This window comes from Enoplosus armatus, chromosome 12 (genome assembly GCF_043641665.1).
Source record: "Enoplosus armatus isolate fEnoArm2 chromosome 12, fEnoArm2.hap1, whole genome shotgun sequence".
Lineage (NCBI taxonomy): Eukaryota > Metazoa > Chordata > Actinopteri > Centrarchiformes > Enoplosidae > Enoplosus > Enoplosus armatus.
In genome coordinates, this window is record NC_092191.1 from 16,098,939 (window position 1) to 16,675,654 (window position 576,716).

General features: G+C 41.2%; 6 protein-coding genes across 13 annotated transcripts; 2 read left to right on the plus strand and 4 right to left on the minus strand.

Moving 5' to 3' along the window:
- Positions 1 to 8,425: 8,425 nt before the first annotated feature.
- On the minus strand, positions 8,426 to 380,282 carry macrod2 (mono-ADP ribosylhydrolase 2). 7 transcript variants are annotated; one of them, XM_070916224.1, is made up of 18 exons: positions 380,115 to 380,282; positions 376,420 to 376,521; positions 374,728 to 374,841; positions 269,856 to 269,885; positions 226,378 to 226,494; positions 121,770 to 121,891; positions 96,325 to 96,355; positions 85,829 to 85,902; positions 39,017 to 39,095; positions 33,036 to 33,074; positions 31,253 to 31,312; positions 26,408 to 26,446; positions 25,937 to 25,981; positions 24,340 to 24,498; positions 23,660 to 23,725; positions 11,595 to 11,633; positions 11,108 to 11,179; positions 8,426 to 9,773 (listed from the first exon to the last, which is right to left on the minus strand). In XM_070916224.1, exons 1-18 carry the CDS (start codon positions 380,149 to 380,151, stop codon positions 9,751 to 9,753), a joined length of 1,248 nt encoding a protein of 415 aa, XP_070772325.1. In that variant the 5' UTR covers positions 380,152 to 380,282; the 3' UTR covers positions 8,426 to 9,750. The 7 variants fall into 7 exon arrangements, with proteins under 7 accessions (XP_070772325.1, XP_070772324.1, XP_070772323.1 ...); XM_070916223.1 differs by having other exon boundaries at positions 11,108 to 11,176; positions 23,660 to 23,728; XM_070916222.1 differs by having other exon boundaries at positions 23,660 to 23,728.
- On the plus strand, positions 312,702 to 315,837 carry flrt3 (fibronectin leucine rich transmembrane 3). Its single transcript, XM_070915838.1, has one exon. It carries the CDS (start codon positions 312,702 to 312,704, stop codon positions 314,652 to 314,654), a length of 1,953 nt encoding a protein of 650 aa, XP_070771939.1. The 3' UTR covers positions 314,655 to 315,837.
- A 6,992-nt stretch (positions 380,283 to 387,274) lies between the features above and the next one.
- Positions 387,275 to 409,442, plus strand: tasp1 (taspase, threonine aspartase, 1). The gene is made up of 14 exons (XM_070916167.1): positions 387,275 to 387,342; positions 388,012 to 388,214; positions 388,447 to 388,514; positions 389,829 to 389,897; positions 390,657 to 390,777; positions 391,669 to 391,753; positions 391,826 to 391,905; positions 392,049 to 392,155; positions 394,182 to 394,301; positions 395,521 to 395,599; positions 399,587 to 399,697; positions 401,472 to 401,579; positions 402,726 to 402,799; positions 409,258 to 409,442. Exons 2-14 carry the CDS (start codon positions 388,082 to 388,084, stop codon positions 409,348 to 409,350), a joined length of 1,248 nt encoding a protein of 415 aa, XP_070772268.1. The 5' UTR covers positions 387,275 to 387,342; positions 388,012 to 388,081; the 3' UTR covers positions 409,351 to 409,442.
- Positions 409,443 to 415,399: 5,957 nt separating this feature from the next.
- Positions 415,400 to 425,896, minus strand: ism1 (isthmin 1). 2 transcript variants are annotated; one of them, XM_070915708.1, is made up of 6 exons: positions 425,744 to 425,896; positions 419,714 to 419,932; positions 418,629 to 418,884; positions 416,868 to 417,011; positions 416,632 to 416,721; positions 415,400 to 416,283 (listed from the first exon to the last, which is right to left on the minus strand). In XM_070915708.1, exons 1-6 carry the CDS (start codon positions 425,879 to 425,881, stop codon positions 415,766 to 415,768), a joined length of 1,365 nt encoding a protein of 454 aa, XP_070771809.1. In that variant the 5' UTR covers positions 425,882 to 425,896; the 3' UTR covers positions 415,400 to 415,765. The 2 variants fall into 2 exon arrangements, with proteins under 2 accessions (XP_070771809.1, XP_070771808.1); XM_070915707.1 differs by having other exon boundaries at positions 419,714 to 419,929; positions 425,744 to 425,881.
- Positions 425,897 to 430,378: 4,482 nt separating this feature from the next.
- sptlc3 (serine palmitoyltransferase, long chain base subunit 3) lies at positions 430,379 to 450,898 on the minus strand. The gene is made up of 12 exons (XM_070915706.1): positions 450,797 to 450,898; positions 449,013 to 449,204; positions 447,591 to 447,745; positions 446,470 to 446,618; positions 442,815 to 442,939; positions 441,220 to 441,313; positions 439,024 to 439,129; positions 437,310 to 437,529; positions 434,698 to 434,824; positions 432,674 to 432,809; positions 431,206 to 431,335; positions 430,379 to 431,088 (listed from the first exon to the last, which is right to left on the minus strand). Exons 1-12 carry the CDS (start codon positions 450,896 to 450,898, stop codon positions 430,963 to 430,965), a joined length of 1,662 nt encoding a protein of 553 aa, XP_070771807.1. The 3' UTR covers positions 430,379 to 430,962.
- A 48,947-nt stretch (positions 450,899 to 499,845) lies between these two features.
- On the minus strand, positions 499,846 to 504,986 carry btbd3b (BTB (POZ) domain containing 3b). The gene is made up of 4 exons (XM_070916078.1): positions 504,676 to 504,986; positions 503,570 to 503,660; positions 501,537 to 501,655; positions 499,846 to 500,878 (listed from the first exon to the last, which is right to left on the minus strand). The coding sequence occupies exons 1-4, from the start codon at positions 504,984 to 504,986 to the stop codon at positions 499,846 to 499,848; spliced, it is 1,554 nt and encodes a 517-aa protein (XP_070772179.1).
- Positions 504,987 to 576,716: the final 71,730 nt, after the last annotated feature.

A 576,716-nucleotide genomic window follows, 5' to 3' on the forward strand; every position in this document is an offset into this window, starting at 1 on the left:
GGCTTTGTAAAGGTTACCACTCAAAATGGTTTCACTTTTCTGCTACTTCTCTGCTGTCTTCCCTCATATTCTACTTTGTGGTCATCAATCACTGATGTAGGCCTGATTGCACATGAAGTGGCTGGATTCCATTTTGAGGTGTGACAGGGGCCTATTTTGCGCTGCTGGCAGTGATGGCTGCGTGTCAGAGCTTGTGACAGGATGCTCTCTGCCCCGTCTCCTGAGGTTTGGGAGTTTGAGGGGCCACCGGCCCCCTTTGTCCTCCTTTTTGTAGATGGTCTCCGACATGGCTTGTTTTAGGCAGAGGCAAAGGCAGTAATTGATTTCTCTCTCCTCTCTGATTCCGCCCCTGGCTCTCAGGCGCTGGCTGCATCTCTCCTCCGAGAAACAGATGAATAAAAAGACAGAGCGTGAAGTTTATAGCCAACAGTCACAGCGCTGACAGATGGTCAAACCTCAAGTTATCAGGGCCTGATAGAAGTCCGGAATGTGGTGGTTAGCTTCTGAATTGGCTTCTGAAAGGATCGGTCATATATATTAGAGCAGAGAGTATTGAGCCGTGAAGAGCTGGAGAGATGGGAGATATTGAGGCGCGCAGACGCTGAAGGTGAGAAGGACCCAAGCTCTGATCTGACAGGCTACATTAATAGATCGGTGAACTGATAGATGCACAGTGGAATGGTGCGATGAATAAACTAATTCAGCCCCAGAAATTGAATTTTCATTCCTTTTGCTACAGCCATTGGAAAGGTTGTTGCAATGTTCAGTGAAATTCATCCAAGTGAATGTCACAGAAATGAATTTGTGGATTTACTGTGATCGCTGACCAATCTAATTATTCTAAGCTCAGAAGAAAATTAAAGTCATTTCTTCACCAAAGTCTCCATAATATCAAAAGAATCAACAGAGCATTCATCATAATTGTGACCTTGTGTCTTCCTGTCAGCAAGACTGACTTAATCAATTGCAGAAGTTGTCAGTAGTGACAAGAGGCGTTTAGCCTGGAGACAACAGGGACGGGTGGCATGGACTGTCTGCAGACGCTCGAGCCTCTCTCCATTAATGTCAGCGTCTGTTCTGATCCAGACAGCTCGCCTCAGACATGCTCCAAAACTTTGTTAGGCAAGTTTGCTTTATCTCTGCTCTTTTTTTTTTATTTTCTTCACTGCACGCAGGAATAAATGAGCTAATTAACAGTGAATGAGAAACTCTCCCTGTATTTTGCAGTGTGAGGTGTTTTGTGAATTGTATCTTGCAGAGAAGCTGTTGCTTTCTGCGACAGGAACGTCTAAAAAGTGGTGTTTGGTGTCATTTTAATCATCTCTATCAGCTCGTTTGAATTGTTAGCACCTCTCCGCCAGGCTCAGCCAATTCGACAATGATGCTTAATAAGTCAGATTTATCAATGGAGTTCATACAGCCAAGCATCATCAACATAAATCAACACCGATGTTATGCATTCTGATCTGTTTTCCCATTACTGTCATAGTAAACAATAACTGAAAATCCTCTATTTTAATGAATTGTGAGGAATATATTGTAAGTTATTCAGCTTAATGAGATTGGAGGGTGTAGAGAGGACAAAGCAGAGGGACTGATCACAGTCAAACAACGGCAGGGACACTGACAAACCTCCTTACATGTTGTCCTCTATTCTCCACCTGCCCTGAAGTAGGTTGCAGAGATGACTAGCATGTCTATCTGTAACCATCCGCACTTCATCGCTGAATGATTGGTTGTGAAATGGCACATTTAAATTGCATGCTGTGTTGAAGTGATTTTCCTGCCTAACTTGATGCCTATTTTGTTATGGAAATCCATGATGCATTAACATAACCAGCAGGAGTTCAGAACAGAAAATAATGAATCCTGGTGGGAAGGAGCAGCACTTTCCACCCTTATTTGTGAATTAATAAATACACATACAGAATACACACCATATAACACTCCAACAAATGCTTACCGCACTTGATGGCCGTTCCTCATCGTTAACTGAAGGCTTTCCTTAGTGAAATGAATGTAATGGCCCCCATGTAATATGGAAAGGTGGTTTGCAGGCAGTGGATTCTGAAAGGAGCATATCACCTTAATCACCTAATGGTCTGATATCCCTACTCTGCTTTTCTCAGTGGGCAAATCAGCATAGTTAAGACAATAATAAGACCACCAACCAGCAGCTACCATTACTAGGATCAGTTGGAAGATGACTACACTGTAGCTCACCTGTGAAATGTGAAATGTTTGTAGTCCACCGTCACAGCTGCGATTTCTTTTTTATCTTATGCTGTAAAATATTTAAACAATTAAATCAACTAATTGTAACTTTACCTTTCATCCATTTTCTCAGCAAATGGGCCAAGCTTAATTGGACACAGTGGTTGGGATGGCCTCTGCTAAGTGGCTAAACTCCGTTCACCTGATTCTGAATGCATACAGGGCCTCACTTACCCCAGCTTGTTGCTACAGCAACAGTTCTTGGAAGCGCCGGAGGACCCCAAAGGCTCCGTCAGAGCTGACAGGCAAGATGCTTAAATGCAAAAGCAATCAAGCTTATCTGTTTTCACCTGAAGATGTGATCTCAAATTTGTGTGGGAAAATAATCAAGTAAATGTAATTCTTCACAGCATTGTCAACAATCAGCCACAACAACAAAGACAGCAAAACTAGCAGTGGATTTTATGTGACATGACATGCAGGAATCTGTGTTGAATTTCCACACATTTGTCACTGTAAGTTTGTGGCAACTTTTTTTTTTTGCAACAATGATTAGTGACAGTGGCCAAGAAGTTGCCTAGAGTGGGTAGGTTAATCACACAGGCAGAGGCTGCTGCCAGGATTCATTTGAATAGCTCCTAAGACAGTGAGTCATTTTGTTGATTAGTGCTGTGAGTTTGCCTATCTGCAACAAAATGCACAATATTAACACACACAAACAGTCAAACTGATGTTGCTTTTGTTTTCACCCTTTTGGACAAACCAATTCCACGTAGCCATTCTGCTGAGAACTAGTTTTTTTTATAAGGCTTTCATATGAATCTTTGCAACAGTTTAATGCAGTATATAAAATATGCTGATCATTCTGCAAAAACTAATTTAAATAAGAATACTCCAGATTCATTTTCATGGAGCTCAGAAAAAATATGAGCCATCCCCAGAAGGTTCCTGGCAAATTCTGGTGCTTTGGCAAATATATGACCCATTAAAACTTTTTTTTTTACTTCTGAGAGTTGAGAAACACTAAGTGGAATATAGTGTTGCCAATTTGATGGCATTAACTTCCCACGATGCCTGGGGTACGTCTTGTATTGACGTAGGTTACCAACAATGACAAACGCAGACTCAAATGACTGGATGTCTGTTCACACTGGATTATTCTTTTTACACACAAATGCACAGGTGGCCAAAAGTGCAGTGTTGAGATGGGAGAGTAAATTATGTTGTTGGTCAATTTGATTCAGGCCTGGAGCTTTGTTGTTGACTGATTCTGGGAGTCTAAAAGCCAGCACAGATGTGGTATCCCAGTGTTGAACTGTTGCTCTGAATTATGTAACTACAGTGTTGTGATGAAAAAGGATTTATGCATTTATCATTATTATGAATGTATTCCTCAGGAAGGAACTGAGAGCAAACAGAACAATTGACTGGCCAGAAATACTCCAAATTTTGTCGTGACATTTTTCTCTGTGATAGTAGAACAAGTTCAGCTAAAATTCAGGTATTAGTCATCTAGTGAGGTGAGCTTGTGCCACGTGGTTTGATTAGCTAGCATGTGGTATTGTGGCTGACACGGTGAAACTGAACATATTTTCAACATGCAAAGGAAAAGGGTCGAGAAGCTTCATCACAAACGGGCAAAAGGAGGCATTAAAGAAGAGTTGCCTCTCTTTGATAAGATAATTAATAACCGTGTTACTTTACTCAAGTGGTAACTTACCCAAACTGTTGGCAGGTCTTTCAGCAGTATATCATCATAGTGTGAGAGAGAGAGAGAGCCAGAGATCCACTGCTGACTCTATATACTGTTCAGGCTTAAACTGTAGGTTTGTAGCACGCAATTAAGCATCACTTGACAGCTAATGGTGATTTAGTTAGAATAGTACTTAGTACAAATACTTAACCTTTCTTAACATATACTGCTGTTAACCCTCTGGCAAGTTAAAATGTTGACACATAGTCCATTTCTATCTTTAACGATTTGCATACATTGTCATTTATTAAAAGTGAGTCTCCTACTGATTTTATAAAAAATTGAAAAGCATTTTCGCATTTGACCCCAGCTTCCCTGCTGCTCTGCTAGTCTTCTATGCTGTTCAGGATTTGCCTGTAAGTGCATCAGTAGATGGCTGGAGTGAAAAGCAGCAGGGCTTCAGGAGGAACCCTGCACTCCCCTCAGCTTGACTTGTAACTTCTTGATCTTTAAATGCATTGCTGATTCATTCCCTGGAAACTAAGATCCAGGTGACATTTTGCTTTAATGAGTTAGAGAACATCAGCATAACCAAACTGCTCACAAAGTTACAGCTAAATAAGGCTAATGCATTTATTAATGTCCAATTTAATTACTGGGGATTTTCGAGCTGTTGCTTTTCATTTTCTTTCATTAGGCTCTTCTGGGTGTGTTTTTTTTCCTGTTGGAAAAACAACACAGAACACTTCTGAAGTTAATTTGTTAAAAAGGGGAGCAACGTGAGTTGTCATTCTTTTTCCGACTGCACTCAGTTTATTAGTGTTCTAAGAAGAGGTGTTATTTAAATCTTGCTTCAATGTGTCTCTCCCAAAAAGGGGATTATAACACACAAACACATACATTTATTTAGATGTAATCCAAATGCAAGCTTGTTCACCGACATAAAAGCTTTGACCTAGTGGGTAATGGGGACAATTCAGAGTTAATGATGCCAATTTAACTGAGGTTTATCAGCAGATATTGTTGATGGGTCTCCAGTTAAATTAAATGCAGGACCTTATATTGGCCGCGACTGCTCTTTATCAGTCTTGATGGTAAACAGTTCAACCCATAAAGCGGCAAAATAAGTTTACTGCTACTCAGCCACTGCACACACATTAGTTTCATAAGCCACTGAAATGTCTCATTTTAAACTGAACCAAGCTGTGTTTTGTTCTGAAAACAGCAGGGAAATGAATTCAGGTGTGGATGTTGCTCTTATGAATTATCACTAAGTTGTTATTCTGAGCAAGCTGATGGGGAAAAAAACATCAGAGCACTGCTCTCCTTAACCCTAATTTACTTCTCAGTGATTAAAAAAGCAGACTTTAACTTGGAACAGATAACTTTATACTGTATGTTGGTAACACTAAACAGTTTCAGTATATGACACACTCTATACTATAGCCATGATGATCAGAATTTGCTATATTACCTGAATAAGCACATTATCAAGTTGATAATTAGAGCAACAACAAAGAGTGAGAGAGCTAGAATTAGTTTATTAATCCTCTTTCTCTTTTGTTCTCTTGTCATGAGGGGCCATCAGCATGAGACAAACGAGTTTTTCTAGTCAGACAACAAATGTAATCTGCATAACCGTCTTGTGCTGGTGGAGTTTAATTGACGTATTCTCACTTGTTCAAAGCAAACTAGCAGCGCTGCAAGTCAATTTCCTTTCAACATTTCTGTGGCTCTCGCTGCCTTTGAAGACAGGCATCCATAATGAATGGCGTCAATTTTCATCCCAATTAGAGTGTTTATCTCGGCTTAGTTCACCTATAGTGTTGCCTTTGCCTCTTGTGGGGGCGATGAATTTTCATGAAGGACAAACACTGTACTTCAGATAAAAACGGCTTATCTAGTGCTGGGATTTAAAGCTTCAGAGCTGGAATTATTTCTCTCCAATTTGTTTGAGCTGTGTTAACAGCCAGCGTGGCGCCGGGTCGCCGTAGTGTGGAAGAAAGTGGGAGGAGTTAGCAGCAGGAGAGTAGTGGGAAAGCTGAGGGAAGGAGAGAGAACATGATAATGCACGTTTATATAAGAAGAGGTCCACAGAGCTTTCATCTGGAAAATGGAATAAACGGAACACATCATATCATATCCGCCCGCAGCCTCTTGATGAGACCTGTCAGACAACTGACACAAACATGGCAACTTCACAGGTCGATCAACGCTGTTGTCACATGCATAAATACTTGTGTTTATGGTTTATTTAAATATATAGATAAAGATACAGTGTCCTCCCAACTCTGCCAGAAAATCCAACATTGTTTGGTGTAAACTAGGAGGGCAGGCTGTTTTTGTGGAATAGGAGGTTTGTTATTTCAGCCCTGAAGTGTTTTGTATGCCAAGGAGCCGGCGCGCAGCAGCAAGCCTGTGCGATGAAGCTGTTTCCCTTGACATTACCTACCGCTCAAGTTCAGGGAACCCTCTGCTCTGACATGCAACATTTAAATGAAGTCATTAAAATTTAAACCTTCTCCATTCCAGGGACAATCATTCCTGACATCCGCTTGGCATGCGACAAGTTAATGGAACATAAACATGGTAGCTGCTAAAGCGATGTGAAACTTGTTTTTCATTGGCCTCTCACTGCAACAGATGAGAAACTTGTTGAAGCTTTTTTTTTTGCCATTATGTTATCCAAAAATGATAACAATGGCTGAATATTGTTCTTTTTAACCCGATAATAAACAACTCTCTTGACGGGATAATGTTTAAAACACCATATTCCCATATTTGATTGACGCTTCTCTGGAGAAAAAGAAGGTTACTTGTTGCCAGTTTTATTTGCTCATGCCTCAAGCCTCATGGTCAAGTCACATACCATATAACCACAACTTCCCCAGATTCCATCTTTGTTGCTACCTCTCTCCCCATGTTATCTGTCCATCTCTCAAGTTAAGGCAAGAGTGTAGAAAAGAAAGGAAAAAAAACTGAAAAAGATCTTTATAGAGAACTCCACTGACTTTACAAATCAACATCTGTTTACAGGTGTTGGGGAGTACTACAGCTATGTGTACTATGTGTGGGGGAATAAAAGGTTGTATAAAGCCTTTTGTGGCTCCAGGGGGAGCTGGTAGTCTGATAAATTGCCTCAAGTGATGTCACTAGAACCAGCGTCGGTTGGGACTGAAGACTACAAGTTTGAAAATGAAAAACAAATCTGTTGGTGTGGAGTTAGAAAGAAGTGAGCTCACCAGCATCTGTATCTTGCCCCTCATCTCGGCTCGAGGCTAGCGGCTTGAGGCTATATTAGCTGCTGCTAGCGTAACACACTGGCCGAACTGTCGGCACTTGAGTTGTAGGTAATGTAGGCACAATGTTTTGACAAAGAAGAAGAATGTGTGACATAGATATATCTGTTTCTGCTGCATTTTGACGTCACATATTAAAGCAGGAGAAATAACTATATATAAACATAACTGGCTGAAAATGTTAAACAAACGGCGAACTAGTGAGATGTGCTGAGAGTGAAAGAGTAGCTATTATTTTATAATCCACTTTAAGTGCAGAGCTGCAGCTCACCTGAAGTTTTTACCTTCAGCTCTCTGTAGAGTTTACAGCCAGTGTTGTCCTCATCTCTCCATCCACCATCTCATCCAAACGTTAAGTTCTTCCTCAGTTTTGTTCCCTTTTCCACATGGATTGCAGTGTAAATTAGCAAGGCAAACTCTTTCTGATGAAAATCTGATGAAGATTGTGTTTGGTAAAAAAACACGCGAGCATTTGTTTCCTTGCGGGACTTCGACGGCTGCTGTAACGCTGTAATCATAGCCTACATATTGCCCAGTGGGTTGCCTCAATATTTACATCAGACGTTCAATATGTGCTCCTTTCTGATTGTGAAGACTAAAAGTATCTGTATGTTGGTGTTGTTACTGTATGTGTGGTTTGTCCAGCCTTTTATACCCTTTTGGGTCGTCCTCAGGTTTGTTTTCAGCTTGATTCTGATGGACACGTTTTTGTTTGTTGAATGATGATACAAACTTGGTGGAAACTGGTGCAGACCGTTAGGACTAAAGTGCAACTTTAGGAATGAACAACATAAGTAAACATTTACCAAAGATTTAAAAAGTTGCTAAGATAACATTTTGTTTACAGATAAGAGAGGTGAGTGATAAAGAGGCTCTGCTCTGGAGAACTGCTGAATCTTTGATAACAAACTCCTTGTGAGGTCTCTGGCCATTAGTGAGTTTCTCAGAGGGAGGACTCTGGGGTGAGAGGGTCTGCCAGATACCTCTTCTCATTTGATACAGGAGAGAGCCTGAGGGCCAGAGACGCAGCATGCCGGAGATCACAGGACACACTAATTGTTTCTGTCCCGGAGACACATGACTGATCGCTCTGTTGCAGTTGTTCAATTTCACACGAATGAACTGAGGGGAAATTAACTGTACCAGCTGCAAGTAGAATGAAATAAAATATTAGCTACTGTTAAGACAGAAGTAAAAACAAGACGCATGACGAGGCACATTAAAAGCTGAGACATGGCTTCCACCTTAAATTTTATTAGTTGTTTCTGTTATAGTTTAGCAAAGCAAAACATCAAAGTATGAAGGCATCATTTCATAGAACTGTAATTCATCCGATCTTTAATATGGCACCACTGAAAATGATTCATGAATCATACCAACATTTAAAAGAAACCCAAATCATTTTTTCTAAATCAACTGAGGAAAAACCGAGAAACCATTAACAGCAGGCATTAGCCATTACATGATGTACTTAAAATTACAAATCAATTGCAAGCAATACACAACCAAGAATTCATACTTGGACCACCTCCTCAGGTCTGTGATTGTGATTTTGTAGTTTGATATGAAATAAGGCAGATTCCTTCAATACAGTTAGAGACAATCTGGTAAGGAGACAAGCAAAAGCGAAGACGACTGTACTTCCTGTTTATGTTGGTGAAGTTCAAAGCAATTTTCTGGCATGCACTGGAAACGGCAAAGAAAAAAAGGGGGAAAAGAACTAATCAATTTATTAAAAGACACTCACATCCTCTTTAGTGTGCGTGGGTGTTGATGAACAGTTTCCTGGTTAAACGAGTTAAGCTGCAGTTACAGCAGTGGCGGAGATCAGACGTGATCAGTGATGTTCCTAGATAAAAGGCCGGGGAGTGACACACCGCCTTACAGACTGCGGTCTGAATCAAGGTATTGGCTGATTTGACTAAACAATGGAGCTCGAGCTGCAAGTAGTGTGTGAGGAGACATGGCAGGTGTCAGTGTGTTGCACGAGAAGAGGCCTACAAATGCAGGGTGTTGTCAGCTATTCCACTGGCGAATGTCATCACGACTGTGGCGACGGTATTTGGGTTGTAAGAACAAAAGGATTGCTGATGTTAAGCATCACCCAGCCTGGAGTGTCAACATGTCGGAGCTGTGGCTGTTGTCCTCTGACAGCTTCACCATGCTCTCACAGTGGGTATAGATCAAATAAAAGAGACTTGAACCTGGTTTATCTCATCGCACCCAGCTGGCAAAATGATGCATGACTCACACAACACACAGTGAGGTATGGCTCATCTTTTCTGGTTGATATGTTCAAGTCCTATAGTAAGGTTTTTGTACATACATATACATACAGTACATACATACTTCAGGGATGAGTAGTTTCTTAACAAAGAGGGAAAAGGCTAAATAAAGTAGGGAATGTGAGCATCTTGTGAATAACTGGTTGTCCTGGGCCAGTGTCAGAGCCCATACTGACATGGGCCAGTCTGACACCAGTGGGGTTGGCTTCGCACAGTTTGCTGGCTGTCAGATGAGGTTGATTGTCCTTCCCTCAGCTGGTCATTCTTTCTTCTCAACAGTGTCTGGATGGAAAACAAAGTAGTAGCCTGGATTTAGATTGCGCATTGCTGAATTACTGGAATATGCAACATTGTCCTTTTTGGTGGTAGTTCTAGTGCAGAAGTGGAAATATCCGCGTGATGCTGGCAGTAGAGGAAAGTTCAGGAAGACAATGAATATCTACAGCAAATTTCATGGAACTCCAGTGATTGATTTTCAGGATACTTTGGCATGGACCCAAAAGTTGGTGATGGTGAAAGTTTGACCTGATAGTGGCACCAAAGCTCACCCAAAATCACAAGGAGACATTCTCTGGGCACCAGGAATATCTTTACCAAATTTCATGGCAATCTAATTGAAAATTTGGTCCAGAACAATATCTTGCCCGGGCAATCACAACATGGCAGTCTGTTGTGTTTGTCCAGAGTCATGTGTTTTGAGACTGTACTCTGGCTAATTTTATCTGCACACTATGTGCTACCCAGCTCCCTTATACACCATCCCACCCTGATCCACACGCTTGTTCGACAACAAGCTTTTTCTTCTCTGGCACTTTGTCTGGCATTGTTTGAGCCCTCTCCTTTTTACACCAACCCGTTTGTCTCTGCCAAGTTATTTCATATGCTGCTAGCCTGTCCTATTTATTCAACCCTGACAATCTGTTCACAACAGTTGCTTAATGAATTTTTTCTACCTGGAAAGTGTACAATGCCCAAATCTGAATCCCATTCTTTGGCTCAACAACTCTGTGAGCCACACACAGAGCAAATGCAGACATAGAAGTCCATAGCACTCTCCACAGATGTCTACATTCAAATTACATGCAATCTTATTACCCTAAATCTCAACGGAGACCTGAGAATAACAACAGTATGGTATCCTTATCAAATATGATTTATTGGCATGATTATTGCCCCTACGGTCTGTGTTGGCTGCATGTTAAAATAATATGCATTGCACACTTGATTTATTAAACGTCTGGTAGAGGAGTTTGCTGGTAATTCATCACACTCAATCTCCAAAGACGCGCTGACACGTTTATACCTAAATATCAGGGTCATAGCTGCGGACCTGAAATAGGTAAGAGAGGATTTACAAATGCATTTGGCCCTGGAGGAGCACGTACAAACCGCCTGCCTGCTGCCTGCCCCTACACAAAGCAGGAGATGGAGACAGACGGGGGGAAGAAATGGAGACAAGGAGGGTGAAGCTGGGTAACATTCGGCTGCACAGCGCCGAGGATTCTCTGGATGAAGTGAATTTTAATTCAGCAGCTGTGGCCACTAATAGGAACTATAAATAAAGACGTGTGAGATAAGAGCATGCCAGTGAGCGAGTGCTTCCCCCGCGCCCTTACCTTTGGACTGAATGCTGTCAGTTAGAATTGAATCAGGTTCTTCTGAGCTCTCGACATGATCTTTCATCTCTTCTAGACGAGTGTAGGGCAGGGAAATGAGAAGAATAGAGAGGGAAAGAGGGTAAAAAATATGAGAGGCTGTGATAACCAAGCAATCTGTTGCCCCTCATCCTCTGCAGAAAAGCATCAATTTGCTGAAACAATTTCTCTGCCCTGCCAGGCTTGTGAATCAAGCTTAGTGGGTTTATAGCTGCAACAAAGCTAACAAGAACTTTCTGACATCAGGACTGAACTGGATGTGAACATCTGAGTATCGAATTATTTTCGAAACCTCAACAAGAATCTGCATTACAGCACTGAATTCTGATGCTGACCGACCCACCACTGACATTTAAGAGCAGGAACTCAAGAAGTGGAGGAAGGGTTAGTGATGCGTGGCAGTGCCCAGACTGGGTAGTTCAAGGGGAAAAACGTGATCTCTACTCACCTCCATTGCTGGTGCCAGTGTCGTTCTTCTCAGAGACATCTGTAATGTGGAGCACATATAGACATAGACATGTAACTCATCTTCAGTGTCAATTCATGCATGAAGACACAGTTTACAAAAGGCTTAGGCAGTCGAACAAGTAGTCAAGATTATTTTGCTTCTTTTCAAAGTCTACTCTTGGTAGTTTTTATCAAATAACATTCTGCTCAAGAAAAGTAACCCCAAAACCAGTCCAGGAATTTAAGAACAACGTCATACTCATGGCCTCACATTTACATTTGTTGGGATGTTCAACAGTCTCTCATGCCTGGAAATTCAGTGCCTTCCTAAAGAGTTATACTTCAAAAAAGAACAAAACAAATGCGAGATGGGAGAGAGATGCATGCAAAATTAATTACAGACTGCCATCCCTGTAAGGCAGCTTGAGACCCCCTCCCCCACACACATCCTTCTCCCCCCTCTATCCTCCCTGTTACCTCTGTAGTCACACAACTCCTTCCTCGTCACTCCCTGAGCAAACCTTGCTGCATCCGCCTTTGCAACAACAATCATCCGAACAAAGCACACCATAAAAATAACCACTCTCCCCAGGCAGTCCGGCGATGATGTAAACAAATACACTGCTTAGGCGCGATAGAGGAACGTGTGGAATCCAAAGTGGTTTCAATGTTCTGTATGATTACAGTAACAAGTCTGCCATCAAGGTCATTTAATCCCTTATAGACATGCAGGTTGGTTGTAATTGTAGTTTGGATACACGTACGCGGTTGCAGAGGTGCTTAAAGCATGCAGGCATGTAGACAGGATGCATTAGACACTACCTTTGCTTTGGACCTGTTGGCTGCCAGCTATGGAGAACACGCATTACACTGCTTCTTCAACATAAAACTGATTTAATCTGTTGCAACACTTTGGAATGAAATTTCTCCTCCCTGCGACACCACTGGGACTCGAGGACTGTTGAAAAGCAGGAAGGATGAAGCAACAACAATCTCACCCTCATTTCTATTTTTTATCTTTTTGATCTGAGGCGTGGAACTGTCCAGGGGGCAAAATAACATTGTGTTCTTTCATGCAAAACTATTGAGAGGATCATTTTAGTTATTTACAACTTGGATCTTATATTCATAGTTTTGGCTGTGATATCTATCATAACATTATAGTTGACAAGCTAATTGCTGAGATTTGGGAACATGGCAACATGTCTGTTCATCTGAACATTTGTTGTCGTGTTCCCAGATCTCAGCAATGACTTTGAAATGTTATTATAACCAATAGAAATGGCCAAAACCACGAGAAAAACCAAGTTGTAATAACCTGGATTTATCCTTTAACATATTCTGCTTTATTATACATTTATCAAAGAAGCAGATTTACCATCAGATTCAAATCTTCACTGTAATAGAATAAATTGACAAGAAACATGTGCACACACATTGCACCACATGTGTTTGAGAGCCAGGCATATGGCATCAGTAGTGATTATGTGTTAGTAGTGAAATTATGCATACACATGAAATGATATGCCATGCATTAACACTTTTCCACATGGTCACATTACGGATATTAAAGCTGATGGCGGGACATGTGGAATGTGCCTGATGTTGTGACTCGTGTTGGAACAGAGCCTCCATCATGTCTGCCTTTTTAATCCAGCTAGCACAGTATGCCCGTGTGCAGCAGCAGGAGCTCACTGAAGCACTGGCCTCGTTCCAGATGCTTCTTTCTTCCTCTGTCCCAGGTAATAACAACACAGTCTGGGTGCTAGGGTAGCACCCTCTTCCTCTAATATCCAGCGTTGATCAAGACAAAGCCAAAAGCTCAGAATTTCAATTGATTGCGTCCCCAGCGTCCCCTGCCGTCAACAAGCTCGGAGGGAACAGCAACGCTGTCTCGCTCTCTAATTTGACTCCTGTGTGCTGACAGTAGTGGGGCTATCATTTAGGGGAGGATGTGAGTGTGCTGTGGTAAACACATAAACAAGATGAGGGGAGAGAGAAAAACGGGCCTCTGTCAGGGTTCTGGTGAAGGAGAGGCACAGTCCACAGAGGGCTGATAAGGAAAAGAGAAAAACAGTAGACCGAATTGACTCCCTCAGCAGGAAACTAGACAGCTTACAACAGTGGTTCTTAAAGCTGGAACCGAGGGCCCTGAGGGGTCCTCGACAGTGTCTCCCACCCTCCATTTTGGTAGGTTAATTACCAGTACATATGGTAACAGAATCGGTATATTGTATGGGTTATTGTAGGGGTCTAGAGAAAGAGGGCATCAAATACTTTGGGGATCTCAAACGGTTTCTATATCACCTGACGTCCATGACATTTCTCCATGAAGATGGTAAACTTCAGCGAGGGTGGCTGATAATGAGGGTTTAAAAGGTGATCTGATCTGTATTTTTTTTACACATATTAGAGCTGTAATCTGTTTATCTTTTTGTTATCGGTCACGTTACGATGATGTTTAAGTGACGGTTTCACGACATGATTAATTTACAAGTGAACAGAGGTCATGCAGGAGATCAAAAACATTTGCCAAATGTTCTTTACATTCTTTAACTTTTCTTGTCACCTCACACTTTGAGAAGTTCAGCAAAACAAACCCCTCAGCTCAAGAGGGAGGATGAGAATATGTGTGTGTGTACTCACATCTGCACACATAAGGGAAGGGAGAGGAAGGATGAGAGTTGGGTATAAGTCACCCTCGTATGCAGACAAGCAGAAAATTACATCCCCCCACCTTCCATTCATTTATTAGACAAGAGGTAGTTAGCGTTTTGTTGGTCAGCATTAGTGTACTGCACCATAATATTCATCCATGATAGAAAATGTGTTTGAACTGAGCAGCAATGGCAAGTTAAGATTTTAAAGCATTGTGTAAATAAATGGAATAGATATAATAGATATTAGAATAGCTGTAGCTTTTGTATGATACGTTTTCTCATTATTTTGCATCACCCTCGAAGAGCATTTGTGGCGATCAGCAGCAGTTCTGCTTCCACAACACTTTTAATGTTCTTGTCATTCTAGCTCAGTCAGCCCACCGGGGAGGCAGTCCCTGTGGGTCACCCACATGGCAGCATGGGAACCGTCTCTGCTTAATGTTCCAGACAGGAGCCTTGGGCAGAACAGGAGGTTCCTTTCGTCCTCAGCCACAGGACATCTCCCCGTCCTTTATTCAACTCCTTCTTTCTTGAGCAGTGAAAGAATACAAATCAATCGAAGTGTGGATGTGTAGAAGTGTCTGTGCCCCACAGTGTCAGTTCCCCAGGAGAATTTCTTCTGTTCATTTGATCCCCAAACCATAGTGTGGCGGGCTGGTCTGCTGTGACTGAACAGGTCCTAAAGCTTTGATCCCAGCCAGCTTACACAGGTGTCCAGCTGCTCCCACTCAAACAATAGACATGACCCATCAAAACCTCAGTCTGGGCGCTACAGAAAACCATTAAAACCGTTCTGTCCCTTCCCAATAGTTGCTCAGTATCGTTTGCTAAAAGGCCCAAATGAAAGACACCACAACTGAAAAACACTGACGGACTGAATCTCTTTCACTGACTGCATCAAGTATTTCTATTTTGCAAATATCTGACAAAGCTCTTCGGTTCGGCTTTTATGAAGCAGGAGGGCGGCTGCTTGAAAGAATAAGATAGGAAAATGTTAAGGTCAATACCAGCATCTATTGAGAAGCTCCATTCCTTTCAGGAGATGAGAGCAGAATTAATTTCAGCATGTAAACTGGGTGGTCTATGAGGGACTTGGGTCTGGCCATGTACTGTATATTAAACAAGTATCAAAGAGCCCCTCATTGAACTTTGCATGGGCTAATAGCTTTGGGCCTGATACGCCTACTGCAAAGATAATTAAAGACATCTCCCTGCTCAAGCAAAACAAGAGTGGGTGGACCTCAACAAGTGCTCAACCAAAAGAACTAATGAGCTGGTAAATGTGGAAAGCAGCCCATTTTCATATGTTAATGTTAAGTTTGTAATGCAGGCCTGTGGAAATAACTTAGCTGCATGAGCTGCCACTCTAAAAACAGGAAAAAGGGGATTTTGTGAGGAAAGTTGGGGGGGGGGGGGTCATTGTTTGATAGCCTGAGTTTTCTTTGCGATGAGATGGAACACCGTCTGACAATCTGAGCCAATTAAAGAGCACTGAGCTGTGACCTGCAGGCTAGGGAGACGAAAACAAGCCTGCTCAATAAACACTGTGACCGCCCCTCTCTACTGCTATCCTCCTGAAAAGCCAAGAGTCTTTGTTAATATTCCGCCTTTCTTCTCCCTAAGAAAAGGCCGAAGGGTTGTGGACACTAAGTAGCATTGTGCTCCCCTGCGGGTTTGGGTCACCTTGCAGTGGTGGCTGTGGTGGGGTGGCTCCAAAGTTGGGTCAGGGTCCTCTAAACAGACTGAAAAGGCCCAAGCTCATTACACAGACCCGGGCCATGCTTGACAAGATGAGAAAACACAGAGTACTCTGAATGACTGAAAAGAGAACAGGACGCCATCTGCTTTGGGGTTAAGCTACAACTCAGAGAAAGTGAAGATGATTAGAAGGCAGAGAGAGATGGCAGGAGAAAAGAGGGGGCACAGTTGACAACATATGTTGCAAAAAATCAAGGGAAAATGACCACTGGCAAACCTTTGACAAGACACAACAAGGGTTGAAAGAAAACAGGAAAGTCAGAAAAAATGTCGTCTCCACGGGCAATCTCCCTCACTCTTGATCTCTCTTTTTACTTTTTTTCTACTCCCCACTTTGTCCAAGGTAGTGCGAGACACAGTGGTCTGTCAGAAGACAAAGAAAAAGAGCGAGTACTGAGATATCCTGAGATGAAAAGTGAATAACTGATTAAGTGAAGAGAGGGAGACAACACAAAAATAGACATGGGAGGGAAAAAATGCAAAAGAGGCCTCCCCCTTGTGTGACCTACATACCTGCTAAACCTGCTGTCAGTGGTGGCCTGCTCCTCTCTCATCACTCGCTGAATTACTTTACATAATCTTTAGACTCTCCCTGCACTAGCGGGCCTGCTGCGGAAAGCTGCTCACCTCTGTCTTCAGTACCTATTGTGGTTTACTACATCAAGGCACAGACAGACAGTCTTGCAGGGGACTGGTAAATCTGACACAGGGTGATCTGGCTAACCCCCCGCAATACATTAAATAGGGACGCACCAAAGCTCAGGGAGATGCAGCAGCATCATGTTTGTAGAGGAAGGCCTGGATGTTTGTGTGTCAGGGAGGACACACAGCTCAGGTCAGCTGACTGATTTGCAGTTATGAAGTGATGCCTCTTCTGGGCAGCTCAAGGTTTTCCACAGGAGATCATGGATCGGATTGGTCAATATAATCAAAGTGTTCGTCTAGACTGCAGTGAAAACCAGGAGCCCTGGCAGAGCAGCTGTCTATCATTGAAAGGTCAGCAAGAGAGCAGCTTGATTGGTAGACCTCAGTAGAAGCACCAAGTGTAGGCCTATGTGTCAGCAGCGTAATGAGGGACTGATAGAGATATAATTACAGCAAATGAAGATGTTGCATCAGATATTACCTCTGTGACAATTTGTTTGACATGATTTTACCTCCCTGCTGGTCGCTGTTTGTTTTGCCCAATGTTGTCCAATGCAGTGTTTTCTGTGATGAATTATTCTAATGCATCACCTCCTAATCACAGCATGACATACTGTACTCAGTTGTATCATATCATTAGGTTATCAACAAATTATCATTTTTGTTATTGATTAATTTGCCACTTTGTTTAATCTTTCGGTCTATGAAATGTCAGAAAATGGTAAAAAATGTCCATCACAGTTTCCTAAAGACATCAGCAACTTGCTTGTTTTGTACAACCAAATCTGCAAAATTTGGTTTAATAAAATGTTAAAACAAGGAAAAGCAGCAAATTCTCACATTTGATAGGATGGAACTATTATATTATATAATATTTTTTATCAATATTTAATCAATTAACAAAATAGTTGCCAATTAAATTTTTATCTATGTGTTGCAGCTCTAATGTCATATTGTATTGTATCTCATTGCATTGGACCCTTTGTGCATTCTGAGGGAACTTGGAGAGATGACGTCTGAAAAATACCAGCAGGTTAAGCGCACAATGACATTTGCAATCCAAATGGTTACAGACTTAAAACCTCAACTGTCATGTTTGAGTATGTGTAACTGTCAGTATCTCGTTTAGGTTTACTCGTGTTCCTCAGCGAAGTAGCTCCACCATTAAATCTTCCTCACTGCCTCCAGGAGACAGGCAACCCATACAGAGATCACTCATCGCCCAAACAGTGTCTTTATGTGTATGCGTGTGTTTTCAAAGGATGTGTGTGTGTGTAAGATGTGCTACCGATTTTTCAAACACACATTTGTTGCATCTCTGCTGGCTGACAAATTCTCACTCGGCTCAGAGTTGATTCATTTGCCATTTCTATGCACCAAACAGAGAGGTGGAGAGCTGATCAAAAGAGCAGCTTCAAAGGAGGACAGAAAAGGTGTGTCCCTGGTAGCATGTTGGATGAGGCCCCCTCTCTTTGAAGCAGGCTTCTGGGCCAGAGGTGACCAACATAATGGACATTGTGCACATTGTCCGTCTATTCTCCATCTCCAACTAAATGACCAGAGTCCTGTATTATTATTATTATATTATAAGACATTAGAAAATGATGGAGTGTGCTGTCGTGCCGAGGAATAATGGCAAAGAACCGAATTCACTCAGACTCCAAGGGATCAACAGACTGTGAAATAATTTCAGTATTTTGAAAAGTGAAACTTTTTCATATTGAATTCACCAGGAAACAGCCTCGATTTGATACCCAGCGACCTAAAATTAACAAAGCAAGTCCAAACAAGGAGTCAAATAGAGTTTAAGAATGAGAAGCAAAGCCAAATGGAATTCAACAATAAACGCTGCATTAATAGGATAAAGATAAGACTGTGGGTAGTCTCCTCATGGCACTCACACACAATGCCTCAGCAGGGCTGTGATTGGTGCGGCTGCTGTTCCTGGACTTTCACAGTCAGTGTGAAAAGCTATAAAACACAAGCATGGCCTAATGTCTTCAGCCAGTGGCAGCTTGCTCCCTCAGGAGCCACTCAGTGTTACAGTATACAATGTTACGCCAAAAGTTAATTGTGTGCTGACAACTCTTAGCCACAGGAAAGACCGCTTTGCTCTTCAGAATTAGATTTACATCACCAGTATCCCATTGTTCACAAAAGACCAAGACAAAAGGGCACAAAACAACCAATTAAGCAAAGCTTCAAATCCTTTTTGCTTTTGTAGATGAAGGAACGTAATTGCAAAGCACACCTAAGCAACAACAAATTCTGACAGGAATATACCAATAAATTCAGGGATAAATTATTCAAGCTGCTGAAAAGAAGGAAACTCTCTTTTGATTTGCAGTGGATTACTAAGAAATTCCGCTCTTTGTACTTGATGCTTTAACATAAGAGAGCGACCACACAGGGTCACTGTGCTGTGATAGTTTTGTGTGTATCTTCATATTGCCAATGGCAAGTCTGCTGGATTTCAGATGAATCATTTGTGTCAGCTTGTTGTTCTGTTACACTGAAGCTGTACCACTGGGAGAGTAAAATACATGGAAATCAATAACATCCCCCAAATAACACTGGCAAACAAGAGAATAAAACCAATTCTCATGACAGTTTTTAGAAGGGGATTTGTTGCACCTCCATTTTGATGCTTTTTTTATTACAAGGGGAGAGAGGTGGGAACATGATGTGCATGTGGTTTTTGGGCACCATATGGCACTTGGATGCTGCTGGGTTTTCTGCTCGGAGCCTCACATACAGTGGCAGAGGCACAACGCTAAATAAAGCAGTCACAGCCATCTATACTTAACACATCCTGGCCACCACGGGAAAAAACATTTGGAGATGGAGAGTCATGAAATCAAGACGATAAAGTCAGCACAAACAAGTGCAAACTTGTGGATAATGAGGATGAACTGGAGTTTAGTTGAGTTGCTGTGATGTGTTTTTTTTAAGCAACACAACAGGTCTAAGGAGAGAAGAAGAAACAAAGAGAAATGTAAGGGAGGGATGAGCAGTGGGGATGTCAGCTCCAACAGCCTCTGGGCCGATGTAATGGTGCCTCGTCTCTCTGCTGTGTTGAGACTGAGATTGTTGTGATGGCCTGCTGGGTCTGTCTGTCTCTCCATCCTCTTTCTCCCCAGGGTTTAGTATGCCATTACAGGTGGAGACCACCTCTCTAAAGTATTGTCTGTAGCGTCCTTCCATAGTCAAGCAGCTGCTTTCATCCCACAGTCAGCCTCTAGCAGAGGGCAGCTTTATCAAAGGCAGGAAAATATAAGGAACATTGATGTATTGAACATTCAGGCCCCCGAAATTGCAAGGTTGTCTGTGCTTTATATTCAGGCATATATTGAAGAGCAGGATTTTAGGAACAGCTCTTTCTTTTGTCCACATTTAAAGGCTGTATGGATAATAGGCACATACTAAACTGACTGGCAGTGTAATAGGAAATACTATCACAGTCTTGCACGCAATAAACCTTATTCAGGTTTGTGTTGGTGCACTGCATGACATGCAAATGCTTTACAGGCAAAACTTGCTCAGAGTTTGATTGGGGGATGAGCTGCTGTTTACTCAGTGGCATTGAATCTGTGCAGCCATTAAATCTTACCTTTGGAGCTAAGACAATAGCTATCGACTCCTGTAGGAGAATCACACTGCATGAAGGAAAAACAACTTCTGTTCACAACTCAGATTTATTTATTCCTAGCTTTAGGCAAAGACAGTCTTATTTTAATTTATGGGTGTTCCATGAGCTTACTGAAGCGGATGCCCACTCTCATAAGTCCACCAGAACAAGGCTTGCTGGATAGATATTTCAAACACAATAACAACATAGCCCCCATTTCCATTTTAAAATGTGTCATGAATATTCATATATAAAGGCTGCTTGGAATTCTGATTCAATTTGGGGAGCCTTTATAATGTCCCAAATATCAGACTGAGAATCTCTGCAGGGAGATATCTATTACATATGATTCATATAATGGAGCGTGCAGCCTGATTTAAAATACAAAATCTCTCCTCTGCCTACCTCCTTACATATCTCTACTCCACGAAGATATTCTAGAGAGCTAAATAAAATCCTCTGAATATAATATTTGCTATGTACTGTTTGGATTGTATGGCTCTTGGTTGCTTATAATATTGCATTGAATTGTTTAAAAAGTTAAAAGTTATTTGTAGAGCTATAACAACAGGATTAAATGCTTAAACATAACTGACCTGCGGTGTAAACAGCAGATGGCATACAGTAGTTTAGTAATATAAACTGATAAGACATCAGCAAATGACCTGTGCAGCGTTCTACATCCGTATCTAATATGTGTAGACTGAATAAATGATTACATTAACAAGTTATAATGACGATGAGAGGGAACATAAATAAAACGCAAAGCTGTTTTCTTTAGCTTTGTATTATTTAGTGTGACTGAGCTGGGACTGAGACGCTTAGCTGTGATACACACTTCCATATGTGCAATATTGAGCTATGTGAAAACAGCAGGGTGTCGACAGACATTGCCGACAACTGGGAGTACATGGATGTAAATGTGCAGATGCAAAGGATGGTATTTGAGAACACTGCAGCAACACGTCTGTCTGTGACACATCCTGCAATGTAGGATCACTGATATTTAGAGTGCGACCTGTTCATTATGACATTAATCAGAGAAGCCTCCTGCTATGACAATGTTCAAAGGACTAGAAGGTATCAAGTGGATAATTTAGGAATCAAACGCAGCCACAGCCACAGGTGCAGCAGAGCTGGTTTGATGTCAGCTACACTACTGTAGACAGTGCTCAGAGGCCTGTGAATCAATGTACACGTCTGGACAATTAACCTAACAACAGATTAGATAGTATTACTGCAACAGCATTTACTGGAGGATCAGAGAGAAAAGACTGCAAGAGGCAGAAAATGACTTCTTTCTAAATTGCTTTTCCTTGCTGTCGTGTTTAAGAGCATCAGATTTATCTTTTTTTAGCAAGTTGGCAATGATGGCTCATTTCTAAAATGGTGATGTCTGATGTAAAAAATAATTCAGTGTGTCAAAGATTTATAATTAAATAAGAGGTGTATCCTCACGGAGAAATTAAGCTCAGTAAATGTAAATAAGGCTGCTGCAAGATTAGATTTTGCTTAAATGTAGGAATTGGTTTCAGAAATGTCGAAATTTGCCACAAAGCTTAACAATTTCCTATCTTGCCTGCAATCGCGGTAAGCTCCTCTCCTGTTTCTCGCTCAACACATCACGACAGCCAACAGGGTATGTGAGAAGAAAACAAAATTGAAGAATGAGTTCAAAACATGTTACATTACCATTTCTGAAATATGTGTGGCTGCAAATTACTACTTGATAGTGAATATAAGACGGTATCAAAACCATCAAAAATAAGATAGGCTTGGTGCGAAAGACACCCACACATAACACATACATACTCTGAGTCACGAGTAGGTGTATGCAGCAACCTCATATTGTCCTCAAATTGTTTGATTCATTACTCATTCCTCCCATCATTATGAGCCATTTTATCACTCCTTTCAATGAAGCAGATTTAACCTCTATGGCCATGAGCAGGTAGCCTGATTACAGTTATTATTTTTAATAAAGGGTATTGGCTTGGGATTCATTTGGTCTTGTCCTGTGAATAGCTGGTTACGCATGGCTAAGCCGGACTGTGTTGGCCAGCATGAGATTCAATATCCGAGACAGTATGGGTCTGTCCAAGGCCCTGCTACTCTATACAAAAGGCAATCTGCCTGCAATCAGGAATGACACCACTGTTTACTGCCTGACGGTGCCACCACACGGCACACACCCCATGGTAACCCTAGACAGTGGCAGACACTGGCGGGCTCAGGCAAGACACAATCAACAGGCTGTGGAGTGAAGCTTTCCAGTGATGGAAAGCCTGTTTGTAGGACGTATTCCAATGGCTTTTCAAAGAGGATGGAGAAGGCTATCTCAGATAGATCTATCTGGAATGTTCCCTCTCAGCCTAAATTAATTGAATGTCAGTCAAAGAGAAAGTGAAATGGAGGTGAGAGAGTGACTCAGACCTTTGTGTTAGTGCAGTGGTGGGAGAGGGGTGGCTTGGGTTTACAAATCTAACCCTCAACTTCTCTAGAGAATACCTTTAATCAGTGACAATGTAAGCCAAACATGGGGATAAATAAAGACAGATTGTCCCATGTGGTTCACGAAAAAACATAAATGAGGGCTACGCAAATAGAGTAGAGGTTTGATCCAAGCAGAATGGCTGGCCTCATCATGGAGCTCCACTGGAGCTGCTGAATGCAAATAAAGGCTAAATATATGGCAACCTGGCTGAAACAGAGTGAGATAAACAGAGCTGTACAGTACAATTTTATTTTCTTTAGTCCAAATTATTCAATATCTTTCTTATTGTCAACAAGGCCAAAACCAACAATGTGTAAATACTTAATACTTTAACGTTACTCATACAGAAGAAAATAGTGCATTTGTTGGGAACTATTTTCCACTATGTGGATTAACACACCTTTGGATGGTGTATGTGGAAATGACTCTAAATAAACTACAGTGCCCATGTTCATGAACAGCAGTACAGTTGTGACCACACCCAAAAGTGCCCAAAAGAAGAACAATGCCTATTCCATATAGCTATGATAGTCAGTCTTAATTTTGGCTGTTCCCAGCAACTTCATCATGGCTTCCAGAGATGAGGTATGGCACCTGAAGCTCCCTGCACCACCTAGCACTTCCTGTATAAAGTGATTATACATGGGTGATACAGTAGATCTTAGATAGGCTGAGACGGATTCCAGGGGAAAACTAGTTTGACAAACAGCAGACAACAAAAACAACGCTGACCATAGTAATTCAATACAAAATACAATTTAAGTATACAAATACACCAGACTGGACGAGAAAATCACATTGATAAAAAGTCAGTCAGTCAGGACTCTCAATCAGGTCAAATCAAATCACATCAAATCAAATCTAAGCAAATCAGATCTTACCTTCCATCTCCACAGTGGACTTTGCTGTGTCGTCGTCTTCGGTCTTTGCGGCAGGCTGCTCTTCCTCTGCTGGAAAAAGGAAGCAAAGCTGTGATGTTTGTTACACTACACATTCACACGACACCAGTGTCTTTGCAGACAGGTGATTGCACCCACGTGTCTGCAAAAAGAGGCTTGAGCTGTCATGTCTTCAGTCAGACCAGCTTTGTTTGTGTGTGTACAGTATGTTCACGTGCTGTGGGCTGTGAGGCTCCAATCTGTGATACTGCACACAATCTGAGCCCGAATTCCTCCTCACTTGGTTGTGCTTATTCTGTGCTGAGATTCAAACACAGACAGGAGGAAATAAAAAAAGAACAGCAGCCATATCGTCCATTTTTAACATTCCATCTGCTAACAATGTGATTTTAGACTGCTGGTAAACCAAAAAAGTAAACATATATTCTTCCATTGTGTTATGCTGTCATTATGTCAGCCATCGGGGTTTCATGCATTGAACTTGCAACTGACTCATTCAGGTCTGTCTGCCTCAGTGCCCGTGGATATTTGGCTGCATACGGTGTCAGACGACCTCTTGAACCTTTTTCAATTGGGTATTAATATTTGTGACTGACAACTTGTGTACCTCAAATTTTTGATGTAAAGGACAAAAACAAATGCATGTACCCTTATGTACATACCTTTGTCTTCATCTTTGTCCTCATCTTTATCTTTATCGTTGTCGATGCCTTTGTCTTCATCTTTGTCGTCGTCAATACCAATATCTTCATCTTTGCCTTGGTTTTCATTTTTATCATTATCCTTTTCTTGATTTGGCTCCTCCTTTCCTAAATTTTCATCTGGAGGCAGAAAAACATTGAAACATAAAAGGAAGTAAGTTTCGAAGGATTCATCCAGGCATAGGGAGTCAAAGCCATCACATTAAATCCTGTAGCACATGGCAGTAAACAAGCCCATACTTCATTATTGCTGACAGAAATCTCTCATTTTCATTTTCACATCAACAGGTTGCTCTTTTCCAGTTTGAAATACATGGAGGTTGACAGGAAAGAAGGAGAAACTGTCAGAAACTAAAAAAAGCCATGTTTTCTGAAGAAAAAGTGCTTGCTGAACAGTTGATTTACAATACTTGTGTTTGAAGCAGTTCAGGGTAAAGCTTGTCGTAACGGTTGGTGCTGTAAAGTGTCACAAGGTGGTTGCTCAATTGCTAGCGTTTGCTGGGGTGTGGTTTCTAAAGTTTGAAGGGAAAATTCTGGTGCTAAAATATGTATTTGTGTGTAAAAGGAATAATACAAAGTACTCGCACAAGTAGATGTGCTAATAAAGGTCTGCGCACAAAGGTTACATTTTACAAAGTAACCGGGACCACATAATTGAACAACATATTGATCTGTGGTCTCTGGTTTTCACCTGCAACACACACACACACACACACACGCACACACACACACACACACACACACACACACACACACACACACACACACACAGAAAGAGACAAGAATGATGCCAACTGTGGCATTTCTGGCTAAATTAGCCTGCAGGTGTTGTTTTAAACTGCGTATTGTGGCTCCTCCCAGCTCCTGCCTCTTTGTTTGTGTCTCATGAGAAAATAATTCCATATCTCAGGTCTTGGATAGGATCCCAGGGCTGCACTGGCATAACTCTCTCATAGGATATCTACAAAATTCATGTTCAGAGAGGCTCTATCTGTCAAATCTTTGTCAATGGGATGGGATTTGAATAAAACAAAAACAAGAGAGGCGAGGCGCTGCTCACTGCCAGTATGCAAATGCAGAATCTTAATTATATACCAGCAGCACAGAGGATATTCAGAGAAAGAGAAATGGTTCTAGCTCAAACTTAATGGTTACCCCTTTGTAATACACACACACACACACACACACACTCAATTCACTTGAGGCTCTCGCTGTCAGCACAACAAAACACATCAGAGTCTCAGGGTCTATTCATGCAGCTTGTGCAGATGCATTCAGAGCTTTGTATACTAGTTATTCCTCTGCCGCTAACAGGACTGATCAGGTTAGATCTTTAATCAAACTTGGAGCGGAAGTGAAAACCAGAGCAATGAGCTGCACGCCGGTCAACTCGTACAATTCCCACCTCCTCTAGAGATAAGAGTCAGATCAATGTGTGCGCCTTCCTTCTCAGTGAGTGATGTGCGTAAGCGATGAGTAGTGGCAAACTGCACACTGACAATAACACGTAATCACACCCCCGTCCATGCTGGAGCCTGGACTTGTAACTGTACTGTACCTGGGTTTTGACTCGCCATCTCCACGTCTTCATTTCCCGCAGCATCTAGAAACAGAAGAGGAATTCAAAAGAGTGGAAAACATTTGAGTTCAGTTCTAGTGCCTGCAGTTGAATTGACTTGGCTTTCGATATCACCTCAAACAGCCTTTTCATTCCATCTCTTTGTGTAGCTTTGTCTTTGTACGGCAGTATGAGAGCAATAGAACCACAAAGACATGCATAAATTAAGTGACAAAAAAGAAGGGAAAAAGAATGTCGCTTCTAAAGCCATACATAATTGAGGGATTTCTTTGTTCCAAGCTTCTGTGATAAGAGAACTTTTTTTTTGTTAGAGTGGTGGCACACAGGATGGAAAGAAGACTGAACTGGAGCGAACAAAAAATTCAATTTTTGATGACAAATGACATCAAGAAGCGCTGGTAGAGCCAAGGGGCTCAGAACATGTGTTAATGGTCCGTAGAGCTACATTACCATTGTCACCCTCTTCTTCATCACCTGTTTCCTCTTTACCTGGAACGGGAGGGAAAGGAATCATCAGCCAAACACATGCATGAGTGGGAATAATGTCAGTCGTTCAATTTGAAAAACAAAGCTACCAGTCACACTAATGATCACAAACTGTTCATCTCTAGGCAAAGGATTCATCATCACTAGCCTTAATTTCACAATGTGTTGTTACATAGAGGGTTGATGATGGGGTGTCCATGTTCTAGGTTATTGGTAAGGAAACCAACTACTGCACTTGCTAAAAACATTTGACTCCTCATTTAGTTTGAAATATAACAGTTAATTTATTAGATATGCTAGCCTTTGACATAGCCAGCTTTGAGCTTCAGTGATTGAAGGCTTACAAACATATCATTGTTACTTTGTTTCAATGAAGAGCGTCTCAAATGTGGAACAGTAGGTTATTAGGCACAGCGGTGCTTTGAGCTGAATGCTAACATGCTGATTAACAGATTGACAGGTAACATTACAATGTTTGCCATGTTCACCATTGTAGTTAAGTGTGTTAGCATGCTAACAGCTAATTTGCATTGAACACAAAGTAACAACAGCTGAGGCTGAAGGGAATGTCATTAGTTTTGCAGTTGTCAGTCATTAACCAAAGTATTAAAGTAGTAAATTAAAACTGTTGCCAGCATGGCTAAAAATAGTATCACTATGATACTATAGTATAGTACTAAATAATAGTAAATAATACTAAAAAGTATCAGTTTCATCTTTCCAGAGGTCCATAAAAAAACTTTGGGGCTTCTGCTTTCTATACATATAAGTGGAGAATGACACTCATCACACTGTACATACAGACATCATACTTACTAATCAACCTCAATGAGAGCATCTGCCCAACTACAACTACCTACCGACTGTACAACACCATAACAACATTTTTTATGCACAAAGGGTTGATTTTAGTAGTAACATAAAGCAATACTAATCCCTGCATCGGTTACCCCCATCCTCCTCCTTACCCCTTTCCTCACTCTCACACATTCTCATACACACACTCACACACACAAACCAATGACATTTGGGACAAATTGAGTAAATGAAAGCCATGACACCAATAAGAGAACATGCTCTACAATGGCTATTGTGCAGCTTCTATAATTGCTTTTTTAACAAGCTGTAGAGAGAAACCATTTTTTCATATCTATGCAATTTTGCCCTGCACTCAGAACAATAAAAATGCCAGCCTCTATTAAATGGGGAAAAGGCCAGTTCTACCAGTGCTGCATGTTTGTCTCAAGTGCCCCTGTCCATCACGCAGAATGCTGGTGACACACACTAGATGGCAATCCTTTCTATTAATCATGACTGGCATTTTGAGATGGAGCCACAGACAGGGGGCTGAAAAGAATACTTCATTGGGAAAAGCAGGTTAAGATGAATGCTTCGCTGGCCATGAGGTCACCCCAAACCTTTCTTCTGCAGTTAAAAATTATGCATGGCTGTTGTATCTGTCTAAAGTGATCCCATACAACAATATATGAGATACGACAAAAGGCTGAATGTAATTTCCTCCCTGTTATTTGATCATTCATATTTGGCTTATTGAATGGAACAGTATTCAATTTGTGATAAAGGATGCTAGGGGACATATTGTGGATAAACACACATATACACACACAAACGAGAAAACAAAAGATTCTATGTAGGGCAGATGTGATTTATAATGGCTCCAAGTTAAGTTCAATTAGAACACTGTCTCTCCACAAAGTACAAACCCAACCAGCACCTCCACCAGGCCGCTCACTCATGTGCTCTAAACAGCAGGTGGCAGCATTGTCACAGCTTTCCTGCCCAACACTCACTGTGCGAAACTGTCTTCACTGTTAATCAGGGTCTGACATACTTCACATACAAGGGCTCAAGCCAAAGTCCACACCTCAAGACTTTTAGTGTCAGTGCTCTCATGAATTCCACTTTCAGAAATATAATGGCAATTTTAGGCCCTTGTGTTGAATGAGCGACAGCGCTGTAGTGTTCACACACACTTAAATGATTTATTTATGTCAACATCAGATTCAGGGGTACAGTAACACAAGGACATGAAGAATTTAGATGCTGATATGCAACCTTCCCTGTGTGTCCTATTTGCGTGACCGTTGAGTAAACATCAACTACAGATGATATTTCCTAGGACGTAAAAGCAGTATTTCGTATTCAGGAATGAATAGAAATGTGAACGAGTAAACGTGCATACACACACACACACACACACACACACACCCTAGCTATGCTCTATCTCCTTCCCCAGCCCCGTCTACTATTGCTTCCATTAAAGTCAACTGGAGCAAAAGACAAAAAAGATAAAAAAAAGGGTGAATTTGAAAAATTCATGAGACGTGTGTAAAGGAAAAAGGGATGACCAACAGCTATCATTCAAAGACCTTTTGCATGTGAAATGTGTGCGTGCAGGCAAAGTGCAAGTGTGTTTGTGAGCGATGCTTGACAGGGTGCCACGGTGTAAAAGACGGCACCCCATGGAGAGGCACACTGTCTGTCCGCACATAGTGTTATTAATCTGCATGTCCATCCACGCTCGGTGCCATCTCTCACCATCTCCCCCTCTCTTCCTCGGGTCTTTCTCAGAAAGCTCAAGCATGCCAGGCAAACAGACCCAGCCAGGCATTGATTTCTGGCTCAATGTTCACATTTTACTGTGCCCTGTGACATCCACTAATCTCACTAATACCAAACTGATATCAAATAATAGACACTGTGGGGCTGCTTGCCAACTCAGGTGTGCTCTAAAGAGGCTATACTCCGCCCTGGACCTCTGTGCCAGCGTTCCCCTCTGTGTCTCACCCACCCTTTCCCACTCTCTCTTTTTCTTTCTATAGCTCGAAGCATCTGCATGCTGTGCTTCTGTTTCATGTGGATTACATCACAACATAGATCATCACACACACATACACAGTTAATCTGTGACCCTTTTTTGCAAATACACTTCAGGGTTATTTGTAGTTGCGTGGTGGCTTCATTCTTGAACAAGAGTTGAAAATACTGTTCAAATCTGACCAACTCCTGTTGGTCTTAAAGTAAATAAAATTAGAACTACATTTATATAGCACTTAAAAGTCTTACGAAAGTAGGACATTCATCAGACATTTATGACACATTAAGTGCTTAGAAAGGACCCCAAGAAACACAGTGATAAAAGCAATAAATAGTGAATTAACATTTAAAAAGATCAAGATCAGATAAATCTAAAACGATAATACACAGTAACATACAACACAATGTGAGGTGTGTTTGGATGTTTAGAAGAAGATAGAGAAGGTGCTGTTCTATTTGAATTGCTAGTTGTACCACAGGTTATGTGCTCTTTTTTTATAGTTGGGAGTTTGTGTTCATTGTGTGCTTTTTACTGTTTTCTTCCTTCAGTCCGCGGGGCTAAAGAAGCATTTTGCCCGCGAACTGACAAAACTACTGTAAATGTAAACGTTTGTGGGACAGAGCAGCCCTATAATTACTGTCAGTCCACTAACCAGTGTATTTATCATGGAAAAACAGTGGCGAAAACCTTAATGTTTTCTGCTGTGGCTAAAAGCCCCTCATGCCTGACCCATGGCTTTTAGTGATGGATCACACTGAGGCATATTGACAGACACACTCCACCAACTCAGCTGCAGAATGTAATTTATTCTAAAAAGTGCTCCACATATTGACTACACCAAATAGGTGACCTGTTTTGCTGGCTCTACAGACACGATGGTGAAATATAGTGAGTTTTTATTGAAAGAAGATCCTACACGGGTCTACAGAAGTGGTGCGAGGCTCTCATCTTATAATGTCTATCTCACATAACTGACATATGACGTCGTTTTTTGCAGCTCGCGTTTCCTCTTCTCTTCTCTTCTCTTCTTCTGCTATCTTGACATCTGAGTGTTTTCTATGATTAATCCTTCCTATGTGCTACATCGAACCAGACCTAACCTTTACAGTGCAGGCAGTACAAAATCATTTCATTCCCCTCCTGTGAGAGAGGTTGTCTCAAGGACTGAGTGTTCCCATGCTAGCAAGCTGTGCCAAGGCCTTTTGTGAATGGATTAGTTACTATTAAGCTGCCGGGCCTGATAAATTAGGATTTATAAAGATTATTACAAAATACTTATGCCCTCCTAATGCTGGTGATTGAATTTGTGAATCATATTGAATTACTGCTGTGGATTACGGAAAGGTATGTTGAATAGGCGGGGAGAAATGACTTATTGTGCTTTGTTTAACAACACTGAATGTATTGACGCCCTTGAAGTGTCTGCGCTATCTAGTCCAGCCTTTCACAATCAGCGAGAGGAACCGTCTCCCCAAAGAAAACAACCAGGCCTGCTATCTTCAAAAATTCCCTGCAACCTTAAGGCTTGAAGACAAATGGATGGTGTACGATTTTAATTGCCTACTAACACCCTCCAGTGTAAGAATCTAATTATCTTTGGTCCATCGTATCGGAGAAGCCTATAACTGTTTCAATATTACACATCCAAAGGGGCTGAAACTGCAGAATAGCCAGATAATGGCTTCTTAAACAAGTTTGCCTCCAAGAAAACATTCTTTTAAAAAAGACCAAGCTTCATCTTGTATTCATTTCCCCAAAGAGGAACTTGGCACCAGAGAGCAGAAGATTACTGACCAAGAACACACTTCATTACTTTGTACACACAAAACAAATTATTATGTAAAAATATATCAATGCACAATGTTTCCTCTACCAGCATTGTTACTTGGCATGTCCAAAACATGCAGTCATCATTAATGCAATTAGATTACAAAACAAACAAACACACAGACAGTCACAAATAGGCATACCTTTCTTGCTGTCTTCACTTTCTTCCTTGGTTGTGGATTTAGTAGATGGTGGTGTGTTATCTGTAAATACACAAAAATAAATGGTGATTTACAGACTTGGGAGTGACACATTGTTATCCCCCAACACCATCAGGATGTGAATGGCGTGAGACCTTGTCAATTTGGACTGTTAGAAGAGAGATGGTGTGAGTAAGGATGACTTTTGGCAAGCCAAACTCATCGTAGCAGTGATTATTCTAACTTGGCCATTCCGTCTCGGCTGACCACACTACAAGAGCCTGTGGGAGAACTCAATGGCTGTTACACTGTTTTGTTTTATACCTGCCTGATAAAAAAAATGAGTCCTGTGGGAAGGAAGGGAAGAATGTGAGGCTTTGAGACCAACTCCAGAGCACAGTCTGGGACAAAAGCACCATTCCATGTGAGAATGGCAGTCATTTGAACCTTTGAATAGGCTCCAGGCTGCACTGATTCAAACTCTGGCTGATGGAGCAGAATAAAAGGCCAGTCCTTGGCACAGGCGCAGAGGCCTATCAAACAAGGCCAAACTGGACCAGGGCAGGGCTGGCATGATGATACAACAGAGCTAGGAATTATCAGGGGTTATTTCAGTTGGCTTGATATGGTCTGATGCTATGTTATTATACAGTATGTAGTGTAAAATAGCTGGTGAGGAACAACGCGACAGAAAACAACGCAGTCGCTCAGGCGCTAACCAAAGGACAAACTCTCAAATGCAGTTCCTCTCAGCCAAGTCTTTATGATTTAGCCATTACGTGCACATTGTTTCACTCTGGAATATCACATTTTACAGTGCACTTATAAAACAGCCCTTTTATGTTCACCCAAAATGGAATCTCATTGAAAACACAGATGCGTGTAATTGGCAAATCATGGGGGTGACTTTGGGAGGGAAAACATTTTGATAGCACCCTGGGTTCTACATCCACGGTAATCTGAACACTTCCTTCCACAGACAGTAAAACTAACATTGTTCTCTGCTTAGTTGGTTGCACGTGTACTATGACGTCTTTGAGGGACACAGCAGTTAGACCTGGCAAGCCCCTGCTCTGAATCCCCCTCCCACTTGTAAAGAAAACTTGCCATCAGGTGCTTTCTAAGACCTACTGTACCTTGGAGAAAAGTGCTAGAGGCAGTACATTTCATCAAACATTTCATAAAAATGACATTTTTTGTCTACCAAGGAGAGGAAAAAGCAACTGCTGTTAAACTCTATTGGATCCATTGTTCCTGCTATTCAAACAACATACACATTTCCACGAGGCTTCTGTTCGTGTTGCTTATTCAGGACATCAGTGCACAGACAAATGTCAATAGTTTATCCTGATAAGCAGTATCTGGGAGTTTCAGGCCGTATGCCAAGATGATGCTGTGATAAAAGCTTTATGTGCTGACAGTTGTGTTTGTGCTATCGCTTGGCGCATGCTGCGGAGGGATGTTGCTTTGCCGTTTCTTTGTCACTGCTGTTTCTTTCGGTGGTCTGAAGGCATTGTGCCCATAAGCTGGATGAAGAGAATGGTGTTGGGAATTAGTTGTGGATATAAGCTCTTGTAACGTAATGTACCTGACATGAAGTATTTATAACTACGATGTGTCAGACCCGGGATCCAACTTGTCACCGAATGAATAAACATTCAATTTCATCTGCTGCGTAAAACCAAGCAAATCACTGTCACTGAGCCGAAGCCACTCACTCAGCCTCTGTGTGCTTTAATGGAGGTGTTAAGGTGAAAAGGCAACCATGAAATATTCTGTCACTCACCTCCCTTCAGCTGCTCCTCTGTAACCTCCATGTCATTGTCTGGCAGAGGGGGAAAAAAGACAACGTGTCAAACCATGCTATTTTATAATGTACGATACAGTGTGTCATCACAACTGGTCTCCTTGATTATAATGTTAGAGCACAGTATTTTGATGCCATACTGCTGTATGCGCTATCTGCTTAAACCAGTCAACCAATGAAACCACAACCTGCAGTGTTTCCTCACAATGTGATTGAAATATGATTTTTATAGAGGTTTTCTTTTGGTATGAAAAGAATAACATGTCCCATTCACATGTCCAAAAGCCGGCTGTTGAAACTCTTTCCACACCAGCTGCCATGCTCCGAAACCTTACCAACAACCCTTCACAGCCTCCTTCAATTCCCTCACCAGACGGCCTTGGATCTAGTGAGTTATTACACCAAATGACTGTGTATGTGGGTGTGTGTTTTTGAGGGGGAGTCACATTCATGAGACATTCTTTTTCAATTAAATCTATAGGCTGGTAGGCTCAGCATAAATGACACAAAACCTCCCATTTCCTCAAATTACAAGGACTGCAGGCTGGGGCGGACAACTGCGCGTTAAAAAAACCCTTTGATTTTCTCTTCTTTTCTCTATACTTCTATTGTGTGAGACAGACTGTGTGAACTAGAGGTGTTTCTGGGTGGATGAGTTGAGTTGCACTGGGGGAGATGAGAAGGAGGCTTTGGATGCCGCTTCAGGAGGAACTGCAGAGTGAAAGACGGGGAGAGAGGAACTGTGGATGCCTGCTCACGGCTCCCAACACACACTCATACACACTCCAGCCTATATATATAGCATGTGTGTGCTTGTGTTTTAATGTGAACAGATCATATGAATGGAATACGCAGTATGTGTGAGGGCATATGTTTGACTACATAGAAATACAGTATATGTGTGTGTGCGGCTGTGCATGAGTCTGAGCAATGATTGCGTTGTGGTTAACAAGCAAAAGCAAGCGTTAGCTTTGATGAAAGGCTGTTGTCATCTGTTCTGTAGAAGTGTAACCATCATAGCTCCCTGTGGATCCAGCGACAGACTTTTCTTTTGTATAACACTGAATCTAAGGGTACAGTGCATTAATCTAAACCTGCTTGGGGAAACAAAGGAAGGCCCACTGATACAGTATAACAATAGTGCAAAAATGGAAACATGGGTTGTATCAGCTCCTGTCACATGCTATAACATTATTACCACTGCTCAACACTGCTGTCAATGCAAGAAATGTATGTGACTTAGTCTAGAATAACAATATATGACACCTTTGTTTCTTTCCCTCTTTCTTTCTAGGGGTTAAGTCAACACAATCGTACGGTTACACTCACTCAAGGGATTCTTACTAGATGGATTGCCTGATCTTTGGAAGAACAAAAACTGCTATGATATGAAACAGGTAAGAAACTATCAACTGTTCAATGGTTTCACATTTTAGAAAATATGCTGATTCGCTTTCTTTGCAAAAGGTTAGATGAGAGGATAATTCCTGCGCTAAAGATTAAACTAGAGCCAGGAGCTGGTTAGCTTAGTTTAAAGACTGCAGGCAGGGGGAGACGGCTGGCCTGCATCTGTCCAAAGGTTAAAAAAACAATCTTCCAGAAGCTCAAATTCTCATTAATTAACATGTTGCCTGGAAACCTCATGGTGATGAGAAAACTCCAACAAGTCACTGCACCTGGCCAAGAAATAGTCCAGCACATAACACCCTGTAAAACTACAACTTGTTTTTACACTTTGGTTTATAAATAGATTAAACAAATTAGATACAACATGCTAATTTGTGAACTGTAGAGGTACTTGTAGGTAGATTTTTTATAAACTTTGGACAGAGCCTGGCAGCTGTTTCCACTTGGTTCAAGTCTTTATGCTAAGTTAAGCTAACTGTCTCCTGGCTCCAGCTTCATTTTAATGTATAGGTATGTGAGTGGTATAGATCCTCTCATCTAACTCTTGGAAAGATATTGATCTTTTCACCAGATTCTTGACAAGAAAGTGAAAGAACTATTCCTCTAATTTACATTTTTCACTCACATGTTAGAATAGCTTGCCATTACATTACAGCCAAGCAGGTTTTTCACCTCTAAATTATCAAAAAGTAACAATGTCTAGCCAATAGTATTCAGGATATGTACTTGTACATTTTCTATATGCCTGTGATTTATGCACAAACATGAACATTTTCACATACGATGAGCTAAACTGAATCCTCATATCTGCCAAAGCTGACTGAGTGACTGTGAGCCACTGTGCTTTCTGGCAATCACATCACTAACACACCATGGTCTCCTCATTCCCCTGCCCCGAGGGATAGCCTCGTGAAACCAACACAGACTTAATTTTCAACCCTCACAGGGTTCCTGCAGCCCTTCATATCCTCTGTCCACAAATTACATGCGTGTAATAGAAGCGTGAGCATACCACAGCTTTACTTCTTCCAAAGCAGTGGGGGGGGGGGGGGGGGTTAAGGGGATGCTTCTACTGTGGACATTTTGGGGGTAGGTGTGTGGGTTGTGGGGTTGGGAGTATGCAGTGTATTAAGAGCCATGTAAATAAATGTCAATTGGAAAGTCAGTGAAACAGTTGGGGAGAATGCAGCAGCCCCTGCAGATCTGTGGGCTTTGTTAATATTGTCAGCACTGTGGCTGATTGAGGAGAAGAAGAGATGGAGCCCAGCTTGTGGGCAGCCACCCGGATCATATTAGTGGCGGAGTGTACCCAGAATCAATTTCAACATGCTTTTACTCTCTACAACCACAGCTGCCTGACTGCTTCCATGCTCGCAAATAATACCTGCCAAGGCAAGCATGTGGTCAATCACGAGCTATATGAACCAATCTGAATATTTAATAGAATCATGTCATATGATCAATTGCACTGATTAGGCTCTGTTTGTTAATGAATTAATGCCTATGCTTACTTTATATTCTATTTTTCTAAAAAATAAAACCATGGAAATTCCTTCAAATGTTCTGGTTGCTGTTTCTAGGTGTGTGTATTCCTTCAAACCATGCATACACTGATGGTCCTGTTAACCAGATAGCGAGACTGTCACAGCACCTTTGAGATGTGTGCAGTTCATGGCTTTTAAAAGTAATGAATAGGCCATTATATCACTGGTTATGAGCTCAGTTGTCGAGGTGGGTAATGGATGGTGAATGGTACTACAGAGGCAAAAGCTTTACGTGTAGTTGTTGTGTGTATTAGCTTGTTTGTCTATTTGCATATTTCAGTATTTGTACTTGTGTTTGAGAGGCCTCCTTTACAAGACATATGACTCCAAACAACTCAAGTGCTCTTTGAGTGGGGCTACATAAAAAGACCTTTGTCTCTTTGTCAAACAGCAGCTCCTCTGGTGAGTCTGTTTGAACACCGTGCACATACCACTGCAAAAACGAAGAATCTGCAGTCATTTGTTTTAATGTTTTGCTGGGATGTCAGTGTTCTAATATTCAATACTCAACTAGAGGCAACTTCCTGTTGTATTTGTGTGCGTTTGTGTGTCGTGGTTGATGTGCCTGCATGCAGGTGTGCATGAGTATTCTTGTCAGCACAGGCTATTTTTCAGTTTCCTCCTTCTGCAGAGATGTAACCATATTTTGGCTCTCTCATGGTGACAGCTTGTGGGAATGCACATTGTAATAAAGCAATTTCCTGTATGCAAATGTCCTGTTTACACGTTCCTGCTCCAGTCATTGTCACTTGACAGATTGCTTGAATATGAGGAAAGCAGCTATACGATGAAAAATGAGAATAGTGAGACTTCAATAAAAAAATCTATTGTGCCTGCTCTCAGCTCTAGACCTGCTTGAAACTGATGTCCCAGGGAAGACCCTGAGTTTCACACGACCACACACATATAGAAGTACAGAAAGATCTAGGCCACTATTCACAACAGCTCCATAACAGCTTGCTTGTAGAGGAGGAGGTGGAGAAGCTCCTCCTTGATATAATGAGGAGGAATAATGGAAAGTGGAGGGATGAGGTAATGGGCAAGTGGAAAGGGAACAAGGAGAGGTAAGTGAGAATTAGTGAGGAAGAGAGGGAGAGAGAATAAGGAAGGTTGACGTGACAGAGGGTTAATGAAAGCAAGAGGATGTTGCAGGAGACAGAATGGCCTCTGTGTGATGCTTTCAGTGCTGCCGCAAGATCTACCTCTAGCAGCGAGGATGATGAGATGTTCTGAAAGCGCTCGAGCACACCTGCAGAGCTAATTCACAGCCTCTGATTCACTACTGCCATTCTGCACAGACTAAATACAAGTCTTTTCACACTACAGGGTTATGCATTCCCTACATGGTGCAATCATACCAATCATCATTCCTTTCTTTAAAGCACACTTATCAGCTACTGTTAAACTCATCTACATGGTGCAGCCTGGCTGGATAAAACATTTGAATTCACTTCCTTACTCGAGTGTCTAGTCTACAATCACAGGACCAGTAATTATGTTATCTTTGAGTTCTTCCTTGTGGAACAGCTTAAAAAGAGCTGTTGTTTTCATAGAGAGTATGGTGCAGTAAAAGCTTTGAACAAGCACATGAGGTGAAATATTGGAGCAGGTGTAGGCAAGTGTGGTATTAAAAAAAACATGTTTGCCTCACTCCAGACAATGACCCTGTCTGTGTGACACGTATTGAGACACGTATTTAGCCACTTGGTCTATAATGGAATTAGTATCCTCTCCAGCCCACACATACACAGAGCAGTGATAAAGGTAGCTCTGACCCCAGAGGTCAAAGGGCACATGACAGACGAGACACAGTGATGAGGAAAAGCACTTGGGCTGTGGGTTGTTGTAGCCTTCTGGAATGATGGCATATTTAATCCAAGACTGACCTCTGCCTCCCTCATTAGCAACTCATTGCATGATGGTAAACAATAGTTTTTAAAGAGTTATCTTCTAGTAATGCAGCTCTCAAAACCTTTCTGATTTCCCTTTGCGATGCGCACAGAGCCTGTTGTTTTCCTTCCTCTCTGTTCCCAGTCATAGAGAGATATAGGACATTTATCCACTGACAGCACTTGTAAATGGCGAGAGTGATAACTGGAGAACAACAGCTCCAGATTCTCATCTCACAGCACTAATATGATGAGACGGGTGCTGGGTGCATGGGGGCAGACAATATAATTAAGGTCTCTCCCCAGAATGTAATCTTTCAGGAAAAAGCCTGGGCGGGGAGTGGGACAGATGACGGGAGCGCAGGGGGAACAAAACACTCTCCATCTGGGAGCAGCGAGATGAAGGCCTGAGAGCTGGTATTCCGTTGGGGAGTAGGGGAGGGAAAAGTGAGGTAAAAGGGAGGTAATGCTAGGCTGGTGAAGCCAGCCAGCCTCTTTCAGCTCCCCAGCTATTAAACTCAATTCTCCGTGGAGCCCCCATCAGAGCTGGTGACTGCTCCTGGCCCCCAAAAAAAAGACGATGGTGTGAAAAGGATTGAGAGAGAGGCAGAGACGACAGTGGGAGTAGAAGATAATGGATGTTTGTTTATTTCACATACAGAATTGAGGAGCAGTAACCAAGCAGGATCAGTGGTTGCTATACATCCCAGAATTTTTTTGTTCTTGCAGGAGACATTCACTGCCGAGGACCATTATTACAGTCAATCAAATGTGACAGAAGTCTCATCAGAATATTAACAATTATGTAAAATATCAGCTTGCTGGTTCACTGACAAGAAGTCTAACTATTCCAATCCTATTAAGGCAATCCATATAGAACCTGACACTTGTTGTACCAGCTGTCAGCATAAATTCTCACTTAATCTCCTAAATGGCTGTGCAGGTGGATTGAATTTGTTTACATTTGAAGGTGTCACCCAAGCCTGACAAGTCCTCATACTACTGCATCAATCACTCATCAATCCATTAGCTAGTTCAACTCAAAGCAGCAATGGGTAACAGATTAAATGTAATGATGTGGTATCAACATATGCAGTCAACTGGAAGTAAACATACATACCTTGGAAAATCACAGACATTTTCTTCTTGTAGATGGCAAAGTCGGTCTCAAGGAAGACACAGAAAATGACCCGTGTTATCTGCACATAAGGAAAAAGAGACAAGAGGAAGAGCAATAAGTGTACAAGCTCCTTGCAAAAAAGTCTCTCCGGTGAATTACATGGCAGAAAAAAGTTTAGATCTGACGATAGTAGTCTGCATCAGCAGGACACAATCATAGCCATTGAGAAATCTAAGTAGTTACCCTCCCAATCAAGACTGCCCAAACTAGACCCTCTGAGACAGCCGGTAGAGAACATTACAGCACATTACATCAGTATAAGCATTATTGAATGGGTGCATTGGTTGGAGCAGAGCAATACGCTTCAGTATCACACAAAGTGCAACAACATGAAATTGCAACATTAAGGATGAGCAATGGAGAATACTTATACCCAAATTGAAAATTACAAGAGAAAATGGATGGCAAATAAATTATTTCACTGTACTACTAAGGATCATAAAACTGTAATTAAATGTTGAAAAGAAAAACACCATAGGAATAAGTACATTTGATATTGAGACCCCAAACAAATGTCATGAAAAGACAATTTGTGAAATTGAAAACCTTTAATAGAAAACAATAAATAGACGTATTTTCTGTTTCAATGTCATAAAAAAAGTAATACAGAAAATGGCATTAAAATATGTTTCTGTTTCTGATTTCAGATAGCTATAAAAATGATGTGATTGAGGCTCACTAAATGCAAACAACCCAGAAATTACCATTAGCTAATTGTCCTTTTTCTCAGGATCTCTTTGGAGATCTTTGGAACAGTTAAGTGGTCAACACTAAACAACAAATGTAATGTGTTATATATGGAGGTTCACTTCTTAATCTATTGTAAATGATGGACGCTAAGACAACGTCTGCTATAGTATGTTTGTGAAAAAAGGTCTATAAAGTTCAATAAAGTTGAAATCAGAGATAACCCAGAAGCTCTTCGCACAACATAACCTCAATAGCTCAGTGGGGATCAATGCCAGTCACTCCTCTGTTTCCTCACTGCCAACCGAGATTTCAAACTTTCTAATCACTATGGATGACCTGGCTTTCTGTATTTGCTCCCGATACTCCCAGACCCCCTAAACTCCCAACTGTGCACTCGACACTTAGTTTCTTCAAAATCAGAGGATTATTGCGTGTATTATTTGTAAGATGTCGCTTCACACTCTGAAACACTGTTGCAGTGTTGGCATTGTGTTTTTGGAACATAACCATGCTTTGATGCGGCTAATGTTAATCACAGCGTTAGCTTAGGATTGTTGTTGATGCAGCACAGCAACTGCTGCCATAGGATGATGATGATAAAGAGCCGGATTTTATTATAACTTATTACTCCTCCCACCAGCACTGCCAACGGGAACAGATTAGAAAGCAGAGAGGTTCCCTTCTGTTTGATGAACAGAACAAACAGTAATGTAAAACAAGGCTCTGACTGAGCTCACTGGCTCTTAGACTTGGCAAGGAGTTTATAATGACAAATTATCACATGTTAATTAACTTCCAGCATATTTGAGCTATTTTACTTCTTTTTGTTGGCTCAGTAGAAATATGATAACCATTCTGTTTTTCACCCTCTGGGAAAATAAATCCAAGGATGATAAAGTTGGAGAGCATCGTGGTCTCTGGTACTTTCCGTTGCCCAGACATACGCCAAATAATTGTATATGTAAATAATGTATAAACATGTCACTTATTCAATCAACAACTTGACAGATTTAGCAAATCATACAGATAGCACTCATGAAACCATGATTTGAACTCTGTGTGTTTATAATTCATACTGTAAACAGGGGGACTACTTTTGGTTTATAAACACTGATATAAAGCTATCCACTGGCCGTGTACACTTTCCATAATGTGATAATGTGTCTGAAACAAGTCATACATGGAGCTGTTGGAGGACTGAAGAGAAAGAGGTCACGTCTTTCACTTTCACCCCTCTCCAGTGGGGTTTGAGATGTGCATGCATCAGTCACAGTCACAGAAATGCATTACACACCACGGCAGCAGATAATCGCTTGACTGAATAATGGCAATTTTACACAACAGCCATAATGGTGGCTATCCGTCCCCTGTCCTCCTCCATGCAGGATAGTGATGTTATGGGGGAATAAAGGGAGCTCACCAGCTTTAGCCCCATTCCTGACCCTGCCCAACACAAGGATCTGATTCAAAGAGGCACCCCTCTGGTGCTCATACAGACATATATCTATTAATAGTTTAGGATCTGTGCTTTGGAGTAAATGTTAGGAGCTGCATCCAGGATGGTAACATTTTATTTTGCTGGATGTCTTGGGGGGGCTTTGTTCATAAAATGTAGACTCACTCTTCCAACCCCTCAACCCTGACAGAAAATGAAAGAAAGCTTTAAGTCTCCTTTGAAGTCGCGGGCTCGCTGACAAACAGATGAGGAAAAGTGATAATACGCCAAGATAGTGCATACCACTGGGTGCTGGAAGGCCACAGGACGGCAGCTCCCCGGGAATTTCCATTACTCTTTTATGGAGCTCCATTCTAAAACGGACTGCCCACTGTGAAACAGGATGAATCATGAATTCATGCCTTCAATTGAAGCACACAGAAATGCCGGTGTGCACACATGTGCACACACACACCATTACATTTCTCTTAAGCTGCGTTTGATGTGATAAAGGAACATTTTTATTACTGTGAGTGAACTGACAACTTGTGCTAAAACAAAACCAAACAAAATGGAAAATCTTAGTATCCATGTCATGTAGACTCTTCTCTCTGCGTCCCTCTTCCTCTCAGTCTCTTTGTGTAGTCTCTGTAACGGCATGTGCACATTCTGCACAAGGCTTGGCCAAGTTCTTTTATTCTACAGATCAGAAACACATCGTATGGTCCTTGACAGATATCAGCCAGACCAGGATGCCGAATAAAAACCAGAAATGCCATTGTAGAACTTGACGCTCAGTCTGAATCCAAAGAAACACTGTTGGCTTCTGAATCAAATACAACAGAGAAGGTGATCTGTGACTTTCTATTTGTAAAAGTAAATTCTACCAGTCTTAACTTAAAACAGCTTGTTCTGTTGAAGTCAACCAGAGACGGCTTATCTCCTGCATGCACACATGCAGCACTGAATAGTCATACAAGAAGAATCCATGAATAGTTGCATTTTCCTGGATGGTATACTGAACCAGAATCATATGCTCCAGTTTCTAATGATATGCACCGTTTGTTATCATGTGGATTAAAGGTGACACACAAAATCAGTATCTTTCATGCCTGCTTCATATTGATTTCTTTTTGCATGATTACAGATACAATACAAGAGAAAAGATGATACGCTAAGTGGCATTGAGTGTGTATGAATGTAATTATATTTAAATGATTTATATAAATATATAAAAAGCTACCACAGGTAAAACAAAACAAAACCTACACTTTTGGCCAATTAGGATGAAAGTGAGCATGACTTCAATGAGCACTGCAGAGTAGAAAATGTTACTAAATACTTCATTTTAGATTTTCGATTTTGGACAAGAGGCCGAATACTTTGGTCTGAGGCTGTGAGGTGTGTGTATGTATGTGTATGTATGTGTGTCTAGAGTGCACCCTGCAGCCGCCAAGGTTGAAAAAGTTAATGGAAGACTAATTAGAAAGCTGGGATCACGGCATGCTACCCTGCCTAGTCATTACTCATCCCTGATTGGAGGGCCTTTGCCAAAGGGTGAGCAAAATATGATTGGGATGGGAGGGATGGTCGTCTTGACAGAAATGTGTTCTGCACAATACGGTGCAAGACTGTGTAGTTGGCTTGACCACTTGGTGAAGACCCAGCCAACGCAGAGAAAAGCTAAGAATTCTTAGACTCAAAGGTTTTTGACATTCTTTTAATAAAATCAAAGCGATATTTTGAAATATTTTCAATTAATTATTTCATCCCTGATGAGTCCTAAAAATACACGAGAAGGAGTTGAGCCACTCAGCTGAGTTTCAACAGATCAGTGAGGGCATACTATATTTTCTATTATGTCATAAACATTAATTTATGGGGCAGACATTATTTGTCAACACTAATGCTGTAGTGTAAAATATTTAATGATGCAGGTTAAAGATCTCATTTTGATTATTTCATTTAAATCCTCTGCAGAACCCTCTGTTCGGCTAGCCTAATCAATTAAAAACCAAAGCCTCTTAGTTGTAATTGAGTTCTGAATACATGATAAGATAGACTCATTAAAATGATAATGCCAGGGGTGCAACCTACGCCTTTGTAACTCATTTGCATGGCACATGAAATGCAGACATGTAGGATTTTGGAGTGGCTAGCTCTGTCTATTTGTGGCAGATGCATGTGCCTCAGTGTTAATGAGTAGCATGAATCAATATGAAAGTGTCCTTTACTCAAATCTCTTGTTTCATGAAATACTGTATGTGATTTCTAATTTGTGTGTATCTGTAGCCCATCATTCTGGCTCAGGGCTCACCAGGTGCCCCAGACTCCTACTGGCTGGCTAACAGATGAGCTGTCATAGCTGGTCACCCATGCCCATAATTACATTGGGGGCATTGCCAGCAGAATCTGACGAGCAGGCACAACACACGCACTTTTGCTACTTGCATTTCCTTCTTGATTCTGTCACAAACAATAATAGGGACAGGTTGCCCTAGCATGTCTGCTCCAGCTGGAGCCCAAACCCAAGGGAGGTCTGTGTCTATGTGTCCTGTGCTGCCTCGTTACCGAGGCACTGGCTCATGCAGAATCCTGAATGGTTGCATCCAGATGGACAACAGTGACAGGAGACTGATTTACAATATTAACACTGGATGAAATAATTCATTCATTTGCTTTATTTGCTTTTGTTCAAGGTCGTAGTGAGTAAACACCAGCCTGCACTGGATGGAAGGGAACCTGGGCAGGTCACCAATCCATCACAGTGTCTACACACAAAAAAACAAACTATATATATATCATACACACACACACACACACACACACACACACACACACACACACACACACACACACAGTCAATACATATTGTGTTTGATCTGACATGACATATGAGTGTTGTCCGTGTGATCATACAATGATAGTACATGTCATTGTTCGAGACAGATTGAATAATTCCAGCATATTATTCCTGAGCCAGAAATATCTCCCCATACAACGCAGCCTCCTAGCTTCATCATCAAAGCCATAATCAGCAGGCGCTAGTCTCCTTTGTTGTCAGCAGTGCTGGATTGGATAGAGGGTTCACTTTGAGGCAGGTGGACCATATCCAGGCCTTATTACGGATGTAATTACACACACCTGCGTCCCCCTCACCACCAGTACACAGAGCCTGCAGCTCAGAAAAGCATAGAAAAACTCAGCTTGGGTCTGACAGGCATCTATAGTCAGAGCTGTGTAAACACTCAAACACACATAAACATTCCTTGATCCTTCATGACCACGACAGCACAACTACTGAGTCCACGTTCTGCTGCTTAAAATCTGCTCTTCACTTCGGAGACATCCCTCGTGTCCACTGCCTTCACAAGCGGTAGGGATTATGTTGGTGGCAGGGCTGACAGCGGCAGCCAGGCACTGGCACCGGCTACTTGGGTGAAGCTGTGAGCGGCTCCCCCATTTGACTTTGATTGACCCTGTCTGCCGGGAGAGCTGCAGCTCCACCTGCAGCAAGCTGGTGAATTATCATTTCAAAGAAGTGCCCAGAAAAGGTTATCCCTTTGAACAAAACGCCTCCATCCATACATCAAAGGAGAAGCCTGACATTGGGCTTTGAGAAGGCATGGTTACGACCAAAGCCTGAAAGAAAGTGCTGAGCCCAAATTCTTACTTTCCAAAGCTGGTCGACATTAGACGCCCACTACATCATGATAAGGGCAATAAGATAGTCAATGGAGTCAGCTTAATATTGCTAAACAGACAACAGATTTTGGTAAATGCTTATGTACACAATTATGCATGAGTGCTCAGCACAGTGTGACTAAATAGAAGTGATAACATTCTGGTAAGCTGCCTGGTTATTTCATCAGTGTAAAACATCACCGTGCTGCTTCTAAGGCCATATGCAGCACAGAATATAAAACATTTTGACAGGAAAATGCTGTCTTGCTAGATTTGGAAAAATCCATGAGATAATATATCAGCAATTTGTATGTTAATTCAACAAATGCTGTGTGTGCCTCACATTTTTTTTACACATTAGAGCTGAACAAATAGTTCCCACTGTATTATTCAGGCTTCATTGCTACATGGCACTGTAGACAAAAATTGGAGTACAGCATGCTTGAGGCGTCTAGCATTTTAGCTCACATTTTCAAAAATTGTTCTCTCAAAGTGAAAGAGACAGCATTTGACTTTCACAGGCTTTGAGTCGTTGCTGCCAGCAGCTGAAGCACTGTGCTATCTGATTTCTCTTAAAAAAAGGCAGACACGATTTCAGCAGGAAAAACCTCACAATTCACCCCTTGTATTTCATTTTACATTATTTTCATATTTAATCTTTGTGAAAGAGGAGGGCAGGCTTTATGGATTTTAAATTCTCCCATAAATTGTGCCAATAAGAACACCAAACACACACACAGTGGCTGAAATCTATTCTGAGGTGACTGTTTTACCTCTGCGAGCTTGTTCCACCAGAGTAAAGGAAAATGTCAATAACCTCCCACAGGAACAGTAACCAACAAGAGGACTTGTAAGTACCATGGAGGAGATCTACGGGATATGTCCACCAGTGCCTCCAGAGATTTGAGGTTCACAGCACTACAGCATCTTTTTGGCACGTGACCAATGGTGTAATAGACTCCACTGACAAATTTGTCAATTAATATGGATGGTCGAATAATTATAATGATGGAATACTTGTGTGGAGTCTATGGGGAACAGTGTGAGTGTGAAGGAGAAGGATTGGGCCATTTTCTAATCATAAAGATGAGAGGTAGTGCAGCTGCGGACGAGGTCATAGGGGAATGATGAAGGAAGGACTAATATGAGGGCTGTATCTATGATCCATGGCTGCATTGGTAATGATCTGACCTCTGGACAGCCACTGGCCTATAACAACCTCTGCTGATAAGGCAGAGTATGTGTGTGTATATGAAGGTGGAGGGAGGGCTCCTGTGATAACTTGTTGAAATGTATAAGGTCAAAACTTAATGATGGCTTAAAAATAGAAATATAGTATTTTCCTTCTTGCTCAGTCAGAAAAACTCTCTCGCCTTTTTTAAGTCTCTGTGAGTATTTTAAAAGTATGTTGAATGCCGAGCTTAATTAACTCATCTTTCAACAGTTCAGTTAATGGATGTCTGCAGAACGACGAGCAAATCCACTAAAAAGTCCAGAAATCGAAGACCTCAATTTGTAGATGAATGTAATGGCACATTTCCTCACCTTTGAGAGAACTTGCAACATGATCAAATAGATTTTCAAGTACCTGAGCTGTGCTGTTGTCAAGACACCTACATTTATTGTGTATCTCCAAAATAAATCTTTATCATAGCAGAAGTGGTATATACCATTGTACCGCGATGTTTTCTCTTTGCTAGGATCTGGCAATCTTCCTCTGCATGAGTTCATCCCTCCTGTTGAGCTCCTTCAAAGCAATGACTGGCCTCTAACACCTTTGCATTCCAATATTGACCACCAATAGGCAGTATTACATGTCAAGTTGAAGGATTGGTTCTTTGTGCGGATGTGTCAGGCTCTGTGTCTCCTCATCTGCTCTCCAGGATCACACAGGGGCTATCCTGCTTGGTTGTCAAATCCACTAATATTTTCATTTTTCCTGTTTCTCTTTAGTCAATACCTGCTCAGTCTCTGGGAGGAGGCCAATATGAGTCAACTCATCCCTCTCTGAGGGAGGCTGGTGAGTGCAGTCAGGTATAGACATTGAAGCTGAACCTGTTACGCCCAGCTTGTGTTGATGAAGTCATTATACAATGTGTGTTTCTTCTCAGATGGAAACAGTTTTCAACAAGGGCAAACCCTTTTGGGTCCAGCAGGAGTGACTGTATAGGGAAAACACTGTCTCAGACAAATGAAATCCACTGATGTGCACTAAGGAAAATAAAACAATACAAATGTCTCTTTTCTGTTTCTCAGATAAATCATTTTTGATGTTTCCCTCTAGTGTATGCTGGATTTGGAGTAGTCAGTGTGTCTCTGTGTGCTTGTTTGGCAACTCCAGCTTGTCCTTTTCAGCTGTATGTTTGCCCTGTCTGGGCTTGACTGGTTCTGAGGGGGTTTCCTGGGAGGAAATATGTGGTGTGATCCAGCCAGGTCCTTTCCAGTTTGAGTATTACACAAAAGCTGTCAGACGAATGGGAATCCAATCACAGCTCCCCATGGCAAAATTGCCTGAACTGCATACAAGCCTGGATTTGGAGAGGCACAGAGGAGGCACCAGTGACCTGTAATTTATCTAACAAACATGTCTGCCTTTCTTCTGCAAAACGGATGTGCTATCCACCAGCAGTCAAGCCGTGTCTTAGTCCCGCACATTCTCATGATGCTCTCCAGCCTTGTAACCCAGTCAGTACTTGAACATGATAAAGCAGATGAGTGAGGGAGTGTGTGGGCTGAGCTATCCCTTGCTACACGAAAATGCTAATAACTTTAACACACATGGCGTTTTTTCCTGTCGAGGTTAATGCCATATGGTCAGGAGGAACACTCATTAGAAAGTACTCTGCTTCACATACACTTTCTCCTAGCAAGAGCTAATACCCCTTTGTTACTTTTATAACACAGCCAATACAAGATGCCAACACAATGTTCAGGGAGAGATATTAATATTTTTTCCTTTTCTTCCTGCTCATCCACCATCTGCATTAGAGCTGACTCCGAACCCTTGGAGAAAAGGTTCATTAAAGCCCTTTTTGCTCTCAAATCGACATAGCCACACGATCAGCTGAATGGTACTATTATTTCATCTCAAGTTTAGAGATGGACTTTTTTTTTCTGTCTGTACCATTTGCCACCCATATAGAGACACATTCAAAAACTAAGTCCTCTCATTATATTACTAAAACCCTCCTCTGCGTTGTACAAGGCAATAGAAAGGATAAAGAAATACCCCCCAAAAATTAAAAGTGAACATGTGTTGCAAAGAAAATGTGATCCCTCTTCACATTAAAATGCCACGATAGCCAGTGTGAGGTTATGACAGATTTACACACTGCTGAATAGAACACAGGATGAGTGTAATGGCAGGAAATAAAAAACAGAAAAACTGATCCTGAGAGCGATACCATATGGCTGTGTGGGCAACATCAAACAGGGAAGCAAGCCTTAAAGCAAAGGTGCTGTTTGACATAACTTACAAAGTGGAATGAAGATCTGATCTGGACTTTGTCAGATGCGTCAAGCTGATTTACAACCTCTCGTTCAATGTGAATTGTAGAGAGCGTCAGGGCTATTTATTTACAATGACAGAACGGCAGAAGGTAAAATGCTTTTCGACGGGCCAGCGGATTAGGATTACCATGAAAGTAGAGAAAACAGTTAAACATTACAAGACACATAAATCATTAATGAAAAGTGACAGCATAACAGAAGTGCTGGAAACTATTATGAGTTACAGTATCACTACATAGTTCTAATGTAAAGACGGGAAAACAGAATAAAACCAATGCCTTAAGCCAAAATAGACAGGCACTGATGCTGATGTTGTAACTGGGTTGTAAATAGAATACAGTTATCACAGAGAGCACCCAAATCAGAGTCTTTGAAAGCAGTGATTAAGATAAAATGGTCTGGTTTTGGTTTCCTCTGTGTTGCTGTAACTGGCAGCAACAGACTGATAGGGGGTGCCTGAAGGTGTTTTGTTTGCTCTGGAGACGGGAGACTGATTAGATATTGTACATGTAAGTGGATCACAAGGTTTATAGCAGGTTAATCAACCAAAGGAGAGTTAAACCATGGAGATTTGTGTAAATGAGTGTCACCCACTGCAGTCTTTACTTGATTTTTTTTTTATCACAAACAGATGTGTAATCGTTGATCTAGCCCCTCAAAGGCCCACTTACGGGCTGCTATATTATCGTGACACAATGGTTACCTTTACAGCTAACACGCACATCTCACATCTGGATATCTGGACACCAAAAAAATTTTGATTCCAGCATGCACACCAAAATCTGATATATCTTTCCTTTAACAAAACATAGATTGCTGAAGGCAGATTTTCTCTGATAATATTTATTCCTTATGTTCTTTGTGCTTCTTCCCTGTCTGTGTGTATCCCTAGGATGTTTCTATGACAACATTACTGACCACGCTACCTGCTTCCTGCTTGATTTACATGTTGAAAGCAACACATGTGCTGTTAAATGTAATTTGGAGATTCTTGTCATTTTTAGTCGAGCGTTAATGTAACCAAATGTGTCACTGGCAGCCTCTACATCAACCTTCATCTTGTTCACAATCGGATTTGCTGCGTCTGTGCTCTATCCAAAAATAATCTGATTACCTTTTTTGGCGTTGATGCTAGGTGCAACGAGGATCAAAAATCATGTATGGGGAAGATCATCTAAATCAGGATTAGGGTTTGTAGTGGGAGGAAGAAGACTTCTCATTAGCCAAGCCCTGCTAACAGTTTTATTATATCCTGAGAAAAGACCAGAGTGCTGTCAAGCTGAATTCGACCATAGAACTCAAAGAGCTATAGCTTTGATGGAACTAATGGGAACAAAACACATCTCACTGAACTACATTAATTTAGATTTGGAAGGGTTTAACAGTCAGTCAATGTAAAGAAAGTGTCTTAGAAATATTCTGTGAAGAAGCCAAATGATGGCAAGATTTTGTCATCATCCACAGTGTAGCACAGTCATATCAGTGCAGCAGGTGAAGGGGGAGAAAGGTAATTCTCACCAGTCTCCCTGATTTGCATGATTTCTCTCAGAGAGACTGTAATATATCTATATTAGTGTCAGTGTCCTTATGCATGTTTGCCGTGCTGCACCTCAGGGTATAGAGCCACATGCTGCTAAGCCATAGGCCACTCAAAAACAAGGAGGGATCCCTATAAGTGCCTTTCAGGCCATTGACGCTAGAGACACAATACAGTCTGACTGATCAGAGTGTTACTAAAATAGTAACACTCCACAACAAAAAAAAGCATTCAAATGATCCCCCCGAGTAATAATAAAATAGCTAAAGTGGGTCTAATTAGCATGATTAGTGAAAGAAAGCTCTGTGCTCGACTCTTGAATATGAATCAAACCGTTTCACTTGTTGGCAGATCAAATAAAAATATCTACATGAACCACAGTATAGCAAGGTGCTTTCATTGGAAGGAAAAGAGCCGTAGAGCAGAAGATGGTTTATTTATATGCAGCAACCACATTAGTTCAGGGTGCTGAGGTAGTCTGTGTCACGCATGATGGACGTTCATACCACTCCACAGACTTATGTTTCCCAGCCAACTCTCCTCCAGCTTTCTACAACTATCCCAAGGAAGTCTCCAGTCAATACAGTATCTGTTTCGGTCTAGCTGTTGCTTAGAAAATCAATGATCTCCCCATTTCTAGCACTGTTTCTCACACTGTCTCTTGTAAGCTTCCTTAAACCTGACTGGAACCAAGAGCTAGTCCTCTCCCTGCCTCTTACAGTACAGACTATCCACAAGAGAAGGGTGACACTTTGTTAATGCGACAACTGTGTAACACGGGCACAGAGGGCTGCTGTAATTAATAATGCTAACACTACATCCCTTTATATGTGCACTTAGAAAAAGACAAACAAGGATAAGTAGGAGAAGAAAACACACTGCAGAACGGGTATGATGAATGAGCAGGCTCACTAAGTGACTAATACCAGGGGATAAGAGAGAGTATTTCCCCCCTGTTGTTAATACTTTAATAAACAAGGACATCCACTATTTTCAAAGTAATATATCCAGTCTAGGTACTAATTAATGTTCCTGATAAATACGGACCGTTAAAGATGTGTCGAGGGACTAATTAGATCAGTGGAAGAAGAGTCGCTAAGCATGCAGTGATATCACATGGGACTGTGGAGTAAAGAGGGCGAGCACCCACTCTGTCATGTGGCGGAGACCCAGCCGGCTCAGTCTTAAGGAAATCCTCCCTGCTCCGTCAAGAGGAAACCACGGGCTAATATAATACCTCGAGATCCATAAGTAACAGTCAACGGATAGAGCAGAGGCAAAATAATGAAATGTGATTCGTCTTTACGTGGCAAACGACCACTTAAAACAGCATCTGAGCTGTAAAAAGGAGCAGGGACGGGGCCTTTGAGGGAGTGTAGAAAGACATCAGGGTGGTGTGTTGGGACAGACCAGCTCCCAGTAAGCCTGTCTTAACCACACCTCAAACCAGGTCCAGGTGGACACTCTCACTCTCCCTTTACTGCCAGATCCTCAGAAGTGGGTCAACCCAGCAACCAGAGAGGAAAAAAAAACCTCTCTAGGAGATACAGAATTTGATGCAATCAACAAAGACGCTGTTGTTTTTGTGACCATGTGACACAGCACCAGCAAACACTGCTGAAATTAATCTTTAAAGTCTTAACATACTCCATAAAGCCATCTCTCCAGGATGAGAGGAACATAGAGGAATAAAGCCCACATTGACCCTGTGACCTCTGGAAGCGCATACCTATATTGCCATTCTGCATGCCTGTGCTTTGACCTTTTCAAATCCCTCTTTAAAGGTTGCGTGTTCCCGTGTCTGCGCAGGCTCTGCAGGAGCAGCCGGCTGAGTGGGCACACCTCGCCTTTCCACAGAGTGACCTACAAAGCTATTGTATTAAAAGAACCGTATTTATCACCACTCTCCACGCCGATCTGTTCTACCTGCTGCACGGAGAACATAACCCTTCCTCAAACTCAAGTGCTCCTCCACTCAGCACCGAAAAGCTTTCTCGGCACGATTGGTAAGGGATCTCTGAAAAGGAAGCCCATCGCTTGGCTGCTTTGAGAGGTGAAAATGGTATTCAGTAACCACTGAAAGTTTAAACAGTCTGTGATATGCCTGTGCTGGGCCATTTGAAACACAGGGCTGAGCTTGTACAGGCCAAGACTGGTCACTGATTACAATGGGTCAGTTTTTTGGAATCGTCACTCTTCATTACAACTGCATTAGTAATTTCTCTCTAAAATTCATGAACATGAATGTAGAATCTCTAAAACTGATAGCTATTATTGACAGATTTCTGTGTGTGAAACCTGCATTAAAGATACTGACAGGGTGCTGATGCTACTCAAGCCAGGAGGAAAGCCTGAGAATGAAAGGCTAACCTGGGGGTCTACACTCTTTATTTTTCATCTTTTCAGATTACGACTGAAGCTGTCATGATGACAGATGGAAGTGAATAGCACTTTCATATAAATAAATAAAACAGTTGAAATAAAAAACGCTACGCTACAGTGGCCACATCATATCAGGCAGCTCTGATTTAGCAACAAAACAATTAGCTGGAAACACTCTGTAACCAAGAGTAAAGAAGCCCAGGGCAAACAGAGCCACAAGTTCCCCACAATTCCTCCAATAATCTAATTAAGATACTTACTGGAACCATGGCAAGCTAATGAGAGGGCTATGACACATTTGTACTCTAAACACTGTTGCGCTTTATCTTGCGCAGGGAAAATGGAATTATTGCCACAAATGCATCAAGTCTGATATCCTTTTGCTCCTGGAATGGTTTTGTTTTGCCTGCCCTATCTCATCTGCTCATCTCCACTCCAGTCTTATTGTTAATTCTTCCAAGACAGGGACGCCATGCAATTCCATTTTAATGATTAAAAACAGAGGTTTCTAGAAAACGTAAGTAGGTTATATAAACAGTGGAACTCCGACGGGCAGAAGAATGACAGCAGCACAGCTTTTTATCAGATATTTTTAACTCAGAGTAACGGAGGTGTGCTGTGATATGTCTCTCTCCACAGGGATGTGGCAGCGGCTCTGTTCTGACATACAGTGTATCAGTGTCCTACTGTCTTTTGCGACCTAAACATACAGAGGAACATGTTGACAGTAGTGCACACACAGTGGTATCATGCTGTCCTGTGTCCTGCGACTAAATCTTTAATTCATGTGCTGTGTCTGTGCTGGGTCCTTGCCTTGTTTCGGCCGATGGCTGCCTGTCTGACAGGGAGGAGGAGGGGGTGGGGGTGGTGTTGAAATGGAGGTGTAAGATGGTTGGATGGGGTTACGTGCATTTAAAAATCGAGGCAGATGGCAGGATGTGAGAATTCCAAATAGAGATTTCACTTCCTGCTTTGCGGTGCTCGCAGGGTGGCAGGGTCAACAGCCAGCTTTGCCGTCGTGGCCCACACTGTGCACACAGGAAGAGAACGGGTCACTCTTTTATCACCAAGACATATTGAGAAAGCAGCTGAGGAAAGATCACAGCAGCACAGGGGGAATGCTGACCCAAGAGGTATATCTCTCCTGCTTTCACTTAGCCTGATAAGACGCTGAGCCTGACAGCACTTTCATTTCTGTCACTTGCTTATTTCATATGATTGAGCTTTAATGGGTTTTTGCGGATAACATCCCTTTCTTTTTCGCTGATTTTTTTTCTAATTAAGATTCAGTATGACATGTTGAAGTCCTCTTGCTTTTGAAGCTCCAGTCGATTGCGAAATGAAACTGAGCTTTCGTGAACAGGAGGGTGACCATCAGAAAGGAATTTAGCTTCCCATTGATCTTTAAATCTACAAACACAATGTCTCACTTCTTTCTCGTTGTGGCCCAGCAGAGATTTTTAAAATCCTTGTTTTCCTTGGAATATTCACTTTGAAGAAGTACTGTAAAACATACATGAAACACACAAAGAAGTGGGTATGGTGGTATTTGTAAAACCAACAGGAAAAGGGTAAACGTGACCTCAGCCATGTTATATAGAGTAGGCACTGCGGGGGGGCTGTGTGTAGTCTGAACATTGAGGGAGGAAGAAACTTGACTGTGTCATTAATATGAAAATACATTAGCCCTGAAGCAGTACAAATTGTCACTACCTAGAATGATAACACAGATTTACATTTCTTTACTTATTGGAATTCATCTTTCCTCAATGGTATGCTATAATTGGCACAATTTAGTATCTGTGGCAACTGTATGAATATGAATGAACGAAGCTACCATAGAATATACTATATTTCAAATCAGCAAGCACATCTATCTTTCAGCAAGCCCCAATTAAATTTGACATTCTGTATGAGGCAGCTTTCAGCAGTCAGTGGTGTGTGTTTATGAATATGTATTCTTTTTACGGTGTCAATTAAGCATTGGATAAACGTCCATGATATGCTTTTGACGAGCTTAACTGTAGTCAAACTAATTCTAATTAGCTGGTTTATATGAAAGGCTCAGATTAAGTGTAAAGAGCTGTGGACGTCCCATCGGCACAAGGCTACGAGCTCATACACTGTGTGTGTTTTGTAGGAATAATAAATCGTCTCACATGTTTTACACTTCAGAGTTGTTCAGCCTTGGTGCTTAGTGGATTTGCTCGCCAACATTCCCAAGAAAAAGAATCACACATCTGTAAGACATTTCCAAAGTCGATGGTTGATGTGCTTTGGACAGTGTCATTAAAACATCCCAGGTTACGGCCTGTTATAAAAATGCCCAGCCATCCAGGTGTCAGGAGACATTTACTGGACTCCCAGAGGCTTTCTGAAGGAAAAGAGGATTTGGAAGTTTCATGAAAAGACAAGAAAACGTGCATGAAAACCTCTTCACCTAAAACTGCAGGAAAGCTTCCAGAATGAGGATTAAGGTTCAACTTCCATCTGTGTGACGGACAGACGAGTACTTAGCAGACAATTATAATCCGTTAAAAGCTAATAAAAGCACCATCATGCTGTTTCAGCGTGAGGTGAGCGAGGCTGGGGCTGATGCTGGCTCTTTCCCTCTGATTGGCTGTCTGCTGATGAGAGGTACACATCCTATCTACAGCTCCAGTCCACAACAGCCTCAGGCTTAGGGGGTCAGAGGTCAGACCTGGGATCACATCAATCACACGTTCACTGTGAACCCTACGTGGGTTAATTTAGTAACTAATTTATTTGAGACAGGCTCCTGCTTCATATCAGTTTATGTGCCTCATGGATGTAACACAGGTCTTTATTGCTCTGTTGAAGTGAGTGCAACTCCCATACGTGCCTGCCTCAACGACTCACTGCAGTAGGCATGAGATCAAAATGGAACTACTTTTTGGTGTTTCTCTACAATCTGAGAAAAATACTAATAAGCTGAACATCCCTCAATATGCAGAGCACTAAAAAAAATAACCACTTTCATCTGCTTGGACCTAAGTACATTACTGGACTCATTAGTATGGCAGTCTTTCAAACCAAAAACTCTGCATCCCTGTTATCCAGTCAGGGAAGCATCTGCGTGATACCCATCCCTCCTGCACCCCCATGCCCCGCCCCAGGTTACTAAGTTAATTGGTGTCCAGGAAACTTTAATCACATGTGGTAGTGACGTCATGATGTAATGAATTGATATATTGACTTAAGTGGTGTGTTTTGTAATATCCTGCTCATAATAATGTAAGTTAGCAGTTATAAATCAAATGTCTGTCCATATCAAAAGATAATAGCAAAAATATCCTGTATTTACTAGATAATGTTTATTTCCTAGATCAAGGCAGAGGATCCAAAGCTTTTGGCACAGACATATTGAGGACGCATTGGGGGAAAAAAAACTACGAAACACCTCTATAACCATGAATAATGCTGAAAGGTAAACAGAAATGAGACATCTTATCGCTACTCTCCAGTGAGGGAGGTAGGGAGAGGGCTACAATGAGTCAAAGGTTCAAGATGCATTGAGAACGTGCCAAATACAAGTTTGTGTTATTATCAGTTTTCGTCTGAAGCTATATAAACCTATCACAAATGTTATGGCATTATCTCTACTGTTTGTATATACACGTGAGCCCAGAGGATGAAAATATTTATTCTCTTGCTAGCGATGGATAATAGGTTTTACCTTTGAGCCAATGGGCTTTTCAGGAGGAGAACAAAGACACACATTGGAGATGAATCAGTGCTCATGATAACAAGACTGGATGCAGTGAATCAGCCTGGGCCCGGGCTTTGTGACCTGTCACACTCAGACATAAACCAGTGACTCCAAAGATTAAGGGGAAACTCTGGCTCTGCCTCTGTTCTCGGGCCTGTAACTGAAATCTTTTAGTCGTCCTTTAGATCCCTCCTGTATGCCACGAATCACAAACCGGTTCCTTGAGAGATGGCCGCGAGCACAGTCCTTAGAAGTGGATTGCGGGGGAAACCTGATGTAAATATGTGCAGCTGGCAGCTCATGTGGTTTTGTTCATTCGGCTCGGCTCGTGAGTCTTATGCTGAGAGGTACAGTATGGATTCCTATGAAAATAACCTTGTTCCAAAGTTAACCTCTTGAGGAGTGCATTCACCATCTGAAAAACATTCAAATAAGTGCTCTCTATATGAACTCTCACAAGTGCTCTTCGACAAAATGAAGTGACTGAAATGGTGCAGGGTGTCACCGCATAAGACTGGAATAATTACAACCTATGCTTGGTTTCTGAATGTAGCAGTTAATCCTGTGTGGCGGGTTGGACGCTTGAAGACTCTGATTGACATTCTTGACATCACACTGAATCTGCCAACATTTACAAATACTGCAGAGTACAAAATGAGGCTGCTGCAATAGAAAAGAATAAACGTCTTTTTTCGTGGAAGCTGAATCCGTGGTCTCTCCAGGTTGAAGCAACTGTGCCAATTTAAAAATAACAAATACAGACACAGAGTCTGCAGGGACCCAAAGCTTTTACTGTAAACTGTAACAGCCATAGCAGGGATATCACACCGTTGATAGATACTTCCAAATAAGATATGAGACATGGTTTCTCTTGTGTGCTACCTCATAACCTTTCAATTATATATCCTGATAACATCTCGACTTTTATTGTCAGATGTGATGTTGATAAATGTCACATAAACTGCAAAGAACATAAAGGCTGCAGTCGCTCAGGCTCCACTGAAACAACTGAACATCCTGAGAAGACGAGATGGTGCCAGAGCACGAGTTAACTGAAGTACTGCTACATGCATTCTTACAATCCACAGTTTAAATCCATATATTTTTAATGACCACATCATTGTTTCTCTGAATATAAATTATGCATAGAGCAAATGCTATCTAGTTCACACTAGTGTGACTCTTTCAATGCCTGTTTTCCATCAGATTCCAGCCTGGGATAGTCAGCGTGGAGGTGAATTCTAATGAGCAAGACACACTTACATCCAGGCTATTCCATCCACTTTATGCTTTTGAAATTGCATTAACCTTTTTAGACACAATTTTCAGAGGGTTTTGAAGGCAGCTAAGTATTGCATCACTAATTGACTGCTTAGTAGAGGAAATGTGGTGGAAAATGATTATTAGATACAAAGTGAGAATGTAATGGAGTGCCAAAGAAAGGGCTCACTGATAACACTTACAAAAATGCCAACATATAACAGGAAAGCTGTCGGAATGAGAGGAAAAAACAAACTTCGCTAACGTGTGTTCACACACATTCAGACAAGGGCAAAGTCATAAATGTACACCCACACAAGGTAAGTCATGTTTTTGCATGAAAATGTGAACAAAGATGACTATCTCAGTGGTTCGGCTACATCCACACTCGCACAGGCCGTTAATGTTGCCCCTACCATAAACATGTTAAATTCAATAAAAGCTTGATACTATTTTAATAAGAGGAAAGGCTGGCGGCTTAAATAACTTTGTTTTTCTTCCACAGAGCCCCCCATATCACATTTCTCAATTTCAGGCTTTTTCTAATATCCCCCATCCCCTGCAGGAACACTTGTATGTCAGTGTTCAGTAGCGTGCATGGGTTCACTCCTCTAACTCGTACCACATGTGCACCGACTGAGGCCGCACTGCACGCCAGATCAAGCCTCTGAAAAACACAGCCATTCTTATCTCCCCATTCAATTCTCCCAATTATTACTAAATAAAAGATCAGTCCAAAAAGTATTACTGACATGCTGTATGACAAGCTCGACACAGCACATTCTCACAACTTTAAAGCAAAATCTAAATCAATTTAGATGAAGTATTGATAAGCGTTGGGGGGGGGGGGCAGGTGACTGATATACAGAGTGCATATGAAAGTATTGCAGCAGATGATGAAGGAGAGATGTTTTTCTTCTGACACAAAGGAACCTATGAAAGTCTGCTGCGCCGCATGACTGCCAGCAGACAGACAGAAAGATCTAAATGCTGCATATGAATTCTTTATGAAGAAATTAATTGTTTTTGTCTATGGGATCTGGGTGTGCCAGATTGCCACACATTCATCTCTATACTTTACTATTAACATTCGCTATAAATCAGTGAAATTTAGTGGTCATGTTCTGACTTACAGGCTCTTTTGCTAATTTATACTTTGTTCTCATTAAGTTGAGGCACTTTCCCTCTCATAGAATATTACTGACGCTACCCAAATGTTACACAATAAAACGACAAGAAATGAGTGTAATTACAACTGCTCACAGCTCCAGACTTATTGTTTTACATGGTACGATGCACAAAAACAGAGGGGCAACGCTTATTACACAGTACAAACACTGCTGCAAGTGTAGATTGGCTTGAACATATAAAGATTCACTAATTCTGAAATGGGCCATGAAATACACAGGACTGCAGATTATTGCTGGTCACAGAGAGGAGCTAATCAGCCTGCCAAATGAATGATGAGGAGAGCTGAAGAGGGGGCTCTCTCTCGCTCTCCCCATTATCCGGCGGCGTGCAGAGAGACTACCTGGTGTGAACACACAGACTTCATGCCTGTGCAGTGGGCAGTGGCTCACGCTGGGCGTCCCGCGCGCATCAGATAATTGGTAGAGCACCGCCATGTGAAGCAGTGTGCCAAGGGGACGGCATGCAGAGAAAAACACACAACTTCAGCAGATGGTTTGTCTGATGAACAAACAGCATGCGGACAGAGACGGAGAGGTAGACAGAATCGAGAGCATTCTGAAAATATAAGGAAAGCGGTAGAGTCAGAGAGAGGAAGAGCAAATGTGCATTATGTGTATCTGTGTGTCTGCACACATCCTGACTGACATACAATACGACAAAAGTGGAAAGATCTAACGCTGACTGACAGCAGATTCGTTCATTATCACACAACATTGGTTTCTATCAGTACTTCCTAACAATCCCAGGTGTCAGAAAATCAAAAGGTAGTTGAGCAGCCATGCAGGGAGGGGAAAATCAAATATGTCACAGTAATAACAAAACACCATATATTGGGCGTTTGATGACACAATAAACAAACACACTGAGCAAAAGAGCATAGACACTGCAAGAATAGCAAAAAGGATATCATTACAGCCCCTCAGTCGCTTTATTGCACAGTATGGGTCAGAAGAAACAAGCTAACAGAGCTGAATCAATGTGACAGGGTTAATGACTGTTTCTCTCTTCTAAACTCCGGCTGTGGAGCAGCTGGGCCTCGGGGACCCCAGGTGACAGTTAGACTTTCTGTCATATCCACCCAGTCACACTCCATTTCTTCACCTCACTTCACCACCATGATGCCATGACGCTTCCTCCCCTGACACCAGCACTCAACCACAGCGTCTGGGCTCCTCACCTGCCGGCCGCACAGGACCTCAACATCCAAACAGGTTGATTATTTACACCCACGCCACTTTGTTGAGGGAGAGACAATCGGACTTTTTTTGTTTTTTTTTTGTTAATCCTAATTATGTGCCAGATGGGATGGGCACACAGCACGACAATACAAAAAGCTCAGAGAAACTTCTGACTCATAATTCACATGTGTATTCGAAAGATAATTTAGTATGCTTCATTGTGATTCACACATTATCTGTCACTGCCTGTCTCCACATCCTGTGGTACAGCTGTACTGCATACAGGTTAAAATAAATGATACAAACACTGTATTATTTGACTCTAGTTGTATTACATGGTTTGCCTACATTTTACATTCCTTCCTATAATGAAAATATGCACTTAACCATTGTAATACTTTTGTAATTCTTTCTTTTAAATTGTATGCTTATATTCCTTTTTCCCTAATTCTTATTTGAGTCTTATGAATATTCTTACTGATTTCAATGTAGTGCATAACCTACAATCATGTGTTTAAGTGTCTGACATGCATAAATTATTATTTGAGGTTTCCTGATTTTAATTTAATTTTAATCTTTTGAAATTAAATGGACACCACCATTATCTGTGGCCATAGCTGAAAAGAAATGAAGGATTTTAGTCAAATTCATCCCACAATATTTAAAACATGAACAATTCTGGCCTTCAACTAAAAGCAAATGTGACTTGTAATGTCAATATTAATTCATAATTAGTAAATCTTCTCTCAGCAATTTTTAAAGTACTAGTTATATTATTTTAAAATGAAACTCTTCAAACGTTGTCCAATAAAAACTGGATGATTGTGATTGTGATTATAAAGTCACGATCGGATTCAGAAAGCTAGAAAGGCTGTAATGTTGTTTTCATTGGTGTGTGTGTGTGTGTGTGTGTGTGTATGCGTTGTTCAGAGGCACTTGATGTATGTGTATTGCTGTACATGACGTTGGGGGAATACAGTGTAAGTGGGTTAGTGTGTGAATCAACTCCATGTGTGAGTGTTTGACCACACTTTGGAAAAGTTGCTGATTTAGTGCAAAAGGCCATCTGTGCCATTTTCCCTGACCTTCATGGGGCTGTGACTGTGACAACGAGCAATTCTCTCTCTGTAGGATGGCTGTGTTGTTTTATATATATATGTGTGTGTGTGTGTGTGTGTGTGTGTGTGTGTGTGTGTGTGTATTTGTCTGCAGAATGTGATCTTTACTCCACTTTGTACAAAAGGCCAAATACAACAGCTACCACAAATAAATTGACTATATCAAGAAAATTACCGTTGAACTGAACATGCCCAAAAAAGGCACGAGGCAACGGTCTAGTGTCCCCTCGTAGTGAGGGTGACCTCCTGATTTACTCCTTTTTGCCCTGGTCACAGCACTTTGTCAATACAGCGTCCACCATTCAGGAACACATCAACACCCAAGGACAGACCACAGGCCTGTCTGGTCAGCCTGAACAAAATCCAAACAAATAACCTTCCCTACTGTCACAGATTTACAACCCTCTGACAGGACTGCCCGCCAGAGGACGACAACAACACAGCACAACAGGGATGAATCATCCCTACCTTTTCCTCCGCACCTTTGAATCGCTGGTGATGAGAGCATTGTGATTTCGCAGAGCCGGAGCTAGAAGAGATCAGCCTGATGTCTCTGAATTTTCGTCACAAATTGGTATTGGATACCTGCCGTTTTATTCATTCGGCCTGAGTTATTGTCCTGATTCTGAGCTGCGATCAGCACTGCGAGAGAGGATAGACATTAGTAGGCACTTGCAGATGTGACCAAGTTGCCTCACTTTCTACTGCATGCTGCTCAGAGCTTATCCTGCCTGAAGAGCCTTTCTCTTTTCTCTCTCTTCTGAGGATGAGGGCAGTGCCAGCCACTAGTATGGGTTTATCCAGGGGATGGCGGGCAGACTGGTTCCCAGCTGGGCTGCTGCTGCTGAAGGGGCTGTCATCACTGCCATGTCGCCCTGGGCACCACAGCAGGACGGAGCTGCTGGTCCCTTGATCGCTGTGGTAAAAGCTCATCTGTAACTGTGCTGGGGCCAAAGAGGCTACTCATGCCTAACTGCTAACATGGAAGCAGGCCAGAGAAGATGGTTTAACTCTGACATTAGCCAGTAGAAAGAAGAAGAATATTTAAACATGTGTAGCTCATACCGTTTCACTTAGCTTTTCACAGTATATTAATTTAAACTGGTGCCTGTTTTATTCAAACAGTCAGCTTACTGCTGTAATCAGTATGAAGATTTGCACATTATTTGAAGGAAAAAACCTAAAATCTTTCTTTGCCGAGCATCCTGTTAGGACTGACAAACAGCTAAATAAACATTCAGACTAACTGACAACACTTACCAACATGCACACAGCTTTGCTCTGTGCTCACTAGAATATTAGGTTTGAACTGGAGACACTGTTTGCTTGTAAATGTCTTGTAGCTGTGGAGGTTGGAGAATTACTGCTCTGGGTCAGCTCTGATGATACTGAAATACTGAGTTACATAACCGTTCTCAGTTAAAAGCCTATTCTTCTTTTCATTGTTTTTAATATTTATATGCTTTATGTAACTAGAACAAACTCTCAACAATGAAAAAAAAAGATTACAAAGAACAATTACATTGTGCAGAAAAATGTACATTTGACATTTACTGTCTCTAGAGTAAAACTCATATAACAAGAACAACTCACAAAACAACTATCAAATTCAAAGACCTATGAAAAAACTACATATCCTCAGATGCCTCCTCCATTTAAATGTTCGGGTCAAGGTTAGCAGCATACCCCTATATTTTACCATGGCCATTTGAGCCAGACAACATACCTTAATGCTTTGTGTTTGCTTATAAATGGTGTTCTTCTAAAATGCCATCATGAGCCAAAGCCTTTCAGTGGAGGTTTTCGTCAGTAATAATTTCACGTCTATTGAGATGGAAAGGAAAAAACAACTGTATCCGGTCAGCTGCAGCAGATGAGACTCATCTACTCTGTATCAGACTTTCTGTGGCTGTAAAAGGGGGCAGTGAAAGATGTCGTCTGTCACTCTATCTCTGATATTGCCTTGATTAAGCAGTTCATGTGGCTCTGATACCGTTATCAGCAGTAATGTTGGAAGCTGCCTGAACAGACTCTCCAGCTCAGGGAGGAATGTACTGGCTGATGGAGTGGCTCAGCTCCCAAGGCAGCTGCACTGACATTACATTAACTCTCTGTGTCAGGACGCAGAGAGTGGCAGAGAGGAAAACAACAACAGCGCGAAATGTATCGCTTTGGTCAAGTCACACTGAGCAAAAGGCAAACTTTGGGAACAAAATGACATTCACAGGAAAAAGCATTTACTGGGATGAAAGCAGGAGATGATATTTAAATCACATTTGTCACTCTTGACATTCAACTCAATGACCGCCTTTTATATGCATTCCATTGTGCCCAATTTGCCCATTAAATGAAGTGAATGTGGAATGAAAATCAGGCTGGCTTTTTGTCAAAGCAGTTGTGTAAAATGACACCATTGTGAAGACATGTCTACAGGCATGTTCTGTTTATATTCAAAGAAGTGACTGGTAAACCAGTGCATAACAAAATGAACGCAAGAGATGCAGTAATGTAGTGTGTGCGATATTCTAAACAGCACTTAACACACACCACGCTTAGCAGGGAAACATGACTGTAAATCCAATTCATCATACAGTACATTGTCACATTCACCTCAAAATGATTTATTTTTAATCACTGCATAACTACTATTATGGGCTCTTACAACTATATTCACAAAAAACACTTTAAGAACTTTGTTGAATATGTATGAAATTGTTTTCTGAAATTGAAACTTAATTCAAAAAATGAAATATTGCCGGTATTTGTCAGCTTCTTCTTTTCTTGTAGACTTATATATAATATTCTGTGATTTTGTATTTCAAGTAGTAAAGCTAATTGCTTGTGTTCAATTTCCCATTAAGCTTAGCTTTAACTGCACCTCTACCTTGTAGATTCATAACAATCAGAATCTTTTTTTGGATACCATGTCTAGTATTTTCAAATCATTCTTTATCCTTAAGTGAACTGTGTATAGCATGCTAGTTGTTCATTTCTAGTCAATAAAAATAAGGTTGTGAGGCTGTTTTTGGATGAAGCACAAAGACTGTTTGGAAAGCTTTTACCAAACAGTTGGTTTTGGGAGAGATAAGTGTAGCCTGTATAGTTTCAGCTTGCTGTCCCAGGTGTATTCTACACATGGTGTAAACTAACAGCATTCAGGTAGCATTATTCTGTATTCTGGACTGGAGACAGTACGAGTAACAGTAAAGGACAAGACAAGAGCAGGCCTGCAGGTCCAGCTGTCATGGTAGCCATCCTCTCTTTATCTCAGTCTCACCTGTGTCCCGGACAATTTAATCCATCCAGCTCCTTGTGGCTTTCCAGAGTGACATTCGATTAGTGGCCCAATTAGAAACAGCATTGCTTCAAGGCCTCTTTTTTTCCCCCTTGTGTCAGAGTGAGAGACCAAGATGTAGTCTGAGGAAGTTCAAGGCTAGCGAAAAGGCAGCAAGTAACCATGAAGCCATTTGCCAGGTTGATAAAGTAAATTAATTCTACATATACATGCACACAAACATGCTCTCTACTGACTCTCTAATGACCTTGGTCAGCTCTTAATGTTCTGTCTGCATACACAAGAGACTGGATGTTCCTCACCAAACACTAGTTCAAAAGAATCATTGGTAAATGAGTCATTAGCAGCTGTTGTAAAGTCCTTGGAGAGTCTGTACACAGATGCTTCTGCTAAAACTCAGAGAAAAAAAGCTGATGCTGCACTATTGATGAAAGACATGTTTGCCTTAACCTATTTCCTCTGATAGTTGTATAGATTTTCTTCAAAGAGGGGTTAATGCTTATGTTGGCTGGATCCTCGCCTATTAACAATGCAATTAGCGAGGCAAAGGTAGCAACAAATCACTTTCATTTGCGTTAATTGATTTGTAGTTGTTGTAATTATGACTATCAATTGTGAGTCACATCAAGGCGGGCACTCCGCCCTGGCTCCAGTTTTAATTTAGTCACACTAAGTGGGTAAGCGTCACGGTGTAAAAAGGACCAACCCAAGATCTCTCTCACATTTACACACACACACACATACACCTCCTGATTGGTTCAGTTTCTCACCAAATTTGCAGGGATGTGATTTGGCATATGCTCCTGCTATGGCCAGGCGTGTGAACAGGTGGAGCAGAAGATGGTGTGAATGGGTAGATACGCAGCAAGGTGGAGACAGCCCCTTCTGTCACAATCTTGGAACTAACTGGGGTCTGATCGCCGTTGACTTCTGGGTCATACTGATGAGAAGCTGGGATTGGTTAATCACACAGCTTTCACTGGTGGCTTGAGCTCCACCGACTCTTTCTTCTGTCACAGCTTTGTCTTTGAGGAGGCGAATAGCTGAGCACTGAAGGCTGCTAATGCCATGTTAATGCAGTGATTCCATTGGAGAAGACAGACTGGTTGATGCCAACGCAGTGCCTTTCCCTTGACTTTCTTCTTTTGGAAGAAAGATTTAATTCTGAAGTGATGAAACAATTGCGCTCTGCAGTTATCATCACTTCTGATATTAAATAGACCCTAAAATGAGCAGGTGAAAATCACTTCTTATGATGAGGGAAAAATAAAAATGAAAGCAGCGCTGAGGGCAGGATTCACCCATGAGTATTCTCCTCCATCCAGCATTTCAGTGACATGGTGAAGGACCTGTAAGAAGCAGGGGGAATTGATCTTTTCCTTCCACGGGCAACAGTAGCCGTCTCTAATTGTCTAGCAGAGCGGAGTAGGCGTCGGTGGAGGCTCTGCATGGGGAGCCCCTTGTGCACTGTGGGAGAGCACCGTGGGCCCTCGTGGAGTGACAGGAGCTAACACACACTTATGCAGCATGCTCTGAATAATGCAAATCATGTCAGCCCTCACACAACTCTACCTAACAAGACTCTGGTGGTTTCACATAGCATCATCTGTAACGGTGACAAATCCCAGCATGATGCAAATTAAAACAGTGTATGAGATTATTTTCATTATAGTGAATCACCTCCACTGAATTATGAGCCAATAAATTTAGCTTAACAGAAATGGCTCCGAGCTACTGCACTGATAGATGCTTGGTGAGACGCCCGTTAATAGGATTGTTGGTCTAATAGCAAACATTACTACACATTTTCTGACACTCTATCACATGTAAGCGACATCCTGATTTGAGTGTACAAACATAGACACACTCTCACACACATGCATTTCATACATTTTTAAGCTGGTCCCAGAATCCCAGCAGCAGGTCCAGAGCAAAGTCTCTGGTCTTGGTCACTACTGAGGTCTGGGGCCCCCAGGCCTCATTCATCACAGCAGCTTCTGTCTGGAGCTCTGGATCACAGCGGGGCTTTTTTTCTGCAGACTCTGCATTTTAAGTTGCCCACGGGGAGGGGGGGGGGCGATGATGGACGCACCAGTCAGGGCATCTGCGGCAAACACACTGCGAGCCATCCAGTCAGGGTTAGTCTCCCACTCTGACACACAAACTCTGATGAACACATAGTGCCCATCTGGCTGCAGTCAGTGGCAAAGAGAGCAGTGCCAGAGGGGCCAGTCACACTCATATCCCGAGACTGATATATGTGTACCACTGGTATTGTTCCTGCTAGAGAAAAGATTGGCTTGGCCAAAGACTGTCAAATAAATAAAGAGGTGTAATTCCATCTCGCACAGCTACCTTTAAAAAGACTCCTTGCCATAAATTATTTGCAGTGACAGATATGTCCACGAATATCCCATTATACTCCTGAATGTGAGGCTGGCTTGTCCCTAAACCACACGCACTGGTTGTGGGTGATAGGTAAACATAACAAGATGATGTATTGTGTTGGACAGTAATTTCACTTCCTCTCCATCTCCCCTTGGGCATTTGGGAAGTCTCAGCCTCACTGCTGTGACTCACCCAAGGCCATTTTTACACCTCGACACCTTGGTCTGATGAGACAAACCATGCATGATAATTACGTGTGACTCAACAAGCTGCAGGGACACTGTTAAGTAAGCACGGTGCTTCTGCATGCATGTTGGTGCATCTGTGTTGATGTGTCATTACTCAATTCCCATTTAGCTGGCCGCTGACATCTTTGACCCCTGAAATAGGCATAGCAATGACAAACTGGGTGGCACTGGTATTAATAAAGTATGAAAAAGGCAGCGTTTGAATCTAATTATTAGTCTAATGCATTAGATGTGATCTAGGCTCTTCAGTGATGAGGAAATCATCTCCCGTAAGACTCCACACTGATAATTACAATAACATTAACCTTTGCCTTTTTAATTCAGGCCCTCATAGCAATTCATCTCAGGTCAGCGACTGTTTCTTCACACTAGTTTTACAGGGTGCTAAATACACTGATGTGGTGTGGACAGAAATCAAGCTGTAACAAGCACACACTGTTTCTTTAAAATGAATTAATGAATGGCGCTATATTTGCTGCCTGCTGGAGCATATTTTCTTGTTACCCTGAAAATGGGAAAAAGGACATGCAAATGTCAACAAATGCAATGGTTATTAATTGTAGTGAAGAAAATAAACTGAGAGGTACATTTGGATGTGAGGTGTGTTTGTCACGGAGATGTGGATGTGTGTGTATAATGTAGTGTATGGTGTTGTGCCAAGCAAAAGCAAAATGGGTTGCAGGCGCTGGCAGGGAATAGAGAGAGAGAACTGCTGGAAGCTGGGACTTTTATATTGTATGGAGCACTGAGCCCAGGTGCTCCAGATCTGGCTGGCCACTGCAATCAGGCTCCTCTGGAGTGACCAACGCTGCTCTCTCACACACACAAGCAGGCTAGCCAGCGGCCATCACACAAGTGAAAAGAGTTTTGAGTAAGGACAGGTTTCAAACCGACACTATAATTAGAATATCACAGTGGCAAGGAAAAATGACTCATTAATCCATTCATGTCTTGTACTTAATGACTGTCTTCTCTGCACTCATGTTGTGCTATTTGGATGCTTCTAATAATGTGTGTTACGAGCAGACAGAATGTGATATGAGAGCTACACACACAAACTGCCTCCTGCACCTTCTCTCCTGCCACACTCTCAATCTCAAATGAGCTGCAATAACAGCTACCAAAAATTAATATGGATACAGCAGACAGTAAACACTTGATAAGGCAGGCACACAAATAAAAACGTAAAAGATGCACACACGCGTACATGCACCAGGGAAGATACAGATCACACAATGAACTCTCATATTCAGGTAACACAGCAACTATATTGGACTGTGAACACTGGAGAGGTTTCAGAGGTTCCAGGTTTCTGTTCCCTAGACTGCATTATTAGATCATGAGCAGGAAAATCAATTACTTTTCTCTTCATTACAAGATTAGCTTTCATATAAAAATATGAAAGTATCAAATTAAACTTTTAAAATATCGTAAGAGGCCTCCTAACATTTCTATGATGTGAGTGCCGTAGGTTTGCGTTGTTCAATATTGCTATAAACAGTCTCCCATCAACAGGTAGGTCAGCATACATCGTTTTTCACCGGTGCGGAAGCTGAAAACGGGGCTGTCGCTTCACATGGCGTAATGTAACCGAAAAGGCATATGCTTTCATGTGAGAAAAATACATTGAAATCGAGCCAGTGTTTCAAAGCTGGAACATATAGCATGGCGAGTGTCTCATTATCCTTTTGACAGGCAGAACATTCTCAATATGAAACAGTGGGAAAAAGATGCACTTGTCAAAGTAATCATCACATTTGGGATTGACACAACTGCTTGATTTGGCACGGGGCGGTTATTACTTGCCAATCACACTTGGCTGCTTGGTGGGTTTTGTTCATTCAGTGCACTGCACAATCTTGCCTTTCGAAACCAATGATGTGAGCTCCACTGCCAGCAAGAATACATTTTAGGTCTTTTAGGGAAAACATAATCATTTTCATGACATCATGTTTATACATTGAATTTGCTATAGATTGTAAAACTGACAAATTCAATCCACAACTTTTGCCACTAGAGGAACCTGGGTTGATGAGATAAATTCATTGTCATTACCAGACACAGGAGAGGAACAAAAACACACTTAACACTATGGAGCTGTGGGTTGATAAATAGGGACACCTCTAGAAACACCTAGAAGATCACTGACAGAGTGTTTAAATGAACACTACTTAACATGGAAGTGGGCAAGAAAAATAGATCATTTGCATAAAAAAGTGATCACATTAACATTTGCATTAATTTACATTAAGTCTTAATCAGTGTTATGATTGTTTGATCCCTAGACAATAAGGTAAATGGGCTTTGAGTGCACATGTGTTTATGGATGTCTTATTGGTTTTTGTTTGCAACAAAAATTAAAAAGTGATGCATCCTCACATAGTAAGACTTGATATGCATATAGCACAATGTGCCCTCTGACTTTCCCTGATTTGCATGTAGATAGCTTTAATTATGAATAAAAGTCAAGTTACTCGATTGGATGGGATAGTGGAGAATCGATTGGGAAGCGTGGATAATGACAGAAGGCACAGCACCACGTCTTATCACAACTGGAAAACCATATCAATCTCAATATGTGGCACAGCAAATAACTGCTCCATTGCACCACATGCTGGAACACTGTACGCACGATTATTTTTAAACATTTGTAGCAATTTAATGGCCTTGTCGAATGCAGACAATCAGAGATAATTTTTGAATCCGAATTGTGGAAGATCACACAAAGACAAACGATGTATTGCTATAAAATCAGTTAATGAACAGTATCTGATTATTTGGTTTCCACCCACTCAGACAGAATCAATCTGAAAATCCAGTGAAAAAGCCAAAGGGGCTAAGGGTGACTCTACAGAACATATTATCACTTATATAAAATTGGAGTTTAGAGACTTTAACACAGTTGATGGGCCAGAGAAAATACATGGAAGTAAATTACAATGTTTCTTGACAGCCTTGAACAGAATTTTTGTCATCATCTACTTATTATTTGAAAATGTATGGAACAAGGGTCAGACTACTTCCTTTTAGTGTACTTTAGTTTGTGGTCACACCAGAAGTAAGCACACATACAATTAAAGGCATCTTTAGTAGAAGAGTTGCCATAAATTAATATGTTAGATTGTGCACACATGCATATACACACTCAGTTATTAAAATAGCTGCTGAGCGTTCATGAGGTGAAAACACTTGCTTTGAGTCATCATACAGACTGCTTTATCTTTTCCTGTGTGACCTGAATAAAACACAGCCTTTATTTTCATAAAACACCTCCTTAATTATTGAGCCCTAAAACCAAAAAGGAGAGCAGCGGTGTGTCCTCGCTCGTACTGGCAAGACAGTGTGCATCATCTAAAGCCTTTTGAAGTTTGCTATATCTATTGCAATCAGAGGTGGGAATCAAAGTTGAAATGCACATCCAAACCACAACATGCAACAAAGAAAACTCACACACAGGCTGTCTGCGGAGACAAGAGCTGCATGAATAAAACAAAGAACGTATTTAGCTGTTTACTGCAGGCGGTAAGGCTGAAGTGTGTGGCCAACAACAGAAGCACAGAGCTCCAGTTCAGAACAGGAGATCAGACCATGCACAGAGGTCTGAATGCTGGAAATGACTAGTACGGTAAAGAGACACAGGGTGAAGTCTGAATGTCAGTACTTGTAATCCCATAAACACATTTGTATACATCATCAACATTTACAGTACAGGACTCTTTTTTTCTTCATGAAGTATTATAAACACTTTCACCTGCCTGTCAAACAGTAACAGCAGCCACTCCTTTCCATTTCTATTATTTGAGTCTGTTCTGTACATATCTACAGTATATGACGTACTATTGACAAACTATTGTTATACAGTCAGGGGAGATGTTTCTCTTCTGAGCTACTGTCTTGCAGTCATGTCTTTTTGACTCAGACAGATGATTCACCAATGCCTCTCTAGCACTTACAATCTTCCAGTAACAACACTGTAATGATGCAAACAGCTTGACATAGACGACTCTGAGGCCATGCCTCTGCTCGCAGGCAGAGAAACTCTACAGACTTTTCTCAGCACAGTATTTGCTTTTCTGTCCTGTTTTCTGCAGGCTTTTTGACCTCTCAAAAGCCACATTGGCCATTTTGTGAGCAATTTCTCTCCGCGTCTAACCGGGCCGTAGCATCAACACGAGGGCCTGATTGTTGTTTGATTGTTTCCAGCCCACTTCATAAGCGTATGGTGAGCCTGCCAGTCCTGGTGGGCTGAAACAGGACATAATGGGTTCATTAAAAATGGCCAGGACTGCTGGCATTAGGAGGAATGATTAGTGAGATAAGCAGGGGATATGAGCTTAATGGAACAAGAGGTGGCTCACCAAGATTAAAAGCCTTTTCCACATCACTGCCATTTTCCCTCCAATTCAGCAATTCACTTAATTGAAATTCTTTCAATTTTCTTTTTAATTTTCTCCTCAAACCCCTCTTGGAATTGCAACCCCAAGATGAATGGTACACCGAGGTATGACTGTGAGACAAATTCAGTGGGTGTCATCTCAGAGCTCTTCTGTGACTACAACGCAGTTTTAACAAATCCAGTGTTTTGTATGAAATATTAGACTTCAATCCCCTTATCAGCCAATACTGACTGTACCTACAAACATAAAATCATACCTTGTGACAGTAACATACTCGGACGCAGCAAAAAATTGCAATGTTACTGATACTGTTTCTCTCTTTGCTGTAAATTCAACATTAGAAGAAAACTAAAATTAAAATCAAAGTCAAATTAGAGGCTGATCCATACAGCCATTACTAAATTCAAGGGCAGAGATTGAAACATTAGTCCCCACTAGTTACAGGCTCATAATAACCCATAAAATCCCTACATCAAACGTGTCAAGAACCTGCTAAGAGCCAGATTTCATGGCGGCAGAAACATGGAAATCGGAGGTTGGCTGCTGCCAGTCAAACATGAGTGTGAGGGCTTTGTAGTGTGATACCCTGTCAAGAGCTGTGCAGTCTCTGTGGTTTGTAGCATGGGCCTTCAGAGAAGCTGCACAGAGGATGTGAGACATAAATAAGTCTATTCTGTCAGAAGAAACCACAAAGCTGTCAGATGACGCAGCCCTCTCAGGCCTACAATACGAGGCTCAGCATGCACCCAGAAAAAAACAATTTGTTTGCATGACTCAAATTGACGCTATGCTAGCTTGAACCAATTTAGAATCGACTCCTATTGCAAATGGAGACTGATGAATGCCATGTAATGTAATACAGAAGCATCCTGCTGTGCTGTGCATAAACAACCATAGGCACACAAACATGCACATCCATACGCACTTACTGTACGTGCAGGTACAGGCCATACTTAAACCTACCCTTGAAAGACAACTTTGTTTGCTCCATTAAGCAATCATCTCCCTGCTGAAGCCAGACCACGAGCTGCCACTGAGCACTCTGTCAGCAGCATGCTTAGAGAATAGGATGTCTGCAGTCTCAGTGATGATGTGACAGGCTCAACTTGGTTATGGTCCAACCCCTGGCTGGCTGATGAAGGGAGACAGTATGAATGGGGTCTTATCAGGTCATGTTGAGAGAGCTCAAATGGCAAAAAAGCTCAAAGCCTTCCAGAGATCTCTCTCAATCTGTCTGTCAGACAAGGATGAAAAGTGCCTATGCTGAAGCTACCCAGTGCTCATACTTTAATATCATTCAGTTTGCCCTGACAGCGGCAGGCACAAAGTGGGTAATTATTTTGCATTGTAGTTTTTTAAACAAGGCTTGTGTAAATAGTTTCTCTACAGTCTGGAGCCAGAGTTACATAAACAGCGTGCTACAAAAACATCTGAGGATGCTAGACGCAAAGAGGATGTGTCAGAGACAGGGAGAAGAACTCTTCTAAACACAGTGTTTGGAGAGTGAAGCCGGCTCAAGTGTACTCTGCGTGCTCTGAAGGTCATGGCTCAGGCAGTCTGTCTGTCTTCATTACATCCCATCTTGTTTTATGATATACAGGACAGCATCTCAGACCAAGAGCTTGGCTGTAAGTGTGAGAGAGCCAAGCTGACAGCATATTTAATAATTGTTATGCTTTGAGCTACAGCACAGGCTGCATCCAACCTCCCTGCCAGAAGCCAGACTAAGCTAAACCTCCGACAGTATTTCACAAGTTTGCATTAAGAAGCCATTAGACTGGGGTGCTCACAGACAGCAGGTGTTGACAGGAATCTTCACTACACTTCAATAACAATATTTGACATGGCCATATGGCTGATTACACTTCTCTACATGGATATCAGTCACATTATAATGCAGCATTGATAACTACTGGTATTACTGTACCAGCTGGACAATAGGTTTTCACCGGCTGACTATGGGTGCTACAGCACAGGCACTTGTAATGAATTAATAATGTCAGTTCTCAGTATCAGTATGATTATCAGTATATCCAAGATTACTCATTATCCCATTTGGCTCAGTGGAGTCCATTTATTTCAACCGCCTTTGTTCGTCATGATGAACCCACTTTATCTAAAGCTTGTTATTCCATGTCCGCAGTGCAGCACAATCCTGTCTCCTAACAGGCCAACAATTTACTGCAAAACAATGATCAATGATGAATATGTAATCCTCACCTCACTCCTTTGATTACTCTTATCCTTCAGATTTTTCAAAACACTCTTTTAAGAAGCATTATTTATAGTTATGATCATAAATAAAAATAAAATCACAATGCACAATAGATGCAAAGTGTCTTCAGTAATTCTGATGGGACGTATGTAAATGAATACACATTCAAACATCATTAAAAGCTTCCCCAATGCAATTAATACAATGTATTTTCTTCAAAGGTTGCCATTTTCACAAAGGTTGTGATTTCTCGTATTTAAAGTGCCTTTTTATTCTCTTTAACACATCTGAGGGGAATTCATCTCATTTACATTTTATTTTTTGTGACACTTCTTAAATTCATGAGACAGTTGGATAAAAATATGACTATGTGCCATCTTGCATTAACGGCCTCCCGTAATAAGGACAAGGCAATCGACATTAAACTTACAACATGAACTTTCTGGGTTTTACGAGTAAGGACAAACATCTGACAGAAAAGTGAATGTGAATGGCACGAAAGTGCTTAAAACTCCCATAGCCAGACAGACATGTGAGATAATCAATAGTTCCCGTTGGAGAACGAATGTCTGCAGTATAACCTCATTCTTTGAGAAAATCTTGTCTGCTCAGTTTGAGGTTTGCCCTCTTCAGATGAGAAAGCAGAATTACTGTGCATCAAAGGCAGAAATCTGTACCAGATTTGCCAGAATACTTTGGCTCTGTATTCTTCAGATTAGATTTTATGTCCATCAAAGCTTTCATGAAAAACTCTATCTGTGGTGTTCACATTACAGAGTGAGAGTGCTTTTTATCCCATAACTGTGAACAAATCTAATCCAATGAATTCATGAAGGAGTACATTTTCATTTCAGCACTCAGGAGAGACTGTTAACAGTGATTAAAAAACAGGCACACATCCCGTTGATTTGTTCCACTTGAAGAAACAAGCTGGTACTGGACATTGGATTTAAAGATCTTCTAAGATTAGTAAAGGAATTGGTAGAAAGTTGAGGGGGTATCAAAAATAGATATTTCTTTTGCCTTTATAGTGCAGTTTTTTCAAGCCTCAGCCTCTTATATGCATACAGTTTTCATACACTTTACTCAACCCTACTCCACTCCAGTCCACCTTTTGCTCTGCCAAGAAGAAGTCATAAAAGCAGGAGACAAGTAAAACTTCATAGCAACACTACTTTAGCTATGCTGGTTGAGCAGGGACAGACTCTGGTGTACTGTCAAAGTTCAGCACATAAATAGTAATTCAGTGCTCCAGGCGAGGAGAACACAGGAGTGTACTAGGGACCACTCTACAGGACGACAGCTTCTTAACAGCTTCCACTGAATAAAAAAGTAGGAAATACAAAGAATACAGAGTGATAGGAACAGCTGGGCGCATCAGATGCTCTCTTTAATATGTCTGGGATAAGGAGGAAGAAACCTTTGTCAGCCTATTAAATGACAAAGAGGACTTTAGACAGTGACAGATCAAGAACCTTGAGTCCTGCACTGCAGTCTGCCTGTAATGAGAAAGCAGGTGAGTGTATGGATTTATGTGGGCCTGTTTATCGATTTAAAATTGAAATACAGTTTATTACCCTATTAAAATATTTCACACTGAAATATAGACTTAAAAATAAAATATGCAACATAGGTACGGCTCACAGTTATTTAGAAAAAATGAGGGGAGCAGCTAAAATGCATTACTGACATAGCAATGCCCAAATTCGGTTAGGTTCACACTGATTAAGGTCCAGAGAGGGAAGCCCAGCAATATGGAATACACCAGTGCAAACAACTGAAATAAACAGCATTACGGAGGAGCAGAGAGGCAATATCAGAGATTGCCCTGAGAGAGTGTAATGGAAAAGGACTTGTTCTGTCACAGCCTCTCATGGTGATAGAATGCCACATGCTCCCTTCTGACAGTGTGATATTGGCTTGGCACAAGCTTGATGAATGTATCAGCCATAAGTCAGACAAACCCCTGCCCTTCCTGGAACAGCACCTTCTAAGATGTTTATGCCGGGGTATAGAGACAGACATTGTGTAATAGGAATGGGACCATTGTATGAAATAGGTTTATGGAAAGTGGGCAGGCCCAATTCCAATGCCAGCTATTATTTCAAATGGAATGTTATTGCTCTTTGAGGTTAGATGCATTGCTGCTTGGAAAATAAGACGGGCATTTGGCTGGGGTGACTTTGCAGCACCCCTTGAGAGAATGCACCGTAACTTTCTGGTGCTTGGTTGTGGCAGAGGGTGACGGGAAAGAAAGGAGGGGAGGATGGACAATGAGAGGATGAGGGGTGACCTTTCCCCGGGCAGGTGATGACCCATCCCAGACCACCTGGCTTCCTGCCAGGGTCAAGCAATTAATGCTGCCCTCCTTTGATTACTTCAGACAGCCTGGGGATACAGCAGGCTAGCAGATAGCGTCCGGTCGGAGAACGTTGCACAAGGCAAAGAGGAGACAGCTCTGACGAAAGGTTCAAGCTGGGGTCACACTGTTAACACACACAGCCGTTATAAACATCAGAAAAAGTAAGCCGCTTTGCTTAATTATTTTTGCATTTGCATAGTAATGCGGCGTAAACACACTTGGTTGTCTCTAGGCCTTGTCACCCCTGCCTACAGCTTCACCACCCTGAGCTGATCTGTACAGTTAATATTACAATGCAGAGCGATGAAGGATCTAAAAAAGTTTTATGCAGCGGGTGATATGGTGACTTGGGCTGGAAGGATGGGGTTTTCTTTATTTCAATTACGTTTACGAAGAGCACATAAGTGAATAGTGAGTAAAGCATCTGCTATCCAAATTCTAGCCCTACAGCCTTCACACAGTGAGCGCCTCCTGTTCTATCCATCAACCTCCTCTACCACGTAGACCTGACCTCAGTGCCCAGACTTATCTCGGAAACCCTGTTGAGTTACAACATGTACCACTCCAACTGCGCTAGCCTTGCTGGCTATGTCCCACAGAGACAGACGCCCTTGTCAATCAGCCCTGTGAAGATCATTCGTCAGTAAAAGTAACAGGCAAACAATGACAATGGCTTGCTAGGGTGGTAAGGCAAAGGCTGTGAGAGATAATCTTGCTTCTAACTGGCCATAATCACAACTGGTAATGACGTGCACTGGCCTACAGCTTTAAACATCTCTCTTCCTGCAGCTCAATAAAAAACTCTCTTCGAAAAGGCAAACTGCATGGGGGATTAGCTCTTCAGAACTCAGCATGACTTGAACTGAACCACAGCTTCAACCTTTAACACATCTTTGAAGAGCATTTACACCCTTTTATGGTTCACTGAATCAATTGGGCATCACTGGAAATATGAGCATCTTCATCTCACCTTGAATAGCTTTCATATACAGCTGGTTTGTACGAAGACAAAGCCGCAGTTTAATAGCTTATGATTTAATTTAAAGTAGATTTATGAATGGAATTTCTAAGGAAAAGCAGGCTGCTAAGAGCACAGGCAAAATATTTGTGTGTCTGTAATTCTGGCCAATTTTTCAGATTCATGCAGAAATAAAACAACTTGATGGGGACATGTATGATATGACATATGCAAACACTGGAGGCTCTTTCACCCCTCTCACTTTGGTAACGCTTGCTTCTGAATACAACCTTGGAAAAAACAAAAACGGCCTGATCAAGTAATTTATGCTTAGAAATAAAACATTGACTTTCAAATGCACCACCGCCTGGAGCCAGGCTTTGAGGCTGATTTGATCCCCCTTTGAGATGGTGAGAGATACGGCCCATTCCCCCTAATCACATGCCAGAGACCGTGCAATCACACAGCAACAGCGAAAGTAATCACTGCGGTGGTCTCCACCCCTCCTCCCTGAACCGAACCTCAACCCTTCAACATCGGTTCCCATGCTCCCCATACAGAAACAGACGCACTGTAGCCTGTAGCACTGTCGGCCAATATTCACACTGTAAGCAAGTTTGTTGATGGGCTGGCTGATAATGACCAACTGTGAATATGAAAGAGGCTGCCACTGCATGAGTAGGGACCTCATGCAGCTGCAAATATTTGAACAGGATGCTCTGGCATATTGTTACTGCTTATTTTACTCTAGGTATTGCCCTTTTATTATATTAAAATACATTTGTTGCCCAAACAGTGGATGCAACCGATCTTCAGCTTTATTTTTGAGATATTTCTTCCCGTTACTTTTCAAATGAAACTTGCAGAGAATTAGAATGCTGGGACTGTATTCAAGCTCTCATTTATTTTGCAGGTGCCAGGCAGAGCGTTTGCAGGTGGAAAATAATACACTGGTCTGGAGACAAGAAAGCATGGGAATCTGATGACTGTTGAAATTGAGCTGCAGCAAACTTTTAAACTAACAGGCTTGTTGACTACCCATCAACCACCTTGGACTTGGTTTGTGTTTTCTGTGTTTATTTCTCGTTTTGATGTTTGATCCCTTTGTTTGTTCTTATGCATTCTCTCTTTTTTCTCTCTCGGCCTCATACAGCACTTTGGTTAGCGGCTGCTGTTGAACGTGCTTCATAAACAGAAATTATTGATTGATTGATTGATGTTGCTTACTGTGTGAATGCAAGGTAAATACCCGTGTCTTAACATAATTTTTATGTACTTGATCTGCAACCCAACTTTATATTATTTTTGAAGAGGTACTTAACTGTACATATTTACTTCACACACAACTGTGAACTTTTATTTTGCTGTACCCGTCAATAAGCAGTTCATTACGCTGGCAATGCTAACCAAGGTTATTTGCATGTCCCAGACTTTATGGCTTAATATCAGCACAAGTGGGTGACAGTGGAGTGGTCATAATATTTTTCATCCACTATCTGTTTCTGCAGGCCATAGATAGACTACATAATTAATGGCTGCAATGAGCGTTCTCGTGACACGGCAGAGTTTTTTTTGTGTGTGTGTTGTCTGAACTTGCAGCAGTCTTAAAATTAGCTTACTGGGTCATGTGCCGAACTTACAAGAGCATACACTAAACAGTCTGAACACACACATACACACACACAACACCTCCAGAGTTAAGGTCTCCATGCTTCAGCGTGGGGTACTGCAGTGTAAAATTGTGTTCAAATAGAGTGAATGAGCCAGTTGGAGTTTGATGAGTCTCCTGTCCTCTTCTGAACCAACAGCGCGACCCTCTCTTGCTTTATCACGGTGTGCCAGCCTACTGCTATCTGTGCTACACTAAATCAATTAGCATGTCATTAAGATAGCTTGTTCCAGCACAGTAAGCGTGGAGGTGGGACTACAGTATCTGCACAAACGGAGAGAGCTGAACTCAGAGGGCATCATATCTCAGTGTTCATGTGTTAGAGTGAAGTGGGCTGTGTTTATTGGTGGGCTCAGTGCATGTGTACAAGAGCACCTGGATATGGAGGAGATATCAGTCCCTAACAACCAAACACGGAGGTCTTTCTCACCACAAAAAAGCTGTTTTACTTGCCAATGTACGTGACATGTTCCAGCAATTTGTATTACCAATAAAGAGAGATGAATATTTCTTATGGTGTTTGTTACTTGTTAGTTGGCTCTGTAATCCTCAATAACAGCCATCGTGATTACATTCAAAGATTATTTTAGCACTCTACCTTGTTATCACAAACAGCTTTTAAATGATTTACTTATTTCTGAGAGAGAGATGTAATCAATCCTCAGAGTGGAGTTCTTTATTAATTCTTGTCATTCTAAGTAGGGACAGAGCATTAACAGAACATTCAATATTCATCCCCCTCAGAACAGAAGACCCAAAGTCACCTTACATCAGAGAATAAGGTGATCATTCTGCAATTACCAGGAGTAAAGCAACACCTTGGTCTTTGGACAAGATAGAGAGATGATAGGCTTAATCCCCTTTCGTGCAGAGAGGATTTCTCTCTGAAGGCAAGAGCTCAATCAAAGCCATTCAGATAAACACTGAAAATACTGTAGCATTTGCTGCTTGTGATAAACTTTTCTTTATCTTTGACAGCAGGAGCGCTTAATCAAAACTGCTTTTCCCTCCGCAGATAACACAAAGTGCTAAAAGTTAAACATTTAAGAAAAAACTTTCACCGGTGTCAAATCAGAAATTGGATCCATATCATCTTAAATCTATTTAAACACTGAAACTAGTAGTATTTAACTACACCAACCTGAGGTCAGGGGAATCAAAGAGCACACATCATATTATCCAGAGTGAGCCAGATAATAAAATCCTCAGATCATAAAAGCCATAAAATCCCCATTCTACTGCTTTGGGCCAAATGGCTGCCACTAATGTATTAGACTACATGGCATGCATTAGCACTGGTGCCAGAAAAGTAATTCTCTGACAGAGAAAACTAATAAGGCATTCACACACACTTTCTAAAGCATCTATAGTAAATCTGCAGAAGCTAAAGGGCGAACACAGCTCTTTCAGGTCAAACTGTGCATCTCCGTCCACACGAGACAGTACAGTATGTGGATGCAGAGTCGAGTGTTTAGTCATGCTCTCAGCTCCTGACCAGGCCATATCTCCCCGATGCTCTCAGTCACAGCAAACGATTCAAAGGGGCTAGACACTGACTTCAAAAGATCAGTGCTGGCTTTGAACACCATGCCAGTTTGCGCAAACCATCAGTGGCACATCAGGATCCTCGAGGCATGCGCCGAGCAAATTTGTGCCTCTCTCAGCTGCAGATGCGACATTTGGCAAAGTCTTTTCATACCAGACAATAAAACGAAGGGGTAACGCAGCAACTGAGAGCTAAAGTACCGCCGCACTTAGTGTTAGCTTCTGTTCCAGCAGCTTTCGGTTCTCTGTGTTTTCTAATAGAGGGCTTCTTTCATCACTCTACACTGAACTTACTGGGTTTTTCCGTCCATACTCTGATCTCAATGGGCATCTACCACTGTACAGGAGTGTAACATTTTGCACATTGTCATTTTAACTGAGATAAAGCCACAATTTTTTAGTTAGCTCTTTTTCATTACTATTTCTATTTAACTTTTTTGGCATAACAGAGGAAGGCAAGAGTAAATAAATACATGTATAGAAAAAAAACTATATAAATAAATTAAAGGAAGGAAGAAGCTTCTTGTCATAAATAGACTGAATAGCAGTCACAGTTACATGACCAATCAATCAATTGACAACTATTTTGATAATAAATTAATCAGTCAATTTGCCAAAAATTCACCCTTTCCTGCTTCTCAAATGTGAATTTTTGCTGTTTTTTTTGTCTTCTATATTCAAAATTAATATATTTGGCTTTGTGATGGGCATTTTCTATTTTACTATTTATTTATTTTTTTTACTTATCTTTCATTTTATGGAACAAACGATTAATCAAGAAAATAATTCACAGATGAATTGATGATGAAAATAATCCTTAGTTGCAGCCTTATGAGTCCCACAGTTTTGCCAAGGACATACACTAGGTACAATGGTTTTTATAGATAATTTTACCAGGTACATCCCTCAGACTGAAACTCAGTCTTTAGGCCTTCTCTGTGCACATGTAGTCCAAGTACTGGTCCCAGAAAAAAGCAGCCATTGATTCAAGGAAGGTGTTTAAGGCATTGAAGTGCAATAGAATATGCAGTAAATGTGCCCCTGGAAAAATGTGCTGTAACTCATCATTAATGCCCAGCACACGTCATAGCCCCCATCTGACAGGACCATTATAAGATTTTCTTTGTAAACTGTGTAAAACCTCGGACCAGAAATGCTATACACGAGGACATGCTGAAACATGGATGGGCTGTTCGCATACACCTTGACAGTCTGCTGTATCTACTGTAGTGCCCAACTTCCATGTTGCTATCAAAACCTTGTGAGAGACGTTGTTGAATATGAACAAAATAGCCATTTTTCATATTTTGGTTATAAAGAGTCCCTTACAGTAGAAGATACCACTTTAACATGCATTATCATGTCTCAGCCTTTTAGAAAGACTGATGAAAGAAACCCTCTTTTGAAAATACACTGTCTGAATGAGACTAATGGAACAGAGGCTAGCTTGAAAAAGGGAAGGGATATTGACTCTGTATTTCTCTTTGTGTTCTCCGAGGCAATTCATCATCATTTTAACCATCATGTATAGTAGATGATAAATAGGGAGCACATATGTGGTTTACCGTCTGCTTACCATGCCCGTTAGATAAAGCTGGTCACAATATTCAAAAATGTAATTCACATTTTCTAAAGGCGATCCGCACAATATAGCCATGATAACGGCAACCATCCATCTTATTCAGCTGAATGACAATGAATGCCTCAATGTTGTCATGTTATAGCTCCATCTGCCAAAACCCAGACAGCCTCCTAAACTGATATGCATTCACACAGAAAAACACAATCATATAAAACATACGCCATACTGTATTTATTCCTAATAGTCACTTGACATTTGTCACAAATCACTGTTAAGTCTCCAGCTCTGGCTTGGGTTGGAATTTGTTATCAGGTGTCTTAAATGACAAATGCTACTAAGGTAAACAGATCATTCACAGAATGTAAACACCTGTTTTGGGAGCGTCATCGGCACAGTGGAGTGCTTAATACTACAGCCCAAACCAGAGCGATGTTGAAAGGTGAAATCTCTACACATCAATTTTGTCCTGAGCAGCACAGCGCAGCAGAGCTTATTACGAACTACCAATCTGTCTCAAGTGTTCAGACTGTGTCAGTAATGCTGGGCTGCTGGGCCATCAAAAAGCTTCATTAAAAAGCTTGGCCATCCAGAGCACATCCGTGGCAGCCAAATAAAGTGTCAGACCACATTTTCATCTGCAGATTAAACCTATGTAAGCCTGAATTAAACCAAATTAGATCTGAAAATGAGAAATAAACCAAAGCCAGATGAGGGGAGGGGCGTGTGTGCAGTGAGCAGGAGGAAACTGCTCCAATACCATATGGAGAACTGGCTGTGTTGGGTTGTCACTGCTTCTACGTCTGCAGCCCCTTATGCATTTTTGAGGAGATTAGAGCCTTCTGGTCTGTTGTTTATACATACCCACATATTCTATTTCATTTATTTGTGCGGATACAGGGAGGCTGACCTCCCTTATTCTTTCATCTATTGTGATCTGAAGGATCATTCCTGCGCTCAAGTCTGTCTAGATTAAAGGATCTGCTCTCCCTGACCACAGCGAGGCTGTTTATTCTTCCACAATGGAAGTCTAGGTGCTTTTAAGAGTGAATTTCATGCTGGCATTGGGGCCCTTTGTGTGCTGGGGAGTCCATCAGGGCTTCAGTGTGCTGGCTTGGGAGATAAACTCACTGCTAATCAATCACGTAGTGTCCTCTTTTTTTTTATTCTATCCCCTCTCCCTGTCTTGCACACACACACACACACACACTGTTTGCACACACAGTCCTCTGCTATTTGATGTAACAGTGTCCTCAGACCCTCTTGTGTGCACATTTAAATTAGTGGACAATTACTGTCCAGTCGCTGTGTGTGTGACTTCAAGCTGACAGAAGTAAAAGTACAAAAGTATTAGCATCAACACATCATAATTTATTTGTTGATTATATTTTGTTTTTGTCTGATTCTGAAAAGTAACTCGTAACTACAGTCATCAAATAAATGGAGTAAAAAGTACAATATTTCCCCCTTAAGTAGAAGTATGAAGTAGAAGAAAAATGGGAATACTTAAGTACTTCAAAAGTGTACTTAAGTACAATACTTGAGTAAATGTACTTAGTTACTTACACTGTGTATAACACCGTTGCACACACATAAATAGCTGGACATACACAGACAATGATATGAAGTCACAGTATGTGTGTGTGTGTGTCCGTGGAGGGGGCTGTGGTGGGGGGGCCGTGTGTGTGTGTGTGTGTGTGTCCGTGGAGGGGGCTGCGGCCTGTACTCTGCCACCCCAGTGTGTTAGATCCTCAGCCAGCCCATTGTACTGAAATTCAGCCACAATAGCACAGTATCTTCCCCAAAGCAGAGCCCTTATCATGGCCCTGAAATGACTCGTCTCTGTGGACGCCCACAACACAGACTCCTCGGGGCCGAGAGCATAGAGCCGGAGGTGAGCGAGCGGAGCAATCTAGTCCCATTGTTCCATGCACGATAAACTGGGATTCATCCTTTCATTCTCGCTCTATCTTTGGAAAGCTGTGTACAATCTGTGATATGAGCCACTGTAGCAATGCTGAACTTTTGCCAGCCTTTTGATGGCAGAGCATTCAACAGCTCATCACTTTGTGACTGAAGAGAGATTGAGAAAATGAATAAAACAACGTCTACCGCAAACTGCAATACTGTACAGTACATTGAAGGCTTTTATTCGCAATGTCTTTATTGACTACAAGATCTATATAAAACATGCAGTAAACAACTGTCAGCTCATGGTTCTCTAATGTGTTGAGGCAAAGCCTGAAACAGAATCATGTCAGTTATCAATCAGGTTGACACTGGGTGTGTCTATCGAGCAAATGCTGCAGTGATAAATTGCATTTCTAAATATATCAGACAAAGCAGGGGGCATTCATCTTAACATTTAATGTGCAACAAAAGACTAACACATCTAACAGAAAAGATGATGCTGTTCCTTCAGGCATTAAGAAATTCTGTTTCTATTTATGAGAATTCTGCTTAAATTCTATATTTCTGTCTTGTACAAACTAAACTGACATAATTACTTAAAAAAAAACTAACTGAGCACCAAGCAACGGTGAATGAATTGAAAATTGGAAGGAAGACCTCCTGCTTCAGTGCATGTTGTTCGGCGGTTTGATTGGAAGACTTTCCAATGTAAGGGAAATACTGCTGTGCTTCTGGGTAAAATGTATCACTTTATTCTCTCTGATCTCGTTAAAAGCTTACTCACTCTTGGACTAGTTAGAGTTGAAGATCCATGGCTTGTGCTCGCGGAGCTTTGCCAAACAGTGTTCAGGGAAGCCTCCGTAGACGTCTACCCCACTCCGTGAATTGTAATATTTTCCACTTGATCTACCCACACTAGAGATAGCTATCAGTCAATGCATCACAAAATATGTGCGACTGTGCAGCCTCCGTACGGCAAGTAGCAATCCCAGATGTGGAACAACACCGCCACAAAAGTCAGCTTTGCACATTAGCTCCTTATTTACAGTCAGCAATAAGCTATATAAAACCTCCTTTACGCCGGAGTGTTGATGGATTCCCCAAGTACATGTTACAGCAATCATCAGGCGGAGAGTAAGTGCCGCAAACATAGCACATAAACTGCAAAGTAATCCAGCAGCTCGGAATCATTTGGCTGCCTGTTCACAACATCCATAACACCAGCTGAGGGATGTTGTAGCACATCAAGCTGCGAGCTTTATAAAACACCTCAATCCACAGTGACAGATATAAACAGTGCCACAGTAAACAGAGATGACCCCCGAAGGTTATCATCACTCACTGACTCACAAACTGACAAATGCTCTGTACAGCCTTAAACAGCCTCCTGAAAAAATCCCATCATCATGAACTTTTAATGAAAATATATCGAGGTGATGAATACCCTTTTGAATGCACATCACATATAACAATGCTGCTGTAAAAACCTTGCGACAACAAACTAATTTGCTTGTATTAAAATGAATCCTAGCTTTAATTTGTTCAATACAACAGCTTCACATGGAGGTTGACCTGGTTAATTGGTGTTGACACGTTACAAGACAGTCACATTTAACGGTATTGACACACTGGGTGAAGCACAAGAAAATCACATAATTTGAACAACTGATCTGATCTGATCTTGCTTTGTAAACGAGCACACCAGTTCTCACTGTCTGGATAATGAGACAGTAATGTTGACTTCTCTGTGGTAAAGATCCTTACAGCAGCATGCAGCTCAATATTCAGCAAAAGTGGCTTTGAAATGAAAATGTCCACATCTACTTCACTTTCCCACAGTGGAGACGGATATATATCTCTTTGTGAGGGGCATTTCAAATGATGGCTATGTTGCTTCTCCCCCTAATAACTAAAATTGAAGATGATCGCCTTGTCTGTCAGATTACACCATTCCTCGTGTTTTTCACTTAAGATGAATGTGTTTATTTACGTTTTCTACCAAATAAATTGTGGTGGTACAACGGATCAGAACATGAATAACTGGGTGTTTCCAGCCTATTTGAGCCTCTAGTCCTTGGCAGACATAATTATAATTAATCTAATACAAAAACCAATTTCAGATTATTTCATCTGATGTGTTTATGTTCTGGGTTTAATAGCTCTCCCCAGCATAGACCAATTAAACAGTCAACAGACCATTTAAGGCCTGATTAGTCTCAGACTGGCTTTTAATTTGATATGCATGCAGACCACAAACTAAATGGTTGATCAAGCGGAAAAGGTGGATAAGATGTCTGTCTGATACAGAGATGCAGGAGAATTTGTGTTCTGTGTTTCTGCTGTGGTCCAATCATCTCCACTCAGAGCAAATCAACAAAAGCATGAAATAGACAGTGCCTGCACAAATGGATAGTTGGCTTCACATTGACAGCTATTTGTTTTGAATATTCATTACCCTGGCATGTCCTACCTTATCAGGATTCTCTTCGATCCAGCTCTTTACTGTGTTCAGAGCGATGTCAGCTGCAGGCTCATTGGGAAAGCCTAGGAGAGAAAAAAAAACAGTGTCAATATCTGTTGTATCCAACATGCAGATGCAAGAGGGACACAAAAACAGACAGGTGAACAGACAGACAAACCGATATCTCCATAGGTAACAGCATTTCTCCTAAATCAATGGAAAGCACAAGCTGCTTGTCTCTGGTAGATGAGACCAGCTGTCTGATAAACTGCTGCAGACGTGTGTTGCCAGATGCACAGTGATGGGAAAGCACATACACATACAGATGTATTTTGGGGGAACAAAGGTCCAAACTAAATGTATATACATCTGTAATCACAACCTCACTCCTCGCCACCTCAAGTAGAATTGATGAATGGTTTGTCTTTACAGGGAAAATTACACCTAGATGTGTGATCATTCACACCACCTTATTTCTTATCAGTTTGCATGAACAAACATGTAGTAAAGCTGGTGTGGCTAATGTTAACACAACCTATCAATTGTGAACACACAGATTGCAGTTTGATTAATTTTTAATAAGGCCAGATAGGGGAAGACTCTGCTGGATGCTGATCTCAAGATCATTTGCTGCCACTGTAGAGAACTTCCCAAGACCAAACACTTAGAGTGAGCTATTGACTATAAAAGCCCTTGGGCCAGCCTTGCTACAGCTGGAGAGTATATATGCCATTACTAAAATCGCTGACAATCTGCTACTCTGTCACAGAGTAGTGTCTCAGTTGTCTTCATTTCAAAGTAATTATATTTGAGTTTTGTCTTCTGTGCCTTACACAAAACTCGACTAAAGCATTTTACTCTACAACGTCTGTACAAATCCAAGAGCTTGAAGTTTGAAGTTGCCTTGCAAGTACAACATTAACACTGTCTCCCTATGCAAAGTTAAGACCAGACGCCAACAAACAAACACAGTCCCGAGTGACGCTTTTCCGTATTATAAACCCTCACCTCCATAAGGGACCACAGGTTGCAGCAGGCACTGTCTTCCTCTAACGACAGAGGTCAAGACCTCAATTTCAACCCACATCAACTGATACAAGGTCCATGCCACAGTTGTAACCTGTTGATTATTGCATGGGTCACATTCTCAAATATTTTTCTTTTCCTGGGTTATTGCCACGACTATAACATTCTATAACCTATGAAACAGGCTTACAAGCACTGCAACAACCTCTACCCTTTAAGTCGGACGTAAAGAAAAATGAAAAGCCACAAAGATCTAGCCCTACATTTCCTGAATTCTGTCATCTCTCACTCAGACCATATGATGTCAAAGCAATAACTATTGTGTAAATGCTCTAAATCAACTGCCTTGACAGGCAAGATATACAGTACGAAGCTTTATCCCCACCACTCTCACCTATCTGACTGCTGTTGACGTCTCTCTCTTTCTTTCTGTTTTTCTTCTCCTCCCTCCTCTCAGCCTGACAGGAGTGGAGGAGTTACACTGAGGAGAGGAGAGGGGCTGAAGTGCTTGCCGAGCCCTTGCTGAGCAAGCCCTGGTTGGAGCTAGATGTGAGCTGCATACCAGCCAGCAGTAACAGCCAGTCTGCTCCTATGGCTCTGTTAGGCAGTGTCTGCAGACAGTGCATGGCCCGTTCACGGCTCCTGCCCTTCAAAAGCTGCCCCCAGAGCTGTGTGCTCAGAACCTAATCCAGCATGCCAAATCAGTCTGCAGGTCACCTGACTTCTCTTGTCTCCCAAACACACTTAACCTTTTCAGCGATATCACTTTGTCTGGTGATGTTTCCTTTTTTGAAATCCACTTCCACACATATGCGGGTGTACCGACACTCCAACTCACACATCAAGTAACAAAGGCAAACAGATGTGCGAGGACGGGAAAGCTGAGAAAAATAGATCCACGGAGATAGGACCAGCTGTTTAGGAAGAGCACGCACAGCGGGAGAGGTGTCAGAGAAGTAAGCACATAAACAAAATGAAATAAATGAGTACATTATTATAAGAAGTTAGGACCCGCCTTTGTGCTCTTACTATGTAACTTAAGAGGTGAAGAGAGTTTAATTTCATCAGGTCTTAATCATAATAATAGGACATTCTGGTCAGTGGGTGGATGGCATTGAGTACATTTAATCTATTCAGTGTGGAGTTTCTACAAATGCTCTATTGATTTGAAAGCTATATCTATTGATCATAGCAGAGCTGAAAAGGAGAGAGAGAGAGAGAGAGAGAGAGGTGAAAAGAGGTGAGCTATAGAACCAGTGGAAAAAGACAACAGGAAAGTAGAATGATGGATGTAAACAAACGTTGGAAAAGAGATGACAGAAAGAGAGTTAGATGGAGGGCTGGAAAAGGGGGTCAGTGCAGCTGGGGGCAGCCTGCCAGAAGAACTCTACTCGACAGCAACACCAACGGCCCAAGGTCAACAGCAGCAGTTCTTGTGTATCGGCAGCTCTCTCTCATCATTTGTCTCCTTCACAGTACCCACTACCTTTACCTCTCCTCACCTCTCCTCTCTTTTCCTCTCTGTCCCTGTCAGCTTGGCCAGATATGTTTATATGTGGAAAAAAACAGGTACAATAAAATATCCTCAATCATCACTTCCTTCACCCCTCTTGACCACACACAGGAGTCACAGCACTGTTGACGGTACAGTTGATGAAATCCACTGACAGGTGTTCAAAAAAAAGATCAGAAAAGGATTGAGTGAGCCATCTCTTTTATATGCTCAAGTGCACACAAAATGAAAAAGTTCAGTGTTTTACTCCTACTCCTTCTCCACTCAACACCTCCTTCTCATTCTCTTTTGCTCCATTTGCAGTGTGGAGGGTTCAGTGAAAGCTAATCTGTCAGGAGGTGGAGAGCTGGCGTCAGGAGCAGTGATGGTGGGCCCTCCAGGGTCCCTGCACTGCTTGGCTCGGCTCGTCTCTCTCCTATGCTGGGAATATGGCCGGCTCAGGGAGATTTGTCTTAGTGAGGCGCACTGATGGGATATGTGCAGCGCAGCGCCGCTGATGAGGACTCAGGTGGTGCAGTGTTATTTCTGCTGAAGGCTCCTCTACTTCATCACCAGGCAGAGCCCAGCATCCAGACAGGGGGTGGGGGTCGGGGGGGACTATGGCACGTGCCATGTGAACAAAGAGTTATGGTGGCACAGTGCACTTGCATAACATTTGCATAGTACATCCAGTGATGTTGACGGCAATGGTAGTTATGGGTTCAGTGACCACAACAAATTTGGACTTTTGACCAGGGAGAATTAAGTTAGATAAACAGTGAATCTGACCTGAGATGACTGCAAGGCAGGTCTTTTCAGTTAGTGTTCTTCCAATCATTTCATCCTTTTGACCAATTTTAAGCAACAATTAAAATACATGATCAAATAATATGAGAAAGATTACTTGGTTTAACTTCCTTTTAAATGAAAGGTACATCTTCATCCATGTCTCCACGTCAGCCCAGTGTGTTACGCCAAAGGGAAGATTCATCTTAAAACAGAATTCACATATTTTATTCTTATGATCTTGGGCATGTAGGACCTTTGTTAATATGAAGAAAAAGGGAGCCCACTCTAATCTCTGACGCAACCAAGAGACACAGTCTCTGGCCCCTCTCTTAGGCATATGTAAAACACCTTTATGAATACTTGTACAGGACCCTGGTTGACTTTTAAGCAATATGGTTTTATGTATTTTGTACAAAACTAGAAACCAGAGTAGAACCATTGCTTTGGATGTTGAAGATTAAAAATACACGTAGTTACTCAGCCCCTAATGAAACAGCTCTCAGTTTACATCACAGACAGCTCTATCTCGACTCTGTGAAAGTTGGAGAGAAAAGTTCATGTTCAAAAATATCCACTGAACTGGAACGTTGTATAAAAATAATATAAATGTGCACTCTGCCTTAGGGGGAATTTTTGCTTTGAGAACAAGTAAGCCCATTGCTCTCTCTTTTGCCAGCATGGCAACTCTTTCATATCCTAAATTTACAGAGTTAACTTTCACAACAAAACTTGTGTAGCTAAGGTGTTTTTCTATGGTGAGAAGGAGTGAGAAGTAGCTGCATCACCTGATAAAGCCAGTGGAGGTAAGTCAACAAGTTGAATACATGTCTGTGCTATGATATATTCCCATTCTTTGTTTGCAAATATATGGGCTGTAGGCACATACTGCAGACCACACCGGTTTTGTTTTTCCTGAGTGAGCTTATATTGTAATGAGGATACCACAACCTGCTGTTATTTTAGGGCGTTATAATTCCAAGTACTGTTTTTTTATTCTATCTTTTTTTGGAGAAAGGGTATGTGGCCTGGGTTTGATAAACATATGCCGACTGAATTCTTGAAAAAGACAAAGTGCAGCTTTTCTCCCCTTGAGGCAATAATCGTATAGTTGGTCCCACTCTGCTTCCCCTCAGTTGTAGTTGGTCAATTCATGTCTCAGCACTCGTCATTCATTTTGATGAGCTGTCTACCTTGATGCAGCATATAGCCTGAGGCTGAGGTATCTGGCACTCGTAGATTCACCACAGGTGTTGAAATAGCAAACGGTAAACATAGGATATCGACTACAGAAAAAAACACCAAAATGCCAATGTTTATCTGTTTTTGAAAGGTCTTTAACAAAGATTTAGCCTCAAATATCTTTAAATACATTCTGCTTTTTTTTTTTACAATTGTTACTTAGAAACATCTTTAAAATATTCCTATAAAGAAATGTTTCGTATGTAGTGTTTTTTTTTTAATAAAATGTAAAAGGCAGCAGGAGGAAATCATTAAGTGCAGCACAATGGGCTGCTCTAGTTGCTCTAGCAGAACTCCTGTGTGTTCATCTGGAAACGAGGGGGGGTGTCACCCCATAAGGGCCCAGAGGAGAGGTGAGGTGACCTGGGGTGGAGGACAGAGTTGCGCCCCAGGACTCTAGACGCCAAAGCGTGGGTGTCAAATGGCCCGGAGCTCCTCTCTACACCAACACTGGGACACGGCAGGGCTGTGACCATGACCGACTTTGCAGCCCACAGAAGGAGACAGAGACAAAGAGGGATGGGAGGGTGCTATGTGAGGAAGACAGGCAGAAAAAGAGGCAGGAAGAAAGAGAGCAGCCTCCGTGGCACAACAGATGATGACCTTCCTTGGAAGAATTCCATATAGGTGATGCCATGCTTTGTCCTACATGCTAAAATTAACACCTGACATTTCCCTTTTTACAAACATTCTGAAGAGAGTATGATATGCAAAAGTTTAATGCTCAACCAAGTTTCTCAAAGGCTTAAATCTATTGTCCTGTGGGTGGGAAGTATTTTTACATTTGGCTTATCATCCATGAAAATGGTAGAGCAAGGCTAGTGTTGAGTACAATGCACACTGTGTGAAATGGGCTACGAAGCTCCTGTTCCCTCTGAGCACACACTCTGCTACCCACTGATACAGCACGTTGCTCCTATGTACCTTGAAATTCCCAACCCAGCTGGGCTAAGCTCCCTGTCGTAAACCCTAGGTTTTAAGAGAAGGGGGAACTTGCCCGGGCCATCTCTGGCAAGCTAGCAGCAAGCCATCACTGCCGAGAGATAAGGTGCCATGAATGTCTCCAACCTTCCTAATCCTAGACAGGGATGAAGAGAGCCAGAGCATGATGCCGGCTGGAGGAAAAAATTCTTAGCTGCTTGACACCTTTGATCTGGACAGTACAGTAGAATGGCAGCATGGACATACCAGTAGAGCTTGGGTGGATTACATCCGCATATCTCCCACAGCCACCAGCCAGTGCTAAAACTCCTCTGTCAACAATCCTCAGATCAGTCACAGAGACAGATGAGCCAAAGGTGAAGGGTGAGCAGTAAACAGGGAGATATTTGTCCTAAGGAGAGCAGAGGCATTGCTGTGTTGAGGGCCTCTGATTGTTTTGATAGGGTTATAAATGCATGTGTGCGATGGCATCTGTCAGGTTAGTGGTGGACTTAATGTTCACGTCCTTGCTTTCGCATTGTGCCAGCGAGTCCTCTGCTCCATGCTAAGATTGATCAGAAACTGTACAGCTCATTGCAAGGCTGTTGGAAAGTGCTCTTTCAGCACCAGCTAAGATGTGATCTCCACAAGGCTAAATTGTCCACAATGCATCTTGAAATGGGATTTTTATGTACGTGGCTTTGCTTGAGCAAGTGTCTCTGTGCCTGAGTGTGAGCATACGTGTGTCTTTGTGTAAGAAAGACGTGTGAGGAAGAAAAAGGACTACAAGAGACAAGAGAATGTATGGGAGGGAAGACAGGAGCGAAAGGGATACAACAAGAGAAAATGACCTCTCTAAGTCTAGGTAGTTGGACTCTTGGCACTGATCTTGTGAGACATTGAGAGGTGTCTGCTTCTTGGAAGGAATAATCCATTTAATCCCAGGTCACATGGCTGTGATTGATGTGCAAACAGGAGCAACACTTAATAACCTCTATCATGCTGGGTGACCTCGTGGCCCACGGTGGGCACCAGTTTGTTTATGGGTGGTACCTCCGACACACTATCCGTGCAGAAATTCTGTTGTGGCTAATGGGCCGGACTGAGGGATTGGACTGTCAGCACAGTGTGAGCCCTCATTTTTCTTTCCAAGCGTCTAAGGTACCCCCTGTGCACCCCGCTACACCCAACCTCCCTGTTCTGCCATCATCTGTCAATGGTGACTGAGTCTGCTGGAATATGGAGGTGTGAGAGAGAGTGTCAATTAGCATTAGCTTTCCTGACAAATCTGTTTTTCTCACCACAAAGGCCTTGGATAACATGTTCCTGATTCCTCTCTGTCACAATGCTGGGAGCACAGGATTTGTTTTTCTACTACAATTCAAGTGTGAAAATGGGTCAAGCACATGTGCATGAGTATAGTACCTGGGTGCATGGCCGTGTACACATATATATAAAGCTATGGCTATATCTATGTGTATTCTACAGAGACAGGGAGAGATAGAAAGAGGCACACATAAAGACAGATAGAGAGAAAGAAAGAGACATCGGGAGGATGTGCCTTTCACACTAAAAAGCTTTTGTTTACATTGCTGAAATGGAAGTTGACCTTAAAGGTTATCTAAAATGTACATAAAATGTCAAAACGCCTGACAAGAGAGCAGGGCCTCTTTCAGAACATGGCAGTACTCAGGGGGCACAGGGAGGAGTTGTGGAGAATAACATCACAGCACTGTACTATACTGTAGTTCCTTTGAAAGTCCCTCCTCTATTTGCCCTCTGCTGTGTGAAGATCTTCTGTCTTAATCAGCTGTATTGTTCTGTGGAGATGCAGTTATGAGAAGCGCTAAGCTGTTTATTTATTGAACGGGCTGTTTAATTCCCCTCCCTCCACGGTATGCTTGGCGCTGTACAGCCTAACCCTTTGATGTGAGGGGCTGCTGATGGAGTGCTATGACAGGCTCCTACTGGCAATGCAGCACACGTCACCACAATAAACTGCAATAAGCAGTGCCCCCGTCAGCAGCGTACAGTGACCCTCTCCCTCCCTGCATGCATTTGGCCTGCCTTTGTGTCACTACAATAGAGCTGTTTTACTCCAAAATGCCACATATCCATTTTAAAAATAGACCTGCATGTAACATTCTTCATTTCATTTCTTAAATCCAACCTGTAAAAGTGTTGTTTGTAACAAGGTTACCCAAATAATTTTAGGATTTGCTATGGTTTTTAATTCAATAGCGAGTCAGACACTAACAAGTTTACTGAGGATTTGCGGCAGTTTTTTAAGCACTAACTAGTTACTAACACATTCTCATAATTGCTATACTAAACCACACCAAAGTTTTGTTCTGGCAAACTAACAGAAAAGTGGCGATGCAACATAATGCACGTTGAGATTAATGCAGAATGTGATGTCGGAATTTTCTATGCAAGATATGAGAAATAAATATGAGAAGAGGGAATGAATTCTGCAGAAATGACTGCTGAACTTATCATCACTGACTGAAACATTTGCAGTTAAATAACCAGCAAGGGAGGGAGAGAGAGACTGGGAGAAAAAGAGGGAGAAAGAAATTACAACTTTAGCCCTTCTTATCATTAACACTTCAGTAATAGCCATTTTGAGATGCAAGCATAGACAGGTGGTAGAAAACAGACAGTATTGCAGAGAGGGATGGTGAGAGGAAATCATGAGGAGTTGTTGTGCAGTTAACTGTGCAAATTGCAGAAGTGATGGGTGGAAAATGTTCAATATCCCAAGAGGGAACTGTTCCATCCAGCACAGACTATAATTATAAACATCTAGTGATTTACAAGCACAAAGGCTCTCTTTAGTGCACACACTGGACTTCACTAACAAGTGCATGTTATGCTGTATATCAGGATGTCTGACCACTTGCATTATCACGTACCCCTTCACCGTGCCGACTGGGCATTTACGCATAGACCTGCAGCTGTAGGGCCGTTGAATAAATGGACGGCTTGTTTAACTCCTAACAAGTGCACCATAATTAGCTGTATACATGTGGTAGATGCTTTTTGCCCAGAAACTGGAAAGAGGAAAGAAAAAAAACGAGTTTATGGGAAGTTACTGTTATTTATGGCTGGTTTAATGAGCACAGCAATAGTTTGTCAGGCTCTGTAATCAGTGATTTGATAATCAGTAAGTGTAGGTTGGGATGTTTAGTGTTTCAGGGTGCAACCTGACAGCTGCCTGTCATAATCATAATACCCGGTTGATAAAGGAGGATGAGTGATGGATTTGGATGGAAATTGCATCACTTTGTTATGACTTTTCAGAGAAAAACAGATGTAAGGTAGTCAGTGATTCACATGTCTGCAAAGCGGATTTTTCAGGCTTCTTAAATTCTGTATACACAGTTACAAATGAGTAAAGCTTATACCTATATACATGGTATCTAATATTATGGGTGTTTACACCAGACTTCTGGCATGTCTGTTATATGCTACCAGTACTGAGGTTTAGCGGCTTCTATGTTCCTAACTCCTAGCTCCCAGTTATGGTCTGGGATTGTGTTATTAGTCAATAACCTCGTTTAACTACCTTCTCGTGGGAAGAGGAGTGCATGATTGCATTTCCAAAATATGTTTATTGGTTTCTTCAACACTATATTATGTTCAGCAGTAGAACAGTTTCTAAGGAAGACACATCTTTCAGCCCTGTGGAGACCTTTGTGGATGAAATGCACAGCAAACCACAAGCCAGGTGTTCAACTGCCACTGATTTTCACCTGAAAAATAGATTGCAGTTTTGCTTCACGTTGGGCTGTGATTGGCTAGCTGCCTTTTGGCTTCAGAACAGCTTCAATCCTCCGTTGTTTTCTGTCCTGGCATGTTTTAGCGGTAGATTACATCATTCTTTCTGAGGGAAAGCCTCCAACTCTTTCAGTGATGATGGAGATATAAACCCATGACGGATTAATGTTTCGTTTTGACTGAAGAGGCCATGGACGGGTTATGAGTTCACTTTGATGTTTAAAAAACCATCTTTGAATTTGTCTTTACACTGGGCCCCGGGGCATCATCATCCTCATACATGTATATGAGAACATCTTGTGAGAACAGTGTTTGCACCATAGGGAGCACCTGGTCTTGTAAAATGGTCTTAATTTCCTTGGCTGTTATATGATCACAGAGAGTGATCAGAGCACCTAACGACTCTCACGAGATGACTGCTCGAACAATTACAGATCCCTGATCAGGTTTAACATTTACTGGCTCAAATGGGCCTTTATTTAAACAAAGGCAAAAGTGCTGTACCTCACAAAATAGGTATCTTGGTATTTTGAAATCCTTCATAAGTTACCAGAGTTGTGACTGCTTTAATAGAACCACATTGCTGCTGACTTGTTAGTGACAGCAAAAGGAAATTAGCATGTTAATTAATCCTTACATATTTGGCACACACTGTGATTATTACAGCCTTTGTGCAAATCCACTGGATGACATATACTGTATACAGCACTGTGTGCCAAAACAGTGAGAAAATAATCGGTTCTTCTCAGCAGAGGGAATGTACTATATTATATTAACTCCAGTAGTTTCCCTGCATCTAACATATTTTGCCATCAAAACTACAAAGCCTGTTTACCTCAGTCTGTTTGACATGTTTTCAATGTGACTTTGTTTAAGTCTAATGAGCACACCAGCTCTTTGCCAGCGATGCCTTGCTGCATATCAGGCCTGGTCCCATGAGGGAGCTCAAGCATTGTTCAGGGTCTACATTTTGTTCACCTTTTACTAGGTTGTGTCTTTGTGCAACATGGTCTAAGGTGAACTTGTTGGTATGTTTCAGCATAATGTATTCTTCTTCAAAGACAAAGCCCTTTAAAATTATTATTTTGTGTACCTCCTCCCCCTGATGCAGATTTTTGAATATACAGCCACTGAAATTATGTTTGCAACAAGATGCAGGTACAGTGTTGATGTGTGCAGATTGTTATGATAAAACATGTATGCAAAGCAAGAAAATAGGTCAAAGTCAATTAAACATTAAAAGGGAGATTAAGCTTACCATAGATGCCTGTGGATATACATGGGAAGGCCTGTGCAGAAAAAGACAGAAAAATTAAAGTCAAAACATGTTCACATAGATTGACTAAATGGGACAAAACAGCAGTAACTTTTATCAATGTCATTAAACACTAAATAAACTACATCTGAGGTAAAATCGCTCAAGACGCTGAAATCCAATTTGTCAGTCCTTTATTTAATATCCTTTCACAATAAAACGCACTCAACTTACGATTTCTATTTAACAAGCTATGATTCAAACTACAGCTGAGAAAATAAAACATCAACAACTTAAAGTAAATATTGCATGATCACATACATCTGCAAATAACTGTATCCATTGTAGAACACCTACTGTTTACTGTTTTATATGTTAGTTGTTTACCTATACTACTTCACTTGCCTCACTTGTTCATTCCCAAAAGGAGTAATTTACAGGACCATTTGCCCAAATCCCTGCAACACTAATGCAGAACTGGATTGTAAACCCTACTCCAGCTCCCATGCACAAACACACACACACATACACACACGTATACACTGTGGTTTTCTGTTGACTTCCAAAAACAGGCACATTAAATCCATCCTGGACTTGCACACCTCTATTCACACACATAGATGGATTATCAAACCCAACAGTTGTTGACTGCACATGTCGCCTACAGCAGATCTTCTCTTCCACCAGTGTTTGCTTAAGCTTACATAACATTCAGTTTCAGCCTATCACTATATGTCTTAAATGTAATGAATTTAGATAGCTATATAGCTAGATACACAGATTTCATTCTGTGTATAGTTGATACAAACTGCCAACAGTAACTCAGCTGTGTCTCAATAACAACAATGACATCACAGCAGGAGGCTTTTCAGTGCATTTGATTCAAAGATGAGAAAACTGAAGACAAAATCAAAGTCATTGTTGCCACATTTGGATCGATAGCAGGAATCAATAATATCCCGCCAAACACTAAGTGTAGAGACACATACTCAAAACAAAACAGACATGCAGAGAATCAGAATAAATACTCTAAATATAAATATTTTCAGAAGCTAAAGAGCAAAAACCTACATATATTTATGGCTGTCTTTTCCAAAAAGATTATAAAAAGTAACCACCTTGTAATAGTTCTTGCTTTGTAGCACTTTGCAGCAGACATATTATTCAAGCATGGCTTTATAGCTGAAAATAGTTTCATTATTCTTTACTTCTGTGAGCAAATATATTATGATACATAGGCCTCGCTGTAAGCTTCCCTATTTCACATTCATCTTTTTAAGTATATTAATAAACAGTAAAGAGAAAGGATTTTTTCAAAGGTCCCATTTGTCCTCAAAAGCAGCTGAATACGTGCTTTAGTTCCTGCATTCATCAAAAGGCGTGGCCACAACATTAATATAATAAGATGACAAACGGGGAAAAAAAGAGAAAAACGCTCACAACTGGATGAATATAGAACAACAGAAAACTACAGAGATTCATCAAAGAGTAGCACCCATATGTCAAATTCTCCCAGTGCCAAAACTAAGCCCAACAGTTTGTTTTGCCACATTGACCCTGTCAAGTTGTATTTAGAAACATGCTGTTGCTGGCAGCCGTTCCAAGATCACTTCATTTCAGAACTTAAAAACACTATAGTAGTCAGGGTTCTAAGCTTGTGAGTCTTTTCAACTGAGAGGAGAAATAATTCCCATTTTAAGAAAGTAAATAGCTGATTAAAAAGACAGATAAAATATGTTGACTTTTTTCTCTAAAGCATCACAACCTATGACAACCGCTTTGAAATGCAATGGTCCGTTTGTCCTTGCTTTAAGCGAAGAGCAATGAGTCTCTGTTTGTATTCTTATTTACCAGTTTTCAGGTTCCGCCTGTCAAGGTGAATCTTTCTTCTGTGGGATGATTTAAATCTTTTACTGAAGCATTGACCTTTCCAGATGACTGTCTGGGTCTGACACAAACCACAGATGATGAAGCGTGGAAAAGCATGGCCATTTTTAGTCCTGTGCCAAGCTCTGCCCATGGCACATACAGAGGCATATTGAGATTAAGGACACAAAATGGTCAAATATCCAAAACAGACTAATGGTATCAGAAAGAAATAATAACTTTAACTTTAATAAGTATAATAAGTAATTTGATGTCAGATTTAGACTAATTTGTATTTGAAAACTCCAAAGGATGTCTAAACAACTGCACAAATGAAATTCAGTGCTTCATATCGGTGTACTTATAATCCAAGTGGCAGCATCTTGGCATTTAGACCAGTGAAAATCTCAATTCTTTTAGCTATTTTAGCTATATCTAAATTATGCCAGTTTCACATTTGGCAAGTCAATACAAACAGGAAGCACGATTTAATTCAGTAGGAGGAATCTATTTGACGCAGTGTAATAATAAAGGAGAAAGTAGAATTAATTCAATCTTCAGACGAGATGATATTTCCTGTCAATGCCTCCAGCCATAGTCTCGGCTGCCAAACTGATCCTGAGCCAGAAGCCTTGTTATCCTTTCTCATCTGAAAGGCAGCGGTGTCAGTCTCTTCAACTTGAACTTCTGCTCTGATGGCAACTAAACCTTAACACGTCACAGGCTGGGGCAGTGACATACCATCAGCATAATCAATTAAAATCTTTTTTATTAGTTCCCTGGCTGATCCATTAAAGTGTATTGATCTATGCGGTGTGAAAAGGCAGTGGGTAATCACTTAACGGGATGCTGTAAAGATGTGACACCTTTGTGGCACATGCAGATGTCACTTACTTGTTTAAAGGACGGTTATTGCAAAAAGTGAAGTGAAGTATATATCCAATAAAACTGCAAAGCCTGGAGAGCATTTTGGCAGACGTATCTCCTTTTCATCCATAAATCAGCCTCACAGCCAACCATAAATCACACTAAGGTGCGCACAAATGATAAATCTTACTGATAATCAATATCCGTAAATACCAACATGCTCAGTATTATTCATACGCTTCAAGTTTTGTTAAAACCATTAAAAGTTTTAGCTGCTAAATAAAACTTTCCTAATGTAAACGTGAGCAAGGGGAGAGTATATGAGTGGTGGCGGTCAATCCTAATGGAACTGTTCATTATCACATAAAGCTTTAGCTCCTTGAGAGACAGAAAGCAAATGATTGCCAGCGTCCTATAATTTGTCAGAACAGCATGTAAGCCAAGAATACTACAACTGAATGCAATAAACAGCAACAGTAGATTTTAGGAGTTGCCACAGAGTGGCTACGCACTCTGCAAGCGTAGCAAAGTATAGCCTGTTTTTCTTGTTCTTTCCAATCAACACTGGCCCACCGTAGAAGCTATTTTGATCGTTGTTAGCGTACATACCTGTACTGTACATGTGCTTACATTGTACAAGGTCCTGTGTTAATTAGGACAGTCAGCGGTATATAAGTAGTCATGACCTATGATTCCTGGTTTAGGTTATTATTTCTATCTCTGGCTGCTCATTAGAAGTGAGTCAGCATGTTCGCCTGCACCCTGGTATGAGGCAGTGCCTGACATGTTGGCTTGTTGCTGATTTTCTTTGCTTAGAGAGTGTTCAGAAATTGGTCACCAGGGAAATTATTCTGTTGCTGGGGCTCCTCCCTAATCTATCACGTCACTGTAAACTGGAGCACCTTTCCTCTCAGCATCTCTGCACACTTATTCAGCTCACAGTGTATTAAGTTCAGCACAGAGTGTCTACAGTGATTATTGTTGGAAAAACTATACTTGCGGTACATTCATGTTAATTAAAATGTACATGCATATACTGTATTATTTACATAAGAAATGGTTTTGATTTTTTTTTTAATTGACACCACAGCTTATTAAAACAATGAGTCATTAACTTCAAAGTGTGACTAGAGTTTTGCAAAGACAGTGGTCATAAAACTAAGTCACTATTATTCCACTGAGAGCACGATAGCCTGCAGCTTTCAGTCATTTGTTAAGCAGCAGGAAATGACACAGTAAAGATGGCTCAACCTGTGGCAAAATGCGGCTGCCCTGCTGTAGCTGTCACCTTCCCATGCTGCAGGCACTGCAGAGTAGCTAGGAGCAGATAGGTAAAGGTAAGAAACCCATGCTTGGGCACAGTGACTGCAGGATCCTGCCGGGGGAGCACCTCGTCTCGGCTGGCTGAGTAAATAGCACTGGACCCAGGGTGCTGCCCCCATAGCTTGAAGCCTCCTAGCCTGTTTGCAGATGGAAGCTATGCTTATAAATCACAGCAGAAAGGGGAGACCTTGTGCAAATGTGACCACAAGTATGTTATTATTCACCACTGTTGCCACAGTGTGGGCTTACATCAGAGTATCAGAACATGAATACAAGAGAATCCTCTTTGTTGACTGCTGTAATTCTTTAAGCATGTAGGTCATGCCTGGTTTCTCTGTCTGAATCAGCTACCTGCTGCTGCTGCTGCTGCTGCTGGGAAGAGCATGTCACGGTTACAGATCAGGATATTCAAATACAACATATTAACACCCTTTTATTCTGCATAATACCACACTCCATATTCTAATGTCAGCGCTGATTGTTTGAGTGTCATTATGGTAAATGGAGGATGGAGAAATGCAGAGGGTGAGAAACCTGGAACCTAATGGCCCGAGACCCACCACCCGTTTTTATATCTGCCGTGATCAAGTATAACTATTATCACAATAATATCTGAGTGTCCATTAAGGACGTAGCATTACTGGCTGTGTTTACATGCAGGAGGTAACTTACTGGCCATGATCCTCTGGAAAACAACTTAGTAAGGATAAGTTGTTTGCATGCACCTTTGCTATCTTGTGATGGAGAATCCATGTTGTTATGAATAAACCAGAACAGAACATTCCTGTTCTCCTCTAGGGTCCTGCCAGCAATAAAGAATGAAAATGTGCAGCCACCAAGTAAATCCTTTCCCTAAGCAGCAGTAGGTGACGTCTGATACAGAGGAAAGAAATGACAATTCAGACTACAGAAACTGTAAATAGTGCGTACCACAATGGTTTTGTTGACATCAACATGTATCTATCGTGTGAGTCTGTAGCAGCAATGAAAACAAACACTGAAAGGGGTAAGATGTTCCCACCACACAATATTTAATACTGAAATATGCCAGCCATCGTAACCTGGTCTTTTATAACCACAGCGTGAGGTTTGTTGGGTTATTCTAATCCAAACATGAAATTGAAAAGGAATCATTTTAAAGCAAGATTGCTTAAGTAAGGATTATCTTTATCTCTGTGCATGTTAACAAATGTATTGGCAATATGCACAATTTGATATATAATAAGCATTTTCATTAAAAAAAAAAGTCTGATGGATGTGTTAAGATATATATTGTATAGTGATTTTTTCGGGGGCTGGTTCTGGGCTCCCTCTGTCCTACAGTATTTTCCACTTTTTGTTACAAGCAGTCTGTAGGACTCCAGACATGAGGAAGGTGTGCATAAAGGGCAAAGAGAGCTCTTAAGCACTCGCCACTTCTCTGGTGAAACAACCTTGTGACCTCGCTGAGTTATCAGAAAGGCAAATTTGTGAGTTCACAAGGGCAGACGCTAGGATTGAACCAGAGATATAGATATAGATAGACTCTCTTTGGCCATAATGAAGCTCAGGGTGTTCTATGATTGCGTTCATTGCACTCCACAGCACCAATCCCATCTGTACATGCAATGGATGCAGTGTTGCAGGCGAAGAAAGACAGGCTGCAATGTGTCCCTCAGCCAAATGTATGATAGAGGAGAGATGAATGGGCAGAAAAAAAGGTGTAAATGCTTCAGCCCCTGGATAGGGCTGAGCAGTGGAGCAAATACAAGCAGATACTGAACTGATGGCTGCTTGATTCATTGGTCCAAAACCAGCTGTATGGTTGATCAAGCACAGTTCAACCAGAAGCCCAAAGCTACAGTGCACAGTTACACAAAGAAACAGTTTTTAATACAATACGGTCATTACATTGGGAACTAGAAATCAACTTTAAACATAAAACTGAAATACCTGCGAAACTTTAGCATATATATTGCAAATCAGTACACTGAATATACAAATACTACCCAGTACTGGTAGGAAATTGTTCTCTGTTATTATTCATATCACCGCGATTTCTCACAGAGGTCCGATGGTGACACCGATTCCTTCAGTGTTAAAGACGGAGCATTTACAGCGGCATAAAGATGATACTACTCTGCACTGAGGGCACATGCAACCAGACGTCTGCTCATGTTTATGTATGAGGACTCCTGCTCAGAATCAGTTGAAATTATATCACTGACCACTGAGCAACAGAGAGGCAGAGACAAAAGAAAGGAATTCACATCGGTGAGACAAAGTGACTGACCTCTACTTGACCCGCTCATGATTGACAGAATTCAAATGGGTAGGCGAGGAACATGTTGGGTAAACTCAATAACAAAATGTATTCCTATTATTCCACTGTACCTCTACTCTGTACAGCTGCAGGCATACTTCTTGTCAGATATTTTCTGTTTTTTAAAATGTAACTTATTGATTAGATTAGCATGCTTGTAGTGGGTGAAATCAAGACTTCTCTGCAGGCTGATCTGAAACGCTGTGGAGTGGAGAGAGCCTCAGACTGACAGGTGGTGTAATAGACCTGTGGCTTTCTGTCTGATGAGGAATCAGAGTCAAATACAGTACAATCTCAAGTAGAGGCTGGGGCCTTTATTTACCTCAAATGCAGGGAGAACCACGACTTCATGTGAGACAGGTTGCTATTACAGACAGACCTTTATGTCTAATTTCCCCTGCTTTATATTCAATCATATTTGAGTAGGAAGCCTCCCTGTTTTTGATCTGTCTCCTGCTTTCTGCGGTAATTTGCTGTAAATGGAAATTCAACATTTTATCGATTGATTTCAAGAATATTTCTGCTAAAAAAGTAGTGGAGAGTATGGTATGACTACATTGTTGCACTGAAATAATGCTGCAAGATTTTATATTATCCGGAACTTACAATATGAGCCATTATATTATAGGTAATCTCTTTTTTGTTTTCCTTTATTGGCCAGGGATACAAACTCATCAGAGGTGAAAAAGGTGACAAAGATGCAAACTCCCTTGGGGGGGGGGTCCGTGGGCAGGAATTTGTATTAATATATTAGCTTTAAAATGTAGACAGTTGATTACAGTCGAATTGAGGATATGGGGAAAAGTCACTCTAGAATTAATGTAAGTTTACTGCTACAAAAGTAATGTAAGGGGGCATCAGTTTTGGTAAATTAACAACGACATAATTAGGCTACTATAACGTAAAGCGTTCTGTTTAACTACAACATAAGTAAAGTCGGCCCATTTTAGCTAAATGAGCTAACGTTAAATTCCATGGAAATAACATTAACACATACCGTTACATCCCAAATCGTGATGACTAGCGTTTGCTAAATCAAAACAACTCAACCTTATCAGGCTAATTAACTGTTCCAAGCTTGACATATCGTCATATAAAACAATTAAGGTTAGCAGGCAGTCAGAAACGGACCTCCCAGAGGCGGCCATATTCAGTCGAGCGCAGGAGCCAGGAGCTTTTTTTTTTGCTTTTTTTGGACAACTCAGAAGGCGTGGTTCTCATTTCATTCGCTGTGACCCTGTACTTGCAGCTCCCCCTATCCCCGAATTTCAAAAACTCATCGGTTCTACACGAATCACACAAATGACCTCCTTTGGATGCAGGTGACAAGTTTGCATCCCTGTTGGCAACCAGACTTTTTTGTTCCAACAGACCACAGCCTCAGCTTTTATTGAATATCTGCTTTTATTTCACAATTTATGGTATCTAACATCCGCTTCCTTTAAAGTCTTGAACTTCACTTTGATTAAGATCCTCACTCTGACATGATTAGAATGGTCTTGTGAAATTTTTATTATATTTATCACAAGAGCCATGACATTATAAAATGGAGGAGGCATTTTGATTGAATCCTGAGATGGAAGCAAAGAAAGCAGTAAAGGAAGGAAAAATGTAGCTGTGGTAATTCTGAGCAAAATGTTTGATTTGAATATCTGAACCTCAACGTTCGACAAGACACTATTCAATATGCAGTGTAGAAAGCATCATTCAATATGCCTCGGGGTCTCTAAAGCCTATGATTATTCCAATGAGTGCTTAAGAAATGTAGAGCATGGTGTGTAGCATTATAAATCATTTGCATTTTGGAAGCCTAAATTACAGGTGGGCATAAAGAAAATGATCAAAGCAGGGAATAGGAGGATTCTGTCTGAATCTATCAAACTGCTGTTTTATAAGGTATGTCAAAGTGAGAAAGCCTCTGAAATGTTGAAGATAAATTGGAGCACCTTCCATAACCCTCTATGGAAGGTAAAACCAAAGAATATGTGGATTCTCAAATATCCATTCCACATGTCAAACTGTCTCAGTAGAGATTAGCACCACATGGAGCTGGGAGGTTAGAATTATCAGTAATCCTAAAATATAGCTCATGATTTGTACCCCAAGAGTAGATGATTCCCAAGTGGTTGATCTAAATGAATAGTAAAATAAGAATTAGGGAGCATTTTTTATGAGACATTACTTTAATTTCCATTCATAAATCAACTTCAACAGCACATTGAATCAGAGAAAGGGGAAAAAAAAAAGGTTCTGGTCTTGCAATGTGAAAGCCAGCCTATGGTACCCTTCCAACATAAGGCTACTAATTAAACATTTTTTCCTTTCAAGGCGTCCTTCAACATTTCAAAAGCACCATATCAAAGGGGCTTCAAAGTCAAAACCCCACTCTGAATTTTGAGGTGACAGAACAGCATACATATGAAGACAAGTGACTTGATGCACGGCCCCTGTCTTTGGTGCAGGACCAATGTGAGACAAAAATCATGTCTGCTGCATGTTGCATACTAATGACTGTCACCGGAAAACCTAAAAAAAAACAAAGGCCTGGCTATACCCAGGCTGTATTCACTGACAAAAGCCTTTCCAGCATCCCCAAACTGACCAAAGTGGTTTGAACTGAGCTACTAAGCAACCACCACTGCCAGCTAAAGAGAACATGGATGATTGATGATTTAAATTGACCTTTATTTCGTTCCATGCATTATTTATAGCATTAAAGGTTTATTGATGAGCTACTGTGTGGTTAGAGGTGTGCTAGTATTTTGGCACTCAGTGTAGCGGGCTAAGAGCTATTGTGCAGGGGTTATAGAGGAGTCAGTGTAACAAGGTAAAACAGAGAAAGGGCAATAGAGTAGCATGTGTTCAGCAGGGTGCTGGAATTAATATGGTTGATGTGAAAGTAGAGATTATTCTTAGCTGCAGCCCAGTGGCCACCCAGAATAAAGGAGGGGCCGTCATTGAAGGATATCCCTCGCTGACATCAGGAGTGTGGATATGAACGCACAAATCCCAGTAGATTTTCACTCCCTACAGCCTCCAGGCCATTCCTACTGGTTCAACTGTATACAGCCTTCGACAGCCTGCACAGTGACAAAGTCATATTTTGTCAGCACAACAACCATACAACAAGACGGCAACATAGATTTCCTGCAGATAGTAATCATGTTTTTTTACATAAAAAAGAGTTACACAAAGTTGCTTACTTGACATTACAGCTAATTAAGAGATTCCATCACTTACTTTTGTTGGGCTTTTTTATTTAATGTCTAATTGTATGAAATGGAAAAGCTAAGTTATATGTTACCCAAATGAATGTAGATGGGAGGTCTGCACAGAATCATAACGGATGATAAAATAGGCCATAACCACATTTCCCAAAGCACTAAATACAAAATAAAACATTTGTTAAGAGACCCAACCTCATTAACTGCAAATAGAGTTGAGCTCTGTGTACTGGTGTAGCAGTGACCCCTTGGAAGCAAAGTAAGTACTTAATTATTATTGAATCATATGAACACATTTTCCAATTAGAAGAGTGAATGTTTGTCTTTTTCCTGTATACTGTAAAGCAAAACATACAGTAAACCACTGGGTGAGTCTGTTTCTTCCGATTTCTTCACCGGCCTTGTGCTTTAAGAATAATTACTCCAAGACTTGAAGCCTGGGATGTTTTTGTCAACTGGGAATTTAATGGACTTAATGAACTCTTTGTTAACGGAAGCTCAGGGTGCTCTGTGATTGCCTTCATCGCAGTCAGTTCTGCAACACTGATGATGGCTCATCCCAGTTGCACAACTCTAGTGATACATAGCCTGTGTGAACTCCTGTGATGCAATGTTGTGGGAGAATAAAAGGCAGACTGCAGCATGTTTATAAGCCAAGGTAGACTGGGGTGAGCTGAATGGGCATGAGGAAAAAAAGTTAGTGCAGCTACTGTAGGCAGACAGAGAACCCTGGACCCTTTTCTTTCTGTTGGAGGCTAGCTACTTCCCTCTGCTGCCTGTGTTTGTGCTAGGGTAGGCTAAACAGATAACTGATGTATCTCTGTACTGAATGTGCAGGGGTGAAATTGATATTGATCTTCTTATGTAATGCTCAGTAAGTCTCCCTTTAAATCCCTTTAAAGTTTGAATAAATGGTTCTATGGATTATACTGTATTAAAATATGTAGAGCCTTGGATTGCAAAGTTCAGCACAAAAAAAGTCAAACAATAGCAATAATACTACCTTATCTATAAAATCTATACTATACTACAATACACAGGACATAATCACATAGTTAATGTTAAAGTTCATGAGCTTATTTGAGATCTACTTGCTAAACTGTACGTACATTTCAGTATCACACATTATATGCAGTTAAGGAACCTACGTGCATACCAGAGCTTTGATTCAAAGTATGAAAGGCTGTTTATCCACGTAGTCCGTGGGCAGACCGGGCCCCAGCAGCACACTTTCACTTTAAAGCTCCCCACAACATAAAGCCATAAATCTGAGCTTGCCCAGAGGTAAGAGCAACCAACACTAATTAACAGTAGCCGGATAAGAGGTCAAGGCCTGTGTCGTATTAGCGTGAGAAAACACTATTTTTCAATTTACAGTATATACTGGTCTGGTGCGCTTTAAGCAATAAAGATTTAAGCTTGCAGTACCATGGGCATGAATACAACTATATTTACTGTGCACACAATAATGCATGTTTAAAACCATTATTCCAGTTGTATGAACATAAGGGCTTTCAAATGAGATGACTTAATTGTTTTTATACAACTGACACTTTGGATACGATGACTGCCTCGGGGAATGTCCACAAAGCAAGATCGCTGATCCAAAGAAAAGCTCTATATAGGCACACTGCAGAGAATCGGTTTTCAATGAATATGTCTATCCCTGAAAAGGACTTTGGTCCAAGGACATAGTAAGCTCTGAGGAGGTCAGCTCTCCCTCTGTGCAGACCTGTGGGCCATTCTCTCACACTTTGATCTGAGCTCTGATGATGGTGTGGCAGGCCCAGACTCAGGAGTGGAAGGATTAGAGGCAGGAGGGACACGGGCAGTGACAGCTTCCTTTGTATTCGTTTTATCCTCATTTTGGGCGTAACGGTAGACAGCATGCAAACCAGTGGCTTCTCTAAGGTGTTTCTTTTTTTGGGTGTAAAATCCTCAACTCTTAAAAGAGAGATCAAAGGCAAAGCAGGCTCATTGATAACTGTATAATGGCTCACTTAAAGAGAACAGGCATTTCGCTGAGATGGGCGCGTGGTTCAAACTGCAAGCTATTAGTCATGCTGTCGGCTCATTTCCATATGTGTTTTATTGTCTCATGGGCAAAGGCTACTGCACCTACTCGCATTTATTGCACTCATGGTAGATTTAATGATATTCACACCTACGGCAAAAACAAAGGGCCTTGTATCTCTTAGTCTCTGTATGAAAAGGCTCTTGAAAGGTGACAATGTGAATGCACATTTCAGTTTTTCATGAGCTTTTAGATTTGCTTGTCTGGAACCATGTGAAGCTACATAAAAGCACAGCTGTCTCAGAAATAAGGATTATTACAGACTGAATATGAATTCAATAATGCTGACATGTTTTATGTAAGGTGACAAGGGATGTCACATTCAAATTTCTGGAACTACAGTATCACTGTAGGTGTAAGGTGGCAGTGTTGCCCTGTTCATCCCTGATCCTCCTACCCTGTTTGAGACTCCCGGTGGTCACCAGGTGTAAACACTGCATACAGGCAACTACGATGGGATGAACTGCAGCGAGGATGCCCTAGGAGACCTAACATCATCCCCTCTTCCCACATTTTCACTCATCTGAAAATGTACACACACAAAGCCCAGCAGCTGCCATCTAAACCTCATGGTCTCTTCTTTCCAACCACAAGGGGAGAGCACATAATACACCTGCCTTGTCACGTAGCAAACTTCCGTTATTCATGGCAGGTACAGGGATATGGGGTATCAACAGATGTGAAAGCGGTGGCAGGAGTGCTCCCCAAGGCTTGTTGCCATCTTCAAGTAGTCCTGTCACTTTTACACTACAGTGCAGGGTATGGATATAAAGTATGAGGCTGTAAAAGCAGTGTTTTGAAACATTGGGGCGTTAGTGGATTTATTGAGTGTAAAAGCCTTCTGACGGATTGCCTGTTCAAAGTATCCACCTTTAAATCCCAAAGGAGATTTATTTCACCAAGTGTCCAAGCCTAATCAAATTCTCCCCTCAGACACTAGCTGTATACAAGTTAGACTCCTTTTGTATCCTCATACACTCACATACATATCATCAGCATTGAGAATATACACAGAGATATGAAGGAGTGAGGGTGTATTGTGTGAGTGCATGAGGATGTGGTCATCATTAAGGTGTTTAATAGACCATGACGCCTGTAGGACCTGACAGGCAAGCTGGGCAGAGTGGAGGACCCAGAGAGAGGGTCACCTTCATGTAGAGACAGCTCTGTCACACTGGGGCCATGAAGGGAGCCACTCTGCTACCCTGGCCTGGCCCAGACGATACATGTCTATGGCCAGCCAAGCAGAACAACAAATCGCCCACCTCCAGCAAACTTCAACAAAAAATAAAGACAAAAACAGACTCAGAGAGAATTTAGGCATTAGATAGAAATGGTACTTCCAAGCTGCTTCATAAGGTAACTGTATAGTTGCTTATCTAGATGCAAAATCATCCTTATTAATAGGAATATGAAGACTCATACTTACTTTTACACAATTATGTTTTTTTGATTTGTACACGTTCAGTACCCACGTGCTACAAAAAAGAACAGAAGAGTAACCAAAGCCAATACACGTGGGTGCTGTCTTTTTAATCTTTTACTTTGACTCATATAGAGAGACAATTTGAACAACACAGAAAATGGTTAAAAAAAAAAACCCACTGTAAATATATGCAAGGCAGAAGTAACAGAAAGAGCATGTAGGTCTTGCCTGCTACTATCTGTGTATATGAAATTTTTGTTAAATGCAGTCAAATCCCAGAGCCACATTACAAAGTGGTGCTATCTCGGTCTGAGCACAGGTGCATCTCTAAATGAGGAGGAATGAGGAGAGACCCAGAGCCCACCAACATCCCAAATGAAAGAGGGGGGACATGCCACTCAAGGTCATGGTGAATTGCAGGAGCATTGGCACTGCAGATTGATTGGGAGTACTGGGAGCAGCTGGCTGAGAGGAAACAGGAAGGTGACTGAGGGAATCACCAGGTGGCTGAATTATGACATCGTCCATCCAGCTCTTTGTATCTCCCATGCAGACTTAGTGCTGGTTTGAAGTGGTCCTGCCATGTGCCGCCTGCCTCTGGAATGATATCTGATTTCCATGTGAGGTAATATCTCATAGTAGAGTGTACCGCTTGGTCAGAAACTAGAGTTGTTGCTGGGGTTTGATTTGAGGTATATGGATAACTTTTCCACAAATGGCCAGAGGATAATACAGCTAATTACAGTTTTCTAAATGTGGAGTTCATCATGAATATTGATAAAGCATTAATTAGTTACTAAAACTGGAAAACCATTTTCTCTGCACCAAATACATCACATGTTTTTGGAGCAAAAATGTACTGCATCACTTTATAGGAATGAGGATTCATATTCTACTGCAATAAATAATGTAACCAAACAATCAGGTCACTCAGGAAATGTCTTTTCTTTGGAAACAACAGAAAACACTGGAGCAGGATATGGTATGTTTATCTATAACATCTCTTTATCAATAATGTAACACAAAACAACCCAGAGAAGCCTGATTCGTATTTAGTGTGGATCCTAATGATGCTTGGATAAGAGACCATCATGTAGGTCATCATCATTATGCCTGATGGAGCTCTATGCCAAACACATACGCATTTCCTTATGACTCAGCCTTCTTCTGGAAGAGCCAAGGACTCTTACAGAACCGGGCTCAGGTGGGGAGCCAATTATTCCTTGCATTAGGAATCTGGAGCCTTGATGGCCTTGATTAAGCCAAAGCAATCTGATGTGTGTGTGTGTATATATATAAATATATATATATAATCATCACTGATCACTGATTGGGAAACACTGCAGTGCGCTTGTTCTTTTAATTGCTCATTGCGAGTCCAGATAAAACGAATGCCCAAAGCAAATGTGCTGAAACCTTTGCTTGTGCCCCTCTACTAGACATATCTAAAAATGATTGTGCACACATTTATTTTGTTCCATGTTCTCCATCTAAAGCTCTTTGCTCTCCTGTAAGACCTTAACGATAAAGAGCCCCAGATTTGATTCCATGCATATTGTCATTATCAGGGGTTTATGGATGTGACATTAGATATTGAGCTGAGAGAGATTTGGAGGTTATCTGGCATTCCAAGCTGTGTGCAAAAAAGTCAAACCATGAAACGAGATTCACCCGTGTGTTTGCTCCGGCAGGCACTTCAGTCAGTGTGTGGCATGGTGACTAAATCTTTGGGCTTTCTAGATGCATCTGTATGTGAAATGAAAAAGGTGGATATAGGTACAGTAATAGCTGTTTTAAATTTAAATCTGTTCTATGGTCCTGACAGTTGTGGCATCATTCATAAAAGGCAAGTGTGACATTTACGATATCAAGGTCACTGGTTGACAATGAAAGAAATGTTTAATGTGCTAAATTACCCAATGAAATGATTACTTCAGTAGGCCTACTTCATAATGATTTAATGCTAACATGTCGTATAATTTTTTAATTAACTTGGAACAGCAGAGAAAGTGGAAGGTGGGGGTGTAACTCAAGGACTAGCTGCACATTCAAAATCTGGTGTCCGGTATTCAGCTGCTAAATGCTTTCTCTATCACAAATTAAATCAATAATAAACTACATGCCCGTTGAGAAATGGCCTGTTTCTTGCACACTGCAGACCATTCAGGAAAATGTTAAATGCAGGGTCAACAACAAGGCCAGCCCCCCCCCCCCCCCCCCCCCCTCAAAATATTATGAACCAGAAAAATAATCGTGATAAGTAAATTTGAATTCTCAGTCAGAACACAAATGTCACTGCCAGTAGAGGGGATAAAACATTTGGTGGGGCAGAAATAAGTATCTTACACCTCTGTGGCAATCTCCAGCGTCAAAGCATGACAATCCTGCAGTGTTAGAGCTAATATATTTCTCTCATAAACCTGTGCAAGGTGCTGCATTACCTCCTGAATTGCTGAGTAGGCCTAGATTGTGAGAAGATAAAATTGGGAGTCAATCAGCTCAGGCCAGGCACAGTGCGTCAGCCCTCGTTAGCTGTGACCTTGGGAGATAATAATGGCACTAAACTGGGTGTATGTGTGGGGTAATAGCGCCGTGATTAAAGAATTATGTAGGAGAGCATAAACATTGGCGTGTCTGCCAATGCACACAATCATCACCTGAGCCCGCGGGAAGACTGCTGTGGTTTTGATAACAAAATGATGAGGGGGCAAGACTTGGAACTTGAGTCTTAAGAATTTGGTATTGAATCTGTATTGAGTCTGTCCTGGTGTTCTCATAAATATGCATAAATATGAACTGGCCAATTGGTCAACACAGCATGCACTGTTCCCAGTTTGCTGTCATCAAACCAAACAATGCTGATCATAAATATGTGCCAAGCAGATGGGGACTACAATAAATATTCATTTCTGACTTTATACATATCGTGGATGTAGACATGCAGTTGTGCACTTCTGAACCACACAAAGAACTACAAACACTCCCAAGGCTCCCAATAGCTGTCAGCTCTCTGCCTTATGCATTCTCTTTGATAAAACACACAGGAACCAATGCATTAACAAAACACAGGAAAGAGTTATGCTCAGTGTTTTTTAAGGTTAGGAAAAGGCTTGCTATGACAAATTAGAAGAAAACCTGCAGTGAATAACTGTAAATAATCTCAGAGCCGAGACAAGAACTAGCTTCATGGCATTATTCAAGTCCCAGTTTGTGCACAACAAAAAAAGTAAAAAACAAAAGGTCAACTACAAGATGAAGTTTAAGAAGATTAAAACTTATTTAAGGTGATATGATTAAACTGTTACCTTCTCTTTTTCCAAAGAGGAACACTTTTTAAATCAAGTCATTCTCTCATCACACAACACTAACAAAATATCATTAATAGACCAAAGATTTCAGTCTGTATATCGTTCACCATTTCCTTCTTCTGCAGAGAATTCTTATTTTAATTGTACAGAAGCAATAACTACCTAGCATTAATTAGAAGGGGTAGCTTTTAATATCAGTGCATATGGGAGTCTAATAAAGAGCTGATTTTGCAGTTTTTATTTCCTTGTATGTCTGTTGTGTATAAACAAAACATTAGGCGAAAAGAGCAACTTGATAAACAGTTAGAAAGCCCTTTAGCAGCCTGCCAGACTACTAATTTGTATGTCTGAATGTGTTAATGTAATGTACTCTCCTCTAACTTCATGTTTGGTGTCATGCTCATAATTAGCACTTATTCAGTGTAAAAGCTACAAATAACCACATTAATAATTACTTGGGTATCATTCATCTTTATCTGAGATGCCATCTGATTTCTCCCCGTGAAAACATTTCATGTGTACAGCCAGAGCGAGAGAGAATGTCCCCAGTGTGTCAAACCACGACAGAGAGACCTTGTACTTCAACCAAACACATCTGTAAGAACGGGGACTGTGATTGAAGGATAATTGGGTGTGAGCTTGTTGAAATGGAACCCTGTGATAGACCAGGAAATTCCAGTTTCATGGACACGGCCCTGGCAAGGTCGACATTGGGTTCAACACCTGGCTTCATAAAAGCCACAAATGAAAGACTGCGAGAAAGAGCTTTGAAGCCAAGGAACTAGATTCAACATTGGAGTAAAACTAAGACTCACATCTGTGGCGGAGATACTAACCCGATTAATACATCACATGTTCACAATGGCGGTTTGCTTCATCATGTTGTTTCTTTCTTAATACATAACCGTCCAAGAGAAGCTTATTCTCTGATGAAGAGTCATGTTAAACGTCTCGCCTTGTAACTTTAATTAAGTGCATTAAAAAGGAACGCACAGATTCAGCTTTCTCATTACTATTCACTCAATAATAATTAAAATATCCATCTGTGAGTGTTAAATTGAAAATGTTGTCAGGCGTATCACATAATGTGCCACCAAGATTTGTGGACCAGTTGGAGGTAGAAGATGACTGTGATGATTTGTACATGACTATGATATAAAAAGCTTTCCCTGGTTATTCACTTTTATACGCTGTTTGGATAGTCCCACCCACTCCAAGGGACTACGAGGATGACCAAACACACCAGAGCAGCATGAGCCATTACCTTGGGGATAGTGCTGCATTAGTAATGAGATGACAGAGTGTGACAGCTCTGTCCGGCTTCACTGACACACACACACACACACACACACACACACTTTTGGCTGGACTGATTCTGCATGGTAATTAACCATAATGATGTAAACAAGAACTCATTCCACCAAGGTCTGCTGCCGATGAACAGCAATCTGTTACAGTATCTGTGAGATTGCTGAGATTTACTCTGTTGAGGAGCAACTGTCAGGCTACGATAGAGGCCTGCTTTGCATATAATGTATTTCACATCCTCCTTTCCCGCTCAGCTCCTTTGATCAAAGGAAAAGCATTTATCAAGTTGTGGAGGAAATGTTTGAGGACACTAGTGTCTCAGACTCAAGCACAACTCTAAACAGATGTGAGCCCACTAGAGGACAAAAGCAGGCTTTCAGGTGTACAGCAAGGACAAGGTTATTTTTGTTGAAACGTTGTATGTGTTGGTTTAGCTGAGGAGGCTTCAAAGCAAACAAGATGTCCATGTTCTGTCTCTACTCAAGTTTTTCTCTTGTCGGAAATAATGTGATTCAAAAGTAGCCTCCCTCAGGCAAATGACTTGAGAAAATCAGCATTGTTGCAAATGACTCCCAATGCTGCACTTTATGTGAGATGTTGCTCATCAGAACGAATTGTCAATAACTATTCTTTCCTGAGGTGGATCCCTAAGCTTTTCAAACCAGGGGTAAGAGATGAGTCTTTCCTGTTGTAAAGCAGAGACAAAGACAGAAATGCCTTTTAATCTCCTGGATTGCCCACATTCTTCAGGTATGTTTAATTAATGCATGCTTATTGTCGTGTTCTTGTCTGATGGCGTATGGCAGGAACGACATCTGTTTAATCAACAACTTCCTCCGACAGTCCCTCAGTTGGGTGCGAGCTGTCGTTTCTATTCTCAGATGGTACCACAGAGGGATATGAGCCTCATAGAAATTCAGGAGACCGTCTCCAGGAGCTCCTCACAGCCAGATACAGCGGCAGAGAAAAACAGTGCTGAGCCCGAGTCTTATACTGCTTGACTGTGCTATAGTACTTAACTTATTTGAAGAGCCTTTATTATTGTCAGAGCATATTAATCTAGAATAGAACCGCTGCCATTTCCCTCACAGAACATCTAGGTGGAGTAGCCTTTGTAGGAGACAGGGTTCCATCTTTGCTGTGATTGCTATGGGGTTCCTGTGCTTGTAATCAAGACACTAGCATGCTCACATCAGCCCACTACACGTAGACACACTGGAGATCACCTCTTCAATCCCCATCAACTGTGATTACCCCTCTCGAGGTGTGTGGAAATGTCACATTTTACATATCCTAATATTTCACCTCACATAAAGTTTCTACAGTCTTCCCTGGAGTGAAGGGAATGTCAAGGGAAGGTGATGTGGCAGGGCTGCCCCCCTTTCCATTTCCCAGACCTGATCTCCTCCTGCTGTGGTTGCCTCCGTTTGAATGAGGGCACTGGGGTAATTGGGGCTCCAATGGCCATTAACTTAGACTAGGTGGCAGACCACCACAACCACTATCAATATAATTGGATCTAATTGGCCCAGTGTTGCCAATGATTCGGATCAGACAAATAGCAATGCTAATTTAAATGGCGGTGTGACCTTTTGAAAGCTTCAGTCTAATTAACCTTTGGAGATGCATGCAGGTACTGTATGTGGAAGTGGGGTACGAGTAACTACTGGCTGACTGGCCACAGAGAGGACTGGGTTATAATCACATATTGTAGCTAATCGCTGATTAGGGGACACCCTGAAGTCCTCTGCAGCACATACTGTACTCAATTTTTTTTCTTATTCGAGCTAGACAACTGGTTCTACAATAGACCCTCAATTGGATTAACACTGTGATAAACAATGTTCCAATGCTTACTCCTTGACAAAGGGAACCAAAACAAACCTAAGTAGTAAAGCATGATATCCAGGTAAAACAGAATAAATTTAAATTTAAATAAACAAATAAACTAAATCTGTAGTTGATATATTGCCAATATTCTTACTTTTACTGTACATGCGAGACAAAAAAATGGGGAAAATAGTGTTAGCATTGTCTCTGTCTTTCACAGCATTTAGCCTTCATACTCTTCTGTGACATGTGGGGCTTTATCTTCATAAAGCACAGGTGCATGCTGCACAGTGCAGCAGTCAAATGTGCACAACTCTACTAAAAACTGATATTTGGTAAAAATCTTGGTAATACGTGAACAATAGGCATGGTCTGTGGGTCACCCTTTTTCCTTCACTTTGACAACTGTGCGACATAATTGCAGCTGGCTGTGAAGGTCCGTTTAGGGTCCACAGTTCATCTGCAAATTAAGTTCTCCAAATATTGTCATAAAGAAAATGAGCTTGGATTCTTCTGTGGAGGAATTTAATGTAATACTGTGTGATATACACACAAAGACCAACTGCGTTGTGTAAGCAGATCAGCAGTAAAGCTCTCATTCTTCTATCCCAATTAATGGCACAGTTTACTTTGCTATGATCAGAAGCCAAGTATGTGCACAATCAAGCCTCTATACTTCTCTCAGCCATTATATAATTAAATCTGGAGTCGCTTGCACTCGTGGACAAGAATTTACGAGAAAGGGTAGAGAAGCGGATAGAGGAAAAGTTTGTCCACGATCTGTTCAGTGCATAAATGAAAATTAATTAATCACTTGGGGAGTCGGCACACCAAAATGGAATAGGGTGGAGTGCAAAGTCGTTAAGTTTGATATGGTAGTATTTGGAAACATAAATAATGACAAAGACCCTCCAGTGCACTTAAACACAGCAGTAAAAAACACGTTTTTAAATATCACCACTGACTTACATTAATAAAGGTGGAACAGTTAAAGTTATTTACAGCATATTCCGTAATATTCCTGAGAACAGAACAGAGATGCTTTTAAAACTGGTCAGCCAAAAGAGAATCTAAGACGAAGTCAACTTGCCCTCCAAACCCCTGTGTGTTGTCCATCTCGAAGACACATTGGGGGCATGGTCACTTATTCCATTGATACAGTGTTTGTTTGTTCTTCACTTGCTGTGCCTGTCATGTGAAACAGATTATCTAGTAGGGACTATCAACTGTCATCTTCAAGCAGGGTGCACATGCTGATGTGTCACTATAAGATATTGTTGGCAGGAATGCGTTTTGGGAACACTGTCGGGCAAAATGAATGGAAGCTAATGCTCCTAGCAGCCTTGGAATGAGCCCACAGAGAAGGGTGGCTAATCCTATCATTCTACACCATTCATCTCCAATCCACTTGGCTTTCGGCATTTTTCTCAACGGGCAATTTGTGGCTTCCCTGCTGGATCTCCTCGAAGCCAGTGTGTTATGACTACAAAACACTTCCAGGGCCGCCTGGGAGTCAGAGAGGAGGCCACTAAATGCAGTCTGCGACCCTGTCACTGTCCACACTGACAGCTGCCAGCCCACTGCGAGCTGCCAGAAATAGCTTAATGACAGATACTTTCGGAAAGCATCAAATTGTGGCCTGTCAACGTCAAATTAGGAACAAAAAGGAGGCTCAGTTGCTTACAAGATTATTAGTCAACAACTAAAATGCTTGCTGCCACATACCCTCGAGACTAAAATCCTACTTATTTTGTCTCAACAGAACACTCCCCAAAGACTCAAAAGGAAGGATAAATTTGATGAAACAATAATGATGTTTTGGGTAAACATGGCTATTCTTTTTTTCTAAAGGTCACAGTCTAAGGGGTGTTTAATATGGTCTCTAAAACGAAACAAAGTCTAAGGCTGAATGGCTTCCAGATGGTGGCGTCCCCCTCCACACAGTCTGTCTGTTTCTGCCTGACAGATGCTACGCTTGCTTCCAGGGAAGAATCTGAGCAGCCTTCCATGACTAACCAAGACAGGGGACTTGAATTAACCATCTCCTCAGTTCCATGTACTGTATGGCTCTTTGGAGAGGAAGCCCCCCAGGGTCTGACAGCACACAGATACAGTACACACATACCCACAAGTGCATCATTAAAACACGCAAACACACAGGTGAATAATTCTTCTTTCAGAAGACACAAAAACCTAATCTTGATTGCAAGAAATTATTCTTTCAGTTTGAACGATAATGTGATTGGCAGGTCTCAGTCAGCATGTCGAGCACTGCATGGTACCTTAACTCACAAACAAATTACAGAAAACCTTTTTTCCCCTCTGTTGTCTTCTGAAAATTATGTCAATGCAATAGTGTGCTGCGTATAGAGTACTGCTGAGTATAGCGAGTTTCCCCAACAATCTCAGCTGTTTCCAAATAGACCATAATAACATGGCATGCTCCGTATATCAGAGCAACCATGATGAGATCTATTTAATATGTTCTGGCTCAAGCAAATATTGATAGCCTGCTAGAGCATCTTCACCCTTATCGACCAGCAAGGCAGTGTTATTATCACAATTACTGTCTGGAATCAATCCACCATAAATCCATATTTCTAGCTATATTTCCTCTTTGGCTCTTCACCTGCGCCAAACAACATACTGTAGTGTAACCAGCATTGAGCAGAGGAGGGGGCTGTTTGACAATGCTCTGCTCATCAGTCCAGAGCAGCAACTCACAGGCTGCACAGCTCCCACGGCTCCCTTGTGTGATGTTGCAGAGCCCAGCCGGCAACACTGGCATTCGGGCTGTGGTCAGTCAGAGCCCAGGGAGCTGTGACAGCCTGCTGCTCTTTCAGCCGCAGCAAAAAAGCAAAAAAAAAAAAAAAAAAGCATTGAAGCGTAAGAGTCTTCTAGGCAGAGAAGAAATAAGCAAAGGACATTTCAATAACACAGGCACATTCACATATGCACATGGGCACAAAAACTCACTTAAACATGCGCTGCAGCCAAATGATTTGGAAGACACAACTGAATAGGTCACCCAGCCATCGGATATTTATCCAGAGACTAAGACAGAGTGAGGTGTTGAAGCCTGAACCGTTCCAGATAGCTTTCAACTTCCGTGTGGGGGTTAAACGGCAGGTTTCTTGGCCCAGGTTGATCATAATTTTTCATCAGAATGCCATCAGTAAGGCTTAGAAATGCTTCCTATAGTTGCAGTTTTCCCTGCAGGCCAAAGGTAGTCATATAAACACATCTGCCTTTACATTTCAGCCAATATGGGCCTGGCAAAGTATCCAGCATGAGTTTTAAGGTCTTTAGATAAAAAGCTACTACAATTTTGTGTAGAGATTGTGTAGCTATGCAACACTTAATGCCAATAAAAAAAAATGAAATTAGAAATGTATTTCTCTGGCCTGGGACAGTTTACATAACTTTGCAAATTTACTCAATTATCTTTAAAAACTAAAACAAAGAAACAAGGGTCTAATTTTAATGCCCTCACGATCCACTGTCTGAGCTGCCCCACAAGGAAAACTTTATGACTTTATGGAGTCCAGGATATTCATTGAAGCTGTAATAGTAAGAATACAACCTAGAAACTCAGAAACAGCCAATTGCCTTAGGTTGCCTAAAAGTCACATTTTCCATCTTCCTCAATTCCGTCCCAGTAGAGCTGTAAATCAGTGCAACACTGATCACTTAGGGACAGGAAGAGCTCTTCTATCTAATTTCTGACCTCTGGGGATACTAGTAAATGTTCAGTCATACACACTGAGCTGCCCTAACGTAAAGGAAGTGCATTTTCAGTCCAGAAATTCAATTGTATTCCCTGTAAAGTCTTGACATGCTTCAGTCACAGAAAGATTTTGATGAGACTGTGGTAGCTGTACTGTTTCATAGCCTAAAGGGTGGCTTTGAGGTCTAAGAGACAGGGATTAACTACCAAGCTCTGCTTCTTTTTAATCTTTCATGCTCAAGTTTATTTTGTGTTAGGCTTTGTTTTGACTCCTATTCCTTTGTAATGCCCTAGAATCCCCATTAGGGAGCCAGCCGTCTAGGATTCCCAAATGTAGCCCCCCCCCCCTTTGCACTTGGTAGACCCACTTGGCGGGGTGCCCGTCTTCAGTGGGATCTCTTGTTTCTCTCACACAGCAAACCTCATAGTGAGACCCTTTCAGATCAAACTTGGACTCATTGTGCTCTGCACCAAAAGACTGCAAGTCTGTCTGTTAACAAAGAATTTGGACTAGAGAACCCTTAGAGCCTCTCTTCAACTAAGTCTCGCATATCAAGACAGGCTAGAGTAAAACTAAATCAAGGCCACATCCTTGCTTGAAGAAAGTGCTATTTCCCTTTTGCTTTTGGTAAAAATGCTTTCTGTTGTCCTTGCAGCAAGGAGAGATGAAATGGACTGTGGCTAAGATAATAATGTAATGACTAGGCTCATCCTACAAGGCCAGTCAATCACAGAACACCACTGTTTTCACTGAAGGCCTGTTCAACACGGAGCAGCTGTATAAATACATTAGACAGGATCCAGGCAGCTCCCAGTAAAAACAGAAACTCTGTTTCTTATAAATATATGGATTATTGGATAAATAAATCAAGAGATAGGCCTAAACTAAATAAATCTTTGGAATGTGCCAGACACAAAGCAAGGACTGGAACATTTGTGGACGAAAACAGACAAGCTGGTGGTTCCTGCATGAGGCCTGAGGGACCTGGTGCTGTAGAGGAGGCTCCCCTTCTGCCCATGAGCCCACCAGAGTAAATTATTCTGTTGTGTAAATGACATTCTAATTTAATGTAATGCTTATCGCTCATCATATCTTAGTGGATGCAACTGTTATTAGGTAAGTTTAAAGATCAGCAGGCATGCTGCTGATTTTGATACTCATCACTATACTATACTTATCAAACTTATCAACACATAACGACTTCAGTCATTTGGCTTCACAATCCATTTAATTGCTACCTGGAGGTGTCTGTCGCACTCACAATAAGTCATCAACAGAGCAGGAATTTGTCACAATCATCTTTAATGAAACTGGCACTCATCTATGTCTCCCCTCTCTGTTGGTAAGTACTTCCATTGATTGGCCTCTGATGAGGCTGCAGGGCAGTAGGTTGGTGCAGAAAATGTGATTTGTGGCTATTTGGTGTGATACTGATTTGTTTACCCTCTGTGGGCAGGGCAAATCCATGTATCACGTGGACCAGACTGACACATAGGGCCCAGAACAGGGTAGAAGCTGGGACAGTGTGTGAAGGATCGGCTGCTGCCAGCTGTGGATTGTGTGGGCATTGTCTCATCTAAAGCCCCTATGATTCAGCCACATTCACTAAACCTGGCGCTTTTCTGGTATTTTAAAGAAGATAATGCTTCTTGGAGAGGTGGCACAGACAAACGCAAGAATCAAAACATCTGAAATGACTCTTTGGGTGCTAGACATTTCATTTCTTGGAAACAAAAAACAATAAATCACAAATCTACGTCAAAAGCCTTTGGAGAATTTAAGAAAGGTCACAGTTTTCTAAATTAAAAGTGGCTTCCCAAATAATGACAAAAGAAAAACTGGCCTGCAAAAGCCTGCCTTTCATTTAATCACCAGCCAAAGTAGTCTACATGAAAAGCCTTCATTTGACGAACATGAAACATTACCATTTTGTTGTGTTCTCTGTTGCTTTTGTTTAAATAAAGAAGATTAAGGCTTTTCAGAACTGTATCTAAAGTGAAAGATGCTAAATCCTTTTGTTCTTGTACCTTTTCCAAATTTCCTAAAATTTTCAAACACGGCTTTTTTCAGTGAAGGCTTACTTACTGTCAAACAAAAACACAGAAGCATATTATTTCTTTCTTTCAAGCTGCACAGAACAGAGACACATTTCTCCTCAGATGAGTGTGAGCGTGGTAGCGTACTGTACTCACCACAGTGCTTAAGCCATGCTCCTTCATCAGCCTGAGGGAGTTCTGGTAGCAGGAGGTGAGGTCATTGGTCTCGGTAGGGCCCACATGACCTCTGGCCACCGGGCCCACGGTGTGGATCACATCTGTTGGAAGGGGACAACACACAAAGCTCATTTCAGGACAACCTACTTCTAGCAAGGTTACGTGGCTAGCAGTATTTCCAGTGATGCCATGTAGTATAAGGAAGTACAATACTGTAAAACCTTTTAGCTGTCTGCCCTGCGACTGCGCGGGTGAGCAAAAGTTTGTAGAATCTGCAAAATCATCATCAAATACAAAATACGACAAAGTTTATCTTCACAATGAGACAATGGGGACGGCAGGAACAACCCACTGCCTGGAATTAATGCATTTATTCAGTAAATGAAACGGCAGCTTAGATAGAAAATCAATTACAAGATTCTTTTATGCCATCTACTCAAATATTCATATCTCTCCCTGTACTCTCTTTCCCTTCGCATAGTAATGTCTTTACCTGTCAATCCCTGGCCTACTTGTCTGGCCTGGCCAGACTAGGGAATGCAGCTTCTTAATTGAATCATAGGAGTGATGACAGGAAAATAAGAGAATCTAAGCAGTGACTTGACAGAAACATAATCTTCTGCATTCTGCGCGACTACCCTTGGCGTTCTCAATGTTGGAGAGGACAGGTCAACATCATTATACTCTGCATCACCCACAGAGCATTCCAGAGAGGTTCACCACAGGTATGCAGACTAACTGCAAGGATTTCAGTGGCACAGTAAAAAGTAATTTTGCTTAACATGACTTGTGTGCGTAAAAAAATGCTATAAAACAGATAATTCCTCAAAAAGGTCATCAAGGTCTGGGTGACAAATCATGTCCTTGTGAACTATAATTCATGAATTGATGAATGTTTTTCTGTTTATTCAAAATCCGACCGCGAAATAGCAGCCTTCGACTTCATTCAGCAGTATTGGTAATCTCAATTCATGGCCCATTAAATATAGATCAGCTATGACTCACACATTTGCAATTTAACGCATCAAGTCCCCATTTCTGTGCGCTAAAATATTAAACCCTGTTGAAGTATGAATACTGAGAATTCAGACCTGGTTCAGGTGAGGGCATGCAAGGTAAACACAGCAGCCCGTGTTTTCTTACACCTAACCTCACCGTTTACTTATAATATAAAACACTTAGCCTCATTTTCCCCCTGAATAAATGTTAGCTATATTACTACTCTTCTTGACCATAAATCATTTATAGATTAAATTTAGTTCTCAGTTGTATGTCTGGTTGCTTAATAGGTCAGGATGATAAAATGCATGGGGAACCGCTATAATCAAGTGGCTTTCGCTGGTTTGCTTAAGGAGTGAGCTTTTGTGTGTGGGAGAGGTAAGAGCGAAGGGTTTGGGTGATCCCCAGCTTAGCCGAGGTTGGGCTGTAATGAGAATGGAGCTGTCTGACATATTGTCTTTTTCCAGAATAGCAGGCCGAAAATTGCATAGCACAATGTGGTTATAATGGGACACGTGGTAAGTTGTTTTTCGTGCATAATTCATGATTATTCACTACAAGAACGGCAACATGCCAATTAGGATGTGGGTAAGCGCCAAAACCCAGACTACTGGTGAATTCATGAAAATTTAAACAGTTCTTATCTCACCAGTACCGATGTCTCTGCTCGTGTCCTCAACACTTCCACATCAAATAAATATTTATACAGCTGTGTTTCTGTAAGGTGACAGACGTATTTCACTTTGTAACGAAGAAGGGATATTACAGGAAGGACAGTTAGTAGCTGTGGAGCTCCAGTATCAGTATCTCTGCAAACTCAAACACAAATGACGCTTGGTCTTGGATGACCTGAGGTTATTTGTTTCATTTAAAGGAAAAGGCAGTCATTCTCTAAATCTAAAAAAATCCAATGATTATTTGCAATGAGGTGTTACAGGCCATTAAGCTGCTGTAAAATTAGAGGGACTTCATAGAATCATCACTTTCTGAAGACTTGTACTGAGCATGTACTGAAAACAGTCCAGTCTTCTGCTTGGAAACTGATATACAAATAATAATTATAATTAGTTAAGTGAATAAATAGAGGCATGTCAGTGCAGTGCATTAGCTATGGGTAATTTCACCTTGAAGATACTCTTGCCTAAAGGTTAGGACTCCCTCTAAACATACTGTATTTTTCCAATGTGAAGACTCAGGAAAAAGTTATTTATGACCACAGTGTTTTTCAATACATAAATTATACAAAGATGGTCTTTGCAATAAGCTCTGGCAGATAATCCATCCAACACGGGTCTTTATCATCATTGTTCCTTTTGTCCTGGTAGAACCCTCAGCTTTTATCATTACTTGCATCCATTAGCTGACAGACACATTTCAGTGTATCAGTGTTTCTGTGTTGCTCAGAAGCACATGGCAACACATGTTTACCATTATCTCTGTGCAACCTTCGTACAAGAGGCACATAAATCTCTATCTTAGCCGGGCTAAAAAGATTACTAGTGGTCCTCTTGCACTTTGGGGGGGGGGGGGGGGGGGGGTTTCCTGATGAAACACATTGAAGGGATACTCTTGTTTAGTATGTTGAAGGGAAATGAATCAGTCAATATCACAAAATTTAAAATATTCTCAACAAAGTAGTCTGCGGCCCTGACCTGTTAAAAAGATGAATTCGCTTGTGAAAAATAAAGAAATATTCCAATGACAGCCACTCATTTCAAAATGTATCTGTAAAGAAACAGAACAGAACTACAGAGGCTAAATCACTAGACACAGCCGAGCATAGTTTGCTCTGAGCACACACAATAAGTCATTAAGGAATTTAACATAACTCTTCTTTATCACACATACCACGGAATCCCCACTGCACACACCTCCTTCAAGACCCTCGCCTTGTAGTAGTTAATGAGCTTCCATTCCCAGCAATGTTTTCAAGCAGTTTTTCCTCCCAATATCTCCACTAGATTTGTTCACTGTGGTCTCTTGCTTGGGGCTACAAGGTCAGTAACACAATTGAACCAGCAAAAGCTGATGATTGCCATTCAAACTGTGCTTTCTTTCCACATGAGCCCATAGGCTCTGCAAAGAAAAACAAAACAAAAACAATCCCGCAGGTTTATTCTTTTCAAAAGAGTATAAGTATAAGAGTTTTTAAAAGGATAATTATGTGTTAAACTCCAGATGTAAGGATCAAATTAAATACAATAACGAGACTGATACTGACTGATATCATCTATTGTGCTACATGCTTCGCATTGTATTCTGCATCCTACAACATCAAACACAAACAATCTATTTTCCTCAGCATATGTCTGAATGGTTATCGTCTCTGTTACTGTGACCGCTCAGCATGGACAGGGATGCAGCGGAGTCTTTAAAATGATTGACAATCCAGTTCATTCTAAATGGAGGAAATGTGCATTATGCCTGCCTCTTCTAGACTTCCAAGGTGCCATGGTTAGAACGCATTTCTCCCATCAATACTTCATACTTCAAAAATCAATAAAAAAGGACTGAAATGGGACACACGTAGCAAGCTGCAGCCTTTTTTGTTCAGGACTATTTGTGCCAACAAATGATTTGGTCACATTTACTCAAATCCAAATTCAAGCAAAAACCAGCATTATACATGTGTATGGGAGTTACTTATAGAGACCACTGTTGGTGTTGCTTCTGTTCAGAAATCAAAGTAAAAGTGCTTTACTGGGTACAATTATACAGAAGAGAATTATGAATTTAGAAGGCACATAGCTTTTGTCGAAGTACCCTTAGAATCAGAGTCTGTGACTTATCTTTTCCTTTAGTTTGTTGGGGAGAGTATCATGTTTCTGTAACAGCAGGGACTCTGGAGATTAATGGGGCAAGTAAAAAGGCAAAAATGCTCTTAAATGTTCATTCATCAGGTACAACACAGAAGTGCAAGGGCTAGACATAATTCCCATGTGTACTTCTCAAATCAGTCTGAACACAACCTTTATTTGAATTCAAGAAGTGATAGAAAACAAATTACTGTACCACTGTTGTATGTTAACCAGCACTTATGGACATTGGTGACAGTAAGAAAGAGTTAAATTTTAAACAATGACATTTCACATCATTGCACAACGTTAACATATTACTCATTACATTGCGAAAAAACATTTGGCTTAGTCCACATTCATTGATTATATCGGGGCTGATCAAGGCATATTTAAACAGATTGTAATTGGTTCATATAAAGCCTTATCCATTTGGAAAGAGCAGCCATCAGTTTCAGTGAAGATGCACCAGCAAGCAAAGTAAGCAGATCCGTTTTTGGTTGAAAAAACAAAAGGCTGTATTGCCTCTATTTCAGTGACTTCGCAGGTGCACCACACCTCAAGGTGTCGCTGTTGGTTTAAAACTGCACTTAAACGTAACTATTTTGTTCGAGCTGGAGATGAAGAGAGGTTGTCAAATTCCTGTTCAAACCAGCTCCAGACTGACGCAGATATTATAGAAAATACTAAAGAACACTATATAAAACACTATGACACCATTAGAAGAAAATTGTGATGTAGAATATATTTTCTTGATGCAGACCTATTCAGATGTCAAACATATCTTGACACATTGCATGTGCCTTACTGTGCACTGTGCAGCTGCATCATGTAGGGAAATACAAATATCAGATGACTCAATATCGGCACATTCTTGATAGCAAGACGCTCAGATCAGGAGCAGAAAAATAAAAAATGTAACCCTGATCGAGATACTGCTAGTGGCAAGTGATTTTCTGTAAGCCTGATCTGCTCACGAAGGTCTGGACACAAAATGACCCCTGAACACACCAACTGTGGAGCATGTGTGTGAACATCTTAGACAAGCCTACTAAAATATTCCTCAGCTGAATAACTACCAAGGGGACACACTCACTTCAAAGACACCACTTTCTTAGCAACTAAAAATCTTTTGAAATATCTAGACTTCATTTAGAAGTGCTGTGGTATTTCAGAGAGGGACCAGCACTTCACAGCCTAATCAATCTTTCATTTTTACTTGCCTGTGCTGACTTTGAGGCTGCTTTACTATTCCACATAATAGCAATTCCAAAAGGCTGAAAATACTTGAACGCGTTTACTGTAGTGTGACTGCTCCTGAATGGTCCCATTTTTGCCAACAACCGTTACCACTGTTAGTATCAAAGAACCATGTGGATATGGGAGCCTCATTTAGATCTATTATAATTCACTAGAGCCAGCAGACAATAATCAAACCACTTTGGTGCTGCCCATGGCAATTATCTTCCACACTTAAGAATCAACAAAGCACATAATGACTTATAGTCCATTAAGAAGTTCCACCAAAATTGAATTTAAATGCAGTCACTATTTTTATGGGTAAAGCCAGATTTTGTATGGAGAGTGGACGGTTGGCTTATTAGTTCGTGAGGGTCTTACTAATAGAATTAAGTGTCTCTATAAAGTTCTATGACTGACACTGAAAATCAGCGACTGCATTTTATGTACTGCACTCCTCATTTCACTGTGGTGGCTGAGCTGTCAAATTATTTTAAAGTCAAGAGGTATCTAAGTCTCATTGTTAAGGGCGGATCAGCACAATGAAAACGCTGAAGTAATTGAAATGAATTGTTATATATAGTTTCCTAATCAAGAAAAAAAAAAGTTCTTTGCATAATCATATCAGTAAATGCACCACCACAAAGAATGCTGGGTCTATTATGAAAATTGTCCCTGAGAAGAGAGAATCACAGCTGGCTTTGGCCTTAAACCCTGTGATTTCTTAAATCTAGGGGCAGATGCTCGGTTGTGCAACGACTGCCTGTCTCGTGTTATAAGACTTCATTTAGAAAGACTTTACAGTGTAATGCATCAGAGCAAATTGAAGAAAGAAGAAAATCAATAACGTAACACAGCTCTCACTAAGATCCCTCGTCTGTGTGCCATTAATATTGAATATCTTTGTTGTTTTTTCCCCCAAAAACATAAACAAAACAAAACAAAACACAGGAGAGCAGACGAGGGAGTATCATTTGAAGGGTAATTCAACAATGAAGCACATGTGGTAGAAATCTATTACTATGCTATACTGTCACTTCCAGCCACACCTTAATCTGTGATGTTGAAGCAGCTATTTTCTTTTTGAACAGTTGATGAACACAAGCTGTGACATCTGAGTTTCATAAGTAGTCGTGCAGCTGCAGTTTACGTAAAAAAATTCAAAAAGTACATTTATTTTAACTGCTAAGAGCACAAAGACAGTTTAAGACAAATCTATTATTATCACCATTAGTAGTAGTAGTAATAGCAGCAGTAGTAGTAGCAGTATGGTATAAAGCAAACTTTCATTAATGCCATACACAAGAGTAAACGCAGTGCTCCATAATTTCACGCTCTTGTTAAACATTGTTTAGCATTACCAACCAGTCAAAATGAAGCATCATCCTTTGACTTTTCTATACATGCCAGTTGGAATTAATGACTGCTTCCACACATCTTAACATGACAGCATATAAGTGCCAGTCATTGTGAACTGAGAGGACAAGTCTATCCTTTGTCAATCATGAAGCTGTCTCTTCAAAGTGTTCAATGGCCCATGGAAAAAAAAAAAAAAAATGAGAGATGGCATCTCGCTTGAAAGGGCTCTCCAGCGTTTCCCATTCCTTCATCTCTACATGTAACTCACTGTCAGAGTGTCAGAGCGCTACACGGCATGTTACCGACTTTGGCAGGTGAGGATCCACCTGCGTAAACACGGGTGCTACAACCCTGGTGTGGATTTACAGAGAAATTCTGCACCCAGTTTAGGTTTCACTTCACCTACTGTGCAGCAAAAAAATACGAGGCACTATGAATAGTCAGAGAGAGAAAGGGGGTATGTGGTTGGGCAGGGCTAATGAGTGGTCACATATTGTTTTACTACATGACGTGACTTAGCTGTGCACTGAAACAATAGAGCCAGGTTTATGAAGATAAATGTGACATTGGCAAACACACAAATGTTAACAAAAAAGAAAAAGTGAAAGAAGTGCTTAGGTTGAGAGTTACACATTAAACTAAACTGTAAGACTGGTTGGGTCTTAGCTTAAAGAGTGTGTATGTGTACTGTATGTGTGTTTCGGCGGGTTGCATGGGTGACGGAGTTGAAGTCTCAGCACTTAAGGCAGGTAAACAGTGTTCCCTAATGGTTCTTTGATGGCTCACTGGTAATAGATTTCAACATTAATCAGGTGAGTGTATTTGAATTTCTCATCTCCAACATACCTCAGTGAACATACTGTCCTTTGCACGAACAATAACCAGTACGACTGTACCAGCTCAGATAAATCCCAATAAAACAGTGTGTACTGTGTACTGTATACAGTAGATGCCAGCTGCTGCCACTCAAATTCTGATTCCATAATACCCACAAGAGTGACCACATTTCCAGTAATTAAGTGTATTTTGGCATGATTGCTAGCCTGGACCCTCTCAGCATGCACACAGCTGTTCCCATGTTGGTCGCTGAGGATTACTAAATGAAGTGTGTACACCCACTCGGACATGGAACTGGTGTTGTCATGGTGACAGAGAGTGCAGAGTGATCCCCTAACGCTCGCGGAAGCTCCAGTCTGAAAGACGGGGGCTTTTTGCAGACCTGGAATCATCTTCCGCATGCCAAGCAGATACAGTTGTTAGTGCATTAATATTCCCTTCTTTAAAAATGGATTAGGGGTGTCTTAGCGATTATTCATACACTTGGCTCTCAAAGAGCTTTTCCATCGTGAGTGTCACCGAGATTCTGTCACACTTAAACAGACAAAGGGGTAAAGAGCAAGAGACAAGCAGCTACAAAGGATGATGACAGAGCGTCATGCACACGTGCAATATCACAGGAATGTTTTTGCTGTTTGTGAACAATTATTATTTAATACAAGAGTTCATACTAATAGCTAAAAAAGTCACTGATATGTTTTATGCATAGAGCTTAATGTACGTTACATAAATAAATCACTTGTGAAGCACCGAGGCCCCCGTCAGCATAATTTTTTTCACTGTGAGGGCAGGTGACCCTTTGACTGACATTTTCATGAAGCACTGATCAGCGCTTCTCCATACTGTCAATCATTACACCCGCCAGTAAGTTACAATGAAATGTTTCAATCTTCCAGAGTCACACTACAGACATGCACATGTGGCACGCACACACACATCCACACAAGCATAAAGTACAGTGCAATACAGTCCACGCCGCCTTCAAATGTCAAGAAGCTCTTTGAGTGAAAGAAAAGGCCACTTAATAGGAAAGCCATCTCTCAGCCTGCTGGCACACAGTTTTACTGCTTTACTGTACTGAACAGAAGGTGAGGGGTGTGTGTGTGTGTGTGTGTGTGAGTGTGAGTGAGTATGCATTGGCCCCACACTGAAGGACAAGAACATTTGGGGTGTGATGATTGTTTTGCGGTACACATGCTGTAAGAATGGCCCTGGTAGTGTCTACAGGGACGACGGGCCCAGAGTGAAGACAGAGGGAGAAAGTCACAGAGCAGCACTGCCAGCTGTTTCCACTGCTCTGGGCTTTCTGTAACATTCCTCTAAGCTTGAATGAGCTTCCAGGTGACACTGCTCTCAACAGCGCTCGCTGCTACTTGCCCTTTTTACAGTTTTTCAAAGCATTGAATTTGAATGTTTTGAATAAAATATGAATATGACAGTAGTTTTGCCACGCATGAGGCAAGACTGGGTCACGCACCCACAATTTGTAGACTTAAAAGTATGATATGGTTAAAAATATGAATGTGAAAAATAAGTATAGAGATGCATGCTGTGTTTTAAAGGAAGAATCAGCACAAAACACTTGCAACACACCAATCAGCTGACCTATATATGTTTCATTATAAGAGAATGGGAGGATGTTTATTTTAATAACTGACACATAGCCTTTGCTGAGCAAATTGTGAGCGAGCAAAGGGAAATGTAGTCCATTTGAGCTGTGCTGCCACATCAACTACAACCACAGCGTCTCACTTTACTCTGCATACACAGGTCTCAGTTTGTTTGTAGTGTCTCTGCAGGTATGACATGGCTATGTGGTGATGTAGCTCAGAACCAGCATGCACTGACACTGTTGTCTGTAAGAGGAAACAGCCCTGCTGGGCAACATCAACCACATTCATGTTGTGAGGAAAATACAATTTTGATTTTGCTGTACAACTTGGACCCCCTCAGGAACTCCTTTGAGAGATGCTGTTGATGAATCTGATGGGGCTGGCAAACTACTGGCAGGTCGCCTAAATTTGAATTCAACAGGCAGATGTAATGTATACAATCACACACACCGGGGATCTACAATATTTATTGTTCACTTGCCGGTTCTCCTGCAGCAAGGTGCCCTGTTATGGCAGAGCTTTAAAAGCAACCTGCTTTTAAATCTCTGTTTGTTTTGTATCAAATGTACAAAACAAACCACATACAGCTTCAGTCTTTCATCTCTGCCTCAGAACATTAGACTGGGATGTTGTTACCTGACTTCAACTGCATCTCATCATTTCTCTGATTAGGGCACCAAACAGCCGGGGCAGTACATCATAATTCTACGGGGGTCTGTGCAAGCAGGTCCTTGAGCTGGTGAGTTGAGCTTCATGAATCTTTCAAAATGTCAGTAAGGTTTACACACACATACATACAGTTGTACACACACATACACACAGTTTTGGAGGCACAGCTGCAGGGAGACTGAAAGTGATGTGGCCTTCACAGATGCCATTACCCGTCTTTTCAATTAAGACATATGCGCCTGACGTGGATTTGATGGAGAAAGACACTGCGGGTGGAGAGATTAAGCACGCTCTCTTTCCAGCAACATGTGCCACACGCTCTCCAAATTATCCTAATGACATTAATTACAAGGGCGCAGTCAAGTCTGTGTTTTGGTAAGTAAGGGTTGGGAAAATGGGAATAAATAGTATTGTGTGGTACTACTGTATTTCATCCTGACCAGTAAACATGGGGCCAATGAACAATCAAGCTGTGAGTTTTGCAGTTTGTACTGTGCAAAATGAATTAATACACTTTTCAAAAGGTATAGAAATTTGCCGAAACGAAACAAGAATGTGTATCCAGACGGTTTAATAACTGGAAATGACCTTGTGTATTTTTCTAATGACAAATTTGTAATAAATATAAAATGGAGCTGGAAAATTATCAAAATGATCCACTAGCTTTTGCTGTCTTATTGTCCTTTCATCTTTGTCTGCTTTTATGCTCTGAAAGACTTGATAAAGTGAGTTGCTTTATATTATACCCAGAAGCAAATAAATATTTTTGTTAATCAGATAATAACTTTTGGCCTTCTGCTCTCTCAAATGAATGATAAATTCTACAATATTGGCAAGTGTAGACATAAGTGTGGCCCTGAAACACTGAGAGAGAGGACTTTTTTTTTTTGCTCTCTTTTATTTTTGGAGTTCAAAGTAATATGATAATGCCACGAGGCCTTTGAAAATCTTGTTACTACATATCAAAAAAATAGTCAGACAGTTGCTAACATGCTGACATTCACAAGGCTGCAATAAGAAAAAACTGCAGGGGGCTGCATCATCTCATGCTGAAAGAGCTGCTTTCTCCCTGGGGCTGGTCTGAAGCCTGTCTTCATGCGAATGTGAAATGGTTATTTAATCTGTCCATGTCCCGGAAAGTACTTGTGCGTCTTCTCTGTATTAATGACAACACTGTTTATACTTATTAGTTTTGTGTGAATCAGCAGAGGAAGGAGAGGTGTACATTGCAAATATGTTTGCTCTCTTTTAGAAGATATCATATTAATTTATTGATAGATTCATTTTTTCATGGAACCATAAAAAAACTATTAATCAATTGGCAATATCAATGTATCTGTCACTGGTGCTGTGGACTAACACACACAGCTCCCTGCATTTTGAAAAACGTGTCCTTTGAGTAAGTGTGGATAAAATGGAAGTGGTCGGCAGTGACCTTTGGGAGCAACTTTTGAGTCAAAACGAGATGGGTCAGCCTTTTTCCTATATCCTGCACTCGGTCTGGCAGGAATGGGTGACACTTAGGTTCCTCTCAGCCCAAACCTCCACCAAATAGACAGCCCACTTATCAACTCCTTTCACATCCAGGGTGCCACTCATTACTCATGTATTCATAGCCTCTGCAGTTTAATTACAAGACTAATCACAACAAACTATCTCCTTCACGACTGAACCAGCTGCCTGGGTAATGTGGGCCTGAGGGATTCAATGCAGCTAATCAGTTCAATGCTTGCTGTTTTCTTCAAGATTACCACTGCAGCTACATAGTACTTTGTACGTATTATCTAATTTTGACAAACAATTCCATAACACATTAAGATAAACTTTTTGAAATATCTACAGGTTAGAGATTTTATTAGAGTACAGATTATTAGAGGATTTCCAGATAGATGTTATGATACAAGAAAAACATGATTCCAACGGTTTTCTATCCTTTGCCTTTAACAGACTCATGAACCTTACAGAAAGTAATGGTTAAATGGGAAATGACTCTGAATGGAAATTGATTTGTAATAACTCTAAATCATTCGAATATTGTCCCAGATATAGGACTGAAACAAGGAGTTTGCATACGTTCTGGACATGTAGATGTCTGGAGCAATACTGGAGATCTAGCTTGGATATCATAAAATGGAGATAGAGATGGATGGAGATCCCAATCAACCCGAGACTGACACTAATGGTGGACTAATAAATGTATAGCCATTCGTCGGAAAAATTAGCAGCCCCCTGGTGTATCATTGTGGGTTAAAGAGCTTTCATAATACCTACCTTCAAAGAAGATTATGTTTAATCAAAGAAAAAAAACATCTGATGAATGTGGGGGAGGCTTTGTAACCTTTTTACAAAATAGAACTTCTCTTAATTGTGATGTTCATGGTCAGACTTGAAGCTGCACTGCAGTGCTCTGCGGGGGTCTTGGGTGGTTGTGGGGGTGGGGGATGCGGCTGTTCATTGGGTCCCGGTTTTGGGGGCATCTGTGGGGATGCACTGGGATCGTCCCTATGGGGGTCTCTGGGGTTGGAATTTGGGGGGTGGTCACGTTCTGTGCCTCCTTCTGTCTGGGTGGTCCTGGGCGTTCACTGGCCCTGGAGGGTGCCTATGGCCTTTGTATGGTTCTATAAACCACTCATAGTTTGGGTAAACCACCAAAAAGGCTGAGTGCACTGCAACATTAGGTAAGAGAATAATACACTGCATGCATCACCCTGTTAGTATGTCTATCTCTTGTGCCTAATGCCTCACTGGTTTAATAATAAACATTCATTTTCACATTGGTCCATTTATGGAGAAACAGCAAAAGCCAGAAGAAACCTATGCAAACACAGGTACGACAACATCGCAAACTCCACACTGATAGACCTGGGAGTCAAGTCTGGGCTCTTCTTGAAGGAAGGTGACATAGGAATCCATCAAGCCACCATGCCAGCCCAGCACAATACCAGCATTCAGAAAAATATATCTTATATCTTTTTCTGCATCACCTGTGGGCACTTTGCTAGTTCAGAGTGTGACCTCCCTGAAATGACAGAAGAATGACTATGGCAGTCCTATTTTTCCCAGAGACTTCAGCCAGCGGAACTGGGGTATGGCCCCATTACTGCTCCATCTGTGAGGGCCACCAGAGTAGGCTCTTATCTGTGCCGGTTTCAGGTACCTCCACTGAAAAAGCTGTGACAAGGACCCATCCAGCCAGTGCAGTCTCACAGGACCTGGGTCCTATAAGATACACTCCTCCATGCACTCACAAACATACAAAGATGGATTATCTACAACGGTGTCAAAACTTGCCCATCAGTGTGAGGCAGCACTGACAACTTCTGTAAAATGGCCTCATCTTAATAAATAGAGGTCATTCTCACACTCGTCTCCCCTCTCAACCCTCCTCACCCCTCCCTCCAAACACCCACAGAGACAGTTTCAGGGCCCCATGTGAATGAAGAAGAACAATGACCAAACTCCTCCAGGGAGGGAGACTCGACAAAAAGAATGCACCTACCTAGCAGTGGTACACCTGCCACAAAACACTTCAAAGGACAGGGAACACACATACACAGTGTGCTGAACGCCTGCTTGTGCAACGTCACCGAAAGCTATAAGAAACATGCTCTCATGGGAATACATTACTCATAGTATAACACATGGCCACATGGCGCAGCACAGATCAAACATGTTGGAATAGAGTTGAAGCTACCACACAGTGAGTACGCGTGCACTGGGTGCAAATGCTTTGGATTGATGGTATAGTAAAATCTCATTAGGTGCTGTGTTGGAACCTGGCCCAGTGCTGTCTCTTATTTTTTAATTCTCCTTCCTTTTTGTCTTTTGCTCTTTGCCTCTGTCAATCTCTCTTACTCTCTTTCTCTCCAATTCTCCCTGTATCTCTCTGTCTATCTGTCTCTCAGCGGCGTTGTAAATTAAATCTGTTGAACTCCTGAATTTAGCGAAGGTTTTTGTCTAGAAAAACGCAAGGTCATGCGTAACATCGGTCTGCTCCCCACCTGCCTTACTGCAATTTGTTTGCCGTGTGTATTTATCACAGATGCAGCCATTTCTGCACTGAAGGCTGTGCCACGTTGTGCATACACTCGCTTTGTTACCCCCGACAGAAATGCCTCACCAGGGAGAAGCCTTTAGTAGAGCACATATAAACTCTTGCCTTTTAGTGGCATGGGAAATGCTGAAATATATACATTTATGGGGTCTGTTTCTGAGCGCTACACTAAACTCCGAGTTTGACCTTGCCACTGCTTTGCACAGGCTTTTCAAAAATGCTGACGTGACTGTTTTAAACAATGGATAATTAATGCTCTTTTCCCCACTCCTAGGAGTGTTTTAGATATCTGGTCATGTCATCAGACAGCATACATTAACAAATGTAAAATATTTTACTTCTCCATACTACAAAAAGGGAGTTTGGGTGGGAAGTTTAGATGTAAAATGGAAACATTTGCTGGAGTGGTCTCATCTCTGGTTAAGAGAAGTGGAGCAGCAACTTGTTGGCTTTCCAGCTGCACCGGTCGGCCATCAGATAATGAAAGCAAACAGGAGATAACAGGGAGCCGCTAGATCTCTCAGCGGGCCTGCATTAATGCTACTAATGGCACAGTGCACTTTAGGGTGAGCTTTTGATGACACAGACTGATGTTTCCATATGTTCAACAAACACGGGAGGCCTCGTATAGCTGGGTCAAACACAAGTACTGTGAGCAGCGTTGGCCCGAGTGCAGCAGCATGATGGACGGGAGGCTATCCCTGTTCCCTCCCCCAGCCCCCATAATTCATAGCAGTCCAGCCTTTTGCACAACAGTCTCTTGTTCTTCAGAGTATTTTGGCAATCAGAGCCACATGCAGCAGGGACATTTATCTTACTTTCACAAAAATGTGGGCTTAATGAGATAATTTGGGGTACTATGCTAGATTGACGTGGAAGAAGCGCTTCAATGTGTGGTCTCTACACAAGCAGAGTACAGGTCAGGGGTATGAGAACTTGTTCGTTGTGCGCAATAAATGGCACAGGCAGGCTCTTTTAGCTGACGCATACACTGGAGAGCAAGAGAAATTACCGTGGGACCTTTGTGCTGGATGGAAGACACAGTAGGACTAAGGGGAAATGTTTCTTACCTCCGAGTAGCACAAGGTGAGCTGAGCAATCAGCCATCAGTTTCACCCAAGCTAAGAGAAATCATTTAGCCTGCAAGCACACAAGAACGCCTCCCTTCCTGCCAGATCCAGCAGATGCCTACTACTACCATAGTAACCTTTAGAATATGTCTCACCATCTGATTTCAGTTTTAAGCCTGACGTAAGAAGCCCCGAATAGAGAGAAGTACAGAGAAATGAGAAGAGAGAAAAAAATGAGAGATGTATAAAACTTACAAAATAATCCAGGTTATACATAGCAGTCACTGCTTTTCTTATCCAAGGAGAATCAATTGAGATTCATGTTATCAAAAACTTTTCCTTCCAAACAGTGCCATTGAAGTTTATAAAAAACGTTATTTTTCCAGGTATCAGAGAACAGTCGAACAAACACTGTTTTCCATTCAGGTACGTCTGGGCAGTCAGACCGTGTGGAACAGAAGGCTCGTAAAGCCGAGAGGATTCTCTTTTAACAGAGAGACAAAAAATAAAAACAACCTTTTAAATCCACCCCAAAGCAGCCAAAAAACACACAGACACATCAGCCAGATAGCACTTCTTCAAAGTAAACCCGCTCAGGATATGAAATGAAATGATGAAGAGCAGGTGAAAAACATTGCACACATCAGTGCTGCCGCTCAGACAGTGCTGAAAATAGTTCTCCACACCTGACTGGAGAGACAGAGAGAATCTAAAGGATGGACAGCAATTCGCCGGTGCTGTCGGTCTGCCTGTACACTTCAGGATAAATGATAGAAGCATATGAGTTTCACACTCCAAAGCCCCACAGCTGACAATTATATAACTCGGTAAGGTGAGGTAAAGATGATGCAAGTAGTAAGATATGGATGCATTTAGAACTTCATTAAACTCTAAGAGTTACTGGCAGTGTAAATTGTCTGTGGGATATCTGAAGCATGTCCCAAAGCTCAGGCATCTGTCGCCCTATGAGGAATATTTGGGGTTTTCTATAGTCGGCCACATGTTTTACTCACTGTCTTTGGTTCATCATGTTTTATTGCTCTGTGTATGGAACAGCACAAATTGCACTTGTTGTCATGAGTGAGCTCAATGTTTGTCTATATAATAATAATAATAATAATAATAATAATAATAATCTAAAAAGACTAGAATAGACTAAAGACTAAAAGTAAAGAAAATCCAAAACATTGAATATAAATCAAGATCAAATCATCTAAACAATCACAACAAATACAATCAGTTAAGAAAAGGCCATAGGACAAGAGTGTGTGTTAATAAGAGATTTAAAAGCTGACACTGAGTTTGCCTGTCTGAGATCCCCAGGCAGGGAGTTCCACAGCTGCGAGGACCGGACAGCAAAGGTCACCCTAACGCCAGGTTCAGACAAGAGGCGGATGTGTTGTGGTATGTCAGTTCTTGCGTGAGCAGTAGCCTGGCGGTTCACACCACGCACCACACGCCGGTCAACAAGCAATTCTGCTTCTCTGCTCTTTTCTAATCACACGTAGAGCTGAGTCTGCTGGTCTCTATGTGGAATAAGTAGACTACGTTATCTAAAAAAAAGCACTGATACTATTTCTGATAAATATAGTGTATGACAGATGAGAAATTGAAATTTCATCGTGTGTGGGGGGAAAAGAAATTGAGGGAATTGAACAGCAGGGGGAGGGGCAGGAAAATCAAAAGGGTTGGTCAACAAGGCATATTTTATAATTTATCAGAATCAGATTATTTATATCATATATATCATTTATATAATTTATAATAGATAATCAGTGTATTTTCTTGCCAGATTCGCTCACAGCGCGCAGAGAAAATAGATCAGATGCTGAAACTATCGCTGCAGAGAAGCACTTCCTGCGTTAGGCAGCTATCAGGCTCATAAGGACTAAATGACTAAAGGCATCAGAATCAGAATCAGAAATACTTAATTGATCCCCGGGGGAAATTCCACAATTTTGTATAAGTTGCAGCCTTTGAATGTTTCACCTGCTTAGTCCAGAATATAGTGTGTTGCAATAGTCAAGTCTGGCGAGATAAAAGCATGGATGACCTTTTCTAGATCTGCAAATATAGCAGACCTCCAAAGGGATATGCAGATGCTGTTAAAAAGGTCCTATACCACATGCTTCACTGGTATACTGTGGAAGTTGGCCTAAGGCACTTTGATAGTAACACGGAATATGTGTGACACTGAATTGCCATTAAGACAATGCAACAATCAAACAATGATGACAAATCCGCAGCCTTCATAGTTAGAGTATTATATAGTATAGTAGAGTTAAAGGAAAGAAGCAGGAGGACACAGTAGCTGTTTCCTGTTTCCTTGGCTGCCACTACTTATTTCAACCATCACACCAATCACAGTTAATAATGCGGATATGTACATCAAGAAAAATAGTACCTGTCAATGTATACCTGCTTACAGCAGGATCTATCTCGCACTGATTACCATGTTGTCATAGAAACAGTGGCCACAAAAATCACAATCTGCCAACATACGACTAAGAATGGGACTCATACCTCATGTGGGTTGCTGTACAATACAGCATAGGCATTAATTTGGAGCTGTATGTAGCTGCAAAGATGCAAATGTACACATGTAATCATGTATATTGTCTATTAATACTGTATGAGTTGTACTGAATGGTATAGTATAAAAATAATTTCTATTATTATGCCACGCCTGATAAAGTATACAATAACAAATGAGGAATTACGGCCCTATGTAGATCTAATCTTATTGGTTGTTTACAAAGTACCGTTCCTCTGAGACACTTGATCAAAGACTACTTCTTCTGCTCTGGCAGTGACATCATGTGTAAACAATGAGTGCTGCAGTGGGTGCATTTGGGTGTTTGTGTCTGTGCGTGCATGAGTTTCTGGAAAAGAAAAGACTAGAGGCAGGGGCCTTCTCCCATGTTGAGACTTGGATGAAAATTTTGTGCAAATACAGCAAAAAGCCTGTGACAGCGTGCTTAATTATTTTTGGCTATAGCAGGCCCTGCCACTGCCTGGTTTTGCCCAGCAGTGCCTGCCTCTCAGGGGGGCAGAGACATGCCGCCATCTGGGGGGGTGTCTACCCCGGCCTTGTTAGCATAAACCTAACTACAGATTCATGAAATTACCTCTGAGACGTCTTCAAAATACACACAGATCTGTGGCTATGGTAAATACACTGCCCTCACTGCAGTTCTCATAAATAAACAGATAACACACCATTTTCACCTTGCAGTATCTGCAGTGGAGAAGAAAATGGAAAGGTAACCTCAGTGGACGTGAAAATGAAATATGAGAGTGTAAAATGGGGGTAAATGCGCTTGCTGGTGTTTTCTTTAAGCATCTGCTAAGGTGGGGTGTGACATTGCTGAGGTAGGCTACTGGAAGGGCACAATGTCTCCCAGATGACTGGAAGAGGAAGTTTCCCTCACTTGCACATTGCTCTCCACACACTCGGAAAAGAGCAGGGGGAAACGATATATTTCCTAGAACTTTCAACACCTCTCAAAATGTATCTCAAGAAAAATTGTTTGTTTTCCTAAGTCTGGCCTTACTGGAAGTTGCAGCCCCAAATGAGAAAAGGGGGAAAACAAAGGTTATTGCTTTAGGTTTTCTTGCCATACAGTAAGTACCTCCTTTCCTCCCACTCTCTTCTGCTGGCCTCCCACTGTGCCAAGAGAAGAAGCAGGTTGCCTGATGATGGCAGGCACCCACCACTGATCTGGGAAATAAATCCTTTAACAGGTGGCCAGCATGGAGGGGAAGGGCTAAACCAGCAGCACACCTTCCTGCTGCCGGTGTAGGCTGGCTGTTTATGTGCCTTAATTACACAGTACTTCAAAACCTTCACCCCCAACCTGTCTTCCCCAGCACCCACTGCCCTTGATTCACCCTCTGACTCCAAGGAGCCACACACACATACACAAATACAATCAGGCCCATGCTAGCTTTCCATCGTCTAATCATTTTGATTCAAATGTCAGGTGTTGTGTTAATACAGTGGAACATGGAGATGGAGAGAGTTGGTGGCATTCCATCCAACATGATGTTTGTAATATCCACACTGAAATCCACAGACAGCTAGAGACTGGTGTGTTGGGACATCTATTCCTGTGTGCTTCTATTCATTGATCCAGTTTCTGAATGATACCACCGGTTTTTGGCCCTTGACTCTATGGGGAGATCAGCCATGTGTAGTTTTGTCAGTCTCTGTAGCTAAGCAACTGAGCATTACAGTGAAAGAGACCAGCGCTTGCGGCGGTTGCTAGGGAACTGCTAGAGAGTGTTACCACTTGTGAGCGGCGCTTCGATAGATCAGCCTCTAATGGTTCAGGTCTGATGGAGCTTCGCCTAGAAGGAGATGAGGGATCGGCAGGCAGGCAGGCAGCATGCTCCATCTCACCAGCCATACCATATGTCACAGCCGACAAGTCTCCGGAGTCCCACGCATCAGCACACATAACAACCAGATGAAAATGATGGCAGGTTTTTCCTCAATAGGAAACCATTTGCATAGAAGTGGAGACTGAATAATTGAGAGGTGTGGGAGAGAGCAGGGTGGCTGAATTGGGATGAAGGGATGTATGCCTGCCAGCCAAATCCATTAGCCAGGCCTTGCTTGGCTGAGGCAGGCAGCTGATGGGAAGGCTCTGTTATCGGACACTAAAGGACACTAGGGCTGGCCATCACCACGCCTGCCCTCTCTACTCTTTGCCGCAGGGGGAGAGAAAGAAAGACAGAGAGGGGAAGGATACGAGGCAAAATGACAGAGACAAAAAGAGAAACGGAGGGAGAGACCAGAGAGGTTCAATAACAGAGAGACTGAGGAGGTGTTGCCCTGTTACAGCTTTATAATTGGCCTGCAAGGGCGGTCAAATGAGAGGCTACTTATCGCACATAGCAGTTCTACAAGAATACTTGTCCATCTCTATAGCAGGAGCCCATTTAAAAGAGCATTAGGACAAATGGAGCGTTGAAAAAGAGGACACCATCTCTCTATTTAAGCCAGGATAAAAAAAAAGTGTTAGACAATTGTATCCCATGCAAAAAAGTAGCTATGTTGGGTTCTATTGGGAGCCTAATTGCCCAGGAGAATATCTCTAGTGGACAAGCCCAGAGTAGCCTGCACAGAGGACATCTCTGTAAGACAAAATCTGCTTTAGTCACTATAGCACACACTATTAAGGGTCTAAAGATAGAGGCTGTCATATGTGGTGCAGATTGTAAAGTCCATTTATGGCAAATTTACTGGACTTGGCATGACTGTAGTGATTTTTTTTTGTCTGAGGCGGTGTAGGTCAATACAGTACAGAGTAAGACATAGTAAATAAAGGACCTATTACCTAACCATTTTTACTTTTGTGGTGACAACATTGAAAGTTTGCTTAAAACTCATGTTAAAAATATATATAAAATGAATTGAAAGGGTCCCCTCTCAACATGAGAGCCCCAGCGTTATTTGGGATTTTAAGTTTGAATCAAATGACTCTGATGTGAAAGGATTGTTTCTCAAGATGTGTCACAGAAATACCCAGACCAGAAAGTTAATACTTGACTTACATCCATCAGGGGACAAGACAGTGGGCTAAAACAAAACTGCTGGATGTGAAAGTAGGCAGTTTTTGATAATAAAAGTTCTGCAGCGAGAGCCTTTCACTTTGTAATTGCTTAATACAGCTTTAAAAAGGACTACAAGCTATTAAGATTTGTGACACTGCAGCACAGTGGAAACAGTGCTTACAGTTCTGACCGTTGTGGTCTTTGAGCTGCCAAATAAATCTTGTGTTGGTCTAGTGTCATGGAAAAAGCTTGGAAAACAGTGAATGGAGCAACTGTTTTCAAAGAATCGCCACTTATTCTAACATCTCTTTCCATCTCTTTCCGCACATTTGCCATTTCAATGTGTCTCTGTTAGCAGTTTACACTTAGTATCTCTGCGAGAAAGAAAAACACATTGCCGGGAAGTGATGCATTGCCAATCAGATTTATGCTGCACAGTCTGCTGATCCTGGAGAGGGACACGTCCAAACAAAGGGAAAGAGATAGAGACGAGCGCTACCCTAAGGCCGAGGCTGTTTTGTACAGAATCCAGTACAGCATGACAAAGTCCTGGCTTTGAATAAACATGCGGAGACACAACTCAAAATAATGAGCATCAAACAATAACCATTGACTTGGCATTTCAATATAAGACATTGATTTGTGGATCCTGGTCTTTTCTTTGTTCCCTCAGCACAAGGGATTTAAGGGGAAACAAAATATACTTAAGAAAAACAAAAAACAAAACGGAAACCAATCATATTCCGCACCAACCACAATGATGTATAAAAGATGTTTTCCCCTCAACCAAATAAAATACAGTAAATAGGGAACAGTCAGCGAAAGAGAGGGCAAGAGAGAGAGAGGAAACTGTGGAACATAACTAATAATTTCTGTTTGAGCCCTGAGTTTCATTGCCCCCTATCATGACAGCAGTACATGATAGCTTACACACAGAGAAGAAGAGGGGACAGCCACAGGGCCTGCTTTAAGAGGATGCAGCTGTATGTGTTTACAAAGCTTGCATCTCCTAAAGCTCTCTCTCCCACTTCTTCTCTACTTCTCTCAAACACACATTGAAAATCAAGCATGAACAGATATGCACAATTAAATTAGCTCCGAGCTCTGTTTTACCGCATCTGCCAAATAAAGGACGTTACAAAACACAACCCGTAAAAATTTCAACTTTACATCTTCCTGTCCCTATAAGATCACTGAATAGAAAATTTGATTCAGGGACATGCTGCTCTTTAATGTTAAGATAGTGCTATTTGAGTGATCATATTGGGTATTCATCTGTGGGAAAGCCTACACTATGAATACTCACATAATCTCATATGAAATTTGGTGGATGGACTCACCTTATGTGCTTTATTAAACTGAGTTCAAAAATACTTAACATGCATGGATACAGCAGGAATGACAGGGCTAATAATAATACTGTGCTCTACCCATTCAGCTACAATACGAGACACATGCTGCCACTCTCACCACAGCAAACTTGCAATGAAAAACTCTAACAAACCACAGAGATTTCAAATAATCACTGCAATTTAAGCCTTTCAATGCTTTAAAACCATTTTGTTAGGGTTAGGGTTGCCTCAGAATAAGCAGGTCTGGAAATCTCAGCACAGGCATTTTTGCAACAATAAATAGCAGCTACATACTAGTGGCACTGCATCTCAATGAGCTTGTTATTACAGTGCTACAGGAAGTGCATCCCTACAAAGCGTTGAAGCCTCATTTGCATGTTTTCATACTTAATTCTGGACAGCAGAGACAGGTCTTGATGTGGCCTAATGTGACGCCTGACATTGCCTAAGCCCTGTAATTATTTTCCTGACCTGCCCAGCAATCATCTTTCCTCAAGTTAATTGCGAACATAAACAAATCCTCAGGTGGTCCGAGTTCGTACGAGTGTTTTGCATGCATAACAGCTCATAGCAAAGACTATACTACAGCAAATTCTCCAAAGACTCATCACAACTCGCTCCATTGCTGCTTTATGAAGTGCTAAATTACAGTTTCTCTGAAACAGCATGATTGAAAGACTGATTGATAATGATAATTGTTGGCAGATGTACGATCCTCCCCAAGTAGAAACTTTGAATGCATTTTGAAAGAAAAATTAACCAATAAGTTCAGAATGAATAATTAATATAATTCTGACTCGTATTATCAAGCTTACTGAGCTATGGAAGCCATTGTTGCTGACTGTTCAATTTTTCAAAAGGCATGGGAATGAGGTAAATGTCTTTTTCCTTGGATATGGCTCTCTGTTCTGTTTAGATATCTGCACAGTGGCACTTTCATTGTGGTTCTTTTGTGTCTTGTCTGTGTGTGCTTAATGTTTGGTGTGTTGTCGCTGTGAGTGAATATTTAATGAAGCCATGGCAAGCTCTCCACTGCTGTTCATCTGGGCATCGAGTCAGCGGAAAAACTCTCTCTCTGGTTCTGCCATCTGTTGGAATCAATAAGGGGGGCTCGAAACCCCCAGCCACCGTTCAGGGCTCCAGCATGTTGACGATTAAAGCTAACCCCTCTCTCTGTTCCTGCAAGTCCTACTCACCACCAGCAAGGTTAAATGGCAGGTGCTGAAAGAAGTATATTATACCCTGCACAGTAATGCTAATCCCCCAATTAAATTATAGCCCCTAAGCAGACAGGCCTTTCCTGGCACTGTAGCTCCGAAAGCAAAGCTCTGCGACATGTTTGCGGACTACAGTCCGCACTTCATGCTGGGGCTTTGGGTGGATTTATGGAGGGAATGATACTCTGCAGAAAGACAACAGTACACAATGTGTTTGCGCAGCGTAACTAGACATTAAAAGCTTTGGGATGTGTTTGTTTAGCATGGCAGAAGCATTATGAAGCCCTTAAACAACAGGAACACTCAAAAATCCTCTTTGTCCTGTTTGTCTGCGACTGATGTTTACAGTACGCGGCTGTCATGAGTGCACAGTAATAATGTCTGTCTGCAGCAGATGGGAAAAGACTGAAGCAATGTCCTTCTTCTTCAGCCCAGAGGGGTGTTCCTCCTCTAATGGGGAAAAATAAGGTTGTTTAATTGTAGTTTATTTCAGAGCCTGATTGCTTTTATTGAGCTCCATTATTCTTGTTAATGAGCCTGTAATGTGAATGCTGATAATGTGAGAGCAAGTCTTTCCCTCACAATGTGAGATCCTCGCGCTTTCTGGCCACTAAATCCTTGGCTACTCTTCTCGACCAAGCATGTGTTTGCTGCTCCCTGCATCGCTGTCATTGACCTAGCAATCAGTCAGGAGTGAAACATTATGTCCAATGGTTAACATTTCTTACTTGGAAACTGCCCCTGATGGAATTAAAAGCACTGGCGTCGGTAGTCTGACTCACATCAAGGAATGCGTAAAAGATAAATTACACTTGACACTCTCAAAAGAAGTGTCACAGAAATTCACATGAAGATAGTGTTCTTCTTCTCTCGTACTTCTGGAGAAGAATTTATGGTGTTTTTCTCCCAGATACACAGAAAAAGAGCACGCACACACACACACACACATATGAACAACAATCTCTTTGCCACTGAGTGTTGGGCAAAGTAGACTGTCATTAAATTGGGTTATGCAGTGACAAGTGTGCTAAAATGTCATTGGCATTTGGAACAGGGAGAAGGCATTAGCATTACACAAAGAGTGCATCATGAGTGAATAATGCACAGTGCTACCAGTTTGGACATGCAGCAAAGTGAATGTCAAAACTCATTCAAACACACATTCTTCAGGCCGTGCAGCCCCATATCATGCTTAAACAAGGATACAAGGAATCCTATCTTCTGCTCATTCCTTCATTATGAAACAGCACCAGAGGAGGGAGACGCCAATGCCAGAAATGCAGATATAGATGATGGCAGGCAGTCAGCATGGCCGCGACTCGCTCATCACTGGAGCCTACCTCAATATGCTCAATATGGATTAGGTAAAGGGCAGGAAAACACCCTGTCCATCACATGGCAAGCACACAGACAAAGAAACGTACGGCGAACATTCAACTCTGGATACTTTCGAGTCTTCAAATTCACCTGATCCAGATGACCACGACCAAAATCCGAAACCAAATCAAGAACTTTCTTGCTGCGATCACCAACATTCACAAAAACCCAGATACACACCACGCAAGTCTTTCTGTTTACGCATGATGTCACTACTTCCAGTATGCAGAGGCATTCACTGATCTAGTTACTGCAAAGGGAAAAGTGCTCTGAGGATAACTAATGATCATCAAATCCTTACAACATTAATTGCTGCTGACACTTGATCCTTGTAACACTGGTTTGACGAGAATGCACCACTCTATACAGTTCAGTGATGTAATGTTTGCCACACTTTATTTCACTAAGCACCAGTGTTGTGCTTGGTGAAATACAAGGCAACATAGTGGATCATATCATTGGACAGTTGCTTAGGAAACCTGCCAACTGATAATGGCTTCGTAATGTAATTACAGTCCTATCAGGGCAGTTATTTCACAGACTCATGAGAACACATTTTGCTTCAAAAAGGATCCTGTTCCATTCTCTGAATTAGCCATTAAACAGGCTTCAGACTGTCAGACCCATCAAGCTTAAATCTTCAAAATTATAATGATTAACTTGTCCTTGCAATCAGAGAACACATAACATTAATGCTACACTGATACATTTAGAGTGAAGGAGGATAAATGAAAGACACAGAAAATGACTATTAACAGACTAAAAGAATTACTAAACTATTTTAAATCTTGTCACTTCCATATAAACCAAATCTTTTTATGTAGCTTCCCCATTTGCTATTACTACTGCTGTGAAGACCCAGTCTGCACAATAACGCCCTTACGGACACACACAGCCTGCAAAAAGGAGGCGCTTTTCTTTGTGCAGAGGCCTCTATGACTTCTGAGAAAATGTAATAGCTGATATTATCTCACATTGCCTCTGTAGCAAGAAATAATGGGGTCCTCTCCATTAAATACCACATCCACATGCTTCAGCATTTCTTGTTAATGTATGTTTTAGAAACACATGAGAGGAGAAAAGTAATCAGTGCCACCACATGAAAACGCTCTAAATCTGAGCCTTTTCTTCTCTGATCTTGCCTCCACCACATTATCTGTTTTTCCTGTGAACTAGACTGTATTCGTTTTCACAGAGGGTTTATCAGTGATGACATGCTGTGTACTCCTGTTGACAGAACGGAGAATTGTTGCTCTGCATGAGGCCAACAGAGTACGGCCATGCCCAGGCTGGCTGCTTCTAAGCCCAGGAGAGTGAAACTTTTCTTTCCCTTTTTCTTATCCCTTTCTTCACTTCCTGTCTCTCAACTGTACATGTTTAATGAGCTGGCATCTTTTCTTTCACTTTTTATATCCTCCCCCTCCACTCCATCACTTTCCCTCCGTGCCCGCACACACATTTTCTTGTTTCTCCTTTTCTTCTTCATCCAATGTTCTTGCTGCTGGCATTCACAATGCTCCAGAAGGGACTGAGGAAAAGTACCACCCTTTGCTATCAAGAAACATTTTCACATTCTTGGTACTAACATTCACTGTCCCATATTCCATGCCAAGGGTTTGAGGTATGCAAGAAAAAAAATGTTTTTACATTGTAGTGGGAGTAACAATGGAGTGAATAAAATAACTTAGCCGAAGTTGGGGTTCACAGACCTGTGCGCATGTAAAAATGGTAATCGCATAAAATGGCATATCTTGCATTTCAATTTAAGTACAAGAATAGGTTTAATCAGGACCCATCATCGTTTAAAATTAATTCTTTGTGTTGGGCAAGTTGTAAGGCAGATGGATAGAAAGGCATTAATAAAAAAAAGCCTATCTTTGCTGGACGATTGGGCTTTTCCATTTTGCTACTTCATGTCAAAAGCATCACTCCATAAAACAGGACAAATGACTTTCCATGAATAGATGAATGGTTTCTTCATACATGTTCAATCTAAATCAATCATTAATGAGTTAATTTGTCGAGGGGATAGGATAAAGCTTCATCACGCAGACCACAACGACTCCATTTCTTTGACAGGGAGAGCAGACTTCAGGAAACGGCTGGCCGACTGCCTCTTCATGAGTGTAAGAGGGTTCGGCAGCTTCAGCATCTGAGAACCGCATGTGTAGCACTTCAAGAGACATGCTGACACCAGGACTGTGAACCTCCTGCAGTAATTAACTTCTTCCTGCTTTCCTTGAACAGGCCAAAGCAAGAGATGCTAGAGTCACTTCAAATTTCTGACCTCATTGGGATGATGGTCTGCGTGCAACAATAAGCCAATGATGCTGATTATCTCCACACTTGTTGTAGCAAACCATGTACAAATGTTCAAATTCAGAATGACTTGATTAAGGCCAACGACTAATGAATGAGTTTCCTCATTTCCTCAAGGACCAGCCATGGCCTTTGACTCTCCCGACACAATATCTTATGTTATTATCTGTAAGCCAAACAGAGTGCAAAGCAAAAACATAAAAATAAACTTTGTCGTAGACTTTAATTATGTAGGGTGGGAAAATGAAAATCTACCAGTCAGAAGAAATGAGGAGAGGAGAGAAATAAGGGGAGAGGAAAAAGAATGAAAGTTGTTGAAGAGAAGGATCTGATTTATCTGCAGTGCTTCATACGTGAATAGTGGAGGAGGCCAGAATGTTCCAACAGGCTGGTGCTGTCTGAGGAGGCCTTGGACAGTGATTTATGGGTCAGTGGTGGATGTGTTAATGGACTGGGCCTATGGAGCATATCCATCCCAGGTATGGAGCCCCACACCTAGGATGGATATGCTCCACAGCCACCTCTCAGAGCAGCACAACACATCATCGCACTGACTGACAGCGTTTTGGATGTATATAAACACAGGGCCTAATGTCAGCTTCTGTTAAAGGATGAATAGGCCACTGGTGACGCACGTCACAAACAGATACATTAATACAGCACAACAGGGATCAAGACAGGTGAGAAAGGTTAAGAACAGCGAGTGTATTTTTACCATTTTACTCCAAAAACAGACACAGCAACCCTGACAAAAGGATTAAGAGTGCAGCATTTCACTTACTGAAGCTAGTAGGTGGCCAAGGCTTGATAAATAATAATATAATTTAGATTCTTCAAATATAGAAGGTGTGTATTGATTTCTTCATGTGATACTACAACCTTGCTAACCCCTAACCACCAGAATAAATCAGGAGAGAATATCCTGAAATAGTAAAGGCCAGGATAATTGACAGTCATTGGTGTGTGGATGTGGAAATGCTTATCCATAGGTGTCATTAAGGCAAAACAGACACTGGGACAATATGAGCAGCTGGACACAGAGGAAGTTACATTAAACAAAGTCTGAAGGCATAAAGAGTTTTTAGGCATAAACATTTTTAATGTGCTTGCCACTCGAGGAGTGACTGCGGCAACTTCCATGACATCATATGCAGAGCCAATAAGTGATTAATTTGGCCCGAAAAAGAATATAAAAATGAAAAATGTCATGAGCAACATGAATAGGGATAACCTATGATGATAATCACAATTATTTTGCTCAAGAGAGATTCATGTTTAGTCATTCGTCTTTGACAAACAAATTGTACAGCGCTTTTCAAACTGACAGAAACACTGCTTTAACACTTTTATGCTGTGTATGATAAACTCGAGTTCACTCTTATTCACATTAAATCAGTGCATTTCCTTGGAGCTAAACAAAACTTACTTGGACTCAGTAATAGTAATGCCACTACAGCATATCATGCATGCGAGTTGTTGGTAGGCATTGCTTAGACAAAAGGCGCTTAACAAACGAGGCAAAATAGCAAGGACCTTCTGGCATGGTGTAAGTGAGCTAACCAATACCTGAAGCTACGGCAGCGTTATATGTGTGCTCCCGCTGCAACACATGAAGCAAGCACAAAGCAGCTACATCTCTGTGGTCACCCTACTGGGCTCTTTTTTGACTGGTGACCTTTGTTACATAATTATCACTTTCATCGTCAATAATGTTAAAAGAAAAGCCTGCACACAATTACAGTAACTGTGCAGCTCTAGTAAATTGTTAAATGCATGTATTACATGCAAAGTTAAGATTTGTTGTGTAACAAAAACAACTTAATTACTAATAATTCCTATCTTACAAATACAACACACATTACGCAGAGTGGAATTCCAAGGGAAACCTTTTTGCTGTCAGTTTAACAAGCAAATAACACGCCTCCATGGAACACAAATGAGAATGGATCGTGGAAGAACATATTTGAATTCATCACACCCCCACCATTCCATATTGCAGCTTTCTCACTGCTCCGTCTTGGCAGCAAACTCTCTTAAACTGCGCAATATGTCAATAATTGCTATATTTTATCAAGGCATAAAACAGGTTGGAAGAAAGTTGAGTGCCAGACTGCAAAATGTTCAGCAGCACCAGTCATGTGTTTCTGACAGAATGCTTGCATTAATCCAAACCTTGTAAACATCATTAAAACATCAGGGCCTATAAAACACTTTTATGAAGTAAAGAGGCAACTTTACACGACTTTGCACTACGACTCCTAAAATGTATGCTGTTCCTACTGCTGCCGCCTGCATGAGACCAGCTTGAAGAAAAGACTGGGACAACCTTCAGTCACAGTTTAAATATAGTGTACACCACAGTAGAAGTCTGTTTGCAGTGGAGCATGGTTATGAAAATGAGTGAGGATATCTTGAATGATCACATGGCTTCATCTGTGTGTAGTAATGTCTCTGCCTGTGAGCAAAAAGAGCCTCTCTGCATTCAGTTATCATTCTGTTCACTGTGAGCCGGAGCAGTTTAACACTGTGTCTCCATACTCTACATTTTCCATGTAATAACTCTGGAGGAGTTTGCCAGGTGGCGCAGAGGGTCACTGTTTACACTTTACCAGTGCTGTTAGAGGCACTCTGATGGAAGCCAATATCCATTTGTAAAAGACCTATCACATGGAGTGCTCCTTCGCTGCAGCTTTCTTTTCTCCTCTCCTCTCCCCATACGGTAGCCTCCTAATCAGATTGGTCAGAAACGGCCCCAATTTCAGTGAATATATAAATAAATAAAGCGGAGGAAATCACTTATACTGTATTTTGGAGCCAACATTCATCATTGTCAGCAGGCATATACAGTTCATATGCCCCTAACACGTCCCATTTCCCCACTAGTAGCCATCCCGCCGTTTGATAGGACAGCATATTCGCTCATTTATAGAAGCGCCTGTCAGTTTTGTGCTATTTACTAATGTAAATGTCCCCTGGATGAAGCCATCGTAAGGCATACCCTTGCTATGACAGGAAAACAGGCGAGTATAGCCATTTTTGTCACCATATTTGTGGCCATGCTGCATAGATTTGAATACCATCTAAGCAAAAGTAGTTGAAGGTCATGGCGACCTCCAGACAATATGTATTGCAGTGCTTACTTTACCTCCTGAGAAAAACACTATCACAAAGTTCAGGAGGAGCAGCACAAAGATTACGCTTAATGGCAGATAAGTTGACACAAGTCCAGGAGCACCGAAGCCTCTTTACAGACTATGGAAACAGTCAGTCCAACATTTCCTTCATGCATAATCTAATAAACTGAGTTAGGGGAAATATTTTTGCCCTGCCTTACAAGTTTGAGACTCCACAGACTGGAAACTTAACTGTATACACAAGCTATAAAAACATTAGCTCAGTAACAACAATGTAATGGTTTACATACATAAACACAAAACCTATCCAGTAGTATAAAGCATGCAGAAGAAAAACTGACTGTTGATACAAGCAGCTGAGGTTACCACCCAAATCTCCACAGAGAGGGGACTTTCCTTTTGTTTACAATGAGAATTCTCTAAAAGCCATCCTATGTGCTGCTTTCCTATTGAGTTACAGGACAAATGAATTACTGGGCATTTAGTGTGGCAAACAGCAGCGTCTTTTAAAGCCGGGGGGATCTCAGGCCTGAGCCGGAGAGAAATGCCACTGCTGAGATCCATTTCCAACTACGTAGGAGGGGAACTAAACAGTCCTCTTCCCCTCTCTACTGCTCTTTCAATTTATTCTCTGTTTGAATGTTTCGCTGTGGTCTGCCCACTTGCTTCTGAAGCTGATAATCGGCTCAGGAAAATTGGCTTATCTGCATTTAGCATTCAGGAAGACAGAGGAGTCTCATAAACATAAATAAATAAAATACTGCACTGTACAATACTCTGTGTGTGTTTGTATGTGTTGGTGTGTCATATAAAGACACAGATAGCGTGCTCTAGTGTGCTACAGCAAGCAGGAAGGGGGGACTCCAAAGGCATTTTTTAATACTGGGGATTTTTAAATTGCATGATTGACATTCAGTTGTCTGTATGTGGAAACAGCCATTTCCCAAGGGCAGGGAAGCCCTGTATGGTTTCAAGTGTGCAGTGAGCTGTGCCTGTTTTTTCTGGCTATACCTCCACATCAGTACATCTCCCTGTCAGTCAGTTCTGACGCCATGAAGGATAGAGTCAGCTCTCTGCTGGGCCTCTGCAGATGAATTACAGGGAGGGCAGGGCGCTACCTGGCCCTGCACCCACTCATAAAAGCCTGTTATTAGTGACCCATGCAGTTGAAGCACCAAACACTATTTAGGAACACGTTTCCTTCAGTTTGATTGGCAGGGTGTGAAACCTATTTCAGTGTTACAGCCTTCGACAGCATCTGACTTCTACCTGTGGCGGAAAACTGTTTGAGCCACACTTGCAGATCTCTTTTGCAAGAGTACAGCAGATAGAAAGAAAAACAAACATAGCCAGACATAACAAAAGGAAAGTATCAGAGAAAGTCACAGACATCACTAAATAGATTTTAAGATAAAAGTTTATATTATATAATGTGTTATAGAGATGGTGGTGGAGAGCATTGTCTTAAATGTTGGTCCAAAATGTGTGTGAAAAAAAAGTGTTCAACTGAGTTGTGATCTGGTGACTGTAAAGGCCATAGCATTTTATTCACATCGTTTTCATATTCACCAAACCATTCAGTTAGCCTGGGTGCACGAAAGCATCTGCATTTGATATGTTTTCTCCACTCTTACTTGTATCATATCTAACTTATGTGAATTAGGTATGATTGGACTATGATTGTCTGTGAATGTTGTATTTGTCCACAAATTAACAAATTAAGTTCTTCACCGAAAATAAAGTAATTTGAAGTTTGAACTTTTATTCAGGGTTTTCCTTTAATTTGTCCGCCGCTGGGTTCCTCACTAGACAGCGATTGTCACATCACATTTAGGATGGACGGACATCCAACAAAGAGGCCGGTGGTGCTACAATAAGGAAAGGCATGGACAGTGAGCAGATGCTGTAACCTCCCCGGGCCAAATCACCATCCCATACATAGACAGACCCAAGCTGTCACAACTAATACGATGCTTTCGTGACAACAAACAGTATCTGTCTGCAAAATGGCAACAAGATTTCTTAGACACAAATAAAGTAAGATAGATAGGGGAGCATTGACAAGTGAGGGATTTCCATGTTAACTGTTATCTGAACTCTTGCAGGCGGCTCTCTTATAAGACAGAATAACCCTTTGGTTAAAATGATGTTGACCATACCTATCAAATATCAACTACATAAATCCCTCATGATGGCTAATGCACAAAATCCATTTAGGCAATTTCCACACCAGGCTGATGATTTCCACTGACATAATAACAGCCAATAATCCCTGATGAGCTCTTAAACAAACACAGTTTTATGTTGCCAGGCAAACTGCCACCTCTGCAAAGGGCTAACTGACATCACTGAGTTTAGTCATTGTACTCAGAGTATGACTGAAATTAATTATGCCTTGGTAGGTACAGGAGGAGTCATTAATGCACTTAATTTTTACCACCTCATACCTGCACTGTCCACCTCAAAAGGACAAGCACAGTGAGGTCAAGACACCACAAAATAATGGCTCCAATGAAAAGAACTTCATAGGTGTTTTATGAATCTTGTCGAGAAGTGCTATTAAAGCCATGGGCTTGACAGCAGGAAGGTTTAAGAGGGGAGCCTTGAGGGGCTATTACCTCACCTGTGGGTGATATCTCAATAAGAAGCATGTCCTACACAATAGAGAAGGGTACATCAGTGTCTTGACCTATACAGCTTCTTGACATGGATTAGGACCTGTGCGGTGAATCAAAACAGCCACTCTGGGTCATTTTCCCCCTAAAAGAGATCAAGGAAAGGACATCCTGTACTTTATCCCAAATGCCTCAGATAGGGTTCGGTGTAAATACAAAGCACCATTCTTATTTTCATGCCATGCTGTGGGTACAAGGGCTACTTTTTTGGTGAATGCCTTCAATTATAATGACATAGTGGCATAGTGAATTCCTTATGAAATGGAAATATAATCAGCAAAACATTACATATGATGTAACAGGGTTTTAAAAAGTTTGACAATCACAGTTATAAGCAGAAGTGCTGCACATGAAAAACCCTCAGCTACAGCTGAGACTGAAATATGATAATGGTAAATATTGTTATCTACAGCAGGTGAGTAGCACACTGATTGTCTCAGTTTACGGAGTTGATTGAAATGACATACTGTTAGCCATCCAAGACCTCCAGATTAAACAAATTCAAAATCACACCCTCTGGACACAACTATATCTCCAGCTGATACTTTAGCACCTTTACAGGTGATGGATATTTGTGAGAAAAACTTCCCTTCAGAATTTGTTCATTAAAAAGGTTTTCTCCAGATAATGATTAACTAAGTTTGCAACAGTGACTTCACATTTTGTCAAAAGTCAAGCTTTAATAAAAATGCACTTTACTCGCTTTAGCCACAGTATGTTAAAAAGGAATGTGCCATCTGTGGTTTTTGATTGAAAAATATTCTCCATTAGCAGTAACTGTGCATATCTCCTTCTGATTAAAATGCCTTATTTTACATTGTGTGCTAATGATGAGTTGGTCACCTCCTGACGGAAAATTCAAGCTTAATTTTTCTCTACTTAGTCATGATGGGATTTTGTTTGGTGATTCACATTATAATACCACTTGAAATAAAAGTGAGATTTTTTTAGATGTAAAAAAAATGTAACAACTACATTTTTAATGGCACCTTGTGAAATAACAATAGCCACAGTCATGGTACCACTCTGATACAAGAACACAGAAAATCAACGATTATATGTTTGAATTTTGTGTGTATATATAATGGAAATGGTTTTCCACTGCATTGGTTTAAAATAGAGGCAGTTGTAAAAACAACATGAAGGAAGGGGAAGGTGTATTGACAGGGTTAAGGCGAGGTTAAGACAGACATGAGGTGCACAAGCTCCACACTTGGCAGTTCTGATCCTTCACCTTGGACCAAGGCTTGAGACCCATAGTCTGGTCAGAATGATTCTGACTCAGCTTACTGTTTCAGTGTTTTTTCACTGCAGGACACAAGCGTGCCCAAATGCCTGCGTAACCAGTCCTTTGACTGGGATTCAAGAATGATGACAACAAGAGCATCCCCGCACATTCAGCAGATGGCAGGTTCATTCACACAAGCCAAAACTACCACTGCAAGTGAGTCAAGAAAAGTCATTGCAAATGGTTTAAATTTAAGTCACCATAGCAATAAAAGCAATGTAACACTACCGTGATAGTGTGGACAACATGTGCAGAGCAAAAGTCGTGAGTGTATCTGTACAGTGAGGGAAACAGAACACTAAGACATTTTGTGTTCGAGGATAGACACGTCAAGTAATTTCCTGCCTTATATGGAAGCAAACATTTAAATTCTCTTAAGCAAGAATCATGCTGATAACTTTTGTAAATGGACATGTCTCCTGCTGAACAGTTTTTGTGGAAGTCACGTAACTTCTTCCATAGCAGAGTGGGAAATTGTGGTAAAAATGAAAGCAAAAGTCCATTTAAATAAACAGGCAGAGTGAGAGCAATTTATGCAATCTTTGGTGGTTTGTCTGCACAACCCAATTATAGCAAGATGTGTGTTACAGTCATGAAATAAAAACTCCTTACTGGTATCAGAATAAATTGCAGTTCAAAATAGACCCACTTAAACCTAGTAAAACATTGATTTCCTTGTTTCAGAGAACACTTGGCGTTACTAGGAAGCATCTGGCAATCAACTGTTACCTCCGCAGTTACCAAGCAGACAATAAAAACAACCGCATGCGGTGTTGGCTGGTGATGTGCTATAGAGACGTACTGGTGCCTAGGGGCCAGGAGTTTTTTTATCCATTGCATTTTATCACCTTCTCATGTATACAGAGATCTGGAAACTGATGTCAAACCTTGCAAGAAGGGATAGCAATGCTTGAAATGTTGGAGAGAACATATGATATAGATACTGTATAATATATGCAGCAAAGACAGCTGGGGCACATTTTGGCCAGAAAAAACACATCAAAGTCATCCTCCAGTGTGCATGCCATACAAGAATAACAGTGGGAACCACATGAGTCCCAAAAGGAAAAGAAATCCTGTCCCTTGCTGGATTCTTAACGTCCCAGAAACTGTCTCTAATCAGTGACAAGGCTGCTCCCAGGGAGCTGATGAGAAATATTTGCTTTTGATTATTTTGGCATGAAAATTAATGGTAGGAAAAAGAAAAGGAAGAAGAGAGATTAAATATGGTTCCACTTGGACAAGTTGGGGAGAGTTTTTGAGGGCACCACTAAGGGTCCTCTCAATCTTTCAGTCATGTTTTTGTTGCTTTTGGAATGAATCCTTGTTTCTCAGGCCAAACTAGTAGAACACCTACCAGTGAAGGCAATAAACAGATGCTAGTCCTGACTAAGCAATTCTTCACACCCTTGCCTCCAAATCCAAAAGTTATGGGAAGAAAAAAACAAGATTATATTCTTTGCATCCCTTTAAAACCATTCTAAGGCGCTGTCAGATTGAATATCATTAAACCTCTTTATTTCCTTTCATTTCTCTTTTCTTCTGTCGACAGCTAGTTGTCATAAACCGCCACCAAACCCCCATGAGGCCCCCTAGTGCAGTCAGACGGAGTACAAAGCAATCATATCTGCTGATTAAAGCTCTAATGCATTCTGCTGCGTGGGGCTGGGCCCTGCATCATTAATGAAGAGCAGATATTATATCCTGTTTACAGGGAGAAGGGAGGCAGCTCATATTAAGCATTAGCGCTCCCCTTACACTCCTTCCACCCACACGCTGAGAGGGCAGCATGCCCCTGGCTCAGCCTCGACCTGCAGACTTTGGCTAACAGTAGGCTGTGGTAGGTGAAACAGGAATGACGCATACTAAGAAGGCTGTATATCAGAGGCTGCATCATGACATCAGTGAGTAAATGCTGCTGGGCAAAATCTGAAGCTTGCTTGACTGAGTGTGTGTATGTCTGTGTGTGGAAACGTCTGCATATTTCTGCAGGTACAGACAGTTAGAGAGGTCACCCACAAGGTTATACGACTTATCTGAGGTTCCCCTCTCATCTTACATCCCCATAATTTGCCCCTTACTCCTTCTTTCTCCGTCTCTCCTGGCATCTGCCCAGTGGATGTAGGGCCAAGTGGTCAGTCTCTGAGGAGGGACACCCGCTCGGCATGGCGTTCGGGACAAACACTGCAGCAGCGTTTCCTCTGCTCTACCCATCTGTTGGTTTTGGCCCACTCCTCTGGACCACAGCACAGATCTGGCCAGGCTTTAGCAAACACGCTTGTACAGCAGCCAGACCACTTTACACAGGACTTTTCTGTAAGTACTGTCTGCAGCAATTAAATGTGGGAATGGGACCGGAATTTGGGCTTTGGACAGTGGGATGGTTAAAACATTGAGAAAAGATCATTCCCACGATATTTAAATCCCATTAATTCTATTTATGACCTTCCCCTGGGGAACTGTGCTTCTGATGCTCCTCTAACATAATATGACATGAGCACAGATGCACAAGTAGAAGAAAAGTTGACTCACAAAATGATAGTTGCACAATCCCTCATATCACTCAGATATGTTAGAATCCCACCGGCAATCAGTTTAACAATTGGAGTGCCATTCTGTCAGCAACTGATTAATATACAGTGAGTTAATCACTATTGGATACTCTAATTGGATTATCTTCCAAGAACACAAAAAGGACTAATTATTCATCTGGAGCACTCTTGTGTAAACACTGTTTATTTTTCTCTGATTTGCACTTCCCCTAAGCCTTTCTTACCTCCTGAGCCACAACACTGTCACATCAACATAGTCAAAGTCAAGTAAACAGTGACAATGAAATCATGAGACAAATCATTTGAGTCATCTGAATATAAAACAGTAGCAAGCCCAAGAGCAGTCTGTGCAATGACAATCTAATTACAAAACTTCACTGGAGCAGAAAAGAGGAGAGGAGAGGAGAGAGGAGGGAAGAGAAGAGAAGAGACTCTTTCAGATTCCGAGCAGCTCTTTTTCTCCTGCAATTGCATTACTTTAAAAAGCCTGGCCTTTAATTTATCTGTATCTTCTAGCACAGGTAATTTCTGAGTGCAGAGCAGGGAATCATACAGACACTCAATCGATAAAAAGGAGCCACAAGGAGGCAACAGAAGTGATTGCTTCAACCGGCTAAAGACAGCTAGAGGATATGAGCTGTTCCTCAGATAATTTTCATGTGAAATTAAAAACACAGCAACGGTAGAAACACTGCAGCTAGTGTATGACTTACCTGTACGGTGTTATACCAGACGCAGTTGATTGGGCCAAATGGATGACAGCATGAAAAATAAGAGAGAAAAACAGACATTAGTGACACTGAAGAAGAATGTGGAGGAGAGTGTTTTTCTCCTGATATGGTCCAATATGGTCTCTGTGTTTTCTATAAAACAAGGAAAGGTGGGCTGTAAGTGTCAACCGTACTGATATTTTTAAACAAGCTCAGGAGGAAAATATTTCAGTATTTACTGTACAGGTTGTTTTTTTAAGGACACGACCGGCTAGATAAGTGCGCTGAATGATGATCCGCATTCCAGCCACAATTTGGTCCAAACCCTTCTGAAAATTGGCACCAGATGCCCGAGGGAGGAAAAACAAATCCCAAAATGAGCCTATCTGATTGAGTACCATCTATCCCTCAATGTCTGGCCTGCGCAGACACTGAGATCAACGTCCACTGTGATAAGCGTTAAATTCAACACAGATGGACGAATAATCAGACTTTTTGCCCTTAAATCCCAATAGTTTCCTGTCACCTGAAACCAGCCTTGGTTTTAAATAGGGACTGGAGGACTGCACACTGATTTCTGGGTTACACTGGTGAGCACATTCAATAGCAAAAGTCAGTAAGTTGAACTGTGATCAATGAGAATGTAACAAACTGTTCAGAAATAGAAGACCAATGGTATTATGATAGTTATACAAGACAGTAAGTACTAAATATTTACTCTCTATTTTGTGAGGTCTGGTTTGGGGCAATGTTAATATATGAAAGGTAATATATATATATATATATATATATATAGAACCATTGCTGAGGTCATGAATCACATCAGCTTTGAAGACATACACCCACACTGGTGGTCAGCCACACCAGCTTTATTGTAGTAGCAGATTCATCTGACAAGCTCTCTCATTTACTATTACATGTACTGTATGTTCAACACATATCAGATTTTTTTATTACCTGTTATGGCAAAAATCACTGAGTGGCAGACAACATTCATTTATAAAAGCCTTCCTAAAATAATCAACATTTGTTTCTGTGGTTCTCACAGGAACAAGAAAGATGAGTTCTGCAGGCAGACTGGGAAACTCAAGGATATTTAGTTCTCCCTTCTGTAAACATGCCAGCACAGAGACCATACCAAGCAGACAGGTGCGAGCTTCCCCTCAGCTCTGGCCAAGGGCAAGTTTTGTTTTCCGAGGATGTAGTGGTTACGCTTTGGAATGGATTAGGACGACGTGCTCCAAGACTACAGTAGGGCTCGAAGGTATCTTTTCTCAAGAGTGTGGTCTCACAGCCTGAGGAGAGCTAGATACTGTTGCCTGTGATAAAGTACGGTTGGTGCACACATTGTAACTGGATTAGGCCCTCTGGCCACACGGTATTCTCTGGAGGTCAGCATGCAGAGAATTCATTGCCACAGAAATATGAGTCAAAGCTGTGAAACACTGCCATGGTACTGCTAAGGATGTTTTGCACCTTTTAAAGAAAACTTCTGAAGGTGGCGATTACAAAGTTTTGCACTAATTATTTGAAGTCAGATGCTCTTGTTCTTGGCACAACAGATGAAACAGATATGCAAATGCCTCAACCACCAATTAGCACAGGCACTCTATTTTAAAGTCTTAACTTTGTCAAACAATATGGTGGCTATTAACAACTGGCAATTTGCATCCAGTTGATGGCAACATGTGCAAAAAGAGATACAAACTGGAGCACATTTGTGTCCATATTATTGTCATACTGTCATGGAGAAACTTTCTCCAGGAATGTTTTTTTGTTGATCTATATAAGCAGTTGTCTGTTGCCTTTGGAGATAGCAGTGCTGTTGTTTAGGGAAGATGGAGGAAATGCTGGTTCCATTTGGTCAAACAGCAGGAGAGAAGAAGTAGCATTACAGCCTCTAACATAGCAGAAGAACTGCATAACAGGACTTAACTCAGCCCTGCTGGACAATACAAAAGTCTGCTGCTGCTGTGTCCACTTATTGTGCAGTGGAAAGGCTGACTTCTTAACGCTATTCATCTGATAAGTCCCATGCAATTGCTATCTTAATTGGATATCAAGCGCTTGATAGATCATCCATTTAATAAATGTGAGGGACGTTGATAAGAGACGGACTAATTGTCATGCCTGGCACTAAAATAGTGAAGTCGAGAATAATGGACATGTGGAGATATTCTCTGTCAAAATGACTTGCAAGTGTATTATTAACACGATTCAAAAAATCTGAAATGTGAAAGAAATCACATAAAAAAAAGAAATAATCATTCGGGATGTCTTTTTTTTCACTTTCAAACAGTTCACCATAGGACTGACACTTGCCTTAATCCTGACAGCCAACAGGAAAAACAGCACGTGTTACCAGTTGGTTGAGCTAAATCTATTATTTCTAATGACCATGCAGGCAGCAGCTCAAGAGATGCAAGCCCTGTCCATTCCTGGGAGAGATAGTGAAACGCCAGAGGTAATTAACAGCAGCTGAGGTGCTGAAGGTCTGCATGACATCCAGCACCAGATAGTATGTTCCTCTCCTCTGTCTTTTGTTAATTAGTAGCATTAAACTAATCCTAGCTTCATCCTTTCTTTTCCACCATCAAAGTCCACCAGGGTAATGCAATGGCACAGAGAAGCAGAGCAGACTAAAATGAGGAACTGTAACAATACCAATTTGCCACAGCTCCGAACACTGCAGCATTTCCTAAATATATGTGCTTGCGCTAGTCTCCTTTTTTGTGGCTGATGCTTTGATAGTGTCCTCTGTGTAAGCCTGAGTGCTGCAGGGTAGAGGTTTGGAATGAAATGAAAGAGATCATAGGGAGCTGGGGCTTGCTACATAGGTGTGTCTGTATCAACACTGGTGTTGTTATACTCCGCCTGTGGCACGATGCTGTAGACTGCTATGTGATTTAATAGCCTGCATAGATAGTAGCAAGAGAGCATGGGAATAGCAGATGCCACTAATGTAGACTATAGCTGTCTAATAATAGCTTTCAAAAGGCTTTCTGCAACACTCTAACAAACTAGCAGTATGTTTATTGAATCTGTATATATAAAGTAATTACTCAGATAATGGAGACATCAGAGCTTTTGCATCATTAGGAAATTGGATGCAGCATACAAAATGCTGAACATCAGTTAGTTTGTAAGAGCTTTTCTCTCATAATGACACTTTCGTGCCACATCAGTGTGCTTGACAGTACAAACTTCAATGTGAATATGTGAAATTTAAATCTTACTTCAACCTGCCAGTTATGCCAAAACGATCGATCAATTCAGTCATGAATCTAATAGAGTTTCTGTTAAGATGATGAGAAAACAAATACACAAATCTCTGTGTGAGTTTGTACTAGTTGTCACGGACATGTGTAGAAGTATACAGCCCCAACAGTGCCTTCAGAATCTTCCAATGTATGCAGGACCCATGACCCTTTCCTCCCTGACTAGTTAAATTATTTACAGGTGCTCTCCTCCTGACAAACCTCTTACTGTCCTCACCTCCTGACACAGAGGCACTCAGCCACACGGCTGAATATAAACCACCACCATAGGAGTGCTAGATGGTCAGACAGAATTCAAGCTGGACAATGGACAATTTATATCACTGTGTTCAGAAAAAGTAAGCCATCCGTTCTATTCAAGTAGGCACAATTTTATTAACATCTACCAAATCCTAAATGAAAACGCATACTATGCCGCTGGTACAAATCCATATTTTTTTACACTGGCAGATGAGAGAGTATAGAGGGGCTTTGTGATGAAAAGTGAACTTGCGCTGACCACAAAGAGAGAGGATGGTTGAAAAAATAGGGGAAATCACTCCCTTATCTTTTCCCAACCTCTGTGTTTTATGCTTTGAATCCAACTTCAAAGCAAGGTGGGGCTGAAAGTCACCCTGTTGTGTGGGTGGGAAGCTTTTACTTTCTTTGTTGGTAACACTGCAGTACACTGCACACCTGTTAGAACAAGAGAAAAATGCTAATCAGTCAGAGCGTTTTGGTTCTCGGTGTGTAATTTAACAACCTGGCAGACACACAAACATCTGTAAATACAGATAAACATTGTGGGCCTAAATGGTACGGATGGTATAACATGGCCTGGATGTTGACAGCAGCATGTAAGTAAAGATAATGTAATTGTCAAGGTGTCATTGTTCTTGTCATGCATGGTATTTGCAGTATTGTAATACTCTTAAAGCACTGAAATATAATCAGTGCCTATTTGACACAAACGTCATTGATTATCTGTGACTCATCCAGCCACTGTGATTGGCCAAACATGACTTGTTCTTTCAAAAAGCAAATAAAAAACAGCTACTTTATCAACTGAAGCTCTTCTGACAACTGGCACTTTTACAGACGTGCATGAGTTTGGGTGTTTCATGTCACTGTCAAACCACAATGTTTTCTTTATTGATTTTCCTGTCTGATCTCATCACAGCCAGAGAGGCAGGGAGGCAGAGCGGACACATTAGAAAGAAAACATCAGAAAAAGTAATGTAATACTGGAAGTGTTGAGGCTCAACAGAAGCTATTCTGTTAGTGTCTAGAGTAGGATGATTGCTTTATAAAGCTCTCTTATCCTTGTCAGGTCTGTCAGTATGTTAATGAAGGTGCTGCAGCAGTAGGAGGCAGCGTTGGCTGGCATCTGGCTGGGAAGGAGCCTCCCTTGGGGACTCATCCCTCTACCAGGACATGTGGTGGAGGGAAGGGAGGGGGGCCTGTTTGTGAGCCCCAGTGGGTGCCAGAAAGATCACAGTGACCTGCTCCAGGAGCGTGCGTCTCACTGACAGAACTCCTGAAGCCAAAATAGACTCTTCAATCAGCATCTGCAGCGGACTGCGGGCGATGTCATTACTATCACCAGTCTTGTATTTTTCTCAAAAGAAAACCACATCAAAAGTGCACCTTGTATGTGCCTTGCAGGAAGCGCAGGAGTCCTGTGATGAAACATACCTCTATTAGGCAGACTCTGACTGCAGATTGCTACAGATACTGACCTTCAGAAGATATAAAGGTTGGCTACATGATCCTTCATGATTAAAGAAAAAAACAAGGTGAATGCTAAACAAAAGCATCTGTAAAGTTGTAATGAGAAATATAGCAATCGAGTTGGATTAGAAATCAAAATTTCCCTGCTTGTGTTGCATCTGTTTACTCTGATATGATGACATGTGAATAATATTGTGCGTTCTGCCAAAATTAAAAAGGTTTATAAAACATAGTAACATTTATTCAGTACCTTTTAAACCACTGTGCAGTGTATTGAACACTGTCTTACATCAATTTCTGCCACATTTAGTATGTAAATGGTGCAATTAGACAAAATTGCTTCGTATTAAATGAAAAAAAAAAAAAACATCTGAACAAGCCACTTAATGCAATATTCTTCCACTAAACTAAATTCTTCTCAAGATAAGAGAAACATTTGCCAGTGGGGCGAGTTATTCCACTTGTTCCCAGTTTTGCCGGTTTGTCAGGATTTTTAAAAAACAAATGAGAGCCAATATCTTGAACCAAGACAGGATAAAGTACGTTGCTGCACTCGCATCATTCTGCCGAATTCTCAAAACAGCTTGATTTGTATTGAAAGCAGAACAAAATTGTTTCACCCCATTAGCAGAGATTTATCTTGGTGGAAGAAAATATATTTTCGGAAGTCAAAAGTAGTCTAACTGTAAATGTTAAAAAAAGAGATTTTTTTGCAGTTGTCTACAATGACTGCATCCCCTGGTATTTAGCACAGAACAAATGTCACCATTTAGTCTGTCTGAGCAAGTGCAATTTAAGCTTGCTTTGAAAAGCAGTGCATCCTTATTCTCTGACTCTTTTCAAAGCACAACTTTAACGTGAATCAACAATATGAGGAGCCTCAGGACAGTTTAGTGATTTGAATATTAAAATGTAACTTTATATCTGGACCTTCCGGCTCAATTAGTTCACAAAGGTTTTTCAGAAGACTTACAATAATTGAAAGCTTTTGATCCTAGAGCCTAAACTGCAAAGGACAAGAGTGAAGAACTAATGAATGACAGCATGTATGCAACATTGTAAGCAAGATTTTTTGCATTGAGGAAAATATTCTAAATACAGTAATGAGGAAAAAGAAAGTAAAGTTTTTCTTCTCTACCATATATTCTTCCCTGCACAGTTGCTCCTTTTTCTGTGGATATGAGCTTCTTTTCCACCTTACTGCAACTCTATCAAGAAATATGATTAATATGTTGGGCTAGAACCTGGGTCCATGGCACAGGCAGATAATTGAGTTCTAATCTTCACACTGTGGTGATATCATTAACTAACTCACCCCTACAGCTCCATAAAGAGGCAGAAACCAATTGACAGTTTGGTGGGCATAGGTGCAAAAGCCACATTAAAATGAGACCTGGGGAAAGCAGGCTTTCATATGGCTATTGCCTGAATCGATAAAGGCTATTAGGTCCAAGTCCCTAAGGCACATCTGACAGAACTCAGGCCCAGGAAAGACTAAAGAGGCCGAAAAAATGTCCAGGTAATTCATTCAGAGTCAACACTGGATAAATAATAGACACATATTAATCGTCTTGGTTCTGTCGTAGTGCTACCAATTTCATAGCAACAGGGTCTGTTTCTCTTTGTTCTTTTTTTTTTACAACTGAACAATCTGCCAAAAATGTAAATGTGTGCATGGTGTCTTGAAATATTTATATTTATTTTGCAATGAATTGGAACAAAGAAAGAGAAAAAGATGTTATGGTATATAAACAATAGTTGATTTTAAAAGGCCCATTTCCATGTTTATGTTTATAGTAAGACCTTAAAAGCTTTACTGGTTTTTCCCCATCACTTCATTTTAGACACAGTACTGTACCACTACTCATCTACTACAACTACACTATTTATACATCATGTCAAATTATACATTCTGATCACAGGTGTTCCTATAATCACCTGTCTCATCTGCACCTCACTCCTTCGCTGTCTCACCATCACAAGGTGATTTGTTTCGCAGTGGCTTGAGATTGACAACTTCCTAATGTTGACAGTTTATGCAAACAGCATTGGCAGGCTGTGAAACAAGGCAGTCAGGCAGTCACTGAAATATCTTCAATGACAATCCCTAAGCCTATCTACTTCATGGTCTTTATTCATGCATGTTTATATTCTAAAGCAGAGAAAAAACATTCAGATAGTCAAGACAAACACAATACATGACTAGACATACATGATGCAATGGTATTAAGCAGTGAATACAGCACCCAGGCTAATTTTACATGACTTGCAAGTTCATGAAAAAAGATTAAATGTCTCTAAATGTTTTTGGTTTCAAATCTAATCTGCAATCCCAGTCAGTCTTCAAGCAACTCATTGTGCCTTAGGCTACTTAAAGAATACTTAGGATGAAACAACACATTAAAGCATAGTGTGAACACACACACTGTTGAACTCTATATAAAAAAATACTATAATATTACAAAATACGTTTTATATTCAGCTTAAACACTTTACCTTGGTTCAAGCAGATTAAGTTTGACACATGGTGCTCATAAACATTCATCCGTTATGTCTGCTCTAAATGGGGCCAGGTGTTCACTTGTGCAACTTGTCAAACTACCTTTTAAACAGAACAGGAACTTCAATTTAGTGTCCAACACCACTTAATGAAGTGCTGATTGTGAGAATAGAACAGTGTCCAGAAACATAATGAAGTCATTAATGCTAATTTATACAAAGTCTAACATTTGAGCCCTTTGTTTATTTGTGAGAAGCCAGAAAACATCCTATGGGTTCATTATGATCTGGAGAGCTTCCGCTAGTTGTGTGTTGGACATGGGGGTCAGGATAGGCATGTAATCAGCCAAGTGCCTCATCTAGCGAATGCAGAGCCATTCCTGTTCTATGCTAATGTCATCTCGGTGGGCAGAAATGAGAAAGTAGTGATGCAAGATAATTACCAGGGCACACCAGAGACAGGTGGTGCCCTAACTGTGGTGATTTAGCATTTTGAATTCCTCATTCTCATTAGGCCTGTACTATTCCTCAGTCAGGAAGTAAACTTTGTGGCACTAGGCAGTAAATCTTCACATAGAGCCTCTGAGGAATGGCAGATCCCAAATGCCTTCAGAACACGCTAATGGACGTGACTATTACAAAGAGTCACAAACAAACCTGGTGTTTACCTGCAGTCAAGGTCAGCTTGCAGGTTATCTGTGGTTCTGGATGGCAGACTCATTTCTCAGGGCTATCCCTGTACACAGTTTCAAAAGGTCAGTCATTAACCATGCCATAAGAACAGAACACCGCCTAAGTGCCCCTTCTTCACTGTTGGGTAAAGACCTATTTATGTCACTTCCAGTGGTGAAGCTCCTTAAAAGCTAAAGCACACAAAGGAAGCAATGCTATTAAACTGGCATCTTAAGGGGTTAAATTTGTACTGTCCAGGTTGAACCAGGTTGACATGATGCTACTTCATGATTCATGACCCCTGCTGATGCCTAGTCGAAGCACTAATTGTGTCCTTATCACCTGAACAACGTGGAACAATGGGTGGCCGTTGCACCAAGGCAGAAACACTCGCTTTGGCTTCAGGTTGAAGTTTCTCTAATGACTAACTATTAGCCGCCTGACTTATACCGTTGAGTTATACCTGTTTAGCTCAATAGGAACTGTCTGGAGCTGCAGACAAAATGGTCTGTCACGGGGCAGAGAGTGCTTTGATTCCTACCTTGAAACAAATGGATTTCACACTCCACCTGCAGGGATACTGGGGAAAGGTGTGAATGGGCACTGAAGAATAGCCACAGGACAGGACTCGACAAACTATGGTGCAAGCCAATTAGACGTGGATCTGCAGGGAAGCTTGCACTCTCTCCTCTGCACCAGAAAAGCGATATTGACACCACATAACATTCCATTTTGTAGGCTATTTTCAAAATACTATTCCTACCATCAATTTATATTATGCACCTGCAGAGCCAGAGAAAGAAAGCTTTTAACGAGGGACAGGAAAGTGTTAGCGGGTGAAACAAGCTGAGGTGGAAAGAGGGAGAATATCTTCCCACCATTACATATTACCAGCAGTGGCCATTTGTGTCTGGTGCCAAGCGAGTCCTTTTGTGCGGACACAATACTAACAGCCACAGCCTATATTATGACTGTAGTGCACAGATAGGCAGGGCAGCTTCTCTAGACACTTTAATCATAATAATGCCTCCATGCCTGCCATCATCCAAATCCCGCCTTGACCCTTCTTGGTGACGGTAGAAACTTGAACTCTTTCCAGTTTGTAGTGGGCATTAAATAAAAAGACATTAAAAACTGGAAGTGACTCAACATTTTCTGACATGCCTCATTTTGCCCATCAAATGACATTAAAGATAATTGATTGCGGAATACAGAAAGGCCTAACCATGTAAGAGAAGAAAAGGAAAGGAAAGTGAAGAGTGACGGGGTAGGCAGGAGAAAATTCTGTTGTCACATGGCAATGGAATGGAGGAATTTAAGCTGTCAAGAAATGGCGGTATTGTCAGCTAAGATGGTTAAAAGCTAGGGACTCTCGAAATCCTGACACTAAGACGCTGTCAAGCTGCCCGGAGGAATAAGAGTGACAGTGATGTGAAACAAAGAATTCTCGCCTGGTCTTGCCTAACGTACAAACCCACTGCAGAAGAAAAGCAGTTCTTCATTCAATCATGGGAATATTAGAATAATTGCTGAACATCAGGAATACTTTAGTTTACACAACATGGATAATGTCATTCTAATTTTTGAACATAAAAGCTTAGTCAAAAGACAGAAAAACCTACACATCCAGCCCACATATGCCAAGTAGGTAATATCTAAAGCCTGAGAGGGTTCGTGAAATGCCCTGTAAAATGTTATCATACAGCATATGAATAGACTTAGATTAACATATGAATTACTCATGTTGCTGTGTCTGTTTTATTACTCTGGTATTCTAACATGAAACCATATCCAGCCTGAATAAATTAGACATGAAGATTTTTTTTTGTGTTTATTGCTACGCTAAATCTAGATAAACAAAAACATATTTTGGGGGGTAATATACCCGTCATATCCTCCTTGGGACAAAAAACATGGCAGTTTGAGATTTCTGTGATGTGATTAACCTCATTTTGAGTTATTGTGTCATGAAATATGTAATCTTAAAGTTTTAAGAAACAGACACAAACATACAGTATACTTGATGGGTAGATCTGTCTTTTGTAGATAGTTCAGACTGGCCAGGCAAAGGAAACAAGCAACCATCATTATAACCACAAATATGACCATAAGCTGCAGCCATGGAACTGTGTGTTGTTTGGCTGGTAAATCCAATGCAAATTTTTGACTACTGTATGTCGAGAATGGTGAATGCTTTTGGATGCAGCTCCTGTCTTGTAGTCTAATCACCGTCTTCTACTCAGATTCAGTTTTGCTTGATGAAGAGCATGCATCATGAGTGAGACTGCAGGCGCCATGTTGACCCGTATACAGTATCCATGGCTCTGTAGACAGACTTCAGAGACAACTGGGTTGACACTCCAGGGCCTTCCCACTGTCACCGTGCTGCTACACAGAGATGCGTATATGTGTGTGTTATGGGGGGGTAGGGGTTGATAATGCTGGCCACAAATCCCCTCCTCTCATCATTAGGGCTCGATGCCTTCTTCCCCTGCGGGCCCCAGGTTCCTGACCAGAGTCCTTTGTGGCAAAATCAAATCTAAGGGACAGCCTGGTATCGCTTCAGGCTACAGAAAACAGGGTCACTGGAAGAGGCAAACGAGAATGCAGTTGTATACCTGACACATTGCTGTCTGAGCACTAAAAGCTACTCAAACTTCCCTCAAACAAAAGTGTGATTTGCACTAAATGAAGCAGAACCCAGTCAACATGCTGTACATACAGCATATCAAATCCCCTCTCCAGCATACAGCTGGAAGCATCACAGAGTGACGAGCGCATACGGCAGTGATTCAGCCAGAAGGAAAGTCCTCTTTCAGGGCACATTGAGTCTACTTGTTGTGTTGAATTAGGAAATTAAGAAATAACTGTGCTGTTCCGTGCAGATGTGAAGAGTCTATGTTGTTTCTTTCTTCTGGTAATTGCACAGCTTGAGTCCTCTTGCCCTCCCCCTCTCCAGGATTATTACTGAATACACACTCAATCCCCTCTCTGCCCATGTATCTTGTTGCAAAGTGTTACGTCCAATTGCAAATGGAATTACCCGACTCTTTCATTGTGTGCACAGCTTTTCTTTTCTCCACATGCCTAAACCATATGCTGGTCCAACAGTGAGCTTTAGAAAGTGTACCCCTTGGTCCAATGAAGTCCTTGGCCCAGGGGGCATTTAAGTATATTTACCTTTAATCATGCCTCTGTGGAGAGAAGGCCCACATGTGAATTGCTGATAACTGAGCTTCTCTGGTAAATAAGAGGTATACTCCACAAGTATATTAGGGACTTCAAAGAAACTGGTTTAGCTGCACTGATATCTACACTTCAGAACAGCAGCATTACTTTAATTTGTTTTCGCTAGGTAACTTACATTACCTTCTTCTCTTGTGTCTAACAGAATCCCTTTAGGAAAGATAGCAGAAATACTGCAGTGCCACTCAGTCTTACTCAGTTTCCCCATATTGAACATTTGGGTTCTCTGACTTCTTCGTAACATGAGGGAGCAAGGATTCAGGTCCCAGAAGATGTTCAGCCACAGTGAAATAGTTGCCCCAGAGGAGGAATCCAAGAGGAAAATTGCAAGGGGGGACACATTCAAATTATTTCTGTGCAAAACCAACTTTATACGGCCGGTGCATGACATCACTGTTGATGTGATTTAGCTCAGCCATGTCCAAATGTGCTCTATGGCTATGACTCTTGAAGGACCTCTAGCAATACATTCAAGGTCCACCGTGTTTTCATTAACATGTGACTGAGGCCTCTGTGTGTGATTTCCTTATGGAATCCAATGGTCAATAAAACAAAATGAATGACTTTAAGCCAGCACCCCTCTACTCATTACAGAGGCCGCCAAGATGGATTTGACATTTCCAATACGCTGAGTGAGTCCAGAAAAAGACCTCATTGATTGAGGCCAGAACACTGCACTGAGACAAAATATTAATTTTTCTAATAGCATTGTTTTTTCAAGAGCAGATGCAAGCAGGATGAAACAAAAAGCCCACATATATGAATAAGCTAATAAGCTTTTTTTCCTAGTATAAAGATGATATAGTCGATATAGACAAATATTGAAAATGAACACCTTATTCAATGGAGACAGGCCTAATAATACATTTCATCAGATGTCAGCTACTACAAATTATTTACAAAATGACAGCCCTCTCAAGCTGCAGTCCAAAAGCCCCAGACGCTCTGCTGGCACTCTGTTGGCACTGAGAGTCAATATCTACTCATGATGAACAAGATTCGTGAGAGACCTCATAAATCTTAAACAGCCACCTGCAAAAGGCAAGAAGGTTCTCATTCAAAGGTTATACATAATATTGCAGTTTCTCAGAGTCCCTCCCTTTGCTCTGAAGCACATAAAAATGTCATTGATACACAAGTGTAATCACAGTTAAAAAAACAGATATTTGTATGGTTACCCTGACTAGGAGATAAAAAAAAAAACAATCAAGCTTTTCCATTAAAGCCAGATCCATAAATTGACAGAGCATTAGATCATACTGCCACTCTATCACCCTTTCTCTGACAGCATTCAATCTCTCCCATTCATCCCTTTCACTTTCAGCATTTCCGGCTTGCCACAAGGGCCTCTGCAACTGTCACATGACTACAATGTTCAAAGGTGCTCTCTGTTGTTCGTGTTGATGTTTCTTTTGAGCAAAGGCAGTTGGTCTCCATCAGTCACACATATGTTGTTTGTAATTATGCCTTTGTAATGCTGGTTAGTGCTGGGTGCTGTGGTCAGCAGTGTCCCACAGGGTTAGCAATAGGAGGCCGATCATTTCCTGTTCCTGCTAAACTGAGCCAGAGGTAAGTGGGATGTACAAATTAGCGCATGAATAGGAAACACGACCACAGCAGAGCTGATCAAACAATAGGTTGTCCTTCATCTTCATTGTTTAGAAGGGTTTCAAGTGAAATTAATGTTAACTGTGAACTTTTTAACTTCCACCTGCTGTTCTCTTTCTTCCCATTTTGCCATTCTGTCATGTGTCCTATTCAGCATGAAACCAAATAGATTTAAACTCACCATGTAGAGGAGGGACATAGGATTTATGTGGAAGACCACATACAGTGTAATGTGGTACAGTTGGAGACACCATGGGAGGTATGGCTAAGGCTATGTAGCATGACCAAATGGCCTGACTGTGTGGTGATTGATACAGGGAAGGAGAGGATGATAAGCCCCTGGGAGAGAGCAGCTGAGGAAGATGTCTTCCGTCATCAGTTACACTAGATTAGGAAGTTCCACACCAATGTAGCAACAAAGAGCAATCCGTGGATCTCCACCCCACTGGCCCACTATACTGTGCTGAAAGACCATCTGTTCCAGCAGCCTCAATAATGCCATACATCACCACCCTCCTGGCTCATCACACCAGGATCCAGCACCAGAGTTAAATGAGGAACAAGAATAGAACGTCTCTGGTCCAGCTGCATTTACAGCACAAATAAGTTAATATTCACTGAACACAAAAATCTGAAAAATATATTTTCCCTCTCAGAAATAAGGGACTGTAGCTATTAAATAAATGTTAACATCTAAGCTTGTACTATATCTCCTTCCACATCTCAGCCAATTTCCAGTGGCTGTGGGTGTACTGATACACCTGTGCAGTAACAACTACAACATTTTAAACTATCAGTGTGCCTAGATGTACATTTTTACAAAAGAATTCAACAACAACATGATGCTGCAAATGACTGCAAAATGATGTAATATTGTTTACAGTTGTATAAGAAAGTCAGCCAAATGTTGTCTAAAAATGTTCCCATAAACCTTTTTATCAGAATGATAATTTTGAATCATGACCTAAACAACATAAACAATACAGATACTGTATACAAGTCTACAAGTGCAGTTCAAATCACGAGGAACAAAAAGACGACATAAATATAATGTCACAGACATAACTCAAAAGAGATTCATTACAATTTTTGAAGATTATGTTTGTGGCATTTTGCCTCGGCTAGCTGACAGCGGCGAGAGACAAGAAATATGGAGAGAGTGAGATGACATATGCCAAAGGTCCGTGGCCTGATTCAAACTCTCCACCTCACAGTGACATGGACTGCACCTCAGACCATGATGCAAGCAGTATGTCCCAGATTCATACCATCTGACAGATGGAGTAAACCATCCTCTCTGAAAAACAAACATATTGCAACTGGCTTCACTCCATAATGAGGGTATTTCCAACCATGTACACCATGTGCATACTTGTGTCGAGTTATTATCAGCCAAAGTCAAATAACCCTGGAAAACGGCTCCATCAAATCCCAGCATGAAAAGTGTTAGGAGTTGTTTGCTGTTTTCTTACCTACAGTGAGTCAGCCACAATAAAACAAACATACAGTACCTATCAAATTATCTACCAGGAGCAGCCATAAAAGCACTTTAAAATCACAGCTTATTAGTGTAATAAATTGTAGTGATTTGTCCTGAATGCAACAATTAAGCAGATACATAATGTAGTTAAAGATACTTTACTGCTCATTTTCATTTACAATCGCAATTAAGCCCATAGATGCATTCCTTTATGATAACAATTTAGATTTCAAGCATTGCAAAATTGTTCTTTATGAAGCAAGCTAAACTCAAAATGCCACATATTGTCTGTCAATGGCACATGTGCAACAACTGACAAAGAGGCCATGGTCATCAGCTACAAAAGCTGAATCTGGATGTTTACAGTGTGTGCAGAGTAAAAACTGTCTGTGGGAGGTTAACAGAAGTGCATCCTGAGGCTGATGTAATATGGCTGTAATGACGTTTTCATGGATGACAGAACAATATTCCTACTGGCAATGTGTGCATTATACAGGTGAGTCAGTGTGAACAGAGCACATGTACACAGCTCTGTGAGGCAGACTTGGCAAAGTATTGATTGGCTCACCTTGGTAATGTTTTCAAATGTGATTTTGAAGGGGAAGAAAAAGGAGAAGGAAAACACGCAGGATGTGGGTATTTCGGTTCAAAGCCTCATGCGTCTGTGCTATGTTTATAACATAAGAGGAGACAACCCTGTTAAGCTTGCCAAGACTGTGAATTAGCTGTCCACTACATTCCTGTGTAGACATTCGATAGCAGCAGAAGCTGAATATTGTTTAGGAGCTTATAACGAGCCAGTCACAACAAAGAAGAGATGTGGGTTCCAAAGGCTTATCCTATTCAGAATACATGAGGATACATTATTCATTGATACTAACACTTTTAAAATTATATGTGCAATATTCTTACTATAGGGCTATTCATGCCATTGAACGAGAAACTTTTAATTGCAATTGGAAACGATTCTAAGAGCAATTTTAGCTTTTACCTGCATAATCATTTATATTTCATGAGCTACTAATTGACTCCTTCATATTATCTGTGTCTTCCGGCATGTTAATCCTTAGGAGAGATCAGCACAGATGCATAGGGGTGGGTATGCATGAATCACCACGGTCTGCTATTGATCTCTGCTTCTCTTTGAAAAACAACTTAATGAACATTCGCCAAGGCGTCACACAATGCATCAGCGTGTTCCAGCAGATAAGTGTTCTCGTGGATTGACAAGAGGAAAAAAATAGGAGGCCAGTGGACACCAGAGTCCAGTCAGGGCAGGATCCATAGATTTATTGATCCCATCTCTAGATAAGAGTTGTGAGAATAATGATGCTCTGAACGCTTGAGCTGGGATGGCCCAAATCCTGGGAGATTGGGCAAGGACAGCATTGCAAGAAGGGGAGTTCAGGACTGGGTTAGAAGTTGAAAAGCCAATTTGCAGACACCTCTCCTGATGCTAGCATGTCATTAGTATTGAACACTGTTGACATTAAGCGAGACTCACTACACTACACAGCCTCTCAAGAAGGTGTCTCCGCATCTTGACTAGATATACGAAAAAGTTACAGCTCTTGTCACAGTGCAAGCATTCATTAACAAGTGGAAGGGAGACTTAAATTGATGACCTTTGCAACCACACAAATGCAACTTCCCCGAGGAATATCTAAAAATAAAAAAAATAAGCATCTTTACCTAACTATATCAGAGCACTTGGCTCTCCCCAGCTCCAGCCCTAAAGGCCAGGAGAGTTATCCTCTGTTCCCTCTAAAGTACACTTTGTCCCAGTTTCCTCACCAGATGGGCACACTTTTTAACTACTGAGGCTTCTTTGCAATGATTATCACGGGCACAGCAAAAATGAGCGCAAAGGAAGTTGGCTGCATCCTCTCTCTCACTTTATCCGTAAAACTCAAAGGGCAGGAAAATAGAGTATCTAACATGGGGAGTAAGACTTCCACCGCTAATTGTTGACAGTAGTTAAAGGGTCAAGGTGGAAGATGGTGGCTACAACATGTCATACATTATTTACTTGTTGGTAAGTTCAAAGGGACCTTGACATGACTGTAATGAGAGCTTTTCAGATATCCACATATCTCGCTGTCGGCACAAGGCTATATTAATCATGATAAGCCAACTGACTTGTCAAACTGTTGGAATTGATCCCCTCATTCTGTAATCCTTGTGAAGGTCACATTCACTGGTGGTCAGAAATCTTTCCACAAAAAATGGACATGAGAACTATAACAATATGACTCACAACACTGCAATAATCCATGCTATGCTCTGCACATTTGCAAATAATCTATATCTCATTTGCTGTGACGTGCCCTTTGTCTTTGTGTGTGTCTGAGTTGTCCAAAGGTCACATGGTGCAAAAAGCAGAGGGAACACACGGAAATCATCAATGGAGATCAATACAGTATAACCCCTGTGAGTAACTGGTTGAAATGGTTGTCATATTTAAATAGCAGTAGACAGTAGACAGAAATCAAATCAAACAGCCAGGAATTCATCCCCTTAAGCCTCCACAATGGTTTTTGTGAGTTGCTATTGTTCTTGTCAATGTGTCTCTGTATGCCCACTAAGAAGGATTCTTGTACATTCACTGGCATATCAAATGACTTTTACTCAGAACCATTCACTTACACCTCAGTTTACTTTTGTTGCTTGCTTTTGTCAGTCAAGAATGTGAAGCTAAATAAAACAACAAACAAATTTCTTCCTAAATGATTATGTAAAACAATGTATAAATAGATATTAATTAAAATGTGTGAAATTAGGAATGTGTGAATTCTGTGTGTGTGTGTGTGTGTCTGCTTTCAAAGTTCACTGACCGGCATCCTTGCAGAGCCCGCTGGTAAGGGCTCATCACTTTTCAATTACCAAGGGGTATTACTTTGCATTGAATCATTTTATTCTAGTGATGTGCCTGCCTGTGTTTAAAGCCTTCTCTTTAAAGAGAACAAGCTAGTCGACAGAATTTGGAGACATGCTTGAAAAGGGCTAACCACAGTACAGCAACACACAGAGGCGCTCAATGTGGAGTACGCAGGGGGGCGATATCTAAGCTCAACAGTAAACACCGGCATCTCCCCGCTAAACCGTCAACATCTTCTCCGGTAGGGCAGATCAAAGACGCATGCACTCACAAACTCTTATCGACACACAAAAGCACTAGTGCTGCACTGTGGAGAACTAGGCTGTAAAGGGGATTGCTGCTTTTCAGAAGCAAGTGTTTTGAGAGACGAAAAAAAAAAATTCAGAATAATTTTCAATACAAACATGTGGCTGTTAGAGATATCAGAAGACGAGAAAAGGCTTGCATTACGTTTGCCTTCCCTCTCCTCAGAAATCCACAAGGGTGAAAGGATACTTTGCTTTCTCCACCGAACTCCACTGCTGAGCACTTTAACTGCGTGAATGTTGACAGTTGGTGTTAGCATATAAACAACCTGCCGCACACACAGCTCTGTCTTTCTATAAAACTGCAAAACACTCCTGAAAACTGGGTAATTCTTCCCTCCTAACAGCTTTGATTTATGTTTGACCTAATATTATAGTGCACAATCAGTATCAGCCCTGATCTATGTCTGTCTAAATCTAAACCTCAGCTTGAGCACAGAGTGCAATAATATAATACTGAGACTAATCAGCGTTTACCATGATATAAATAATAAGAGAAAAATTACAATATCATGAAACAAGTGTTTCATCACAATCCTCCAGTGCAAAATTAGTCTGGGCATAGGCATTAGTGTAATACAAAATTATAAGAACAAACATATAAATTTCCCATATTTCAGCAGCTGAGGAATTCAGCTCTTTTCAGTTTTAGAGAAGGTCCAAATATCCGTTTTGTTGTTAACTCTGGAGACTGCTGCTCTTGGCACACAGAGCCTTCATCTGGATAGTGTCGCTCCAAGGATCCCGTTCCTATTTTAATTGACTGTCACTCATAGCATGCGGTCAACAATAACACAGGGATTTTGCAGATTCCTTTATAATATTCTTGACAACAAATCAATAAACAAGAGCTTGAGCAGTAGGAGAGATTTCCTGTCATTAACTATAGCTGTCAATCCGCCTCTTCTTAGAAGGAGCCCTGTTCATGATTCCTCCTGCTGGCAGTGGCAACAAGATGCATTTTGTTGTAGCATCTTCAGCCTTTTAACTTGCTGCTTAAACTTCATAATAAATAACAATGACGTCTTGGACTACTTAAAGTAGTTAGAAGTTAGTATATATATTATACTAAATATATTCTTATTCTTATGAACAGACTGTGTTTAATATAAGCATCACAAGGCCAAATCAGAATGGAAGTCATGTGCACTTTCTGCATAGCGTTGCATCAGGTTAGATGCCAAGAAGCATGCCAATACACAGACACACAGTACACAGCACACTTTCACAGATTCAGAGCATTGTCTTAATATCCACTTTATTCCACAATGTGATGGACATGAACCACTCAGATGATCAAATAAATACCTTCAGGCTATTTTCCTCTAATGACAAGCTGTTATCAATGATAACTATGGTTCCTTCCTCTCTGTGTAAAGCTGCTGTGTGCAAAGCAGTAGCAGCATAAAGAACATGTCCACAGGCACCCTATGTCAGCCGGCTGACCTACTTTATTCTCTGTAAGGTCTCGCAGCTCCCACAAGAACCCCTCCACAACAAAGACACCATTTTGTCTTCATTAGATCCAGAAAATGTCATTGCATGCAGTTTGCCTCCAAATGATATTAGCTTTGTTTACAATTGTTTACCACCTTAATTCCAAATTGGCTACACAAATAAACAAACGAGGAGTGATGAAACAAGCTTCAGCTAATGAGTATCGTCGTCTCTGAAACAGAGGTAATGCCATGTGCAGGACTACCTGCACCTGTAATTGGAATAGTCTGCTGGTAACAGAGAGGGTGAGCCCTATGAGATGCTTCCACTGACACTTTGTGTCCCTCTGTTGGTCCCCATCTCCATTAACATGCACACCATGCAGCTGCAGCTTTTAATCATTAATACATTTCAAATTAAATACAATTACAAACCATGATCAATGATGGAGTTTTAATCACTGCTAATAACTGACCATCTGTCTGGTGACCGAGGGGTAAGGAAGAGGCACCAAGATGCACCCTGAGCAGTGCACCCGAAATGTTACACAGAGGCATGAAAAGCCCGTGTTAATTAGAAAGTCACATTAAACTGGCCCACCCACGCCAAGGGGCTAGAGGAGAGTTAGAATGGTAATTGTGACCCATAGACAGAAGAATATCTTAGTCAAGCCCTGAGTGAGATGTTAGGATCTGTTGCACGTGCCTCATCTTTCTTTAATTAATTACAACAGCGTAGAACAGCGGTGAAATTGCATTTCTTGAAGACAATATCAGGTCAACGATAGTGTAGCAATCTATAATATTTATTTTATTTGGTTATTTCTCATGGTTGCTTTGAGAGTCCATATCTGTGAAATAACTTCTGACAAAGACACCAAAGACTTGTCTTGCTGCGAGGGCATTGCTCCTCACTGCCTCTGCACTCTAACCTCTCTGAGGATTGTTGTCATTTTTGTGTAAAGTTAGCATTTTCTCTAGCCCCACTTCTGTCTGGGAAATTTAAAAGCATGCGTCTCTCTGTGGCTGAAAGCTGTGTAGACACAGCCCTTGGTATTCGTCAGTGAGTCAATGTATATGTTTCCCCCGACTTGTGTTGATGATGAAACACAGATAAAGATACTGTAAAAATCGGAGCAGCAGAAGAAGAAATCGACTTGTTTCAGCGCACAACCATCAACAATATTGATGATGATGGCTGTACGCTGAAACATGATCATTTGTACCATCATGCTGCTCAGGCAGTAAACATGATTGTAAACTGTGAATGCTGGTGTCTCCTTCCACTTCTGTCTCCATCAGGGCTGCAGACTAGGTGGGGGACGGCTCAACTTAGCTGTGCGCCATAATTACCTTGTCTAAACACTACAGCAGCAACCATAACAACCATCTGCACAAACGCTTTGGACCAGTTCACAAGGCCAGAGCCCACAGAGTCATAATGATGTTGTTTACTTCGACTCCCTCTCCGTCTCTGACTGTTGCTCATTTTATGTTTCTTTTCCAGTCCTTCTTGCGTACGATGTCATCCCCTTTGCATTTTCCGCCCTTATTTTCAAACATTCAAGTGGAAGACAGCGACTACAGCTCCATCAAGATAGCAGGGGGCTGAAGCAGCAGGGGACATGCCAGAGGGTACTGTGCTGAAACATGTCTTGACGACTAAGGCCAGATTGGGCTCAGGGGGGGAAAGGAGATGGTTGCTCTTTGAAAGCCTCCACAGTGTCTGGAGACGTGGTCCTCACGGCTGTAGAGCTTGTTATCTGTGGTAAAAACACAACTCAGATGGGGCTATATGCCTCTTTCTAAACCCACGCACACTTCTGCTTGAATGGGCTCTGTTCATCCTCCCATGTCACTTAAACTGGAAACTTGGGAAGAAATTCACATGGAAAATGTGGTCGCCATTCATTAGTTCAACCTCTTTTAAATATTTTGTATAATTTGAAGAGCCTTTGATGACCAAAGTTTTATTTCAGAAAGTAACTAATTAATATATCTGCCTTGAAAAAGACGCATTCTTTTTCTAAGTAAATAATTTGAATGGCTGACAGGGAGAATGCATAAAAATGCAGAAATTTTTCATTTTGTGTGAAAACTGGAACTTTTTTGTTGATACATGATATTAGCAGCTATTCATTTGAACTCATCCAGCTCAAACAGCTTTAATTCCTGAGGGGTTTGGATTAGAGCATTTCTATGTTAATGAATTACAGATGACACTGGGAAGCATCATGAATTTTGGTCGACTTGTGCGACTTACCCTGCCAAGTTATTAGTACGCGCGACACAAGTGCATTCAAATATGCCAGGAAAATGGTTTTGTGATGATGATGCTGATGAGGATAATAAATTCTTGAGTGAATACACAGCCCCTGACATTTAGCTGTGGTGCATACTTTTCCCAAAATTATCTTGCACTTACATATTTAGGGCGCTGTTTTTCAGCTTCATTCTACATTACAAAAGACTGATAGTGAATGACGGTGACGATCGTATGATAATGCTGACCTGGCACAAATGATTCCATCTATCAGCATCAGCGATTTTGACAATTCTTTCAGGGATAATTGTCTGTCTGTCCATCAAACAAATGACTGCAGTAGAGTGGGGAATCTAGGGCACCTCCTGAGGAAACCTACAGCACGAATCCTCTTGCACACAACACACACAGACATTTATCCCTTTGCCACCTTCACATTGAAATATGGCTTCAGAGACAAATGCACATACTTGGAGGTCCCATTGATATGACACAGAAAATCACACATTGCTGAGGTGATATTTTTAGACCCTCTGCTGGGCCAAACACAGAGGGATTTCTGAGTGATTGCCCATCTAAATAATGCAAAGTGTGTTCTCCTGCGCACCCGAGAGGCCCCAGATGCAAAATGACTTGGATGACAGGGAACAGCTGATGAGATGCTTTGCCACAAAAGTCTTTCCATGTTTCCTTTTCCACATTGTGTCTTAGTGGTCTCTGACTGAGGTGTTGAGGAGGTCTCTGCTTTCCATAGAAACAAAGACAAGAGCTGCTGAATGTATAGCCATCAGAAAACAAATACATCTAATAAAATTAAATAAAACTGCAAGATGTGCAGCTGTTAGTCAGCTCTAATTTATTTGTATATTCTTTCAGCTTTTTCATTCCCTGAGACAGACAAATGTCTGGGAAAGGAAATGAGAATCCCAAAGAATGGAATGGGGATTTCTTGTGAACATGGACTTGAATCTAAACTGCATCCATTTCAAGTAAATTTTAATTAATTGCCCGATAGAAAAAAAGCAGATTCTGATTTACAACACAACTACAAAAAATAAAAGCTTCATTCATTACCCATGTAAGGGACAAAATCAGAAGAAAAGGCAAGTTAAGGCTTTGAAAAAGAGGATCAAAAAGCTGGAGATTGGTAACTCTGCCAGTAAAATAAAAAATCCTCTCTGAATCCAAATCCTCATTTGTCTGAATAATGAGAAGACCCTGACTGTAGCTGGTTGCATGAATCAAAAAGAAAGTTCTCATCTTTGATTAAAAACAGGGGCTTATGCATGCTTCGATTTCTAAATAAGTTTTGAAGGACATGAGATTATGGAGATGCAACATAAGTGTTTCTCTTATCTAAATGCATAGGTATTTGACTGCTCTAGTGCAGTTAGCCAGTAGATTTATACTATCACAAGAATGAATAATAAAACACAGAATAATCATTGATTTTAACATTTATATAGTATATTAAATTGCAAGCCATCTGTATGTACAGTGCAAATGGACTTGGTGTACAGATTACATTTTGGTTGATTTATCACATTGCTGAGTGCAGTGTATGTGGTTCTCAGTATGATACTGTACAATATATATTTCAGTCCATGATACTGACGAACAAAGGATAATATGAATTCATTTCAGGATGAAGCTGTATTGAGAGACATCAGAGTGCCACTCTAAAATAAGCCGCAAGTTGACAGTAGTTAATGAATCTTTAATGTTTCTGCTTAAGTTGTCAGGGAAAGAGAAAATGGCTTCACTTATACTCCTGATGCTGAAGCAGTAATACAGAGTGCTCCTCTCTTCAGGAAGGGTGCCAAATGATGACCAAGGTGGCCATTTTGTTCCCCTTACCTTGAGCCCAGCTATCAAGCAGAAACTTGCTGAATATTCCTCCTGAATTGATCTCCTCTGCTGCTGTAATCCTTATTAATCATGACCTGATGACAGGGTTGTGCAGAAAACCAACGTTTGCCGGATAGAATTCCAGTTTAAACAACACTATGTTAAATAAAACAAAACAGAAAATACTTCCATGGGAAAACCTCTATTAGCATTTACATAATTTCACAGGTCACATGAAGTAGAAGCAGGTATAGTAACACAATCAGGACTGCAGATTGCCTGCATTCAACAAAAGATGCAGGTCCATGGAAAACCCCAACAGTCTCCTGATAGCTTTCCCACGGGAGGCAGCCTGAGCTTGCAGGAGGAACATTTCACCGGGGACTGAGGAAAGGATTGAGTTCGGCCATGAGGGGAAGTGTAGTGAGAGTCTGTCTCTGAGCTGCCACAAACAATGTACTCTGACATGACAGACCTGATACTATGCACGCCTAACCTGAGTGCACATTACGTCCACCCACAAGGTTGTCAGGAAATTTAGTATCTAAAAACAAACCATCACATCATGACTGACCGACAGACTTCTCATATTTCTAAACGATGTATATGATTAGATAAATACTGTTTTAAACGCTTTAACAGCTCAAACCACATGATTTATCACATAGAGACATAAAAAGAAAACATTCTTCTTTTTCTATCTTTACACTTTATAATAGACATTTTGAAATACAAGCAAATGTGTTCAAATGTCACCACTCACACACAATTTCCACTCATAATTATTTAATGTTGTCTGTTTTACATTCAGTAAAGCAGAGAAAGACAGCATTTATGTTAAAGTGAAAATATAGTGTATGATTATGTTAGAAAATTGTAGACTAAATTTCAACCAATTGACATGTACAAACAATAAAAGCCAGGTGACAAAAAGTGGTTTCTCATGAGACTGCTTTGTAGAGGTACGTCGCTGGGACTGACGTGCTCCTAAAGTGTTTGTTCAATTATGTTTGGTTCATTAGTAAAGTGTAAAGATCGATCACACCAGCAAACAGGCAGCCGACAAATATCAAAAATTGGCTTGTTGTGATTACAGTTTGCTGCAATTATTGAAAACACAGAGCTGAATTCAACAAACTGTAAAGTGCGTATCAACAGTTACGTGAAGCAATCAAAACAAACCTGAAATTAAAGACTCTTTTTCATATCTTGCCAGTTTATTACTTTATTACACAGTATTATTTGGATACATACCTACAATGTGCGTGTGTGTGTGTGTTTGTTACAATTTTGTATGCATTGTTTACCTATTGACTGTTAAAACTGTATCTTGATTTCAACCAACTCAAAATACCTTTTCTATATTTTACCAACAATTCCTCTGAAGGGACCAAAACCAATAAATTGATTGTCTCCATTGTCACTGCCTGATATACTGAAACGTGTACATTTGTGTCTAACTCTACTGACTTCTACTGTCATACAAAAAAACGATTAAAAACCACTACTACAAACACTACTTCACACACTGTATCAGTGAGCGACATCTGGCTGAGAAAAGCTTTTGGCAGGCTGAGTTGGCCAAGGCAAAAAATGTATATTCGTTTAAGATTGGCTGGAGAGTGGGACCACTTTACACTGTAGTAAGTTTAATCACTCTTTTTAATGCATACATCGGCCATGAAGCTACTAATCATCATGCGTTACCATAGCAACATGATAAAACATTAGGTGTCCTGACGTAACACATATCAGAAGTGGATTTGCCTTTTCAGAAAAGTAACTGAGGGATATTTAGTGTAAATGTGAGTTAAATGTGTAAGTTCTTTGCATTGTAAAGAACAATGTTAGCATTTCATACATTTTGTATTTATTTTTGTTGTTAGTTTCTTTCCTTCATCTTCAGCTCCATCCTATGATCAACACTGTGATAGTGTTGTGTGCATAGTTGTGATGCAAATAAAAATGCAATTCTGAGAGCAGTAGCAAAGTAGCAAACAAACCTTCATAGTCTAAAATATTATGTTCTAACATAAGTGAAAGTGCTTATTTTTGGCCAAATGACCAGGGTGTAAGCAGGATAATCCATTCTGAGACATATGTTAAAGGATTAAATAATGCACTCAAAGATGAAATACTGTATAGCACACTGAACGAAGCACTCTGCTTCACACTGGTATGTTTAGCCTCTTTGTGGATTATCCCTTTCTTAAAGCAGTAATGCATATCCAAAGTTATAAGCCTGATCCTGACCAAAAAAAAAGAAAATTGAGTAAATAAATAAAATTTGATGTAAAGTCAGATGTACTGCTGCTCCAAACAGTGTCTGCACTTCACCTGCAGTGGCAGCAGCCTCTGCATGCATGCAAGCTGGAGAGACAGGAAATGAAATAAAAACAGAAAATGTCAAAGTGCAAGCTGTGTGTGTTATGCGTGTGGTACACCATGCATCGCTCTGTTAGCCAGGTGAACACAACATGCTGATGCCCTGATGATAACACTTAGAGAGGGATGCATGTATCAAAGAATGAAGAAGTTCATATCTAGGAGCCACATTGTAAAACAACACAACTGCAAGTGGCCATGGGCACGCTAACAATGGAGAGACATGAAAGCTGAAGCACAAAGTAATTAAAATTCTGTGGAAATATAAATATCAAAAGCGGAGCTGTCAGAACAGACTCTGATGGCTGCCTGCTGAGGAAAAAAGTAGGGCCATGTTGGCAATAGTTGACAACCCTGGTAGAGCTTCACATTTGGACGTGTGGAAAAAGAGGTGGTAGTGTGTATGTGTGTGTTTTTGTGTGGAGCGGAGAGGCTTTGTGCTGTCAAAGCTGTGGAAGCTTGGGATGAAAAAAGCATATAACCACTGCCAGCAGATAATGTCACTCAGTCTTTGTATTTAGGAACCGGTGTTTCAGAGCAGGCTAAAATATATGAATATAGTGCATAAAAGCACTGCAGTGTAGAGCGTAGGCATAATGTCCATGAGTTGTCCATTATGTGTCCTTTCCATAATAAGCACCGCTGTGCACTGAAAAGACACTGTCCATTAGACACATATAGATGTGTGTTTTCTGTACCAGACAAAGATTTTGATTCACTGATCATTCCTTTGATCTAAGTCAAAGATCTAGATGAAGGACAGAAGACAATACCTCAAAACCCATGATGACCGTGACCACCTATATTAAACAGACATGAAGCATATTACTGTGATGACAGCGTCAGGAGAGGTGACGGTCAGAACCCGAGTCTTATCTCACAGACCAAATTCCACCGAGAATTTATAATCTAAGATGCAATTTCACAACATGACCTGGGTCAATCCATGTTCCTTAGTTTTGATTCAGCCTCTGTTTGGTATTTGACACGGAGGGAAATACAATACCAAACAAAGTGCCAAAGTTTAGAGAACAATAAAATACAGGAAGAATTCATTTCTAGTAGTTTACTCTCTGGCCACTAAACAAACGCGTGGCACAAACTGTATTGTCTTGAATGTGACAACCATCTGAGACAATGGATGAATGGCATTACAATTAGACACAGTCTGTGCACGACAACACTTACATGTAATACAAAGCAGGTAAGATGCAGAAATCCCCAAGCAGATGTCCAGAAGGTTTAAGGATTTTCTCTTTGTTTCAGCACCCAAGCAGTGGTTAAAGATGTTGATAAAGATAAGAAATATGATCTGCCTTATTTTCACCTGTGACTGAGATCACAGACTGAGAAGAACACATCTTCCAATAACTGACACAACAGTTAATCTTCCTCTTAATAATCAGCAGTTGAGGTCACTGCAACAAACAAGAGGAGCACAGCTCTTGGTTTAAAGTCTCTGCTGCTCATTTCAGTGACCAAATAAGCAACGACAGTACGAACTTAAGCTTTTAGAAGAGGAGGGTCTTTGAACAAGTCATGCAGCAACTACAGATATATCCCATGTAACAGGAATACACACTTTATAGTCAAAAGTCTCATGTTTAAAGGACTAAAGGTGTTAATAAATGAAAACCAAATAACTCCTGCAAAAGGTTTTCTTTTGAAAGTGAAGTTGCCTTGAAGAGTATCTGATGCTATGGATGATAAAATAAAAGTGTTTGTTGATTATAATGTTTGTCTTAATTAATGTAATTGTCTCTAAAAACAATTAACTGACTGAAATAAGAAATCCATTCCACAAAAAGTTTGATGCTCTACAACAGCATAACTATTTTAATTATATTATATTATATTATTATAATTATATTAATAATTATTGGATTATTAATTGTTTCCCAGAGTGTACCTATTTTATGTTGATGTATTTTTTTAATTTCTAACTTTTGTCCTGGAGTCTTGATTCTGCCAGCTCCTCTGTGCCATGGCAACTACATAAACAGACACACACGACAGCACATCTGCATTAGGCATCCTGCAGTGCAGTGTGCGCCTTCCATTTATTATATATGTTCTTTATGTATGTGGGCAAACACCACAGGGTCATGTGACACACTAGGGTGTCAAATGAAAAAAAAAAGCAATAGCACAGGTGCTACCATAAATGCATCTTTCCATGTATTTAACCACAAGGGTCACTCACAGAGAGGATTCCCATCACCTAAATAAAACAGAAAACCAGTGTTGAGAACGTAATTGAGCTGCCATGTACGCTTATCATCACTGTCAAAACACAGCCAGGTGCCCCGAGTACCTAAGAGATGGCCATTTCTTCCCTTCTTTATGAAAATTAATCGTCTCGCAGCCACAGTAAATGACATGCCACATTTGTTTATGGGCTTGGAGTGAATTGATAGTGAAGAAAACATGTATTGGGAGGAGGGAGTGTGGCTACTGACCCATGCTGTCTCGCACTGCATTTGCATTCATTAGCTCAATCAGGGAGCCTTCCTAACTCTCTCCATCATAAATGATAGATGACTGAGGAGGCTGAATAGCCACTGAGATCACTGAGACCCACAGAATAGATATATTTTACTGATATAAATTATTCATGTGACTTTCATGCTGAAAAACAACATCTGATTGGTTCTTAAGGAGTAGCTGGGATAAAGATTATGCAAATGTTGATCACCCATAATTGAGCATAATTGCATTGCATATGTTTGTGAAGCTCTTAACAGCCATTACCCCCCCCCCCTCAAAATTTGTTCTACCACACAAGACGGGTGACTCACTCTCAGGCACCTGTTCGAGGGACAAGAGCGAGGAGCAGTATAAATGCAGAGGATGAGATCTTTGCCCAGGCCTCTCCTGGAAGCAGCAGCCAGATTAAACTTGGGAAAGACAAAATACAGTGGAGAGGATGTGAAGTGTTTGTTGTGGAGCTTTCCCGGAAAACAATAGGGATCATAAATGTTTCAGAAGAGCCTAATTGGGGCCTTTTGATGTGCCACTGTCAGCTGTGACCTCTCTGCCTAAGGCCCTCTGACAGAGGCAGGCTCCAGCCAGGCCGTGAAGTTCAGTTCAGGCACAACAGTGTGACAGCAACTCAATTACTATGATACCAGTCATAATCAGCGGGGCTGCAGGGAATATCGGCATCTGTTCAGCACAGGCGGACGAGGCATCGCTGTCAATGCACAATATTCCATTCAGGTTACAGCAATTACACCAAATGTTTGAGTTATTTGGCTCATTCATGGAGGTTTGAGAGGGAAAGACTGCAGACAACTGGGCAACATTACCGTGTATTTATATACAATATTGTCACAAAATGTCATTTATGGAAAACTGGAGTTCTATGGAGGGTTGTTACTTGCTCATCCACCAGTCTTGTATAACAAGTGTGCCTGACCGAAAAAAAACAAAACAATAATACCACCAGCCTGTCATTTGCTTCAGCCTCACTGCCTCAGTTACAGTGTAATCAATAGTCTTAATATAGAACTAAATAATGATACTAAGCCCGGGCTGCTGAATCCCACAGCATACAGGGAGAGACATGGCCCGAGGTGCAAAAACACTGAATAAAATACAACACCAATCAATCTCTGTGCTTCCCTATCAGACATGGCAGATTATCCCTACTGCACTAATGCTTGTGCATGAGCAACAGAGTGAGATAAGACTTAATAAGATCATATATTTAACATTCAACAAAGTCACATACTGTATGTCTCTGCCAGATCCACAAGCAAAATGTTAACACACACTTCATACGGTTAATTCTAACATATAAAAAAAAGAAGAAAAAATCGAATCATCGAATTTTCCACACAATGGAACACTTCTCCCATTGAAAATGCTAATAAGCCATTCTTTGAAGTGTCCTTATTTGCATTACAAACGTTGCTCCCAAACTCTCGGAAAAACAGTGAGGAAGCAAGAGAGAAACCCAACCTTCTGTTCTCCATCCATCAGAGGTGTTCAGCAGCTGAAACCGTGTATGCCGAGAACTACAATGCAAGGCACCTGCTACAAAAATGCTGCACTACAGTCAGACTTCACCTTTCCATTCAGTGTCACATTCAGATGCTGGTTCTGATCATGAAAAGCCCGATCCCCTGAGGAATATGTTTTCTGTGGTTCTACAAAGATAAGAGTAATCCCAACAGAACAGCCATACATATTCAAAAAAAAAGTCCTTGTTCTACTGGCTTTGTTGAGCAGTGTAGTATACACAGGAGATCTCTCAACCTCACAGAATCACCAGGAGTTCACAAAATAATCACTGTTTTACAATATGTTTAACTCACTGTGAACAAGGAACAAGTCTTTAGCATAATAGAGACACGGAAAGGTAGGTTGAAGAGGGATGGGTCCCAAGACAAAATGAATTCAAACTGCTGCCTAACTAGGCTATCTACAAGCCTGAGGAGATTTATGATTTTATCATTAGGGTATGCTGGATACATTTGATATACATAGCCTGTCTGCTGTGATTTTGATGGAGCAGTGCTTTTGCAGTGAGAGGTACAAGAGATAAAAATGCAGGCTTCATGTCACAGTGGATAGCTGTGGTGAAATGTTTTTCAAATGCATGTTCATTCTTTGCTTCTCCAAAAGAACAAGACGCCTGATAATCACAAGAAGAAGAACACTCTTTGCAAACAAACTTTCAAGACTTGTATATGCACTCTTGCTATACTAAGTTTCGATCAACAAATTTAAATCATCTACAATAAATGGAAAATATATGACAAAACAGCAAAACAAGGGCATAAAATTCATGCAAATGGATTATGAGATGTCTGATCAGAAAAAATAAAGCATGATGTAGCATGACATTCACAGCCCATTGTCGACTCAAATAAATGATGGAAAATCTGAGTAATAGTGTGATTTTTTGTGACATTGTGTGGATTTTAGTAACAGTGTGTAATGATGTTAAGGGGAAGCAGCGCATTCAAAATATAATGTCTCCGCTGTGCCAAAATATTCTTGCCAAAATTAATATGAGAGATTTGAACGCAAGCCTGCATTTTTAACATTCTTCCTTTCAACATCAATCCTTTGTACCACAGACAACCTGTTTAGTATTTACAATGGACCAGCTGCTTTTGTTGAATGGGGAAAAAAAGATTTGGAGTTATCATGTCCATATGAAAGAGTATTACTCACTTTCTAGAGTGCCAAGCCATAAACCTGAAAAATGATCTATCTGAAGGGGCTCACATTCTCTTTCAATCAGAGATGAAGACACAACATCTTCTAGGTAGCGCAGAGAGGTCAAGTCTGACCACCTGTTGCAGCCAAACAAGCAGCTAATGAAAGTTCAAGCCAGTTCGCCTCGTCTGTCACATTATCACCAAAGAGAATGAGCTAAACAAACCAACGATTGTAACAACAACATTTAAAGAATACCCAAGGACAAATACAATAAAGAGGCACTCCCAAGCAATGACATTGGAATAATATCTGTGTGCAGTGGACTTCACAGTGACAGGAGCTGTCAGATCACTGTGACACAGAAGCCCCCTTAAAGCTCACAGAAGTACACTCGTATTCTTGGAGACACATTCAGTGGAGTCGTACTTGTTTGGATGTTGAATGGTTTTTTTTAAAGGCTTTCTCTAAAGTGCTGGTACTGAGGACTTTCTCATGCATTGATAATCCAATGGCCCTTCAATGATTCAGCAAGCAGTGTGGGGAGAGGCAGCCAAGAGCTCAAGCTCTTTGGGCCTTTTTAAAATTTCAGTAAACTAAAGCAGGATTGGAAGCAGCGGGGCCTTTGCAGATACTCATAGTCTCCACCTCTTCAACCTGATCTCCTGAAACAAGTCGCTGTACCGGATCATTCAAATTACTGATAAGGGAGCAAGACACGGAGGTCTGGCTGGAATATGTGAGTTTACCAACTGATGAGTATGTGTTCACGGCCAGGCATGTAGCCACTACAAGGAAAAAGTCTGGATTCTTTTTGGCAAAAAGATGGTTACATAACATTTTTTTATAAGAGGAAAATCAAAAGATAATTTAATAAACCATGATCCACAGAGTCTTCTGACAGCCAAAGACATCCAATGTGGTTCATCTTTTGATCACTCTGTCAACTGTTTCAAAGTTGCTGTGCTTGACTGATATACTAAATAATTGCGGTGGACATTTCAGGGTTCAAATATTTCTTCATTCCTTAATTTAGTAACAAGTGCTGCCTTTGAAAAAAAGGCTGGCACTGATTAAAGGACTCCTGATAAATAAACTACAATCAATTGGCTGTTTTCTGAGATTGCCTGTTTTCTAAATGGGCTAAGTTTCATACAGTTTAAAATGCCAAGGCTGTTCTTGTAATGTAACTGAGTGGCACTAGTTACCGTGTATTTTCCACATCTTTGAGTGGGAGCGCACTGGGACATACTATACTCTCACAGAGAGGCCACCCTCATTTCCAGCGGGGAACAGCAGATATAGTGTATAACAAAAAATGAAAACTGATCAGAAACATTCCATAGCAGGACATTTTGTATTCCACTGCTAAAATAATGGAAGCAGAGGGCCAATTAATCAGGCACTTGTTTACCATTCTCAAAGCTCGCCGTGTTCATTAGTCTGCTGAAGCTGCGCTCTATGGGGCTGGAGACAACCACAGGAGAGGAGATCCATCTACACGCCGCGGGTGACATCCAGAGATTTACGAGCCAGCGCGTGCCCCACGCCACATTTCCCATCCCCATAAGACAATAAACGCTTCATTATCATTTTAAATTGCTCCTTTTGTTTCTGGTAACGAACAGAAGTAGCAGCATAACTGAAAACTAAACTGTGGTTCCATATTGCCCTCAACACCAATGTCCAATCACCAGCTATGGGATCTGGCTCTAAATATGACGGACAGGATGTATATTCATGTGGAATTTCTCATAAAGAGCTGGAGGGGAAAAGTCCAGCTGAGCAACAGAATGCATGATTTATATGGCAGAGCAGCTAAACAATTAGTATTTCTGCCATGATTCATGAAACTATTAATGCATTGTACATTTTTTTGGAATAAGACACGATAAAACAAGATAACTGGATAGCCTGGCGAACGAATAAAATGAACATGCAGAAAGTGACCAAAAACGCAGATAAAAAACATGAAATCTGTCGAAATCTAAACAATTGTAGAGAGAAGCATGTAATGAATAAAGAGCGCAATGAATCGTGTAGGACTTGAATGGATGTTCCTTTTCTTGAGAGGAGGAGAGAAAATGCTCCTGTCTTGTCAGCAGGCCAGCTGCATTGATGATCATTTTCCACAGCCCATTTCCTCACTTAGTCATCTGAACAGCACAAAGGAGCAGCAGAAGGTGTGAATTACCAAAGAGAAGTAAAGAAGTGCAGTGAGACAGGGACAGCCAAAACGGCTACCTCATGCTTAAGTAAGCCTTCCTGTTTGTCTTGCAGAACAGGACATTTTCCTCTGACTAAATAGAGTTCAGTGTGGGCTAAAGTCTGTGTGTGAATAATGAATAATTCAGGTTGGAGGTGAGTGGGATCAGTTCCTAGTATGCGGGGGAGATTAGCCACTGGTGGCCCCTGACAGATGGAGGCCTTACAGCCCAATGCAACACAGACCCAAGAGAATATCAGGTGTCACCTCATTACACACTTCATAGACTTTTTCTACTTCCAATGTTACCTTCTCTGATTGGGATAACTGGGGCAACTCCAAAACAACCAAAAAACATTGCTGTTGTGGAATACAAATTTAATCAGAAAGCTTTTAATTTGACTTTTCTGCCAATACATTTGCAGTTATTGTTGCATCAACTTTCTTTTCTGTGGTTTGGTAAGTCTAGCAAAAAAAAAAAAAAAAAAATAAATAAATATGTGTTTTATTTTTTTGTTCATTTATTTTTGGATATTGTCAAAAGGACTTCGCTCAGTTTTCACAGGGCTGCAGTGAATACAGAATCAGTTTCAAGGGGTTTGGCTTTATCTGCTATTAAATGGGTTGCCTTTTCCACTAAAAACACTTGTTGGAATTGTCTAGTTTTAAAAGGGAGTCATTTATTCAATATGAAATGTGAAGGGGGTTTTATTCAGAGAGAAAAATGAGATTCTCTCTTTTCATCAGGCTCAACTGACATATCATGGACAATTGGAGCCAATGAATGGGGTAAGCTTCATATTTTCTTCATTGCCACATTGATGTTACTTACAGGCTGCACTTCTGACTCCTCTGACTCCTCATTGCCACAATCAATACGTTTTTGTATAAACTCTAAGCTGGATATTTTTCTCACCAAATATGCACTGGTTGAATTGTTACTACTAAAAGTAGTGATGAGTTTGCAAACTCTCCCTCCCTCTCTCATGCCTATCTCTGCCTATCATTATCTCCATCCACATCCTCCTCCTTGCAGAGCTTCAGGCTAGATTTACTATGGCCTGCTAACCCAGAAAGAAAAAATCTGGATGTAAAGGATTGATAGTGTTTCACAGTTTATTTTGTCACTAGTGACTTAAAAATTACAGAGGTTACTTTCCTAATTCTTACAATAAAACTTCTTAGTATTCCCAATCTAAGAATTTCATAAATGTTGCCATTATCATGTTAACTGCATTCAGAGTTCTGCCGCTGACTTCACTGTGGAGCTAACTGGTGTGATGTACATTGACACAGTGTGTGTGTGTGTGTGTGTGTGTGTGTGTGTGTGTGTGTGTGTGTGTGTGTGTGTGTGTGTGTGTGAGCTGCAGCTCAGATAACTAACTGACTACATTTTCAACACTATTATCATGACTACAAAAAATAGAACAATAAAGCCCAGACTGAAAACACCAAGATTTATTCTTCTAATTTTGCCTGTATGACAGCTACTTGTCCTTAAGTATTGCAATCTGCAATATATTCTTTCACAAAAAACTTTTGTACATGTTTTGTTTGGATGTCTACTGGACTGGGCTAATATTCCTCAGAAATCTAATCTAATAAGAATCTAATAAAAAGACAAATGTAGCAGCCACTGGCTGTTTCACTTTTATGTCAGATTTTGCTAAATTGAAGACAGCACCAGTCAGTCTTGATTCTTGCCTGGTAATTGACGCTGACTGCCATAAATTGGTAACAGACCAGTTAAGTGTCACGTTAACTTCCACATTAATTGTTTCAGTGGGATAAGAAGTCCTGAGTGATCAACAGTCAATGTGACAGGCTGCCTGTATTAAACCAAGAGACTTGATGTGCTACAAGTGAGAATTACCTCGCCACGGCAGAATAACATCTCCTGGTGAGACATCCTGGGGTGCTGCAGCTAAAGTGAAAAGGACATTCTGCTTTATGCTACCATCTTATCACTATAAATGGGACACATCTCAAGTGCGTATAAGATGCATTAAGACTAAAATGTCTGATCTGACAGGAGATTGAGCCTGATCCTTTAATTGTAGTTTAGTATATATCACCTAAACACCCAGTGGTCATTACAGGGCTGAGTTTAGCTAAATTGATGGCCAGAAGACTGGAAACCTACCCATTAATTTCCAAGGTCATGTGGTATGACTACGACAAAACAGAGAGCACATCCCCATGTGAAACACAGTCATACATTCACATACAAAACATGCACACACCCACACATACATGTACATACTGTTGAGAGGTTTTCTCTCACAGCAAAACCTGCATCTCTTCTGTGGGGATCAAAACAGGACTAGTTTAAATTCTATTTCAGGTTTCCATCAAATGCTGGCAGGTCTACAGTCTGGCTGTGGCACCGAAAGACTCGTGTAAAATCAGGTCACGTGCACAGCCTCACCTGTTCACATGAACAGCTGCGATACACATCAAGTAATACTAATACTCTCTGAATCCAATGGTAGGAAACAATTCAAGAACACACTTTAAAATGTAACATAAGGCATTGGAGGAGACTTGAAATAACATGGTGGGTGCTGCCAGGTGTCACAATGTGATTAAAATGAAGTAGTATGGTCTGGTATACTTTATAATTGATATTTACATAGATACATGCATGCACATGTGGGAGGAAAACAACATAGAGAGGAAACAGCGACCTATGCCTCTCATGTTCACAAGTGTTATGTAATGAAGATTACAATGACAAAACAGGCTAAAAGAGACCTGCTATCAAAGTTCCTCTTAGCAACATCCTATGGGGGAAAACACACAAATTATCTACGTAGTTGTTACAAACATGATGATAGCTGCTGGTCCTTTCCAATTCCAATGGAAATCAGCCACTTCAACAAGCTTATCAGGCCACCGGCAGCACTTAATTGCTCCAGGTTTGTTTCATCCAGGCCTCTCTTTTTGTTTTGCCTATTCCGACTTTCCTGATGAAAACTGAAGCAACCCACATCAATTTACCATCTGGCATGGTTTCAAGTCAGTGGACAAAACGCAAAACAAAAAAATCCAGAGTGTTTGATGTGTTGCTGGGTGGGTTGAGGTTAGAAAGAAAGAGACATTGAAGAAAAAAGCTTGGTCCTAACAGGACTGATGTTAGCACTGAGCTGCATTTAAATAATTAAGGGCACCACAAGGGAAAAAGACCTCAGATGCACTATGAAATTCATTAAGCCTTCTGCTATCTAAACATGGCATTAATCAGAGCTATATTATAAAACTAATAGAAGACTCCTTTCAAGAGTCTTATCTTTAGAAAGTTAATGAAAGATATGCTTTAAAAAAAACAGAAGGGAAAAACTGCATCCATCACCAGGCAATCCTCTCCATGAACCTGCTGGTAAACTGTAAATGACCTCCAAATGATGACAGCGGATAAGCCCAGAACAATATGACTGCCATGTTTACCTGCCTGTCTTTTTCTGCCGTGTCAAGCCGTGAGCTGCCACCGGAGGCCTGACTGACAAAGGCCCTGCAGGGTGGGGAGGGGGCTGAATAGGCTGAGCGATGGATGCCCTATCCATCATGGCGGCCCTTGCTGGTGGGCTAAGGAGCCGACATGTGGTGGTGAGGGAGAGGTGGTCAGTAAGGAGTCAGCACTCTTTGACTACTCCAGATCCATCATCCAGACAAGAGCAGCACAGCATCTGTCTGTGTGGTGACAGCCAGCAGAATGGCTTCTTCCACTCTGGGCAAAGAGCAATGTGCTGACCAGGAAAAGAAGGTTGTGAAAGGGCCGGTCAGGATGATATCGTTTAGAGGATTTGGGGAATCAACACTATCAAAGAGAACGTTATGGAGTAGGACCCTGTGTTGCCAGATAGAAGGAAGAAGCCATCTTAGGAGATACAAGATTATTTTTTGCTTGGGGAGGGCGGACTATAAAACTATAAATTGTATCTCAGAAATGGGAAAAAGCTCAAGTGAAAATTTGAAGGTTTAAACTTACCTAATAAAATGATTAAGACGGTACCAATAACAGTGTTAATTCAGTTTAAGCACCTATTCATGCATATACAGGCAAGAAATTGATGACTCAGCGATGATTATGACCACATAAAGCAACGCATCAATAGACCAGCATGACAGAGCAAGAGAAAGATGGTGCCACATACAGGTTAAGAGAAAAGGATCAATCTAGAGAGATGGATAGAGAAAAGAGAGGGAGGCAGAGGACACATGTGAGAGAAAGTTCACATGCATGAGAGTTCACAGTGGGTACCAACCTCCTGTAGTTCTGAAGAATTAGAGTCATAGGGAAAAATCAGCAGGGGCACAAATGCTGGTCTTGTTATATAATATATCAACACTAAAAGGAAAAAAAAAAGAAAATGTTTGTTCTTGCCAGTTCAGGTGGAGTGTGACAACTCAAGTCATTTTATTGTTGTGCAACCGATCAGAACAATGCTTTACTTCAACAGCCGAAGCTGGCATTTCACAAAACCACAGAGCTGGTGAACTCAAAACCTCTGAAGACACTTAAAAACAATTGTGTTTCAGTCTTTATGTCATTGCTTGTCAGGAGTAATGCCTTGTCATCAGCTATTTTCAGAGTAATCTGCAAGCGTCTAATCTGTGCACACTGATGTAGTTTGTGACCCTGCAGCGCTCCGACAGAGCACTCTGTCTTTTTAACTGCACTGCCTTGTTGGCTTGGGAGGTGGATTTGTTCACCAACATGCAGGGAATGCTAAACACACCAAAACTCTAAGGTCAAGTCGCAGAGAAGACCTATTAGGACATGAGCTAGTTAAACTCTGACACTCTGCCCCTCAGCCCTGACCCTCACCGGCAGGATGCTTCTGATAAGACTAGTTTAGGAGCACTCCACACATTGTTAGGGAAAGGAGCAGGGAAGGGAAACAGAGCTACATTGAGACTTTAGTGGCTTTGAGTTTTATAGGAGCAGCTGCATAAAGCCAAAGTATTTGTGGTCTTGTTATTATCTGTTATCCATCCAACTCAAACCAAACATTCATGCACTGTTTAACTCTACATTTTTACTAAAAGAGAAGTAAATAATCTGTTACTGAGATGTCTGCTTTGCTAAAAACCTCACCTATCTAAGACCAACACAGGTGTCAGCTCATTAGACGGAGCGAGCGGCTTGCACAGAAAGGTATTTTATAGGCAATCCTCTCCTGCAAAAGAACAAAGACCACAGAGAATACAAACCTAATTGCATCACTCTAACATGACAAGAGGCAGATATAGAAGCCTGCAGTCATACAACTCAGAGGAGAAAGAGAGAGGAAAAAGGGAGAATGAAATCATTTTCATGCACATGACGCAAGGGGATCTAGTATTCATGAACAGGGATTACCTTGTGCTCTGTCATTGTGGAGTGATAGCAGGAGAGATGCGTTTTCGTTTTTCAGTGCAGAAAGCGGGCAGAGATGAGACAACCACTGGGATGCAGCTTGTGTTTTGCAGACACAGATACAGGTCGTACACTGCACCCTTTGACAAAATGAATCACTGAAAAACACCCCCAAAAGCACCTGAATCCAATACAGAGAAACATGGCTGGATGCCAGGCTCACAAATCCAGTGTAAATAACGCACGTTGTTTCTCTCACACACACACACACACACACACACACACACACACACACACACATACAACTCATGCAAAGAGCCTGAATAAAAAAAATGCAAAGAAGAGGAATCTTCTGGAAAAGCTAACAGGGAATGACGGCATGAAAATGTCCGTCACATTCGCAGGAACACACAGGGTGGAGCTGGGTGTATGTGCTTGAATGTGTCTGACAAGTGTGTGTGTGCAATCTGAACCATAGTATTAGTCTAACCTAAATCAACAGATCCAGTCATGCTGCAGGTATCATTTAGCAGTGAGGGCACTGTGCCTTTGAGATTTGCAATCTTCTGTTGATTGGAGCACTATGAAAAGTTGCTCACATAAGCTTCAAACCAAACTCCCAACACTGCCTAAACTGAGAAGGCACAGATATGCTGCTATTGTCAGTGTTTCCACTTCTGAACAAAAGATTAGTTGCTTTGCGGAACAGAAAATGAGTCACATCAGACTGTGACGATTACTAACTGAGTGACAATTAAGGGAGAGACAGTTATATCTCACAGTACAATCGAGAATCAGAATCTTTTTTACTCCATGTTAGCACGTCATGCACTGCACAGTGACTGGCAGCTGTGGTGTATTTGAAGCAAAGAGTTTCACTGCATCCCAGTTTTTTCCCCATATACTAATATTAACCATGTTTTGAAAATGTATTTATGCACCAGAAAAAGGAAAAATAAGTAAATGATAAAGTGCCAACATTCCTACTTAAATTGCCAGATTTATGATTGAAGTGTTAATGAACACTGTCCCACACTGTAACACAATCAAAAGGGAGGAAAAGTAAGAGAAATTACTGCCAATTTCAACTTGGCTGCTAACTTAGCTAGTATATCAGCAATTAAATTTAATTACTTAGTTAAATCCACCAATTGCTGCAGGACAGATAATCATATTGTGGTAGTGTTTCATGAGAATCTGTGTTTTGTTAGGTACTGAGTTCGACAGTATATCATTGCATCATTTCCTGTTGGCAGGTTATAGGTTAATTTCTGGAATAACTGCCAAAATGGAGATAAGCACAAAGTATGATGACACTTTATAGTATTAGTTGGGACACACTCATTGTCTTCTTAAGCTAGAGTTGTAACCTTTTGTTCTCTTTTTTTATTAAGCGACTTAGACGACGAAAAGAACCTCAGGCGCAACCTGAAAATAAATGAGTTGGCTCCCACTAATTGAGCAGTAATCGTAAAGTGCCGTTTGTTTCTGTTGAAGAAACATCATTTGCTGATAAACATTTTTCTAATCACAGCTGCTGCAGGCGCTGCTTCCCTGTTTAGTGCCAAGGTGACCCGAACAAAGAACGAAATAATGTGACATGAAATAGGGACGCTGCCAGGAGCAAAATGGCCTGTCACGCTTCCTCAATATGAGGAAATGATGAGTGCTATTTTGCAAATAAATCTGGCGCCACTACTATTAAAAAGGTGGAAAACAATCGATAGCTTTTGCACAATGCATTTGTGTCATTGCTAACTAGCAACTGGTATATATATGTATATGAGCGAGCAGACGCAAGCAGTTTCCCGTCGTGGTGATTATGAGGTGAGCATATCTCATAAAACTTGTCTTGACAAACTAATTGATCACAGCAGGGGGTATAATAAATGCTTTACACAAACTTAGAAGAAGTATAGCAAGGGACCTTTGCATTGTAGCTTAATTTAATTACAAAGGATAATCAAATTAGACCTGAAAAAGTAACCCATCTTATTATAATCGCTCCCTTCTTACTTTTGGCCTTGCAACTTGGCTAATGAAGTTACACTTCTCAAAGTGTCCCTGTGGGTCAAAATAAACGTACCTGTCAGAAAGCAAGTTGACTTACTTATTAAGCGGAAAACGGAGTGCTAGCACGATAAAGGCAACAACATGTAAAGACAGCTTTATCTGCCCCCGCTGTTGCTACTTCACAATACCCTTCATGCGATCTGCGGTTCATTTTTTCAGCACATCCAGCACACGGACCCAGTCCCCACCCATCCACCTGCTGTGTATACAATTTTGATTAATGGTTTTATTCAATGAGTGAAGGGGAGATTATTTGTCAGATTTCTGTCTATATAAGCGAGAGGAAAAGCTAGTCAGAACTTAGCCATCAGGCGCCTCATTTGCAGAAGTGATCTGGGCCTCCAGATCCCCAGGCTCTGAGTAGTCGTGGCTTTGGTAGAAGCCAAATGAGAAATGTCATTAAGTGGGTCTCATCATCAAGTGATGCCATTCTCTCTCCTTTACACACAAGCGTGACACATACACACGCACGCCCACCGACAGACACCCACAGACTTTACTGCCCCTAACAGGATGCACTTCGACAGACAGTAATGAAAGTGTCTCATTCACGATTCCAATCAAAAGCTCATCAATCACAACTTGCATCTAAAAAAGCCTCACACACTCCCTGCTCTTGGTGAAAAAAGGTGAAAGGAGGGAGCCTTAGTGCAAACCTGAGCTAAATTTAATCATGTGCTATCAAAAACAAACAGGCTGCCAGGATAAAGGCAGAGCCCCACAGAACAACTACAGTTTACTAAACCTCATTATTGCAGTCATTGGAATGAAGCTGTTTTGGTGATAGCAGACTATTGGATGTGGAGAGGATAAAGGGAATGAGCATATGAATCACACATTCCTAGATTTCTAATCCACTTTCAGTTCTAGTATATTTGAAAATATATACATATTTAAAAATATGTTAAACTAGCCCTATTAAAGGTGAAAATAAAGGCAATATTAAATATGTGTGTGCATCTGTGTGTTTGTGTGTTGATAGTCACACCAAATGACTGTACGAAAAGCACATATGCTGCCACATACAGTATAACTTTGTGCATAGACAGCAGCTTTGTTTTGTTTATTTCTTCACACCTCACACCAGTGGGGGTGCAATATGAAGGAGGCAACTGTAACCAACTAGAAATGCCATTGACTAAAGCAAACAACAATATTGGCTACAATGAATAAGAAACAGAAATAGCTGAAGGCAATTCAGGATTTAGAAGCCACTTTACAGATTTGAAAAAAGGCAATGAATCACAATATGATAGAAGCTTCTGGGTGGTCAGCGAGGACAGAGTCACGAGGAATGAAATGAAAACCCCGCCTTCTGAGTTGTTAAAAAAAAGTGCAAAAAAGTGCCTGGATTGTGTGCTTGGCTCGTGAAAGGCACCTGAGAAGAGTGAAGACTGAATATATCTGTCTCTGGAAGTTCAGGTTTTGACTGTCCACATGCCTTAATGACAATATGTCAAGCTTGGGATTGCTTCGATTTAGCGAACGCTAGCTATTACAATTTGAATGTAACATTATGTGTTAACGCTATTTTCCATGGAGTCTAACATTAGCTAGCGTTTTTGTTATTCCTAATTCCACTTGTATAATGTTGCTGATGTCAGGGCTCTGGGACTACTCATTGCAGACGATTATAACATAAGTTGAAATCCTCAGCCAAAGTGCCAACTCAACGTTAACATTAGCCTCTGATGGTTCCATTTTCTTTATGCTAAGATAATATCATAAAGGCAACAATTTGCTTTTGGATACATTTTTACTAGCTACCCCCAGAGCCCCCTAAGGGGTTCACATCTTTGTCACCTATTGCAGCCTTGATGAGTTTACATCCCTGATTCTATACACTCAGTGTCCACTTCATTAGGTACACTTGTACAGTCTAATGCAATCCAATACAATAGTCTACCATCATGATGCCTATAATGTTTTGCTGGCACTGTCATAGAGGTGTTAAATTATATGTTTCAGAATTGAGGACATAGCTAGTGGAGTTGTACTGGACTGCATTAAACTGAGGTGCATTCAATTGTTTGTCCTCCCTTTTACATTCATGAGGAGGGCAGAGTATTAGAAACACCTCTAAATATAATACAGTCCATTAAACTGGTTTTTTTTTTTTAAATCAATAATCAACATATAGTTGAATTAAGCTGTTGTATTAGATTACATTAGATTGTACAGGTGTGACTAATAAAGGGGCCACTACGTGTACAGTCTGTATGGATAGTGAATTCAGTCAAAAGTTAATTTGACAGAGGGATTCCAGACGATTTTCTGCATGTATGATTTTCCATTTTCCATTTATATAGAAGAAGGCAGAATATTTAGTTAATGAGAAAGTAATTCAGTACTACTGTTGCTCAAAGTGGCTATTATAACAATTACCATCTCTAAAGCTCCAATCTGAAGGAGATTGGAGGCAAGCCCAGGCAAAGGTCTGCAATAATGGTTTAGACAAGAGCACTGTATGACTGTCTTTCTGCCCCTCTTACTCCCAGCATGTGAAAACACATATTGTGGGCAGCACTTTCTCTATTTTGACTTCTGTTCTTTTATAATGGAAGTAAAAAATACAAAAAAAACAGTGGACAATAAAAAAGGAATTGAAAAGTCCACTCACCCACTTACATTGGGCGATAGAGAAATGATCATTTATTTTGCTATGAAACCTCGGGAGTTAGAAACAAACATTATCCATAAGTAACACCATTATTCCTTGCTGCACCCCAGAACTCTAAAGCCAAGAAAACTCTTCACCGATAATTCCCTTGGTGAAGAAATCTGGCATGAGAACAACCTGTGATGGGAAGGGCCAAAGTTTGTCTAATACATCATGGGCAGTGTTGGACACATCAGGCCTTATTGTTAATCACACCATTAAATCAGGAGGCATGGCTTATCCCTTTCAGTGTGAAAAGGTACTTTGGTAGTTTTAGAGTGCTTGTTTGATGACAATGCAATCACGGATGAAATGCCACGATAAAGAACAACACTGTGCAGGTGAGAAACTATACAGCGCAGGTGCACAGGAAAGGTAGCAAAAATCTTATTATTACTATTATTTAAAATACTTTTACAGCTGTTACTAAATCCCATTAGAACATTGTAAAAACACACTTAAAATCAATGGATAAACACCAATTGTACATACAGGTTACAATAAATACATAGGCTACAGCATGTCCTTTATAAACCTGGGTATTGAGCTTCAGTGATGTTTTGAGCAATTAATGAATTGTGATCATTGCACAAAATATTAAAAACTGTCATGTATCGCTTTTGGCACCAAATGCTTGCTTTGTCTTTTTTACTTATTCTTTGATCAGATATTGGCTGCTTTAATGCCATTAATTTCTCATTTCACAGTGTACAATGCTAACCAGCCCTAATCCTGTAATAAACTAGAAACTCAAACATCATATGTATGATAACTGTCTGATATAATATGTATAATATATGTCTAGTCACAGTACAGACATTTTATTTATTTATTTATTTATTTATTTTACCACACCTTGCCTTTCAGGGCTTCCATAATGCAGGCCTATAAAGACTGAAAGGTTAAGGGCATGAAAGTCTTACTTTTTCAGCACAGGAAGAAAGAAAATGCATTGCGGAAGATGCAAAAGGGGGAGGATCGGGGGAGAACTGGGGGAGGACTGGGGGAGGAGGGGAATGGCAGCTGGTACTACACTTGTGAGCGATAAGGTCAGTGGCAGAAATACCCACACTGAGACTCTAGGGACAAACGCAGAAACATTCAAATCCTCAAATCTCAAATAAACACCTCTCTAGGGGAGTGGGGTTTTCTTTTTTTTTCCTTTTTTCCATCTCATTGCATTCAGTAGGCCTCCACCCATGGTTATTATTCACTGCTCATTATCACTGCTCTGATTAATAAGAGCAATTTCAGGGTCCCCTGGTATTAGAGTAAAAAAAAGGAGTGGTGTGTTTTCTGTTATAAACACAGTGAGTGTGCTACTTAGAATAGAACGAAGGAGGGAAAGCAGCAGGTGATATTTGCCTAAGCTCCTTATCCGAGCGCCTACAGCTTAAGGGGGCAAGGATTTCCCAATAATTTCTCAATAAATACGAAAACATATCTCAGTGGTCAAGAACTGGTCAAGACCAACCTGTACTTGACAATACATTCAACCCGGTATGTGATCTTTCCCTCCGGTGTGAGAAGCTTCACAAAACGGCTACATTTCTTCACATAGAGTATGACAATTTATTCACATTTTGAGACTATTTTTGGAGATGGTGCATAGACTTACCAGTGCAACTCTCAAATATGTCCCCATTTTTATATATCCCTTTAATTTCTCAATTATTAAGTACCAGAAGGGAAAGAACCAGCTTGCCTGTTAATGAGGAAGACAGTGAGAGAGCGGAGCTACAGTATCACAGCGATCAGGTGCATAACAGCACCTACTACACTGTGCAGACAGCCTTCTACCTGTTACCTGTGACGGTCAGTGTGGTCAGTGCTCTCCCACACTCTCTCCCTCAGATAGTCCTGTGGTGACAATAAAATGAACTGTCGACTCTCTCACAAAAAACAACTCTCCTGTGCCAAAGCAATACCAAAATTCTGATCAGCGGGCCAGTTCAGGGCAGCAGTCGGCAGCAGATGATGCAATGAAAAAGGCAAAGACCAAACGTTATCCTTCCCAACAGGAATGGCTCACACAGTTTATGTAGCTGTAGGTTATATACTGCTCTAAGTGTGGTCAAACAGTCATGTGGGAAATGAGGTTTTCTCATTTGACCAAACATTGTACACACAAAGCACCCTTTCACACAATAATCACAGGAAGTATACAATATGCAGAATGGATCATGACACAGCACCAGCTCTGGTCAGCAGAGGAGACAACAACAATAAAACTTAGAAAGTGAGTCTAATTTACAGCAATAACTAATATTTTTGTGCTTAATGCCAAGTCACTGATGAGTAACACAGTTAAGAAGTAAAAAATATGGTGCACTGAAGCCTTGTTTAGCTTTAAGTGCTGTCTTGTACTAGCCCCAAATTAAAAAAACGATCCACAGATAACCAAAGCCAAAGCACATGTACTTTTAAAACTGTGCATCTCTGGATCTTTTCCTGAACCTTAATATTGTGTGAGTTGAAGATGCTGAATCACACAGGATACTGGGAGACAAAGATCAAGTGTAATAGTGATGAAAGCATCACAGAGATGCAGAACTCCTCTACATGCCCCCCACTGACCTCTGTGTTTCAAAGACATCGATGCAATTCGTTTTCTCCACAGCCTCATTTTCATAGCTTGATGTAGCGACAAAAGCAGCAATGCTCACAGTGCCCTTGTTTAAGGGAGCATTTGATTTTTCTTATAGGCATTTGTGAGGTGTAAAAAGAAAACTTGCTGTGAAGTCACCTTCAAAGAAATGCCCTGGTGCCAAGGAATTACAAAGCTAAAATAGTTTCTCTGGGAGGAGGCAGCGATTCTATTATTCTTTAAAATGCAGCGCAATGGCTTTTATGAGAGTGTGGAAAAGCCATCTGAGAAGCAGGTCAGGAGAGTGAGCGGCTTGGCCCTGAGCACATTGTGTCTTATCCCTCTCCATTTCCACCACCTTGTCCCTGAATAATGGGCAGACCTCGTCGCTGCCCCCGGAGGCTAATGGCTTCTCATGGAGGAGAAATCAACACAGAAATACCTCCACGGGTAATCCGCCTCTTTAACCAGCAACATGCCACGCGTCGTCCAATCCTACTGTGTTCAAAATAGCATCAGAGAAATAAGCGATTCCACCTCCCTGGGATACTGCCTTAATATGCTACATGAGAGCCGCTGATGAAAAATATATAATCTTCACGGCAATCTACCGGAAATATGGCTAGCTGGATACCTTTTGCTGTTGGTGATGAAACCATGTGCCTGACAATGATCCACTGTTACGTAACTTCAAAAGTGAAAAGAGTTGGAAAATAATATGTAGAGCAGTTAAGAGACACACTCAAACTCAGAGAGACAGCTAACTTAAAACTCCCTAGAGTGATGCAAACAAAGTCAAGGCAAAGGCCAAATGGGTTGTTTTCATGTTTGTTCACGCTGCCAGGAAAGGCAATGAAAGAAATTCAATGTAATCAGTATTGTAAAAAAAAAGCTTGTCAACTCAGAGTAGCTACCAAACTGTACTGGGTGAAAAATGTGCAATATGGAACGGAGAGTATCCCCACATCTGGACCACTTATGCATAAATATATGAATACATAAATCATATGAAACTAAATGGAAATGCAATAGAATTTTTAACACATGGGCCCTACATCTGTATTGTGCAGTTAATATATGAGCATGTACACACGTACGTATGCAGATACACACAAATAAATATAAAGCGAACATGAATCCTCTCTAAACGAAAATATCACCCTCCTTCAGGCATATTGCAGATGATGAATCACTCACTAGAACTGTTGGTGAAACTCTCTCTCACATAAAAAAAAGTTGTGTGTGTGTGTTTGTTATATATACCCAACTCAACGCAGCTTCCCTTTAAAGTAATACATTAACATTAAAACTACAATGATTTGGTTAAAGCCACACCAACCACTTGAGGTGAAATGTCTAATTTCAGGGATTACTGAAAGGTCAACACCATCTCATTATCGGTTGATAAATATCACATGCAATCAACACAGAGGAAACAGCTACACACCTCAAGTGCACTCCTGTGACTGAACACACTGACTTTGCTGCACAAACGTCACACTAATCCACACATAATGGATGCTTCAATTTAAAGAGCTACTAGTATCATTGAAAAGAGAGAGAGAGAGAGAGAGAGAGAGAGAGAGAGAGAGAGAGAGAGAGAGAGAGCATGTACGACATCAATACATGTCAACAACAATAATTAATAACAACAGGGATATTTGACTGCAGTGCATTGACCATTCTGACCAGCTTCAAAGGCCTCTAAACTGGAGACCTTTTGCGTTGCAGATGAGAGAGTATTCCTTTAATTCCATTTAGAGAACGCTTCAAACGTGTAATCAAGTAATCCACCATCTGTCAATCCAGATTGAGGTTGTCTGCTCATACATGTAAGAAATCCATTTGATGTCAGTTTTGTCTGCGACAGATAAAGCAGTTCTACCTTGAGGCAGTGCAACAAAACGGTGAGAAAACAAAGGCTACCAGGCCAGGGTCAATAAGCATCTGTTTCTCTTGCATGTCTGGTGAGGCATGGACAGCCATTTTTTACAAGAGCATTTCTGCCTCGACATGCTCGTTTCTTTATGCATCTATATGGGATTGGTTATGAATTGCTTTATGAATAAGCATATATGGGTGTGAGTGACTGGGCAAATGAATTATTATTCGCACTTCAAACTCTCTTCTCCTGCTCTTTTTTGAGGCAATTTTAGCAGCTTACAATTGTCTCATTAATGGAGGTAATTGAACAACAATGCATCAAAGATGAGCCTGTGAAAGAGGAGCAGTGGAAAAAAATACAAGCCAAAAATAAAAACTATGAAAAAAAAAAAAGAAAAAAGTCTAAACAAATAAACCCTTCTAACAATAGCAATCCCAAAACAATGATAAGGTAAGGGAAAAAGGATGTGTTGAGTCTAATTTTGTTGTCAACTAAATACACTCGCTGAAGTTGGCGGATATGTGGGTGGCCATTCGATCTCTCTAGGGGCAAATAATCCACACTGAGCTCCCTGTGGCTGAGGTCAATTTCACACTCATGCCTGCTCTACTAACACATACAAATATATATACGAAAGCATGTGGGTACAAAGAGAGAGCACACACCCCCTGACTTGGGGCAAAACAGGTGGGTTTAATACCATAATCTCATCTTTCACAAAGACCGCACAAGGAGTCGGGGAGAGATATTGCTTTCATATAATTCCATCGATAACACAATAAAACTGAAATGAAATAAAAGTCCTTGAAAAGTGCTTTGACCAGCAATAATGTTGATCTCCATCCACCCGGTTTACTAAAGAGGGTAATGTTGTCACTGCTAAATACGTGACAAGCTGAGGGCCACCAGGAGTATTTCACTTTGGAACAATTCCTCCTTCCGGACAGTTTAAAGGCACAACATACCCACTTGGGTGATATTACAAGTAAAATTAAAAAAAAATCCATACCGAGTATAACTTTGCTTTTTTATCATCTTTCTTTTAAATAAGACACTTAAATATGGAGCTCATTGAAAACATGCCTGGAATGACTCTGGAAAAATATTTATGTGCTCTCAACAGGCACTCTGCTGGCACAATATTGTTTATACACCATACACTAAAATAACTGATTCATATAGTACATCATGATCTTTTTATTTGCACATTTTTTCATATCACTGTGTTCTTTGTGGTTTAAATGACTTTTCCTGTAAAACCAGGATCATCATAATGCATCACAGAGTCATCATAACTGTAGAACTACAACTGCAACATTTATGACCTGATTTGTTTTATTCATTTCATTGTCAGGTGCCTGGAAGTGAGGAATCCTGGCTGTAAATACACACTAATACTGTAAGACTAATTGTGTGCAGTGTGCACATCTACTTTCCGGCTATGAGTTACTTCTTCTCCCAGTCAAAAAGAAGGTACAATTCGTCTGGATGAGGTAGTTAAGGGGGCCATGGTGCATTTCATATCAGTAGATTCACTGAAATGACATAGCTAGTCAGAGACCAGACATCATCTAACATCAAAGTGTCTGGTTGCTAAGGGACCATCTGTTTCATAATGTACTCCACTGAATTGGAAATCTGTTGCATATGCAACAGAATTATAAAGCTGCCCGAATCTGGGCGCTCGGTTTTAAATATTTCAAGTGTTAATCAAAAATAATGCACTGGGGTTTTGTCAGATGCAAAAAAGAAACAAAAATAAGCAAATAGACTGTGAATGTGACGAACCTCCTTCCAACTAGGATGATTATTTTTCTTGTCTGGTACTTTTCCTACAGCAGATGGTTCACATACAATGGTTTACAGAGAGGAGCTAGTGTGTTACTGCCTTTAACACATAACAGAACAAGCTCAGCTGCTGGTGTTCATCCAGCTGAGGCACATTTCTTTGATTGCGCTTTGCATGCATGCTATTGTATATGCATATGGGTTCTTTGGTATGTACAGTGCAAACAAGCATCTTACATGTTACAAAAGGTGACTGAGTAAAGTGAAGTGTCTTTATATACTGTAATTTCCTGGAGCAGTGAAATGGCAGAAAGGCTGACAAACAAATAAAAACCCAGAGTCCAGTTCTTATTAAAGTTCTCCTTTTGATCAACAAAAACAAAGAAACATTGCCCATCCTAAATTCCCTTCACTGTCTCGCAATCAGTCAAAGCAGCCACGCACAATGAGACAGCTCGTTTTAGTTTGAAAAATCAATATAAATACCTCTAGGAACTTCTTCAAGTATCCGTGTCTGACAATACCCTCAGATCTTCTCATTTAATCTCCTGCTCATCCCCCACATCACAATCAGAACCGTGGGCACTCGTCTCACCAGCTGCTGCTTCAGTCTTTCCCAATATGCATTTGTTATAGTCATTTTATATTAGTATTGAGTATAGAGTATAGAGTATTGACATTTCTTGACTGTATCTTTAATCCCATTACTTGTCCTAACTCTGGGCTTTCACATTTCCCATGCTGGGTGACTTAGCAGTGATGAAAACAAATATTATTATATTTTCAAAGGCTATAAATATAAAATTCAAAATGCTGATTTCATCTTGGGGTAGAAACTGTTTGAGGATGAGACAACATTTACCTTGGACTTGAGACAACATGAGGCAATCTATAAAGAATAATTACGACAGGCACCAATCATGACGTAGGACTGACTACATGAAGTCACTGAGACCAACAAACATATTTCCTGCAGCATTTTCTCAGGACATTTTTCTCCTATATGGTTTTAAATGAGGCTCCACAGGATTTAAAAGTGAAAGTTCAGTCTGTAAAATAAACATCTATCATATATGGACTTCTGTGGTGCATAATCTGTATTAATCGTACTGTTCAATCTGGATGTCTACAATGTTACACATGATAGTTAGTCCCAATTTATTTCAATCCCCTTGACTTTTTCGTTGTTGCTCATAATGACTGTTTCTACCTTCTTACATGCTGTTTTATAGACTCAATAATTACTGTGTATCGTTTTGTGGAATCTCAGTTTTATGCATTTGGTCCCAGGTTGTATCCACTGCTCTGCTGAAAATGCTAATGGAGTCATTACTTGCAGTCTGACAGAAACAATGTTCCAGGGATGATGAATTAAACTATGTCTTCTTGTGTAGCGGGACTTGAGATGACCTCTGAAGCATTAGAAACACAGCCAGGGGTCAAGTGTTCATCTAAGTTAAGATTTACCATTTTATTTCACAGAGCAGGGAGTGAGAGCAGTTTAAAAGTCCTGTGTCTCAATCTGAATTAAAAAGGGGGTGGTTAGTGTAGCTTTGTAAAAGTCTTTGTGGTTGGTTTTAATTGCAGCTTTTGAAAGACAACCTGGTCATTACAGCCTTACATTAATTTCCTATAAAAGTTAAAAGAAGTATAAAATATTTTTTGTATTGAGTTGATCTTTGAATATCATTCAATTCAATTATATCTCATTCCGTGATGGGATTTAAACATTATTCCTCTCATTCTAAATCAATATTATTATATATCAACCCACACATCATCACATTCAAAACATAGTGTATACTTTCTATGAAAGTGCCCTCATGTCATTGACATTTTCAAATTCTATACGCTTCATATTCTGTAGTGTGTAAGTGGAGTTGCAAACAATCATATACATGGAGCTAGGAAATGCAGTTAATCGCTAAAACTAATTATGTAGAATGACATAACCCTAATCTCGCCAAATGACGTTATTTTGTCTGTGGCCTACTGCACTATGAGGTCAAAGCCACTAGATATTTAGATAATTCTGAAATCATTGTTCTTGTGTAATATAACTATAAAATTTCACATATTTCTGTTTCTGTTTTTTTCACGATTCTAAAGATGAATAAATAACTAACTGTGGATGTCATTATGAGATTGGCAGAAGTGGTAACTAGAGATGAAAAGGTGGCATCAAATCCTCAGCATGACATCCTGCTATGATCAGTGTGTTATTGAATCAAAATGAATACTTAAGGAGCCACCGCTTTGCCGAATAACTGAAATCCCTGCACTGCTTGCATTTAACCCCTTAAGTCTTAAACCCTGTTTATTATAAACAGTTTTATCTCCCCACTGCCTACTCTCCATCACCGCCAACATGTAGAGTCATATGAGTTATTCAGTGTGTGTGTGTGTATGTGTGCTGGATTTTTTTCTGTGATGAGCTATGGGGGCTGGGAAGGAGTATCCGATGACAGATAGGAGGATTTGTGACCCTGCTGCAGCTGTTCAACCCCGTCACCATCAGGTGAGCACACCAACAGGACTCCAGACACATGCATGAAAGGCAAAATACACAGATCTTAAACAAACAAAAGGCCTGTCTGTGCACATTTCACTGCACATCCAAAACTATCCACTTATCCTATTTAAAAAGGTTCCAACAGTTCTATGAATACTCTACTTTTCTCTGTGCAGCTCTTTTTTATGGAAGATGGAAAAAATCAATCCAACATACTCCAGCAAACAGTGTGTAAAAAAAAATTGTGTTTATTTCTTTGCAATGACAATAGTGAGAAAATAAGAGATAGTAGCACTATGGTGGCTGTGTCTCAGGTCTTTGGATCTCAGCTTGGAGAACCATTACCCATTCCTTGTCCATTCTCTGAGGCTCAGAGGGCCGACCAGGCACACCGGGGTGACAGAATCAGGAGTAAAATGAGAAAAATAATTGGAAGGTCAGATTTGATAATGGCCACTCCAGTGAAAAACAAGCTCTTAATTGGTATAAGGGCCGTTTGGTGAGTTTTAAAGGTAAAATGTGAAAGCACTCATTATCCTTTCCATCTCGCAGAAGCTGCCGCTGCCTTGCAGGCCATGGCAGAGATAGCTTCTGCCTTCGTTCAGTGTTGAGCCATGACACGAGGCTTCCTGGCTTTTTGTTGGACCCAGGCTCCACTCTAATGAGCTATTGAAAAATCATTACAGTATGTTGGAGGGAAATATTTTAGGTAAGAAGTAAAGATGTGCTTAAGAATAGCAGGTGTCAATGTAATTGCATCCCTTTTTCCCCCACATTCTTTTTTTTGCTTTTCAACTTACAAGTTGAAAGGTCACCCTCTTGAGTTAACTTTTCTTTTCTACTCTGTATCGCTCTGTTAAACTCATCAGGTTGCAGCATGGGTACATGGCTGTACAGCGGGATTGAGAACATGAAGCTCTCTTTCTCTCTGACTGTGAATCCCACTAAAGCCCTCGTATCACCTGTGAGAGCTGGGAACTTGGCTTTAGAAGCCGTAGTGGGTGTTGCATGGCAGAATGAGTGTCACCCTGCAGGACGAGTCCTTTCATCAAGCTTCCCTCTTACTCTGACCCTGCCATCTGGGAAAACAGATGATACTAATGAGGGATGGCTCCTTGTCTCCTGGCACCACACACACACACTGCTCCCATTGTGCTACACTGTCCCTGCTGCCCCCGGAGAGTCAAAGACACCACTCATTACGCAAACTTACACACACTGATGGATAAACACAGGTATGCAATGACATGGGACGGTATAACAGCATGATAAAGTGTTTTTGATGCTTCATCATCCAACAGGAGACATCCAAAAACCTTTATCTTTCAACAAGTTGTAATGCAGCAGACAATGGTGGGGTAGACCTTTCTGAAGACCGACAGTGACGGTGAATGGGTAGGCGACGGGGGGTTACTTGGCTTTGGATTGCTTCTGCAGGAATTGGAAAGGAGCGACCTCTCTGAGATGCGAGGGTCAGACAGGGCTAATTAGTCTGCAGCGGCCCCTCAAATTTCTGCCCTGGGATATTAATGAAGTGATCCATAGGAAAGCAGCTGCTCGCCACACAAACCCCCCACCTCCGCCCCACTCCCCTTCCCACCCCAACAACCCACTGCAACCTCCATACCCCTAGCCCCCCCGCTGCTCTGCGACTCTACCTGGGAAGGGCAGCGCTGTGCCAGGGAAGAAGCCCATACAACTCCCCCTGAGAGCGTGACAGCTCCGGATCGATGGCCCCCAGAGCAGGAGGCGGATGAGCCGAGGGGTGAGGTGTGCAGCTGTGTATGTGTCGCCATGCCAGGAGAGGGTGACAACAGCCTGGCTTTGTGTCCTACATCAACAGAAAAATAATGTTTCCACAGGAGTGAGCACAATGGTTTGAGGAATGGTTGTCTTGTCTCCATATTTTAGCTTTTTTCTATTTGTGCCTTCCTGTGGTGTGTCTGAGCCTCGCTGTCATGAGTAACTACTGAGGTAAAGCTTATTAGAGTCTTCACTGGTAGATCTACTCAGAAGCTTCCGTCACAGGCAAGATGTTTTCCTGTCATTGCTTCCATGTACACACAGTCCACGCAGAAAATGTCACGCCGACTAAAGTATCATCTTTCACATATCTGTGAAAATGCCGGCTGGAGAGACTCCAAATATCACAGAGAAATTTTCAGACACACAGGGAAAAATAAAAATATGCCTCCCTTGTTACAATTTAGACAACATGCCGCCTCAAATTCAAACTGAACAAACCTTTTGAGACAGAGAATACACAGACTGACCAAAGACTTCCATACTGAAGTGAGTACAAATCAAAAGACAAAGCCCTGATCTTAACATCGCACAGAACAATGTCAAAACAGGAGAAAGGGACTCGTTGGGTTAACAGGTGTTAAAAGAGTCAAAGATTCCATCCAGTGATTTTTTTATTATGACATATGTGTAAGTAATTTTTTTGGCTTTTTGAGTCTGACTAGCTAAGAACACAAATCTAAGGAAACCACACTTTTCAGCTTTTTTTCAAAATTATAAAAAAAAAAAAAAAAAAAAAAAAGGTTTTGGTCCAGCTGTTGACATGGTTCACATGACGGATGTCACCTGCCTACAAACACACTCTTCTGTTCTGTTAACGCAAAGCAACATGACAAATATTGTAATAACCCATCTCCTTGTTGTGCACTATTGCAGTCTAGGTCCTGCTTCTTGGACAATACACTACACAGAACACTTTTGCCCAGAGTTGTACCTCTCAACAAGCCAACAGCTTGGGAGTAAGGGCTGCAGGAGGGGTTTAATTCAAGGCAACAAGGTCCCTGACATGCCTGTAGAATGGTAGCCACAAGGCCCAATAAGCAAGATGGGCAGCTAGCAAGACAAACAGCAAAACAACTGATTAAAAATAATCTACACATCATCCATTTTAAATTAACACACTGCATTAGTACAATTTGTTAGCCTTATTAATCATATAATGGGTGTCAACTAGGATCTGCTGTTACAGAAAATAAAAACTGGCTATTTTTTCAAAATCTCACAGCAATTGCTGCATCTTTCATAACAGCAGGGGCCTTTTAATATAAGATGAAATACATTCATTTGCATTCCTCATTTCCATTATCGTTGATACCGATGTTTGTTGATGTCAGACGAATTTTTCACTTAAAACAAATGTCCTTGAATGAGGTGCGGGGGGTTAATTTTCTCAGTTTGGAGTTTTCCCCTAAAGGCAGACGAATCATTCAGCTCTTGCAGGCTGAGGTCTTCAGAGATGCATTTAGCAAGGTGAAATCTCTGTCTTGTTACAGCTCTGACAGCTTATTCTGTGCACATCCAGTGTGACTGCAGGGGGACCAGAGACAGAGCTGAAGGCCAGTAGGCCAGTGTGAATGAGAGCACCTCTGCAATTGAAGGTGAGTGGCTGTGAGAGGTCACTGTATGAATACTGAATGAGTCACATAGGTCCACAAGTATTGAATCAATGAGTCTTTCACCCCCATGATGATGGAAATTAAAAATGGATATGCAAAGAAACCTAAAATTCAATTGGGAAAAAAATAAAATAACAAGCTTAAAATTCTAAGCTGGTAAATAATGTTAAAAGCAATACAGATGGCGTTGGTACTCTTGAGCACTCATGCAGGCTGCATTCATGAATATTTCCTACGTTTCATGTGTCATAACGAAATGTCTTGTCAGAAGACAGTGGTGGATAAGCCTGCTACTGTGAACAATATGAGTTTCTTTTGATCATCTGCTCAGTTCCAATCTGTGGGTAAACAATGCCAGTGGCATCTAGTAATGACACATTTTACAATTACAGATGTCATGTTCTGCCTTCCCAGGAGCACCTCCATTACAGCAGGGTGTCAAAAATGTGACCCCTTCTCTCTTTCATCTTCACGTCTTTAATGAACAGTCACTCTCCCTGAACTATTTCCTCTTGACTGACTTTTACCTTTTGTCAGCCTCTGTACGGTACCGTGATGGAAGCGGTGGTTTCGCTGAAGTCAAATCCCTGATGAGCGAGTTAACCCTCAGTTGGCTCTGATTTCCTAGTAAACAGTGCTGTGTCGTGGTTCATGAGTAATTGAACACTATTGATTCTAAGGTCTGGGGGTGACAATAATGAGGTCACATATCAGGCGACAGCAAACACAAGCTGTGAGGACAAGCTTAGTTCTCGATGACACACACACACACACACACGAAGAAATTCTTTTCACCTATACGCTTCATGATAGCATCACTATCCACTGTCTTTGGCAGCACTTGCTTTTGCTCTCCTTATCTGCCTTGCTGTCAATACAGACAACCCTCTGCTCCACTGGGGGCATGAGGCGGTATTGACATTCAGCTCAAACCCACAGCTCTGAGTGGAGTCCAGGGTGTTGCACATAAATTATGCATGCCTTGACGCCAGGGTGCTGAGCAACACCAGTGCCATCATAATTGAAACAATTGAAAAGACAATACCAGATGGGTCAATAATTAGACAGCAGGAGGGGGAAACTTGATCCGGACGCTCCCCTGCATGCCCTGCCAACCTAACCACCACGCACATGGAGGGGACCTTTACCGACATGTCCTGGTCCCCTACGGTGCACAGCCACATGCTGCATAACATGCTGAATAGTGTGTGTATGTGTGCCTGTATGTGCAATTATTTGGAAAGGGAGATTACAAACTTCCATAGAGAGATCACGTCTCAGACAATGCTGCAGTAGCAGTGGCTTGTTTCCAATTAAAAATGCAGTATCTTATTTGGACTTTTAAAAGTTCCTAGAAGTGCTGGATAAGTAAACTTTGTAGATCAGTAACAACTGCCAAAAACAGTCGCTATGTATTGTTTGTCAAAACCTTGTCGCCTTGGATTAGCTCTCTGACGTTATTCATTGGTGTCTCTTGGTCTGTGGAAAACAGAGGCAGGTGACTGATCCTTCCCTCCAGCCCTGCACTTTCATAAATCCATACTGAGGGCTCCCAGCAGATCCATTACACTCACTGGTCTTCTGGCCAGAGCAACGACTCAAGGTGATCACCATAAAACTACTTGCCACAGAGCCATTTCTCACCTCGCAATGCCTTTAAAACAACCTGGGAAACAGAGGCAGCACGACTGCAAGAACACCAGGACCTCGGGCCAACATATGTCATAAAAACTTATAAGCAAACATGTCCTGGTTCATAGCGGTCAATAGTCAGTTTAAAGTCATTGCAATAAAAATCTTTGATATATGTGATCTCATAAAGAAATTATTACATGTTTAATTGCTGTAGTCATAGAAGCTATTTCAAAATGTCACTATTTTCTCTATTTCCCCTTGATTGTCGTTAAGTGTGATTAAATAGCCTACATACACAGTCTTTCTGAAGATCAGTTAATATTGCTGGATATCAAATCTAATTTATTTAAAATCTAATACAAACAGGAAAGTATGATATTACACATTTACACTATACAGTCCTACAGTAAAACCTCCTCATCATGTCTGATTAGTTTCCCCATGCTGTGTTTTGTTGTTTAGGTCCAGCACTAAATTATCATGAAGGGGAATTGCTTAATTACTCTGAAACCAAACTGCTTCAAGACATAAAGGTGCACAGATGTAAAACTGTGTTTTATTCAGTGTGGTGTGAACAATATAGGGTCACAGCAAAAATAAATGTATTAAAGGTTAGAAATTCCAACAGCCTCGGGCCATAAAATCTACACACAGGTATACAAACTTTAATTTCCTGGGAACATATTGATCAAGACAGCACTTAAACCAAAGCACTCGCAAATCTGGGAACCCCCCCATCACCATAATATTATCAAAAATACGTTTTATTTGCTTTTTTATAGAGTCTCATTTCCGTATTTCTCAAAAGTGGTGCCCCTGAAAGAACACATAAGCTCCTGTGTATTGGTCCCATTCCCCATTAGGGTTTATAGAGAGCCATATGCACTTTTATGGGAAGGTTAATGGTTTTTAAAGGGCCGCAGCGTAGGTCTAAATCAACAGCATTAAAGCCACGAATGGCAACCTGGGATATACGCACAGGTCACATGACTATATTTAAGAATGAAGTAGCATATACTTTACTAACTGGCTACCAATGTCTCAATCTCTCTTTAGCAGAGGGATTCTGGGATGTGAAGTGAAAGCAAAAGAAGACAAAACCTGTCAACGTTTACAATCTTAAAAGCCTAATGAGCGGAAGTAACCATAGCAATTTAGTGAAAAGAACATCAAAGACTAGGGAGCAACTATTTAGGCAGGCTGTATTCATGCATAATTAGCTGTGAAAATGGCACTACAGGAGTCTGTTACTCCCTGTTCTTAATTAGTTTTTATCCTTAGTCTTGGATGAGAGGTAAACAAAGCCATCAGATTAAAACTTTGCTTTTCTTTCCGAGACAACAATACTGTCAACAGTGCAGACATGCGAGCATTACCCATAAACTGTGCACTATTATCCAGGGGAATGAGTGGCAGTGTTCTGTATTGGTCTTAGTCACAGTGTCAGGAAGCCTGAGGCCCTGCTTAACACCACAATGCTGTTGTTGTAGCAAGACAGTCAATCTCTAAAATAGAGCATATAATTAAATTTGAATAAAGGCAGCTAGATGTTAAAAGGGATCAGTGAAATTGTTCCACAAAACAAAATAACAACAAAAAAAGCTCCTCACCTAACAAGAAAAATAAATCCTCTGTTCAGGCACTGTGTAGACTCACTCTGCATTCACCTATAGTGAATATACTGTGCAACCACATTAGTTTGAAGGCCGACTTTTGGTGTAACGTCACATCATGTTTCCTTACTCAGCAATCATTTTTGAAAGACTTCACTATTTATTGATTTAAGATCAAACTGCTCAAGAAATCCTATGAGGCTGTAAATAGCAGCGAAAATGTCAAATAAAACTGAAATATTTCTTTAAGGTCAAAGTGCACACACGATTTTCTTTTGTCTTATTTGATATAATAAAGACAGTCGGGACTACTAGACTCGACTCACAATAGTAAACAGACCAAATACAATGTTTTGGTGAATTTGGATGGATTTTGGGGAGCTTAGATAGTAAGTATTTTCATATCCGTTTCGAATGGCAATTAGTAGTTAGATTAGAACCCCAAACACATCAAAAAAATTATGGGTCAATGTTTGAACAAATCAAATAAAAAATATTTCAATTCTAAAATCATATGAAGTCATATATAGGAGTTTTGCATGACGATTCTACCTTACTTTGCTGAGTATAAGCATGTTATCTTTATGAAACTTTATTTTTTTTCACATAAACAAACATTTGACTTGGGTAAATTTTTCAGCCTCATCTCAACCTACTTGTCATATATTGACATGCTTAGAAAAAGCATTGCACTTGTCAATACTCTGCATTTTCTATGAAGGCTCCATTCAGAACTGATATCCCCAAATCCTTCACCTGATGATGCAAGCATAGGCAGTCGACAGAAAGACCCATTTCAGTCATTCACTTTACAAAAATAAAACTGTGAAACTTTGAAACATTGAAGACTAAAGTTAGTTAGTTATCTACAAAAAAGATCCTTAGTATCTCAGCCACTCCAGCCAAGTATGGAATCACTACATTATTGTTTCTGTTTGTATCTCTACTTGTTTTTTTACTAGATTCTCTATCTGGATGACAAATTCTTATTAGACTATGACGACACCATCAGTTGTAGAATTTAGGAAAAGTAAAGTTGAAAATCTAGTAAAAATGAATGAAGTGGCCTTTAATCTGATGATGTAACATTACACACAAATATAGGTAATATAGGTAAAATAGCTGGATTTTGAGATTTTGTGATCTCCAACCATGGTGTAATTACAATGTGTCTGTTACTGTGTCATGAAAAACTATTGTTCAACATTAAATCAAAATTTAAAATAATGCAATAGACTTTGGCAGCCGCAACACTTCAGTAGTGATGGTTCTGTGTGCGTAAATGTGCCACCACTGGGTGATGAACCCCTTCTAGCGGCAGCCGTCATTAGGCCAGGCTTACTCATGGACAGATGGGAAGGCAGGGCTGCATTAGAGGTGCTGCCATATTCCACTTCAAACCTGACCTTCCAGTGGTCCCACTTCATCTGCCACCCACAAGCCCCCCCTCCAGATGCATCACTGTCATTCTGGGGCTCAGACATGCCTTGCTACCCCCCTGTCTCAGCCAAACAATCAGACCACCACACAGGCCGTAGCTGCTCCTGCACCCCATTACTCCAAAAGGCCTCTCACCTCCTATTTTAAGCCATTTTTTGGGTGAGACCACCACACTTTCTTTCTGTTAGTGTTTATCCGATCAGTCAAGATGCCAACCCCCCCTTTCTAGTTTCCTGGTGATGAATGACCGTTGGCTGTCTCACTGACAGCTAGGCAGCTGATGCCACATAATTACAGTATCACCGTTTAGGCAAAATTACCAAATTACTCCAGTCCTCAAGAGGCCTGGAAGACTGACAGGCCAGCCAACAAAGGAAACACAAATATCTGAAAAGAGAGGGACATAGAGGACTACTTGGGTCTTTACAGACGAGCAGTGAAATTAGGTTTGTTCTGTTCCTTGAGAGTGCGCCCATTACACCCAATGAGAAGCCAGAGAGCGAGATGATTAGTCTGGAGAAGCAGAGGCACTTTTTCTCTCATAAATAATGCTGAAAAACATCTGGCCTCTCCTTGATATCCGATCTTGCTTTTCATACTCAATTTATTCAATCATTAATTCATTTTGGAATTTTGGAGATTATAATCACAAACAGCTTAAAATTTCACCCTAACAGCAAGGTCTAACTATTATCTTTTATGCATCAAAGATTTACTACTTTTCTATAAAAAAAAGTTTATTTTGAGAAATGTTGCCCACCTTTCCTTGATTTAATACTTTGTTTGATTTGATTTGCAATTTCAATAATGCAGATGGGTGATTATCATTAAAATGGTACTTCTGCTAGTATCACAAACAAAAAGTACAACTTTTATATTTAAAACTATTACTACTACTTGATATCATGACATGTGACAGACACACTGAGTGACTGAGGTCCCAGACAAAAACACTAAAACAATCACAACTGTCTGAGAAAGTCCAAAGTAGACCCGTCTGGTAAATGGAGTGTGCATGAAGTGATAAAGTGACATTTATGATGTGAGTGCTAACAGTGAGCAGTAGAGAAGATGTTGACTTAGCACTGTGTCTGGTTGGGAATGTGATGGCCACCAGGGTTGAGTTAAGCCCTACTAATTCATCTGCTGCAACAAAGGATTTCTTTCACGATAGCCTTGAATCCAAAATGAGAAAAAAAAAACACCTTGAAACAGTCACACTGCGTCTATTTGATGCATTATGTAGAGATAAAGTACAGTCTGTTCAGCCGTCTGCCATATTAGCCATTTCATTTGTGAAAAGCAAGGCTAAAAATGTTAACAATGAACTGCTGTTGCATGAAAATCTCATAAAATGTGTTATTTTCATATTTCAGCTTTGAAGAATTACAGCCCGTCTGTGGCCTGAGAAAATTCAATGAACCCCTGGGATTATGGGCCAGTTTAAAAACCCAGTGGATAAAGTAAAAAATATATGGTGGTCAATCTAAAATCAAGGTGTTCTGATAGTTCCTAAAATAGTGAAGAGGGAAGTATGAGAATAAACAGTCACAGGCAGAAGACATTCAACTACCATGACTTTTAACTCTTGGATGACATCTGTTGCTAATGCTGTAGAACACGTTAAAATGCATTAACACAATGAAGTCCATACTTGAAGCAAAACAGTGAAACATGTTGTTCAAAGCTGCTCCTCAACAAGACCAAATCCATCCTTGTAAACAACAAGTTGTACCCAAATTCTCAAATTATGGGCTGTCCGATGGCCCTCTGAGAGCGTCAGCCCTGCTGTATGTGATGGGGCAGAGACTGCTTCAATAAACAAGCTCCGCAGAATGATAATGTTCTAGGGGGTAATTTAATCAGAATGGGCTCTATGTCACTTACTAATAGTGGGTACTTTGCTGTGATTTATCTGTGTTTGCTGAGTGGAGAGAGACGGAACAGACGGCCTGGTCTCCCAGATTAAATAGGGCATGGGAAAGATTCCTCACGCTATCAAGGAGAAAAATGTATCACAGGCTGATGATTAGTATTATTAGCACAGGTGCAGTTACAGTAAACACCAGAGACTCTCATTTTGTACTGAAAGGGAGCAGTAGATAAAGAAGGAGGTGAACTGAACTGGGGTGCATCTCCCAAAGGTGTTTTGTCTATCTATGGTCCTATAAGTTCCTCTGAAGCTCACAACCAAAAATACAATTTCTGCAACAATTCATGAAAGGAAAATCGGGAATAGGAATATCAAAAAGAAAATGACTCAAGAGTCATTAAACAGTTATGATGTGTCTCAAGAATCATATGGAAATGTCCTCAGAAATCATGATATGATATCATGCCTCATGATACTCATTCCTTAATACATCACGTGCTATGAGTGGATTTGCATGACCTTGATTGATTACACTGATAACCTTAATTTGAGTTTAGCAAGACGTGCAAATATTGTAGTCATAAGCAGATGACAGCAGCTTATGCAAAATATCTCAAGAAAACTAAGGCTATAGTCTATAACAATGTCACATACTGTCACTTAAAATATACATAACATACACTTAGTATATACAGCATATGTTGTTGTCTCTCCAGAGGAGATAAGTATACAATAAACGTGGCAAGAAACAGCTAAATATCTATCAATCTATAATGTAGTCTTTCTGCCTATGTGATGACAGAATATGAGTTCAGGGATCTCTCATTGAAACTGCATTGCTGCAAGCTACGATAGTGCTGACTCACAATGTCTTGTGCACAAGGTTAAGCAGAGACCTCCGATGTTATTAAAGGGAACACACCCCTGGTTGTATTAGTAGTTACAGACGGCTAGTGGATTCACTGGATAAGGGAGGCCAGCAGCCGCATGTGGCAGTAGCAACCAAAAAATAAATAAATGGCAGAGCTGTGTGATTTCAGACTGAAGCTTGAGTGCACATTGAAGAAGTGCGGAGAAGTACCTGGTCATTGTAGAGACACAGAGCAGGCTGAGTGTGCTCAAAACAGTTAGCATCCAGTTAGAGATTAAAGAGTAATCAAAGGTCTGCCAGCGTCTAGATGCTGCATGGATAAGGTTGTGTCTCTACAACATCAGAGTGGGCTGGGTGGAGGCATTACTCCAAAGGCTGAAATCTATAACCTTACAACTGATAAGTCTGAGTAGAAAGCAGTTGCATATGAATCCCACTGAGCACTATTTATCTGGAGGTACCAGTCAGCAAAATAGCAGACTCATTTTAGAGATAAAAATTAATTCAGTAATCATACAGTGTATGCTGAGGAAATTGTTCCATACACGTGAAAGTAGAGCTGATTCTTCCTCAAGTGTAGGGTTGAAGTTTTTTTACATATAATTAACAAAGATTAAAATAGAAAGAAGCCACTGTTATGACAGGGACATGATAAAACAAAATGTTGGCCCTTCTTTCTTGTATCCAAATACAATTCATTATTTAAAGCATACACTTACAGCTCGGAGAATAATGGGTAGGGGGAGAGAAGCAAAACAATAAACAGTACAAACGTTTTGAACTGTCAATCTAAAGTAGCCCTAGGGAGGAAAATAAAACTGGGTAAAAAGATTTCAGATGAAATTGGAGAGTGAAAACACCAGACATCGCTCTAAAAGTTCCTTTGGGACATTAACTTTCTCAAGCAGACCTCTAGTTTGAACTCTAAATACCTCCTAGGTCTACTGTGACAGCGAGGGCTGAAATGTGCAAGTGCAGATTAACCGGCGAGGTCTTTGCTAAACGTTATTAGTGTGAACCTGTGGACCAGCATAATAACGCATTAGATTCAGACAACTCTATTGTAGAGTTCAGTCACTGCAGATCATCTTCAGTTGTGTCACACATTTAAATTACAATAACACCTTGTCACACACAGTAAATAGGGGGTTTTACTATGTACAGTGATCATTATTGTGCAGTCATCTTATTTATAGGAGAAGAGATAGAGTTATTAGGGTATTGTTAATTTACTGCTTAATTTACTGGTCAAATGCACCACATTGGACAGTTCTTCACTGCATCTCATCAGGTGAGAGTTATACATATGCTCTTCTTATCAGACACAGCACTACCTATGTTCTTTATAACTCTATAACACTTAAAGCAAATGTTCATAGGTGACTTAATGATGTCTGTCTCACTGTGCATGTTTGGTGGGCAAAGCCCATCTAAACTTATAGTTTGGTCACTATTTAGGCATAGTGCATACTTAATATTAAATGCCAATAATGGAACACATCCTCCAGTAGTATAGTCATAAATATGTGACTTAGCTTGTTACACTTGACATAGTGTTTTTATCTGATCATTAATCTATGAACAGATGAGTAACTTGTCTAACATGAGGGCAAACAGACAATTTCCTTGTCACATTGATGTACTAGAAGGTTTTTTGGAGTCTTTCTGCTATGGAAGGTGGGTAATTACTGTCATTGATTAATAATCCTGGGCCAGCCCCATAATAATCAGTCCCACATGTGCTTGGCCCTCTAAAAGGACAGGCTCATTTGCCACTGGGATTCACAGCCTAAACTGCTTAGTGGGATGCAATGGAGAGCAATTTTCTTGTCTTGAGCAAGAAGAAAAAAAGGCTGGGTTAGCCCGGTCGTTTCCATTGCCTCAGCACATCAAATCTCCAAACAAGGACAACTCTGATTTCAGATCAACTGCTCTTCTGCCTGTGGGCAGTGAGTAGTTTTTCCGGACACAAGGAAGCATTTTATTGCTTTACCAGTTATTTTGAGCATTATGCTCGATTGCAATTTCTCCATGTCTTACAAAAATAACAAAATTGACCAGCGTAATCCTTTGTTGAATGAAATACAATACACTGTGGGTGATATCTTTAAATAACACTTGCAACTCCAAAAACGCTGTGAGATCAAGAGAAATTGCTAAATTCATAGTATGATGGATAGCCTATTTCCACGCATTGTTGGCAAAGTCATGAGAAGACTGCTGGGGGTTCAGTACGAAGCCAAGCCTAAATCCCTAAAAATTTAATTAAAAGCAAAGTGATTTACAGTTTGTTCTGCATTATTCAGGGTTTAGATTTACTTATTTCCAATTATATGCAGAGGAATGGATTTCAGAGAGGGGTTCCCCAAAGAAGAGTGCAATCCTCCGAGAGAATTATGTGTTTATAGAAAATTGTGAAAAGCAGTCTAATGTTCAGGCAAAACTGGGACGAGAGTGCCCAAGTTGGAAATACTGGGCTTTGCCAAGATGTAAACGATAAATGGTCCATCTGTCTGTGTTCTTCTCACTCTTGGAAGAGTAGACGTGCCACCATCTGCAGATATGCGTCAGCAGAAGCAATTTTGCATGCAATGAAAATGTGAATCTATATGTGTACACAGAGGCCTGCAGACACGCATGCATTATATTTTGTAGATATGAAGTTAAGGTAACAGTAGCACTAGCTGGTCCACATGTGTTATTTGTCTCACCAATTAAATCCCGACACACACTGTCTGATGGTATTGTTTAACGATTTAAAAGTCTTTGCATTTGATGCCTGACAGCCTACAAAAATCAATCTGTGAAAGCACAAACAACATCGCCAAAGCTATGGCCCCGATGACCATAATAATATTTCAGGTGTCTAACACTTTTGACAGACAAAGCAATGAGATGTGAAAACTAGCTCCACAAACAACTCTCAATGTAGCTCTCATTTAGGCAGATTTTCTCTCAAAAACAAACAAAAGCTGGTATGTAGCTTTTTAATTTCTCATTATAAATACAACACTACTCACATAGTTTCAATAGTCACCTCAGTCAATTATCCTGATGATCCATCAACTCCTAATAATGACATGAGGCTGTTTGCTGAAGTTAATCATTTGATTATACAAATATCAAAATTAATTTTATGTCAATTTCAATAATTTTATGCATTTAGTTTTAGCCACAGCAGCAGTCCATTAACATAACATTAACTTTCAATTAATCTAATATTCACAGCCATTTCACTGCAGGCTTTTACCCTTTCTTGCTACACCTACATGAGACATCACAAAATTTAGGGAAATTCAAAAATGTGAAAAGTTGTGTGTTGTCTTGTTTGTTTACTTTGTTCAGTGGTGAGGGGGTGGACAGACTATTATTTGAGATTTCATAAACCGAAGAGATTGTTCTTCGCAGTCACGGCAGCTTTATAATGTGTGTGTAGGTGGAACAAATAAGTCAGAGATGGAAATTAATGGAAAAAGAACAAAATCCAAACAGTGGATAGACTTTGGAAACGAGTGAGATCTCTTGTCAGAGCTGAGCGCTCACAAAGAAAAGTCAAGCGGCTGTCAGTTTCCAAGAGTAGACAAGAGAGACAACGCTGATGATGACAGTGATCAGAGTTGGAAGATAAGAAGATGATACTCGCTGTGAGTAAAGATAGCTCTAATATGAAACAACATCAGGTTAAAAAAAAAGAACTGACTGTTCCCGGTAAAGAACTACACAATCTATTGAAAGTTATCAGCGCAGAGAAGGTGTTGTGCCCGGAGATAATTACAATAACAGTACCCAGAGGCAGTGTGATTGCTCCCAGGTGACATTGCGGGTTATTAAATTGTCATGGTGCACCCTGTTTTGGCGGTGCAGACACTTGAACTGGCTGCCCACAAGACTGACTCGCAGTTTATCTGCTCCATTTGTTTGACATCTTTACGACATACCGTATTAACACAACCTAATTTCATCTGGGCCTCAATGTCTTCTCTTGGCTGTCTCATGGAAATCCTTCAGGGTTAGGTTAGGACTGCTGGGACGTTTGTCTCGACCGAATTACACCAAGTGACATTTCTTCCATCATTCTATCATGTTTTCCATTTCAAGTTTGCAAGGAAAGAAGCTTGTGACAAACTTTGGAAAGTGACACATGTATTGCTGACAATTACTGAAAGAAATTAGCTTGGAAATTTGTATTATAAAAGTTGTTCAATCCTGAGAGGAGTTGACACACGTACACACACACCACAAACTTTCTTGACTTGATTACAAAACATTACATCAGTGATAGAGATAAAAACAAAGAAAACAGTGCAGTCCCTCTTCTGATCATTTATGGCAGTGACAGTAAGAGTTATGTGATCCGTTAACAGAATAAATCAGGGATGAAAAATCAATCAAATTAAGCAACTAATAGCTCCCTTAATGTCTTTGTTTGTGTGCAGATGACACTCCCATCCAGCCATACAACAAGCACTGATCATATTAATTATCCTCCAAATAACAACTCCCCATTTATTACAAATGGCTTTTCAAAACTAATAAATTATGATTAAAATGTTTTTATTTTGGACATTAAAAGTATCCCACTCTGTTTTTGGATTGGACACTAATGACCCAAGTCGTTAAATGCAGGTATGGAAGTTTGTATATATGTGTGGGCATGTATGTGTGTGTGTGTGTGTGTGTACTGTCATTTGTAATACGATCATGTCTGTCCAAACTTCATCATGATGCATGTGCACACTTGAATTGCAAAAATCCAACAGCTATGTAAAAAGCAAAATATTTTTATCAGTACCAGTGATTTTATGCACCAATGCAATGTCAGTGTAGTCCACCAGCTGGCTCAGGAGCCTTAGGTTTGAATAAATGAGGCCATTTTATAAAAACAATATAGATTAATGCTGGATTGTACAATGTTCCACAGCACTAATGTTTACCACTGAATCTTAATGTTCACTAACTGTCAGGTGATGTAGCCCTCAATGGCAGCCGTTTTGATTAGAAAATATACCTGCAAGGCACCGGTGCACACATTACGGAACAAACCAAAAGACATATTAATTACTGATACTCACATCTTGCAGGGAGATCATATCCGCAGGTGATCTTGGCTTTCCCGGTATCACAGCCATTTAGTGAATGGCACTCATCATACAGACAGGACCCTGCCGCCTTGTGTATGCAGCCATCGACTGAAACACAAACAGACATGCAAAGAGAGTTAAGACCTGAGGAGAAACATACAAAAAGCAGGCACACAACATATCTCAAACCAGCTGGTCTAATTAGCAGTTTGTGTGCTTTATCATGTTAAAACAAACAACCGTGTACAGGAACAGGAGCTGAAAATTCATCAATCATGAGCTTGATTCTGGTTACTAAATCTCTACATCTCCCTAGCTCTGTATCTCCTCTCTGTAGGGAGATTGGGTCTGCCGTAGTGTGCTGCGCCTGTTGCTGGTAAATATTGACGAGCTTAGGAATGAAATTAGCTGGGCTAGGATCTAATAACGCCTCCACACACAGTGAAAATGAGACTGTTCTTCCTGTAATCCCTCTCCACTGTCAACAGCGATATACAGTCAGATCGTTAACTGTATTTTTTGCCCTGTGGTGGGAATCTTATATCTGTCCTGTTCTCTGTGGTGAGCCTGTTATGATGTGGATCTGTGTTCTGATTCTGTCGCGCTCCCTGTTGATGTGTGTGTGTCCTGGTTCTACGGAGACCCCGGGCCCCCGCCCCCCTAAGGTTTTAATTTTACCGGGTTAAGGCCGCGATACACTTGATTGATGGCACGTCTTACACAAGGAGGCAGAGAGATAGAAATCCACATTATCCGTCTCTGAAAGCCTGACATCCCTCCAAGAGCATGTTATCAATCACACTGAAACATCATAAAATCCTCTTCAAGTTGTCCTGTAAAAATCCTCACAAGCCATTAGAGGATAACAGAGCCAGGAGGAGAAACAGTAGCAGTTGGACAAACAGACGTGTCTTTTCTTTGGTTTCTCTTTGTAAAGACTGGGCCGATGGAGAGAACAAGTCTCTCAGACTAGCTTTATCCATCAAAGCTAAGTTAAGAGTTAAGATGGCCTGCAGGATAACCAATGTTTACATATTCTGAACTGATGAAGAAAGAAGAACTGAGGCACGGATGAAAAAGAAAATCTGAATTTATATTCCTGATAAAAGACAAAATGTGACTCTAATCACTATCTTCATCTGTAATGTAATAATTATTCACGTACAGTTCCAGGAAAATATGAAGATTAGTTATACACTATCTTCAAAAATGTACTTCGCTTCACATCGTCAACACAGACAAAAGGTCTTTTGATGAGGGATGGTTCTTTTTTAAGCTCCTTTCAATTTCTCAGGGATGAGTCAACGACAACAGCTGGGCGGAAGATTTTCTAGCTCTATCAATCATCTTTAATGGACTGAGGGACAGGCACTTGACAGAGACGAATCCTGATGGCTTTTGGAAAAAGTAACATGAGTCTGACAGTGATGTGGATATGAGGAGGTATCGCTCTGGTGACAATGAAAGCTACTTAACACAACACAGAGCAGATGTAGTGCTGGCTGTAGGCTTGGCATTTTTATAATATCCACTGCGCAAACAAGATTGCCCATGATCATCAGCCACACTTATTTGCATCATAATTGCTTCTTCACATCTCGCAAACATGAATTGTTAAATGCGCAGGCTGAACTGAAAGCTCTGGGACTGCAAGCATGCTTCTCATTTATGTACACATAGAGTCGCTCCTGCCATATAACAAAACATTGCCTTTTTCTGTTGTATTGAAAAAAAAAAGAGGCAATGAGTTAATAAGATTAAAGCACCTGATGTGTTCACCTGATGTTGCATCTGCATCACAGCAGTGACAGGCCGGTCAATACTTTCTAATATCTCCATTCCTGCAGACAGGCTTCATCTACAGTGTTTGCCTATTAAGGAGAATTGATCAAACTTTCCCCAGGCTTCAGTGTTATTAAAGTTTTATAACCCTTCATGTGAAGTTCTAATATGGCTGAAATGTTTTAATTAAAATCTGAAATACTTCCTTTTCCTGCTGCCTTGTTTTATATATAGTCTTTGCATAATATATGCATAAAATATATTTGTTATAATATAATCTATGCATTAAAAGCATTTCAAGTTTAGTTTTTTGTGGATCTGGATACATCATCCAAATGCAGTTCTCCCTTTTCCAATGTGATATGAAACATAAAAAAGAGTCCCAAGGCACGAACAGAAAGTTCACATAGGGGCTATGATGAAGCCATAACGTGTACTGTGGATTTTAGCAGTTTTTTTCTTGCAGCAGTTTCTTTCTATGAGTCTGTTGCACATCTTGTATTTATTCTATGACATTTTGACCACTCAATTGAAGCAAAACGGTCAGAAAGACACTGACGGACACTGAAGAAGTCAAATGACTGGCTGATCTAGCTGACTCATCTGCTTGTTAAACTTGCCAGCTGGATTCAGTCTTTCAACAAGACTGGAAACTTGTCATTTAGGTGCACTAAGGCAAAAACAAGAGTATACATAGAGTAAATGTGCTGCACTATATTGGTCAAGAAAAAGATATAGAAATAGGATCTTTGAAGACCAATGCAAAGGATATTTCTGTTTGTATTTTATTCATTAAAATGTAGTAAGTAATTGGGCTGTTCCTTTGAAAAATACCTTGTTGTCTGAAATCAGGTAAAGACAGTTCAAGACCAGGAAGTATCCTCAATGCTTCCCCAGAACAGGTGTGAAGTACACTATGATCCTTTCATGGTCATGTAGAGCCAGCCAGGTTAGGAAAATGTAATAATGCCCTCCTCCAGTGTGCAGTGTTCCCGCGGGAGTCCATCATCCCCAGAAACTTCTTCTCATCACTACCAGGCAGGGCTGATCTCTTACCTATGAGCACCTTGGGAGCCCAGCGAGCAAAAGCATACAGGGTTCTGTGTTTCATCTCAGTAGCTGAAGAATAAGATTGTAGATAATAGTTTCAGCTTCCATTTCGCTGCTCCTCCTGTTCATGGTTGCATAAGCTATAGTGAGTGTGAAACTCTTTTTCTGAGTGTGTCACTGTGCATCTAGTGTCAGCGAGTCCCTACAAGCCTGGAGATTTGTTCACAGTGCCTGTGAATAGAGAAGAAGATGCTGAACTGATCTGGCTGATTGCCAGAGTCTTGGATGCTATCGCTACAGATTTAATTTACCTGCCTTTACTCAGACCGCTTCAAGGAATGAGTACCACAGATGCATCGTGGGTAGAATGTGTGTGTATTTCTATGTGTCTGAGAAAGATATATAGAGAGGGTTATGGAAGCATAGAGAGAGGTTTCAAAATGTACTTTGTGCGTTCAAATTCAATTGCAGAGTGGGCTGTGCGGCAATCAAACCTTGATTGCGAACACAATTTTGCGTGTCCATTATTTAGGCGACTAAAAGCAGATCTGAGTTTCCGTAAGTGGAGATATGACCCACATGCAATTTGGCCATCAATTTATTTTCTCATTACAACGACAACCTCAGATACTCATTAACTAAGAATGGCATTTACATTCATACAGAAAGGAGGACATGTCATCTCACTCTCCTGTTGTTCACAATGAAACACCAAAGCTTCGACAGTCACAAACAATGCTGTATTTTGCACATTTTGTCGGCAAATTTTATTCAATTATTAGGCGAGCTTTATTCTACTGACATTTTCTCATAGTAAGTAAATATCGTGTCTAATGAAGTTTTGTTATCTGCCATAGCCCCATGTGTTTGAGTTTTCAACAGGACTCCTGAACGCCATTATGTCTGTGTCCCTATTCCATTCTAAACAGACGCAAATCATATTCAAATGCAGAGAAAAAAACAATCAGTGTGCCCATCCTGATGATGCACCTGCAACACAGCACTCAAAGGTGATCAAAGCGACCTCTCCCTCTCATCTCCCAGCTTTCAGTATGAATCACGTGTCCAGCAGAAGCCCTAAGATAACGTATATATGCCCGGCTATGTGATGCACAATCAGTGGTGCCCAAAGCAATATTTCAATTGCTGTTAAGGCTTCTTTATGGAGGACATTTCATTTAACACGCTTAATATCAGGCAGCAGCATCTGCTTCTGTCCACCCCACAACTGGGCTTCCTCAGCCCCCGTTGAAAAATATAACAGTTAATACCTCATCTATCTCTCCTTGCAGCCTGCCACTGCTTTAGGCTGGGCCTATGTGGGACAAAACATTTATTCATCTTCTCTGAGTGCCTTGCTCAGAGAAAGCTTCCCCGAGCAGCCACTCCAGCAAGTCCGCACAGCTAATGAAGATAACTTTGAGCGGTGGCTGGACGGCATCCCTCTGAACTCATAATGGGAACAAGGAGAGAGCAAGAGACAGAGGGAGAACCATATTGAGAGAGACAAAGGAGACGAGTGAGTGTGCGTGTTAGTGTGTGTGTCAGTCTAGAGCAGTTTGAATTAGTTACTCAGATGTAACCTTGGCTCCTGCCATTGTTGAAGACACCTCTGCCTCGTCCTCTCAAGGCTCCGTTCCCACATGCATTAAGGGACTCGGCAAAGCTCTGCTTACTCTCTCTGGGCTTCTCCCAGGCAGCCCGAAAACCAAGGGCTTTCAATCGCTCCCTCAGACACAATGAATACCTGCTCTGCTCTCATTACAATACCCTGCTTTTCAGAAATAGTGTCAGCTGCAATTTTCTCTCCTAATTATTTTCCGCTCCTCTGAGGGTTAGGTTCAGGACTGGAGCCAGAGGAGGCAGCACGGGGTGGGCAGGAGGGAGGGGGTGGGTGAGCTGGATTCTACCTGGCAGGATATGGAGAAGTCTGAATATCAGTCCATAATCTAACAGAGGGGAATAGATAGTCATTCATATCGAAGTAGGCCTAAACTTCAACCGCTTACCTATGTGCATTACCTGCTGATCCACTGAGATCTCAAACGCCAACACTTCCTGTGGGCGGGTTGAGCGATAGCAACTAAAACCTTTATCAACACTGCAGTTTCCACACATAACCAAACATATTCCTGAAACTATTAAGCCCTATATTCCCTCTCACCTATTTTTTGTAGTATCCATGGCAACAACATGTTTCCTCTCTCCTCACAGCACTTTTCAGAGCTGTACACTGATCAAAACCCCTCCACAATTCCACCCGTGTGATTTACGACACCATTTACTACTCAACTAATTTCACTGAAGGAGATAATGACATGGATTAGTTGCTAATCAAGTGCCAATCAGAGATCTGGCTGAACTAAATGTCAGGTGGAATATGTTCAAGCCATTGTGGTTACTCCCTTGTGATACTGGATTATGTGTCCTAATCACAGCAATTTTGGATGCAACAGGAGCCAGAGCTCGCTCTCTACTGTAACCAAGTTCCCAGGAAAGGGATAATAATCGCCATTTTACCTATTATACCCAGGTAAACAAGGGATTTGGACTAATAGAATGCCAGGCAGATAGTCACAGATGTTACTCTCCAAAGCGACATAAAATACCTCAGGCTTACATGACTCATAATTCCCCTGATACTGCTATGCAAGCAGGAACCAGAATAAATGACACAACAATCACAGGTTCCACTACAACACAATGGAAACCCTGTTGTTATTATTGTTACAGTTCAGCCCAAGTTGACAAATATGTCAGCAAAGATTGGAAGTGTTTTTTCTGAAATGGCATAAAGAAACGTAGCAGGTTAACTTAACTATTAGTAAATACTGTGGGTCCCATCTAACAGAGCACTTTGAGGCTTCACATGTCAATCTGCACATGTCGTTGCTCAGTGAAGAAGCATAGCAGCCCACTATAGAGGATTGTACTGCACGCCTTCCAGCTAAAATGTACATTTTCATTTGGACTTTTAATTTGAATTATGACCAAAAATATCCTCCAAACCCAGCTGTCAACGTGTCTAAGTTTATGAGTGACAAGCAGGTCCCTGCTGAAGAAAGAACGTGTTAAAAAATACAGAACTATTTAACAACCGAAACATAGATTTCAATTAGGTTGCTAGATTTCACCACTTGCAAAGTAAAAAAAAAAAAAAGCAAAACAACATGTTGAGACTATGGATATATCAGACTAACATGGCCAGGATTGTTGCAGTTGGTTAAAAACAGAGCGCCTGGCAACATTCACAGCACCTTTCCACCTCCTGCTGACACTGTAATTCTTGGATCATGTGTTAGTCAGAATTTATCTCAGTCTACCATAACACACACACTTCTGTTAGTTTCCAACAATTTAAAAAGGTAGGGCTAATGTTACCATAGTACCCATTTAACCTTTCTACACTGCATTTATGCCATATGTAGATCTGTTGATCATGCTGAGAGTAAGCCAGCGAACATTCAGCTCAGCGTAGACAGATGTATTTAAGAAAATGAATTATTTTACCAAACATAAGAATATTGGACAGTGAAGCTCAAAATACATATGGAGTATATTTATGACTATAGCTGCATTAAAAACTAGAGTTGGATTTGTGGAGCAGGGGCTGAAGTTAGACATTAGGAGTACACACTCTTCATGCTGTTGTTCCCAGGGCCATAAAGGAATGCCAGGTTAGGTTACCACAGCCCATGTGACTCATGTGTCAGTGGAAACCTGGAGTCCGACAGCTGCGGACGGCTCGGTGCCAAACCCCAGCCGTGCTGAACTCCCTGGGACAATAGTGACGGCCCCGACCCTCATATTTAAAGGTGTTGTTTTAACTGCTCCGTCTTGTTGTTGCAGCATTCCCTGTCTGAGGTAGAGGAGTCACTCTGCCCTAAACAACCTGAAGTACACCGATCTGCATTCTTTACGTGACAGGGGTACTGCTCATTCTTCTTCACAGCAACTCTAGGTTGGCAACATTTTTTTGTCTCCTGTACTGTGGCTATCAAATAAATGCTTAAACGTGATTTTTTCTTTCCCCCCCCTGGCGTAACTAATAAACTTGACCCCATTTTGACTCCTAAATCCAGCCCTAAAATGAGCAGAGACATTGACTATCTACGGACACAAGTTTCACTTTAAGCTGTCTTACTGACAAATTGTACTGAGTTGATAGGACATGGAGTATCAACAAAGGATTATCCAAATTAGGTGTGACAAGCTGCCCAGTGTGGTTTCCAGGTCTCTTTTGTAGTTTGCACGCCTTAGCTATAATGATTTGTATTTCCTCAAAGCACGGGGAAACTGTTCAAACCCAAATGGACATGCATGCTTTAAACTAAGCTGTGTTGTGGTTATAGTGAAATGACTGGCTCAGTATCTGTGGACATGCAGGTGTCCAGCAACAGGGTGCCAGGATATCATCAAGGTACCACTGTAAGCAACGTCGTTCATCATACCACTCCACCATTTGTGTCTACTACTGCTCTATCTAGGTCTTAAAACCTTCTTTCATTTCTGGGTGTGAGGTGCCCTAATAATTGCAGATAAACACAAACCTCCTCTTACAGCTTCTTCTCCCTCCTTCAATATCACACTCATTTTTCACCTTTGACTCCTCATCCAGTCTCTTATTACAAACAAGCACTCTGTCAATGTGGCTATTATCGCCTCGTCTCCTAGGTTAGGTTACCTTTGGCATCTCAGCTTTGCTATTACTGCCACAGGAGAGAGAGGGAGTGAAGGAGAATGTCAGTAGACAGTATGGCATGAGAGACACTCAGATCTTTCTCTTCCAGCAAAACCAATCTGAAGTGCTATGTGTGTGTATGAGTTGGTGTACACACACATACACACACACGTGTGTCTGTGTATAGGCTTTTTTAATTTTTCCTTGCAGAGTAACCTTAGTCATTAGAGCTCCTCTAAATGCAGCTTCACTCCACAATTTAAATAATAATGTACAGTTCTCATTCGTGTCTTTTTAAGTCATAATTTTCTATGAGTGAAATTAATTAATTTCCATTGGTTCTTTGGGTTCGTGAAAGGAATCAAAGCATTTGTGAACAACTTGAAACATTATTAACAAGAACAACATGTAGTTAATTCCTCTCTGTAAAGGATTCTGACATCAAAGAGCTCTCGTAGCGGGGGTTTACCAGAGCCATACGTCTCTGGTACAAAGGTAGTCAACATGTAACCCACCACCACTGGGAGGCATCTCCTATCAGTACGCTTGCCACCTATCTCAGCGGGTGACGAGCAAATCAGCTGCCAGAGAAGATAACATGAAATATACTTTTTCCTCATTTCAAAGTATAATCCCGCTGCTGACCAGTAAGGGCTCCCCTTGGACTAGATCAAACCAGATGTGAATTATTGATTAGATACATCCTGTTTTTACTTAACATTAACTGAGACCTACCACTCTACTCGACTCTACACTATTGCCTCATGGAGTCGTTTGTGTTTTTAGTGTGTTTTAGCATTACATTAACGATAGGAAGCTGTATCAGTCAGACACATCTTTTTGTTCCTAAACAAAATACAGCCGGCTCTCCTCAGATGAGGGACTATTTGGAATCAATAGGACACACATTTTCATCCAGACATAATTAAATGTCGCCTCCTGAAGAAATTGCCCTCTTTGAGAAGTTAGGCTAATAAGGGACACACTAGTGTTGAGAAAACACAGCTAGAAAACACAACCCCCAGAGCGGATCCTGGACAATTTCATCATAAATTACTTCCCCGCACAAAGTTCATCTTTGAGTCACCCAAGAGAGCCTGCTGCATGATGGTAAAGGATGGCTTTTCTAAGAACAAACTGGCTAGAGGTGAAAGTTGGAACAGAAGCACTTTGTTCAATGCATACACTGCTCGAAGAAGCAACAACAGTAGACAGGACTAGACAAATGCATGCAATTATTGAGCAATCTGAATAGCGAGCTTATAGGCTGGTGAGGAGAGAAAGCAAGCATGGCTGCTGCTTCAGACTCTTGGATCTTCAGGCCAAACTCTCTGGCAAGTCCGTAATTGCAGAAATGAAGAAAGATGGAGCCACTCAATGAAAGGCCACTGCTTTGGATTAAAATGCATGAACAGCTGTTGCTATTATGCATGGTTCTTTGGGTTTGTTGGTGCAAGGCGCTTCTTCAGCAAAGCCTACAGCCTTGTACAATACATTAAGATTTGCAAAGGAGCACACAACACATTTCAAAACCTCAGAAGGTCATCATAGTTTTGTATTTATTGATCATTAACTTTATTTTACCTGTGAAAGCAGAGGCTGTGGATGTTTGAATTCCTGTTCAAGTGAAGGACTCTGAAAATATGACAGGCTACAGGACAGTGATTTATAAAAAGAGCTGGGATTCTAGGCATTTTAGAGAAATTTATATTGCTGTTAAACCAGGAGCAATAAACACTTGGGCAACAGTAAAACCAAATAGCATTTTAATAACAATGCTATTTGCTCTTGACTTGTTGGCACTGAAACTAAGTATAGAGCAGCCTACAGCATTAATATCCAAGCTTATACTCCAGTTACTCTCCTCACTCCTGTGTACTAACAATTTACTCCCGTATCATGAACGAATGTATAACATGCATATGTAATTCTGACCCCATGTTATATGCATCACAAAAACAGAAGGGTAGGACAAGCTAAACTAACATGGTGATACAGTGCAGCCTCGTCCCACAGCTTTTACATTTCATATGTTATCAGTATAGATTACTGTATATTGTCAGACCTACCAGGTCTTACCAGATTGTGGTGAGATTCATTTGGCTCTTGCTGAGCTGCGCATGTTTGAAATGCTTATAGATTTTTCAAAAATGTACTTCTGTTGTACTTCTGGACAAAGGGTCAGTTGGCTGCCTTTATTGAATTCCTAAATTGATGAGATACCTGCAGCTCAAGAGTTTATTGTAACAAGACCCAGCAAAGTCAGGCTGATATACCTGTATGTGATAAGAGCATATGCCACTACTACTATCTTAATTGGAGACTAGTGCAATTTGGCATGTCAGCAATGCCAGTGTTATGTATTAAGATATGAAGACAGAAACATATGCATTATAATACAATAAATATTAAAAGAAAGAGAAGTGCATTCGGTCCCACCACAGATTATAAATCCTGTCATGTACTGATGGCTAAAAAAATAAAAGTATCACACTAAATAGACATGTAGTGTGTTCACCAATGGCAATCTAACATTAGAATATGCAAGATATACATCAGTGTGTTCTCTGCATGCCTTTATCTAGTTGTTCCATGTAGCTCTAGCCTTAAACACATTTTATCTGGATAGCTAGTGGGGATAGAAGCTGAATTTGAAGACGCGCAAAACTTAAATTAATGTAAGTCTTTCATCATAAACATTACTGTGATGTCTGCCTGGAAAATGAAGACGCTTGAAGAATTCGGGTTAAGCCTCAAAATCAATACAATCGTGTTTTTCTTTTCTTTCAGAGGAGATTACCAGAGTTCTTCAGATGATTATCCATTTTCCATTAAGGTGAAACTAAACAAGATGATTAAAAGGAGTGAAAACTAAATAAAATCAGTGAAAACTGCTGGTGGGTACAAAATTATTATTTGTATTTTATGATCCTCAAGTAAAGGTGTTTTAAGAGGGTTAGGTTTAGGTAGATTTTGTGATCTCCACAGATTTATATGTTGACTTCAGAGGTATGAAAGTCGAAAACGACTGTATTAAAGTTCAAAAAAGTAAAATTCAAAAAGTATTAAGTTCTCGAATGTTACTCAACAATTATACTGATTGCTTTTGCACCAAAAACAAATACATAATTATGGAGATTCCCTTAACTGTAACCCATAATTCAGGGTAATGAAAGCACTTGTCAAAACAAGCCCCAGTGTGCCTCGCTGCTATAAAATCATTACCTTCTGTAACTCAAAGTAAGCAAACAAAGAGAAACAGGCCACTGGGGCCAGAGCTTGCGATAGCCAGCGTGGAATCCTCTCCAGTGATTTATCTGACGGCGCCCTGACAACTTTCTTGCAGAATCCCAAAGTGTGCTATCTACTAATTGAGCCTGTGTCAGCGCAGGGGAGATTAAGCGTTCGCAGCTGCCCACTGAAACGTCTTCCCCAGGCCCAGCTGTGAGACACAAATCAAAGGCCTCGGCACTGAGACGAACCGGCACAACACAGAGCCCACCTCCATACAAACACAAAGCTCAGCACTAATGTCCTGCTATGATCACTTGTTTGGTAAATATCTCCAGTGTAATGCCTGATCATGACTGTTAACCTAATCCAATCTGATTCAGATGAATGCTATTGTGCTGGGTGATATAAAGGAATAATTGCTTTGCTTTAAAGATCTACAACAACTACAACGGCAGTACTACAGCTCTGTTCCCCTATGGGTCAAACAATGCATCAACGCTTGGCCCACTATTCATAGACTTGACTAATAAACATGCCTATGATTTGCCTCTTGACTCCCTGTCCTTCATAAATGATCTTGCTGTGCTTTTCTCCCTAGGCTCCATTGCAGTAAAAAGCCTCTAGTAGACCTCTGGGCTCGCTCTCATCTCCCCACATCCTCAGTTAAAGGCCTGTCGTCCTCCCACTGTCTCTACTTGTAAAAGCCCTGTGTGGTCTCAGTGCTTAACTAGTGGCCATGGCCTGGCTCCACCATGTGAGGCTCCTTGCTGCAGAGCCAAGGATTAACAGAAATGGGTCTTTTATAATTATACCGTCATGATTCCAGGCCTTTCCTGCTGGTCCTTTTAATTAAGTAGATAATTTTTCTCTGGGGAAGACCAGCTTTAACATACTTACCGGCTATTTTCAAAGCGGACTTTTCTCAGAACTGTGGCAAAGATCTTAATCTTAATCAAAACTATTGTTTTGTTCTGAATTAATACGCGAATTTACATGTGTGGGCATGCTAGAACTGCATGTGATAGGAACAAACATTCATTGGTGGGGGTATGTTAATATGACCGTTGAAGCGTTTTCTTGTCTCCCCCCACCTCAGTGATGCTGTTAAAGTTGCCCTATCTCCGAAGGATGGAGGTGAATCTCAGAGGGTAATAGGGTCTTCTGTCACTCACGCCTGTCTAATAATGAGATAGATGCCTGGTCACCCTCCCATTCAACCATTTCACTGAAGGGACCTATCTCTGCTATCCGGTGGGCAGTCACGCACCCATGCAGCACCCACCTTGCTCTGGGGAGGTTTTATAATTCAAATGGAACGCTATAATGGCCTCTACAGTGACAGCTTTCAGATAACTGCTTGTTCACAGCTTGGCTTACTGCCCATTAGTTTTAAACCCCCCACAAATGCAGCCCAAAACAGTTTTATGATGTCCATCACAAAAAACAGAAAAAGGCCAAACATTTTGTTTAAAAAACCCAAAAAATAGCATGACGAGTCGACATACAGTCATTTCTGATTTTTCACTCAACTTGAGTACAAATATTTACTATCAATCTAGAGAAAGCTAAATAATAAAATGCATAACATTTCAGAGTCAAAACTCTATGATTTTGGGTTTATAGAAGAGTTATTGCTGCATTTAAACTTTTCACACTCTGCTGAAAAAATGCCATCATACACCAGCTTCTGTATCAGACTGGCAGAGCTGGATATCAGTTATTAAGGCAATGATGGAAGCCACTGACCTTCCAGAGATGATATGTGGACTTACAATACAGTGCACTGTCAACTCTGAGAATATTAGTTATCAATTCTGACTTTAAATCTCTCAGGTCAGCATATATGTCTTCTAAGCAGTGGAGCAGCAGTGATGGATGGTAAAAGAACAGCGGGCTACGTTCTTTTGTTTTGGAGCTAATCTGATGATTTCCTTACAGCCTCTTAAGCAGGTTATGATCCATTTTTCATGTCTTATACTAAGACAGGATACACTAAATCCATTTATGGCATAATTGCTGATGCCATTAAAGAGGAGATTACGATATTATTAAAATCAGATTATTTTCACATCAAGGCTGACTGTACATCAAAAATCAGACACACACAAGATGGAAAAAAGGGAAACACTGAGAACACTGATGAGCTGCTTTACCTCAGTGTGGGCATACACACACATATTTAAGTGTTGTTGCACTGCATCTTTTTTTGTTTTGCAGTAAACTGAATAATTCTATAAGTCATATGTTTGGTTGGAAAGTTGCCTGAGTGAAGTGGTCGGTGTGGTGTAATCCAACCAAAATGTATTTACTCAACATATGTGTGAAGATGGGTTTGGGGCCGTTTCAATTTGGCATTGTAATACGTGTCCAAATGCACTGTTTGGCCAATGATCAACTCATGATAATCTCTGTGCATTACCAGTTGATATTTTACATTTGCTGGTGTGGCAATGTGATCTGATGCCCAAATGGGGTCATGCTTAACTAAAACTTAGGCAAGTAAGTGGTGAGGAGGAACAGGCAACATTGACAGATGAGGTAAACAGCAGGACACATGGCGATATAATGTGCAGCCTGTACTTACTTTGAAAACAGTCATTACTTCCATTTTCCATTGGCGGAAACATACGCTCAACAACAACAAGAGCTGGTGGGAGAAAATAGTGCTGGATTTCATCTGTATACAGACGCCGAGTGGATGGCAAACTTTGTATTTTAGTATTTTCACTTCTTGCATGATATTTTCTGCACAAAGACAAACACCCTGCAGGGATCCTAGTACAATGTAAATCAGACAACCTCTGGAAGTAATCTAGCAGACTGAATAATATTGAGATCGCACAGGTTTACACCTTGCATTAACACTAATATTTCCTTTCACAGATATAATATGCATGCACCGGTTGTATTTTATCACCAAAATCACACCAGTGTTCAATCTGGAATCCACCATACAAACAATATGTAATACTGAACAAAGATGTGAAATTGCTACCAATCTCCATTGGCAACCTGTCAAATTTGGTAATGTGGTCCTGCTGTAGTATGTAAATTCTTGGATTCTTAACACAGTTTGACTGCAGTGAAATTCATGTAGTACTCTGTAGCATAGTGCATTAGCTTTAAAACTGGGGATTCAGTCAACAGAGAAAGGCGCAAACACAAAGCTGGCCGGCACAACGACCTGGTGCAGCCTTGGTAAACACCAAACTGACTGAAATGCCAGTGCAGCTCACAGACAGAAACCAGAGGTTTGACTCTTTTCTGTCTCTCTCTCTGGGGATGCTAGTTTGAGTATGCGTTCTCTCACAAAATAGTAAAGTATTCCAGGAAAATATTGCAAATTGTAAACTGAACACCTTTGGTTTATAAAACAGTATTTCAGACACAATAAGCCATGGCTGAAAATAGGTGGTGAATGTAGCTGAGGGGAGTGTTGTTATAAATTAGGCAGTATGGAGGTGAGTTACTTGCTTTTGAAAGAAATGGCAGAATGTCATTTGATTAGTCATAATTGATGCCAGGAAAAATGACACCAAGTGATATTTTACTCTTGCTTATACAACCTCTCCTTCAACAGCACTGCAGGTGAACCTTGGCTATACAAACACCTCTGATCACAAAATCACAGAAATGATGCACAGAAATTATGAAACACAATGAGGTGTTGGCCAAAACAAACCATCTATGAAGTACAACATGAACAAAACACTGAGCAGAGAAATGGTAGTAGTTAACAAAGCTGGATGAGCACAGATTCAGATAAACTTTGATCCCCTGCAAGGACATTAAAAGGTGGAACTACTTGCACTTTTCCACACATCATGAGAGCGTCTCACTCAATTCACCATGGCACAGACTCCAGAAATGTCAGCTGTAAAGTTAATTAGTCAGTGTGAACGAGAGCCCAACAATAGCACTTTGCGGTAGCACCAGAATGCTGATATTAAGCTTCTCTGCTGTTATGTTAGGACGTGCCTTCTGGTAATCACAACCCATTCAAGCCAATGTGCATACCAAAGCAAGACACTTCGGCCGGCTTTAGTCCGTGAAATTAGACAGGAAACAAAACCTCAATTTTACACAGTTATGGCCCAAAATGTGTGCAGTTCTTGTTACTGGGAGCGATTTCCAGTATTTGTACAGTGACCCATTTCAAAACATTTACTCTTTAAAACAACAAAGAAGAGTAGCAAATAGTAAAAATCTCTACTACAGTGACTACAGTGATCACTAACCAGTAAAACAGTAATGAAACTCAAGCTCAAACTGTCCTTTAATCTGCAAGTGCTATATTGAAAATCATATTAAGAATTGAAATATGCATAAATACACCCCTGCAGTTTCAACATCTCTGCAGTAAACCTTTGCAGCTGTTGGTAGAATTTATCAATACATCTGTTATGTTGTTTTCTAGCTTATCCGATCTGTACATACATTAGGTTACATATCACTGCCTGAGATAGGGATATCTATGCAGCCAAAAATATCACTACAGGCTGTCTTTCCATACAGCTCTTTTTATGGCTACACCACAGTGTACCAGGTCATGCAGTAAGAACAGCCAGACCTGGACATCAGTTGAGCACATGTGGAGTGAGTGGACTGTCTTTTTGGCATTAAATCTGGTGTCAAAGTCAGTACCATGTAGGAGTATATACCCTGTATGCTCAACAGCTGCTGACGACCAGCACTGCCACATATGCATATTTAAGTTTTGCAAAAAACAAGCATTTAACCACCCGGACAAGTCATCCACAGTATATCCAGACTGAATAAGAATGGATATAATATCTCACAATGCCTACCCCATTTCTGATATGAAAAGAACAAGGCACAGAACTACTCATTATATGAAAATGTTTTTAATGATTTATTTGATGGAGAGCCTCAGAGATATCGAAGAAATGTAACAGGTGCTATGTTCAATGAAGATCTCCACTCATTGGCCTTTTTCTTTTAGTGCTGTGACCATCAGATATGTCTGAGCTGTTTTCTTGTTAGTATCTGCTTTATATTTTCCTGTAATAGGAAATGTCAACCATTTCAACCATATTTTCTTTCTTTCTCTCACAAAACACAATACAACAAATGAGGCCCTGGCAATGCTTATTATTACAAATACATACTAATAATATGTCTATTGGAGCTGGTTAAAAAATCTCTATACCCATACATCCACATTTCTTTTCAAGGTTCGAATTGGTTTAATTTAAATCCCAATATAAATGTTTGTGGTCAGCTGTATTTTACTGTTGTAAAACTAGGGCAGATGTTATTTCTTCCCGTTATCCAGAACTTACCTCCTGTAGGGAGCAAAGTGGGAAGTTTTTTCAGAACATTGTTTATACTTTAGAGCAGGTTCTCTTTAAGTATGCATGTCAAAAGCGGCAAATAAATTGTATAATTACATTCCTTTGAATTAAGTGGGAAACACTAACACAATAATTCCCATTACATAGATCCACTGCTCCACAGCAGAAGACAGAGGATCCAATGTGAAGGTTGCTGCAACATACTGTATAATGGCCAGTATCCACATGACCACTTCATTCCTGTTCTTATTCTTACACTGACTATGGATAATGTATCATGCATTCTTAGGGGTACATCCCTACCTGCCCTCTACGCTCCTCCTCAGCTGGCCTCCTGCATCCCTGTGACCCATCTCAGTGCAATGAGTACGTCATACTGTGTTATGTCTTATGTTGTTCTTGTGTTCACCTTGTTACTGCTTTTGATCCAACTATGTAAGCTGATCTTGTGTGAGTGTAGAATCGTTTTAAATTTTTGTGAATGCCTTTTATAAGTAGTAGCAGTACCAGTAGGAGTAGCAGTGGTCGCAGTAGTATATCAAAACAAGTTGTCTTGAAAGCTCATAACCAATACTAATGCTATCCTCCATATAAGTTTGTATTTACGCAAGGAAAGCTCTGGGCAAATTACAACAAAACGGTTACTTTGGAGACAAAAAGCCAATCAGAAGAGAACAAATGTCACTGGCTGGTCAGCAGTCCATTTACCAGTGAGGTGAGACTGATGTACTTCATTAGAGGCTACATAAAATGTTTGTCTGGTGGCCAGGTGTGCTGGCACTCCCATATTAATGAAAGGGTGAGCAACATACTGGGCCTCTAGCCAGGGATTATGCAGGGTTTAAGACAGCGACAGCCTGGAAAGCTAGCCAGGTCCTCTCCAAGTCTATGCAATCTGCAATGCAAATCAATCAAAAGTGTGTGGCCAGTGCAGCCGCACTGCAGAACAGCCTGACTGTGAGCAGTCAGTGTTGAAATTATCTCTTTTTTCCTGAGTAGCCATCCCTCTCTGTCAGGTGCCATGGCCATCTCATCGCCATCGCTCTAATTAGACGGGGATCCCCAGAGCAGGCAGTGTGATGGAAGAAAGGAACACCAACATACCAGTTCATCTCAATCAGAGAAAAGGAGGAAGTTGTAAATATGATTTCATTTTGGTACGTTTTACGCTTCAACAGACAGAACAATCAATACTGAATATGGTATAGACAGCACTGCCAGTATCACTGAAGGTGATGCCTACATACATTTAATGATGACTACTTTCCTCCGAACAGGTAAAAACATTTATGTCTATTACATTCAGGTATGTCTATAATGGAGCAAGGTGACATGATAATTTTGCAACAAACATAAGCAGTATTTTTTTGGTTTTGTGAATTTACTGTAAGGAGTCGAACCAACAAATGATCAAATCCAGCTTTTGGCTCTTCATGTCTAAACAATGTTGATATTTCAATGCTTCCAAAAGATTAAATAAATAACTGTATATGCTCATTTAACGTTGTGTTATTTGGAAGATTTTGCCTCTCATGAACATCTCTTTCAGGTTTCGTGTGTCTGCCACTCAAACAATTTGCACAGCATCACAACAAAGTTCAACACCTCCCACTGAACCCCACTGTAGTATTTTTATGCTGACAAATGATGTGCATATCCTTCTCCATTTCAGCAGAGCAAAAGATGAGCCAGGCATCCTTGTTACAGGCTAAATGGTAATCATTCCTATTCCCATTCACATTGCCTTTACTAAAACCAGGTATGAGGCAAGCGATTCATTTCTCTTTTTCTCTCCATCTGCCTCTCAGATCATTTCTGCTGAAGCTTGGCAGAGGGGAAATGGAGGAATGGAGCAAAGCAGATGATCAAATCCAAGGGTGATTCTTGTGTCGTTTCACTAAGTAGTAGATTTATCCTGGTCCTGTTGCTATGGTTGCAGTGCAGCGGGAAAAAATGGGAGGCAAAGTGTAAATCCCTTCATTGATCACTTGGTTATACATTAATCATATATGGTGGTTAAGGTGAATGTGTTATTGGACTGGTGGCCTCACAACAAGCTAGATTAAATGGTTCAATAAAAATGGTGACATCAAGGGTGAGAGGCTCCGCTTCACATGTGCTTATAAGGGCTGAAATATGTTATTCTGTGCAATAAACCATACACAAGAGAAGACAACAAAAATAGGGGGGAAAAACATTTAGTAACCTATTTATTAAATAAATGTAATATTGGAGTATATTTGTGACAGGACTGGAGGGCAGGCGTAATGAATGGGTTCTCTGAAGTCATTTAGAACAGATAAAAACTAGTTTAGTTTAATTAGATTTTCAAACGGGTGGGGGTGTTGTCCCAGTTCTGAAACAGAACAGTCTTGTGAAGTTGCATTTAAAAGCTTGGGTGCATAGGCTACTCTAAAATACATGTTAATTGTGCATTTTAATAAGCTTGAGAGGTGGAAGCCAAAACAAGCCGAAACCCATCTGCATGAACAATGAGATACACCATTGATATCCTTTGTAATGTCATGCCGCAGCTCATGATATAATGGCATGCAGTTGAGAACTGACAAAAATTCAATTGGGGGTGTTGGTAGGAACATACTTGGGCTCCAAATTCAGGGGTATAAAATACATACAAATCCATAAATCAGTCAACATATTTGTATTGTTGTTTTTCAAAAAGGATTGAGTGCATAAAATACATAATACATAAAATACAGACTATGCTTCCTGTTTTTTGTTTTTTGTAAGTCTCAAAATGTGATCCAGTGAAGGGTACAATAACAGCTTGTGCCTCCCCATGGCCTGTAAATCGAGTGGATGATTGGAAATCACTCCAAAGTGATGCCAGACAACCCCTCACCTGCAATGAAGAAAGTATCGCAGCCAGGATATGGGATCTAATAGTAGGCTAAAGGCACACAGAAAAAATGAGTGTGTCCTCATATTTTGCAGTCAGCGACGCCCACCTGATTTAGAGCGCACGTTTTTTAAGTACCAATGTTTACAAGCCTTTACATCAGAGTCGACAACAGAATGACTGCTGGTCGGGATTAGAAAACAACCCCGTCATTGTGTGGCGCTCAGTGGATGCTTACTTGAACGACATGCCAATCAATGAGCACAATTAATGTTCCGATGAACACCAGGCACTGATTCAGCTGCTGATGCTTTAATTGGATAGAACCAAAGAGGGAAAGAGGATGACCCTTTCAATGACCCATATCAATGGAGCCGTGCCTGGGGCATAACCTTATGAATGACCCTGGTGTCAGAGGTTGATCAGGACAACCCTGCTTGACCCCTGGACACATCAGCCCATGAGGCCCTTTAGCATCACTTGAAATCATGTGTCAAAAGGCTGCTAGCATCTGGCAAGCATTTTTTCAATAAGATTACAATGAAAGAAAAATTAGCCAAGACGAATAGATTGGTGGTTCCCTCAGCCACAAGGGTATTCTGTAAAACCCAAGGCCTGGTAGCCTAAAACTTGCACAATCAGGAGAGGTTGAGTGAAAAATAAAAAGGTTCTTCATTCAAATAAGCTGAGCAGTCTAATGAATTGCATTTTATGATTATTTAAACAGTGCGGTTTGGACAACACTTAACTACGTGTCTATTATTATTTAATGAGGGCAAGTTACCTTACAAACTGGGTTTTCATCAAACACTAACTTATCATTTCATGTAGCTCAAGAGCTAAAGCATGACAATAAAATACAACTTCTGATTCTACATATAGGCAGTATAAATGGCTACTATCACAGCATTGTGAGGTGTCAAAAAAGCATAGCTTATCCTTCCTCAATTGATGGAGAGGATGATCTGACAAGTAAAAATCCCTAGGGTCTGCAGACAGCAAGATGTTCCACTACAGTATTGCAAAGGAGTTATGCAACTTAAATATAACAGTGAACAAGTCTACACAACATCTTAGGTATCCCATTCAGTGTTTACATTCAAACATATACAAGCTGTAAAAGCAGTACCATAGAGAATATGCTAACACTGAATGTAATTGTTATATATGGAGTGACCAGGAAAACAAAATCAGAAGTAGTGTTGGCTTTAACTCTAAGGCATTTGAATGACTTTGCTAATGAACGAGAGAGAAAGTTAAGTCAGTAATCTTCTATGACCTAGCCAATTGCCTTTACGGGGAATAAGAGGTCTTTGGGTTTAAACAGCAAGAGAGAGAGTAATTACATGCACAAAGTCAGACTGGCCTCAAAAAGTTTCGGGTTGACTTAGCAGGTGCTAATGGGATGTTTGAGAGCTTAGGCTTTGTGGAGTGGAAGCAACCATCTCAGGCAGTGAGCTGACTGGAGCACGAAAAGACACCCAGCCACTCACCGATGCTGTGACTGACACGAGCTGACAGTCAGCTACAGACTGGTCACTCGGCCTGCTGAACAAAACACTGCTCTAGTGCTGCAAGTAAAATGGGAAACACACACGACCGGCTAGAAAGACAGCAAATGTTTTAAACGACAGAGAGACAAGGCTTGTCTAGCATGTGTCATCCTCCTCTGGAAGAGACAGAAGAAAGCTGTGCTTCTTTTGTGCTACAGTTGTAATTTCAGAGTTGTTAATTACTATCTAGAGAACTGAAATCGATGCCAGCATGCTGGTATTATCCGTTGATTTCTTAGAGGATATGTTGATGGCACAAGTAATTCTCAAAGTGCCATTGTAGGATTTTGACAGGATAAGATGGAAAAAAAAAAAAAAAAAAGTGTTGTACATCACACTGTGCACATCACTATCAAAGGAAATGAATCATTTCTGACGTCGAGGACCTCTACCCTGTTTCTGGTGTGCCTCTGTTGATATGTCCAGATATGGCATTCTTTGTAGTGTTTTGATTATTCAACCAGCCATGAGCGGCTGTGACTCATGATGCCTCTCTGTATAAAATCATCAAAGTCATCCTGTGGTCGATCCACATCAATACTGTTAGTACAAAGCTAGTCCAGATACAGTGAAAAATGTTATTTCTTTTTTATTACACTTATATTTATTGATGTTCCATGGTCAACAGACTTATTTTACCAATATTGTAGACACACCGTTATCCCTTTACCCTCCCCATTAACAACAAAACACAGACCGTTTGCAAAAGTCTCATATAAGAAAACAAGGGAAAAGAACGGGTTCTGTAGCTACCCTAACAAGCTGTTGCTGTGGCCATTATGCATTGAGTATGCCATGTGTTCTTGTAACAGAGGAAACCTGAGTGCTTAGATGAAGGAACAAATTGCCTGTATCAATATGCATAAAGCACAAGGAAAGGGAGAATGGCGATGTTAATTATTTACTGAGGAAAATGTTGCCCTGTTGCTTTCACTGACAGGTCAGACTTCAAATGCTGAGACACTTAACGTATGCTGCTGAAAAAACGATTAGCGCTTCATCCCTGCTTCGCAATTAAAAACTCAGTATAACAACATCCTTACAAAAAAAAGAAGACACCTTACTTTTTGACAGTAGATGTTGAAAACCATTTTTTGGAACACACATCATGACTTGGCTAAACAGGTAAAGCCAGCTGCTGCTAATTTTCAGTAAAACGTGTACTCATGCTGGCATTATAATAGTGAGCTCATAAAAACTAGTCCTCGGATGGGCTTAAAAGCACTGGAAAGCACCTTATGTAGCATGGCAGGCAGCAGTCTCAAGGTGAGAGGAGCAGCATTGTGACTGGAAGGTCACCAATTCACATTCACAGATTGGCTGGAAAAATATGCCGACATGAAAGACTAATGGTCGGCCCTCTGTCAACAATTACTGTGAGGTTACCTTTGAGCACGGCATTTAATCCAAATGGATTTGTAGAGCTGTTCTGAAGCCAGCAGTCGAAGAATGGCATTTTAATGGTTTGTTACAGGTATGCTGTTGGGTGGATGCTTAATTACATTTCTATTAGTTCATACTGTACATTTATTTAGCATAGTGCCTAAAGTGGGAATCAAAAACCAAATCATGGATATGAAGCTAGTTTTGCTTTTCTCCATAGTCCTCAACAGCAAAATATATGGATGAAGAAAGCTTTAAACCTGCAAAAGCTTGGGGGCAGCAGAAACAACTCTTGAACACAACATTGACATACCATCACCTTTTAGTTGATATGGCTTGTTGATATACTTGTTAGCAAGCAGTTGCTTACTTACACATCCAGCAACATTATCATTCCTTGGGAGTCGTGTTTCTGGCCTCCTAATGAATCCAAAGTCCAATCATTTTTAAATTGATGCTGCTTTTACGCTGAAACTAATTAACTGAAAATAAACTGAGGATTTTTGTTCTCGCTAGAAAACATTAATTTATTAATTTACAAAAACTGGCTGGAATTCAAGTTTCAAGATCATGTTCAATGATTTCTTTCAGAAATAGAAAAATCTTTTCATGGTGATACTTCTGTTTGGTGAAAAGCAACTAAGCGGACATATAGCTTGAAATTGTTACCTCTGGAATCACAGTCTCCTACACCAAACCACCCCAGCCACCCTCCCTCCAGTTTCAACTATCTGACTATCTTATGGTGGCTGTTGGAACTTTTGAGAAGGATTTAGAAAGACATGGTGTAATGTTTTTTGTATTGCTTCCTGCGAATTGCCATGTGTTCAGGTTGAACTGCATAGTTTTTGTCCATTTCTTTTTTACTTTGGTGTAACCCGGTGTATGTGCCAAAACTTGCTCCAATAAATAGCCCCCTCCGCCCTGCAGGAGTGGAGAAATCATTTATTTTATAGATTTCCTGCTTTACCATCAAGGATTACCCTCTTAACCTTAGCCTCTTGCTTCCTTATTGGCTTAGCTATTGATTGCCCTCCATCCACTCTTCTGCCTTCAAGGTGACCCATAACTAATAAACACTCCTGGAAAAAGTGTGCCATGGAGCAACCTAAAAATACGCCTGTGTTTGCTGCTGTCCAGGTCTATGGCTGTTTACGTTTATGTTTATGTTATTGAACATTCATCGAGCTGTGCAGATACCTTTCATTTACTGTGGCAAACAAAGGTTGATTGATTTATGCAAATGAGTGTGGTCGACATGAGCAACCATGCCACCAACCCTGCCATTTTTAAGGTCCTGTGGTCCTTCAGAAAATGTAAACAACTATGTCAGATTAGTGGTTCCACATGTAAACAGCTAATTTTAGTACAAAATGATTGAGGACAGCCTAGTTGGTTAAGGTGATTTTGCGCTCTGTGTCTCCCTTTGCTTCCTAAGAGGGTCACACTGAGGAGTGTGATGAAGAGGGAACATCTGTGTCTAAAGTGTTCCTCCATTATCCGCCCATTGTGAAGGATTGGCACCTGAGCAAACAAAGAGCTTCCATTAAGCCATATTCACCAAAATCTCGACAGCACCTTTACACGCTGAGAGTGTGAGACTGAGAGAAGGGAAGGGCGTGAAAGAAGAAAGGGAAATATTGTATAGGAGTTCCAAATGTTTCAGTCTAGTGTGCTTCTTAAACAAAACTAACAATGACAATTAGTTACAACAAACCTTTGCTCAACATCATTCCAGCAAAAATGCCTCCCTCTTAAATGGCTCTTAAAGCTGAGAATAAGGAAGACATGGCTGTTTGTTTTGTTTTGTACAACTCCAGAAATTCCCCCCTTTTAAAATGAGCACTTGACCTGCTTCCACACATTGGAGTGTCCTTTCCAGGGTAATGGTATTTTGCATAATGCCATTACTAAGCTGAAAGCATGAAATCGCTCTGCTTCAGTCCAGTTTTGTAAAGGAAGATAAAATGTGTGTATGTGTATAAGAGCACACGTGGGGGATGGGTGTGGGGTGGGCATGAAAGATGGCCTAGCAAAAACAGATTCTCCAATTTCATCTCCTCTGACTACACAGATTAGTTAATGAGAAGGGGAGGGGAACGTCAAAGTGTTTGGGAATTACCTCCCCCAAAACAAACCTTTTCAAAGAAAATATATTAGACGTCACCCGAGTTATTCATGAGCCAACGTTTATAGCTAACAGTTGATAGCTAGAAGGATCTAAGAATATCAACAGGGTAGTCGGCCTTATCAGGTCCTGGTTGAAGACTAAACCTCAGCTGTCAGTGAAAAGAGTGATACCAGAGTGTCCGATCTTTCCCTAAACACACCACAGGGAGCCTGGGAGAGGACCCTGACCTCAACCCCTTCTGGCCCTTTGTGCCCTGAACTGGGATCTCTCAGGCCAGCTGCAACATTGATCTTCCAGGCTACAATTTCAAGGGCTGAAAAACAATCTCCCTGTTGGCAAATTGATGGCATAGCACCCCAGCTCGGGAGTCGTCAGTCCAGGGGAGTCTGGAGGATGTGTGGACAGGTGATGAGGGCCAGGAATGCTAGATAGGCAGATGAGATAGAGATGTTTCCAGCAGGCCTTCCCAGAGAGATCTGATGGCTCTGTCTCTGACCAGGTGAAGAGGTCATCGTCACTCTCACGCCCTCTAACACTCCCTCACGTTGTACACTCTATATACAGTAACTTGGGACAAGTGGGATCGTCAAAAGTTACTGTACATATCAGTATGCTATGTTAATACATAGCACAGCATACTGATATGTTCTGACATACATTGCAAAGACATTAGACTAAGGGCCCAAGACCTCTTTGTCTCTAGAGATTTATAACTGTGCACACAACACTCTGCTGACCAGAAGGTGAGAAAGGGGGAAAAGGACTGCACATAAAGCATGATACATCAAAACTCAAACTCATCAGCTGCTGCACTGAAATTCCCATTTTAGTTTTAGGATAGCTTGTTTAACAACACTGAATTTTAAATAATTCCTTTTAGATGCATTCTATATATATACATATAGATTTCATCGAGGCTAAAACCCGCAAGACTTCGTTTGGCAACTACAGGTCTGAGATTCAGGAAGAAATTAAAATGGTGGCTTTGTAAAGCTGATTTCTTCCATTTGCTGGTCACCTCTCTCAACTTTGTACCTCTCTTTCTCTTCCTGCTCTGTCTGACAGTCCTGTCGAAATTATTGTCCTGTCAATAACTGAGCAGTCCGAATTTGTTACATGACATCTCTGCTGCAGCAAACTTTTCACCAACCGGTACAAAGTTTCGATTTTAAAAATCACAGTCCTTTCCATTTTTTCACCCAGATTCATGTTATTCAAGTGCTTTCCAACATTTTAATAGCCTTGCGGCCCACCTATTAATCGTCCTTCTATTAGATATTCCAAGGATCACATTCAAACTAGTTAAATAGAAACCTCAGTGAGAGGTGCACTTATTTAATGGAAGTATGTTTGATGATGGCAACTCCTCAGCTTTGTGTGTGCCTCTGTATATATTAGTGAAGTTTCAAAATAATGTAGCAGATAATATCTGTCCAATACATAAGGAGATGCTGGTTTACTGTATATTTTGTTATTTGTAATCTTGCAATCCCCAGGCACATTTACTATTCAGAATATTGTGCTAACTCCTTCTAACAATCAAATTAGGGACAGCTATTTGACAATGATTTACAGCACCAATACACGAGGGTGTGTTCTTTTTCTACAACTCTTTTGTACCTTTTGGTACAATGGTGATGCTTTGTGAGAGACTGCACATTTCACACAACAGCCTATTGCGTTATCAAACCATCCAGACCAAAGACTACTGTAAATGATATAACTGGTTAAAAGGATAGTTTAAAAGTCTGACTTTATTTACTATAAGAAGGTATAAGTTACTGACCATTAATCATTATTAACAGAACACAGATGGGCAGTCCTGTGTTAAGTAATCTTCAAATGAGCAACAGCACACAGGGACAAACAGATAAAAACATTTTGAGCTACAAAATGTTTTAACCATCCACAAGAGAATAGAACGTCTTTGTTGTGTTTCCAGTGCTTTAGTTTCCTGTCAGGGCTCACTGTCAAGCATACAAGGGAGGGGTTGCAGTATGTGGTAATAAACAAGCATGCTCAAAAATAACAATGTTTCAAGATACAGTGAAGTTTGAGAGGGGAATAAAGAATCAGGGGTTAAAACTTTGTGTTTGTTGCCTCTGGCTTGGCTGGGTGCTCCGTTGAACACAGTTGGCAGTATTTGTGGGTGGGAAGCCAACAAGGGATCATGTCCTTGGCACTGCACTGCATCTCTCACTGGTTGGTCAGGGCTCCTGTGCAGAGTGCAGTGGGATCTTGAGAGGATAGCGTGAACCTCTGAACGCAATACGCCCTCCTGGTGAAGCTAAAGCAGCTGGCGGCTCCATGTGTACCAGAGGAAGCATGTGGTGGTCTCCATACTGCACAGGTCAACAGTGGGAGTTAGTAGACACACCTCTTTGTGTATGTGTGCGTGTTGCAAGTTTTGTGGCTGTTTTTTGTTACTTGTCCCTGTGTGCTGCTGTTTATTCCTGCCTGAAAAGCCCCTAGCTGCCTGCAAGATTACCTGCACCACAGGACTGCCTGCATGAGCTCATCTTCAAGCACTAATATATCTAACAGGCAGCTACCCATCACCTTATATCGAAAATCCCTTTATGCCCTAAATAAAAATGAAGCAGAGCATGCAGGTGATGTGAAACATTGAGATGTTTCCCATTGTTTGATTCAAATAATATAAGAGTAGGCTAGACTGGTACTTGAGATTGAAGAGCACTAAAATCTCATTTGAGGTGTCTGTCAATACAACTGAAGTGCCAGCTGCAGTGGTTCTGAGCTGTGGGTGAACCTTGGGTTAACTCATATGTATAGCGGGGCTTTGTGTGTGTTGGGAGGATGTACTATGCAAAACAAAAATCCATTATTCAAAAATGAAAAGTGTTTTATAACTCTCACTTATCTTACATAGTGTTGCGATTTTGAAAGCCACTCACTGACCACAGCCGAGCGCAGAGAAAAAAAAACAGATCACCGGGTCAGCATTCCAATCACAGCGCGGAGAATCAACAATGCAAAAAACAGGCCAAGAAGGTTCATTATTTTGGGCTACTGAGAGTATTTCAAGAGGTCTTTTTTCAGATAATTCTTTAACATTTTTCACAGCTAACCTTCTCTAAGTCCTTTTCTCTAATGCTTTCTCACAATCATCTTTCATTCTATTTCTCTTTGCTCTTCCTGAAAGACAGATCTATGGAGCGAGAGAGTTCTTGTCTGAAGCTGTCTTATCGCCTGTCTCGACCCTGCAGAGAGAAATTCCTTGCCATTTGTTGAATACAAGTGAGATGGTGTGCGTTACTGGCTCATCTGTGGCTGCACTTCTTCACCTGGCACTCGTGATTAGACTTCATATCCCGGCCTGCAACAGATAAACTCTATCTCCATCAGCCAGGCCCCTCAACATCAATCTGCCTTGCTGATGGCTTGTGTTGTGGCGGCAGTCTCATAAAACATTCCTACCACTCTGCTTATGCATAATAATAAAAACATCAACGTTCTATGCAGCATGCCATTTTAGATTTAAAAAAACATTTTATTGTAATATGATGTGTGTATGTTTGTGAGCACCCTGCTGTGTTATCTGAAAGCTAACACTTTCAGACCAAATCAGGCGTTCCAGCAAAAACACCACTCCTCCCATTCATTTGAATGTGGGTAGTGAGTTTAGGCTGCAGCGGAAGGGACCGCAAGGGGTGCCGAAAAAATAACACAGTGATGCTACAGCAAAAAGTTGAAACGGATTCAACTTTTAGATAAGCGCAACCTGACGACGGAGCTCCGGAGCTCCAGAGCTCTCACACCGCCGCACAACCCTGCGCTACTTGCCACAACGCCTGATTTGGTCTGAATGCAGCCTGAAGGGTTCAGTGCCTGCCTCCAGCTGTAAGCTAGACATGAGATGCTGGACTCTCTGCATGGAGTGGTTGGATGGAGGTGCGGTGGAGAAGGAAGTGGGAGGAAGGAATAGAGCAGGACAGAGCAGGTCTGTTTATTTATTGTTCTCCTCTGCTTTAACGGCTTGTGACCGGCTAGCTTTATTAAACTGGGCTTTGAGCACACACATAGCAGCACTAAAACTTCCCGATGGCTGAAAGGGGATCAATTCGAGCTGCTGCCTGCAGGAATTACTGCAAAGTAATGGTACTATCACACAGGTAGGCCTCGCCTGCGTTAGGGGTTAAATGGACCATTTAAATTCTTTAATCAACTTCAGTATTAGCTGCATGAGGGGAGTGCTGCTTCTAACAGATATATGCAGGTGCAGACATTTCCATGAATATCAAATAAGGAGTTAACACAAAGCCCTCACCAAAGTGGTTACTATGAAAAAGACAAAACAGGCATGGTCAGAATTTAACTAACTGATGTTATTTATCTGTTACTATTGCACCACAATAGTAAAACCTAGAACATGAACATTTTTATCTTTAATTAATCCTTCTCCAAACATGTAATAGTTTGCAATTAAATGATGCATTTTATAAAAGTTATATTTATTACCCAAATTAACAGATATTTAGAAAGAAAATAGTCCCTCTGGACTGTTTTCGGAAACATAACTGACTCACTTTTGCAGTGACACTATCTGGTCCATCTCTTTCTGATTCTATATTAATTTGCTTTGACAATGGTATAAGAAAATCCATGTACAACACATATATATATATATATATATATATATATATACACCACTCACACTGCACATGAGGATACAATCTATACAAAAGACCTACCATAAATACTACATTTGTGAAGCTTATAATATCATGGGGCTGTATGGAATTGCATTTTATTGTAAAGTTTTTTTCAAGGTATTTCTAATTTTGTCTCCCCTCATTTGCATATGCAGAGGCAGACAATATTAGAAATGTACAATATATATGTACAATGTAATGCAATGCAATACAGAACCAACACAAGCCTCAAAAATTACCACAGATATGAATCAACATCTTTACGACAGTTTAGAAACAACTGGACAAACTAAATTAGATCAGATTTACAAATAGGTATTTATTGCAGGGCTTCTCTATTGGGCTGCATGAGATTGTACACATTTTTCTGTTACCTGTTATTCTCTGTAATGACTTTATTTTAGTCTTCTTATCAGCAACTACTTTTGCAAATGACTGATAACTGCTAAATGATTATTTCCATCAAGATACAATAAGGGTATCGACAACAAAGCTACATTCCAACACCACAGCACTTTCCATATCAGGGATCTTTTACATGGAAATGTGAACAGTTAAGAGTTTATGGCCAAATAAACAGGTTTCTCCAACAATAATCTATTCATGGTATACCCAAGTTACTCCCTAATACCTAACCTGGAAAAAGGTCTGTCATTTACGTCGACATTTTTTAAATCCAATTACCGTTGAAATCAGATTGTAACAGTGTATGTAAATGCTCTGACTGTGTGTTGTGTACGCTCTGAAACCCCTCCCCCATTAGCTTGTTGACATCATTGTCCACTCGGACCCCTGCCACCTCTGTAAATTGTGTTTCACAGCTTGAAGGTTACAGAGAGAGGCCTGTGTTTGCTGAGGAGGCCAGATTAGTGCTCATCAGTCGTGGTGTTTGAGATCCCCACACTGACCCTAGGGGCAAAAAGCCAAGCCGCTTTCACACTGCGGTACACAGGGACCCGAATGAGCCTACAGCGGCCTATTGTCACCACTCACCCAAAAGAAAAGACAGCAAATTGCCATGTCAGGAACTTTGGCCCCAATGCCAATATAATACACAGCCTTTGTCCCTCATCTAGCCTGTTAATATGAAAGGAGTCGCAAAGGGTATATAGTGCAGCTCAATTCTCGCTACAAAATAACATTGTGATTTGATGTAGGAGTTTATGTGGGTGTTTGCTTCGGAACATTTTATTTGCAGCAGTTTGAACAGCAATAAAGATTTACATTTGATGCAAATTAATGCATATTCCAACTGAAGCGGGTTAAATGAAGGCACATATGTATATGTATTTAGATAAACAAGAATATAACATGAACCATGGTTACAAACAGCCCATGCAAAATATTTTAAAACCTGAATAGATGTCTGAAAAAGAGAGCCAACAATTCTGCTTTGCCATGACACTCAGGAGCAGATGAAAACAAATCTTTGAATATATATGCTGAGATAAACAGCTTTGTTGAAGAAACCTATTGGAAATACCAAGTTTGATTCTATAAGCAGTGAAATCCCTTTCAACCAAAAACCCACTGGCTCAGTTTGCAGATAGTACAAAAATGATTACGTCTGTATCAAAAAAATTTTCATTAACTCCTATAATTGTCCGTCTAGTTCTCTCAAGCTTTCCACTTCTGTGCCTACAGACCCAAACCATAATTGACTTGAGGAGATTTGATCATTTGTTTCTTACCTTACTGAGGTAGCTGGTGGAGGTCAGCGATTTAAATGCCTACCAGATGACATATATCATTAGGGTGGATTTCCTATTGTGCTCAGAAGCCAATCATGCAAAGGTAATTAGGCATTTCTTTCTCCATGACACTGACTGACAATAAGATTAACAAGCTTTTGGAGCACAGCTGACTTGAGGTGAGAAATCTGCCATTATTGCCCAGATGATGAACTAGGTTCTGGTTCGACTGCCTTGAAACTGTGGCGCTCCTCCTGCAAGCAGACCACACTACCCTTCACACTACTTACATTAAGTGCACACGTTAAACACAATTCCAGGCGTACTGAAGAAGAAAATTGTGAAGAAGTCATACTAAAGTACTAAGAGCACCTCCGGTAATCAATAAAAATTCACAGGCTAATCCTGTCTAACACCTACGCCTCTGTGTGCTCTGAGAGTAAAATAAACCCTGCAAAGGGGAGAGAGTGTTGAGTTAGAATTAATGCAATGTTAGTATGCACATTGTTTTTCCATCAGGTCTATTGGCATACTCACAAAAACCCTCTGCATGTTTCTAATCAGCATGGTAGCCATCCTAAATGGCAGCAATAAAAGCGCACAGATCTTGCAGGAATGTAAAAAGCTCCAGTAAAATAAAACGCATGATTTAATGACCATCTGTTGGGTGCCGGTGCAGACCTTGCTGCGACATGCTTTGTGAATGATCAAAGGCAGCGTCCGCATCGAGAGCGATTCACCTCAGGAGGCACGCCAGGGAATTAACAAGCCACCCAGCACAGATCCATTTTCCATGCAGTTTGGCCCTTTTGATTCCTCAACAGGTCTGCCTCAGTCTCACATGGAGGAAGAGAGGGAGTAAAACAATGTAATATACACAACAGTCCAGACCTACAAAATGTGAAGCTGCTAGCTAAACAGCAACACACTTAAAAGTTTGAAAATCCATTTGTAGAATAGCCCAGTGGAACAGTTCAAGAGAGTTGTGTATTATTAGGATTTTTTCTTTTCCTTTCAGACTAGCCCTGCCATCGGCTGCTTATGTTTATGGCCTTCACGAGTTGCTCCAAGAGTCCATTTAGGTGTTGGGGAACGGATGCCAAATGACCAATCAGCACTTAAAAGAAGCATACACACACGGAGAGGCATGCTGATGTCCTCAGACAGACATTCCAAAACACTCGGCTCTTATCTCATCAACGCTCAGTAAATAAAACATTTAACAGCTGCGCCAGACTCAGGATTGCAGAGACAGTGTCGGCATCCTGCCTGGTCCAGGAATAACACGTAGGGTACATAGAAACAGAGACACCCAAAGACAAGTCAGACGCAAACTTATATTAATACTCATGAGTTAATATGAAGTTGTAAATAGACCAAAAAAGACTGATTCTCAAGGGGACAACAAAACAGAACTACCAATCCACAAAATGCGCTTCAAAAATGTACCATAAGGCATGACAAATCTCAGGTGGGCTCCAGACAAATAGCATACCCACACAAGCACTTTCAAACACTGGAGCGATTAACATACACACCCTTGGGCTGACATCGTCATTAATGTTTTGTTTAGCTCTCTTTACCTTCTGTCTTTCTGTCTTGTCTTTTATCTCTCCTTAATTATTCTTCCTTTCTCACTGCCTGCCTGTCTGTCAGTAAGACCGTGTGCAGTATTTAACATGCTGAGGGGACACATGTCCACCCCAAATGCCACAGAACAAATTCGCTACTTTGTTTGCGTTCACAGCTCATTTGGCCCAATCCATGTTTTGGCATTCTGTTATTGTCACGCTTGGTGAGGTTTTCTCCGCTGCCCACCGAGGGGGAGGAACACGTTCCAGGGGCTGTCAGCTGAGGCTCACATTCACACTCGATCCTGCAGTATTTCCTTCAGGCTTACTTTTTTATGTAGTGCAAAGAACACTGTGTCTGAAGACAGCTACTGTGGAGTACCATGTGCGCCTAATCTTTGGGGCATTGTGGGCAAATTTTGAAGAAGTTAATGAAAAATTTCAAACAATTGACAAGGGAGGAAGTAAACTTGGAAGGTGAAGGTAAAGTTGTTGGAGAAATGGCATCAAGGTCAACTGCTTCCTCTGCTTTACCCCTAACCCACCCACATCTTGACCTTTTAAGGGGGGTCAAACACACACACTTTAGATACAATCAGAGATCAGCACTACAGCTGTGTGTGCCTTGTTGTACCTCCACCACCAACATAGTCACACTCCCACATGTATACAGGCTCTCTATATTATTTGAACCACTAACCCCCCCAATTCTCTGGTGATTGAAGAGCCTTGGGAAAGTGTCAGTGTGGTGTTGATCACTCCAACGGTCGTGGAGGTTGAGGGGAAGGGACAGGGTCTTGTTTGCAATTTCACACATGGAGCTGGTTGGTGGTGGGAATGTCCCAGCTGGTCTCAAAGGTCTAATCTCCCCTAGCTAGCAGCAGTCCATCCACCCACTGACTGTAAACACAATGGCTCCCTATGGTACTGAGCTGATTGCCGTTTCATCAGGGCCAGGACTAGAGTCAGTCGAGAAGAGGGCCGTCTCACACTGTTTGATGAACTTGTTTATTTTTCCTGCACATGGGAGGCCCAGAACAAACTGATTGGCAAGCAGTGTGTTTATCAGAAGCTTAGAAATCATTCCCGATGATACTGGACAGTCAGTGCTACGCCAAAACCACAGCAGAAAGCTTAATTAGAGCTTTCTGAAAAAAATGTCTTGCTACCACCCCCTATAATGCCCATTATTACTGCTAAGTATGCTCCTCCATCAATTATGGCATGTGCTAATGCGAGTCTCACAGTAGAGAGCCAACATGTTTCAGTGGGCTCAAATAGCTTTGCTGCACTCTCCCACTCAGAAATAAATCTTCTTCCCAGCAGACACTTCTACACATGCCCAACACAGAAAGGAATGCATATACCAATATTAATTGGTCTGTGTAAACCGAAAAACATTTCTATCTGAAACCTCTCAAATACACAGGATTCTACACACAGATGGCATGTTTAGTATAATTGTAATACTAAAATTGAGCTTATCTTACACCCTACTAAAAAAGCTCATTATTTAACTATTAAGCTGGTCACTCAACAAAACAGTCTGCGTACTATATTCGTTAAAGTGTGTTGTTTGATGAAGAAAGGACCTGTTTTCCCATGACTCCTTTTCAGTTTTGCCTGCTACTTGCTGCTGTAGTGAAAATACATGAATATGCAAAGGAAAATGAGAAGACATTACGCAAACTGTTTTCCTCTCACTACCACCCACTACGTCTGACATCTGTTCTCCACCTCCACCACACTTTTTACTCTGCGTATCCCTCTGTCATTCTTCATACCACCTTCCCTCATTTTTCCTCACCTTTTTCCCTCTTCTCCAATACTCCTTCCTCTCTTTCCCCACCTTTACATGAGAGTCTGTGACTATCCTCAGAGATCTGTCTGCACAAACATACTGTGGTGGCAGTGTGCGGGTGATAATGAAGTGTCTGGGAAAAGAGGATTAGGTGGAGTGGTGGGCAGCATCCCTGAGGTATAAACGCTCATCTCTCCCTAAGGAAGGACACATAGAGCGTCTTTCACCTCAGTCCAGCTGGCTGTCTCTGTGCCACTCTCAGCTAGCATACTGGGATGGCTGCTGTGGCCCTCAGGAGGCAACAGTGAGAGGGTTAACGCAACGACGGGCCCAGCTCCTAGGGGACTCTTGCCGTTTCATCCTCTGACACCCGCCTGTTTATTCTGCACAGCCAGGCTGAGAGGAGCATAACAGGCAATGGGAAAGTGAAGATCTGCACCAGGGGAACAGGCTGACACAGAGAGAAAGATAGATAGTGGGTGAGAGAGAGACAGAGGGAGAGAGGGAGAGACAAACTCCTCCTCTTCCCTGTGGTCTGACAAAAAGATGACAGCTTTCCTCTGGAGCTTGCTCTGCCCTCCCTGGGCTGAAACCTCACTTGTAGGCAAGCGGCCTGTCAGACACAGCTAACTAGGTTGCCCCATGAGAGATGCAGAAAGCATGACAGTTTGTTACTAGTTGGCAAAAGGCCACCGTAGCAGGTCAGTCTCTTCGCAGAAAGTGTCAAAGAAGTGCCACTAATCACCACCAACCAGCTCTTTAGAGATGCTCATGTGAATATTGTCCTTCCTCCACACCCACAGCTAGTTCAAAGACCCATTATTATCAGTGCACTGTCACATACTCAAACCTCAGATCTATATACTGCCCCAACGCTACTGTAAACACTGGGTACTTGAGAGCAATCAGCGCTCTGTGTGTTTGTTCCTTTATGCCTTTGTGATGCAAAGTGGTTACTGGAATTTTGGCATCTACTCTTTAGACAGCACCAAACCCCGAGAGCCCTGCAGTGCAAAGCAGGCGGTACGGTTAAGATCCACGAGCCAGCTATAGTTAACATACCAGAATGGCATATGGTACATTTATGTCTCAAAATCATTTAGTAACTATTGTTATTAAACAAAACATGTCCTACCACACCTACTTGGTGTTAACAGTCACTGTAGCGTCCCTTCAGCCAGTTGTGTGCGGTCTCATATGTTCAAAATTGCAGCTGGACAACAAAAAACAACAATCCTGTGCCACAAACCACAGTGGCCAACTCTTGCACACTTAATTTAATAAAATACCGCTAATGTGTGTGTGTGTGTGTGTGTGTATTGCATACAGTACTGATATAAAAAAAACAAACAGTAAAACCATTAGTTAGTCCAAACTAAATGGCTATTAGGACAAGGTTATTCTGCCTGGCTTGGTGGCTGTTTATTGATTTATTGGCTCTACTTCATGACTATGTCCTGCTAACTTCTTCCATTGATCTCCACTGGCTCCTCAATTACCTTCACCACTGATAGATATAATGAGTAGATAACATGGAGGGAACCCCTTTGTTAAGTAATTAAATTGTATTAAACTTCAAAGCAAAGCAAAGAGAACCAGTAATGATACTAAACTTCTCAGTCTTGGTGTTCAGTTCAGTAAATCAGAAAACCTGATTTTGATGAATGATGGCATGTGTATTTCTCAATTTCTATTTACCTTTTGTCCCACCTGTCTGTTATTGGCATGTCAACCATCTCTGTATCATTTGTGAGCATGTGGCTAAGCTCTCGGAGCCTCTTGTGATGTCCTTGTAGAAGCCTTGTCATGATTGGTGAGACTTCGGGATGGGGTAGTGCCCTGCTAAGAACTGTCCCCGTCTGTCAGATCTCATCAGTCCATCCAGCATCGCTGGGGGCAGCGGGACCAAAACTGACCACTGAGTCAACTGACAAGACAGTTCAGCATCCAGTTATCCCAGAATAAGAATCAGACACACACACAAGCACACTCGCAAATTCAGACAGACACACAGACATGCCATCACGCAGGCAAGTGCGTTCACAGTCACGTTCACACTCCCACACACACTGGCATGCAAACACGCAGTCACATGGACACATAACACACACAGACACATGCATGCAAAAGAAAATAGACAGACCGCGTGCAGGATCTACCCCCAAAACAGCTACAATAAAGCCTGCGCAGGACACAAATGTGCTCTGACATTGGGGTTGGTAATGCTTTGAGTTGTCAAAAATCTCAACAACTGACCCAGAAATGCTGGTGCACAGAGGGGAGTTTGGGGTGGGGAGGGGGGTTGTGTGTGAGGCAGTGTGGAAGAGAACAAAATTGACACTTTCTTGCCCACTTCTCGAGCCCTGTTACGTGGTGGTATTCTCACGTGATGTAAAATAAGGGGAGACAGAATTCCTCCAAAGTCCTCCATGTGAATTACTAAGTGGTTGAAATATACATAAGGGGTTACAATATGCTGTGGGATTGCAGAATATCACTCTTCCTGTCCCCTGATTGAAGTCAAAGGCCACCTTTATTTTGTCTCAAAGAGAACGAGAGAGAGAGCACAAAAAAGGGAGAGAGAGAGAGGCTGCAGAGGTCAAACACACAGGAAAACAAGCAGCTGCAATATGTTTACAGCAGCAACCCTGAGGGAAGGAGAAGACCTGACTACAATACTCACATATATTTATTTTCCAACTAAATTATTTTGATGAAGTCAAGATGGCCTACTGTATGCTTGCCTCCTTGTTTCCTTGCAGGCGAAAACATGTGCAAAAGCAGAAAAATGCATGCAAAAGTGTATATACCAAAACTTTAAAAACTTTAAGAATTTTTTTATACAGTAGCGTTATGATAATTTGAAAGACTTTGTACTTTACCAGGACTGTAAGCCAAAGTGTAACAGCACTCATAGAGACTCCCTAGCCTCAACTGCCTCAAGGCTTGGCTACTGCCCCGAGGTTTTGAGCTGCATCTGGCAGAGCTGGCATTTCAAACTGATAAGGCTCCACACTTTCGCAGTCCTCTTGTTCAATATACGATGGGAGGGATTCTAAAGGAGTGAATTGCTCCACCTCAAATGACCCCTCAGTAGCAAAAGGCAGTGAGAGTCAGTCTGAAAATTATGCTGAAAACAGGTGAGTAGGGTACTGCGAATCTCTGGTGCAATTCTGCATCACAGAGATACAACCCTATTTTCCCCTTAGTCTCTCAAATATTTCAATGCATTGCTTGCTGAAAACTGCATGTTTTAATACTCTTTAAGGCTTAAGAAAAAAAATGCATTCATCCTGTCAACAAATCCTTGAAGCCAACTTATGAAAAATCAGAGGCACTTGGAATATGCTTTATCACTAATTCAATCAAATGATAGTGTTGAAAAAACATCTGTTTTACAAATGCAGGAAAATCCAGCTGTCAAGTACAATCAACAACAAACTAAAATACAATGTACATTGTACAGACACTTTCTGAAGTCTCTTCATACATACATGCTCTAGAGTGGCTTCCAGGAAACTGTCAATTTGATAGCAAAGTGCAACTGTGAGTGTGAGAGGAGAAACATGTGAGCCAGTGTGTCTCTGTGTGTCTCAGCGTGTCTCTGTGTGGCCCTGGTTAGCTCCACAAAGCTTGCTACACCACAGCCAGACACAGAAAGCTCCATATAGTTTGATATGCAGATAAGTGTGCTGTTTAAAGTTAGGCCCTTTCCCTCGCCCGCACTGCAGTAGCAGAGATCAAGTGATGCCGTCAACTAGCTAATGACATGACTGCCGCAGGCGACGGCCGGCAGCTTGATTTATACATGGGGACAGAGATGAATGATTCATAGGCTAAGAGAGGGATAGCAGGACATGTGGCAGCTATATGCCCCTCTTGCTTGCTCTTATTCGCAGATACACACCTCTCCATAAATCCCTTGGAACACTTTCTGATGTCTCATAAGCTTAGCATTACACAACTGACCAGTCCTGTTACCACCACTCTCGTCGTATATGTTTTTTTCTCTCCCTCATTTTGTCTCTACATTTTTTATAACTCTTCTGAACACTGTCTGTCTTTTCCTCTAGTGTTCATTGACTCCCTGGCCATTTCTTCTTCCCTTCCCATTATAATGCAATGCTAATCCTAAATATGGAACCCACTGTTGTAGGCTAAAATGAATGGCCCAATCATTCTGCATCAATTAGTCCATCCATCATTGCTGATTGGAGGAGGAGGAGAGGGTGTTCATGGTGACTGGTCTCTGTGGTGGCAGGAGGGAGCCAGAGATGGCATTAGAGAGAGCTTTCACGCTGAAATGTAATTTCCATCAGTATTTGGGTACCGCAAACTGCAGTCCGCACAATGACCTTGTCCTGCTAATTTCAAGGGAATGCCCTCTAAATTATGTCAGCTCAGTAATAACTGGATGAAATCATCTGACAGCATGGGGGTAGTTCACATCACATGATAATTTTTCAATATAATGACTGATGTTTCCACTGAGACATCACTGTACTTGACATAATTGTATATAAAGTAATGGTCTGTTTTCACCACCTTCCATTGAAAATACTTAAAAGGAAGAGACAACTACACAGATATTATAGAGCAAACTCTTACTCTTATCAACTTTGTAGATACAAACAATAAATAGATCTACTTGCCAATGGGGTTAAGTGGAGTGTTTTTTGCATATTATGCAGTAAGTATGCTGGGTTACAATTTTAATAAAGGCAAGGCAACATTTGAGTGGTAGCATGCAGTACAGCGTTAATGCATAAACTCACTTATAAGTGCATTACACTTGGGATGTGTAGCGTAACGTTGTTCTATAATTTTACTAAGTAAGTGCAATTTACAAAATGACTTCTCTGCTTATGCAACAACCAGGCCAATTCAAATGAGGATTTTTTTTTTTAATTATTCAAATGAATATCACTGGTTCAAGACGGCACTCCCATATTTGGATGGCGCTATGAAAAGCAAACAAGAAAAGTATGAATGCAAAACGCTGTCCTGAACACAACCGATTGAAATGAGAGGCGCATATATACATATACTTACTTTAAACCACACAAAGAACAAGAATACAAATGCCTTTATGCTGTGAGTTTACCTCATAAATAGTTGCAACAGGGATAATCTCGAAGAGGAGGACAGACACACATGTATATCAGCGCTGTCTCAAACACACATGTAACTTTACTGCACAAATACAAGGTGGACCTAGTGTAACTAACTGCCCACTAAATATGAGGGGAAAGTAAATCCTGAGGGTACCGCGCTGACTGAGGAATCTTTGCATTCAATTTATCATTTTACATTATTTAGGCTACTCCACTGGGAAATACGCTATCTCTGTCATAAGTTATGCTAATGGCTGTTACTACCATCTGTGAACTGGGGACCATCAGTCAAGCATAGTGCACAATCTATGAGTTATGAGAATAATATGTCATCTTTGAATGATTAATCATATAGGGGAGTTCTGGGGCTTCCAGAGAGCTCAGATGGTTGTGACAGGGACATAAGGCCATCTAGTCTAAACCGTCACACAACACCATTCTATATCTTGACCTAACCCCCACCCCCTGTGCAGAGCACCATGCCCCAGTCCCCTCCAATCTACTCAATAAACAACCCTCGGGCAGGACCCAGACAGAGGATAATGGTTCACCTGGAGGTGACAGGAAAAGAAAACAGAGCTCTTTGCATAACGCATGGAGATAGAGATAAGCACGGTGAAGCACTTAGGAATCTTGATAAAGGATTATCCAAACATGTCCGAAACTGGATACAGTTTCTTTCTTAAGCATGCTGGGGCACTCTGTTGTAAGAGCCAGTCCTGCAGTTACTGCGTAGTTCTGCTGAAATTTCAATGCTGATGTTTGTGCTTCTGTGGTTTACTATAAACAGATGTTCTCACATTTCACCCAAAGGTCAGAGCTAAGACAGTATACTGCTTCTGTTAATTAGATTTGTAATTTACAGGCCTTTGTATGCACATTTTCTCAGCAGAGCCACTAAGCAGTGCCTTGTCAAGTCATTGTGAGTCTATACCCGATGACATCTTTAGTTGCAGAGAAGGGCAAAGAACCACATGAGCGCCACCACAGCCTGGCATAATCACAGCAAGCATAATTAGTCCCATATATTAGAATGTGTTGGTACTTGCCATGACTGATACCACTGTTTAGGAAACTTATGAGGGAGGAGAGCTGGGAGCACACAGCACTACAGCCTATGTTATGTAAGCAATGACAAAGGCTGGTGAGTTCAGTGAGCGTTAGCAGCCCGTGGCCAAATTAGCCCGAGTCAGGACGTACAAAATAACCATGCATGTGCCCCGCTGCTTGACTGGAGCAGAGAAAGGAGGCCTAACCTGAGAAGAACGATTTGTTTGGGTGGTCTAGTTAAAGCCTAGTGCTAAATGGGCAACGGTTCTGGTTAGAATGCTAATGAGCCAATTCCCCTCCTGGATGGAGACATCAAAGGCAAGTGGAGCTCCCTCTCTCTGGCTACACAGGGCTTCATGGTATCATTACATGGCTCAGTGTGCGCTTGCATCCTTGTGTTTGCGTGTGCGCCCGTGTCAGTGGGTGTGTGACAATGTGACAAATAGGGGGAAAAGGAGAGATAGACAACATGATGTTTACATTAGGTCTATTCTTTTGGGATTGTGCCAGCTTCCAGCCATGCTGTGACACACATCACACGAGCAACCTGGTACCATTCATAATTACCCTCTATTCACGGAGGCCTCATTTAGCGTGCTATTATCAGAGATCATTGTTATTCCCCTCTATGTATGTATGGAATCCCAGTGAGACCAACATGTCTAACGTAGATAACAGTGCTATTTTGGTTAACCCCATTGTGTACATAATACTGAAGACATACAACCCACAGAGAATTCCCATCAGTGATTTCTAAGGATTTAATAGAGCATCAGGGCATAAGAATCTTTTCTAGAGTTTTTTGCCTCCATAACTAATGCTAGGAATATAATAATGTGTGTTTTTGGGTACAGGACAAATCTCACCCAGGGCTTTATTTCCACTTGTTTCCACCCTATTAACACTGCTCTGGCTGCAAGCCAACAAAACAATCACCAACATAAGGCTTCACTTGTGACCACATATCGCACCTGAATTAATGATGAGATATACAGAGAGGTGAAACCTTTCTCTCAAAAGATACCTACACATTTAGGGGAATAACAGAAATTCTACAAAACCATGTAAAGCCAGGGGAACTTCCAAAAGTGTGTAGGTGGTAAACTGACTTTTCATAAATAAAGTAAAGACTCTGTCCAGTTTGCACATTCTGGCGGGAGGCCCACCTCCAGAGCTGTGAGAGCTAAACATGGCTCAGGTGTGTGAGGCCAGCATGATGGATCATCCTGTTGTGAAGCTGCCCCTCTGCAGAGCCCTGAGAAGACAGCTGGGAGATAAGGCCCTATATGAGAGCACATCTCCTCTTCACATCGATCCTCGCCACCACCAAGGCAGGAGGTCTTCACATGCCAAACCACAGATAGGGGTAGAGGGAGGGCCAGGGTGAACAGTTTTGCAGGTTTAGCAGCCACCTTCGAGTGATAAAGACACTGGAAGATAAAACCCCTCTTGGCCTCAAACAGATAAAAGACAAATGGTGTAGAGCTTTGTTTTGGGGGAAAAATAACATTTCCAGCTCTGTGGTAGATAATGGTAAACTCTCCCTGGTTATAATCATCTCCTCATTCTTTAGCATGGCCAAAAAAAAAACAAGCTTCACAAGGATGCACACATGAGAAATAATAAAATAACAGACTTGTTGTGGTCATTAATTACACGACAAAATGTGAGTCTTAGCATTTTACAGTTAATTGACCTTGTATCTTGTGCCAGTAACTTGGCAGGAATAGCATTGCTGGAAGTCAATTAAGAATGAAAGGAGGCTTCGCACTCAAAAAAATGGCACTAGCTACAATTAGAATTCCTCTGGAGTTAATAAGCACAGCTGCAGGTCACAATCAACTGAAATGTTTTCTCGCAAAGTATGACATTAATTGACACATAAGATCTCACGTTTCAGTGTTGACAGCCTCAAATTCGACTTCATTTTTGTTGTTGCTGTGTTGAAACTGAGCAATCTGTAATACCCTAACGCCTATTATCAGTTGAAGATGAACCTGGATCAATCAACATGGCTGCGTGTTCTGAGATTCGGAGAACTGTGAAAAGGTGATTTGCCACAAAATAACAATAATGAAAACATAATAGCAAAGAAAATTGCTTCTATTGTTTCTCTGTAAGGGCAAATGAATACTGAGAGTCGACTGCAGCAGAGACAGACACCAATCAGGAGGACAGTATACGCTGCTTTACAGGGCTTGGCTTGGTTATGGAGACGCATGTTCATGACCTCTGATCTCAATCACAGACGTTCTTTAGACGGTTGTGTGCTGAGGGCCTCTCCATGTCATTGATACAGATTGGGATGCAGCACTGCTATGCAACAATGGCTGGAAAGTTTGCAGTCTTAACCATGTATCAGATAAGATAAGGGCCACTCCAGGCTGCATGATTAGATGTGAATAAGATTTCAACAGCTCTGTGTACACTCTAATAGACACCATGTGCACTGAGCAGCTAACTATGCTGTGGCTTTGATGTTGCTTCATGCACATCCCTTGCCTCTGATGACTCATATTTCATGCCAGGTGTTCAAATCTTAATAAATAAATACAGGAAAAAGTGCCATCCTACAAAGTTCAGAATTCTGTCTTTTTGTTTAACTACTTTACAGAAGGACTGTCATTTGGAGCTAGATTTTGACAAATAAAATTACAACAGTATAACATTTTAACAAGTCTCCCACATCATTATCTATTTTTAGCTCTATAATTACAAAAAAACACAACTATGGCTAAATGAATACATGACATATACACAGTGTAAATGTCAGTAAAGGTCTTGATTATTAATTGCATTAAAGAAAGCTAAAAAATGTCTCTTAAGATGAATAAAATGGAGACCTACAATAAACACACAATATATGACCATTTTTATAGATATATAGATTAGATATATTATATTAGATATATTAGACAGATAAGATGGTCTAATGACTAATGTCCTGGTTGCGAGCACCCTGTCCAACTGAAGGCTGTCAGGAGACGGTGACACATTCAAAGTGACAACCAACACAGACGGATAAACAGATAAGGCTGACGCAGTGACCTTATTTCATTGTCATACCCATTCCAACATATCATTAAAAATCCCCCTTCGGACTAAAAATTAACATTCCACATCTAACTGGGTGCATTTTACCCCAACCTCATCGTACTGTGGTGATTATTTCAATCATGTCACTGTTAAAGTCAAATTTCAGAAAAGAGGAACAGTTGGATTGGGCAGTAGCATTCTACTGGAGTTCCCAACCCATTATTCCCACACCACGGTCGGCTGCCTCAGATTTCCTCTGTTGCTTTGATGGTAATGTTCTTCGGCAGGCCGCTAAAGTAATGACCATCTCTCAGTGTGGCACGGTGCAAGGTTGCACTGCACTACGCTCCAATGTTTTGGCCTTACATTCAGCCACATTTAACACAGACACTTGGAGCGAAATAGACACTAAAGTCTGCCATGAACCTACAGAAGTATGTAGATGTGCCAATATGCTGGATCTGATGAGTGCAACTTTAATTGCTTTAAAACCATAGGAACAAACAAAGAGATAATATAATAAAAAACAAAGGTGTTCGCTCACCTCCTCCTCCTCCCAGGAGCCTGGAGTTTGCTGAAAAGAGAAAAGAATGAGTTAGTAAAGCAAATATGGATCATTCAATAGAGTCAGCAATATTTGGACATTAAAGTTTGGATTCTTTAGTAAGATCTTCCATAAATACACCTACTCCATAATGTTGACTCATATAATTAGCAAATGCATCATGTATATCATCTAAAGAACAGAACTACTACTGAACAACTTCACTAAGACTGAGAACAGAGCTGAATGATTCATGAAAACAGTCAGTATATTTTCATAGCAATAGAAACCAGTTGATATAGTCTGCCAAGAGGAGCCTTAAATTGGCTTGAATGGTTATGCAGTTATGTTGCATATTTCTTGTATCACATTCTCAGTTAAACCTGTAATCACACATTTGAATAGCTGTACCTAGCAATACAAGATTTTGCATTTTTATGGCAGCTTCAAACAACACCACAGTCATCCAAAGGGAACAAGTAACAAGAATGTCATCCAATAGCTTGTTTATCACATCTCCAATAGACAAAAGTGATCACTGTGTGTGGCAGTGTTTTAAATTAGCAACAACAAACGTGATTCAGTCAGCAGCTAATTTGATGTACACTTCTTGGCAGATTTCTTCCTTGGCAACATGACAGTTATGCTCAATAAAACATGTGCTTCATTAAAAGCAATTAACAGTGGCCTAAAGTTTGAGACAGTTGTATCTACTGCTGTACAACAGGGAAATCCAGATGTCACCGTGGCCTTGTGGGGTCTGGTTGTTTCTTTATGGAAACATGTCACACAGATCGATTGGATATGAGCTGAGTGGAGCTCTTCAGTGCAAGACTTGCAATCTTAAAGAGCGAGCTTCTTTCTCACGTGTGACATAAATATGTAGAAGAGCCTCAGAGTAAAGCTTAGCTCACTGTTAAGACAGTTAAGTTCTCAAACACTCACAGCATGACCATGCCCTGTGTTGTTCACGTGAATCTCCAACATTAACTGTGGTTCAGTTCAACAGAAGGTAACGTCAGAGAGCTATCTAAGTGGAGAGTGTATCAATAAAAGTGAACCTATTTTCATTTTGCTCTGTCAGTTGGAGACATCCGTTGCACATGAGAGGAGAAAGATTACAGGAGATTTAAAGCACATCTGTTAATTTGGGTGTTACTGAAAGTAGGTAGCCTATGCGTTTGAAGTGTAGTTCATACAGCGGGCATTGGAAGAATCATACGCTGCAACATGCCTTTAATGATCTTCAGTTCCAGCTATAGCGTTGGCTATCATTAGCAGTGAACACCAGCTTATTAGTTCTCGAAAAACGTTTTGGTGCACAAGCAATAGATAATGAACATGTGGTATGAGGGAGCGCTCTCCAATCACAGCACAGTCCTGTGGCTGTATTTATTATCATTTTTGTCTGATTATGTGTAGAAGGGGACTTCTGGAGTTCACTCAGTTTCCACACCGTTCTGTGGCACCATTATGGCTTTGCATTGTTCTCATTTGAGCACCACACATATGAGTGGGCACAGGGACAAAGAAAGCTCTCCCACTGCACAATTTGTTTCATCAAAGGGCTTTTGTTGTGTGTGTGTGTGCACATACAGTATAAGCATAACATACACACACACACACACAAGAAACAGCAACTCAAACAGGGATGTACTGACAATCCACTGTCATGTTTACAATAGCACCTCTCCAGGTTTTTCTGTGATGAAAAAGAAGCTTGCGCTCTCCCAGCCTTTGTTTAGCTCTGGAATCTGTCAGTTATCAACAACAGCCACACAACTCAAACGTGCATTTCCACAACAGGAAATTTCCCATTCATATCTCAAAACCATGGATAAATGCAGTAAAAAAGAAAAAGGTTTTATTACCAGAGATACCTTTAATTTTGGAGAAAATGCTACTTTATCTATTATCAGTATAATGAAAGCAATAGTTTCAGTGCCAGTTAGCACTGCAAAGCAAGTTAATAGTATGCTAGTTTTCAGCAAAGTCTATCATCATTGTCTAGTCTCCTGGGGAGTCTTCCTATTCCTGAGCTATTAAAACACTGGGGTTTAATTACCTGACATTATGGAAATGCATACCTGAGGGGGGTGCTTCATTTACTCCACACCTAATCAGAGATTGGAGATGTGGTTCCTAATCAGTCTGACACAACTCTCCTGTGTGTGTGTATGTGTGTGAGATGGGATAGTGGTAGTAGTGAACGGGGTAGTCTGGGGGTTGACATGTTAGATGCTTTCTAACCTCATGTGACTTGGTGTGATCACGACCATAGCCCACTGGAAGCGAGAGCGTTCGACAGCCATCTCATCTCTGCGGTAGGTTTGATAAATATGGGAGTAGGGAGGGGGAAAAGCACTGCTTTATGTCCTTTCATTTCTCCTCTCTCTGCATCCTCTCCTTTAATGATCAGAATGTCATGAAACATGTTTCAGCAGTTTATCTTAAAGCACACTGTGCCACTTATGCACACAAAATATCTGAAACCTACAGAGTCAGTGAGCTCAGCCCACTGCGATACATATCAAGGGAGACGTTAAAATCCCAAAATGGATGGGGACTCACTTTAACAATCCGTCTTCAAGCATGAGACAAATAAGAAACAGCTGGTGGAGAAGCAAATCTACAGCAGCACACAGAGCCACCCTACACTCTTGGCACTAAAGGCTGCAAGCTTGTCTCTTATTCAGTATGACTTGCCTGAGAAGTGCTTCAATTATCCTGAGTGAAAATCAAAACAGAAATCCATATTTGGCCACATCCACCCCATAATGCATATTTTATAGTGTGTGTATTAATTATAAACTAGCTCTCCTTGCTGTTTGTGCCGGCCCTGGGCTCAGTCTGGCTATCTTGTGGTGGATCAACACATTTCTGCCTTCAGGGAAGCAGTGGGAGAGCCAACAATTAGTATTATCAGAAGATCATTATGTGTTTCTTCTATAGTGGCTGAGCGTGTACACGTGGAGTTGTGTCTTTGAATGTATGTTTAATGGGTTTTTGACTTTGCTGTTCTCTCTTTAGTGTCCACCAATGTGTGCCCCCTAGAGAATTTCATGAATCAATTTTTCTTCAAGGACAGAACAGACCACATCTCCATAACCAAAACAACAACATGGATCCCATCACATTAGAGAGAAATAGTGCAGTGATCTTTGAGCTTTAATGTTTCAGAGAACCTGAATATTTCTTGTAGTAGTAAAGATAAGCCTTGAAGGTTTGCAATGACCCAGTTAATGAGAATAAAGAGTGAAGCCAAAAGAGTGGGCTATGACTTGGAGTTTGTCAGGAGTGCTGCTGAGAGTCGTCCTAGTAGTAACCACAACATGGGTCATAAATCTCAGTGGAAGGGCTCCCCAGACTGCCTGGAGATGGCAGGTCATTAGGAACTGCTGGTCCACGGCATTAGGCTGGCCCATCAAACACATGTCTGAATTGTCACTGTGGGAGCACCCACTTCCTGTCTGCCCTTTGAACTCTTAACCCCCATAACAACCTAATTTTTCCCTCAGCCAATGACAATGCAGTGAGGCCGCTGCTGTGTATTTTCACAGCAAGAAAATATTGATAACAGAACCCTAGCCAGAGAGTGTGACAGGCAGTTTATGGATCATGGCAAGCCAGCACAGACACAAACCCAGTGAAAAGGAATGGTGAAACCACCCTCTTGTCTCAGTGTGTCCATATATTTGCAGAGCATTCATAAAAATGGCTTGTGTGAACTTCAGTGTGTGTGCAGAGGGCAGTGAGGCGCAGATCTGGGTTGCGTGTGTGGTGTCGTCAGCAGAGCCCTAGATCATGCAGTTAAATGGGAAGTGCTAGTGCATAACCACAAAACCTCAAGGCAGTAAACAGATCCACCGTCTAGCTTCTGGTCTCTGCCACCTTAACTGAACTCTTTAAATATGCTCCATCGAATACACTCTCACCTTATCCTTAGCAGCCTCTCGCACGCTTCTCAATAAGCTCAGAGGTTAATAGTGTACTCTGCTGTGACTCTGGGATAAAAGGTGGGGTACAGAAACTAATAAAAAAAGTTTTATGGTTCCGGTTGCCTGTTTTGTTGCAAATAGATAGGTTGCTGAGTCAAAAAAATTCTTAGTGCAATTTTTCAGCCACTGCAATATAATGCTACCGGCCTATCTGTGTCTGCAAATCTTACAGGCATTTTAGCAGGATTTTCACTAAATATATCTGAGCCAAATTAACTGTGATAGCAACGATCTTTGCTATTTTATATATCAGCAGATTTCAATATCCCTCACTGCTGCCTTCGAAGTGTGTCTTACATGTCCACAAAGAAGGAAATCTGATATGCGCAAATATGACTCCAAACACATAAACTGTCCCAGATAAAAGTAAACTGGGTCAATAGAGCTGCTCTTTGTAACCGGGAGTCACATCATTTTTTTTCTCCATTCTTCTGCTTTAATTATAAATCATATTCACAGCTAATTTGACGGGCACAAATTAGCATCTACTACACAGTGAACTGCAAATGGATGGCCTGGAATAATGAAGAAAATAGTTCAGAGAAACAAAAAGCCGATCATTTGTAGCCTTGGTTGACACTTAGATGGTCATTAACTGTTCCTCTTCATAGTGTTCTGATGTCTAACGTGTCAGCTGAGAGTGTCGATGTTCAAAGAGTCAGTGGAGTGAAGGACTTTGGCAAATTCTTTTTGAGTGGAATAATGTGCTGCTCCACACACAGACACTTTTCCACTCCAACAGCCTCCCTAACAGGCGCTGATACTGAGCCTGTACACACACAGACACACACGCAATCACATGCACAAGTACACACATTCATGGGCATGCACTTACAAACACAATCCAACTAAACTGGAAATATTCAGGGTTTAATATCTAGAGCAACCCATGCCATGTCTGCGGAGCTGTGTGTTAAATTGAGGCAGTTCTAACCTTTAATGATGGGGGTTCTTTTTTCTTTTAGTAGCTGCCGAAATTTGCACAAATAGAAATAAAACTTAAACGAGCTACCAGTTGTGGGATGAGAGAGGAGAGGCAACAGTGGTACTTCTTATTTGTGGCACATTAAAAACGCATGCTACACCACACATGCTGCCTCGTCTGATAATACTGGTTGGCATTTTTGTTCTTTATAGCTTCTAGTGGTCCCTGAGGAGCCTGATTGAGCCAGACAAACTTGTGGTAGAGGTGGCAAGATCCCAGCAGTACACACACAAAAAAAAAGCCTGAAGCCTGGCTCATGCTTCATGTGCAATGAAATGCAGGGGAGTCACAATTATGCAACTGTGACTGACACAAGTAAGCAAGATTCTACTCATATGTGTGCAATATGGATAAGTTAATATCACAATACCTATCAGAGCATTATCTCAATATTGACGCGTCAAAGTATTTACTGAAACATTAATCACATGCCATTGACATGACTAAAATTCTGGTTTCATTGGCGAGGGGAATGCTAAAACAATGAGATAAAGAAAAAGCATTGCATGCGCACCTCAATTCAGACAAAGTGTGAAAGGATAATCTTAAAGCCTACTCCAGACATTTACCTGGCATTTCAGCACAGGTAAAAGGGTGGGTTTGCAGCCCAAAAGAAGTGCTGCATAGTATCTGCAGTCTATGCAGGTTGGATAGGCGGCATCTGCCACTGTTCAACTCTGACATGTGATTGGTTTGGGTTTGCATATTTTGGTTTAACTGCAAAGAATTATGCTCATTTTAATCTACTCGTGCAGTGCCCGTTTGGGGCGTAGCCGTTCGAAGCGGGCCCCCGGAAGTGCTGCTTGCAGAGTTCTCGAGTACCCTTCATCCAATCGAATTCACACTCGACACTGCAATCCCTTGGGTCCTCAGCAATACACGCGCCAATTGTGAAGTTGATCAGATGAATGGTTGTTGAGATAATCGAACTGACACACAGAGATTCCTGATCGTTAACTTCTTGCTTTGAAAGACATGCAAGTTGTGACTGCCTCTGCTGTGACAAACAAACCTTTCCATAAAAAGCATCAAATGAAATTTAATATAGAGTATACTGCCGGCCTTACATCCCGTCTTCCACACCAGCTTACTGTAAGTTACAGGGTTTTCTGCTTTGTAAAATTTTAGTAGGACTTGCAGACCTTGTTTGCCATTCATTGGGTTGTTATATGAAATTGATTTGGTGCAGGTAAAATAAAGCAGGTCTCATTTCTCATGTGTATTGATACTCTGTCAGTGTTCAGCACAAACAAAATTTCCATCAAGTTAGATGATGGCTTGAACTTTCTGCTGCTCTGTAGTATTTTCAGTTCAAGTTATTAAAGCCCGTCTGGCTCAAACAAGCAGTCTACGGCTGCAGGATTCCTTGGTTACCTTCACTGCTGCATACAATGGTTCATGTGTTACCATACAGACCTCAGCCATGTGGATTTGTTGTTGTGTGAAGTAGCATTTGACTTGTGGCAGCGTCATTAGTTTTAGAAGAGACTTGTTCATGTGTCAAAAACCAAGGCTTAACTTCAAAATCACTGTAATAACAATGTGGATTCTATTTTAGGTTGGATTTTACTATGAAATACTCATTGCAATATGAGGTGACCGCAGGTCTTCTTCTTAAACCTATTCATATTCTTGACAGTACTTGTCATATACTGTTGATGGTTGAAATTATGTTGTTTTTGCAGCTTCCTTTTGGAACTACAGCAGTAGTGTTATGATGTCTGAATGTATCAATGTGACAACAGGCTGGTGTCACAGTGATTAATCCCTTTCCTCCGCAGGCTTGTCACCTTCATAACAAAGCAACAATACCAGATGCCAAAGCCAGCCCACACGTCTATTGTTATAATTACCTGACCTTCAAATCCACATTAATGAGCCCAGGATGATCCCATTCTCTTTCATCATTTGGCTTCCGAGCCCTCCTTTTATCTAACAAGGTCACCTTTCACAACACTGCTTCTCCCTGAAATACACATCCCCCTCATAAATATACATCTACCTGCATCTGCTCAACCCCCAATCCTAAGAAGGGAGCTTGGAGAAATTACAAGAAAATAAAGCTGTAGGTGGGCTCTGCAAAGCACGAGTTTGTATGTCTTCTGAAGTTGACACCAAGGGAAAGTCAATGCCACCAAAGTTAGACACAGAAAACAACTTTCTAACGATTGAAGTGTTACTTAATAATTGTTTTCCACACTAAAGACGCAGCTTATTGACATGAATGAGAAAGACTCAATGTAAAGGCTCTGAAAGCACAATACAGAGGGGCAGCGAAGAGACCAGGTTCATTAAATGAAGCTGTTTTGATACGTTCCATGCTATTTTAATCACAAATGCAATGTGGTTGTCACAACAACAGAAAAATGTCTGAAGTTTGTGAGAAACCACAAGCACAATCTCAGAAAAACAACTAATTCAATTAGTCGTTTGCTTTATCATAGTTGAATTTAGAACATTTGGAAAAGGTGAAACTGAGTTCCACATGATATTAAAGAGGAGGGGCTGGTGAAAGCCCTGCAAGTAAATCTCTAACAACTTAAAACCTAATATTAAATAATGTCCAGTGGAGATAGCCCCACAAAAATCCACATAAACAAATTAAAGTACACTCATCAAACCAGTTAATGACACGTGTAAATGTTTACAGTAGCATATTCTCACATATTTTAATGTAAGTCTTGACATCTCAGCACACCTCATTGCTCACAGGCCTTAGGCAATCCTACAGAACACCAACAACACATGAGACATATACAGTATATAAGTGCAGATGACTAATGCATACTGACAAAATCCATCATGAAATTAAGGCAGGCTAGGTGTTCAACATTAAACTATGTTCACTGGACAAAAATGTAGTTTTAATATGCAAAATGTTATATAACACAGAGAGATATTTCAACTGATATTCACCAACCCTGTGCATGTGTGCCAACTTTGAAGAGGCACCATCATTTTCTGGTTGAGATGAAATAGGTTATCTGCAAACTTCACAGGGCCCAGTGTCACTGCGGCGCTCTGGCAGGATTTGGGCCAGCAGCTGCATATTATGGATTTATCCAGTCATGTTTCTGGATTTATCAGCCTCGCATTAATGCAGGCTCTTCCTTACTGGTGATCAGGTCTGCTGGTATGGTAAAGACCCGCATGGCTCCTCAGGGCCTTCACAGTCCACTACCCCCAGCTAGGTACCCGCCAGGCAACCAGACAGTTCCCCTCACTATATCCAAAATAACATGGCTGGGATTTCTCCAGACGGAAGAGCCAGGACAGCATTAAATTGGAGATCCTCAGCCACTGAAGTGTGGTTTCTGAATCGACTTCCTTATATATCACTGCTTTCTCTTTGCAGAAAATAGAAGTCTGGAAATGAGGGCCTTGCCCTTGATAGCCAGGTCATGGTATATACACTTAAGAGTTAGACTCCGTATAGCTTAAGTGCAGAACATTGCATTAAGGAAGAGTGCATTGTCTTTTTTAACACTAAATGTATTTTAACTTCTCTTACTTCCTTAGCAAAATGCACTTAACCGGCACTTAAGAGAATCCATTCCCACCGGCGTCTATTTGATCACAGCGGTGTGAGAGTTGAGGTGATGTGTGAAGTGAGCCCTGGCTCCAGAAGTACTATGTTTATGTCACAGAGACTCATCTCCCTGGAGCGCCAACGGCAATCACACTGGAGCAACCCAATCATAAGTCCAGAAGAGATTCACCATATTCTTCATGTTACCACAGTGAGAACAAACATTTCCATGAAATATCCTTTTCTGCTTATTGAGCGTGGAGGCCAAAATGGGTTGTGTGTTAATTAAAGAAAGCAGTTTATCAAAAAAATGAAAATTGTTATACTTCTACAGCTCTTTTTGTAGAACACAGGGTTATTAATGGATGTAATTAGAGGAGAGCCGCTGATTCAGTAATGCACAATGACAGACAACAATTCTATATTTAACAGAGAACAGACTATATACTAAATTATAAAATGATATAGTGCTGAATATAGCATGGTTTTACATCTTAAAGCAACTGCAAACATATCAGACATTCCTTTTGCGTAAATACACAGCACTTGTAGAAACTGATGCTCCTAAATTAAGTGTAACCGAGTCTAAATGAAGACACATCAGTTCAGTCTACTGATGTACATGATGAAAGCTATTACAAAGATAAGCCAATCCTTCTTGGATGAGAGATGATCTCATAAATAACCATACCTGTATTAACATTAATAGCGACAGTTGTAAAGGTTTGATCATAATGGGAGGTATTTACTTTGAGAAGGTTATTTATTTCCCATACTTTGTAATGGAAATAAAACAGTTTTGCACCTCAAAGACAATGTCTTCCATTGTGCCAGCTCAACACACAGTTGTTCCAATCAGAGGCAACATTTTTAGGCAAGAAGACTGCAACAGGAACAGTTCAGTTCTACAAACAGGCTTTTGAATGCAAGTTGAAGCTGTTAGGGTCATTACTTTCCTGCCCTACAATCATTATAGCTCATAAAAGACGACACTGGACTGACAACTTTGCATTGATATCACACTCTGTTATCTCCCTGTTAGATATTGTAGCTTGTAAATACTATAGCACTAACAGCAAAAGAGGGATTTCACATACATAAATACCTCACAGTTCCTGCCTTTTGAACAACGGTGGAATTAGCTTAGATACAGAAATGTCACAGACTGCAACAATAATAGCGTAATATTGTTTTGAGCTTCTTTCTTTTGTAGCGCCTATGGATCACACAATGTTCACTTCAGTGCATCTTCAAACAACTGTGTTCTTTTTTTTCCACAAACAGATTCACACAGAATCCCAATGGATGATTTCCTGCTCATTGGTATCTGCAGCCTTTTGTTAAAACAGAACAAAAAGACAACCTGTTTCAATTGCTTATTCAAGGAGGTTTAAAAAGCAACCCAATGAAATAGTAAAACACAGTGCAGACACTGTGAGAATTATACAGTCAGACAGGCAAAGCGTTTTCCTCTTGGCAGTGTCACCAAATAAATCTAAGCTTAAATAAAACAGTGAAATGGCAACATGAAGAGCATAAAAAGAGTTAAAGATTCCAAGTGTATCTTGTGTTTTTTTTCCACTATCTTGCCCAGTCGTGAGCACTGTGATTCTTGGTGTTCTGTGAAGATAATCATTTGTTTGTGTCAGCTGAATTGATACAATCCATCAGTCTGTACAAATCTTTTGTCTGTACAAAAATCTTTGAATCTCTTGCTTCACCGTCCAGTCTGAAGCAGACTAACTTCAACAGAGGACACAGTTTGCCTCTTTAACTCACCTACCCATGACCCCTTTATACACATATTACATTTTGCTTCAGAACACAATGCTTGTATCTGTTTTTGTATCAGATAGTGTTCCTCTTAGATACATAGGAGAATGGGACACGTAATCAACCACATCACACTAAATAATTGACAGACATGTTGCAGGCTGAGAGACTGAAATAGTTATCTTGGGGATACTCAACTAGGAGAATAGATTGACAATGGTTATATCTCTCTAAATGATATTGCCGTCCTCCTGCTGAACTTTGCAGAGCAGCTTAATTGCAGCTGTTAATTGGCTTGCCTCCAAGCTCTTTATTTCATTGCTGAACTCCAACACACATGCACTGTAGCCATCTTAATGTTGGGTTATGTGCTAAAGCCAAGATTTACACAAGATTTTCTCCCACTCACGTACTGATGAAAAGGATGTACATTAACTATTGTATGGAAAATAAATGAACTAGCATTAGTGTGGCTTTAGGCTTTCCTTCTGGTTTATAAAACCCCTGTGAGAGCTACTGGCTTTCCCACCAGGAGCGTTTAAGTGAGGGTGCCAGCACCAGCAGATGACAGGAGTTTTCTCAGGAAAGTGCAGTGCAGGACTCCAAAGCGTCCTTCTCAAATAGCACTAACTCCACAGTTCACAATATTAGAGGCGAGCAGGCAAAGAATGTGGGTAATAACGAGAAACAAACCCTGTGGTACTTCTAGCCAAACCAGGCCAGTTTAACACGAGACTGTCAGCTTTAGTGTTCCTGTGTTGGAGCCTCTACAATAGGAGGTGGGGCAGTGAACAGAGAGCTGCTTCACTTTGGCAGCTCTAAAACACCAACCAAACACTAAATCACGCTAACACACTAGTTACATTGTAAGGGGCCTGTCATTTCTGCAGAGCCAATTTATGTGGCTTTTACACATACTGAAGAAAATGAAGGGTTTTTTTGAGGCACACATACAGAAACTAACTGTGAGGCTGACTGTAGAGCTGAATGTTAAAGCAGGAGAGAACATGGGGGGGGGCACCCCTGGAAGATTTATTTAAGTCACTACTCTTTTTCCTTGCACTTAGTGTAATAGATGGAAAGGTGCCACAGTATGCAACGTGAAATCAGCATGAATAAACCAACATTAACACTGAATTTCAATGGCCTTGACTGGACATTTCCTGATGACACAGATCCCAATGTAAAATGATATAAATCCACCCTCTCCCTCACACTAGGCTAACAAAAATCTCTTTCAGGTGGGAGCCTGGAAATGAAGAAAAGCCTGAAACTGGGCCTAAAAAGCTGCAGATACGGGAAAGGATGAAATGAAAGCTCCAGACAGCCTGTAAAGGAATTCTGCATAAAATCAAACAAGATGTGATAAAATAAAAGCTGAGACAGGATTTGTTTGTAATTCAGATTGGGAGGCCAAAAATGGAAGGAGAGAAACTGACGGAGGAAGAGGATTAATTCTCCTGTTTTGCTGAGAATAAAACACACTGTGCCAAGTATTTTTCTCTCTAACAAAAAAAAACACTGTAAGACACATAATTTTGTTATCCAATGTATCACACCACACAGTTTTTTAATACTCCAGGATCAAAAAAGGCAGTGACATTTCACAGGCAGGTAAAAGCTTTAAGACAGCTCGAGTGAAATCAAAAAAAGGAGGGGGAAAAAGAGGGCTTGAAACAGAGTAGCTGAAGGTCATTATTATGTAATCTGGAAACTAACTTTTTGGTGGGCTATGAGAAACGTCAGGTACATACAGGTATATAATATTGCCACAATCATAATATCATAGATCAATCATGCTAGTAGTTACTGCACCACTCCACTCAGTGTTGTCACTAATTCAACCAGCTGTCCCTGAGACTACTGCTCAGAATGCTGTTATAGGGAACACGAAAGATGTTGTAGTGGCAGTCTAAATAAGTTGAGACACTACAAAGAAATGAGCTTTGGAAAATTCATCCCAACAATAATGTCAGAGGGCAGACAGGCCTTCTGTGTAACCACACACTCTGCACAAGTCAACAAGACCTTTTTGTTGTTGGGACCATTCAATAATACCTATAGTTACACAGGCTCTTTCTAGCTAGAGGAGAAGGACTCAGCAGTAACCTTGCATCCCAAGGACACATCATTTGAAATGCATTGGGTGCCACAGCGCTGTGATATATCCTTTTTCCAGAATTAACCTCAGCTAGTCTTTCCTGTCACCAACCAATCAGGGAGTATGAGTAGGGACAGGTCCCAAGTCTCGACACACAACCACAGAGCACTTCCCGCTCCACCTTTTGTATGTTTACTGGCTCATAGGACAAGAAGCAAGCATGACAAATTGCCTGAAAGATCTCACAGGTCAGTCAGCCACATATTTGACAAATACAATCTAATTGTGAAACATTTGTTTGAAAAATCTTTTTGGGAAACGTGAAGGATGTAAATGTCTCTGTGACCTCTATTAGAGGCAGAGATCTATCTGTATTCCAAGGTTACCTCAAGCATGAAGCAGTCCAGTCTGTGAGCAAAAGGGCTCCTGTCTCTGTGTCTCCACATAGTAAATGTGAGTGCATTGTGGAGAAAACTGAAGCCACAGATGGCTAAAAGCACACATGAACAAAATGCAATTCAGTTAGCAGGGTAAGCTGAATGAATGACCCAAATAGAATCGGCAGCTGGACAGGTAGACTGACTCTGACTAAACTAGTGTCCATCAGTGGGTTTTCCATTTGTCTCACAGTCTCATAGTGGCCACCAGTTAAAAATCTGAAAAAAAATGATATGATATAAATGAATGATGATGATTAGACCAAAGATGCAATTACTGCGCATGGATTTCACATTGTACATGAAGAATTCGGTTCCAAATGGAAACCACAAAATATTAACAAACTCTGATAAGATTATTGAAAGCAGAGCCAAATTCTTTCAGTCTTTTTAATTAAATGCCAAGACGGAGGCATCTCTTTACGCCATAATCACCATCACACTGCTAAATTCAGATTTGGCATCAGATTACCGTCTTTGAGCTTTCTCCCTGAATACACTGAAAGAATGTGACACTGTCTGGATTAAGGCAACACTTCAAAGAAGAGGGACTTTGTGATCATTAATGGAAGTTCTAATTACTGAGGAGCCACCAGTAAAGGGCCAGTGCTAGCTCTCGCAGTGTTCATCATTTATGAAGCTGGACTACAGTTGTCTGTTCAAAGCGTTTAATTGGCTTATCTCTCCTTCTGCTACACAGAAACCCCAAAGAAGCACAACTTCAGACCCATTCAGAGTAACACTATCTGACAAACATTAATCAGCAAGACGGGATATTTGACGTCGTATGCATTTTGATTGAAAAAATCAAAATTTATAAAAGCAAAGCAACGAAAGCAAAAAATCTTAATTAGGCCCAGACCAGAATGATTCAGAGCGGTCATATAATTCCACCACAAGCAAGTATATCCCACTATAATTCATACTATGTATCTCTGCAAAATCTACTATATTCCTGGGCTGCTACAGTAAAGTCCTGATAATGGTGTCCAGAGCATCTGTCAGCCTCTCTGATGAAATACACTCATCATTGGTGTGGCAAACAAACATCATTTTTGCCACTGCAGGAACTGCCTGTATAATCTTATTTATGAGTAATACAAAGGAAGTGGATGCCTCCTGCCCAGTGCCGCAGTGTGCAAAAGAGGATGTGGTTTAATCTTCACTTCCATCTTTAATGAGATCTGATGCAGGATGAAGCAGGATCACTAAAACACAATGCAGGCTCGCCAAGCTGCACATGGTAACGCAATAGATGCTGTATGATAAAGTGATACACACAAGCCATTAGGATTGTAAAAAAAATATTTTTTATGGTTAGCTGTGCCAGTCCTTCAGACAAAGCAGAGGGGGGGGGGGGGCTCACTCTGTTTACCCTGGGCATTAACATGCATATTGAGTGTACAGGTGTGAATGCACCAAAGACGCATTGAGATCCCATCACTCAGACCACATTCAGAGGTGGTCTGGGCCGCATAGGGCCACATTCTTTTAGCAGTGTGTACGCAAATTTGTCCTGGGAAACATTAAAGGACCGTCTACTCAACTGACGTCCTCTGCATAAACGAAAGTACTTTTTTACTTACGTTTGCCAGCCAGCTGCGTCACATTAAAGTGTGAAACAAGAAGAAGCCACAACAATAAAATAATGAAATAGAATTTTAAATTTCCAGCGGACAAGGTACGGGAAGTGCATTGCTGCTTCCCGCCGGTTAAAAACAACAACGCATTTGGTCTTTGCAAACGGAAATTATGTATGTGTATATTTGCATATAGAGCGGGGAAGTGAGATCCGATCTCAAGTGGTCACTCGAGACGCATATGGAGACGCATTCTAATGCCAGGTGTGAACTGACGTACTTGGAGCTTTCCAGTTGTGATCGGATCACCCAAGATGCATGTTACTGCCAGAGAGAGAGAGAGCACTAACTCAAGTAGAACCAGACCACAGACAGGAGAGGTGGAAACTCAAGAGCAATACAAGTAGTGCAGGATTAACCTCTCCAAGCACCCTGTGCTTAAATGCAATGGATCGGCCCAAACTCACCGCCGTCTGGTCAGTGTTCCCTGTTGTATTAGCATGTCTGTTGGGTGGGGCAAGTGTGTGTGCAGCGATGTGATAGAGGACTGGGAAAGACAAACTCTTGATCGATAGGATTGGATATCCTGACATGTTTTGTTTTTCCTTTTTATCTAACAGAGAGTAAAAACATTTGCTCTACAACCTCAGTGGATATACTGTATGTTCTAGGTATAAAGTCTGATCCTTTTCCGTGAAGCCTTTGAGGTATAAAAACATACTCTTCAAGGTCTGTGGCCTGCTCAGGGAGCACTGATACTCTGTCAATACCTCTTTGCCTTTCCTCCCCCTCCTTGCTCAAAGAGAGGGAGCATTCATTCTTCAATTTGGCCTAATCAAGTTTGAATCGAGTTAACAGCCGTATGTCAATCTTTTCTAGCACTCCGGTTGCAGATATGTAATCTCCAGTGGTGTCTCCTGGGCATATTTAACTCATACATAAATACAAGGATTGTCTCCTGCTAATATATAATATGTCACTGCTGGCCAGACAGCAGGTATTGGTTACAGCCACCCAGTCTAGACAGACGGCATACTAGCTTTGAGAAAAAGGATATGTATTTATGTATTTTCCCTTTTAAGGTGACATTTTGTAACAGAAAAGAAGAACTGAATGATTCCAATACGTTTTTAAAACAAACACATATATTCACCTCTTGCCAATACACACACACACACATAAGGAGCTAATAGACAGGCTCTCCCTGCAAAACCTTCTTATACAGTTGTCTCTCGCACGCTAATAGTTGGGTTGGTCCGTGAGGGCCAATGCTCCGTATGGGAGGCTGATTAAGCAGGAGGCTACATTCAAGCTAGCAGCCCAGAGGACAAGAGAATAAGGGAGGGATCCCATTGTGGGAGCCCATTGGCCCGCAGTGTCTCCTGCTCAACTAATGTAATCTATGATCTCTCCCATCCCAATTAAAAGACGAAATGGCCTCAGAACAGCTGTAAAGGAGGCCTCACAGGAGCGCACTAACCGCTGTTAATGTCAGAAGTCTCATTTAAAGAGCAGCATCTGTTTAGGCTCCACGCAGGCCTCATGCCTCCGAGCTGGCTAACAGCAGACACAACCCTGCCCATCTGGAGCGTTGTAGCAACACTGTCCCCGAATCACACAACCGACTGACACTTGTATTGTGTGTGTTCAAGTCAGGAGGCGCCTTTGACTTTAAATGTTTAAAAAACTTTGTTTGAGGTCAACAAGACTATTAATCAGGTTACATTTTATTGATTTCACCGCTAAAAGTTCCTCATTGAAATGTATGCGATATATTAAGTAGCAAACTGAAATTGGAAATGCTTAACTCTCAAACCACAGGAGGTACAAAAGGCTCAGTAAACATCAATATCTGTGAAAAAAAAAACCCTGTTCTCAAAACATTAAATCAAAGCGCTGTTATTCAGCAGCAATAATAAACATGTCTAGCTTGAACCATTTTATTGTCCAAATCACAGTGATGGCCGATTGAATCAGATGATTACAGTATTTTTGAGAGCTTTGGTTGGTAATAACATACGGTATGGTCTATATAATTAATTGATTTCCACATGTAAATAATACCTACCTAGGGTAGACACTCTAACACAAAGAGATTAAATGTGCAGGAATGACCAAGCAGAAAGAAAGAAGTTAATTGTGTGTGTGAGTCTGTGTGATTCCCAAAGCTATCAAAATGAACACAGCTATGATTTCATTTTACTTGTTTAACTTCTCAGAACCGGTGGCCTGTAGCTTCCTTCAGATCTCTGTACAGTCGGTCCAAAAGAAACACCCCACTGTTCGTTCTGAGTCAAGGAACAGGAAACAGCAGTGCGTGCAGCCAGGAAATGGGCTGCCAACTGAGGGAACAGGAGGTCCAGTAAAAAAAAGAAATGACAGTTATTTGTTTAGGAAGACAGCGGAAGGATGTTCACTTCAGCAAATCTGATCAGATAGTTTCATAGTTCAGTGGCTTTCAACAGGAAGTATGCCCGTGCTTGTTCATCACTCCTGTCAAAATGAGCTGTAAACACTGATTATGTCATGTCTCCATAAGGTAATTTTCGAATCAAGTATCCGGCAATGTTGCCTTTGTTGCCCTCAGTTTTTTGGAATATGAGCATATTAGAATCCTGCAATTAAAGAAGACTTTATATAGGACCTCTATTCCTATGTATGAGGGCAATAAAAAAATTTCCCTGATGCACTTTACATCTGATAATATATTGAGGGACTTGATATTGTTGCTCAATACCAATGACAAGTGATTACTGTGCCAGCTGTAGAGACTATTGGCTTTTTAAAACTCACTTTCCAGCCCTTATTCTGTTTTGACACTCCAAATTCCACATCTACTTCCCAAAAAACTCCTTCCCAAAAACACCTCATCCCAACATCCCAACACACACAATGTCAACACAACTGAGAACACAATATGTTCTCAAGCCAACAATAAAAACAAATGCCACAGTAATATTATTATTGCAGTATTCTCCCAGGATCTGTCCTCTAATTAGCTAAAATACTAGTCTCTTGTAACTTCATTGTGCCAATTCAAGCCCACTTTAAAGTTACTGTAAATCGAAATCCAAACTGAAGTATTCTCACAGGTAAGATGGCAGATTTGTAATGGAAAAAAAGCTCTGCTACTGGCTTTATTATATTAATATTCACAGACCGCCACACTAACCGAACACTGAAGTGTTTGCATTGCCACCCACCGCCTCCCAATGCACCAATGCCTGCAATTGGTTAGCAATTTCATGTGATTGGTTGCACTTTTTTTGCATGTGGGTTTGGGCTGCATTCTTTCCATTCAACAGTTTTTATATTATTTCCACCCTGAATAGATGGAGCAGCTGTGACACCAAGATGAATCAATTTCAGTTGACTTGAAAAGAACCCCATTCTCTATCAGCTCCTTGAATGCATAAGGATCAACCAAGTCTGTTTTTTTTTTTTCACATTGTGCAGCTGAAGTTTCATTTAGAAGAAGCAAGAACATTATAACAGTGCATAATAGCAATTTGAGTGTGCTACACATGCTAAACTTAACTGCAAATAGTTTTCTTCACAGGTTCCTGTACTTCACGTAATTGGGTAAAGACGATAATCAAATCTATGGGCCTGATTTATCATGGCTGTACACATGCACTGACTCATCAAAAGACAATAGCAGCAAGCAGCTGGTTAATATGCATACTCAGCAGCTTTCAGGTAGCCCAGATTAGGGAGGAAGTATTGGTAATCAAGTTTATTATGTACACGAACCTGCGATTTCCATATGTTTGGGTCTGATTTGTGGCCTACATCTTAAACTTATAATACACCAAAGTATTGTATTTAAAATACATTCTGGATACAATAAAATAAATAATACCAAGTTAATAATTTTGGAGGTGGGTCTCTAATGTTGCACCCAACTCTTTCACTTCAGTGTTGTTGCAGCTTGTCCTGGTCACTTATATACCTCTAAAAACAGAAAGATGGCAATAAATTGCCCAACATGCATTGGCTTTTTTTTGATAGCCACTTACTCTTTGTACCTGAGACTCAACATCTCATAGATTTTGAACATGGGGGCGATGTACCACATACTGCATTTCGGTATTTGTTTAGAGAGGAGGGAAATAACTTGTAGCTCCTAGGAATGGGTGCAGCTGACAACATATCAATAATTATAGTGTACAGAAACACAAGAATCCTGAATGTCAGCAGATCATTATCTCTCTGCTAAACATTTTCCCAGATTGGTAAAATTGTGCTCATTAACAGGGGTAATAATTGGATAACTATTTACATGTAAACAAGGACCCTGTTGAGTTGGTATGATCACAGATGTACTCTGAAAAGCTCATTCCAGATTCTGAATGGTTTACAGGCTTACAATGTCAAAACATTTGGCAGAGAACCAACGGTCAGATCTATGTGGTTAAGACCACATCTCTGCACAGCATTTTACCGTTTCCAACAATTTCAGCAGGGCACAGGTTAACAGTATGCATTCGTTTCCCAACCAATGCATAGAAAACAGCCCTGAACCAACCATGTGATGCAGTGTAATTACATTTATGTAAGGCACTTTAGTAAAGGATATGGTTGTATCACACAACTAATGTTAAAAGAGTAACTTAACACTAAATCCACTTTTTTTAGTTAGTAAATTATGTGTGCAGTTGTTTTATTACACTATCAATTGGTCCCAATCTTTAACGTTACAACAGAAGCTTCTCCCTTTTCCTGAAGAAATCCAGTAATTTTGTCCTCTAAACCACCAAAATCTGCAAAAAAAAATTCAAATCAAGAGTTACATTTGTATGGTAACTATGGTTCAATTAATTCTGTGTGACCAGATGTAATATCTAGGCATTGAAACGGCTGAAAACAGCTGAAAAGCAGGGGCGTGCTCAAGCTAAAACAAATGTTACGTTTGCTCTTTGTCATTTGTTCATTTGTTTGTTTTTGTGCATTTGTTTGTTTATGTTCGATATGTTGAAATGTCTTGAGTTTAACTTAAAGTTAAACTTTACGTTAAAGAAATCAATGAGATGTCCTCAGTTTTTGAAAAATAACAATGCCCTGCCAAATTAATGACTGTTCAAGTCATCAGCTTCCATGTTTACCCTACTCTGTGGAACATTATCTCCAGCAATCTGTGTCATCTTTCAGGTCCTACTTGACTATTTGTGGCAAAACAAGCTCAATTATTTTCTGTGAGATTAATTGCCTCCTAAAATCATGATGGGATTTTGACAAAGTGGGGCAACATTGGAGGTATTTTCACTCTCCTTCTTGTTCCTTGAATGGCTGCATGGGGTTAAATGTTTTGAAATACACACTTGCTCAAGGTCTGTTTGCAGGGTTTGTGCTTGAAAGAGTCAGGGTAAAATCCAGCACATAAATTGTTTTCCATCACAAGCACAGAACTAAGATGGGTAAGGGCGGTGCCTGCCGTTACTCTACTCAGTGAGGAAAACTTTCCCACTGAATCATATTATTGGCCCTCTATGGAATTCTGTTCTACACATTTTGGAAATTGGACCTTACCGGATCCTCAATGCAAAGCAGGAAAGCAGGAAAATTTAATGTGGCGTGATTGTTTATTTTATGTCATGTTTTTTCTATAATGTTTATTATAGAAAGACAGAAGGGTGCTCTGGCAATAAGAAACCTCACAGCAGCTTTCTGCATGCATAAAAACATATTTGTTATGTAGTATGGAAAATTGTGGTAATGTACAATCTATCAACTTTGTTGTACCAGCGATAGTGTTGTTGTTAGCAGCATTTCTATATGCAGATGGTTCCATTTAGATGGAGCCAACATTTCTCATGTAGTGATAAACAGCTTAGTTCGATATAGGATGTGATGTGGCACAACACATGATTTAATATGATAGCAAACAGTACAATATGATACAAAACTATGCACATGTATTAATTGTGCTCGTGCAATAGGAAATAAAAAACATAAATGTTTTATAGTACAATAAGTAAGCAGTTTCACACTAAGTAACTGTATACATTACAAAACAGCTCTGCAGTCTCCCACCCTGCAGTCACCCATCTGCACGCCATGTCCTTGTTTCTCAAATGATTACATTACGTAAATAAGGCTTTGGGCCAGATTGCGAATTAGTACAACAGGACGTTTGTTCCACCTACAATATGAGCAGGCTATTTACAGCTCAGCTCACTGTAAGTGCATCACCTTCACTGTTAAAGTCCTTAACAGATGTGAAAATGTGACCAATACGTAGTGACACTCGCCACTTCATGAAAACTACTGGTGCCCCTAACCACAGTATTGAAATAAGAGCTCTTGGCACCAGTGGAAACTGTCGCAGTAAAGGTATATGACGCCGCAAAGATTTTACTGAAAAAAACTCCTTGAACAACCCAGAAGAAAAAAGAACACATCTGAACAAATTAAAGAGATAATAGTAACCATTAACAAATGAATAGCTACTTTGTTACATCAAACAAAAATATGAACCCCCTCAGTTGAACTTTTAAGAGTATCACTTTAGTGCCTAAATCTGTTAATTCAAGAGAAGCAACTTCAAATTTTGAGGAGCTATTGTGTGTTTGGTACTGCACTTTTCATTTCCACTCTCATTTGGATAGTAACATGCTCCTTAAGGACCCCGACCCTTAGTAAAGGAAAAAGAGGTATTCCAAAAACACTCTGGTGGAGGAAGAGAACGTGAATGTTCAGGTTCTGAGTGGCTTAATCTCACACTAAACAGGCAGGTGCAGAAGGACACCATGCCTGGCTGCAGCCCTAATCGTCCTGAAAGAACATCTATGTGTTGCTGTTAAATCCAATTTCTATTTAGCATTAATTCCCTCTGAGAGCTCCTGCCTTTCTGCTGTAGAGAGCATTATAGCCACAGAGACAAATACAGAACAGACCAAGAGCGTGTGAGATATTGTGTTTGTTTTTTTCTATCCAAACATTACATTTCAATTTCCTGGTAATCATTAGTATCATGCGACCTGATACATTGTATATACTAGTGATTAGTAGTATTTTTTGCCAAACATTTTTTAAAAACAAATACCCTCAAAAGTTGATTCATGATAACATTTCTTTCCTCAAAAGGTACGAACACAAGACTGTGCAAGACTGAAGTTAACTCTCCTACACATGTTCTCTTTCTGCATTCATGTTATCATAACTCATAAATCTTTGCTCAATGCTATAGAGCGTATAACAATAAGAAAACAACAACTTCCTACTGCCTTTTATTAAAAAAAACAATTTGACAGCAGTGTTAATGTATCCTGCCACATGTATTAAGTATACATAAGTATATAAGTAGACCTGACTTTGTCTTTTTAAAGTAGGCAACCTAGAGAAACAGGTTGGCCAATGTAATTCTTCTTTTAAACATGTAAAAGACATAAATATGAAGGTTTTTATTCCTTCTTAATAATGGTGGTGCTGCTACAGTAGTAGATTGTGGGCAATTGTGTGGGACACATGCACGGGCTGTCTCATCACCATGTTTTATGAGTCTTTGCTCAAGAGGATTAAAAACTCCTTAAGATGCTGGTATTACAGTTTTACAGTCCAACAGCCAAAGACTTAATGCTATTGGAAACGGTGACCATCCCTAAAAAGAGCAACAGGGACTTCATAGGGGGCTAAAGACGGGGTAGGACTGAGCCTCAGCTAATGATGCTAAGCAAGCCTGAGTGTCCACAGGAAAAAAGAGAAGGCCTGATGGCTGACTGAGCGAGAGCTAGACTGGGAAAAGGGGGATTAGTCCCTTGATTCAGGGAAATTCAACTTTGTGAGCTGAAGTGAAAGGAGTTAGAATAGTCACCCATGCCTGCTCCAACCCTGCTTTGTCCTTAGAGACAATAGGCTTAGCAACTCTGATCCACAGCTCTCTGGTTATGATCACAACCCATTACTAATGCACTACCATTTCACTTAAGATAGCAATTTACTGATTGCCACCAGTTTCAGATGTTGAGACAGCGCCTTGAGACGCCCATTCGTTGTCAGATTTGTTATGATGTGATTGGTGTGGGAGTCTCCACTTGCAAGCGCAGGCTGCTCCTGATCCACACAGATGAAAAACGCATACAGTAAGATGAAGTGAGGAGGGAAATAAATGAAGGTGGCTGAGGCCATTTCGTGTGAGGAATGAAGAGATATTGCACTGCATTCCAACTGCTTCGGCTGCTGCTTTAAATGAAACGCTTGGCTTACACGCTCTTTCTTGCATGGAACCTCATGCAAATCTCCAAGCTGCCCTCTGACCTGCAGGCAATTGTGGGGCAGTGCTTAGAGAGCGCTTCCAGAGATCCTCCCCTGGACTCCAATTAAGGGGGCTTCACATTACTATACACAACAGGCTAAATACGGGCCTAGGCATCTTAAGCTGCTCTGCATGTGCTGCATAGCCTGCTGGTGCCATGGCAAGTACAGTGAGAGAGGTGATTAAGTAATGCAAAATGTGCCTTCTGAAAGTGGTATTATTTGAAACACTTCACTATTACCACAAGCAGGGAAAGCACACAGATAAAAGGAAAAGTAATGGTCAAAGAAGACTGGGAGAGTATTGTTTATTAGACGTGTGGTTGCTTGAGTACATAGACTACAGCACATTACACTTCAAAGACTAAAGCGGGGTTGCCAATAAGTAAACGTGTATTGTGTTTTCCCAGAGAAAGTGTTATCTTAGCTGACCACTGTTCCATAAGAGGTGTAAAATTTGGCAGGTGCTCTGCATTCTAATAAAAAAGGATGCAGCAGTTACGATAAAATGCAGCCTGTTCCACCCATAATCCGGAGGCAGAGTGTGAAACATACTGTATCGTATATGCACAAGCAGTAAACCTGTACCACTGCAATGATAAAGGACTGCATTTACCCCTTATAGTAAATACAAGCCAAGGCACCTACAAATTAAGGTTGTCGGTTTCTGAGGAATAATGTGTGAACAGGGGGTAGGAAAAAAAGCTTAGTAGTTGCTACACAAGGACCAGTCCCATGAAGCCTTCTGATTGTTCAATTATAAGCTGAATAGTATCATCACCACATTGCCTCTTTAGCACAAACACAGTAACTTTGTATCCAAGTGTACTTTACTTTTTTCTTTACATCTGACAACAACTGCATGATTCGGGCTTTGATTGGAATTATTATCTTTGCCCGAAAAGTACAAATTAAAATCCATTTAAACAAGAAATTACCATAAGAGGCCAGGAGGGTCAGTACTGATGAAGTACCTGAGGTAGTGGAGTTGCTTATTTCATTTCTCTATATATCACCTTGTGAAGTAGATAGCTGTGAAGTAGTCACTTAAATAAACAGGACGCTTCATTTGAAAGGTCACAGGTGCTTATCATACTGTGAGGGCTGCTTGCTCTGTAGCTGAAGAAATGCTCTGAGAGGCACTGCAAATGAGAGGGACCAAATAAAAGATGGGCAGTGACAGCACGGCTACATACAGCAAGAAATGCATAAAGATTTCACTTAAAGCTTGCCAAAGCACTTATCACCTGTCACTTTGACCGAGCATCTGCTTGCCAATCCATTTGAGTGCTCAGGTAGTTGTCTTTTTTCCCTCCATCTCATCAGAGATGCATTGAAATTCAGTCGCTTGCATGGAATCAATGGGTTTGAGAAGAATTACCTGAGCAGATTAGAGCTGGAGGCAGCTGGAGAGAGCTATCGTCTGATCATTCCAGCTTTTCCTGCTCTGTTTGTTTTCCCCGCACTTTAGCTAAATTAGTAATTACAGTCACACAGCCAATCTCACCATGGCCACCGCGAAGCCAAAGACACACCTGCAAAAGCGCCACAAACAAACAGCTAGTTTAGTGATGCACAAACTCCGACAAGCTAATGAGAAAAAAAGTGTCTCTTTCAATTTCCATGTTAAACCTGGTGGAATTAAAGAGGACAACCAAAACAATCAAAGGTGTAAAACTGGAAAGACTGTTGAACGTTAAATGGTCTATCAGCGTAGTTAGACTGTATATCTCTGTATAACACATCATGCAAAATCAGTTTCTTATAGAAAAAGTCATCATATTGTCGATTGATTGCAGTGCATTTGAATGCAACAGAGGAAGTGCTAGGCTTGGGGTTCAATAGCATCTTATCAGATCTGAAAAAATCCTAATCAAAACATATTTTTAAAAATAGGTTCACCTGATGTTAGAAGAACCTCTCCTCTACAACTTTACATTGGATCATTGTCAGTATTCAATGGTTTATTTAACTGATTTAATTTCCAAATGATAACAAATGAGAACTTTATCACAGTGCTGTGTGTGTTTAACCTTGTACATGCTGCAGCCTTTCCATTAATGTGACTGCATTCAATTCAGGCTTGAGCTGCACTGAAGTGGAAAGGTCTTTGCTAGTCATAGTGTTGGCATGACTTTTACAAAAAACTGACTCAAAGTCTCTTTCAAACACGATGCAGACATATACTGCAAAATTGCCAGCGCATCTATGGAGTGAAGTGCATGTCTCAAAGGTGCATTAGGCTCAAAATATACTTTCCGTGTCTGCATAGTCGCAAGGGTATGTGTGACGTAACTTTTCTCATCTGCATATGCTCAGCAGCCCCAAATTTATGATTACACAAACTGTACTTGCCGACTGAACATGTGTGTTCATGTCTGTTTTGGGGTATATCAGGGCCTTTACTGCGACAGTGTGCTCCCCTGACGGGTCCTCAGTCTCAGATAACACCTCTTTTGGCAATGGGAAGTCCAGCTCAGGAGAAACCCAGACTGCTGTGTGTTTCAATATGACTGAAAGAGCCCACTGGCAATGGGTAAATAGATGAGCCAGTGGGACTCTAAATTCATAGTGTGACCTGTTTCATATTCCACGAGGCACCATTCAAATGACCAAAGAAATCCTGGCTTAGAAAGAAGTAGCCACATTTGTAAGCAAACAGCTTGACAATTGCTCACTGGGTGAACCATAAACACAACTGGCTTTTGCTATTCTTTCTCTCACAACATATTGGTCTCCAGAGAGCAATCAAAAGCACAAGGATATCTTAAAGAGTGCTTGCTATTGCTAGGCATTGATGTTTTTCATCCTCAGCACACTACCACACCGTGTCCCTAAGATATTGTGAAACCATGGACTTTTGCTAGGCCAGCTAGGCCTTCTGAGGCCCATGCTGTTTGGGGTGACACAGCCCAGTCACCATGAAAAGATGGCAGAAGGAACAAAGGCAGAGAGTTTGTTAAACATAGAGGGGGCAAGGTTAGCCGGCCATGTGATGTGGGTGGTGGTGGCAGCAATCAGAGGTAGAGGGTGGAGGGGCAGACCGGTTGCATGAAACTAATCAAAGAACATCTTTGACTTGATAACCTTATGTTGCTGTAATGGAAGTTCAGCTGGGGAGCCACTGCAAGAAAACTTTTCCTTTGTTGTAGTTAACTGACATCATGAGCAGAGCACCTAGCAGACCTTATGTGGCGTAAACTGATGCTTGACACTTGTATCCCCACAGTCATACACAAGTCTCACACTGACAAAAGCAGACATAAAGAGCGGCTCAGGTAAACTGACGGCTGGATATGTGAGAAGCTTCAAATGCTTGTCAAACTATGAGAAAAATCACACACAGAGTCTCTATAGAGGATCCAATGTCACTGCATTCAGACGAACCAGACAGAGGTTCAGCAGCCTTAACCCCAATTATAACCCAGCAGATGACTGCACATCATATAGAGCATTGTTACACTACAGTAAGGGGAAAAATAAAATACTCGTCTATTACTTCTGACACATTCAGCTTCAGATGTGACGAATGATGTGACTGATCCCTGCCAACCCGCTGACTTGAGCTTCTGCAGGAATAAGAATCTCCTGCTGGCATGACAAACGATAGTGAAAGCACTTGCTACTTGACTATGCAACTGTAACTCACTTATGCCAGGCATTAATTACTAACTCAATATAGTCTGAGATTACATAGGCGTTTTAACAAGTAAGAAGTAAGAGGAAATCTGCAGACATATTCACACAGAATCAATTTTAACAACAGATCAGGAGATCAGTAACAGGCTGTTTTCTCAGTACAGCCAACTCGGAAGCGAGTATGCTCTTGTGGATAAACAGAGAGGAGCTAAAAGAGGCTTTCTCCAGGGAATGCTAGATAATTCCCAATTGAGCCCATCGGCTCCCACCCACACGCACGTACACACACACAAACACTGGAGAGGCAAGAGCGAGAATATTCATTAGGAGGATACTGAACTCTAATTAAGCGAGGTGGAAGGAACAAACGCAGGTGTGGGTTGCACCTGGTTTCCGAAACACTCGCTGCTCTACGTCGCAGCCACATTGGGATGATAACACTCTCTCTGTCTGCGGCTGTGACGTCACACTCAGCCGACACCCCGACTGCTACTGACCCAACACCCTGCGTTCCTCTGCTCCTCCTACTGCACCTCTGAGGCGCCAGTGCAGGCGTGAAATTTGGCGGGCTGGGAAGCCATCCACACAAGTGAACAAACGGCAATTCACAACAGGAGAAGACACTCTTCCTGCTTGACTGGTAGATAAATTCTTGTTGGTTGGCTCCAACTCTCGACAGAAAAAATGTACAAGGCAGAGTAACGGGGCCATATGTAAAAACACAGCTGTTTTTTCCTCCTTGAGAATGAAAGACATAACCAGTCCTCTGATATTTTACTCCAGTACTCTTCAGACTTAACAAGCAGAAACATCTAGCTTCTGTATTCTGGCAGCAGGAGACGCTGCTGGAGATAGATATCATTCCACATTATGAACAGCTGTTAATGCACACAAGTACTCAATAAAAGTCCAATGTCATTTTTACAAGAACTGTCGTGGAAACACACAATACAGCTACTATGGCTTCGACTCCATTTTAGGGCATCACCTGTTGCTATGAAGTCTAATCGAAGTCTGTCCATGTGTCACTGTGTGTGTGTGTGTGTGTGTGTGTGTGTGTGTGTGCTTCACTGTGAGTAAGTGAGAGCATGTGTTTTATCAGTTGCTGGCGCTTGTTTGAACGGAGCCGTGATGAAAGCCTAGACAAACACAAGGGAATGTCAACTGAGGACTAAAGTCAACAGACAGAGCCTCGACTCTGCCAGGGACCCCTGTGAGAGAGGCCACGCCCTCCAACACGGCACCGGACTATCTCTCCACACCGCTCCTCTCCACCGACCTCCACCGGCAAGACAGAAAGAACAACAGCTCTGTTCTCTGATACAGTATAAAGACATGTGAGGAGAATGTGAATTATGAGACACAGAGGAGGAAAAAAAATAAGCTCATAAAGAAACACCACCAGGCTGTTTTTTTTTTTTGTCTTTTCCAAGCAGAGGCAAGTCAGCTCAGCATACAGAATGAAAGAAGGCTAGTGATAAACACTGTCCAAACACACCACTGAACAAGTACAACTAGAATATGTCCATGCCCTGCTGCAATGAAAAAATACAACACACAATTAGAAATCTTGCTTCCGTTTTAAGTGGACTAAATGATTGAGACAAAATATTCAAGGCAAGCTCCAGGTACTCGCTTTGAATATATCATTGAGATTACCGCCTCGTATTTTTGGTCTAGTAATGTACTGTGAAGGCAGCGGAAGGGCAAATGGTAAAGCAGGCTGGGCAAACATCTAGCCCTATTCAAGTCGGAGCTGAAGCTTCACTTTTTTTCTCCTTTGTCCGTTTTTGTGTGGGAAGGCAGCAGAGTGGGCCTGAATCCCCATTGACTCAATGTGCTGAGACGTTTTCCCTTTTACCAATGCTAAAGTAGGCATGAGCACTAATCCTTAGGGGTTAAACAGAGCCTCCTCTGGGGTTTCCCTATCTTGAGAGAGCTGGGGGCGGCTGCTGCTGCAGCGCATACAGAAGTTTAATGTATTTGGCAGAATTTTGGCTCAACTTTTAGAAACTATGCAAAGGAATTCCTGCTCAAAACTCAGTAATGCAACACTGAAACAGTGTTAAAGCAATTCATGTGGAGAACATATAAATAAATAAATTTAAGGCTTCTTATGGCCAAGTGATGGACATGACGAGAAATGCTGATGGTGATAATGATAATGAAATTTTAATGATTACAGTGGAGAATTGGGTCACTGGAGCAGAAGAGAGAAAGTTATAGATAAAAACAGTAATTCAGCATCTGTGTTGCAGGTTAGAAGCTATAACACAGACAAAGAATATAGCAAATACCTTTGTCTGTTCATATTGTTACAGTATATTGAAGAATATAAACAATTTTGAGCAGAACACTACCCTGTGCAAAAATGCATTGTAAGGCAGCACACACGGTCATAAAAAAGATGTGGAAATGTGGATTGTAAACTGCTTAAATTGGTATAGAAAGAATAGCTTTTGCAAATGATACAGCCACAGTGATGAATGTTTCCAAATAGGAAATGCTGGCATGTTCCGCATTAACAGTGACCTTTACAAAGAGCAGAATGCTTTTTTGAGAGCCTATTGCTATGTTATGCAGAAACTTGTTGCAAGCAGCTACAATTTATTCAACAGAAGGACTGTTCACCAATAACACCCGCCAGAGAAAGGGACCATTTCCATTTCAAATCGCAACCATTTTCACACCAACACTGAGACAGCATCAGCAGCTGCCAAAGTCTGGCAGCTCCTGCCCCCAGTGTTTTTCCCTATCGCTGTGTATAAATTCACATCCCTGTTATTGCTTGTGTGATTGATGTTAGTTATAATGGCACTACTTCTATTTACCCAACACATCTACCCATCTCCTCTATCAGCGATTTGCTGGTTGACCTCCTCGGCATTTTACTGGTTGTCTTTGATGGGTCAGCTTAAAGGAGTTCTTACTGGCCTGTGAAATGTCACAGCTTTGTCTTTATTGTTCGTTTGTGAAATTGGAGCGTGGAAAGGTATATTTTAAGGCTATGAACTATAAGAGTAAAAGTACTCCTGGGCCCAGAGCCCTTACCATAAAATACTCCAAAAATCTTTTTCTACTTCTGTCTTTCTGTTAGCAGAGACACACTTCAAAGACTGAGGAATTTCAACATGATCCTGTATTCACAAGAAATAAATGTTCTTATTAGTGACTATCACTAAATGATACATGTAAGCAGAAAAATACTATAACCATGTCTCTACAAGCACACTTTTTGTCATGTTTAATTTATATCAATGATCTGCTTTTTGTCATGCTGTGCAACAGACACCTATCAGCCCTGAAGGGAGGTAAGTCCTTGTGTGATCCTTTCCCAAGGTTTTCCTCCATTTCTCCTGTGAAAGAAGTTGTGGAGAATTTTTCTTTTCCATTTTAGAAGAACGGAGGAGGTGTTTTTGTCACTTTTGCCTTTAAACTTAATTCAATCATCGTATTTGTAATACTTTCAATGAACCCATTTGCATGGCAGTAAATAGGAGAAAACGCATGAGGTTTCTTTCTTTGTATGAAATTGACAAAAATAAGGATGTCCAAAGTTTTTATGCACATGTAGATGCAGAACATGTCAATGTCCAGGATAAATGTAAACACTCCCACTCTACCACAAACCACCCATCCCTTATCCCCATCGCCGCCAATGCAATACACACCGCCGCACACATACACCTCTTCCTGCAGAAGGTTAACCTCAGAAACACCCCAGCAACAGAGTGGGATAAAGAGGGTCTACTCCAGTTACTCCCAGTTTTACCTAAAACGTGTCATTCACAACTCCACCACAAGCACCTTACACTCTTGCGCTAATAGGTGGGTGGGCAGTCTACGAACACTTCTTTCAGGAAAGTCATAAACGTCCCCTCGACTCAACCGGTTCTTTTATTCCCCCATCATCACTTTCTATAGGCTTCCTTTGAAAGTGGCTCCTGGCTGCAGAGGAATAAGACATCGGATATTCAAGTCACTCAGGATGAGTGCCGAAGAACTGGTGTCAGACGCTGAAGCGTAGACACCTCCTTGTTGTTGGGATGGTTGGAGGTGTTACCTGAACACCTTCAGGTGGAGTTTAATGCCAATTAAGTGGCTCCGGTTGCTTTGGTTTTCTCAATAGCTTAAACTGAAGACGTTTCTCACCACCACAATGACAAAAAGTCAACATAACTCTACCCAGCTTCGAAGTGAATCATATCACTCTAGACAACCATATAGAGTGTGGAACTGGATAATGAGAATGTATTTTAAGCAAGTGATTGAAGCATCAGCTCAGAGTTGAGAGCACTGTTGTTAGTGAGTTTGCTCTAAAGCGCATGAACATGTAAAAATTTCTTATTGCTTTTGTACTTTCCCAGCAGTTCTGCATTGTGTTCAGCGGTGGAAAAACACAAACAGTTGAGAAATCATTAAAAAAGGGCATTTTTAGATATGACTCATGAGAGTAAACAAAGTCATCCAGATCATAGAGAAAACAAAGCCAGAGTTAGTGTTTGGCACAGATAAGTGAACACTTTGATCAGAATGATGGCAGCTCTGTGTGACGAGACGTCCCTTCTTTAGTACTCCCCCTTCTCTTAACCCAAAATGCTGTTGCCTAAGAACCGTACTTCCTGTACGTGTTCCAATCAACAGGGCCATTACAGACCTGGGGGTCTTGTATAATCTATCTTATCTTATCTAGAGCGGCAAAGACTTGGTTTGTTTCACTAGATAACATTAGCTCCGACTTCCTCTCCTTACAGCTCTAAACCCTGACTGACCCTTTCATAAGACACTCAAACTCCTAATCTCAAAGGACTAAAGCACTAAAGTCACCCGTATACTGAAGAAATGTGCTGCTGAGTTTAGGAATCAGAAAGCTGTTTGTCTTCAAGGTTCTGTCGGCGCTTACACAAGCATACAGAGTCCATTGTAAAGATAAATGCTACCATTTAACTAAGGCTGGAGAAAAGATGCTAAGTTGGCTAATTACAGATTTAGTGCAGGAATGGTAAACCAGTTACAAAGCAAGAGAGAAGAGCTTCAATTAGCTACATTAGAGATGTATGCTGGACTGTGAAAACACTGTATGGTAATTCTATCTTTTATCTCCTTTATTGTGCTGATTAGTGCAGTGGGGAGGGGGGTGCTCTATCTAATCTGATCACAGAGCATTGTGTTTGGGGTCATTAACCTATGGGAGGTCCTAAGGTTGACAAGTCAGCGCCTACCCCCCTCTACCTTTTTTTATGGAATTCGCTCATCCCTGAGTTCCTCTGTCTCTGCAGACAACACAACGGCAACCACAAAAACAACCAAAGAAAACAAAAGACGAGAGGAAAAACAGCCGACGGAGCTATTTGCATGGCTTGTGACTACTGACCGCGGATCCTGGACTTGCCTAAGCAGCAGGATGTCTGCCCCTTTAGTCTCTGTTGTTGTCGGCTATTTTCTTTCTCTGGGCTGCATCCTAGTCCCAAGAGATGAAGGGGTCAATCTATCCCTCAACATCTGGGATCTGCATTAGAAATGACTAGTACTTTACTGCATAGCCTACTAGCAATCATGACTGTGGTAAGGCCCTGCTTCATGTAACTGACATCTGCATTCATATGCATAAAGATCCAACAAGCTTCATCAGTCAAAGCCTTCTCCTACCAACCATTTTGGGCCTTGATGCCTACATTTACATCTATATAAACCCACAATAATGAAATCTAACATCTGTCTGCATATTTACCCATTCACTGATTTATGTTTTTTTCTCCATAAACCCTCTTTCTATCCCTGTCACACACATTACAGCCTCTGCAAATCAAAATTGTGAATAGTCTAGCATAACCAACAGCACCTCTCATCCACAAATCCTAGTTAAACTGTTGTGATACTGAAAAGCTGCCTGTCAGGATGGCAGAGCGGAGATGAAAGGCCCACAGCAAAGATCGCTGCTGATTGCCTGTAGAGGATGAATATGCAAATAAAGCAGAAGGTAAATGAAAAACAAAGCGGGGGGTTTTGGCAGCAGCCTTTTACATGTTCCCCTTTATTTGGCATTGGTTAAGAACACGGAAAGTCTTTCAATAATGAATTCCAGTCAGAGCAAGGAAGGAGACATAAGGGGAAATCAGTCTCAGTTTTTCCCCTGTGAGCCCTTGAGCAGTTTTGGGGCCTATTGTATTTCACACAAGCTTTTCAGTGAACACACACTACGCTTAAGTGACAGATAAACGGAAAATTGAGGGAGATAAAATAATATCCATAACACCTAGCTTACATTACACCAATCAGACTGGGTCTACACATTTTGGCAGACAGTCCAGAAAGTAGGGCACCACAGGCTGCCAACTGCAAGCCCTATCTATTGACCACAGCAACAGCAAAATAGTAAATCAATTATCTGGTCGAATGTCTGTCATGAGAGACAAAAACTGGGCTCAGGACAGTCTGATATAGACCAAGTGCACACTTAACAGTTGTTTTTTTTTCCACCAGAGCCAAAAGGCACTTTAGCCAGCACTTAACAAAATCAAGTGGCTTAATATATTTAGCTATCTTTGCAAACACACAAAACAGAGTAGGAAACAACCTGCCTGTTGTCTAACCATAGTGAATTGGCCAGACAAGACTAGAGTGCATCCATGGGAGAGGAGAGCACCCATCCCCTTGAACAAAAGATGAACAGGGCAACAGATTTTCCCTGGTCTTGAGATAACAGAAACCCAACACCCTCGTCCTCCAGTGGGGCTCTTTGTACGTCTGAGAGAGGGTCAATCAGCAGCCGCTGACAGATGCGTCTGCAGTCGATTTAGGAGAGGAAGCCACAGTGAGGTCAGGCACAGGTTTCTCTGCTCTGTCCCCCTGGAGGGAAGACAAGGATCAAGTCAGGATGTTCAAGACTGACCTTTTCTCACCTCTCAGTCTTTGGCAAAAACACCTGGACTAATATGATAAGATAGTTAAGTCTATTAACAAACTAGCAAAACATTAAGCCTCTGTGGAAACTTCACAGCACAATAGAAATTTTATTTCCTCCTGATTTGCCTCCAAATGAACAGCATACACGCAGACAATTTATATTTGTCTCGAAATCCCATTGTGTTTCGAACAAAAGTGAGAGCCACTCCAGCTGGAAAGCAAACAAATCTGAAAAACTCCAGTGGAGGTCTAAGTAGTTTTGGCAGATGCTCCAGGCTTAAGTGTCTGTTCAATTAGGCTCTCCAGTTAAGATGGCAATCATGGTTTAACCGTGAGCCGATGTGTTGAGGCTGGAGTTGGAACACGTTCTGCCCTGGCAAAATATCTGGCCATGAGATGTGAGCGGTGGTCAGGCACTAAGACAGTCACTCTTGTATAGTACGCACCATCCTAATGAGGCAATAACAATTGCCAGGAGTAGAGGTCCACAACAGCTCATGAGCAGACGATGGGAGAGCAGAGTACAGAAACAGAAATGGTCTGTAAATGGAGACATGAAATTAATTGAGCTGTTGTTTGTATGTCAGAAGGTTACAGCCATGAAAAGCATTTTCTTTAAGCATGCTACATGATATCACTTTGTGTAAACTGGGGTCATTTGCAGAATATTGCAAACTGTGGCTTTTCCAATCACTATTCACCTATTGGGTCTCTAATGCTAGTTTACAGACAAAATGTGTCCTTTTGCTTTTCTAACGGTCATTAATTATTACAAGGCAGCTGCTTTTTTTTTCACAAACAGAAAGCATGATAAATTTAAAGTATTTTAGTATCCCCAGGAAGAGTAAATAACACCCCCCTAACAAACCTGTTCGTTTACTGAAAATGAATGCCGACCCTTCAGGCATTCACAACTGAATAGCATAATAGGCTTGAGAAAATTAACAAAAACTAGTATTTAGTGAATGGCATGTCAGAGAGGAGTCTCCACATTAAACAGACAGCTGCATACGTCACACAGATCTGATCGCTGACCCACTGGCATCGACAGGGAGCTGATATTCAGCAACGATGAACAGAGCTGCTCCATTGCAGCTCAGTGCGCCGTGTTGTGATGTCTGCCTTGTCAGGTAGCTGGAGGGGGAGACACTGGAGATGACGCAGGGCAGGGGAGAGTGTTGGCTGGGTCAGCTCTGCTGTACAACCCTTTGACTAACAGGGTGACTCACTGCTGCTTTGGGCCTGGAAGGGAGTAAGCCCACTGTTTGGCTTCATTTAAACATGAAACCAAAGAGGGTCAAACTGAAAGCAGGAGGGGCAAACGTCAGAGTGGTTCAGGTATGTCAGAGAGACTCACATGTCACACAGACACATACGCATGCCGTATGAACACGTACACGGGCACAGCTACACACAAAGGAACATATATTAGGAAATTAGCACACTTCTAAATTCTTGTTATGAATTATGCTGGTTCACTGCGACAACATCATCAAATATTCATTACCTGTCAAAGTGAGAGAAAACGCCTGACTGGTACGTGCTTCACACATAGAAAAAGGCAAACATTTTATTAGCATTTTAGAATGGAATTTTTACACTTGCTTGGGCAAAATAATTTGGGTTTACAATTTCTCTCTTTCAGAAAAGAAAAAAAAAACATTTACACTGTCTAGATAGAAAAGCACACCTGCAACAGAGATAATTGACAAATCAAAACATCGGTAATGAAGCCCCTGATGCCAAAAAAAACCTAATCATAAATTATCCTGACACATCTCAAACAAATATGCAAATGATGATTTCACTAGAGCTAACAAAACCGCATGCCGCCTAAAACAAACCACTACAAGGTAAACAGCTCTTTTTAATCTCTCATTCTTACCAACATGCACACACATACTGTACATTTTTTCCCTCTTCCTCTTTTTCTGCCAGTGAGCACTGCTTTCCAACCAGTGACTACTCACTCCACTTTAAGTGCACACATCTGACAAGGATGTGAGTGCCTTTCCCCTTTCCTCCACTCCCCCTAGTGTATCCATCCAACACTGCATCTTTCCTATGCATCTTCCAAACAGAGAGAGAGAGAGGGAGAGAGAGGGAGAGAGAGGCCCCTCCTCCGGATGACATCAGTGCTCTATTGAAGCTAGAGGCAAACACAACTTCACATTAGTATTGAGATCTACCCGTGCACCTATTTCCTTGCACAGCCTACAGATTGTGTGCATGTGTGTGTGGGGGGCACCAGTAAACATAGCAGTGCTGCTTCAGATAAACTCCAAATAGCTCTAGCCCTGTGAGTGAGAGGAGCTTTTTTGGATCTGAATTGAAATCCTTATAACCTGGATTGGATTATTATTTTTTCCCCTGTTGTGAACCCCAATTTAAGAGGATACCTGTTACTTTCCATTTTTTGGTTGATTATAGAGGTAAGTGTGGTTTTGATGGTACAGTCCTGTTGGGAATGCATCCTTCTCATCTTTTTGGATCTTCTTTCTGGCAAAAGGAATTGAAAGTCATGCGGAATCCTCGGGAGTTGCTTGTATCTAATTAGTTGCCCTCTTTTTCCTCCCTTCCTTTATTTTTTTAATACTCGGCCCACGCGAAAAATATTGGGTTTCTCTCAGATGGTTGTCTCACAGACGTAGTGACGCTTTAAGCGACAGTAGAAAAAAATCGTGAGTGCACTTTCCTTCCAAATAACCAAATTAAGCTCTTAGATTAGTTTACGAACTAGCAGTCGTTCTGCTCAGCTTGGCAGATAAAACTTGGCAAACTAAAACAGATATTTCATCTATCTCGTCATCTCAAGCCCCTCTCATGCCTGCAACTTGCTGCTTCGATCCCGAGCTGCGTGCCTCTTTATTCTGCGTGTATCTCACACGGACCACAAACACCACGTCTTTTTTCTCGCGTTTTTCCACTCTGTCTGTGGATGAATTTCTTGTTGCGACACGCTACACATCTGCTTCTCGATCACATTCATATTCCGCCTCAGTGCATTGGAATAAAAACATGTGAACAGCACTTAAGAGAGCAACAGGGATGTCTAAAACCCATCCGTTCCTTATTTCAGCGTCTGATTTTCCTAAAGCTGTGGGAAAATAATCAGTGGTGAATACGCAAACTTGATAGGATTAGGGGACTGTGTGATTTAGTCTCGGTGTCGCAGCCCGAGAAGACACCCCGGAGTGCAGCTGGAATTGCAGTGCAGATCCCGCGGAGTTGGACATGAAGGGGCAGCTGGAGAAACTCCGCTAAATGTGTCTCCAGCGTCACTGTCTGGACGACTCAGACCAGCTCCTATTCATGTCCTACTCCATTGAGATTTACTGTTTGCATCTGTAAGCTTGTCTGCATATAATATGGACGCTCCCCCCCTCCCTAAAAAACATCATACGTTGTGAGAGCTTTATGTTGGCGGGTGCAGCCATGAACGTCCCCTGAAAATGCACAAAATAAAAATCCATTGAAGTTTCATACGCACCAGTTCGCACATAAGCAGCGGCTCATTTAACGCAGAAAACCTGCTGTAATGTTACATTAACAATGCCGATATTGGTAAGCATTCAGAAATAAACGCGGGTGGATAGTACCTTGTGCTGATATGGCCGACTGACAGCAGATTTTCCACTCTAATGTCAATCTAATGAATCAAAGTCCGCTGTGCGTCTCTCCCGCCATACAAACCTGATATTTATCCCATTAGATCAATGCAATAAAGTGGGCGCCTTCAGCTCTCATGCCCTGTATTTAAGCTGATGTGTTATTGGCAACAGCAGGACATGGACAGTTGTTAATCCAATTTAACATAGCCTTTTATCTTCATGACACAGATAAGGTCACCCAGGCTTTAAACAATGACTGACACATATATATATAGACTACAGCCTGATTTCACTAAATCACTAATAGTGGATGCAAACTTGTCTTAAATTGTCAAGCAATGTAATGGTAGCTCTTTGTTGTTCAGTGTGTTCGAGAGACAAAGAAATAAATAGCATGTTAAACATAGCAGACATGAGGACAGACCCAATTGTCTTCACTGATGACTGCCTGAGGCAAAAGTCCCCAGTCAATTGCTTTCAGAGGGAATTCACATTGCAGATTAACAACTAACCAGGTCACTACAGACAGAATATTCTATTGCCAGAAAAATTAAAGCATAAAATATGAATGACTGTGTTAGGAAAAAAGTAATTTCATAACTACAAAGACATATTTCAGATTCAACACAGTACTCTGAGGAGGCCCACTTCAGTTCTTTTCATCATTTATTTAGCCGCTAAGCAGTATCTTTTTACTATCTATTCCCAGCTTTAAGAGACAAATCATTTCATATCGGTTACTGAAAGTAAAAGGTGTAAACACGGCTGCAAAGCATAAATACTGCAGGAAAAACCTGTGCAAACGATATGACTCAGGAAAAACTGGGGGCCAGTAGGGAGGTTAACAAATCTCTGTATTGTAGGTAGGTGTCTGGCCTGTGCTCAGATGGGCTCCTGTGTGCAACTTAACATGAGTATTCAGTGTTTTGGTGTTTGCTTGTCACATACAGAAACACACACACATTTCATCTTGCAGTGCCTACCACCCCCATGTGGGGAAAAACCACTGCAGCTGCTACAGATCTCTCCTTTCAGGCTGTTACAAAAGAGAGACCCCCGTCTGTCCCAGGCCTCTCTATGCTCTTAATGGGCCAGCAAAAGTATCATCTGTTCTGCCCATCTAAAGACAGCGCCAGGAGGCCACATACCAAATCCGTGAAACTATCAGAGATTTTTGCCCATTTTCTCTCTGGCTGAAATGTGTTCTGTGTCCCTGTGAATTCAGATGTGACCATGAATGTTCCATTGTGTCTCAGCGCTACAGCAGGCCGCTTCCCGGTGTCTTGACATACAACTTACCAATATGTAAATCAATGGCAGGCACGAGGTTTCATGGCACACACAAACTGGCAAAAACTCACCTTGTTTAAAAACAGAAAACCACGAAACAAATTTAAATAAGAGAAAATACAAGTGGACACTACATTTTGCTTTCATGTCAGGTTAGCTTCAACCAAAAGAAGTACATTTATTTGCATGATCATACAAGCATAAACTTGCCAAGCAACGTCACAGGCATTTTCAAGACCAAAGTCTGAAAAAAATATGACCCACGATAATGATACCGTGTGCAATCAATCATATTTCAAAACTATATTATGAATTAGAATGAATAATCAACAGCAGATACAAACAACATTGATTTCCCAATGGAGAGCTCTACTGTGGTTCAAAATTAATTTCAGGGATCATGAATAATTTAACAGTCAGCCATTACTACTTCTACAGCTCTCTCCCCCCTAAATGCAGCCTATGTAATATTATTCTGCATTTTACGCAACTAAAAGTCATTATAATCTGCAATACTTTTGACAGGCATGAAATTGTTTCTATTTGAGTTTTTCCAAAGCCTTTCTTGTGCAGTGTATGACTGGGGGGCACAAAGTCTTGGGCTCTGTTAATGCAGACTAATGTGCATTTATGCGTGTTGAGCTCACAATGGCTATCAGTGTCCAGCTTTGTGTGAGCCTCCCACGCTCTCCACTGAAAGGTAACTAGCTGTACACACACACACAATTCTACCAGGATGCTCAATTTAACTTTGCCAGTTCAGATTAAATGAAGCAGAAGCCACTTTGACTGCTAGAGAAATCTCCTGCCGGCCCTCAGAGCTTATTAGAACGATGAAGAAAGACATCCATCACTAAAAATGTTTAACTCAGCCTCCATTGCTCTCAAAATGATTGTGTGCACATGAACATAGCGTGTGTATGAGGCGGTGCGCATTTCCATGGGTATATGTTACTCGTAAATGCAATAGAAAAGGCTTGCAAAGACAGTGTAAATTAGAGGACTTTTTAAATTGCGTGAATAAAATGTTTTAATATGTAAACCCCCTCTGTTGAGGCTACAAGGTCCACATGCTTGCCTTGTAGCGAACAATAGAGAGGGGCCACTCTCCTGAAATCCGATGAGCGTGGAAAAAGAAAAGGAGAAAACACATCCAAGCATCTAGGCCTGACTATGCTCCTCGTAGCATGACGTGCATGCTTTAAAACCAAACGTCTGATAAATCACCCACAATATAAAATCACACTGAGGCCTATGATACAATATGATTTGGTTCTTTCTGACTATATTTATACCAGCACCAGCACACCAGCTTACAACTACGTCCCTTGCCCCTTCTTCTGGACACTGAGTCAGATTACATTATCTCAGCAGGTAACACAGTTGCAGTGGCCAAAGAAAGGCAAACTAACTGGAGATGTTGAACCATGTCATATGGGGATATTGATGCAGAGAATCATCCAGTGTCACAGCCCTAAAAGCCTATTATTCCGAGTGCAGGTAGGTTTTGCTGGGCTCCCTTGATAAGACAGAAATGCAGAGAAAATTACTTTATTTTATGTAACGCTAAGAATTCAAGGATTTAAATCAAGACTACATACATACTACATATAATATTCAGAGGATGGAGAACTTTACAAAATGAGGTGAATAGGGCTATTTAAAATTGAAATAGCTTGACTAAGTGCTGCATTAAAAGTTCATTCCAACAGACAGACAGCACATATCCCTATATCATCACGCCATTTTCTAAAACTCCATTACTGAATTTTTCCCTTGTCAGACTACTTTATTCCAGAAGTTAGTAGAGGTCACATCTGGTGCTTTTTCCGCAGACTCTAATCTACTACTAAATGTAATATTGGACTGAGGGGCCGTGTTTAGATGGAACAGAAGGAGGGGGGGCGTTATTATTAGACAGCATCTCAGGAGTTGTAATCAAGTTACAAGCCTCTCAATTCCCTAATCTTCTCCTTGTCATGGGCTACAACTGTTAAATGGCTGGGACCCTTGTTCCTAATTTACCTTTACGTGTTTTACAACACACAGTGGCTGCCAGCAGGTCACAGGGACGGTTACATATAAGGACTCAAAGCTATTGTGTTGTAAGAGGAAACATAACATTTTCTTTGGCAAAGGAAATTCTATTTTTACAAACAGAAACAGCATTGACAGAATGTAAGGGAGGGGGTCACAAAGAGGAGCTGAGAGTGACAGGGATGGATGCAACAGCCACCCTCTTCTCCATACAAAATTCAAATGGGCCTCATTTGTCTTGAGTGCTTTTAACAATGTGAGTAATTCAGTAAGCACTGACTGGATCTGTTTTTCCTCCTGTGGAATCTGGACGAGTGTTGTTTTTAAACTAGCACTGACTGCATTTTTTAATCGCAGGACTGGTTCTCTTGTAAAAACACCAAAGGCTTCAGCTAAGCAGTGAACTGGACTGAGAAGGGCAAAGGGGCTCCACCCTCAGCCATTGTGTTGGGGTCTAGATCACTGTTGTCTTTCGTATGCATAGACATTCTTTCATGTATCACCATAGAAAAGAAGTGTGGTCTGTTAGAGTAACGGGCTGTAAAAGGTCAACAGACTAAATCGTAGGCTAAGGGAAAGGGTATTTCTAAATAAGAATTCACAATGTAAGGGAGGTCAGAGTTGAGTATCAAACACATTCCTAAACTTAATTAGACATCCCCAGTGTCAATATCTAGTTCACTTAAGGTTTTATATTGAAATCAGTGACTGAAATGATTCTTAAATTGTTCACTGAAAAAATTATAACTAACACAAACATTTCATTTCACTTGTACTTAGTTATCTTGCACTCCTGCTGGGTGCAAAATAAATGTCTTTCATCAATCTTGAAAGATTATTCTCTCGTTACCTGATCCTCCAAACATGATTTTGTAATGACTGAATGTGGGCACTAAATATGTCTTTCTCTGATTGTTTTTCAGAGCACCATCCCAGGTGTGAGGAGTGCAAAGTATGAGTCAAGCTGCAGATGCGTGAGGAGGGCTGGGCCCAGAAGGATAAGCACCTTGCCCCGTTTTGCTCCTTGAGGAAAGGAGAACATTGGTTATCTACTTCAGGAAAAGGGACCAGAGCCCTGGATTAATGTGTACACAGGCTCGACAAGGGAGCAGAGGATTCTGGGTTACCTGAAGACCTGGAGTACACAAGAGAACAGGCCTGGATTGAGCCTGTGGCACAGGGGATTGGCATGGCTCAGACCAGCTTTGTGTCAACTCATCATGCCTGTTGGGCCTGATTGCAAAAAGGAGCCTTTGCTAAAGCTCACCCTGTCCTACACACGGATCACTATACGACACCCAAAAAATCTAATTTGCGGTTATGGCTGTTGAGCTCGACAATTTCAACACCCATTAGGATTTTTAATATTACCTGAGAGCGCATGCTTTGTCAGTGAGAAGGGATGCTTTTTCTACAGGCTTATCTGCCATGGTAAAGGCAATGAAAGCATGAGCCTCTGACAACACAGAGGAGGTCATCGTCCAAACAAGGATCAGCTCAGCAAACACTGACCAGGTCAGGATATCACCAGAAACCCCTTGGACAAACTTCTCCTTTCAGAAAGGATAATAGCAAATTCAAGAGGAAAACTTGATTGGATTTTTGGTGGCTGGAAAGGATTTACCACATCGTATAAATCAGGTATGACAAATACGGATTGCTTTGCTTCTTTACACTTCACTGACCAGACCACAATTTCTAATGAGACGTGCAGGAAGAGAGGTCATGGCAGGAATGCATAATTAAAGCAATAAATCAGTATTAGCCTAATTAAAAGGTAACTACACATCGATAGTGAAAAAAGAAACAGACAGTCAGTTGGCACCATCTGCTTTGTATCACCGTTTTGTAAATTTCAATATTCAAAATCTGCCATAGGTTTATGAAGTGTGAAATTTAATATCTTGCTTTAAAAAAAGATTTAAGATTTACATTTTCAAAATTTTTAACATACCACAGTTACAAAGATCATTAACACAGTGCTGTGCAAGAATCCTGCCTGGATCTGAATGTGCTGAAGGCTTTTATCAAGCTTAATTTCTGTGAGGATAGATATTTCTTCCCTATCGTGTAAAAGGCTAGTTAAAGCCCAGAATTTGAATGGTGAAAGGCATGCGTAATGATCTAACAGGACTTAAGAGTATGTCCGTTCCACAACAGTTCATCAACAAAGCCTGACTTTGTTCACCCTCCTGGTCTGTAGCGATGAAAGGCAGCCTTGAGATACAGAAACGTGTAAAACAACTAGGGAATGCTATTACATTTCACAAGTCAGGGCCAAAAAGCAGAGGCACAGAGATTCAATTCACAGAGCTCACAAGTTGGAACGTTTCTTATCAAAAAGAAGAACACAAAAAGTAGTTCTATTTCTAATGAAGGTTACTTTTTAAACTCCTAATCCCAGGAAAGCTATAGATGATGTAAAGCCAGCTCTGAAGAAAAAAAATTCATCTAAAAAGTTTCACTTTATTTTCACTGCCTGGCAATCCTAATGATGAATTCATATCAATTTAATAGGAGGAATTCAAACTGATTCTTTCAGCAGTTGTTTAATCTAGAAAGTGCTGCAGGCAGCATTTCAAACACCCAGCAATTATGAGAACAGGAATTTGGCTCTCCTTTAAAGGCCTTGTGCATTAAATGTACCCTTGTGTCTTCTCCCCAGGGGCTCTTGAGTGATTAGACTGCCAGGCAACACAGCTTCAAGATGGTGCGTCAATGCAAGGCCTTTATCCTCTTCCTCATCAGGGTTGGGCTGCTGCTGGGTCTTGCTAACCCCCTGGTGACCTCCGCCTCATGTCCCTCAGCCTGCCGCTGTGACGGGACCTTCATCTACTGTAATGACCGTGGCCTGACTTCCATCCCTACTGGTCTACCCCTGGATGCTACAGTGCTGTTTCTGCAAAACAATCGCATCAAGAGTTCGGGCATTCCTGCAGAGCTACGCAGGCTCTCAAATGTGGAGAAGATCTACCTTTACTGCAACAATCTGGATGAGTTCCCCACCAACCTTCCTCTTGGGCTAAAAGAGCTCCACCTTCAGGAGAACAACATCCGGATGATTACTCATGCCTCTTTAGCCCAAATTCCCTACATTGAGGAACTGCACCTGGATGATAACTCTGTATCAGCAGTCAGCATAGAGGAGGGGGCCTTCAGGGATAGTAATCACCTCAGACTGCTTTTTCTCTCCAGAAACCACCTAAGTACCATCCCTTCAGGCCTACCCATGAGCATTGAGGAGCTGCGCTTTGATGACAACCGCATCTCCTCCATCTCAGAGCAGTCGCTGCAAGATCTCATCAACCTGAAACGACTAATCCTGGATGGTAACCTGCTCAACAACCGTGGGATTGGGGAGATGGCTTTAATCAACCTGATCAACCTGACTGAGCTCTCGCTAGTGAGAAACTCCTTGACATCACCGCCAGCCAACTTGCCAGGCACCAGTTTGGAGAAGCTGCAGCTACAAGATAATCACATTAATCGGGTCCCGCCTGGGGCTTTTGCCTTCCTTAGGCAGCTGTATCGCCTGGACCTGTCTGGCAACAACCTGAGCAGCCTCCCTCAGGGTGTATTTGAAGATCTGGACAATCTCACACAGCTCCTGCTACGCAACAACCCATGGCAATGCACTTGCAGGATGAAATGGGTGCGTGATTGGCTGCGGTCGTTGCCGTCTAAGGTGAATGTACGTGGCTTCATGTGCCAGGGTCCTGATAAGGTCAAAGGCATGGCAATTAAAGACCTAACTACAGACATGTTTGACTGCAGAGATTCAGAAATCATCCCCACGTATGAGACAAGCACAGTCTCCAACACTGTGCGTCCCTCACAGCCACAGTGGCCCTCGTTTGTGACTAAAAGGCCTGTAGTAAAAGGCCCTGACATCGGTAAGAAATACCACAGCACTACCACCTCTTCAGGCAGAAAGATCATCACCATCAGTGTGAAGTCAAGTAGTGCAGATACAATACACATATCATGGAGGGTGTCACAGCCCATGACTGCCCTACGGCTGAGCTGGCTAAAGTTGGGACACAGCCCTGCCTTTGGCTCCATCACTGAGACCATTGTGCAGGGGGAGAGGACGGAGTACCTGCTCACTGCGCTGGAGCCAGAGTCTTCCTATAGGATATGCATGGTTCCCATGGAGACCAGCAACATTTACCTGTCAGACGAGACCCCTGTTTGCATAGAGACAGAGACTGGTTCTCACAAATCATACAACCCGACTACAACTTTAAACAGAGAGCAGGAGAAAGAGCCTTACAAAAATTCCAGTCTGCCTTTGGCTGCTATCATTGGAGGGGCTGTGGCTCTTTTGGCAATAATTATGTTGGCACTGGTGTGTTGGTATGTCCACAGGAACGGTTCACTTTTTTCCAGGAACTGCACCTACAACAAAGGCCGTCGGAGAAAGGATGACTATGCTGAAGCTGGCACTAAGAAGGACAATTCCATCCTAGAGATACGAGAGACTTCTTTTCAAATGATACCTATAAATCACCTGCCTGTGTCCAAGGAGGAGTTTGTGATACACACGATTTTCCCACCTAATGGCCTGAGTTTATACAAAAGCCCACATACCGAGAACAGTATTAACAACAGGAGCTACAGAGACAGTGGAATACCAGATTCAGACCATTCCCATTCATGATATTGCGCATGGTCATTCATGATGAGTGCGTGACTTAAACAGAGTGGCAAGACTTTTACAAAACACTGGATCTATGAGACTAAGGAAGCAATGTTCTGTACATTTGCCATATAATTTATATTTAAGGACATTTTATGAAGACGGAGAACGTCTGAGTTGCAGGTCATCACTGAACCATCAGTGGGTATTGTAACTAACTGCAATTCTATATTTTAGGGATTTGTAGTAATTTGTACTGTATTTCCTTTGCTTAAGGTTATCGACCAACTAAAAGAAACTCTGTGTTCTACTGAGATATGATGACTTGTCAACTGTGAAAGTGGGTTTTCATTGCTGTGTTGAACAATCAGACCTTAGAAAACCTTGTAGTATAAGCACAGGTCATTCTTTTAACTTTGTGGCTGTCTGAAAAACAAAAAGGCAAAAAAATGACATAAAGTAAACTAAGGCACAGCTGATCAACTAATTCGCAAAGCAGGCGTGTTGCCCTCTAAAACAATGAGCAGTCAGTAGCTGTCTCCACATTTTACAGAGTCTTGCTCTAGTATTCACCTGGTATGAAGTATGAATAACTAAAGATGAGGTGCCATGCTTTATTTCTCTGCTTTGTTCAGTGTGTTATTTTTTTTCTCTTTGCAAGAAGAAGAAACACAGCAAAGCAACCCAAGCAGGGTTCCAGTGTTTCTGATAGGATTGTAGGCCACAGCACAGGGCAGATAAAGCACACCGACCTTAAGGAGCTCTCTACTCCTCAAAACAAGTAGACTGGACAGGCTGACACAGAGGACCCCCCACTATCTCTATTTGTACAAGCCAACAATGGCCAAACGACAATGGCGGCATTCTTTAGTACCATGTACCATACGTCATTCTAGTCACCAGGCCAAAAAGACAAAACATGTTGGCTTTCATTAGAATTACCACAGTGTCAGCAACTCCTTGTTATGAGTATTATTTTGTATTATTTTCCAAATGAACACACATTTATGTTTCCACAATTTGAAGTTAACTGTTCTTAACAATTGAAAACCAAAGTGCATTGTATGCCCTTTGGCCAGTCTTGTATGTGCCTTGATCCAATGCTTATTGTATTTAGCTTTTTAAGAAACCAGTGACTTTTTTTCATACACACTTGAATATGAAAATATTGGTCATATTACAGAATAAAAGTGGACAAAAATAACATTGCTCTTCCTTACCTTGAGTACAACAAAGCCAGCTCAAAATAACATTTTGTTTTTTATTGTTCTGTTCAGTTACTATTATCCCATCATGCTCTGCAGTGATTGCTCAATTTTTTATGCTCAAAATTATTCTATCTTTGTACAAACGTGAACTGCCCTGGAGTAAAAAAGACGGCTACAGGGGACCTGTTTTATTCATTCATATCTCAAATTACTGTCTAAGCACACAACCTAAAAATGCTTGGAGATGAAAAACATAACCTACTGCATTTTTATCCTTCACAAAGATCTGAACTCGTCTTAGCTCATAGCCTTAAAACCACATCTCCACTTCCAAGACATAGTGAACTCTTTAACAATAACTCAGATACTGTTCTTGAAACCCAGTTTTCCACTCCACAGGCAGTCAGCAGAGCAACATCTGCTTGAGGCTGCTGCTGCTCTTTCGTGCGGTGAAGCCATGTGTGATTTATCCGATTGGCCAGAGAGAGAAATGTCACAGCAGAGTAGAAATAGGGCTGTGGAGAGATTGGACTCCAGGGTTTGATGAACCTCCCAGGCACCAGGGCAACAGAGAACTAATGACAAGCCACCATATGGAGGGTGGTACATGCAGACCCTGATGGGGATGCCCGTCCCTGCAGAGGACGGAGTATATATACACTGCTCTGGGCTCCAGGCAGCAAACTTAATGACATGGTTGCAGCTCACCCGGGCAAGCGCCCATGAAAAGGTACACATGCTAAAGCAGTAAAATAGCCTATTAGTCCATTTTACAAACTTATTCAACAGACTTTCATCTTGTGAAAGCTAACATATAGTCAATGCATTACAGATTATACTCGCTAGACTCGCCCACAAAAAGGCAAAAAAAAGTTTTCAGAATGTATCACAGAAAAAATATTTCATACCCACATTCACACACCCACAAGCTCTTAACACAGTGAAAGCTTTAATTACAGTAAGGGGAGCCGCTAAAAGCTGCACAAGCTATCCAAACCTTAAGTATACACTAACCCTGCCCTTTACACTAAAAATATATATTACACTGACTTGGAATTAAAGTAAACAGAAGGTCTACTTTTAGAATCTGAATAGTTTCCACATGAATGTTGTCAATATTTTTTTTGTTATTTGACTGAACACAAAGGAAAACTACATGATAAAACCTTGCAATGTTGGTAATTGTTTTTTTATTACACTAAAGTTGCCAAAGCATCCTCATCAAAGATAACATTTATCCCACTTTTTACGGTGGCCTTCCACCATAACATAAAAGAAACAATATAATGTGCTATGATAAATCAAACCAAACAAAACACGGTGTGGTTTTCTCATTGCTATTATCGGCCTAGCTGAAAATGTGTAAGGGGAGATCTCAGCTGGCTTCACAGTTTCAGCATCTCCCTGATGAATGAGGCGGCTCTACAAATGTTGAGAAATGAAAAAGGGCTCTATTGCTTCGGCACAATGTCCATATGTCTAGTAATTGCAAGAACCTCATAAAATGTTTGTTCATGTTAAAATGTTAAAGTGTTATTTTTGAGCCAGAAAGACTACAAACATTGTGTATCAATGTGATCACTGCAATTTCTTTAGCTAGAGCAGCAGTCTTTTATGTGTTATTGATTAGCTCTTAGGATTAAGTAAATAACTCACATAGCGACTGAAGTATATAGACCACTTTAAAACTCTGAGAGCCGCTCTCACATTGTCCCTCACCTGTGTGATAAATTACAGTTTAGCCAAACGGTGAAAGGAGCATGCTATTGTGGTGACTTTCACTGATAATAATACATTAACCAGAGCAGCTTTGTGCATTTTGGCTGACCCAAGTATGAGGCAAAATTGATGAACCAGGCTTCTGGCAACCCTGTGTGACCTCACTTATCACTCATGACCCTTGACCCATCTGTCCTTTTAAACAATTCCTTAATCACTCTCATGTTCCCACTGAGGTCAGACAAGTCTTTAAACAACACAAGATGCTACATGCATTTGTCTCCTGTGTGACACACACAGAACCTAATTATGTTTGTCTTTTATGTAACCCAGAGTTTAAAACTAATGGGGGCAGCTGCACTGTCTGCCCCCGGCCGCTGTTATTCCTATTGTAATGTACTGGTCAGGCAGCCGGTCACATTTGCATTCCTATAGATGCTCGTATCAAAGCGCCCCTGGTTGACCTCACCGTTGCCAATAGCTGGTGATGGCTCTTCTCCGTCAACACCATTAGTAGGATCAAAAAAGCACAGGCCATATGACTGATTAGAGGTCAATGAGGTAAGGTCATGCTCAGTTCAAGGATCTCAAGAGATGAAAAATGGATGCATATCAGTGCCCCCAAAACATAGCCAGTCATCAGGGACTTTAATAGGCAACCTGTCCACCATAAGGATGCTCTGCTCAGGAGAGACCCCCTGGCATTCATATCAGGGCAGTCTCAGCGGGGACGCCAGAAATGATGGGGAAAAACACTACGAAGAAAAGGTCAGATGATTAGCTAATGGCTTAATTGCCCTCAGAACCACACAAAGGCTCCCATCATAAGGTTAAACCAATGAGTTAATACAGAGAGAACCAATTAGAATTTTTTTAATTTGCCATTTTCAAGTGAGATGATTTATCAACATGATAAGGCATGCTGGGCTAGGCTGCCTTAATAAACTCTACAAAACGAGAGAAATTGCTTGGATTTGACACAAGGGTGACACAAATCAACAGCGTTATGGAATTATCAAAGTTAAATAATCTGGTCACATACTAATTAATGGTCATACTGTACAGTCAAAGGGGTTGTCTTACAAAACGTAAGCATATTGAAAGTGTTGTTCTAAAAAGACAGCAGAAAACACAGAATAAAAGCCCCTTGTTATTAAACTCTTGTAAAAAGTGTGCTTCATCAACACATAGACTAGTATGCCAAAAACAACCACACATTCAAAACAAAAATAAAAGGGGCGCTCACTGTTCCCTCATATCCTGTTGCACACAGCTTGCACATCAAACAGACCCACGATTTAATGGCCTCTAAATGCTGAGCAGAGTGGTGCTGAGGTCAGAAGCCAAACCAAGGCTCAGGGCCTCACACAAAGTCTGCACTTTTGCCAATGTGTAAAATTTGCTTCGACTGTGTGTGTGTGTTCATGTGTATGAGGTGTAAAAAAGACAAGAAAACTGTGACTGTTGATGTTCAAATGTGCTGTTATTAATGCTTGTGAATGTCTCGGTGTGGTCAAGGAGATACACGCAAATGAGTGTCTTTGATGGGAATTGCAGATTGGGATGGGATCCACAAAGACATGTCAACAAATTTTGACTTGATTTGACTTTGTCATTTGACTATTCCTGCACATTTTACAATGGCCAAAGGAGGTGAAAACTCTTAAACAAAAGGGACAGGTTGTTTTTGATTTTCAAGCCACCTGAAAATGCATTTGACAATGAGAGGCTCATGCTAACCCAGGCGGATGTCTGCATGAGTGAGTGTGCTTTTGTCTATTTATGTGGAATTATGAATGTTATAGTAGTTATGATCACTTGTGCTTTCATGGGAACCAGTGCACATTGTTCACACATCTAATGAACACAAACAATCACCCTGATTGATATGCATGCAAGCAGAATAACCTAAAGCCATCACCTCCCTTCCTCACAGTTGTCCCAAGACTGTCATGTGACTTTGTCGCTCTCAGTCACAAGCACAGTCTGTTCTAGCTGTAAAAGAGCGGAGGGGCGAAAACAGTGTGTCCGGAGAGAGACGTGTCAGTGTGAGTGATGTGCTCCTGTGTGGGGGTGTTGTCCTCTCCACTCTGTCTCTGACCAGCTCCCCCCATCCTCCAGGCCAAGACCCTCTCCATCTCTTCACATTACTCAGTGACCTGAAACCAGGGGGCCAAAAAACCTAACCAGCTCCTTCGTCTTCTTAATGAATCCAATTTTTTGCCTGAGAGCACAAGGCGTGCACATACATCCATTGCAACTCTAAATTATCTGACATTAATACAAATTAACAAGAGCCACCGTCATCAAGACTGTGCCACCTCCCAATGGCAGACAATGACAACGCATCTATATCACTGCATGAAGACAGCAACTTATTCTATACTCCAAAATTCAGAGTCAATAATCTCATTTAAAACAGGCTATAACAAAAACAAAAGCAGAGGGGATGATTGGTGTCGGTGCCATTACACTATGAATTATACACAATATGTTATGAAAATATCCATATAATTGACTCTGCTCTATGGCAGCCATTAATTCCTGTCCTCCATTAAGTGGTTTAAATGATCTTGTAAGAGGCCATACATCTCCTGATGCCCTTTATGAGATCAACACCACGTCTCCCTTAGAACTTAATCGACCCTCAGTCCCATTTGTCCATGAAGTCTGATGCAGGGGAATAATTATTTCATTCCTAAAGGTTCTGACGGGTCCAACTTGTCCATTACCCCCCGCAGATCTGCAGCTCTGCAGCTCTGCAGTGGGAGGCCAGAGCTCCTCTTCGATCCATTCTCCTCTCTCATTTATGTTAAGCCAGCTTTAAATGTCAGTACAGTATTTGCATGCCAATGTGGCTCTGTCTGCAGCTCATTATTTTCAGATGTTGACAGCCTAATCGCATGCAAGTTTAGCCCACTTTGCTAACCTAATGCTTGCTACAGCCAAGTCATACTGAATAGCAAGCCATGGTTTATATCTGCAGTGTTCATCTGCAGCTGGTTTATTCACTTTGGCTTTCAGGGGGAAAAAGAAGAAAACGCAACAACCTCACATAATCAGCTCATCAGCAATGACGGGAAACATGCCATGCTGACCATCAAACAGCACTGTCTTAACCAAGTCTACTAAATAACATTGATGTAACAAAAAGCTCAATATTAATTACATCAATTACATGCTGAGGCTTCTCCCACTCATACACCTGGCTTTCTTCTCCCAAGACTTTTTGAGAAAGAAGACTGAGCAGGGCAGAACTCTACCTCAGCAGGTCTGATATTAACCTTTTGACTGACTGGCCTTCAGGCGAGAGCTCTGTCCATCTCTCCAGAGAAGTCTATCATAGCCCTCGTTCACTCAGACAGCAGCTCCTCCACACCTTAGCCGGGGCTAACACATAGACGTTTGCTCAAGGGTAGCAATGTTTTGGTTCTTCTCCAAGACGTGCAGAATCCAGCAGTGTCAGCACCTTTTAGGATTGTAAATACAACCTGTCACCATTCATCAGGGCACCAGAAGGAGAACGCAGACACTTCAAGGCCTCATTATTTCGCTGTCCTCAAGCACCTCGACATAAGATCCCTGCAGTGCAGCAAAGGGGTAACATCCCTGACCCAGTGTAGGCCAACCACCACAAAGGCTTATTAACATTTCATGTGGACTTGGTGTACTCACATAGTTTCAGTCACAGTTACCGAACTCTTGGAGACAGAGTTGGTGGAGCTGACATCGGAGGGTTTAAACACGTGAACGCAGTTAGTGGGCTGTCTCCCGCTTTCAGAAGTGTGGAAAAGTGACAGCAGTGTCATCCTGAAACTACACAAGTCATGCACACAACGCTGTAGCGGGTTGAGAGACTGCAGTTAGAGAAATCCCCCCCACCGCATCATCCAAACACACACAGTCAAACACACAGAAAAAAGTTAAGAGGGAAAAGTTTGGGGGAGAAGCCACCAATGGGCAGAACAGGGTGGTGGGATGTGGGATTAATTAAAATCTGCTGTCACTGTGGTGTGCTGGTGACACGCAGCCACACGATTACTGAGATCTCTGTGTGAGAGGAATCTGCTCCCACAACTCATTTCCTCCCCATTGAGGGGGGGGGGGCAAAATGGGACTGTCTGTTGTACAAAATACCAAGAAAGAGAGAATCATTTTTCATTTAAAGGAATTTGAGAATCCAACAGGAAGGAAAGGGCAGGGGGTGGGAAAAGAAGGATGAAGAGAGAAATTCTTTTGTTTTTGAATAAAAGTCTGTTGAATCTATTTCAATCGAGTGGTACTCTGGGGTGGTGGGAGGGAGAGGTCAAAGGATCTAAGCCACTGTAATCCTAAGCTTGCTGCTGCTTAAAACCTGCCTCAAGTTAACAGGGTGATGTGTGTGTCGATAGACACGCAGCTTAAACTAACATCTGGCAATGCAACCATATCTAACTTTCCACGTATTTCTGAGTAATCCCTTTGTTGCGACCAATATACCGAAACAATAATCAAATCACAAAATACAATAGTACAACACTTGAACACAACTATTAATCTAGTGCTGCGATGTTAAGTCTATAATCAACATTTTTATATCTTCAGGTTTTGGACAATAGGTCAAAACAAATCAAGCAATTTGAAGAAGCCACATTGATTGCTGGAATGTTTTCAATTAATTAATCAAAATAAATATTCAACAGATTAAAAGATATTATTATTATTATTATTATTATTATTATTATTAATAATAATAATAATAATAATAATAATAATAATAATCATTAGTTGCAGCCCTACATTCATATACAGTATAAACTATAGGTTATGTTATGTAATAAAAGTCTCTACCTATATAGCCATGCATCCATGGCAATTCAATATTTAATTATTATTCTGAGGCTCAACTCAAGTTAAAAACAGTCATGGTGGAGTTTTTCTTGTTTGTTTTCTACAAATTATTTGGGAGAATATTGGAATAAAGACGTCTTGGTTGCATGGATTGTGAGGATTGATCCTTATTTCTAAAGTAATTTCAATGTGTTTTTGAGCTGCTATCAAGCTAGCTGTCAAAATGCTTTATAGTATAGGCTTAGCCACAGTAGTCTGTGGTACACAGTGTCCAGGCATACACAGATAATCCTTACACAAACAGAGCTTGGTTGTTTCGACAGTGTTTCTCTTTACAGACAGGTGGAGCAGCTGGCTGACATCTGTATGCGTCAGCCATATGTAGTGTTGTCAGATTCTAGCACTTATGATTTTGGCTTCAGTGAATACATTTATAGCAAGGTTGAAAAGTATAATAAAAATGTCTTAGGAAATTTTGAAAGACATCCCACCTATTCTTAGTGTTGTGAGAGTGAGACATACAGCAAGCAGGTTGGAGTGCTAAAGGTTACACCACAGCCACAGAAGTCATTAACAACAATTCTTATTAAAGGTGATAGCTATGGTGAAAACAGGATACTGTAGATGAGGAAGAACAGCAAAGGGGCTTATTAATTCACACTTCACTCTTCCTATAGAAGGCAGATAGATGTGAATACACTGTGGAAATTTGGAAAACAGACAGCATGTACATGTACGTGATCTCACTTTGGCAGCTGTTGCATCTGAGAAAAATAATCACACTCAATAAATGATATCTACTTTTTCCCCAATTGTGAAGCTGTTCCCTTTACCACCTAATAAACCAAACATTGTGCGCACCTCACAAATTAAAGCTCTTCAGGAGTCAGATGAAATTTTAATATAATCAGAAGCTTTAAGGCTACTAATTATTCATCTCCTTTAATATGCAGACATTTCATTTAAACAAAAACTTAGGCAGAAGAGGAAAGTTTCCAGTTTCAGAAAACACTGCTGGGAATGCTGGCAGGCCCATTCTTCATTTTCTAATTATGCTGGATTATTATTAGCCAGAGACACAACTGACGAGGAAGACATACATTGATGGAAGCAGTGCGCTAATGAAATCAGGAGATGCCAGGAAATGCACGCTGTGCAGATGATGTTAATATAGAGGGATTCTACTGTATGTGGTGCAGAGGCCGACCCGAAGCTTAGAGGGTTGAGGGAAAATACAAGAAAAACTGAAATAATGAGAGGATGTAAGTTTTTTATTTTTACTAGGGACAATGCTGAGCTTGAGGCAGACATGCTCTGTATACATACATCTGTCTACCATATATTCCCTGTGTTTCAGACCAGCAGCATACGGCCAAATGTTCTCAGACTGGTGCTCATGTGACAAGGGTGATGGCTTTTGTGTAGTCACCAGAAGTTGTCAATGGAACCACGAGCTTGGTCATTAATCACCCAGTCGCCTGGTTGTGTGCATACATGACACAAGGGCAGGGTCGCAATGGAAGGGGGTTGAGCCCTGTAACATGGACTCTTGCCCCAGGAGCCCCAATGGACTTGAATGAAGAGGTCCCACACATTCATAGTTACCAGGTCACTAATCAAATTATGTTGATAGCCAAGGATAGCACACAGGACAACAGAATTCATTTAGTATCCCTCACCTCTATTGTGTCTCTGCCAGGGCATCACTGGGGTCTGGGATAAATAAGTAACCCCCTTTTCTTCTCAATTTATTTGAATCCCTACCAATGAATAGCGTGCCTTGTGAGAGAGGCATGAATAAAACACAACAATGGGGAAGGTAATTTGGAACTTGTGATGACATAGATGTCACTGCAAGAAAAACTATGCAAATGCAAGTCATCAGCATGAGCCAGATGGTCATAGTTTTGGGCAAATTCGCTTAGTCAGGCATAAGTAATGTCTCACATTACAACATGGCCAATGCATTGGACAATACATAAAAAAGGGATACTGAAATGAGGTCTGTCCATCCATCACTGGAGGTGTTCATTTGGCTATATGTCGCCTGAAGTGACTAAACACAACAACCTGGCACTCTGTCAGACAGGACTGTGTGTGTGTGTGTGTGTGTGTGTGTGTGTGTGTGTGTGTGTGTGTGTGGGGACACTTACACGTGTGTATGTCATTTATGCATATACCACAGCCCCAAAGGGATCCAGTGCCTTTGCTGTGTAGCATTTTAATTAATCCTGCGATGACAGAGTGGATCTGGCAGGTTATGTATGTCTTAGGGCAGGGGTAAGAGGGTAGTGAGGAGAGAGGGACATGACAGTGGGGTTAATGCCAAACCCACCACAAGGCATAACACAGCAAGCAGCAGGTCCACTCTTGGACAGGTGCTCCTTGTGGGGTCACCAGCCAACTCCCTAACCACACAAAGCCACCGTCTGTCACCACAAATCCGACCCGCATGGCCAGAAACGGAGAAACACATGGCCTCAGTTGACTCTGATAAATGTTGTGAATTTTTAATGAGTACAATAAAACCAAACATTTACTTATGTTTGAGCCTCTTCTATTAAAGGGTAAGAATGTACCGGTTGGCAGTTTGCTTAGATTGCCTGCTCATTTCTCTGGTCTTGTCCTGAGGTGCAGTTAATTTGAGCAGCTTTAATGTGTATTTGACAGAGCGTAGAAGATGTATTATCACCATTGGTTTCTTTGCTTTGTGAAATCTGTCATTTCAATGACCATTTGAGCTCACATTTCACACTGAGTGTGATTTGAATATAAAGTTAGTCATACATGGTCATACACCATCTAAAGAAATCCTTGAGAAATGTAAATCTTTGAGGGTGATTAATTAAAACTTTTAATGTGGCGGCCATTGTTTCATGCCCTGGAGTGGACCAGGGTGGCAAAACTCAATGTGGGCCGGCTCATCCATGCTTAATCATGTCCAGCCAGAATACTAAACACTGTGAAGGTGAACAGTGTGACCATGTCCCAATGAGAAAATTGAGAAATGAGAATTCCTTTAATCGATATGTGCAATAAATGCAGAAGAATTTGTCTTGGTGACAAATTTCTCAGTGTGAAGAAATAAGAAATTGCAAAGTTTAACAGCGCACACAGACACACACAGTGTAAGGTCAACAGGACCTCACCTGCCGTACCAACAGGCAGAACAAGACACACATCAGGACCTATAGGATATAAACCTTACTCTGAAGTGTATTTACACTTTTCTTATGCCTTCTCTCCCCATCAGTTGCATGATTACAATTGAGTGCATGAATGCCATTGTTATTTTTCTCTTAAGCACAATGGATGCTCAAATGTATAACAGCTGCCCCTCCGGGCTCCAAGGCTGCAGTCTGTCAGTCTTTCAAGTCTTAGATTGAAATATACACGGGTCATGTACAATAAGGCCAGTGATTATAACAAAAAAATACATCAATATTACAGGGCACAAGGCAACATTGCTAGAGATTGGCAATCAGCAGAACAAATGGCTGAAGTATTGACTGGATACTCAACCAAGACAATGGGCCTCATTGGATGCCTGTCATTTAAGAGACAGCAATTAGCGGGTTTTATAGCAGATTGCAGAGGCTGCTGAAAAGAAGCAAGGTTGCTCACTTAGCTGTTGTGAAATGAGAGAGACACTGAGGAATGTCTGTGGTAGAGGCATCTTTTGTTAAGTGCTTGAGTTTACCATATAGTCCAAGTGCTTCTTTCATACTACCAGCACAAGATTGTGGCGTAATAGAGAAAGGGAAAGACCCAGACAAAGATGGACAGAAAGGAGATTTAAAAAGAAAAGAAATAATTGTCAGAAAGGGAAACAAAGACAGGCAGAGTGACAGACCATCATCCACACAAAAAGTGTACAGAGTAAAGAGTACGCTAACTTGTGCATAAGTGGCAAGGCCATAAAACATCTAATTGCAATTTGTCCAACACCAATACTGGGACTGCAAATTAAAATGTGATTATTTCCAATAAATCAAACTCCAGGCCTGTATTGGTGGTTCAAGATGAGTTTATACCACGTATACTCACAAACATATGTTGTTTCTACATGGAAAAAAGTCACATAAAGTGATTAAATTGCCTGTTGTTGAGGTCCTGCAAGGGTTCTTTTTTGAGTCAGTTAGCCAATAAGTAATAAGGAAACTTACTGTATCAGGTCTTTGAAAGAATTTAAGATTACAACAGCCAACAGTTGTCCACTAATGGTAATAAAGACAAACTGCTGGTGAGTCACAGCTATCCAGCAAACTACCAGTTTGATAATGATGTGATCAGCTAAGACATAAAGACTCACCACTTTGTTAGTCATGTTGAACATCATTAAGACGCAGTCGTCTGTCTAATCTCAAATCAAAATGATACAGAGTGGTGTTTCTTTCTCTGGGCCTTTGGCTGAGTGTACATAGTACAGACACAGGCATGCAAACAGCATACTAAGAGAGAGAGGGAAAAAACAACAATTGAGAGAAGACAATTTGAGTGTTAAAATAGAGACCATTTAGTTTTACAACCATGCACAGTCTCCCCACCTGACTCTACCTGTCAAGGAGAGAGACTATGTACAACCTACCAAGGGATGTTTGTGTATGTGCATTTTGTGCGGGTATGTGAAAACACACTCAGCTAGGTGAGAGGATGACAAAAGATGTTAATGGATGAGAACACACATGGAAGTCGCCACACATAGGAAGGGAAAGAACAATATAGATACTATTACAAACATAGGCCCCAGTGAAAAAAACAAAACAAAAGCTGCAATACATCATTAATATAAACCTGTGAAAGCACACACATGGTGATGTGCCCAAGAAGCAAAGTGTGATACATCAAATCACGGAATAACGGAACAAGACCATACGTCCCCAGTGGTGGTCATTCTGTCTTCACCCTCCAGGCATGCACACTTCAAAATGTTAAGCTGGCAATGCATTAAACTCCAGGGGTTTATCTTACCACTAGGAGTTCTCCTAAATGGCAAGTTCCTAGCTAAGAGTTTCTTTTTTCATCCCTCTATTATTCCTCTACGTTCTGACCTATTCAAGAAGCTGCTGAGATCAACGTTTACTAGAGAATGAATAGAGCTCTAAGCTGAGAGAAACGGTTGACCTTGGATGACATTGTGCTTCATGAATGAAATTACTCATTATAACCTCAGTGACTGATTCATAATTCATCATAATAATCCAAATATGATGAAACATATAATTACTAGTGCCGTATTCACTATTAACGGGATACAGTGTTACTGGAACATGTATGATACCAGTAGCACCATCTGCACCAAGTAGTTCAGTGATGGCCATGATGCTAGCTTTGATTTGTAGAGGAAATATTATGCGATGATGTGAAATGTAGAGAGAGCATTTAATGTTCGATGTTGCTTGTAACTCTACACACAGACAACTGAGATCTCCCCAGTTCACCAGCACTACACAGTGGATTTTTCCCAGTGGTCGTGCTACTTGATTACTGGAGAATACTTGTTATATACGCAGACTCTCCCTAAAGTGTATTATTCTGGTATTTGTGAATTCACAACAGTGCAGTATCACATATTTGTGACTATGTCTTTGATTTATTTATATTGAAATATTAGCGTGGTATTTTAAGACTGTATTGCTAATGCAAAAACAGGTTGTTGATGTCTACTGCTGTTGTTAGATGCAAATTCATCATGTAAATTCATCACATAATTTGGTAAGTTATTCAACATAAGCAGTAGATTGAATTCTCTAAATGACTTATTTGTCAAGCCCTTCCACCTTACAGTATGTTCGCTGTCGGCAGTAATTCTATAACTAGGTTAATAGGAATTATATTCCATGTTTTATTTACATGCATTATGCTTCTTACAATATTATGATTTGCTTCGTGAAGTACATTAATAGTGCATCATTTTTAAGTGGGGAATTTAAAAAAGCTACATGTATTGTAATATTTGATCAGTCTCTCATTCATTTTTACTCTTTTTAACATAAAAAATTAAATCTCAAATCCTTATTCTGGCTGCATTTCAGAAACTGTAGCACTAGGCATCAGTGAATTACCATTTGGGGGTGTGATTAGTATCACACTCAAAGCTTATTATTGACATTAAGGTTCATTAAACAGACTACATTTGTGTTTTGCAGCACCCAACCATAAGTATCAGGAAATATGACATTCGCAATGTGACATTTCGGACACGAGCCAAACTGAAATAGAGTAACGAGTAACTGTATGAAAACCTGTGTGTAATTTGTTGCATGAGGCAATCAGTAATCAGCCCACATTACATTTTTGGTTGATGTTTTATGCAAAATTCATTAGCCATTATTTATATTCTCATTATTAATTATGTGTCCTATGATTTTGATGGCATTCAGAAAATGAAAGTGAGACTGTGTCCAAATGAAGGTGCTAATGCTCTGATTGTGTTAAGATAATGTACCTGATGAGGCCATTTCACAGTCTGGCTTCATTTTCGCCGACAAGCTTCATTAGTCTCAGCCTCCAAAATGGCACTCAAACTGCATGGCCAAATGGTTATCAAGTGCTAAGAGCCATGCCGGGACCTGTACCAAGCACCATAAACCTCTGATATTAATTAACATCAGTTGTTCACAAATTTTATTGGGTGATGCGTTTTTAATTGACATTACAACTGACGAATTCAGAAGGTACACTTCGCTGTAGGAGGGCAAAAAAGACAAATTAAAGTCAAGTAGTTTGAGGCGGATTGAAGGGGGAGATGGCCGTGCAGATGAAAGAGGAACAGCCAGGCCACAGGAGCTCAGGCTCAGACGGAAATCCAGACTATGGGGAGACCCAGTGTCTGCCAATGTGAGATAAGGGCAGCACAGAGACTATGGCGCCCTGCCCTGTACTGTTGCTTTAGAAAATGGAGTGGAGAGAAATGGCCGGGGTCAGGCCTGCAGCAGGATCAGTTTTAAGAAAGCTCTATTCCCGAAGAGGCCCTCTGATATGTGTAGAACAGGCAACTTTTGTTCTTTATTTACATTCTTGCTGGATTGGCTGGGATGAATTATAGAGTCTATTTTGGTTTGCAAAGGGGTTGATGAGGAGGTGGGCCAAGATGCAAGTGAAACCCCAGAAGCCTTGAGTCCCAGAAGCCACAGTTTGTGAGTGTGCTCTCCTGAAAGAGGCAAGCAGTCTCTGCCAACATGGAAAACCGGGGTGAGAGTGTGCCTGGCCTCAGCAAGAGCATCAAGGCCAGCTGGAGAGAGAGGAGAAAGAAGGGGTCCAGAGCAAAGCTTTACAGGTGTTCCCTCTAACACTGTGGCTTCTTTTATGCATAACATTTGAGTGTGTGGGAATAGCATGTTATGGTTAATACCCCACTGCAAAAGCTGTTTTAACAAATACAAAGCAGAGATTGTGTCAATCTCTCAAGATGAAATCTCTGGCATGAAAAACTTGTCCTTAAAAGGCTCTTTGATGGAGGGTTAGGGTTAGGGTTAGTGTATTACTCTGAAAGTATTACTATCGCATCAGTTTAGGTCACAATATCCACAGAGGTAAAGGCAACGTCTACTGTCAGTGGCTATGCACATCAAACTCACCCACAAAGAAACTAGGAACAGGGATATAAATTGCCAAAATTAAGATTTCAAAAATTCTTTACATGGATGAAATTCAAAAGAGGCGCTGGCAGTAAGATGTGGAACAAGGCAAAAATTAGTAAAACACCAGTAAAGGACTAATCTATCATTAGGGGATTATGAGAATGGGCAAGAATGGGTTATAATGTACAAGTACTAGGTGTGTAACGGTTGTGAAATCGAGACCAAATCCACCATACAAACGTCCACGGTCTTGAGCCGCCGTTCGGTCTTCCACGTCACAGACCTTCTGTCAAAATAGTTTCTTTATCTCAACTACTCGCACGGAACAGGAAGTCAAGTTTTACCCGGAAAGTATTGTCAGTGCACCAGTTGTTGTCTATCAGTTGTAGCATGCTAATGTGTTTGAGCCCCGCTACAATGTGCCTTCACATGTGCATTTTAGCCGTTGTGCCTGCCCTGTATAAACCAGCGCAAGCAGCAGTTGTTATGGAATTGTCAACAGGTCAGAGTCTTACTGAGGCATTTGTGTTATTTTTCTTTTCTTATTGACAATATGTCAGTATTTGAGTGCTTTTACTGTTACAGTAAGACTTACGGCCAATGGGCCACTGTTGAATATTTACATTTTTCAAATTAATGACAGAAATACTATTTTCTAAATTTTATTGTTTTCCCTTCTGTACAGAAAACGTACCGAACCATGACCCCAAAACTGAGGTGCATACCGAACCGTGAATTTTGTGTGTCATTAAACCCCTAACAAGTACATAAAAACCATTACCACACTGAGGGATGAGTTCATGTTTTTAAGTGTCATAATGTTATCAACAATTGTGTGTAATATTAGCAAAATACGCAACAATCTTCGTCAGGTTGAACTAAAATCCTCTCTTATGCCTGTGACACCGGGTCTTCAATCAGTCTCCATCCTAATGAAAACTACACCCCAGTGGCTCTATATTGTTGGAAATGAAGGATGAAAATTCAATACTTTATGTTCAGCTTCATCTCCAAGTCAGGCACAATTAAAATCAATCGGCATGACTTCAGACAGTGTGGTGGAGTCAAATGAGCAAAGTTTTGACAGCAAGCATTCATTTAAAACAGTGACTGTTATAACTTAATAAGCAATGTAGATTAATGCAGTGGAAGGGAATAGGTTGACGGATGAACCATGCTACGAGTTTTTATATACATGGTGATTGCAGGACCTATCCTACCATCGGGAAAACATCAAAAACTCTTATCACTAAAATGGTCCCTTGTTTCCCTTCCTTAGAATTAGTCTCTCTCCAGGTGACAGCAAGAAAACATCATTTATAAGGCCACCATCCCCTGGGTCTTACCAATAGTTTTAATGATTTGGTTTGGTTCATATTAGAAGTCCAAGTATTAGAAGAAGCAACTGGGGAGCAGCAGCGTTACCACAGTTTGACACACATGGCGTTTTCATATCTACAAGGACCATTAGGTAATTAATTTATGATGCTGGTATTACTCACAAGCTTTGGTAGTAACAAACCCTTTCATATTTCTGAAAATCCAGTTTTACCTAATAACAATTTGTTACATGCTATAATGTGCATAATGAAAAAAAGAGTGTGTCAAATCATTCTCGCGTCATGAGCTGAATGTGAGTATGTGAAGCAAGACTGATGTAGTGATGTGTTCGGGAGCATTTCAAAAGCAGGCGACAGCGGTTTGGATTTATACAGTCTCAGACAGTCACAGGTAAAGGTTTCTGGCATCATTGATAACTTACACCAAATTCCATTGCAATCCGTCCAATAGTTGTCAAGACTTTTCACTAAAAAAACAAAAATGCCAACCATATGGTGGCACTTGAAGAAAGGTCGGGGGATCACCAAAGTCTGTGGGCCTTATCCTCTCGGGACCATGAATGTTTGTACAAAATGTCTTGGCAATCAATCCAAAAGCTGTTGAGATATTTCAGCCTGGACCAAAGGGGTGGACCAACCAACATTGCCACCCCTAGGGCCAAGCTGCTAGCATGGCTAACGACAGTACAGTATGTGGCATTTGTCCTTTTGTCTGCTGTTTCAGCATATCCAAACACATATGTGGATGCCCTTTAGAAATGCAAGCATGCCAGGGTACCAATCTGAGCATTATATGACCCCCTCTGCTGCTGAAATGCATATAAAAACTGAAAGCTCAACAAACATGTAATTTAATAATGAAGCTATATTTTTAATAATAAGATTACTCCATCAAGTAATTGGACATAGTGGGGTGTTTATGCAAAATAAAGGTCCAACAAGAAGAAAGGCCCTGAGGATCAGGACCCAGAGTTCGGTGAGAGGAAAGACACTCCAGGTCTGCTCCATACAGTCATTAACCTTTCTCCAGCAGGGAAGGCCGCGTGCTTTCTTCTTTCATTCTATTCACACACTTCATTAACAAGCCCCCTTTCATAAACTAATTCCCGTTTCAAATTCGCTCTTTGTTAATTAGAAGCAGGTTTAACCTCACAAAGAGCTTCTGTTGTATTTACTTTTTAATAATATTGCCCCATGTAAATGAATTAGCACAAAATCACACTGTCCAAGGCAGGCACTTAAAAAATGTATTGGCAAGTAATTGAGTGTGGATGCAAATGCATTTGTGCCTTTTCAGTCTAAAATAAAAGATGGTCTTGCCTTGGATTTCTCTTCTGTTGGTGTTCCTAATTAACTCCTGTTTTCAGGGGGGATTTAAAATAGGCCAATGAAGAGACACGCTAAAGGGAGGGTTATAACGGCCTCCTCATCCAGTAAATTAACCTTGGCTGCCTTTTGCACCCAAAATGTAACAGGTTTCTAATCAATTTTGGCTCCAGAACGCTATTCACAAGCTTAGGAAAGATGCTCAACATGTATTGTGCCTTGATAACAAAGTAGGTGAACACTTTTTTTAGAAACTGTCAGGATACACGTCCCCTGGTTCTGCCTCTGGAGTCGAATGACCCGATGGTGAAACCGCAGCTGGTGTGCAGCCTATAACAGAGGACCTGGACACAGATGTAACAAAGAGAAAAGCAACAATGTACAGTGTGTCCCATCTTAAGGGATGCCTACGGTGAGTGAATCCCACTCAGTGGAGAAAGCCCATTTATCTACGGGCATTCATCATCAGCACCCACTTCATCTCTCTCTGCAGTGTCCATTTGCACCATCAGCACACAAAATTAACACACAGTCATACAAACAAACACAAACGTAGATGCTACATGTCACAGTTGCGTGCTCCTCAGAGGTGCTGACTGCAGCCTTGTCTGTCAATTAAGTGCAGATTTAGGAGGAAAGTATCCTTGAAAATACAGGCTTTGACTTTGAGGGAGCATACATTATACAGATTCAGCAACAGGGATTTCGCTTCCTCCCTCCTCTAATCACTAAGGTGTAATTAAACAAGACAATTAATCTCCAATTCAGAGAATCTCCTATCTTCTAATATTCAAGGATCAAAGAAGCATGTAAGAGCAAAGACTGTGAACTTGTTTATCTCTGCTGCAGTATAGATGTCTGATTGTGTCTTTAAGATGACACCCCCCCAACACTTTACTGAGATCACATCAAAACACTGGGAATATCTGCTCTACCCTGTCAAACACAGTGGTAGAAATTACCATATTAGACACTATCCTTCTATTCAATAGTCTAAATGAGTCAGTCTCATTTTGATGAGAGGGGAAGGGAATATGAGCCATTTCTACCACCGCTTAATTGGCAGTGTTTGACTAGCACCGCTGACACCAGGGGAGAACAGTCAGTGCTGAGACACACGAGTAGGACTGTCAAGGAGACCGAGCAAGTCTGTCGTGGTCATTCATGTTTTCGTCTTGTATACAAATGCAAATAAAATTTAAAAGTGCAACTAAATGCAACAGATCTGGCATGTTTTAAGTGTGACTTCACAACAAATTGTACAACAGACAATTTTCCGACAGTTCTGGGATATTATGGTCATGTTGACAACTGTCTTCGTGTTGCAGTGTGAATGTGTGTGTGTGTGTGTGTGTGTGTGTGTTTGTGTGTGTGTTTGCATGCTTGTGTGCATATTTGTGTCTGTACAATGTTATTATTTTGATCAGTTTTTCCATTATATAACTTGCTCCAATGATCCCCCACAATTGCAAAGATACTCCAGCAGATATAAAAATGTACATACTTATCATCTGCCCTTATTGCTCTACAAACTTTAATAGCAATTATAAAACAAGGGTCCTTAGAAAAATTAAACAAATACACAAAATAGTACTCTTACTAGCATACATGAAAACACATTTTTTGTCAACATTGTAGTTGCTTATAGCGCCTACAGTGCCGCAGAGTCTTGAAAAAGCAAGCTAACTTTGTAAAAGATGATACTTACTCTTGATACTGGGGAATCTATTTTAAAAGAACCATAATTAATCTGGCCACTGAGCATGAAAACTAAAGCTAGCAACAGCAACAGAGCTTAAAAGAACTAAGTATATTGTTTACATAGTCTGTTGTTTTTTTAAAGTGGCTTCTTTACTTTCAATAAGCAAGATAATGTTATTAGAGAAAATGAATACAAAGTGTGTGTGTGTGCGTGTGTAAAAGCAACAGTGAGAGCGAGATTGAAGAGAGATAGGTTTAAAGACTGAATACAGTAAGTTGAGAAGCGTGCAGCCAGACAAACATTTCCCAATTACCTTCCATGCAGGGTTTTCATTAAGTACTTCCACATAAGAGTCTGACTGGCTGCTCTTTGTCTCTACAGCCGTCTGGAGCTAATCAAATTCACAGGCCGTCTCAGAAGCCATCTCAGCCTCCCATTATCATTAATCTGGATGGCCATCTCATCGGCACCGTGGTTAACGAACAATGTTAGGGCTAGAAATTCAATTTTCTACAGTTAGCAATTGAATTGGTGATCAATTGTAGCATCTCAGAGATGAAGGATTGTCAAAGCGGGGTCCTCCATTGTTCCATTATCGGAACGTTCAGATGAGCTCCTGAATCCCATTAATAAAGCGGCAGTACAGCAGCTGTGCATCACGGACCAGCCAACACTGAAGCTCTTCCTCTCTGTTATTTCCACTGTGGGAGAAAGGATGGGAATGACAAACCAAAACTACTTTTACAAGATGAGATGTAGCATATGGTGCTGCCAACAGTATGTGGTCACCAACCACAAACATTGTACACCACAAATGTTAACTGAAAATATATTATGTGGATAAGAGATGCAAAAATACTAAATCTCATACTATTGTAGTGAAGGAGAAGAATTAGGGATACGATTTATGTTTATTGTGGTGATGAGAGTTATTAGCAGAGTAGGGGGTAACATGACACAAAGTAGAACATGTAATTGTATTACTTTTCTGGAGTGGAATAATGAAAGGCATTACTGTTAGAATTCCAGTAGCACAATCGCATTAAAGTTACAGACCAGCTAACATCAAGGCCCCATTACATGTTCTATAGATTTTGAACAGTACTCATGTTATTGCCATCAACATTATGTTGAAAAAAATATTTTTATATTATATCCTGCGCTTTCCTTTCATCTCCTTCCTGTTTCACACGCACAAACAACAGCGAGAGAGGATGCATACAAGACATGAGCGACAATGAGATGAAAAGGACAGGAGTGACAACAATTGAAGGGTGCAGATATGTGACATTCTGAATTTGCTACAAGCAGGAATAATACATTTTTTAAAAAGTTTAAAAAAACAAGCACTTTTCACAAGGAGCAATGGTTAATGTAATTCAATTTATTACAGTTAAAGAGAAGTAATAAATTATACATGTAATGTTTTACTTTAACGACCTTGGCACTGTTGTTCATCGTGAAATTATACAAAAGTATGAAAAAGTACCGCATTTAAAAACTGCAATGCTCTGAGTTGTGAGTCTGACAACATCCAGTAAGTGGGTCTGGTCTTGTGAGCAGAGGGAATAGAATAGATGTTGTGTGTTCGGGGAGCACCAACCCTTTTCTCAATGCTGCATAAGCTACACTGTCTGACTGCAGTGGGGTCTATTGAGACAGAGTGCCTGCCAGAAGAGCATAAGACTAATAGCATGCTGCCATTTCTGCTTATATTGTTACACCTGCCCCAAAGGATAGCTATACAGCTATGAAATTACACCACAAGATGTGCCATTGCGACATTTGGCACAGTATACAGCACAAACTGACATTAGCAACAAGTAGTGCATGTATTGTGTGCTTAAAGCCACTAAAAGTAAGGTTAGCAGTCTTAACTGGGATTGTTTAAATTTTCCATTAACAAAAATCTGCATCAGAATTATTTAAAAGATATGTACATATCAAATAAAACTCCTACACATCGTAACTTTAACTGGTCTGATCAGGTGAAACTGAAATGCATGAAACCTGAACTGGAGTCATAAGACCAACCACAAATTAAAACAACACATTTGAGCATGTTAACTCCTTGAGTTTTGAAAAATGCTATTGACTCTGAATAATAGTGGCAGCTGAATGCTGACAAAGATGTAAAACGGATAAAAAATATTTTACAGACAACTTGATTTCAACATGACAGACATGCAACCAAAGAGAGAAGCTGAACACAGAACCATGAAATACAAATACAACACAATGTTCCTAACACTGGTTTCCCTATACTACCCAATGACACCCCACACCCGCAAGCCTGCTTTCCATTCAACCCCTCAACTGTCCCAAAGAGAAGGGGGGGTAGATATGAAAGCACTTATTTGTTGGCCTTTGTGCAGCGAACTGCTCTGTCTGTGCGCGTGCTGGAGTTGCTCACCAGCTCACCCGCATACTTGCGGTTGTTAGGGCCCGTATCTTAGTAACAGCACAAGGCAAGCAACATTTGGTGAGGGTCTTACTGTAGATATAATTGAGGTCGACAGATTAAAAAAAGCGAGTCTCAGAGAAAACGAAATAGTTAATAAAAAGGTAACAGAGAGCCGGTGAAAATAGGAGATTTTCCCAAGTTTATGTGTAGGGTGTGTTTAAGGTTCAGGTTAGAACAAAAAACAATGGTGCTATACAAAAAGGTGTACTTTCCTGCCTTATTTCTAGATGTGTGTGCTACATGAAAGGAGAATGGTTGCACCACCTGGGTATCCGTTTGCGTCAGCGTTCCCTTTATTGTACACGCTCAGCGACTGTCTCGTTCAGTTCCACCCATTTCCCGGGCTTTTGTTTGGGTAGAGTTTTTCACAGAAGATATAAAAAGTTATGGATAAATATGAAAAGCAGATGTGGCTGCCAACAAAATGGCATCCTTTACTCATGCAACTTCTTTTTTAGGTCTGGACAACTAATGTACAACACAAAAGTTCCAGGGGAAAATAACATATGTAATCACAATCAGAGGAGAGGACAGGATGTCCAATTCTCCAACTCCATTGTCCTCAATACATGACATGGATTGCACATTCTTTTTTCGACATTAAAAGGGAACAAATCCTGTAGTTATCTCGGAAGTTTGATATTTTAATTCAGGTGACAAAAATATGAAAAATCCATCTTTAATTTATCATGTAATTTTATCTTTTATTCTCTGGAAGACAGGACCAATATTATTCGTAACGCCAAGCCAAATTAGATTTCATGCAATATCTGAATAGGTGTCATAGTTGAGGAGTTGGACACAGTGAAGAGGAGGAGAGGGAAGCAGATGTCATTAGGGTATGAGGGGGTTGTGGGCAGAGCCAGCAACTACACAGGACAGTGGCGTCCCTTCTCCTACTCTGTTGGACATAGACTAAGACCCCCTTCGAGGACACTGTGAACTGATCCTGATTATCCCAGTGGGCCTAATCCTCAGGGGCCGGCACTGCCTGGCCGTTCCCCCCCACAAAAAAGACTCACTTCAGTGGACAGAGAATCTCAGACACTGTGCCCCTAAACTGTGAAAACTCTCCTCACAATGGGGACTGACGAGAGAAAGAGACCCCAAATCCTCCCTCTTCCCTCATCCCCCCACACTCTCCATCGTCACACTTGGGAAAGCAAAGGAGCGCAGCCTCATCCTAGGAATCCTGCTCAATATCCTGGGATTAGCTGCGGCCCCTCTCAGCGCCCCTTCTCTCCCTCCTGCTAAGGCTAATTCAGACTGAACTCGTCCGGCCAGACCCATTGTAAAAGCCCCACCACACAAGAGAAACAATCAAATATACTAAACTTTAATCTCTTATGAGCTCATATCTCAGTCTCCCCTGCCTGCACTCAAATCCCATTGAGGGAGAGAGCCTGGGAGTTTGTTAAATACAACAGGCCACATCCAGGTATAAACCCACAATCACATATCAGGAAACACACAGAGCCTGATGCAGCATAATTATTCAGGGGAATCAATGAGCAAGTCCAAGCCTGTAGCCAGTTGCTATATCAATCAAGCATTTGTTTCGCAATGAAGTCAATAGACAGGATTTGGTGTATGGTCATGATCCATATTCAGCAATTAACAGTGAAATTGACGCACATTCAGCAGCAGTTTGTGGGGTGACTTGGGCAAAAGATGTCCCTTTAGTGAAACATGCAATTGTTTCCTCAACAGAGGCTTTGAAGACTGCTTTGAAGCATCTGTGGAAGCCATGGGATGTGGGTCCAGCTGTAAAAATATAAGCGCTCCTGGGACTGCCACCCATGCTGCAAGTATTGTGTGTTTGTGTGTCTGTGAGTTAGTCAAAGACTGATCCCGTTGCTACCATCTCCATATCCTGTCACTACCCCCTCCTTTCTACTTCTGCATACAGATACACATTCACTCTGTGAGGTCTAACACCAAAGACCACAAACATCGCTCATGTGCTCATCTGGATACTCAGCGCTTCCCACGGACACTCTGCTCTGTCACAAATACAATGTATGCATCTTTATTTTGGAGATCTCTGCTTCACTCATTGAAAAGATGCTCAGATCTACCAGGACTGCAAAGAGATGAACAAAATTGATAGCTGCTTAGCGGAAATCACATTACCCTTTATGCTCTATCAAATTTTATTTTGCCTCAAAGGATGCCTCTTTGCCTCTTGGAAAGGCATCCTCCTTTTGAAATTATATTAGACTCATGCAGTAGAGGTGAGAGAATCAAAACAACAATCAAGTGCAAATGCCTTTATAAAGGCATTGGCAACAGAAAAGCTGTCCGTCTAATGTTGGTCATCTCCTGCCCACTAAAATCATATTAAAATTTTACTGTAGTGATCCACCAAGATTATGTTGGGTATTTTTAGGTTTAGCTGTCAGATCAGCTCCACAGTGCGTGCAGCTCGGACTTACAAACACTGTAGTTAAGGAAATCAGTGAATGTCTGTGAGGTTGCTTTTGGTAGTGACCTGGCCTTTTGTTCCATAAAAGGCCGTTCGACTTCAGGCACTTTGAGGCACACACAAAGCAGCTGTTAATTGGTGCTTTCCCAGGCAAGTGGCCAGCAGACATTCTCAGTCCGATGCGGCACCTGCAAAAACTGTTTACTCATATTGGCTTACATCCTGTTTTGCTGTTTGCTTGCCAGTCTCCTTCCTGTTACGGTGGTCATTGCAATGCAGTAACAGATTGGCTTCAGATACAAAAACGTATAAATGCAAGTTCACGCACAATCTGCTACCCATAAGATAAATCTCCAGACATGGGAAACGAAGGAGGAAAGGAAAAAGAGAGCTTAGTGGAATGAAAGGAGAGAGGTACAGGCATCTCTCTCTGAAACTGAAGAGAGAGTGGATTTTTGTACAGTGGCACGTATGCAAATCTGGCCATTGGGAATACGCTCTGGCTCTACTGCGCCCTATTCTGATGATGCAGTTCGAGGCAGTGGAGGAGGAAATTGAGTTTAGTCAGATAGAGAAGCTGAGTTAACATGTGGCCTGAAGGAAAAGAAGAAGGAGTTACCTTGGTCCCATGGGTAGAGAGGCAAAGTCCTCAAGAACCCCGGCTAAGGCATATAGGCCCTAAGAGACAGGGATGTGGAGCTCAGTGGATTGGACCATAATGACATTCAAATGTATAGTCCACTGGGTTGGAGGTGGGAGGAGAAATATGAGATCTGAAGCTTGAAGTATTGAAACACTTGGGGTCAATGCATTTAACAATTCTATTTTTCCTGATCGCCAACACCACCTTTCTAATGAGAGGCCAAAACCCACTTTTACCTTCCCTGATGGATGGCTATCCTTGGAGGCCTTTATTCGCTGAACTTTACTTTAATAGCTGCTAAAGGCAGACTGTCAGCTCCCTCTGACCTGAATCTGTGGACTAGCAACCAAAGAAGAGACGAGGTAGAGTGGGTGAAAATGCAGAAGAAAGAGAAGCAGGGAGGCGGAGGGAAAGCAGTTGAGAAGGAGGCCGAGAACTTCACTTCACTGTGAGTGTCTGAAATCTCCCCTGGGGCATGGAGTTTTAACTGAGGACCGGCACATAGTAATGTGCAGTATTCAGCTCTACACTCTATTCATTTCCTCTGCTTGATTCATTACTACGCCACCTTGACATACAGAGTAGGTAAGAGCTTCTCTGCCACTGAAACGTTTCTAAGATTTGAAAACAAGGTCTGACAATTTGAGAGAAAGGGCAGGCTCAGTAATGATGAGTAGGATATGACAGGTTTATGGGACAGGTACAGAAAAATCTGACAGCCTTTCCTCTTCTAAATAAGTTAATAAGTTGCCATGGGCAGTAACTGCCAGAGTAAAGCCTTCAGGCTGATTTCTTCACCCATTTTATTCAGTTCGTTTTTCATTTCAGTAATTGTAACAGAATTAAATATGGCTGTGTTTGAATAACAGTTGCACTTTGCACTGAATAATCGATTAAACATTATGATATTTCCATTAAGGGCAGTTAAGAAATTGAACTGTCATTGGATTAATAGCAAATATATTAGTCTGGCCCTGATGTGTTACCCCCCCCCCCCCCCCCCCCCCCAAAAAAAACACATGTAGCTGACAGCTTGTGGACCTAATCAGTAATGAGGAGGCTGCCTTTGTTCTGATTGGAGTACGCCCCTTCTGAGCTGAGTAATCCTGCTTCAGTTGATATCATTCACTTGTGTCGCTCTGCCTCTGATGAATGAGTGGACGCCAACGGTCACTGTCTGAATGTAAATTATTGGCAAACCAGTTAGTCACACAGTTCTAGTTCAGTTCAGTATACAACAGCGGATAAAATCCTCCTTGTCCACAGACACCTTCCACTTGGCTTCAAGATGTGTCTTGCTTGTAGGGTTAACAATATGAAATAAGAAACAAAAATGACAAGAGTCAACTGCTTCACATGAGTGTGAAGAATTAGTATTTGGCGTCCAGTACTGTATACATGGTAGATAAGGGGGGGGGGGGGGGCTTTGGTGTGATCATTACATGATCTTCAACGTTCTATCTAAAAATAAGTAAATGGTCTATGCATAAATACACAACTTTTCTGTAGTTAAGACTGTCAGGGACATTATCTGTGTTTTCTATCATGCTTCCTGTTTGTGTCTCCCAGCTTCTGCGAGGAGGAGTACTTCCTGCAGAGAGAGGAATGTACATACAAAACTGTTGTGGCAGTAAGACGGTTTGGACTGAGGATGAAGTATGACCACTAAAAACAGCTGGGAGGTGAAGTAAGAGCAAACAAATGCTCGCCCTGTTTGCACAGAGCTTAGGACAGTTTGATTAAGAGTAGTAGAGGTAATGACAATTGTTTGCATTAGGGTATCTTTGTGTGTTACTCTGTCACTTCTCTTTCTACAAAAGGCTGTTGAGAGACATGATGGCAGAAACTGAACCTATGGCCTATGGGTTAACCTACAGCTTTTTCTATGTAAACCTGATACATCACTCTTTTCAAACCCTTGCCAAATCCTACCATACCTTTACTTCTCATATCTATGTCTTGTCATATCCCCAGCGTTATAAAGATATTATTATCATTACCTGATGAGCTATAAGTGGAGAGGTTAGCTTTTCAGGTGAGGAATCAAGTGCAAATAACTGAAATACTCAAGAATCAAGGGCAGCAGTATGAAGTCCCTTTACACTTATAACATATGCTTAAAGTAATATAAGTGCTGTTATTTGATGCACCTCTGTGCTACATAGCTGTAGTGTTTTCAGCTTTGGAGTCAAATTCAGAGATAGAAGTCTGCGAGTGGAAACAGGCTCTAGTAAAAAAACATCAACATTTCAGAAAGGTTTCTGATTATGATATGGTGGTTGATGTTTTGCACCATCACCACAGCCACCCCCGCCATGATCTGCTAGTCTATCGTGTCATGTTACTTAAAGGCTACATTGGTGCTGGCTGCCTGCCTCAGCTCAACCCAGACACTCACACCAAGACTGTGGTTCCGCTTTATGGTTTGTGTGAAGGCGGAGAACCAAAACAACTCTGCCCATTCTTGCAGTGAAAAAGGCCAGCAAATGCGAAAAGCAAAAAGATCTTCTTGCCGGAAAGCGTGTGATTTATTCATGGCCTTTAGATTCACCCTTTCAAATGCTGGATCATGTGAAGCAGAGCATTAACATCACATGTGCAGGTGCTTTTATGGGCCCTCATCCATTACTCCTGATTTACATTCCTCTGCTAACACAGTGCTGTAACCAGAGCTGTGCAGATGCCTGTTCTTCACAAGCAGCCAATAATACGGGAAGGGGTTAATCAACATACAGCAGACAGGACCTACATGTTTGTGCCAGGTCATTTACCACTGCCGTGGAACTTCTCGACACCCCTTTCCTGAATGTGTAAAAATCCTTTGATAATAAGTCATTTTGCATCTGGGCACCAAAATGGATGAAGTGGAAAGATAGCAACTAAATAAAATATGATTAACAGAGGAGAAAAAATATATTCATATTTTAGCACCCAGTCTGTGCTGAATTCTTACAGGACTTCCATTTAAAACTTGTCTGCACTTCCCTAAATGTCTACTGCATGGGTAAGCTGATATTTCAAGCTTGTATGGAGGTCCATTTATGCATGTTTACTTATAAGAAACACTTGGGAGTAGGTGTTTTTGTGAGCAGAGTGTGGGTGGGGAAGCATCAAAAAGGCCAAATGAAGCACTTCCAGTACCACCGAGAGATTAGATGGCAGACTCTAGCTTCAAGATATCACTATTGATTTCCCTTTCTTTCTCCCATTTCTCACTCTGTGGAAAAATAACTTCATTACTGTTCTAACTGACTCATCGCTGCAAAGACAGAATGAAGCCATATATTTCCAAGACAACCCATCTGAGAAATGCATTTTCACATGACATACAGCACATTGTCTAGCTAATAACCACAACGCAGCTATTTGTTTCGTGGCTGAATAGGCCTCTGCGTGTGTACACATGGTCCACAGAAAGCAGTATGCTTAAAAAGAGATTTGTGTGGTTCCCAGGCTAGTAATATCATTCAGATGTATAACAATCTAGTTCATCATATTGCTATTATTATCACTTTTGAAAATATTTAATATGAAGAGAAGAGGAAACCTTTCACACCCATAACAGTTGTGTTCAATTTTGCCTTTGGCTTTGAGGAGAAATTGAGTTTTTATTTTTACTCCATTAATTCTTCATGCTAACCTTGAACTTAAACTTCTTATCAGGCCAAGTCAAATTTAATTACAGCTCACCCTTTCAAACCTCAAATTCATGGCTGATTGCTTGGCCTCCCTCTTGGTCCATTTGTCTTGAACCATCTCGGACATCTATGCCTAGTAAGCACCAGATAACAAAGGAGAGGGCCCAGGGAAAGCCGGGTGGTTCTGCTCCAACACTCACAACTACATTCAGATTTAATATTTCATAGAAGGGAGTTCATGATTAATAGAGGGATTTGGAAGAGTCATGAGGAGGGACATTTAAATTGTTCCCTATCCCACAGCAGAGTCACCTACTCAGACAAGCCTCTTCCATCTCTCTATTATATAAGCTTTACATAACGTGAGCGAAAGAGCATTTTTCTTGAGTATTCTGACAAATCAAATGTGGCAGCTTGTGGAGAAAATGAGGAAAAACTGTCATCTAACTCAGTTATTCAGTCCTGCAACTGAGTAACTTTTCTAACTTTCCTATCCAACAAATCTGAAGTAGACAAAGAGGCATAGACTTGGAAAATAGGATCATCAAAAGATGCCATCTATAATTACAAACAGCTAAATTACACGACAAAAGATGATCAATTATTTTGTTATGTTAAGCTAAACCAAGCAACTTCATAGGTTGTCTGCTCCAAATTCCATTGAGAAACTTGAGAAATCAAGTATACTTTAAGTTGTCAGTCACCTGCTTTTGAATTTAAGCATGGCAGACGTTTTTACACATTTTTCCATTTGAATGTGCCATTATTAAAACATACACTTGGCAAATATTGTGGATTAGGGATATACAGTAATTATTACCTGAGAGTTTAACAGGTGTCAAATATGCACAAGAAAGAAACTAATGATGCCAGATGGTGTAAAACTTAACAGCCGGCTATTCTTATTTCTCTGCACAGAAAACCAGACCTTTCAAACAAAAGAGCAGCAGAATGAGGGAAGTATGTGGTAGTGCTCTACCTGCTGACTGAAGCTGATGTTAGCATGGAGTCAGGTAATAGGATCAGACTGCCCAGACGTCAGAGAGTGCCTGCAATTTTCCTCCAGGGATTGTCAACAAAAGGCCTCCTACAATTACGGTGGTGAGAGGCAGAAGAGCAAAGACACATTTCTGTCTCATTAACACCTGCTGTCTCCTTTCCTCTTTATTACCAAATGTGCCTTAAAACACTATCTCCTGTAATACCAGTTCTTCCAGAGAAAAGCTCAGTGAGTGCAGCTTCCAATCTTTTCATACTGTGCTGAAGGTTGTAGCCCATAACAATGCCAATGCTACTCTAACTCATGCTAAAGAGTACTTTCAGATGTCTATAAGCGTCCTAGCTATTCACTTCACCGATTTTAAACATTTTGTTTCAAGTATACCATTGTATTGAGTGTCTTGAGATTGTATTTTTAGATGTGTTTGGATATCTCCCACTCACTTCTTTTCTAGTGTGCGTATTGTATGCGAACACATGATTAATGGTTGATTTCTTTTAATGCCTCTTACAAAGTATGTTGAAGAATGAAACTGCAGCAGCAGAATTTCACTCATCTCGCAGTAAGGTGTGTGAACAGACCACCTATCTGTCTACCAGGCAGATGAAATGAAATGCAACACCTGGTGACTAAACGACAAGTTCCACAAATCTGCGCATATGTTTGAATGTTCTTTGTCATTGCTTTATGTGAAGAGAAAAGTAATAAATACAATTAAATAAATAAATACAATTGAAATCATATGGCCAGCAGTTCATCAACCTTTCTTGGACTACAGCAGATATCATTGAACTGTGCATTTGGTTGTAATCCCCCCTCCACCTCCGCCCTATTTGGCAGTCTCTCTCTCACACACACACACACTTGCACTTCGCATGCACTCCACTCTTATCCTCTCCCATATCTGAGATGCTTCTACAGCATAAGCCCCAAAAATCATTTTACTTTCATCTTTGGCATCTCCTTGAACTGAAGAAACTGTCTAGTGCTCTGCAAAGGAACATATTTTCAGTTTTAAAATATTAAATCCAGTAGATATGCCACAAGCTTGTTCTATTTTAGCAGCGGGGGGAAAACATTTGAGAGTTTAAAAGATGTCTTACGTTAATCTCATCTAAATTGATCACCAAACACAAGAAATAATGCAAACAAAATGACAAATGGAATAATTTGTCAGCACTACACAAATAAAATCTAATGTTGAAGAGCCACATTTGTTCTCAACATGATCGAATACTCATGCAGGTATATTCCTTTTCTGAATGGCTTCATTTTAAAAAGAGAATCAAATGACCAGTAACAACAACAGTAGAGGTGATGAAGCTGATGTACTTGCATGATTCTTGCAATTCTTGGGTTGTGTCGACATGTGGAATACACTTACTGTAAGTCACTTTGGATAAAAGCGTCAGTTAAAAAAACGTAATGTAATGCAACAAACAAAATAGATGGATTAAAGTAGATGGAGTAAATTAGTTTGCTCACTATTTTGGCCATAGCACAGTAATGTTGTCCTCTGTGTGATGCACTGACTCCTGAGCGAGCCAATTTGACAGTGGAATCATTTGAAAAACAGCATGTGAGTGCAGGTTGCTCGGGACGCCCGGGATGCCTTTAATTAAATCATGTTGTAATGTATCACATCATATTTCATCACATCTCTCTGAGCAATAGCTGAATTGAAACTTATTGAGTCCTTACAAGTTGCCGTTCCAGGAATCCATTTGAGAATACAAACTGAGACAATCTAATAATGTGTAATGTACAACAGAATGCATGTGGTCAAAGGACCAACAAAAATGGTTAACTACTTCCTGTGTGACTACAATATTAATACTTGCAGACTAGCATTAGAGCATATTCAGGTCATCAGCAGGCACAGGAGACACAGGTTCTGTCAACACTCAGCGATTGAATTAACCCATGGTTCAATAAAGCAATGTTATTTCCCCTCAAATAGTTATTACGAGAATGTCTCTCAAATAGAGATAGAGTCCCAGCTAATATAAAAGACCGTTTAGTAAGCTGGAAGGTTTGTAATGAAAACCTTGTGGAGCTGCATCAGTCAGGCAGGTCAATAAGGCCTGTCTCAAGCCATTACCCAATAAGAGTAAGATGTGTCAGGGTTCAATGTGACCAGCTCAGACTCATCCTTTGTCCCTCAGCAAGAGGAAAAATCATGGAGATTAAATCCAGTACAAAAACCAACCTACAGTATGAGCTCACATGAAGCAATTTTAGTTTCAATTTTATGGCACTATAAAGCTGAATTAATGTTCTATTTTATCTGATGAAGGAACTTAGCAAAGGGCAGAAGGTCAATTTACGGGTGCACACGAATGTTTCTGAGGCATTATGACTACGACTGGGGACATAAAAATGCTGTACCTCAGGAAATACTTGGTCATGTTAAACTGATTTCCCCCTTTGCATTCAATTATTTTCATGCCATGATTACCAATCACTGTATCACTACTGTCACTTGTGAAACTCAGTCACACTTTTGAGCACTACTGTACATCAAGTTCACCAAATTGTAAACACTATTCAATATTACAAGATGTTATGAGCACAATGTTCACAAGTTACATAAAACTTAGAAAGTCAGGCTGTTTTACCAGGTTACTCATCATTAGGGAATATTCTGAAAGAACATTTCTCCAATTTACAATCTTACATGTATAAGTAGGCATGGCCTGTCCAAAATGTCCTCAATGCTTGTGAATGTTCTGTCGAAGTGTAGCAGCATATCATCTTCAACCATTCAATTACACATTCAGATATCAAACTCTAACAAACATTTCCAATCTAACAGAATCCAACAATTTATTATGTTCTCTGGCTGATGCCAGAACAGAGAAACTCTTTCAAAGATTAAACAGAGAAACAACACTGCCAAAAAGAACAACAAAGCAGTTACAGTAACTACTGAGTAAGTGTTTCTGGAACCTGACAGTAACCACAGCCAATATGGGGATGTTTACCGTTTCATCTGCCCCCAACCTCAAAAAAATATTAATTCTTCTGCTGTGCATTGTAACGGTATATGAAGTCCCTCTGGATGTGCAACAAATAAAAAATCAAATAGTTATCAGCTGGAAAGATGTCTGTCAGTCTGTTCCATCAGAATCTGTGTTTTGCGCCCCCTTTTACTTTACAGGGGCTTAAGGGCACATGGGAGAAGGAGCTATCTGTCACAATCGATGATGAAGAGCGGAAAGATATCTGGAGACATGCTAAATCAATTTCAGTCTGCATTCGTACCAAAGCAATACAGTTTAAGATTATACACAGAAACCACATATCCCCCCATAGGCATCATTTCAACATGTGCCTTAAATGCAAGACACAAATTGGTACTAAGTAATTGTCTTTGGTCATGCCGTAAACTGCAATGGTACTGGTCCAATGTGTAAAAATACTGGGTCTGGAACTGGAGATGGACCCAGTGTCCCTCATCCTGGCCCTCGCAAGCTGATATGTACCATCAAAACACAATAAGAGATTGTACTGTATTCTTATTTACACGGCGAGGAAGATCATTTTATTGCAGTGGATTAATGAATTAAGTACCAACTGTTAAAGGCTGGCAGAGAGTGCTGTTGGATTTGGTGCCATTAGAGGACCTTACATGTATACTATATTCAAAAACAGACCAATTCTATAAAATTTGGGAACTCTATCTGAAATACATAGAGCCTGGTGTCTCTGCTATCATGCTCCAAGGATTTTCTTCTTATTATTACACATTATCATTGTAACCTCTGCTGTTGTGTGTGTGTGTATCTCAGCTGGTGTTCTGTGTTTTTGGTTTGTTTTGTTATTGTTTAGAGTATGTTTCTTTTCTCTTTTCATAATGTATCCATCTTCAACTTGTAGTAAATGTGAAAACTAATATATATATATGTAAAAAAAAAAAAAAAGTCACAACATTTATATGTCTAGATTAAAGATTACAGAATTCTCTTTGCATGTAAATATAGATATCAATGATTAAAACTGCTTCTGGAGACACTCAAGTAAGCAGAAAATGAGCACTCTCATCTGCACCTGCTGCAGAGCTTATAATCAAGGAGCAATCAGTAAAAGGACGCAGCGGAGACCTCCCCCTCCCTACTGTCACCACGGTCATGCCCATCCATCTGACTACTGGGGAACCCAAAAAGGAGGCCTGGCATTGGCAGCACCGAACCATATACTGTCTTTACATATATGATGTGACTTCTCATGTATTTATTATTTTAATGTATTGATTTAGTTTAGCTATTTGTGTTCATTCTGCTTTTGACTGTTCAAAACAGCATCAGTATGACTTGTAGAGATTTGGTGTCTTACTCAGGGACACTTAAGCAAAGCAAACACTTGCTGATATGAACCCAGGTCTCCCTACTCAACTGTTCTAAGCTAATTAAGTATTTTTACAAAAATCATGAATTATCTAATTAGCACTCACCATTAAGAGAGTAAATTAATGGCTATACTAAGTATCCAAGAATAGAACCTCAGAATTAAAGGGGAAAGGAACCAGTCTATAGACAGGCAATGTTTCAAACTAAATTGGGTCACGGAACTCGAATTCCTCAGTAAAGGTGAAATGGCAAGCTCCTTAGAAGCAACATGCAGTATTAAAAAAAGCCAGGATAAGCAAAATGGAGGAGGCTATGGGTATGTGCAAAAGGCGTAAAGTTCAGTATCATCTGTTTCTTTGTCATTTAATGACTCACCAGTCTGTGAGGTACCTGTAACCCAAGGAAGGGTGCATAAGCTATTTAAAGACCATCATTGTTTCAAACTAAAGATCCAAGCAGACAACAAGCATTTGCAATTATCAACTGAAACCAATTACAGTTATATATAAGTATATGTGTTAGAGCCAAATCTGGTATTACAAAACACAATAAATAAAGCAATTAAAAAGACTGAGACAGAAAAGGACACAATTAATTTACTCTAGAACCGTACACCTCTTCCATGACCAAACCAGGATTTTACCTTGACTAAAAGAGAAAACTGCATTTTTAAAAACAGCCAAATAAACGTCAGAGTAGGGAGATTTAATTTTCTCAACACATTAAAAGATCTGAGATTAAGAGAAGAAAATGACATGCTAGAACGACTATTTTGTTCCAATACAGAGGCACAGCAGAGAAAGAAGCACGAGAGACACAGACACTGTAAATGCACTTCTAAGAGAAGGAGGCAAATTAACGTGTTTCAAAATGAATGCAAATATATGCAGATTCCTTCTATCAGCCTTTACTCTGTTTTTTTTCCTAAACCTTTGGTCTTTTAAAACTGCAGGCGGACAAACAGCAAGCTGTTTAAAATTCATGAAACATTTATTTAATTCACCGGGCAGGGACCTTTCCTGACAACCTTTTACTTTTCCCACTCGAGCTCTGCTAGTCTGACATTCGTCAGCACCACATTGGACATGATGTATGTTCCATGACAGATCACTCTCCGGCATCATTCACATCGCTCTCTTGGGTCTGCTTTGATCAGGGGGATAAGCATTAGCATCACCCACATCACACACACTTCCCGCTGAACTCTACTGACATAAGTGATGGACAAATTGTGACAGAGGAGTACCACACAAATGTAGAAACCAACAAACATACGCATGCATACACACACACAAACACAAATGACGGGGACATTTGGGATGATGACACCGTAAAGCAAGCTTGCAGCTACAAACAGCATGCAGACTTTTCAACAAACAAAGACATTGGTGGCCTACAGGTTTGAGAAGCGGGCTTGCGCCCAAATAGTAACTGGTTTGATCCCAGACTGGAGGGACAGATCTGGGGAAGGATTCCAACTACTGTTCACTTAAACCCCAAAGTGCTCAGTGGACAACAAACACTGGTTTTGCTTTGCTGCTTCCAGCTGTGAATGTGTGCCTCTGTGTGAGAATGCAGAAGGGTGTTGAAATGAAATTAATATGATTATACGTTGTTGACTTAAAACATACAATTTTACTTTACTAACAAAACACACATGCTGTAAGATATAGTATGTTACTGGAGGAAGTCAAAAAAGCTTTTTTGAGCGTGCATTGTTGTCTTTCCTTGTGATGCCACTCATGCTAGACAGGTAGTTTGAGCAGGTCACGGCTCCGTCGTTCCACATGTTTGAGGGTCCAGCCAGTAATCATGGTTATTGACAAACTAAAGGTTCAATTGGGCTTAATGGCCACTCTGACAAATCCTCTGATTCTTCTACTCATCTTCCTTTTCTGCCCTGTGCTGTAGCATGACTTGGACTCAGCCCATCGCTTTCACAGCCCATCGCATTCCCGGCTACTGGTTGAGCCGAAGCCCAGCTGTCCATAGAGTTGCTCTGCTGTGTGAATGACAAGGAGATGCAGTGAGAGGCACTGAACCGCTCAATGTGGAGGAGCTTCTTTGAAACCCTCCAGGTTCTTTTCTTTAAGCCCAGGCTGTGTAAAAGTCCATCTACGCCCTCTGTGACTTCCCTCCTCCCTTGTGCACTAACCCCCTTAACTAGTTCCCATTCTGGCTCTCTGAGCTGCTCATCCTTCAATGCTCCCCTCCTCTGTAAAGAAGAGTTGCTTTCCCACAATTCCTTGAAGATGTGGTCAGTGCTTTCAGACTATGGGTGGTATTTATTCATGGTACAAGGCATCGTCACACTTATTTTTGCAGATTTAGTTCAAATGCCTCTCCCTGGCCATATGGCTTCGGGAACAAGGACATGTGGAAGTAAATGCAGAGATTAACTTAAAGCAGCAAAGTATTTACAAACACCCAGCTCGTCTACAATTTGACCCTGATGTCACAAGCTTTCTGTAAAACACAAATACCACTTAGGGTACCTGAGGAAATAAAGAGGGTATTTAACCCCCACAAGATTTTAGCCATCTGTTTTGAAGAGCTTAACCTCAGACAGTCCTCCACTGTCTGGATGTGTTTGGTGACAAGAAGAAAACCAAACAAGAGCGCTCACTCGGAACAATGAGGCATGTCCAGCTCTTGCTTCAATCTTTGCTTAGTGCATTTACTAGAGATGAGCCATATGTCTCAAAATTCCTGTTTTTCTTTATACTGAATAGGGGTGGACGGGCCATCTGGAGTAGTGGGAGTTTCCCTGGTGAGATACTCAACCTGAGGGGCTTCCAGTGAGTCTAACACAACTAGAAAATATTTTTGAACATTCTAGTTTTTGAACGCAGCATAAGGCTGACTAAGCTAGCCCATACAGGTGTGTGTAGATAGTTATCAAACCATCGCTTCTCATGCTTCAGCTTTACTTTGGCCCATTTTGCCTTTCATAATGTCCACCAAACTGAAAATGGCTGACTGATTGGGTCGTGAAGTAGTGCAACAGTGATCACATCAACCTATGAAATAAGCATGATGTCACTCTGTAAACAAAGGAGTAAATATGGTAAGTTTTCTGTGACCCCCGAGTTACAAAACTGTACAAATGTAGTGGGTGTACGTATGTGTCATCCCTTAGATAAAACCCCAACTTCATTCTATAGGCTATTTTTCTTATACGCCTGCATGCTGGTTATGATGAACCCATCTGGGTCATATTTCCAGGGCTATTTTTTTATTATCCTTGTCTGTCACTGTTACTGATAATGGTAAGATGACAGAGGAAAGTAATTTGATTGTGTCTTTATACTCTCACACCTAACATTAATACCTGTCCTGAAACTGAAAGGGCTTTGTTGTTATACAATATTTCAAAATGACATTAGTCATTAATGCTTTCTGTGTTTTCTGCCATCTTATACCACCATCCACACAACAGAAAAAACACATCCATCTTTAAAGCTGCATTCTGTACAACAGTGACATGTTTTGGGGACTGTTGACAGGTGTCAAAGGGATTGTGCGCCATGAATGGCAAATGTCATGGTGAAGTGAGGGATTACACTGTATTACTTTCTGCATAATTTTTCAGAGCCAATGGCAGTCCCGTGAAGGAGTGGTAATCTGCTGTGGCCAGACCCCATCTGGACTGAATGCGGCTTAGTTCCACAGAATTCAGTCCCCTTATTGCCCAAAAGGAAAACTTGGCCTAGCATGTCACAGTCCATCAGAGACCTGAAATTTGGCTATTCACCCCTGCTAATGAAACCGGCTCCCTATCCACGCCACACCACCTCTGGCCCGCGACCAAAGCAGACAGCAGTGTTCATTATGAGGAGTGGAAGCACCCCAATGTCAAGACCTGCCATGCGAAAAGACAGCTGAGGCTAGCTTTAAGAGATGGGGAGCCTGCTATTTTTCCTCAATTTCAAAACTGTCTGCAGCCTTGGGGACATAATAGCCATGCTTTTGATGTCCTTTACCACTTTTCTCACACCAGCACAGATATAAAAAAAAAAAAAAGAAACATCACCTTTCTGTCTTCCTCTTATTCATTCTCCCTATACTATTATACATGAATATGGCAACACAGATATATTTGTTAGATCTGTGGTTTGTGGGCTGTGACTTTTACCATTGCTCTCCCATAACACTGCACCGCTCATGATGCTGGCAAACAAGGCATTTGAGCTAATGCTGTTGTTTTTCCTCAATCCATGTCACTCTAGATAAGTGTGACAGCTAAATGCCAAAAATGTACATGCTCATTCTGCCACTCATTCACAATACATGACACTGATCCTCAGGGGTAAATGGAAGTCAAATAGGAGGGTCTGTCAATTTTTACACACTGTCCATTTTCCAAGCTCTCCAGAGAACAAATTGGTCACATAATGACAGCTTTCTGTTTAGCAGACATACCCAGATTAAAGCAAACTGGTCATGTAATTAGGTTCGATAGTATGAAAGGATGTTCTATTGACCTATGTGTCAGATCAGGCTGATAAATGGAAACCTAAATTGGCAGCTTTGGAAGGTGGAATATTGACTCTGGTCAAATGGCTCATTGATTATTTGATTATAGCACTCTGTTGTGATTAGTTGATAAGCAGAGTGGATATTGAGCACACAATCTGTGAGCTTGGCTGATTGACTAGAAGACAGTGCATTCATCAGATTAGGTGAGTGGTTGTGAACAGAGATTAAAAAAGTGTTCATTCCGATCTTACGATGAGCCACTAGTTGTCGATCTCAGGGATTTATTAGCAAATCACTTTAACATTTTGATACATTATGTAGAAAACTTAATGAATCTCATACTGCGACTGAGAATGACTGCAATAAAAACAATGTCTCTGAAAGGAGCTCTCAGTGGTTTGTAATGAGGTTGCCTGGGTCTTAGACATCTCCTCTGTCCAGGCTTCCGATGCATGTTGACAGCTACAATACGAGTTGTAATAGCTAAGCATTCAGGGATCAAATTAATTCACCCCTCATGAAAACTTTATGAATACACTCTGAGGGACTGAATATAAATGTGCATAATCTGTAGAGGTAATGCACAGTGGAGGCAGACAGATGCATCAGAGTGCTACTATTGTTAGAATATTTGCCTTTTTGCATATTATCCTACTATTATCATGATTGTAGTATTACTAAAAGGAGCAAACTGCAATTTTAAGTGGCGCTAGAAGATGAACGTGGGTTGTTTAGCTGTTAAAACAAAGACAGAGAAATGTGCCAATCCATGGCAGGTAACCCGCACATCTTATCCTTATTGAAGGAAATGGCAAATTGCATTTTGCTTTGCTACCAATAACCCAAAGCATAATAGTACTAATACTTATCAGCCTATCATCTTCACAGGATTTTCTATATCCACACTCTTATTTCTGTACAAAAATAATCCAACTGCAATAATTTCGTCCGAGTGGCACCACAGGGGAAAAATCCTTGTAAATATGCAATTTAATTGAAGCCTTGGTGGATACATTGACATGCACGGCAGAGTTTCTATAACATTTAGGATGCTCACGTATGCCAACCATCATGTCCTGTTTATAATAACCCAGTTAAGTTCATATCCCAGTTGCTAGAGGCCTGAACATAAGAGCTGCATTATTATCTGGTATACTGAGGCGTGTAAACACTTTAGCCCAATTACTGTTGGGTTTTATGATCAGCGCCATTTGATTTCCATGGTAATATTCCATTGTAATATTCAGACAACTTTGTTTACTCACGTACAGGAATACAGGAATACTGTATGTGTGAAACGGATCCCAAATACACTGAGCAAGAAAAGATAGACACCAATGAAGGACATATACGCAGTCTTTTATATGGGATTCACCTAATTCACTTTGGGGAACTCCATATGAAACATGCACATATTCATTAATTTTTTTTGCTTGAAAGCTAAGCATTATACTAAAAATGCAAGACAGTTTCAATGAGAAACATAATAGATTGAGCGGGGGGGCAGCTTGTGATTTCTCCATGATGTTGAATTACTGGGGGGAGAAAAGAGTAAAATGAGTTATGGAGCATTAATCTCTTCATTCACAATTATCCCTCGGCCTCTCTCTCGCTCCCCCGCTCACTCTCTTTCTGTCAGCTTGTCTCTCTCTCTGTCTCTCTCTCTGTCTTGTATTACACGTAGCTTAATGGCACCAAACTGACCAATGCTCCCTGGAGGGGCCCTCCGTCAGCCAAGTGCCTGATTGTACTTTTTCACAACACTCCTCTCAATCCTAAGAGAGGGGTAAAGAAGCACCTAGATGATATCACTGATATTAGGTTTCAGAGAAGTCATCGCTCACCGTGTGAGGGGCAGGGGATGGAGGTGGGTGAGGAGAGGGGGACCGGGCTGATAAGAATCTCTTTGTCTCGGAGTGATGACCTGCACTGCCGGGTCAACATCCTGGGGAGCTAACTGGTGTGAGGCATTTTTCAACCTTGGAAAGGTGTTGAGACATTGAAGGGTGGTGTGGAGAGAGCTATTGAGTTACTGTGATGGGGACGGCTGGGGTGCATGTTTGCTTGATGGCCTGAGGCATTTGTAAGGCAATAAGAGGGCCAGCGGTTCTCGTCTTTCTCCCACCGGTGTCTGGTCTGTATCACAGGCGTGTGACACCTGCCCTCTCACAACTGACTCCAAGACGATTAAGGACGGATGTTGATCCAAATCTCAGTCACACAACACTACCACTAGCACTAGAATACAGATGCTGGGCTGTACCACCTAAAAGGTTGGAAATTAATAATAACAGTGAGGTCTAAATAAATAATTAAACAGGTAAATGTTAGTAGAGATAAGCCCTGAAATGGAAACTCGGTCTTATGACATTAGCAATTACAAGAATGCACCTTCTTACAGTATGCATGCCTACAGTACCTGTATATGGTTTGTTGCTTTTGCTGGAATACAGTAACGACATCAAAGTGATTACTGATTATAGTTTTATTGCACCAGAATCCGATAATATAGGCATTAAAGACGCCACCTTCTTGGCTATGCATTTTAAGTTACTGTAATGAAACCTCTTTGCTAAAGTCATTTCAGTCGCCATCTCCAAGCAGCCAACTAATTGGGAAAACTGATGAACCCTGTTAGCTTCCAAGTAAGCTCTTTTGTTCTACCTGCTTGCTAATTCCTTGTGAGTCTCCATCTTTGTCCACTCAAAGCTAATTCAGCACTTCTCAGGTATATGAGCTCCTGATGACCTCCCACTGATACGGAGAAAAATGTAGTGAAACCTTGGAATTTGGAAAGAAACTTGTGGCCATATTTCCTGTAACCTTTGGGTACTTCCTGCATTGTTCCTAAGACAGAAAGGCTCATACAGTATGGAGGTTAAAGCTCTATGTTAAATTATGAAAAGATGCTTTAAGAGTCTTATTTGTCATATACAGTTTCATGGCAGTAACACTAATGTTTTTCACATTTTATTCATTGGTGTAATTGGTATATACTATTTTTGTAAAACAATTCCTTTTTCTTAAAAAGCAGCTAACCATAAAAGGATTCCATTAGTTTGGATTGACAGAGCTCTCAGAGTTTTGTCCCAAGGTTTGATGCACTTTTTACATTTTTTCACCCTGACAAGAAAACAGCTCAGTGACAGAATCTGCATATTTGACATGCACATAGATAAATTAAAAGATTTCAATTACTGCCACAAAACTGGCCATCTTTGAATTTAGTCGAAAAACACTTTTAATAGCATCACCCTTTTAAAAACTAATGCTGCTTGCACACTAATATTGCTGCTCATCACTTGTAAAATAAATGCAAAGTAAAGTCAAGTGAGGAGTGACAGGGTTGATAAACACATAATAAACAGAAAGGCACCATGGCTCCCCATCATCAACGCGTAACCAGCACATGAAATGAGCATAACATAAAAAGTCCTGTGGGGAATGGAGCAGTTAGTAGACACCAGTAGGTATTTACTTGATCTTTTTACAGTAGAGCTCTCACTTTAATTGCTGTCTGAATAATAAAGAACCGGAACATTCCTCCTGCTCTCTGATCAATCTGACATATTGGCTAATGAAATAAAAGCTTCAACGTTCTCTCAAGCTTTGTTGCCATCTCCTTTTGGGCCGTAAAAGAAAGTTGGTGAAATGTGCAATGATAAACACCCATAAAGCCCTGTCTCATTTTACTGAGAGGCCATTATGGTACCATCCTGAGAGGTGCTTTCATTCTCTGACAGTTAGTCAGATTATTCTCATCTATAAAACATGCAGGTTACGTTGAGAGGTAGCTGTAAACTGCCAGTTTGCTCATTTAGTAATGTCTGGGGAGTGTAGCTATCAGGTATTCATCTTCCGCCTCCTGGCCTCTTGCTGTGGCCCTGACTGGGAGGACACTGCCTCACAGTCATAAATGTACAAATGAATGGGTAAAATCTCCTGTCGCGCCACCACTACTACAACAACAAATGGTTTTATTAGCAGTGCCACTGCTGAAAATGCTTCATATTGAATGCTTTTTGCTTCCCATGCTCTGGAAGATTAAACAATTATGTCACATTTGTCAAAAAAAACAGATTTGCCACCACACTGCAGTCTCTTGAAGGACAAGCCTGTATATTAAATTACTCAGACCTGAAGGCTGGTTATATAGCAAGTTGGTGAATTTGGTACTAAAAAGACTGGTATAAACTACAAAATCCTCCATTTGTACGATCCAATCTTCATTTGTAACATCCAATGTGCTCTTAGTTAGGCTAATTGTTAATGAATTCAAACCTAACTTTGCTCTATTCAGGTTGTCTGCTCCAAGTAGCGTGCCCGTGGGACATATAGTCACAGACCCAGAAAACTTTGCTAATTGAAAAAGTATACACCGTCAAATATACAGCCATCTATCTTGCCTTTGTGCAATAACAATGCAATCAAAGGGTAAGTGCACGGAAGAATATGTTTACAGCTAATTGCAATTGAGTGCATTTCCCTAATGAAGCTCAGACCTGACCCTAATGTTTGCCTATGTGCAAAACATTGTATGGGCATGTGTGAATGTGTGCTTCTTGGCCTGACTCTTGGTGTGAGATGCTAACATATTCCTTTGTTTTGACTTTTAACCCACAAAGCTGTTTTTACAAATGTTTTGGCTGGGGAGAGGAAGCGACTAAAACAAAGAATGCATAAAAGGTGTGGTGCATTCTCCCATGCACCGTTTGACAGTATAAAGCACAGGCCTGTTGTCTTTCATGATGATTAATCTCCACACAGGTTTTCAAGACCTCTCCATCAACTCTCTGGATGCAGGAACCTGGGAATGAGAAAAGCAATGTGTGCACATGTATCTTGGCCCTCCACACACCTAGCACCCGACACTGAAAGAGGAACATGTCTTGGACAAGGACAAGGCTCACACAAGAGAGGAGCAAACACAGATTTGAGAATAGCAGTAAAAGTGAAAACAGAATTCCATCTAGGCTACTCATATATGAAACACTGCCTTCCCTCTTAAAATCATCCCTGTTCCCTTGAAGAAACAAAACAAGAGGGAAACACCCAATGACAAACAAGCTAAATTGAAAAAGTTTAAGAAAGTTTTGTTGAAAAACATTTTCATTGAAAAGTACCATAAATTCTGTAGGATTTCACCCATCATCGTGGGAGTAAAGCAGGATATTAGATGGAGGAAGAGTTTTAAATCCAACATCATCATTACTGTACTCAACAACATCAGATGACTTCTTTTGCCATTGCTCATTTCATGACTGCCTGCAGCTCCATAGCTCTGGGCCAAATGAAAACGAACTGGCTGATGTTCGATAGTGTAGCAGGCACAGCACAAACAGAGGTCTGTCTGACCTTAACTGACAGAAAAAACATGAATAAATGAGGGATATCAAGTGAAATTGGATTGTGCTATGCCTTGCTTTCGATGACATACAAGATAATTGCCTTCACAATGCTGGAGTAATTGAGCAGATTCAGGCATTAACAACATCAGTAATATTGTCAATACAGTCAACGATGCTGTCTGGAGTTTTGAGGAAATTCAATAGTAACTCATTAGCCAAAGTTGTAAAGAAATAAACAATTACTCATCCTTGTCCGTGTTCTGTGACATTGACGACTTCTCCTAACGGATTGTTGGAGCTAAATAATCAAACAATACAGCAGTGTACAAAAGTATCATCTCTCAAAATGCAAATTAAAAATGTAAAGCTGATTAAATTGCATACTCTATACCAGGCATTGCTTGTCTTAGCCACAAAACAGGAAAGAAACTGTCATAAAATGAGTGTTAACATCTAAATATGTTGACACACCACAGCAGACGGTTGTGATTGAGATGCCAGCTGGTGTTTAGAGTGAAAGCCTAAACCTAGTTTACCATAATGAAGCTCTCTGAGGGAGGCAATGCACTCCTCATGCCATGATGCTTTACTTGGCTTCTTAACACTTCCAAACCTGAAACATACACACATGGATTTTTGGGACAAACACAAGATCTCCCTGGTCGCTACTACAAAGTGGCACTGGGTGTGTTTGCACAGCTTGAGAGAACTCAGCTAAACAAATGATTGACGATTTGATGCCAACTTGCATGAGTCTAACAAAACAACAACAAAAAAATCTTCGTTTTGGGGTGCCAAATTGTCTGAGGATGGGAAAACATAATTTTGCCCTCTCTCTGTTGGACATAGTTTATTTGTTTGTTTATAGCTTGCTTCTTCAGGAGAGACAGTCTGTTCCAAGACAGTTAGAATAAAAAACTTGAATTAAAATGGGCTCATTATTGCAAACAGCAAGCATTACAATATCTGTTCCAAAATGATGGTGCCCTGCTCCTCGCTGCCATTTATGACAGCTCAACTTTGTTTCACATTTTGAATCTAGGCTGTACTGACTTGCCACAAAGGGACAGTGAGCTTAACTTATTGTTTTGAATCACATCAATTGTCTGCCAGCTGTCAGCCTCAACTTACCTCTCAACTCTGACTGTATTTTGGCCACTTCAGGTCTACTTCATCATAGACAGAGTTTAAGGCACCCAAAGCCAGGCCTCTCATTTGGGGGATAGCCCCCCAGTCAGTCAAACTTAGCTTCTTACAGCAAGATTTTATTTTATTATGAATTTACAAGATCAGTGAAATGCCAAAAAGTTGTGTATCCCAGGACACGAAATCCAATTCTTGAGTTTTTCATACTTGCAAATCCCAAAACGGAAAGTCTAAAAGTCTTAAACTAGCAGCTGCCTCAGGCAAACTGTGGAATCCTGCTTCTTCACACACCTTGCATAAGGATAAAGTTACAATTTATTAATGGTAAAAAGAAGTAATGTTTGTTTATACGTTTGTTATATGTTGTTCTCTCCCTGTTTCCTTTATACTTTCAGGCAGCTCTATTTGGAAGTTAAGTACTGTATAATCTGCCTCTTCGCTTACAACGCAACACATGTGTGCCTGAAGAGTTGATGTGGATTGATAAATTTCAAATAAATAGAAGTGCATTTGTTCCGTACGCACCCCAAAAATTAGGTGATGGTTGTGGCAGGGCCTATTTAGAAATTAGATTAACACCACTAAGCTACACTTACCTTTTTGTAACACAGACATTTTGACCTCACTTTGCCATTTTCAAGTCAAATTTTAGTTGATTTTAGATTCCCCTTTCAACACATCCTGCTTACAAATAATCAATGGACGAAGCATCATGCAGGACAAAATCATCAATGCAAATAGCGCCTGACCTTCTGCTTCACCTTCCATGCTGCCAGCCTGCGCTGACATGCCTCTTCACTAAGGCAGCACATACAGCATTCATTGGCCCACAGTTAATTGAGTTGTCTTCTAAATGGAAATCACTGTGCAGCTGTTTTCAGGATTTTACTCTGTTAACATACTAGTGTTATCATGTGATGTAAAACACACTTAAAGATACAATTATGACACGTTAGTATGTCCACAATACCCTGCCAATTCTGCGGTGAAATCAAATATTGAATGATTTATCTGTTCACCTGTTTCAGACAAAGTATTCCAAAGGCCACAAAGCTACGTTAATAAATGCAGTATACACTGAGGACTTTAATAAGTACATCTAAACAATGTAATGCAGCCCAATACAATAGCCATAGTCAAACGAAACCTATGTGAAACCTTTAATGGTCAGTTTTTGTTGACAGAGATTCAACTTTGTTTGTCTTGCCATGTAGTAAGTGGTGCTGTTGTATTGCATTGCATTATATTGAGAAGTGTTTCTTCATTCATGCATTTACATGCATTAGTGGATATGATATTAGAGATGCCTCTGGATATAATTCAATCAAATACAGCAACAATAGTGTCAAATTAGCACTACTGCAATGCTATTCTGGTGGATGTATTAAAACTGGAAACTGAAAACTTAAGTTTAAGCATTGTGCTACACAATTGACCAATATGGCTTCAGTAAGAAGCAAAAGGAGTTCCTCAGTACAGTAATATATATGATGATTTGTGGGACTATAATTTTCTCCCTCACACACACACACACACACACACACACACACACTAATAATGCCTTCTGTGTTGAAGAGACTTTCAGTATGTGACAAGTAGTTCTCTTTGTGTAAGAGGGAACCACCGCAAAAAAAATAAAGGAAGAGCAGGAGGGAAGATGTCAGAGTTAGTATTTCAAAGAGCAGTCAAGTTCGATATACCCTCCTAAATACGTTTACCTGCTCTGTAACTATCTGCAATGCCTTGCATCAGATAGTAAGCTCTGAAAAGTTAAACACAAGATACATAGAATGTTTTGCCCTGTGATTTGTATTATTTCAGGGAGGCAGTTATATTTAAATTAGCAACTCATGAGTAATTCACAAATCACAGTGAGATGTCAATTAGTGGTATTAACAGAGACTACAGTCAGTAGTAACATATAATATTTTAAAAGTGCGGTGAAGTCCTTAACTTTTTGCTACGAATACATGAAATTGTGCTTCAAGGGTTATGATATACTCTCCCAAGCATAAACTGTGATATGGAATTATATTTTGGTATAGTATGGATTGTGGATGCAGTGATGACTAGTTGTATGACTTGTTAAATGTCCATGCCCTAACCTACAGCTGTAAATGTAGAAAGAGTGCCAGCAATAACAACAGCCTCTTATTGTACCTATCCAAAATTAGAATTAGTTATACTCTCACTCTCTCTCTTGCACTCACAAAATGAGGCTGTCGCATAACTGTATTCATATACACAATTAGACACTGAATGCAATGTTTCATAATTGATTCCATCCTTTTATACAGCAGCCCATTCGTCACTCTCTCAACCTTGCAACTCCCTTGAGCTGCAGTTGTCTATAATAGACATACACAATAAAGTCACACTTAAAACAGCAGAGACAAACAAGGAAGCTCATTAGAGCAGAGATCCAAAAAATTGTTTACTGAGTAGGCATTAAGCTATATCATGACGTTAAATGCTAAAATAATAATACTCTTTTGTCATTTTCTTTTTAGATTTGACAATACCGCTTTTTAGCCATGACTGAATGGTTTTCTGATGCCAGTAGATCATTCATAACTCTGCCCTCCATTGTTGTGCAATAAAAGAAAACGAAGAAAGAGTACAAGTGGAGTAGGACAGATGAGGAAATCAGTAGCGTCGTAAAATGCCAACAGTGAATTTTTGTTGTGGGCTAGATAGTAAGTTGTAAAATCTAGAAATATCAGCAGCTGATGGAACAATCACTGAGTCCAAAAATCTTACTAACCTGCAGATATACTTATGTGTAATCTGAATATACATCAACATATATAATCAATGTCTTTGTGCAATGAGGCCGTGAAAGGCAAATTTATTTCACCCTTAATTAGCAAGCAAAAATATATGTATTAGCCAACAATATCTGAATATCCGTGCTCTTGCCTTGTGTCCATTAGGACTTATATATATTTGGACTGTGATTAAAGGGGTAATGAAGGGGTAATTGTGCCTACTGGCCAAAAGTTTTCCAAGCTGGTCGTACAGTAAGGAGTTAACTTGTTCCGTCTTTTCCACCACTCATCAAGACACCCACTATGACATGATAAATGCACCTATATCAACTGTAATGTGATGTGTTTCATTAACAACGCGGTACAGCCCCTGGAGGATTGTGGCGGCTGGAGGATGGCCATGTGGTGCCTGATTATCCAGGGAACATGGCAAATTAAATCTGCTGAGAGTACACAACATCCTCCTCTGAGTCTGCTGCCTGTCATAACTTCTTCCTGTCTCTCTTCCGTCCTATTCTTTCCCCTAACCTGGGAGCTTTTCAAAGTATACCTATTAATATACAGTGTCTCTGCACCTTGTCTTCATGTTTGTCTAAGTGACACAACCCATGACAAAAAAAACCCTCAAATGGCAAACACAAGATTTTCTACTTTACTTTTTACTTTTTCCTCTTCCACATTCATCCGCAGCAAATGGTGTTCTTGCAAATCAATCAACACCTGCTAACGACAGGAGAGGCAAGAAAAATAGGATGAAGGATCGCTTCTTTAGTGTTCATATCAAAGAAAGGACTGTGCGGAAGCTGCTCAGGAGCTGACTATTTACAACAGCCTGAGTTTCAGCCACTCTAGATATAATTAGCTTCACCATCATGCTGAAGCGCAACACAATAATGCGGTAACCTAGATATAGCTTTTAGTACAGGGAGACTTCAATGCTCTGCATACAAGGTAATGTGCCTTCATTTATCTGTCTATTGTATGTTCTATGTATTTTATGGCTTTCTATCCAGCTTTCACCTTATCTATCTTTCGTTATACCCATATATCTATATATCATTCTCTCCATAACTTAATGTGATACATAATGTGCTATTGTTGTCCTGGTGGGGTCTCCCTCGTAAAAGAGATCCAAGATCTTAGCCCTGGTTAAATAAATTGAATAAAGCAATTGAACAGAACTGGAGCTTTGGGTTTGTGTTGAGGGAGTTTCTTGCCTGTGTCTACACAAACCCAAATGCCACCCAGAGTATTGGGAATTCTGCGCCATCTCAAAGACTGTGTAGTCCTTGCCTTATTGAAACCTTAATCTGCTTTGTTTGTGCATGAAGGGGACTAAGAATCTATTAAAGAGATTAAATTGTTTCCATAGCCAACTGAAGCATCAAAGGCCAACCAAATTGCAGCCCCTTACTTGAGTGGGTTTCGCTAAAGTCACTTATTTGTCCATTTCATCATGCTAATGGCAGAAGCCATCATCCTATTATAGCTCCACAGCTGAGCGAGGTTAAACAAATGCAGTTTGTTTGAGGTCGCACTACCTCCAAGTCAGGTCTCGCTGCTCTTCCCCTGTACATCACAACAAATCATCAGCTTGTCTATAACTACTCTATATAGGCGACCCTCTGAACCCTGCTGCATTAACCACTGGCATTCAAGGCATAAGCATTTTCTTTTCAGTCTCCTCTTGTTCTGCTCTTATCTAAAATTCCTTCCCATGCAGCACTCTGTTATGGAAATAAAATCGAATTTAATTTCTTGGGTCCACCTAAAATCACTCTGTTCTTCTGGGGAGTTTGTTACACAGTATGAAGTGTCGAGCATCTGACTTAATATTCTCATTATGCAAGGCCTTGTTACCCTAATAACTGTCTAAAATGACCAACTGAAGAAATAAAATCCTTCAGTATGCACTGCAGTATCTAACAAAGTCTGCAATAAACAGTGTTGAGATCATTTTGTCATAAATGAGCCCAAATGGGTTCTGCTTTTGGAAAACTGATGGAGTTCATTAGTACTCATTGTTTGCGGGGTAGTTACATCAAACACTGGCTTGTAAGCTGTAAGACCTTTCAAAATAATAACTCCATCATGCCTAATAGACTCATATCTCCCAGACATTTCACATAAAGCTTCCCGTTCATCATAGCCAACAGAACCGAGCCTCGTTTCTATTACCATTCCGCTGAACGAAGGTCTTTGTCTATAATGAGTCCACATTCCCTAAGCCCTACAGTAACCACACAATCACTTGTGTCAACAGAAGGGAAATCCATTTCATCAGGACGTCCAGTCAGTGCTTCATTACCATACACAAGAGCAACAACTGTGCAGCCACGTAGCCCCAGAGAGCTGCTGCTGATTGCTGAAGTTCAGTGCATTTGCCGAGATAGTATTTTCATTATGACTGTACAATAGATAGTGCATGTTCAATTAAAATGTCATCACAGGTCAGTTCATCACAATGACATACTGCATCATACCAGTTCTCCAAAACCATAACATGAAACTGCGTGCTTCGGAATTATGATTAAGACAATACAAATTGCTTGTGACACAGCGAAAGTAAGATTACTTTTCTATTTCTGTAACTCATCTTAATCTCTGCCAGTAATGTGGAACTTTGTAAGACATGATAACATCAAGAATCATTTAGTTCCTGTATACATATACATGTACATATAAAAACCACTGACTGTCAGCATCTTTTCCTTGGGACAGTCTAATTTCTGTTAGTGAGCATTCAGCAGTGTTCTTTTAGGTCAGGGCCATTACTGTTAGGATCTTTCTGTCATTGTCAACTAGCTGATTGTTTCCCAAAAAGCATTACTACATTATTTATTGTATTTTTGCAAGGTTTCAAAAGTTATGTTGTTTTGAATTTATACCTTATTTGTTTTAATCTAGGAATGACTGCTGTTGTTATGAACCAGGTTCATTACAGAAAATGGAAAAGGTCTCTCTGATTGTAACTTGGGGTGAATTTCTAGGATAATGTGTATGTTTTCTGGTTTGGTACTGCTAGTGCTGCCATAAAACATAATTTGGGTATAAACAGTCTAAAAAAATATTCTGAGTCTATAGACTTCTCCGGCAACATGGGCTTCACAATTTAACATATCGCTAATGGCTGTCAAGCAGCAGAAACCTACAGTATGTCAAGTTTAAAGTTCATTTTAAAAGTGGCTACACAGTCTAACTGTTAGGAGGCTCAAAAAGATGAAGGATTACGTAATGTTGAAAAATGCAGCAACTATGTTTGGCAGACAATGGGGAGTGTAAACTGTGATATGAGGATAAAGTGAATAAAAAATACAAATGTTACTTTTAAAATAATTATTATCTAATGGTTCTAATGTATCTATCATTTCTACACAGCCAACTTACAAGAATGTTCATTCGCACTCTTAGCATATCTGCCTATACGAGTCAACCTACAGATAACAGCTGATACGCTCTATCTATATATAATCACTGTGTGGCTAATTATGCTTTACAGTTTAAACAACAAAATTACCTGGATGAACACTGAGCTGTTAAACTCCTTAATTAAAGTCTAAAAATACTAATAAATAATAAGAAAAGGTGCACTATTGCTAACTGAACATGTTGCTTAACTTTGATTCAACAGATGAACCTTGGATTTGAGAAATAAAAATACTAACTTTGGCACAATTATTTCCAGTTAACAACATCAACTGAACTCTCTTAAAAATTCTTTGAGAGAAATACTTTGACACAGTTATTTTAAAATGCATTCAAAATGGCCAGTTGAGAGCTTCTTCACGGCCCCTGGATCCTCAGCTTTGAGAGAAACTTGTACATGCTCACAAATATTGAATGAACTGCCCTGGGTTATAGGAATTGTATTCTCATTTAAAGCTACTCCGCAAACATCACAGTCTTTCGTTTCAGTTGCTTAGAGGCCTTCTTATATGGAATGATTTTTTTTGTTTAGCAAACAGAGAAATAGCGGGGAGGACACAATTTCATATCTCCATTAAGCGCTGATGTTCTAGGTGGAATTTTGACAGAGACTTAGTCACAGTAACACTGCATTGGATTATTTTATTTCTGCTACAACACCACTACATATTCTGGATGGCATGAATTTATTTTAACCACTGCAGAAGCAATGGGGACTGTGAAGCTAAAGCATTAAATAATAAAATGGAGTGTCTGGTGAAAGAAAATGACATCAAAAATACCCTTGCCAAAATGTGTGCTTTATATTCCTTTACTTACTAGTAACATTATGTTGCTCATTACATGCACCATTACCATTACCTAGCCATTATACATAGGAAGCCATTATAGAAAACCTTGCCACTGCAGGCCTGTAACCAAGTAGCTCATCAGTATTTCTGCTAAGGTGCACACTTTTCTGGGCTCTCGGTGTACATGGCTTGCATTTGTTTGTTTCCGCAAAGGTTTACAGTATTCGCAGGACTAGAGATTAACTGAAACAAACCAAAACTAAAATGAGGGGACTGAGGAAAACATGGGGAGAACAGAAACAGGGAGAATGAACTGGTGTTCAAAGAGGGGTATTGTGAAGACCAGTGAATCTCCTGCTGACGATCATCTACACTCTATCTATATATAATCACAGGACACACTGCTGACTGCCTCTCTGAACAATCCCCAGGCAGTCAGGGGTTGATTTCTCCAACCCTCTCCTTTCACCCGTGCTTCACTCTGCCAGTAAAGAGCTAGTCTCACTCAGCGTCTCCCCACATTCTCTCACAGATAAAAGAACTCACTCCCTCTTTTGTGCATACAACTACACAACTGCACACATGCCGTATCTTCACATCTCCACTACAGCTAAAAAATAAGTGCACAGCCACACTCACTTCTTATGTGCTAATATAGTGTAACATCTGAAACCGTGCACTGAGCTCCAAAATCAGCATCTCTTGTTTCATTTTGTTCCAAAAATGTGTTTCACTTTCCAAAAACAGCACAATATTGGACATTTTTCAATGCTATTGGAGACGCAGAGGCTTAAAATCTGTAAGATGCCTTGGAACTTCCAGTTGTCACCTCCGACTGTTCTACAGAAACATCTGTGAAGGGGAAGCAGAAAAAAGAGATTTATCCATCTGAAATGCAGAACCAGCCCCGTCATCCCACTTCTCAAACTTACTCTGCTATCAGAGATGTCAGCAATACTTAGGTGGAGCCACAGTGCCCCCTACAGGTCAACAGATACATGAGCTTTATGAGCACTGGATCCATTCATGCACAGGCAGGCCTTCTAATACTGTGTGTGTTGGGTAGATGTGAGTCATTTTGCAACCACCATGTCCAAGTATCTACTCAGAAAGTATTTTGTTTTACTTTGCTTTTCTAAAAAAAATATTTTGCCGTCCTTAAAGCACTAAAATACTTAAGAGGTAAAATAACTAATAAGAATAATGCTCAAATTTGTTTTCTACTACTTATTTTCTTCTCTTGTTCTTACTAAAAAATCCTCAACTTGTGTGCGACAAAGGAAAAGAGAAACAGAAGGTGATGAGAGACTCTTTCCCCATGATCCCGCCTGAGCACCCTCTCCATTACTAACAGGCCTGATGGATGAGATCTGGTGTGTGTGCAGCATAAGACAGGGTGTTTTGAAATGTTTGTTTCAGGATGGGGGGGGGGGGGTAGGAGCAGAGGCGAGAGGAAGAGGGTAGGAAGAAAAACAGGGACGCGAACAGCAACTTTCTGACCTTGACAACAATGACTAAAAAAGTTTACAAAAGCACGCACATCCAAATGTGATGAATACCAAGTGCTGGACAAAATGTACATGTTCATGCTCCCATGAACATTTATTAGTTGGCTATACCACCAGGTATGTACAGCCTACTAATAAATGTTCACGGGACCATTATCTAGTGTGCAGCCTTTATTTTTTTCTGTTTTTTACGAGTGAGGGCCTGACCTGAACGGCCTCTTTGAAAGCACTGGCAACTGTCTCATAGAGTCAGTTTCATGGCCTAAACATGGCTTTGTGAGTGTGTGTATGTGGTGTTTGTGTTTTCAAGTGTGAGTGTTTGTGCTAGAGAGAGAGAATGAGGCGTGGCCTGGGTCACAAAATGCATCACTGAGAAGGAAGGGGAGGCTCATTCTCCCAAACACTCAATACGGTCATAGACCATTAGCAGTCCAAGCAATGGGAGACATTTCTCTAAGTGCCAGCCGGATACACGCTGACAGCATAGACTCCCATGATTACTTTCTATTAGCCACACCTCGTGAAAAATTATTTCTCTCTGGCCATATTGGCACCTCGTAAGCCACGGAGATTAGGTAAACAACGTTGACATTGACCAAACACTGAGGCAGGCTGCTAGGCTGTTCACAACCTGGACACTGGGAGGGGAGAAATCGAGCTGAAATCGGAAGGGGGGGGAACCTCGCCAGCTGGTTTGTCACCTCAGTTCACATTTACACCCTGATGGCAGGGAAAACCCTGTCCTTGTGCTGTATCTCTCTCAGAGCTGATACGATTAACTGGACCTTTTAGTGTCGGACCCAATGCAACCCACTCACCAGAGTCATTTCACTGTTCAACAGAGCAGCAAGTTCTCTCAGCCAGGGGCATTGATTTTCATTCTTGGTGTGACACTGCAACAATCACAAGTTTGCTCAAGAAGTTACCAGTCCTCTGCCATGGTTTCTTTCCAACGTACTGTGTGTGTGTGTGTGTGTGTGTGTGTGTGTGTGTGTGTGAGAGAGAGAGTCTGTGCGTAAGCGTCATTGTGTTATTGCATGTATACACAACTGGCAGCAGAGTGAAAGAGAGCACAGACAGAAAGTGAGAGATGCTGAATTGCAGTCATATTGCTGGCAGCATGGCTGCATCACTCAGGGAGGTTATGGCACAGGGTGCGAATCTGCAGAGAGACAGATAGACCCGTCGAGCCAGACTCTTCAGGGGCTGAGTGTGTTGTGCAGCACATCCATGGCCTGACAGAAAATCTAATGAAGAGTCTACACTGACAAGATCCCAGTAGGAAGCAAAACCAAAAGCCATAGGCTTTATCACTCACTAAGGGAAATGGAAAAGTAAAGTGAATTTGACACCGTTCTTTGGCATGTAATGCCACAGTCTGGTGTTAGTCTATATGGGTGTATTATTGAGACAACTTATTCAGTAACAGCTAAAAAATGAAATGTCCCCAAGTACTGTAGTGTCCCAACAGCATTTTAGACAGATGCAGTAGAATACCAATTTGGACAGAAAATAAATTTCACAAGTGAGTATTGGCTTTCACAAAGTAGAAAAGGAGAATATGTTGTCATATATTACAACTAGACCTTTAAAAGAACCCTAAAGTTGGGAAGAGCGACAATGAAAAGTCTGTCTTTTTAAAGTCTGTCTATAGACCAAGAGCTCAGCAAGATAATAAAAGTGCCACATCTACTTTTCATTCTGGAAAGCCTTCTGCTTTGCAGGCTAAAATATTACCAGAGCACTCAGAGAGTCATTCCCTAATAAATAAGGCAGTGCTCTCCATTAAGGCTTGTGACTCAGAGAAGCATATAATATTCTCTGGACATTATACACCATTATCCTGCACTGTTGCTGTGCTGCCACAAATACTGAGGTTTTTGATAAGCAGGAAAGAATGAACCACAACCACCACGTACTACCGTCGCCCTTTAAAGAAAGTAACCCACAGAGAGAAAGAGTTTTCTTCTTTCAATAAAAGTCTACCATGTTGCTAATAATACCAGCTCAGTCTTTTGTTTTGTTTTTTGCTTGCTTGTAGTTGTTGTTTTTAATAACACGTGAATAATGTTGGATTATTCAAATTTTGCACTTTTATTATTTTTCATTTCTTCTTATTCACATTTTTCCTCAAATAACAAAATCCATGTCATGTGCTGGTTTCACTCACACTAATAATTAAACACTGTGACAAGAAGTTTTTTTCATTTCATAATAAATTGGTCAAGTTTTAATTTTTTAATTTCATGATGACTGACATTACCAACAAAACATAAAAACAGTTTCAACTCTACATGTCACCTTAATCTGACCACAGAATAATATTGAATTCTGTTCAGCCATGTGTACTGTACATTCTGCATTAATGACCATGGAGGTAAACAATGCTGCCTGTGTGATAATCAACCCTGCAGGCAAACAACGTTTGAATCGACTACATATCAAAAAAACGTATAAAAGTAAATCTCCACAGGATCATGGTATTCTGCCCTCTGAGGGTCATCGCTCTCATCAAACCTGTGATGACTGCAGTACAAGCAGCTCCATACAACTGAATACCAATTGCCTTTCTCGCACTCATCTCAACCCCTTCAGGTTCTTTATAGCATTCATAACCAGATTCCCTGTGCACACTAAATTGGCTCCTGTAAAAAATGATCTAATACAGAAAGATGGGAAAGGTTTACAACGGGTAATGGATTAGGAGTCAACCCCTGTGCATAATTACCATAGTCATCATGATAAGAGAAGTCCTCTCCACTTCTCACCGCTATCTTTACGACCTCATTCTGGTCTGAGAGGGATGATGACACTCACATGAACTCCATGCACAAAGACAAGGAGAAAAATGGGAGACATTATCTTGTGTTTGCCGTGTAAAAGCAACAGTAATGACATGTATTAAATTTAAAACCCAGTTTGAGCGTCCTTTCAACTTTTAGTGAACCCTGCAATTTTCTATGAAACACGCCTTTATTAACTGTGATAGTCTCCTCTTTCCATCTATCATTGTCCGTTACCAATCCAAAGATATATGCCAAAGACACGGGCTACAAAGGCACGAGGATCAGAGAAATTGTTGGGTATTTGTCAAAATTACAGAACAACACAGTATTGTCGCTTGCATACTGACCATTCTACAGCAATTATACAAAAGAGAAAAATACACCCTTTTACAAGAATGTGGGCAAAACGTCTTCCATAGTCAGGGAATCAATACCCAGGACAAAACAGTCACAGCACTGTTTACACCTAAAATGCAATCTAGAAAATGAGGTCCACTATTGAGGGGTGTGTCATACATATGCCTCCCTGTCGCTTTCATCCCTTGAAAAGAGTCGGAGAAGGGTTACTGCGAGCATGAGTATGGGTCTAACAACATTTTATTCAGTGTGGTGGCACACCAATGCAGGCTCATTCTAAAAGAATAGACTGAGTTGGAGCATCTGCCGGGGCTGCATGCAGCAGCCCAAGCCACTTTGTGCTACGATATGGCCATCCTGCCCACCACACCTGCAGTTTACCGATTGTCACCACAGCCCCTCCTATCCTGCTGTCTCCAGGCTCTCACCCAGGTGACAGTTTGAGCACCTCCCATCCAACCTCCAGCCAAACAGAATTAAGGAAGAATTAAAAACTCAATGAGCCTAATAATTAAACTTTAATGGAGGACATAAAGCAACTTGACACCCTCTAAAAGCTATAGGCAGCCACCATAACAGTATTACCAAGCTGGCCTGTGTTCCCTAAAATTACAGACATTTCTCCTTTGCAACCCACATATTGCTGCTGTCATGACAGAAAATATGTTCAAAATGTTAAAATAACACATGTCAGCTGCAAACAAGCTAGAAACACCTCTAGCTCTACTTACCTCCTTAAAAGTTGACATTTTGTCAATGACATGGAGTCATTGTTCATTCCCATGAGCTACAGTGAATGCATTTAGAAAACCATAATGCTAATGCAGTCTTAAAGATAAGAAATAAGAACCGTTAGACTGTGTCATAATACAAATACGGTATCAATATAATATCATTATACAGAATTGCCTTAAACTACAGGACCAAACAGTCCTCTGCAAACGGGTCGGCCAGCACAGACAAGCTGTTCCTGTGGTTGTATTTCAGTTCATGTCCACTGAACACACCAATGGGTACAATTTGTAGCCTACATTTGCAAAGAGTGGAAAATGTATTATTGTGTGTATGTATTTTATAAACCAACCCTTACATTTAACTACCATTTGCATAATTAGTAACCCAGCACTTCATGTTTGACTGGTGTGAGAAAAAGACATTCTGACAGTTTATTAACCTTCTGACTAATGCTCGGTGTACAAAAAGTACCACACTTCATAAACAGCAGTCTACTGGTGCCAAGCCTAAACGAAAAACAGCATGAGAAAATGGAAGTACTGCAGGCTAGAGATTGGAAGCAGTGAATAGATGAAAGGCAAGAGGTTGAACAAACTATCCAAAGATCTTATCAGCGTCCACTGACCAACATCCGCAATGTTTGTTCACATGCTCAGAACTGTGTTACTCAAATTTGGACAAGAGCCACTCCAGCCACAACACGTCCAGCCTATTCAACTTATAAATAGCTTGTAACCATTATTTATATAACATAATGTCATCACAGTCTTTTGTTACCAATGACAAAAACACATGGAATATTCCATTCACATTAAAATTTAAATTCACAACACACTACTGAGCTGCACTACACTACTACAGAGCTGGACAGCAAAGTCCACCACAATATGTTCTTATCAGTCCAGCCACCAGTGCAAAGACAACTGATCCTGCAGTTTGAATAGAGTAGCAGTGGGGCAACTGCTGAGACCTTCTGAAAATATATAAAAGGCTTCAGCAATTCCTTCAACCTTTCAGACTGTCTGACAGCCTGCTAAACAGAATGAATTGCCTCCTGGCCAGCATGTAGCTCAATCAGAACCTGGACGTCTGGCAGCATTAACTGCTGAAGTAAACTACCTGCCTTTGCTACAAGCAAACAGTTCCTGAACATCATTTCCATTCTCATATGCCCCATTTCTCTAGTCACTTAACAGAAACACTGCTCACATTATCCACTGCCTTAACCTTGATTTGTTTAAGACACTGACTGTAAAAAATAAATAAATGAATAAAATGGGGTGTCAGTGCAATCAAAGAGGGAGTTTCATGCCTGTCAATCCATACTATAACAGGAATACATACTATAACACATGTATGTGACCTCACTGACATAAAGAAAATACAAATCCTGATATAATTTCTATCTACATAGAGCTTAAATATATAAAAATAGCATACAACAATAATGTAATTCAGAGATGTAGGAGTTACACAAAACTCAGTACAAACTACTTGAATTGTATAATAACTGCCACAAGTGTAAAGGTCACGTGTAAAACACAACTGCCATGACATATAGGCTAGGAGTGTGTCAGATGTCTGTTAGCTGAACTAAACCATATCTTTGCCTTTTGCATGAAGCTGACGATGATTCAGAAAGTCATGTCATCTTATCCTCATCAGGATGGGTATTTACATAATAGATTAAATTCATTAGCCTTAACCAACAGAGCAGTCTGTTTTTCACATCTATTAATTTTGCATAAATTATAGAGCATTCATTTCACACAAGATGCACACTGCTTAGTAGACTGTAATTTGTGTATATGTGTTTGGAAATACTGCATGAGGAAGGAAAAGTTCTGTAACACAACTGCAGAAAGCCAAAAGTAGACCATACTGCTGCCACACAGCTATGGTATGGGACTATCAACTCTATAGCTGCAAAATGGTCCTGAGCATCAGCTGCAGAGGCAACAGGTAAAGCAATCTTTTAACACCTCTGACTATGTGTGTAGGTTGTGACTGCAGAAAATTACATAACAGCACCGCAAATCTCTAAAAACGGCATTTCTTCTAACCCTATCTGATTCTACATCCACTCTTTTACTCTCTATAACAAATCTTTACCAAGTTTTCACCAACATTCATCATTACTAGACACATATGCCACATTAATGACAAATGAGGTGAATATACCAAATCCAACCAAAAAATGAATTTTGTCATTAACCTCGTGTTTCACTGGCACAAGGTCGGAGAAACAGCTGGAATTGCAAACAACTTTAAAAGTTGAGTTGAAGAAAAGGTCAGAACATACAGTATCTCTGCATTTCAGCCTATGGGAAATCAGATCAACGAGACCAGATGTCCAGTTTAACATTTGCCTCAATCACACACATCACTTGTGCATTGCCTCAAGAACCAGCACTTTGTGAATCCTAACAGTAGAGGGCAGCCAAGGACAATTTAATAGCCGAGCTGCCTTCAAGCAGCAAACTCCATCCAACAGCTCCCAAAGGTCAAAGGTCAGATCCTTACCAGCATTGACTATGGCATCCACCTCCAAGACGGTAATATCTCCTTTGTAGAGAGATATTTTATCACTCAGCCCTCCTCCACCTGTCAGTTCCTTCCCTTCCTCTTTGTCATCGGCTGAAATAAAAAATGAATTCAAAAAAGAACATTACAATAAAGAGGTGTCACTCAATAAATACACACATTATTTATGTTCTATGTATCTAAAATACAGTAAAAGTAGACAATACTGTACGTCCTGTACTATAAAGACTCCAGATAGTGTTTTACATGGATACTGTGAATTGAATTTTCATACAGTCATTTGTATACCTTTCGTCTTTCAAGGCGTAATTCTGTGGATAACCACAGAGTTGAGCCAAGAAATGATAATAACCAAGGAGTTGTGAATCAGCAGTTTCATACCGTTTCGTATGCAAAAAACATCAGCTAAGAGCCTCCCAAAGGCCATAAAAAGTTATTATACTTTGTTTAATTTAATGTAGAGAAAAATACCACAGCACATCACCAAGCACTCCTAAACAAGTTGCCATTCTCCTTCACTCCACTGAACATCAATCGTAGTCTGTGTAGGTTTTATATCAGTGTCAGACAAACTGCTCTGACCATAAACTGCTGTATGTTTTAAAGCTCTTGTGAGCTTCTTGCTCGTCTAATTCCCTCATTCTTTTCAATACATGACCTACCTGCAGTGTTAGGTACACATCAGAGTACTCACATTACATGTTAAGCCAACTACACTGATAACTTTATATCAGTCCTTCAATTGTTGCTCTCTTATTAGTAACATTAATGTTACCCTTTTTAGAAATATGTCCTGCAGAATATCATGCCAAAAACATGCTGCTACTTGAAAAACATGCAATCCAATATTTCAAATCTAAATAAGGTTTGCTTATTATTTTCAAGCCATTATGCTAATGGTTGTTCTGAAGGTGGGTATTGCAAAAGTACTTAAACAACTTACCTTTAATAAGAGTAACTTCAGTATCTATGATTTAGATTAAGTCATTAATTTAACTATTTAAGAATACTGTTAGAGCTTTACTTTAAAAGTAGGTTCTTCTGGGTTTTCATTATTGATTTTTGTCACTGTGTTAAAACTTAATTTGTTGTTACGTGCCCCCTTAATAACAACACTTGCCTTTATTTCAACTTTATACACACAGTTTAGGCTATGTTCTCCAATAAATTAGAAAACAATATTTTCTTGGTGAACATCAAGACATGTCAGATATTTGTTTTGTTTTACAAACATTAGCAAATCACCTTTTCCCAATCAAACAAACCATATTTCTTATAAACGTTTACTTTAATAACATAAGAAACACCAACATTAAACTAAGGTGCTTGCTGTTTTTTATCTTGCCAATCAAGCAAAGTTCACCATCCCAATTTTGGGATATATCCTAGTTGTAACTTTAGGAAAACAATATCATGTAAGCACCAGCATACAGACAAATACATGTACCGCACATACTGTATGTGCAGAATTATAGTGTCTTCTCAAAGATTTCACACAAATATAAGTGTGGCTAAATGCATAAGAATGGGCAAAATATGTGATATGCAATATAAAAATGTAATGTAGACAACAGAATTATTGATTCTTTTAGCCATAATGTGTCAGTTTATCAGACATACATTCATACAATAAAAGTCAATCAGCATCTCAAACAATAAGCTGTCTCTTACATCTATTTTCCTCTCTCCAGGTTGGAATCTTGTCCAGAGGTGTAAAATCTTGACGACGATACTCCTTGCGTCTTTCCTCTCGATCTAGACGGAGCAGTCTCTCTGTGGAGGAGAGTAACCATGAATTACTACGTGAATAAAGCTGGTCCGATTGAAGACTGAAAGAGGTAAGAAAGAGTGAAATAAACTTTGTACTGGTACAGACAAGTGTAACGTTCATTTCCAGCGAAAGCCATAAACGTTTCACTCTCCACTAATTCCTGTTTCTTTTCTTGTCTTAATGTCCTACCAAACTCCCAGTCTCCCAGCGTATTTCCTTTACTTCACCTGACCACCACCCACAGGAGCAACAGTTCCTGGTCCTGCACCGATTGAGGCTGGCCTCTAACTAGACTCCTCCACCGCTCACCTGGTACTGCCATCATCATCATCATCAGTCATGTCCCATTCCTCACTGCTCCAGCTCCACACCTTCCTGGCTCTCTAAATGACCCTACAAAAAATTGGATCTTTAATACTGTGATCCCGCTTCATATATTAAAATCCTCTTTTGGCTTGCAGGGTCAAAGTGCAGGATCAGCAATGAAAGAGCACCACTGGAGCTGGTAGGGATTCTAAGTCTTGCTCAAACACACTTCCAAGGTGTTTGAACACGGGTACTCTGCTTGAATGGCAGTCCACCCTACTTACTACATCAGTGCTTCTCAGCCATGTACCATGGACACCCAAAACAATTTATGATTTCACTCATTAGTCCCCCTCCTTTGGTTGTAGGTGTGTTAATTAGGTGTGTTAATTAGAGAAACTGGCTGTTGTGTGGATTGGCTAGAATGAAAATGTACATACTCTTGTGTCTCCATGGCTCTCAGCTGAGAACCACTGTACTGTGTCACCCTGTTGCCTAAGCTTCAGTGCACTCTGAACTGTTTGTTCTACCTTGCTACAGCTCTGTACTCCTCTGCCCCTGCAAGTCTTATGTGACTTTATTATTAATAGTTAGCTGAAGAACGTAAATAGTACACTGAGCAACTGTTGGTAATGTACTTTGTCTGTGATGCGACTACTGTACATGGAGAACCTTACTTTGTCATAGCTGCCAACATTTAAGCTCCTACCAGTTACCTAAGCTGTGTGCAATAAGTGTGAGGACTTTTTGTTATTCATTAGTTAGGTTTTACAACAAATTCCAAAATAATTGGCTGACATGAGTACATCACACAGCAGCTGCTTAACCTTTGTACTGCTGTATCACTCTTGGGTCCTCACAGCTTGTGTCCTCATGTTCATCTCCACTGACTGCAAAAAAGCCTAAATGTGCTACTTTCTCTCCAGAAAGCACTAGGCTGTTCTGCAAAAACAAACTCCATCCTAATTATGTGTTTCACTGTGAAATCTTCACAACATAAATACCCCAGTGCACATAGTGTGGACTTTGCACAGTTAAAACATCCCCTCTGTAAAATTGTTTAAGCAAACTGGATGTGGTGTGGTACTGCGCAAAGGCATAGTTTACTATATTAGGCTCTTTTTACAACAAAATGTTGAGGTCTAGATGCTTTGCATATAACAATACCCTACATCATAGGAAAAGGCACAATGAGTTATGAGACTTACCTCTTACACACGAGAGCCTAAAATATTGTATATTTAGGTAAGAAATACAAGGTTCCTTTGGTCATCTTTTGGCAACATCCCACAGTAGGTCAGGCTTACATTAAAGGTATTTCTGCAGTGGGGGATATCTGTTCCATCCCTTATGTATTTCCTCTCCCTCTTGCCCACTCCTGTCATTCCCAAGGCTGCTTTTATTCTACATGGATGAATAAAAAGGCTGTTCTGATGTTGAACACAGCAAAGCTCTCTGGACTAGCGCCTCGTCACTCTGCTGAACTTTTAGTCGTTGAAGAATCCCAAAGCTTAGCTTAGATGCCATGAGAACAGGATGGGCTCAAAATGTGCTTTATTAAATATGAGTGTGTACAAGACTGTGTTAGTGGAGCCACACCATCACTGATGCTAAATCCCATATGATTTTTCTGTACTTCATAAATTCTGTCACTGTACTGCTGCAGACATCCCTGAACCAAATTCTAGTGATAACAAAACGAAAGGAGATGTGACTGCCTGTCACATAACATCTCATTTTACATAGTCTTTTAATGCTTTTTATATTCCTGTTTCCTTATTTAGTTCATTTTGTTCAAGAAAGTTCTCCACCTTCAGAATAGCCTGCATCCTGGTACAATTCTGTTTTTGCCCATTTTAATTTAAGGCTGATTTTGCCAAAACCACAGGTGCCAACATGACTTACAAAAATGTATCTTTGTTGGTATTACATATTACAATTTCACCCAGCCCACAGACAGGCCCTGGGGTCAAACCACTATTTAAAAAATAATCATATCAAATTTCTTAATTTCTTAAACTTCAGATTTTCTTTCATATTTTGACTTGCCTTGATCTCCTCTTAAAGCAATTTGAGCAAGAGAGGTATATGCTCAGAATATGAAATCTGATTTACTTTGATGTTCATTCTGTGCTGCTACCTGCTCCAACTGGAACCGGCCGGCTAAGATTAATCATTATTTTTGCTCAAATAATTTTAATAACCATCATAAAAGAAATTCCCATACAGCCGTGAGGCTTGATGACAAGACACTGACTGAACTGCAGTATTTCACAAGAACAAATATCCACCATGAAATTCAAATGAATAACCCGCCAACGATATCTGCAATGATTACAAACAATCCTTGTTTCAGTCGTTAATTGAGGCTGAACAGAGGTCAGGACTGGAAACTTGTCTGAACCAATAGTATACTTTTTCACAACAGGCATTTTGACATGTCATGGCAGGAAGGCCACAGGTGGAATAAATATCATTAATGATGGCTGCATTCTATTTGGCGTTTAGTAGCTGCAAGGCATGGCATTGTGCATGCCCACTCACTGACATAAATGATATGGGAGGCGTAAATGGAATGGAGCCATCCCTAATTGATGTGATTGATTGCACCTGTGCGGGACCAGCTACTGTACGACAAGTGAATAACTTATGAACGACATAATAACCACACTATGGAGAGGCTTAACATGCCTTTCTTTGCACAACAGGTCTATCCCGTACACGTTTCGGGAAACTGAAAGTGAAACAGTTTCCCGTCTAGTATTATACGCATCTTTAACTGTATGTTTGAAGCAGATACACGGTCATTCTAATAAGTTATAAATAACTATTAGACAGCCAGTTCCTTTGTTTTACCACGGTGTGCCTGCTCTTTGGCTAACGTTACAGGAACATGTTGTTACAGAGAAGGTTGTTTGCAACTCGGCGAGCTAACTTACTGTTGGTGTATCACACAGGTGGAAGGTCGGATATGTTAAATAAGGCAAATAAGGACTCCGGGAAAATCAGTGAGAACCTTAAATGTAAGCTAATGAGCAGGCAAGAGGCACTGTGTGAACAGTGTTGTTGCGAATGTCAAACATGCATTACGGCAGCCAAACAGAGGCGCAACATCAGTGTAACATCTGTACAGTCACCGTGTATGTTGCCGAATATGTTGATGGTAAGTAGTATCGCAGCAACACGGAGAAGGCAGAAAGAGTGGCTGTCAATCTTCTGGCATGGCTAGAAATCATGCTGTCTGCCATGGAGATGATGATAGCCTCATTCCCCCCAAAACAAGCCTTACCTTTTTCAGTCTTCCAGTCCTTTTTCTTTTTGCTCATGCTGCCGGAATGATTAGACTTCGAATGGTTGTTTTTTGACTGTGGCAACCCCAGGCTCACAGAGAGTAGTGTCCCGGGAAAAAAACTGAAATGTAAAGTGAAACAGCCTCAGCACGGTTGTCTCACCTGTGAAGCTGTCAAATTTCTGTGGACCTCAGTCCGCCTCAACCTACCATGGCCAAATGATTGGGTGTCGAAAACGGGGAAGTGGGCGTGCGATTGGTCCGGCCACTGAGTCAATCAAATAACTGGGGAGGCAGGGTAGGTTGTTTCCGGCATTTCAGCCTTCTGGCGGATGAGATGCTCGGTTAGTAACGCCGGGCCACTCGGATGTAGATTGCACAGAGTAGAGTCTACTCACTGCAAGTAAACTTGCCGAGGAAACCACCCTGTTAATTAAAAATAAACAAATAAAAAAAAATAATAAAAATAATAAAACAGACACACACACACACACACACATATATATATATATATATATATATATATATATATATATATATATATATACTGTATACGATAGTATGTTTTACAATATTTCGCATACAGTGATATAGTAGTGGACTGCATTGTACCATAGGCCAATATTATTGTAACCTACTTAAATCTCATACCTTGCTGTGACCCTGGCCTATAACTGCTGTGTAATTGTTTGCTTAGCAACATGAGGACAGTTTTGTTGATGAATTTTGGCCAGTAGTATCTGAGACTATTATTATTATGTGACTTAAATGATAGTCACTAAACAACCAAATGGACACAGATCTCACAGGATAGACCAGATCAGACCAGTAAGTCAGGCTGTCATATGGGAGAGGCTGGTTCCAGAGACCACCGTCTGTCATCTGTTGTGTTAGCTCTGCCCTGGTCCAGACCCATCTGCTCCTGAAACCGCTGACATTATCAGAGAGCGGAAAATATCTTTCATCCAAGCTGTACTCTGCTGCAGATTTTTAAAATGGAGGTTTATTTTAGTGAAATACACCCAGTTTACATGTCAACTAAGTAAAAATGTTTGCATGGATATATTTACAACATTAACAGCATATAGGTGGACGGATACTCCTGTTGCATTAGGGCTTATTATATCTAAATATATTATAAATCTAATTCTCTCCCAGTGTTCACCAGATGTCTCATATTACAGTCAAATTAAAGATCTTTATCTCATTGAGCTGCTGCCCTTTTTAGGAAATGAAGACAAAATAATCAGCTCTCACATCTGGCACAGAAATTCATAATTTGATAAATTGTATCAGTGCCTGTTCCGTTCAATGGGACATCCAGAGAACTTCCCTAGCCAGAGGCCATGATATTGGGAAAAGCAAACTAAATTATAGTTAAACAAAGATATGATTTGAATGAAGTGGCCATTACAGTTTTCCCTGTGTACTATTCACAGCAAACCACTAGATGTCAATCTTGCAACATCACAAGTAGCAGTGCATACAAAGTGATTCTGTTAAATGAGTAAAGTCTTGAAAGAGGCTTATTATTCTAAACTAACCTTATAAAGAGTGACAGATATTTCACTCAGGCACATGAGATAATCTTGCTCTAAATAATCTAACTTACTTTCTTTGATATTTTTATATCTGAGGAGGCACATTAAGGAGACTGGACTTCAACCAGAGGACTCTGTTCAAAACCCCTTTGTCAGCAAGCCCCCACCCTGCTGTAGTGTCTTCTCAATCCTAAAGTAAATAAAGTGTGTGGCCCTGACCTCTGACCTTTGATTTTGACCTTTCAATAAAGCATTATATGTATTAGGCTTAATACTTAGAGAATTTCAAGCAAGCATTTCTGTTTACCCTTACTACTTGGTATACTATTATACTATAATTAAATACACTAAACTATACTATAGTAGTTTTAGATATGAGATTAAAGCCCCTACACACCCATAGTCCATTCACACAGGTGTTTCCACTCATGTTGCCTGATTATTGTTATTATTGTTGACCTCTTCTTGGGACTGTGTTGGCATGCACAATATTGACAGCTCCTTCACTCTCCTTTTAGTATTGTTGCACCTGTTGCCATTCCTTTTGGTCCATAGACTTTTGTAACATCACTTTATTTCAAGCTCTATCTGACCTGAGGTCTAATTAGCCAGTGTAATTGTGTGGGTGTGGTAAATCAATTAAATTAGATACATTGGCTTTTTTAGGTGTTTGTAATTTGATCACCATTTACAAATCAATTAACAATGGTACCTCGTAGAGCATGTACCATTAAGGCTGAGTCCTCATTGCAGCGGCCTGGGTTCGATTCCGCCGAATCTTTCCTTTCCTGTCTCTCTCTGCAGCTATCACTGTCCAATAAAGGCAAACACCCAAAAAATAATCTAAAAAAAACAACGATACCATGGTGTCTGGTATGTAGGGTGAGGGTAATTACATACAGCATTTAGTATTTGCTAGCTACTGTATGTAATTATTGATCATTGATCAACATGTGTATTGCAGACAACATGATGTCTGATGTGCAGCGAAAAGATCAAACTTGGCTGGCTGTTACCGTGAATAGTTGATTCTGCAGGGCAATCCATATAATCCAAACAGAGGAGGATCTATTTGTGTAAGACTGTGTAGGCAATTGTTATTGTCATGGTTACAGTCACTAACAAGAACATTGGATCGTCTAATCTGTTGTTGGCTTAATACATATGTTTTTCATATCCGATTTATAATCTTAGCAACGTAATTACACCAAGCAACGCAATTATCTACAGAGAAATGCACAAAATGATCCCTAACTTCAAGTGAGCCCAGGGGCTATAGAAATGATTGCAATTGTTGTTTATGTGTGTTGTTATGTCAATATCCGTAAGGCCTTTGATGGGTTTGTAATGACTATTTAGTTTGGTAAATTTATGTGAAGGGATTACATCATCATGTCTGTGTCAGTCAAAGACTAATGATAAAACACTTGATTTGTTTAGTACAGCAATTGGTGGTTTCATAGCCATAGTTCGACCCTAAAGATGCAGACTAAATACTTATACCCTCTCCTGGGATCTCCAGTGAAAAAATGGGCTGAAGCCATCTATGTTCAACTGGCCCATGAGGCTTTCAGCAGAGGCCTTAAGTTATTTAATTTTTTCATCATTTTCATATCTTGCCAATGATAATAAAAAGGTCTGAGGAAACATCTCTTACTGAAAACCTCAGATAAGGTTTGACTGTGTTCATCTGTAAAATACATGTTGAGGGTCTGTAAAGGTGATTTCTGCAAAAGAAAACAATTCCTCAGCCAACTGGCATTTACATAAATATAAACATGTGCATTTTTCACATAGATTTGTGAACATTTTGTAAAATAGTTGTAATGTACAATGATTAGAGATGGGAATAGTTTTGCAGCACTCCTGCACTGTCAGAGAATCTGTGCTGCCTACCTGGACCATGAAAACTCTGTAGTTTGATGATTTGTGTGGGTTCCTTTCAACATTCTCAATCAAACATTTGTCTCCCCATATCATCCATTGTGTCCTGTCATATATTATGCTCATCTGTTCCACAGATGTGTGCAGCAGCTCTCTATTCTGACTAAAAGCCAGAAACCTCTGTGAAGTACCTCAGTAGAGACTAGCTCATTTGTGCACAAACTACTTGCTCTGTTACACACCTCTATACATACATTATGTGTTTAGTGTCTACTGTGCAGTCATAACATACAAATTAAAATGTTTTTGTACATGACCTAAATGCAAGCTTCAGGGTGCTGCTGCAGCATGCACCTGAGCTCTGACATATCTTTTGATAACAACAAAAGCTTCATCAACTTAAAGTTAACTAAAGGAAACAGTTTGTGAGCACTTTGTTTAATCAGGTGGGTAAAATGTCTGGACCAGTCCAGATAGGAACTTTTATTTCTGAGACTTCTCTCCTGTGTGCAGCAGTACAACAGCTTTAGGCTGTACAGTCTACTGCCCCCATATCTCAGAATTAGAGATTATGGTTTTATATTTCTAATTTCCTACAGTATTTCTTATTTCTGGCTTTGGCACCTGTTTTATTCATGGTTACAAGCTTTTATTATTTTAGATCAGAGTTGCCTGTAGTTTCGTAAGTCAACTGTAAGATCAATTTGTCATGGGATGCATTGTGATGTTCTGATGTGAATATAGTGGTTTACTGAGTGGTACTTTGTTTAGTCTACATGCTTAGAATGGGTTTGGGGTTGGATTAAAAAAGCATCACACTGTGAGTATTCTTTTCCTGCAGGATTCCTGTGGGTTGTAGCTTTGGCAAAATGTGTTGCAACGGCTCCCTCTGTTTATTTTACTCTATTTAATAAAGCCCCCATCCAGCATGTCTCTTCACACCAGAGCGTGCCTGCTTTCTCCCTCCTCAAAGCAGCAGGAATTCCTTCCTGATCGCTGGCTGAACTCACGTTGAATAGATTTAGTGTGGATGGATGTTCAAATATTCAAAACATATGCACAAAAGTCTATGTATCAACAATATTTTTTGCAGGATAATTCTGCTCATACTATGTCTGTTGCTTTAAATTTGCTGTTTTTCCCAGCTAAATAATTCCTTTATATACAACCTTTTTCAGAATGAAACAAAAGATTAAGCATAACCAGAAAGTTGGAAATCTCTTTTGTTCTCTTTTATTGCACTGTTCTCAGATTAATCAAAATATCTCTATCTCTGACTCACAGTACAGCATTACTCATCCAAATGAGCATCTACCATGTCTGCCAGATGCCAGAGCAGAATATTTTGGAGATTAAATTGATGATATCACAGGAGCTATATTGCTCACTCTCAACACTGCAAAAGTCTTGGATTCTTGACCTCTGTTTTTCTGCTTCTGACCTCTTATCCATGCAATAACACTACAACACAACACAATAACCCAATGTCTCAACAGCAATATGCAGGATTACTTTTCTCGTGCAATCTTAAACTATCAGTTTATGTAGCATTCCAAAAATAACATGTTGGTATTTCATTTTAAAGGATATGATGGAGCAATTTTATAGCTAAGGCATATTTCAGCTGAATTCGTCTCAAGATGAAGAAGCGACCTCAAATGAATCATGTCTGCAGTCTGTGTGGTCATAACAGATAACACATCTATTAAAACTGGATAGGCAGTTTTCCTCTGCACGCCAACGACAACAGCAAGAAGAAATGTACACTGAGATTCAATGGCATGCGATACTAAAGCCACCCCCTAAAGGCTAGCTGGCCCCTCTTCAGCACTCTTTCTGGCCCCAGCTCTCTCTCCATTAATTGACTAACTTGATCCAAAGACAACAACATAACACTACACATTATGATGAATGAATGTCCTTGTTTTGGTCCACCCATACAACTTCTGCTTGGACCATAAATATAAAAGCAACTGTTTCAGATCAGTAATGATGTTGGTCTGGTGTTGAATTTAGATGATGAGGGGTTATGAGCTGTATGTTTCTTTTTACATTAGTTTGTCGCATTCTCAATATTTCTAAATGTGGGACAGTGTAGACCAAGAGTAACTAAAATTTTGAAACAATAGAGCTGCCTTTTTATAACAGTCTCTTAGATAGGAGATATGATAACCTGAAGGTATAGTACAGAATGTGAGGGAAAGATCTTCAGTTTATTCACACAGTATTTTATGTCTTAGAAGAACCTCATGAGGAAGCAATAATCTTTGCACATGTCAAACAATATTAAGTCACTTTAACAGGCCGTAGTGATAAAATATCTTTCGTGTGTAGACAGAGGAAAGTTGAAAGAGGAAAATGGCTGGAGAGCTCTAACTGCATGGCAATGACAGGCTGATAAACTTTTCTAAAGTCTAAGAGCTAATTGTAGTCACAAAGGCAGTGTATTTCTCTGTATCTAAAGCGTATTGCTGAGTCATTCTTCACACTTACACAAGGACTGAATGTTTTTCGTCAGGGTTTCATTATCAGCTGCCTGACAGGCTCAGCATAGACTGGCCATATCTTGGGAAAAGTGCATCCCATTCTTTTACCTACCTCTTCACTATTATTCTGGAGAAAGAAAAGTCATTATTTTAGACTTGATTAGCAGCTGTTGGACCTAACTTGCACTACAAATATCTCTGCTATACACAACTTCATTCAAATTCATCCAAGAATGTGCATCAAAGCATAACCGAAGAAGAACATTGTCATAATGTCAGAAGCAGCAATAACAGATACTGGTGCAAATGAGGTTCAGTGATGAAAGAAATGTGTTGCTTATTGGAAATTGATTGTATTTTTCTTCTTTTAAAAGGCCACTTTTCTGCATTTTTGGCTTTTATTTGACAGTTTGTTGAGAGACAGGAAACATAGAGAAACAGGAGAGAAGGAGGAAATAGGATGCAATGAAATTTCCACAAAATTAAATCAAAGCAACACGTCAATGAAGTATTATGGATGACAGCGATGGTAATGAGATCAATTGTAATAACCTCAATTTCTCCTAATGTAATTAAAAAAGAAATGGCTTTTTTAACGCAGGCTTCTCCAGCAAGTCAGTAAGCATACAGAGTCTAAAGTCTAACTTTAATATAAACCGAGCAGAACCCATGACATGTTGGTATAATCTTTTTCTTGAATGTAGGCTAATTCTTTCCACAAATACTTACTGTATCTAAAAATATCTACATGCCATGATTTCTTTGTAATTTAGGTGATTGACCCCTTAATATTAGTGTTGTAGTTAAGATTAAAGCATGTTCAAACAACAATGTCCTGGGGAAAAAGCTACTCTTTACATTTGTGTGTTAACTCAACTATTTAAGATATGCATTGAATATGATTTTCAATTGCAAGTTGTAATATATTATCACACTATTATATTCCACTCAATGTATTCGCTTTTTGCGTATGTATGTTGTGTATGCATATCAGCTAATAACATCATTTGCAACTGCATTTTATTCTTATTTTTTTCCTCTAGCAATATCTAAGCTTTATTTTGTACAGCTTCATCCACGTGTACCAATGTTTGCATCGAACGCACTTCCTTAGCAACGTGTATCTGAACCAGGAAGTACTTGTGTATGCGCTAGCTAACTAGCCGTGGGTAGCACAGAGGAGTGAAAGTGTGTGGCAGCAAAGTTTGTCTCAGTTAGATTTATGAGTCCAGCTGCCGTTCATGTGTATTAAACACATGTCAGGCAACGTCGTGGTTAGCAGGCAGTTCTGTCGCTGGTAGGAGAGGAGTGAAAATAGTAAGTTCAGATTGTTTTGTTGGTGTGTTCGCGAGCTGTTAGCTAGCAAGCTAACGAAATCACAACACTGCTAGCTTGACTTGAAATAACTTATTTGTGTTTAATGTGATATCCTTCTTTATTCATTAAACAGACACATGACACAAACTATATAGCGCTTTTAATAACGCAAATGTTGAACATGAAATGCGTAACGAAGCACTATCAACAGGAATTGTTTGGAAAGTTGATAACGTCAACTTAGGTTAACGAGATGGTTGATACCCATGCGTGTTGTGTGCAGGCTTTCATATGTAGTCGTGTTGATCCGGACTATGAATAGCGTGTTTCTGGATACCGTTAGCTACAACGTAGATGTTAGTTACGTGATTTTTGTACTCGAGTTAGTACTTCAGTAAATGTAACGTTATTTGTTATCCACTACTGACAGACCACTGACAGTGGTGAAGGGTAACTGAAGTTGATTGTATAGAGAGAATTTGCAGATTCATGACTTCAATCACATAATTCATTGTCAGTGAAATCAGCTCCTGCTGTAGTGATGGAAACCTGTCTAGTGTCCACTTGGTACACAGCTGAGAAACACCCTGCTGCTTTAAAAGAGGCTCTTTGCATCTTGTCCTGTTTTATCCCCGACTGGTAATGTTTGCATTTCTTTTTCTGTCACAGGGGTCATGAAAATGATTTTCTTACCACTGTCTGATAGGCCACGATAGGCTTGTCAAGTTATGCAGGGGTTATGGAAAGTCTAATGCATTCTGCTGAAGAGCAGCAACCCTCCTCTCCCCTGGCCAACCAATGGTCCAAAAAACAGGATTCAAGCAAGAATCAAAAGCCAAAACTTGTTGGTGGATTTGTTTTAGTGCATGCAGGTAAGTGTGCACACCATTATTACCAAGTAGAATTAAGAGCTTGGAAAGAAATAGCATGCAGCACCTCATAATAAATAAACATAATTTAGGTGGTATTTATAGCACTTATGGGTGTTAGTGCATCCATCATGAACTGAAACATTAAGTCTCCCAATGATGTTTTCTGCTTTGAGGAGGTCAACTATCATCTCTTTAGGAATGGTCAAACACTTTCCCTCTTAATTGCCTTCAGGAGCAGGATACCATTCTGAATCTAAGGCCAAGGAGTACAAGCATGTGTGCAAAAGAGCCTGCCAGCGAGTAAGTTTAATTTATGGGTATTACTATATTAAACTGTATGTGTGCAAATAAACAACATAACCTTGTACTGTTCGTATACAGAGTCTGTTTTATTCTTAGTGGAATATTAGTAAATGTGTTACTTCAATCTATATGATTTGGCACTTCTCAGTGCTCTCGCGCTGCACCATTATATTCAAATTAAATTAGTGGAAAATCTGAAAAAATATGTTGGTATTGATCAAATCTTAGTACCAAAGAATTATGCGAAACCCCTGTATCTACCAGAAATAAATAGTCTGTGTAATAGTTTACAGTTTACTTGCTCTGACTCTCTTGACCTGGTACATAATGTTTTGCAAACGTTTTTTTAAAATCTCAATCAGCTTGATCAGCAAGATATTGGGATTCTCTCCTACACTTTCTTGGAGGTTTGCTCAGGTTTGATGGGGAGCGTCTTTGAACAGCTGTCATTCTATATATATTCATTGGGAGTCTAATCTGTGTTTTGGCAGTCCTACTCAAGCACTTCAATGTTCTTGTTTTGAAGTCATTCCAGTTTTAATTTGGCTGTATTAAGATCATTTTGCTGTTGGAAGGGAGGTCTTTGTTCTTTGGCACTCCAAAGCAGGTTCTTCTCAAGAATATCCATGTATTTAGTTACATTCATTGTTCCTTTTGTCCTTACAAGTTCCTTAAATCCTTACAACTGAAAAACAATCTCATGGTGCTGCCATCACCCTTGCTTTACAATAGGAATGGTGTTAGATGAGTGATGAGCTGTACCTAGTTTCCATAGATGTGGGACTTTGCATTAAAGCCACATTACATTTTAAAAAGGTCTTTTGCTTTCATGTTAGCAGTTATTCATTCATTCAGTTATACATTGTTACAACGTCTTAGCATGCTGTTTGTGTCATTTTTCAAACATGCAAACACACACACACAAGGCAAACTTAATGTTTCAATTCAGGGCCCTCACTGCATAGTTTACGCCTGTCCTTAGCCTAGTTTTATCTCCCACTTTGACCATTTGATGATAATTACCTCTGTCGAGGTGTTTATGTTTTCAGTTACATTTTAGCAGGATATATAGGTATTCCAGTAAATGCACTGTACTGTGATTATGTAGGGACTAGAAAGCAAAATAAGTCCTATGGAGAAAGTTTAAATATTTTTTTTCTATCCATATCTTATAGTGTTGTGTAACTGACTTCGATGAATGTAGGTAATGAAAGTATTGTACAAAGGCTTAAATGAGCAATGGGTGCATTTGGTGTTTTGACTGGAAAGCTGTTGCGCTTTCAGCAAGGTGTCTCTGTCTGTCTTTTCCAGGCTGTGGACCGACTGAAAGCTGGGGCACTTGCAGTGGAAGCAGTGGCTGCAGCACTGGTTGAACTTGAGGTTGGTTGGCTATGATCCCGGTTTAATTATATAAAGCCGACTTTTATGAACTCTGTACTCTGTAACACTCCACATACATAATGTAGAAGAAAATAATGTACTTAAAAAAACAATCAAAAAACTTTCAGTGAGGATAAGACACTTAATTTGACATGTGTACATGTTCTTCCAAAACAGCTATATTCTGCTCCAGCCTCTGATGCATGTACGCACATCCTGTTGAATGATGTAAGAGATGGTTTTCCTCAGGGCAGGAAATAGAAAACAATGACGGATGAACTCTCAGCAGCTGCAAAAATGTACAGAGAAGTGTAGTGAAGCACTAGATGAGTTTCCACTTACATGATTTGAATGCAGAGAGCCATCATCTGGTAAAAAAATAAGGCATAGCACAAGTGATATGAGAAACAAAGAAACTAACTTTTAAACAATTAACATCTCCCATAGTAGTGGTTTTCCTTTGATAAAGCTGTTTCAAATTAGTGTTTTGAAGTATTTAACAAACTTCATCAGGGTCACTATGTGGGCAGCTGATTTAAAAAGTTAGAACTGTGTTACATATTGACTCTTGTCTTGTTTGGAAATATTGCCATTACAGTAGGACTTTGGCCCATAAGAAAAGGGACACTTTTTGTCTTAGCTTACAGTTAAGCTGTAGAAAAAAAGAATGACTTTCCTTCAGCATATTAGCGTTGACAATATGGTTCATTGCAATTATAGTTTTTATTCTAGACTCTGCATGTTTTTAATTGTTCTCAGGACTCTCCTTTTACAAACGCGGGCATGGGCTCCAACCTTAATTTGTCAGGGGAAATTGAATGTGATGCGAGTATCATGGATGGGAAGTCGCTCCATTATGGCGCCGTAGGGGCTATTGGTGGTGAGTTACTGCACATGTGTTGATATTTATGTAATACTGTTGTGGCACTGAAGTTCAGTCACCTGGAAGTAATGGCAATGAGTCAAGCCTCTATCTGTCGTATGTTTTACTGAGTTACTTTCTACCATCTCAAGAGTTTTTTAGAGATTCCTAGAGGGATTTGGCATCATAAATCCTTACAATGGGGGACCACCCACTTCTTACCTGGAGAACAACCAAGAAATGCTGTTAATATGTACCCATCAGTGTACTCACAGAGAGTTTGACTTGAAGGCTTTCAACAAAAGAATTTTTTTTGGTTGCAAGAACTCCATTTGTTACAAACAACAGCCCGGGGACGAAAGCTGGCACTGAACATTTAGTCCAAAAGACAACAGATTGTTTTTATTACCACGTCTGCGTCATGTAACAGTCAGCCATATAATTTGTACATGATGAATGAAACTTGGCTTAGGTATAAAATGTTTACCTGCCAACCTGTGTTTTTTATAAGGTCTCAGAATACAGTAAGATGTGTTTTACATAGGCTAAAAGCAACCCAGCATCCATAGGTGTGCTTGTTTAACAATGGCACAATAAGGAAGATAGATAGATAGATAATTTTTATCTTTTGTCTGAGGAAATTTGTTTTGATACAACAAAGGAGTTAACATAGCCACAAGGAACACAGTACAGCCACTAGAATGTGCAATTCTACAAAGTGAACTCGACATGCAGGGAAAGACTCGCGATTTAGTCTTTTGATGACTCCTTTTGCTCGATTCGACTAAATCATTTCTGTGTGTGTTTGCAAAATCTAATCGTGAATTGAATACTTTGATATGTTTCGACTGTAATAAAATCACATGGAATGAACTGCTAGCCCTGTGATAATTCTGACTTTTCCTTCAGGTATTAAGAACCCAGTCTTAGTTGCAAACCGTCTACTGAGTGAAGCACAGAAAGGGAAACTATCAGCTGGCAGAATACCACCCTGGTGATTATCATTATGAATTCATGTCGTATTAATGTGACTATATCCACTTGTTAATTTTTTTTCTTTTATCAGCTTTTTAGTGGGGCGAGGAGCACATGATTGGGCAGTCAGCCATGGAATACCACCATGCCCTTCAGAGAAAATGGCCACCAGTGAGTTTTGTTGATTCAGAAATATGCTTCATCTAGCAAATGTATTTTCCGTAGCGGCAAAACTGAACCAAAACACAGTGCTTTGGAAGAGGTGCATCAACTGATGTGGATGCATTAGATTGAGATAATTTTTTTGCACACAGAGTTCAGTTTGTCTGCGTACAAGAGGAACAAGCGAAAGATGGAGCTGGCAGAAAAAATGGACACAGGACATAATCAGACAAAGAAAAGACGACAATCAAGTGAAAATGTGAGTACTATGTTACCAGTTGATGCCATTAAAATAGTTGATCTTATTTCAAGTGTTTTCTCAACTGAATTACTTGAGTCAGAATGCACCCACCCCCTTTTTCTGCTGATTTTATAGTAGTATTCCTCACAGAAAACATCTTGTTTTTTTCTTCGGCCCAGTGTCGTTTGTCTTAAATTAAAACACTAATTTAATTTAATAAAATGATTTGTGTCTCTCAAACACACAGTGCCAATGTGTGTAGAAAGGAACAGAACAAACAGTACGCAATAAAGACAATGCAACAAACAAACTTCTGTCATATAAAATGGGACTTAAGACATACAAAGGTAAGAGGAGACAGCAGTAGCAACAGTAAGAACGTGGTTTTCCCCAGTAGAAAATATCAGAGTTACACATGCCTTACTCAAAATTCAACATGAATGTGGCTGCATAACTTGGTCTATGATTTGTGATGAAATTGATGTGCTTCTTAAGTCAGTTTTATCATACTTGCAGCCCACTCTTCAGATTTTAAATCAGCAGTTATGCATGGCAATATATGGCATCAAACTGAATTAAAAAAGGGAGGAAACATAAAGTAGAATATGGTATTTTATGTAAGAAGGGAATTTAAGGACTCTGCTAAGACATCAAGATATAGGTATATTCTTCCAGTTATGATCTCAGCAGCACAACTGGACTGTGGACTGATGGTGAGCTGAGTTGAAAGCAGACTCATTCTGCTGTAAAGACACTAGCAGTGGCAGCAGCACAGAAGAGGGTGGGAGAGTTTATCTTGGTTAGGACGTGAATTGTGTTAAATGGAGTAAAACGTGTAAACGGAGCCTTATATGCTTCATTGGATATGTTTTAGAACAGTATTGTTTATGTAGTTCAGTCAATCCTCAGTATTAATGATATATCCATAAAAAGAAAGACTAACAACTAAAATGGACTGTTTGTTGACTCGGGCATGTTCAAGTGATATATGATTACGTGATTGATTGTTGTGTCAAATGGCTAGTTAGCCTAATGAGAGTTTAAGGTTTGAGTTGCTCTCTGTTCTCATCCGTCTCTTACATGTTTACACAGAACTGCTTGACCTATTAAAGATGAATATGTGACCATTTGGTGTAGTTCAGCTTCCACTGATTTGGACATAACTGATACTTAGACTGTGACTGTTCACATATATGCCATGTTCAGAGTTTTAGGGTATTTTACACAGATCTGGCATCAACCTTTTTACTTTTCCATTGACATATTAAGTCAATTAACAGGAAATAACGTCTTTTTGTATCAAGAATGAGTATTAGAGACTCATGGGTTAAAAAAAGTGTTATTGCCTCAAGTCTGGTTTTAATTTTCGTACACTATGTTCTTTTTATGCCTCTGTCTTTTTGCCAAGCAATAAAATCTTTCCATTCTTTTTTCCAGTGCAATATAGGCACCTGTCTCATGATGGTGTATGGCAGCGGCGTTGTTTAGAAAAATCTAAAGCATATCAATATAATTCCAAATATGCCCATAAGTTTTGCAGTCATTTACTGTGGAGTTTTTCATTAAATGATACTGATAAGAAATGACAGGATGGTCTTTGTAGCATTTCGAAATAGCTGGCTCTGGTTCTTTTTGGCCTCAAAAACCTGGAGACAGGGTTGATTTAGGAGAGCACAAGACAGATGAGAAACATTGTTTTTTTTTTTACTTTGCCTTTTTAGTCCAGGGGTCAATGAAGATCTTCAGTTTCAGAGCTCTGATCATGTATCATAATGCCATTTTGCACATTTAGCCTGTAGAACTCCATTCATCATGAAGTCTGAGTCATGATGGTTCATAAACAAGTCACTTCCAAAGCAAACTGCAGTCAGGGAATGAAAACAGCTGATTGAAATGACATCAGAACATTTTAATGAAATATTAAGGGCAAGGAAAAGTGATTCATAAATTCATGCATTACATTCTTACTCAAGAACAATTTTCATTTGAAAATGTCCATTTGTATTTATCTCTTCATGTGACTCCTCTCCTTACTGTGATGTAGGAAAATGGTTCAGGGTGCCTCGACACAGTGGGAGCCGTTGTGGTAGACCTGGAAGGGAATGTAGCTGCAGCGGTGTCCAGTGGAGGTCTGGCCATGAAACATCCCGGCAGGGTTGGCCAGGTAGTCGTCTTCTTCTTTAAATAATAACTTTTTGTAACTCAAGTAAAGATTGAACCAGGCCTTTATTTGAGACAGCAATTATTAGACATGTTGTCATTTCAATGTGTCCTTTTTAGTGAAATATTTTTGAACCATAACGTATAATTTCTAATTTGTTCTGTAAACATATTGCCTATACACTACTCATTAGAGAACAAAAGTATTGGTTTACATCTACATGTAGTTTGGGTCAAATTATAGTATGTTGTTGGGAATAATAGCGGCTAACAAATGCACTGAATCTAAGGTGGGCTGCCTATGCAGCCAAAGGGACAAAGTGCTGCAGAAAACGGCAGTAATCGGTAGTTTTTTTAGATTAACACTGAATTAAATTACTTTGTGTAATATGAGATGGTTTGCTTGTAGGGAGAAACCCACAGAGATGGTTTTACTGCCCACACATTTTCTGTACGATGCAGGCTCACTGTTCATAAGACCTGTTTTCTGCAGGCAGTCACTTTCAGAAAAAAATCTGAAAATTTCAGGTAGCAGCCGGTACCAAACCCACGGTATGCTCTCTACCCTGCACCAAACAGCAGAAAGACAGCTGTGTGTTTTGGAGTTCTTATTCAGTAGTTGCCAAAAATGTACTATCAATGTAGCTTTAAAAAGTCTGAAAGCAGCAGATAAGAGTGGTTAGTGAGCAGTGTTAATCTGGCATTGCCACTGTCTGATGTAATTAATAGAGCTAAATGAGGCAAATTTGCCCTGATCATCCTCATGTCCTGTGCCCCATTTTTTAATGTCAGTGCAAATCCAACAAATCCCAGTAAAACATTTCTGTGATAGAAGTCTATGAGATAGACGTTTATGAGTTTGCATTAACAGCAGCTTAACAGGGAAAAAAACAACAACTTAACAATGGAGACTGAACAGAATGAATGAATCAGTAGGATTTACTGCCTTGACCTCATTAACACTATTACTTTTAAACAACCTGAAGCTCAGAGCAATCGTGAGTATGGCATGCTGTTCTAGTGCTGTTAATGATGTGGAAAAGTAAATTAGGCTCAAATGACCACCCCAGCCTGTAGTCTAAGTTTTAAATAATTTTATCCGGCCATGAGCGTGTCTTGCTCAAAGTTGAATTTATGATATTTTTTTTCTTTCTAAACAGAAATATTAAAACTTACAGCAAAACTCCTTTGCATAAATGTCCTCTTTTCTTGTCTTTTCTCAGGCTGCTCATTATGGATGTGGCTGCTGGGCTGAAAATGCCTGTAACATGAACCCTTATTCTACAGCAGTGAGTACCTCAGGTATACCACAGCACACTCTCTACAACCTACTTTGCAGTTGTGTGTCTGTGTGTGTTTGCATGCATGTGTGTGTAACTTTTCCTCTCACCATTAATGTTTGCCACTAGCCTGCCTTTTGTTTTGGAGATGATTTGAATCAGAAACAGATATTTGATGTGAGGCCTCTTGTCTAGCCTCCGTGAGTCAAGCTTCAAAAAGCCAGATAATTCTTTCCGATGACCTCCAACCATTCCTGCTGAGGGATTCTCATCAGTCACTTCCTCAGCTGATTGAGTCATCATTCTCCGCTCTCTGTTAGTCAGCTGCATGCCAGGTGCATTGCAAAGCTCTTTGGATTTGCAGTGACATTTGACATGAGACACCTGCTGGAGATATGAGAGAGGGAGAACTGCTGGGAGTGCAGCAGAAACATGGTAAATTTGCAAACCTTTAAGTGCAGTTATCTTGATTCAGATCATAACTTTTCTGGTATTAATCTTAGGGTCCTGTATTTTAAGTGAATGTGAAAAATCTGAACTGCAACATGATGCAGAGTAATGACAGGATGGTGTCAGTTGATTGGATTGAAATTCCATTCAACTTTATTATATTGGCATGTCAGAAGGCGACTCATCAGTAGATCTCAAAACCTCTGTAAAAAGCCGTGTATGTAAGAACGATCTTTAATAGGTAAGAAAGAACTATCTGTAAAAAGTATAACTATGACTGGAAAGCAGTAAGAGGCGAGTGAGAAAATATGTCTCCGTGTAATTTGGACAAACTGACCTCTTAAAATCTTTGGCCTTACTGAGTATGTATGTGTGACAGTAAATCTGGAGATAAACAATCGGCATTCCCCACCTACTTTTATTGCAGTCAGTTGCACCTCACCTTTCCCTCTGCCTCAGGTGGGTGGTGGGTTAAACTAATACAGAGTCAATTTGACAAAGACATCCTTCCCTTTCAGGACCAATATGCCATTTCAAAACGAGTTGCATTCTTAACAACATATAACCAACATATTTATAACGTATACAACCATGCTTTAGTGTTTAGTGTGTCAAAAATGAACCAGCAACATTGCTGGTTGTGAGCTGTATGGTTTTAAATGTAAGGTAGAGAGGCTATATTAGCCCACTTGACATAGCCACATAGCTTATGGGAAACATTAAAACCTTTTCATGTGGATCTGTTGCCTAATGCATCTCAGTGCAGAGGAGCTGATTTGATCAGACGGGCTGAAACTTGAGTCATATGTACTTGGACCACTGAGATATCCAGCATTTTGCACTGCTAAAGCTTGTCTGAATATTTGATCACCATCATCAGTGAGAAATTTAGGGTAGTGTATCAACAAAAATCTCTCTCGGACTTTGTACTGTAATCATAACAGTTCAGATGTGTCCAATATAGCTTGTATCTAGCTATCTAGAAGGACCAGAAAAAGTAAGTCAAATCCATTTTTACAGAAAACGTTAGCATCCCCATGGTTTTTATTACTTGATCTACTGTGTTTGACATAGCCTCAGAAGTAAATAGTGCTGTAAATAGTGAACTGTTAACTGTTCTGCCCATTTATATGTATGATCATGCAAGATGCCAGTTTGGTAAGGTCTGTCACTTACTTGTAGTCTGCAGCCTAAAGGTGATAAGTAGTCAGGCCCATTTCGACCGATCTATCCTGTATTTATTACATTAAATATACAGTATAAGACCACCATCTTGGTGAAAGTCCATCAATTATCCCAGTAGATGTTTGCTCTGTATGTATTTTCACCTCATCCGGTTCTCCTATATTGTGGCTTTGCCTTTGATGTTACTAAAAAAAAAGAAGCTTTCCTTATGGGGATGGATGGAGAGCATAATGTGTGTTCCAGTACAACACCTGTTTGTAATTTCCTAACATGAAAGGCATTCCCATCAAAAGAAGCAGAAAAACAGTCATTTTCATTCTGACACAAGGAGTATAATCCTCACCCTATATGTCACTCTTTCTTCCCATCCATCCCCACCTTCCACCCCCTCCATTCTAGTCTTGTTTTATAATATACGGCTCATGTGGGTCTTTGTTTTATATTCACTGACTGCTTCGCCTTGCCTTTACTTTGCTGTGGCGAGTGAGAGAACAGCTCACAAACTTCACCGTTTACTCATGCTTCTGTAGGCTGTCAAATACTCTGTCTCCGTTTGTTGGCCTCTTTTTACATGTCTCTCTGTTGAGTTGCTGCTTTAGTCTAGGCTTCTTGCTGCAGTTCCAGTTCAACTATGTTCGTGCTGCCATAATATCCAGTTCCCCTGGGACAGAGTGGTTTATGGTAAACACATTACAAAAGGCACAGTACCTGGCCAATCCGACGTTCTGTTTTTGTTAAAAAGGAACTTCAAATTGCTCCAGGCATCTGGTCTCCACAGTTTCTGACCTGCATTCAGTTTTGTTGTAGTTACCTGATATTTTACGGCGCCTTTATTTGTGTTAACAGAAACAACAAGGCTATAGTCTAAGTCTTTATGGGTTTTCACAGGAGCTTTTGCCAGATGTGTTTTGTTTTCACTTTTAGATTTCTTGTCTTTTTCCTGAGTACGGGCAGACATTGGAGTCATATTGTAATCATGCAGCATGCATTTAATATCTGGCTTTTCATTAGCAGCAACACGGCATTGATTTTAATGTTGGTCCTTTAAGCAGTAAGTAGCATATTATCTAAGATATAAAAAAAGCACACCTGACTTGGAAGTGGTAGAGGGTAAGGTGAGACATTCGTACAGGCTGCCCAGGCTTTTTATGGTTCCTGGTTTGCTTGAATTCTCAACAAAATGCTTTGTTTCTCTCCCTGGACCTTTCTATATACCACATGCTGCATAACTGAAGAGCATCAGACAGATTCAGGTGCTAATTGAAGTCAACTGAAGCCTGCTGGCACTTTGAATTCATTCAGAGGGATTAGATTTTAGCAATAAAATGATCACACACACCTTTTAACACATGATGTCTATATTTGTTTCTGTGGACTAAACTGTGTCACAGCCTTCACAGATAAAGTAGTTCATTTTACATTTGGCTTGCAGTCACTTATGTCTACCTACAACTGTTTCATGTCTTAACTCTACACTGAGTGGTCTAATAAAAATAGTTTATTCTTGTCCACCCTCCACATTTAGATAAATAATATTTTTGGTGTTTGACCATTTAAGCATGAATGGGAAAATCATGTTTCTAAAAATCTAAAAATACATGTTATGTTAACATGTAAATTTAAAACCTATTGAATCATAAATGTGTTATTGTGATACATGCTGCAAGTATGCATGCCCATACTGCAGTTACACAGTAAGCCAGCTAGAGCACAGAGTTTACAGAAGTGGAATTAATACTGAGTGGTTGCTGTTTCAAATTCCCAGACCAGCTGGGAATCTGGGCAGGGAAAGCTGAATGAGAAACACAAACAGTCCTTCAGCAATTACTGTCAGTGTGCCCTTGAGCAAGGCAGCTGTACTTGGCATCCCCTAGATGTTGTCGTCATTACCTGAAATAATAAAGCTTAAAGCCATCACACGGCTGAGAGCATGCTAAAATAACCGCAGTAGAACTAAATCTTTTGTACGAGCTGAAAAGGCCAATCCTTTAATTTTGCAATATTTTCCATTATGTAACTTAATAACCAGATATATTGGAAAAATGTGATCTTTTTAACACGTTTTGAATATCAAAGCATAGTATTACAAATGGTAATCAGGAAATACTCATACATACTGAACTCTTCAAAATTCACTTAAACATCAAGATGTGATTAATACCATACACAGCTAATGATTTAAAAGTCAGATTGTTTTAATGCGCCTTGGATTGCTGGGCGTAAGTGGTTTGTACTACATGTGCTGCAACTCTCTGAGTTAATTCACTGGAGACCCTGTGCAATTCTGATTGAAGGCATGCATTCTTGCAACAAAGAAATGAGTTAATACAAGTTAATGTTACAGGTTGAGCTGTGTCGGTGTGTCTTTTGCCAGGCTGCGGAGAGCATCTGATTCGCACCATGCTGGCACGGGAATGCTCTGCTGCCATGCAGTCTGAAGATGCCCACCAAGCGCTGCTGGAGGCTATGCAAAACAAGTTCATCAGTGAGTCACCCACTTGCAGCCTGAATCCCATTCTGTTCCATACACACAGATTTTGTCAGCCAAGAACGTGTTTGTGAGGAACACAATTATGCACAGAGAGAATTAAATGAACAAACAGATGTTGCATAACATAAGGAATAAGCTAACAACTGGAAACATTGGAAATAATAGAATCAGAAGAGAGACAGCTTTTGATTTATGGATCGTTTTCGCTGTTTAAACAGGGCATTCAAATGTTCCACACATCATAGCTGACGGCTGAAGATTATTTTGGAAAACATAATTGTTTTGTTGAAAGTTCATGTGAAGATCTTTTGCCATATTCTCAGAAGTGGTCAGTTTTAGAAAGTCTTGTTAACTGTGTTTGCTGTGCCTGTGAATGACCACTGGGATAACTCAGAGAAGACAGAGCAGAGGAAGAAAGGACATGTGGAAACATGTGGTGGTTTCTGCCTTGTTTTGGCCTCCTTTAGAAGTCCGTCCCAGTTTGGCTTTGTCATGGACATCTGTAACACCAAGACGTTTGGACGGGCTGGATGAAGTCAATTTGAATTTAATTCTTCTGTTGTTTCCTCTCAAGATGCACATTAAGTTAAACAAAGCTCCATAAATCCGGCCTTAGCAGGAGCAATAATGTCAGTGTCTGTGATGTGGAGGCCCCTCACTCAACTTCTGTGATACATCTGTCAGGTTCTCTAAATAGAATATCTTTCATGACAATACCAGATCTTTTTGTGTAACACAGTAACTCTCATTGTATAGATACACCTGCCAAACACATACACACACACAAAGATCTACACTCAAAAATAGTTTAATCCCATTCATTTCTTCTTCTTTTATTGTTATGGGTAAAATAATGGTGAACATTAAGGCAGAAATCAAACTGCTCTCATGTTTACAATGTACAAAGATGTCAGAGTTATTATTGAATGTTTAACAAAAGAAATGGAAGTATGTTTTTCTGTGAATGCTACACAAGAAAAACGTGTTTTATAGAGTGATGGGGGACATTACAACCAAAACTGGTGTAAAATGCAAGAAATGATGGCATGCAGACACAAGAATATTTTCATCAGATGCACCAAGTGGTCCTGTTTTTCTTGTACTTGTTGCTGTGTTGAGACATTTCAAGACACCAAAAGCTGTTTTTACTTTGTTCCTTTCCAAACTAAGCCTTTTTTCTTTTATTGCCGCACACCAATCAAACCATCAGTACGTTTTTTTTTGTATACACAACACCTCATTCAAGTCTGCCTCTTCTGAAGTTTTGTCAAGGAGCAAGAAAGGTTCTCATTCCACACAATTAATTTTTGTTTGTTTGTTTTTTTGTCTTTGAGAGTTATGCAGCAGGGTGTTTTTCTTGAAATGAAACACTCTGTTACAGGAGTGTATACAGTGTGGGGAGTTACAAACGACACTACCTGTCATTAACCTATTATGTGCTAAAAACCTGCCCATACAAATGGAGTGAAATATTTTTTATTCAACCAAATAAAATAAATACATCAGGACAGAATAATTGCTTGCAGTTGTTTAACTTGGCCAGAAAGGCAAACAACTTCAATGGAAGGATTCTTTCTCAGATCACCCTAATTTGATTAAAAGTGCTGTGTTTTGTCTAGTCTTTGCATGTGTTATCCTTGGTCTGATCTGTTAGGGTGGAGATCTAAAAGTATACAAGAGGCCATATTGATTGAGGAGAAACTTGTCATTTTTACTATGTTTATGCCTCGTTTAGTCATCTTGTGTGCTGTTTTCTTTGTGTGTCCAGGCTCACCCTTTCTGGCCAGCGAAGATCGTGTTTTGGGTGGAGTAATTGTCTTGCGCTGCTGCAGATGTGTGGAAGCTCCGCCATCTCAAAATATTCAGGGTATACTGGGTAAGACATTAATCATTTCAAGTCGATCACACTCGAACCTCCACGCCACAGCTTACAGTAAGCAAAGATTTGGCTGTTAATATTTTAAAAATCCATCATCAGATAGATCAGGAGGAGGGGGAGGAGGCACTTTGGCTTTCCTGGCGGGTGGTCTGTGTTTTAACTTGCACAATCAGGCTCTGGTTTCACACCCTTCATCTCAGATTCAAACAGACCTCCCACTATGGAATCAACTGCTAATCTTCAGACAAGTGGAGGCCCTCTAAATGCTGCCCAGTATGGCTGATTGTATTGGTGGTTCTGGTTTTTCTACCTTGAGCTTCTGAGAGCGACCCTTCCTTTCGTAAAGCTGCCATCCTGGAATTTCACTCAATCTGAGTTCTGTGCAAAGTTTAGGCCGTATAGCTTACTGCTGGGTTTGAATGTTGCCCTTTGCCCTTTGTGGTGATTTTAACATGATGTATATCGAACCCTCAGCCCCAAAGAAACCAATGGATGAGTTCAAGTTCACTCATAAAGTAGAGCAGATGTTTCTCCAATGTAGGAGGGGATGACCTCTTGATTTCAAATCAGACATGAAGGCAAATTACTAGTGAAGTACTATTTATATTATACATTATGTCCGCTTGAATAGTAAAATGTATCACTTACTCAGTGATGTACAGGCCCTGTTTGATGCTGTTTATGGACCCATAGTCCTTGTACAGTATAGACTACCTCAGATTACTGTGGACTGCAAAGGGCTCTGTGTTGATTTACAAGAATAAACAGTATGTCAACCACATCCTTTGAGTGCTATAATTGAGTTTCTGCTTTAATTCAGAAGTTCTACCTTCCTCTGCAGTTACGTCACAACTGCAAGTCATATATTTTGATCATAATGGGCATGCTCAGAGTTTACCACAGTTTAGCACGCTGAGTCACCTGCCAAACGTTTTCCTCTGGCAGATGGAAAGACTGTTGATTTCTGTTCATTTTTTAAAACTGAACTTAAGTTTAGTAACAGTCTGTTCTCTCCCCACACCCTTGCTCTGTCGCCATGCTCTTTTGATTTATATTTTTATATTTATATAAATGTTGATTTATGTCAATTGATTTTCTCCTGTTCACTCTGTAATGAACCTTTTCATCTGGTTATTTTCACAGTGGAGTTCTTATGGAGTCACACCACAGAGAGCATGTGTGTTGGCTACATGTCTGCCCAAGATAGCAAAGCAAAGGTGAGCTTCCCAATTATTTGACAAGTAAAATGTCTTGCAATGAGTTTACAATTCTGAATGCATGAAATTAAGCCAGCCTCTTGTCTTTATTCTCCCTGATAAACTACTCAATTTGTTATATTAGGGTGCATGATATATTAGTCAGCTCACCTGTCTTTGGAAATAAATGTCATTTTTATCTGGACCAGTGTCTACTGGGATTGATACTCTATTGATCTGATATGTGAATGTCACATATCTGTATTTTCACAACAGTGCCAGTGAACTGGGAGGGGACATGGGGAGACTGGGCACAATATCAAAATAGGGAGTGTAATGCTCTGAGTTCCTTTTTTTTCTTCTGCATACAGTAGACCTCTGAGGCGGCAATTCAGATACTTCTGACGTGTATCTAGCACATTGTTCCAAAGAAGATATGTATTTAAAAGCCAGTTTTGTGGTAATTCTTGGTTCTAAATTTGGTTCATAGCACAAGTCAGAGTGTACAATCGCTGCTAATGTGTTGCGCTTGGTGTGAATTAGGGTTACGACTTACTCATTCTTTATTCACCTGTTACATAAGAGGTTTAAACAGCTGTCATCCTCCCGATTTGGACTGTCAAAGTCCTGCAGGTTCCTGCTAATTCCATTGCAGACCTGGGGAGAGTATATACCATAGAGACAAGTGCCTCCCATTATGCACTGGGTGTAGCTGCTGTTTTTCACCTGCCAGTGATGGGCTTTACTGAGCGGTGTAATGCACAGGTTCACACTATCTCCACAAGGATCCCAATCCTCATTCTCAAACAGTAGGAGTTCCCTCACCAACTTCCCTCCGGCAAACACTGAAGGTTTTTGTATCACTGGAAGGCACAACCAACCCAAACCCCAGGTGTGGTCGTAGGCAAGAGTTTTGCCCCTTGGCTTTTGTATTATGGGACTAAAAATCTTTGCAGAACTCTTTTAAGTAGATATAGCATTTACAGTTTTGTGGAAAATACATCATCAATGTTTGAGGTTTGGCCTGTGATCCTTCTCCAGGACCTTAACGTACTAAAAATCATTAGCAAAACTAATGTACATAAATGATATGACTTGAATCAGTCAGTGTGGCTTCTTAAGCAACAGGGCTTAATGCTCTGGCCTCCTGGCTCTAAATGGAGTCTCAGCTCAGACTGATTTGTTTGGCTAATGTATCTCTGTCACTGTATAAAGAGAGGGCACAGTTGTTCAAGCCTGGGTCAGATTTCAAAGTGTTTGCCCTCCGTCCTGTGTCCCCTCCCCCTCACCCGTCCTTTCCTCTGTCTCTTGGTCTATCTCTCTCTCGTCACTCCCCCTCTCTGGCCCTACCTTGTACCATAAAGTTTACTGAAAGTCATGCACCACTGGGGATATCCATATCAATCTGCATATTTGTCAGGTGTGCTCTGTGACTTGGGTTGGTGGTGAAATGTGAGCATGCAAGCTCCCTTTTCACGCCTGTGCCAACGTAAAGAGGTGAGCAGAGCACACTGAACTGTGTACTGCTAAGGGGCACTTCCAATCACCAAACGTTGCTTTTGTTCCACAATCTTTCCTTTTGCCGCATTAGCTCAAGCTGCTCTGTCCACAGACTATGAAACAGTGCAAAGAACTAAGGAGGAGCAGAACTGCAAGCTTTAGCACTTGTAGGTTATCCCTTAAAATTGAAACTGCAGAAACATTCTCATTCTGGGCACCACAGAAGCATTAAAGAAATCACCATAAAAATCAGAATCACTGCATTAATATATGCATGAAAAATGTTTTCTATAAATTGAATGTTTTCAGCGGGTGCAGATCCAGGAATATCATCTGTCAGTAGTGGTTTCTGATATCCACTTCCTCTCGAAGGGGTATTGGTGACACAGTGATATTGGAGAGTGCAGCCTAGAACACAGCTGCTCCACCAAACGTCACACTGCTCTATCAGAGGCTGAGCAGCTAGTTCAGCAGCTCCCATGTGCCTCTGTGGTTCTCACCATCTGCATACCAGAGAAGCTGGCTGTTCTGTCCTTCATGGCTCCACGCTGGGTGCAAAACAAGGTTTTACCTGTTGCTTCCCAGCTGGGCCCAGAGCCTCCCCACCCCCCCACCCCTCCTCCGGCTCACTGACAACATATCGTCCATTGAGGGGATGCCATAGGAGAGCATCTGGTTTTGCTCCGAGCTGGCGAAGTTCAAAAAGCCAGAAATGGGAACCGTAATGCGACCAGGCTCCAGTCATGATGTCTGTTGTCTGTAAACTGGAGAAAGTGGTCTGTGTGCCATGGAGGCCTAGGAGGAGGCACCTGCATGTCCATGGCCTTGATGGCAGGCTCCTCATAGAGGAAAAAAGAATGGCAGAAGTGTGCAATGCACATTCTGTGGAATAGCTAACTTCAGTCCTCTTGAAAAGCATCTAGTCTTCTTGTCATCTTGCATCTTAGTCTGTAGCAGGACAGTCAGCACATAACAAGTTCTTTAAATGAAGATTTCCTTGACTGTGTTGCCATAAATACTTGCTGAAGAAAACTTGATAAGGACTAGTTTTCCTGTTGCACTGTAGTAGGTTGCCTGAATAATTCATCCTGATTTAAGCACGTACACATTTTCAGTGCACTGACTTGCAGAGATTGTATATAGAGCCAGAGCCATCCACAGCCTCAGCTGCTATTCTACAGACATTCCTCCCATTCCTATTAGCATCCCACTGGGCGTTTGAGCCCATCTTCCACTGCTTTTCTGTGATAAGAACATGAAAGGGCTGATACACAGTAGCCGGAGTATTTAGAACAGAGGTCAGACTGGATTTATATTATATCCTTGTAAGTCTACTTCTCTTTCACAGTGTTTAAATTCCCAGAATTCTATGTATATATTTTTCCACAAACGACAGTGACGCATGCTATAACTCAGTCCAAAATGTGTTGGATGTCAGACCAGTTTTTCAAACACTGTGTTGGCAGCTCCTCTACGTTTTTTCTTACTTTTCAATCAGATGTTGTTTCTGGGGAAAGTTGTCCTAATCCTTTTGACGTTAGACTGTAAAATATCTATAAAGCAGCAGTGCTGCAGAGGGTGGTCATCTGGTTTTAGTCAGACACTCACCTGTGTTTGCACTGGATAGGACATCAGAACGTCAAGCCATGTTTTACAGAGCTACACAAAGCTGCATGGACAGGCCAGTGGCGGCGCTTCTGGAACAGTTAGACTATTGTTTTATTGTTTGTCATGATTGGACAGATGAAAGAGAAGTTTAGGATCCTCCTGGTCATCATTACCACTATAAAGCGTTTGCTGCTCAAATTGTGTAAGGCCAGAGAAAATCAAATGGCATGCAATTCTGGCCTCCTGGTTATTGTCTGCTTTGTATATTACACGACAAATGTCTTTTATTATGGTGCATTTTGTTTTTATTATCCAGCTTGCGTGAAGAATAAATAGCATATGATTGTTTTTTTTGTTTCTTTTTTTATTTTAAAAGAAAAGAATGTGAAAACCACAACACAAAAACAACGGCATAGTCACAGAGCTAAATTTATCTGTTGGCCTACACTGTGGTGTTAATGTGTGGCTTTTGTGACCTCCTAAACACATTCATATCACCAAAGAATGTTGTTTTTCTCCGACAGATACAATGAAACTGTGTTTTACACGTTATGTTTTGTCTCAGCCATACTCCTGTCATGTGGTCACTTCAGTCACTGTGTATCAAGCTGACAACAAGACTCACTGTAGGTTTGCGTGTCTTCATGTTTTTTCTATCTAGCCCAGTTGTCATATAACATTATAACATTTCTTTGCTCCTTTTTCAACCCCACTGACTTTATAATTCATTTACGCTGCTTCTGTAAACATGGGTTCCACCACAAGAATTCATTAAAGCAAATTGGAACACAAGCTTTGATACAGTACATTGTGAAGGAGATGCTGAGATGGACATCACACCCACCAACAGACGGATCTTAAAATGAATATGAATGGGTGTTCAAATAGGGAGAGCATGTTTGTAATAAGAAGTGATAATGATCGAGTGCTCTTTGGCCACCATCATCGTGGATCAGATATCTGCTGCAGACTAATTATGAAAATATAAATGGTAAATGGTAGATGGTAAAAGTTGGCACAACATAGACACAAAAACTGTGTGAATTACTAATTTAGTGTTTACACTTAAGGCTACAGCATTATGTGTCTTTTGCTGACCAGACCAGGACATCTGTTTGTGTGACTTCTGAGCCTGAAGCACTACTACTGTGCCCCTGGACTTGTGAACTAGCGCCATAGCCTGTGAAAGGCACACGATGCTCTTAGCACTGTGGTGGTGTAATTTACTAATTTGTTTGGTTTGGTAAGCCCTTTACTCTTCCTGCTTACTCGCTCATGTTGTCCATTCTGTCAGATTGAAACAAAAATTAAGGGCTTAACATGTGGTGCAAGGTTGCATGTAGGGGTGAGGGTGAGGGCACATTGGTGTCATTGTCAGACACAGTTTTCTTGAAAAATATATGAAGTCATACAGCTAGCCACTAATTGTGGCCAGTAGTGTGTTTTCAGCTGTGTATTCAATGTGGTAGGAATTTAAAAGAACATGGCTTTTCCCTCTGACATGCAAACATCAAAAGGAAAACGTTTAGCATGTCACCGTTAGTTGATTATGACTCAGCTGTGGACCTTCACTCAAAACTGTTTAAACAAGGCCTTTCTTTAACCCCATCTTTTAGATGAAGGGGAGAAGATGAACCCAGAAAGGGGTCCTGGAGGCATAACAGCCTCTGAGAGTGTTGCCATGTGTGCATGGTCCTGTCTGGCTGTTGTCCCATTGTGGTGACAGTTGCCCTCGGGGTGCCAGGGGCCATAGTCCAACTTACACAAAAAGAAGTCCAGTAGAGATGAAGGCGACTTGGAGGAGTGATGTCAGGCCAATTCAGTGGTCTGGTCAATACGTGGACGGACTCTTCCCCCAAGGCCGGAGCCAGTGTTACCCTGTGGGGAGGGAGGGAGGGAGGGAGAGGGAGAGAGATGGAGAGAGGGAGAGAGAGAGAGATGGCAGCCGTTATTGGCACTGGGAGAGTCGGTCACCTTTGATCCCAGAGTCGAAGTATCACTCCCATCTTCACAGCTGTGTTTGCCCCTTCACTCCTCCTCTCACCCCTCTCTGTCTCTGCTCAGACACAAAACACTAGCTGTCTGTTCCCTCTATTCACTTACTCTGTCTCTTTCAATACTCACTTGGCATCTTCAGACTTCAGGGGTACTCATGATGTGACAGTTGTAGTGCTATGTGTGCTATGTGGTTACATTATATTTATCACCTTTATCACCCGGTGATATCATTTGAATTATATTTCAATTAAACCCACTAAACTCACGCCGAGCAAGCAGTTAAAAACTTAATTGTGGTTGTGGGCTTTGGGTACCCCATAACCCCCTGGTATTGTCTCCCAGTTAGTCCTAGTCTTGGTCTTGGAGCCTCTGAGTGGGGTCTTGAAGAGGGGACCAGACTTCTTCTGGGGGACTTTAACTGTTGGCAACAACATAGAAACTTGGAGGAGGATTATTGGGAGGAACAAATTACTGTTCAGGTTCTGAACAGTAACTTGTTATTGGATGTCCTGTACTGGCTGTGGATTATGCATTAAACCATGTTTGAACATAAGGTTGTTCACAAGTGTTCCAGGACACTTCGGACTACAAATGTATGTTTGTGTAGTCGAACTGTCGAATCTCCCTCGGGTGTCAGTTAGCTTCAATTTTAGAACTCCAAAATCGAAATAGTAGACAGACCTCAGCAGAGACTCTACACAACAGACCTCCTTGTTTGCTGCAGCTTACTGGTGGTCTTATAGAGGCAGGTGCATCATGGCTACAGGAAAGGAATCATTGGGCCATGGTCATGCATTTACCCCTCAGCTATGCACTAACTATTTGAAATGTGATTGTTATGCAGCCTACAAGTCACATTTTTTCTATGCATACAGTTGTGATGTAAGCCTGCGTTTAGCCAACATTAGCGCTGTAACTAAAACAGCCTCCTTGTTCATTTCAATGAAACTATTATGTTGGCACAGTGAGGGTCCCAATGTAGACACCTATAGCAAGAAAATGCAGGGTCTGGTGGAAAAGCTTAACTTGGCTCAACTTTCGCAGCAGTGTCACGTAATGTGAATGTCGTTGTAATAAGTTATCACAATTCTAAAATCCTTTCTCATAGTGTTATAAACTACTGTGCAGTGCATCTCATAAGAGATACATGTAATGGATGTGTTTGTATTTGTCTTCTCTTCAGTACCGGTAGTAACAAATCTACACCATCAGAACTTCTTTATACATATTGCTATTTTCAGTTTTAATAAGTTAATCATACTTAATGATAAAAACCATATTCCATCATCATCCATACCTTCATTTTTACAGTATATCTTTCCTTGGATGACTTTCTCATTGTGTATGTGTGTGTCTTCTTTTGTTGCCTGCAGACACACATATCCAGATTACCACCTGGGACCATTCCTGGACAGTGTTTGGCCATCGAGGGAGGTGTGTGTCGACTGATGAGCGTAGTGGAGTGAGCCGCATTCGTCCTCCTACTGGGCTTCTTCAGCAATACTCCAATACAGACCCTTCCACCCACCCACCCACAGACACACGCGCCGCCCTCACCTCCCCGCCACCTTTGTGATGCCTGAAGTAATAAGCTTTAGCTGTTTTAACAGGTGCCCAGGAAGAAGGGAGGGGTGTTAGCTTCTACTTAGTGCACTTACAGTACTTCCCTTTGCCCTGGTCTGCCTCCAGCATGTACTCTATGCCAATTTAACCCCCCCTCCAGCTCTCCAGTGTCACCTGGATTAGACTTGATGCACCATTGCCTTGATGCAAAATGTTTTCTTTGTTACTATTTTCCAACTAAAAGTGGCGTCCTTCCTTTTGTATATAAGCTATGTTTTAGGAAAACAGGGTGGATGTTCATGTTGTTTTGTATTGCTGAACAGATGTGACTATTTTCAGACATTTAGGGATTTCAAATGCAGGATGTTATTTTGTTCTTAAACTACTTTTCAAGTTTAAAAAGATGTCAGATTGCACCTTGTGGACTGCCTGCTACTCAAGATAACTGTTATGAATGAAGATTTATAGCTGGGAGAGTTGAACAGTGGTGATAAAAACTATTTACAATGTTAACACGTACAGATTAACTTCCATGTACTCGCACACACGTATTGTTATTAATCCTCCAGCATACTGTATAATGTAGCATAACGTGCATCTTAGATCATGACGAATTTTATAACCATTTCAGCCATAGAATGCTTTGCTTTGATTGTTTTACAATGTGAATACATAGCTATTGCATGTACAAAATCCAGTACAGTAAGCCACTTTGTGTTCTCTGACAGGCGTAGAGTTGATCAAGAAGCAGGAAGCTATGCACCCGAGTGATGCTGATACACATATATAGTGCTCAGGTAGCAGCATTTGACCCCACCGCCAAACATGACTGTTAGTCCTCACTTAAGAAATCACAATTTATATTTCTATAGTCACATTGACAGAGACATGTATTTTCTTGCTAAAAAAAAAAGGACAGTTAAAAACTCGTTTGTATGCATCAAGCCCATGACATGGTGCTGTTGAGAATTGTACTTGAAAGAAGTAAGGGTCTAAATTGATACTTCTGTTGGGATAATCAGTTCCTCTGGTTTTGCTGTTTCACTCAGTTACTACTAAGAATTCCAGTCTCAACAAAACCATAACAGAGCTTGTTTATTCTTTACTTGAAAATGCAACTAATATAAAATGGTATAAGCTATTGAAATTGTGATATGTGCACAGCTCTCTACAGTAAATAAAATCTATGTTGCTACATTTCTGCGTCTATCTTTAGTCTTTTAAACTCCACGACATGAGACACATTCTTCCATCTGAACCTTTTCCAAAAAAGACATTCATTGCTCTTAGGAGAGCCGTTTGTGTAAGCCCAAAACAGACAGCATAAATATCATAATCTGAACTGTGGACTGCCAAAAATGTATAGTCTGGGAATAAATTACATGCTGGGCAGTAACTGGAGTGGAAAAAGGATCCTGCTAAAGGACTTGTCAGCATGCTGAAACACTTCAACATGAGAGAGGAAATATTGAAATCTGTGTTTGTTGAGGGACCTCATGGCTATTAAGAATCTGTGCTGTACGTCCCTCACACACATACACACACAAGATGTTCCTTTCCTGAGCCACTGTTTTTTTTTGACATTTCAGCTTTTCGTCGCATTTAAAAAAGTGTGGATTACATAACCAAAATTTTCCATTCTCCAGTGTGTCTCAAAATGCTTTTTATTTTCTTCTGAGTTGTGTGAATTTGATCCCTCATAAATCTACTTTTAAAGGCTCTTATTAGAGAGGGCAGTTATTTATATCAATAGTCTAACAACAGTCTCTAGGGCAAGAGTTTGTCCAGCTGCTGGCTCTGGATCGTGGCCACTGTAGTGTCTGCGAGGAATTTGCAATAGAGATGTTCAAGAAGATAAATATATTCACCGTTTGAAGAGAGAGATGCCTCCCTGTCAGTGCATCATGCTTGGTTGTGGAAAAGGACCACATATTGATGATATCCAGCCAGTTTTGCCTCTCAGGTGCAAGATGTCACAGTCTTTTGACGTCACTAACGTGCAAAATGGATTTGACAGGTCAGGAGGAGCAGCAGAAGGTTCTGTGCATGTTTGTTTTCGTGCCACAGCCTCCTGACCCTGGTTTGATCCTGAGGGTCCATCTAAAAGGAGATGTGTTACCTTGCCCCTCACCCACACTCACACCATTCCCCATTAGCTTGATCATGTTATTATAGAGCACGCTCTTTTCATCAGAGCTAATCTGTGTTGCTGGGAGACCCTCGACCCCACTCAGCGCAGAACCTTCCCCTTCAAACATCATCCCTCTGTCCTGGATCCCCTCAGCTTTGAAAAAGGATCCTGGGTCTTTAAAAAGTGGACGGTGTCCTGAGCCATTCAAGGTGTATCCAATGCCTCGCGCTCAGCAAGGCTCTTAAATGCAAAGCAGACGGTGGAGCAAATAAAGATCAAAGGCAGCAGCCTTGCCTGCCTGGCCTGCTGTCCTCACATGCCAGGCGCTGCTGTCACAGTGAATCACGGCCATGCAGCTTCCGTGCTCATGCTGACCCCCCTCCCTCACCACCTAAGGGCCACCAACCCCCGCTCGGCGCCGTTACTGCCCCTCTGTGCCACTTTCCAACATCAACACTCACAGGGTTAAAACAAGAGTGTGCGGGGCTGCCGTTGTCAGGCCGAGCTAGAATTGACCCTGAGGAATCAGACGAGCCAGACGCCTCTCACCTTTATGCACATCAGGATCCTCTCTCATCGTGTTCACTGTTAGAGCACTGAGCCAAACAGTTTCAGTAGTATCATAGTGATTTATTCACTCAATTTCACTGTGCCTTCGTTGACTTTATTTCTCATAATGAAATCAATGATCTTGTGTGTGTGCGTGGCGACTCATAATGGATATTATTTGTCTATGCAATGATCCGGTGGATGTTAAATAAAGTCTGCCTCTTTAAAAGTCCATATGCATTTGAGTGAAACTGATTTCCACTCACTTCTGCTAGCACGTGACGCTAGCAGAGCATATAAAACATGTGGTGGTACATTAGTCAGAAGTTTAGCTCAATGAAAAGCGTGACTGAATATAATAACTCTTTTATGAGGGGGCAAAGCAGGTCTTTTTTCCTCTGTTGTCCTCATTTGTCCGACAGCTTACTGTGTGTGAATTTATGAGCGGGTGCATGTTATTTTAGATTTTGTCTGAACTGCTATGGAAGACATGAGCCAGAGGCAGGTGCCCATCTAACTAGATGATGTCCATTGCATGGTGATACTATATGTCCAAGTGAATAAGAACGTTTAGTTATGTGCTTTGTCATTGTTCTGCCATAGATGGTGCAGCTGCAGATCCCTGCAGCATCTCAGCGATGTCCTGGCAGCAGGACCCCCCCACTCATCCCGTGACTAGCTGTACCAAAGATGCAGAGTTCAAGCAGCCCCACCCGTGTTTTGCTGGTAGGACATTGGGGGTGAAGGTTGAGAGGGAGGGACAGAGCGGCTAGATAAGCAACCTCCTGGTCCAGGTCAGCTATTCCAGATCAGAAGAAGAAGAAAAACCTTTTAATTAGGTTTGCCGTGCCGTTAGGGCCCTGCGGTATTGCGGCCCAGACACTTCCTGCATTGTGCTACACCACCCATAAAGTGGCAGAGCGAGGGAGTGAGTGAAAGAAAGTGAGGGAGAGAGGCTAAAAATGGCTCTGCCACATCTGCACCACACCACAAAACAAAGAGATGCCTGATTGCCACCATGCATCATGGTTATTTACCTACCAGAAGCCCCACAGTGAGCTCCGGCATTGACAACAAGCCACCTGGACTTGTTTTAATGTGAAATATTTCTGGAGAACAGCTAAGCTTTCTCTTAATTTACTCCAACATTAACCCAAGTTTCCACTGCTTTCGTCTTCTTTTTAACTCCTCTTGTTTTCTTATTCCCACAGTTAGCTCTTGTGTGGAGATCTGCTGACAAATCCCAGAGCCAGCCCTGTCAAACTGGGTCTAAAACAGTGTAAGTACGTTGGACATAATTCCTTTCTCATTACAAAAATAGAGGCAAAATACCAACAATCATATCTTGGTGATGCTTAATGAGCCCTTTGGGATCCTTGACAATATACCACTAATATGGTGCTTTGCATCCTTTGAAACATACCAGAGTAGAGCCCTGGAAATAGCAGCACAAAAGCGAGGCCTCACTGACGCCCCACAGCCAACGCAACAAGTCTTCTCTGCACTCTCTGTACCCACTGGACTACATGGTCTACAGTATGTCTGCCCTCTCATCCATTTTCACACCAATCACGCTCAGCCTCTAAATCTTGGATCTGTACTTCTACCTGCGCCTTGACACAGGAATCAAGTTGTGCTATAGCGTTTGTAGGGGAGGGGAAAAGAAATGAGAGATGAAACGTGAGGAGGGTGTACGAGTAATTGCCTGCTCTGGAGACACGTGGAGCCTGTCTGGAGGAGAGATACTGGGGGCGGAGGGGGCGGTGGTGGTGGTGGGTGGAGGTATGTCATCAATTTGAGCTCGGCCCTAATGTTTCAAAATAAAGACGAACACCTCACTTTGATCTTCATGGCCTGTTCAGCAGACGGCCTGCTAAGATAACGATCCATGCCGGTACTGTAATCTTAGCCTCGAACCATGCTCTTACTTAAGAGAGAGGGACAGGAGACTTGAAGAGAGAGCTTTACACTCTGTGGGTCTGACAGCACAGAGGGAGACGCATGTCTACATTTAAAAAAGAGTGTGTCTGCGTGATTTACAGCCAGCATTCGAGGGTGGGTTGTTGATAAAAGCCTGTGTTTTGGGATAAATGGGTCGAAGGATGCGTGTGGAGGAATTTTGTATGAATAGTGAAGCGACCAGGCGGTTGCGAGCAGCGCCTCAGGGGTGTGGAACGTGCTGGGGCCTGCTGCATTATAAAGACAAGCCCTGCACCCGGGCCAGCTGTGCCATACACAAGGCTGCAGGAATGAGAGCACCATGAATGGCTTTCTCTGTGTGACAATGACTGCAGCACTCAGTGGAGAGGGAATAGTCAGAGGTCCTTGCTACGTACAGGCAGCATTGAGTGTGAGTGTGAGTGTGTGTGTGTGAGTGTGAGTGCATGTGTACACTGAGAAATTACTCAGGAATGTGAGGATGCATGCCAAAGACAAAGAATTTGAGTCGCATTCAAGGGAACCTTACCCTCCTCGCCCACTGAAGAAATATCACAATCCCATCAAAAGGCCCGAGAGCCACACTGGATGGGACTAATGGAAGTCTTGTGCACTGGCTTAAGCCTGTTGGAGGAGTTTCATTGATGAGATGAGATGCTGTTGTTCTTCCTGAATTTACACCTTCAAGAGATATTTGCCATGAAGATCATACACGCAAAGAATTTGTTTTTTTTCTAGCAACACATTCATTGGCTTTTTAAACATTTATTTATAGATTTATATCTCAAAAATCTTTTTCCGTACAGTTGAATTCACACATTCTTTGCGCTCTATTACGGTTCAATCCTAACTTGAGACGCATTTGCGCACCTTGATGGCGATGAAGTTTGAAGCCAGAAAAGAATCTGAAGTTAGCATTCAGCCATATGTGAATCAGAAACCACAGTCGTAGACACCCGACTCAGACACAGCTACAACTTAATAAATACTTTACAAAAATAATGCAGGCTTTGTACAATGAAGATATGCCTCGGAGACACAAGGGGCACGGTTGTAAATTAATGGTGGAAAAAAATGTGCATGCTAAATAAACTCATAAGCTTACATGAGAACCTGGATACTGTTGTGAAAATGGGAGAAGATTGGATAATCCTGTGCTCTGCCCCCCCCCCCCCCCCCCCCCCCCCCAAACACACAAAAAAACACATTCCTGAAGGATCTCATTATTCTATTAGCACAGGCCTCTCAGATTCACCAAACATAAACAATCTAGGGAGACAGACATGGACACAATCTAAACGGACATTCCTAGAATAATAATTTTCCCTTTTTAAGAATATAAACTCAGTTCTCCCTTTAGTGAAACAAATCTGAAAGAGTCAAATCATCAGTGACACAATTACTGGCAACATTTTCATTCATTTTTATAAAAAATTTAAAAAACAAAGCAACGTTTTGTGCCTGGTTTTGGTGAAGTCAAGAAAAGTTCCTTGTGAGCAAGTAAGCATTCTGACTCTGTTGAATTTATATTCCTCTTGGTTCAAAAGAGCAGTGAGTCTTGTTCCTCAGAGCCTAAAAGGTCTGCGTTGTTATTTGACCTAAAACAGAATAAAAAAATGGCTTCAGCACCATTTTTGAGGTTTAGCTGAATATTTAAGCAGTGTGTTTTTTTTTCTTTTTTCCTTTCCCTCTGCAGCGGGTTAGAATTCCCTCGCTTCTTCAAACTGTTTGTAGTAGTCCTCGTCCTGAGGGTTGTCGGGACACTTCTGTCCGTTGTTTGGCGGCCTGGCCTGGTTGTAGCGGCTCCAGTCCCCTTTGCAGATGATCCAGGGCAGGATGTCCACCTTATAGTGCAGGTCGGCTGAGAACTCCGTGCTAATCAGGTTGGGCGTGCCGGCCCCTTTGCCGCGAGTGATGAGCTTCATGTTGTCGTCGTAGCAGCAGTGCTGTGCGGCCAGCGTGGTGGACTCCAGCGTCAGCATGGAGCGGATGCAGTAGCGGGCCGTGGGCTTGTAGATCTCCAGCTTCTCTTTTGGCCCGCTGGCGTCTTTCCAGCGGAAGTCTCGGCGCGTGGGAGCATCGTGTACGTCGGCTGTGCTGTAGGCCACCTCGGTCGGGTAAGAGCAAGGGCAGCTGGGGAGGTCGTTTGCCACCTTGGTCATGTACTTCTTCAAGAAGTCACTCTTGCAGTTCATCCACCGCTCGCAGCTGTCAGTGTCTGAAAGAAATGAAGACACTATTAAATGCTACATCTCCTTCCCAACACTCCCCAGCATTAGACAATGAAACCAGCAGAGTGAGAAAGTGTCTTTTTAATATAATATATGTTTTTCACTGGGTTGATGAAGAACAGACAGACAGAGAGAGAGTGGGCAGCGGCATACTGTGCTCTTCCTGCCCTGCTGCACATTTTCATCTCTGCGCAGTAATGGAGCGCAGCCCGAGCACGAGGAATGCTAAGTGTGTGAAGGGACACTGCTGCCAGATGGATGAACTGTCTTTGATAGTGTAGGAACATCTGAATAAGGGATAGTCTGGAGTAAGACAAGAGTAGGCAGAATCTTACCAACACCAAAGAGCTCTGTGGCATTGAACTCATCTGTTCCGGCTAACAGGCTCACTTCAGTAGCTGCTGTCTTGAAGGCATCTTCAATACCTTTAGAGAGATGAATGCACAGTGAAAGGTGGATCAAAAGATGAAAGACCAGACTAAATCAACACATGCACTTACAAACTATCCTCTAACATCCATTAACCACATCTTTGCTGGTGTGGAATTCCTTTGTTCCATCAAGACTTTACCTGGGCAGTTGGGCATATCACACGTTCTGGACTCGGTGGCTGTGCAGGCGTAACCGCATGACCTGGTTCTCTTCTGGTTGCCATTTCCACAGGTGACGCTGCATGCTGTCCAGTTACTCCAGTCCCCCTCGCCGTCCATATAGTCTGCATCAGAAAGAAAGAGAGAGAGAGAAATCCTCAGCTCTGATGCAGGCCACATGCTGAACTTACTCAGGCCTGTTAGCATGCCTCACTAATAATAAGTGGGGGGAGGACATGAAAGGGGAAGTGGGGGAGCTCAAAGTTCTCTTTGACTTTGCCCCTCAAAGCAGACACCACGCAAGCCTGTCTACACACACACACACGCATACACTATGTTGTACATGCTAACGCAAAGGTGTTGAACCGGAGAGTGCAGGGCGAAGGGCACAGTGTGTGTGTTCAGTCAGCGAAGTAATTCCAACAAAGCTACAGGGGATCCAACAGGGAATTTACAAATATAAATGTTCCAGTGTCCCTGGCACAGTGGCACAGTGGCACCGTGGCACCGGACACCGTTCAGCTGCTGTGATTCATTGGTTTGAGAATGGGAAGTGAAATGGCAAGAAATCCTCTTTAACTCCAATTATCATTGAGCAGATCGCTGTAATGGGTGTACATGGAAACAGTTACACTGGGCTCCACCACCACCTCACCCCGCCATCACCATCACTACCGCACACAAACTCACACACACACACACACACACACACACACACACACGCACACATCTTGAAAGCAGTGCTCCATCAATGAGGAGAATTAATGTGGGCATGTTGGGAAGTATTTCTGGCCGGGGTCCAAACCTTCCTATACACCCCCCCCCCCCCACTGCCATCTGCCCCTCATTATGAGCAATGAGCATTTTGTATGAATACAGGCCAGATAGCCATCCAGCGCTGCTCCCCCTACTCCTTCCATAGATTACTACGCCCAAAGAGCTGGTGGCAGCTCAGACAGAACTCAGAATTTGGAAAACTTGATAATAACCTGCCCTCATCCCGCAGATGAGACAGCTGAACGTGCGATCAGTGGCCTGTGATGGATGATGCCTCACCGCCTGTCCACAATTATGATTATTAGGTTAAAAACCAGGACGTAATGATGATAAAATATTTCCTTGTCCATTAGTGTGGCATGAAGTAAAGGATGACTGAGGGCGGACCGCAGCGATAAGACAGGAACATTAAACGTGGGATATGGTTTGACAAAAAATGATTATAAAATCGCCTTCCTCACCGCTGCAGTGCAAGTGGATGAAATGACATATACCACAGCATGCGCATTCCTGTTCGACCATGTTGGTTTGGGCATGCTACAACACGGGACGGACGCATACTGTATGACAGTGAGTGTAAATTCTTCCACGGCAGATTTATCTGTGGGGTTCCTTTCTGGAGAGTGTTGTGAGAATGGCGTGGCAGCCAAACAGTGCTTCTGGCCCCATTCCTGCTGCTGAACTTTGATGTAGCAAGGCGTTTAAACTGTGTCACGTAGCTTGGTCCGCACCACAGAGGAATCCATCTCATAAAAGAGTGTTAAAGGCTTCAATCAGGGGCTCCCAAAGGATCGCCTGGGATGACTGCACTTATTATGGTGACAGCTTAAATCAGCAAATCTGCAAATTACAGATTCCACATCAGACTATGGCCATCTGTGGAAAGCGCTGGAGACCAGCGCTCAAATAAGCGACGTGCATTGTGCACTCATTTCCTTGCAAACGCACCCTCCTGTCATCCTCACCATATTCAGTTTGAGCTTTGCTTCCTCCCCCGGTGCCTCCTCTCCTGTCCCAGTCTGCCGGCGGCCTGAGGAAGTTGCTGTCCTCACTGTTGCCGTAGGAGCGATCGTGCTCCTCTGTTTGATGGGTGGTGGAAGAGGAAGAGGATGAAGGCCACCAGTTTCTCCAGTTAGGAGAAGCCCAGTTGGGTTTGCTTTCCTTACGGAGGCCTTTTTCTGGCTCATGGCCCTCCAGTCCATCCACCACTTCAATGGTCACCTGTATCAAAGAACAGAAGTCCATTTATATAGCACTGTTTGGACAGAATGGGTTGATCGGGTGCCGTGAGGTGACACTTTCTGATACCACTACGCACAATGTCACCCCCTCCCCCTTTCTGTCCTAACACATGTGCCTCCCAGATGAGGGGGGACCATCACCCCTGCCCCACAGTCACCCTCCCACCTCTTGGGCTCTCTCCACCTAAACACAAAGTTCAAAGGGCTACTCAGCCTCCTCCAGACCATGAAAGCCAGATGAATCCCAGGATCAAAGACACCCCCCTCCCTCCTCCTCCCCTTCTCCCACAGCCTCACGCCCTTGCTCAATTGGTTGCTCCTCTCTCTTCCCACATCTTGAGATGTTAATACACTTTGTTCGTGCTCGGATTTAGCAGTGATGCTCTCAGAAATGGAAAGACCCCCTCGCTGGATTAGACAGGAGAATGATTTAAACATGGCAGCGGTTACTCGGCCATCTGCACCACTGAGGGACTTATGGGCAAGGGGCTTGCCACACATTTACATAAGCTGCCGTCTGTCTTCCTGCACATGCGTTAGTAGTGAGGCATTGCTGGTTAGTGTCTGCCTTTTAGCTGTCATTATGATGGACGTGAGACCTCAGTGTCTTACGTACGAGCCAGGAAGTGTGAAAGGGGACAGGGGGAGAAGGAAGGAGGAAGAGGGAGAAAAAGGGGTTAGTGATGTGCACCAAACTATTCTCCTTCTTCCTGTTTGCTCTTCCTGTCCTATGTGCTTGAGTAGCCATGTCTTACAAGTGAGTGAAAGCATCAAAGCACACTGGCAGGTGCACAGACACACATGATCACCTGTATGTTGGGATTCTGTCCATTGATATCGGCTTTGGAGAGGTCGGGGAAATTGTGCAGATCTAGGAGGAAACCTCCGGGGCCGTCCCTGTGTACGTTGCTGCCTTGTGTCCACGGGAGGGCGGCAGGCCGGTGGGTCAACTGGTGTTCTGGACCAGACCTCCGGTCTTCAGGGGCCAGTTGGGCAGAGGAGCTGCTTTTTACATTTATATTGTTCTGCTGAGGACAGAAAAGAACATAATATTGGTTTGTGCATTCACAAAAAAACATTATTAGAATGTTTATAGAATATATTTAATTCCCTTTCGTGTGAATGCTAAGACTAAGGGCCCTGTACGTCACTTGGCATCTATAGCGTCTGCACACTCAGCAACAGCAGACTGATCTCTCATGTTGACAGAGGTTCATGTGGCCGTGACCTCTGTCATAAATCCTGTGGACAGTGGACTCTTGACTAAGAAGGAGCCACTGAAACAGCGAGACGAACGCCACATTGAGTTCTGTACGTCTTTCTGCTTCCACCAAAATATAATCAGTATAGAGCCTGCATTCCAAACCAATGTCACAGTTAGACTGCATATTCTTTCCATTTTTAACTGACAGAGCATGCTGCTGTTTTACCATAGTAATATAATGTGGACATTTTTAGCATGTTCTGGTGCTGGCTGGGAGAAAAAGAGAGATGCAAGACTGATGGTTTTCCTGCTCTGGGGCCATACAGAGAAACCTAAGCAAACATAGCAAAATAATTACATCTGCCGTCTTGTAGACAGAAAAACATTTGGTCTTCTGACAGGGGGGTTGTAAATCCGTCCCAAAAGGACAGTTGAGGCATATGTCCCCTGTCAGGTATGCACAGAAGAAACAATTTTTCCTCAATTGGACAGACAGCCATAAGTAGTCGGCAATCATCCATTCTGGGGTGGCAGAAAATAAGATCAAACAAAGCCATCAATCATGTTCCTTGTTTTCTTTTTTCATGTCCCATTTCTTCCTCCCCAGTGTTTTTGTGGCCAGGCGGAGGCCTGAGAATATGGCAGCAGTGCTGTACGGTTGCGGTGGCCAGTCACAGACAAAGTGTCAGCTCAGCCACATTGTGGTGGGCATAAAAGCCCCCAGTGGAGCTGTTTGTGTCCAGCCAAGGTGCACTCTGGGACAATATAGGCGCTGTAAATGGAGCTGCACAGCAAGGGAGGAAGGATTATAAATGTACATGTAACTTTAATTCAACCGCAGAGGGGACAGCGGCCGCACAGAAAGACCCCCACATCCATTTAGCATTACTTTTCTTAGTTCACCACCGGAGACCAGATGGAGTTCGTATGATGATCTGATGCATTTCAAAGAATTTAAAAACTTTGACATCACATATCTTAATGTGTGCAACTGCCATAATTACAATGATTATCCAATTGCCTATAATTGTGAGGAAGAAGAGCAGATAGTTCTGCATTTTGCCTGTAGCCACCAAAATAAAAGGAGGGAGAGATAAGACGATGAGTTTTTATGAGAATTTATGATCAAAATCATAAAATGTGAGGGAAAAAAAGATTCTGAGATAGCAGATTCAAATTAAAACCACAAATTTCTTTTTCCATAAACGAACAATTATGACTGAGAGGCTCAGTATATCTCTACAGCATAGTTTGTGCCTCAGCTATCGACCCTTTATGTGAACATCACAGGACCCTCTTTGGTTCTATCACAAGCTCTCGGGCTTTGAGATGCCCGTGTGATAACCCTGTCTTTCAAGTTCCCAGCCTTCAGAAGTCACTCAGTGGCTGTAATTGAGCTCCACTGGGGGAGCAGGCACAACACAACACTCACAGGTTCAATCACAGTGTAAATACATACATACAATAGTAAATAAAGTCTGGTTGATCTCCGCTGGGTGGGTTTCATCTTTATGAATTATATTAGCGTTTAACTGCAGACCACACAAGTTGCTCTTCAGTCCAGACGTTACTGTTTTATTATACTGAACAGTCATTTAAATCCACTGCCAGAAAACACTTCACAGCCACTGAAGACAGACGATGTCTTTTATTTTCCCATCATAAGTCTGTGAGTTTTCATTCACACCTGTCATTCAAGGAAATTCACCCAGAGATGCAAAAAAATGACTTACTACTTTCTCCCTGAGTTGGTGTATTAAAAGAAAGCAAATGCTCACACCACAAATGTTTCAGAATACGCAAACTGACGTGAAACCCAGTCACAGTGTTTGCAGGCAGATTAATCCTCCATTATCTAGTCTGATCCCGTCTCAATCTTCTGTTTTGTCATATTATGATGTATTACACATGACAGGCAGATTATCTAATCCTGACACAAATTTGGTTTATTCAAAGTCACACTTAAAGGCGTTCTGATCCCAGGGCAACACTTGTGATGATGCTTCACTCAGTATGGGAGGCCACTGAACTGAGGTCTGCTTGTAAACACAGAGCGTTTGTCAGTTTATGGGCAAACATTGGTGGCTTAGCAGTAATGCAATTTGATTTATGTTTAGGCCATAGATTATATTGCAGATAGTAGGGTAAAATGCACCACATGGGAAGTGCTGCATGTTGGAATAAAACTAGTGGTAATAATTTGCCACAAAACTGCTTAGGATCCAAAAGAGGAAATGGGAAAGCAACACGAATCAAACTGATCCGGCCACAGTCTCTGAACTCTGATATGGAGGGATATTTTCTGATTTTCTGTTGGTTGGTTAATTGTGTAAGGTCTGTTAAAATCAGTATAAACAAACAGTTTGCTGTGGGAAATGTCTTATCTGTCAGCTGTGAAAAGCTACACAATTTACAAACTGGCCATGGTGAGGCTAGCAATGTCTGCAGACGTTCATGAAGGTGTTCAGAAAAACAAAGCAAGTCACCAGTTTTCACTTAATAATATGCCATATTGCTTTTTCTACCTTTATTTGTCCTAGACACACTTAAATATGAGAGCTGCCTTGTGCAACTTTAGGTGAGTTAGAAATAATTTACTAACCTAAGCTTGCATTTCCCAGCCAATATTGAATTCAAGCCCACAACAGAGGAGTTATAAGCCATTTTCTGTAATCTAAGCCAGCGTCATCTACCAAGGACCTAAGAAAGAACAATCATATGTGATAATTTTCCTTGTAGAGAAATTACAATCTTCTTGACTTCTCTAAAAGCTAATATTTCATGTTACATAAACATTTTCATTTTGAGCCTTTGAAGAGTAAAGACCTTAGACAATAGATGCTGCTGGAATGTGTACACAGTGTTGATATTCAGCTTATTGTCTCACTTTCTTTGGTGCCAACAGGACAGATGCTGATTCGCTCTCACTGTAAATACATAAAAATCTTGCCAAAACATGGAATAAATATCAGCCTCAAATATAATGCTGTTGATTAAAGCCTTGAGCTGAATGGTAAATAGGAAAATTGTGATAGTTTGATGATAGATTTGATATTACAGCTGAAAACAGTCCTTCACTTGGACAACAACAGGGAAATCTAAGCTGCTTTTCCCCATAAGCACTGAGATTTCACTAAATCTATATTTCCATCTGGGAGCTCAGCAATGTGAAGGACAAACCATGAAATTTTATACATCCAAATAACAGATTTTTTTCCTGTCTCTATCAGTATTTCAGCAGAACGATTTAGGAGAATTAGTAGAGTCGAAAATAATGGAAAGAATGCACAACATGGGAATTGGTCATCAGATAGGAATGGCAGTGTGTATCGGTTGTGTAAAGCCCGTCAATTCTCGATAATGTCGACATAAACACCTCTCTCCGTCTTTTCCAAATGACTCTCAGCGGAGCTTTTTAACACAAGTTAATGAGAAAAACATGCTGTTTTCTCTAGTACTCTAGTTTAAATGTTAAAAATCAGCAGTGTTCCCCTTTGACGGCGGGCTGCTTTACAGTCCCTATCACTCATCTGAGATCTTCCTCAGCGAGGAACATGCTTTAATTTGGAGATCAAAAGTGACACACCATTCCTCAGTTCATCTGGGGCCTCCCAGGATGTCACCCCCCACTCTCAAAAGCCATGAATGAACACTTGCACACACAAGCCACCCCCTCTCCCTCCTCACAGTATCTCCTCTTCTTTTCCCGCTTCCCCCTTTTTCACTTTGTGAGGGCTGCTTAAAGGGGCATGACTCCATTTTCAATTGGGAGCAACTCAGGGGTCCTTCCCCCAGGGAGGCTGGCAGGAAATGAAGGCAGTGCACATTGTGCCAGATGCTTTTCAGCACTACACTTATGTAGGTGGAAGACCCTGTCACACTGGGTGTACGTATGTGTTTATTTACAGGATCAAAATGAGTAGAGGCTATAAATATATAAAATCTAAACCCTTTAGACAGGACTTCTCGGAAATAAAAGAAGAAAATAAGCTCCAGGGTAGAAAACCATGATTCATTAATGAATGAATAGAATATCACACCAACTTTAATGCGCCTTGGACCAAAGAGTTTTCTCTCTCCACTACAGGTGCATGCAGCCGCATCCTGTCATTTGTGTTTCTGTGAATGGCATTTTAAATATGACACCTTGGAATGACAATACACCCCCTGGGCCGTGACAAGCCCGGCCGAAAGATGACATCACTGCCTTCAGTGGCGGACCAGTGAAGCATATCCGCACATAGTCGGAGCATTCATGAGCAAAAAAAAAAAAAAAAAGACATTCAGCGCTTTGCTCAACATGGGGCATGAGTGGTGATGCAGGGCTCTTTCATCACAAGCCAGAATCTCTATGTAAATTTGGACGCGTGACAAAGGGGATGTTGAGGTAGGAATGGGTGGCATGTGTTTAGTATTTTTACTGCCATTCCTCAGGAGAAACTCCCTCCTGGTCCTCACATCCCGCTCGTCCAATCCAACATTTGGCTGCGTGACAAATATTCAATAAATTCCTGAAATATTTCCTCAGCTTTGCATGCCCTGATATCCAACCGAACACAGGCTTGCTGTTGCATATGCGCAGGCCAGTCTACAGCGATGGCAGTGATAGTGGAGATAAGGGAAATTACCCTCACCATCCTCTGTTGAAGTAAAAATTCTTTCCATTCATTTCCCCCCTAGCCCCAATAAAGCATTTATGAAGGGACACCATTCCAGTGGGCACAAATACCCATTTATCACTCGGACATGAAGGAAGTATTTCAGTAGCAGGCTAAATATACATCAAAAAGCAGCTGAAGGATGCTTAACACTCTCTAAAAAAGCCTGTTGATCCCAGACCTGTCTTAACCCTCAGGATTTGAGGCTGTACTGGAGTCTGTGTGCTTTATGCTGGTGTTAAAATGGGCAGTTCAACTATTAAATCTGTCTTAAGTGGTGTCATGTTGACAAATGTCTCCCTTGTGAAATTGTGTGGAGGCAGGTTCTAAACTGGCCCACAACCCTGAAAAGATGTCATTAAAACCTAGTATTCTGACTCAACACTGAACATGAATACCTGAATTTTTACATGAGGCCTTGCCCACAAGTGTGAGAATAGTGCAGGATCCTATTAAACAAGTTGGGCTTAAGGCCTGATGTGGGGCAGGGCAGGAGTCAGTTTTAATGCCAGAATCTTCTCCAAACACAACATGTGTGTTGGTGGGGGTGGGGATGGGGGGGGTACCTTCAGGGGTTCAGCTCTGACCCTCATCCCAGCCTCATCAACTGAAAGCTTGGATGACACTGATGAGCCCATGATGACAGAGAGGTGCCTGCAGCTAGCATTTAACCTCCAACCATAGGGAGGCGCGTCTGGTGTGGGGGGCTGATCTCTGACCCTACCTCATCTTCCTTCCCTCTGCTGGCTCCCTGCCATTCCCTGGGGACTCCCCAGGGAGACCACATCCCTGTGTATGTCAACAGTCCCCAAAGACTCACAGAGTTTCCAGGGAATAGTGGCTTTATTTTACCTGGGCCAGTGGCTCATATAAGCATTTTATCAAGCCCGTCTGTGACCAAATGAGACCCCTTAGACATCCCCCTTTGCATTAAATCTGCCTTATGGAAAGCCCCACACAACTAACAGATTTCTCACCTCTGTAAGTGCTGTGTCCTGATCCAGGCTCAGAGTGACATTTCCCTGCGGCAGCGGACTGCTCCGCAGCACCGTGATGTGCAAGGTAAGGAGAAGAAGTCCCAGGAGCAGCAGCACTTCCGCAGCCAGTCGCACCATCCTCTTGACGCGGCCGCTCTTGGGAGCCTGCGGTGTGGTCGGAGCTCCGACTCCGCCTCCTCCCGGTGCAGAGACTCCAATCTCCGGATCCGCCGGGGACGAGGAGCCGCAACACCACTTCGGAGCCACTTCGGGAATCAGAATTGCAAAAACGAAGGGAAAAGGATGGGAGGGGGAGCAGTCGAATAATGTGGAAAAAGTGCTGTAGATGAATCTGGATCCAGAAGATTGTCTTTGTAAACTGTGGGATTGTCCTAAATTAAGATGTATCCTCTTTTACTGACTGTTCAGATAGTGTGATTTCAAGACAAATATGATGTGAGTTAATCTGCCAGTTAATACAGAGTACGGAGTAGTACTGCACCGCTGATCCAGCGCGCAGCATTAACACTTTCCGCTCCTGGTGCGCCCTCGTCTGATCTCCAAGCTCAGGAAACTTGCAGCCCAGTTGCCCCGTGGTGTCCACGCCACATTCTCAGCCTCACACTTCACTTTTCCTCACTTCCACTTCAGCCGCTTTACGCACTTCTTGTTTTGTCCACATTCTGCGCTGCCCAGCGCGTTATTCGACGTGGCTACCTTTGGAGAAAAAAAAAAAGTAGGCTACAGGTAGTTCAAAAAAGATATCTTCCCAGTGAAGACTTCACGGTGGAGCTGTGTCTGCTTCAAAATCAGTATCCATCCATTATGCTGCGGATTGTGAGTCCAGCAAAATAAAGAAGACGCGTCTCTAACGAGTCCTGCTGGAGGAAACAAGTCAAACCATATCAAAGTACGGCTTCCTGAGACACACGCTGTTCTTGTTGTGCGCTCTTGAGGTGGTTTTATACTATACGCCCCTGTGCAGGCGCCCTCCCCCTGGTTAACTCTTTCGTCCCTCTCAACAAGTCCTCCCCAAAGTCCGGCCGGGATGGACACCCAATACTCTTGTGGAAGTTTTGGTATATATGGTATAAAGTATATAATGCTCCGTTTCCCATTGCAGATGAGACACTCTGGAGTCCTGTCTAACATGACAAACATTATGGCAGATTTCATCATCTCAGTAGGCATTAAACCTCCGTAATGTATGCTGATTAAGTCACCCCTACACGCTTTATTATACAGACACAATGAGGACTCCCTGAAACAACCCAAAGTAACCTTGGTGGTCCCCGGAGGCGCACGGGGCACACAGGCGCGTCGCAGCGCAGAGGAGGACACCCGGGGGCGCCTTTGCAGGAGGTCCGCCTCTCCTGTTGACGTGCGTCCAGCGGTGGCCTTGTCTCAGTCTGTGATTAAAAACGCCGCTGCGGAAGGTGATGTAACACTTCACTTAAGCAAGACAAATGGCGCGTAATGTGATTAGCCCTCGTGAGACTTTTTTATTGTCCGCTTCAAAGGCCGAGTCGCTGTGTCAAATCACGCAGCAGGCAGGGGATGCTGCCGCCGCTGCAGCATGTGTGACAGTCCTCTGAACCCCGAGGCACCGAAAACACCGCGCAGCTAATGTCATTTGTCGCCTTTGAAGTCAATGCATTCAGTTTGTGGGGCAATAATGAAGCTGGTGATGACAAACAAGGTCTCATTGCCTGGATAGTGTCATGGGTTATTTATCAGTGTCATTACAGCTCGCATAAAATCATTTTTACACACATTTTCTTTAGGTTATTTGGTTGATGTTGTGGCCAAATGGCGCGTAACGCGCAGCTCCCGGCAGGACGACGGACCGGCAGCAAAGCCAAAGCGTCGCCCAAATGAGACTGCTGTGGCCTGTTCACATTAAAACTAAATACACTTCAAAATAAAGACAAGGAGGATGTATTCTGAGTAATGTTATTTGCTTCGTTGTTCCTGCATCACATAGTTTCTACATCAAGTTTGTGTTTTAAAGCCAAAGAAAACCCACAGAGGGTCATCACTAATTTAATTTTTACAGCTCCCTTTCACCGTGAAACGAGCCTCCAGCATGACCCCTGCAGGAGTGATTCTGGGAAGTTAGGTAAACTCCGGCCCTGCACTTACTTCAGCGGAGATATAACTCCAGTGTGCCCATCTGATGCCCATGTGTGCCAGAGAGCACAGTGAGTAAATGTGGTCAGTGTGGCAGCTTGCTCTCTACTCTGGAGACAATGGAGTCACTGGCAGCAGAGTGATGAGCAGGATGGAGTAATGATGTTACCCAGTATCTTATTTCATTCATTAATACCCCTATATACATGCTGAAGAAGAGTTCCCAAATATCGGATGAGGCTGATCAAATGACTGAATTATTCTAAATATACAAGTAAGTGTTCCTAGCCATCTTCTGTGCTAATGAAACACACCACATTGGCCTACTTCATTATGCTCTTCCCAGTATACAGCTTTACTGCAGTCTTACTTACTTCAGGCACAGCATAGCTGTCTAAACCATGTAAATCTGTTCTTTGTCTGCTTCACTTCAAAAATCCCTCTCCAGAATAGAAAAATCTCTGTCTAAATGGGAAACAGAGAGCAGAGAGAATGGCTTGCCTGCTTTGGACACAGTGGTGGACATCAAAGGCGTAGCAGAGGATCCCCCCTTCAGAATAGCAGCTACATGCCATTCCAATAAGTGCAGCGTATTTGGATCTGCAGTTCAAAAGAGGCTGTTGCAGGCAGGCAGGTCTCTGGGGCCTTGCCACCAGTAGTCTGGCTGCACAGATGTTTCAAATGCCAGCGCAGACCATTTGCCACTTCTGCTGAAACTGAGGGCAGTTAGAAGTGACTGGAGGGAAGTTTGGCAAGACACGTGCTTCCCTATACACACATAATACACATTGACTGGTAGGCAAGGTGTATTACCATACTGCCGCTCTGCTATTTGAAAAAGACACCTCTGGAGTAGACAGTCCATACAAATATTGATAACTGTTTAATAATTCATCAGAAAATATAAACAGGAGGAAAATATAAAATGCTTTACCTGTCTTTTTAAGAAAAATGTCTTTCTTGAAATACTGAAAATTAAAAAACAAAATTAAAACTTGTCTGTTTTGTCTGCTGAACCAACAGAAAATAGCTATTCTCCACACAGGTTTAGGGTTATATGAAGCCTCCATCAGTTGAATCATACAAATTTGTCCCCCAGAAGTGATTTGGCTACTTACATGTTAAGTGTGAATACTGACTAAAGCAAAAGGCAGTTCAAAAAAAGCCACCGATATGCTGTCGTCTTCTTCGTTCTCAAATATGAGGTTCCTCGAACAAACATTTTTCCTGCTGTGTGACAAAAATGTTGCTGGTAAATCTCAGCAAGTTAAGAGTTTGCCTTTCTGCGTAATCACAGTGGAGCCTCATATTGGAGCACTCCATGCCTGTAACACACTGAGTTATGTCCAGAGTGAATTCAAGCTTTTGAGTTTCTCTTTCCACACATCTGTCTTCTGCTGCAATGAATTCAGCAATGTTCACATTTAGACTAAAGGTGAAAGTAAACACAAATGAATAACAGACGTGCCGAGGACGTCAGTGCCCGCCAATGCAACATTGGAGGCCACCTTTTCCCATCTCCTCCAGATCTTTATGGAACAGTACACTGGTATGACATCACAGATTTGGGAATTAACGAAACTGTTTTCTATCGTTTCTGACTATAGGAGCCAGATGTGAATGTTCACTTACAGAACAAAGTGATCTCGTATAGAGCGATCAATTTCAAGGGTTTTCTCCTTTAGGGGGAAAGGTCGTCTTTTCCTTAACTAGCTACGTTTATGTTTGCAGTTCATCCAGCATGTTTTTTTTTCACCCAAGGATCACATATTGTCTTTTAAGTCCAACTTGTAAAGTCTTATCACTTTGTTGTTTAAGGGCAGGAAAAAACACAAACACGGTAACGTCCTGGGGGCAAACAAGTGTCGACTAGATCCAATCTGACACATTGTGAAAACACATTTATCATCTATCTATAATCCTTCCTGTGTTAATCAAGTGATTACCCCATACCACGAGAATTTAGAGTTCGGCGCTAATTGCTAGGTTAGGTTTCTGTTGGCTCAGGTGCTGCATACTCTGCATGCTTACCTTCACAACTGTTACGCAGTGTGTGTGTGTGAAAGAGAACAGCAGGTCTTTAAAACATCAACAATTAAGCTGTTAAGACTTGGTGAATATGAGCAGCCTCGCCACAAAACAAGCCATAACACCTTTTCTATTCGGCGCAGGGGTTGTTGAGATTTAACTGCATGTCAAAGAAGTAATTGCCGCATGATCTATTAGTTACAGGAAGGTTATCATTTACTGTGGAGATGAAAGTGGTGTTACGCTGAGGAAAGTTTTATAAAAACAGTTCACGATGGAACGCGATTAAAGCATCTTCTTCATCTTTTGCTCAGTCAGTTCAGCCGTGAGTAGTGTAAATAATCATGTGTCAGGAAATGAACACAGTTCCAGAGGGAAGGTTCAGGACTTTTAGAGGTGTGTCATTTGGATAATTAATCAACTTTTGTATTCCAAAAACACATTCAGGAAGCTTTCATGTGTGGTATTTCTGTTTTTATTGGAAAAAAAAATAAAAATCTGCAGTACACCACAGGGGACGATTTCAAACTACAAATTCTTTTTCTATTACTTATAAATACAACTTCATGTTTAGGAAGGAAATGGGACTCCTTACATCAAATAATTAGCCATCAGCATTTTTAATACACACTGATTGATATTAATCTATGAGAAGCAAAATGTGTTTCCACAAAAAAGTTTAATGTCTACATATAGACATGAGTAATTAGAAATAAGTGTAAAAAAGGCCCTCTTTTGATCTAAAAATGTTAAACTGCCTTCAAATGCGAGTGCAGACGAACTGAACTTCAAAACTGGATGTGAGTAATCTCAATATAAAAAGTTAAATAATCAAAGATATTTTACACAGTGCTTCCAGCAGTGCTTGTGCAATAACTTCATGTATGTATTCACAAATACAACTCTTGTTAAGAAGCACAAATAAGTCTCCCATTAAATCACAATGTTTTACAAACATATAAAAAGCAGCTGCCAACCATTTGGCCCCTCCTCTGCTGTGAGACACGGGTGTTACTCGACGTTGTGCGTTTATGGGTCTGCTGCGGCATGGACACTTCGACTTAGTTTTGACACTGTGAAATGAAGGTGTCAAGGGTCTCATTGTGGAGGTCAGCGAAAGAGGAATATTTCCGCCGTGAGAACTTCAGACAGAGAGCGTCTCCCACCTCGTTCAGATGGTGCAGCACCTGAGGACAAAGGAAAAGTCTCAAAACACGGTTGTTTTTTTTAGATTCCGGTGGAGAAAATACCCTCTAAAGCCTCAGAGAGGAATTTCATGTTGGTCAAGTTCTGTGTGAGTGTACCTGGTTCAGCATGTCTCTGGTGTGTGCTGCAGACAGACAGAAGCGAGCTCGGGCCTCTGTAATCGGTGTGGCTGGAAAGCCGACCACCACTACACCTATTCTCCTCTCTAGCATTTCTCGAGCGAAAGCCCTGGTCAGCAACAAAAAACAGAAACGGTTATTAGTTTTTATAATATTCTAGTACACAAATGACTGTAGAGACAAAGAGTAAATCCCACCTAAAGTGGTAAAGTGGTAAACATGTAGCACTAGGATTGTTTCTTCTGTTTACGTCTTTTCAGAATTACCAAGCTTTATGACAACAAGCCACCTCTCACCAACAAGTGACACCACGAGCCTATAAAGGAGCCAGTGCTCGTGCAGATCTCTGTGGAAATGCAATTTACTGGTGAACAGAATCAGGGCAGAAGTGGGCCTCAATAATCACCTACTGAATATAAAACTGTACAACAACTCATCTCACATTTCTCACATTTTTAAGGTTTGAAGCCTCATCACATTAAAAGTCATGAGGAATGTTGCTCCTTCCAGACCCTCCAAATCCTTAATTATCTAGTTGGGATGTGTGGTATGAATGACTTGTGATCATTTCTGCAAAGTACGATAAATTAGAAAGAGCACACAACTTACAATTTTGAAGGGCTAGGAGCAGCATATCTCTGATGACTTTTACTTTAACAAGGCCAAGCAGTGAATAACTCTTCATTTTGTGGGTAAGTGGACAATTTGGAGAATTCAAACCTTAAAATGTTCTCTGAAAATGGTTTAGTGAATCTGACACAACAGAACCATTTTTTTTAGACTTTATATGATTACTGCAGAACCTCAATCCAACACCAGCATCTTTAAGATCAAGTAAATGGCCAGAAGTAGATATAATAGTCGAGTAGCTACAAATACACAACTTTCATGCAATTGTTGTGAAATGCCAAACAAATGCACTTTTGCATAACAAAAAATAACATTGTAATTGTTTTAGAAATGTCTGTTCTTCAAAATAATGTTTACGGATAAGTCCGATCACCATTAATGCCCATGAAAACTGAGCAGAAGCTCCTGTGGCAACATAGTAGCTTCTGATTATGCCAATTACTGTGGAGGATTGGCCTTTTCATGGATATTAATGGTGACTGGCATTGAAAGACACTTTATACCCAATTGATTATATCTGAGTGGCTCAAACAATCAGGGGTTATACCTAATCAATGCCTGATGTTGCCTCTTAAGTGGTTACAGAAACCCAGTATGCACAGACACAGTCTACACTACTGATTCATGGAAACTCTGGAGCAGTAATATGGCAGCCATCCAAATCACTTAGAGATGACACGAGGTGAGCTGTCCTGAAATTGCTTGTGACAACAAGGGATAGTTAATATTTATTGTTTCAAATTCAGTGAATATCCTGATAATATTACTCTCCTCTAAAAGAGGCCAGTGTTTCTGGTGAAAGCGTAAGTGTACTTACACCACTTTGCCTGGCATGTAGAGCAGGATTGGAACCACAGGTGAGTCATCATTGCCATAGATGATGAAGCCCATCTCCTTCAGTCTGGCCCTGAAGTATCTGGTGTTCTCTGCCAGTTGGCGGATCCGTCTAATGCCTCCAATTAAAACAAGGACACCACCAGATGTACATGAGTAAAGCACCAACTCACTGCTTTTTCCCCCCATATTTCCACTGTCCCCTGCAGGCAGGGACATCACCTGTCAGTAGTAGCTAATGTAGTGTGAGTTCTTTGCAGTGCCATCTCATCCAGAGTCCTGCACCTCCATCTGGGCCATTCCAGCCTCCACTATGAACTTGCTCATGATTACAACTCAGCTGCAGCAGCAGATGGTTCAGTTTTGTCCGCCTGACGGCATGGTATATGCACTAGCACGTTGCCAAAATTTGTAAATTGGATACGATGGATTTCGCGCAAAATGAGTGACTGCAGACTGCCACTGGAGCACAGCCATGACTGAAACGGAATACAAATAATGCTTAAGGATCACATGTATTTCAGATAAATATATTAGAAAACAAATCAAAGGCAGCAGAGGCTGCCTGCCCCGCTAACCCCCTGTGTTTCCAAATGCTGTGAATCGCTGGGGAGCCTGGTGCTCAGAGGCTGCAGCAGAGTTTGGCATGGCCCGGCCTTGGAACACAACTCTGTTTCCCTCTGATTACCTGGGAACAGATTGGCAGTTCTTTCATGGGGATGTAAGAGAGCACTTTAAATCCCCTTATCTCAGCAGAGAGAGACTGAGAGGAAAAAGAAAACACAACATTCAGGCATCTGCCAAAAAGCACAGGCCCCATTTTGTAAATTGTTCCTCTCTGCTAAGATAGAGGGCATGGGAGGTCAAAAACCTGCTGTCAGACTCAGAAATCATATGAGTAGGTGAGAATGTGTGGAAGTTGCTCTCCGTCAGAGTTTTGCCCTATTTCAGAGCTGTTGCCACCAGTTTGCTTTAAAGTGTGAAATTCAACATCAACGGGAAAGATGAGGGGGACAGAGGAAGACTGAGAGAAGGAGGCACAAAAACTTATCAGGCACATGTGCAAAGAGTAGGACGTTTCTTGTCACAGTGGGCTTTTATGGAGTCCTGATGGACGTTGTAGCTGATGTTTTGAAAGACTGTTTGCTGTGTTCCCTCCACTATAAGACAGGTCAAGACTGATTTTTCCACAACAGCAATTTCACTGGGCTACGTCAGATACAAAGCATGTCTGGTTCAGAGCCAGATGAGAAAGTTACTCATCTCTGCATGAAATTACAACACACCTCAGCCATAAGACACCAGGCTTTAGCCCTTGGAGTGATTAACCCATTATAGCACTCTACGACAGACACGTTGTGTATATGTTGACATGGCTGCCTATTTTTGCCTTCTGTCCACACTTTAAGTCTTGTGGATTTGGGTAAAGTGTATAAGACCAGTTCCTTACCACTGCTACCTCCATCACTACATGGACTAACTCTACTCCCACTAATACTCCATCTATTACAACTACTACCAGAACTACAACTACAATAACTCAGGAAGAATTGCTCTGGCAGTATTGCAGCTGGTCTGGTAATGACTACTTCCCTGCCCTAGTGTCTCATGCCATTAAAGCAGAAACTTTTCAGAGGTACAGCCTTCCTCACAACACACACATGAAAATGATTTCCTCCACGTTAGGGTCACGTGTGCTCAGGGACTGCACCCCCCCCCTCTACCACTGCAGACCCCAGTAATTGCTACCACATTTTCTGACCAAGCAGCTGTTTGTCTTTCCCTGCAGGTCTGGACTCACTCCTAATGTTAACATTGGTGCTGTCCTCTGGATTCGGTTTGCTATTGTTTCCATAAAAATTATATAAAAAGGTGTAAAAAATTTTATAAGCCAGACATAATATTTGTCTGCGTAAAGAGCATGAGGTTTGACGAGTACGCGGATAATAAGACTGAGATTGAAGGTGACATTCTCTGGAAGGAGCCGCAATGAGCTCAGACACTCACCCTCTGTGCTCCCGTCTTTTCCCATGATGCACTTCATGGCACGTAAGATCTGCTCAGTGACAGGAGGGGACATGGCCGAGGCGTATACTGCACTGTGAGAATGACTACGTAGGTATTCCACCAGCTCCTGCAATATAGAAATTGATGTTATTGAGAAAATCTGATGTTCTTACAGAAATAAACTTTCAGATAAAAATTTCAGATCTTCTATGTAACAGAAGTGTGGCCCTGCACTTTTATTTTAGCACCACTAGAGCGAGCTCATGTACAGTCAACACCTGAGAATCAATTAAAATACCTCAAGTCATTTCTCCATCACTATGACCATCTTGGCATTGACTGTAAAATAGCTCTGGATCCTTTCCTGCTCTCCACTCTGAGGGAGCCAGTGCACTAATTTGAGAAAGAACCAACGCTGAAATGAGCCAGAATGGGGACTGCCGTGCTCATTATTCCTAAATGTCAGCAGGAGATTAATTCTGCTAGAGGTTGTCGAGAGAAGAGCAGGATTTCAGGAAACTGATTTGGTTATGGGTCCCATGAGCACGTGTGTGTAAGTGGTCTGAGGTTGGAAGCCGGCCTGGAGCTGTGAAGGGCTGCTGCTCGGTGGCTGAGTGGTGGCCAGCGGGTGTGGGGTGATGACACGTAGCCGGCGATGCTGTCTGGCCACCATATCCACTCACCGCCATCTGTCCCCACTGGGCGGCGGCTGCGGCTTCCTCACTCACACACACACACACACACACACACACACACACACACACACACACACACACACACACACACGAAGGGAAGGGATTTTGGGGGAAATGCTCAAACGTAGGATAAGAACCCTGAAACAACCTGACATCTGTTTTTATTTAAGGCAGGGGATTTTCACCGCTTAAGGGCCCCGCAGGATTTCGGTGCGACCAAGACAAACCAGTTAAGAGAACATGTCCGAAATCCATCTCACGTCTGTGGCTGTGAAGTGACAGCTCGGAGTGTTTCCTCAGCCGCACGCTGGCCACAATGCTCATGTGGCGATACATGTCCACATTGTCACAGAGAAGGAGCGGTGCCAGAACGGCACGCGCACTGGTACATACTCGGTTCTTCAACGGATGTATTTAATAACCTAATTTCAGTGCATTCCAGATTTTGAGTAAATGGTTAATGAATAAAGCCTCCTTCATGCAAGGTTGAAGTGAATTAGAAGGAGCTTGGAGTGTATTTATTGGGGTATTTATTTTTGGTACGCTCATAAAATAGCTATAACATGACTATTTTCCAGAACACATCTGCTGAGTCTTTTGTGGGTAAACCCGAATCCACTTAATGTAGGATTTGGGGGATTTCACCACAACAACAAATGCGTCAAATTTAAAGGCTTTCTCTCTCTTTTCCTGCCTGCTTCTTTCAGGAGTTTACTACAGCCAGCTGTCAAACAAGGCAGAGTGTTCATACTTCAAACATTATCATGCTTGTTAAAAGTCATCCTGTTAAATCTGGAGCGCAGTTCCGACGCTTGCCACAAGAAGGGGCTGGCCCTTGGCCAGCTTTACCTTCTTATTATGGAAGAGCAGGGCTGAACCAACATAAGGCGAAGGCAGGAAGGGTCCCTCTCTGAATACCTAATTCAAGCAACATGGCCGTTTCCTCTGTTGCTTTCTAATCAACTGCCACAAACCCGGTGTGGTTATGTACTAAAGTGTACTTTTTAATGGAGTAAAATGGAATTACAAAGGCCCGGAGTCACAGCCTGGGGAACATTTGTTGGACACATGAGAGCTACGAGAGCGGTGGGGTGTGATGGAGTGTGAATGATTGAGTCCCATACTTATTTAAAAACAGGCCTGGGTAAAACTGTATTTGAAAATACTTTGTAGGATGTGTTTTAACATGCTTTGCCAAATGTGTTAGTGTTGTTACACTGACAATGGTTGCCAGGTTGTAAACAATGTCAGCAAAGTATCAGAAAGTCAGCTCAGTTATTTGACTAAGATTGGCAACTTACCCAAGGCTATTGGAACCGTTTCAGTGTGATTAATCCCACCTACATATATCTTGACATTTATCTCGGAGGATTATTTTTGCATAGCAACCAGACTCGTTTCTGCCTGACTGGAGAACCAACAGGTCTGCTGCAGTTCAGTGTTTTACAGGTGTGCTACGAACCAGTGATATGGAGGTCTGGGGTGTACTGGTAAGCCAAACTTCTCCACTGCCTATGTCCTTTATTAAACTAAATTTGGAATTATTCATCCATATCTTCCAGTGAACTCTAATTTGTATTATCCTGATTAATCTGTCAGATTCCACTTTTTTTTTTTTACATTTACATTTTATTTCATTCATATTGCCTTGCCTTTCTTCTCTCGTCACGTCTTCATTCACTCTCTACTGCCAACTATCTAATAAAACCAGAAAGCTTTGGGTGACGAATTGTTCTTTGTAGGCCTACCTTTATAATAAATGTGTGAAAGAAAATTAAGTATAGGATGAGATTCTGTGAACAAAGATTCTCAGGTAAGAAATGATTAAATGTATACATAAAACACAGGATAAAAATAAATAAATAAATAAATAAATAAATAAATAAATAAATAAAATATATATAGATCCATAGGAACCTTTTTCCCTGCGATATAGCCTCCTGCAGCCCCAAAGCTCTTGGTGAAGGTGCCCATCATCACATCCACATCAGCGGGGTTCACATCAAACAGCTCGGTCACGCCCCTCCCTGATGGTCCCACTGCTCCGATGCTGTGGGCCTCATCCAGGTACAGATATGCTTTATACTTCTTCTTCAGAGCAACGATCTCAGGAAGTCGCACCACTGAGCCCTCCATGCTAATGACAGAGAATCACACAAACAAAGAATACAGTGGCGAAAGGAACAACAGAGGCACAAACATTTTTTTTTTCATGATTTATTTTGGTACTCGTTAACAATTATTCATAATGAATATACATGTGAATAACTAAATAGCAATAAGGCATGAAATTATGAGGAAATTTAAAAGGTAACACATCTCATTGATTATAAACTAAACTCAAAAGTGACTAAATTTAAAAGGAAAAGAATGTGACCCTGACCTCACTTTATCTACTGCAGAGCATATGTGCATCTCTAAATGCATATTACATAATTTCACATGCCCCTATCTTCCAAGAATCTTTCTGCTGGCCTCTTTCGCTTTACTCCCACCTCTCTCCCATCTTTTCCTCCCCTCTGATGCGAGCCTTTTAAGGCTACAAATAGACAGCAAGAGTGAGTATATGGCTGGGGAATAGAGCAATCCCAGACCTGCTATCCTTCCTATGGCTGAGAACGTCTGCAGCCCAAATGACATAAGACAGGGTTTCACCAGGACCAATATGGACATCAAAGGCAGGCCCAGGATATAGCTAAAGCATGCTTACTCTTTATCCGAGCCTTTTGATGTTAAAGGGAGCCGAGAGATGGAGGGTTTGTTCTTTCGGTGCCGTACCAAGAGGCGACATTTCTTTAATGTCTGAGCCTCGTATTAGACATTATTGCCTGATAAAGGCAGTCAGATGATGTGCAATTAAGTTGTCGCTCAAATTACCAGGATTGTTGTGAAACTAATAGTTATATTGATGCCAACTGATGGCCATGTTCAAGGTTTTCCTCTTCACTTGATAAGAGGATTGTCACAAAGCTCTTAAGTAAACTTCACAGCTGACTGCGAATAAATGTGTTGAGGAAAAAAATAACATGTTGACTAAAATGCAAAATGAATACGACAAATTTTAGTTCAGAAGGGCTGAAATGTAGGGCGCGATTGAGGGCAGAAAGAGGGAAGAAAGGAGAAAAGAAAAATGGCCGTGATAAACAGTTGGAGCTGGGGGTGTAGCCAAGTCAATCTCTGTGGCTCCATTTGGCCTTGATTTGGAGCTAATGAGCAGATGGAGAGGGTCACTAAGATTCAGGATAGCTCACTGCCGGGAGAGACACACAATACCTTTCTCCTCTCTCCAGTAATCAAACGGTACCCGACCATACACACACACACACACACACACACACACACACACACACACACACACACACACACTATCACAATCTATTATTCAAGGGTGGAGAGGGAAGCAATTGAAAAAGAGTCCATTACATGAACTGCTAAACACAGGCTGAAAGCTCTCCTCAGGTTACAAATTAAGATTTCTACCTGAGTCTGGCTGTGCAAAACTCTGCTAAAGACCACCTGGAAGCCCATACTTACAAAGATTGATAGATCAACTCAACTGACCCAAGATATGTGTCTGTGGGACTGCGACTACACTAATGTGTGTGTGTGTTGTTGTATAATTACGACTGACCTATAGATGCCTTCCACCATGATGAGGATCTTCCTCCAGGGCCTGTGGGTCCGAGGCTGTCCTGAGCAAACTGCCTCTCTTAACATCTTCTCCAGACTGTGCATGTCTGACACACACACACACACACACACACACACATACACATAGGAGAGTGAGAGGGAAGGAGAGTGAAAAAGCAGGCAAGAACAAACCAATCTAATCTACATTCAAACCTCATTAAGGGAAAAAACTAAGAACTTAACATATACAGTTGTTTGCAATAGTAGTTTAGACTTGTACTATGAAATCACAAACAACTAAACACTTAATATATTTACAAAACATATACAGTCAGTATACAGTACACAGTATGGCAATAACCAAATCATAGTTTGCAAGGAACACCAACTAAATCCAAACAACAGTAGGTCGAGTATTACTTTTCACAGGGCAGGGCAGTCTACAGAGTACACAAGGCACTACTTTATCTGCCAGAAACACCTTCCATAAACCACACACAGGAAATACCTCTGCAGTCTGATGCTAATGAACACCTGCAATGTCTGTATCAGATTGGATTACTAACTGAGCTATATATGGGTCTGGCCAAAGGTCTCTTCAGAGCAGTCTGCATGGTTGCTTAAAAATTACGATTGAAATTTTGGCTTCAGTGAAAGAATTTCCCAGTGGCGTTTAGAGTTTATAACAGGTAATGGTGACACTATTAATGATCCTCTGCTGCACACCAGCAGGTGGCAGTATTGAATAGCTGTAGTTAATAAGAAGCACTATTCAAAGTATGACTGCAATTCAACCATTACCAGCTGAGCAGCCAGTAAACCTGTCAGAGATATTAATCTGTCATAGATGATCGATATCGCTGCCTCAGCACAAAAAACAGGTTCACTTAAGGAGGCAGCAGACGCTCCTCTGATAAAATCCCTCCCTGAAGCTCAGCAGAGCAGAGTACACCTAATGTTAGCAATATCAGCACTGAGGAAACCAGTGAAAGAGAAATCCACAGTGGTTTGCTGTGTTCACAGACAAGAATGAGGGAAGAATTATTTCTCAGTTAAGCACTGATTGAAGTTGAGCCACTGCCTGACACTGAGATACTGTATGACTGTGATGAAGAGGAAGGTAGTATTTGCAGGTGCGTATAGCACTGATCATCAGGCTTCACAAATGCTTCTAGCTTCACAAACAAAGCCTAACCTTCCATGAAAACATCTAATTATTTGAAAGATTTCAATGGCCAGTCATCAAAGGGATGACTTTTCTTTTACCTATGACTATTTAAAGTATTTCCAACATACAAGTCTGACAATGCTCGACTGGACAAACCAGTTCATCTGCTCTCTGGTATGAAATTCCACCTCTGTTAAAGATACGCTCAAACATTTCAATCACCATAGACAAGGTATCTCAGAAATTGTAGACGGTAGACATTAACATCTGTGACTTCTCTGTTGTTAACCCTCTTAGTAAATATTGGCCTTGTACTAATAAAAGAGTATATGAATGTCTGATGCTGGAGGTGTAGAGGCAGGGAGGGGTCAGCTACTCAGGTGCCTGAGGGCTCTTTGCCTTTAGACAGGCCTTTGGGATCAGCTTAGAGGACCCATAACTGACTCTGCTTGTACCTGTCAGGACACATTTGCTGCCAAAGGAGTGGCTCATTTGTCCTGTCTCCTGAGAGAGCAGTGGATGTTTCCAATGCAAGCATGATGAATGGCTGTATCATTCATGCTTAATAATTCTCCCTTATCATCTAATGACGATATGTAATTTGACAATATAATAGAGAACAGATAGTTTAAGTAAGATGGCATTTTCATATAAATAAACCTCTGCTGCTGATGGATAAAACACAGCCATGACTGTAAACTGAACCCATTTCATTAAACCTTTTGTATTTGCTGCTCTAAACACAGAATGTTAAGTAGGTCTTTCCAAAGGCAAATCCTGTACTGCACAGGAAGTAATGTGTTTCTCACAACAACAATTGTTTGAAATGAATAGAAGAAAAACCGGAACAGAAATTCAAACTTGTGGCAAAATACATCACAGTGCTATCAACAATGTTTGATTGGCAGGATCAATGAATGGCAAACTGAAACAACACAGATCTCATAGCTTAAATAATGCTGTGTATTGTGTTGTTGTAAGGCAGAAGCACTACGACTTATATTAAAACGAGAGAGTTTTTGGACTTACTGTTGTGTTTGAACACCCGGATGGTCGCTCCTGACAGTCTGGCCCCTAAGATGAGAGATGTGTGATTGAGCTCATCGCTCAGTATCAAACAACCCTGGAAATCAGCAAAGAGAAAAGACTTCATTCAAATTTCCCTTAGAGAGCTTTTCAATTGCAGTGTAATGGCTGAATCACATATTCCTGCATTCTTGAAATCAAACATTTCTTACAAACTCCACAATATTCATGTACGTGTGTTACACTGACTGTTTGGCAGGAATCTTTGGTTACTGACAAGATGATGAAATTTGCATAGATAGCGGATGATGGTGTTTTGGATTTAGTGAGAGCGCAAATTAGATTCTCCCTTGGGTACAGAGGAAATTAATTAGCGTGTAAACAGTAAACACCATCATTAGTAAAACTGTATACGGAGGAAAACCATAGCAGCGTGTGTTACCCACCTATACGACGAGAACGATCTGTTCTCTGAGAAATTGCTTGTTTGTTTATGCATTTCAAGATATGTTTTGTTGTTTTGTACTGTGTCCTTGTAGAATGTACTGTTCAATTGCCGTCGCTCTAAAAGGATCCACCTGACCAATTACATGTCAGCCCACTCCTCTTGTCCCGCCCCCATCCATGCCTCAATCATAATCACCTACATCTAGGTCCTCTGTGTATGATAATAGTTGCATGCTCTGTTGATGTTAGTCATTTCTCTTTTCACGTCTGATGAAGTTTCGACCCACAGACACGTCACAAATTTCATAATGGAGAGTATGGTACTTCAGATTCCATACAAATCAGCATGCAAATTAATTCAGCTGTTCCACGAAATGCTCTCCAGTATATTAGCATATTTAACACTAAAGCTCTAAGCATTTGACTGCATTAGTTTGAATGAGCTCTTGTAGAGGGTATGTTGACACCGTCTCAGTGACAGATACCCTCGCTTTGGCCTGGGGTCCAGCTGGCCTGGTCCCTGGTCTACCAGCAGCTGTCACTCTAATGTAGCTCTGCCTGCACAGCAAGGCCTGTACTGGCACAGCCTGTCCCTGTAGGATGGAGTTGGCAGTGTGGGTTGACCCCCTGCCCCTGTAGGGTTATTGTGGGGGCTGCAGCCTAAAGGGCTGCTACACCTCTTGGTCTGCATAAACGACCCTGTTCTCATCACTTAAACAGTCAACCTCTCCTTCCTCCTGTCCGGTCCAATCACAGATATTCATGCTGTGTGTTGCCCCTAGTAACCCATGGCCGTCTGTGTGAGCCAGGCTGGTGTGCCGACAGGCCAGAATATGGGTAATCATACCCTTGAGTGGTGCTCTTAACTAAACCTGCCCTTCCTTGTCTATGTTTCTGAAAGCAGCTATGCCCACAGCCTCGTCCTCCTGGCTACTGTAATGTTTAATTATGATTTTAATTAATGGGGGTGGGTCGGTAGTTGTTCGCAGCTGAGTTTAGTTGACTGTTATTCATTAATTTAGGCCATATGCAAGAAAGGAACAAAAGCTAGGCTAATTAGATTAATTTCTGCTGCGCTGTGAAAATTACACCCATATACAGTAGGATTTCCTATATGCAGTGTGTGGCATTTAGTTTGTAAAATCACAAACCTTGCCAACAATTGCTGGAATATTCATTGAGTTTGCAGCGAAACCCATCCCAAAAGCCATGGAGGACTCTACTCCAAGGAAATCGGCCACAAGGTGCTCCAGCTCTTCATGGATGCCCAGGTTACCTACAAGACAGAAATCACAAAAGGATAACTCACCCTGACAAGATCACTGTACCTGCTGGTTTATTCTGCTTGTCCTTTAGTCCCTGGGTTTTCTGGTTTTTGTCATCCAATCACAAGTTTTGACAGAGAGAAAACCCTGGACTACCAGCACACGCAGCACCTCACTCTCTAGGGATTTGAAGAGATTTATAGAGATTCAAGATGTGGTAAATTTGTAATTTAGCTCAACTACCCTTTTCATCCCAGGTAATGGCAAGGCAAGTCCTGCAAGGTCTAAAATGGTTCTGCAGCACATTTTGGGACTGAGGCAGTTGGTTATAACCCAATGTGACAGGTGGGGACCAGAATTCATTTAGAAAATTCATCAGATTGTAATCTGTCACCTGACACGGTGTTTTTCTAGTTTGTGCAATAAAGGTGGGATTTTGGGGAATCTCTGGGGTGCTTTCAATATTGCCCTTGTGGTCAGCTGATAAAAAAAAGAATTACTGTTGTAATAGTGAGCTACAGGGAGAGAGGTAGCCAGTGAAAGGTTCATATATACTGTACTTCATTTCTGCCGGCAAAGTTATATATATATGGTAGAAATATACCAGAAGGTGAGTTAAATATATTTTAACACACAGTTAGTGATGCAACTAATGCAAATGATTTAATAGTACAGTATATCACCCCATTCATTCTCAATATTTTAGAGACTGTGACTGTAAAGATGAAATTGGCAACATCCCAACAGATATACAGTAAAACTCTCAGTAAAAATATCTCTATAAAAGCATATTTACATCTAGTTCTTTGAAAAGCTACACAATGAAAACATACATTAATTCAGTTCCCATCAGCAATGTAAATAAAAAGAAGCCTGGTTTTGAGATGTCCTTACTGCAAATGCTGCATTAATTGCATATACATGGGATACTAATCATTGCAGTCATAATCAGTAACCACAGAGCGCTGGCATTAAAAAGTTCAAACAGACTAAATGTTTCAGGAAGGACTGGAAAATGGGTATTGACTGACGTGTATAAAACCATAACACAGTGAAGCAGCTCTGTCTTTATGGTGATTCCCATTCGATGCTTTCTATCGGGCCTTCAGCCAAGTCAAATCGATTCATACATTTCCTCAGCCACTCAGCCTCACAGCCCCTGCTGGCATGTGCAGCTTTTTTGATCAGACTGCATTGGCATTTGCTCTCTATATAGAACATTTTACTTAGCCTCGGCTTCATAGAGATGTCCTGCCTTCCTATTGATATGCTAACCTCATAAGGCTGCTCTAGGGCTGGACACTCTTCAGGTAAGAGAGAGTGGAGTACTTATTAGAGCTCCCTCACTTTTCTTACTTGGGTTAGCTGAAATAAAATGACACCTACACTGTCATATGCATCTCATTAAGCTTGGTTGCCTGTCCTCTGAATTACACCTTTCTGCCGTCACTATTATTGAAGTGTTGTTGACAAAATAAAGCTGCACAACCATTGCTGAGGTTGGAAAGCATTATTGTGGAGAAACAATAAAGATTGTGCTTGCAAAGCTAAATCCGTCTCTTTCATTGTAAGCCTTTACAACAAGACAAGAAAAATCCCAGCCTGGCAGAGTTAATCATTTCTATCACCAACCTCGAGTGGAGTCTCAACAGACAAGTACAGCATTTATGGCTTAGTCTTAACATGTGAACATGCAAAACAACTCCATTACATTAGTATACTAGTGCACACATTATAGTGAAATACTTACTGTGCTTGGTAGCTGCACTTAGTATTTCTTGGTAATTTGTCATTCATTTGAATGCATGACATCATTATCTAATTTACTGTACGTTAATGATTGCAGGAAATAGTGAGCTGTCCATTAAGACAAATCCATGAATGTTTGACATGTCTGTTTATTCACAGGGTGTGCTTTCAGTGCACTTTGTATCTACTTTCACATGCCTATTCAATAACAAAATACCGCAAATTGCACTCTCTGTGCACTTACATATATAGTTCTTGTGGGAGAATGACTTATAATTGTTGGTTACTTTTGTACTCAACTTGATTGAACTTGACAAAAACAATCTCTAGCAGTTTATCCAAAAGTCTAAAATTGAACGGCAGTTTCAAAAAGAATTGAATATCAGATAGAAGGAGAGATGATATTAAACATTTGAAAAAGAACCGAGCATTACAAACATTTTAACTTGAAAGAAGTACAAATATTTTTTAAATCAGATTTTTGTTTTGAATAGAGTGCTGGTAAATTTGATAAAAAACATATCCAGGAAATTTTGATTTGGAAGGTTTTTGTGTGCGTCACCACTACAAATCGCTGCATGTGAACTAAAACACTGGTGATGATGGCGTCATTGCTACTATAGAGATACCGGGGTCTTTAATAATTGATGCTTAATAAGGTCTCATGGGAGAAATGCTTGTTATTCCTTAACCCTCTCCGTGAGCCAGCTGAAACACAGATTACAAACCCAGGGAAAAACAGTCCCATTTTGAAAGAGACATAAACATGTAAATAAATCACATGAATGAATAATGGATGCTGCGGAGGAGTATGTGTGTGTGTGTGTGTGCGTGTGTGGGTGGTTTACTTGCACTCTGACGTACGTCTAACTAACGATCACATGCCCTTTAATTCCACTGGTTTTTCTGTTCTTGTCAAACTGCTGATATCATGCAACACTACGCAGCAACTCAACCCACTCTAAGCTTGTATGTCAGCTCACCTTCTGCTAGCCTGCTCTCAGTAGAAATACAGCACGTGGTGTCAGAAGTGCCATAAACTAAACATCACTGACAGAGAGAAACTACTTGTGTGGCCTGTTCAATGGGCTCCATAATGTTTAACCATTGGCAGGTTTTGACCAATAAACACACAGACGATGGCCAACCATCTGATCTCAACTGCTGCAACATTGCTATACATGAGATCCTGGCACACACAACCACTTAAACATCATCAGAAGCCGGGTTGAAGTTCAGAGGATAAAACGCCATTTAAAATTCATCTGAAGCCGCTATCCCACTTTCTGATCCTTGCTGTTCTAACACTTCCATCACATATAAGGTGTAGTAAGTTTCATAATGTTACATTCCACTATGATATCATTTCCCCTACTCCTCAGTGTGGACCAGTATGTAATGATCTCAGCTTATGCCCAAACGGTACATAATTCAACAAAGGTTGAATAATTCATAGAACATTGCAGCCACTGAAAGATAATTGAACACGGGGGCAGTATAATTCAGGAGAAAGATAATAAATGATGGCATATGTGATGAAGGAGATGGAGTTTTATTTCCAGTTTGATACTCAACCTATTCAGTGTCATCAGGGTTGGCCAGAGACTTTTAAAAGAAATGCACATGTAAGAAATTTGAGGCACTGTAAGCTGAGGTAAAAGAGACACCACCATATGCTCTTTTAACTTGAATTATGAAGTGGTAGTTTTTTGCTCAAGATAAAATGAATGCCCTTGTTGAAACTAGCTTAAGAGGACATCTGTACAACTGCACATTAACCATACAAACTCACCTATTTCCTGCCTTGTGCTGCAAACCCCAACCCCATACTGGCGCGTTTTGTCTATCACAGTTTTCAGGAAATCCGCGTTGTTCTCAGCAAAACCGAGGTAGTTGTAAGAGCCCATGTTGATGACATTGTGTATTGTCCTCCCAGTTAACCTGCAAGCACGCAAACATTAGGAATCACTTAGCCTTTCTTTTAGTTTTTCTACACATACACACACTCTAAGAATTAATTACACGTTATAAAAAGTAATCAACATTCAATTAAATATAATTGCTAATCATAAACTTGTTTCTTCATCAGTGGAGTTCTATTCATGAGAAGCAATTATAACAATGTATTTTCAGAGTAAACAGCAGTGACAAGCAGCATTTGTTATTCCTATTTCCTTGGACAATATCTAATCAAATCAAGAAATCACGTGATGCTGCCCTATAATATGTAAGTACACATGCAACTCCATATAGAATAAACTGAGAAAAGATGGAAAGTGTGAGTGTAATTATTACGTTCACATGCTCACTGTACATCAGTATTAGAGTTTTAAAAGTATTTTAGGAGATCTGCTTCATTTCATCAACTGGCCTGTATCTGCTCGCTGCTCATTTAACCTGCACACCACTACAAAACCCATCCGCATGTATCTTTACCCATTCACCACAAAAGACAAGCTGACTGCCCCATTTCTACTTTTTCCAGTCACGTTAAACCTCTTTAAACATGTAATCCACGCCTACCCCTTTTTCCAGATTCACACTGTCATATCCCCTCCCCACGGCTCTGCTCATATTCTTATTCATAATATATTCCCTGACCCTGCTGTGCAGCACAGAGGCATCTCAACTGTATCCATTAAAATTCAGTAAAATTCAGGACTGACAAATCCTTGCTGATGACACATTCCCATGTGCTTTAGTTTCTATCTTTCCCCATTAGCTCACAGAGGAGGAGCTTGATCTAGCCAATCATATCTTGGTTGTGTAGTTTTTAGCCCCAGAAGAGAGGTGTTCAAAAGCACTTGCTGGCCTGTCTTAAGCTGAGAAAAACATTTGTAAAATTGAGCAGTATACAGTATATGATTATGATGCTACAGTATGTCTATCATAGATTGGACTGGATTACAGTACCTGAATGTCCAGTTGTAGTCATCAGACACCCTCTCCATCAGGTCAAAGACAGGTCCTGGCAGGCTGCATATGGGACGGTTCCAGTTGTCTCGTACCCTCATGTACAGGTTTCGAGTGTAAAAGTTCTCAAAATCTTGATAAAGTGGTACGAAATCCTGAAAGTAAAAGAAACATTTTCAACAACATCACAGTATGCCAGCATCAGGATGTCACAGAGTGGTGGAACAATAACAGCAGGAACAGTGAGTTCTCAAATTCTGATCACACCGCTGACACTAAAAGCTATCCAAGCACTACAACGAAACAATCAATGTCAAAACTAAACGCTATTTAAAAAATTGCCGCTGTTGAGGTGAATTAAAACAACTACTCAGCAACAGTTTTCTTAAAAACCAAAGGATTCTGCACATTCTTTAAACAAGAGGCAGCTTTTTTACATACATTTCTCAAAGAAGTTAGTAGTGGGGGCTCTTCCATATAGAGCATGATTTGTGTTTGATGCTCTAACCCTGTGAGACCATACGAGTGTTCAATATACTGTGTCCACCCCTGTACTAGATCAAGCCCGGTGACTTTTGTGATGATCTTATAATCATTCAAACCACATTTTCAGTTGTTACCTTGGTAAGAGAGTTAGATCTACAGTACTGTAGCCTTTACATGTACTGTATGTTTTCATAATAATTCAAGACAATCTTCACAATGATCACATGACAAAGCTATTTACCAAGATTATTTGAGCCTTTGCCTTCAGTACCCCCTCTGCTGTGTGTCTGATCAAGTGAAGCCAACATCAGCACAGCTCTTCTTGCCTTTACTTCAAACAGTAAATGACTGTATTTGTTGTCAAACACAGGGAGCAAACTGTCTGGTTATTCTTCCTAGAGACTGCTTTATTGTGTCTGCCTATGGACATACTGCCTTATCAAGATAATGACACTGAAAACATGAAAACATGCATTTGTTATTATATGGTTATAGTTTTTTTTTATATGAGCCACACAAAACAAATAATTAACTACTTCCAACTCACCTTAACTGTGATTTTTGGATTTAAGAAATCAAATCTACGGTAATACAATGACTCTTATGTGGCAGAGCTCAGGCCTTATCTAGAATCCAAAGCACAGTAACAAAGATAGAACTTGAATCTTCTGAGATTTAATTAGGTCTTCGGCAGATATTCTCTGTGGTGTCCTGTCTCACCCATGGCAACATTATAGTGCAGAGGAACATGAAGGAAGAAGGCAGAAAGAGAGCTTAAGAGCGAAAATTGAAATAATTAGGGTGAAACAAAACGTGTTGACACCCAAGGCATAAATTCTCCTCTATTCCAACTGTCTTGGTACATGTGTGTGTCTACAGTATGTGTGTATGCCTAAAATATGCCTGTTTGTGCTGATTGCATGTGGTTTTACCTACCTTCTGTTCCTCTCTTTCCTGGGCAAGGTGGCACTTCTCTAAGCCCACAGCTCTGAGGAAATCTCTGAAGTAGCCAAACAAGGTGACAATGCCAAAGCCCAGGTATGTCATGACAGCCACGTAGATGGGCGCTTGTTCAAAGGACTCCTGTCTGTGCTGCCTGGAGGCGACACCAGTCCCTGGGCCATTTTTCTATACAACAAGAGGCCGGCATAAGCTGTCTTTCATTGCAGACAAGACACAATGCCGTTTGAATAAAAGTGGCTCGATTTCAAAGGAAGTGTTGTAGTTAACACACCAATTAACCTAAATAAATAGGAGTCAGACAGTGGCCTACTGGTGCACTTACAGAAGTCACTAAAACATTATTCAACAATGGAGCAAGAAAAACTGGAAGACCAAATAAAAGCTGCAAGAATATTGTCGTTTTGCATTGTTGACATTAAAATAATAAGAAAATAATTCACATTAAGGGATAATTTTGTGGACACACTGACTTCGTAAATATAAACCAGCATAACTGATACATCTGTACCTGATGAAAAGCCAGTTTGGGCTCAAAAGTTGTACTTTTTCTAAACATAATAAATGATTTCTAATGACTGGGATGGTAGCCCCAATTTTTGCCTCATATAGGTTTTACATGTGATACATTTGCATAGGAGTCACAAAGCTAGCATCTGTTCTGTCTCCTCACTTAATAACTTAATGTTGTTATGAAGGCGCAATTTACAAAGTGATGTCTGTCTATCTTGAGCAAAAAAAACATTCCTTCAGTTGCACAATAAAGAATATTTGAATGAATATATGAGGCCCTCATAATGGAACCTATGTTGTAATTTTGGTCATGCATAGTTAAGGAGATATGTCACTTCCGGCTGCCAGTTTTTGCTTACTTTAGAAGTTGCAGTTTGGATATCAATTCAAATTTCAGCGGACATACTATTCTTTTAACCAATATCTAAAAATATCTTAAAACACTAGCTTTCTGAAAAAAAAAATGATGCTATGATGCAGTTAATAATATTCACAATACGTTTATCCCCATTAAGTGACTTGTGGATTGGGGTCAAGATGGAGGACACTTTATCTGAGATTAGTCTATAATTGGGATGCAAATACACCATTTAGCTAGTTTAAATATCAGGATTGAAAAAAACAGAATGGCTTTGTACTTTAACCTCAACAAACCAGGTGACTTAACTTATTTGCAAAGACGAACAACCTTAGTTACGTCTAACTAATTAGTAAGTCATTATTATTAAATTATTCATAGGCTACAACGTATACAGACAAAGCTCTAGCTAGCAGTTAAACAAACGGCCATTGCGACTGCACCTTCCTCACCCACCTGGCCTGAAGGCAAAGAAAACCTGCTTTTGCAAATTTCAGGGCGAGGTCGTTTGTTCATTTATTGCTGTTTACAATGTTCTGCTCAGAGGAACTAACAAAGCCCCTGTAAACAGAAGGACAGTGGGCACAACTATTGGTATGGTAGGAGCTGCAGAAAACCACAATGACATAAATATCTGTTACGTGCCCAAGACAGCGCATTGCACTGATGTGATTTCTCTGTTTGTATGCAGAAGCGAGGTGAACCGTCTCTATGGGTTACAAAGTCTGCCTACGTCACAGAGGTTGTTTCAGGTAAAGAGCCCCAACATTTGCACACATTCAAGACTGTCTCTCCAGTGAGGTGGTGAAATACCTGGCGCCTTAAAGCAGGTGCACGAAATAATTGGGTGCACATTTTTTGTATAAATAAATGCAGCCGAAAGACATACCTCTCCCTTGCTGTGATGGCCATTTTTCTTGAGGTCTTCGCATTTCAGTCCATTCTGATTCAAATGTTGTTTTAAGTGGCCGTCAGCCGCAGTTCTCGCCATTTCCCTATAAGCACAGTAGCGACTGTCTCCTCTGTTTGACTGTCAGGTAATATAACCGGTGTGCTTTACTGAACTTACAAAGGTGACTTCCTCATTCTGTTGCTTCGGTTCAGCCTCTCGTGAGTTGTTGTGTTTCAACATCGCATGTGCTAATAAGGCTTCTTCAAAAGAAGTCACACTTGAGTTAACGCACTGTTTCGATATCATTTGAGTGTTCCAAACTCTCTCTTCCCCTTTATCCAAAAGTGAAACTTTCCAGCATTGTGAAAAAGCTCCAATTTACATATCATATGTACTTTGAGTCCTATAATAATATTTTCTTTGAATGTCATTTACTTTCCAGTTGGCTGAGGTAGAGTTTTGAATACTATATTTGAATATTTTCATTTACTGTAATGCTACTTTATACTTCTACTACACTACATTTTAGAGCAAACACTATATTTATTAGACAGTTTTAGTTACTTGTTACTTCACAGATTAAGATTTGTTTTGCATAAAAAAAGTTTCACAAAACTTGATCAGCTCTTATATGATGCATTGTTGTACGACTACTGAACAGTATATAATGTAAAATGATACCCTCTGACTCCAGCAGCTACAACAGTAAAATGCTACTTACAAATTATTGCATCAGTATCAACAATCCAGTAATATAATATATAATAATATAGAACTCACATGGGCCATTTTCCTGAATACTCTTGCTATAATAATAATACTTAGTGTACGATACCTTAGCAAGCTTTGGAGTACAGGACTTTAACTCTGAGTATGTTTATGAACTTGAGGTGTTTGTGGTATTTGTGCTTTTTCTTAAAAGTTCAAATTGTCTTTCGCCTAATTTTAGGTAACCTAAACCTGATCAGTCCTGCGGTGATACAGAACATACACCTAATTTGGCATAACACTGATGGAAATTGAGCTATATATATATATATACAGTAATATAATGTGATACTTGTCCTGTTCTTGATACAGAACTTGACACAGGTCTCAGTCACAGTGCTCACTTTGCTGGACTGCTGTCCTAAATGTAGAGTAACTTCCATTGACTACATGCAGCCAAATGGATTATGTTTAAGGTTAATGTGTAACTGTCCAGCTCAGCCTAATGATACACTTTACACCCCCCACAGCTACTGTGGCATTGTCTTGGCAGATTCACAGAGACGTTTCAGTTTTCAGTTTTAGTCACTGCAGTTAAGACTTTCTGGTTGATGATTTACTGAAGTGTCATAAATCACACTCTGTAACTGGCATAGCTCAAATCAAAATAGCCTTGTAAGCTTACTTCTGTATGCAGGCTGCTGACAATTTAGTGTCCACTTGCATTGTTGACATTTTCCACGCTGGGCAAACTCAGAGATTGTTTGTTAGTAAAAAGTCAACGCCTACTCAGTGGTCTTGTGGTGCACTTAGTTTGTGGGTGCACAGTGAATTGGCATATGCACGGTATTGTGACAGTAAGTGTAATGAGGGTTTTTCTTTTCATTCATTTCATTGACCTGTTGCTGTTTTGGAGAGATTGTCCCTTAGCGGGCGTGCACAAGCAGAATATCTGAGAAGCAGACAGTCCATCCGTGATAATGTTCAGAGGAACTTGGAATGCAAGTGCATGTCTGAACATTATACAGTGAGATTAGGAAATGTTTTAGTTGACATTATCTGCTAACCCTTACTGTTGGCCATTCTGCAGGTGTGTGTTTGGACAGGCAGCCCATTTGATTGAAGAACTGCAATATGGGACATTTTACAGCCTCACTGATAGCTTCCCTCCCCATGTCATTTTAACACAAATCATTTATCACTATAAGAACGAGACTCTATCCTTCACAATCATTCACCGTTCACAATTTGACAGACACCATTTCCTGCTTTCAGAAATAGGCTAGGTAGGCTGACACTTGCATGAGGGTAAACTAGGAAGGCTGACAGAGATGACAGAAGAGTGCTGGGAGATCATGGGTATTGCAGTTTGAGTGAAGCTGAGAGAAAAGGACACAGCCTGAATCTGGATTAGTCAGCCTGCATCCACCTGTTAACAGAGGGAATGATTGAATGGAGGGTAGCATGCCGCACTCTTAGTAAATTAAAGGTATCCGCAGCTCTCACCTCCTCTTAGCTCAGCTTGGAGTCTTGAATGGAGCTGTCACAGCGACTGGTGCCTCCCTGCCTTCACGACAGGATTGCTTTCTACTAGTGGGACCAGATGTAACCTACATCTGTCAGGCTTCATTAGCTATGTCAATCTGGATAGCACTGTTCATTTTGACAACACAAATGTTTTTTTTGTTAATTCTTCTGTGCAGTTTGCACATTTAGACAATTATGATTTACAATTTCATAATTAAGTAGAAAAAAGTTTGCAGCACTGACCTTTTAGTCATACTTTGTCTCGCGGTTGAACACGTCATTCTGAGTTGGACTAAAGTTGATCAGTCTTTTAAGGAGGATCACAAAATTAGGCTCATCTCCTCAGGGAGATTCTCCATTTTACACTTCAGCAAGCATCTTTCATGTTTTTTCAGTGCGACTGAAGATTGCACCTCATTTCTTTGCTTCCTGTTTGATATTGATTGATGTTTTAATTTCCTAACAGGATTGATCCTTGTATTTCTCACCGTGGCTTCTCTTCTCTGCATTTAAGATTATTAGATGCAGGTTTCCTTTTAAAGATGTGATGGAGAAAATTATTTTGAAGCTTCCATGAAAGAGATTTCCTACCTTGAATACAAATGAATGGTGAAACGGTGTGTATATAGGGAATAAGCTGCCCACAGCGCCCAGTGGGACGTCTCCATCTACACTGCTTTCATGTGAATGTCATGTAAAATGGGCTTTCCTTATGATGAATACTAATCCATATTTGATCTGCTTGCATGTTTTTAATAGATATATTATATTCACAATTTTGCTAGTTTGGCTAATTATTATTTTTTTGAATGTATGTGCCTCATGAATGTATTTCTGTGTTTGGATGTTTATTAAATTAAACACAAGGTTCTATGTGTTCATAAAACACTTTGTATTGTCCAGAATGCTCACATGAATACAAGGTTTTTGATGAGTTGCCTACAAGAGATAGGGGTTGTCCCTCCACCTAGTGGCAATGCAGGGGACAGCACTTCAGCTAACATACACACAGCCCCTTCCCCACTTCCTACACCCCACCCATGTTTTTCCTTTAATGAAATATTTAATTATAAGCAAACACGTTTGCAGAAGCAGATGGACAGGTCTGCACTGACATGTAGTATTTGCTCACTGTAATACTCGTGCTCAGTGCGAGACCCATCTAGGATTTAAGTGTTTATGGATGAACTCATGTCATGCTGTACAGTTGGAGGCCAGTTGTAATGTAGAGCTATATTTAAACTTCCCCCAGGGTGCCATTAAATCATAAGTAATTTCTTCGTCAGGCCTGGCTGACCTCATTTTAATACCCACATCAGACAGCATTAAGAAAAAAACATTGAAAAGAGGAATATTGAATTTTGTATCTGCTGTGCTATCTCACATTTACATTTTATATTTAAGCCCCTTAGCAGACATTCTGTGAGACTTACAAGCAGAATAAGCTCAAATTCCCTCCATTCGGATGTTGGACTGGCAGGAGCGTGATATCTGTTGTGATACGGTTGTGTGTTTGTTTGAGTTGGCTGCCAGGAGGGCAAGTTGAAACCGCGGCCATAGTTCTGCAAAGTGCTCAATCCATTTGGACCACCGAAAGAAATTCGAAAATCATGAAAGGTTGATGCATAAAATGGCTGCATTGTTGTTTTTTGCTTTGCTGGGGATAAGAGTACAGAATGTGTTTTTCACTCCACTAAATAAGACCTAAATCTTAAATTGTGTTTCGCTTTCGTAATTTTGGGAAAGAGGGGACCGACTGAAACATCGCTTTGTACCTTATAGATTGTAAAGTTTGATTTAGCTTTAGATGAGTGACTTCTGTTTGACAGCAGGGGTTATTAATGCTGTGGACAGTACAAATGTCTTCAATTAGTCCCGTATGGCAGTAGAAACACTGGTCTGTTAGCTCCTGCAGCTGCAGTACTCCTAACCTTGAGTGGGTGTTCACATCCACAGGGGATGGAAGATTCCCCTGTTCTCTTCAGAAGCGAGCGGGAGAGGGGGGAAGAGACAGACTCAGAGACAGATATTTATAGAGAGAGTGGGAGAAAGTGAGATTGTGGCTTGAAAGGTTAAAGGAAGAGGGAGCAGCAGAATGACAGGGAAGGAGAATGACAGAATTGTCAGGTGAAAGAGGGAGAGGGTGGAAAATAAAGATGAAGAAAGAAGATTTAGAAATGGATGATGCTGTAGACATCACCACACCAGAGGCTATGTGTGGACCCTGCTGCAAATCTGTGTCTCTGTTGGTGAGGTTGGCATGTTATTGTCTGTGTTGACCCTAATTAAGTCTTGCAGATATTGTGAATGAGTCACTGAAGGCCTAGAGGAAATATCTTCTTAGGGTATGTCCTGCATTTATCCTCCATGTCTATTGTTTCCGCACTGTGTCATCCCCTCCTCACTGCATAAGCATTACTGTGCTGATCCTAAAAGCAGATATTTAATACCATGAGGGAATCTGAAATATTTATAAGCTGCAGAAATAATATAGGTAGCTGAGTTTATTAGCAGTTGAAGTGAAATGGGCTTTGCTGAAGTGTTATTAATGTTGAATGGCTCATACATAAGTCACAATGTGAACTCAAAGTCTTAATATTCCTATCTGGGTAGAATTACGTCACTAAGCAGACAGCTAAACCAGTAAATAACCTCCTCTGAAGTCAAATTTACCCAAATCTGTAGTTCTTTTTTCTGCTTTGACAACTGAAGCAATCGTTTGTTCCAGGCACCCAGGAATCTATTGGCCTTGTGTGCAGAATCTCTGCAAGGCTCCAGACTCCCAGTGCGCCCCCACCCCCCCCCAGCTGTAATTACAGTTTCCTATCTACCGGGATTGTCCTGACCAGGCCCACTGAGACTCTGCATTAAATCTCCTTGATGTCGTCAGTCAGCTATCCAGATAGGAAGCCGGACAGCCAGGAAAAGGCAGGGCCTCCTGGAAGCGAGCTCCTTCTCCAGGGTGGTTGATGTATGGACCGACATGGGCTGATTTTAACGGATGGTCTCTCCTGCCACACTGGGCCGTTCTGAAGTCATTGTCACACTGGGCAAATGTGTCCAGGAGGATAGATGGCAGTTTGTCGTGTTCAGGATAGGATGGAGAAAATGTTGTCTCGCGGGCACATGGCTGATGAGATGAGGCAGACAGCCATTTTCTTGCTGTGAAAGGAAGGAGTTTATAGGATCTGGGCTGTCAAGAAAAGGAATAAATGAGGATGTGGAAGTGTTAGTTACAACTCAGATGTTCAACATTGTATTTTTGCGTGTGTTTTGTGAGTGCAGGTACTGCACATATATTACAATTAGTTTGATCAATGATTCTTTTGCGAGGAAGACATGGTTAATACAGCAACAAAACATGTAGCTTCAGATAGAATAATTGATAGACTATCTTGGAAAAAGTAAGAAATAGAACAAAGGAAGAATAGAGGGCTTAGAGCATCAACAATGTCCATGATCAACGAGTATGTGGATGTTTCACTTTTCCATTTGTTTCTAGTTATTTAAAATAACAAGTCTTCAATCTGGTTTTGATGTAGAAGGCCGATTGACGGAGAGCACCGTTGAATTTCAGTGGCTTACATTTCAATGGGGCTTTGTGCTTCCTTGAAGTTGAAACGGCCTTTTTAAAGGACATGAATTAGACTGAGATGTGAAACATTTTATTGAGCTGAGAGGAGTTGATGATAAAAGATGCCGATTGTCTCAATGCCTTCAGTGTGAAATATTGATTTGTTTATTTTTGTCCAAAAAGTAAATTAAACAGTCAATGTAAATCAATGCATGTCTTTTGAAACTTAGATGAAATAATCAGACTGTCTCAGTGGAACAGGTTGGAAGATGGCTATTCATTTTGCAACACACCACTATTGTGGGTTCAACAATAAGTTAATTAAAACATGAACATAAAGGGAGTACACAAATATATGCAAAAACATGAAACAATGATAAAGCATGTACAGTAAAACTCATTATGTACACTCACATCCATGCATATCAGCGTGTCGGTCCACAAGAAAAGTGGGACCAGTTGTGCTTTGAGCTGCAATCAAATTTGCAGTAGTATCAGAAATGAAAGAGAAATAAAAAGAGAGACATATAGCTGTAGGGGCTTTTTTTTTTGAAAGCCTGCTTAGTCGAGCACAGTTATTATGAGAGTATCAATCCACATTACGACACACTGCTGTTCCACTCATTTACAACGTGCTGCCAGTCCTCAAATGGGAATATCACAGTCACTGTATTTAAAAGTCACATTCAATATTTGTTATTCTTCCAGCTTCAGCTGGAGAGGAATGTTAATAAGCCTTATAAGCCATGCAGAGCTTTGACTCCTTGTCACTGCACTGCAGGTTTTGTCCTGGCTTGTGTGAGGCAACACATGGTGAGAGCTTGACACTTGGGCCTCTTATTTTTCTAAAACTAGATATAAATGCAATGGCTTGTGCAAACCAAATAATTAATACCATTTTTGAAACGTGGAGAGGAGGCTGGAGCAGGATGAATGAAGACAGTAGCAGCAGGTGGCGTTCTGGTGGGCCTCAATTAAAGGCCAATCACAGCAGCTCCTCTAATTTCCTTTAAAAGCATCAGATAGTCTAATAGTCCTGTATTTTTTTTTTTTGTTTAACACAGGCATGAAATTAAAGGCCTCTCTCTGTTCTTTGAGGCTTCTGCTCATCTATGGACTTTCCAGTGTCTACAGTTCGCTTTACTCTCTGTACTCTCGCTTTGGAAGAGTCCAGCAGAAGAATGGGTCGATACAGGAAACTCCCAGAGCAAAGAAGGAAGTTAATGGTTCACTTTCACCCTATGAAAGAGAGATCAATAAGGCAAATGGATGCATTTAACAAAGTATTTCTCAAATGTCTCAACAAAAAAAACCACAGTACAGATTGGGCTTGCTGCTATTAAAGTGTGGGGTGTGTCTACCAGTTTGAATTGGTTAAAAATGTTCAACTACACCAAGAAAAAAACCCAAACATTCAACTCCCATTGATCACATCACTCCTCAGTGGTTTTCAGTGGTTCATGTCACAGCTACAGTTGAACAAACTCACACCATTAGGTGAAATTTCTGATTTGGTGCTAAAAGCAGAAGTACTAAAACCTCACAGTTTGATTGAGTAATGCCCTGTTGCTGACCTGTCTGCTCATGTTACCATCACCATGGTTAACCACCAGACTGCTGCACACATGTTTTGTTGGTTGATTTGTTGCTGATAGCCAATATTGTGTACTGATACTTCTTTTACTGATGTTGACTGTTTTCATGCCAGTTTCTGTCTGTATTTATTTATTTTATTTATTTTTGGTAGAGCAGGAAATCCATTTTAAGCACCTATTCGCTTTACCCAAATATTCAATGGCAAGGGAAGATTTAATTCATTTAGCACAAGATTAATAAACAACCTAACGAATAAAAAGATTTTCCAGTATTGAAGAGTGCGGATTGGGTCCTGGCATGTGGTGAGTTTTACACTCCCTTGATTTTGCTGTGCTGAGTCTCAGTCTGCAGTTGAAAAGGGGACATTGAGAATGATGGCGGCTGGCTGTGACACTGGTGGCAACAGGCCTGTGTGTCTGGAGGCAAGGAAGGAGGGTAGCGTGCAGGCGGAGGGAGGGGAACAGGAGAGGTGAGTGACTGATGGGCATGTGTCAACCCTCCTCCTATAGTAAATGTTGAGGGGGAACAAGGGTGGCTCGCTAATTGGGGCGAGATGTAAGAGTCCCTGTCACTCATCATCTTCTTCACTAATATGTTTGGAGGCAAAAGCCAGCTGAAGCATAGAGCTGCATGATTAGTCACTGGGCAGCTGAATGAAGGGTGATTTTCCGCTCGAAACATCTTTTTTTGGTAGTAGCTCTTGTACTGATAAGATTGGTACCACACTGTGCCACTGAACACAAAGCCTTCTGCTTTAATTATTGAACATCTGTACATTTCATTTGCAAGGCAATTTCAGAGAGCAACCCTGTGAGACCAAGCCTTGTACTGATCTTTTGTTTCTCTTTTGCACAACCTGTCCAACAGTGAATCTCTCCCGTAATAATAGCAATGTCATGGATTGTCATAATTGAGTATAGGTCTCAGCATCTATAATTTTTCTCTGACCTTGCTTTGCTTGTAGAACCCTTCATGCGATGTCCTGGGGGAAATAATGGCAAAGAGAAGGAGAGCGGGATGCAGCCTCTGGAATTGACTGTGAAATTAAGGGGAGACATGTTATTCCAGCGTGCTGTTTAACCAGTGTGAAAAACAGATAGTGACAGCGATAACGAAGCAGGTAATGAAATAGTAAGTGCTCATCCTACTGTTGTATGTGTTTATGTCTTTCTTTACTTTTTTGTCTTCCCTGACTAGAACAGTGGAATAACAATGTTTCAGTTGATTATTGTAGTCACATTCAAACGTTGTTTGATGAAAAGATGATTTAATTTTACACACTGATTTTTTTATTTTCTTACACAAATTAAGCATTGCTTACAAATAGCTGCAAAATTAAGTTTCATCAGGTATAATTAAGCCTAATTTACCATATAATTTGAATAATATACTACCAATGTCCAATCTCTTTTTTAATGGCTGTTTAATTCTAGTAGTTGGCAGTGTCTCTTCTCAGTAATTCTTGCTCTTGAATCTAACGATCTGAACAAAGCCGGGCCAATTATATGGTGTAATTTGAGTGGCTTTTAAAACCTGCTAAGATCTCATTTCCATAACCCTCTAACTGGGAAAACAACAGCAATTATGGGACTGGTATTAGCATGAAGTGACACCCCTGAGCTGCAGTCATGCAGCAGGTGGGTAATTGGCCCTGAGCTGTACAGTGGGCACTCTGTGGGATTGTCCTTGTCTTGTGATGGGGACACCGACCGCTCCACAGGGTGGACTTATCAGCTCGCTGCCCTCTGAGCCTGATGCAGCATTTCATAATTAACCAAGTGAGACGAGTGGGGTCAGAGAGAGACGCCGCTGTTCTGTACTGTAACTAGCTCTGCTGAAGTCACGATCATACTTGTACAGTGCATGTGCCTCTCCTCTCTAGTCTGTTTGCTCTTGTTCTCATTTCATCAGATGTACAGTATTTAGATTATTTGCAGACAGTGTGTTAGTGAGAGACACACAGAGCTTTATTGCTGAGAATGAAACTGGACTCCAGAGGCCTCCCTGGTGTTAATTGAGGTGTAATGTGATTTGTTTTGCTGGCCCTTCAAGCAGCCCTTCCCAGCCCATTGAATCAGATCCCCTGCGAATACTCTCTAATGGCCTCAGTTACGTCTGTGTGCTTTAAACAAACCACAACTGCCGAAGATAAAATGATAAGGTTAATGCTGCAATGACACTATGCAAAGTGAATAACCATTTAAACTGTTTGTCTTTATAGCACCACTGCAGTGTACTTAAGAGAACTGGCCTTTAACACAAAAGACTATTTTCAAGCAGATGCAAAGCCAAAGGGCTGTTGCTGGTGCGATACCATTTGCATCTGGTGCATGTCCATATTTTTGTGTTTACATAATTACTTAACCCACAGAGTCTTGCAGGTGTGTGAGCAAAGGTGCAAGCAACAAAGAGCTAAAGTTGGGAGAAGTACAAACACAGACCATTCCTCGTTTCATACACTGTAAAAGTCATTTCAGTTCATTAAATGCCTGTAGCCATCATTCACCATCATCTGCTGAACATTATTACACACTTCAGCAATGTGTCTTGGAGGAATCTGGTAATATCAGAAGTACTTCATTCCAATGTAATATGCCTTTTTTGGCACTCAAAGCACCAAAGATCAAGACCAAGTGTGATCTTTTAATTGAGAACTACTTTTTACCAAATCCTGTCTGCCATTCGCAACAAGATCTCTGACTTATTTCATTTGGAAAGACAAGTTGATATCGAAAATTTACACATGCATATTTTTGGACCAGAAATGCCACTGAGTCCCTTCAAATCAGAGTGAGCAACAGTCAATGTCTCCAAGCCTCAGCAAATCACACCCAAAACTACAGATTGATCACGTTCTCCGTGAGAGAAAAAATAAGTTCCGTTGTGTTTTGAACTTCCCCTTTTTAATGGTACAATCAGTGACGTCATCATTGGAAGACACAGGTGTTGGATAGGACCGAGGGGCTTATATTTGGCTGTGTCACATCATTTGCTTCGAGCCCATATTCAGGAGTGGCTGCATGCAACAATGGGATTTTCTTTTTCTATTATGAAAGGAACGGGCTACCAGGTGCAAGTCGGTGGGGAACGTATTTATTTATTATAGGCAGGCGTGTTGATGCGCGGAGCTATACCCGACTAAACCGATCATTCTTGAGTGACCTTTCTGCATTGGTGCCACTGCACTGCAGTTCATGAATGTTTAATGGAAAGGCTGCCTGTTTTGGGCCTGCCAAGCTGGGTTTGCTTCCTGACAGAAACATACTAACTCAAAGGCAGAGTGGAGGTTAAAAACAGTGGGGGCTACAAACAAAGGACACCAGACACATCCTCTGACAAGTAAACACCCCCCAGACCCGCAGAAAGCAGGTGAGTATCAGATGAGGGGTATGCAATTATGCACGCACACACAAGCGTCCACTTTTGCTTTGCCTTTCTCACACTCACACATTTTACATTCACATTTTATCTCTTAAACTGTTCAGCTCTTACAGGCACTGTGACCCACATTATAATAATTAATACCATCAGATATCACTCAAGAACACTAGATAGACAAATAACGAGCTCAGGCGGAGTGGAAAGGCGTGGGTGAGGACTAAGTAGAGAATGAGAGAGAGAGTTTGTAACGAGAGGAGGAACAACAGGATGTACTGCTGGTGAGATGTTGTCGCGACAATCTCTTCTTTACAGTCTGGCCCACAACAAGCATCCCCAGACACCATTTCTGTCTCCTTGTATTTCCTACTTACCACCATGTACTCTCAAGTCAAAGCCAAAACAAACACCTTGAAATAAATACAAAAGAAAAGAAATAGCAAGAAGCAGTTTGCAGAAAGAAATGATAATATTAAAAGACAATGGGAAAGATAATTGGGTTCCAGAGTGACCTGAGATTGTACATGAAATAGTGGGAAAATGTGTGGAGGAGAGGTGCTGGTTTGGCAGGTGAACAGTAATGCGAATAAAAATTACCTAACTTCTAAAAAAACACATCATATCCCTGAAACAAAACCTCCACCGGTTTGTTGATGCCATGTTTGACTATAAAGGCACAAACAACATCAAATCAAATCAAAGTCTCGTACTCTCTGTTTGCGAGATAAACACAATCAGCTTCTCATATCTGCCTGACAGCATCCCACTCTTCCCGCTTTATGGAGGAGACAACACAAAGGGAATACTAGTCAAGTGTGTCATGAAGTGCGAGTGTGTGTGTGAGAGAAAAAGAGACAGACTAAGGCTACCTTCAACACTATCCAAGTGTAGGGAAACTTTTACCTCAGTGCAGTCTTACATTTTACTGCCAGGGTGGCATGACAAGATAAAACCTTCAGCTCTGAGCTGAAATCTGCGGGAGAGAAGCAGGTGAGGCGGCTGCACTAACAGAGTGGACGGCATATGAATATGATTTCAGTAAAAACTCTCTACTTTAGAACTCCTACATATTCAGTGAGTCCAACTATGGTCTCTCTGTTTGACAACTTTGCAACTTCAGCATAATATATGTGTAACTGAAGAAAGGAAAACAATGAAAAGAGGATAAGAGCGGATGTCAGATGCAGCTTCAATCATTTGTACTTGATGATATTCACACACAATGATAAGCAGCAGATATTGTTTCTAATTATTATTTGCACTTTTTAACTTGCAAAGCATACAAGACCCTAAAGCGCCTCACTTCACCTTGAGGCATCTCTTTAAATTTCCATCGGTTCTTAGCTGAGAGAAGCACTGAAGAGGGAAATAGATGATAGAGCCCTCTCTGTCTGGGCCGGGGCTGTGATGCAGAGAGCGGGTCTCATTGATAATGCATCAGGAGAAGAAATCCATCAGGACCACATCCATTAAATGCATGAAGCAGACAGTTATGCATGAAAGTGCGCGTGGCCTCTCGCTCCGAACCTGTGGCCGGGCTAAGCGAGGCTGTCCTCTCCGGGTTGTCACCGAGTACAGTAGCTCAGGTCTCAGGGACACAGCGACTCCCCTAGACATCGCTCCTGCCCAGCTCCAGACAAAAGGATGAATCATTCATGAGGTGTCTTTTCAACAATGGCACATTCAACATTGTTATGGTGGCCTCCCCACCTCTTCTTCCTCACTCCACTGCTCCCCCCTTCCACACATCGAATGTGTTGGCCCACTTGATAGAGTGGGATTCAGGTGAGAACATAAGCCCAGTAGGGAGTGATTACCGAATGTGCTCCTGCAGAGGAAGGACTGGCATTTCTCTCTCTTTGTCGTTCCTCTGACCTTTGAAAATATCACAGATTAAATCTTTAATTATTTATGAAGGCTAGTGGTGGCGATGGGAGGAGAGAGTGGGATGTTGACACGTGTGATGTTGCATTCTTACTGTAAGAGAAAAGATTGACTTTTTGGTCAGTGTGGTTTTAATCCGACAAGTTCACTCATTCATGCATGAGCTGAGATGCCCAGTTTGCTGTTTGACATTATCAGATGTTTTTGGTTTGTGAAATGTGTTTTTTCAGCAGGTAATATGTCCTCTCAGATATTATAATGTTGATTTTAAATTCTTACTCTAGCATTGGGCTCAAGTAGGGACCTCTTCCAAACGTGTATCACAATGTTTAGTGAACTTCAAAACAGCAACCCTCAGATCCTCCTAACTCCTCACGTCACCTACCTTCGTGCTGTAAATATTCCTGACACATTCATTTTAAAATAATCAAATAATCATGATGCAGAGAAATAATAGATAAACAAACAACAGAGAAAATAACTGTGCTATATGGAAAAAAAAGTATTTCCCGGGAGAATGGTTTAACCAGTGTTTGATATGCAAATTCTCTTTTTCATCGGAACCCCCAGTAAATGTCATGAGGGGACGCTGGGGAGGGGCTGAACATCTCAATTAAAGAGCACTAACATGCATCATTCCAAACAACCCATGAAATGAAAGGCATCATTTAGATTGATCTACAGCATCAGTGAGAATAAATCAGAGCAGCAGCCTAATAATGCAACACTCCAGGGTGCATCTGAAAATGGCAGATAGGAATTCAGAACAGTATCTGCATAATGATGTTCCAGCTGATGAAGTTGGTGATCAGTTTTTGGGGAAACGGGCACTGTCGCTGCGAAGTTAAATGCTAAGATGTTCCTGTGAGAGAAGAATGAGTGTACGACTGTACCTTTGTAATGGCTGAGTCGTGCTTACAGTTTGTTTTCTTTGGACCAGACTGTGGTTAAAGGCAGTAAAATGATTTGTCTGCACTCCCAATTAACCTTCTCCGGTGTTCATGCCAGTTAAGCACTTTCACGGAGTTTGTAAATGTGCTCCTTGGCATACTCAGCCTGTATTATATATATTGAGAATGCACTTCAAGTTGGCTCTTGGCTAATTTTAGTATTCTAAGTTTTCCAAGCATAGGAGGCTCCTGGCTATCTGTTTATTGTCTCAGAATATCCATAGCAGCTTGTGCTTAAAGTGATCTCCTACAGTAATTTCCTAATGGTTCTGATTGCGTCTGGACTCGTGACAAACTGTACCACATATTTTGTGGTGTCTGTGAGACCTCACCTCTTTTTCGAGGCATCAGATAATTACTTGGTCAAAAGAATAAAAAAATCAGTTCCTACCTATTTATTTACTTTCCTTATCCAATACGCTTTGTGTGTTTCAAAGTTAACACACAACCTTTCCTTTACCACCATCAGCAACACTAAAATTATATGTATCTTGGCACGGTCCTCTCACACAATTTGATGGGTGAAGGCCTTCCCTATCAGCGCAAGTTTTATAGATGGCTTCTATTTTGATCAGGTACAGCACAGAATAATGTGTCTTGGTATCCTAAAGGACAGATCTTTGTATTCATTACTCTTATGTCTAAAAATTGCTCACTTGCAAATAGGGAGACGTTCTTTAAAAATGACTCAGGTGAATATAAAAGTACTGACTTTCATTAATCAGAATGGGAATTTATTTGCCCAGAATGAGAAATGTTCTTGGATTTATCTTGGTGACAACAGTGCAGGAACATAGCAATAGCTTACAAATCTTATTAAAAAAGATGCATTTTTATTGTGCAGCAATGGATTTATCTCAAGAGGACGGTGCGAGTCTTACAGCCGAGATCATACAGTTCAGAGAGTTCAGTACACTGTAAGGATTGCTTTTTATGAATGTGGGAGAATATGTGTACATCTAGATGTACAGGTTCAGCACAGCGTAAATGCTGATAGTATTAAATATTTGGCCTACTGTATGTGACCGTATCAAGGGTCATATTAGCAACCCCCACTGAGAATTACCTAATTAGCTGACCATGGAGAGAGTGTGATTTTAGAAGGCCACAGCAGGACCACTGATGTCAGCTCTGATTGCTCTGTTTGCCTTTTTTAAGAGAAAGTACCCACATGGAAAGAGCTGCTTGAGGTGTTTATGGGTGGTAAGAAATATTTAGATAGCAATAAGTAACATTTGCCTCCATGTAGAATATTTTAGGATCACTTTGCAGTAATTGGAGGATTGTGTGTAGAGTTATACCTATCAATAGATGCTCTTTACTTCCTACTGAATGTACCGTACATTGTGCACCCTTTACTGGTAACATTTTGATCTGATTTCTGCTTGGTCAGAATGTTCTGTCACACAGTAGGACGCTGTTGTGGGCCTTGGCCACCAGTATTGCTCAGACTGTAATCTGGGACAGTCTTTGCTTGTTACACTGCTCAACATATTCTCCGGCATCTAACGCAAATGCGAATGCAAATGCAAGATGTTGAAGATTAAAAGAATTACTTGGAATTTGAAAAAAAAGATTGCATTTAAGGCTTTAGATGACCCAGTTTCCAGGCATCCATCCAGTGGCTTAGTTGCTCTGGAGGCTTCTGAATATACTATTTGTGGATTCACTATGCAGTGTGTGTGTTTGTGTTTGTGCATTCGCGTGTGTGTGTGTTGCCTGCACATGCACGTATACATGCAAATGTTTATTTTTGTGTTTGTGTTCTTGCTTATACGCAGCTTTTTCCCCCCGCTTGTGTCGGTTGGTAGACATCCTTAGATCTCATCAAAAAACAGTGACCTAGATATAATTAACCCCCTCAAACCAGCAGAAAATTGTATTTAAAAGTAGCACAGCGCCCATCAGTCTGCTCTGCGTGTCAACACGGAGCTGCTCCCCATGTTAAAGTCGGGTTCCTAATAGAGGGAGATATCATGGACTCCCTGCAGCATGTCAAACTGGCAGCACACAAGGCAAGCGCTCAGAGAAATGTAGTAGACAGGTGATGAAATGAGTAAGCTTGTCTCAAGGCAGTCTCCTGACTGACAGGTACTTCACACGAAACACAGAAACGCTAGAAAATAAGAGCTTCTGTTGTTGTTGGACTGAGAATCACCTACTTAATAGCAGAGCAACAATTAATGTCCTGAACCATGGCTTCTGCTTCTGTGGCAGCATGATGCAGTGATGCTTGAGAGGGACTCAAATTGATTTTATTCCTGCTCAGATAGCCACTTGTAAGACATTATAAGGTGTAATCTTCCATTGGCTAAGCAGCTCCCCTCGTCTCCTTTGAGCTGAATGAGCACACACATCACACGCCGCCTTTAAGAATCTTCACTAAAGCACAAGACCCTGATTACACGTTGCCTTTAATCTAATAATCTGATTTAATTTGACTGTTTATTTGTTCATGCAATGTGGGAATACAGTATGTGTTCAAACCGTTTTCTTCAACATGGCAGGGTGACTTATGGATGCTGTAGTTATTATGATAATAAGCGAACATTAACCCATGTGTATTCTATCTGATCAGATGAGTCATTTACAATGTTCACTTTTTTTTTTTTTTACATTCTGATGAGATTAATTTCCCCTGAACACCTCTTAGAAGATCAAGATCCTCTTAGTAGCCCATGCATGTATCTGATTGCATAAATTATGAGTTACATCAACTGTTGCTCACATGCTCACAGTATGTCATGAAGTGGCTGCTTAGTTAGAAAAGGGAAAAATTAATTCAAGGATATGAAACGAGGAGTGATGTGATTACAGGCAGAGAAATAATGCTACGTTGAAAAGGAAATTAGCAACTGCACACAATGATTAATCAAACTTATGAAGGTAAATTCCCTGGATTTCAAGCAGCACTCTTAGTTGCTGTTGGGCATCTCAAGTTCTCACATAGTTTTACACAACAAGGTTAAGATGAATGACAAAGAAAATGCAGCCTGGGGGGCTGATTGGCTCAATTTTAAGAATAGGCTTGTCTTAACAGTGGGTGGAAAAAAACACCAATAAAATCAGGTCTTCTAACATGCTTCATTTCAGGAACTGAAATGTATTTAGATTTCTTTTGTCCATGTACAGAATGTAACATAAAGTGTTACATTACACAAGATGCTATAACTTCATCCTAATGCTGATATTTCTTAACACCAAGTTTAACAAAGGCACTAAGTAACAGATTTGTCTTTTTTTGTCACAGATTCGGCACAAAATAATGACTAACTCTTGCTTAAACCATGCTTATGTCTTACAAGATAGCAATGTTCTGCAAAGAGCCTTTTTTCCTCCTGCTTTTTTCCTGCACAATGCGGCAGTGCTGATGCACGGTTTCCTCTCCCTCCCTCTGGGAGGTGTGAACCAAGGGAAGGGAAGGGTAGAGACGGGAGAAAGAAGAGGCGGAGAACACAGAACCCAGTAAACTTCAATAAGCACAATGCCCTCATCTTCTTGTTTTGGAGATCAGAGTTTCCAGTTTTTCTCGAAGAAATGAAGAATTGGTAATCCAATAGCCTTGATATTTTGAATAGTGTGTCTAATAAGTTGATTAGATAATGGGGTTAATCACGCAGAGCTGCATACTGTGGTTACAGCAGGATATCCACGCACACTCATTAAATCTGCTGATTTTGTTTGATGAATCAAAGCAAACCCCCCCATAGGTTGAGATGCAAGCAGACAAACTGTGCCTCCTGGGGTATTTTATGATATGGCTGGAAGATAAACATCAGAACCCTGAGTCTGTTGGACTTTGTAGGGAGAGAGAGCATGAAAAATTAAGTAAATGAAATGAATATATTTCCGATAAAATATCTTTTCTCAGTCCTTGTCAGAATGGCAGTGCTGCTGAGAATCCTACTGGCACACAGTCCTACCCTGGGGCTTGGGGATTACATGTGCTGCATACACGTTAAAGCCTCTAAACCCTCGCCTCCGCAGAGCTGATCTGACTGCACAATCATCCCCCTCACTCTCAGCTCCACTCCACCGGCCATGAGGCCTCCTTTCTCCCAGGATGCCGGCTGCTTACTTCCAGATCAGCAGAGCTCTGCAGTGCCCCGCGAAGGTCGGACCATGAGTAAATTTGTCAGCTTGCCTCCGTGTTCACTGGATCACCTGGGAGTTGACCCCCTAGCTCACCATCAGTTCATGGAGTCGGGCATTCTGACTGGAGTGAGGATTTTTCAAAATAAATGTATCCATCTATTTTTATATGTCCGTTTATTTTTAGAAGAAAAACTGGTCAAAAGAACAGTTGGAGTTATTGTTTTGCTCATTGCACTTGAACTCCCACACACTTTTGTACAACATGAACATTTGTAGTGCAGTCACACATGTCTCCACAAAAGTACTCACACACACACACACACACACACACACACACCCACAAGTACACAAACACACAACACATCTGCAATTTCAAGGGGTGAATTGAGGACCCAAAGCCAAGGAATACTGTGTAGGGCAGAGCATATTCAATTAGCCCCTGGCAGTTCTTCACCCTCACCTATCGTCATTGCATCACATTTCAATATTGCACAGAGGTGTGCCGCCAACGCACTGCTGACACATCAAAGGGCTGCGGCAAATCCACACTCCTCCTTGGAGCCTCACAGCTATGTCACAGCTGTTCTGGGGTAGGCCAGAGAGGCACAGGGAGAGGCCAGGCATGACTAAAGACCTTAGCAGACATATTAAAAAATGGATTTTCTATTTCCCACTTCGATGAGTTAAAGTTATCAGGCCAGCCCGTGGGTAAAGGTTGATGGTTTCCTGGTCCAGCCTGGCATGGTTAACTCTGAGGGTTAAGGAGAGAGATGATCTGGATCATGAGATGTGTGTGTGACAGGGTAGATGTGATGAATGAATTTTAAGTGCAGCAGTCCTACTTTTTGCCTAAAGTTAGTTTTCTGATAAAGCTAGTTTAACCATGTCTTCTATCTATGAAGTTTGTACCCTGGTGCCCAGTAGAAATCATATCCTCAGTATGTGCAATAAGTGGGTGCAAGGGCATAAGACCAAGAAATAAATCTCCTCAGTCTGTCTTCCATCCCTTTTCAGGCTGGTGTAGCGGGAGGCAATATGGGTAATAGTGGTACACTGAGATTTTCATCAGTAGCTAGAGATATATTTGCAGGAGCAGAATTAACACAGCGAGTTCAAGTTAAAACATTGTGCTCATTTGTTGCCACTGGGTTTGCCTCCTTACCTCTACACTGCCTCTTCCCCTCTCTCTTCTGCTTTACTGTTGGCCAAATGAGTTAAGGCTCTAAATTGAATTCCATCTTCATGTATTTCTTCCAGAGGGCTCGCTAATTAAGAATTTAATTATGGCTGAGAGCAAAACACAGGCAACAAAACCACCTCATGTTTAAAACATCTTTGGACTCTTTCCCTTACCCCCCCCACCCCCCACCCGCCTTTCTCTCTCTGCTTCCTTCCGTAACTGTGTTTTCTGCAAGTTTTGAGGTGAACTGAAGGTAAGACATACACTAAGATGGTAATCAGAAAGGACTATACCAGAAATTCTCAAGAGTGAGCATGTGATGCATGCATGATCAAAGAGAGTCAGAAGGTTGGACAGTAGAAAAGATATTCAGCGCTTGTTGATGTTATTAAAATTATAGGCCTGTTTGCTTAGAATAAAAACTTTCAGTGCCTAAATACCCCAAAATAAAATGAATATTTGATGATTACAGCAATTGAAAAAAAGTTCAACTTTAGTAGCATCCTGTGTTTTACTTTTTACTTTGACTACTCAGTGTGATATTCAACAATTATGACATTGTCTCCTCTCTCAGCGTTTTGCACAAGGGCTGCCTGGAGGGTTGCTCCCCTGCCTGGGGGCTCTCCACTCTGTGGGCCTGTCCTGTTCACATACTGTACCTTTTCTCCCTTTCTACATTAGGCAGGCCCTCTCATCTTGTCTCTGTGGGCCAGCCCTCCAGCAGCTATTTGTCACAAGCAGATATTTCAGAGAACCATGACCTCCAAGTGTGGTTCCTGGGGAATGGGAGCTCGACGCCAGTTCTGATTGGAAACCTGCAGAGCAAGAGAGGGCATGGTCAAGGTGAGTAATACTAGCTCCACTCAGGTCCTGAGGTCAGCTAATCTCCCATGGCAATCAGGAAGGCAATAGAACGAGTGAGAGGTCCCTGAATGGGGCTGTCCAGGCCCTGACATAGCAGTGATGGGGCCAGACTGGGACCGACTTTCAGGGACGGTATTAAATGTCTCCTCTCCAACTATCCCACACACACTTGTTTCAAGCTGTTGGGTCTACAGAATGGCATCAAATGTGGCTCCATAAACCTTCTGATGTGGAAAAAAAATACACAGGTGCATGTCATTATGGCTCTAGCATGTATAGTTAAATTTGAACCTACACTAGTTTTACCTAATTTGTATTACAATTGTCTGCATTCATTGAAATACAGACATCTGTAATATTCTGGCATTAAGAGTATGCACGTGTCTGTTTGGGGGCCAGGTAGTAAAATGTGCCAGTAACCAGGATCAAATTGGCTGAGCCCTAAAACATCTTCTGAAGGTGTTCAAAGGGGGAATGGTGGACTTTTGTTTGGATACAACAGATACAGATGGATAACAAATTAAAAATAGTACAACATAAAATCTCTTTGTATGGTTGCTTAAAGTTTCTGGATCCCTACTAAAGGGATGAACACCATTATTCCAAAAGATATTCCCTCATTTGATGTTTTGATGATGATGTATGGAAGCTCCAAAATCAAAATGTTCAATTGGTTGAGATGAATGTGACGGACATAGCACACAATTCACATCATTTTCCTTCTCACCAAACCTTTCAATGACCTGGAGGAAGTGTCTACGTTCATTATGTTACTCCACTTACTTATTCTGGTGTTTGCTTTAATTTTCCTTTAATTTGTATATGCACATCAGATGGTATTGGCTATCACCCCAGAAGCTAATTTGACTTAAGCTAGCTAACAGCTCATTTAATTCTGACGTATTATAGCAGTTTATTGTTTGTATCACGTCTTTTCCAGAGTGTTTACACAAACGCACATGCACGCCATGATCACAGGACGACGTGTCGCACATTTCTGCCAGCTGCAGAGGGTGTTAACAGTTGGTTTCAGTAATGTGCTCTAAAAGTAGCAAAACGTCAATAAAAGAGAAGATCACAAGCCAATGTAAACAGCTCAGGGTTTGGAGCATTCAGAAACAAATGCTTTGCTTTATGAGGTAGGAAATGCATTCAACGTGTTTGTTAGACCTTCAAGATGCATGCAATGCATGTTTGTGAAAAAACATTAAATGTGAACAAAACCATGGCTGTTTATAATTAAAACTCCACATGGTACCTTCAAAATTACCTTCAAAAAAAGTCTATCTCACACACTCACACACACACACACACACACACACACACACACACACACACACACACACACACACAGACTGTGTCACCTGACACCTTGCAGGTCATGTGTTATTATAGTACATTGTTGTGTTCCCCACAGCCACAAGTGAAATGATTTCCCAGTGGCCTGTTGCATATAATTTTGCTTAAATTGGAGATAGATAGAAAGAGACAGGAAAGATACGTTGTGGGCCAAGTCACCATTGTGCAACACATAATTAAGCACGTTCAAGTCAGTGTTTGTCTGTCCTTGGGGGGCATCTCGGTCCACTGATTTAAAAAAATCTTGTTTGTTTCCAGTGAAACTGTGTTTGTTTCCAATTAAAACTACACAGTGTACCTTTTTCACATTAGTGAGTGGTCAGTTTGTTATATAATATGTAAATTATATATATAATACAATATGTCATAATGTGTGGGGTGTAACCACATGCAATGTAAAATATATGACACAGTGTACCAGTTTAACCAAAAAAATCAGTTATAGAATTTCAACTATGCAGAGAAATTGTATTAAGCTTAACTCTGCGGTAACAACTTTCTAATTACAGATCAGTTCAGCATCTCATATAATTTTATCTCCATCTTGTACTTTTTAGTCATCGGTAACCGTGTATGAGGCATAATATATTTAGTAGTACTAGTAGAAGTCTGCATTGCATACCATTTGCATCACCTTTGTGGTAATAATAATCACAGTGAGCGGCCTGAGAATGGGAGGCTCAGATAAACTACAGTAATAGTGCAGTAGAAAAGACATATGTCAAGAAATTGTTTGCTATCTTATTACAAATAGAGCTAAATAACAATATGATGATGACTCAGACTCTCATACACACAACTACAAACAGAACAACAACAGAAGTTGCTTAGCGTACAAATGTAATATGATTACAACAACCCTCTCTCAATTTTAAATTACTGCCACCTCGGTGGGTAAAGCGACGTCATCTGCATTCTCAAAAGACGCAAGAGGGAATGTGGTGTGACAAATTCCCCAATGACATGATATACATACTGTAATTCATTACAGATGCATTTGCTGAATAATATTCTAACTTCCATAATGAAGATAATAACGAGCACTCATCCCTTTCTCCTCGAATTACTGCACACGCATAGAGTGCAGTTGTATAATTAATATGTTCTGAAATCAGTAATTAATAGAAAGGTTGGCATGCACATAGTTCTGTGATTTAATCTATTAAGCCTCGGATTTCAGAGTCAAATCACTCTGCCGTGAAACCACTTTGAATTTTAATTTGGACTTTCACAAGCTGTTGTTAGCATTTACATCTACCCTTCTCCCTCACTTTGTCTATCTCACTTTGGTTAGGGTTTTAATGAAGATTTTGAGGCTGGAGCTGATGACGAGCCTCTTTCCCTGGACTTGATTCAGCTGTTTCTCCATCTGGCGCTTGAGCACCTGGGGTAAGCCTTCCTCTACAAACTGCTTTTCCCCGCCTTTCCAAGGTCTCCCTCTGTAAAGCAATTTTACGCTGTGTTTTTCTTCGCTCTTCTTCTGCTTCTCCACTATCTTCTGGTTAGAGTGTGGGTTTCAACCAAAACATTAACATATTAAAAAAACAAACATGAGCCCTACAGTGAACATCAGCATCTATTCCTGAGTAGGTTCAACATACAGCTTGCATTCAGGAAGATCTGAATCGCGCAATATCTTAAATCTTAATGCATTTACATTACGATTGAATTTCCACTTAAATGTTTTAATTTTCCCGACATGAATCTGAGCACTGAGCACTGGTGAACAGCCTGAGAGGCCAGATTTGATAACACAGTGAAGCACAGAGCTCCTCAGCTCTAATGAACACTACAGATGTGTCAAGCAGGGGAGGAGGGGTCGGCCAACGGCAGTGTAAACAGCAGCCAATTACCTGCCTGGATGACGATTCTTTACTCCTGCTCTGTGCATACACATGAAGAGGCCAGCGCATCTGCTGTGAGGCCTGGCACCAGTGTACTACCACACACACCAATATCAAACACAGAGCTGCCGTTAGACACGCTGCATCTCAAGAAGTCATTGTCACTTCTTTCAGTTTGTACAATTCAGTCAGTTTTGTAACAAATATAAATATGATCCAGATGTATCATATTGTTTTAACATAGGATGTGATACTGAAATATACTTTATAATAGTACATGTAAGATCATGAAAGTAATGGGTGACATGCAATGAGAACAACATACTCCATAAGAGTGATGGTGATCACCAGGGTGAGTCCGAGTGAGCACAGCAACTTAATATGACATAGTCTCTGGCTTTTGTTTGATATCTAGTGTTGTCAGTGTAATTAGCACATTAGGCTTGTTTACTATATTACTGAACAGCGCTGTCACCCTGAACGTCCTGCCAAACCCGCCCTAGTTTATACAAAAGTGTTTCTGTCGTTACCCCAGTTTCTTTTCTTGCAGCACAGAAATTTAAGCTCACACTGGCATTATAATTGTTCATGTGGCATTATTTTTAAGCAAGACAGACAAAATAAAATTTGAACAGCAGTCAGGAGTCAAACAGGGAGAAGTAGAGAGAGAGAGAGAAAGACTTGCCATCTGGATTTTTCCTGATCTCAGCCTCAGGCAAGATTGGGCGATGTGAAGGGCTGCCCTGCTATAATCTAGATACTGTATAGTTTGGTTTTGCTCTTTATGTAAGAGTTATATAACAGATGCACTCAAGATGCTTATTGCCCCCACATTTTGGAACAATCTGTTTAAATGTGTTCACACCTTTTAGGAGAAGTTCCTTCTCTTAAACATACCTAAGTAAGCTCTTGTGCACCAAGTCATGCTGTTAACAAGTCAGCTTTGGCAAGCTGGCATTTCTTGCTTTGATGCACACACCTCTTTCTAGGCCACATTTATTTTATACAACTATTGCATCTTCACTCACTGAAGAGAAAGAAGCTAACGTTTAAAAAATGAACGAGGTAACCAGATTATTATTATTTTAAATTCAAAATTTTACATTTTGATGCCACTGCAGTGCAATACTACAGAGGAAAGATGTTCTGACAGGACTGAAGTCAGGCTCAGTCCCCAAGCTAAAGTTGTGGTATAAGGTATACCATATATGGTAGAGACAAGACATTTGTATACATCTTACCCTCAGGTGCTGCCCTTTATCTCTGTTTTCCTCTCAAAATAGCTCCTTATACGTGTACATATGGATCGAATAGAACTGAACGAACATTAGATCTTGATGACATGAGATGAAGAAGCAGAGATGAACAAATGCAAGCCGTTTGCACAGTGTGGCTGTTTTCCAGCCTGTTTGCATATAGTCATCTAGCCGATGTATTTAAAAGTGCCTGAAATGCAGCATAGCAGTCAGACAGTAATGCGTGGTGACAGTCTTGACTGTAGGTAGCTCATTATAATGCACTATAAAATACAAGAAATCAATATTAGTAATGCCTGGCTTCCCACCAAAAGGGATACTGTACAATGCTGCAACAGACTGCTGGCTTTCATGTCCACAGTGCAATACGTTTGGAAACAGAGTATGTGACTGTTTTTATTAAGAGATATTGCTGATGCACGCTCCTGAATTGAGTAAATAAGAACATCTTTATCAGAGTGGGTAGGGTGTTTGCAGAGATTCATCTCTTTGAATTCAGCGATTCAGCAGTGGTACTCCTTCCCGCAAGCGGAAGTGGAGCTAGTAAGGGCGCTGCTGAGAGATATACTGAGGGGCGGCTGCAATATCACTGACAGAAGGAACATATCTCTCTGGAGTCCATAATCATATTTCACTGTGGAATGTGCCGATTCTGATATGATGTAAGTCGGTTTTGTGCTGCTAGGCGCAACACGGGTGCCATTGTCTCAAGGGTTTCTCAAGGCGGTCATAGTTTATGATGCAGAAAGCCTAAATCTCATTACCTTTAAGTGCTATAATGCTAACACACAAGTCAACAGTGCTTTTGCGCTGTGTGAAGCACAACGCACCCAGAACTAAAGTGGCCTGACTTTATTCTGCTGGGACAAAAGCCAGGGCCCATCGAGGCCTCCCAAGGGTTTAAATTAGTTACACCCCTGTCTCTCCATGGCCTCTGAAGCCCCCTCTCTTCTACTGCATAGGGTTAAACCACGTCTCTTGTGGCAGGGCTTACTTAAAGCCCAACCCACATACTCTACCAAGACATGAGCTATCTTTGAAAATAACCTTGAGAAAGTAGGGCTGGAGGGGAGGGTTTTGGTACACTTGATTTGTCTCCTCTATAATAAGACTACATGATTTGGCCTCTCCAGAGAGCCTGTCACAGAACAGTCGACGCTGAATGCTGCCCTCTAAAACTATTGGAAGCCCAACAATACATTCAATGGTTTGGCTTAATGCAGTGCCGTTATGTAAGCTCTGTGTTAAACAAAAATGAAAATGTGTGGGTGACAATGAAATGGTCCATAACCAAGCACCTTATTAACCAGATAAATATGGCATTTCTTTGTGTTATTCAGTGTTTAAACTGTACTGTATGCTCTGCCTTCAAGAGGAGTGTTTTCAAGAGAAGCTCTTTAATAGAGAAATTGAAATTTTGTGTACTATCTTAGATAGTGTCCACTACTCTTTAAATGGTGTGCACATGTGTGTTCATATATGGTACATACTCATCCCTATGAACACTAATGCCCCCCCAACATCCCTTCAAACACACTTTCTTCTGTCTCTCAGCGCTGCCCTGTGGCCAGTACTACTGTCAGCCCTGTGACGCCTGCCATGAAATATTCACTATACCATGAGTCATGTTCAGACTGCAGGGATAGCTGTGCTTGACTATCCTGTTCCCAGATCAGACCTGGCTAAGAGGAGTCGCTGTTCACTTTGATCCTCTGCTGGGCCTCCTGACTATAAACCGTCTCTCCCCATGCCAAGCTGGTTCCATATACACGACTGTTTTTCTGTCATGCTAGGCTGGCCTGCTTTTTTTTTTAGCTTGCTTCAACATTTACTAGTTCCTAGCTGGTGTTAGATAAGTCCCGAATGGGTGAAAGGAACAATATAGTAGATAGATAGATAAAGAGAAAGAAGGAAGGCAGAAAAGACAGCTTCAGGCATTGTTACTTTCACGGAAGAAACATTGTATTAGCCTTAATATCTTGTTTATGTGCAACTCCTCTTGTTGTGACTGTGAACATTTGCTAAAGAGGTGCCTAAGGATCTGTTGATGATTAGTGGTGTTGTATGTGCAGTATGTGAGGGGCGTGATGTTGGTTCAGGGTGTCGGCTGTAAAGAGACCATAAATGAACAGACACGAATAAAGAATATCATCCCCCTCAGCAGCAGTGATTAATCTCACTTTGGGCGTTTAACTATGGAGCTAGGTAGCAGCATGTTCCCAAGTCAGGCGGCATTTGCCTGGCCATTTATTCATTAGAGAGTGGACACCTCAATTGCTGCCGGAAAAAAATAGTCTCATGTTTTGTTGCTCATTAAATCCTGTACCAAATGGCACTTGAGTTGTATCACATATTTGACATTCACAGCGGAACCATAGTATAGACAAATGCATGCTGTTTTTGATTGACAATGCAGTTTGATTTCCTTTTTAGTAGTGGACCATATGTGTCACTGATTCTCAAGTCCTTAATATTACAGCACACCCTTGAGGCGCACACCAGAGCGACAGTTCATTTATTGTTAAAAGGCATTTGCTCTACCTGCAGAGGAAACAAAGTGCACTCTCTTCGTACTCAGTCACTACAACTGCATAATTGGGCTTTACACGTCTGCTCTTTTACTCATTATGTCTAAACTATGTCCTACTTTCTCAGACAAAAGCGCTCTTAAAGGTTTAGATCCATGAGGCTTTCCTCAAAACCAGAAGCCAACTGTAAAAACAAAAGCCAGGTTTTGATTTCCCTTTTCAAGTCAATGTGGTTGTTAGCCTGTATAGACTATGTATGGAGTATTAACAGGCCACAGTTCATGCATCCTTACTAAAAGTTTTCAGTCTGTTGTACTTTTAAAACAATGTGAGGAGAAAGTCCTCCAAGGACAAACATGGCTGCCCGGAGGCGTCACAAACAGTACATTTGTTGTCTAAAATAGTAGACTAATGAGATACATTAAGGCTAGAGTCAAGTGTCCTTCGGGGTCTGATACAATGTCCTCTGCCTTGTCAGTCCCCATTGGTGAACTGGTTAAGGTCCTCAAACTGATCAATAGAAATACAGAGTCTGTTTATGGATAAGCAACTATGTGAGTTAGTACACTTTCTCACTTGGCACCACTTATCTGTCGACCTGTTGTCGTTATTTCTGCAGTTGTGAAGTGCCATGAAACTGACATTTCTTTTGTAGAAAGTACCAGTGTTTTACCCTAGATGGTTAGGAAATAGAAAAGCTTTTTTAGAAATGACAAGAACTGTTCAGCTGCCTCGAAAGACAAAACTTTTAAAGAACATGGTGTCCTTGCTTTTTTCTTTTACCCACTAGAGCTGCTCTGCACTTGTGACTGAGTGAACAAGTGGCTGATATTGACTTTGGAACAAAAATGTCAATGAAGACTGAAAGACAATGCTTTGCATACACGTGACAAGCTAAAAGACACTCTGCCTATGAGAGCAGAGGGTGGTTATTGAACCTGGCACTCATCTCACCAGAGAATTGAGATGTTAGCGCATGCTGTTAACAGACCTCCTAATCAATAATAATTCTCAAACACCAAGAATTCTCAGCAGGGATTTAGCTCTGCTTCACAAAAAGGACCAAGCAAGGACATCATGTGGTCTCTCTCAGAACAGAAACAAAAGATACCGCCGACACTTTAAAGAACATTGATGATTAAAAAGAAAAAATGCTCCTTTGTCATTCAAGGGACAAGTAAAATTTTCCCAGCTTGAGAGTACAATTAAAACTCTGTAGTAGCAGTGAGTTTGACTAGGTCTTTCTAAACCAATCTCAAACTTGTTTGAGTTCTTTAATAGCACATAATTATGTAAGTGTCCTTGTATTTGAATTGCCTTAATGAGTATAATTTGGAGCGGTCCTCCTAGCATCAAGAGGCTGCAGTGTTGTTCTTTCGACACCTGCTGCCCATGGGAGAAACAGAAAGCCCTTTCAAGAAAAAGTCTACTAATAGAACCAATTAACCAGTCCGACAAGTTCCCATAGTAATCACCACTGAAAGGAGATTGGGTAGCACTTAAGGCCAATCACAGAGACAGGCAATCAGAAATTAAAACACTATTAGGTTTAGCCACTTGGACTCATGGAGTGGAAAAGAGAGAGATTTACCATGTCTGCCAGTCAAGTACAGGTTTTATGGGAAATGTCATGAAGAATGATGTGGTCAGGTTTTCTGCTCAACAGTCAAAGTGCTTTTTAATGTAGGCCACATAATAATTGTTGATTTGGAATTTATATACCATACTAAAATGTTAATGAATTTTATGTATGCATGCAACCATATGCATAGAGGCCCTCTAATACCAAACATAAGAGTTGAATGAGGACACATCAGTCTGTTATAATATAAAAGCAAAGCATGAAACAGGAAATTATAGGACAGCTCCAACTGAAGAAAGATAGATAATCCAGAAAACAATTGTCCTAACATTGGATTCAATTTGAAGTAATGTAATGAAAAAAGATCTGGTCTGACTCACCAGATGTGGACAGCTGTAAAAAGCCTTTTATCCACGCTTATTGTATTCTGTTACCTTACAGCCTCCCCTCTCATCTTCCTGCGCTGCCACTTTTCAAATATCAGTATCTGTTAGTTGTTTTAAAGATATTCAGGCAATACTTTTATATTTTTTTGCTTGAATATTTTACATACACATATTCAATTCATATTTTATATAACGTATTAAATAGCGCATTAACATTTCCCTCAGGGATACAATGCAATGGAAGACTGAACTGGATGTGAAGCTTGGCAGGAAGTAGGAGCAGACGTAAAACATAGCACCACTTGCAATTCCTCATCAATTGAGTGGCATGAAAGAACATTTATAGCATATCTGCTGACATACTAGAAATGTAATTTGTATTGATTTTTATGAAATACAGTGCAAATAAGCAGGAGTGGTCGCACAGAGAAACAGCTATTGCAGAGAGTGTAGAAGAAAGCAGTACGATATGTCAATTCATTTACTCAAAGATGTTTTTATTCTTTATTGTATTCTTTTCTTCCTTTACAGTAACAGGGAGAAAAATGCTCCTTAAAAACATTCTCATGATATCAAATACTGAAAGAAAACGGAAAATACATGGTGCCTCCTGCTCCTTTTGACTAGCATGCAGTCTCAGCAGAGTATGACAGTTGCTGTGATCAAGGTCAGCTCTCATCCTCCAGACCTGATTTTCCTTGTCGGTATTCCAAGCACCTCAGAAGACTTGGCAACAGTTTTTACTTGGCAGATACCTCCCCGACCCGATAGGGCGCATGGAAGAGACGCACTCTGAATAGTCGATTCTTCCAACCTGTGGTCAGCATTCCACATGCGTCCCTTGGGGCTAAACGCTCTTCCTCTGCTTTCCTTTTAAGCCCTGACAGGAAGGATGCGATATTGCACCTGGCCTCTTTCATTGCTCCCTCCCCCCGTCGCCTCTGCCTCGTCGTGGAGCTGTTCCACCACTCCACACTAATTGTTCATTCCTTCTCTCCCTCTTATTCCGCTCTGACACCTCCTCCCTGTAGAGCTCCAGTGCTCACGCCTTGAGAAAAGAGGACAACTCGTTATTCAAACTGTTAAACAGATGAGTTCATAAGCAAGACCAGCTCCGCACCCTGGGATGCAGAAACAGTGAAACCTGCCATAAATCCGTTTTTGATCTGGGCACCGTTTCAGCGCAGCAGAGCTTTCTGATGCCAGAAAGATAAACATAACATCTTCCTGCTCAGCCTCAGTAAGTCTGTGTTGTTTAATGAAGCCCAATCAGCGGGAACAACCTGGCAAAAGATCTCAATCAAACTTCATCTTATTATCTAATGACTCCCTGTGGGACTTCAAGGTCCTGGCCTGATGCACCTCGGAGTCCAGATCCATGTCCGGCTTTTCTAATAAGCATCCTGGACCCAAATGTGAATCTGTACTCATTAAAGTGCACTAAATCAGGAGAACACGCAAGTAATAACTTAATAAGTTGAGTAATTTTTTTTACATGCTTCATACTTCAAGGGTGATTTAAATGTTGTCTATAGAGATGTAGGCTTTATTCATTTCAGTTTCTCATCAAATCATGCTGTTATTTGCACTTACAGTGGGCTGTTTTAATATCAGTGTAGTGTAATGTGTTTTGTGCATTGTATGACTTGTGGTGTGTGTATACTGAACGTTCCCATTTTAGGATTAGCAGTTATTATTATCAAAAGAAGATAGAGATAATGTATTAATTTGCGTGTTCAACTTATTACACAGTGCTTGTGGTAAAGTGTAGCTGTGCACTCAGAAATGTCAAAACTCTCTGACAGAATGTTTAACTCCAACATAAATATTTCAGCCCAGACAGTTTAATAGACAATCGATTGTAGACATAAAACAATCAGCTGTTATGGAAAGAGTGCCATCTTAATCATCACAACCATCTTTAAAAACTCTTTCCAAGAGACCAACGGTTGAGAGAAAAGAGTTAGTTGTTTGAAAAAATACAACAATACAAACATAAAATAATGTTACATGATCAAATCAAAATATTAGGTCCAAACAATATTTCATATACAATACAGTTCATAATCAGTACATAAAAAAAAGGAGTAAACAACATGTACATGTTCCAACATTTACAGGCAACACAACATACAGCACAACTAAGACCTTTTGTCTTTGGCTATGAATAATGAACTAAGATTTCTTGAGTTATGAGCTCAGGTATGCTTTACACAGATCTCAGAGTCTGAGGATATAATAGTAAATGTCTTTCATTATGTATGCCAGTGCCATTTGAGCACCAGCGTTATTCAAGTAGCCTCCAACTCCAGCCTCTTAACACAATATGCAACCTGTGTGATGATAGGCGGAACCTTGTAAATGTAATTCTCAACTGATCTTCAATATTTAGGTCTAGTGCTTCTATACAGCTGATGGACAAGTCAAGTCAAGGTCACAATATCTATCGTACCTGAGTCCTACCCCTACTCTTTTTATCATCTCTTTTTCATCAGTACTGATATAATCTGTTTCTGCCAGCAGTTCCTCCATCACTTCAACCATGTGCAAAGATGGAAAAATAATTAATTAAACAGCAAGATTAACTGAAGTTGCAATTGGGATTATTTTTAAGTATTTATGTTCATTGTCCGTTATCCTCCTGTCACGTACGAGAGTGATTAGGGATTCATTATAACATGGCCTGTCAGTGCTCAGCCTGTGTACATGTGTGCAGTGGATCAATGATGATTCTCCAGCATGGAGCCTGGCCTTGTCGTGTGGCGAGGGGGTGCGTAGAGAAGGAGCGGGCAGATTAAAGCAGCTTTGTCTGTGTGTAAGTGGATTATCAGCAGGTAGAGTGCTCCCTGTGTTTCTGCAGCGATTGTGTTAGTGCACTTCCTGCTTGGCCACAGAGAGGACCATCTGCCATTTAGCTCTGATGGATGGTCCCAAGCAGACGTCAGTCTCCTCCACGCAGAACACCCGCTGAATCCTGATCAGCCTGTTGGCTCATATTAATAAAGCCCATCACTTTGTCACGATAGCATCTCGCCGCTGAGGTTCAAATAGGAACAACCATGTACAAACACACACACACACACACACACACACACACACACACACACATTCAGAGCTCAGAGCTGTAAAATAAGGTCAACAGATTTGGGTGCTTAACCAACGTGGCATTGCTCCAATACATGCTACACCAGGTAGACATATAAACAAGCCTCATTGTGGACTGCATTATGCCCATTGCTCATTATATCAGTGAACAGACTGTAATATTTTGACTGGCATCAAATGGACGCAGCCGTGCCAATTCCTAACAGGATTGTGTGTCTTGAAGCATAAGCTCACCCAGTGATAAAGTACAGTATGTCTACTTCTTGACATAAGAGAGAAAAGAGAAACAGAGGGACAGACAAGAAAAGCAAACCAGAAGGAGGGAGAGGAGAATGAATGCAGCATATCGAGAGAAACATCACTATAAAGAGGAAATATCCGAATGTATAAAGGATATCAAAGTCATACTGTAACCCCATGGATCAGACCAGTGGATCATTCAGACATTAGACCGTAGAAACTTTAGAAGAGGAAGAGATAACGGCCTTTCATGTGACAAGTTGAGAGACATAAATGAAAAGAGAGAATTTATCCATACATAATAATAGAGAAGAGAAAATCTTTGTGCAAAGAAAGCTGAATTCTTTGATGACAAAAAAAATACCTCAGGTTGTCAAGTGACCATCAGCAACTGCAAGATGTCCAAAATAGAAAGAGAGAATTTACAAATGGAAATTTCATACAGCAAACGTTGTATGATTTGGTACATTTGAATATTCAAATGCAGTATGTGATAGTAGCTACAGCTCGACAGCTTATTTATTATTTTCACATCCAAAAATATACATATAAACACACGCCGACACATTTTGGTTTTGTAGGCTTACTTGTAGTTGCACAAATCTAAAAATTCCCCCAGTAGCAGTGCAAATTTTTGATATGACATATAATATACATAAGGCTAGTCTGTCTGCTTGCGCTGTATCAGAGGTCCTGTCATACAGCTACATGTGTGTTAGTAGATAACAGCGAATCGCTGTAAGCTCTCAGCTGCATCTGAATCAGTGTCACCAAGACACACTGGTGTATCTTTTATTATTACCTCTTCAACCATTGTCACATTGATTTCCATCTCCCAGTTGATGTCATTTATAATGCATTTCCGCTTCATCTTGCTCTTTGTGTATTTTTATACATCCAGAGAAGGGGAAAACATTTTACCCATTAAGACATTTATACATTTAACAGCAACTATATGTGTGGAGAATCAGTGTCAGTCAAAGAACAAAAACGGCTTTTGTTGCAGTGTGAGGGCTATTGACCCTCTCAGTGTGGCAGGCATGCACTCAGCCAGATCAGAAGCCCTGATAGCCACCAAAAAGCAGCCAAAAGAAAGGCCCCGTCTCCTCCTGACAATCATCTCCTACCACTCGTCACTTTATCTCATCAAGCCTGTCAAGAAATAAATTAGAATACAGCAAACGCAGGGAAAACAGAAGACGTGTCCTCCGTGACACACATGACATTGGCTGACAATCTTGTTTTGCCATGAATGCTGTCATAATTTCCTGCATGTGCATTTTGAGATTGATTCCAGTTTGATGCACAGCTCTGGTTTGACAATGTAATGCTGTTGCCTTTCAAATGATGAAAAATGAAATTCCATCTTGTTGATGTGACACACATTACAAATGTAATTGCCAGTGCAATCTTTTGCAGAGAAAAAAACATTGAGGATGATGGAGATTTGTTTTTTTCAAAATGATATTAAATATAGTAACGATCATAGTAAGTGTAGTTGTTGACTAAGTATTGAACTAGTGATTTTTAAACATTAGTTTTATGAAAATATTCTGGATTTAGTCAAATTAAAAAGGGAAACTAACACTCCCACCTGTATGAAATGGTCTAATAGTCCTCTACTTGTAACACTGGATCACAGATGTGGCACCTGAAATCAAACAGTATGTAATAGGTCAAAAACAAAGACTCAGCATTGAGAAAGCAGTCAGACCAGAGGGTTATGGCAAGCAAGCAGTTGTCAAAAGGTAGTGGGTTATTAGAAACCAACTACCAGATTGCTTTGCCGCGGAGGGAAAGATTCATCGTGATTTATACTGACCATAGGTCTTCAGTTAGACCAACCTGTTTGTCAGGGCGATCCTCAACCCTGTTTCTTGGGAATTTGGATTTAGTACACGCAGCTTATAGTGTTCAGTTGTCAAACATCTTTGAAGTTGCTGAACATGTGAGTGAGACTACCTGCTCACAGAAATATGTTGATCCGAAGACAGTGTTCCTGAGAAAGCTGAATTTCTCCAGTACAGATGACCGGAGGGTGAAAGTGCAAATTCCATGATCTTTCACTGCTGCGGCCTCCAGCTGTTTCTGCAGCTCTGCAAACCTGGTCACCCACACTGTTGAACTCTTCGGCTGACAGTGATGAACTCTTCAGCTTTCTCCTTCTCCGCATTTCCAATGTGATGTGTTTTGTACAGTCGTTCAGAAAAACAAAAAATCCATGAGGACAGGAATAGCAAGACTTGCCATCATCCAGCGTGTGTGAAACACATGAAACTGTCCTGATGGGAGTGTGAGCAGTAAACAGTACCATCAATCAAGCTAAATAAGACAGGCAATGCGACAGCTTTTGGTGTAATACGGCATGCAGATGAGAGGGCACTTCAACATAATCAAAAACTCACCTGCTTGTGTGCCCATGACTATGTTACTACATGCCAGTGTTTGCATGCATGCAAAATTACCAATCATTTCCAATCATTCCAATATCATCATGCGTATCTGGTGAATATCTTTTGTAATTCTTTGCAGTAATTATATTAAAGATTCTCTGTGTTGCACCTTTAGACCTAGTTTAGGCTGTATTTCTTACCGTGCTCTATGCTGTCTTTACCTGTTGTATGTTTTATGGTCGTCCAGATAAAGTAATCAGTCCTACAGGGGAGGACTCCTATCTCACCAATCTGATACAGACATCAAGCCCATACCTGTGTGTGTTACACCATGCCTGCCTATCAATAATAACCCTAAATCTTCACAATAGCCCTCCATCCGCTGCTTCCTGCCTCAGGCCACTTATATTCTATCAAAACAACCAGCATGGCCATCTCACTCTTCCACCACCTGCAGTGCCTTATACTGCCCTTCCCATGCGCGGCGGGGCGCTGATGTAACTAAAATACACACCCACTCACCTTACTGCCGACAGGTGGAACAGTTTTCCCTGCAGCACTGAAACGGAGAGACGTCGTTTCACTTTGGTGCCCCAGGATTCTGATTTCAAATCATCACAGAGAATGAGTGCAACTTTTAAAGTCAGTATTTAATCTCTGAATGCTTGCTTAGCCCAGAGAGATGTTGCTGAATGGTAACAGTCACACCCAGCTGGCATCCGAAACCAAAGTGATCTGGCTGTCTGTCAAATAAAGCCCCCCCCCCCGACCCCCCTTCCTTATTTGACCCAGTGCTGCTTTCATCTTCTTCCTCCGAGTACAAAGTGAATGCTGTGCTGCTGCTGGGACCCAGCCAGCCAAGGAAGGAGTCTACCACTCAGACACTGACTACAAACTATAAAATCACCCCCACCCTGCCTCGACGCTCTCTCACTCCCTCTTCTTTCTTTCTCTGTCTCTCTCTCTCCACGCTCATAAACACCCAGGCTTCCATTTTGCAGAAAAGACATTTTGCCGTAACTGCTGTGCTGTTCGTTTTCTGGGCTGCAGGATTACAGGTTATATCCAGGCCTCCAGATATACACTGGCAGACCAGTGTCCCACTGACCCTCCAAAGCCTGCAATTTAGCAGGGTTATTTATGGAGCGAGGAGAACACATCCTCCCCGCCTGCTTCTCTCTGCTTTCATGATGCTGGACAGCCGCAGAGGCCCTTCACACTTGTGCCTCAGCCCTCCCCTGCTTGGTGAGCATGGCACTTTCTCTGTGAGCCACAATCCTATTACCCCTCTACGGCCTCGTGGTGGGGCGATAAGAGCAGCCCGGCGCCCTGCAAGAGGGGTAGTGATGAGCCTCTTTTAGCTGCGGTAGGTGGCTTAACCATGGGAAGAATGCTCCACAGAGCTTTTGCTCTCATCATTTCAGTGCGAATTAGCTTTTGCAAAGATGTTTGTTAAAGAAGAAATTGCCTGGAGAAAAATAAACCAGAATATGGCTGTCAAAACATCTGTAGAATAAGAGACATTGAAATAGACATTATGATAAAAGTAGAGCAGGAAATACACTTGTAGAATCTGTAGAGAAAACAGAGCTGCATTTCAATCTGTGGATCAAAAAACAATGCAATATCTTGTTGGAAAATGAGAGTTTGGATTGAAGCGTACAGTATTTGATGCCATCTCACAGTCAGGGGTCATCTGCTACACATTTTACCTTTCGGGAACTCTATACACCAAATAGGAATACTGTCTTTACACAACCTTATTTGGGTTATTTATGCCCACAATTCAATTTGGCGTCTCTACTTTAATGCACAATCAAAAGTGAAATTGCATCTCCTCCTGACAGTTGGTACATGCTCATTGTCTCATAAGGCAAAAGAAAATCTACATCCTGAGTTTAACATCCACTCACATGTGCAAGAGGAGACTTCATACACACTGAGACACAAACAGCAAAACACACTCACAGAGACGCAATCACCTCACACGCAATGTCATATTTATCCACATTGTACTGTATGTTTATGCAAATAACAACAATTTCTGTGCAGTGTTTTGAAAAATGCAGTCGACTACAATATATCACCCCATGTACTTGCCTCTGCTGTGCTACCAGGAGCTCCGACACTGTTAGATATATTAAAAAGCAGACAGCCTATCTCGTTCTCCTCTCACCACCTGAAAGGAAATGAGTGTCACCTCATTGAAACTGGCTGTCTTTCATCGCAAAGGAGTAATTTTATTTCAGATGTCTATTTGCTATTTGGGGCTGCCTTTTCTTTCCACCATTTTGAAAATGCACTGAACTGCATTGGCCTTTGATTACTTTAAGGTCTCTTAATGCAAAAATACATTTGATGTTTCAGACCATATTCTGTGCATGCTGCAAGTTTTCATTTGCATCTGTGTGTCTAAGTTTCACGTGAGGCAGCTTGTGTGTCAGCTGACAGGGTGTTTCGTTGTAACATGTGTAAGAGTGAAAGTGCTGACAATGCTCTTAACCCTCTCATCAAAGCCCCAGCTTTTCCTCTGAACCCCCCTCCTCACTCAGGTCTTTATGTGAGCATCAATCCCTGTTCAGCCCTGTACACTGTGCCTAATTATGCCGAGGCCAGCTTGAGGAGTAGAAGGAGCCTCCACTGTACGACTCTAACCCCCGTCAGAGCAAGAAAGAAGGAATGGGAGAAAAGGGGCGGATAATTAGGAATCTGGTCGGTTTTCCTTTTCCACTTTCGCTCCTCTCCATCTCACCCTGCTTCATCTGCATGTTTCAGAAGCTTTCTCCAATTACTGAGGCAGCACCCCCAACCGCTTCTCCATCCGCCACCAGAGGGGAAAGTAAGAAAGTGTGTGAGGAGATGAGAAAATGGAAAGATCCTGAGAACAGTGTGAGTTTGAATTAATGGTATAAATTAGCGGTTCTACAGGATAGAGTAAAATTAAAAGTGAAGGATATATTGAAGCTTCTGCTGTTTACACATTAGAGTGACAGTAAGAGAGCTTACTTTAATTTTGCCTTGTTCTTACTGTAGGCCTGATGCACATGGACAAACATATGCTACAGTAGATATTTCCCCAAAGGATCCCTTCACATGCACTGTGCACCTTTTAAAAATGGGGTTGTGACGTCAACTAAAGCAGGATATCGTGTGAATCAGTATCCTTGAGGGAACATATAGATGTCATACATTCATTCAGAATTTACCCTTTGTATGAATCACTGGCTACCTCATGGGTTATCAGTCATCAGTGAGGACAGCGGCCTTTAAATGGCAGAGCAGTAATATCAATCTTATTGAAATATTGACAGATTAGAGCCATCTGAGTTTGTAACATCCACTGCAATATACACGCACTGTAGATTACTGTCACATGCCCACCAACATATACACACTCAGTAAAACCACCCTCACACTCTTGTCTCATTTCTCAGTTTTGCAGAATCAGCTGTAGTAGAGGTGACGATATGGGGGTGCTGAGGGGAGGACGGTGAAGGTGAAAATGACTGAAACCTGGCAAGGAGAGTGGACTAGTGAATTTGGATTTACTGTCACCTTTTCACACTGATTGGAGTGGAGGTTAATGTTGTTCTGGGGGAAAATAACATTAAGAATATTTGCTCTGCTAGTAAGCAGTACTGTCACCTCTGTATGAGGTAAGCAGTTCAAAATGGTTGGCCACTGACAGTGAATTTTTGAGCAGAATGAGAGAGTACAAATAGCCGCACCACAGTAACTATAAAGGCTTTTAAGAACAAAATAATAGATTTTCCATCAGGCCTAATTTTGCAGGGCGAGCATGGAAGCTGTTGCCTTTGCACAGCTGCCGAGTGAAACCCTTTAACTGTGCCTGAACAGAGAAAAACAGTTTTAAAACAGCCAATTATTACACGCTATTAGTCCCTACTGCTTAAAATATCAGCTTTGATGGAAAAGTTAGGTGTGCTTGGCATAATGGTGATAATGCTTCCAGAGCAAGAGAAGAACATTTGTGACAGTAATTACAAGCATAATCATACATTTTCACCTGGAAAGGTGTTGTTTGAAGGACTTTCCCTCCATGTCCGCTTCAGCTGCTTTTACTCTAGATCTGGGGTCATTGTTTCCCTTTTCACTTGCCATTAGTTTCCCCCTAAAATAGCAGACGGCAGCAAAAACCTCTGTAGCTAATCTCCTCCTTCCTAGTCGGTCAGTATCAGCCCCTTCCTCGCTCGGCCGCTCACTTTCAGCAGAGATTAGGATGTATGAATTCATTGGGCTGGCTGTAGCTGTAGCAGTATAAAATGAACACATGTGAGCCTCGTATCAAGTAATGTGTGCTACACATCCAGGGATACACTATCACTTTATATTTCTGTTGACCCCCATAATTCTCAGTTGTCCCTGATTTATAACTGAGAATTGCAACAAAATCCCCTCCACCACTCTCCATTTACACACAGAAACCAATGAGAGGCGTGTCATAGCTTCTTATGAATAAAAATGGATAACATTATGGGGGTTTCATTTCAACCATGTAATGTTGCTGTCATTTCTACTTCTCCGAGCCCAATGTATGCCACACCAGAGAAATATCCCCCAGATCCCATGAGACAAATTTCATTCTCACACGGCCATAAGTCCTGCAACATCCTCAGAATATGAAATCAGCCAGCAGAGATGGATGGAAACAAAATTGCCACTGGGTATAATAGGCAAACCTATTAAAAACATACTGCGGTCATGGGAGGAGTTAGTGTGGTTACAAGGTCATAGTGGGGACCAACCTAATTTTCTCTGGCCAGTAATGTTGCCTAGAAATGATCTAAAGTACTTACCTAGCAGTGTTGTGAGAGAAAGCCTCTCCTCCTAATGCATTAATATCACGGCATTACTAATTACTAAGTGACCTCTGTGAAACCAGTATGGATGGTGCTCTGCCAGAGGTTTGACTTTCTCAGCCAAACAGATGGGGCAGTGGGGAAAAAACAGGCAAAGACAGAGAGAGAGAAAGAGTTAGTTTTAGACAACACAACGCACAGCAGATTAACAAAGCACCATATTAACCTTCAGGTGCATCTAATTGTTGGGAAATTGAATGCAGCTCTCAGTGAGGGGGGGGGATCAATATATCGAGCTGGCCTGGCTTACAACCTCTAATCCTGCAAATCTTCTTGAGGTCCTGAAGTGCTGTATTGAATATCTGAAGGACTCGGATAGCACTGCTTAAGCATAATTTATGTAATGCGTCTGCCTGTGTCCACTCTCATTCCCGCTAGTGCCCGGGGATTTTTCAAGATCAGTCGACCTTTCTCCCATCAAGATATATGTAGCGGCAGTGCCCATTAAGTGTGAGGTTAGATTACGGTCACATATCAAAACATTAAAACTAAAATTTAAACGGTTGAAAGTAAGTTTTCAACATGTAAACTGGTTGGTTGGTTTTCAAACTGAAAGATAAGGTTCAAACATTTGAAAATAACCTGTTCAGTTCAATAATCCGCTCTGTTCAGACCGTATCAGGCATCGGCTTGATCTAAATAGTAATGATACACCGCTAGATAAACATCTGAAGCTATAGATCACAGTTGATTCAGCCGAAGACAAATCCAGTATGGCACAGAGAAAGTGAAATATCTCCTTTATCAAAAGCTGAGTGAAGCCTGCACATATGCTCTACCTCCCACGTCCCTAATGTTTACGATGAAAACAGACTGCCTCTTCTCTTTGTTCAGAAGCTGTGACTCTGCATGTGCTGATTTCAGAGGGAATAAGAAATGTACATTGTCTGACTTGCTACATTTTTCAAGAGCAGATCTGTTACTCTCAGACAAATGATTCTATTTCTTATTTGTAATTGTCCATAGAAAAATTTTGTATCTTTTGAACTCCTTAATCCACCGAGTCTTGTCATTTGTGCAGGGTGAGGTTGCCCTAAAGCCTCCTGTCTGTCCCTTCAATCACAGGTTACTGTGCTGCTTGTCATCTGCAGTCAGGCCTGTTATTGAGAGGCTTCCCTCAGGCCTCCTCTTTGTCTTTAGTCCCTCGATTAAATTATAGTGACACCTGGCATGGATCCTCAGCTGTAATGGCCCTTCTTTTCATCCCATCCCCTTTTGTCAGCATAATAACCCCTGATGAAATATTACAAACCTACAGCTCCTTCTCTGTGCTTCACTGAACTCTGTATGGGGCCGAAAGAAACAAGTCATGAGACTTTAATGATATAGCAAATTAAAAGGATGTACTCAAATAGGTATGAATAACTTAGCAGACTGTCTGCAGTTCTCACATATTGTAGTCATTGGATAAATTACTTCTGAAATTACATGAGCACTCTAATCCCGTTAAATGTATGGTTAGTGACTCTTGCACACTTGTCATGTTGAGGTGGTGGTGGGTGTTGATATTTTTAACTTCTCCAAGGCAATGGTGGATATTGTGCAGAAGAGTTTGCCTCTATTCCTGGAAATGGAGGATTGCATTGGAAAGACAGCCTTCTTGTGGCAGCTCACAGTTACACTTTTCCATATATAATGCATTTTATGCACCTTTGTTATGCAAAAGAGGCATGATGAAGAGAATTTCATCAGTGAGAAATGGAATTCCTGCTGCCCCTCCTCCTCCCCGTGGCCATGAGTGCTGCAGGAGGCGCAGCGCTGCACACTGGAGGAAAATCCCCTCCACTCCAATCTTGTTGAGCTTATGCACTTGGCCTTTTTATATTTCATGTGCCTCTTCTATGCAGTAGAGGGATGGTCAGGTAAATGCAGAGAGGGGGGTGGGGTGTGTTCAAAGCTGGCAAACCTGTATTCAGACTCATTCAGTTTCCTAGTAAACTGAGAATTCTGTGGCCGTGTAAGCGAGAGCACAAACTACAGACTGTGCCTTTTCAATGAACCCAGTGGTACTTGATGAAAGATATGAATTATTCACATAGTATCTTGCTTACAGTATCAATGCACATTTCCTGACCTCGCACATTTTGAGCATATTTAGCTACTTTCTATTGTTCCTCCTTTATTCACAAAAGCTAATTCTGCAAGAATTGCAAACAGTTGTATTTTAGCAGTGGATGCTTGCGAATGTGCGTTTCTTGCTCGGCTGCCTTTAGTGCTGCCTTGGGTGACAACATATTAATTGATAGCCAAAGAAATTATGTTGGAATTAGATGCACCACTGGTTGGTTGATATTACATCTCTTTGTTGGTTCTTTGTTGCCTTGGGATCTGGCCTGGGAATAAATATAAAATAAATATAAATATAATAAATATCAATCATAGTTGAAGCAAAAATGTAAATCTCTTTTATGTTGTGGTTCACAAACATGATTATACGCTTTCTTGTTATTCTACCTCTCATCCCACTACTACCATCTACTAGATAAACATGGCAACAACACTGGTTCAGAGGAAATCCCACTGAAATGACATCTGCCCACGCATAGACAATCCTGTATAGTGTTCTTCCTCCAATACAACCATGTGAAAAGTATGTGAATATTCTATCTCCCTTGAATGAATATATATAATGCTCATCCGACGCCTGTGTACACATATGATTGCCTGCCAGTGTAAACACACATTACTCACAGTCATAGACAGTGGGTCTGTTTGGGATGAGCGCTTCAAATAAAGGTCTGATGTTCTCTTTATCTATCGTTCACACAAAATGTCATTTTTTTTTTATTTTATTTAAGACCTACATTATAAGCGGCTGCATTAGCCAAAGCCGTCTTCTGTACAAAGCATATATAATACGTGCACAAGAATACAACACACAAAGTCAAACCAAGAAAACTTTCACAAAACACAGCACTTTTATTCATCTCATGTCCTGTGATTATTTCCAGCAGCTCAGAGCGAGGAAAGCTTTGGTATCTCAAAGGGAAGCGAAAATAAGGGGAAGGTAAGGCACAGTAAAGCTTAAATTGAGGCCATTATTGAGGGCAGTGAGGGAATAATCTGGGGCTCGACTCAAAAAAGCATAGGCAGAAAGAGTTTTAGTTAGGTCAGATGAACGCTGATGGCAGCTCCTATAAATCTCTGAAATGATATGAAGGTACAGAACATTGAATTCTCACCCTCACCTGCCAATTAGAAAAGATATCAGTCTTGGTAAAATGCAATCATTTGACGTTACCGTGCATTTAAACCTTGACGGATATTTTTCTCTTTCTAGAAATAACTTCTGACATCGTAGAGCAACTTTGAAAGTGGCTTTCTGTCTGACAGTTCAGGCAGCTGCAGCTAATTATCTCAGATAATGGTACGACGAGAAAAGATTCTTTGCTTCGCCAACATCAGATTCATCATCAGCTCGACAATCAGGCCGGGATCGTTCAGCTGTGGGGATGTTTATGTAGACAGATTATAGAAGTGTGGGGCTGCTGCGAGTGCAGGTGTATTACTCTCAATCCCTCTTTGATTGAACATAGGATCTCTGCTTCAAAGTTATAATGAATTGTGTGACACTAGCTTTAACAGCATGCATTAGACAGAATCGCCTAGGTAATGCCTTTTTGAACGATGCTAATTGCATGGGCTTTTAGGTACAGTAACTTGTTTCCCTTGTGGTAAGCAGGACATTAAAAGGGCAGAGGAACAGGAGATAGCGCTCCACTTCTTAAATTAGGCCACAAAAGCAGGCTGGTAGAGCTCAGTTGGATTTCAAAGAACTTGGGCGCAATATCACTCCACTGCAGATGATGATTATACTCCTTGCAAAAAATTGCCAGTGTGGGAAAATGTTTGGTCACTTTAAGGTTAAACAGAGAGAAAATAGGCATTCACTCCTGTATATGTGTATTCAGGGATAGGAAATGCATTTCTGTAGCACTGTTAAATTGTGATGACTCCCAGTCTAGTTAATATTTCTGATTTGCTTGACAAAAGGAACACCTTGCTGCCAGTATAATGTCTCTTTTGATTACCAGACTCCCCGCTGCCGAGGGATGAGATCCTAAAGGAGATTGTGATGGAATGTGAGAAATGGCACAGTTAAAGCATTATTCCGGCAATAACTATACAGTACATTTCTATTCATATTTGTACAAATGCAAACCATGAATGCAATCATTTAAAATCTGTCACTTTAACACATTTTCTTTGTGCTTACAGGAAATAATTAAACTGGAAAGCCAGATTTCCTGTGTTCGAGTTCTGAATGAATGCTAGACTCCTGTGCCTCTCTGTTCTCCATCTCTGTATCACTCTCCATCACACATTAAAACACATTAGCCCCCCCTCATACTGCTCACAGAGACAGAGAGAGAGCAAGAGCATGTGTACAAATGAATCAGTGCTGTTTGTTGTACTGTTTCAGGCTCGAGCTGTTTCAAGTAGCTTATTTGAGGGAGCCGCAGATCATGTTTAGTAAGCTCACTCTCATTATATCAGACCCTGGGGAGAGAGGGGCCCTCTCACTCCATACTATCAAAGCCATGGAGCTGCCTTAGAGGACATGCTTCAGTATGAATAGAGGCTCTAGAGTACATACAAAAAGTAGCATGCTCAGCCCTCATCACCTCTCTCGGTGGGAAGCTGCCAACATTCAAGGTTTTGATCAAGCCTTGCCGTAATGGCTGTGGGTGACAGGTATACGATACCATAGTTGTGGGAATAAATAGCTTGATTAGCATAATGCATCACCAACAAATTCAGCTTTCAGAGCCCGTGAAAGAACTACTTTTTGCTTGAGTGCAGCATTCATATACCTTCTGGGATCGCATTTCATAGGACAAACACACAATTATGTAAACAGGGTATTTACCTCTGCACCATTGGAAGGTAATATAATTTACTTCCAGCGTGTGCCCGACACTCCGTGACTATGTTGTCTGTATTTTTTGGCTGCTTTGAATAGGCTCTGCAGCTCCCATTGTCCACCAAAAAGCGTATTTCCACTCTTTTCAGCAGTCATAATTCACCTGATACACAGAGCGCTTACCTCCAGAAATCCCAGCCATATTGATCCATCCGGAGCCAAGCGACATCGCTATAAACAGGCTAATCTAACATAAAAGCTGGCCTTTCAATGTCCCAGCCTGTTGAAACGATTGAGCTCTGCCTGGTACCAATGAATAAATAAATAGATAAATGAGACACACAATCGCAGGCTCAAACCCGCAGTGCATCCCAACCGCACACGACTGGAGGCAACAGCTCTGAGATAGGAGATTATTTGGAATAATATCCCTTACATTTTGCAGCTCTTTAGCACTGTGGGGTTGGGAACAGGGATGGCAAAGAAGCAAGGGCTGCTATCATCAGTCAAACTCCTGTCTTCTCCCTGCCTTCACCTGCACCTTGCGTCTGCACTTGGTGACCTTTTGCCATTCTCATGTGTGATTAATTGCTACTAAGACTGTCCACTAATAATCTATGTGATAATTATCAGGGGAATGACTGCTTTACCTGAATACTAGCCAGATCAGACTTGCCACTTACCTCTGTCTCCCCCTTTCCATTCTCCTCTCACCCCCTGCCTTGCTCCTGCTTGACTGGCTGCCAGTAGGCCGAGGTTAGTGCAATAAGGATAGTGGGGGCTCAGATACCCTTACATCTGTCAGGATTACAGCAATTCATTGTAACCTTCAGCAGCCCTTGCCAGATACTCTCAATACACTTACTGTTTTTTTCACTCTGAACACTGTTGCATAGATACATGTTTACCTTTAGAGAAAACATATGGTTTAAGGGGAGGTAGGGGAAAAGGGCTTTGAGATTTCCTGTGAGATTTCCTGAATTAAAAAACACATTTTTAAATAATTTTCTTTGATGAATTCTTTAAACCCACAGCTGTGTTCCCCTCCTCTCTTTGGCCATTACTAATTCATTGACATTTTGCTAGGATGGAAATTATCAGGATGTTGAGGAGTGGATATGTGATTGCCTGCAGTGAACAGACTGATGTTTGATACGGTTAAACAACAGAATGTGGTTCCTCTCACCATTTTCTTTTCCCTTGTGTGGTATTTTTTCAGTTGGGTGGATTTAGGAGACATTTCTATCCTGTTTAACCCCACATCCCATTACTATGCCCGGTAGTCAGCGATGTGATAGCTTGTGCAGCATGTTATAGAGCAAGGAAACAACACCATCCCTCTTAGATATCAAAGGACCTTGTGGGTCTGTTCACAGACTTATCTGCACTCCGAACAATCAATCTTAGAGAACATTAAGAATGTTGATCAGCGGTAATCCACAGTCCTCCCTCAAGTCAGACTGAATCTTTTCATCCTTAATTCGTATTGAACAGTAATTAAACCCTCAATGAGACTTTCCTGGGCCATATGTGCCCAGTCTGTGTCAGTATCCACAGCTCTGTTTCCCCTTTTCCCTTCCCCTGCCAAACCATATGTTTATTCCAAAGCTTGTCTGTGTTATGTACAGCCACATTTATGATTAATGATGAATAATACATGCCATCCTCCTCTATATTCTGATAAACAGATGTAAGGCTATTAACACTGTGAATTATATATTATAATTTCAGTGGTAAAATCAAACAGGATACCAGCACTGTATATGTGAGTGAGCAACCCTAAAAATTGCAGGAGATATTTATCATTTACTTTTATGTGGAGGAAAATATTGTCTCATCACACTGACTTCCTCATCAGTAATACTTAGTCTCTCCTATGTTTTGCGGCACTGACAAACTAATTATAATTAGACGCCTAACCATGCATTTTATTCTTATCCCCGTAGGATTTAATTGCATTTCATTCATAGAATTAAAATGGTTTGTCACCTTTCATGGAATAAAAACTGCTATGTATAGCCTATTGAGTATATGATAGATTTGTATCTTAAAGGGTTTTGGGAGACTAATATCTACTCGGTGATAGCAAGTGATTAGAGCTGCCAACACAACTGCTGATTGAAGTCTTGCTATTGATCCAACAGTTGTTTTTGGTAATGTGCTCCATGAAGAACAGAGCTGTTCCCACCACGGTTCTGGCAGTGAGCTAGCGGCCTCTGGCAGCACTCCTGCCTTCTGAGACGACTGTGACCAACACCAAAAGATGTCGGGTCGATAGGCTTGAGTAGCAATTGTTCCGTGAAAACAAAATGAGGAAAAGCCTCTCCAGAGTTCTGGGTTTTTTGTTTTTTGCTTCAGGGGTGACACCTATGCTTATTACACAGTTGTTTGTGTTCTTCATTTCTTTTACATTTCACTGCACATCTACTGTAAATAGTACATGGATTGGTTTTTTTTGCTGCCATAGATCATTTGCAAAATGAAAATATGTGTGTGTGTGTCTCTCTCTGTTGAAAGCAGACCTCCTCCTGACTCCTGGCACATTCTAGTCCCCCGCCGCCTCCAGTGCAATTAATGATCTTGCTTACAACATTAGCGCCACAATCATGAAAAATCGCACTGAAGCACCGAGTCCCCCAACATATTGAGTTCAATTCATCAAGGGCTTCATGCTCATTGGTGATGTCAAACTTGGTCTCAGCATTATTGAGTGCCTTGGTAATGAAGTACCTGCCATAAGTTCCCAGGAGTGATTATCTTTCTGAACATACAGTTCATGAAGAGATATGATTTGTCTCGAGATTCAGTGCATGACTCATCTTATTATTTGATTTTTACTGCATATCAGGCTCTCAGACAAAGTAAACCTCAAAAATCTATGAAGTCTCTTTGTTAAGCCATTGTTTTGTCAGTGCTTTAGCAGCTGTATTTGTGATTGGAATTTTTAACTTAACAGCTTCTAAAGAGTGTTTCTTAGGCAAAGACATGAGCAGAAGAACAAATCCTCTTTTGAGACTTGCTGTCTTTTTTGTTATCAGCAGGCAGACACATCAAGATCGACCTTGGGTCAAACAGCCAGTGTGGTATGCTGGGAATTCAACACTTTAGGGTTTTTAGATGTTCAAGCTTGTAATATCTCTCTATTCTCTTCTCTCTATTTCTTGAGACTTGAAGACATGTCTTCAAGTCTTCAAGTCTTTATGACTGCAGGCTGTAAAAATTCAAGATTATAGAGATTGTTTGCCATGCTGTCATTGTCTTCACGCCTTTGCAGAAGTGATTGCACATCAAAAAGCCATACTTTAGAGTTGTAGCCTATTAAAATTCATATTAAGGAGGGGGCGGTATAATGTTGCGTAGTTCATAGAGTTGAAGTTTGACAGACAAAAAGCAAGGTGTATAAGTGGCATGAAGACAGGGATCATCAATCAACAGGCAGCTCTCCTTGGCATTGTAAATCACTGCAGTGCTAAAGGGCATCATCTGTCCCCATCTCCTAATTTCAGACAAAGTATGTAGCAGTATCACTTTTTACAGATGGGATGAACAACCATTATGTACTACTTGTTTTGTTTATTTGCATCATCAACAATCATACACATTCGTTGGTCTCCCAGCACTGTAGCACGTAAACACAGGACATGAACACCAGTTTGCCCATCCATTGTCATCAGCAGACAAGCCTGTGGATGCTTATCCTACACCAGAAAAATATTCAGTAGCACAGTAAATAAAAAAAAATTAAAAAAATTAAAAAGAACAAGTAAAACAAAAGAACAAATTCAATTACGAACCAACATCAGTGCAATTCTGTAGCATATACAGTATTCTGCAAATACTGATACTGTATGATCACATTGGGAGGGAGTGCTCAGGGTTTTTAACAAAGAGAAGTAAAAGTCCATAAGATAAACAGCTTCTAACACTGAATCAATCATTGATCTTTTTGCTGTAAACAAAACCAATTAGTAGTACACATTAGATGGAACAGTTCTGCCCATGCTGTAAGTACTGCAATGCAGACAGATTTAGGTTTCACTCTACCATGTACATAGTGGTGACCGGTGATCACTTTAAGTACATTTTCACTGTAAACATAATGTCACTGATCCAAATGAAACCTCTGGAGTGACTGAGATGTGTAGGTGTAGGTGCAGAGCAACATGCTACAGAGAGATACTGTAGGGGTAATGTGTCTCATTATATCTAGTGCAACCCTAATCTAAGACCCCTCGAGTCTAAGTGCCCCGTTACTAGAATCAAAGTATCAAAAAGCTGCAGATTTAATTGAAACCACTCAAATACAAATGCTTAATGAAGTTTTATGTTGATATTGAGTATCATACAGCCTTGTTCACTTCCTTTATAATGCTGATGGTCCAGACTGAGTTATGACATGAAATGCTCATCGTAGAATATAGAATGTGAAGTATTGCTGCTATATATGTGCTTTCTATGCAAGCATAGAAATAATAAACATACTGTAGCATATTCATCATATAAGATATCTTTGTGGCCAGCACTGGCCTCAATTGTGGCATCATATACATTTCAGAATTTACATATATTCATATATACATGCACATCTAGTGCAAGATATTTTTTTATCTTTTAGGACTTCTGTTCTTCCACATATTTGGACAACATATCGAAACATATGTCTGGTCCTACTCAAGTGGACCAATTACTGAAATGAAAACCATGTAAGACCCTTTCACGTGTCTGAGATCAGATTTTTTTTTTTTGAACAGTAGTGACAAAAATAAATAACAAAGTGACACTATGCACAAAGTGGTAATTTTCTTTTTTCCATCAGTGCACTGAAAACCAGTCAAATGTTTGCACAGGGGTCGTCAAGCGTAGAAGATGAGCTCAGGAATCTGTCCCCCCTGCACCCCAGTGCCGTTAGTGCTGTCCGAGGAGCACTGGAACTGAAATGTCACTTTCCCACACTGCACTTCTGTCATCCCTTCCTGTCCAAAGTAGCTCAGCTCGTTCCCATCTAGAACCACACTGGCAGTGTAGAAGGTATCGGGCTCGATCTGGACCGGATACTCAAACCATACTGGGAAGGTGTTGCTGGAACCATCAGAGAAGTATTTGCTGAGGTTTTGTCCCAGCAGTACTCCTTGACGTTTCAGCTCAATCTTGGCACTGTACTCTGTTGAGCCGCAGCTAGATCCATACAGTCCAAACCCAGCAATGAAAACTCTTTTATCCACTGCAAACTGTATACTGTCACAGCGGCCTCGATAGCGCCACTGATTGCTTCGATAGGCACAGGACTGGAATCTGTGGCAGCGTTGGGGTGTCAGGCCCTTCCTAGGCTGACTGACAAACTCCAGCTCAGGCTTCTTGGCTGCTGTGTACCACAGGAAGATGTCATTGGTCTCATTAAGTGTCAACACGCCCGACTGGGCAGCTCCATTGGCAAAATCATCCAGAGCCATCGTAGGGATACGTATCAGGTACATGGCCTTGCCCAAAACCTTGCGCTTGTTATCGGTCGATGAGGTGAGCTCCTGTCTCTGGCACTCGGCCTCAGCCCAGTTGAGCACAGCCTCAAATACCACTATCTCTTTAGTATTGAGTGTCTCTCGCTGTAGGATACTCTCCAGGGTCTGGGCGTCAATGTCGCAGAAGCCCTCCGAGCGTAACGCCAGCTCAGCCTGGGCATCAATCACTTCCCAGCAGCGCTGTGTCAGCTCTGGCTCCTCGAACAGGCAGCTCTGAGAGAGTAACACGCAGGCATTCTTGGCGCTCAGGCTGGTCTCCAGGAAGTTGACGCAGGCACGTGCCAGGTGAGGGACAATGTACTTCTTGGCAGCATAAAGAGTGGCCAACACGGTGTCAGCACTCAGGTCAATCTCATCACAGTAAATGTACCTGTTGACATAAAAATGCAACTTTCTCAGTTTTATAGACAACAGATCAAATCAAGGTGAGAACATGTTTGTTTTGATTTGACGTTTTTAGTTGACTATAGTTTAAACTGACTGATATTACAGTATTGTAAGCAATAGCATTGTTGCATCTGCTCAAAACCTAGTTTGGACACAATGAAATGAGATTCTTAACACCGAAATCACGGTGCAAACTAATCAAACCGGCCAACAAAATAGTATTCCTCCTACACCCTCGTCTACCACCTACTGTAGCCTGCCTGCTAGGACAGAGAAAACAAAACTCCCAAATTCAAGAGATAGAGGAACAGCAAAGACAAGGTAGAGAGCAATATGGAGTGATTCAGCATGAAAAGTAGAAAGTATGACGAAATTAATGAAATGAAAATAGACAGGTATAGATTCTATCTCTGAGAAAGAGGAAGAAAGACTTCATTTCATTTGTCTGGCAGGGTAAGTGCTGAACAGGTGCCAGAGATAGATATACACTAGTTTCATCAAACAATGCTTTTTTCACCAGCATCTAATTGAAATAGCAGTTATGTACATAAAGATGACATTATTTGTATAGAAAGGACTTTGTAATATCACAGAACATAGCCAGTTGAAGGAAGTCCTCTATATTGAAGGAGAATCCTTACTTCAGCATTGCCAGAAATGCTGCTGGTTCCACATCTGGAATATGAATTTCATCGTTGTTCTCAGCCAGTTCACCATAAAACATGGCGTGGAACACTGAGCTGCCCACAGCCAAAACATACTGTTGGAGGAAGCAGAGAAAACAAAGTGACAGAGTGAGAAGAGAATTGAAAACAGGCTGTAGTTCTTCTGTGATTTCACTGGAAACCACATGACGCGTAGTAACATTCGGAAAAAGACAAAGATTATTTGAAATGGGAATTGTACTAAATGCAATTTGTTCACATGTAGGTCTGACTCTTTATATAAAAACATAAATCTCTGCGTGGATATTGAACAACCCCTCAATTCTAATCACTGGAGAGACTGAACCTGTTGAGTTTCTCACATAATGAGCACTGCTCAGCCAGTCGCTATTTCCCCTGAGGACAGGGAGGCAGATTTCTAATGAACAAGGTTGCCTCTGATAGAAAACACAGGAAATCCTAATAACACAACTGAACAGAGTGCAGCACAAGTTCAATTTACTGAAATTAATGACTTATCTGAATTCATGATGCAACACAATGCTGCTAATCATTTCAGTAATAAGCACTGTATACAAGGTTATAAATTGTGTAATTACACTCACGTGCATTCATGTTTTAGGTCTGTGTTTGTGTGTGTGTGCAGCATAAGTATGTGTAGGTGGGAATGTGGGTGGTGTGAATTTTCACAAAAAAAAGGCACACAGACTTTCTCTAAATTAAATTGCAATGAGCCCAGTCTAAAATAAACCTGTAAATAAGGGTTTTTGAAAACAGTGCTGTTGTTGTTGTTGTTGTTGTTGTTGTTACACACTGAAATTCATGTTTCCTTTTTCATCAAAAGAGGTCAGCTGAAAGACAGTTGCTTTTTCATGTAGATTTAGAGACAAGTATATAAATACTCCATATTAGAATAAGATTAGTCTCACCTCTTGACCCATTGTATTTTACAGATGTTCACATAAAATGACTGCTTTTAGCTGCTAGCTGCATCCTCCATCTTGTAAGGCTATAACTTTGTAAATGAAATCATAATGCATGTCTGAATTCTTGCCAAATGGACACAATAAAGATTGCTGCCCTGAATGTCATTATATCCCATTGGCATAATGTCTCAGCATAAAGTGCAGTCAAGTCATCCTCAATGTCCTTCCATAACTGCTATCTAGAAATGCACAAAGTGCACTGCAGCTACCAATCCTACATCATACATTTGGGTCCCACATAATGAACACAAAAAGATGACCCATGATGGGCTCATCTGACAGTGCACATGTGGCTGCAAAATCACTTACCAGATTGTTGTGATCATATTCAAACAGAGTAGACATAATAATGTGCTTTTAGATGGAGCACATGTTCAAGACAACTATAAACCTTAATCAATCATTTATGTGAACATCTTCAAAAAGCAATGAGGTCAGAGGGCTGATTAAACAAAGAAGGCACGTCGACCTGCAGGTTATAACTGGCATAAACAGGATGAATATGGGCCCAATTGTTATACTCATCGTTATTTATAGCAGATTAATTGTTCTGTCATTCCAAAATTCAAAAGGATAATCAAGTAAATGAGTACAAAAGTATTCGGATGCGAGATGCGGAGTTGAATGCACCTTACTTTATGCATTGTCGTTGTAACTGTGTGCTGTTGGATGTGTTTGATTAAAAGTTGAGTAATTGCAGAGCTGTCTCTGAAAAGCTAAGAGACAAAGGCGATCCATTCTGTGTGAGATGACTGCTGAAGAGGATATCCCTTCCTCCTTCGCTCACTCTGTGGCTCTATCCTTCAGCCTCATTTACATAAATAATTGAGGACTGTCTCGAAAAGACACATGGTGCGGAAGTGAGAGTGGAGCACAAAGGATTTCAGTTCCATTACTGCTGGCAATGAGGAAGATTGTTTTTATGCTGATATGATATGAACAACACTGGGCCAGGCTGGCTGATTGCTTGTTTGTTAATTTCCTCCCTGCTACCGTGATTTCACTGGTTGATGAAATTCTTACTCTGTGTCCTGGCAGCCGCTGGGTCCTTCCAGGCTGACCCACCACAAAGTGAACATCTGCCATCAGTTCATTGTTGAACATTACTGAATTTCTAAAAGGGGAAAGAAACAAGAAAATTAATTCTGTATACTTCACTCTGTACATTTGTTTTAGAAGAGAAGAAGATAAGAAGAGAAAAAGCATAACTTAGAGATATGATGGTGAGATTAAAGGAGGATAAATGCACTTTATATCAATAATAAAACTCGTGGCAATTAGTGGCCAGAGTCTTCAGCAAAAGTTCAAGCAAAAATAGTAAATTACACATATATTTATATTTTCTGCTACTCTAAAAACAAGTGTCCCAACTGCCTCAAGCTAAACAAAATACATTTTACTGATTTAAAAGTCTTACACAGCACACTAAAACACAAACATTTCAAAGCTTTTTCAACTTAAACTCTTTACATAAAGACAATACATAAAGGCAAACTAGACAATGAACTGAATGGAAAATCCCCACTGTGAAAGAATGGGACCAACAATAAAGCTGCGTTCATATATTATTGAGTAGTGGAACATGTCACGGGGTGGGTAAACAGCCCCATGATGTTCTGGAGAGACAACAAAGCCGGGTTGGAAAGCACACATTTTGCTCTGGACAGCTGGGGTCTTTTACTGATAGGCCAAGGTAAATATTTTGCTTTTAGTACAGAGCAGCCTCTGCCTGTTGTGCATATCAAACGCACCCGGTGCCTGTCTGTTATGTCAGAGCGGCAAAGTCTGCGAGAGCAGGAGAGGGTGTAAACCGAGGTACCCCCAGCAGATTGAGGGCAGGGCAGAGGAAACACCCACCCATACTCACACCCACACACACACACACACACACACACACACACACACACACACACAAACCTCAATAATAATTACCTTGTAATTACCTTACACATGTGTTTTGTGATGATTTTTTTAGTTTTAATGGAGGTTCTGTTAAAAACTGACAAGTGGAACATGCGGTTCTTATCTATTGAATGAAATATTCCTCCCTGAATGTAATGTTGATGAAAACTGTTGGGGGCAGCAGTAACGGCTCCTGATTCAGAGAGAGGATGGCTGGTTGTACCTACCTTTCTCTTATAGTGGAGTAGAGTCCCTGCCAGTTACAGTTCTGTATGGTGTTGTTGTTGTTGAGGTTCTGCTGCTGGTACTGTTGCACTGTGGTGGTGGATGCCGGCTTTTTGGTGGGAAAAATGTCTGCTGCCATCTTCTTCTTCTTTTTGCTCCTCAGAGTGATTATCTCATAACAGACTGGGGGCAGCTTGGAGCTGCCACTGGCATTCCCTTTCTTGGAGCTTTTACTTGACTTGCTTTTCACTGACTCGGGAAGCATTAAGAAGAAAGTCAGACATTTCATATTCCTTCCCTTGGCATCGACCATGAGTGTGTTCAACTGCCGAGCAGTGGGAGTGCATGCAGAGAAGATATTCACCAGGAGCAGGCAGGTGCGAGGGAGGACCGAGGCAGACTTTGGAAGAGGGCAGCAGAGACTTGAGCTGTCCTCAGCAGTGCGGTAGTCCTGTACGAGGTTTCACCTTTTGGGAACTAACAGAATAACTCTCTTGTTTTTCCCGTTTTCTTCTCTCCTCTGAAGAAGCAGGTTCAGACTGGTGATCCGAAGGCACTTTTCCTGTGTGAAGTTTGCTCTGCTGACGGAGAGGCTCTTGGGGTTCCCATCCCTGCTTGTCCAGAGTGATAAGATCAGCTCTTCAAATCACTTCTTTTTCTCCTCTGCTCCCTTGCCTCTCTCACTCACTGCTTCGCTGAGGGTTGGCCTGACAGCCCCAGATTTAGTACAGCTGCAGTGGTCCTCAGGCAGGCAGCGGTGTTAACTCAATTCCTTTCATTTCCCACTCTTACTCCTTCTGTGCTCCTCTCCCACTTTCAGACTCTCTTCATTTGTGGATCTACCTTCTTCTCTCCAACACTTGTCCTTTTTTCCCTCCCTCTCCTCCATGGAGCAGAGTCATCTGCAGGATGCTGTAGCCGTGGATTCTGTGTTGCTCTGCTCAGCCACTCGTTCTGCTGACTACAGAGGTTGAATGGGAGAGCGCAGAGGAGATAGAGAGCCCACCGCCCGCCCCTCACAGCACAGTACACAGCTCTCTCCGTAGCTCAGCCAATAGCAATGCACAGCATTCATGATTGGCTAATGCAGCCTAGTGCAGCACATACTTGAATATGCAATAGTCAATGTTTCAATTAAAGTGACAGCCATGCCCCATAAGAATGATATATTCATCTACAGTTTTTTCTTCCTGTGTTTGCTTTACCTGGAGCCACAGCCTTCAGTTTGCACTACAGTAAATACAGACTCCATGTTATAATTCAAAAGGGCAATGCGAATTTACATACTCTCTTTAAGGGCAGAATTTGCTTAATTCATGCCTCCTCTGACAATCATACTTCAATGTTTAATGAGCTTATAAATGTATACAAAGAGCTGAATTTGCAATTCACTGGTCTTTACTGCTTTGATTGGACTTATGACCTCTAAATATTTTTGCAAGTGTAAAGAACCTTTTTAGATGCAAGTCCACGTATGATTTATAGACAAACACTAATTCCCAACTAAGAATATGTGCTTGTGCTTAAGCTTTCTTGTTAAATCATCCCTTCAGGAGAGTACATGGGGCTATAAATGTAATGCACTCTTTGCACAATGTATAATGCATTCGGTTCCTTTGCTCCTCTTGTCTAGTTGGGCCTGTGCACAGTGGATATTCTATTTAAAGTGCTGGGATGATTTAGCTATTTTCTGGTGGCGGGATAAAATGTTATCAAATGCTGTCAAATTTGATGTAATAATAATTTGATGTTTTATTTCTTTTGTTTCATGGCGCTTTGGTAATATTGCTACTTCTATTGTGTACCTTGATAATAGTATTGTCTTAAGTAGCACTATTACTACTATTAGCACCATTACTACTATTAATAGCAGTTCATTACATCATATTATATTTGCAAGAGTGAAAATCAAACTGACAAAAAGAGCAGGTGAATAAATTGAATTGAGAAAGTCTTCCTTGAGCCACTGTCACAATATTGATTTTTCCATAAACCCTAATTAACCGTCTTAGTGTTTGCTGCACTGAGGGGCATTAGCTCACTAAGCTCCCTTATACAACATGTGCTGTAGAACAGAGAAATTTGCTATGGTAACATGGAGCCAACATTACAGGGCACCATACTCTCAAATTGCAGGCCACTAGAGATGTTACCTTGGTAACCACATCCACTAGCAACAGCAGGACGGAAATGTAGTATACAGACATAAAAACAATGATGTGAGTAAAGGAGAAGTCCTAATATAATTCTGCATCTTTTGACTTAACAAGAAACCTTAATTTAGATGTAAATTGTAAAATGTGGTGTGATTTTTCTGTTATTCTCTGTTATAGCAATCCAGTGTCATTACTAACGACTTAATTAGAATTGTACTGTTGAAGACACAACCCTTGATAATTGGTGACAGAATACACATGTTAAACCGACAGTTTTGTGATTTATCTGGCATCATGGTCTAGCAGCCTATATGATAAATAGGATGCCATTATATATCACCCTGAATGGCTTCCTGCTTTCTTTAATTGCATTTTCTCTCCATTCATCAGCAGCAAATGTAATCTTGTTATTCACACATTCAGAGGTAGGAGTGAGAGGAGGAAGTAATGATGGTGTTGTCACAGCGTCAACATCACCTTTGTCTCACACTTTGTCATCACATAATCACACATTTTCACAGAAAAGAAAAACATTTGCACGGCTGTAGTAGCATGGCAGACAGCGCTGTGGTCGACAAAGGCCGTTAGTCCTCAGTTAATCATCAACGATAAAATATTGAAATTAACACATTTATATTAACCATTTTGAGATAGTGCTCAACATATTCCAACTGCCATTCTTTTATCATTTTGAGATAATAGCACTAAAACTGTTAACTTATAGTACCATGATATTAGATCATTTTATTTTTCTACATAGTACACAGTTTGAATATTTCCCTCGTATTTCAATGCCTGGCAGTACTCCAGCCTCAGTGTATTCACTTCAAAAGGTGGAGTTAAAAAGCAGCAGAAGTCCAGCTGTGCCTTTGTTGATTGCTTCTTGATGACAGTACTCAGTGCAACACCTTTATCTTCAAAGTAGTTATACGAGGACGCCATAATCTTTTAAGAAGTAACCGCAGCCGCTGTGAAATACATACAAGCCAGAAAAAGTAGAAATAGTCGGGTACCTCAAACGCTAGGAGAATACTTGAGTCAGTAAAGTTACTATGTATCTCTGTTGTTGTTCACACCAGCATATACTTGTTTTTATCATTTGTCAACAAGCTCAAGAAGTTCCCATGAAGTAAGGACTGTGTACAAAAAACATAACATGTCATGTTTCAAGATTGATGCATAATGGCTAATTCATAAATAATTAGATAATTTTCTGTAATAATTATGTTATTTACTGTATTTTCATCAGAATAAAGAAATATGCCTTAGGGGCTTTCAGGCAGTGGATTACTGCATAATTACTGGCCTGTGCTCACAGGACTGTAAGATCAGTTTAACAAACAAAATCAAAATCAGTGTAAATAGTCCTATTAGTGAAAAGAGGTACAATCTTAATGGAGTTTGGTTGGAGATCCAAGTCAATCCAAAACTCACTGACTACTGCGGCCATTAGTTATGTTGTGGAGGGGACTGTTTGCCTTTCTGAGTTTGACACACACAGAGATGCGGCCCTACGTAGTGGCAAGACTCTTCTGCAGAGAGACACCTGCTGAGAGGCTTGGCTGAGCACAGCGGAGAGAGGAGGCTGGGAAATGAACTGTCATGCAGGCCTGGCACACGTGTTCAACCCCCCCCTCCCCTCCCCACAGCCGCCTGCCCTCTCCGACGGCCACCATTAAAGCAGGCAAGGGCACCTGACAGGTGGAAGGGGCGGAAGTGATGGCGTCTGCCCAGAGACGAGGCTTAGAACTCCTGAAAAAGAGAGAACTGTTAGTCAGCGGGGTCTGGGAGAGAGCCGGCAGTCATGCACAGGAACAGCGTGAGTGTTTGTGTGTGCATGTATGTGAATATGTGTGTGTGAAATTGAGTGTCTATATGCAAGTTAATGTGTGTTTATGAAACTGAAACGTGTGGTTTATCCGAACTGCACACTGCACTGTTTCTCTATTTTTCTTTTCTGCTTGTTCGCAGCATACATTTAGCCACAGTTGAATAACAACTTTGAACAATGACAGGATAAACATTTAATTAGAAAAAGCAACATGGATTTTTAACAATGCTTCGTCCAGCAAATGGCCTAACACACTTTAACTGACCAGAGAAGACAACAACACCATAGATGAGATGATAGCCTCTCCTTTGGCTCACAATCAATATGTCACAGTCAGAAGATGTATGGAGGTAATTTTACTTGCCTAGAGAGCACAGAAAAGCCAGAGACTGTAGGAGGGCTGCAAGAGCCACAGAATTCTCTGGATCACATGCACAAGAGACACCATTTTAACATAGGCACACTTCCCCCACACATGCAGTATCTATCTATCTATCTATCTATCTATCTATCTATCTATCTATCTATCTATCTATCTATCTATCTATCTATCTGTCTGTCTGTCTGTCTGTCTGTCTGTCTGTCTGTCTGTCTGTCTGTCTATCTATCTATCTATCTATCTATCTATCTATCTGTCTGTCTATCTATCTATCTATCTTGCAGCTGCGCATATGTGTGTGTGTGTGTGAGTGCTGCTGAGTGCGTGGACACAATAATGACAGTGTAGAGAAGACCTTATAACCTCAGCCCACCACATGCTCACACGCTGACTCCCACACACTTTCTGCCATTGCTCACTCATCGCCCTCTCTCTGCTGTCATATCAAACTTGATAGCCATCATTTTCAGTGTGATTAAATGTTTTTGCGTGTGGTTCGAGTATGCTCCTTGCAAATGTATTACATATTCTGCCCTGTGGTTAAGTCGGTGTATTTGTTTGATCCTACTTTGATGCCCCCTGAAAAAAGGAATCATAGGTCTTTTGTGATGGAGGGGCAAGTGTAGACCGTCAGCCAAGCACGTTCTTGGTTTGTATGTGCATAACATCTAATTGGTGCTTCTCCTATTAATTGCACAATTATAGTGACAGCTTACAACATTTATATTGACAACTGGGAATTCATGTTACTGGACTGTTTTATAGATAATTCATAACAAATACTACATTCAGGTGCAAAGAGGTTCATGACACTTTGAGCTGAAGGCAAGGTCATATATACACTTCTATATATATTAGTTTCTGATTTCTGAACCTCAGAGATGTTCTGTAAACCATTGTAGGAGGCAGGATATTGCTCAGTGGTGATGGGGAAATGCATAAATCTGTCTGGGGACATTTTTGAAAGGTGAAATGTACACTTTAAACACTTTGAACAAATCCTGCCACGCCCTCTATTCAGTAGGCAGTGCTGTAGCCTGGAGTGTCTGAAACGCCCCCTCTGAATGGCATTTAGTGCTGCTAGAAAACGCTAGCAGTGTGGACATTTATTGATGATTTTCAGTGAGTTTAGTCCTGTGAAGATCAAGATTATTTGTGATTATTACGTATTGCATGTCCCACATGGGACATACAGTTACTAGGATCTCTCGTATCCTCTTTCTAATTCTACTTCCATCCAGATCAATATGTGATTCATAAATTACAAACTGTTTTGGCAGCATACTTACTCTGGAGTCTGACTGGAAGGATATGCTTCTTCACTAATTTATGAGAGTAATAAAGTACTACTTTATGAGCCCATATCGTTCATTAAAATCACTGACATGGAATGCACTAAATAACATAACCAACATTGATTGTCCTGCAATACTAATCCTGGACACAGCTTATCCCCTTGGCATAGAACACTGAGGCAGATCCAGAGCTCTGCAGAGGAAATGCTTAATGTTCGGTTGACATGAGTTTTGATGTCAGGCTAGGAGTGTGTTCCCTGAGATATCCACGAGGAGATGCTACAGAAGTGTGGGTGCTGGGGCAGCGACAGGGAGCTAGTTCTTCACCTTACAGTAAAGCTTATTTAAAGTAAGCTCACAACTTTTGCTTCTCCATAGCCTTTGATTCAGTCAGTTTACTCAACATTCTTCTTGTAATGAAATCTAAATAATTCACCACACCTCCCTTTCTCTCTATGGTTACTACCATACCAAATCATTTTTTTCAATCAGTGCAATCCCTCTGTCACTGTGGTTACCTTCAAATGATTTAACACATCTACTTGCTTTTCGTCTTTTTCATGCAAACACTGAAAACATCCCTGTTTATACTATACGCAAGATCCGCACATGCTTTTCATCACACACACACCTTCACCTTCCAAGAGCCTCCAGAATCCAGGACCTCAACTACATAAACTCACCTGCAGCACCACATAAATCCCCAATCAAACATCACAGCAGATGATTTCACTGATTAGAATGACGTCAATCAGACAAGAGGTGCTTTTAAATAAAAATTAGCTGTTAAGAGATCTTTAGGAGCTAAAAACCTGCATGCTCTGAGACCTACATAGCACATGGTTGCCTATTCCTGCAGTACAGCACCATGCTCTGCAATAACTAAAATATGTAAAGCAAGGTGTTGACGAAGCTGTTTCAGTGTTGGCAGGAGTCCCAACTGATGCTGGAAAGGCTGACCATATGGTTCGTCCTGTGATGTGATTTACAGTACATGTCTGCATCCCATGCAGAGGCAGGAACTAGTGTTTACATAAGGATCCCAGTCATAATGTACACTTTCACTGTATCGTCAGCTTATACATTTTTGAACTGCATATTACCATAGGACTTGTACTGTCTTGGATTGAGATAAATATGTATATGAGTATCTAAACAGACTCCTTATGTGTCCCAGCTGCACCAAAGGAGCCCCAGAGGAGCAGAGTGCTGACCAGGCACATACAGGCATGGAGAAAACAAAGAGAGGGAGAGGGAGAGAGAGAGAGAGAGAGAGAGAGAGAGAGAGAGAGAGAGAGAGAGAGAGAGAAAAGGGGGGGGGGTAGACAGATGGAAAAGAGATATAGAGATAGTTTGTAATGAGGGTCCTTTTGTCGAGAGAGGCGGGGACGTCTCCTTACTGTCTTAATAAAGCAGGAGAATGGCAGTGGAATAACAGTAATGATGTGCTGAGCTGTCTAGATCATATTCATGGCGTTTATACAAAGAGAGAGGGAGATAGAGTGGCAGAGAACAATAACATGTAAACATACAATAAACATGTTAAAAGGAAGTACATATCTACATGTTATTTAGCTGAATTACTAAATAGTTTATGGCACATATTTTAGATAACTGGATTTACTTGACACTGAGATGTTGTTATTAAGATGCTCTAGCGTTGCGGTCAGATGCTGTAGGCTGTTACAATGTGGATGCTGTCAAGGGACCCCAACCTTCCATATTGCAACATGAAATTGTATGTGTGTGTGTGTGTGTGTGTGTGTGTGAGTGAGTGTTAATCAACAGAAACCGCTGGGCAAGAGAAGGTCAAAGAGGAGATTGGGTTTTCTGAACTTGGTGAAAACAGTCCCTATAGAAAGCCGTGGAAAAGCAAAAAGTGAGATATGGTTCTGTGGAGCACATGGGAAAAGCCCTTCAAAGCTGATTCTTAATCCTTTTCTACCCCAGACCTCCTCCTTTCTCCTTCCCTCAGTTTAATCTCTGACACTGCATTAACATTTAAATTTTTCACAGCAATTTGAATCTAGTGTATGCCACGACCACCTAGATTTATTCATTTACACTAATTACCTACTGCTGGGATGGGAGTGGATGGTTTAACCTTCTCACAGCTAATTTCTCATGATTTCACCAAAGCTGCACCCAGCCCCGCAGGGGCAAAATATGACCTTTTCCAATTTTATTATCAGGGACACAAGACAAAATGACACTAATCAGGGTAATGTGGTGGCACCTTTAAAAAGCATGTAATTCAATTTCAATGTGTAGCAATAGATGACAATAACGTAAATTGACCAATTTTTTGAATTTTATTTGGCTTTTTTTGGTTTTGTTTTCAGTGTGTTATATTCTCAGGGTTGAAGAACTATAGTACTAAACCTGTTGCAGAGATTGCTGTGGATGATTGTAAAGTTTTGCTGATTTGTCCATACAGCCATACACAGTGTTTTCTTTAAGACAGCCTTTGGTTTGTAGCTCCTGGCAAAGACAAAATATTGGCTACTTGAGACTTGTGTGCCCTTGAGAAGCATGCTATAAGTGACAATTTCACAAAAAGACCCAGGGTAAGTGTTCTGAATTTTCAACTTCAACTTATCAACTTATTAACCAAAATAAAAGAGTATGTTAACCAGGGGTGTCTTAATTCCATAATGGTCATAGTGGCAGTGAATGGCCGAGGAAAATGTGGAATTATTGTAAGCAAAAGCAGTTGGTGGAAGACTGGAAGGAGGATTAGAAACGGACGTTATTAAAGCCACTTAAACAGTCCTGAGGGCCAAGTGTCCAGATGGAGAACGTCTCCCAACAAGTCCTCCAGACTAATTGCTAAAATAGGTCATTTGTCATTGCCTTCCAAAAATGACCCAAAATGAGTGTTTTCTGATCTGGTGTCCCTATTGGCAGGATGACATCTTTTGTCAGTGTCTTTCAAAACGCATATGATTGCTACAAAAAGGATCCATGTGACATCATGTGTTTTCTGAACTGCCACCTCGATGGTTTCAGCACCAAAAGGTAAGTGAAATATTGGGGTCAAAGGTTGTTTTAGGCATTTGAACAAATAACCAATGCTGTTGTTTTTCCAGTGAGGTACATCTCATATTTCCTGACACCTTGCCCCAATCTGCATATTGTTTTCTGACCCAAGACGCCCAACCACCCACAACAACAGAAGGAGGGATGTCACTATGGACAACCTGATACTAACCTTTCCATGCATGCAAATCAAACATATGCACAGTGCCAATTAGACTGCCAACTCAAAGATTCTACGTTTTCCTTCTTTGTTGTGTGTGCTAAACCCCTGGGCATCTGGTAATTTCTCAGCACAATTAATATGAGTAAACTTTGTTGAAAGGTCAGCAGTGAATGATGGATTACGGCTTGTTTTAATTAAGATTTTTCTTTTCTGCGATGCGATTGAAGGTGAGATAGTGAATCAACACAAATGCAAAACACTTTTCACTTCTATACCTGGCACAAAATGTTAAATAGTTTGGCTCTATTTGCTCATGCTGTATGCATCTCACTGAGGTGTGTGTGGCTGCACTGATGCACATTAAAACTCTCTTTTACACTGACTGCAAAAAAATTGAGATACACTGGGTAACAAGTGATGTTGCCCTCAAGCAATGTCATATTTGTGGTTTCAAAAACCTTCATATTCTCAAAAGTGCTAATGTCAATCAAATCTAAAGCCACTGTGGGTCAAAAGCAATTTCTTAATTTCTTTTGGAAGAGAAGCCAAAGCTGACTAATTAGAATGATACTGCTTTTGGAGCTGCATGCTACAGTTTTGCTTTTCTAATTTCAGATTTGTCTGACAGTGGTGCAGCCCATGTGGGTGGTGCAAATGCCCAGAGAAAAGACTGCACATACTTATTATAAGAGAAGAACATCGTTGTCACATTATAAGATGTTATAAGATTTTGTATTTATCATGTCATAGATTAAATCCTTCAGGATAAGCTTCCTATATCTTTTTCCGGTTTAAAAGGGTGTACATCCAGTAAAAATAACACGTAATTAAATCCTTAATACACACATGCAGTACAGGATGGAATCAAAAAGGATTAGCATATAATCGTTTGTATCTATAATTGTTTGTATCATGTGAATGTTCTAATGCGCCTATGGGCAACTGGTGGCCCCCATCCATCAATGAATTGTTGGTTCCACATTTGACCACATTTGAACCGGATCCCAAGAAGTCCTGTCGAGGGAAAGCTTAAACAAGTCATGCATTTAGCGGCTAAATTCTCTTTCATTTTGATCTTACAGGAGGCCCTCTGTGCCAAGAAAATGAACTTCAGCCACGTCATGGATTTCGTGACCAAGGCTAACAATCATTCGAGGGGGGAATGGGTCTCTCAATCATAGTACGTTTTTAGGCTTTTTGGAGGAAGTGAGCGCTGCTTATGGAGATTTACAGATGCACACTGAGATCAGATGGATGAAGTGCTTGAAGAGGTTTTTTGTGTTGTGCACTGAAATCCCAGTGCTCTTGGAGGACAGCATTTGATGTAATACAAGTTCTTACTACAGTTAACTCAGGGATGCAGATTTTCTCTGTGACAAGGCCTTCCTTGCAAATATTACCTCCCATCTTGATCACCTAAATATGCAGTTGTAGAGAAGAGGCCAAACCTGCCCGACCTCTACGTACACATGAGCGCATTTTAGCATAAACTATCCGTGTTCAAAGAAGGCTTTTAATCCGACCATCCAAATTTGGCGCAGAGATGCGCAAAGATGTCTCGGGAGAATGTGAGAAAACATTTCTCAAGTACAAGATAGAAACACTGCAGCAGTTCAAGGACTTTCAAGATTTCTACGCCATGCAGCCACAAATTGCGTTTTTCACTGACCCCCTCTGCTGTCAATGAGCAACCCCCAGAGTTGCAGCTTGAACTGTGCAAACTACAGTCAGACCCCTACTTTAAAGCAAAGAGCAATGTGAGGGGAATTTAATTTTAGAGACTACTACCCGAGTCGCGCTTTCCACTCCTCAGGGATTTTGTACTCTCAATGGCCAGCATGTTTGGGAGCACTTACATCTGCAAGAGCAGCTTCTTAACAATGGAGCACATCAAGTCAAAAGAGACTGACTGAGGCTGACACTCTGTTCCAGCTCATGCAGATTGGATACACAAACATTGACATTAACATTCAGTCTATTGTACGCCAGCAGGAGAGGCCACAAGTATCTCATTAAGACAGAACTTGAAGGTACACTTAGAAAACCCTGGGTAGAGGGGCTCACCTCGTGGTATGGGGGAGCAGAAGGTCCATCATGTACTGTTGAGCCAGGCCATGTAGGGCTCTATAAGTGACCACCAACATTTTAAAATGTATTTTGAAATTAACAGGAAGCCAGTGCAGAGAGGGTAAAATGATGTAATATGTCACCATCTGTTGGATCGAGTTAAGAGCCTAGCAGCAGCATTTTGGACAGTTTGTAAACGGTGTAAGGAAGATTTATTAAAGCAGGTAAAAAGAAAATTACAGTAGTCCAAAATTACAGTAGTCTAAACATCCAAACGTAGCTTCTCCATGTCATTTCTTGACAGACCTAAGTTTGGCTATGTTTCTTGAAACATGATCAAGTCAGTGTCCTAATGTAAGCATCGAAACTCATAGTCAAAAATGACACCAAGATTATACAGACTAGACCGAGAAGATGAGGATAAGGCACCAAGGTTCTGCCTGATCGCTGATTTTATCTGCATTTTACTGCAAAATGATTTGCCATCCAGTTCCTAATTGCATTTTAACAGTTACAGAAGGTTTATGAGGCTCATCAGGTTTAAATGAAAAATACAACTGGATGTCATCAGCGCACAAATGATAGGAGATGCTGCAAAAACTACTGAACTACTGTCCTAGTGAGAGCATGTATATGAAGAATAAAATAGGTCCAATGATAGGCTATATCGCTCAGGAATGTGGACCTCTGTGTTAAACTCACTGAATGAATTGAAGCATTACTAAATGCATTTTTAAATCAAACCTAGAAATGTTGGTATAATAAACTGTGATTATCTCTATACATATATTTAGTTCTTTTCATTAAATTAGTACTAGGTACAGTCACAATCTGGCCCTCTGGTAGTAAAAGTTTTGTGGCACTTTCTATCGTCAAAGTTGCCCCTCCCTGTTCTAATTGTTTTAGATTTTTGACAATTTATTAACTGCCACAACCATCTATCAGAAAAGCATTTTAAAGTAAATTTAGTGTATTTTAACTGTCAGTGTTAGGACACCACTAAAACTACTCTGATGCAGTAACTCCCATCCATGTGCCAGGAGAGTAAAACAAACATGCAGGGTTTCTTGTACTGTACAGTAGGTGTGGTGCAGTCTGTTGCTGCTGTATTCCACCCTTGAGTGCTGTGAAACTGATTTACAAGAGGGAGGGGCCCGTGAGCTGCAATCAGCCCATTTCCATCAGCGTTATGGCTGCCTGACAACATCCAGCTGTCCCTGATGTGCCACCAAGGGCCGATGGTGCGCTTGTCAGCTCTGCCGTTTTACTGCAGCGCTCATTGAGAGGAAAACATATACACACATGCACGCTTGCCCCCACAGTCACACATCCTGACACGCATGCTCCCATATATGCAAAATCACCAACTGAAATACACCATTATTTTCCCAGTGAAATCTGTAATCATAATGTATGAATATGGGAAATATTGATTACCCATAACTTAGCCATGATGATGTCAAAGCCAGGTATACGAATACTTTATAAGATACAAGTCAACCCACAACATGTGGAATTACGCAGTGTCTGATATAGATCATGTTGATATAGCATGTGATTTCATCATTTTTGATTCTTCTTCTTCTTCTCCAGTGAATGAGTTTCACAAGATGATGCTCTGTTCTACTTTCAGACTGAGAGCACACCTAATCAGAGCACTGACTCAACAATGCATCTGAGCTGTGCTTCATCAGTGCAGTCTCTCTCCATCCTTTTCCTGATGTCTCCTCTCCAGCTGCTCCCACTAACTTGTGATATAATGACATTATACTGTAACCCGATAAATAGTGAACGCAGCTGGCTAAACCTGATTTTGCTTTTACAACAGCTGGGATGCTACGTGCACTGGGCACCCACCATGCTGCTGGGGCAACGCATGAAAACCAAAAGAATATATCATCACTATATAATACTTCTTTTGTGAGTTAAGTTAAGAATTAAAAGGATAACAACATGATTAAATTCTGAAATAACACTGGTTGTCTAAAAGAAAGAAAATGTGTTCTTGACTAAATAACTCAGATGCTCAACCAGGACAGTGTGACAGTTCTCTGTCAGAGCTGTAGAGGTACAAATTATACCCTAATAGTTGCTACTATGTTAATGCTATATACTTTATATTTGAGTACATTTTTGTTCGGAGAGTATCATATGGACACCACTGTTGTTTGTTTGCCATTGGACTCATCTGACACAGGCACATTCATTCATTCCACTGAAACGCTGAATGTGTCAACCATTTCGGAAAGACTAAAAGTCTGCAGTGGCAGGAGCCCTGCGACACTGTAATTAATTCTCAACGTACAAAACAAAATTGTTGGGTGGATGAAAAATGGAGCTATGCTATTCTTAGATTCTTGCTACTTGTCAGGCAGAAAATGAAAGGTTTGGGCTGCGAGTAGAGGAAAAGTTATTGTTGTCACCTAAATCAAAAGGGTTTATTGTCTGTACAATTTTAGCTGTACTTTTTTAGCATCTCCTTTGCTAGTGTAATGCCATTGTGTATGCTGTCATGCTAAAGTATGCTAATATGCTAACATTAGCATTAGCTTTTCACACCGCATTTGAGTGTAGCCATTCGGAACAGATATAAACAGTTCAAGGTCGGGCAAGTTTTAAGAAATATTTAGGAAACATATGCTCACCCACAAAATTAAAAGATGCACAATTTATTATGGTAGGAATTTGCAATTCTAATCAATTGCAACTGATGTTTTGTGATCATATTTCTCCTCTTATGTGCTTCTAAGACATGAACTGGATGCTGTAATCAGAGGATTGGTGGGCAGAGAGCGTGGCCACACAGTGAAAGTAACCATTTCTAATGTCTTAACTTAACCATGGTTAAATTCTGTTCTCTTGGCAATTTCATTTTTTGACAGAGCGTGAAATAAAAAATGTGTTTTTCCGGTCTGGCAGGCTGACAGTGCAGGCATTTATTGATTTTACCCATTTAATGCATTCAAGATATAATACTATGGCTCCACTCAGCTGAGGAACCTGTCCATCTTCCTCTTATCAAGCATAACTAAAAGCTTACATTTAATTTGGAGAATTTTTACCGCAGTTGGATGATGGTTGTCTACAAGAAGTGGCTGTCTTCACTGCATAAAGATGCCAAATAACATTAATTGAATCGTGCTGTGAATATATATTACCTTTAGCTTTAAAACGTGTGTGCGTTGCAACAGTTAAATATAATCAATAATGATTAGAATAGACACTGAAGTAAACAGGTTTTAAACAGATGCAATTCAAGTCCATTGAGATTAAAAGCAGCAAACAGAAATCTGTGTCATTTGGCAGACATTTAAAGCAATGGGTTTTAACCATAAGGGGAAAATGGAGGTAATTGAAATGCAGTGTCATTTGGCAAACTGCTGATCCGAGGAAATTAATAAGTGAAGAATCAAATAGTTCTTAACTTCTTCCTCTGACTGTCCTTTTATCTCCTGTTATATCATCCAAGAGACAGTTATCACTTAGTCGCCTCCCAGAAGAAACCTTGTTTAAAAGTGTATATTCCCTTATTCTCAAACAGAGGAGCTCAGATCACAGTCTAATCACATATCAAATGAACCAGTGGAACCACAATATCAATCCTGTTCCTTTCTTTCCACTAAAATACCACAGAAATGTTATTTTTGCAATGCACACTTTAGCTGTTATCATGTCTGATCTGCCACATGAAATTGGTTTGTGCATTTTGCTTCTTGCCCTTGCTCATATGTTATGGTTGAGATAGACAATATCAGCAGACCCCTTGCCCAAGGAAGTCTCCATGACTTTCAGGATTTTAATAACCACATGAAATTTTGAGTCACATTCAAAGATAACACGTCCTCTTTGTATCTTTTTAGCTTGTCGGTACCAAGGTGCTTATTTGGCTGAGCATCCATGTTAGACCCATATAATCACGGTGGTAATAACTGGTACTGAAGAAGCAGACAAAGTGCCCTTTCTCCATTTCTCCTCAGTGATAGATAGAAGAGTGGAAATGATAGAGCATCCTGTGGGGGGGGGGGGGGGGGGGGGGTTACAGCTCCTGGGCTCCCTTACGCCGACTAGAAATGGAGCTAGACTGATCAACACACTGATCAAATAATCTGTGGCGCTTGGTAGATATGTACCCACGTCTTTTCGTCCACGTGCCACGTTTGTAGGATTTAGCTGCATGGACATTTTTTTTCTGTTTAAGTTGTTTGGGTTCGGCTGACGTTGTCATCCAGAGTGACTCACACTAAGAGCAACATGCCCACCACAGTGTAAGAACCCTGGGTTTGTTAATCAGCCACAGTTGTAAGCAGATGTTTCTGTCCTCTCCTCACCTTGAATATCATAGCACGCACTTTTGAGAGGAGGATGTTTTTTTTAATAATGCACATAAGAATTAACTGGGGTTTTTCTAAATACCTCAGGCTTTTGAAAAGACACCCTGCACTGCTGCGCATTGCGCGTTGTCTGAGCTTAATTCATACTCAGCGTCTGTGGCAGATAGACTCACAGGGACGGCTTGCAGACATCTGCAAAACTATTAAAAATGTATGGTTTGTATGAATGCATGGCCTATATTTTCCATGCAAATAAATAAATAAACAGGGGTTTAGGGAGGATGATGCAAATCTTCAGAAATGGGACACAAGATGAGCTAATTACATTATAACAATACAGGATTTCACACAGAGCATAATGGAGACCAATCCTATCTTACTCATTCCTTTACCCCTTCCTTTCCTCTTTGCCTATAAACAGTCTATCCCACAATTCTGCCTGCTCTATCTGTCCCAGCATGGCTGTGTTTGAATTGGCCTCTCCCAGTTCAAGTGTATATTGTGCCTCACCTCTCTCTGCACACTTCAGGAGAGCAGAGAGAATGCCTCAGCTTTCATGTGGTGTATTTTTCAAGAGCTGGGACATTGACACAAGGTGTTTTTCGTAGTCTTTGTCTTACTGACGGTGATGTGGCCTTTCTCCTTCATTCTGTCCCTAGACTATGTCTGTCTATCTTCTTTTTTTCTGCCTCTCTCTCTCTATGCTCCTCTACCCACACCCCCCTTCTGTTGTCTCAGTAGATTTCTTCTTCACTCTGCCATTCAGACGATGTCAAGGACCATGGCAGTGAGAATAAAGGCCACTGCTTTCTCTCGATTCATGATGAACTGTCGCTGTCTGACTGAGGCAGCCTAAAAAATTCACAGAAAGTGGAAAACAAACCCATCAACTATCAACAGCAACTGATTTGTGGGAAACTTTCACAGGCTGAGTTGCTCAGCCTGTGCTGCAGAAGTCGTTCTTGTTCTTGTGAAAGCGTAAACTCTGGCTGTTTGGAAGAAGAGTCAAGGCATTAACATCAATTTGTCATTTAGATCCTGTACATGAAAAGGTCACCTCGTTATCTCTCACATGGTCTCGTGTGGCATTAGTTTTCAGCCTGAAATCTGTCTATAGACCACTGAACCTTGGATGTAACACAGACCCTCACTCTGTAACGGGAGAGTAACCTTTTACCTCATGTTTTCTGCAAAGGCCATCTTGTCTCTGAAGCAACTCATAAACCAGTGTTTCTGACCCTCTGTGTGGATGTGCCTGTGTATATCCATTTATGCGTGTGTCTCTGTTTGTGTGTGTGTCCAAGTTCAGGCAAGGCTGTTGGCTGTTTATATGAAGCAGAAGAGTGTATCCATGCTGAAATGGCTAATTGGGAAATATAGTGTACAAGCTCATTTGATGCGCCAAGCAACTTATTCCCTTTGCATGAATAACTGCAGGTTTATACCGTGAAAGCAGTACTTGTGTGTAGCTTCTTACACCACCGCAGTGTATTGTTGACTTTAAACCCAGTGATAGATTATTATTATGAGAATCTCCACACAGCATTATGCTGTTTTGCCTTCTTGTGTGCATTGTATTTTCCACCCTGAGGGACTTCTTCCCCCCTCCTTCTGCACCTCTGCTCTGGCTACTGCCACAAGCTTGGCATCAAAGGGCCATTAAAAAGGCTTCTTCTAAATGAACTTGACAGCAAAGCCAAGGCGTGGTGATATGGGTGGACATGCAAATCAATATTTCACATCATCAGCCACTGGTTGGTGGGGAATGGGGGCAGGATGACGAGGTGCGGCCAATACTGTCATTGAATTAGACCGCAAGAGACGTCAAGGAGGTCCAGTTAGGGCTTAGCGGTTGCATCTTACACTTGAACTATACTGTGGAGGTAAGCAAGGTATCATGAGGGAGCATTTCTTCCTGTTTCAGTACATTCAGTCATTCTGTTCTGCTGCAGTTCAGCGCGCAATTTACTGAAAGATGAGTTGGAGGCTTGTCACGCTGAAATGACATCTGCGCTTTGTTTATCCACCCATACATGCCATAACTGTTTGCAATCTCATTGTAGAAAGAAAGGATCAGAGTAAGTAAAGCAGATGGAAGGCATATGGAAGCAAAGACAATTCCCAACTCATTGCATGGTACCATTTAGTGCTACAGACCGACTAGGCAATGTGTCACAACACTAGCACTGTTGATGCAGCTTGGCAGCCACATGAACAGCAAACGTGTCATTCAGTTGTAAATCATGTTACACGCAAGGTCACCTTGTGTAAAGGTTGGGAAGGAAGAGGAAATGAGCTGAGGGTGTAATTCATCTCTTCATGTCAGATATATATCACATGGTAGAAATCGAAACACATGCAGTTAAACTCCCAGATAACACAAACACAAACGTAGCACATGTCTATATTTATGAGCCTATTAAACCATGCATCTAAAGACTGTCAATTCTATGTTTATTGCCATAAATCATATATTGTAGTAAATTTTCCCTTTCACTGCATACAAGTATCATTTAGTATTGATTTCTTAATAAGGTGAAGCAATATCAACCAATATAAACATGGCTATTGAAAATAATTTATGCAGATGCAGCGCTGTATGTCATCCAGGACTTGTGGCTGGTGTCTTCTTGTTGGCCCTGCTAACTCTCTGTCCTTGTGTGACTTTCAAGTCCAAGCCATTCTCCCTCAAGGATACATGCCTTAGCATAATACAGACAGCTTAGGAGTCATTGAGATGTGGTCCCTTTACTCCAATAGACAGACACTGCCAGGCAAGGAATCCCCCTCCCCCAAAACCAGCTCGTTTGCCAGCACAATGCCAACTCTGTGCCTCTCCAGCTTTGGCACCCTTGACCGTTGACTCTATCTCATTCACACCTCCCCTCCCCCAGACACACAGGATACAGTGTGGCAGTGTATGGTTCACATCTGCTGTAACCATCCTGTCTGTTACCATCACATTTAACATTGATGGAAGGGCTTTGCAAGGGGATGTCTTGCATTCTCAAATTGAGTTACTCACATTTTTATCTTTTTTCCCCCAATAAACCACATTTTTTTATCATCTAATATCACCCTTTCGCTGGGTACTGTGCCAGATATGGGGAGACAGGCAAGGTCAAATCCATCCCCATAGTCCCCAGCTGGCACTAACCCCAGTCACAAGGGTGTCTAGGAGAGGGAGGTGTTTTCATGCTGGATGCACAATTTGTCCAGTGTTTACTCTCCTGTCCATTTGCATCACTGACAGTAGACCTGAGTGACATCAACATGAAGCCACTGTCACAGAATGCTATTGCTTTTTTACAGTGCAAGCATGTACACGCACAGTATCTTTGTATTATGAGGACCTTTCATTGATGACATTCACTCTATTTAAGTTTAACCACTCTACTTGCAACATGTCTAACCTAAACCCTACTGTAACCTTAACCTAAACCTAAATTTAATCTTAACCCATAAGAACCCAGACCCATTTCCCCTCAAAGGACAATTATGGGGAATACACCACAGACCAACTGCACCACATTGAAGACATTTCTGATGGGGTTTTTTATACTACCTCTTAATGTCAAAGATCTGCGATGGTACATGTACGTTACATTGGGCGTTTATGGTAAATGTACTTGTTTTATTGTTTTATATTAATTTGTTCAAGAAATATGGTCAAAACAGGTTGACTGTATACAGGACACACTATTAAAGTAGTAGAATTGTTAAATGGGTTTTAACTTACCTTTAGTATCAAAATACAGGCTTTTTGAAATTAGTTGCTTCCTTCACTTGTGTTTACATGTCACACCACCATTTTGAAAAGGTCCCAACTTCTAGGGACTTAATGAGTTAAGATCAAGCACAAAGCTGTATCAGGAAGATTCTGGGGCCTTTGAAGTGTGTGTTACACTGGTGTCACCATGGGTTCTTATGGGTTAAAGGAAAAGTTCCACATTTTGTAAATACGCTTAATCAAAAGTTGGATGAGAAGAATTCTTGTCTACAAAACCATACCAAAAGTGTACAAATGATAAGTTGTGGGTTTTACGGGGGGTTATGTGCTGGACCCATTTCTTTGCCGGGTGCAATGACTTCCTGGAGCCTTGCCAAAAAATATTCTACATAACGTCATATACATTTTTACAGTTTGTTATTTGTAGAGATTTAACAATTGAGACATAATGTGTCAATTAATGGGCTGCAGAGGTGCTGGGAGGTAGATAACCTTTGAACAGAGCCAGACTAGCTGTTTTCCCCACCTTTCAGTCTTTATGCTAAGCTAAGTTAACCATCTCCTGGATGTAGTTTCATATCTAACAGACAGATACGAGAGTGGTATCGATCTTCTCAACTAACTCTGGGCAAGAAAGCCCAAACTATTTCTTTAACTCTAAAACCAAAACCTAACCCCCCAAAACAGCTAGAATGCTTAATTTTATAAACGTATTTTGATTCTGAAGTTCTGACACACAAATTGGGAATTGGTAGTGTATATATGCATGTTTCATCTTTTCACATGCCAAACACTTAAATACATAACAGCATTTTATTTAAAACTTTGTTTATTGGGTTTTGTACGAACATACAATTGCGTCATCAGAGCATTCATAAAAAGTGATCATTGACCTATTGCTGAACTCCAAAACAACCATAAACAAACAAATAAAAATACAAAAGTCAGTTGATTGTAATTATATATGATATGAAAGTCAGATTTTTTCCAATCATAGAAAATAAAGGATGTCTCTTATCCAGTGGCTATGAGAAAGGGAGATGCTGCTGATTTCCAATTTGTCAATATTAGTCTTCTAGCCAGTGGGGTGACATAGACATCTTTTTTTGGATTTAGAGAGGGAAGGTAATGAGGGGAAGACCCAATGCACTGACAGCATTTGGTTCTACTTTTTCCCCAGTTATTTCTGATAGGGTATTAAAAACCTCTGTCCAATCTCAATAATTTTGTAAGGACTGGCGAAGCCAGAACATGTGTATGAGGTTTGCAGGAGATTGCTGACACCTATCACAGACAGATGATACATCGTCATAGGTCTTAGACAACTGAGCCTCAGTGCAGTAGGGACGGTGTACCACTTTACATTGGATACCTTACACAAATACCTTGCACAAATAGAAGACTTGTGTACACGTCATCACAGCATTTGAATACAGAGTGTTTGAACTCAGTGTTCCTACGTCACTCCACATTGTTCTGCTCCACACTGGCGTCTTTGAAATAAACCTATTAAATGTCACTGAAATTGCCAAAGTAAGTAACCCATCTGAGCAGATTATCGAGATACAAAACTGTGAAATTGGATAACTGAAGATGCACTTTTCCACACCAAATGCTTCCAAGAAAAGCCATAATCCAGTGATTTCAATCAGTTGGGTTATAATGTTTCAACCTTTTATGTTATTCCAACATCTTTATTTTTATGTATATTTTGTATTTCATCAGAAAATATCTGAGTGCATAGCTGGATATACTCATTTGATATGCTACTGGAAATGCATGGCCCTATATCATATATTACATAAGCACAACAGGGTTCCTCAACCCTGCTAACAAATGTATAGTCACACCTGATGATGAACAGGATGACCTGATTTCCTGCATCCCCAGAGACATCTGTGCAGATGAAGGAGCGCGGTGCATCAGGCCTCCATTTCCCTTTTTCTACAACCTGTCATGGAATCAGTCCTGCCTTTAGATGTGCTCTCCATAGGGAATGAATCAGAGAAGGTGCTGTGGTTTAACCTTCTCTGTCTTTCTCTCTCTTTCCATTTCTATCTGTGAACAGATCTATCCATCCATCCTCATATTTTGTCATCGTTTCTCTTCCTCCTTAGAGATTAGCTCTTTCCTCTCTCTCATGCTGACTTTCTTTCCGCCTCCCTCTGTCTTTTTATCTCTCCCTGTCTTACCCCCCCCCCCTCTCTCTGTCTCTCTCTCTCTCTCTCTCTCTCTCTCTCTCTCTCTCTCTCTCTGTCTCTCTCTCTCTCTCTCTCTCCTGTCTTGGTAGCGCTGCAGCTCTTGGAGCTGAGGGACTATGATTAGGACAGAAGAGAACTGGCTGTAAGACAGAGACAAACTCAGAACTGGGTCATCATTGTTTCTGTGTGAGGGCCCGCTCTGCAGATGAAAAGCTTGAAGACAAGAGGAGCAAGCAACGCTCAATACAGCACCGGGAGCCCTAGACATTTCTGGGCTACAGAAATACTCATGCAAAGGAGGAATCGGAACTGCAACACAGAATTTATGTAATAAGAGCTGAATAAAACATGCTGCTGGCCCGCTTTTCTATCTCTGAACCCTTCAAGTTAGTAATCAGCCGTTGGTCCGTTGGTCGGCTATAGCTGCATGGCAGAGATGCACTGCACAATCACAGAGAAGTGCAGTGGTCATGAAGCACAAGACAGGAAAAACCTTGGTTGTCACAGGGTAATAGTATTTTGACATCGATCATCATTTTTCTCCCGCTCTCTCTCATGCTCTGTCTCTCTTTCTTGTCCTCTCTGCAGTCATGTCTCTCTCTGTCTTCCACCCCTTTAGCAGACAGTCTGACAGGGTCTGTCCCACTGGCCAACCATTCAGCACTCATCATGCGCATCATTTCCTCTCATCATTCCCCCCGGTGTGCTTCTTCCATCTCCTCTGGCCTGTTCACTCACCATCAACCACTCCCCATAAACCCTTTTATTTGTATCTGCTTGTGAGTGCCTCAGTGTGTACTGTACAGGAATAGCTGTAGTGTATATATAGGTATGCATGTAACCTGCTTCTACATGTAAGCAGTGTGTGACTCTCTGTCATATCTTCATGTCAAAGCAAATTATAGTTGTATTTATTGTTTCACACATCATGTGTTGAAAGCAACAAGTACCTCACCATAGATTTCACATCTACTGCTGTTAGCAAGAGCCACAGTCTTTGGCTCATGTGTGCGCAACTGAATATGTTGTTGAATCAGAAGGCAAACAGCATTTACTCTACTCTCAGCTGCTCCATGAGATGACAATGTCTCTAAAATAAATTAGTTGAGCAGGTGGATGAAGAGCCTTTATACTGCATGTGACGTCCTTTCTTGATTCCTACAAACAAGGCATCAAATGGAATATCCCGCATCCGCATGTTGTTCTTTTGTTTTCTTCTACATGATACATGCGATGTCTGTTGCTTGTGTCAAACCTTCATTGCAAATCAGAATTAGCGGTGCCTTGGCCTACTTTCCCAACCGTCGAGGAGCAAATAATCAGCCCAAGCTGAGGATTTGCCTGGCAGTCTCTCAAACGTGGATGTTTGTGAGGCATCCTTTTCTGCAAGTGTGGAGTTTCACTGAGAGGCTTTCAAGAGCGTTCAGTGTGTATTCGGCAGGAACAATACTGAGACTTCTACTGCCATCTAGAGTGCAATCGCAGGTGGCTCCTAGGAAAGAGCTGTGTGGTCAGAAGGCATTTCTAAAGATGTTAGTATGTCATGTACCACATGATTTACATGTAATACATCAAATGAAATAGCTCTACTGTATCTGTGCACATAATAGGTCACAACTTAGACGTGCATAATTTCCCTACTTGTTCATTTATTTATCCAAAGTCTGAGGTATACGGATTACAGTATTTACTCTAAAAAAACAGTATGTATTTGGACTTTATTTCTTTGTGGACTTTCTCTTTCGCTGCCTCTCCACCTCCTTCCCAGATGAGCTTACTCCTCACAGCACAGAAGTAATGCCAGAACAGTTCCCAGTGCCAGAACTTGCCCGGAGGTTTATAAATGAACTACTTGTTGTTCAGAGTGTGGGAAGATTTTTTCTTTTTATTATACAAATAACCCAACACCAGCTACCCAAAAAAAAGGAGAAAGCCTGGGATCATCAGAGGCTTAAAACCCTTTTGATGTATTATCCACCTCATTTTTTCATTTGATTTCTTCCTCTTTGTTATGAATTTTTCTTCCTTTGTAGTCTGCGCTATGCTTCTACCAGACAATTCAAAATATCCCTGCCACTCTTTGCTGATTGTGCTCCACCATTTTCCTAATCACCATTTTCATCTTGCTTTAATTAAACCTTTTATTGGGCAGAGACACGGGCCATTATGCTCTCTATATTTCAGAGAGAATGGATTGGAAAATGACTAATACCTTATGCTGACCTTTCTCAATCACTGCCTGCTGGCAAGGCTATGCAAAGCAATTTCACCAACATATTTATCTCATCCAAAGCACACCTTAGACTTAATCCTAATGGCCTTTTCATTAGCCTTTTAATTGAGCAGCGTGGAGAGTGTTAAAATGTCTCTCAGCAGCTTTTGAAAAGTAGCCTCACGTCAGATTTAGCCTATACACATTCATTTGTGGTACATAAACCCACGTTAACCTCCAAGTGTAGTCATCGATCACGCACATTCTCCCTATTTTATTCTTAATCTGACTGTGTGACATAACAAGTAACCTGTTCTCATTTACACATTAGCCAATGAATGAAAATGAATGTAATTACATTAATAACAGGACTTCAATAATCTCATTACAAAATGCTGCCTGTTATGTTGTATAACCACAATAAATACAATTTAAAAAAACTGCTGAATGCTTGTTATATTGTATATATGTGTTTTTAAGATTTGACATTTTAAACATATTTATTCATTGTTAAAATAGATACAGTTTCTAAATGACAATGATGACAAAAAATAGATAAATATTTGATTTAACTGTATTTCATAATAATATTAGACATTATTAAGAGTAATCAGATAAATCTGATTCTTCTACCTGACGAGCAACCAATTTCAAAACATTGTACTCTTCCTCATATAATAAGTAGAACATTTAAAGGGTCTTTTACAGTGTTGCTCCTTGCTGGGCAGAAATCACAGTGCGTGTGTTTTGCACATCAGATAAATCTACCACACAGACGTGCAAGATAATTGTTATACATCGTCTGGTCTGTATGAATAATAGGATCTGATCAGAATCACTTCATAATCAACCCAAGAGGCATTCTCATCTGTGCACAAATCCAGACGATGGTGTGGAGTTTGTGAGACAGCCAGTAGGTGGCAGTACTCCCTCAGCTTGTCTGGACCGGCAGTGAATGCAGTGAGAATATAGCCGGGACAAAGGTCAAATAACACAGCACTGTTGACCAGGAGAGGGTCAACACATAAATATCTCCGGGGACTTTCTCAAGTGCCTTGTGCAGCTACTTAGTGTGAGATTTGCCAGAGGAAAAGGCAGAAGTCCCATTTCCACCTCAGCAAAATGAAATCAGAAGCCCCTGGGATTTGACTCTGACCTTCCTGGCTTTTACTGCTGCTGAGTGATTACTGAAATATAAGAGGCTAGGAGGTGTAGGGCTGTATTAACCACGTAAGGGTTTACAGCACAAAGCTACATGACAATCCAAATGTGAGATGATTTACATATATTAATAATGATTATCTCCTAATTAACATCTAACTACCTCATTAACTGTAATTTGGAGTCTCATGGAGCAGACAGACAGTCCCGAATGCACAAAGGAATTATTATTAACACAGGAAGATACAATAGTTTCAGCAACAATCCTTTATACAGTATAATATAAGACTAAATGCCAATCTTGTTTGTTTAACGTTGAGTGGACAGGAATTTCTTTGGTTCGCCTCAGACCTGTATGCATTTTATTGGCTTGTGTGGGATTTGGGCAGGAAACCAGAGCTAATGCCCCCTCTCCCACTTCAAACGGATGCCAGGCACCCTTAAATGTCATGGGGTGGTTAGAGAGTTGAAGGAGGTGGGAGGGAGGGAGAGAGGGAGGGGGATTGAGGAGTGAGTGGCTGGGGCTCGCTGGGCAAACGGGAGAAATCCAGCCACGCCGGGCTCACCTCAGAGCTTATCAGTGTGTGCTGGATCTAGCTTTACAGAGACTGCTAAGGCAAACCAGATGCAGAGTAGGTTGCTTTGTGCCACTACGTGTCAGGTACAGCCTGGGTCAACCTGAGGCGCCTTGGTAGTATAGGAGGAGGCCATTGTACAGTTCAAACTCACTGCAGATGTTCCTGACATAGCATACAGTAGAGTGTTGGGTCCTGCGGTTCATCCTCTTGAGTTGACAGCATTTTTGAAACGTTCTGAAGGTTTCATGGTGTCACTTCAATTTCTCACCCCGATGGATTTCTTCTGCATTTCGGATTGACAACTTGCAGTGGTTTATAGTTGGAGTATCAAAGCCTGCGAGTGTGTGTTCTGGGGTGTGTTGGGAATCCCACGGTGTCTTTCTACTCTTGCCAGCAGCAGTGTTTATAGGATTTTGTCTCATTTTCTCCAGTGTTAATTTATTTCCATAAAGGCAGCCATGACACATTCTCTCCTCTGCCTTCTGTCTCTGTGTGGCTTTACTTTACTGAGCTATGAATTTCTCTCCCTGTCTCTCTGTGCTGAATGGAAGAATAGACCGGATTGACCTCAGTCCCTGCTGCAGGGTTATTTTGACAACGAGCATCAGCGTCATTGTCAATTTCTCTTCCGTCTCTTCCTCTCTACCTCCCTCCATCTCTCTGGAGCTATTGCATTGTTTTGAGGTTTTGGATAACTTCTCACCATATTGTTACGCTTCCTGAGGTATATCATTATAGTTCATCTGTAAGTGGGTAAATGAACATGTAGTGGCATGGTTGACTTCAATTTCCCATGTCTATGACTAAGTCTCTCAAATCTCCAGCTTGCCAGTATCATACTCCTCCCTCCCCGTGGGTCTGTTTGGCAACCAGAAAATACCATCTCTCTCATCGGGATTATATGGAGCTCATTTGCCTTCGATTGCAAAACCATTTATGCACAAATGTATTGGTGAATGACCTTTCTCATCAGCTGACAAGCTCATCACTTCTCCTCTCAGGCTCTTTGGACCCCATGGGGTCTGGGTCAGGGTTTGGTAGTGTTTGTGCTGTCTTTCTGTCAGACTTGCAAGATCCACTGCCACTTAACGAGGGAGAACAAGGCTGAGAAATCAGGCATTTCCGGGCCCAAGGGTTTATTCCTACAACGTAGTGGATTACATTTCAACATACAAAGGGGAGATGTGACTCATTTTTAAAGAAATCTTCTGCTCTGAATGCTGTTCCAGACTATCTTAGTTTTTAATCTGCACAGAGAAAGCTTTGAAGACAGGATACAAAGCTTTCAGACATGTCTTTACACTACATATCATATCATCATATTTTCTGACTTGTTCCAGTTTTATCTGGACTCTATAAAGGTGAAGCATGCTGAGTCCTAATCAGGCTTACATTGTTGTACCCTCAGGAATTACTCTGCTGGATGCTAAAAAAAGAAATGCGTATCACATATCCAGTGGAGGACAGCTGTATCAGCCACTGTGTTTCTTCCTTTTACTTTTCATTTTCTCTCATGCCACAAATATGATGTAAAACAAGACGAGATCCAAATAGAAAAAAGAACTGAATGCAGTCCTTGTTGTGTTTGCCTTTTCCAAAAATATGTTTTTCATAGGCATTGTTCTGTGCCTACATTGAAACAATATGGATTATACATTACTATCTACTAACAACCAAGTTATATACATATGACGAAGCTTTAAAAAGAAGAAGAAAAAAGTCACACACAAAAACACATATTGCTATGTGCCATTCCTAACTAAAAGACATTTTGGCAACAATCTATGAAGAACATTTGATCAATACAACAAATGTTGACATATGGAGGTAAATAACTAACTAACAAAAGATGACATGGCATTTCACATTATCACCACTGTTTCTCTCAATCTCTGTAGTTGTCTCTTTATTTCTCTCCCTGGCATCATCAGATGGCCATCACCTTCCGTCGTGGAGGGGTTTCCATGGTGACCACATCCCTTTCTGGACAGATTGCTTGCATGTGATCAGGGTTGACCATGTGCTGTGGGAGCAGGGGGTGCTGCTGGGGGGTGAGGATGGGTGGGGGCTGGCGAAGGACAACAATTTGAGCGCTGCGTCCTTTTACCAGGATGTCAGTCAGCTCTTCCTGTGTGGAGTTGACCACCGGTACACCGTTCACCTCCACCAGTCTACAAGGCCAATTACACACATGCAAAAATACAACATGTCAAAGAGACAATGTAGAAACAGTGAGTTTCATCAATAAAGTCCCAAATAATCCCATCCCAAGTTATAAATCTATAGAAATGAAATTCAAATGTTCTTCTCATTTGTTTCTTTGATAACATAAAAAACATATTGCGCTTAAACCTCATAAGTGAAAAGCTGACTGGGAAATCTATTTCAACTGCTTCAAAATATCAAATGTTTATTTGGCAGGATTCTCACTACAGGTAAAGGCAGGACCTCTGCAATGCTTATTTCACAAGCAACAAAGAATATCAAAGAATTCACAGATCACAGAGCATGAAATATTTAAAAAATCACCTTTACACAGAGCTCATTAAAAATCCCCTTCATTAGTTTTTATTTATAGCCACCCGGATTAAAACTGACAGGGAAATAGTAATCCTTTGTATTTTTTCATTAGCTGTGTAAAGAGCATTGGCACAGATGCTGCGATAAGTGAACACACACAGTGAGGCTCAAAGACTCTTCTCGGCTTCTGTGGTTCTGTCTGCACTGTCATGCAGACTTCTCTTTCTTTGGCAGGATTGTCTCAAAGAGGGATGTCAACTGCACCGTGTGTGTGTGTGTGTGTGTGTGTGTGTGTGTGTGTGTGTGTGTTGCGTATCTAAATATGTATGTCTGTTGTAATGCAGTAATTGCTTAATATAATATATTAAGTTATCTTATCTGCTCCTTTTCATTCTCTTCTGCATCCAAGTATTACATTACAGTGTTTGCTTGTTTTGGGTCCAGTATCTGAGAGTTTTCCATAGCTACTAAGCCTGAAAAAATAGAGTGATGAAAGAAAAGGGTGGGATGAGTGAGATACTACTACTCTCACTAACTAGGTGGCCTCTGTTGAACACTAACCAAGTATTTGTCATTAAGCCTGGATAAATTACTTGGAAATTCTTATGTATGTGTTCGTGTGTTACCTGTCATCCACACAGAGGTGAGAGTCATCCACCTTGACCACCACCAGTCCGCTGCCTTCTTGGTAGTGACACGTAAAGCCATAATGGCCATCGGGGTTGTGGTTCTCCTGTACAACCAGCAGCATGGCCGGAGACTGCGGCGATACCAGCTGGCTCAGGCTACCAATGGCCAGACTCTTTTTCCGAGCTTTCTCCTGAATGCAGAAACAGCAAAAACACATACACACAAATGCAAGGGGGCTCAGACTGTTTAAATGCAAATGTTTCTGAATTGTTATAGATTTCATGCAGAATATATCGTGTGTGACACAAGAAATAGTATTTTTATAGGCCCCTTTCATGCTTTCATTTTGTCCGACTTAAATCAGATACTCCCACCCTATATAATAAAAGCTCAACTATAGTATATTTGCAGTAAGTAAAGTATAGTTAAAGGAATAGGTCAACATTTTGTGAAATACCCCTATGACACCAGATCGATCTCCAACTCCCAGCAAGAAAAGAAAAATGAGCGTATTTTCCAAAATGTCGAACTATTCCTATAAGCTACTGTAAATGGCAGATAGGTAGAGAAAAGTAACCAAGTGCAGCCTCTTGTATCGTTATCTTTATCACAACCTTATTGATCTAAAGAACTTTTAAAATGTTCAAAGGTGTGTTTCTGTGCTCCTGAAGTATGAAACTAACTTAGTTATCATTTCCTCTATTTCTTGGAATGAAGCCTTAAAGATTACAGATACCAATACATGGAAGTCTGCAATAGATAAGACAGAGGCTGCGTCAAAGCCAGAAGACCACCAAGATGTAATGATTAGCTTTGGAAGAGATCACACCACAAGTAGCTTGCAGGGATCAGAAATAACTTGTGAGTCTGACCACTGAATTCCAATGTTCCCTGATCCAGCCTCTTGGCATACTCCCCCCCCTTCCCTTGAATGGCGTGTGAAAGCCTTGGAGCAATAGATGCCGCCTTTCTGGGGTCAGGGGTCAAAGCTAAGGCTTCTCTCTCCTCAGACAAGTGGGCCAGACAGGATATATTCACGGAAACGCAGCCGAAGCCCCTTGAGAAGCACCCTCTAATGCGCATCATTTTCCCTTCAAGTTTGCCTCAATGTTGGACACATGCCAAGAGCCCAAGGAATTTTCTCTTCATATTCTTCTTGTTTATCCACAAGATCCAATCAAATCCTAACCTACCTTTTACCCAGTGTGAGAAATGATTCTCTGACAGGGCGACAACATAGATGCTAAGTGGAAGAGATTGTATTTCACTTATAATGATGGGTGTTAGTAGTTCTAAATTCAATGCTGTCATTCTGAATGCGGATGCCTTGGCGGCTGCAACAGCAGAGATCTTTAACACAGTCAACCTTGAGGTGGAAAATGGAGGACAGCGTACAATCTGACCACACTGATCAACCGCAACTCGTATCATGACTGTTTCTATATAAAAACTGGAGGCACCCTATCCATTTCTTAAACTCAGGGACATGCCATGGCAAAGAGGTGGCAGACTTTCCTCAAAGCCCAATCCATCCTCAACAAACATGTGAGACTAAAGAGTGGGTGAAACAGTAATTCTTCCAATTTCCCCTCTTTAATAGCCTGTCTGAAGTTTTTGAGTTGTGCAAGCTAACCTGCTTATTTAAAATCATTTCCGCCATATGTTGTCCTTCCCCTCCTCCCCTCACTCTCTCCCTCTGTTTCTCTTTCTCCTTCCCCTTCCCTCTCGGCTGCTTTATTGATGCTCTCCAGTTGCAATAGATCCTGGAGATTAGACTGCCGATGATGAAATATTTCCTTATTGTCTGTAATGCGGGGCAGCCTACAAGACCAAACACAGGGCGGTCTGCTCCTTATTAGAGCAACAGCTCCATCAGTTCCCAGGCTGCTCCTCAGCTCTGACCTGTGTGTTAACTCTGATTAGGTCATATGATAAACATTAGCGCTGCTGCTTTTCCCACAAACTCAGCACCTAAAAAAGCGTGGCCCCAGGGCGGCAACGTGACACGGGGCACCTTTCAAAGCCGAAGCCGCGTGTGTCCTTTCATGGCACCTCGTTAGGGCTTCTCCAACGGGATAAAAGAGCCACATTAAAAAAGAAGTGGGCTCCTCTGGGGATAGATGGAGATAGTTTTACACATGCTGGCCCATTTCTCCATTGCACTCTCCCAGTGGCTTTTGTCACACACATTCCATTGTTGGTATGGTCACAGGCTCTCGGATGTCAGCGCTAAACATCATTTTCTCAGAAAAAGTGCATGTTCATCCAAAGGACTTCACTCAGCCTTGTATACCAGCTCTCACAACGGGACTAACTGCACAGCTTAACGAAACAGGGTAGACTGAATGGAGTATTGTGCTGTCACTCAGGAGAACAGTGAAGAGAAGATCAAAGATGATGGACAGAACAGTGTCAAGTAATGGCCTACCACATCAGGAAGCTGTTATCACCTTTCATAGTGTGTGCTAATTTTACTGTTGGACAATTTAAATGAGCAAATATATGAACTTGTTCTGTAGATTTATTCATCCTCTTGGTCTGTGACAAAATGGCTTTCACTAGTGAGGAAAAGGCCAGTTATACTGTGTATATAGCAGTTGTACTTATATGGTAAAAGACAAAGGGAAAAACAGCATTTGCCATGGCATTATTGTCCCAAAATGGCAAATTTGACTCTGTTCTTTTGCTAGCAGAAGTTTCTGCTTCTGTCAATAACTACTGTTGTTTTGGTGCAAATCTCAGTTTCTCATTGTTTATTTTTAGCAATCAAAACATTCTCTGACTCAGACCATACAGCTTTCCCACATATTGGTTTAACTGTGTTTCACATGCTGTTGATTAAACTCCACTGATATCCAGACATCCACCTCGGTGGTTAAGTTCTGTAGTGGTGCAAATAATCCATGAAAGGTGTAAGTAATCAGTAGTACCTTAACGTCTCTGTCTTGCAAAGCATTTTGGAGGTGAGCCACCTGTCGGTTGAGATGTACCATGGAAATTTCCTCCTTAAACACTTGGCAGTTCAGCGTCATCTTTTCCAAGAGACGAACGTCTAACGGTCTGATTGGCAAGAGACCAAATTTCAGGAAAGGTCATAGATATACATACACAAATACATGGTTTATAAAATAGTAGTTCATATGTAGTTATGGTTTTATGTGAATTCCACCAGAGTTAAATAAACATTAAGGATATTTTTCCTTTTATGCCCAAGTGGAGTAGCCATATCTCTGCAATTTAACACCTGCTGGACATTGTGGAGGCCTGCCTGTGGGACTACTAAACAAACAAAAATCATGTCTCAAAAGATTATTATTACTATGAGCTATAAATGCACTTATTCATAAACTTAAAATGTTTCTACCCCCCTGATTACTCATATATAGTATAGATCATATATAGTATGTTGGGTGGATGGCATTCAAACACTCTGGTTAAGTGACACAAACAACAAGAGAGTAGCTCACATTTACAGTATATTCAGATCAATGGGCATTTTGGAGCCTCTAACTGCCTTTTATGTCTTTGGAAAGTGGAAGAAAAGTTTGACGCATTGTTGAACAAGCTACTAATTAACAGAGACAGTCCACCTACTTCCTCTTGTGAGCAGTGGAGTTGTTGATGTTGTCTCTGAGGGTCTGCAGGGCCTGCCTCTTGTCGTTCATTCGTCTTTCAACCGACTCCAGCCTCTGCTTCAGCTCAGCAGAGCCAAGCCTGTCTACATTCACATCTCCATCCATGTTCTTTAACTCTGAGCAAAATGCTACCAGGCCGTGGTGGAGCTCCTGGACCTTTGGGGTCAAAAGATGAGTTTTCAGTGGTGATTATATTCACTCGATAATACATTCATCACAGTTATGGCACCATTAGATATGGAGCAAAAGTTATCTGTTACATATTTTCATATAATATGTAGTTGAAGAGGGATATTGACCTGAAGGATGACATTTTTTAGCGAGTCCACCTGTTGGTTTAGCTCCCTGATCCTCTCTTCTTTAGCTGGCTGGTTCACCTGGACATTTTTGTTGATGTTGCTGTTCTCATTAGAGCTGTTGACTTCTGGATTATTTTGTGAAGCAGTACCTGATGACTTCTCCTATGATGCAAAAGTATTTAGAAAGGCATTTTGTTAAATGTTACATGCCAAGTAAAGCCTGGCACCTATAGAAACATTGACAAAATGATCAGGGTTACTGTTTTGCACAAGTGCAGCTCCAATTGTCTTTTCTCTGACGTTGAGGTCAGCAGACTCCCAATCTGCTGATCTGGTGGGAGCTCCTCTGATGAACCTGAAAATCAAAGCACTACAGTATATTAATACATGTTTTTTTTTAGAGATAAAGAGTACATGAAGTGCTGTGCATCATGCATTATGCACCTTGCTTTTCACTCAGTTTGAAAAGGCTCTTATCTTCTGTCATTCCCAACATTTTGATACATGAATCCATGATTTTTCCCACTGTTGTTTCCTTTGGGGTTCTGAGGTGAACTATCCTCTCTGACGCTGCAACACAACATGATACAACAGTCAGAAGAGATACAGAGGCCTGATCTATTGTCAAATACTGTAAGTGTCCCTTATGAATAATAAAGCAACAATCACAGGCACTGCATAATGTGGCTGGATGAGACCATAAGTGAATATTTAATATTCACATCCACTATATGCTGTAAATGCACATATATGGTTACTCACCATTAATCGTAATCTCTATCAGTTGAGAATTCCTCTGCACCATGTTGTTTTGGCTGTTGTTTCTTTAGTGGAAAAAGGCCAAGAGATTAAAATAAAGCTTGTCTTTCGTTTGTTTGTCTCTAGCATATATTTATGTGAGACACTGTACCTGAGCTTGAGGGAGCGCCGATTCATGCTCAGGCAGCTCACATGAGGAGAGGACTTGGACTTGCTCATTGACACTAATGTTGCAGTGAAGGCCTCAACATTATCAGGGCCTGAGGATTCTGCAGAAAAAAGAAGCGTCAGTAAACTTCCCCTTGACATACTTCATTGGCAAACTGTCCACGTGAATGTTTGTATGTCATGTTGTCATGATGAAAGTGTACCAAGCAGAGAGTCGAGTCTCCGGGTGATGGTGCTGGGAGGGTGCAGCTCATTATAAATGGCCGACAGTAGCTGTTCCCTATCTTTCAATGTGACAACATGGAGGGTGTCAAGAGTGTTTACATCCACGGACGCTATGTCTGCGCCACACAGGTTGGCTTCTGAAAGAGAAGCATTTAGTCATACACCTGCATACAAAATATGAGAGATATAATCTATAATCCACAGCAACACATTTGAAAAAGACCTAACAAACATAAAGAAGGCAATTTTTATGTAAAAGCAAATGATGCTGTCTATAAGTTCCATTTTATGAAGCAAAATGTTGAATGTTTTACAGCTTTATACTAGCTTTTAGAAAATAATGTGTTTTACCTCTGATGAAAGGGAGACATTTCTGCAGTCCAATAGTGGTAAACCACTGGCAGACTTCATCTGTGTTTAGCTCCCCAAGAGATTTGGCCACTTGCCTGTCGACGTCCTGGGGAAAGGGAGTTACATACCTGCTGCTTATACCACATTCTACATGGCCAAAAACCCTGTGCATAATGTCCTATGTCATTATGTCATAGTACTCTACACACAAGCAATGTACTATTTAAACCATTGTTTTGAGATGTGATACAGTTACATACAGTTTATATATATATATTTTTTATTTTCTCAATCCAAAAAGTAAGCAAAGGTTGGGAATTACTAAGAGAGCGCGAAATGACGCACAAAGATGATTCAGACTCAAACTGCGGCATGTGAAAACCTATTTAGTAGGAGGCAAGACATCAAGACAAAACATGGTTTAACTCCAAAGCACTTCGTCATTGTCTGTCACTGATTCATTCAAAGTAAGTATGACTCTGTTGGATATCCATGTTTCGACATATTACAACAAATAAACACGTTTGTGTGTTTAACAGTAAACAAATGTTTAAAAAGGACAAAGAAATGTTTACTTCAGCCGGGAACCTAAACACAGGTTTCTATGTAATCGTTGCCTTAGTCATAGATTTTCTGTTTATAGAGTTCCTGGGAAGCAAACTGCAGCATTCCAGGCTGCTGCCAGTAGAGGCTTTACAAGGTGACTGTGGAGTGATTAGATAAAATGAGGTAAGAGCTTTGCCTTGTCTTAGGGATTTCGCCATTATGGTATATGTAAGACAGAGAGACTTTAAGAAGAAAAAACCCTATTAGATCATAATTGACCAAAACCACATCAATAATCCATGGTTCCAGCCATTTTGTCAAATTTGGGGTCCCAGTGTGGGGCTCTAGTGTGAGGCGTGGCTGCTTAAGATACATGTTGCATAAATTACTCATATGTAATTGATGGGGTACCAGGGGAAAATAAATGTTGATAATGCGTGGAGATAATAAGTGCAGGACGTGTGCAATTTGCCTTTAAAAGAAAAAACTAAAAATCTTTCCGTTTTGTGTTTCAGCTAACACATGGATCGCTAAGGATACGAGCAATCTTGCTTGGCAAATCCTGGACACAAAGACTAAAATCCTGAGACTATTTGCAGAGTCATTGCTTTGACAGATCAAGGGAGCTGGGAAATATAAACAGAGCATATTCTGTAATTGCAGCAGCTCTGGGCTGTGTGCTGATGCCACCCTGAAGGCCCTGCTTTGATGGTTTACAGTACCTTCTCAGGGAAGTTTCCATTCTGATCCTTAGACTGAGGCATATATGATGCTGCATGAAAGGCACAAAAAGACAGGGACTTGCAAGGTTATTTATATGTTATATATCTGTCGGAACAGTAGTGTTATGTGGAATAACCTTATTTGTCCATAATATAATAATAACACACTCACCAATGGTTGTGCGTCGTCGTCGTGGCGACCCTTCCTCGTCCTTGTGATCTGTGGTCTGGGTTAAACTGTGGAAAGTGGCGCTCCTGGTCAGTGCGTCCCCAAAACTGCAGGAGCGAGTTATCGACCTCTGTCACGTAATACAGGTTCCAGTTAACATTAGACTGAAAATCCGGCCCAGTCTAATCAATTTACAGTCAGTAAGTATTTTCAACTCCATCAGTTGTAATACACAGTCACAGTCTAAATCAGATAAAGCACATTTCTTCCAGGAATGTGTAGTGACTCTCTGTGGAAACCTTTAAGTACATTAGAGGTGCATGTGTGGGCCTTGTTGGCCATAGATAGAGCATGTGATCTACAGTATGAAGAGATCATGAGAAAAAACAGTTCATTGCATGGTCCTCATACCGGTTGGTGATTAAATGTGTCCATGTTGGCAACTTGAGGAAGCTGCCAAAGATCGGAGCAGCTCACATCTCTGTTGCTCAGGTCATCTGCATAGTAATAGAAACAGTAAGTCAATAAAGGAATAAGAATTCATCTTAGTTAGCCCTGTCTTAGTAAGTCGCTACATGGGAAACAAGCTATTTACTGAAGTCCTTGTTTTCACCCTTTTAAGCCACTCTTTTCACATGGTTTTAGGCCCAGGCGTACAGGTCACCAGGTCTATTTGCAGTGCATTAGCTGGTGCTGATACTGGACGCAGCTAGATGGGGTTGCTTGGCAACCTGTCAGACACACTAACGTCCGTCTGGTTGATGACATACTTCTCTGACAACAAGTTCTTTCCCACAGAAAAGCTTATATTCTTACATTTTCCAAATGTCACTTGGTCAGCGAGCAGATATCTTTTTTTATGCTATCATAACAAGCAAGACGAATGAGCCTGAGAATATGGCATCCGAGCTAGGCCTCGGCTTTCTCAGGCAACACAACGCTGTGATGTGATAGTGATAGTGATAGATGTTGGAATGTCTGCAGCTCTGAGTTGTAACGACTTCAAGTTTTATACCTTCACAGATTGAAAAATCAAGACCCTGTTTACCGTTCAAAAAACAGGAGTCTTTTCAAATAGTTTACCCAACAAAAGAATTCAGCCTAATTTCTTAAACACATGTTTTTCATTTCAGGGGCCTGTTTCTGAAAGGCTGGTTTGACATGGACGAGAGTTTAGTTGGGAGTCAGAATCAGATAAGACAGTGTAATTGGTTTATGTGTGTCAGCAGTGGAATCTTGTCTGGGTCCTGGAGAGACAGTGGAGTACAAGGAGGGGGGGCAGCAAGTTGGCACTCTCTTCATCACCTGGCTGGCCTGTGAGTCACTCTGTGGAGGATCATGAAGTCTGGCCTACAGCTAAGCAAATTCAAAACACAACTGTCTTGACTCGAACAGCCAAGTGAGAAAAGCGATGAGTCTTGGCTGAAAATGAAGACGTGTAGGAGCAGCCTCCTTCAGCTGACCTCAGACACAACAGTGTGTCTTTGAAATCCTGAGAAAATCACTTCCAGTCTCGCTCTGTGACTGCTTTTCACCATGCATGGGAGAAGGGACACAAGATGGAGAGCTGTCTGAGAATGCTAATGGAGGGTAGCAGTACACCCACCCTACCACAGCCATGTTCAGACTTCACACAGCCTGCGTCTTCCAGGAAAAGCCCAATCAAAACAAAGAAGGACAGGAAATTTTGGGCAGGCTTAGCGACACAGCCTGATGTTGCCTTAAAGGGTGAAATCACCAGTAACGGAGAGATGGACATCATTCCCAGTCTGAGTTGGCTCAGCCAGGACAAGTCAAAACACGAGTGAGTTCTCTCATCCTTGACTGGTTAGATGAACGCATTGCATCCTTGCACGCACACATACAAACACACTGATCTAGATTTGGTGCGTGACAAAGTTTGACAACCATTCACGCACAGACACACACACAGGGTTAATGACAAAGCAAAGCTTTAGAGTCAGAACTTTTCAGCACATTTATGTAATGGATAGGCAAAAGCGATGCTTATCGTTTCAAGTATTATTGTCCTCCTCTGGTTTGAAAAGAAATTAAGCTCTTTGAGAGACGACTGAGGGAGGAGAGCATGCTGAGTCACAGGAACCCAAAACCTGGGAACCGCCTGCCCAGCCAAGCACTGGGAATACACACACAAAGGCTAAAAAGGAATTCCAACAAAGGGGAACTGATGCAACTCCCAAAGGAGGCGTTCGAGGTACTGTAGCCATGTCACATAATGACTGCAATTTCATCTGAATGGGTAGCTGAGATCAAAACGAAGAGGCAACACATGAGCTCAACAGCTGGATGGAACGAACCATCATCTGGTGCCATTTACCCCTCACCTACGGTTTGCCTAAATGGAAACAGTAAGGTTTAAATACAAACACTTTGCAAATTTACCTCAAGAAAACTCACCCAAGTTGTGCTCAGTATATGACAAAATATTTATTCCAGTGTTGAAGCTCCCTATGACATAGAAAGACAACAATTTCCTTTGCAATTAAAGAGAACATTAAAGAAACTCTCCAACATTTTGGAAAATACCTGTTTCCTTTTACCTCAAGTTAGATGAGAAGAACAGTGTCAACTTTATCTTATGTTTGTTTAGTCAAGAGATCTTCTTTTCACAGCAGACATTTTGACTTATCATAGTAGGAAAAGCACAGGTGTTTTGTTCAGTAGATATAGTTTAAATGTGTAATTGAAGTCAGGTAGGTTAAGGCTTTTGAGTTGCTGTATGCAGTCACTGGGCACAGTTGCTGCGAATGTCTCGTTAAACCACGTCTCATTTTCAATTTCTACAGCTGGAGTTGTTGGAAGGTACAAAACTAAGCTAGCTGCTTCCGGTGTTTTTCCTAAACTAGACTAAACATCTTGGATCTACCCGCTATTGGACACGGTAATCTTCTCATTTATCTCCTAGTAAGAAAGCAAACAACCATATTTCCCAAATATTAGAGTATTGCTTCAATGAAACAGTACTGGAGATGTTATCAATGTTAGACTCACTTTTCTGAGGGTACTCAGGGAGAGAAGCAACCTTGTAGGCGCTACGTAAGAACCTGGGCTTTGTTTTCTTCTCATCCTCTTTGGTTGGCGCAGCCTCTTTTTGTTCCCCATACGGATTATTTAGGCCCCGCTCAGGCTCAGCTTCACTATCAGCACTGACCTTATTCTCAGCCAGTGCGAATGCCTCCGTTGACTCCTCTGCCTCCACACTCTCCATCTTGTCCTCATAACTCTCCTGGTCACCACCAGCAAAGCTTCCATCACTGCCAGATGTATGTGCCACACTCTCCTCTGAATTAATGTCAAAGAACTGATCATCGTCAACGACGTCAGATGGGGTTGGTGGGATCAGATTAATGACAGGTGGAGTGAGGAGGCTTCCAGAAGCTGCCGTGCTATCGGTGCCACTCTCAAACAGCAAGGGGTCTTCTTCCTCTTCTTCATCATCTTCTCCACTGGTAGAAGTGGAGTGGGACTGTATAGGGAGTGAAGACAGAGGCATCAGTTGTTTGTTTTTCAGAGCCCACGACGGGCAGGCAGGTACAGAGCTGGCTGAGCGGGCCATGATGTTCCTCGGGGTCAGAGGGTCCTCCTCGAACAGGCTGAAGCCGCTGTTAACTATCCCCAGATCCTCCACTGTAATCTGGATAGCCTCCTTCTCACCTGATCCCGGTTGATCCAAGTGTGGATGCTGAGGGCCCCCATTAATCTTCTTTTCCTGCTCCTGCAGAGGATCCTTCTCCTCACCTCGCAAACATGAGCAGCAGAGCAGCCTGCGTGAAAGATGTTCTCTGCTCTTTCTCCACGGGCGCCTACAAGGCCGCTGTTTCTCTGCATTAGCCATAGCAGTGGCTGGCTGACGCTACACTGGCTATCCTGCTAAATGCACTATTCTTCTGAAGAGAAGATAAATAACCATCCACACCTCTGAGATATAACACTGCCTTATGATAGAAGCCACAGCATCTGCACACAACAAAACACTCGTCTGCAACATGTGTTGCTTAGGAGAGGAGTGAAAAAAATGGTCCAATTCATGCTTTCCGGGTCAGGTGAACACTTGAAATGAATGCAGGGCTTAATCAGCAGGCTTTGATATGTTAAGCAACATCATTGTAGGTACAGCTCTGGTTTCAAAGGACTCTAATAAGACAGCAATACCCTGCCAAAGATGTAATGTAGATAATAGCATGAAAAGTAAATTGATAAAAATAAAATCTGTCATGCATTTGTATGATTATACAGTGTGTGTGTGTGTGTGTGTGTGTATGTGTGTTTGTGTGTGTGTGTTCGTGCACATGTCCATGCATGATTGTGCATGTGATTATATTATTACAAGTCAGTGTTCAGTTTCTCTGTGGGTCATCTGTCAGGGACTTGCAGCATGGAAACAGGTGAGGATATGGGCTGGCGGATGCTTGGCTCATACAACCCCTATGGCATCAGATGACATTTCCTTCATTCCACAGGCCCAGTCCTGTTCTCTGCTACATGATAAGTCATCCAGCATCGGTTTAAAACCATTTTGCCACACCACCCACATTGAAGGCTTGTATGAAATGATGATATCCATGTTTTTTTCTCACGCCCATAAAGTGACAGTGGAGTGATGGGAGTAATTACTCCTCCGCCAGTATCCACCTCTCACCTTGCAGTCTCTCTTTGGGGTGAAAAGAAGCTGCTACTGTTTGTTTCTTTAACTCTGCCATTGCTTTTCTCTGATTCTTCCATTTCTACCCCAGTCAGCATTTGGTTCTCCCCTTCAAGAAATTCAGCTCCTGTGTTCACAAGCCAGTTTTCAAGAGCCAAGACGTTTACCTGCCTACAGTTTATGAAGTCTAGATTATCTTGCTAGGGTTTTAAAGTTATTCTAGATATCTTTCTTCTGTCATAAAAGTGAGTTCCAATGCATTATATTCCCCACATTCATATGGAAAACTCAGCTCCATGTTTAAATTAAAATCTACCACAAAGGTTGCCTTAATTGGGGTTTTAACAACACTGACTATTTTTTCCCAAATTAAAGCTGACCTCAGACACAGTAACTATTCTCAAATTAGGCTAAACAATTTGTTGGCGTGCAGTAGTATAATTCCTGCACTCTGGCAGTGGATATAAGCAGAAGTCGTTCATTCTATTTGTCTAGATGCCCTGAGCTTTTCAGGTAATAAAGTTCCAGATAGACTTTGTTGCTAGGCACAAAATTACAGCACCTCGAGGTGATTTCAGTGGGAGGCCAGCTGGCTGTTGACAGGCTTAGTGCAGGGCGGAAGACTCTTTGTAGTGGAGTGAAAAGTGATTTTATACCCATGTCACTCAGAGACCCACATGATGGTTTCCACTGAGAGAAAAAGTGATCCGAAGTGAACAACATGGCCTGAGAACTAGTGGCAGATGAGAAAGTATTTCGGTTGAGTTTACCTCAGAGTTGAGCAAACCATTTTTGGAATGAAGCATTCAAGAGAGAAAAAACGTATAATGTATGTAAATGGTATGATTCTGCAGTGTTGAGAACAAGTGTGCATTGTTAAAACATTGTGCAGAACTGTGTAAGGGGGAATTTGAAAGCGTCTGTGACATAATCCTGGTCAATACTGCGTGGCCAACAAAGGGGGGCAGTAGAGAGCAGATGCACAACACTGACGGGACATAAAACAGAGCCCACCACTTCTTAGAACGACCTCCTCTGGTATTCACAAGTCTGGATAAAGTTAAACCACACAAGTGCTTTTCATTCGCAGCCTAGTGAGGCCAGCTTTCATGATATCTTGATCTGGTATTTGCAAGAATATCAAGTTTGGTCGTAATCCTTTTTACATGTTGTTTGAATATACATAAGCGGTAGGGGAACGAAAAGATATATGTAGAATTAATGTTCCGTCTCCTTTTATATGGGACCTGTTTGAAATTAGCTGAAAATCTGCAACCTTACTGGCAGATTTATGAAAAATTTGTTCCTTATGATAAATGTTGGGAGACAGTGTAAGTGACAGAGCAGACGAAGATGAATGTTTCACAGCTGCCATAGCCCGGGGCCATTTGTGGGAGAGATGACTGAGACAGACATGGGAACCCACTAGTCTCTGAGTGACGATGTGAATTTTAAACTATTCTAATTATTTGTCTTTAACTCAGCCTCTTGGGTTTGTTTGACTTTCTCCGCGCATTCATGAAGTTACATCACCGGACTTCATCGCACTTGGTGAGTTAAAAGTCCACATGCCCAGACGTAGGTCCATGAGTATCTGAGCATGCTCTGAGTGTGTTTTTACTGGTCTCACTACCAGAGAGTGGTAGATTCTGGACAGCCCCCAGACGGCCGTGCAGCCAACATCAACACCAGCCCTCAGCAATGGGAGGGCTCCTCTCTAAAACACTCTCACCTCTAGCTTGGTTGCAGCACAGTGAAACATGCTGAACATTTCCTGTGACAGTCATGTTTCCATAGGCAGCAAGACTCCAGGTCCATACTGAACATGACCCTGTTTGGCGATATAGAGAACACACACTCTGAAAGAAAGCAATAGAGGCTTTTTCTCCACTCTAATTCACAGAAGGGGGGAATGCTTCAAACAGCCTGTAATTGCATTTACTAAACAAGACAGCAGCATGAGTCACTTTCCAGAGGCAAGGAATGTCACCTCTTCATGTGAAAACAGGAAAAATGGAGAGAGTTATTACTTCAGAATAACATTCACAACCCTCTTTATATTGTCAAGGATGTTGAGGAACCGCGGAGGGCCAAACAACGCAGCGGCATTCTTAGAGCGGCGAGGGGGGGGGGGTCTACAAAAATAAGCATATTCAACTGAGGATGTTGAGTTACCGATTCAACAGATAAATCAACACATCATGAATTGAGCTTAATTTAAACAGATGCGTCCATTTTGCTTACACAGATCTTCCTGTTTGTGCTCGCCACCACCAAACCCCTTGGAAGTCAGACCAAGGGTGCCAAATATTTGCAGTTTCCCCTGTGGCTGATACCTAATAGCATGAGAAAAGGAGTGCGGCGGGGGGAAGGAGAGGGCAGTGACCTTGAGAACTTATAGGTTGAACTTTCCCCTCCACCCCCCCCCCTCATCACCCACCAGTCCTATGCTCCCTAATCAATTACTGTTGGCAGTCAGGAGACCACCAATGATTAGCAGCAGCAAGGCAGACGTGGTTTGGGGGTTGGAGTGTGGGATGTGGGAGGCTGGGAGGGTGGCGCGTGGGGGAAAGGAGAGGAAAGAGTGCCTGCAAACGGCTTTGATCAAAACGCTGCCTCGAGAAAAAGTCTAATGCAACAGGACCCCCCTGGTTTAAATGACCCTTGAATAGTTTTATTTATCTATGAGAATGAAAGACGGCATCCTTTTGTATTTTGTCTCGCACAGACAGTCACACGTGAGCGGACAGCTGTAGATCCCAAAATACTGTTTACAGTCGCACATGCACAGTAGAAACCAGCCGAGACCAACAGGCTCAAAGACAACAACACAGAAACACCGCACATAAACACAAACTTTTTTTTTTGTTGTTCAGGACTTTGAAGCAGGAGGGAAATAATTCACAGACTCTTTTTTTATGAGAATCTGTGCTGTTCCCACGCCCAGTGTGGCAGGAAAGCTCAACAAAATCATTTGTCTTAGATTGGCTGATTGGCTTGCTGGAATCTGAGTCTTTGACGGTGATGGAAGTTTAATTTGATGAGAGGAACTCTCCCACCACACCCACCCACAACTGCCCTCCTCTCGCTTTTATTCTTTTGCTCTCTTTTTCTCTCCATCTCTGACTCGTCTGTCTCTTTCTCCTTTGGGTTTATAGCTTTATCTTTTTTATAGAGTGAGAGTGAGGCTGACAGAGAAAAGGGGCCCACACTCCTGCAGACGTCAGAAATGTTTGTGTCATTAATTCTCCCCTCTTGTTTTATGGTCGGGGGTAAGGCGGCGAGAGACAGAGACAGAGGGGGAGAGAGAGTGAGAGAGATAAACACAGAGAGAAAGATTAAATAAAGAAAGATGAAAGAGGAAGACAGAATAAAAGAAGATATGATATGAGCCAGAGAAGCAGGAATACAACAGCCCTGACTCCATACAAAAGCAAGCTCACACAAACCTGCTTTACAAGATGTGGTTTCCTCCGGGGCTCTCCATGGCTAACCCTTTCTCCAACTCTCCCTGCGCACAATTAATGGCATTATGAGCACCGCTGGAAAGCTTCAACTAAACAGTTGTGTCTTCAATTTTCCCATGGGAACACCATTTTGTGCAGATGCCAAGCACTCTGAAGTGATACGGTTATCTCTTTTCACTGATGTTCTCCTTTGGGACTGGCACTGTTGAGATAGCTTTGAGGAAATAAAGCAAACTAATCAAATTAAGTTTTATCTGTAATTTCAGAGCCAACAAGAATTATCATGATACATCACGGAGCAATGCGGGCTGGACCCTGACTCGGGCAGTTTTGGAATCCAGTCCGTGGTATTGTTTGCCGCTCTGGGTTTGTCTTTGTCATGAGATGTTTTTCACAACCAGACAAGTATGGTCACTGTGATGTCCGCAGCCAGAGCATCTGAGCCTCATCAGGCAGGCATTTCAAAGCTGCTGTCATGGGTATTTAGAAAGGGGCAGACCAAGGACAAAGGCCGACTATTGGCAACTTGTCCATTTTGTAGCCCCTTTGAGGTTTCCTAACGATGCCTGTGCCCTCATAGAAATCACTGCAAATTAATTTTAACACTCAGTGAAAAGACAGATTAGTGCCGAGAGGATGGCACAAAGGGTGTTAAATATGGCGAGCAGCATGCTGGACCACAGGCCAGGCCTGGGACACATTACCCACAGCTGCCAACACTGACCTATTTTCACCAAACCAGCTTAAAGATTTTTAGCAACCTCTATTGTGCAAAGGCCCTGCAAAGCACACTATTGAAGTCTTATCTGCATGACCCCCTTTGGGTGCGCTGCCCTTTGGTGCCTCTCATAAAAGCAGTGATGGGGTTTTAATTAAGTGTGGCAGGTGATTAGATGGTCCGTATTGATCTGGAGGGTTAGGGGCAGATGTTGCAAGAGACAACCAGGGGGAAATAGCTCTATAAAGAATACAAACAAGGGCCCAAACTATTGTGGCGGAGACTTCAGTGACAGACACGACACTCACTCGTAAACCGAGAGAGAAAAGTGATTTCAGATTCAATTATCTTCTTTGCAGGAGGAAATAGTGAGCAGATGGCGACAATAGTCACGGGCCTCACCACAAGCAGCACTGTTCATGGACATCTTTTCTTTGGGACAAATTTACCGTGGCCTCATGAGGTTTTCATTGAAGTGTTAGCCCTAGGAGGTGAAGCTTGCCAACAGGTCAATGGCATTAGAGACACGACAGAGGTCCAAAGCATCAGAATATTTTATATAAACTGCTTCTGACACCATACCCCTTCCATAAAAGATTTGCTTTGTCTGCTTGCATTTTGTCAGTTTGATTCTTCGGGGAGAAAGTGTTGAGGGGGGTTTGCACAGGAAATGTGCTTAATGTCCTTTAACTTCCTTTACTGCATATCATTTCACGTTAAGCAAGTACTGACACGGTTGACCAACATTTATAACATGTCAGCATGTAGGTCAGTCAGGAAAAAATTATCCTCTGTCAAGCTATGAATCATGATCTAAAACAAAGTAAATAGCGGCTAACCAGTTACAAGGGTTTGTGATTGTTTTTGATTGGGTCATGAGATGACTAATTTGTAGTTTATACAGTTCATGGGAGAAATTTGTGAAGACAAAGACTTGGAGGCAAGTCTGAGTTTGTCTGCTGGCTACCACTATGGGAGCAGAGTGAGAACCATATTTGAATGACGACCAAGTTTTTTTTAACACAAATAAATGACCTCCATTTAAGGGTACATAAATCAGATCTTTTGGAAGGGCAGTGACCCTTTTGAGGGAGCACAGGCTAAACTTCTAGTTAAATTCGTGCCATGGCTGAATGAGAAGGGAATGTGTTTACTTTTTGGAAATAGCCACGAATAAAACAAATGACACCAGGGAGAAATCCTAAACGTTTATTGGAGAAGAAGTAAAGAAAGATTCAGAGAGTTCTAACAGACAAGTTATCTAAAAGACTTTAAAGTGACTGTGTTTAGCCCTACCGTAACAGTATAGCTCTCTTTTTCTTTTGCATGTCTTTAACATGAGGCCAAAGAGTAATAAACAGTGGCTGAAATATAAACAGCAGCACATGCAACAGTCTTCAGTCTAATGCGTGTTGTAGTATCATCATGGATCTCATTATTGTCAACATTGGCTGATGTATCTGTGCTGCCATATGTCCACAGATTGGTGTTAAGGGGTTTGCAGATGTCAGGGTTGCCTAAGGAAAAGTATTTGCAAGCTGCTGCTCAGTGCCTACACTTACTGGCAGTCCCCTTTATGAAGAAGGCTTTGTATCTGAGCCCTTAATCAGGGAAAAACAGTGGTATTGAAAATATGATTAATAATTTGTGTAATGCAGGTCACTTTTATAATCTGAATTCCTATAACAATATTAAAAGGCGTGTGGTACACAACAGTATGAGAGAAGAGTGATTACAGTTACAGGCGGATTTTTCTCTGCCACTGTTTTGTTCACAGATAAATCCGACCAGATCTAAGAATAAATGCACCACGTCATGGAAGACGTTTGAGCCTGTTTATCCACTTCACTGTACCAACCTGTCTGATTGGTGTGATATGCTGTAAACATTATATACAGCGTGTGATGTGATGTGTTATTGTGCTTTTCCTCTCTACTAACTTCAATTTAAAGTAATTTGATTTCTGGTTTTTAATTTGATTTGATTTTTTTTAGCATATTACAGCCAACACACACACACACACACACACACACACACACACACACACACACACACACACACACACACACACACAGATGTTGTTGTACTGCAGGTGTGTGTTTGCAGTCTTATCTGCATATATCTCCAAATGGGGAAGCCCTTTCAAGACTTGATACAAACACAAGACCGGACAAAATCTGTATTTGATAAGTCACTGAATAGTAAAGGAGCACACACACACTTCAGTTTTCTCTCCTCTCTCCATCTCTCACTGCAATCTATTTATGAATCTCTGGCAGTGCGGATGCAGGATGGCACAAAGGCCACCTTTGAGAGCATAATATCACAAGTAATCAGCAAATGTACCACATTAATCACCTGTGACAACCGTCAGTGTGCATGCAGATGGCCAACATTTGAGGAAGCAGGGCAGCGATCCTTTAATTTCACAGAATGAAGTGTCGACAGAAACCTGAACCTTCTCAGCAGTTAAATTAGAAAAAGGCAACACAATAGTTGCTCATTTCCTGCACTGAATAGACTTCTGAAATGACCTCAAGCTTATTCATCCTCTTAACATTATCAGAATTTGCATGACACAAAGTGCTGTTCCTGTTAGGGACTTGTAATGGTCCTATTTGTAGAAATTACATTCATGTCATTTCACACAGGAAATTACTATCTATGTAAATGCATTGTCTGAGGGTTTATTAATTCAAAAATACCATTAACTCATCACACCCAGGTTTATCTATTGTGTCAGCACCCATGTACGTTGTACAGTATTCACTTTATGTCCCATTGCCAAGAACATACTGAAAATGGTGTCTGCTAAGTGTTGCAGGGAGCTGACCAGTGATCTACATGCATATATTTGAGGTCTATGCTCTAATGTAAAGGATGAGTTGAGCAGTAGACCACTTTCCTAAAATCCTGGTGTGATCCTTTAATCACATGCTTCTAGTTTGCTGTCACAGAAATCTCCTCTGTCCTCTGTGCTGCTGGGGTGTGAGAGGGGAGTATCTGTGTTCTTTTCCTCCTGTGCTGACCGTCCTCTCAGGAGGCCATTAATGCTGCATGTCTAGTCACGCTAGACAGCAGCAGGCTGTTTTAGTACTCAGGTTGCTGAAGGTTGCTCTCTCACCTTGACCCCACTGAAACCTGAGAGCTTGAATACTGTCTTCCCCCATTTCTTCAAATAGCAACATCAGGGTTTTTTCTTTTACACCAGTATGGTCAAAAGCAACCAGAAAGCAACTGTTTCTGTGTATTCAATAGAACTTACAATCATAACATATCTGTCTACTGTGCGTATCATTTTCCATTGTTTGTTGTTCTTTCCTTTTTTATCCTTTTCCTCTTTTCTCTGTTTTCCCTGGTTGTTACTGAGAGCAATATAGGGTTAAGCCTCTTGCTCGGTGCAGCCGTCTTATATTCCACTGTTTGTTGTATCAGCAATATACTTTTGGGTCATTAGGAGCTACTAGGAGCATGTACTCATTGCCACCCAAACATCTTTTGCATGGCACTTGAAAAAAAAAAACTACCCACATAGCGTCTTGACAATAAACATCTTTTCATTTACACATTTTTTATTTGAATATCAATTCTGATTAAAATGGTGTTAATAGAAAATATGATATAGTGCCTATAAATTGAATGTTTAGATATCCAGTAATAATATAATATAATATAATATCACTATTTCTGTGCTGCTATGCTATTGTGTCACACTAAATTACAATTTAATAGATGTCAAATAATGATCAGAAATGTTGGTTATAAAAATATCTGTTGACCTGCTGTTTATACACATGACGCTCCTGGATGATAAAAATCATAAAATGTTCTTTAAATTGTTATTAAATGCACTTTTATTAATCTCGACCATCCTGTTGTACTTTGGTAATTTTAGCTGCACAGTAACTACCCTGTAACAGGACTACAGGTGAATAGCCTTTATAGAAATAGCTGGTATCAGCACTGTGAAACAGGGTGTTGACCATCTCTAAGCATCAGCACAGGAAACACACCTCACTACAGCTTCAGCAAATCACAGCCTGTTCCAGCTCTCTGATAGACAGCAGCTCAGACTGAGGGTCAGCCTGGGGGTCAAAAGAAGGGAACAGGTCCATATTGTCAGTTTGATTAGGACTCATACCCTTTCACAAAACCCTGTCCCCAACAGCCCCCTCGCCTCATCCCGGGCCTGGGTGGAATGCAGGGGAATCTGATGGCAGACAGGAAGTCCTTATTGTACTAGTGCAGAGATCCCGGAGCCAGACAGCATACGGGAGCGATGTCATCCCTGGCCGGGCCAGGCATATCTTTGTGCTTGCTCACTGCGTAACAAAGACGTAAATAAACACTGTTACCCCCACCGGTCTTCAACTGTCATTTCAATTAGGCAGCGTAGTGATCGAAAGCCACGGCCTGTGTTTTTCCCAGCCATGCCGTTACCTCTGACCCCTGCGGCTCGTGCCTGAGGTGATTTTCTTTATTAGTCTATGGGGTCAGTATTTAGCCCCATAGCCATCAGTAGCAGGCTTAAATCTGCAGAGTCAACACTCTGCCTTCCTGGCTGTTAGCTGCATTAGCACACTGAAGCCCCACAGCCCTCCCTCTCCCACTCCCCAAACATCCTCCCTAAGGCCAGATAACATCTCTGTCCTGTGCATTCATGAGCCGGCCAAAAGCCTGTGTGCTGAAGCTGGCGTTCTGCACATGTTGCAAAGAGGCTTTCTAGGAAGTCCATTCAATTTAAATATGTGACACTAGACAAAGGTTTTTCCAATAGTAACAAGTTTAGAATTGTTTAAACTGGTCTGACTCTCTATGGTTGCTGACTGACTTTCTTACTTTGGATTTTTTTTTTCGACATCCAAACACAGCCTAAAGATAAAAGGTATTTATAAGGAAAGGGCAAAAGCGTACCTAGAGGCTATAAGCTATCTCATAGTTTTTGCTTTAAATTATATATGTGGGTCACAAGCCACAAGCCTGACAAAAGCCATGTAATATTGGATGTCTTGACTTTCTAAACCCTTGAAGAGTTGAAACGAAGAAGTTAACAGAGCAGTGACCAAATGATACATTTTCCAGGAAGCCAAGCCTTTGGGATCGAAACAGTAAATGTTTTGTTACTGGCAATAAATCACGACATTGTTTAATTAGCATCCTCCAAATTCTCATTCATTGTGGTGTGCCTCTGAGATGTTTCCCTCGCTGGCTTTTACTCGCATATTTCTCAGGATATTCCACCCATCAATTTTGCCACTGAGAGAGAGATAGAAGGAAATTGTAATTACACACGAGGGAAATCTGGTGAGGAATAAAATGGGCCATTGTGATAATCCTCTAGGAGGGATTTACAATCCCTATCAAATAAAGAAACAGCCATTTGCTTATCTGGCTTTATTCTCATTACACACATTTATTTTTACCATAACAAAACAATGTACGTAATTACAACTTCTGTTGCAGATAAAACTCAAAATCTATTGTTTAAGCAAGTGCAGTCTCACCAAACTGTCTTCTGCTCTCACAGAAACAGCCTAAAACATTGATGAAATACCATTCCTCCCTCTCTCTTCTAACCCTGGGCTTCACCTGAACCTAATCTCACGGGGCATCTCGGCTATACAAAACCCTGTCAACCTGAGTAAGACGATGCCTTGTCGGTGGTGGTCTCTAAAGACCAGTGTGGACAATGGATCAAATACAAACCAAGAGGCTTTGAACTATTGTTGTTACTCTCATTCCCTCTATTGCTCATGCCCACCATGACCCTCTGCTCCTCCTCTGCTCCTGATATCTCGTTTACAATCCGACTGAGTGAAAGTGCCCCCATTCTAGAGGAGGAGGACGTTTCTGATTTGCCTAGCTGATCTACCTGTGACCCAGATAATGGCGTCTACTCAGTGAATGCATGTAGATTTAACAGCCTTCATAGTGGCTCACTAGTGTTTTTAATCTGATAAAAATCTACTCGGAATTCCCCTACTTCCCTAGTTTGGAAACCATGGGTGTGTAGGTAGATCACATTCACTTCAGAGGAAGAGGCAGGATTTGGGAATAACAGATTACATGAAACAGGATTACATGTAATCCAAATGATTATCCATTACAATGTAAGGAAAATCCTATACATTTCTCATTCTTTGCATACATGCTTTTTGTAGTTCAATTGTCTTCTTCTCATTAAACATGAGCCATGAAACTTTAGTCATTCACAAAGCGCTTAGATACAAGTGTACCCAGGAGAAAAGCTTGGCAAATGCCATTGCAATATTTAACAATAACAGCCTCATAACGGCATGGTCGCAAAAAAACTCATAAAAATTTCATTATGCATTTTCAGAAATAAGCCATGCACTGACAACTGTCGAAAGGAAAGGCAACTTGGAAAAGCGGGAGCTTATTTGTGTGTCGATATCGCAGAGCGCTGCCAGCTTTCATGAATAACACAATAAAACAGTCAAACAGCGTTCAGAAATCTTCCAGGTTTCCAAATGTTTGAAAAATGGGACTTTCTTTCGCAAGAGGAATCTCGAGGAATCTGATCCTTGGATATCAATCTCTGTCTGCGTGATAAAGACACTGATGACAGAGGAGTTGATCACTAGCCTAGGGTGGGGTCCATGCATATTTGTCTGCAGTTCTACAGTAAATGCTGCTGTCTCCACCCAAACTCAAACCACTCCACAGACTTGTCTCTTTTCCCGAGCTGTCTGCAGACATCAAGTCTAACATATTGTACACACTGCGTTTACCTTCATTCCATCAACCAATTTCCACAAGACAGGACCACGAGGAGCCTCGGCTAATGAGAAAACAACATGTATGTAATCAGCTTGAGAGAACGGGGGGAATTCTGCAAACCTCAGTAAAGCTATCGCTGGCAGAGGCTGCTTATGATACAGGCTTGTCAGTTTCTGCCAGCTGGCACAGGCGCCCTGGCAAAACCATGCCTGGTGGTTAATGGATCATAAAGGTTTGCTGGGAGCCGCTTCACAGCTCGAGTTGATTTAGCAATGTAACACAAACCCATTAGTGCAGCGTTTCTGAGTAAGCAGGCATGGCATTCAGACTCCATGCAGCATGCAGGCTCCATGCAGCAAAACACAGACTTATAGCCCTCGTAAATCATCAGGCTGGGCAACTTGCACAAAAAGGCAGCTACTCATTTCATCAAAAGAAATGATACAGCTTATCACATAATCACTGTAAAATTATTGGCGTGCCCAAGGCAATTATTCTCAACTGCTTCATGTTAAACCATAACAGCAATTTCCTAACCATTCTGTCCGCAAAAACGATCCATTAAATACAAAATGATGCCATTGTTTGTAACTTATTATAAGGAGAAGTGCACTGCCTTCACCCCCTCTTTAGAAAACTGGCCGCATTGTTTTGCCTCCTTTTTTCATAGCACTCTACACATATCCAATGTTAGCATCCCAAGGCTGGATTAAAAGGTCAATGTATCATTAATGTGAAAGGGAAGGTTCTCTCTTACCTTAATACCAAAACACCTTAGAGCATCATTATTCCAGGAGTGTACCGTTAAACTGAAGACATTATTCAACCCTCACTTCCTCTGTTTGAAGATAAGTGACACACTGCAGATAGTGCGTTGGCATGAGGACAAGCCTGGCGGGCTGACAGAAAGGGATTAAACAGTATTAAGAGTGTCCAGATGCAGGGCCACATGCACATTCGTTCAAACTAATACTACGACATACTGACACACTGCACTGGAGGTAAACAGTGATCAAAACTATTAACATTACCTCATCACTCAGAACCAATACCCGTCCTTCCACTGTGTCATATTTGCACGTTGGAGCTTCACAAATCAACGCATGTAAATAAAGACAGTTAGATGCTAGTTGAATCTCTGTTTTTACACATGCGCTTTGTATCATTTCGCTGTCTTTAGGTCTGTTGTTTAAAGCTGATTATAGCTGGCCAGATGGACCCCAGTGCCCACGCCCAGTCTGTGTCATCAGCCCACCCCTCAGTGAAGGATACACATCTGGGTCATGCCTGTATTTGAAGATAATAGAGGAGATTTGTGAGTGTAGTGTTTGTTTTTCAGATTTCGGCATCATGATCATTGCTGTGGAATTATTAGAGTGTGATTACAAGTTATTCAACGTAAAACCTCACATGAGGACACCCAAAAGATGATTTCATTTTCCTTCTATGGCCCATTTAAATATCATTTTTCTATGTAAACTACATTTCCTCTGAGGTCACTGTAGGAAGGCAGAGTTTATGAACCTGTAGTATAGTAACAAAGGCCAGAAATTCCCCAGCCGCAGATCTGGGGCCAGCCCCACTCCCTGGACGGCCTCCCCTGGAAGTCTCCTGTGACCCCTCAGACTTTCCATAAATCTGCTGAGTGATTGCGGTGGTCAATTAACACTCTGTGAATTGCTCCCGGTGGAGAGAACGGTCACATCCGTGGCAGCAAGAAACCAAAGCCGCGGGTTCACTCCGAGTTCTGCAGTAATAACACGGTGGACCTGGTACAATGAAAAATGGGTCGAGGGCCCAAAACTATAATAGCAGCTATTGTGCTGGTGGTCACACAGTCACTCAAGTGCAATATTCAGGAAGGCCATTTCATTACATCCAATAGAGCCTCAATCATGTGTAAAATTTGCAGTTTGAATGGGCTTGCTATCATATCAATCATCAGCGGCTACAGTGAAGGCTAATGGAGGTCCTTTCTTCCTGCTGACTCTTTTGGCCTAATTTAGTTGTTTTTTTAATCAAGACAGGCCTTTCAGTGATTATTGTTGTGCTGAACCAGGGTTCTCACACCAATATGTTTCCTCAAGATTAGAAGAAAATACAATTTGTTCTGCTGGAGGGAAGAAATCAGTCAAAGTGTTTGATGTTGAAACAACAGTAGAATTTGTTTAATTTTCAGGTTCTGAGCCTGGACAACAATGGTAGGCCCTACTAAAGACTGAAAGAACAACATTTTGAAGAACAACCTTAAGCTATTTTTGGGAACTTAGAATATGAAGTCGTTTTTAGCCACATTAATGGCCGTAAACTGCTGTTAGGGATGGCAGTGACTGTTTGCTGGTGGGTCCACCACTTTGGTCTGACTGAAATATTTCAGTACTGCTAGCATGGCTGTAGACTCTTGCTTACATGAGCATATAAAAATATAAGCATTCCGTACACTTAAGACAAACTATTTTATATGACGTGTCTTCTGATCACATCTTAGTGCAAAAGTGTTTTTTTTTCCCAAATGGCCACATTCAAAGGCAGAGCGAAAATCTGCCTTTGTCATAGTCTCCTCCTGGCAGCCTCCCTGATCTCTCTATAAGAACTGGCTTTTGCATGTCTTAGTTGTCTTGATACGAGCAACGGTACAAATCAGGATAACGGCTAACAGTCTCTCCTCAGAAGCATTCATGATGTTGCACTTGGCTGTACACACAAAAAATGACAGAAGCTATTGTGGAAGCTAGGAGTTAAAATCCTGCCAGCTCTCTCACGTGTCCCATGCTGCTCCGTCCATCATTGCCCATATCAGGCATGAATGGTGCCAATTTATGAATGCATATATGGGGAAGTGTACAGTAGAGGATCGGAGGATGCTGACGTTTGAGATTCACTCAGCAGCTGCAGGAAGCCCCAAAAGGGAAGCGATGCAGCCGGCATAATCGCACTGATGACTCATAAAGGCTGTTAAGAAAAGCACCCAATCTATTTCATCATCGATGAGGGATTAGCTTTTATTTGTGTATATGAGGTTTTTCTGTAATAGTTGTCGCTGCTCCTTGTGATTCTGCCGAGCACAGGTACAACGTGAAGTTAGATTACTGTCATTTGGGATTCCAAGTCTTGGCATATATTGTTTATTGTGCCAATAATAAATGTCAAGGGGACAAAAGTTTTAAATGAAAATAATAAGGAACCCAATTTTTAATTGAGGGCTCAGCTTTTTGTTCCTCAGCTCCAAATGTTCATTACCCTAGAATGACATCATCTGTGGTCATGCTCATGGGTGTGTGTTGACACATTTACTTTGTTTACAGATGTTGTGACTTGGAGTGTGGAAAATAGGTGGTCAGTACCCCCACAAACCCCTTAATTTGCACTTTGTCGGCCTTGTTTTTTATGATGCTGTGAACAATTATGTATACAAGGAACATCCCATAAAAGACACTTATATAAACATTTTATGACTGCAGACAATCTTTTCTCCAGCACAAAGACATTATAGGAAGTAAACACATGACTTCATCATCTATATTTTATCTCTTGAGTTAAAATATACACCCTGTAAGGTGCTTGGCAGGAAATCAATAGCAGACACTTGCTGTATCCAAACAAGCTCAGTGTTTTCAGTGACTTCTGGCCGGTCCAAGTCTACTCCAGCTTTGCAGAACCCAGCTGTGGCTTTTGGTCCCTAGTAAAATGTTTTTACGTCTAGACATCGCACCAAAATAGAAACACTGAATGGATTTCGCTGAGTGTCAACTCTGTCCTACCCACAGGATCAGTGTACTTTCTCATGAGTGAAGAAAGCACTCTTCCGTTGTGCTATTTGACTTCACAGTTCAGTAGACCTGTCAGCTGCAATAGTCATGTTGATACAGCAATACGGATGGGTGAGATAACAATGATATCTGATCCAGATTTGAAGTCATGGAGTAATGTTATTCAAATATTTAAGCAAAGACAAACTCACATAAACACATTAAGTATGCATATGATTGTGTATAACAATTAAAATATTAAATGAAACATGTATTATATATTATCAAAGAATTGAGGCAAGCGTATTGTCTCCACCATACTTTTTGTGTGTATTTTTGCCGAATAAAAAAATTGACTAGGTGGGGGAGAAAACCTATTACAGAAAGAAGAGAAAGGAGCAGACTCGGGGGAGCGTTCTCCTTTGCTTCTCATGGTGATGAAAAGCAGCAATCAGTTTTTTTATTGGTCCTTCAGTTGTCTTTTAACTACTGACACATTGTTTGCCCAAAATGCCTCTGGCTTTTGTTTTTCACTCAAAATTGGAAGAAATATCAAACGTTCTAAATCAGTTGACTGCTGCTCGCTAAATTTTATTTGAAAGGTGCCCAGTGAGTTTATGAGTCAGGGTTCAGGAATCCCCCCATTCACTGCTAATGCACAGTGACAAACAGCGAGGATGGATCGGGATCTCCAAACATTCTCCACAGGCTTCATAAAGCAATCAATTTATCACAGGCCTGGCAGAGCGGTGCCAAGGCTTTTAACTGCAACACAAGACGCTGTCCGTGCTGCTAACAGGGGGAGAACATGAAGATTGATGGCCAGATGAAGCTCTATTATGACTAACCCCACTTGGTGATTTTCAGACGGTGCCGCCGGGCTGCTTTAAGAGTGCCAGTGGTGCTGGTGGAGCAGCAGCGTGACCCTGCCAGAAAGAGTGACAGGGAGGACTTGTGAGTGGCACGGCTACATACTGAGGATGTTTTGTGGAGTCTGAATGATCTGATCTGCATTGTGTTGATCTGCAGTCAACAGACAGTGGCCCGGTTCTGGCAGCGGTCCACGCTAACAAATACCAGCTTTAACTGTGGAGAACAGATAGTCTCCACTCTTATTCTGAGTAATGTCTGCCTCTCATTCATTTGGGCGGCGCATGAAAAGTTTTCAGACACCGGGGCCATGCCAGAGGTGACATCACACCATATTTTCTCCTCCTATGAGGCAGACTGCAGCAGGATGTTAAGGAGGGTGACATGACAAAACCACCTCTGCTTACGAACGTGTACGTGTCGACGCCCTTTTTATGTGTGTGGTGTGCCAGTGTGTGTGCCAGTGTGTGTGTGCTGTTACTTGTGCCAGATTGTACGTGTTTATGATCATGTGTGTTCAGCGTTTGATGATGGTGCAGGTCTGTAAAGCTATTTTCCTCTGTAGCAAAGTTAAATGGGGTTGGGGTGAATTGCTTGAATAAAAAAGAGATTTATTGGACCACGGAGGCATTATTCTATTTTCTCTGAACTTTTTTAAAGAGGTAGAATAACTCATATTTCTGAGATCTACATCCAAGAAAGAGCCGTTGATGACTCGGGTTATGCCTGACCTGCTTGCAAATTACATACATTCTACACTAGAGGATAAAAATGTCCCCTATTTAAGATATATTCTTGACCCTTCTTTTTTTCAGCCTTGATACTATTAAAATACAATGTCTGCCTTGTTCAACTTTACATGTCTTGGCTGCTCAATTAATCTTGTTAGAAATGAAGAATGCACTGGTCTAGGCCATTAAAGAATGCTATTATATCCTTATCGTTTTTTAAAGCCTTTGTAGACCACATGATGTTTCTTAACTTGCTATTGGCAGTGATTGTGATTATACACTTTTATGTTCCATCCATTGGAAGCTTACTTTTGCCTGAGCCACTCCGCAGTGTAATTTATATTTCAGCACTGACTGCAGATAAAGACAAGGGCCTTTGTGTTTGTGACAGATGGAATGTAACCAGGAATTAACCGAGCTTCAAATGGCCTAATACAGCTAAATAATTACCCATGATGATTGCAGTTAGTTTAAGCACTAGACAGAGGAGTGCCTCGGAGGTCTCATGTTACAAAACACTGTTTTGCATCACGTGTTCTTGTTCAGATCATCACTTAGGCTAGACTTGCGGTAGTCCCTGTGGCTGATATATGGAAACATAAAACAGGCATCACACCTACAACTTCCCCTGTGCAATCAGGGCTTGTCTCTGTGGTTGTCACGGTGGTTGACTTTCAAGTTCATTGTTTTTAAATTCCCCTCCTAACTGCACATCATTTAGTTATTAGACTGGGAGGGAGAGAGTGATGTCGGAAGAGAGGAGATGGGGAAGGAGGAGTATGTTTGCAAGATGTGTTCCCCTCAACTTAGCCTCTCTTCCCTGCCTCCCTGCTGCATTCCCGTGTCCTCACTCTGCAGTCTCTAACAGAAGAGGGCTTCAAGGAGAGGCTGGTCGAAGTCAGACAGGGATGGGTCTGAAAGAGGCGTATTGTGAGGTCACATTCTTCCCAAATGCAGGCAGGAGCCAAGTCGGTAGCTGGCGGAATTACCCCCATGAATCATGCCCATTGTGATGCCTATACCCAGGATGAGAACATGGAAAGGAATTAGGTATGGCAGAGCCTTATCAGCTTCCTATTGAGAACCGGTTGGCCGCTCGGTGCGAGCAGCCGGACAGCCTTTCCCATCCGTGCTCATGTAGAGTGTCCGCGAATGTGGAATTCCTCCACTGCCATGTGTTGTTACTTAAGGGTGTGCTGCAGCCAAGTTACTGCGCACTTTTCCATCCACGCCCGTCCTCCTGTCTGTGCACTTCCTTCCCTCCCATTTACCCAGAGATCTTTGTGGTAGGTCCTGGAGTTCAGGCAATATTAGGTTGCACCTCTTAAAACATGTCAGGCTTTGTGGTGAAAAATTAAAGAATGGAAAAATGATGAAATGTAACATTTTGCTTTGGGCTTTTTCACATTCAAGCAAAAGGGAGAGAAGATGAGAAGGATGAAAACATATTTGACAACTTTTATCATACTGGGTTTATTTTTCATGTACAGTCGCATTTTCTTCCTCTTAAACAGCTCTCTGCAGAGTCCATGCTAAGTGGTATGTCTTGGGTGGCATCTTTGGTCGACCAGTTGTCTCGCCAGTAAAGTGAGGAAGACGTGAGAAAAAAAATATTTTTACAGCACAATCTGGGGGGACTTAATATATCATTATTTCCCCTCAACTTTCCACTTGAATCCATTCATAAGTTGCTGTTTGCAAATACCAGAAATCCCCTTGACTCTGCTCTCTGTTTTGGGGTGAGAGATTCTTACATGAAATGACAAATGAAGTGAATTTCATGGCGAACAAAGAAATGTGTTTGTCATTTTTGTCAAGGAAGATGAAAGAGAGAGACATCGAGAGTGAAATGTTGTAATAGAAAACACTCCACGGCGAAGGCATGCGTTCTCACTCAAAAATAACCCTCTGGTGATTTGAATGAAAAGAGCCAGCACAGTATAAATGAGTCTGCTGCATGATAAACTATGCTATGCAGCCATCGAGCCTTACATGATTTCAGCTAAAGGTTTTAGCCCCGCGGGTCCTCGTGATGGATGGTAAACAATCCTGAAACATTCTGAAGCTTGTATGAATGAGGCAATAGCAGCGAGACAGGAACTGGACTGTGCCAGGAAGTCTCATGTCAGCATTTTGTCCATGAGAACAAAAGAGAAAGAAAAAAAACGAATCTTGCTGGGTGAATCTAGCTATCCTCTATCTGTGTGTGTGTGTGTGTGTGCGTGTGTGTGTGTGTGTGTGTGTGTGAAGTTTCCATCAACGCCAGGCAGGACAGGACAGGGTGTGGGCAGGAGTCAGGCCCTCCACCCTCCTCCAGCCCCTCCTCCCAGCCCTCTCAGCCTGGGAAGGGCAGACCGGGTGGGGCTGGCAGAGCTGTGAGGGCCCCCATACCTCATAAGGGCATGACACAAGCACTGACTGCATACATCCGGGGAGTGAAATCTTTGTCATAACACAGCTCTCCGCAAAATAAAATAAACACATGAGAGGGAGAGAGGAGCGGGTGGGGAGAGATAAGGACAGGGAGGGAGCCAGTGGGAGCAGGTAGGGGGGAGAAAAAAGTGAGAGAAAAAGTTGTGTAAGACAAAGAAAGGGAGTGCTGGGGAAAAGTGGCGCATGAAACAAAGCGACAAGCCCCCCCAAGTTGATTACTATTGAGTAAGCCCTGAGTCCATTAGCCCAAATAACATCCAGGTGCTGCTGTGGCTATGGTGGCTTTTTTCACTGGGGTGTAAACGACCTGCTCCTTTTCATGCTCCAACACGGGAGGCCGGGAAACAGGCCAGACAAGCACCATGTCTCCTTGGGCTATTCCTCTCTCCTTCTCCCCTCCATCACCTGAGTCCCATCAGGAGTCCCGCTGCTCCCCCAGACATGCTCTGTTCATCTGCCGCCTTCGACATTACCGGAAAACATTGTTGCTCTCTGATCTGCGTGTGTGCGTGAAGTGTGGGTGTCTTCTCTCCTTGGGTGAGACCCCCCCCCACCATTAACCGTTACAGTTGCCTTCCCACAACTGAGCCGGGGGGCCCCTGCACTCACACTAAACATGCTTTCTTTTTCGTGAGTTTAATGAGGAATGTGAGAAAGAGAGGGAGACAGAATGTTTGGCAGAAAGAAAAGGTGGAGGGATTTTTCAAAACAGCCACAGAGGATTTATTTGACAGTGGGAGAAAGGAGAGAGAGGGAGAGTCAAGAGACATTCTGGACATGGAGACAAATATGTGCGCATGGAACCACATTACACCCATGTTACCTCTCATTACCTCCAGATAAGCAGCAGTACACCACAGCTGGCTGCTGTCTCTCAGTAATGACCACTATAGTACAAATTAGTGGCTGTAGCCAAGCCCAGTCTCTTTGGCTATTAGGCCTGGACTCTGCATCCTCTGGGTCTGTATTTCACAACTGAGAAACAAGCTCGAGTGTTTGTCATTTCATCCCATTTGAGGCTGCTGGTCATTCAGGCCATAAAGTCCCCTTTATTCTTATTCTCAGAGTTGTGAAGTTAACGTAACTGGATTACAGTAATCTGGTTACAAAACGTAATAAATGCAATCTCTTTGAGACAGAATCAGAATCACCGCCAAGTACACATTTACAAGCCATGTGACTTGGTGATATTGGTGCTAAGTCACACACCTACACACACACAGATATAATAGCAGATGCACATGGCACAGGACAGGACACCATTGGTGCCGAGGGGACAGTGCAGCCTCCACAGGAATATGTATGTGTAGTATGTATAGACATTCAGCTATACATAATATACATGTATAAAATTGTACATTTAGTACAGTGTCGTATCACTAGTTCATAGTGCTGTTGTTTGTGTGGTAGCACAAAATGTACATTAACAATATATGAAACTATGATAAATATGGTAGAGTTATTACAGTAGTTACATACTGTATATCACAACAAGCATTTGACAGATACAGATGACAAATTAAGGGTCGAGTCTTTATGCAGCACTGCATGATTATCCATGACTGGTAAAGCATACAACTAAAAGAAAAGGATGGATAAATTATAAAGGCGTAAAAGTGACATGAAGGCAAACCAACATTCATCTTCTTTATTCCAACTAATATATTATCCATTTTTATCAATCATTTATGTATAAATAATTTCTCAGTCTTAGTAGAAAAGTCAGTCTACTGTAGAAAGTCCACTGTGTAGAAAATTATGACCCAATACTGACAAAACAATCTCATTTCAGTGCTGGAGCTTTCGATGATTTGACATGATCTTCATCAGCAGGTGGAGTCGCTCACTTGTCATGGAACTGTAGATGTTCTACTCGCCTTTTTTTCCTGACCACTTTAAGGGCATAAAAGTTGAGTTTCAAAGCTAATTTTTGCCACTTGAAACAGCAGTTGACAAAACAATCTCACCTCAAGGTCCATTTAGTAGCTGTTATTGAGCTTTTGATTGCATCGTAGCTCTGAACCTTCATGTGACCATAAAGTAAAAGGCAGATAAAAGACTGAGAAAAGAGTAAATAGATGGCTACTGCATACTTTGCAGAGGGGTTTGCATGTATACTCAGGTGACTGTACAAAGTATGGAGGTGCTCAATCACTCCAGCCTTCACCATTGCTGCCCTCATGTCTCCAGTATTCCTTTCTGGGGCATGTATTGTGCGTGTCAAAACAAGAAGTTCAATCCTTGCAGGTAACGATCCTGCGAGCCTCGCCACAATATTTGCACTGCTAGCTGCTGCTTTGTGTCCCCTATTTACCCCCATCTCTCTCAGAAGCGCTTCACCTCCGGTTTGCCCTTTGTCGTAAAACAGTTTGTGTTGTAGTATGTGCTCTGCGTCGTCCTGTGTCAACTCCCCTTGAGGATGCCTGTGAAACATTCACTCAGCGGGGATACCAGCAGTTACAGGAGGCTGCATTGGGGACAAACCAGGCAGAAAATCCACTCATCCCTGTGGTGACCATTAGATGTGGTATGTTGACATGATACGGGACTGGGTGGTGTTTGAGGTGGATGAGGCCTTGTCAGAAGACACAGCTCACTGTCTTGAGGATTTCAGCCTTAAAACACCATGACAAGGGAACAAAGCCAAAGCTGTGATCCTTTAGCTCCATAATGACTGGGTGCATGTCATCCATAGGGACTGATCTCATTTATGTTTGCAGCGTTTAGGTCTGTGATCCTCATGCTCTCGACTGCACTCTATAGTAGTGCTGAGTACAATATCAACCATTGTTGAAGGAGTGTCTGGAATCTGTCCAGCTTCATTATCGCTACAATACAGATATGTGAAGAAGGGTGTGTCTAGATTAGTGAGCACACTGAGTGAAATGTACATGAGCATAGTGCTGGGTGGAGATGCACACAGGTGAAAGTAAAGGTACGTGTGTGCGTGTGCATACCACATGTCTTTGTTCATATTTGTGTTTGTACATGCCACTATTTCAGAGTCGTGAGTTTGTGTAAGGCATTTATCTCCTACTGGAGGCCTCCAGGAGGAAAAGCTGTTTCAGCACTGAATAAATGTTATTCATGGCCACTTTGACAGATGCTCATACAGGAACTGTGCACACGGAAGCCAACTCCAAGTACTTGGCATAAACATACCAAGAGGATAAATCCTAGTTCAAAAAGCTGCTTAACATTACAGTGAGAGGATTTTTGTCTTTTGTAGCGAATGAGAAACATGGTTTGGAATATTTCAAGGAGCTCTGAATGTTCACTTTAAACAGAAAGTTTGTGAAAGTGCAGTAATGGAAAAAGCAGGCATAAGGACGTCACTGTAAAAAAAAAATACAGTATGTACAGTAGACGGCACATAAATATTAGAAGTGGCAATCAACAGCACTGTAACTTTTAGGGTTTCAGCGCCCTGGTCAAAAATAGATTCAGCAGCGCAATGCCTGCCACCATGGCTGGACCCTAAACGCTCCCATCACCAGCGCTTGTTCTGCCATCCTGAGCAATGAGACAGTAAATCCACTGATTCAGTGGAGAATCAAGCATGTAGTGACAGGACAGAAATGATTGCATATCAACTTGCCAAAACCAAGAGTCACAACTGGCATGGCCCCCAGGGATGGGACTGAATAGCAGATGATCATCAAATGATGTGATTAATTTCCTTCAGGGTCCTTTTGATTATAGCGTTGACGTCATATTTTCAGTGTTTAACTTCTCATGCAACAACGGTTGTCAAGAAGGGCCGGTTTGATTTCACAATGCAGGGCTTCAGGAACCCTCAGCTTGGGTGAAGTTACTCTGTCTTTGTGCCAAAATCTAAACCCTTTTGGCTCCTCTTGCCCCTTCTCTGCCTTACCCTGATGCACTCTGGTCTACTGCAGTACTGTACACTTGTATTAACCCACTTTATTATACATTATTATGTTTGATTTGCACAGTAAAACACACAGTTCCCATAGCAATGGTGAGGTTCTACAGTGAAAGCCTTATTTGTTTGCCGGATGGTTTCCTCACCCTCACTGGTTCACTGCCTTGGGTTGGACTCACATGTTTGGTGGATTTGATGAGCGAACAGCAAATGTTCACTGCGTTCTGGAAACAGTCCATTTCTGACCCAATCCTCCGCTCTACAGTCTAAGCTAAAATGCCATATTAAAAAACAACATACTGTAGCTGGTGTGGCGGGGTCATTGGAGACATAATGAAAAAAGAAGTGTGTGACATTTTTGCGTTCATTGAGTGCATTCCATTTACTTTCCAAGATGCAAAATTCCCCAGCCTTGAGCACATGGCAATGATAGGTACTGTAGTATATTGATGCATGCTCTAAGTACCACATTTCCCATAATTAAAGCCATGTGTGCCGTGATGCGCTGTATTTTTGAAAGAAAATGTAAGACAACAAGGTATCATATCTGACGCCCAAAAATACAGTGCATTCCATACATAGCCATTAGAAAGTTAGAAATCCAATGCAGGTGACTAGCAGATTCCCCATGGGAATGTTTTTCCATTACAGTGAAAGAAAATGCATCATCCTGTTTAACTGCTCTGAAGGAATACAACATCATTAGCTGGAGGTTCTCAACCAAACTACAGGGCTTTTTTACAGTGGGACCGGCTGAATAAATCAGCTCTCTTGGAGTTCTCAAACTAAGTAGCTTTTACTTGGCCTCTTTGATCTCCGCAGAGCACCTGCATCCGATGTCTCAGGGAAAATCCTTTAAAAGTCAGAGGCATGTTTATGTGGCTGCCACGGAGACCTGCGTTCTCATCACTTTATTATCAAGTCTTTTAACTCCGTCTGTAAGAAACCAGACTGGAGCTCCTGAGCGGTAACAAAGCATGAGCATGAGGAAATACCTAAAGACATAATAATCATTAAATGATTAAACCAGGAAAGCGGGCACTGAGTCATCTCATGTGTATTCAGTGTAAGTGCTGCAACTCTCAGGAGGCACCTGTGTTCCATCAGGATGCCATTAGAGTCTAAAAAGATCACGTCCAGGATCCTGCGAACATCCTGTTTCTCCTGACTGTGTGTGTGTGTGTTTGTCACAGTCCATGTGTACTGTGTATGTGTGGAGGAGTAGAGGATGGGGGGTGTACTAAGCTAAGTTGTTTTGTTTTAATCAGTTTCGCCTGTAATCACACTACTCAGAGTTGGCAGGCGATGAGACTGGAGATGGGCCCGATGTGGGTAAAATGACTTCCTGTCTCTCGCTCTCCCTCTCGCTCTCGCTCTCTCACTCTGCGCGGGCTGACTCATAGCTGGGGAGCGGCCGTGCATGTGAGTGTGAAGACAAGGGGAAGTGAGCTCACTGGTGGGCCGAACTGCCCCTCTCGGGGCCAAATCACTGCCCACTAATTAACCGCAGAGTGGCCCCTTCCCAACAGCACCCAGCAGGGAGTCTGCTCACCACAGCCACTGAGCTAAAAGAGCCAGTGGTCGCAACATGCAACTTTGCAGTACTTTCTTGCATTCAATGAATGAGCGTGTGCACAAGTGTTGATCCTCTCACTAATCTAAAATGTACCTGGCAACGTGACATCTCTGTTCGACACTGTGACATCAGTTGTTTTCTTTGAACGTCGACCTTGATGATCTGGCTGTGGTCCTGGGACCATGTTGCCCATGTTGCCATGACAGTGTGTACCTTGTGTTGTGTAATGTGTTCCAGATGGATAGGTAAAGCCAAACATACTACATTACACCCGCGTCTGGTAGAATAATCTCCTACCACCTCCAAAATGCTTTCCTTGGATGCAGAAAGGAAGTGATGATCACGATTTACAACAATCTGCTTTGATTTCTGGAAATCTAGACCACCACCTTGTCTTGGCTGGCTGTGACTTATGAACTGGCAAGATGGGAGTCTGTGGCTTGAAGCTAATAGGCTGAAGAACAGCCAAGCCCACCCACACCTGACAATCCAGGGTAATATCCAAAAACAAAAAGGCAGGCATTAACTGAACAGGGATTTGCTTTTTTGATTTTTACTCACTCTTGAAAAGTCAGGATAACTATTTAAAAACTCACCGCAAAGTTTGAGGGATATTTTTGCTCTAACAATGGTAAACAACATATGGCAGTCTGGCTCACGAGGGAAGAAACACACTGATCGACAGATAGTTTCCAGGAGAATAAATCCAACAAGGGTGCAGGGATGTTTAATGTGGTCAAGTAAATAGAACAATCTTCTTTTTGCACACTTGCTCTGGTGTGGAACAAGAGGTACGGATTCTGTTTACCAGCATTACAGCAGTGCATTTACTGTATACAATGGGAACTAAAGCGCAGGATTTTTCTGCTTAGTTTTTATCTAGCAATGACTTCGTTGTCGATACAGGTAATTTAAAATGTTTATTGTTACAGGGAGTAATTGCTGCGCCCCTAAGCATCAGTTTCTCCAACGAGTCCCTTGTTTGTGTTTCTCTTACACTCCAAATCAAGAGGAATGTCAGAGTTTTAGATGCAGCAACAGATGAGGGGACAGATATCTATCAAGATCTAAGAACCAACTTCACCGGCAACATTTTAATTTGAAAAAAACATCACATTATACTAAATCATAATGTGGGACCATGAAAGAGAGGAGCGGGCCATTCTCCCACCTGAAAATCCATACATTCACCACTAAAGTCTAATTCATCCCTAATTCATCCTAAATGATATCCTGGTTCCTCCCTATCCTGTCTGTCTGAAGTGATAAATCAAAACTCAGCAGCGAAATACAAATTCTCTCCTAAAGAATGTGGATCTCCATTCAGTCAGATGATTATGAGATCTTTTGGGTCTCTCATTGCTGATGGTTTCTTTTTCATTTTGGACCACACATAAGGTAACTTGATGCAGACAGTGTCATAGGAGATTTATAAGACTGACATATTAACATTGATACATGTTTTAATAAAGACAAATTAAATAGACATGAAATATGTAATAATGTCTCTATAATCCCTTTGGAGCTCCCTCTGTGCACTTTAAAATAGAATCATCATGTAAACTATCTGTTACAACACAGCCTGAGAAATAACCAATATTGAGAGCCGTATGACAACCATTGACGGGAAGCGCATTAAAGCTTTGCATCATGGGATGTGCCATCGGTTGAGCAGTTGGCATGGCACTATGTTGATGTAATATGGCAGTCATTATCTTCCACAGTCCCTGCCAAAGGAGGAATACCCTCTCAAATGTCAAGTCAGATCAGCTCTGTGAAAACCGCACTGACTACAAGAGCCAATTTGTCACATTTGTAGCATGTGGCACCACACCAGCTCCGGCAACATTCATTATTGCCCTGATTGGCCCTCATTAGGAGAGCAATAAAATGAACAGACTCCATACAATCCCAATAATCATACAGATACTGCATTTTCTTTTCATTGTCAAATTCAATTGTTGGCCAGAGGATTCATTCCATATTTGGCCTGTGCTGCAAATGACTACCACTTTCTGAATAAAGGAGCAAAAACACTTTAATTGCCAAGAAAAATAAATGTACAGGAATTTATCTTGGCACTATTAGTGCAGAAGCAGATATAGAGAGTTTAACAGAACATACTGACAGACATACAGTAGAGCAAGGACTGCAGGACCTCACAGACTGTGTGCAGGGGTATGGAAGAATATGGACATTGCACTCCATTACATGTGTGCAGCTTTCTAAACCCCCCTGCAATGCAAAACGCTCTGTACAATGTTTTTTTAACATACATATATATATATTTCATATTGCAATGTTCTGTTTTTGTGTAAAGTGTAAAGACTGTGTGTGTGTGTGTGTGTGTGTGTGTGTGTGTGTGTGTGCGTATGTGTGTGTGTGTGTGTGTGTTCTGGCATGGGGTGCTGATGATTATGCTCTGCCCTGTTGAGCAATGCTATTATTGTATAGGCATGTGAGAATATAGCCAGTCCTGTATATCCAGAGGGCAGGGATGGGACGGCTCTTAGAAGCATCCGGAACATACCTTTCTGTTGTGATTGGGCTGAGATTAAACTACCGAGGCTACAAACACAAATGTGGACCACATATGAATTAATGCAAACTGCAACCATATGAAGCTGATGGCAGACAAATGAAAGAAAGAGAAAATAGACAATGACTGCAAGGTCTGTTGTAATTAGAAGCAGTGGGCTTGCTGGAAATACCCCACTGAATTGATGAGATTGATTTTGTCTCCGTCACACACACACACACGCACACACACACACACACACACACACACACACACACACACACAAACACACTATAAGTACACACTCGTCCATGTGCACATGTACATGCACACACTTGTATGTGTATGCACAGAGCGCTGAAGGATTTACTTTTCCTGGCATGACGACCATACTAATACTTTTATACACTGAAGTGAAAAAAAGAGCTTGTAGTCATGCTCTTTTGCCAATAGCTGTTGCAATAGTTCTCTCATGCAGAGTGAAAATTTGGGGTTGGGAATATGAATCCACAGTGTTACAGATATACACTAAGTAGGCAAGCCAGAAACCTTTCTGCAAAACCACCTCTGCAGTTCTGGTCCTATTTAACTCAATGAACAGCTTTAAGTGTTAATACATGTTCTGTGGAGAAGTATAACACAGTTGGACCATTTTTTAAATAAGGGGCCAAACTGCTTGGATTAATTGAAAATTACAATTCAGTCATGTCTCTCCTGGGAGTACTTTGAAAGCAGCCTGTGCTCAGTTTCGTGCAGTGTAGATCGAATTTACTGTAATTCCTTTCGTAACATACATATCTAAATCATCTCAATTTGCGGAAAATTTCCCTTACTGAGATAAGGAAAGGTAGGAGCATGGGAATGCAGAGCAGGGGTTGTAAGGAAAGCATGATTCTGAGGGAGAGCCCAGCCGTGATTTGCCTTCAGAAAATAATAAACCAAGCCATTTTTGTAAAGGACACGATCTTCTCGCTCAGGTTTGTACATACAGCTTAGCTTTCAGTCTGCTTTCAATATTGTTCCACAGCAGCTGGCAAGCTACAACACACACACCTGGGTAAACACACTATGCTCTAGCTCTTGTCCTGTTCGCTCTCTGTCTCTCCGTGTAGCCGATGAAGATCATTGGCTGTTGCAGGGGCCTTCATTGGTCTTCAGTCTTCATTCTGCTCACTGTTGTGCTCACGGGGCTTGGCTCCAACCGCAGATCGATCTCACTTCACCAGCACTGTCCATCTAGACACCAGAGGGACACCACATCGAAAAAGGCCCACCCAAAATCCCTCCAAATCCTCCTCATGCAGAGCAAGCAGGACTCACAGCAGCGTGCATTACCTCAGGAGGCTGACATAGCCCATGCCCCTCCGCTCTGGACTGGAGGGCTCATTTACAACCAGAGCTTTGATTGTATCAGCTCTGGTGATGTCAGACTGCTCTGCTGCTAACAGCTTTCTGCCACTCTCTCTCAATTCTCCCTCTCACTCTCTATGTCAGTCCTGCCAGCAGATTAATCCATGGCTCCCCACCACACACTCATCACTTTCCCAACAACACGCTCAAACTCATACTGCCAAGAGCGGGATATAGGCTGTTAATGTCACACCTGACTGAAATTTACATTGTGTATTCTGCCCTCACCCACTCCAACATTACTATTCGGTTCAGCAATTTATTTCACAGTATTGAAAAAGCCTGCTCCTGCGCTGACCTCCCCTCAATTGCTGCAGGGGTCTCCAGATGCTGGTGACTTAACCCCTCGCCTGTAAAACAAGAGTAAGAAAAACACCCTGGTTATGATGACTATATTGGTGGCCTCGTTCTCCCAGGGAGCAGAGGCTTGGCTGAGGCTCCATGCGACTACAGAGGGCCAGTGGGTATTAGTGGTTACTGTAAAGTTTTTTTTTGGGAGTCATTTAGTTTGGTATCAGACCAGTACGCCTCCGTTGACCCTTCCCTCTCTGTCGTACCCCTTGCGGTCCCCCCTGCTGTTCCCCCTCAGAGTGGGGAACTCCATGTTAGGGGTTTGTAGATCTCACCGTTATTTATTTATGAGTGTTTAAATGCCACAGCACCCTGGCAAGGGCTTTAATGGAGGTGAGACACTCCCATGTCGCACTACTCCCCTCAGTAAAGTTTTACAGCGTCCCACCACACTCTCCAGAGAGGCCAGGGGAAAGTGACGCCATAGCCTAGGAAAATACTCTGTACTCATGCCTGGACTGACACTCTGGTGCAGTAGAGTTGGGGTCTGTGAGGTGTCTTGAAACTGTCAGAGTGTGGGTTTTGATATTGCTTTTCTTTCAAACAACTCCAAATGTCACCGTCGTCAAATATCGCACCTTAAAGGCAGAAGTAAGCTGCTAAAATGGGGTAAAAACAAAGGATTGCGCCACATTCGAAAGCAATTATCACAACATAATGTCCCTCATGTAATGTCACCCTCTCAACTCGTGCTAATCAGCCCACAAGGTAGTTGTATCTGTCAGGCTTCACCACCACTGCGGCTAATGGATCCGTACTTTATCACATTGATTCTCCCTGTAAAGCCAGCCCCCCTGTCAACCCACCCACCTTTCCCCCTTCCCTCATATGGCCTTGATGAGATCCAGACTCTGTGTGGAAGCATATTAAAGTGGCCCAACAGTGTCAGCAGGAGAGCTAAATGGAAGGTAGTGAAATCTTTTGAACCTCTGTTACATTATAACAGTTCTAAACACATCCAGCTGGGTCCAAAGTTCAGGGAAGACATAAAAGCACCATTGCATGTTACCTTGGAGGATGATAATAGCCGAGCACCACTAAAACTACTAAGACAGTCCACAATCAAAGGGCCCAGAGGAAGGACTCCCTGCACTTCTTACTGGCTGCTAATGGCCTGTGTGTGTCAGAGACAACCTATCTGACAGTCGTTATATCTTCACACACACTCCATGCGTTTTAAAGACAGGGAACTTTTTCGGTGTTAACTCTTGGTTAATTAAAATACAAAAGACTTACAAGAGCAGTAATTATCCCATACCGACTTGGTAGGTCACCCTTGAAGCAAGTTGCAGCACACTGATCTTGATGGGAGGCGGCTCATATCGTGACTTCATGGCTGCCAGACGTCTTTGCAGACTTGTTTTACAGGAGTTGGACTGCTGACATTGACAATATTGCTGATTCTGTCTATATTACAGAGGAGATGAGCTGGACAGGCATAGCAGAGCAAGGCCAGACAGTATACAGCATGTGTATGTGTGTGTGTTCCTTGAGCTATGTGTTGGCTGTGGGCTCCTCTGTGGCGTTTCAACCACACACGATAAATATGAGCTTGTGGCGAGGCCGTGGTGCCCCAGGAATGCTCACATGTGGTGGAGCGGCTCTCACCACCATTGACAAGAGAGTTAGATGGCTTTTGGTCATCAAGATTCCTGGTGGGGAGAGCTACATAGGAGGCCATTTGACTTCAAGTCTTGAGGCCGTGGTTGCCAGTTTCCTTTCTGGCTCAAGTCTCTTACTAAAGCGTGTTATTTGTTTACTCCAAACTCCGACGAAGCGACCAATCACACTATTGTTTACTGGCTGACTGATCTCGGTCAGGGCCAAAAATGCACTTAATCACCAGTTACCAGCATCTGAAACAAACACGGAATGACATGACAGCAATATTTCCCAGATCAAGTGTAGCTATGAATGTCTTTCCATATTTATTTATACAACTCAGAAATGCTCTCACAGCCTCCATGAAGCTGAAGTCAACGCCGGCATAGTTAGCTTGGCCTGAAATGTAGGATTTGGAAGGGGGGAAAAAGAACAAGTAAGAAGTTTAGGAATCTGTGCAAGATGCCAAACAAAATATGAGCTGTGATAAGACCAGTCTTAGCGGTGAGAGCATTCATCAATAAGTTTCAACCCAGAGCCAGCTAGGGAAACCACACCCATAGACACATAGTGCCCACCAGCTATCTGCACACACTCCTCAGTAGTTTGCTGTCTTCTGGTACGTTGATGTAACTGGACAGGACATGACCTGTCCCTCCCTAGCCATAACATACTTTGACATGTCCAGACCTATCTACTCCATCAAACTGGCCAAGTCAGACAAAACTAACAATATCTACAATGTGTAAATTGATGCACAGCAGAAACTGTTTTATAGCAGCCTCCCTACCAAAAAGAAAAACATTTGTCCTGATTGATGTTGCAGTGATTGGGCTGTCTGTTATTTTAATATCAATGGTCTAGAGAGATAGAGCCAATGTAATTTGTTACTCCAGCAATTGGGCCAAAATATTTATATGGATCTATTATTCATACTGTAATCGCACATTCTCAAAATGATGCTTGTTCCTTAAATTGCTTTATAAACAGAGCTCAGTAAACGCTGGTATAAATAATACAGTCGCTGGAATTTGAAAATAGTTTCACAAGGAACAAAAAGAAAACGATTACCAAAGTGATTTAATTGGGTCAATTATGCTGCGGTCAAACTATTAAATCCCTTTTCTACCAAACATCAATAGTTTTAGGAAGAAGTGAGTGTAAATGGGCCAATGAAATGCCTTCTCCTTCCACACATCCGTCATCGGAGACCAATCTGTTGTCTCCCATAACTTCATGGCTGACAAGGGTCATTCACCCTGAGGCCCCGGCGGAGACTATATCCCCTCTCTGGACAGATGCAGTGGCATAAGGGGGCCCCGGATGCCCCCCTCTCCTCCTGCTGACCTCTCCCTCTCTTCCAGAGTCTGAGAAAGGGTCCCAAGGTTGAGAAGGTCCTGGGGACTGGACACATTGCGGCATTAATTACACACTCAGTTACCATTGAGCCTAATGTTTGGCCTCCCCCCCTGGGGTTAACTCCTTCCTGACAAGCAGGGAAAGTAATGGGGCCTCTGTGGCTCGTTTGCCAGCAGTCAGCCAAGACAGTTCCTCTATGTCCTCTTCCGCGGCCCTGTTCGCGCTGACTGACAGCAGCTAAATGCTTCAGTCCCGCGTCGCTTTGCACGGGGATCACACACAGGGAGGCGGAGACAGAGATAATGGGAGGTGTGAGGCAGTGGGTGACAGGCGGGACACTTCATCCCATCAAAGACTTTTTTTTGCTGGTCGTCTTGTGTAAACAAAGAGGCTTTTTTGGAACGTTATCTATCAGAGGCTTCTCCTGCTGACATCCTCACTGCGCCCTAGACTGTGATTGGCTGAGAGGATGGAGAAAGAAGAAAGAGAGCTTGCATTGACAGGATATCCCCCCCGGTTAACAGCAAAGTAAACACAGTAGAAAGAGAGAGAAGGAAGTCTACCTCTGTCACACAGACTCGAGGTGAGATGCTTGCAGATGTCCTTCGATGTATAAAAGATTAGTTCCTGAACTTTGGCAGGTCTGGCCTTCTTCTCCAAAGCGCTGCTGGCTACAACTGTAATCACAAGTGTCTCTGCCTATTGCTGAAGTAATCCGAATTCTGTTGACAGGGGCTGTAGTCGGTAATCTGATAGGAGAGTACTTACAATATCAAGGCTAGTGTTTCGTTTGATTAATTCA

Bases quoted from the DNA above. Each gene is read 5' to 3' on its own strand.
- sptlc3 (XM_070915706.1), bottom strand. From the start codon at position 450,898: ATGGCGAGAACTGCGGCTGACGGCCACTTAAAACAACATTTGAATCAG. The intron at 439,130-441,219 runs GTAAGTCCAAAA...TGTGTGTGTCAG, and splicing joins CCGGGTGTTCAAACACAACA to ACATGCACAGTCTGGAGAAG. The intron at 437,530-439,023 runs GTCAGTCGTAAT...CTCTGTCATTAG, and splicing joins ATGGTGGAAGGCATCTATAG to CATGGAGGGCTCAGTGGTGC.
- macrod2 (XM_070916222.1), bottom strand. From the start codon at position 380,151: ATGAGCAAAAAGAAAAAGGACTGGAAGACTGAAAAAG. The intron at 96,356-121,769 runs GTGAGTACAGTA...TTTTCTGCACAG, and splicing joins AGCATGGCTTAAGCACTGTG to GCCTTCCCATGTATATCCAC. The intron at 31,313-33,035 runs GTGAGTGACAGA...GTGTATTTACAG, and splicing joins AGAGGAGCAGCTGAAGGGAG to ATAACACACCACCATCTACT.
- ism1 (XM_070915708.1), bottom strand. From the start codon at position 425,881: ATGGTGCGACTGGCTGCGGAAGTGCTGCTGCTCCTGGGACTTCTTCTC. The intron at 416,722-416,867 runs GTAAAGTCTTGA...ATCTCTCTAAAG, and splicing joins TGATATGCCCAACTGCCCAG to GTATTGAAGATGCCTTCAAG. The intron at 416,284-416,631 runs GTAAGATTCTGC...CATTTCTTTCAG, and splicing joins CACAGAGCTCTTTGGTGTTG to ACACTGACAGCTGCGAGCGG.
- btbd3b (XM_070916078.1), bottom strand. From the start codon at position 504,986: ATGGTCGATGCCAAGGGAAGGAATATGAAATGTCTGACTTTCTTCTTA. The intron at 501,656-503,569 runs GTAAGAATTTCA...TTCCTCCAACAG, and splicing joins AGCGGCTGCCAGGACACAGA to TATGTTTTGGCTGTGGGCAG. The intron at 500,879-501,536 runs GTAAGGATTCTC...TTATGTCAACAG, and splicing joins GCATTTCTGGCAATGCTGAA to GTACATTTACTGTGATGAGA.
- flrt3 (XM_070915838.1), top strand. From the start codon at position 312,702: ATGGTGCGTCAATGCAAGGCCTTTATCCTCTTCCTCATCAGGGTTGGG.
- tasp1 (XM_070916167.1), top strand. From the start codon at position 388,082: ATGGAAAGTCTAATGCATTCTGCTGAAGAGCAGCAACCCTCCTCTCCC. The intron at 388,215-388,446 runs GTAAGTGTGCAC...AATTGCCTTCAG, and splicing joins ATTTGTTTTAGTGCATGCAG to GAGCAGGATACCATTCTGAA. The intron at 399,698-401,471 runs GTGAGTCACCCA...TTGTGTGTCCAG, and splicing joins TATGCAAAACAAGTTCATCA to GCTCACCCTTTCTGGCCAGC.